The sequence below is a fragment of the Ovis aries genome, chromosome 22, assembly GCF_016772045.2.
Source record: "Ovis aries strain OAR_USU_Benz2616 breed Rambouillet chromosome 22, ARS-UI_Ramb_v3.0, whole genome shotgun sequence".
Classification (NCBI taxonomy): domain Eukaryota; kingdom Metazoa; phylum Chordata; class Mammalia; order Artiodactyla; family Bovidae; genus Ovis; species Ovis aries.
In genome coordinates, this window is record NC_056075.1 from 17,870,973 (window position 1) to 18,429,147 (window position 558,175).

The 558,175-nt window shown below is 43.8% G+C and overlaps 7 protein-coding genes, 1 long non-coding RNA gene, 1 other non-coding gene and 1 pseudogene across 30 annotated transcripts; 4 read left to right on the plus strand and 6 right to left on the minus strand.

The window, feature by feature from the left end:
• Window positions 1-66,830: 66,830 nt before the first annotated feature.
• Window positions 66,831-98,620, minus strand: LOC132658451 (uncharacterized). 2 transcript variants are annotated; one of them, XR_009598111.1, is made up of 4 exons: window positions 98,361-98,620; window positions 93,248-93,454; window positions 86,017-86,749; window positions 66,831-70,215 (listed from the first exon to the last, which is right to left on the minus strand). It is a non-coding gene; the product is annotated as an uncharacterized LOC132658451 (long non-coding RNA). The 2 variants fall into 2 exon arrangements; XR_009598110.1 differs by lacking the exon at window positions 66,831-70,215 and having other exon boundaries at window positions 84,716-86,749.
• A 235-nt stretch (window positions 98,621-98,855) lies between these two features.
• Window positions 98,856-232,708, plus strand: LCOR (ligand dependent nuclear receptor corepressor). 15 transcript variants are annotated; one of them, XM_042238575.2, is made up of 9 exons: window positions 98,856-98,991; window positions 99,991-100,064; window positions 100,364-100,428; window positions 160,689-160,754; window positions 161,088-161,167; window positions 184,905-185,037; window positions 189,424-189,711; window positions 192,495-192,588; window positions 217,906-232,708. In XM_042238575.2, exons 3-9 carry the CDS (start codon window positions 100,383-100,385, stop codon window positions 222,230-222,232), a joined length of 5,034 nt encoding a protein of 1,677 aa, XP_042094509.1. In that variant the 5' UTR covers window positions 98,856-98,991; window positions 99,991-100,064; window positions 100,364-100,382; the 3' UTR covers window positions 222,233-232,708. The 15 variants fall into 15 exon arrangements, with proteins under 15 accessions (XP_042094509.1, XP_042094510.1, XP_060261094.1 ...); XM_042238576.2 differs by having other exon boundaries at window positions 98,856-98,987; XM_060405111.1 differs by lacking the exon at window positions 217,906-232,708 and adding an exon at window positions 195,196-204,687.
• On the minus strand, window positions 142,274-143,271 carry LOC114110261 (SCAN domain-containing protein 1-like). Its single transcript, XM_027960254.3, has one exon. The coding sequence runs from the start codon at window positions 143,152-143,154 to the stop codon at window positions 142,723-142,725; it is 432 nt and encodes a 143-aa protein (XP_027816055.1). The 5' UTR covers window positions 143,155-143,271; the 3' UTR covers window positions 142,274-142,722.
• A 2,755-nt stretch (window positions 232,709-235,463) lies between the features above and the next one.
• SLIT1 (slit guidance ligand 1) lies at window positions 235,464-409,965 on the minus strand. Of its 3 annotated transcripts, XM_027960261.3 has the most exons (37): window positions 409,598-409,965; window positions 389,908-389,979; window positions 387,665-387,736; window positions 381,231-381,302; window positions 297,175-297,246; window positions 296,022-296,093; window positions 295,370-295,441; window positions 294,683-294,846; window positions 292,185-292,332; window positions 291,712-291,783; window positions 291,183-291,254; window positions 288,909-288,980; window positions 288,047-288,190; window positions 280,550-280,713; window positions 279,898-279,921; window positions 279,616-279,760; window positions 278,912-278,986; window positions 278,623-278,766; window positions 275,661-275,804; window positions 275,219-275,385; window positions 273,646-273,778; window positions 272,568-272,636; window positions 269,718-269,789; window positions 267,765-267,836; window positions 266,807-266,878; window positions 255,919-256,082; window positions 252,358-252,482; window positions 251,992-252,089; window positions 248,658-248,797; window positions 248,386-248,479; window positions 245,535-245,672; window positions 244,033-244,270; window positions 242,307-242,437; window positions 241,641-241,795; window positions 240,306-240,594; window positions 239,538-239,749; window positions 235,464-238,736 (listed from the first exon to the last, which is right to left on the minus strand). In XM_027960261.3, the coding sequence occupies exons 1-37, from the start codon at window positions 409,792-409,794 to the stop codon at window positions 238,498-238,500; spliced, it is 4,605 nt and encodes a 1,534-aa protein (XP_027816062.2). In that variant the 5' UTR covers window positions 409,795-409,965; the 3' UTR covers window positions 235,464-238,497. The 3 variants fall into 3 exon arrangements, with proteins under 3 accessions (XP_027816062.2, XP_042095032.1, XP_042095033.1); XM_042239098.1 differs by lacking the exons at window positions 389,908-389,979; window positions 409,598-409,965 and adding an exon at window positions 387,950-388,085; XM_042239099.1 differs by lacking the exons at window positions 297,175-297,246; window positions 381,231-381,302; window positions 387,665-387,736; window positions 389,908-389,979; window positions 409,598-409,965 and adding an exon at window positions 296,700-296,802.
• On the plus strand, window positions 318,791-319,351 carry LOC114110262 (transcription initiation factor IIA subunit 2). Its single transcript, XM_027960262.3, has one exon. It carries the CDS (start codon window positions 318,968-318,970, stop codon window positions 319,295-319,297), a length of 330 nt encoding a protein of 109 aa, XP_027816063.1. The 5' UTR covers window positions 318,791-318,967; the 3' UTR covers window positions 319,298-319,351.
• A 35,451-nt stretch (window positions 409,966-445,416) lies between the features above and the next one.
• On the minus strand, window positions 445,417-509,823 carry ARHGAP19 (Rho GTPase activating protein 19). Of its 5 annotated transcripts, none has more exons than XM_004020077.5 (12): window positions 509,758-509,823; window positions 482,646-482,911; window positions 481,627-481,707; window positions 479,547-479,756; window positions 476,269-476,495; window positions 474,197-474,283; window positions 460,878-460,943; window positions 459,380-459,571; window positions 456,777-456,875; window positions 454,676-454,786; window positions 454,069-454,147; window positions 445,417-449,258 (listed from the first exon to the last, which is right to left on the minus strand). In XM_004020077.5, exons 1-12 carry the CDS (start codon window positions 509,811-509,813, stop codon window positions 449,254-449,256), a joined length of 1,479 nt encoding a protein of 492 aa, XP_004020126.1. In that variant the 5' UTR covers window positions 509,814-509,823; the 3' UTR covers window positions 445,417-449,253. The 5 variants fall into 5 exon arrangements, with proteins under 5 accessions (XP_004020126.1, XP_042095012.1, XP_042095010.1 ...); XM_042239078.2 differs by having other exon boundaries at window positions 509,457-509,823; XM_042239076.2 differs by lacking the exon at window positions 509,758-509,823 and adding an exon at window positions 486,098-486,143.
• Window positions 475,092-475,567, plus strand: LOC114110257 (small ribosomal subunit protein uS8-like; annotated as a pseudogene).
• An 8,582-nt stretch (window positions 509,824-518,405) lies between the features above and the next one.
• On the minus strand, window positions 518,406-518,538 carry LOC114110367 (small Cajal body-specific RNA 11). The gene has a single exon (XR_003586643.1). It is a non-coding gene; the product is annotated as a small Cajal body-specific RNA 11 (non-coding RNA).
• A 7,316-nt stretch (window positions 518,539-525,854) lies between these two features.
• On the plus strand, window positions 525,855-528,436 carry FRAT1 (FRAT regulator of WNT signaling pathway 1). Its single transcript, XM_015103355.3, has one exon. It carries the CDS (start codon window positions 526,033-526,035, stop codon window positions 526,861-526,863), a length of 831 nt encoding a protein of 276 aa, XP_014958841.2. The 5' UTR covers window positions 525,855-526,032; the 3' UTR covers window positions 526,864-528,436.
• An 8,644-nt stretch (window positions 528,437-537,080) lies between these two features.
• On the minus strand, window positions 537,081-539,333 carry FRAT2 (FRAT regulator of WNT signaling pathway 2). Its single transcript, XM_012102701.4, has one exon. The coding sequence runs from the start codon at window positions 539,154-539,156 to the stop codon at window positions 538,464-538,466; it is 693 nt and encodes a 230-aa protein (XP_011958091.2). The 5' UTR covers window positions 539,157-539,333; the 3' UTR covers window positions 537,081-538,463.
• Window positions 539,334-558,175: the final 18,842 nt, after the last annotated feature.

Genomic DNA, 558,175 nt, shown 5'->3' on the forward strand with positions numbered 1-558,175 from the left:
ATATTCACAGGTTCTAGGGGTTAGGATGTGGACATCTTTGGGGAACAGGGGCATTATTCTGCCTACCACAGACCTGGAATTCTGAAAGAGGAGATAAGCTTACTACCTGCTATACGTGATAGCCATTCCTCATGTTCAGGATTTCTCTGGCCTCCACAGCCTGTCAGCCATACCTCCTCCCCACCCCCAGCCCCCTATCAATGCACTGTCACAACTCTGTACAGTTCATTCGGAGAACTTACATAGATCGTTTTCTGCAATTACAAGCAGCTTTTCAGACAAAGCCTAAGAACCTAGCCCTCTTTTGAGCTTCCTCCCTTACCTACCAAAATGGCCACTCCCCATGAAGTTTCTGCCACTTGTCTCCTTGGGGCATTTTGAGCAATGGCAGAGGCCATTTCCAGGTTGGACCTCCAGTTCAGAGAAACAAATTGTTGGGCATCTGCTATGTGGCCAGCTCTGCTCAGAGTGCTATCACTTATTCAGCTTGTATGAATCTTTACCTGAAACCTGTAAGGCAGGCATGTTATTATCATCCTATTTCACAGGGGAAGAAACTAAGGCTCCAAAAAGGTAATCTGCCCGATCCATGGTCATGTATTTAGAAGGATCAAAACTAGATTTTGAATTCAAATCCATGTGCTATGCAAGAGCTGACTCTCTTGTCATGAATTGTGACTCAGAAGCCACACCAGCTATTCCATGCCAGTTCCACGATCTCCAAACCCAAAGTGACTGTAATAACAGAAAAAAGGAGTGCTATGGAGATCACTGACTGCATACCCAATATCTATTGTCCTTAGTAACACAATCACCCCTTTATTTGGAGACAGTAATGCGCCCCACTAAAAGACTTCATTCCCCAACTTGGAGGAGGCTAAGAAGTAAGTGGAAATCATTAGCTAGGGGATCCAAAAAGTTCTCTATTGTGTGCTTAACCCTGCTGCCAGATACTCCTTTTGCCTTTTTCTCTCCTTTAGTGCCTACTTGGAATGTGAATGGATGGCTGGAGAGCTGACAGCCCTGTTAGATTTCAAGGTGACCATGTGAATGGAAGTCACACACTAAGGAGAGCAGAGAACAAAGGTGGACAGAATCTGGTTCCTTACTGATCGTGGAGCTCTCATACAAACTCCAGCCTTCCCACCTTCGAATTCTTTTACATGAAAGAGAAATAAACACATCTCTGTCTTGCTAGAGCCATGATTATTTTGTATTCTGCTATATGTAACCAAACTTAATTCTTTATTGAAATGGGAATGGAAGCTAACATTTATTGAGCATCAACTATAATTCATGAATTTTCTTATACTATCTTATAATTATCCCTCAAAATAATTCTGAATCACAAGTATTATCTCCATTTCAGAGATAAAGAAACTAAGATTCAGAGATGCTGGTTTTCCCAGGGTCACTCAGTAGTTAACATAACTGTGATTCAAATCCAACTGATTCTAAACCCAAAGTCCATGGTCTTTTCCATGGCATAAAGACATACTGGATGACTTTAGAGAGTAAATTAAACCTACTTCCTGAGGACACACGAGTGCTCTCAAGTGAGGGGTCCCCCTTGAGTCTCCGGCACTTCAAGTCTCACACAGATGGCGTCTTCATTTGTGCATGAAAGCAAGTCTTGCACGTTTTCTACTTCTTCCTTCTGAGGTGCTGAAGCAGGAAGTTTAAGCAGCTGTGAGAAAAAGTTTAGGACTTGGCCTCATATGCTCTTAGAATATTAAAGTGGGACAGGCCCTAAGAGGTCATTATTGGACACGTGTGGAAACTAAGACCAAGAGAGGCAAAGTGACCTTTCTAACATACTCTGAGTTGGAAGCACAACCAGGGTTAAAATCCTACTCTTGATTCTTAGTCTGGTGTTTTTAGCTATATCTGACCACTTTCCCGCCCTATTAGTAAAAGAGAGCAATTATAGAAAAATGTTTTCCTTAATCTGATGTTTCATCTTTGTCTGCCACAGGTTCTTAGAGGGTTAAACCAATCTTGAATGTTTGGAATAAACCCCACTTGGTCATGATATATCATCCTTTTCACATGTTGTCAACTTACTAATATTTTGTTAAGGATTTTTCTATCTATGTTCATAGGGGATGTTGGTCTATAATTTTCTTTTTGGTAACACCTTTTGTTAGTTTTTGTATCCAGGTTAATCTGGCCTCATAAAAAAATTTTTGAAGTATTCTTTTCTCCTCTATTTTCTAACAGAGAACACTTGACATTATAAATGTTTAATAGACTTAACTGCTAAAACTAGCCATGTCTAAAATTTCTCTTGTGAGGTTTCGCTAGCCAGTTCTATAGCCCCTTCAAAAGACAGGGTTCTTGGGGTATGCCGATATTGATAAGTTGTATTCTTCAAGGAATTTGTCTATTTAATCAGTTTCAAAAATTTGTTGCTATGAAATCAATCTTAATATTTCATTATCCTTTTAATGTCAGCAGGATTCATAATGATAGCCCCTGTCTTTTTTCTGTTATTGGTCATTTGTGCCTTCTGTCTTTCTCTCTCAATCTTTCTCTCTCAAACTTACTCTCTCAATCTCTATCATTCTAAATAGCTGTTTATCAATTTTATTAATCTTTCCAAAGAATCAACTTCTGGTTTTGCTAAGTTTTCTATTTTTGTTTCCTACTTCTTTGATTTGGGCTCTTTATTATTTCCTTCTGCCTATTTACTTTGAGTTCACTTTTCATTTATCTAGCTTCCTAAGGTTTAATATGTGGCTACTGCTTTTATTCCATTAGTTTTTTATAATATAAACATTTAAAGCTATAAGTCATACCTGAATGGTCTAGTGGTTTTCTCTACTTTCTTCAATTTGAGTCTGAATTTGGCAATAAGGAGTTCATGATCTGAGCCACAGTCAGCTCCTGGTCTTGTTTTTGTTGACTGTATAGAGCTTCTCCATCTTTGGCTGCAAAGAATGTAATCAATCTGATTTCGGTTTTGACCATCTGGTGATGTCCATGTGTAGAGTCTTCTCTTGTGTTGTTGGAAGAGGGTGTTTGCTATGACCAGTGCATTTTCTTGGCAAAACTCTATTAGTCTTTGCCCTGCTTCATTCTGTATTCCAAGGCCAAATTTGCCTGTTACTCCAGGTGTTTCTTGACTTCCTATTTTTGCATTCCAGTCCTCTATAATGAAAAGGACATCTTTTCTGGGTGTTAGTTTAAAAGGTCTTCATAGAACCGTTCAGCTTCAGTTTCCTCAGCCAGGCTTCAGCAATGCGTGAACTGTGAAATTCCAGATGTTCAAGCTGGTTTTAGAAAAGGCAGAGGAACCAGAGATCAAATTGCCAACATCCACTGGATCATTGAAAAACCAAGAGAGTTCCAGAAAAACATCTATTTCTGCTTTATTGACTATGCCAAAGCCTTTGACTGTGTGGATCACAAGAAACCGTGGAAAATTCTTCAAGAGATGGGAATACCAGACCACCTGACCTGCCTTTTGAGAAATCTGTATGCAGGTCAGGAAGCAACAGTTAGAACTGGACATGGAACAACAGACTGGTTCCAAATAGGAAAAGGAGTACGTCAAGGCTGTATATTGTCACCCTGCTTATTTAACTTCTATGCAGAGTACATCATGAGAAACGCTGGGCTGGAAGAAGCACAAGCTGGAATCAAGATCTCCAGGAGAAATATCAATCACCTCAGATATGCAGATGACACCACCCTTATGGTAAAGTGAAGAGGAACTAAAAAGCCTCTTGATGAACATGAAAGTGGAGAGTGAAAAAGTTGGCTTAAAGCTCAACATTCAGAAAACGAAGATCATGGCATCTGGTCCTATCACTTCATGGGAAATAGATGTGAAACAGTGGAAACAGTGTCAGACTTTAGTTTGTGGGGCTCCAAAATCACTGCAGATGGTGATTGCAGCCATGAAATTAAAAGACACTTACTCCTTGGAAGAAAAGTTATGACCAACCTAGATAGCATATTGAAAAGAAGAGACATTACTTTGCCAAAAAAGGTCCGTCTAGTTGAGGCTATGGTTTTTCCAGTGGTTATGTATGGATCTGAGAGTTGGACTGTGAAGAAAGCTGAGCAATGAAGAATTGATGCTTTCGAACTGTGGTGCTGGAGGAGACTCTTGAGAGTGCCTTGGACTGCAAGGAGATCCAACCAGTCTATTCTGAAGGAGATCAGCCCTGGGATTTCTTTTGGAGGGAATGATGCTGAAGCTGAAACTCCAATACTTTGGCCACCTCATGTGAAGAGTTGACTCATTGGAAAAGACTTTGATGATGGGAGGGATTGGGGGCGGGAGGAAGAGGGGACGACGGAGGATGAGATGGCTGGATGGCATCACTGACTCGACGGATGTGAGTCTGTGTGAACTCCGGGAGTTGGTGATGGACAGGGAGGCCTGGCGTGCTGCGGTTCATGGGGTCGCAAAGAGTCGGACACGACTGAGCGACTGAACTGAACTGAACTGAAAGCTATACGTCTACCCCCATTCAATGCTTTGGCTGCATCCCCCGGATTTTATATGTTCTATTTTTATTATGATTTAGTAGAAAATTTTTTCTAACGTTCCCTGTAATTCCTTTGAGTGATGAGTAATTTAAAAGTGAGATCTCCAAATACTTGTGTTTGTTTTTTTTTTTAAGATAGCTTAATGTTGATTTCTTGTTTAGATTCATTATGGTCTGAATGCAGATTCTGCTTGCAGATATGCATATTATAAACATAGAGATGTTATCTATATGACATCTGTAGCATAAAGTAGGGCTTCCCTGGTGGCTCCGTGGTAAAGAATCTACCTGCCAATGCAGGAGACATGGGTTCAATCCCTGGGTCTGAGAGACTCCCCTGGAGAAGGAAATGGGAACCCACTCCAGTACTCTTGCCTGGAAAATCCCATGGACAGAGGAGCCTGGCAGGCTACAGTCCATGGGGTTGCAGAAGAGTCGGACATGACTTAGTGACTGAGCAACACCAGCATAAAGTAAGGGGCTGAGGAGAGACTAAACTGTTTTCAGTTCAGTTCAGTTGCTCAGTCATGTCCAACTTTTTGTGACCCCATGAACCACAGCACAGCAGGCCTCCTGGTCCATCACCAACTCCTGAAGTGCACACAAACCCATGTCCATTGAGTCGGTGATGCCATCCAACCATCTCATCCTCTGTCATCCCCTTCTCCTCCTGCCCTCAATCTTTCCCAGCATCAGGGTCTTTTCAAATGAGTCAGCTCTTTGCATCAGGTGGCCAAAGTATTGGAGTTTCCGCTTCAACATCAGTCCTACCAATGAACACCCAGGACTGATCTCCTTTAGGATGGACTGGTTGGATCTCCTTGCAGTCTAAGGGACTCTCAAGAGTCTTCTCCAATGTCACAGTTCAAAAGCATCAATTCTTTGGTGCTCAGCTTTCTTTATAGCCCAACTCTCACATCCATACATGACCACTGGAAATACCATAGCCTTGACTAGAGTGTCTAATTTCTTAAATTTTATGAGAAGCATTAAAATATTAATTCTAAGTGGACTGTAAAAAATTAAGAATGCACAGTATATTTTCATCCCTAGGACAGCCACTGAAAGTTAATTTTAAAATGTATGGCTAAATAGTCAATAAATAAATTAAAATGGAATTCTTTCATATAGCCAATAAATGTAAGTAGTCAGGAAAAGAGGATCAGAAGAGCAAAATTCAGAAGGGACCAATAGTAAATAAATAGTAAAATGGTAGAATGACATATTAATCACTATGTTAATATTAATTATTTTAAATGTATATTAATATTATGTATAATAATTACATTACATAATTACATTAAATTACATATTGGGTTGGCCAAAAAGTTTGTTCACGTTCTTCCATAAGATGGTATGGAACAATATAGAATGAACTTTTTGGCCAGTCTGATATTTTTTTGTCTTTGATTTTCAGCAGTTTGAGTATAATAAGCTCAGATGTGATTTTTCTCTGTATTATTCTGTATGAGGTCAACTAAGTTTCCTGAGTCTGTAATTTTATGTCTCTTACCATATATGGGGAAACTTCAGACATTTTTTCTTTAAATATTTTTTCTGCATAATTCTTTTTATTCATCTCTTCTCAGATTTCATTAACACATGTGTTAGACCGGTTATATTATGTTTCTGTTCATTTTTTTTCAGTCTTTTTTTTCTTCTCTGTTCTTCAGATTGAACAATTCCTATACATCTGTAGTCAGTTCACTGATTCTTTCTGCTGTTGTCTCTAAAATGCTTTTAAGCCCAACCAATGGATTTTTCAGTTCTACAATTTCCATTTGGTTCTTTATTAAAATTTCTATTTCTCGGCTGATAGTTTCTCTTTGTTCAATCACTCTGAATACATCTTTCTTTACATCCTTGAATATAGTTATAATGGTTCTCTGAAAACTCTTATCTGCTCATTGAAACATGTAATACATCTTAGGGTCAGTCTTCACTGATTGCTTTTCCCTTGAGGTGAATCCCATTTTCTTATTTCTTCATGTACCTAGTAATACTGGATGGTGGCCTGGATACTGTAAGTGATATTTGGTGAGACTGATTTCTACTTTGCCTTTGAAAAGTGTTCTTCTAGAGGAGGTAGTGATTCTGGCTGCACTCAAACTTCCAACTCTGTCTTCTCCACTCTGTGAGCAACAGCAGATCTGTCCAGTTCTTTCACCCTTAACTGGGGTGCACAGAGTCTGCCATATATAGCATAGTATAGTTCAAGGGTTAGCAGACCATATCATCCTTCCTGAAATACTCAAGGCTGCTAGGTGACTGAGAAGACTCATACCATGAATAGAAAGTGACTGAGCAATGCATCCAAATTTTGTGTTTTCTGGATAAGTACTATTTCTTAATTTCTAACTTTTTAATTTTGCTAAGCAAAGACATTAAAAAACAAAATCTATCCATATTAACACTGTCATTTCACAAGAAAGGAAAGGGATTTTAACACCAAAAAAAGTAGAAACAGTATGATTTCAGAAAAAAGGAAATATTTTAAACTGAATGTATTCTGTGTTAGTAAAAATTCACCACATTGCATTGCTTTTCTCCCTTGATGACTTGATGAAAATTATATCCCAGCTGGGTTCCCAACCTAGGAAAGGAAGCTGAGAATTTTTGTGATGAAAGTACTAAAGATCTCAATGTTTGCCAAAACCATTGCTTTAAAGGAAGTTTTAAAACAGAAAAATCAGGACAGTGTTTCCCAAACTTCAATCATGTGAAAATACCATCACAAATATTGTCATGGCTGCATTTCACCTGCTTTATTTACTTTCAATGTTTTATTTCAGTCATTTGTTTACTTAAGTTTATTTTATTTTATTTTATTTTTACATACTTAAGTTTATTTTAAAATGAAAGTCTTACATGAATACCATAAATGGAAAGCCATATCCCTTGCCATAAAATCAAGAGAACACACAATGCTGGAAGGCCCTCAGCCTGCAGCCACCTCTGTTGAAAAGGGAGATTTGCTAAAGGGGTTCAAGTCATACCTGCACCAGAATGAAACTTTCTGTTTGATTTAAATATAAGGACAAAAGAATTGAAAAGAACAATTTTCTCATTGTGTAATTAAATGTCATTCAATGCCATGTTCATGTACCATCTAAAATCACCTCCTAGTGAACTTATGGATAGGGGAAGGGATAGTTAGGGAGTTTGAGATCAGCATGTACACACTGCTATATTTAAAATGGATAACCAATCAATATAGTGAAAATGAGTACACTACCCAAAGCAATCTACAGATTTAATGCAATCCCTATCAAGCTACCAGCGGTATTTTTCACAGAACTAGAACAAATAACTTCAAGATTTGTATGGAAATATGAAAAACCTCAAATAGCCAAAGCAATCTTTAGAAAGAAGAATGGAACTGGAGGAATCAACTTGCCTGACTTCAGGCTCTACTACAAAGCCACAGTCATCAAGACAGTGTGGTACTGACACAAAGACAGAAATATAGATCAATGGAACAAAATAGAAAGCCCAGAGATAAATCCACACACCTATGGACACCTTATCTTCGACAAAGGAGGCAAGAATATACAATGGAGTAAAGACAATTTCTTTAACAAGTGGTGCTGGGAAAACTGGTCAACGACTTGTAAAAGAATGAAACTAGATCACTTTCTAACACCACACACAAAAATAAACTCAAAATGGATTAAAGATCTAAACATAAGACCAGAAACTATAAAACTCCTAGAAGAGAACATAGGCAAAACACTCTCCGACATAAATCACAGCAGGATCCTCTATGATCCACCTTCCAGAATACTGGAAATAAAAGCAAAAATAAACAAATGGGATCTAATTAAAATTAAAAGCTTCTGCACAACAAAGGAAAATATAAGCAAGGTGAAAAGACAGCCTTCTGAATGGGAGAAAATAATAGCAAATAAAGCAACTGACAAACAACTAATCTCAAAAGTATACAAGCAACTTGTGCAGCTCAATTCCAGAAAAATAAACGACCTAATAAAAAAATGGGCCAAAGAACTAAACAGACATTTCTCCAAAGAAGACATATGGATGGCTAACAAACACATGAAAAGATGCTCAGCATCACTCATTATCAGAGAAATGCAAATCAAAACCACAATGAGGTACCATTTCACACCAGTCAGAATGGCCATGATCCAAAAGTCTGCAAGCAATAAATGCTGGAGATGGTGTGGAGAAAAGGGAACCCTCTTACACTGTTGGTGGGAATGCAAACTAGTACAGTCACTATGGAGAACAGTGTGGGGATTCTTTTAAAAATTGCAAATAGAACTGCCTTATGACCCAGCAATCCCACTGCTGGGCATACACACCGAGGAAACCAGAATAGAAAGAGACACATGTACCCCAATGTGCATTGCAGCACTGTTTATAATAGCCAGGACATGGAAACAACCTAGATGTCCATCAGCAGATGAATGGATAAGAAAGCTGTGGTACATATACCCAATGGAGTATTACTCAGCCATTAAAAAGAATACATTTGAATCAATACTAATGAGATGGATGAAACTGGAGCCGATTATACAGAGTGAAGTAAGCCAGAAAGAAAAATATCAATACAGTATCAGTTCAGTTCAGTTCAGTTCAGTCGCTCAATCATGTCCAACTCTTTGCGACCCCATGAATCGCAGCACGCCAGGCCTCCCTGTTCATCACCATCTCCCAGAGTTTACTCAGACTCATGTCCATCGAGTCAGTGATGCCATCCAGCCATCTCATCCTCGGTCGTCCCCTTCTCCTCCTGCCCCCAATCCCTCCCAGCATCAGAATCTTTTCCAATGAGTCAACTCTTTGCATGAGGTGGCCAAAGTACTGGAGTTTCAGCTTCAGCATCATTCCTTCCAAAGAAATCCCAGGGTTGATCTCCTTCAGAATGGACTGGTTGATCTCCTTGCAGTCCAAGGCACTCTCAAGAGTCTTCTCCAACACCACACTTCAAAAGCATCAATTCTTCGGCGCTCAGCCTTCTTCACAGTCCAACTCTCACATCCATACATGACCACAGAAAAGACCATAGCCTTGACTAGATGGACCTTAGTCTGCAAAGTAATGTCTCTGCTTTTGAATATGCTATCTAGGTTGGTCATAACTTTTCTTCCAAGGAGTAAGCGTCTTTTAATTTCATGGCTGCAATCACCATCTGCAGTGATTTTGGAGCCCCCAAAATATAAAGTCTGAAACTGTTTCCACTGTTTCCCCATCTATTTCCCATGAAGTGATGGGACCAGATGCCATGATCGTTTTCTGAATGTTGAGCTTTAAGCCAACTTTTTCACTCTCCTCTTTCACTTTCATCAAGAGGCTTTTTAGTTCCTCTTCACTTTCTGCCATAAGGGTGGTGTCATCTGCATATCTGAGGTTGTTAATATTTCTCCTGGCAATTTTGATTCCAGCTTGTGTTTCTTCCAGTCCAGCGTTTCTCGTGATGTACTCTGCATATAAGTTAAATAAGCAGGGTGAGAATCTACAGCCTTGACGTACTCCTTTTCCTATTTGGAACCAGTCTGTTGTTCCATGTCCAGTTCTAACTGTTGTTCCTGACCTGCATACAGATTTCTCAAGAGGCAGGTTAGGTGGTCTGGTATTCCCATCTCTTTCAGTATACTAACACATATATATGAAATTTAGAAAGATGATAATGATAACCCTGTATGTGAGACAGGAAAAGAGACACAGATGTTTAGAACTGACTTTTTGACTCTGAGGGAGAGGGAGAGGGTGGGATGATTTGGGAGAATGGCACTGAAACATGTATACTATCATGTAAGAAATGAATCACCAGTCTATGTTTGATGCAGGATACAGGATGCTTGGGGCTGGTGCACAGGGATGATCCAGAGAGATGATATGGGGTGGGAGGGGGGAGGGGGGTTCAGGATTGGGAACTCATGTACACCCGTGGCGGATTCATGTCAATGTATGGCAAAACCAATACAGTATTGTAAAGTAAAATAAAGTAAAAATAAAATTTTAATAAAATAATAAAATGGATAACCAACAAGATTCTTCTATACAGCACAGGAAACCCTGTTCAGTGTTATATGGCAGCCTGGATGGGAGAGGGGTTTGCCAGAGAATGGATACATGTATATGTATGGCTAAGTCCCTTTGCTGTCCACCTGAAACTATCACAACATTGTTAATTGGCTATATTCCAATATAAAATAAAAAGTTAAAAAACAAGGAAGTATATAAAGGGGAATGGAACTTCAATTATTTATTATATTAAATATTATAATTGTATTACATATATTGGGCTTCCCTCATAGCTCAATTGGTAAAGAATCCGCCTGCAATGCCAGGAGACCGTGGTTCGATTCCTGGGTCAAGAATCTGCTGGAGAAGGGATAGGCTATCCACCCCAGTATTCTTGCCTTTTCCTTGTGGCTCAGCTGGTAAAGAATCTGCCTGCAATGCTGGAGACCTGGGTTCAATCTCTGGGTTGGGGAGATCCCCTGGAGAAGGGAAAGGCTACCCATTCCAGTATTCTGGCCTGGAGAATTCCATGGACTACAGTCTATAGGGTCACAAAGAATCAGACATGACTGAGTGACTTTCACTTTTCACTTTCACATTATATATATTATAATTATATATTATATATAAAAATATATTAAAAATTATATATCATATCAAAGCCTTCTTTGAAAGAGATACTATAATGAGATGAGAGTTATTTCATAAAAAATTTAAAATACATACAGAAAGTTGCAATAGTACAAGAAACTCCTTCCCCCAGTATTGAAAAATAAAATAAAAGAATCTCTTATGACAAATAATAGTATCTTGGTAGATAGTCTATTGAATCAGAGGCACTATCACACTGTAATTAAAAGCATTGGCTAAATTAAAAAAAAAATTCATCAGAGGTTTGGGCAGTTTGGAGCTCCCTTCTCCTGCTCTCTCCTTTTGAGATAACCCCTCTTCTCGGCTTTCCTGGTGGCTCAGAGGATAAAGCATCTGCCTGCAATGCAGGAGACCCGGGTTCAACCCCTGGGTCAGGAAGATCCCGTGGAGAAAGAAGTGGCAACCCACTCCAGTATTCTTGCCTGGAGAATCCCACGGATGGAAGAGCCTCATAGGCTACAGTCCACGGGGTCGCAAAGAGTCGGACACAAATGAGCAACTTCCCTTTCACTTTGTTTTCTCTCCCTTACAGCTGCTGTTTCCTCTGAGTCTTCAAAACAGTTCGATTGTACTTCTACTACCAAATATCAATGAGCCCTATTACATGGATGTTGTTTATTAGTAAGTAATTGAAATTGTTGGTATATATTGTAGTTACTTATAGAAAAATTTGGGCTTTTATTTAACAGCAATCTGCCTGCAGTTTAATCCATTTCACATACATGCATAATTTGTGACTCTATCCTTAAATATGAAAGCTCTATTTTAATACACTTTTCTAAATATTTAATATTCTATATCATGACATTTCTGTTTCCTGATATTTTTTATTCTTGATCAGTGGCAGATAGCAAAATATTTGCTATCTCTTTGATTCTTCTAATAACAAAGTCCAGAACTATTCATGACTCCTTTATAAACAGTTGCTTCTCATAAACAAACAACTGCTGCATAACAGGTAAATCAATGTATGCTTGCATCCACCAGAAAGAAGCTGATAGATGAAATAAAACTGTGGGTACAGAGCAAGAGTGAAAAGCTGCAAATTTAGTAGCTGAGCTTGTTGATTTGGGAGAAAATTAAAGTCATTTATGCCTATTAAATTAAGCTTCCTTATAATCCTATTTATTATAATTTTTCCAACTTTATTTCACTTTTTAAGAAAACCAGCTTGACGGTGTATAGAAAGAAAAAAGAAGTGAAAGTCGCTCCGTTGTGTCCAACTCTTTGTGACCTGGAGTGGGTAACTTTTCCCTCTCCAGGGGATCTTCCCAACCCAGGGATCAAACCCAGGTCTCCCACATTACAGGTGGATTCTTTACCAGCTGAGCCACAAGGGAAGCCCAAGAATACTGGAGTGGGTAGCCTCTCCCTTCTCCAGGGGATCTTCCTGACCCAGGAATCGAACCGGGGTCTCCTGCATTGGAGGCGGATCCTGCATTGCAGACGGATTCTTTACCAACTGAGCTATCAGGGAAGCACTTTAGGGAAACTTCCCAGTCAGGGAAGCACCTGTTATGCAGCAGTTGTTTGTTTATGATGGTGTATGATCCACCTGAAGTTAACTTCCTCACAGGATGCAGATTGAAGCCAGACCTGTGGCAAAAAGCCGTCACACTGTGAAACCCCGTGCTATTCCCTTCTAAATATTGACTCGACTCAGCGTCTGCCTGCTTCTTTTTACTCTCTATAGCACTTAGGTACTGGTTGCTTCTGGCTTTTTGTCCAGTTTATCATGGGATAATTGGTCTAATCAAGTTATCCCCCTATTGTCAGATCTAAAATTACTAGCATTTGGGGCCCAATAAAGAGACAGATCAGCTGGACAGTCTCCTGAGGTGCTGCTCTCTAAGGAATGCTGAAGCGTCACAGGAATAAATCAGAAATATGGTAGAAGAATGAAATAACGCCATATGCAGCAATATGAATGGGCCTGGAGATTATCATATTAAGTGAAGTAAGCCAGGCAGAGAAAGACCAATATCACATATCACTTATGTGTGGAATCTTAAAAAATGATACAGATGAACTTCACAAAACAGAAATAGGCTCACAGACATAGAAAACCAACTATGGTTACCAAAGAGAACAGTGGGGGTCAGAGGGGGAGAGATAAATTAGGAGTTTGGGATTAACATACGTATACAACTATATATAAAATAGGGCTTCCCAGGTGGTTCAGCGGTAAAGAATCTGCCTGCCAATACAGAAAACGTGATTTGATCCCTGGGTCACGAAGATCCCGTAGAGAAAGTACTGGCAACCCACTCCAGTATTCTAGCCTAGGAAATCCCACGGACAGAGGAGCCTAGTGGGCTGTAGACCATGGGGTCATGAAAGAGTTGGATAGACTTAGCAACTAAACAACAATATGTAAAATAGGTAAACATGGACCTACTGTATAGCACAGGGAGCTATACTTAATATTTTGTAATAACCAATAATGGAAAAGAATCTAAAATATATATATATATGTATAACTAAATCATTTTTCTGTACACTTGAAATTAGCACAATGTTATAAATTAACTACACTTCAATTTGGACGTGGGTATCTCTTCACCGAAATCAGATTGATTGTATTCTTTGCAGCCAAAGATGGAGAAGCTCTATACAGTCAACAAAAACAAGACTGGGAGCTGACTGTGGCTCAGATCATGATCTCCTTATTGCCAAATTCAGACTGAAATTAAAGAAAGTAGGGAAAACCACTAGACCATTCAGGTATGACCTAAATCAAATCCCTTATGATTATACAGTAGAAGTGAGAAATAGATTTAAGGGCCTAGATCTTATAGATAGAGTGCCGGATGAACTATGGAATGAGGTTCGTGACATTGTACAGGAGACAGGGATCAAGACCATTCCCACGGAAAAGAAATGCAAAAAAGCAAAATGGCTGTCTGGGGAGGCCTTACAAATAGCTGTGAAAAGAAGAGAGGTGAAAAGCAAAGGAGAAAAGGAAAGATAAAAGCATCTGAATGCAGAGTTCCAAAGAATAGCAACAAGAGATAAGAAAGCCTTCCTCAGTGATCAATGCAAAGAAATAGAGGAAAACAACAGAATGGGAAAGACTAGAGATCTCTTCAAGAAAATTAGAGATACCAAGGGAACATTGCATGCAAAGATGGGCTCGATAAAGGACAGAAATGGTATGGACCTAACAGAAGCAAAAGATATTAAGAAGAGGTGGCAAGAATACACAGAAGAACTGTACAAAAGAGATCTTCACGACCCAGATAATCACGATGGTGTGATCACTCACCTAGAGCCAGACATCCTGGAATGTGAAGTCAAGTGGGCCTTAGGAAGCATCACTACAAACAAAGCTGGTGGAGGTGATAGAATCCCAGTTGAGCTATTTCAAATCCTGAAAGATGATGCTGTGAAAATGCTGTACTCAATATGCCAGCACATTTGGAAAACTCAGCAGTGGCCACAGGACTGGAAAAGGTCAGTTTTCATTCCAATCCCAAAGAAAGGCAATGCCAAAGAATGCTCAAACTACCGCACAATTGCACTCATCTCACATGCTAGTAAACTAATGCTCAAAATTCTCCAAGCCAGGCTTCAGCCATACGTGAACCACGAACTTCCTGATGTTTAAGCTGATTTTAGAAAAGGCAGAGGAACCAGAGATCAAATTGCCAACATCCGCTGGATCATTGAAAAACCAAGAGAGTTCCAGAAAAACATCTGTTTTATTGACTATGCCAAAGCCTTTGACTCTGTGGATCACAATAAACTGTGGAAAACTCTTCAAGAGATGGGAATACAGACCACCTGACCTGCCTCTTGAGAAATCTGTATGCAGGTCAGGAAGCAACAGTTAGAACTGGACATGGAACAACAGACTGGTTCCAAATAGGAAAAGGAGTACGTCAAGGCTGTATATTGTCACCCTGCTTATTTAACTTCTATGCAGAGTACATCATGAGAAACGCTGGACTGGAAGAAGCACAAGCTGGAATCAAGATTGCCGGGAGAAATATCAATAACCTCAGATATGCAGGTGACACCACCCTTATGGCAGAAAGTGAAGAGGAACTAAAAAACCTCTTGATGAAAGTGAAAGAGGAGAGTGAAAAAGTTGGCTTAAAGCTCAACATTCAGAAAACGAAGATCATGGCATCTGGTCCTATCACTTCATGGGAAATAGATGGGGAAACAGTGGAAACAGTGGCAGACTTTATATTTTGGGGGCTCCAAAATCACTGCAGATGGTGATTGCAGCCATGAAATTAAAAGACGCTTACTCCTTGGAAGGAAAATTATGACCAACCTAGATAGCATATTCAAAAGCAGAGACATTACTTTGCCAACAAAGGTCCATCTAGTCAAGGCTATGGTTTTTCCAGTGGTCATGTATGGATGTGAGAGTTGGACTGTGAAGAAAGCTGAGCACTGAAGAATTGATGCTTTTGAACTGTGGTGTTAGTGAAGACCTTGAGAGTCCTTTGGACTGCAAGGAGATCAACCAGTTCATTCTGAAGGAGATCAACCCTGGGATTTCTTTGGAAGGAATGATGCTGAAGCTGAAACTCCAGTACTTTGGCCACCTCATGCGAAGAGTTGACTCATTGGAAAAGACCCTGATGCTGGGAGGGATTGGGGGCAGGAGGAGAAGGGGACGACAGAGGATGAGATGGCTGGATGGCATCACTGACTCAATGGACATGAGTCTGAGTGAACTCCGGGAGTTGGTGATGAACAGGGAGGCCTGGCGTGCTGCGATTCATGGGGTCACAAAGAGTCAGTTCACTGTGAAAAAACACTGAAAAAAAAGAAATATGGTGACATTTTGCTCAATTTTCTTCAGGTTACTCCTTCCATAATAGATGAAATACAAATTGTTTCTTCTGTGCTTAAGTAAACACAGTTCTCAGATAGACATTGGAGAACTTTAAAAGTTCATTGATTCAGACATGACTGTAGGTCAATACGTATCTAAGTCATTCTTTTAAAAGTTGTATACTACTCCATGGTCACCATAATATATCAGTTCTTTTCTACTGATGAAATTCAAAGTAAGTTATTTTTCTTCAACTTTTATCTTTTGATTTTGTTTATAGTTTCTTTTGTTATGTAAAAATGCATTTACTTTTAAGAGATAATGTGTGACTATTATTTTCAGGTACTCAATCACTCAGTCGTGTCTGACTCTTTGTGACCACATGGGCTGAAGTCCTCCAGGCTCCTTCGTCCACGGGATTTCCCAGGCAAGAATACTGGAGTGAGTTGCCATTTCCTCCTCCAGGGATCTTTTGGACCCAGAGATTGAACCCACATCCCCTGCACTGGCAAGCAGATTCTTTACCACCGAGCCACCTGGGAAGCCCATTATTTTCAGGTGGCAACTCTTAGTTTCCACATTTTATCTTTTCCTTCAGAAGCTCTTCTTTACTTTACGATCTTATAAATAATTCCTCACATTTGTATCTAATATTTTTATATTTCACATTTAGGTTTTTAATCCATCTGGAGTTTATTTTTGCATGTGATGTGGGGTAGAAGTGTAACCACATTTTCTTCCAGATGGATCGTCAGTTCTGCCAGCACCATATATTAAGTAAACCATCTTTCCCCTCTAAACAAAATGTCATCTTTATTTATATTAAGTCCCCACTTGAATTTGTTTCTGGACTCTTTATTATGTTCCCCTTGTCTTATTTATTCTTATGCTATGCATGGTTTTATTATAATAGTATTACAATAAATTTTATTATCTTGGATGTAACGTAGGAATTTTGTTTAGCTAATAGCATGGATACAAATATCAGAAGCTTAACCAAGAAATAAGTTTATTTCTTTCATGTAAAAGAAGTCTGGTACAGTAGGCTAGAGTTGGCATGGTAGCACCCTGTTCATTAAGAATCCAATCTCCTTCTATTGCTCTGCTCAGCCATCCTTTAGCAGTGGCTTTCACTCTCAGGATTGCCTCATGCTCCAAGATGGCTATTGAAACTCCAACCATGTATTCCTTATCCCAGTTATGAAGCAAGCAGAGCAGGGAAGGGCAAAAAAAAGTACACGCGGCTGTCCGACATCCCTTTTAGGAAGTTTTTGGAAGTCCCATCTAACAAGTTTATTTATATCCCTATCTGAAAGTGAAGCATTTCAGTCTTTTAGTAGCTCGATATTGACTGTGAACCTAGCTAGTCTCAGCCTTCTCCCCTCCCATATCCTTTTTAATTTTTAAAAAATTGTTCTCAGACATTTATGTCTCTTAGTTAATACTTTATTTTTTAGAACAGTTTTAGATTTACAGAAAAATTAGGGATATGGTGCAGAGACTTTGCATCTACCCTTTTCCCATAAGGGTAAGTTCCCACCCTCCCACCATGCACACTCACACACACACACAGAATTTGTTATTAACATCTTGCATTAATATGGTACATTTGTTAACAGTTGGTGAACCATTATTGATAGTGTTGCTATTAACTGAAGTACATAGCTTGCATTAAGGTTCTCTGTGTTGTACATCTGTGAGTTTTGGTAAATGCATAGTGCCCTGTGTCCACCATTACAATATCACATAGAATTGTTTTACCATACTAAAAATTTACTGTGCTCCATTTAGTCATCCTGCTCCCAACGCCTCTGAACTCACGCTAATCACTTGCCTTTCTACAGTCTCTATAGTTGCCTTTTTCTAAATGTCATGCCGTATATAGCCCTTTCAGCTTCTTTAACAGAAATATACATTTAACTTTCCATCATGTCATTTTGTGGTTGAGAACTCATTTCTTTCTATCACTAAGTAATATTATATTGCATTATATGGATATATCACAGTTTATCCATTCACGTATTAAAGGATGTCTTGGTTGCTTCCAGTCTTTAGCAATTATGATTTAAACTACTATAAATGCTTGTGTGTTGGTTTTTATCTGGACATGCACTCAATTCATTTGGGGCAATATTAATTCCTAGGAGCACAACTGTATGGCAAGATTATGTTCAGCTTTGTGAGAAACTGCCCAACTGTCTCCTAAAGGGCTGTACCAGTTTGCATTCCTATCAGCAGTGAATGAGAGTTCCTGTTGCCCAGCATCCTCCCCGACATTTAGTGTTGTCAGTGTTTTGAATTCTAGCTATTCTCACAGTTTTGTAATGTATTTCATTGTGTTTTAATTTGCAGTTCCCTAATGATATAGGTATGATGTTCAGTATCACTTCATATGTTTGTCATCTGTGTGAAGTGTCTGTTCAGATCTTTTGCCCATTTATTCACTCAGGTTGTTTTCTTATTGTTGAGTTTTAAGAGTTGTTTTTGTATTTTATATTTTGTATACAAGTCTTATCAGATACGTGTTTTAAAACATTTCCTCTCAAACTGTGCCTTGTCTTTCTATTCTCTGAAATGTCTTTTGTAAATTTTTTTTATTTTAATAAAGACTGTTTAATCAATTTTTTCTTTTATGTATTATGCTTTTAGTGTTGTATCAAAAAAGTAATAGCTAATCCTGTGGGGACCTAGATTCTCCCCTATATTATTGTCTAGAAATTTTAGTTTTTTTGGTTTACAGTTATATCTGTGATTCATTTTGAGTTAATTTCTGTGAACTGTGTAAGATCTGTGTCTAAATTCATTTTCTTGCATATGAATGTCCAATTTTCCATTACAATTTGTTGAAAAGACTGTCCTTTCTCTGTTGAATTGCCTGTTCCCCTTTGTCAAAGATCAATTGACTGTATTTGTGCTAGTCTATGTTTGGACTATCTATTCTGTTCTATTGATCTATTTGTCTATTCTTTTGTCAATGCCACCTCATCTTGATTCTTGTAACATTAAAGTAAGTCTTGTCAGTTCTCTAACTCTGGTCTTTTTTCAGCACTGAACTGCCTATTCTCAGGCTTTTACCTTTCTATATAAACTTTAAAATAAATTTGTTGATACACACACACACACAACTTGCTGGGATTTTTACTGGGATTAAATTGAATCAGTTTAGGAAGAATTGATATCTTAACAGTATTGAGTCTTCCTATTAATGAACATGAAATATTTCTCCATTTTTTAAGCTCTTCTTTGATTTCTTTCCTGGTAGCTCAACTGGTAAAGAATCTGCCTGCAATGTAGGATACCCCAGTTCTATCCCTGGGTCAGGAAGATCCCCTGGAGAAGGGATAGACTACCCACTCCAGTATTCTTGGGCTTCCCAGGTGGCTCAAACAATAAAGAATCCACCTGCAATGTGGGAGACCTGGGTTCAATCTCTGGGTTGGGAAGATCTCCTGGAGGAGGGCATGGCAACCCACTCCAGTATTCTTGCCTGAAGAATTCTATGGACAGAGGCATCTGGTGGGCTACAGTCCATGGAGTCACAAAGAGTCGGACACGACTGAGAGACACGTTCACTTGATTTCTTTCATCGAGTTTTGTAGTTTTCCTCATATAGATTATGTATATTTTTGTTAGGTTTACATCTAAAATTTTCTCTTTCTTTCAGTGCTAAGGTAAATGATACTGTGTTTTTAATTTCAAATTCCAATTGTTCATTGCTGATATATAGTAAAGCAATGGACCTTTTATGTTGGAATTTTGCTATTATTATAGCTTATTAGTTCTAGGGGGTTTTGTGTCAGTTCTTTGGGACTTTCTACATAGTCAATCATGTCATCTGTGAGCAAAAACAGTTTTATTTCTTCCTTACCAATCTGTATACCCTTTACTTCCTTTTGTTATCTTTTTGTATTATCTAGGAGTTTCAGTAAAATATTTAATAAGAGTGGTAAGAGGGAACATCTTTGCTTTGTTCCTAGTCATAGGGGGAAAACATCTATTCATAATCATTAGAGTGAGGCTAGCTTGAGAATTCCCTGGCAATTCAGTAGTTAGAACTCTGCACTCTAACTGCTGTGGTCCCAGGTTCAATACCTGGTCTGGGTACTAAGATCCTGCAAGCCACATAGCAGGGCCAAAAAAAAAAAAAAGAAAATGCTGTAAATTTTTGTAGATGTTCTTTATTAACTTGAGAAAGTTCTCTTCTGGTCTTAGTCTTCTGAGGATTTTTACAATGAATGAGAATTAGATTTTGTCAAATGCTGTTCCTTCACCTACTGACATACTCATACATTTGTTTTCTTTTTAGCCTGTTGATGTGATGTGTTACATTAATTGATTTGTTTAATGTTGAGCCAACCTGGTACACTTGGAATAAATCCCACTGTGTTGTGATGTATACTTTTATATACATTGTTGAGTTTGATTTGCTAATATCTTGTTGAGGACTTTTACATCTACATTCATAAGAGATACTGGCTCATAGTTTTCCTTTCTTATATTTATCTGGCTTTGGCATTAGGGTTATGCTGGAATCTTACAATGAGTTAAGATGTGTCCCCTCTACTTCTATTTTCTGGAGGAGATTATATAGAATGGGTATCATTTATTTATTAAATGTTTGGTAGAGTTCACCAGTGAACCCACATGGGTCTGGAGCTTTCTGTTTTAGAAGGTTGCTAGTTATTGATCCAATTTCTTTAATAGTTATAGGTCTATTTATATTATCCATTTCTCCTTGCATGAGTTTTAGTAGTTTCTGTCTTTCAGTGAATTTGTCTGTTTCATCTAAGGTAGCAAATTTGTGGGTACCAAGTTTGTTCTTTTTTAATAATATTCTTTTATTCTTTCAATGTCTAGTAGAGATGACTCCTTTTCCATTTCTGATATTCATTTTTTGTGTCTTCTCTAGATTTTTTTTTTAAACTTTACCTGGCGAGCAGTTTATCATATTTATTGATTTTTTTCAAAAGACAGGGTTTTTTTTTTCATTAATTTTTCACTATTGCTTTTCTGTCTTCAAGAGCATTAATGTTTGCTTTTACATTTTTTCTTTTTTTCTGGTTGCTTTAGGCTAATATTTCTTTACTTCCTCTAATTTTATAAGGTGGAATATCTTGCTTCTTTTCTAATATATACACATAATGCTATAATTTGCCTTTAAGTCCTCTTTTTGCTACAACACACAAATTTTGGTAAGACGTATTTTTGTTTTCATTTAGTTCAGCATGTTTTTAAAATTTCTCTTGACATTTCTTTTTTAACCCAGGCATTATTTAGAAGTACATTATTTAATCTCCAAATATATTGGAATTATCCAACTATCTTTCTGTATCGATTTCTAGCTTAAATCCACTGTGGTCTGAGAGCATACTTCTATATGATCTCTATTTTTAAAAATTTGTTAAAATGTATTTTATGGCCCAGAAATATATTTTTGTATAAACTTTCCAATCCTTTGGTCCTATTTATTTATTTATTAGAGGAAACAAGATTGGCAAAATGTTAACATTTGTTAGGCCTGTGATTGTGAAAATCTCCATCATGGAAAGATTTCTAAAATTACTTTAAAAAGGTAACAAATTTTTTGACACATAGTCAGGGATAGAACATTGGGATAAGCCATCATCATCATCATCAAACAAGATGGTTGTGGGTCTTTGTGTCTCCTCCATCTTCAAATTCTTCCTCTCAGACAAGCTGTCCTTCTTTTTCTTTGACCATGCTGCGTGACTTTCAGGATCTTAGTGTTCTGACCAGGGATTGAACCCTAACCCTTGGTAGTGAAAGTGTACTAAATTGCCAGGGAATTTCAGCTCTTTCCCATTATTATTTAAACATGTTTGTCTCCCTCCCTCTATCATCCACTTCACAGCTTAGTCATATTTGACTTTCTTGATTGATAACTTTCAATGTCTTTGAAGTTTGTGCCGCGACTTGCCTAATCAAAAGCTCCGTTTCTATTTAGACTTTCTGCAGGTGTTTTGCATCCCTCTTCTGTGATTTCCGTTGGCACAGGGTCACTTCCTTTTTCAAGGCTGCCCATCCTTCTGGCAAAAGTCCCTCTACAATCAGCAATCCAATCTTATCACATATATTATATAGAAACACAACATATTATTTAAAATCTTATACATATATTTTTCACATTCCTAGCTTTTCACTCTAAGAAATTCTCAGCCACTAGAAAATTCTACATACGCTCATTGAAATTTCCTCTTGATTTTGTAATTTCCGTCCTCAAATTGTTCAAGCGCCCAAGTAGCTGGGCAGGAAAGGGCCCCAGTTCCACTGCCTGTAGGACCCAGCAGGGCCTCCGCAGACCTTCTAACATGAACACTTCCCCTTGGGGCCCTGCCGTCTCCTCAGCTGCAAAGTCAGCCTCCAGCAGCAACCTCACCCCGCTTCGCTGGACCACAGCTTTGCTCAACTACCTACACCTCCTTCCTGGCTCTTGACACAGTTCACTCTCCTCTGCTTCTCACTCACTGTCCCTCTGCCTGCTTCCTTGCTCCACTGAAACCCCTCCTATCCCTTCCTCAGAAGGCAGGGAAGAGAATTCTGCCTCACCTGCTCCTTTTTCCCTTATTCCTTTGACACTGTCCACACAGACTTCCCTCTTCCCTCCCACATTCTCACGATTCTCTTCCAGTCTGTTGTTGCTTTTACCTTTTAATATAAAACAAGTACATACTTAACAGCAGACATTTAGTAAGCCCTGGTTAAATTAAGATTCCTGGGGGCTTGATCTTCCAGGATATTGACTGTTGGCTAGGATTGGCTTAAAGGCCCAAGAAAAGGATTTGAAAACTCCATTCCATCTACTTAAGTGTTCCACTTTCACCAGAAAAATATTTTCTTAAGGGCAAAAATGAGAATAGTGAGCCTGGTATTGACTAAGATCCTTTTGAGGTCCCTGCATGATTCCTCCTGTGTTATGTTTATCAAAATAGATTAAAAATCAGGAAACTATAGCAATGTAATCATAATAAATTCTAATTGCAGAAAAATTTAAAACATGACTAAGTGAAAAGTGAAAATAAAAACAGTCTGTAATTCCATCAACCAGCAACAGCATTTGGTTTCTTGATGCCCATGTGGAACACAGGCTTGGCTTACAACCCCTCAGCTATGATTCAGAAAGTAAAACATTTTTGCTTTTGTTTTCTAAGTTTGCAGCAAATCTGTTTGGCTGTGCAGCCTAATCCAAACTGAAGTAATGCTCTTTACAGTCTTTAGTTATCCCAATTAGTATGAATAGTCATGCTTCACTGCAGAAAGATTAATGGGTTTGGTTGCTGCCTCTAACAGACTGAATGTGATCCATAATTGGGCACCTTTGTAAAATCTGAAAAACTCTAAATTCCAAAACACCCCCAGAGGTCAGAATTATGGACCTGAATACTAGAAAGAAGTGATGTAGTAATCATAACTGTCATGATGTATGACATCTACAAGTTCCAGGTACTACTCAGCCCATTACATATAGTAATTAAATTCTTATAGCACCCCCACAAGGCAGGTACTGTTATCTTCACATGAGAAGAGGATATATTGTACCTATTGTTTTATCGCTTGCTTTCTGCACTTAATATGTCTTGAACATCTTTCATTTGAATGACTGTTAGTCAGAAGCCTTATCTTTAGTGACTGCATTGTGTCCCATTGTGTGGCCATGCTGTCACGTAGCTAGCCCTCTGGCGTTGGACATTTAGATTGTTTTCACACCCTTTCTCTCTGATGCATTTCTCCACGAGATCTTTCTCTAGAGATCAGTCGGTTGCTCCTCTCACACCTTTGACTTTGAGGAAAGCACGTGACACTACTCATCGGCTCCTTGAAAGGAAACCCTTCCTGCTTCTTGAACATCTCCTATTATACACATATATTGTTTATCCTAACAGGAACATGGTCGCATCTCTATACGCCCTTATCGGATTTCCCAGTGTTTGGAGAATCCATTCTGCTGTTATTGGGTCAGGATCTGAAATGATGTGACTCTCACTTCATGAAACACGGCCTCTTCTGTTTCCTGCCCTTAACTCCTGGTGGTTCCGCCAGGCTACTTCCTTCTTCATCTGACTTAGTTTCAGAGGGTCAACATGTCATCTAGATGATATCTGATTCTTACTCCTTAACCCTAAATATTTAGTCAAATAGGTCCTTTTGGGGATGTCTTTTAACCTTGATTCTTTTCCCAGATTTGGCACTAAAAGCTTCTTTTGCATTTGGATTTGTTTCCTGTGGCTGCTGTGATAAATTACCCCAATCTGAGGAGCTTAAAACAACAGAAATTCATCCTTACAGTTCAGGAGTCCAAAAGTCCAAAATCAAGGTTTGAGCAGGGTCTGGAGTCTAGGTGTTCTCAGAGTCAAGACTCCTTGAAGGGCTGGGGGACAATCCTGCCTCTTCCATCTCCTGATGGTTCAAGGAGTTGCATGTAGGCTGCATAACCCAAATCTCATCTCCATCTTCACATGGACTTTTTGTCCCTTTGTCTCCCTTCCACATCTCTCATGAGGACAGTTGAGATTGGATTTAGGGTCCACTGGGTAATTCAGGATGATCTCACCTTGACATCACATCTGCATACACCTTTTTGCCAAAGTAGGTCACATTCACAGGCTTCAGGGGTCATGACATGGGCATACCTTTCAGGGACACCGTTGAATCCACAACAGCACCACTCTCCCCAAATCTAGGGATAGATTTTCCTCCCTTCACACTTTCCAAGTGGACTCTCTTGCCCTCCTGGTTCCCATCCAAGGTAGCCCATCCCCCTCAGAGATGTTTCACTCCTATGGAGCTTATGAGGTTAAACAATGGTCATGAGAAAAATGATTCCTTTGTTCGGCTAATCTACAAAAAAATCCCAAACCAGTTCTCTCACATACATTAAATATATTTTCTTTACCAAACCAAGTGTTGGTACTTATGCTAAATCTACGGACAATTTTTTTTCTTTTCTGTAAGGACTAAAGGTTACATTCCAAGGAGGAGGAAATTCTTTCTTGAGTGTCTGCAATGTATTACATTACCTTAACTCTCATAACAACCCTGAGACTTACAGACCATTTTCTCTGCTTTAGAGAATTGAAAACTGAGGCTCAGAAAGGTTAAATAACTTGTTAAAAATCACACAGTAACTAGCAGGACTCAGCTCTGTCAAACCCCATGGCCCTTAGATTTCTTCTCTACACCAAACTGCCTTTCGAGTTTTTGTAAATAAGTGCAGCATAGAGACAGTAAATGACTCAGAGGTCACTAATCATAGTGACAGGACCGAAGCTTGACTCAACTGCCAGTTCGTTGTTCCTTCCATCACACCACACTGTCCACATAGAAGAGAGGTTATCATTTGAACTGACAGAAGGACACGCACCCTGACTGAGCTCAGAAAGTACCTGAAATTTGATAGGTGAGCCTGAGTCTATTCTGTCTCCACTGCTGGGTGACAGATGCTCCTGGACCACTCATTTGGCACCTTCAAAGTCCAGCTTCCTCCCCTGTAAAATGGCATGATAATGAAACTCACCTCCTCACATCACTGAGAGGATTAAAGAATGCATGCTAATGTATAGGGAGTGAAGGTGTTCCCCAAATGGTAGCTGTGACAACTCTGTATATTGCAAGCCAATGTCTCCTTAAAATTAAAGATTTTTTAAATTATATAAGAAAAAGAAATTCATGCTTATAGTAAAGAGTAAAAGTAAAACCTCTCCGCTCCCCAAAGATCTTAGCCCTTGTCCGTGGAGGTAGGTATTGTTAACAGTATTTTCAGTATGATTCCACAAATTTTTTGCGCATTTGTAAGTATGTATTCACTGACTCAATGGACATGGGTTTGGGTAGACTCTGGCAGTTGGTGATGGACAGGGAGGCCTGGCTTGCTGCGGTTCAGGGGGTAGCAAAGAGTCGGACATGACTGAGCGATTGAACTGAAATGAACTGAACTGAAGTATATATTCATTCATTGCACACATAGGTTCATACAAATTCACAGCTTACTTTTTACTAAATCATTGCTCCAGGTGTGTTTTCAGGAAGCAGACTCTGAGACAGACTTTAGGGTGCCAAATGCTTACTAGGAAGTGCTCTTGGAAGTAACATCTGTGGAAAGGAAGGAAGGCAGGAGCAAGAGTGGACAGAAGAAGTCAAGATCTTGGACAGCCTTGGACTTCCCTCATGGTCCAGTGGTTAAGAATCTACCTCCCAGTGCAGGGGACAGAGACTTGATCCCTTCTCTGAGAAGATTCCACCTGCCACAGGGTAACTAAGCCAATGTCCCACAGCTACTGAGCCCAAGATCTGCAGCTACTGAGCCCATGTGCTGCAACTACTGAAGCCCAAGCACCTTGAAGCCCCTGCTCTGCAACAAGAGAAGCCATCACAATAAGAAGCCCATGCACCACAACTAGAGAAAGCCCACATGTAGCAACGAAGACCCAGGCCAGTCAATGAATAAATAAAGTATTAAAGAAAAGAAAAAGATTTTGGATAGCCTCAGCCAACCCCACTGGAGATCCAGAGTTAACCAGACCATCAGAATTGCCCCATGCCTTGTTGGTCCCAAAGACCTGGGCTTCAGCAACCTCCGCACCCCCACTATCAGTGGGCCAGCCTGGGAAGGCATGCCCTGAGACAAGGCAACTCTCTGCAGCTGAGGCCATCTGTGCGAGTGACAGCTAAGCTGCCGCTCAGTTGGACAAGTCCTTCTGATTGGGTATCCATCAGTGCATTCTGTGCCCACTGAACATCTCAGTAACATTGGGATGACTTAGCAAGACACAGCCTGCAGCTGCCCACAATGCCACCAGGAAACTCGGATGAAATAATGGTACACAACCACCATGGCCTATTTGTCTAATGACTGGAAGACCTATGTCCTGCAGACCTAGCGACTGAAGCTGCTTGGGGCTGTGTAAACTTAAAATCAGTTTTATGTGAGTTTTTACTGTCTGGGGACAGTCACTTTATCTTGTCTTCCCCTTTCGACAGCAGAACTTTTGGTTCCTCTTTGGCTGGGAATATGGTGAAGGGCTGGGGGAGGGGATGCAATTAAGCAAGCACATTTCTCTGAAGGCAAAAAAGAAAAAGGCTGAGGATTCCCAGTCTATAAAAAACAAGCACAAAGGGTCATTCACGTACATGACAGTGGGCCCTTTCTATCGACTTCCTCTTCCCTTGTAGTATTTATCTTTGGCCAGCACTTGATGAATCAAGCCCCAGGGTGAGAATCTGGAGTCATTGCCACATTGTCTGAGAAGATAGATGCCCAGGCAATGCCCACCAAGGGGGCTACTGTGCAACTCAGCATCCCCACGCTGTGACCCCACACCTTCCCCACCCTTCCTTCTTCTTTCCTCCCTCAAATTTAGGCATTCACTTATCCACAGAATGACAAAGATTGGGAGAGGGTAGACCTGCTTGAAAGCAAGAATTAGGCTCTAATCAATACTGTGCGTGCGTGTGCTGTGTGCTTAGTAGCGGCCAACTCTTTGCTACTCCATGGACTATAACCCACCAGGCTCCTCTGTCCATGAAAATTTTCAGGCAAGAATACTGGAGTGGATTTCCATTTCCTTCTCCATTAATCAATATTACTGATGCGAATATAGCATTTCAAACCATTTTGAAAAGCAGTTTGGCAGTTTCTTATAAACACCATAGGAGCCAGTCATTCCAGCCATAGATAAAGGAAAACCCACGTTCACATGGTGATTTGTACACGAATGTTTGTGTGTGTACTCAGTTGTGTCTGCCTCTTTGTGACCTCATGGACTGTAGCCCTCCAGGCTCCTCTGTCCATGGGATTTCCCAGACAAGAATATTAAAGTGGATTGCCATTTCCTAGTCCAGGGGATCTTCCTGACCCAGGGATCAAACCTAAGTCTCCTGCATTGCAGGCAGATTTTTTACTGCTGAGCCACTGGGGAAACCTTCACATGAATGTTTATAGCAGCTTTATTTATAATAGCTCAAGCTGGAGACAATCCAAATGTTAATCAGATAAAATGACAGAATATTAATCAGTAAAAAGGAATAAACGATTCCTGTTTAAAAGGAGATACACAAAACTATAAAAGGATATACACAAAGCATGAATGAACCTCAGAAACCTGCTGAATGAAAGAAGTCAGACATAGGGGTACATGCTGTATGATTCCATGTATGTGAAACTCTAAGAAATCAATTTTATCTATATTGACAGAAAGCAATCCATAGATGCCTGGGGTTAAAGGTAGAAGGGAACTGACTATAGAAGGACATAAGAAAAATGATGGAAATATTTTATATCTAAACTATGGTGGTGATTTCATAGGTATATAAATTTGTCAAAATCCATTAAACTGTGTACTTTAAATAAATGGATTTCATTGTATGCAAATTGTTTCTCCAAAAGTTGATTGAAAAACAAAGTGTGTAGGCAAGTATTTTAAAGAACAATATAAAAGCAAGTGAAACCCAGGAGTTTTAACTTTCCAGCTATTTTAACATATTGTAATTTATATTAAAACTGTGAGACAGATAATAGAAAAGCTGTTAATATAAATCATTCTATTCATAAGGGAGTATGACCCCAAGACCACCTCTGCTGCTGCTGCTGCCGCCAAGTCGCTTCAGTCGTGTCCGACTCTGTGCAACCCTGTAGATGGTAGCCCACCAGGCTCCCCCGTCCCTGGGATTCTCCAGGCAAGAACACTGGAGTGGGGTGCCATTGCCTACGCCAATGCATAAAAGTTAAAGTGAAGTCGCTCAGTCGTGTACGACTCCTAGTGACCGCATGGACTGCAGCCTACCAGGCTCCTCCGTCCATGGGATTTTCCAGGCAAGAGTAATGGAGTGGGGTGCCATTGCCTTCTCCACAAGACCACCTCAATAAGCACTAAAAAAGTGTTTAACACAAGTTAAAACTCACCTTCCAGAAACAAAAAACAAGTAGAAACTAGTAATAGAAAACTTCCTTGACAGGATAAAGATTATTCATCTGACGAAGAAAGTATTTCAATTACAAGTGCCATTGCATTGGAGGATCTTTCTAAAGTCATCACTGGGGCTCATCCTAGGAGAGCCATATACATCCTAGGAAATGTGAGGGAAGAATGAGGAAGCATATTTGGTTAACATAATGATGGGGGTGGAGGGGGGGTATGATAACGGTGAACATTGGGTAGGAACCCAAGATACTAGATATTTGCAATACAAGAACAGTTCTACAGATCAAAAAACTGCCCCACATCCAGACAACTTTCTCGTGTCCTACTACTTTGTTTCATACATATGTATATATAAACACAAGGCTTTTTTTTTTTCAAGGGCTGAACATATAATGAGGAGCTTCTCTAGTGGCTCATTGGTAAAGAATCCGCCTGCCAATGCAGGAGATGCAGGTTCTATCCTTGAGTTGGGAAGATCCCTTGGAGAAGGAAATGGCAACCTACTGCAGTATTCTTGCCTGGGAAATCCCACAGACAGAGGAGCCTGGTGGGCTACAGTCCACGGCGTTGGCAAGAGCAGGACATGACTTAGTGATTAAACAACAACAACATGTAATGAAAATTTCCCAGGAATAAAGCTACAACATAATTTGATGGAGTATTATACTTTGGTTTTTTTTTCAAGTTTTTCTGAGTTGTTGACTATTTAGAAAAACCTTGTCACCACTATAGGCATCTGAATACGCCACGTCTGTGTTTCTATAAATGTGTAGTTGTTACATTCCCAGTAATAATGGTCATAGATAGAGGCATCTACAACTTTGTTATGACTGTTGGTATATTTGTGTGCCAAACTTTTACATATTGAAATACTACTATCTTATTATAAACTAATTATGCTTTCTTTCTCCTTTACATTATGACATATGTTGATGTTTAGAAATCATGAGATTAAGTAGTTTATAACCCATGAATTCAGATGTTTACTAATTTCAGATTGGTAAAGATGTTGGTGTATAATTTTTGTTACAAGTATGATGGAATAGAGAACCATCATTCTGGTGTAACAGCAAAGTGAGGGAAAATGTAGGAAAAGAAGAATAGAAGCTGTTTGTCAGAGATATAATTGTATTCTTAGAAAATCCAAGAGTCAACTAAAATCTATTAGGATTGGTGAGAGAGATGACAGATAACTGTAAAGGGTCTTATTACTGCAATATAATAAATATGCAATGGTTTTGTTTTTCTTGATAAATATCAACTGTGCTTTGCAAGCCCCCACTCCCCACCTTAACCTGACACTAGCAGGGACAGGGCGGATGGTGATGAAGATTAAGAACTGCCCATGAGTACGTCTTCTGCTATATGCAATGATTTCACTCTGAGCAATGGTTATTTCCTATGGAGGTACAGAGAGGGGCTGTTGAGTAGGGGGAGAGTGAGGCTCACGTTCTCAATAATGGACAGCCTGCATGGAGGGCTTTGCACTGGTTATTCCTCTATTAAGTCCTTTCCCATTCTTGTTAAAGAGAGGGAGCGGGGAGGAAGAGGAAAGGAGAAAGAAAATTTTAAAAAAGAAAAGAAAGCAAATGAAGTATATTAAAACAAGGAAGAAAAGGCAGTACATACACTTAGAAAAAAAGATATGATACCAAATGTTAAAGTACTTGGTTCATTTGAAGGGTGGAGGAGGTTGGGAGGATATCAGATGACTTTCACTTCATACAATTTTATATTATAAAACCTACAATATGAACCAGCAACTCTACTCTTAGGTATCTTCTCAAGACAAATGAAGGCAAATGTCCACACACAAAAAATCCACACATGTTCAGGCGGCATTTTTTATAATACCCAAGAAGGAAGTCAGATGGAGAAACACAAATACCATGTGATACTGTTAATATGTGGAAACTAAAAAAAAAAAAGAAAAAGAAAAAGGTGCAAATGGATCTATGTACAAAACAGATTGCAATTAACCTATTTACAAAACAATCAACCTTATTTCATTTCAATGACAATGAAAACAATTGTCATGGATATAGGAAACAAGTTTATAGTGACCAACGAGGGAAGTAGGAGAGGATAAATTGGGAGATTGGGACTGACATACACACACTCCTAACATAAAATAAATAACTAATAAGAACCTACTGTATAGCACAGGGAACTGTGCTACTCAATACTCCCTGGTGACCTATATGGGAATAGAATCTAAAAAAGAGTGGATATATAGAGGGCTTCCCAAACAGCATAGTGGTGAAAACCCACCTGTCAATGCACGAGATGTAAGGATATAAGAGGTTCAACTTCGATTCCTGGGTGGGGAAGATACCCTGGAGAAGTACATGGCACACCGCTCCAGTATTCTTGCCTGGAGAATCCCATGGATTGAGTAGCGTGGTGGGCTATAGTCCATAGTGTCACACAGAGTCAGACACGACTGAAGCAACTTAACACAGCACACACATACGTATATATACAACCGATTCACTTTGCTGCACAGCAGAATTTAGCACAAGTTTATAAATCAACAGGACTTCAATAATAATTAATTTTAAAAATATAATAGCCAAAAAGTAGAAATAAACCAAATGCTCACCAACTGATGAGTAAATAAATAAAATGTATTATACCCCGTATAGTAGATTACTATTAGTCAATAAAAATAAATGAAATATTGACATGTGTTTCAATACAAATGATCTCTGAAAGCCAGTCACAGATTATATGATTCCATTTATATGGAAAGTTCAGATGACAGAAAATAGATTGGTAATGCCCAGGTTGGGGGAAATGGAGGGCAGGATGGGAAGCAACAGCTAATGGATATGAGGTTTCTTTGGGGGATAATAAAAATGTTCTAGAACTGATTGTGGAGGTGGATGCACATATCTGTGAATATACTAAAAGTCATTAAACAGGTCGACTGTATGACATCCGAATTATATCTCAATAAAATTTTAATAAAAACTTTACAAAGGATATGTACTATTTTATACTAATAAAAATCAGTGATTTTATCTGCTAAATGTACATGTTATTAATATTATATAGATATGTTATATATTAAATATTCACCCCCCAAATATCCAAACTTTTATAAGAGGATTCAGTCTTGAGTCCCCTGGATAATTACTTTTATAAGTAGGTAGGTTATCTAACAAAAGCAAGAATACATTACTGGCAAAAAGAAAAGAAAAAGAAAATCAACATACAGCAGTGAACAAAAATGAGAGTCTGGAAATCGACTCAGCTAAACATAAAGACATTATAAGATACTGTAAGGTTTTTAAAACTCCAGGGTGAGGACTCTTCTTTAATGAATCAGTTCAGTTCAGTACAGTCGCTCAGTCATGTTCGACTCTTTATGACCCCATGGACTGCAGCACACCAGGCCTCCCTGTCCATCACCAGCTCTCAGAGTTTACTCAAACTCATGTCCATTGAGTCAGTGATGCCATCCAACCACCTCATCTTCTGTCGTCCCCTTCTCCTCCCACCTTCAATCTTTCCCAGCATCAGGGTTTTTTCAAATGAGTCAGCTCTTCGTATCAGGTGGCCAAAGTATTGGAGGTTCAGCTTCAATATCAGTCCTTCCAGTGAATATTCAGGACTGATTTCCTTTAAGACTGACTGGTTGGATCTCCTTGCAGTCCAAGGGACTCTCAAGAGTCTTTTCCAACACCATAGTTAAAAAGAATCAATTCTTTGGCGCTCAATTTCTTTATAGTCCAACTCTCACATCCATACATGACTAGTGGAAAAACCATAGCCTTGACTAGACAGACCTTTTCTGGCAAAGTAATGTCTCTGCTTTTTAATATGCTGTCAAGGTTGGTCATAACTTTTCTCCCAAGGAGTAAGCGTCTTTTAATTTCATGGCTGCAATCACCATCTGCAGTGATTTTGGAGCCCCCAAAATATAAAGCCTGACACTGTTTCCACTGTTTCCCCATCTATCTCCCATGAAGTGATGGGACCAGATGCCATGATCTTCATTTTCTGAATGTTGAGCTTTAGGCCAACATTTTCACTCTCCTCTTTCACTTTCATCAAGAGGCTGTTTAGTTCCTCTTCACTTTCTGCCATAAGAGTGGTATCATCTGCATATCTGAAGTTATTGATATTTCTCCTGGCAATCTTGATTCCAGACTGTGCTTCTTCCAGCCCAGCGTTTCTCATGATGTACTCTGCATATAAGTTAAATAAACAGGGTCACAATATACAGCCTTGACGTACTCCTTTTCCTATTGGGAACCAGTCTGTTGTTCCATGTCCAGTTCTAACTGTTGCTTCCTGACCTGCATACAGATTTCTCAAGAGGCAGGTCAGGTGGTCTGTATTCCCATCTCTTTCAGAATTTTCCACAATTTCTTGTGATCCACATAGTCAAAGGCTTTGGCATAGTCAATAAAGCAGAAGTAGATGTTTTTCTGGAACTCTCTTGCTTTTTCTATGATCCAGCAGATGTTGGCAATTTGATCTCTGGTTCCTCTGCCTTTTCTAAAACCCGCTTAAACATCTGGAAGTTCATGGTTCACGTATGGCTGAAGCCTGGCTTGGAGAATTTTGAGCATTAGTTTACTAGCATGTGAGATGAGTGCAATTGTGCAGTAGTTTGAGCATTCTTTGGCGTTGCCTTTCTTTGGGATTGGAATGAAAACTGACCTTTTCCAGTCCTGTGGCCACTGCTGAGTTTTCCAAATTTGCTAGCATATTGAGTGCAGCACTTTCACAGCATCATCTTTTAGGATTTGAAATAGCTCAACTGGGATTCTATCACCTCCACCAGCTTTGTTTGTAGTGATGCTTCCTAAGGCCCACTTGACTTCACATTCCAGGATGTCTGGCTCTAGGTGAGTGATCACACCATCGTGATTATCTGGGTCATGAAGATCTCTTTTGTACAGTTATTCTGTGTATTCTTGCCACCTCTTCTTAATATCTTCTGCTTCTGTTAGGTCCATACCATGTCTGTCCTTTATCGAGCCCATCTTTGCATGAAATGTTCCCTTGGTATCTCTAATTTTCTTGAAGAGATCTCTAGTCTTTCTCATTCTTTTCTTTTCCTCTATTTCTTTGCATTGATCACTGAGGAAGGCTTTCTTATCTCTTCTTGCTATTCTTTGGAACTCTGCATTCAGATGCTTATATCTTTCCTTTTGTCCTTTACTTTTCACTTCTCTTCTTTTCACATCTATTCGTAAGGCCTCCTCAGACAGCCATTTTGCTTTTTTGCATTTCTTTTCCATGGGGATGGTCTTGATCCCTGTCTCCTGTACAATGTCACAAACCTCATTCCATAGTTCATCAGGCACTCTATCTATCAGATCTAGTCCCTTAAATCTATTTCTTACTTCCACTGTATAATCATAAGGGATTTGATTTAGGTCATACCTGAATGGTCAAGCGGTTTTCCCTGCTTTCTTCAATTTCAGTCTGAATTTGGTAATAAGGAGTTCATGATCTGAGCCACAGTCAGCTCCTGGTCTTGTTTTTGTTGACAGTATAGAGCTTCTCCATCTTTGGCTGCAAAGAGTATAATCAATCTGATTTCAGTGTCAACCATCTGGTGATGTCCATGTGTAGAATCTTCTCTTGTGTTGTTGGAAGAGGGTTTTTGCTATGACCAGTGCATTTTCTTGGCAAAACTCTATTAGTCTTTGCCCTGCTTCATTATGTATTCCAAGGCCAAATTTGCCTGTTACTCCAGGTGTTTCTTGACTTCCTACTTTTGCATTCCAGTCCCTTATAATAAAAAGGATATCTTTTTTGGGTGTTAGTTCTAAAAGGTCTTGTAGGTCTTCATAGAACCGTTCAACTTCAGCTTCTTCAGCATTACTGGTTGGGGCATAGGCTTGGATTACTGTGATATTGAATGGTTTGCCTTGGAAACGAACAGAGATCATTCTGTCATTTTTGAGATTGCATCCAAGTACTGCATTTCGGACTCTTGTTGACCGTGATGGCTACTCCATTTCTTCTGAGGGATTCCTGCCCGCAATAGTAGATATAATGGTCATCTGAGTTAAATTCACCCACTCCAGTCCATTTTAGTTTGCTGATTCCTAGAATGTCAATGTTCACTCTTGCCATCTGTTTGACCACTTCCAATTTGCCTTGATTCATGGACCTGACATTCCAGGTTCCTATGCAATATTGCTCTTTACAGCATCAGACCTTGCTTCTATCACCAGTCCCATCCACAACTGGGTATTGTTTTGCTTTGGCTCCATCCCTGCATTCCTTCTGGAGTTATTTCTCCACGGATCTCCAGTAGCATATTGGGCACCTACTGACCTGGGGAGTTCCTCTTTCAGTATCCTATCATTTTACCGTTTCATACTGTTCATGGGGTTCTCAAGGCAAGAATACTGAAATGGTTTGCCATTCCCTTCTCCAGTGGACCACATTCTGTCAGACCTCTCCAGCATGACCCGCCCATCTTGGGTGGCCCCATGGGTATGGCTTAGTTTCATTGAGTTAGACAAGACTGTGGTCCTAGTGTGATTAGATTGACTAGTTTTCTGTGATTATGGTTTCAAAATCACTGCTGATGGTGACTGCAGCCATGAAATTAAAAGACGCTTACTCCTTGGAAGAAAAGTTATGACCAATCTAGATAGCATATTCAAAAGCAGAGACATCACTTTGCCAACAAAGGTCCATCTAGTCCAGGCTATGGTTTTTCCAGTGGTCATGTATGGATGTGAGAGTTGGACTGTGAAGAAAGCTGAGTGCTGAAGAATTGATGCTTTTGAACTGTGGTATCGGAGAAGACTCTTGAGAGTCCCTTGGACTGCAAGGAGATCCAACCAGTCCATTCTAAAGGAGATCAGCCCTGGGATTTCTTTGGAAGGAATGATGCTAAAGCTGAAACTCCAGTACTTTGGCCACCTCATGCAAAGAGTTGACTCATTGGAAAAGACTCGACTCATTGGAAAAGACTCTGATGCTGGGAGGGGTTGGGGGCAGGAGGAGAAGGGGATGACAGAGGATGAGATGGCTGGATGGCATCACTGACTCGGTGGATGTGAGTCTGAGTGAACTCTGGGAGTTGGTGATGGACAGGGAGGCCTGGCATGCTGCGATTCATGGGGTTGCAAAGAGTCGGACACGACTGAGCGACAGAACTGAACTGAAAGCCAGATATTCAAATACATAATTTTTTTCATTTTAAAATCTTGACAATAAACAAAATTAAGATTAAAAAGCCACCAGATTTATTTATATGCTTTTTTGTTGTTCAGTTGCTCAGTTGTGTCGGACTGTTTGTGACCCCATGTACTGTAGCACACCAGGCTTCCCTGTCCTTCACCATCTTCCAGAGGTTGCTCAAACTTATGTCCATTGAGACAGTAATGCCATCCACCCATCTTATCTCCTGTCTTGCATTCTTTCCAAGACCCCTGCTCAACATCACTCCATGAACCCTTTCTCCTTCCTTCAACTATGTGCCTTTCACAAATTTGCTTCTCACAACACAGGCAGTGCCTCTCTGAAATGAACTTCTCATCTGACTCACTGTGAATCCCCCCCCCCTTTTATTAATAAAACAACATATTCTTGTTTCATTTTTTAAATGACACAGTTAACTAAGAAGCAAAAATAATTTAATTATAATATTTGATGCTAGCTCTCTGGTATAATGTCATATTTCTAATGGGAGTAGAAAATGATACACAGCCATAAAATTATGCATTATTTTTTGTCCTTTGAACCTGCATGTCTGTGTGAAGATACGCATGTGTGTATGTCTGAAGATATTCATTATTAGTAACATCTATAATGGCAAAAAAAATTGTACTTTTCAAATGTACAGTAACAGAGTAAGCATTACACTGTAAGCCTGACCCCTCTCAAAGATTGATTGGAGTAAGGACAGATGCCTGACACAATCCATCAACCAGCCAGTGACCTATCATTTGTGTGACATGGTTTAAAAAAAAAAAAAGAAAGATAAACTGAGCCTATTAAGAGTCTCTCTTTTTTACATTAAGCAACATCTATTGCCCATTGAGTTTAGGGCTTAGCGGTGAAACATCACCTAGACCAGTGGTTCTCTAATTTTAATGTGCCTGACACTCACCCAAAGGGCTTGTTAAAATACAGACTGCAGAGCTTGCCATTGGCTAGGTCTGGATTGGGGCACAAGAATTGGTATTTCTAACAAGCTTCAAGAAATTCTGATGCTGGTGGACCAAGGACCACACTTTTTGAGGACCACTGATGGAGACATTGCCAAAGTGCAACTATTTTTGGACAATGGACAAGCATGTGTGCGAAGGGAGGAGGATGGAGAAGACCACAGAGAGAAGCAGAGACCAGACGTGGTTCCTGACTACTTTCCAATTCCCATGAGCCCGGCTGTACTTGAGTTCCTGATTTTAGATTCTATTGGACCTTTCTGTAATCCTTATATTAAAGTTCCTTTCATTTCACTGGAGTCTCCTTGCAACCTGAAAGCTTCTCTAGAACACAGTAGAAAGAATTTTGTGTCCTCCCATAGAGACAAAGTGCATTATCCCCAACTCTATTCCAAACCATTTTCTCTGTTAACAAGGTAAAAGGTTGCTATGCATCTTTTCATATCTTTCTCTAAGCTCCACATTTACATATATGCAAGGGTTTTACTATTTTTTTTACAGAAGTTAAATTATTTTGGGCTAGGATTCCAGTTCTGCTCCTATAATATAGATCAACTTATCTGCAGCTTAAACAAGATGGGAATTTGCTTCTCTTTTGAGTATCAGGCCCAAGGTGGGTGGTCCAAAACTGGTGAGGCGGTTCTGTTCTGGGAAGTCATCTTGGAATCCAAGCTTCTTCCATCTTGCAGCTCCACCATCCTTGGGGGTTGTTTCAACCACATTTTCCAGGGTGGTTCACACCATGTCTGTATTCTAGGCAACAGGAAGGGGAAAGGGTGGTGGCAGGGAAGGTCTTCCTTTCCTTTTAAGAGCAGGTTCTCAAAGAAGGAAAGATCACTTCTAATCTTTCTCCCTTGGCCATAATTTAAAACCAACTAACTGCAAAGGAGGCTTAGAAAGACAGTATTTAGCTGATTAAGCAGGCCTGGTTAAAATTTAGAGATTCTGTTACCAAAGGAAAAGAATGGGGAAGAACGGATCTTGGGCGTTGGTGGGGAGGAGACATTTAATAATCTCTACCACACAGATTGGTGGCTCAGATGGTAAAGAATCCACCTGCAACTCAGGAGACCCAAGTTCTATCCCTGGGTCGGGAAGATTCCCCTGGAGAAGGGAATGGCTATCTACTCAATATTCTTTCCTAGAGAAATCTGTGGACAGAAGAGCCTGGCGGGCTATAGTCCATGGGGTCACAAGGAGTCAGATATCACTGACAGAATAACACTTTCACTTCCCCACACAGACTATAGACAGTGTTCCACTGAAGCAACTTAGCATGCAGGCACTGCAACTTGTTTATTTCATGATGTCCTTTCAAGTCAATAAATTTATATCCAGTTTGCTTTAATAGCAGCCAATTTAATATCTGATTGTACAGTTATAATGTACTATGTTCAATACTCCTATATTGGTGACTCAAGTCCACCTTTTTATACTCAGAAAGTTTCTTCAGTGAACATGCTTGTTGATAGATTCCTGGCTTCCTACAGCTTTTGGTTCTGAGGATGAATTGCCCGAAATGAGTCAAAGGATATGTGAGATTTTATGGGTAGCCATTCCCTTCTCCAGGGATTTTCCTGACCCAGGGATCAAACCCAGGTCTCTTGCATTACAGGCGGATTCTTTACTGTCTTGAGCCACTAGGGAAGCCCTTTAATCTTAATGTATATTGCCAAATTATGCCCCCCCCAAATAATGTAATGCTAAGTTGTACATTCATCAGCAATAAATGAGAGTCCTCATTCTGTCGTGTTATCATTAATGATCTTATTTTTTGCCCGTGTCACTTAAATTTGAATTTCTCTGAGTATAAGTGAGGTTGAGGCTATTGTCATATCTTTATTGATGATTTTAATTTCCTATTCTGTGTATTCCTGATATACCTATGTATCTGTCAGGATCCCAGCAGAAAATCGAATTCCTCCAGGATGGTTCAAATACAGGAGTTGTAATGAAGGCCCTACTAACAGAGCTGAGGGCAGAACTAAGAGGGCAAATGAAAGATGAAGAGCTGGTGAGACACCCAGAAATGAAACAGAGGGACTCTGTTGCTTCCTCCCAAAGCTGTAAGGACGAGACAAGGAACTAGTGTTACCCACTAAGCCCGGTGAGTAGTTACCATGAAGGAAAAGATGTCCTGTAGGAGCTCCTGGGGTGGAAGCATTCACTCATGCCAGAAACATACCACGAGAAAGGAGAAACATCCTGACTTTTTCCTCTTTCAGCCCTTAAATCTCTTACTGGTTTTGCCCATTGGTCAAACCTAATAAGCAAGACAGCCAGCAAGGATCCCCAGTGAGGCAGATCCACAGAGCATGCTCTCAGGGTGGAGAACAGATCTGAGGACCAGACCGAAAGGCCAGCACAGCATCCTGTAACCCTTCTACTGGGTGTGTATTCACTCTCTATCGGTTGATGTTGTTATTGCTTAGTTGCTAAGTTGTGTTTGACTCTTTGCGACCCCAGGGACTGTAGCTTGCCAGGCTCCTCTGTCCATGGGATTTCCCAGGCAAGAATACTGGAGGGGGTTACCATTTCCTTTTTCAGGGGATCTTCCCAACCCAGGGATCGAACTCACATCTCAGTTCTTTACCAAGAATGGTAAAGTGGCAGGCAGATTCTTTGCCATTGAGCCACCCAAGAACTTGTCAGACATTAGGGATATTAATCCTTTGTTTCTAATACATGTGCAAATGATTTCCCCCATCCATCACCATCTATTGACTCTTGTCTATAGTTTATTTTTTCATAGAAACCATTTTTATAGGTTTGGATTCTATTTTGCTTAACACAATCTCTACCATCATCCACAAGGTTTGATAAATTGTCTTCTATGCTATTTTCAAAAGTTTTCTTTTTTTTTTGACTTTTGCATCTTTACTTGCTTTGAATTTACTTTAGTATAGAGCATGAAGTAGAGAGTCTCTTTGTTTTCTCCAGATGAAGGGTCAATTATGCTAGCCATAATTTTACTTTCTCCACTGATATGAAATAACAGCTTCGCTATATTAGCTTGGAATATATACTTTAAATTCATTTCTGAGCTTCCTGTACCATTCCATTACTGGTTTGAGTCAGTGATGTGCTGGGGTAGTGAGGAATAAAAGCAAATAAGAACATGTAAGAAAGAATCAAGGTCTGCAAAGTGGAGAATAGCTAAGAGATTCATGAAACAAATATTTTTAGTAGACTTGACATATTGAAAGTTAAAATTTTCTGTAATGCTGTTCTTTTCATCAGAGTATGTTATATTCCCAAAAGAGTGCATAAAAACAGTTGAAAGCGTAGTTATATTCTAGTACTTTATCTTATCTTCCCCATTTCATCTGTGTAACCCAAAAGTCAACCTCTTGATTATCTCAAATTTATCTGCTTTCTGCAGGCACTTTTTTTGTTCTGTTTGTTCGCCTCTCCCTAGCTGCCTCTTGCACTCCTGTGTCATGATTGTTCCTAGAACAGTTTCACGGGCCACTTTTTCTCCTGAAGTCCGCACGCTCCCATCCTTTTGTCTGTTTTCTTTCTCTGATCTTAGTCTTCATCTCTACCAGTGTCTACCCACTCCTCCTGTTCCCCCTTCACTCGTCCCAGAAAATTTACAATGCCATGAGTTATGAAAATTCCTCCATAGCTTCATTTATGTCAGATTTTGTTTTTAAAAAAAGTTAAGGTTACTGATGCAAATTACACTTAGTGATCATTTCTATTTTCATGTTCACGATTACCAGCACTGTTGAAAAGTGTACCACTTATTTAAAACTTTTGCTTTCTCTTCTGTATATTGTCGATGTCCTTGTCCAGTTGTAACTGACTTCCTGATACTCTCATTCACACAGTTGTTAATACTTCATATCTGCTGGAACTGTGTCCTCCAATTTTTTCTATTTTGTACGTAGATATTCTTCACTTTTACTGTGTCCTAATAGTTCGACTTTTTCCTTATTATTTGTTCATTTATCTACGTTAGAAGGTAGAAAAGGATAGTTAAAAGTGTATGAATTCGAATTCCACCATTCCTGTTCTTGCTCTGCCACTCTGAGTGACTGGACAGATTACTTAGTCTCTCAAATACCTCTTCCCGTCTGCAAGGACCAGATACCACTGGCAATGGCACTGAGCTCACAGAGTCTTATGAGCATTAGAGAAGATAATGCAAAAAAAAAAAAAAAAGTTTACTGCATAGCAATTAATTAAAGTAGTTCATCACTGTTACTATCATAATCTTTTTATTCCTTCAAAAGTTCAAAAACTGGTTGTTTTCCCCTAGTTGTGATAAAAGACCAACTCTTTTTTATTGGTTTTCTTGTTAATCTCAACAGTTTATATATAGCCTATGTTGATGTGTATATGATGGGTGAATAAGAAGCAGAAGAAGGAAGTAAAATCCAAGCACTTGGCCACATCCATCAGGGATTCTAACAGGGCAGTCACGAGGGAAATGGGGGCATTCCCGTGGGAAAGGGGGGCTTACACAGAAAGTCAAAGAGGTTAGTTAGTAAATAGGTTGTCCAGAGTGACACCTGCCAGTGAACAGGAGCCAGAATGGCAGGCAAGGAGCCACAGATGGTAATGTACTTACAAACCCAAATGGATAACGGCTCAGCATCTGACAAAGTGAACAAGTGTAGCACCAACACAGAGCGAGCTGACACCCGCAGGCCCAGCGAAACAGGCCAATATTTAGCCAGTATGCATCACAGTGGTGTACAGTGACACGCTGATATACGTTCGTTCTGCTAGAATGCATACTTCTGGAAGGGCACCAGCTCACTAACAGAGGAAAATTACAACCATCATCAGGCAAGCAGGAAGCCCCTGGCTCAGTTGCTACAATGAACTCCATGAGCCTCTCAGCTGTACTTTAGGAAAATTAAAACTGAGCCCCTTTCCCCAGCTCTGGGCCAGGTTGTGCTGCCTCCTGGATCCAGGTGAACAGCACTCAGAGCCCACTGCCATCTGCACTGTTTCAGCAGCTGCTGGGCCAGCTCTAAGTACAGTATTGCCAGCATTTTTCCACTCTAGCATATTGTGCGTTAGAAATTATCCATTGTGACAGCCTCCAGCCTCCATGCACCAAGGTGCATGTCTGGGTATCCAAGTTATCTCCTTATATGCAAACTAGTGTGTTTATTAGCATTCCATTTAAACATTTGAAGTGATCTGCCTCTAACCTCATTTTGCCCATAAGCCCTATTATTCGTACAGTTAAGTTTTGCAGAAAACAAGATTTTTCAGAGGAATGAATAAGCGTTGGGCCCCTGTGTACATGAGTGTCCTCATATCCTCTTGGTCTTGCCTTCAACCCCAGCTATTGTTCACGGACACGATTCCACATTGGCTTCAGCCTGCCTCCTTGGCCGTGCCTCAGCCCAAGTATGCACTGCCCATCTCCCCTGACTCCTGAAGTGCTTCTCCGATGTGGTGGTATGGGATGCCTCCATGAGCATACTTGATACTTGCTGTGTACAACCCAGAGGTACAAAGGGCACTATGACCCTTTGGGGCAACCAACCCTCTGCCAATGCTGAATGAGAGTCAATGGATGAAGACTTAAGAACACTTCTCCATTGGCTGGTCAGTTGCAGGCACATTCAGAAGTTCCTGCTGAAATCAGGACACAGTTGCCCACAGCAGTGACCAATGCAACTGGCTTGGCTTTCCCTCCTCGCCCAGCCAGTCTCCCTGGTCCCTCTCTCCTGCTCTCTGGAATCACCTTCCACAGTAACCACCTGCACACATGTCCTTAGTCTCAGGATTTTCTTTCTAGGGGAACTAAGGCAGTACATGGAAGTGAAAACACCTTTACTTAACAGTTCATCAATAATCACCACCCAGTCCTTCCAAGGGCCTTTGCTATCCCTTCTTCAGGAACCCCTGGACCTTTCTGTGATGTTCCACCTACAGGACTGATGTCTGGCGGGGCCAGGGGCTGCCAGCATCCCACTCCAACACTGAAACAGCATCTATTCTGATGGTTGTACTGATCTATCAAATCAGTGTTAAATATTTTAGAATCACCCTGCCAGTGAGATATCGGTATAGATGAATGGCAATCAAGTCCCTATGTTCAGCGAAGTGGGGACTGTTCATAAAAGCTAGGTTAGAACACTAGGTAATTTGGACTACATGTCCACTAAGGATGAACAGAAAAACCTGGGTACAATGTTAAAAGTAACAAGAAGCTTAGTAAGAAAGTAAAAAATTATGAAACCACTTAATTGGCCCACAAAAAAGATCTTCACAAACCAGATAATCACAAGGATGTGATCACTCACACTCACCAAGAGCCAGACATCTTGGAAAGTGAAATCAAGTGGGCCTTAGGAAGCATCACTACGAACAAAGCTAGTGGAGGTGATGGAATTCCAGTTGAGCTATTTCAAATCCTAAAAGATGATGCTGTGAAAATGCTGCACTCAATATGCCAGCAAGTTTGGAAAGCTCAGCAGTGGCCACAGGACTGGAAAAGGTCAGTTTTCATTCCAATCCCAAAGAAAGGCAATGCCAAAGAATGCTCAAACTACTGCACAATTGCACTCATCTCACACGCTAGTAAAGTAATGCTCAAAATTCTCCAAGCCAGGCTTCAGCAATACGTGAACCGTGAACTTCCAGATGTTCAAGCTGGTTTTAGAAAAGGCAGAGGAACAAGAGATCAAATTGCCAACATCCGCTGGATCATGGAAAAAGCAAGAGAGTTCCAGAAAAACATCTATTTCTACTTTATTGACTATGCCAAAGCCTTTGACTGTGCCGATCACAATAAACTGTGGAAAATTCTGGAAGAGATGGGAATACCATACCACCTGACCTGCCTCTTGAGAAACCTGTATGCAGGTCAGGAAGCAGCAGTTAGAAGTGGACATGGAACAACAGACTGGTTCCCAATAGGAAAAGGAGTACGTCAAGGCTGTATATTGTCACCCTGCTCATTTAACTTCTATGCAGAGTACATCATGAGAAACGCTGGACTGGAAGAATCACAAGCTGGAATCAAGATTGCCGGGAGAAATATCAATAACCTCAGATATGCAGGTGACACCACCCTTATGGCAGAAAGTGCAGAGGAACTAAACAGCCTCTTGATGAAAGTGAAAGAGGAGAGCGAAAAAGTTGGCTTAAAGCTCAACATTCAGAAAATGAAGATCATGGCATCTGGTCCCATCACTTCATGGTAAATAGATGGGGAAATAGTAGAAACAGTGTCAGACTTTATTTTGGGGGGCTCCAAAATCACTGCAGATGGTGACTGCAGCCACGAAATTAAAAGACACTTACTCCTTGGAAGGAAAGTTATGACCAACCTAGACAGCATATTCAAAAGCAGAGACATTACTTTGTCAACAAAGATCCGTCTAGTCAAGGATATGGTTTCTCCAGTAGTCAGGTATGGATGTGAGAGTTGGACTGTGAAGAAAGCTGAGCACCGAAGAATTGATTCTTTTGAACCATGGTGTTGGAAAAGACTCTTGAGAGTCCCTTGGACTGCAAGGAGATCCAGCCAGTCCATCCTAAAGGAAATCAGTCCTGGGTGTTCACTGGAAGGACTGATGTTGAAGCTGAAACTCCAATACTTTGGCCACCTGATACAGAGAGCTGACTCATTGGAAAAGACCCTGATGCTGGGAAAGATTGAGGGCAGGAGAAGGGGACATCAGATGAGGTGGTTGGATGGCATCACGGACTCAATGGACATGGGTTTGGGTAGACTCCGGGAGCTGATGATGGACAGGGAGGCCTGGTGTGCTGTGGTTCATGGGGTCGCAAAGAGTCAGACAAGACTGAGCGACTTAACTGGAACTGGAGCTAGCTCACTCTCCAGGCCTCTGTGTTCAGAGTTCAGAAGCACAACGAATAGGGGCAGAGAAAGGAAAACAACACAATTCCCTCCAATGCCTCTTCTTCTTCCCTGACTTGTTTTGTTGTTAACAAGTTTAAAATCCAATATAATTTAAAATTCAGTAACCTCACTGGATGTCAAATAAATAAATAAACACCCTTTTATTTATCAAAGAAAGAGATGAAGAAACTGTGACATTTCTGCCACAAAAGTGAAGACTGAATAGGCTTCTTTGCTTTGTGAGTTAGTGCTACTTGAAATTATACTCTATACCAAGTTTTGAAGCAAAAAGAAGAAATTAAAGAGACTGTCTAATATAATAAATATTGCATATATAAACAGGTTTATGTAATCCTGTTTGCATTTTCTCTGTAACACTTGGGTGCAAGAAATATCACATTTCTTTATTTTTTACAATCATATTAAAACTAACTTAATCCCTCAAACCCACTTATGATTGGTCAAAATTCACCCTTCCCAAGTTGGAAGACCTCTCCCAATGGGCTTATCAGTACCACCAAAGACATTTCCCTGTCTGTATCACAGATCACAGCCCAGACAACTGTGGTCTAATCAAGAATGATCCACTTCCACAGGTAATATCCATTATCTGCCAAATAAACTTAACTGTAGTCCCAAAAGTTGCCCAAGCAGCTCCATTTATCTGTTTAACTGTGTTATTTATCCATTGCTGTACCTATCACAGAACACCCCCAAAAGTAATGGCTTACAACAACCATTGTACTGTTCACATTTCCTATCCTTTCATGGCTGAGTATGATGTTAGCTGTGAATCTTCCATATTTTGATTTTATTATGTCGAAGTACTTTCCTTCCATTCCCACACTCCTAGTTTGTTGAAAGTTTTTTTTTTAACTATGAAACAGTATTGAATTTTATCAAATGCCTTTTCTGTATCTATTGTGATGACCATGTGATTTTTATCCTTTATTACACTTAACGTGGTATATTAATTTATTTTCATATGTTGAACCATTCTTGCATCTCATCCTTGCTTCCCACTTGGTCATGGTGTATGAGCTGTTAGATTCAGTGTGCTAATATTTTGTTGAGGACTTTTACATCTGTATTTATCAGAGCTATTGGCCTATAGTTTTCTAGTGGTATCTTTGTGTGGCTTTGGTATCAAAGTAAAACTGACTTCACAAAATGAGTTTAGAAGTGTTCCGTCCGGTGTTAATTCTTCTTTAAGCACTTGGTAGGATTCATCAGTGAAATCATCTGATATTGGACTTTTCTCTGTTGGGAGGGTTTTAGCTACTAATGCAATCTCTATGCTTATTACAGACCTACTCAGATTTCCTGTTTCTTCATGATTCAGTTTTGTATGTTTCTAGGAGTGTATCCATTGCTTCTAGGTTATCCACTTTGTTGCAATTGGTCGCAGTCGTCTCTTACGATCTTTTCATTACTATGGCATCATTTGTAACTTCTCCCCTTTTATTTCTTATTTTATTTATTTGAATCTTCCACCTCTCCTAGTTAGCCTAGCTAAGGGTTTGACAATTTTGACTTCCTTTTTTAAAAAACCAACTCTTGGTTTCACTGATTTTTTTTTTTCTAAAGTGGTATGTTTATTTTAAACTTAGGTAGTTTTGGTGAGCTTGTTTTCCAAGAGGATTGGGGCAATTTGTACTCTGTCTGGAAAAGGTGGGGGGGGGGGGTGATATGGTTCTCTATCTGGAAGAAATTTAAGTTAGAAACTTGCTTTGCACTATAACAATAAATTCCATAGAAATTAAAGATGCAAATTAAAAAAGAACAATTAATATAGGAGAAAATAAAAGATAATTCATTTAACCTTAGAATGGAGTTGGTCCTTTTAAGAAAGACTGAAAACTTACACACCATGAAAAGAAAATTTATGGATTCAACCACATGAACATTTAAAACACCATAAACAAAGCCCAAAGATAAATGAAGAGACTGGGAAAGAAATTGGTAACATACAAAAAAGTGTAAACATTACTATGAATAATTCTTTCCAATTAATAAAAACCAAATATGTAAATAAGCTAATTGAAAAATGGACAAAGATAGGAACAAAAATTTTTAAAAAGAGGACTATAGTCAATTTACAAAATGTTTGTCCTCAGAGGTAGTACAAGAGAAGACACACTCAGCCACCACACTTGCCCCCTGAGATGGAGCACACTGTCTGTGGAGTGTGCTTCTCTCTGAATAAATGCACTTCTTCCCTAAAAAAAAAAAAAAAGAAAGACACACTGATATACCTAGTCATCACTATAGCCTGTAAGATGGGCAAAATGGAAAATATTGCTAATGTCTAATGCTGTTGAGTAATAGACACTTTTGGTCACTCTGGCAAAGAAATCATTTTAAGTAATCAATTAGGCAATTGTACTTTCACACCTTACTTTTTTTGTTGTTCATTGACTGTATTTCCAAGCAAATGGTATTAATCATATCACCAGCTGCTGAGTGAAGGTGTGAAGCAACATGAATCAGACGCCGAGCACTGAAGCTTGCTCATAGTACTAAGTGACAGAAGTGAAGCTCCTTCTTCCACTTTGCAAAATTTTAAAGCGGTTTTCACAATTCAAGGGAAAAAAATTAGCAAGAAAAGAATTAATGTTCTCATATTCTTTGCTGATTCTGCTGCTTGTTTTGGAACCTAATTATGCAATCTGTATTGCAGTTCACTCCTGCCGAATGAATCTTATAACTAAGCACTCCACAATAGCATGAACTCTCGTTTCAAAATAAAGCCTTTCATTTTATTTCCTTCTTTATTTGCAAGTAAGAGAAGAGGAAGTCTCACAGGAAATTTAGGAGGAGATTTTGATCCACATAAAGAAAGAAGGCAACACAGTCCAGAAAGGGAATATAGATCCACCGGGTTGTCCTACGGTGCAGACCAGTACAGTGTCAGCTAAGGGAGGCAAGACCTCAAAAACCAGAAAGGATGTACATGTGTGTCAGTCGCCACTGGACTTTATTACAGATCATTCCTAAGAGGTTTTGTCCTTTTGTCCAGCCCCTTTTCCGAGGTCACAGATCTCGCAGAAGAAAGATCGGTCTGGTGGAAGCTGACCACTAGGTGGCACTGTGCACTGTTGGATGAACCGTCCCCTTCCCAGCTGAGACAGGGCTCCCATTTCTACAGATAAGATCTTCTCAGGCTTACCAAATCACAACTCTCCTTCAAAACCCATAAACTCAGTTAACTTTAAGAACCATATCATTTTTATCAGAAAAGAAAGAATTTTGGTTTGTGGCATGGAAGGGACTTCCACTCTAAATACTTTCTGGAGTAAGTTCTTCCCTATTTAGTTGATGTAACTAATGAGCCTGCACTCTGGATCCCAAGAGCGCCAACTGCTGAGCCCACGTGCCATGACTACTGAGGCCTGTGCACCCTGGAGCCTGTACTCTGCAGCAAGAGAGGCCGCTGCAGCGGAAAAGCCCGCACACTGCAGCGAGAGGAGCCCCCATCTTTGCAACTAGAGAAAGTCCATGCACAGCAGTGAAGACCCAGCACAGCCAAAAATAAATAAACATTTAAAAAAATCTGAAAAAGAAATACAGTGGGGACCTAAACCTACCAGACCTTAAAGCATGCAATAAAGCCACTATAATTAAAACAATTGGTACAAATAGATTGACAGCAGAATTGAACAGAAATTCCAGAAAGAAATTCTAGTAGATATGAAAACTTTTTTGTATACAACAAAAGTGGTATCTGAAATCACTGGGATAAATACATGGTATGAGGAAATCCAGGAACCTTTTGGAAAAATAAAATTCCATACCTCACCGATGGATAAGAAAAAACTTCAACCTGATCAAATATCTAAAGGAGAAAAGGAAACACTTTACCTACTAGAAAAAAATATGGTTAAATTTCTTTTTAGCCTGAGTATGGGAGAAAGCTATCAAACTGATTCACGATCCAAGAACAATAAAAGAAAAGATTAATAAATTCAACTACGTAAACTTTTGAATGGAAAAAATAAAAGAATACCATAAACAAAATAAAAAGATAATTGATTAACTGGGAGAAAATATTTGCAACATGCGTTACAGATAAAGGACTAAACTCTTAAATTGAGGAATAAAGGACCAAAAACTCGATAAAAAAAAAAAAAAAAGAGGGAAAGTGATATGAACTGATGGTTCACAAAAAGATCTACAAATGGTCTTTAAAGTATGCAAAGATGTTCAAGCTCACTTATAATTAGGGAAGTGCAAATTGAAGCTACAATGATATATCATTTGTCACCTATTAGATTGGGAAAATTTGGGGAAAAAATGACACCACATTCTGTTGATAAGGCTGTGGGGAAACTGGTACTCTCATACATCACTGATAGAAATCAAAATCGGTACAATCCTTTTATAGGGGAATTTGCCAATATCTGACAAAATACATATGTACTTACCTTTTGTCCTAGCAATGCCACTCTAGGAATCTACCCTGAATTTATGCCTCCATCAATATGAAAAGGTTGTTCACAGCAGTATTGTTTGCAATTGCAAGAGATTGGAAACAACCTAAATTCCCCTACATAAGCAAGTGTTTGAATAAATTATGGCATATTCACACAGTGAAGTACTTTGCTACTGTAAAAAGAATGAGGAAGAACTGATATAAAATGATTTCCAGGATATTTCACTAAATGAAATAAGCAAAATGCAAAGGAACATTTCCTGAGAAACACTTTTATCATGGTGACATGAAGACCTCTGAGGAACTTCCTATAAAACAATCTTAACTCGTAAAAATTATCAAAAACACACGAACACATTTAAACTCTCTGAAAATCACCCTAAGGTCACCCTTATATATTCTACCTTCCTTGGGATGGATTTGCCAAGCGAAAGAGCAATGGAAAGTCTCACCACTGAAGCAGTGAATAGATCTGATTACATAAAAAAATTTAAATCATATATGTTAAAAGGATCTTAAAACCATAACATTATTTTAACAATAAAGATAACCAAATGTGAAAAGAATTTGCTATGTAGAAATAAATGCAATGTGGAAATAAAAACCTATTCAGATGAGGACTCAGAGCTTTACTGAGCAAAGAAGTCATCACCACCACATGCTTTTGGCACAGATTCTGTCTCGGGAGTGGGGAAAGCCTTATGGTGAAAAAATAAAAAGCTTAAGGTGTGCTTTGAAGAGCCTTTCGGACAGAGGAGCTGGAGGCGGACTAACTAGAAGCAGGGTATCTTACGAGATTAGTGTGGGGAGTGTATTTGGCTTTCTCTGGTTGGTCCTGAGTTGGAAATTGGGGAGAAGAAACAAAAAGGAAAGCTAATAGTCCTTATTCAACTCTTGATGGTCCTGGGTCAATTTCTACAGAGGTTCTGGTTTGGTGGCCTGAATTGGCCACCACAGAGGATGTGAAACAGAATTCTGTTGTCATCCCTGGTCTGGCTATTGTCTGTTTTTTGTTTGTTTGTTTTATAGTCCGTTTGTATACTCAGTCTCTCAGGAGTTATGGTGTGTAATAGGAGAAGAACAAGAAGGAGAAAGGAACAAGAAAAATTTAGAAGTCCTCAAAGATTAAATGGTCAAAATACATAAAAATACAATTTAATCTAAATTTGGAATTAGAATTAACAAATTCCGTAGGTTCAAATCATGGTTAAGTTTGAAATCTGATTGATTGTCAATGCTCAAGAAAAAAGGGAGGAAGATGATTCAATTCTATTATTCCCTGTTATGAGTGTATGTCATAGGCAATGCAGACCTTTATTCAGATGGTCTTATAAAGTGGGTTAGGATGACTTTGTCTTCAAGAAACAAACAGCGGAATAAATTATGACCCACAGAGAAACACTGATAAAGAGTTAGAGAAACTGATAGTATCAGCTACAGAAGATACTATTAATATTTTATGGATGAGTTGAGATGGTGTTTTCAAACTATGGGTTATGATCCATTAGTAGGTTGTAAGATCAATTTACAGGGTAATCAGCATTTTTTTAAAAAAATTAATGGTAGAGAAAGAAATATTGGGGTTTTTTTGCATTAGCAGTTAACTTTAGAACCCAAATTTTGGGTAAAATGTGACTTCAGTGTAAGCATTAAAATAATTCAACCTCACAGTAGAAGTAAATAGAGATAATTCAAGATACTGTTTGTCTAAATGCTACTACATCAAATTGAAAACTTCTGTGCATCAAAGTGCTAGGTAGGTAGAATAGGGAAAAGGAGTCCAAAATGGCAGTGGCTAAAAGACAAGGAAGGGAAAAGCCCGCTAAAATAGAACAAAAGAAGGTCCGAGGACCAGAGTGAAGACTTCAGGTAGAACAAACAGCACTCCTGGCTAAGCCCAATTTGCACAGGGCAGGCCCAGGGGGAGGAAAACATAGAAAAGCAGGAGCCAAAGCGCTTTCTCTCTTCTCCCCCTCTCCCTCCCCCATGCACTCCTCCACTCTCTTCTCTTCAAGTCTTTGGGTTGGCATGCCCTCACCCTTCGAGGATGGAGTCTCCTGCTATCTTCTAAATAAAATAGAGCTGTAACACTGATTTACCTGAGAGCTATAACACAGTTTGTCCAAGACCCGAGAGCTGTGATGCACCGAGGGCTTTAATGTCTGTCGCTCCAAATCTTTGTTGTGATGAGACAAAGAACCGAGGAACATACACTTGCGTGACATCTATGGTGCTGTGACTCGGATATAACCTGGCTGAAACAACCTCCGCGTGGAAGAGGCCAGGCACAGCAGGAGCCCAACTCAGCGAAGCTCCCGCAGTAGAGGCGGAAGGTGAAGAAAATCCAGCGCAGGGGAAGGCCCATCATGCTGGAAACCGGAACAACGGAAAACAAACTCAGCGGAAAGCTCACGTGGCCCAGTCTCAGATCCCAGAAGACCTCTGGTTAAGGTAAGAGGTCCTCACTGGAGGGACATGCCTAATGAAATCTTAATTCCTTTACAGTCTCTCGTTTTTTGTTCCCGCAAACCTCCTGCGAACAGGCGGGCGGCAGGGGGCACAACTGAGGGACTCTGGAGAGGCTGCTCCTCAGCATGTCTCAAAGGCACTATCTGCTGAGCCCCAGTAGCTGTTACACAAGCCAGTGGGGGTTCTTCTGTCCTTTCTCTTCTCTGTGCCAAGGATCAGACCTATGAAATTGTGAGCACCGGTCAGATATTTAGCAAATTTTCCAGCGGGCTATGAAGGGGATTCCTTGGCACGTTTTTCCCACTGCTTTTTCCTCCTGTCCTTCAGCTCTCTCCCAGGACTCAAGCTCGGCCAAAACTAATGAAACTCAGGCCCTGATGTCTCATTGCAAAAATTCATTGAGAGACAAAGAGATAAGAGGTGGATTTGTTAGGATTCAGAGAGAAGCCACTCTTCAGGGTGTGAACCATTGCCAAGGGCAAGGGCTGGGGCCACGGGATTAGGCCTGGCTAGGTTTTGTGAAGGGGTGGAATTCATATGCTAATGAGTGGGAGGATCATCCCTACCATTGGGGAACCACCCACTCCTCCCTCTTTTGCCTTGGAGCTGTCCTGCCACCTCTGGGTGTGTCTGTTGGCTTATAGATTGGGGATTAAGTACTTGAATTTCACTTTTCATCTTGGACCCAGTTGGTTTTAATTGGTTTACATTATCCCCTTGTGCTATGTCATTCTTTCAAATGTTGTGCTCTGCCCCTTTCCCTCCTGTTTCATGCTCTTTGCCTGAGCCCCATCCAGACCCACAAGGTTGCCTCTACGATCTTCTGGAGAGACAACCAGAAAATAGATGGCCTTGGGAGCGAAATACTGTATAATATCCAACCCCCTAATCCTACCCAGTACTGGTCACACTGGAGATCTTGGGAACGCCCAACTCCATCAGTCCAGGGGCCCCAGGAGGTCATCACGCCTTGACCTGCCTAGGATCTGGTCCTCGAAATGTTGTCATGCCTTAACCTGCTCGGGGATCCGCTAGTCCCAGGGGTCCCAGGAGGTCGTCACGCCTCGACCTGCCCAGGGATTTGATCTCTAGGAGGCTGTCACGCCTCAGCCTGCCTGGGGATCTGCACCCTGACCTGGGGACGCCTGGCTCTCAGGTTACAACAGTACTAGGTAGGATGAGCTTACATCATATCTATTCCCATCCACGGTGGGCAAACTAGCAACGAGTTACAAACCCCTTAATTCTATCCAGCATTGGTCATGCTGGAGACCTTGGGGATGCCCAAACTCCAGTCCGGGGGTCCCAGGAGGTCATCACGCCTTGACCTGCCTAGGGATCTGGTCCTCGAAAAGTTATCACGCCTCAACCTGCTCGGGGATCCGCCAGTCCCAGGGGTCCCAGGAGGTCGTCATGCCTCAACCTGCCCAGGGACCCAATTCTCGGGAGGCCGTCATGCCCTGACCTGCCCGGGGATTCGATCTCTAGGAGGCTGTCACGCCTCAGCCTGCCTGGGGATCTGCACCCCTGACCTGGGGATGCCTGGCTCTCAGGTTGCAACAGTTCTGAGTAGGATAATCTTCAGAAAAACTCACCCCTAAGGAAGTCCACCCATGGAAACAGAAGGAAGCCTATTACTTGTGGGACTGTGCCCAGTCTCAGCAATAACTCAGGAGCCCGGTGAGAACCCCATTGCCTTTCTGGAAAGGCTGAAAGAGGCACTCCAAAAGTTTACCAATCTGGACTTAGACTCTTACGAGGGACAGGTGATTTTAAAGGAAAAATTCCTGTCCCAATGTGCATCAGATATCAGAATTAAGTTACAACAACTACAACAGCAGGACCCTGCTGCCTCTTTAGATGAGATGGTCCAGACAGCCACCAATACCTTTTATAACAGAGAACAGGAGAAGGAGGCCAAGGCCCAGGAGAAGGAGGGAAAGAAAGAGACAAGCCATGCCCAGATGCTGGCTGCCCTCCAGAGAAGCCCTATTGCAAACCCCGAGTCCTTGAAGGACAAGGCATGAGACAAATGCCTGATCTGTAGACAGGCGGGGCATTGGGCCAAAGTGTCCAAACCATGACAAGTCTCCTAAAACAGCTTGCCACAAATGGCATCAACTGGGACATTGGGCGGCACTCTGCCCTCGGGACCCAAGAGCCTCAAGGTCAAGTGCCAAGCCTACCCTCACGATGGTTCAACAAGACTGAAGCGGCCTGCTCCAGCCAGCCCACCTGTCACAGATAACCATCACGGGGCTGGAGCCAAGGGTGCAACTGGATGTGGCAGGTAGGTCCGAGAATTTCTTGGTTGACACAGGGGCTGCCTACTCTGTCTTGATCTCCTACTCCGGACGCTTCTCCTCCCAAACCTGTACCATTTTGGGTGCTACAGGAAAAGCAACTACTAAAAGATTCACCCGAGCACTTATTTGTTGCTGGGATGGACAAATATTTTCCCACCAGTTTCTGGTGGTCCCTGAGTATCCTACTCCCTTATTGGGAAGATATATATTCACTAAACTGGGGACCACCCTTGTGATGGGAAGTTTTTCAGCCCCTAGAGCTCTACAGCTCCTGGTTACTACTGAGGAACCCATTACACTTTCAATAGAGAGGGACCAAAAACCATAGGAAGACAAAATTAACCCCCAGGTGTGGGACCAGGGGATTCCCAGACGAGCTTACCAAGCCGAAACAGTCATCATTGTCCTCCGAGATCCCACTCGGTTTCCTAACCAGAAACAATACCCACTCAAAAGAGAGGCTCAGAAGGGACAGCCTTTAATAAATAAATTCCTTGCTTGTGGGCTATTGGTCCCCACCAGCTCGCCATGTAACACTCCAATCCTCTCAGTAAAGAAAAAAGACGGAACCTGGTGAATGGTTCAAGATCTCCAGATCGTAAATGAAGCTGTAGTCCCCCTCCGTCCCACAGTACCCAATCCCTATGTAATCTTGGGAGAAATCCCACCCAGTGCCAAGTGGTTTACAATCTTGGATCTCAAAGATGCATTTTTTGCATACCACTGGCTAAACAATCCCAATATCTTTTTGCCTTTGAGTGGGAGGCCCCAGGAGAAAAACGCCAACAGATGACTTGGACAGTATTACCTTGGGGTTCAGAGATAGCACCCACCTGTTTGGACAGGCCCTTAGCCAGGATCTCCTAGATCTGGACCTGGGACCTAATGGAAAAATATTACAATACGTAGATGACCTACTAATCTGCTCTCCAGATGAGAAAAGTGCCCAACAACATGCAATTCAGGTTCTAAACTTCTTGGCAGAAAGGGGATATAAAGTCTCCCGTGCTAAGGCACAGATGGTCGAGACAAAGGTCATTTACCTGGGAGTTCAGATTACACACGGGTCCAGGAGGCTGTCCTCTGATCGGGTACAAGGAATCCTCCAGTTGCTCTCCCCCACGACTTGAAAACAATTGCGAGCTTTCCTGGGACTAACTGGATATTATAGAATCTGGATACCCAACTATGGTCTAATTGCCCAGCCCTTATATGAAAGCTTAAAGGGGTGAGACGATTCAATCCCACTGATGTGGGGAACTCCTCAAAAGAAGGCAGAGGCTACACTAAAACAGGCCTTAACTCAGGCACCTGCCTTGAGGTTGCCAGACCCAGAAAAAGCATTCCAACCTTATGTCCATGAAAGAGAGGGAATAGCTTTGGGAGTGTTAACTCAAAGGTTGGGATCTGAGCCCCAGCCTGTAGCTTACTTATCCAAAAAGCTTGATCCAACTACCTGAGGCTGGCCCCCCTGCCTTCAAAATCTTGCAGCTATTGCAATCATGATAGAAGATGCTTTAAAACTCTCCTTTGGGGGCAAACTAACTATTTTTACCAGCCACCAAGTAAAACAACTCTTAAATGGAAGAGGCCATTTATGGATGTCTGGGTCGCTAAGAGTTGGGCGTGACTGAGCGACTTTACTTTCACTTTTCACTTTCATGCATTGGAGGAGGAAATGGCAACCCACTCCAGTATTCTTGCCTGGGGAATCCCAGGGACAGAGGAACCTAGTGGGCTGCCATCTATGGGGTCGCACAGAGTTGGACACGACTGAAGCGACTTAGCAGCAGCAGCAGCAGATCAAAGAATCCTCAGATATCAAGTAATGCTGATGGAAAATCCAGGCCTCACTATATCCCCTTGTGAGGGTCTTAACCCAGCCGCCCTCATGCCTACCCCTGAGGGCTCTCTCCCCTTTCACTCATGTCTAGAAACCTTGGACCACTGGACAAAACCCTGAGAGGGATTGTCAGAAGATCCTCTGACCAATCCTGAGGAAATCTGGTACACTGATGGAAGCAGCTTTGTCTTGGATGGAAAAAGAAGAGCCAGGTATGCAGTAGTCTCCAATTTTGAGACCATAGAGGCTAAGCCTCTGTCACCAGGTACTTCAGCCCAGTTAGCTAATCTCATAGCCCTGACTCGAGCTTTAGAGCTGGGAAAAGGAAAAAGAATAGCCATTTACACTGACTCCAAGTATGTCTGCCTGGTGCTACATGCACATGCTGCTATTTGGAAAGAAAGGGGCCACTTGACCACCCGAGGGTCCCCAATCAAATATGGTGATCAGATTCTTTGACTCTTGGAGGCAGTCCATCTGCCCACTGAGGTTTCAGTCTCCCACCGTAAAGGACATGAGGGAACCAAGCAGCCAATCAGGCAGCTAGGAGAGCAGCATTACAGAACCATGACCTAACAGGGGTTGCCACCTTAGTTCCACAGACTAATTTGCCAGAAACTCCTTCCTATACTGAAGGTGAGACTCTCAAAGCTAAGAGCGAGGGCTTCCAAGAAGATCATATGAGGTGGCTCCAAAAGGAGGGACTCCTTTTTCTGCCTGGGAACCTCCAATGGAAGTTGGTTAACTCCTTACATGCCACTACTCATTTAGGAGAAAAGGCCCTCCAAAGATTACTAGAAAGGTCCTTCAGAGGAACAGGCTTCCAAACAACTATAAGACAGGTGGTCTGTTGTCCCACTTGCCAATTAAACAACCCCCAAGGAGCTCGAAGACCCCAGCTGGCCCAGCCCATCCAACGACATGGGGCCTACCCAGGAGAGGACTGGCAGATGGACTTCACCCAGATGCCAGTTTCTCAAGGGTATAAATACCTATTAGTCATGATAGATACATTCACAGGATGGATTGAAGCTTTCCCACCCAGACTGAGAAGGCTGAGGAGGTGATATAAAAACTGCTCCATGAAATCATTCCAAGATTTGGTCTGCCCAGGTCATTACAAAGTGACAATGGGACATCATTTACTTCCAAGGTCACCCAAGGGGTCTCAAAAGCATTGGGCATTACTTATTATCTCCATTGTGCCTAGCCAATCAATTCTTAAAATCAGCTATAAAAAAGATAACCCAGGAGACCTCCCTGGGGTGGAAGGAGGCTTTACCGATAGCTCCTCCGCACCCGCATTGCCCCTAAGGAACAGGCTGGTCTTGGTCCTTATGAGATGCTATATGGGAGACCTTTTGTTTATGTCAATGACCTCTTCCTAGATCCAGAGGCTCAGACCCTCCAGTCTTATACCATGGCCATTGGGCAATTCCAACAGGATATACAGTTGTGGGGTATGAACCAGCACCCAAAAGATTATAAGGAGTCACCACTATATGCTCTGGGGACTCAAGTCCTAATTAAAGTCTGGAAAGATGGGTCCCCAAAAGCTCAACTCCAGCCCACATGGAAGGGCCCCTACCCTGTAATACTTTCTACCCCCACAGAAGTCAGGGTACCGGGACATGACTCCTGGATTCACTACCATGAGTCAAGCCATGGAAGAAGACAGAAGAGGACAGTCAATACACCTGTGAGCCCCTCGGAGATCTCAGATACCTATTCAGGACTACCAATGAGTGCCATTCTAATGAACACCCCCCAAATCTGGTTTCTGGGGATAAGATTTCTCAGGATAACTCTAAACAGCCAACATAGCTTGACAGAGATTGTACTCCAAAACAGACAAGAGATAGATCTTCTGATCCCTGAACAAGGAGGGACTTGAGTCATCCTGGCGATGTGAATTTAAAACTGACTTTCATGTTTGGGAATGCATGTAAGAATTAAAGATTTTAAAATTTAAAAAATAATAATAAATTTAAAAAAAACTGACTAATGCCCCTACTAGTCCTTGTTACGCTACATTGATGATGCTTATGATTATTCCATGAACTGTCAATTGTCTAACCTGTCTTGTCTCTGCCTAGGTCAACAAGCTACAACATGCAGTGCCAGTTCAACAAAGATATAAAACTACAGCCGACCATGAAAAATATCACACCCTTAGATGGACACCGCTATAAGCACTCTGAGGCTTGAGACTAACAAGAGGGGGAGGCCCAATACCCCTCACCGCCCCAGTTCAGCAGGAAGTAGCCAGAAAGACCTCGACGCCCCTATTCCCAAAGAATTGGGCCTCCCATCTCTTGAGGGGGGAATGTTAGGTAGGTAGAATAGGGAAAAGGAGTCCAAAATGGCGGTGGCTAAAAGACAAGGAAGGGAAAAGCCCGCGAAAATAGAACAAAAGAAGGTCCGAGGACCAGAGTGAAGACTTCAGGTAGAACAAACAGCACTCCTGGCTAAGCCCAGTTTGCACAGGGCAGGCCCAGGTGGAGGAAAACATAAAAGGAGGAGCCAAAGCGCTTTCTCTCTCTCTTTCTCTCCTGCATGCATGTGCTCTTTCCCTCTCTCTCTCTCCCCCTCTCCCTCCCCCATGCACTTCTCCACTCTCTTCTCTTCAAGTCTTTGGGTTGGCATGCCCTCACCCTTCGAGGATGGATTCTCCTGCTATCTTCTAAATAAAATACAGCTGTAACACTGATGTACCTAAGAGCTATAACACGGTTTGTCCAAGACCCGAGAGCTGTGATGCACCGAGGGCTTTAATGTCCGTCACTCCAAATCTTTGTCATGACGAGACAAAGAACCGAGGAACATACACTCGGGTGACAAAAGGATACATTCAACAGAGTTACCTACAGATGGGGAGAAAATATTTGTAAATCATACTTCTGATAAGCTCTTAGTATCCAGAATATAAACAGAACTCCTATAACTCAGCCTCAGCAACACCAAAAACTAAAAACTCAATATTAAAAATGGGAAAAGGACTTGAATAGACATTTCTCCAAAGAAGATATACAAATTGTCAACAAGCATATAAAAAACACTCAACATCACTAATCATTAGAGAGATGCAACTCAAAATCACTCCCCCCACCAAAACAAAACAAAACAAAACAAATTAACAAGCATTGGCAGGGATGTGAAGAAACTGTTGTACTTTGTGTAACTTGTGCTATTAACTTCTCAAAACTTTTAAATGATAATGAAACAAGAGGAAAGTGGGCAAGGCACAACCTTTAAAAGAATAACATAGCCCAAGACATGATATAAACTGATTAGAACACAGTAGGTCCAAGATGGCAGACAAATCAACTTACACTAGACCTGAGCCTTAGTAAACTGCTCATTGTAACACATCAGCAAGCTAAATGACATACCCACAGGCACCATGGCAGTTTCAAGGCTGACCATAAATTCAAAAAGTGGGCAGTACCACAATTACTAGAAATCCCTACCCCTTCCCTGAAATAGTGGGAAACTCTTCCCACTCATTCAGTTCAGTCACTCAATCATGTCCAACTCTTTGCGACCCCATGAATCACAACACGCCAGGCCTCCCTGTCCATCACCAACTCCTGGAGTTCACTCAAACTCACGTCCATCGAGTCAGTGATGCCATCCAGCCATCTCATCCTCTGTCGTCCCCTTCTCCTCCTGCCCCCAATCCCTCCCAGCATCAGAGTCTTTTCCAATGAGTCAACTCTTCACATGAGGTGGCCAAAGTACTGGAGTTTCAGCTTTAGCATCATTCCTTCCAAAGAAATCCCAGGACTGATCTCCTTTAGAATGGACTGGTTGGATCTCCTTGCAGTCCTAGGGACTCTCAAGAGTCTTCTCCAACACCACAGTTCAAAAGCATCAATTCGGCACTCAGCTTTCTTCACAGTCCAACTCTCACATCCATACATGACCACTGGAAAAACCATAGCCTTGACTAGACAGACCTTAGTCGGCAAAGTAATGTCTCTGCTTTTGAATATGCTGTCTAGGTTGGTCATAACTTTTCTTCCAAGGAGTAAGCATCTTTTAATTTCATGGCTGCAGTCACCATCTGCAGTGATTTTGGAGCCCCAAAAAATAAAGTCTGACACTGTTTCTACTGTTTCCCCATCTATTTCCTATGAAATGATGGAACCGGATGCCATGATCTTCGTTTTCTGAATGTTGAGCTTTAAGCCAACTTTTTCACTCTCCTCTTTCAATTTCATCAAGAGGCTTTTTAGTTCCTCTTCACTTTCTGCCATAAGGGTGGTGTCATCTGCATATCTGAGGTGATTGATATTTCTCCAGGCAATCTTGATTCCAGCTTGTGCTTCTTCCAGCCCAGCGTTTCTCATATGTACTCTGCATATGAGTTAAACAAGCAGGGTGACAATATACAGCCTTGACATACTCCTATTCCTATTTGGAACCAGTGTGTTGTTGCATGTCCAGTTCTAACTGTTGCTTCCTGGCTTGCATACAGATTTCTCAAGAGGCAGGTCAGGTGGTCTGGTATTCCCATCTCTTTCAGAATTTTCCACAGTTTTTTGTGATCCACACAGTCAAAGGCTTTGGCATAGTCAATAAAGTAGAAATAGATATTTTTCTGGAACTCTCTTGCTTTTTCCATGATCCAGCGGATGCTGGCAATTTGATCTCTGGTTCCTCTGCCTTTTCTAAAATCAGCTTGTACATCTGATTCAAGCCCACTCATTAGCCTGTAAGATTTTTTGTTGTTGTTCAGTCACTGTCAAGTCCAACTCTTTGCGACCCCAAGGACTGCAGAACGCCAGGCCTCCCTGGTCTTCACTATCTCTCAGGGTCTTTTCCAGTGAATAGGCTCTTCACATCAGTTGGCCAAAATATTGGAGTTTCAGCTTCAGCATCAATCCTTCCAATGAATAGTCAGGGTTGATTTCCTTTAGGATTGACTGATTTGATCCCTTTGCTGTCCAAGGGACTCTCAAGAGTCTTCTCCCACACCCCCAAAACTCACAATCCCTGTCTTGGGGCCACTCTCACTTTTTGAGATGGCCCACGTCAAGGCTGTATATTGTCACCCTGCTTATTTAACTTAAATGCAGAGTACATCATGAGAAACGCTGGGCTGGAAGAAACACAAGCTGGAATCAAGATTGCCGGGAGAAATATCAATAACCTCAGAGATGCAGATGACACCACCCTTATGGCAGAAAGTGAAGAGGAACTAAAAGCCTCTTGATGAAAGTGAAAGTGGAGAGTGAAAAAGTTGGCTTAAAGCTCAACATTCAGAAAACGAAGATCATGGCATCTGGTTCCATCACTTCCTGGGAAATAGATGGGGAAACAGTGGAAACAGTGTCAGACTTTATTTTTTTGGGTTCCAAAATCACTGCAGATGGTGATTGCAACCATGAAATTAAAAGACACCTACTTCTTAGAAGAAAAGTTATGAGCAACCTAGATAGCATATTGAAAAGCAGAGACATTACTTTGCCGACAAACGTCCGCCTAGTCAAGGCTATGGTTTTTCCTGTGGTCATGTATGGATGTGAGAGTTGGACTGTGAAGAAGGCTGAGCACTGAAGAATTGATGCTTTTGAACTGTGGTGTTGGAGATGACTCTTGAGAGTCCCTTGAACTGCAAGGAGATCCAACCAGTCCATTGTGAAGGAGATCAGCCCTTGGTGTTCTTTGGAAGGAATTATGCTAAAGCTGAAGTACTTTGGCCACCTCATGTGAAGAGTTGACTCATTGGAGAAGACTCTGATGCTAGGAGGGATTGGGGGCAGGAGGAGAAGGGGATGACAGAGGATGAGATGGCTGGATGGTATCACTGACTTGATGGACGTGAGTCTGAGTTGGTGATGGACAGGGAGGCCTGGCGTGCTGTGATTCATGGGGTCGCAAAGAGTCGGACACGACTGAGCGACTGAACTGAACTGAACTGAACAGTCCTTGTCTGTGGAGTGTGTTTCTCTCTAAATAAATCCACTCCTTACCTATCTCTTTGTCTCTCAGTGAATTTTTTCTGTGATGAGATATTAAGAACCTGAACTTAATTAAGTCCTGAAGCGAAGTGTGTCCTTCTCAGTTAAAGGACCAAGTATTCAAGTCTCAGTCTTGGTTTTGGCTGGGTTCGAGTCATGGCACATGAGTTTAAATCCCAGTCTGAATTATACAGTTTCACTAATGTTAAATGTTGGTGAGAGTTTAATGAAGAGTAATCTCACCACCATTGCTGATAGAAGCATCTCTCACCAGAAAGCAGTTTGGCAGCATCTTTCAAGAGAGTTTAACATCCATCAAGAGTTTAACTCAACTTATTAATTAATGAGAAAACAGTAAGTTATAATCAGTTCCAAAGAGAAATCAAAGAACCCCACAGGAATAGGTCAATCAGGAATACTGTAAAGAATTTACAAATAGATAACAAAGCTGACTGTATCTACTTGGGAATTTTGGAGTCCTTTGTCCCTCCACCCAACAGAAATCATTTGCATATCTATGGACCAGAGTCCTTTGTCTTGTTACTGGTTAGCAGAGACTTGGGACAAACAGGACATTAAGTCATCATTTTTTTCTTTTCTCTTTCTTCCCCCATTTCAAAGTCTTACGACTTTTCCTGACAGTTGAACCAATCAGAATATAAAATTAAACATTTAGCATTGTTTCAAGGAGAAAAAAAAAAAGAGAAAATATACCCCAAAATATATATTAAATGTTCCTTTGTTCTTAATGGTAGATTTAGTGCTTTACTTGGCTCCCCTGGTGGCTCAGCTGGTAAAGAATCCACCTGTAATGCAGGAGCTGCTGCTGCTGCTGCTAAGTCGCTTCAGTCGTGTCCGACTCTGTGCGACCCCATAGACGGCAGCCCACCAGGCTCCTCCGTCCCTGGGATTCTCCAGGCAAGAATACTGGAGTGGGTTGCCATTTCCTCCTCCAATGCATGAAAGTGAAAAGTGAAAGTGAAGTCGCTCAGTCGTGCCTGACTCTTAGCGACCCCATGGACTGCAGCCTACCAGGCTCCTCCATCCATGGGATTTTCCAGGCAAGAGTACTAGAGTGGGGTGCCATTGCCTTCTCCATAATGCAGGAGAGTTGGGTTTAATCCCTGGGTTGGGAAGATCCCCTGGAGAAGGGAACAGCTACCCACTCCAGTATTCTGGCCTGGAGAATTCCATGGACTGTGTAGTCCATTGGGTCTCAGAAAGTCGGACAAGACTGAGCAACTTTCACTTTTTTTCACTTTTCTTTCTTCAACTTTTCTATCTTTTTCTAAACTGTCTACAATCAAAACATAGTCCTTTTAGAACAAAAACTAATTTTTTAAAAAATATTTTAATTAATAATTAGCATTTACATAATTATTTTATTATAATTAATTTAATGATTTAAATATAATTAAAAATTAATAATATTTTTATTTATTTATTTTTAATTTTAATTTTTACTTTATTTTACGTTACAATACTGTATTGGTTTTGCCATACATTGACATGAATCCACCATGGGTGTACATGAGTTCCCAAACATGAAACCACCCTCCCACCTCCCACCCCATATCATCTCTCTGGATCATCCCCGTGCATCAGCCCCAAGCATCCTATATCCTGCATCAAACATAGACTGGCAATTCATTTCTTACATGATAGTATACATGTTAGAATGCCATTCTCCCAAATCATCCCACCCTCTCCCTCTCCCTCAGAGTCCAAAAGTCCGCTCTACACATTTGCATCTCTTTTGCTGTCTCGCGTACAGGGTCATCATTACCATCTTTCTAAATTCCATATATATGTGTTAGTATACTGTATTGGTGTTTTTCTTTCTGGCTTACTTCACTCTGTATAATCGGCTCCAGTTTCATCCATCTCATTAGAACTGATTCAAATGTATTCTTTTTAATGGCTGAGTAATACTCCATTGTGTATATGTACCACAGTTTCTTATCCACTCATCTGCTGATGGACATCTAGGTTGCTTCCATGTCCTGGCTATTATAAACAGTGCTGTGATGAACATTGGGGTACACGTGTCTCTTTCAGTTCTGGTTTCCTCAGTGTGTATGCCCTTGCTGGGTCATAAGGCAGTTCTATTTGCAATTTTTTAATTGTAATTTTAGGTAAAGACAGTTTACAGGAGGCCAAAAAAACACAAATAAATGTACCCCTAAAATTCAATTATAAGCAGGAAATTTTATATCTAGAAATCTAAAGTTAAGAGAACCAATATAAAACGTCTGGAATTAGCTACGTATGGAAATGGTTCTAAAAGCGATCCTCCTCTTGTGAATGTTTTTGAGGAATCGAAATGTTTTCAAATTCCCTAGGGAAATCACAGTCTAGATTTAAAATTAAAATAATCAAGGTGAGTATTTTTTTATTAATTGTAATATGAATTAATACTAAGGATGAGATTTAGTAAAGTTAGATTTTGGTCTGCACAAATAATGAAGAAAAGATCTAGACATAAATGATTTGCCATTGTTTCCTCAGTAGTCCTTAGAGGAAAGAATATACTGACTTGAAATGGCTGGTCCTAAATACTTCAATTAAAAATTTTTTTAGTCAAGAAGGACAATTTATTGTTACATTTAAGAGAAATACTTCTAAAAGAACATATTAGAAATACTTCTAAATACTAGAAATACTTACAAAAGAACATTCCTTTTCTTCTGTTAAAGTACAATACAACATGGAAGCCAAACTTGAAAATTTCCTGAGCCATGTAAGAAAATCTAAATCATGAACATAAGTGAAATGTGGGTTATTTCTTGTAAATGTCTTTGATAATCATAATAGAAACTTAAGTCATCTTCCTCAAAGTGGTATGAAGTAATTACTTTTAACCAATCCCCTACCATCTGGAAACTCCCTGATTGCAGTAACCAATCAGGGCAAAGCTTAAGGTACTTCCTCCTTTTCACTTTATAAAGCATCCTGTAAGGCCATGCTTTTGAGCTTCTTCTTTTTTTTTTTTTTTTTGTATCAGCTTTCATTTATTTTATTATTTTATTTTAATTGGAAGTTAATTATTTTACAGCTTCTGAGCTTCATATCAGTTTTGTATTTGAAAGCTCCTGGTTTGCAAACTGTTGTTATATGCACACTAAACTTATCAAATACTATCTTACTGATCTGGTGGTTTTAATTTTACTATTTCTGGGTTTTTGACAGTTCTTAATCTATCTTTACCTCTACGATTTGATCTCATGTAATCATATCCACTAGAATGATAAGACTTATACACATGTAATCTCCTATTATAAATAGCAACGATGGACCCCAGGTATGTTGGTTGGTGGAGTCCACCTTAGAAATTCATCCTGAACTTGCAGTGTCTTTACAAAGAAGTTCAATATCCTTGGCAGCACCTACAACAGTGAGATTCTGAAAAGTCAGTGCTCAATTGTGCTAATTTCACATGTTAGCAAGGTAATACTCAAAATCCTTCAGGCTAGGCTTCAACAGTATGTGAACTGAGAACTTCTAAATGTACAAGCTGGATTTAGAAAAGGCAGAGGAATCAGAAATCAAATTGCCAACATCTGTTGGATTATAGAAAAAGCAAGAGAGTTCCAGAAAAACATCTACTTCTGTTTCATTGACTGTGTGGATCACAACAAACTGTGGAAAATTCTTAAAGAGATTGGAATACCAGACCACCTTACCTGCCTCCTGAGAAACCTGTATGTAAGTCAAGAAACAATAGTTAGAACTGGACACGGAACAATGGACTGGTTCAAAATTGGGAAAGGAGTACGTCAAGGCTGTGTATTGTCACCCTGCTTATTTAACTTATATGCAGAATACATCATGTGAAATGTCAGGCTGAAGGAATCAAAAGCTGGAATCAAGATTGCCAGGAGAAATATCAACAACCTCAGATATGCAGATGATACTACCTTGATGGCAGAAAAGGAAAAAGAACTAAAGATCCTCTTGATGAAAGTGAAAGAGGAGAATGAAAAAGCTGGCTTCAAACTCAACATTCAAAAAACTAAGATCATGGCATCTGGTCCCATGACTTAATAGTAAATAGATGGGGAAAATGAAAACAGTGGGAGATTTTATTATCTTGGCTCCAAAATCCCTGCAGATGGTGACTGCAGCCATGAAATTAAAAGATGCTTGCTCTTTGGAAGAAAAGATATGACCAACCTAGACAGTGTGTTAAAAAACAGACATCACTTTGCTCACAAAGGTCTGAATAGTCAAAGCTGTGGTTTTTTCCAGCAGTCATGTGTGGATGTGAGAGTTGGACTATAAAGAAGGCTGAGTACTGAAGAACTGATGTTTTTGAACTGTGGTGCTGGAGAAGACTCTTGGGAGTCCCTTGGACAGCAAGGAGATCAAACTTATAAATCCTGGAGGAAATCAACCCTCAATATTCACTGGAAGGACTGATGCTGAAGCAGAAGCTCCAATACTTTGGCCACCTGATGCGAAGAGTGGACTCACTGGAAAAGACCCTGATGCTGGGAAAGGTTGAGGGCAGGAGGAGAAGTGGGGCAACAGAGGATGAGATGGTTGGATGGAATCATCGACTCAATGAACATGAGTTTGAGAAAGCTCTGGGAGTCGGTGATGGACAGGGAAGCCTGGCGTGCTGCAGTCCATGGAAGTTGCAAAGAGTTGGACACAACTTAGCAACTGAACAAAAACAGTGTTCAGAAAACACCTGGAGATATAGGTGGTCCTGTCTGAGAGAATCGCTTTCTCGTTTATTGGCCTCAGGGTTCCTATCAGGTAGCCAAGCCTTCAAGAGACAGCAATTCCTATCAGAACCCAAAGATACGTCTTGGGCAAATTAACCAGGAAAGAAAAACAAAGTAGCAATAAAAGATGAGAATTAGAGAATCATAGCCAGACATAGAGTTCTTAAGTCTTGGTGATCATTTTCATCTATGACTAGGAAAATCCCATGGATGGAGGAGCCTGGTGGGCTGCAGCCCATGCTAAGGGTCGGACACGACTGAGCGACTTCCCTTTCACTTTTCACTTTCATGCATTGGAGAAGGAAATGGCAACCCACTCCAGGGTTCTTGCCTGGAGAATCCCAGGGACAGGGGAGCCTGGTGGGCTGCGGTCTATGGGGTCGCACAGAGTCGGACACGACTGAAGTGACTTAGCAGCAGACTTTAATTGATCTACCATCAGACAAACAGCACTGTAAAATAGTTTCTTTTCTTGGATTTGTGAGATTATGCTGTTATTTGCATTATTTACATAGTGAAGATTCTTCTTCAAAACACTCTCACTTTGTCTCAGGGACAATCAAAGGAAACAGGTTTCTCTGGCCCACCCTTCAACATTTTTGAATGAAAAGGACAATGTGTTCCTCTGGCACGATATGGTTCTCAACTTCTATGACTTTAAGGATCTACTGTATTTATAAACCTTGTCCCCCCAAATATATATATGCTCAGAATAATTACATATACTCTTGGCAAGCATACCCCTAAAGTCCATTCATGAATCTCCTAGGGGTTCATAGACCCCAGAGTTAAGAACTCCTGATCTAATGACAGCTTTGGAAGTTGATCCAAGGGGATTTCCCGGTGAGAAGCAGGAGTGACCCAACTTCTGGATTATCCCCTTTCCTTCCCATTACCCAGTCCCACTACGTACCCTCTCCTCACCCTTGGTCCATTGTTTCCTGGTCTAGAGAGCACCGGGCCTCATTTACCTTTCTATTCCCCTCCCCTAAAACCTCTGAAGCTTTCTGCCTTCCTCCTTCAGACTTCCATTCTAGTCTCCACCTCTGGCCAAGATTGGGAGGTATGGAATAAAAAGAATTTATTTATTTAAAAAATATACAACATGGATGAACCTTGAAGACATCAAGTGAAATAAGCCAGAAGCAAAAGGACAAATGTTGTATGGTTTCACTTGTATGGGGTACCTAGAATAGTCAAGTTCATAGAGGCAGAAAATATAATGGTAGTTATTCGGGACTGGGGAAGGGAAGAATAGGAAGTTATATTATAATGTGTTTAGAGTTTCATCTTGGGATCATGCAAAATTTGTGGAGATGAATAGAGGTGATGATGTTCAAGCTGGTTTTAGAAAAGACAGAGGAACCAGAGATCAAATTGCCAACATCCGCTGGATCATGGAAAAAGCAAGAGAATTCCAGAAAAACATCTATTTCTACTTTATTGACTATGCCAAAGCCTTTGACTGTGCCGATCACAATAAATTGTGGAAAATTCTGAGAGAGATGGGAATACCAGACCACCCGACCTGCCTCTTGAGAAACCTGTATGTAGGCCAGGAAGCAACAGTTAGAACTGGACATGGAACAACAGACTGGTTCCAAATAGGAAAAGGAGTGCGTCAAGGCTGTATATTGTGACCCTGCTTATTTAACTTCTATACATAGTACATCATGAGAAATGCTGGACTGGAAGAAACACAAGCTGGAATCAAGATTGCCGGGAGAAATATCAATCACCTCAGAGATGCAGATGACATCACCCTTATGGCAGAAAGTGAAGAGGAACTAAAAGCCTCTTGATGAAAGTAAAAGAGGAGAATGAAAAAGTTGGCTTAAAGTTCAACATTCAGAAAATGAAGATCATGGCATCCGGTTCCATCACTTCATGGGAAATAGATGGGGAAACAGTGGAAACAGTGTCAGACTTTATTTTTTTGGGCTCCAAAATCACTGCAGATGGTGACTGCAGCCATGAAATTAAAAGATGCTTACTCCTTGGAAGAAAAGTTATGACCAACCTAGACAGCATATTCAAAAGCAGAGACATTACTTTGCCGACTAAGGTCTGTCTAGTCAAGGCTATGGTTTTTCCAGTGGTCATGTATGGATGTGAGAGTTGGACTGTGAAGAAGGCTGAGCGCCGAAGAATTGATGCTTTTGAACTGTGGTGTTGAAGAAGACTCTTGAGAGTGCCTTCGACTGCAAGATCCAACCAGTCCATTCTGAAGGAGATCAGCCCTGGGAGTTCTTTGGAAGGAATGATGCTAAAGCTGAAACTCCAGTACTTTGGCCACCTCATGCGAAGAGTTGACTCATTGGAAAAGACTTTGATGCTGGGAGGGATTAGGGGCAGGAGGAGAAGGGGACAACAGAGGATGAGATGGCTGGATGGCATCACTGACTCGATGGACGTGAGTCTGAGTGAACTCCGGGAGATGGTGATGAACAGGGAGGCCTGGCGTGCTGCGATTCATGGGGTCGCAAAGAGTCGGACACGACTGAGCGACTGAACTGAACTGAACCGATGAGCACTCAATAATGTGAATACACTTAATGCTATTGAACAGTATGCTTAAAAGCTGTTCAAATGGTAAATTTTATGTTATGTATATTTTACCATAATAAATAAAAATGGTGCACATTTACTAAAACAGTCTTCTGTTAGTGTGATAGGTGTTTGATTAAAGAGGTAAATAGGGGAACAAGATAAGACATGCAAGCTCAAAGAGCTCATAGTCTAACTGGAAGATAATCCATATATCAGAAGATTGAAATAATGCTTTGCTGCTCACTACAGATTGGAAGAACTGTCCCTGACACTTTCTTATTTCAGGTCTCTGAGATTGGCAAGGGCAGGACTATCCCCAGCCCTCCCTCACCGCATCTTTACCCTTCTTCTAGTCCAAGATCGATAACTGATAGGATAGCCAACTAAGTTCAACTTTATAAATGACTGGTGAAAAATTTTTTTTCAGATATTTACATTTCTGAGCAAAAGTGAATGGATGAGCAGCAATAACCTGAGATTTCCTACTGCTACCCCAAATTTCCTTATTGAAAAGACCCTGATGCTGGGAAAGATTGAAGGCAGGAGGAGAAGGGGACAACAGAGGATGAGATGGCTGGATGGCATCACTGACTCAATTGTGCAAGGTCCGGGAGATGCTGAAGGACAGGGAAGCCTGGCATGCTGTAGTCCACGTGGTTGCAAAGAGTGGGACATGACTGAGCGGCTGAACAACAACAGAACTTTGAGCCAAGCCTGTTGACTTTTACGGAGTCTGAAAGATGCTTTTCAATAACTTGTTTAACAAGTTGTGATTGTTTGGACTGCATCAGCTCTTGAAATTCCTTGGGATGTAAAATATATAAATATATATCTTTTCCAACTCAGTCTTTATTGACCCTTTCACCTTGGTATCACCAGTGCTTCAGATGGAAGGGGAGTGTCCCTTCTGCATGTCATGAACCCTAGAGCATCCCTCTCAGAGAGAGAATAAATCCAGTTACAGAACCTATATGGCAGCTGGGAGGGGTGGAAAAGGAGCACAGTAGTAAGCACAGAGACCGAGGTGGATGCTGGAGAAAGTTCTTCAGCAGCAGGGCAAGGTGGTCCTGAAGAGAGAAAGCACAAAATTGTAGTCAGCTAATGTCCTAGAGCCAGTTGCTCAGCCACTCACAGATTGAACTTTTTTATATCTAAAATGAAAGTCTTAACAACACCTACTCAATGGTCTGTCAAGAGCGTCAAATAAAAATCTGTATATGAAAGTTCTTTGTAAAGTGCAAAAAACTACTTTAAGATTAGCTGGGTGTTTACTTATATGTGCTTTTGTATGTACATATTTCATGAGAGTAATGGGATTTCAGATGATCTTTGTACAATGGGTAGGAGATAAATTGCCAGAGAAGAGATGAGTCAGTATGTGGGGGAAAATGGTAATGCTATGATAAAGACCAATTAACCCAAAGGAAATACAATTAAAAGAGTAATATGAGAGGCACTCTTTCCAAAATAATGATACCTACTATTAATATTATCATTACCTACTGCTTCAAAAATCCTTCCTAATGCAGTAAGATATGAAATAGAAATGAGAGGAATGAACAACAAAAGGAGGAAACAAAAATTATTATTTGTAGGAACTTCCCTAGTTGTCCAGTGGCTAAGACTCCATGCTCCCAATGCAAGGGGGGCCCAGGTTCAGTCCCTGGTCAGAGAACTAGATCCCATGGGCCACAGTTAAGAGTTCTCATGCCAAAACAAAGAACTGGTACAGCCAAATAAATAAGTTAAAATAAATATATATTAGAAAAGAATGTAGTATTTTTTTTTTAAATCATTATTTGTAAATGAAGAAGTTTCAGTGCTAGAAAACTAAAAAGAATTGATCAAGAGTTTTGAAATCAAGAAATGTGTTAGCTAAAATAACTAGAAAGAAATTAATCTGTAAAGAAGCAATAGGGAATCCCCTGGCAGTGCAGTCCACTCTGCACTTTCACTTCCAAGGGTGCCGGTAGGGCACAGTTTCAGTGCCTAATCCAGGAACTAAGATCCTGTATCCTGTGGCAAAAAAAAAAAAAAAAAAAAAAGGTAGTAGCATTTCTCTAACCAGCTGGAAAAGATTAGTGAAATTATTTTCCAAGCCAGGTCTTTTCATTGTCCTGTCCTTTCTTCCCACCCCATTGCCACTACCCTGAGGACAATCTCATGCATTACATATATTCACGTTAATTAGGATCAATGAAATTAAAAATTTATCCTGAAGATTCTGTGTTAACGATGTGGGTGGATCAGGATTCTCTAATAAGACAAGTGTTTAAGAGAGGCCCTTCATGTAATGCTTTTGTTGTTTTTATTAAGGTTTATCTCCCTTTCAGTTTCTCTTAGGTCTTGCTTTCCTTTCGTCCCTCCAATAACTGTTTGCTGTGAAATATAACTTGTAGACGTTTGTGATAAGCTGGCCATAAATGCCAGTGTCTGTCTGAACATGGAAGAGAGTGGTTATTCCTCTCTTGTCTCCACCCATTTATCATCTAGACAAAGGCTGTGGGGAGGGTTAGCAGACTTATATACTCACAGCTTCCCTCAGCCAGAACATTCCTCTCCCAATCTATCTGCCTTGTCCACCAACACCTGCTGAGGATTTTATGGCCACAATCTGACTGCCTGCAGCACTCTGCAGTTAGATGGGTGAGCACGCTCAAGTACTTGGTCTGAAGAAATTTACCCTCTCTGGCCCCAAGGGGACTTTGGCCCTGATTTTAGTTCAAAGTTGAAGAATGTTGAAGGGGCTAGGCTGTGACTGGGAGGGCTGAGTAGCTAGAACAGAATGTAGAAGAGGGTGAAAAATGCCCATTTCTTCATTGCTACCTGGGTCTTCTTCCTGGGCTGAGTTTGGTACCAGGAAAGGTACATGGATCTCATTGAGGGTTTAGTGAGGAACATGAGTCCTCTTTCTTAGCTTAGCCTTTGTACTCTGATGCTGAGCTCTGTGAGACCAGGCAACGGAGTGAGAAGGGAATGTTACCAGACTTGCTGCTAAAACTATGTCACTAGTATTAACTAAAATCCCAATTAGACTTCACTAGTCTCTTCCAACTAATGTCCTTTTTCTGTTTCAGCATCCAATCCAGGATAGCACATTGCATTTAGGGCTAACATGCTTTTGACTACTGTATAAACATTCTTAAATGACCATTTCTAGCTCCATTCCTGTACTTTCTCCTAAGACTTTCTATCAAACATAGAGGACCCAAAATGCTAAAATGGTCAAGTTTAATAGAACTGTCTCAGAATTTCTCATAAACATTTCTTGAAGTGAAATTTCCAGAACATAAGTGTAACAAGAGGTTATTTTAAAGAAAAGAAGGTTTCTATAGTCAAATGAGTTAAAGAAATGCTAAATGCCAGTTCCCTTCTTGAAGAGGCAAAATTTCTATCAACATGCTAAAATCTCTGCAAAGTCCTGCAACAAGTAAACCAATTTTATCTGATTTGACAGAACTTTTCTCAAATTTCAGTCATTTGTGTACCACCTTCACAGTCTTTGCCATACCTACAATTTATACTATTATTAATTTATTCTTTTTCTTTAAATCCACTCACATTTTAAAAGGAACATTCTAAAGCACTTCTATATCATTATTACAAGTGGAAAATTAGGATCATTTGCCAAAATTAATTAGAAAAAAGAATGTTAATTTCAACCAAGTGAAAGTGAAAGTGAAATTAGCTCCGTTGTGTCCAACTCTTTGTGACCTCATGGAGTTCCAGAGGAGTCCTTCTGTCCATGGAGTTCTCCAGGCAAGAATACTGGAGTAGGTTGCCATTCCCTTCTCCAGGGAATCTTTCTGACCCAGGGATGGAACTCAGGTCTATTGCATTGCAGGCAGGTTCTTTACCATCTGATCCACCAGGGAAGCCTCCTGAAGTCAACTCATCCAACTCCAGTGGTTCACAGGACAGTTTGGAAAGTACTGGTTAACAGAACTGCTTTTTCCCTATCCCCTGTTAACATCCTAGGGAGATACTTTGGGAAATTATGATCTAGTTGTTCTATCTCCAAGACCCAGAAGATCAGAAAACACGCACAGGAAGCTAGTGGTAAAGCCCAAATTAAAACTGAAGGCCCCTACATCCCTCCAGTGGTCCCCTCACAACCCTACTCAGCCTCTGAGTTTCAGGTATTTCCTGGGCATGGCCAAAAGAGGTTCCTTGGGGGTCAAGGTAACAAAAGAAATTCTGATTCTATGTGATCAGGTTGTGATCACACACTTGGGGTTTTAAACAGATTCCCAAACCCAGGTCTAAAGGCTCCCTGTTTTCCTCCAAATTTCCTACAGGGAGAGAACTTGGATCTGATTCTTTGTCAAAGTAAGCAGGTACAAAGTGTTTTCTGATTCCCGACTACACCCAACCAATTCTCATTCACAGACCAGGTACCTGCACTTTGAACAGTTCTTCCTAAAGTCATGTTATTTTAAAATTTAATTGTGTTTGAGCAAAAGGGTGTGGCAAGAGGGGAAGCTACTGTTAATCAGTAACAGAGAGTGGCAGACAAACAAGGTGCTTTCGGCTGGGCCAGGCACTGTTTGGTCCTCAGTTCTTCCTAAAGTGGCCCCTGAAATGTGAGTTCAAGTCAGAGTGTTCTCAGCTGTCTTCTCATCCCAAGGGGCTAGACCACAGGTGCTCCTCTCTCCTTCTCCGCTTGGCCAGTTGCTCAATGCTATGAGTGGATTTGACAATTAATGCTCACTAATCCTACCCCAGCTGGTTTGCAACATTCAGACCAGACATGAGTGCCATTGGACTTGATAGCCTTTTCTCATTCATAATATTAGACACCTAAACTAATCCAGTCTGTGCTGCATAATGAGTGATAATAGGTAAGTGTTGCTCTTAGCCCTTACCCTTACAGAGCTCTTGTTTCTGTGTTAGCTACTCCTGGTACATTATCCCACTTTCCCAACTGGTGCTAGTGGTGAAGAACCCTTGCCAATGTAGGAAACATAAGTGACGTGGGTTTAATCCCTGGGTTGGGAAGATCCCCTGGAAAAGGATATGGCAACCCATTCCAGTATTCTGGACTGGAGAATCCCAAGGTCAGAGGAGCCTGGTGGGCTACAGTCCAAAGGATTGCAAAGAGTGAGACATGACTGAAGCAACTTAGCATGCAAGTACATTATTCCAATTAATCCTAGGATAATTCTGTAAGGAAGATATTCTTTTTCCCATTTTAAGATTAAATAAACTAGGGCTTAGACAACTTAAATACCTTTCCAAATTTTCTGTAGTTAACACATGTCAGATATGAGATTTGAGCCCAGGCATATACTTAACAGCAGAGCATATACTCTTAGCCCTTACCCTCTCATGCCTTGGGAGAAGGGATGGTTTTTATCCTCAAGGAATCACATATTTATGATAGCTATTTTGAAGTCTTTTAAAAATCTCTGCCATCTCTGGATATGTTTCTATTTTTTGTCTGTCTCTCTTAAGGGTTTATCATATTCTCCTCTTTCTCATAACATGCAGAGTTTATCGAATGTTGTACATTAGGGATGTTACATTGTAGAGCAGCTGAATATTGTTGTCTCCCTTTAAAAAAATGTACTTTATTTTTTTTTCCTGAAAATAAGTTAATTTACTTGGGATTAGCTTGATTTGATCACAACTTTGTTTTTTACCCTTTTAGAGACAGTCTAGAATTCCTTTATCCTACAGGTGAAAAAGCCCTGTGCATAAGGCATGTGTTTAGAAATCCAATCTTAAGGCCAGAGTTTACATTCAAGTCTCTCTACTTTCTCTGATCAGAACTCTAATTACTCTCCCAGCATGCTGCGACTCCAGGGATCTTTGTTCTCACCACCCACTGGTAGCTGTTTTCTTGCAGGCCTTGAGGATGCTTTCCTGTGTACATGCAGTTTAGCATTCAAACGAAGACTCGATTTCCAATAAGGGAATCCTTTTGCATAGTTTTGAACTACCTTTTAAATGCAGATCTCTCCTGCCTTCCACTTGCCTCACAAATTATAGCCGCTACAATGGTCTGGAATTCTGATCCCTGCCTCCTCAGCTCTGCAAAATCTCTGTGCTCTGTTTGGCTCTGCTTTGGCTCTGCTTCCCCGCACCACAGTTTGAAAAGTGTGCCCAGACTGAAAGTTGGGTTGAATATGGCTCCCACTTCATGTATTTCTGTTTTCTTGAAAGTCACACATAAGCACTGCTTGTTGTTCAGTACCTAAAAACAGTTGTTTCCGGTATTTTGACAATTTGATAGTTGTATATGGTGGGAGAGTAAGTCTAATATCTGTTGCTCCATTATAGTCTGACCTGGAAAACTTGAACATTCCTGTTTTTTTTTTTCAATCTGACTATCTCTGAATTTTAACTGGAATTTTAGTCTGATTACATTTATTGCACTTATTGATAGTTCTATTTTTTTTTTTCTATTGTCTACCTTTTGGTTGAATATGTTTTATTTTTTCAATTATTTTCTTTCCTCAGTTTTTTCCTTTAAAAATCATGAAAGTAGTTTTGTTTGCATTTTTAAAATTTCTAGTTTTTAAGGTCCACATTTTATTTCCATTCTTTTACTAGTTATTCTCGAAAAGTCTAACATTTCTACCTTCTTACATAATAATTCTATAGTTCATATCTGCTCCTCTGCTGAACAGTACAAAGTCTTTAGAAGACCTCCAAATGCTCCACTCTTATTTCATAATTGTTTTCCACTATTTTCACCAAGTCCTTTAAAAAACACATAAATTGTGTAACAGCTTAACTTCATATAAATGATGTTTATTTAGGTTTCCCTGGTGGCTCAGACGGTAAGGAATCTGCCTGCAATGCCGGAGACCTGGGTTTGATCCTTGAGTTGGGAAGATCCCCTGAAAAAGGGAATGGCAGCCCACTCAGGTATTCTTGCCTGGAAATCCCACAGCCTGGTGGGCTACAGTCCATGGGGTCGAAAGGAGTCAGACACGGCTGAGCAACTAACACTTTCACTTTTCACTTGCTCACTGTTACCCTTTCGATCTCAGGTCTTTGTTCTGAGACAATCTTTCTTCTTCCTGAAGTCATTTTTTAGAAGTTCTTTTGGTGAAGGTCCACTGGGGCAGATTCCCTCAGATAACAATCTCAAGATAGTGTACTCTGCCCTCATACTGAAGGCACTTAAAGAAATTTGACTGAGTCAGTTTGAAGGCATAATCGGTTTCATTAGATGATTCATGAATTAAGCAGCATCCCATTCAGCATGTAGAAAAGCATTGTTAGGAGATATACAAAATGGAAGGTTTTCAGAGACTGAAAGAGGTGGGACAAGGATTTAAAAGAGTGGATTATTTCAGACAAGGTTATGGGGAGGCAGGAGGTCTTAGGCAGATTACCTCCTTAGTGCTGACCAGGAAATTCCATACTGCTTGGTTTAAAAGGCTGCTCTGGGAGAGGGTGAAACTACAATTAGAATAGGTCATAAGTCTTAATCTATACACTGAGCACATCATGAGAAATTCGAGGCTGAATTGAGTTACAAGCTGGAATCAAGATAGGCAGGAGAAACATCAACAACCTTAGATATTCTAATGATACCACCCTCATGGCAGAAAGCAAAGAGGAACTAAAGAGCCTCTTGATGAGGGTGAAGGAGAGTGAAAAGAGCCAGCTTAAAATTAAATATTAAAAAAAAAAAACCAAAAACTAAGATCATGGCATCCAGCCCCATTACTTCATGGCAAATAGAGGGGAAAAGGTAGAAGTAGTGATAGGTTTCCTCTTCTTGGGCTCTAAAGTCACTGCAGATGGTGACTGCAGCCATGAAATCAGAAGACGTTGGCTTCTTGGCAGGAAAGCTATGATAAACCTAGACAGTGTTTTTAAAAGCAGAGACATTACTCTGCCAACAAAGGTCCGTAAGCCAAGGCAATGGTCTTCCTCGTGGTCACATAGAGTTGTGAGATCTAGACTGTAAAGAAGGCGGAGTGCAGAAAAATTGATGCCTTTGAACTGTGGTGCTGGACACGACTCCTGAGAGGCCCTTGGACAGCAAGGAGATCAAACCAGTCAATCTTAAGGGAAATCAATCCTGAACACTCATTAGAAGGACTGATGCTGAAGCTGAAACTCCAGTATTTTGATTATCTGATGTGAACAGCTGACTTATTGGAAAAGCCCCTGATGCTGGGAAGGATTGAGGGCAGAAGGAGAAGAGGGTGTCAGAGGATGAGATGGCTGGATGGCATCATCGAGGCAATGGACATGACATTGGGCAAACTTCAAGAGATGGTGAGAGACAGAGAGGCCTGGCATGCTGCAGTTCACAGGGTCACAAAGAGTCAGATATGACTGGGAAACTGAACAACATTAAGTCTTGAGGTTTAGCACAAGTGACTCTATTTTGGGCTTGTAGTTTCTTTTGTTGAGCATAATTTTGAATGGACAGTTAATTCTAGGTTGACAATTATGTTCTTTCAGCACACTGAAGATATTACCAAAAAATGTTTTCTAACTGGAGTTGTGAAATCTGCAGTCAGTCAAATTATCATTTATAGATAATTTTTTTCTCTTAAGCTATTTTTAAATATTTTAACCTTTGTGTTCCAGAGTTTTACATAAAGTGTCTAGGTCCAGATTTCTTTATATCAAGCCTGCTATAAATCATGTTTTGGATATTTATGGATTTACAGCCTTCATCAGAATTGAAAAATTATCCATAAACTCATCAAATATTTATTTCTATTCTCATTAATTTATCTCTTAAAAATCCATAAATTATTATTTTATTTTCTTTGTCTCCCAATCACACTTTAATAATTTCCATCTCCTTGTTTTCCTGTATTACCTTCTGGGTAATTTATTTAGATCCAACTTTCACTATATTTTTTTCATCCATGTCTAAGCTGCTATTTAATCCATGGCTTTCTGAAGTTTTAAAATGTCAACAATTATATTTTTTATTTTCAAATATATTATTTATTTTTATTTCATAAATTCCCAGTCTCTTGTTTCTTGATCAGTTTTGTGATTTCATTTTAAACTTTCTTCCAAAATACAAAGTTATTTTATACTTTGCTTTTATAATTCCAATATTTGAAGACCATGGAGGTCCAAATCTTTTGTGTGTTTTTTTTTTTTCTGGGTCATGATCATAGTAGCTTTTTTTCTCTTATGTTTATTAATCTCTGATTGTCTGATCATATGTATTTATCTTTGGGGATCCTACAGGCCTAAACTGGGAATTTTTTGATGCTTCTACTACAAGCAAACAGGACCTACTGAAACAATTTACCTCAGATTGAGACTTGAACCCATACACTGAATTGAACCCAGCCAAAACCCTTGCTACCTGGTTTCAGGACCTAATGAAATTTGGGTTCTTAATATCTCATTGTATAAATAATTCAATGAGAGACAAAGTGATAGGTAAGAAATGGGTTTATTCAAATTCAGAGTGTGGGCCATTGCAGAGGGTGAATCTGGTGACCCTGAAATGTGGCATGGTTATAAACTAATGAGCAAGAGGATTATTTCAACTATTTTGAGAAAGGGATGGAGATTTCCAGGAATTGGGCCACCACCCACCCCTTGGTCTTTTGACAGTGCCTTGGAATTGTCATGGTGCCTCTGGTGTGTCATTCAGCTTGCTGATTGAGGATCAAGGTCTAGTTGAAGCTGACTTGTCTGCCACCTTGGACCCAGTTGATTCTAACTGGCTTATGTTGTGTCCTTGGGCTATGTCATTCTTTCAAAAGTCGTGCCCTTCCCCTTTCCCTGCTGTTACACTACCATCCTAGGATAGCACTTAAGCTTTTTTTTTCTTATTTAAGAATGTCAGTTTCAAGAAGCGTATTTGGAACTAGTCCAGGTTTGGTCTCTGATCAGTTGACATAGTGATACATCATATATATGTGTGTGTGTGAAAGCGTTGTTTGCTCATTCGTGTTTGACTCCTTGCAACCACATAGAGAATAGCCTGCTGCTGCTGCTAAGTCACTTCAGTTGTGTCCAACTCTGCCAGGCTCCTATGTCCATGGAATTCTCCAGGCAAGAATACTGGATTGGGTTGCCATTCCCTTCTCCAGAGGATCTTCCAGACTCAGGGATCATACCCGGGGCTCCTGCATTACAGGCAGATTCTTTATCATCTGAGGCTCCAGGGAAGTCATATATGTATGTATGGCAACCCACTCCAGTATTCTTGCTTGGGGAATCCCATGAGCAGAGGAGCCTGGCAGGCTACAGTCCATACAGTTGCAAAAAGTTGGACATGACTGAAGCAACTTAGCACAGAACAGAACACACACACACATATATATACACTTTACCAAGGATAAATGTACATATATATCAACATCAATCTCCTGGCAACTTGCTACTCACATTCCCGTTCTGGTTTTGAAACCCTGGAATAGATTGGGACTTGAACCCATGGTCTTTTAACTGAGATCACACACCTGGTCTCAGGACTGAATGAAGTTCAGGTTCTTGATGTCTCATTGCAAAAGAATTTAGTGAGAGACAAAGTGATAATCACCTTTATTGTCAACCTTGAAACTGTCATGGTGCAGTGGGTGTGCCATTTAGTTTGCTGATGTGTTACCATGAGCATATACTGAGACTCAAGGTCTAGAGGAAGTCCATGAAAAGCTTAATTTTTAGAAGCACATTATTTAAAAAAAGTTTTATTCTAATGTTTATATCCACTAGAACTTTTGTTATAGAAAATTTGAAGTTAGTGTTTATAGCTATGTTGACAATTGCTTGATTTATTTTCCAGATAAAGTTATGAGGTTGGGAAAGACTTTTGATTAAAAAAAAATCAAGTGATTAAAAAAAAATTAAGAAGTCTACTGGAAGTCAACTAGTCTGCCATTTTAGACCTGTTTGGTTCTAATCAATTTATGTCATGTCCTTGGGGTTCATCATTCTTTTGAAGGTTGTGCTCTGCCCCCTTCCCTCCTGTTAATGTTTCAGGTTACATTTTACTAGGGGTTGCTTGAAGACTTTCTTTATTTATTGAAAGTCCTGTAATACATTAAAAAAAATTAACATTAACCTCTTCCAGAATCTCTTTGCTTTGGAGTAACAGGTTTTTTATAATATCTACCTCCCATATTCACAGGGCTTCCCTGGTGGCTTGGTGAATAACAAATCCGCCTGCAATGCAGGAGACCTGGGTTTGATCCCTGGATTGGGAAGATCCCCTGGAGATGGAATTGGCAGCCCACTCCAGTATTCTTGCCTGGAAAATTCTATGGACAGAGGAGCCTGGTGGGCTACAATTCATGAGGTTGCAGAGAGTCGGATACAATTGAGTGACAAACACTTTTCCATAATGACAGAAGTCAAAGTCCTGAAAACTGCTTCTTTTTTTTTTTTTTTTTTTGGAAAAATTATGTGCCTTTGGGGATAGTAACAGTAAATAATGTAAAATATGCATCTGAACATTGATGGTATATAATCAACAGTAAAATCACAATAAACAAGGTAAAGTATGCATCTGAGTAATTTTTTTGTATACAAATTTGAAAAGAAAGCACAACACAGTATCCACCAGTAACAGGGGAGTGAAACTACAATGGGTAGGAGTTGAGGGCCTTGGAGGGAGTGCTGAATGACCCTGAGGATCTATAGATATTTTAACCCTGGAGATATTTACTGATTATAGCTGTAGGCTAAGCATCCAGGAATTGATGCTTTTGAACTGTGGTGTTGGAGAAGACTCCTGAGAGTCCCTTGGACTGCAAGGAGATCAAACCAGTCAATCCTAAAGAAAATCAGTCCTGAATATTCATTGGAAGGACTGATGCTGTAGCTGAAGCACCAATACTTTGGCCACCTGATGCGAAAACCTGACTCATTGGAAAAGACCCTGATTCTGGGAAAGACTGAAGGCAGGAGGAGAAGGGGATGACAGACGATGAGATAATTGGATGGCATCACCGATTCAACGGATATGAGTTTGAGCAAGCTCTGAGAGTTGGTGATGGACAGGGAAATCTGAGGTGCTGCAGTCCACGGGGTTGTAAAGAGCTGGACAGGACTGAACGACTGAACTGAACAGAAGCATCTAGGGTTGGCCCTGGGGCAGAAGGTCCTAGGGCAGGGAACAAGTAAACCAGCAGAGACATAGGTATATATGTGGGGCCTAAGGAGACAACCCTTCGCAGATCACTGCCTTCTCGTGGCAAAGGGCCTGCATAAGTCAATGAAGCTATGAGCAATGCCGTGCAGGGCCACTCAAGACAGATGGGTCATAGCAGAGAGTTCTGACAAAACATGATCCACTGGAGGAAGGAATGGCAAACCACCCCGGTACACTTGCTGTGAGAACGTCATGAACTGTATGAAAGGCCAAACAGATATGACACCAAAAGATGAGGCTCCCAGGTCTGAAGGTCTTCCCAATGGCCACAATGGCTGTGAGAGTTGGACCGTAAAGAAGGCAGAACACCAAAGAATTGTTGCCCTCAACTGTGGTGCTGGAGAAGACTCCTGAAAGTCCCTTGGACAGCAAGGAGATCAAACCAGTCAATCTTAAGGGATATCTACCCTGAATATTTGAGGGAAGGACTAATGCTAAAGCTGAAACCCCACTATTTTGGTCATTTGATGCCAACAGATAACTGATTGGAGAAGTCCCTGATGTTGAGAAGGATTGACGGCAGAAGGAGAAGAGGGCATCAGAGGATGAGATGGCTGGATGGCATTACTGATGCAATGAACATGAACTTGGGCAAACTCCAGGAGATGGTGAGGGACAGGGAGGACTGGTGTGCTGCAGTTCATAGGATCATAAAGAGTTGGACATGACTGGGCGAGTGAACAAGAACAAAGGAGACAAACTGGATATTTCAGGAGTCAAATGGAGATATCTAGTCTCCACATCCCCTTAAGATATGTGCCAAATTTTAAAGTTGCTTGGTGTAGGACACTGAATACCAGAAGCTGAAAATCTTCTAGTGCTTAGCAGCTCAGTCATGTTTGACTCTTTGAAACCCCATGGACTGTAGTCTGCCAGGCTCCTCTGTCCATGGGGATTTTCCAGGCAAGAGTACTGGAGTGGGCTGCCAAGCCTTCCTCAAAACCTTTTAGGTCAGAACTTAATCTGTAGAAAACCTCAGAGAAAACAAACTCTTGTTTCTCATTAAAGCTCTGGAAGGTCTTCCCTAGGAAAGAATAAATCAAAGATAGGCTGAGTCTAAGTAAAACTGTAATCTATTTTCACTGTACCCTCCCTACTTTCAACACTCAGTCCCAGACTGAAATGAGATGATCAGCCACCTCCTCTATGAGACCAACAAATGAAAGGATGAATTCTCTATAATGCAAGATAACGTCATTAGAGCACAATAGGGTCATGGTCCTTTATAAACAATATCTAGCAATGATTTCTGGTCATGTGCAAACCAAAACCATAAGACACGTGGATAAATCATAATTATAACTAAAGACTTCAATACTCTTTCAAGGTATCTCCTTCTTAATTCAATAACTGCTGCTGTTCAGTGGCTAAGTCTTGTTCAACTCTTTGAGACCCCATGGTGTCACTTTGCTACTATATGAAAGGAAAGTGAAAGTCACTCAGTCATGTCTGACTCTTTGTGACCCCATGGACTGTAGCCCGCCAGGCTCCTCTGTCCATAGAGTTTTCCTGGCAAGACTACTGAAGTGGCTTGCCATTCCCTTCTTGGGATCTTTCCAGCCCAGGGATCAAACCCAGGTCTCTTGCATTGCAGGCAGATTCTTTACTGTCTTAGCCACAAGGGAAGCTTGCTACTATCTAATTTCATTAAGTAGATTCAATAATTAAGTAAACAGAAAATAAGCAAAAATAGAGCAGACTTCAGCAACACTATGAAACTATTTGACTGCATCCATCCCAGCTTCAGAATATACCTTCTTCTCAGGAGCACACTGAACATTTACTGAGACTAAACATATTCTGGGCCATAAAACAAGTCTCAATAAAGTTAAAGGGATGAAATCACACAACATGTTCTTGGGCTACTATAGAATTAAGTTGGAAGTCAACAACAGAAAGTACAGACAAACTAATTTTTGGAAACCAAATAACACATTTGTAAACAACCCATTACATACGTCATTACATACACGACCAGTTCCTTTTGTTGAATATTAACTTGGTTCTATTTTTTTCTGCTAATATTGAATATATCAATTTTGCTCTTTTTGTCCACTGTCTTGCTTACGAGTCTTCAAATGGGCTCATATTTCTGCGCTTTTGAGCACCTTGTGAGGATACGGTGTTTTGGTGATACAGTTCAGTTCAGTCGCTCAGTTGTGTCTGACTCTTTGCGACCCCATGGATTTGGTGGTACAACACCTGCTAACTGGATATAGAAGATTTGTTTCACAATTCCTTTGTTTTGAAATTTATTTTGTTAAGTTTTGTTGCTGTTAATTATTTGGGGTTTCCCTATTGGTGTTACTGATTTAGATGGTTTTTAGCCAAGAGGTAGTCATACATTTCTTATATATGTACCTAGAAAACTTCTAGTGCCTTAAACTTTGAATATATTATACTATTGAATGAAAACCAAATATTAATTACTATAATATTACATCAAATTGAAATGAATAGGTTCAAACAAAGCTGAGTTTATTTTACTTAATATATCATAGTACGTGTTACTGCAATTTTGCAATTCTATTTTATATGCTTTGGTATTTTGTTAAAATCAACAAATTTATTTGTTTGAAACTTTCAGGTATTTGACAGTGATGAATCCTAATAAGTTAGACAATTTAAGCTCTAAAAAAACTTTAGAATACCTAATCCAACTTTCTTTTATAAATGCAGGAAACAAGGGCCAGAGATTTCAGTGACTGTTTAAGGTCATAAAGCAAATCAATTGCCAAAAGAGATATTCAACAAATTTTAAAGATATAATCATGTCTTTGATCCTCAAATTTCTGAATGGATTATAGATCAAAGAGCTGACCAGTAGAGTTTCCCAGAATTAATAGTGTCAGACAATATGAAAGAGCATTTGTGCAGCAACGTCTTTTTCTGTTTGGAACACCTAGAGTGTATTGGCATCGTTAATGCTGCTTCTAGGAGAATATCTGTCAAGAAGAAACTGACTGAGAGAATAAAAGCTTCAGAGAGATGTACAGAGTAATTTCTGAGAAGAGTTGTAAGGGGGAAATTTTTTGTGCTAAGGTGACATCAACTGCAAGCAACTTGTGGAAATTGTTTTCTTTTTTAAAAAATAAATGTGAGAAAAGGTTGAGATGTCATTCATCAATTTAGTGTACTTATTCTCTTTCTTCTGAATAGGAAATGTCATCCATCCCAAGAATAGATGAACTGTTCTTTGTTTTATGTTTCACTGTGCCTACACCACTTAAAGTCTTCCATAGTGTGTGCCTTGGAATTTGTTACTTCTTTCAGTTGATCTGAGGGAGAACTGTTACTGGGTCAATAAGACAATGCTTGAGAAGAAATTATAGATCTGTGTTTCAGGCAAAATAATAAGAGTCATAGCATATGCAACCATAGAAGTCATTCAGCATAACACAGGCTTTAGTGATAATAAATGTAAGTGCTCAAACTTTTGAAAAGGCATTTCAGGGAGGAATCCTAAATAAAAGCATAGTGACTGAAATTTATTTTTGAAAAAGAGTGAAAAGATGCTCAGCATCAGTCATTATCAAAGAAATGCAAATCAAAACCACAATGAGGTACCATTTCACACCAGTCAGAATGGCTGTGATCCAAAAATCTACAAGCAATAAATGCTGGAGAGGGTGTGGAGAAAAGGGAACTTCTTACACTGTTGGTGGGAATGCAAACTAGTACAGCCACTATGGAGAACAGTGCGGAGATTCCTTAAAAAATTGCAAATAGAACTACCTTATGACCCAGCAATCCCACTGCTGGGCATACACACCGAGGAAACCAGAATTGAAAGAGACACGTGCACCCCAATGTTCATCACAGCACTGTTTATAATAGCCAGGACATGGAAGCAACCTAGATGTCCATCAGCAGGTGAATGGATAAGAAAGCTGTGGTACATATACACAATGGAATATTACTCAGCCATTAAAAAGAATACATTTGAATCAGTTCTAATGAGGTGGATGAAACTGGAGCCGATTATACAGAGTGAAGTAAGCCAGAAAGAAAAACACCAATACAGTATACTAATGCATATATATGGAATTTAGAAAGATGGTAACGACAAGCCTGTATGTGAGACAGCACAAGAGACACAGATGTATAGAACAGTCTTTTGGACTCTGAGGGAGAGGGAGAGGGTGGGATGATTTGGGAGAATGGCACTGAAACATGTGTACTGTCATATAAGAAACGAATCGCCAGTCTAGGTTCATTGCAGGTTACAGGATGCTTGGGGCTGGTGCACGGGGATGACCCAGAGAGATGGTACTGGGAGGGTGGTGGGAGGGGGGTTCAGGATTGGGAACACGTGTACACCCATGGTGGATGCATGTTGATGTATGGCAAAACCAATACAGTATTGTAAAAGTAAAATAAAGTAAAATAAAAATAAATAAAATAAAATGTCATTAAAATTAAAAAAAGAAAAAGAGTGGAAATTGGTTAGCAGAATTATTAGATATATTCTAATGCTTTTGTCATTTTTTAAAAATAACTGCTATTAGTCAGCCCAAGAACTTTAACATTCTGATGACACAGAAATTCCATAAAATGATGTAAAAACTTCAGAGTTAGTGGATAAGTATTTGTTAAATGTCAATAGCGCAATGTTTAATTTATAGCAACTAGGTAAAAGGGAAGTTTGACAATTCTCTTTTAATACATACAAAAAGCCAGGCTAGCATTTCCCTTGATCTGTGATGTGCCACAGTGGAAAAAATAACAATGAAATTATTGAATCTCAAGTTTACATTGCTTCACCTACCTGTTTTGTGTGAATTTTGAGTAAGGTGGTTGTTGTTAAGTCACTAAGTCGTGTCCAATTCTTTGTGACCCATGAATGCCAGGCTTCCCTGTCCTTCACTATCTCCCGGAGTTTGCTCAAACTCGTGTCCGTTGAGTTTGTGATGCCACCCAGCCATCTCATCCTGTCACCCCCTTCTCCTCTTGCCCTTAATCTTTCCCAGTATCAGAATCTTTTCCAATGAGTCGGCTGTTCATATCAGTGGCCAAAGTATTGGAGTTTCAGCTTAGCATCAGTCCTTCCAATGAATATTCAGGGCTGATTTCCTTAAGGATGGACTGGTTTGATCTTGCTGTCCAAGGACTCTCCAGAGTCTTCTCCAGCACCACATTTTGAAAGCATCAATTCTTTGGTGTTTAGCTTTCTTTATGTTTCAGCTCTCTCATCAATGTTTTGTTTCCTGTTTCTAAATAAGATTAAAAAAAAAAAAAATACAGGGAACTGTAGTCAATAGGCTTCCCCGGTGGCTCAGAGGTTAAAGCGTCTGCCTCCAATTCGGGAGACCTGGGTTCGATCCGTGGGTCGGGAAGATCCCCTGGAGAAGGAAATGGCAAGCCACTCCAGTATTCTTGCCTGGAGAATCCCATGGACGGAGGAGCCTGGTAGGCTACAGTCCACAGGGTTGCAAAGAGTCGGACACGACTGAGCGACTTCACCTTCACCTTCACCTTGATAGTCAATATCTTGTAAAAACCTACAATGGAAAATAATTTAAAAAATAATACAAGTGTATATGTATAACTGAATCACCTTGCTGTACACCTGAATCATTGCAAGTCAACTATACTTCAGTAAAATATATTTATTTAAAAAATACTTAACTTGTAGAATTATTGTAAGTATTAAATGAAATAAGGCAGGTTAAGTGCTTAGCTCAGGACTTAGCTTAGGGTCCTCACTCAATAAATATAGAGGACTATTAGTCTTCTATCATTATTATAATAATGTAGCTCCTTTCATCATTCCACAAATTCATGTAAGTTACTCTGACTTTTTTCTCTTAAGTTGATAGGTACTTAAGATCTCTGCATTGTCTTTTTGCAGTAATAATTACTGTATTCCTACAAGGAACATGAGTAAGAGTCATTCACAATGAAAGTACTCTTTTTTTGGCCCCACCATGCAGCATTTGGGATCTTAGTTTCCCGACCAGAGACAGAACCCATGTCCCCTGCAGTGGAGGCAGAGTCTTAACCATTGGACTGCCAGGGAAGTCCCCTGCAGTCGAAGCACAAAGTCTTAACCACGAGACTCCCAGGGAAGTCTTGAAACTACTCTTTTTGATAATCTAGTTTCAATCACATTATGGGGCTTCCCTGGTGGCTCAGTGGTAAAGAATCCACCTGCAATGGAGGAGACACAGGAGGTGTGGATTTGGTCCATGGGTTGGGAAGATCCCTGGAGAAGGAAACATCAACCCACTCCAGTATTCTTGCCTAGAAAAACCCATGGATAGAGGAGCCTGGTGGATTACAGTGCTTGGGGTTGCAAAGAGTGGGACATGACTGACATGTGTACACACATCAATCATAACATATTATATCACACATCATATCATATCACACTCTTACAGGCCAGCGTTGAAGGACCATTCTTTAAGGAGTGAGCAGATATAAATTCTATGCCCAGCTCTATCTATCTGTTCTGCTTCCATCCTTGAAGTTGATTTAAATAAACTTCTAAAGACTCTGGCATCTGCATCTTCAGTTCAGTCGCTCAGTCGTGTCCGACTCTTTGCGACCCCATGAATTGCAGCATGCCAGGCCTCCCTGTCCATCACCAACTCCCAGAGTTCACTCAGACTCACATCCATCAAGTCAGTGATGCCATCCAGCCATCTCATCCTCGGTCGTCCCCTTCTCCTCCTGCCCCCAATCCCTCCCAGCATCAGAGTCTTTTCCAATGAGTCAGCTCTTCGCATGAGGTGGCCAAAGTACTGGAGTTTTAGCTTCAGCATCATTCCTTCCAAAGAAATCCCAGGGCTGATCTCCTTCAGAATGGACTGGTTGGATCTCCTTGCAGTCCAAGGGACTCTCAAGAGTCTTCTCCGACACCACAGTTCAAAAGCATCAATTCTTCAGCACTCAGCTTTCTTCACAGTCCAACTCTCACATCCATACATGACCACTGGAAAAACCATAGCCTTGACTAGACGGACCTTTGTTGGCAAAGTACTGTCTCTGCTTTTCAGTATGCTATCTAGGTTGTTCATAACTTTCCTTCCAATGAGTAGGCGTCTTTTAATTTCATGGCTGCAGTCACCATCTGTGGTGATTCTGGAGCCCAAAAAAATAAAGTCTGACACTGTTTCCACTGTTTCCCCATCTATTTCCCATGAAGTGATGGAACCAGATGCCAGGATCTTGATCTGAATGTTGAGCTTTAAGCCAACTTTTTCACTCTCCTCTTTCACTTTCATCAAGAGGCTTTTTAGTTCCTCTTCACTTTCTGCCATAAGGGTGGTGTCATCTGCATCTCTGAGGTGATTGGTATTTCTCCTGGCAATCTTGATTCCAGCTTGTGTTTCTTCCAGCCATGTGTTTCTCATGATGTACTCTGCATAGAAGTTAAATAAGCAGGGTGACAATATACAGCCTTGACGGACTCCTTTTCCTATTTGGAACCAGTGTGTTGTTGCATGTCCAGTTCTAACTGTTGCTTCCGGACCTGCATATAGGTTTCTCAAGAGACAGGTCAGGTGGTCTGGTATTCCCATCTCTTGAAGAGTTTTCCACAGTTTATTGTGATCCACACAGTCAAAGGCTTTGGCATAGTCAATAAAGCAGAAATAGATGTTTTTCTGGAAGTCTCTTTCTTTTTCCATGATCCAGCGGACATTGGCAATTTGATCTCTGGTTCCTATCCTTTCCTAAAACCAGCTTGAACATCTGGAAGTTCATGGTTCATGTATTGCTGAAGCCTGGCTTGGAGAATTTTGAGCATCACTTTACTAGCGTGTGAGATGAGTACAATTGTGCAGTAGTTTGAGCATTCTTTGGCATTGCCTTTCTTTGGGATGGGAATGAAAAGTGACCTTTTCCAGTCCTGTGGCCACTGCTGAGTTTTCCAAATTTGTTGGCATATTGAGTGCAGCACTTTCACAGCATCATCTTTCAGGATTTGAAGAAGCTCAACTGGGATTCCATCACCTCCACTAGCTTTGTTCGTAATGACGTTTTCTAAGGCCCACTTGACTTCACATTCCAGGATGTCTGGCTCTAGGTGAGTGATCACACCATCGTGATTATCTTGGTTGTGAAGATCTTTTTGTACAGTTCTTCTGTGTATTCTTGCCACCCCTTCTTAATATCTTCTGCTTCTGTTAGGTCCATACCATTTCTGTCCTTTATTGAGCCCATCTCTGCATGAAATGCATCTTCAGACCCATGAAAATGACCTGGTCTGGGAGTTATTCTCATCACCTCTAATCACAGTTCATTGACCAAAACAAGTCACCCAATTGCTTGGGTAGCTAGTATATAGCCTGCTCTGAATAACCAATCTTTCAAAAAATTAAATAAAATTAAATGAAAACAAACTAGAATGGTTAAATGAAAACAAGTTAGAGTGGTTACTCAGAAATGAGCTGTTTTCGTTAGATGGGAAAGTTATCACATATAAACTTTGAAATGTATATTTTGCTAAAGTTCAGCAAGGATATTTAAGTAGTTTTGTCTAATTTTACCAAGCTTTATATTTATTTAAACTTTTCTCTGAGAATTTCCTTTGGTTTCATTTAGCCTAATTTGGTTGTATTTTATACCTTTCTAGGCTTTAAAAATTGTAACAAATTTTCCATGGAAACAACCTTCTTGTGCTACTTAGTCACAAATAACTTCTTTCTGGTGATTCTTTCTTCTTACAATTACCTAACAAAGGCCATAGTGAACTGTTTCTTTTTTTTTTTTTTCCTGAAGAGCAGATGAACATAATACTACGTATTTAGGTAACTAAAGGGGGAAGGCAATGGCACCCGACTCCAGTACTCTTGCCTGGAAAATCCCATGGACGGAGGAGCCTGGTAGGCTGCAGTCCATGGAGTGGCGAAGAGTCGGACTCGACTGAGTGACTTCACTTTCACTTTCATGCACTGGAGAAGGAAATGGCAACCCACTCCAATGTTCTTGCCTGGAGAATCCCAGGGATGGGGGAGTCTGGTGGGCTGCCATCTATGGGGTCACACGGAGTCAGACGACTGAAGCGACTTAGCAGCAGCAGTAGCAGCAGGTAACTATAGTTCAGCATAGGATGTGATCCCAAGGGCTTAAGGGGGAAAAAAAAGGCTCATTCACTTCTTAAAAGAAGTAAAAAACAACGCTAAAGATATTTAAGGTTTATCCCTACATCCTCTTGAAACTGCTTCTATTCAGTCAATTCTACTGTCATTTGGGAAAACACTTCAGAAACTTAAATTTCGACTTAACATCAGTGGCTTCATCACTCATGCCCACATTCTGAGAGCCAGAACGGAGCAGCATTACCTGGTGTAGCAGGTAGTGTTTTAATGCCCTACTCATATGCCCTTGAACCTTTTCATTTTGGTATACAGCTGCTCAAGACTTCCATTTACCACCACCTGCATTTCTGTATCTGAGGGTGTTCTCTGGCTCCTGGAGCCTGCTCTGCCTATGGACAGTGCAAGCAGAAGTCTGGGAAATTAATCCTTCCCCTGAATTCTGAACAGCTCTCAACCAATGACTGAAGGCTTATGTATGAATAGTCCAGCTCCCTCATCTCATCTTTCAGGTGGTTCATCTGAGGCACAGTCTCAGACTTCCCCAGAGAGATTTATTTCAGTTACCCACAGTAGGAATTTAAGAATGCATCCTTAATTGGTTCCTTCTTCTTGTTTCACTTCCCCACTCCATATTGATGTTTCTTGGAATCTTCTCTGAAACAGACTGTGTGCGTGATTAGTTGCTTCAGTCATGTCTCTTTGCGACCCAATGGACTGTAGCCCACCAGACTCCTCTGTCCATGGGATTCTTCAGGCAAGAACACTGGAGTGGGTTGCCCTCCTCCAGGGGACCTTCCTTGACCCAGAGATCGAATCTGCATCTCTCGTCTTTTGTGTTGGCAGCCAGGTTCTTTACCACTACCACCATTTGGGAAGCCCCCTGAAATAGACTACTTGAATTTAAATTCTTGTCCCAGGCTTTAAGACCCTGGCTCATGGGATCTACACAGATCTATCTGTATGGCCAGGTTACTCAGGGTAGCTGCACCCATTCACACTCTCACCTAAGGGCTCCTATTTCTCAACAACACTGACAACTTCTAGATTCATCCCATAGTTTCATAGTTTTATTTTGTGTTTCTGTGATTACGAGGGAAACCTGGTATTTCTTCACACACCTGTGGGCCATATGGTGTTCATACCTTTGGATTCCGCATTTAAGCTCTTTTCCATTTTCCACTGGGTTACCTATATTTTTCTTGATTTGAAATAGTTCCCTGTATATTTCAGACATCAATTCCTTGTTGGTTTTAGATGTTGCAAACATCTTCTCCCAGTCTGTCAAGTACCTGTTAAATTCTTGGAATAAGTCTGTATATATGATATCCTTTATAGACTGTTAGTTCTGATGTATTATATATATATATATATAATGTTTTTGGCAGGTCTGATTTACAAAGTTATCCCCACACCAAAGCCACACAGACGTTATCCTCCAAGATCTCCCTCTTGCTATGCTAATACCACAGTAACGCTAGCACCACCCTAGCAGAGTGAATCTCTCCTTGTCACACCTCAGATAGTCTGGAAGCAGAAGGTAAGGTGGACTTTGGGATTCAAAAGTTTTATTAAAGATTAGCATCTGTGAAAGGAAAGGAAACAGAACTGGCCAGAGAAAGTAATTGCAGGTTGATAAAGCAAGGTGATCATCACAGGTTGATGCAGCTTTATAAAGCCACAGGCAATCCAGTGAAGCACTTTGGAACAAACACTATGAATCAACAGAGTGTCCTGCATCAGGCTGAAATGGCCAGTCTTTTATAGTCCAATTGCCCTCAGTCACCATATCCTGGCAGCCCTGGAAGGATGTGACCTTGGGCAAGACAGTTCCCAGCAGGTGAGGCTGACCCTGAAGTAGCTGAGAGCTGGAGGCTGTATAGTAGCTGCCCTCCCAGCAGCTGGGCAGTGAGTTCTTCTTCAAAGGAGGATCTATGCTCCACATCTCCACATCTAACAGACTTTTAACAAAATCAACATCATATTGTGCATAGATCTTCTTTATTCTTCTTTATAAATGTGGGAAGATTTCTTTGTGCTCCTGGAATTTTGGTTGGAATGGTAAAGAATGTGTGCCATTCAATGTGGGGAGAGTGGTGTACCAGGGAGATGACGTTTGGTTGGTAGCCCAATAGATGAAGCTCTGGATAAGGAGTGGCAGAGGCAGTAGGCCAGAGAGGCAGCCAGTTTGGTCAGGGGATCGTTAAATATAGAGGGGATCAAGCAAATAATTATATATATGTTGAAGTCGATATATACATTAAAAAAATGGGAACCTAGTTTCACTGTCAAAGGGGGGATTTACAGATCTAGAGCAGGAAAACGCTTACAAGTACTCAGAGATGCTGGATTGGAATCTACTGCATCAGTATAAACTCAGCTTAAAAATATATTTAGTGATAGATGTAGAAACAGATATTTCTTAGCTCTTACAGCTTGAAAGAACCTAGGAGCCGGCATACCCCCATAGCAGGAAACACACTGAGAACCCAGATCTTGATTTCTGATTCCAGAGTGGAGGCAGGTAAAATACAAAATGAACCTACAACAGCTGAGTTGAATCAGAAAGTAAGGAAGTTTTAATAGAATGATGGGGATATGCCATCAGGACAAAATGTCAGCCTGAGGGAACGCCCATTGGCCAAATATGGGGCCTTTGAGCATGAAAACAAATAACTAGAGCAAAACATTACAACCCACTGAATGAGATAGGAATCTATAAATCCATTTTGAAATAAATAAGTAAATGCATGAATGACTGAATGAATGAATAAATAGAAAGGAAAACTCTACATTAGAATGTTAACTAGCAAAACAGAATGATGGAGGAAGAAAATCACCATTTGATCATCACTGTGATAAGTGATTCAGGCAGGTTAATGGATGTTTAAGACTGGTAGGTGAAGTGAGGAACAGAATATTAGCATAATCTCAGAATATCCTTTGCAAAATACTTACCATGTATAGAGGAAATAATGTGATTCTTATGGTAAAGAAGACCATTTGACCAGACGAGTAAAGTTCTTATCATAGTTGATATCATGACATCATGAGTCCCCAGAAAGGTGCAAAGAAAAACGCAGCCTCATTTCTGTGGTTCTCTTGTCAAATGTATGGCCTGAGTCTAGTCATGAGAAACCACAAGGGATCTAGTTGACGGTCATCCTATGGAATGAAAAGCCTGTTCTTTTTAAAACTGTCAAGGTCATGAAAAATGAGGCAAGACTGAGAAATTGTTCCTGATTCAAGGAGACTAAAATACATGACAATTAAATTCAACATAATTTCCTACATGGGATTTTGCATCAGAAAAGGAAAAAAGATATTGTTGGGACAGAGAGTGACATTTTAATGGAGTTTGTATTATATCAGTGTTGCTTTCCTGACTTGGAAGGTTATGCAATGGTTATGAAGGACAGCACCTTTGCTTTGTGGATATACACATTGGATGTTTAGGGCTGATAGGGTATAAAGCCTATAGATTTCTGTTAGATTGTTCCCAAAAAGACTCAACCAAAACAAGAAGACCATATATAAAGATACAGAGAGAAAGAGAGAGAAAGCAGATATGGCAAGATATCAACAACTAAGGAATCTAAGTAAAAAGGATATGGGAGTTCTTACAACTTCTATTTAACCTGAGATTATTTCAAAATCAGTTCAGTTCAGTCGCTCAGTCGTGTCCAACTCTTTGCAACCCCATGGACTGCAGCACACCAGGCCTCCCTGTCTGTCACCAACTCCCGGAGTTTACTCAAACTCATGTCATTGAGTTGGTGATGCCATCTAACCATCTCATCCTCTGTTGTCCCCTTCTCCTCCTGCCTTCAGGCTTTCCTAGCATCAGGGTCTTTTCCATTGAGTCAGGTCTTCGCATCAGGTGGCCAAAGTATTGGAATTTCAACACCAGTCCTTCCAATGAACATTCAGGACTAATTTCCTTTAGGATGGACTTGTTGAATCTCCTTGCAGTCCAAGGGATTCTCAAGAGTCTTCTCCAACACCACAGTTCAAAATCATCAATTCTTCGGCGCTCAGCTCTCTTTATAGTCCAACTCTCACATCCATACATGACTACTGGAAAAACCATGGCCTTGAAGAGATGGACCTTTGTTGGCAAAGTACTGTCTCTGCTTTTTAATATGCTGTCTAGGTTGGTCATAGTCAATAAAGCAGGAATAGATGTTTGTCTGGAACTCTCTTGCTTTTTTGATGATCCAGCAGATGGTGGTAATTTGATCTCTGGTTCCTCTGCCTTTTCTAAAACCAGCTTGAACATCTGGAAGTTCATGGTTCACGTATTGCTGAAGCCTGGCTTGGAGAATTTTGAGCATCACTTTACTAAAGTGTGAGATGAGTGCAATTGTGTGGTAGTTTGAGCATTCTTTGGCATTGCCTTTCTTTGGGATGGGAATGAAAAGTGACCTTTTCCAGTCCTGTGGCCACTGCTGAGTTTTCCAAATTTGTTGCCATATTGAGTGCAGCACTTTCACAGCATCATCTTTCAGGATTTGAAATAGCTCAACTAGAATTCCATCACCTCCACTACTTTTGTTCGTAGTGATGCTTTCTAAGGCCACTTGACTTCACATTCCAGGATGTCTGGTTCTGAGTGATCACACCATCATGATTATCTGGGTCATGAAGATCTTTTTTGTACAGTTCTTCTGTGTATTCTTGCCACTTCTTAATATCTTCTGCTTCTGTTAGGTCCATACCATTTCTGTCCTTTGTCAAGCCCATCTTTGCATGACATGTTCCCTTGGTATCTCTAATTTTCTTGAAGAGATCTCTAGTCTTTCCCATTCTGTTGTTTTCCTCTATTTCTTTGCATTGATCACTGTGTGGATCACAATAAACTGTGGAAAATTCTTCAAGAGATGGGAATACCAGACCACCTGACCTGTCTCTTGAGAAACCTATATGCAGGTCAGGAAGCAACAGTTAGAACTGGACATGCAACAACACACTGGTTCCAAATAGGAAAAGGAATCCGTCAAGGCTGTATATTGTCACCCTGCTTATTTAATTTATATGCAGAATACATCATGAGAAACGCTGGACTGGAAGAAGCACAAGCTGGAATCAAGATTACCGGGAGAAATATCAATAACCTCAGAGATGCAGATGACACCACCGTTTTGGAAGAAAGTGAAGAGTAACTAAAAAGCCTCTTGATGAAAGTGAAAGAGGAGAGTGAAAAAGTTGGCTTAAAGCTCAACATTCAGAAAACCAAGATCATGGCATCTGGTCCCATCACTTCACGGGAAATAGATGGGGAAACAGTAGAAAGAGTGTCAGACTTTATTTTTTGGGGCTCCAAAATCACTGCAGATGGTGACTGCAGCCATGAAATTAAGACTCTTTGGAAGGAAAGTTATGACCAACCTAGATAGCATATTCCAAAGCAGAGACAGTACTTTGCCAACAAAGGTCCATCTAGTCAAGGCTATGGTTTTTCCACTAGTCATGTATGGATGTGAGAGTTGGACTGTGAAGAAAGCTGAGTGCAGAAGAATTGATGCTTTCGAACTGTGGTGTTGGAGAAGACTCTTGAGAATCCCTTGGACTGCAAGGAGATTCAACAAGTCCATCCTAAAGGAGATCAGTCCTGGGTATTCATTGGAAGGACTGATGCTAAAGCTGAAACTCCAATACTTTGGCCAACTCATGTGAAGAGTTGACTCATTGGAAAAGACCCTCATGCTGGGAGGGATTGGGAGCAGGAAGAGAAGGGGACAACAGAGGATGAGATGGCTGGATGGCATCACCGACTCGATGGACATGGGTTTGGGTGGACTCCAGGAGTTGGTGATGGACAGGGAGGCCTGGTGTGCTGCGATTTATGGGGTCGCAAAGAGTCGAACACAACTGAGTGACTGAACTGAACTGAAGGTTTGTCATAACTTTTCTTCCAAGGATTAAGCATCTGTTTATTTCATGGCTGCAGTCACCATCTGCAGTGATTTTGGAGTCCAAGAAAATAAAGTCTGACACTGTTTCCACTGTTTCTCCATCTATTTGCCCTGATATGATGGGACCAGATGCCATGATCTTAGTTTTCTGAATCCTGAGCTTTAAGCCAACTTTTTCACTCTCCTCTTTCACTTTCATCAAGAGGCTCTTTAGTTCTTCACTTTCTGCCATAACAGTGGTATCATCTGCATATCTGAGGTTATTGATATTTCTCTGAGCAAAATACATATTCTCATTTATTTATGGTCATGCTGTACAATTTGTGGGATCCTAGTTCCCTGACCAGGGATTGAACCCAGATTCAAACAGTAAAAGCAGCAAGCTCTAACAACTGGACCACCAGGGAATTCCCATACATATTCATATATAAAATAAACATAAAAACATAAGTCTGTACAAAAGTTTGTGCACAAATGTTCATAGCAGCATTATCTATAACACCTCCAAAGTGAAAACAATCAAAATATCCATCAACTGGAATGGATAGAAAAAAATAGTATAGCCATAGGATGAAATACTATTTGGCAATAAAAAGGAAATAGATATTGATAACTGTTACATCATGAATGAACCTGGAAAATACTGTGTTCAGTGAAAACAACCAGGCACAGAATACCACAATTTGTATGAGTCCCTTTATGTGAAATATCTACAGTAAGAAAATTCATAGAGACAGAAAGTAAATTAGTTGTTGCCAAGGGTTGGGGGGGATTGAGGAGTAACTGTTACTCATTTGTGCTTCCAACTTCATACCTCAAATTACAGAATCTGTATCTCATATTAGAGTTGATCTCTGAAGTCTCTAGGATCCTCTTGAATTTGTATGTCAGGCTCTTAAAGAGATTGTGTTGCGAAAGTAATACCCTTGACTTGATGATTTTTAAACAACTTATATGGGGTAATTGGAAAATATATTAATTATTAACTCATTTTAGAGTTGCATGTTGTTCATTTATTTGAAACTTTGAAACATACTTCCAGAAACCATAGAAACTTGGTTAAAAGCTACAGAAGACAAATCCACCACCTAGCGGTGAAGACAGGAAGTTTCAGGTGGGCAATACAAGGCGTCTTGCCATTACACGTTCAAGACGGCTGTCCACAGCTCTTTTTATCTTGCATTTGTCTTGTCCCCTCATCACTCAGAGTAGTTTCATGTACGCAGAATACGTCCTGAGGTAATAGTTTGTTCATGTTCTGTTGATGTACTTTTAAGTCAATGAAGTATTCTGGACTTTCGAGAATTGTGGGAAAATCAATGGTTTTAAACTTGGGGGTGCTGAACGTACCTTTCTATTCATATTTCAAACCCCTCCTCCTCAAGAGGCCCGCCCAGTCCAGCTCTTTGGACACACCACTCCACAAGTGCCTGGTTCAGAGAATCAGGACCATAGCCTTTGAAAAGGTAAAAATCAATACACCAATGGGATCTTTGATGTCAAGTATTTAACGACTTTGTGTTACCTTCTACAGTAATTAAAATCAAGTCTTCAAACTTAAATTTAAATATCTAAAAGTAGGAATGCAACATCCTTAATCTTAAATTCCAAAGGTAGGGAAGAAGTCCGAATCCTAGGGTACTGAGCCTATTGGTAAAGGGGGATCTTTACTGTTTTTCCTTTTGGTTTTGCATTCTGCTCCCCCTCCTCCTGCCCCTGCACTTTTCTTTCCCTTTTCATCTTTTTTCTCTTTCTCTCCTAAGTAACAGTCCAGCAATTAAGATCAGCACCATGTTTAAGTGGAATAGGTTGTGCGCTGAACAGGGTGCTTTAATTATTCCAGGTTTTCACCTGAAAATCCCCTTTGCCATCGAAAATATTTCTCTTCGAGTCCTTTCCTTAAATATTAAGCCATTTCCCAACACTCTGCTTTAACGATCGTTAAGCCGTCTTTCGAAACAGTCTCACTTTAGCGCAATTTTTAAAAATCCTTTCCATACAACACAGGAGAGGTTCTGAATACACCAACTTTAGAATTTTGCCCGTGGCAGCCTTGCTGATAGTTTTCAAAATTTAGGACGTTTGATTTCAATGTTTTACTGGGTTTACAAATGCCGGCTGCTTTTCAATAACCTAATAAAATGCATGCTTCTCACCTTTGGAAACTTTAGAGCTCAGTGCCTCCACGGGCATCCGGGCATTTATTCTTAATTCAGCTTCTAAAACAGGCTCCTCGGAGGAGCGGTTTCGACCTAGAAGTTCAGAGAAGCAGTCACACAGAACTTGCAACAGTTGGTGTCGGGCCACAGGCAGGTTGAAAATGATACACAGGGTTGATTTAAGAAACAAAAAGCACCGGGAAGGGAAAAGCAGGGATAGCCGTGGCCTTGGGGGACAGCGCGGCGGCGGCGCGAGGCCCGTGGGGCCGAGCTCCGGACGTGGGAAGCTGGAGACGGCCGAGAAGCAAGCACCGCAGACACGGCCGCGCGGCGCTGTGTGCGGGAAGGGCGCGCGCCCAAGCCGCCCCCCGGTCCCAGTCGGGGCCACCGCGAGGTGAGGCCGGCCCTGCCCCCGCGCCGCCCCCGGCGGGAGGCGCGACGCCCGGGCCGCGGGTGCGTGCGCGGCCCCGGGCGACGCGGCTGGGCGTGCGCGGGGCCGCGGCGGAGGCAGGGCCGGGCGGGCGGCAGAAGATGGCGAGGGTGTGTAGGCGGCAGCAATGCTCCGTTGAGAGACGCGGCTTTCGGCAAGAACTGGACTCGTGGCGCCACAAGCTCATTCACTGTGTAGGTGAGACCCTCTCCCGGCAGCCTTCGGCCCTTGGGCCGCCCCACTGCCGGCCGCCCCGGAGGAGGGAGGGAGGGAGCCGGGACAGAGCAATCGCTGCTCCGGCCCGCCCGCCCTCTTTGGCTTGGCGTCCCCCTCCCCCACCCCCCGGAGTGCGGGCGCGCGCGACCTCCGGGCGGGCTCTCCCGGCTCGGGCCCGAGCGCGCGCTCCGGCCCCTCCCCTTCGCGCGCCCTTCCCGGGGCGGGCTCTCGGGCGGGAGCGCGTGCCCCTCCTATCCTCTCCCTCCCTCCCTCCTTCCATCCCTGCCTGGCGGCCCGGCGCCGCCGCCGGCTTATTGTGGAGACTCGCCCCGCGCCGCTGCCACTGGAGCAGGAGCGGCAGCCGCTGGTCCCGCAAAGCGGACCGCGGGAGCTAGGGGCGTGCTGGGCCGCGGCTCGGCCTCCCGCTCCGCTCTGGCCGGCGCCTTCCGCGTCCCACGCAGCCCCTCCCCCACGCGCGGCCGCGGCGCGCGCCCCTGTCCCCGCGTGCACGGGCGGCGGGCGGGCGGGCGCCCGGCGCTCGGGCGTGTGCGAAGCGTGAGGTGGAGATGGGGGCGGAGGGAACCGGAGCTGTCACAGGCCCCGGGTCCGCCTGACCGAGCCAAGTGGGGTGTCATGGCCGCGGGGGGCAGCGGCGGCGGCAGCGGCCGGGGAGTTAATCCTCGACGCTCGGGTCGGTGTGTGTGTGTATTTCTGTTTGGTGTGTGCGCGGCGGGTGGAAGGGGGATGGAACCGGGTGCGACCGGGAAGCCCGAGCAGTGGTCTTGTCCGCTCCTGGGAGATTTTCCGCAGCCGCCGCTTGGCCGAGCGCCTTGTCCGCCGCCCGCCTCCCGGACCTCGGGCCGCCTCGGGTGGCTTTTTCCCCGCGGGCAGAGGGAGCGTGGACGGGGTCGCCCCGGGAGGGGCCGGGCGGCGGAGCAGCGCCTCTCACACTGTGTGTTTTGTCTGTTTTTCTCTCCCAAGGTCCCGTTTCCCTCTGTGCGGCGGCCGGCGGGACCATAAGGGCTTAACTCATATATTTAACCCCCCTCCAAAAAGTAAGTGGCCCGTGTGGTGTCTCCGCTCCGCCCGCCGCCCCCTAGCCCCAGTGCGTCCAGTGTCTGACTCTCCTGTCCCCCAGCATTGTTATTTCCCCATCTTTGCTTCGGTGCTGCTGATGTGTGGGGAAATGCTGTCTCGTCGTTCTCCGTCCCCCACGCCCAGTCCTCGGGGAGACCCAGAATTCGAACCCCCCACCCCTCCCCACCCCGCCGTGGGGAATAATCTTGGTCTTCCCAACAGAATCTAGGAGATTCTATCCGTTCGCTTGGGCCCCTTATCCCCTCCTTCCCGACAGGGTTTCGTTGGAAGGAATTATGCAAATCCTGCTTTCTGGTGTCCATTCAGCGGCAATTTCATGCGGTGAGAAGTTCTCTTTGTTGTGCGAGGGGGAGAACAGACACTGATTTAATAGACATATCTGTTGGGGGGAAGGGTAGAGGGGGGTGTGGAGAAGCTCAGTTTGGAAGAATTACAGCACTTGGTTAGCTCAGTGTCTTTGTGTTTGAGCTTTCTGGCTTGACAGGAGGGTATGCCCTTTACAACGTCCCGCAAGGGATATTTTCTGTAATAGATTGAAAAACAAAACTGAAACTTTAAACAAGTGAAAAATAAGGTAACTTTTAGTTAGAGAATATAAACCTTTCCATTTTTACGGCGTTTCATTATGAAAATGTATGTGAATTTTGTTTAGGATTTAGACTGTAATCAAAATTAATATAGGCAACAATGCTCTAAGGTATCTGGTATCACTTTGGTTGTCCACAGGTTAAAAGTGACATTTTAAAACCTATACTTGTGTGAGTAGTAAAGGTATAAATCCATTTTTTGGCATAATTTGTGTTGTGGCTATATTTTAAAATTTCCCTACTACTAATCCAAGCTCTGTCCTTCAGGAATCAGCCTTTTGGTTGTCAGTTATCATTTACTCTGCTCTGTCTCTGCTGGTTTTATTCTTTGAAGTCTATCTTACATTTCCTAAAATGTAACATCAGCTTTAGCACTTTGAAAATTATGTATCATTTGTAACTGTCTTATGAGAGACCTTATAAGGCATGTAGAGGTTTTGAGAAACATGAAATTAATGAGTTTTCAGAATTGTGAGTTAATACAGAATCCTGACATTGTTTTGAAGAATCTTTAGTTCTTTTATGTCTTTCACTTTTTTAATGATTTTTTTGAGGGACTTTTTAGTTTTTAAAAGATTATGAAATTGATAATTATAACCCTATAGATTTCTTAAATTACTGTTGCTTTGGTTTAGATGGTGGTTTATCTTATTGTTTGCTTAGAGTTCTTCCCTCTTGCTTCAGCTCCCCCCCTTTTTAAATCAGTCATTGCTTAGTCTTAGTGGTGAGTTACTGCTGCTTGACAGAGTGTTTTTATTTTTCTCTCTACTAAAATCCTTCTGTAAATACCTGAGTTGAATATCAAATTTTAGATTCATTTTTTGAGGGAGGATTTTAATCTGGTTATCAGTTTTCCTTAAAAGCATTTTTTTTAACTCTAAATCTCCACTTCCAAGGTAGTAAAGTTCAGGAGATTATAGAGTCCAGAGTGCAGATCAGTATTTTAATCTGAGGAGTAATACATAGTTGATAGTATCCCAATTAAAATCAGTTGGGTCTCATATTTTCTCTTTTATTGTATGTAATTTTGTTCTCTAAGAAGACAGTTCTGTGTAAATTGTAGTGTTAACTTTCTACATGCAAGAGAGGTGGCAATGATCCTTATTTATATACAATCCCAAAAGCATCACTAGCAAATGTAATAATTCCTCTTTTATTTTAATGGGATTGGTTCTGAACAGTTAATCCTCTATTTGATTCTCTTGACTGGTTATCTTAATACTTCAGGGTCATTGCTTTCTAAATGATATTTAATTTATAGCAGTCTTTGGATTACAAGTGAATTCTCACTCATTTCCAAAATTTAATACTCCCCGCCTCCTTTTGTTTTTTTGGAAAGAGGTGAGGGTCATGACTGTGGAGGTGGAAGTGGAGGTGTTGGTGTTTCCATTATTAAGTTTTAGTTGAATTGGAGTTAGCAGGTTCAGACAGTGATGATGATCAAGATGGATATTTGGTAGCCAGTTGATTATTGAGTCCTCAGGGACTAGAATGAGCTTCCATTCTGGGAAGATCAAGGTTCTCTCTGCTGCGTGATATGATGTAACTTATTGCTTGGCTGTTTCTCATCCTTGCTATATTCTCAAAAAACTCTTCCCAGTCTAGGGGAAGTTGTGATGATTTCAGCTTAGCTCTAGCTTGCTGGAAAAAGGATAGCTGGATGAGTCTCTGACTAACAGAGAGTTATTGCTCCGATTGCCTCAAATGTGCTTATAGCTGGAGCAGTTCTAGGAAGCATCTGAATAATGCCATTTCTTTAGCCTTATGGAATCTCTTCTAGCGTGAAAATTAGGTATTTAATGTCTGTGGGGACTTGCCACTTCTGAGTATTTGCCTAATTGCTTAGCTACTTGTACTAGTGCTGTTTTTAGGAGCAGAAGGCAGTTAGTTGAGTACAAACTTTATTTAAATATTTATTAAGCATATGTCTTATATATCAGGCACTGTGAGGAAACAAAGATATTGGGGAAGTTGCCTTAACCTTGAAGAACTATTTAAAATATAGTGTATTCAGTGCAAGGCAAAATGTGCCATAGGATAGATGCAAGCAAGTTCTGGGGGCATTTAGAAGTGAAAAAAATTGCCTGAGATGATGAAGGAAGGCTTCATGAAGAAGGTGGTAGATTTTTGCTTCATTTTGATGAAAGTGGAAAAAGGCATCCCTGTCATGTGAAACAAGCAGAAATATAAAAGGACTAGAATGAGTTATCTGTTTAAACTTCAGTCCGTGTTTCGTGTAGGGGGTGTATAGGTTACAGGTTTGCAGATATAAATTGTTGGATTTTCTAGTACAGGTTAAAAAGTGGTCTCTTTGTTAGGCTAGTTGGAGTGTGCAACACACCTCTCTCCTTAGCTCAGGGGAGGATTGTTTGCTTTATTTAAGGATTCCATTGTAAAACTGTACAATAGTAATAGTTGTTTTTTAACTCAGCTTGGCAGAGACAGTATTGTCATTCACAGCAGTGTCCCTTCTAAGTAAACTCACTCATTTGGAAGCTGTACTTTGCACAAAACTCATTTTTGGCTTTCCCTAAAATCAGTGGTGCATTCATTCTTAAAGTACACTTAGTATTGGCAAATTTTCATCCTTTAGAGGTTGTATTTGGAAACAGTAAAAGAATATTTTCTGTAGCAAATAAAGGTATATATAAAATAATGAGATTGTTTTTTTCCTCTGCTTTGCAGACTGGCTCAGAAAGCTCAGCAGAGAGGCTTTGGTGTGCTTCTGAACTTCTGTTTTGATTCTTATTTCCTTTGTGTCCACCCTTCTGCTGAATGGAATCTGGGTATTGGGTAGATGTGAATAAACATAGCTGTTACTTTTTGTAGTTTCAAGTTAAAGACTTGTTAGTCACTACCCTCCAAATGATCTTTACTTCATTTGCAAATACTTTAAAAAATCGTTTTCATGTTTCTTACACTTGCACATTGTTTTTGGTATAATCCCATTGTGAACCGTTCGTTAACTTTATTGACTCTTGTTTGCAGGAAGTATCCCAAGTCCAGTGGTCCATACCCTGAGTTTAATTTTTTTGTTTTTAAAATTGAGATATAACTTATGTACTGTAAAAATTCACTCAATGTATACAGGTCAGTGGTTTTTAGTTTTTTGAGAAGGTTGTGCACATATCACTATCTAATTGTCTTAATACTTTCATATCCAAAAAAAGAAACTGAAACTCTATACTGGTTAGAAGTCATTTCACATTTCTACTATGATACAGTCCTTGGCAATCTATTTGCCTATTCTAGACAATTCATATAAATGTAGTATTATAATGTGACCTTTTTGTGTCTGGCTTGTTTTCAGAATGCATCCATGTAGTAGCATACGTCAGCACTTCATTGCTTTTTACAGTTAAATATTATTGCATTGTATGAACATACTATATTTTGTATATCCATCAGTTGTGAGACAGTTGTTTCTACTTTTTGCCTCTTGTGAATAAGCTACTGTGAACGTTAGCAGCATTATTTGTGTGGACATTTGTTTTCACTTCTTTTCCGTATGTACTTCAGAGTGAACTTGCTGGGTCATATACGTAACTGTTGTAACTTTGAGGAAGTGCCAAACTGTTTTCTTAAGCAACTGAAGTGTTTTACATTCCTGTCAGGAATGTAGGATGATTTCAGTTTCTCCATAATCTTGCCAACATTTGTTAGTCTTTTTGGTTATAGTCATCCTAGTGGGTAGGTATGCAGTGGTATCTATTTGTGGTTTTGATTTGCGTTTCCCTAATGACAGTTGATGTTGAATGTCTTTTCATGTGCTTGTTAGCCATTTGTATATTTTCTTTGGAGAAATGTCGGTTCAGATCCTTGTTTAGTGGCTCAGTTGTGTCTGGCTCTTTGCTATCACATGGACTGTAGCCCTCCAGGCTCCCCTGTCTGTGGAGTTTTCCAGGCAAGAATACTGAAGTGGCTTGCCATTCCCCTCTCTTTGGGATCTTCCCAGCTCAGGGATCAAACCCAGGTCTCTTGCATTGCCGGCAGATTCTTTACCATCTTAGCCACCAGGGAAGCTTGCTACTATCTAATTTCATAAAATTAAGTAAACAGAAAATAAGCAAAAATTTAGCAGACTTCAGCAACACTATAAAACTGACTCCATCCATCCCAACTTCAGAATATACCTTCTTCTCAGGAGCACACATTTACTGAGACTAATCATATTCTGGGCGATAAAACAAGTCTCAATAGATTTAAAGGGCTGAAATCATACAACATGTTCTCTGACTACTATAGAATTAAGTTGGAAATCAACAACAGAAAGGTCTATGCTGCTGCTGCTGAGTCGCTTCAGTCGGGTCTATAGAAAAGCTAATTTTTGAAAACCAAATAACATGCTTCTAAATAACCCATGGTCAAAGAAATTGAAAGAGAATTTAGAAAACACTTTGAACTTAATCAAAGTGAAAATGCAACATAATAATCTTTGTGGGCAAACCTCCACAACTATAAGATAATAAGTTTCTGTTGCTTAAGCCACCTAGTCTTGTGGTATTTTGTTATGGCAAACCTAGCAAACTAATAACAAGTCCCAAATTGGAAATAACCTGAATGTCCATGCCGGGCCATGCTGCTCTCCAGGCAGGAATACTGGAGTGGGTTGCCAGTTTCTGCTCCAGGGGATCTTCCCGGCCCAGGAATCAAACATGAGTCTCCTGCACTGGCAGGCAGATTCTTTTTACCACTGAGCCACCAAGTTGAGTTATTTGTCTTTATATTGTTGAGTTGTACGGGTATATTCTGGATACGAGACCCATATCAGTGTATGATTTACAAGCTTTTTTTCTCATTGTACCCTCAATTTGATAATTAGAAGATAATCTGCAGCATCCCTTGTGAAGCAAATGATGGATATAGTAGCAATGGTCAGAACGAACCAGAGTTTCTCAGGAAAGGCTTCCTTAAACATCCTCTTCTAGGAACTATTAAAATTGTTCTTTGATGTTTTGTATAATGCAGATATACTTTGCTATCCAGATCATCTATGCTTTTGCCTTTTTTAGTGAGGGTTCATATTTCAAGTTCAGATAATGTGGTAAACCATATTATTTGAATCTGTTGTGTGCCTGAGTTTTGGATAGTACGTAACCAAGCTTTGGGTGGAGAAGGATATCTTTTCTTTATATAGACGTTTTGTCTGACTCTGTTCTATGTCTAGTGTTCATAGGGTTACTGTCTTATATCTGCCTTGCACATTTTATATATATATTTTTAGAAAACTTCTACTTTAATATTGTCTTAATTTAGAAACTTAAAGTGCTAAAGATGGGCATTAAAAAACTTGGTCAGTTGGGAAACACTGAGTAATAACTTTCAAGTAATAAAGGGGATTTCCCTTAGCGTAAATGCTTCCCTCATCCACAGAAATAATTTTATGATATTTTAATTTTTGAAATAGTTACCTAACTTCCCACGTAAAAGTAAAACACAGAACTGAACTTTTTCACAGACAAATTTTTTAACTTAATTTGCTGCAATTACTGTATGAAATTATATAGTAGTTTTCTAACTCTGTTAATAGTGATACACATCATGACGACTGACTTTTTGGGTTAGAAGATGTGAACACCAATATTATTTCCCATGAGAATTATTATTGGAAAGACTGCTGTATGATGAGCATTTTCAGTCTCAATTTTAAGATAATCTGTTGACTGTTGTTTGGTTTTATGATTAGTTTATTTTATCATTATTAATAAATGATTATTATATACCTTTATTAGTTGACTTTTTAGAGATTTCCAGAGGGTACAGTCATGTTTTCCCTCTCCTAAACTCCCCATATAAAGGGTAAGAACAACTAATTTTAAAAGGGTCCACAGGTTGTGTCTTGCTTGATAAAAGAAAACCCCACATCTGAAAATGTGAATTTACTGTAAAAAATGTTATTTCATGTTACAACGTAATTCATGTAGGCTTGGAAGAGGAAAGACAACAGAGGATATCCAGGTGACCCCCAGTCTTAAGCTCGGTGAGCCTTTCATATGGACCAGCTTAGTTCACAGGGCAATTTGAAGTATGTAACAAAAACCTTAAATGAACAGGGTGTGTATGTTAACAGGGTGTTGGTACCTGGCCTTTTCTTCTGTTCATATCCTTTCCACAGACCTCAGATGGGGACAGAGTGGTGAACAGGGTAAAGATGATTGAGGTCAAGATTCAGGATTCTTAGATTTTAGTCAGATGCTCTTCAGTTCTAACTTTTTGACTGTGGCTTAGACTTTGTACTTGGCAGTAAGTGTTTCAGACTGTGATGGAAGGGGAAGTTCCTGAGTAGTAGATAATTGCTGAGACGGGGAAGGAGCAATTTGACAGGTTTTTAAATGTACACTATTTTGGTAATTCAAGCATCACCTTAGACTATATAGCAAAGGTAAATGAGAGAAATTCCCATCAAAATAAAATGGAAAGCTCCTTGCCTTCACTAAGAATAAAAGCAGGAAGAGCTTAAATGTTTGTGAATATGTGCCCATGTTGAAATGCAGCTTTTTAATTGCATGATTAATGATATAAATATTTACTAATCTCATCATATGTGTTAAGTAAATTTTCATTCAGCTAGTAAGGAAGCTGACAAAGTTTATCTTGTATAAATGGGCATTGATTTAACTTATTTGATCACAATAAAATGATAACTTTGATTAGGGTGGGCTAAGTCCATAAATCTTTGGGAGGAGTAATTGAAAAAACCTTTAAGCTGGTGATTTTTCCATGAGTGTTTAATGTAATTAATATATCTTTAAAAATGGTTTAGTTAATACATGCCCTGTGTTCAGTGATCAGTGTGTTAAAATTTTCCTTATCGTTTACCTATTGGAAACCTTACGTTTATCTTTAGCGATGTTTTTATCATGCCTAATATGTTAGATACCCTATCTAGATTGTGTTTTTATTCTGGAAAGAGAATACAACAGGGTAAAAACAATGAGATAATATGGATTAGTTTTCTAACAGTTTTTTTAGAGGTACTGAAATTTTGCTGTATACCTTTCTCAAAAGAAAAGCAGGTATGATTAAAGTGGTGGGGCTGTGTTCCATGTCAGACTTGTACAATCAATATTTATGTGTACATACGTATATTTTTTATGGATAGCTTTTTACTGTGCAGTATTTACTGAAATAGATTTTGGCATGTTAAAATAGATATATATAGAGAGAATCAGATCCATATAGCCTCTTGATAGCCGTTTTAAGACCCATGGCTTATGGCTACCAGTATACATACATTCTTATCTAAAAGATAACAGTTCCCTTTGACCCCTTTCTCCTTAGACAAAGAACTTCCATTTAATTTTTATATAACATATACAAATCAAAGATTGTTATATTTTATTGGTGATAGACAAGGGTGAATTCATAAATAAAGATAAGAGCAACTAGAATTTTCCGCATTAAGTGAGAATAAGTAGGAATTATCAGTAGCTGTAAATCTGTGTGGGATTTAATTTTTCTAAAAATACTTAGCCCACATAAATGACATTCCAACTTGAACAAGATTGTTAAACTATTAAGAAGATTGAATTATCCATAGATTTTGATTTTTTTTTAAAGCAAGAGAATGTAAATTAATGGAGAATTCTGATATAATAACACTGATAAAAAGCTGATATTGTGGCAAAGACAGGGAACCAGAGATGTTCATGACCCAGACAATTTTTGCTATTTTTTTTTTCCTTTTCCTGAGGACTTAAACTTCATTTAGGAAAAAGTGAGAGGTTCGTTTTTGTTAATTGATTAATAAATATTTATATATTTATGAAACTACTCGATAGGACTTATTTCTTAAAACTATATGGAAATGTCTGGGGCTTCCCAGATGACTCAGTGAGTAAAGAATCTGCCTGTAATGTAGGAGAGGCAGGAAATGTGGGTTCGATCCCTGGATCAGGAAGATACCCTGGAGGAGGGCATGGCAACCTACTCCAGTATTCTTGCCTGGAGAGTCACATGGACAGAGGGTCCTGGTGGGCTACAGTTCATAGCATTGCAAAGAGTTGAACATGACTGTGGTGACTGAGCATGCATGCATGCAAGTAATATCTAACATTTTGTGAGATATTCTTTAGATATGAGAAATCTGTATGCAGGTCAAGAAGCAACAGTTAGAACTGGACGTGGAACAGCAGACTGGTTCCAAATCGGGAAAGGAGTACGTCAAGACTGTATATTGTCACCCTGCTTATTTAACCTGTATGCAGAGTACATCATGCAAAATGCCAGGCTGGATGAAGCATAAGCTGGAATCAAGATTGCCAGGAGAAATATCAGTAACCTCAGATATGCAGATGACACCACCCTTATGGCAGAAAGTGAAGAAGAACTAAAGAGCCTCTTGATGAAAGTGAAAGAGGAGAGTGAAAAAGGGGCTTAAAACTCAACATTCATAAAACTAGTATCAAGGCATCTGGTCCCATCACTTCATGGGAAATAGATGGGGAAACAATGGAAACAGTGAGAGACTATTTTTTGGGGTTCCAAAATGCACTGCAGATGGTGACTGCAGCCATGAAATTAAAAGGCTCTTGCTTCTTGGAAGAAAAGCTATGACCAGTCTATACCGCATATTAAAAAGCAGAGACATTGCCAACAAAGGTCCAACTAGTGAAAGCTGTGATTTTTCCAGTAGTCATGTATGGATGTGAGAGTTGGACTCTAAAGAAAGCTGAGCACCAAAAAATTGATGCTTTTGAACTGTGGTGTTGGAGAAGACTCTTGAGAGTCCCTTGGACTGCATGGAGTTCCAACCAGTCCATCCTAAAGGAAATCAGTCCTGAATATTCATTGGAAGGACTGATGCTGAGGCTGAAATTCCAATACTTTGGCCACCTGATGCAAAGAACTGACTCTTCCAATATTGATTGGAAAAGACCCTGATGCTGGGAAAGATTGAAGGCGGGAGGAGAAGGGGACAACAGATTAGATGGGTGGATGGCGTCACCGACTTGATGGACATGAGTTTGAGTAGGCTTTGGGAGTTGGTGATGGACAGGGAAGCCTGGCGTGCTGCAGTCCATGGGGTGACAAAGAATCGGACACGACTGAGGGACTGATATGAACTGAGATATTTTTTATGCAGAGAAAATTAGCTGATTTGAAGAATATGAGTATATATCCAGTTAGAAGCAGAAAAGGTAAAAAGTAAAGGCTATATGAAGAAACAGAAGGATCTGTTAAATCATGCTGCCACTAATGTCTAGTTTCTGTGACTCGAGAAGTATAAGCAGTGATAGTAATGATATTGTTGCTGTTATATGTAATTGGATTATGATATAAGCCGCACACTATAAAACTTGATGTTAAAAGGATACTTGCTCTCAGATGACAGAATACTCAGGAATTTCAAGTGTTTGGTACAATAATATAGCCTAGGATTCTGCCAAGAATGTTCTTTTAGGAGTGAGTAACTTGCTTTTGCATGATGTAGCTTTTCATTCATTTTTCTTCCCTACTGTATATATCTTCATTTTCTTATACACGTTTTTTTCTTTTTGTGCACATAACATAAATCGATCTGTGTTTGGAATACATCAAATGAGAAGTAAACTGAACTAATTTAAAAAATAAATGTGTGTGTATTTTAGTCTCAGGAAACAGACATCTTCAGAAGCCCATGGAGATTAAAGATGACTTTAGAAGTAGAAAAATGTTGGTCATAGTTAAGGGAATGAAATTAACTAGACAGAGATTAGTGATAAAATATATTCATTAAGCTATTTTTTTTTCAGTAAATATTTTTGCTTCTATTTGCATCATTGTTAATTAAGTTCATAAAACAATTTTATTTGGAGGTACTGCAGGGAAATAGTTTTGTGTCTTCTCTGGGTTTTATCTATTTATGAATTTTTAAAAAAGGTGCAGCCTTTCTTGAAGTTAAGCAATTAATTCTTCCCTGTTTTTGAAGGTAATTTTTTAGTTTGTTTTAAGTTGAATGATTCTTTAAATTCTTTAGTGCTTTACAATTTTCAAAAGTTTCATGTACATAATTTCATATAATCCCATAGTGGCTTTTTAAAATTCCCCTAGTCCTGTATTATCTCTTTGCTCTCCACTGCTAACTGCTAGTTTGTCCTCTTTATCTGTGAATCTGCTTCTTCCTGTTTTATTTACTAGTTTGCTGTACTTTTAGATTCCACATATAAGTTGTATCATATATTTGTATTTCTCTGTCTGACTTATTTCACTTGCACTCCAAGTCCATCCATGTTACTGCAAATGACAACATTTCATTCTTTTTTATGGCCGAGTAATATTCTTTTGTAGATGTATACTACTACTTCTTTATCCATTTATCTGTTGATGGACTTTTTTTTTACACCAGGTCATATGAAGACTATTTGAACTTTTTAATAGATAAGACACATGATGTTAAAAAATAATTTTTGGCATGAATTTAAATGCATTTCAAATATTACCCATATCTAGCTAACCCCTTAAAGATTATATCTTGATAAATGGAAGAGATAATTAAATGTGCTCTGCATTCAGAAGTTTAATTCCTCTCAGTTCTCCAACTGTTAACCACATTCACAGGCCCGTTTTGAAAATACTTGGATATAATAAGAATAACAGGCCCATTTTGGAAGCATATATTAAAGCAGTACTGAAACATGGCTTTGAGTCAGAGTCAGGCAGACTTGGGTACAAATTTATCTTCACACTTTACCAGCTAAGAGATGAGAGAAATTTCAGTTTATTCCTGTAGTAAATACTGTGTAGGAAGGTTGCAACGATTGAGAAGGAGGCAAAGAGCTTTGTCTTTGCTTAATAAATAATAGATGGCCTTAAAATAAACTGTCTGATCCATAAAATATGCTCTTTGGATATATTCTGAAAATAATACAGTTTAATTTCTTTTAAATGTTGTTTGTATTAGAGAGCAGTGATCTCTCTGGATTTTAAGTTGCACTCTGTTTGGTCTCTCCAAGACGTTTGCATATTTACAATTTCTTTGTAATGGTAGTAACGTGTGTCATTAACATTATTACATCTGTTGGTATATCCTACAGGATAGAATAGCAAAAACATTCTCAATTTTTGGTTTTTGCCAACTAAGAGAGCTTCTATATGTTTTTTCCCTAAGTTAAAAAAACGTGAAATATTGTATTAGGTTAAACAGTAGTTGCATCTTGGACAGTGGAATGGAGTGGGTAAAACCTCATGGCAGGAGCACTGGGTTCTGGCATAAGTATGACTACGACTGTATGATTTTTAAGCAAATACACCACTTAATCTCTCTGTATCTTGGTTTCCTTATTTGTAAAATGAGAAGGTCTTGAAGAGCCTAATTATAGTATTTTAAGAAAAATTACTGTGTTGATTTTTACTGTTGAATAGTTTGGAGACAGTTGACATGAAGTCCATTAGGAAATAGAATATTCATATTGTGTATAGCAGGGTAAGAGAGCTAAGCTAAATTATGTACTCAAAGCTGTTTGTCTTATAAAATGGTAAATAATGTACTCAAAAATGTTTGTCTTTGTACTGTTTATCTTTAAGGACAAAGCAAGATGTGTAAGGAATGGGCAATAGCTCCTAAAACTCATGCAAAATAATTTAATTGCTGACTTTTCTCACTAAGAATATTAGCTAAACACAAGGTGAGAGAAACTTGGCTTCATTTAACTAATAATAGCTATAATCTGCATTTCATATAAAATAATGTAAATGAATTTTCTTTTGTTCTGTTAATTTTTTTAAGACTTTGTCCGTTTCTCCCACCCACCACCCTACCCTCTACTCCATCCCCACTCTTCACAATCACCAATCTTTTCTCTCTGTGAGCTTGGTTAGTTGTCTGTTTGCTTGTTTAATTATTTCAAATCTAACAGAGCCTATAGGGTATTTTTCTTTTCTCTGACTTATTTCATGTAGCATGGTGCCATGAGTCCATCCATGTTTTCACAAATGGCAAGATTTCATTCTTTTTTTTTTTTTAATTGTAATTGATTTTTGGTTGCACTGAGTCTTCGTTGCACGTGGGCTTTCTCTAGCTGTGGAGAGCAGGGTCTACTCTCTAGTTGAGGGGCATGGGCTTCTCATTGCAGTGGCTTCCCTTACTGTGGAGCACAGGCTCTAGGGCATGCAGGCTTCAGTAGTTGTGCCTCGAGGGTTCAATAGTTGCAGCTCATGGGCATAATTTTTTTGCCTTTTTGTGTGGCTGTGGGATCTTAGTTTCCTGACCAGGGATCGAACCTGGGTCCTCAGCAGTGAAAGCACAGAGTCCTACTCATTGGACTGCCAGGGAATTTCTGACATACATCTTTTTGAATTAGCATTTTTATTTTCTTTGGAAAATACCCAGAAGTGGAATTGCTGGATCATATGGTAATTCTCTTTTTAAATTTTTTGAGGAAGCTTCATACTGTTTTCCACAGTGGCTATACCAGTTTACTTTCTTAGCAGTGGTACAGAAAGGCTCCTTTTTTTTTTTTTTTTTTTTTTTAACATCCTTACTGACGTCTGTTACTTCTTGTCTTTTTGCTAATAGCCCTTCTAACAGATGTGGGGTGCTATCTTATTGTGATTTTGATTTGCATTTCCCTGATGCTTAATGGTATAGAACATCTTTTGATGTCCAGCTGGCCATCTGTAATGTCTCGTTTGGAAAGATGTCTAATCATATCTTCTGCCCATTCTTTAATCAGATTGTGGGGATTTTGTTGTTGGGTTTTTTTGCTTTTGAGTTGTATGAGTTCCTTATAAATTTTGCATATTAGCTCTTATCAGATATATCATTTGCAAATATTTTCTCCCATCTTTTGATACGTTTCTACTTTTATGCCAATACCGTACTGTTTTAATTGCTCTAGCTTTGTACTATAACTAGAAATCAGGAAATGTGATGCCTCCAGCTTTGTTCTTCCTCAAGATTGCTTTGGCTCTTCAGGGTCTTTTTTGATTCAAATTTAGGATTGTTTGTTTTGTGCCTATGAAAAATACTATTGAAACTTTTAAAAGGGATTGCATTGAATCTGTACATTGGTAATTTCTTGTCCATAGAGTTTATCATTAACGTATAGAAACAGCAGATTTTTGTGTATTGATTTTGTATCCTGTAACTTTACTGAATTTGTTTATTCTAACAGTCTTTTGATAGTCTTTAGGGTTTTCGGTATCATGTTATCTGCAAATGGTGACAGTTTTACTTCCTCCTTTGCCATTTGGATGCCTTTTATTGCTTTTTCTTGCCTAATTTCTCTAACTAGGACATCCTGTGTTGAATAAAAGTGATGAGAGTGGGCATCTTTGTCTTGTTTCTGATCGTAGAGGCTTTCACCTTTCCCTTGTTGAGTATGATGTTACATTTGGGCTTGTCATATATGGTCTCTTATGTTGAAGTACATTTCAGCTATACTTGTTTTTTTTTTTTTTTTTTGCTTTTTATCATAAATGGATGTTAGATTTTTGTCAGATGATTTTTTCTGCATTTGCTGAGATGATCAATTCAGTCAGTTCAGTTGCTCAGTCGTGTCCAACTCTTTGCGACCCCAAGGACTGCAGCACGCTGGGCTTCCCTGTCCAACACAGACAGTTGAGATGATCATATGATTTTTATCCTTCATTTTGTTGATACTGGTGTATCGCGTTAACCGATTGGTAGATGATGAACCATTATCCCTGGAATAAACCCTACTTGATCTTGGTGTGTATTTTTCTATATTGTTGTATTTTAATGTATTGTTGAATTCATGCTGACATTTCGTTTAGGATTTTTGCATCTTTGTTCATCAGAAATATTGACCTATAATTTCTTTCCTTGTGGAGTTCTTGTTTGCTTTTGGTATCGGAGTACTAATTTTACAAGATGAGTTCAGCAGAGTTCCCTCCTCTTCTGTTTTTGACATTTCAGAAGGATTGTTACTTATTCTTTGAATGTTTGGTAGAATTCACTTGTGAAGGTGTCTGGTCCTAAACTTCTGTTTGTTGAAAGGTTGTTTTTTTTTTAAATTACTGATTCAGTTACCTTGTAGTATCCAGTCTGTGCAGATTTTATTTTTCATCACGGTTTCAGTGTTGGTAGGTTACACTTTTCTTGGGATTTATTTGTCTTTTATAGGTTGTCCAATTTGTTGGTATATATTTTTCATAGTAGTCTCTTAGAATCCTTTGTATTTCTGTAGTATTGGTTGTAATATCTCCTGTTTGATTTCTGATTTTATTTATTTGAGTCCTCTCATCTTCTTTTGGTGTGTCTAGCTAGAGGTTTGTCAATTTTGAAAGATTACCTTTTGATCCACCTGTTGGTTTTGTTGATCTTTTTTGTTGTCTTTTTAAAAGTGTGATATATTTAACTTACTTCTCCTGTAATCTTTCTTATTTCCTTTCTTCTGCTTGTTTTGAGCTTTGTTTGTTCTTTTTCTAGTTCCTTGCCTGTCAAGTTGGATGTTGTGAGAGTTTTGTTTTTTGACGTTGGCATTTATTGCTATGAACTTCCCTCTTGAAACTGCTTTTATAGCCAATTATTGTAATCTTAATGTTTTTCTTTTTTTGTTTTTCAGCCTTCTTGATAGCTTTGTAAGTAATTAATCCACTACTATTTCTAATGTATATTTACCTTTTCAGTGAGGTTTATTCTTTCATGTGTGTTTCTATTACTAATTAGCAGCCTTTCTTTTCAGCATAAAGAAGTCCCTTTAACGTTTCTTGTAGGGCCAGTTTAGTGGTGATGACGAATTTAACTTTTGCTTGTCTGGAAAATTCTTTCTCTCTCCTTCACTCTGAATAATAACTTTTCGTTATGGGGAGGGAGGTGGGAGGGGGGTTCATGTTTGGGAACGCATGTACACCCGTGGTGGATTCATGTCAGTGTATGGCAAAACCAATACAGTATTGTAAAGTAAAATAAAGTAAAAATAAAAATTAAAAAAATTTTTAAAGTTAATTAATAATAACTTTTCTGGGTAGAGTTTATTATTAATTGGAAGTTTTTTTCTTTTAGCACTTCGAATATATTGTTCCACTCCCTTCTGGCCTGCAGAGTTTTTGCTGAAACATCTGCTGATAGGCTTATCGAAGTTTCCTTATTTGTAACAAGTTGTTTTTGTCTTGTTGCTTTTAATAGTCTCTTGGCGTTTTAGTTATAATGTGTCTAGGTGTGGGTCTTTTTGGACCCCTTGCGTGGAAGTCTCTGGCCTTTCTAGATCTGGATGTTTGTTTCCTTCCCTGTTAAGGATGTTTTCAGCCTTTATTTTTTCAAATAAGGCGTTTACCCATCTCTGTTCTTTTTCTGGGGTCTGTATGATGTGAATATTAGTCCATTTAATGCTATCCCATAAATTCTTTAAGCTATTTTCACTTTTTTTCATTCGTTTCCCTTTTTGTTGCTCTGATTGGGTGAATTCCACTATCTTGTCTTTGAGTTAACTGATCTTTTATTCTGCTTCATTTAGTGTGCTTTTGAACTCTTCTAGTATATTTTTCACTTCTGTCATTATGTTTTTCAGCTCCATGACTTCTCTTTGCTATGCTTATATTTTTCATTTCTTTGTTGAAGTTCTCCGTGTTCATATCTTATTCTTCCCAGTTCAGTGAACATCTTTATGGCCATTACTTTTAACTTTTCACCAGGTAAATTACTTATCTCTGATTCATTAAAGTTTTTTTTAAATACATATTTTAGCTTCTTTTTTCATACAATCAACTCTGGATTGTTTAGGTAGCTTGAGTGAATTTGCTTCATGTCTGGGGATGAGCTGACTGATGTAGGTTGACGTAAGTTAGGATGACAACAGTAACTAGACTGTTCACCTTTCTTATTAGTCTTGAGCAGGCCACTTTGGATCTACTGTGGCATGGCAGAAGTACACAAAGCAGGCAGAGATAATGAAGCAATTTTAAAAGCCCCTGGTTGTGTACTTTCTGCTAGTATGTTCATGGACTAAAACAGATCACATGATTGAGCCTAGGGAGATGGGAGGGGAGAATTATAAACTTACATAGCATAGGGCCTAGATATATGAAGGGATGAATAATTGGGTCCGTTGGCAATCTACCTTAGGAAACGTCAGTTTGACTTCTTCATGTAAGTGTTCATGACAGTAGATATTCATCAAGCACACAGTATATACTTAACATGTTTCATTTAATCTGTACAGTCAACCTGCAAATAGTGTGATAGCTTTTTTTTTTTTTTAACCATGAAGAACAGAGAATTAGAATGATTAAAAAATAAATGTGATAGAACTGGTAATTTGAATCTGGGAGTATCTGATGTCAGAGCCTATAGGCTTTTAGATAATTATAGTCATGTAAATTAGATTTTTAGTTTTTCCCCTAAGTTTTTTCTCTCTTATTTTGGTGAATAAGGATGTATTTGTTTTATCAAGTATTCTGTACTGCATATCTTGTTTTTGTCCTTTCAGAATCTTTTCCTTTCTTTTTTGGCAGCAGTACCTTGGCTTGCCTTTAGGGAGCCACTTCTCCTAACAAATATTTTTTAGTTCAGTGAGGGTGAATCTGATTCACTGACTTCTGTGACTTATGCCTGGCTATTGGTCACAGTGAGTGGGGATCAGCCTTGAGACTGGCCGGTGGCATTCTTGGGAAAGATCTTTTTTCTGGGGTAGCTAAGCTACTAGCCTTTGAGCAGGAAGGAGCTACCATGAGGGGATATCCTGCCTGCAAGTGAAGTGGTGTGCTTCTGTGCAAGACAGACACAGCGATGGATGGGGAGAGAAATATATCTTTGCATTTGGATCCAATTGTTCATGAAGGGAGTTCTAAAAACCCTACTTGAGAGTCAGTAACTATCCTTTTTAGCTCAGACCTATTTAGTTTGACAGAGAAGGCAATGGCAACCCACTCCAGTACTCTTGCTTGGGAAATCCCATGGACGGAGGAGCCTGGTAGGCTGCAGTCCATGGGGTCGCAAAGAGTTGGACAGGATTGAGCAACTTCACTTTCACTTTCATGCACGGGAGAAGGAAATGGCAACCCGCTCCAGTGTTCTTGCCTGGAGAATCCCAGGGACGGGGGAGCCTGGTGGGCTGCCGTCTATGGGGTCACACAGAGTTGGACACGACTGACGTGACTTAGCAGCATTTAGTTTGGGTTTTTATCACTTACAGCCAGAAATCCTTACTAAAGTAACACTTTTTTTTTTAAGTTCTAGAAACACTATATTTTTCTAAGGGGAACAGAATAGTAGCTTGCTGTGGGTAAGCAAATTAAAAGCTAGATTCTCTAGCCCTATGGAAATGGGGAGGGATGATTTGACCGGGAAGATACTGTACAGAAAGAAACATAACAAAGTCTAGCATGGGTAGGATTTAGTAAGTTGAGAAAATAGACTCACTACTATAAGGCATTCACTCCTTTCATTCTTTCTTAGTCAGTGAGTGGCGATCAGCCTTGAGACTGGCCGGTGGCATTCTTGGGAAAGATTACTGAATTCTTCAGTAACCTTCTTGAGTACCAAGTACAGCATTAATATAGAGTGCCCATCTGGGTGTTAAAGAGTTCATTTTATTTTGCATTTTTGGCTCTTTCTGTTTGACATTTTTCACCAAGAAACAGCATTATAATTATTGGTTCATGATACCAGGTCAGCCCACAAACGTGATTGAAGTAGAGGGAAGGACTTAATATATTCTTGAAATAAAAAGAACAGACATTTGTTTCCAACACCATCTCCTGTACCTTATTATCTGAAAATTTTGAGATCTTGAATTCCAATATACCATAATCCCTGCATGTTTTTACATCTGTTATCACATGTAATTTAATCTTCATAATAACTTCAATAGGTGGGTATTGTTTTAATTTTACAAGTGGAAAAACAACTGTGCAGATTGATGCTACTACAGATTTCTGCTGCCCAGCCTTAGCTGGACTCAGCACTGGGAATTCTTCCGTGTGTTCTTGGTCAGTTTCTGTAGTTTAATCACCATGGTTCTCTTTTAGCCCCTGTGCACTCTGGTTTCTCACTCAGCTAATGATAGTGTCATCTATAGAGCAATGAAGTTTGAAGCTACAAATGTGAATGTTTCCCCAGCATTCTCCTCACTCCTAGGACTACTTGGGAAACTTGAGACAAATACCTATCTAAAGCTTTGTTTCAAAATATTGACTTTGAATGAGATATCTGTAAAATTTGAAAATGTGGAATCCTGCCTCAGATTTGCTGAATCATAGTCTTCTTAGATGGGGCATAGGAATCTATTTTTAACAGGCATCTCAAGTGAGTCTTCTTGTACTCACTGGAGTTGAAAAACCACAGGCATTTAGAATAAAGTTACTATAAGGAGCATGTAAGACCCTTATTAATTATCCTAGTCTGCTTAACGTTTCTCTGTATATGCTGCCCCGTCCCTGCTGTCTGATTTCTCAAGTCCTCTGACCACAAAATACAGGTCACTCTTTGTCTAGCGTGCAAACATTGTACTGCTCTATTTACCTTATCTTTCTTTCTCTAATTCTGCTGCTTCTGGCTTGCAAAACTCTTGAAGTCAACAACCATGTCACATTTTTCTTTGTATTTTAAGTACTTGGCAAGTGACTGGCACATAGTGGATGCCCAGTAAATATTTGTGAAAAGGTAGAAAACTGTACTTTGAATTAATACAATGAAATTGAGGAGGAGATAGTGTTCTATTTGAGTGACTCGAATTATTTAAGGAAAAACAAAATTAGTATGAGAAGGAAGGCGTGCAGACATTTTGAACACAATTTATGGTACCTTCAATAGCTTTAACACAGTGATTTTTAAGGGTAGTTGGGTGGGTCAAGAACCACTTTATTACTAGCTACTAGAGACTAATTTTCTGTGCATGTGAATTTTGTGGCAACACAAGTACGACCCAACAGGTGAAACATTATTTCTGTATTTTGTCTTTTTCACTTCAAAATGTAATCTTCTCCTTTGTATTCAGAATGTATGTATGTATTTGAGTTTTCTGAAGTATCAGCAAAAGGAATAGGAAAGGGCTGGGCACTTTCCAGAGACAAATGGGTAAAAGTTGGAGGTGTGCAGCAGGTAGAATAAGAAGAGTATTTAGCGTAAAAAATACTTGTTTTTTCAAAAAGTCCAGAAACATTTTTTTTTTAATAATGTGTGTGTGTGACACAGTTTGCTTGAGATGGAAACAAATGAATCATGAACAGTGATAGCCATATTAAAAGGCAGGACTATTATGAATGTTCTTGAAGTGGTGATATGGCAAGAAAGAGATATTTCAGTATGATTTTGTTCCACTCTGGCCAGCATATAGTGATGGTGGACATGTGGAGTGTCTTTGGATAGGAAAATATTTTGTGAATGCTTTATTTTTAAATATTGATACTTAGGTTTTTATAACTCTGAGAGTTCCTTAATATTGTTTATATTTTGCTGTGAGGAGTTCACAGAGTCATACTTTAACAAGCATGAATGAATTTATTTATAACATTTAGATTTAAAAACCCTCATGGCACATGGTGTGATGGACAGAGAATGGACATGAATATAAACTATTCTTTGTCTACTGACTCTTCCAGTCTGTTTGACAAATTTGAGAAAATGACTGAAAAAAGTGAGGCCTTGTTTTCAGTTATATGGCAGTATTTTGCCAGTAACTATCAGAGCTCATTTCTGTTGCAAGTTCAGAAACCCAGTTCAAATTAATTAAAGTCATTTAAAAAGAAAAAGTCATTTTGTAGGTTTATAAACAGGACGTTAACAGAGTAAAGCCAAAGCTAGGTTCTGATATGACTGGATCCAGAAGTCTTACTTATGTCATCAGAAATATCTCCTTATCTCCATCTCTAAGCATTCCTTTCTTCTCTGGCTTCCTTTTTGGGCAGGTATGATGGTAAAGATAATGGCAAGTTTAGAGTTAAATAATTTTAAAAATCCACATTGTCTCTTTCTGTATAGCACTAGCCAAATTGGGAGGATGGAAGGATTCATGGCCAGGCTTGGGTTATGTGGCCTATCCCTGAACCAGTCACTGAGGCCCGTGCCATGGAGTGTGATTCTCTGACCCAACCAGTGACAGATCCCTGACTTTGGAAAGAGGCTTTAATTGAGCCCTATGTTACAGCTTGAAGGAGAAGGCAGTGGCAACCCACTCCAGTACTCTTGTCTGGAAAGTCCCATGGACTTAGGAACCTGGTAGGCTGTCCATGGGGTCACGAAGAGTCGGACGTGACCGAGAGACTTCACTTTCACATTTGACTTTCATGCATTGGAGAAGGAAATGGCAACCCACTTCAGTGTTCTTGGCTGGAGAATCCCAGGGATGGCAGAGCCTGGTGGGCTGCCGTCTATGGGGTCGTACAGAGTTGGACACGACTGAGTGACTTAGCAGCAGCAGCAGCAGCATGGCTTGAAGGAGGAGCAGATTGACTCTTCAAAAGAAACTTGGATGCTATTACCTAAGAAAGGGAAATGGATACTGGTTAAGCAAAATCTGTAAATATTCCACACATAATTCTAGGTGGTCTACTTTTGAAGAAATTGACTAATTTGGACCTTGTTATAAGTTGAATTGTGTCTCCCAGAAAGATATGTCCTAACTCCTAGTATCTGTTAATGTGCGTTTATTTGGAAATACAGTGTTTGCAGTTGTAATCAAGTTAAGATGAGATCATTCTAGATTAGGGTGAGCCCTAATCCAGTAACTGGTATTCTTGTAGGAAGAGGGAAAGTTGGATACAGACAGGGAAGTTGGCCATGTGAAGACAGAGGCACAGGTTGGAGTTATACTTTGACAAGCCAAGGAACACCATGGGATTGCTGGCAACTACCGGACTCTGAAGAGGCAAGGAAGGATTCGCCCTTAGAGCTTTTAGAGGGAACTTATGGCAACCCACTCCAGTATTCTTGCCTGGAGAATCCCATGGACGGAGGAGCTTGGTGGGCTACAGTCCACAGGTCGCAAAGAGTTGGACACAACTGAGCGACTTCACTTTTCCTTTCACTTTCACTTTAGACCTGCCAGCACCTTCTAGTCTCCAGAACTATGAGGGAGTACATTTCAGCTATTTTAAGCCACCTAGTTTGTGGTAATGTTATAGCAACTCTAGGAAACTAATACAGGCTGTATTTGCTACATATAAAATTTTTTATTTAGCTCATCCTCTTAAAATGCTGATCATAGTTTTCCCAGTAAATGTCTTTTACATTAAAATGGACTTTATGGGGATTTGGGATATCGCTGGAATTTATGGGCTTGGCATTTTAAAGTATATATTAATAATATTATTGTGACATGATAGTTTGTGATTGATTGTATTTATTGAACTCTGCATTTTTCAGAGTCTAGTATGGTTGAAGCCATGATCCTTGTTGATGAACAACTAAACGGTTATTTTGGTGTGCTTGACTCCCAAATAGCCCAATGGCATGTGACAACCAGTAGCAGAAATAATTACAGTGAAAAACCATGTTCCTGTGTCCATATGTTGCAGTAGCCTAAATAAGAAAGAATATGTCTAGGGCAACTGGCTATTGAAGTGGTAACCTTAAGCAAACTTTAAGAGTATCTCTTGCAGTATTTCTGGGCTCTTGCTCATTTTTTGCAGACAGTACCTTCAGGGTTTGGTTAAACTTTGAAAAAAATATGGCCTTATGAATATCCTTCTATGTTCTAATATAAGGAGGTTGAATATTCTCTTTGGGTACTGTAGTTCTTACTCAAAACCTTTGTGGTATGAAAATTCATTTTTAAGGAACATAAAATAATTGATTGGAAAAATAGTTGGAGGAATCTGTGTAAGCACTTCTAAATATATATTCCTCCCTATATTCACTAAAATAAAATAGAAGTAATAAGTAAATTGTAATATTTTACATTATATATGATAAGCACAGTACAGGTTTCATTATGAATATTTTTGAAGTGTTACGTACATTTTTAAGTTTAATAATTTCTCAATTTAAAGCTCAAAAATTTATTTTTAGAGTGTAACAACGAGAAGTCTTGCCTCCACTCATTTCCCATGTATTCTAGTTTTACTTTTTTCCTGTAACCATTTTTATTGTGTATTCTTTTAGTGTTTTTTGTATAAAAATGAAAACAGATGTTAGTATTTTTCTTTTTTCCCCCGTCTTAGCTGTAATGATACATACTGAATACCTTCTTTTGTACCTTGCTTTTTTCACTTAATGTGTCCTAGTTATCTTTCCGTATCAGTATTTAAAGAGCACCTTCATTCTTTTTCACAGCTTCACTGTATTCCATTGTGTGGATGTGACTATAATATATTAAACTAGGTGGTGGTTAAACAGTTGAATTTTCACTTTTCACTTATCACTAACTGTGCTGCAGTGAAGAATGTTGAATGTGTACTGTCAGCGCGGATCTGTTCACAATGGCCGAGACACGGCTGGGTGATAGATAAAGAATACATGGCACATACATCCAATGGAGTGTTACTCAGCCATTTAAAAAACTGGCCTGTACCTAGCAGAAGCAGAAGACACTAAGAAGAGATGGCAAGAATACACAGAAGAGCTGTGTAGGACACACTCCCAGAAATGGTATTACTGGGTTAAAGGTAAAATGTATTTGTAAATTTGCTAGATATTGCCAACTTGCCCTCTACACAGGTGATATAATTTTGTATCTGTCCATCATTGTAGGAGAGTGCTGTTAGGAGAAGGTCTGTATCCCCACAACCGTACCAATATGGTATTGTATTTGACTTGTGGATTTTTGCAAATCTGATAGATAAGAAATATTCTCAGTGTAGTTTTCATTAGCCTTCTCTTTGTCAATGAAGTTGATCCTCTTTTTAAGGGCATTTGCACTTACATTTGATCCTGAATCACCTCTTGCAGAGATGGTTGTGATGCATTGCCATGGTGAAAGTAGTAGTGATATTTTAATAGGCGAGGAAAAGGAGGTGAGGATTGCTATTGGAAAAAAGACTTCTGGGTCCTCTCCCTTCAACCCATGAGTTTTTATATAATTCAGGATTGGTTCTGGAAGCTCAGATGCTTTGCCACTCCCGCTTCAGGAGGCCCACAGTGTGTGATTGGCACAGCAGAGCCATTCAGGCTTTCCTGAGCGTTCCTTCTGTATGCTTTCAAGAAAACATAGATAGTTGTCATGCAGTCTCTCTAGCCTGCCTCACAGGATTGTAGAAAATTGTTCAAATCTTGCTGGAGGTCTGCTCTTGTGTTCAGTCTAGGTGTTTGCAAAGCAGACGCTTACCTAGTTGGAGTAAGTTGCTCTCTCTAAATGTTTTTGCTTTTATTTGGTGAGTTCTACAAAATGCTAGATGCCTTCTTTTATGGTGTTGTTTGTCTCTAGCTTGCCTATTTTATCTGTTGTTTTTGGCACTTTAATTCTTTCAGAGTCAGTTAGCATTCTGTTTACTGAATGTTGGGAGAACAGTTTTGAGCTTTTTGGTAATCATGTCACTGCTGCACTCTGAAACCCTTTTCCCTAAGCAGGTATGTTTCTGTAGCTATTAATGCTGTTAAATACTGTCTTGGCATTAGTTTATGAATATTATTATTTCTTAAAATCTGATATGTTACAAATTACAGGAGAAGTATATAATAGAGCATACAACAGATTAAGGGTAATATGAATAAATGTGCCCAGTTATGAAGGGAGCAACAGGCAGAATAAGGGTAGAAACTGGTGACTCACAGAACAATGCTGTACTCTTTAAAAAGCAAGTTGATAAGAAAGTAGATATTCAGTAACTCAGATACTGATTCAAAATGTCGCCTGTCAAATAAAGGTATATTGACTTATAGTGGACTTCTCAAGTAAGGACAACCTCTTTGCTTTGGGAGCAGTCTTCGTTTAGATGGTTGAATTGCATTTTTAATTTATTCATTGAGCTAAATGTTCTGTGAACATTTATGCTAACGCCTAAGCACAGTGCTAGATGGAGGAACACAGTGGTGTACATAGGAGACTGTTCTTGTTCACACGTAACTTAGAGTGTGTTGGGAGAAATCGGGCTGTTAACCAATAAGAAACCTGTAACTAACTGCCCAGTGAGAGAAGAGCTCTGCAGGAGACATTGTTCTCATTGTATGTGTAATTGTGTTCGTGGAGGGGGACAAATGGAAGAATTAGAACAAATTCAGAAGAATTTCCAAGAAACTTTTATTTAAGAAGTGAAAAATGAGTTAACGAATGAGTTAACTAATCGGGGGAAGGAAGAGAAGAGGAGTAGTAGGTTGAGAGAATTCTTTCAGACAGGGTATCAGAGGGTGTTTTCAAGAAGACAAAAAGAAGATAGACCATGGTTTCCATGTTAGGATTCTGATTTTATATAAACATACTTCCTTTTCTCCACTTGGTGACACTTAAACGTGCTTTGTGTGTATGTGTGCTTGATCGCTCAGTCATGTCCAGCTCTTTGCAACCCCGTGGACTATAGACTCCTTTGTTCATGGGATTCTCTAGGCAAGAATACTGGAGTTGGGTAGCCATTCCCTTCTCCAGGAGATCTTCCTGACTCAAGAATTGAACCCCAACCCCATGCATTAACTAGGCTCAATTTTGGTTGTGGAGTGTTCTTTGACTGTTTTTTTAAATTAGAGAAACTGGGGCCTTCCTTGGTGGCGCAGTGGTTAGGGATCCACTTGCAGTGCAGGGACACAGGCTCCATGTCTTTTGGGGAACTAAGATTCCACATGCTGAAGGGTAACTAAGCCTGCGCGCCGCTACTGCTGAGTCCGTGCACCACCGCTCGAGAGGCTGTGTGATGCAATGATAAGATCCCACAGGGTGCAGTGAAGATCCTGTGTGCTGCAACTGAGACCCACCCCCACCAAATAAATAATGACTAAATATAATCAGGGAAACTGGAAAGGGCGGGAGCACTGGATGTGAAGACCAAAATATGTTGTGTACTCAGGCGCTGAATATTTCTGTAAATGGACAGTTGTGCACTCACTTCCCTTAGAGAAGCTTGAAGGCATTACTTATTTGGCCAGTATTCTTGTCTTACCATTTTCTCTTTCCAAGTTCAAATAGTGATTTTTGTTTTAAACCCACCACTTTAAATTGAGATATAATTAAAATGCACAGTTCTTAAGTTTTGACAGTTGTGTATACGCCCTGTGACCTCCATCCAAAACAAGATAAAGAACTTCCTGAAAAGTTTACTCCTGTCCTTTTCTGGCCAGTTGTTCACCACCATAATAACTGATTTCTGTTGCATTAATTAGTTTTGCCTACACCCTAGATTTCATATAAAAGAATCATATAGTATGTATTCTTTTGTGTCTGGCTTCTTTTGCTTAAGCAGATATTTGTGTGTGTTGTTATATTCATTTCTTTTTAAAGTGAATTTATTGAGATATAATTCACGTAGCAAATAATTCACCTGTTTACTGTGTACAAGTCAATGGTTTTTAGTATATTCATAGAGTTGTGTAACGATTATCACATTAGGATTTTAGAACATTTTTGTTGCAGTAAGGGGTATCACTGTATTCCATTTACAGAATAGAACCCGTACCCAGTTAGCAGTCACTCCTTGTCTCGTCCCCTGTCTTTTTAATCCTCCAGCCATAGACAGTTACTTATTTACTGTGTCTGTAGATTTGCATATTCCGGACATTATTAGTTCATTTTTTATTGGTAAGTGGTATTCCATTGTATAGACTTACCAAAATTTATCTTGCTGGTGGACATTTGGGTTTTGTTTCCAGTTTGGGGTTACTATAAATAAAGCTACTCCATAAGCACTTTTGTATAAGTGTTTTGTTTCTGTTGAGTGAATCTCTACAGGAATCGCCATGATAGTTGGTTCATTGTTGGATTATGAAATGACTCCCTGCAGGCATAGGCAGAGAAGAATAACTGCTTTTAAGGAGACATAACTTTAAAAAACAACAGTAGCAGCAACCAAATTTACTAACTTTCAAAAGTCACAATACCTGCCATTTCATAGAGTTCAAGATAGAATCGTGGTTCTCTCAAGTCTCTTCCTCCCCCAAGAAGTTTTGTCGCTTTTGATAGTCTTTAATGGACCCAAGAAAGCTGAGCCCGAAAAATTGATGCTTTTGAACTGTGGTGCTGGAGAAGACTCTTGAGAGTCCCTTAGACTGCGAGGAGATCCAACCAGTCCGTTCTAAAGGAGATCAGCCCTGGGTGTTCATTGGAAGGACTGATGCTAAAGCTGAAACTCCAATACTTTGGCCACCTCATGTGAAGAGTTGACTCCTTGGAAAAGACCCGGATGCTGGGAGGGATTGGGGACAGGAGGAGAAGAGGACAACCGAGGATGAGATCACTGGATGGCATCACCAACTTGATGGACATGAGTTTGAGTGAACTCTGAGAGTTGGTGATGGACAGGGAGGCCTGGCGTGCTGCAATTCATGGGGTTGCAAAGAGTCTGACACGACTGAGTGACTGCACTGAACTGAATGGACTCAAGTAGTCTATGCCACACAGAATCCGACCTTCTCACCAGTACAGTCCAACTCTCACATCCATGCATGACTACTGGAAAAACCATATCCTTGACTAGACGGACCTGTGCTGGCAAAGTAACGTCTCTGCTTTTTAATATGCTATCTAGGTTGGTCATAACTTTCCTTCCATGGAGTAAGTGTCTTTTAATTTCATGGCTGTAATCACCATCTGCAGTGACCTTGAAGCCCCCAAAAATAAAGTCTGACACTGTTTCCACTGTTTCCCCATCTATTTCCCATGAAGTGATGAGACTGGATGCCATGATCTTCGTTTTCTGAATGTTGAGCTTTAAGCCAACTTTTTCGCTCTCCTCTTTCACTTTCATCAGGAGGCTTTTTAGTTCCTCTTCACTTTCTGCCATAAGGGTGGTGTCATCTGCATAGCTGAGGTGATTGATATTTCTCCTGGCAATCTTGATTCCAGCTTGTGCTTCTTCCAGTCCAGCGTTTCTCATGATATACTCTGCATATAAGTTAAATAAGCAGGGTGACAATATATAGCCTTGATGTACTCATTTTCCTATTTGGAAACAGTCTGTTGTTGTGTGTCCAGTTCTAACTGTTGCTTCCTGACCTGCATATAGGTTTCTCAAGAAGTAGGTCAGGTGGTCTGGTATTCCTATCTTTTGAAGAATTTTCCACAGTTTATTGTGATCCACACAGTCAAAGGCTTAGGCATAGTCGGTAAAGCAGAAATAGATGTTTTTTCTGGAACTCTCTTGCTTTTTCGATGATCCAGCAGATGTTGGCACATGTGAAATAAGAACTGCCCCTAAACTTGCCCTGTCATTTGCCCTCCAAAAGTGGTCTCACAGTCTGTAGCTAACTCACATTCTGCATCTGATAGTCCAGATAGCTGGAATTAGTGTGAACTCTGTTGTTCGGACACATGTGGCTTATATCGTAACTTCAGTGTCAGTACACTGAACTTGTCTGAACAAGTTTTGCCAAACCTGCAGAAATTTCAAAGAGAGTGGGACAGTGTACCATCAGCATCAGCAGCCATGATTTAGGTTTTGTTACATCATGGAGTCTTTAGAAAACCAGCCTTTCGATTGACTGGGAGACGTTCATGAGCTTTCATGAACCTCTCTTGCCTGTGGAAAAGACAGCATGGGGCATTTCATGACCCTGAAGGAATTTTGTTGGAAATTTACTGAGTGTGAGTCTTTACTAAAACAGAAAACTTTCCAGATAGTCTAGGAATATTTGTTGCTAAGCATATCTGTATTTCCCATGTGATAAAACTGTTAGGCAGTTGGTCCCTTTTAGTAGCGATTAGTATGCTGACATCTCAAACCTTGCAAGAGGCTTGCAGATTTTCCTCACTTTATAAAAGTTTTTATCACTTCTATATACTCCATCATTGAAGATTCTTTATGATTCTTGCCTATCTGTATTGCATCCAATCTTTGACCCACACTGCCAATGTAATTTTTCTGAAACATGTCATTATCCAGAAATCCTTCAGTGGGTCCCCATCTTCTTCAGGATAAAATCCAGACTTTTATAATGTGGCTTTCCAGAAGCATTTTAACCTGCTGCTTACAATTTTACCTGATTTATCTCCATATCCCAGTGATCAACATGGTAATAGCTAACGTTTATATAGTGCTTACTTTATATGCCAAGCACTGGCCTAGGCCATGATGATAAACTGTCTGTAATTCTACAGCTAGATCATGTACTCCCATGTCATACCTTTTGCTCACTCTGTACCCTAGAGTACTATTTTCCAGTCTCTTTATCTGTATAATAAATAATGCCTACTTGTTCTTTCAGATTCCATTCAGACATCACTTCTTAGAAGCTCAATTCCAAAATTCATTTTCTTTATCCCACCTCCACTCCTCACCTCTTAAAATTGTTCTGAGATGTCTGGGCAATGCATGTATAGTATCTAGAATTGAGCAGAACACAGTTTTCCCTCCCTGTGCTGCATCCTTTTAGTGAGTATGGTTCGGTAGGAGTGACCTGCCCTAGTTTAAGGGCAGAGAGAACAAGATTTATGACTATTCATAATCAACATCACCTTCTCAAACCCTGTGTTTGAAAACACTTGGGTCCAGAGGCAAAATTCTTAGTCTGATAATATAGTAAGATAGTCCTTGCCTTTGAAGATCCCAGATTCTAGTGGGAATAGATGGACTTACAAACGGCTAATTATATGTAGCTGGATCAGAGATTTAAACATTAAAAGAAAAACCATAAAAGAATGAGAAGAAGCCTAGGCAACTTTTTTCTGTCATTGGATTTGGAAAGGCTGAAGGATCTAAGCTGTGAACTTTAAAGGAAATGATTGCTTTATTTAAAAATGAAGTATTTTACATGATAAAAAATTCCATAAAATAAAGCAAATAGAAGAATAGGATTGTAGTTTTTATTAATACATAACCTCTAACCTCTGCCATATATTAAAATGAACTTGTAACATTCAGAAAGCAAAAAGGATTAACAACCCACTAGAAAAAAGGATGAGAAAATGAATAGAGAAGAAAATGAAAATGATTTCACAGAGAAGTCAGAGACATCAGTAAACCTGAAAATTGTTCAAGATAAATTCTAATCGAGGAATTGCAAGTTATTTTTAAAATAATTCTATTTATTTATTATTTTTGGCTGTGCTGGGTCTCTTGCTGCGCAGGCTCTTCTCCAGTGTGGCGAGCTGGCGCTGCGCTCTGGCTAGGGCTTCTCGTTGCTGGGGCTTCTTTCGTGGAACGCGGGCTCTAGGGTGCCTGGGCTTCAGTAGCTGTGGCTCTGGGGCTCTTGAGCACAAGCTGTATAGTTTGTGGCGCATAAACTTTTAATTCCTCTGTGACATGTAGAATCTTTCTGGAACAGGGTTTGAACCATGTCTCCTGCACTGGCAGGCGGAGCCTTTACAACTGAGCCACCAGGGAAGCCCATGAATTGCAAATTAAAATCTTTTGACTATCATGTTGGGGTGAGTTGTGTCCAAAGTTCACAAAGCCATCTTAAAGGTGCTCATACTAGCCTAACAAGAAAAATGTGAATATAAGGAAAAAGTAAGGACTGCAGTAGATTAAACTGTATTAAATAAGTAAAATTCCAGGAGTTCATAATGATATTTTTAAGATAAAAAAGGACAAATAACTATTGATCATGTTTGGATATTTCAAAGGTGTCAACTCATTATTATAAAAATTTATACATGGAAAGAAGCATGTATTTTGTTACAAAGTGTATTTCAGAGTAACCAAAGAGTAATAGTGAAAAGCTCTTTATCAAAGAAGTTCAGTTAATAAATGAGGAAGGTATGAAAGTATTAGAAAAGTCACCATTTTGTGCCCATAATACAATAATAGGTCTAGACAGATTATTGGTGTATGCTAAAAGTATTAGGTAAAGGTGTTAGGTAACTAATGGTGGGTTCAAGTTAATATTCTAAATTCACTGATCAATCTTAGCATGACTAAACGTAGAAAAGACAGACGTTATATGTCTCTTGATTGGATAATATTGGGAAGACCCAGGACTTCTTGTGACGTATTCTACCCTAAAAAAACTAACCTGAATCTAATCATATAATGTAACAGAGGACAGATCATCTAAGGTTTATTAGGTTGTTGTGAGGACTTTGGCTTTCTGGTGTGGGGTGAGATAGTTGCTCATAGCCGGTTTCCCGCATAGCTCACTTAGTCCTTCGAGTAAAGTTTGGCTACATTTTATACAGTCAAACCTGATTTTATTTTCTTTATTTTTTACGGCAGTTTAAGGTTCACAGCGAAATAGAAGGGAAGATAGAACTTTGGCTTTTACTATTAATAGTAAAGTCAGGTGCATTCCAGGCTTTTGAGCAGAATGATCTGGTTTAGTTTTAACAAACTACCTGACTGCTATGTCCAAAGTAGGCCAGGAGAAAAGGGAGCAGGAGTATTAGCACAGAAGCCAAGTTGGGAGATTTTGTGTTAGTCCAGGTGAGATGTGAAGGTTGCTTGTACTGCATGCTATCGGAGGAAGGGAGAAGCGCTTAGAACTGTAAGCATATTAAGTTGGCAGAAGATTGGTTAGGATTAGTAGGGACAACATGATTTCTGATTTAAGGAGGGACATGAGAGAAAGGAGATAAGGAGGACCGTAAAGGTTTTGGTTCAAGCAATTCAAAGTGCATTATTACCTTGAGAAGGGGATGACAGAGGATGAGATGGTTGGATGGCATCACTGACTCGATGGACATGAGTTTGAGCAAGCTCTGGGAGTTCGTGATAGACAGGGAGCCCTAGTGTGCTGCAGGCCATGGGGTCGCAAAGAGTCAGACATCGCTGAGTGACTGAACTGAACTGGACATTTAACCAGGGTGGGAAAGACTGTGAGTGGGCAGATTTGGAAGAGAAGATAAAGAATTCAGTTTTGAGTATCTTCCACTAAATAACTATCCATCGTGAATATAGTACTGTCAACTACTAAGAACCAAGGATGTGAGACAGTTGCCATGAGAAGGCCTTTCACTGTCAGGCTCACATTGCGCCTTAACTGTGAGTTCTCACTCATGAGCTTGATATTGTTTCTGTATTTTTTGTTTTATTTTTCCATTTAAGATTTATGCATATAATACCTACTTTGTGCCAGGTACTATTCTCTCAAGTTCAAGTACTAATTTTTTTTAAATTCTCATAAAACCTTGTGAGGTAACTGTATCGCCTATTTTACAGATGAGGCATTGCGAAATTAAGGAACTTGCCAGAGGCCACACAGCTAGAAAAGGTAGAGTTATAATCTCATTTAAGTCCTAGGTTTGGTTCCAGAGTAAATGTGAGTCAAATAAAGTGAGCCTGTGAGGCTGCAAAACAAGCAGGTACGCTCCGTTGTGTCTGACTCTTCATGACCCCATGGACGTAGCCTGCCAGGGTCCTCCTTCCGGGGAGTTTTTCCAGGCAAGGATACTGCAGCGTGTTGCCATTTCCTTCTCCAGGGATCATCCAGACCCAGGAATCAAACCTGCATTTCCAGCATTGGCAGGCAGATTCTTTACCACAGTGCCACCTGGGAAGCCACTTGAGGCTACAAATGCTCATACAAAAAGAAATTATGTCTCAAGGTGCTTTTAACCGAGGCAGGTTTTTACTTGAATCCTTTTAAATCAGAAAAGGATTTATTTATTTGGCTGCATCAGGCCTGAGTTGTGGCACTCAGGGTTTTGTTGTATATGCAGGGTCTTTCATTGTGGCACGTGAACTCTAGTTGCGGCGTGCAGGCTCAGCAGTTGCAGCACGAGGGCTTAGTTGCTCCATGACATGTGGGATCTTCATTCCTCAACCAGGCATCAAACCTGGGTCACCTGCAATGCAAGGTGGATCGTTTCCCGCTGGACCACCAGGGAAATTCCTATGTGAGACCTTCTTGAATGTAATGGTTATCTAAGTAGGAAAATATCAATACTGCGTTCTTATCCATTCCTTAACATGATAAAGGCCATATATGACGGTCTCACAGCTAACACCATTCTCATGAAGGAAAAGCTGGAAGCATTTCTTTTAAGATCAGAAACAAGACAGGGATGCTTCTTCCCACCACTTTTATTCCGTATGTATTGGAAGTCCTTGCCACAGCAATCAGATGAGAAAAGGAAAAGAATTTCAAATTGGAAAGAAGTAAAACTGTCACTGTTTGCAGATGGTATGATACTATACATAGAAAATCCTAAAGATGCCACCAGAAAGGCACTAGAGCTCATCTATGAATTTGGTAAAGTTGCAAGATACAAAATTAACATATAGAAATCTGTTGCATTCCTGTATAATAACAATGAAATATCAGAAAGAGAAATTAATGAAACAATCCTATTAACCAATCACATCAAAAAGAATAAAATAAACCTCTGCCTAAAGAGGTTAGGAATAAACCTCTACCTAAAGAGGTTAAAGACGTGTGCTTGAAAAACAGTGACACTGCTGAAAGAAATTGAAGATGAGACAGACAGATGGAAGGATACACCATAGTAATGGATTGGAAGAATTAGAATTGTTAAAGTGGCCATACTACCCAAGGCAATCTACAGTTTCAGTACAATCTCCATCAAAATACCAAGGATATTTTTAATTTAAAATTTTGTATGGAAACAGAAAAGATTGCAAATATAACAGTCTTGAGAAAGAAGAGCAGCACTGAAGGAATCATGCTCCCTGACTTCAGACTGCATTACAAAGCTGCAGTAATCAGACAGTATGATACTGACACAGAACAGACACATAGACCTGTGGAACAAAATAAGAGAGCCCGGAAATAAATCCACGTACCTTTAGTCAGTTAACCTATTGGCACTAGAAGCAAGAATATGCAATGTAAAAAGTCTCTTCAGTAAGTAATGCTCGGAAAAGTGGACAGCTCCATGTAAAAAGAATGAAATTAGAATATTCTCTAAACCATACGTAGACCCCATGGATTAAAGACCTAAATGAAGTCTGGAAACCATAGAATTCCTAGAAGAAAACATAGGCAGAACATTCTTTGGCATAATTCATAGCAGTGTGTGTGTGTGTGTGTGTGTGTGTGTAATTTTGATCTGTCTCCTAAGTCAAGAAAACAAAAGCAAAAATAAAAAATTCCCGTGTGTGTGTGTGTAATTTTGATCTGTCTCCTAAGTCAAAGAAACAAAAGCAAAAATAAAAAATTTCCCTGGTGGCTCAGATGGTAAAGGATCTGCCTGCACTCTTGGAGACCCAGTTTTGATTCCTGCATTGAGAAGATCCCATGTAGAAGGGCTTGGTTACCCATACCAGTATTCTTGCCTGAAGAACTCCATGGGCAGAGAAGCCTGGCGGGCTATACAGCCTGTGGGGTCACAGAGTTGGATGCAACTGACACTTTCAGATGAGACTTAATTAAACTTAGAAGCTCTGTTGCACAGCAAAGACGACTATTAACAAAGCAAAAAGACAGCCTATTGAATGGGAGAAAATACTTGCAGATGATGAAACAATAAGGTTTATATCCAAAATATATAAACAGCTTATACAACGCAACATCAAAAAAATTTTGATTTAAAAATGGGCAGAAGACCAGAATAGACATTTTTCCAAAGAAGACATACCGTTTTCCAAAAGACAATGAAAAGATGTTCAACATTGTTAAGCATTCAGTTCAGTTGAGTTGCTCAGTCGTGTCTGACTCTTGGTGACCCCGTGAATCGCAGTGCACCAGGCCTCCCTGTCCATCACCAACTCCTGGAGTTCACTCAAACACACGTCCATCGAGTCGGTGATGTCATCCAGCCATCTCATCCTCTGTCATCCCCTTCTCCTCCTGCCCCCAATCCCTCCCAGCATCAGAGTCTTTTCCAATGAGTCAACTCTTTGCATGAGGTGGCCAAAGTACTGGAGTTTCAGCTTTAGCATCATTCCTTCCAAAGAAATCCCAGGGCTGATCTCCTTTAGAATGGACTGGTTGGATCTCCTTGCAGTCCAAGGGACTCTCAAGAGTTTTCTCCAGCACCACAGTTCAAAAGCATCAATTCTTCAGCACTCAGCTTTCTTCACAGTCCAACTCTCACATCCATACATGACCACTGGAAAAACCTTAGAGAAATGTAAATCAAAGCCATAGTGAAATATTACAACTGTCAGAATGGCTGTCATCAAAAAGACCACAGAAAAAAATGTTGCTGAAGATTTGAAAAAAAGGGAACCCTTGTACACTATTGGTGGGAAGATAAATTGGTGTAGCCACTATGGAAAACAATATGGAGGTTTCTCAAAAAAGTAAGACCAGAATAACTATGTGACCAAGCAGTTCCACTCCTGGGTGTATTAATTGGAAAAAAAGAAAATGCTAATTCAGAAAGACACACTCACTCTGATGTTCATAGTAGCATTATTTACAGTTGCCAAGATACGGAAGCAACCTAAGTTGTGTTCATCAACGAATGAATAGAAAATACGTGTGTGTGTGTGTGTGTGTGTGTGTGTGTACACAGTGGAATATTAACCAGCCATTAAAAAACTGAAGTTCTGCCATTTGCAGCAATATGGATGGACTCAGAAGGTATGCTAAGTGAAGTGAGAGAAATACAAATACCGTATGATGTCACTTACATGTGGAAGCTAATGTATTTAACAGAAAAGAAACACTCAAAGACAAAAAGAACTAATTAGTAGTTACAAGTGGGAAGAGAGAAGGGGTCAGGAGCAAGACAGAGGTAGGGAATTAAGAAGAACAAACTGCTATGTATAGAAATAAAGCTACAAGGAGGTATAGTATGACATGAGGAATATAGCCAGAATTTTATAATAAATACAGATGGAATGTAACCTTTAAAAATTATGAATCACTATTTTATACGCCTGAAACATATAGTATTATACATCAATAACTATGCCTCAGTTTTTAAACCAGAGAAATCTACTGCATCTTTGTCGTTTGTTTACATGACATGTGTTTCTGGCATGTTGCAAGTGTTGTTTTGGAATTTGTGGACTGATGTTATTCTGTGTGCTTCATATATTCTCCTATTTAATATTGCGTCAGTTGCTTGACTGATTAATGGTGAAAATCCTTAAGGAGTTGGCTGGCCTATTTGCATTTAGTTATTGATTTTACCCCTTTTTTCTTTTTTGGCTGCACCATGAGGCTTGTAGGATCTATGTTCCCTGACCAGGGATTGAGCCTGGGCTGGGCCCCTGAAGTGAAAGCTCCAAGTCCTAACCACTGGACCACCAGGGAATTCCTTTGTTCACTCCTTTTGGCTTAAACCTCCATTGTCCCAAAAGGCAGTGTAGCTTTTTAGTTCAGATTTCTTTTTAATAGTCACAGTGACCTTTACCGCTGTCAGTTTGAAATGGTATAATTTTGCAAAGTGGTTTATATTACTTGTTTTTCCTTGAAGGTTAATCAGTTTTTACAAGGTGATGATGATGGTTACTGGCCTTTTTAGGTTAATGTTCCTGTAAGGACCACATAATAAGTATAAAATAGTAATAATAGCTGTTTCAGAATTGTTGGGAAGATTACATAAAATAATGAATGTCAAGTTTTAGAATACAGCCTTAATGTTAGCTGGCATTATAATTTTGTAATATGTGATATAAAATGATAAGGATGTTTATATATTCCATTTATGAACATGGTGTATAGCAAATATCAAGCCTGTTCCTTTTTTGGAATGTGAAGCAATAGTAATTTAAGAATATCAGCCAGTATTTTTGGTATTGTGATACTTTATAGATTTTCGTAGTGGGACTATCCTCTTAAAAACGATTAAGTCTGTTGCCTGCTAAACTTAACCACATTTTGGTGTTGGTAATTCAGTATTTTTCAAGATATTTCTCTCTTCTTTGGAGAGCACTAATTTAGTTATTTTTTATTTGATAATAGCTTCCTTTTAAGGGCATTTTGATACCCTAGAAACTGTTCTCAAACCTTTTTGGTCTTGAGACCCCTTAAAAATTATTGAGCTATTTGAAGAGCTATTGTGTTAATAATTTATTTGAAAATAACAATCATCAACCTATTATATGTTAACACTTTAGTGAAAATTGTAGTTTTCCAAAACAAAATAGTTAAGTGGGAAGAGGGGCGTTGTTTTTACATATTGCAAAATTCTTTGAAGTCTGTGTTAATAGAAGATAACTGGATCCTTATCTACTTTTTCATTCTGTTACTATGTTTATTATTTTGGTTGAAGTATTTGAAGAAAGTCTAGCCTCACACGGGAATAATATCAGAAAAGGGAGAAATATTTTAATAGTCTTTCAGATAACTGGATATTTTTCTTGGATACAGCACCAAAACTTCATGAGTAGTGTTTCTTTTTATTTTCCTTTTAATTAATAAACTATTTTTTAGAGCAGTTTTAGGTTCACAGCAAACTGTAAAAAGTATTGTGTTCTCATATATGCATAAACCCCCCATTGTCAGCATTTATCAGACTTGATGAGCCTGCCTTGACCTATCACTATCACCCAGAGTCCATAGTTTACATTAGCGTTCGCTCTTGGTGGTGTACGTTCTGTGAGTTTTGACACAGGTATCCATCACTGCAGTATCATGCAGAATAGTTTCACTGCCCTAAAAATCTCTTGTGTTCTGCGTATTGATCCCCCCTGCCCCCACTTCATCCCAGTCTCTGCAACCACTGAGTACTCTTTTCCTGGCTTGTACTGGCCTGGCTTCTCACTGTGGTCTTACATGGCCCTTTCTCTGTATTCAAGTGAAAGTGGGGAGCTCTCTCTGGTATCTGTTCTTTTTTATTTTTATTTTCTTTTGATTGAAGTATAGTTGACTCACAGTGTTTCAGGTATACAGCAAAGTGATTCATTATGTGTGTATGTATATGTTTTTTTTTCAGACCCTTTTCCATTTGGGTTATGACGAGATATGTAATTCCCTGTGTTATATAATAGATCCTGGTTTGTTTATTTCTTTGGTTTAGTTTTTAGTTGTCAAAGATTATAATTGTATAATATTGAGAAGTATAGAACAAAATACAGTTATTGGAAGATAATTACTCTACAATATTGTATTGGCCTCTGCCACACATCCGCACAAATCAGCCACAGATATACATAGGTCCCCTCCCTCCTGAACCCCCCTCCCATCTCCCGCCCCATCCCGCCCCTCTAAGTTGTCACAGAACACGGGATTGAGCTCCCTGTATAGTAGTGTGTATCTGTTTTATTTGATTTGTAGAAAACTTTTTAACTTTAATAAAGTTTAGTATTAGTGTTGCTTGTGCTGTTGGTGTGTAAGAATCCGTTGCTACATCTAAAGTCACAACATTTTACCCCCTTTTTTTTTTAAGAGTTTGATTTTCTTCCTTATGTTTAGATCTTTGATGATACATTTTGGGTTAATTTTTTAAAATGGTGTGAGGTCAGAAATCCAACTTAAGCTTTTGCGTGTGGCTCTTCAGTTGTCCCAACATCATTTTTTATTTATTTATTTTTTAATTGAAGGATAATTGCTTGGCAGAATTTTGTTGCTTTCTGTCACACAGCATCATTTGTTGAAAAGGCAGTTCTTTCCCCACTGAATAGTGTTGACAGTCTTGATAAAAATCAGTTGACCATTGATGTATGGGTTTACTTCTGGATGCTCAGTTCTGTTGGTCTGTATGCCTATCCTGTGTCAGTGCCACACTCTTTTTTAAAGTTTGTTTATGTATTTATTTATTTTTACGTGCGCTGGGTCTGCGTTGCTTTGCGCGGGCAAAGTGAAGGCTACTCCTTGTTGCGGTACACGGGCTTCTCATTGTGGCGGCTTCTCCTGTTGTGGAGCACAGCCTTCTAGGGTGTGCAGGCCTCAGTAGTTGCAGCTCACCAGCTTCGTAATTGTTCTGACCGTATGAAATTTTCCCAGACGGGGACTGCACCCATGTCCTCTGCATGAGCAGGCAGAGTCTTACCCACTGCATCACCAGGGAAGTCTAGTACTACCCTCTGATTATCATGGCTTGTAATAATTTTTGAAATCAGGATATGGAACTCCTTCAGCTTTGTTCCGCTGTCTTTAAAACATGATTGTTCTGGCTATTGGGCTCCCTTGCAGTTCCATATGAATTTTAGGGTTAGTCTTTCCCTTTCTGCCAAAAAGAAATTTTGGTAGGGATTGCATTGAATATGTACATCAGTTTGGGGAATATTGACATCTTAACAATATTAAGTATTCTGATCTAGGAACATAAGATGTTTTTCCATTTATTTAGGTCTTTAATTTCTTTCAGCATTGTTTTGTACTTTTTACTATGCAGTCTGCCACCTCCTTAGTTAAATTTATTCCTAAGTATTTTACTCACTTTGTTACTATTGTAAATGGCATTGTTTCCTTCACTTAAGATTACCCATTGCTAGTGTATAGATGTGCACTGCTAATGTATAGAAATAGAAACAAATTTTGCATGGTTCTTGTATCTGGCAACCTTGATGAATTTGTTTATTAGGTCTACTAGTTTTTCTTCAGGATTTCCTTTGTATAAGATCATGATATCTCTGAGGAGAGGTAGTTGTTGTTCTTCCTTTTCAATCTGGATGCCTTTTATTTCTTTTTCTCTTACCAGTTGCCCTGGCTAGAACTTCCAGACACTGTCCAACAGAGTGAATATCCTTATCTTGTTCCTCTTCTTAGTGAGAAGCTTTAAATCTTTCACCACTGAGTATGTTAGTCCTGAATTTTTCATAGATGCTCACAGTCAGGTTGTAGAGGCTTCTTTCTGTTCCTAGATTCTTGAGTGTTTTTTATCATGAAAGGGTGTTGGAAGAGGTCAAATGTTGTTTTTGTGTCAGTTGAGATGATTGTATTATTTTTTCCCATTTCACTCTATTAATATGTGTTTGATTTTTTTCTATTGATTTTTATATGTTGAACCATGGGGTAAATCCATGGTGCACAGTCCTCTTAGTACACTGCTGAATTTGGTTTGCTAATTTTTTTTTTTTAGGATTCTTGCATCTGTATTCATAAGGAGATTGATCTGTAGTTCTCTTGATGTTTTTGTCTTTGGCAGGGTAAAACCAGCCTCATGTAATGAGTCAGGGAAGTATTCATTCCTTTATTTTTAGAAGAGTTCGAGAAGAACTGATGATATTTTTCTTTTTTCTTTAAATGTCTGGCAGGATTCATCAGTGGAACCATGTGACCCTTGACTTTTCTTTTTCAGAAGTTTTAAAAATTACTGTTTTTATATCTTTATTTTTATTAAGTCTATCTTTTTTTTTTTTTTTAGTACATTTTAGTAGTTTATTTCTAAGAATTTGTCCATTTCATCTGTGTTATCTACTTACTGGCATACTCTTGTTCATTTTATTTTTTTGTAACACTTTCTGTTTCTGTCAAGTCAGTAGTGATGCTTTCATTTCTGATTTTGGTAAATTGAGTCTTTCTGTGACTTCTTGGTCAGTCTGTCTAAAGGTTTTTCATTATCGTTAATCTTTTCAAAGAGGTTTTAGTTTCTCTGATTTTTCTCTATTTTTCTATTCTTTTGCTTCAAAAACTCCTTACCTACATCTTTATTTCCTTTCTTCTGCTTTATTATCATTTTGGTTCTTCTTTTTCTAGTTCCTTAAGGGTGGTAGGTTAGGTTATTGATTAGTGATAATTCTTTTTTTTAGTCTAAGTGTTTACAGCTATGAAATTTCCTCTGAACACTGCTTTTGCTGCATCTTATATATTTTGGTGTGTTGGGTTTATTCTCTTATTGTTATTCTCAAAATATTTTATAATTTTCTTTCTTTATTTTTATTTTGGCCATACTGTGTGACTTGCAGGATCTTAGTACCTTGACCAGGGATCAAACCTATGCCCCCTGCAATGAAAGTGTGGAGTCCTAACCGCTGGACCACCAGGGAATTCCTTATGGTTGTCTAACTTATATCTCTTAGTTGTTTCATCTATTATTGAAAGTAGAGTGTTGAAGTCTACAACTATTACTTTTCCTCCCTTCCACTCTGTCAGTTTTGCTTCATATTTTCGGGGGCTCTGTTGTTAGGTGCTTGTAAGTTTTTAATCGTTAAGTCTTTTTTTTTTTTTAATAGTGGTATAGTTGATGTAGGGACTTGGTAGGTGATTCTGTGGTAAAGAACCACCCTCCCAATGTAGGAGACCATCCCTGAGTGGGAAATGCAGGTTCAATCCCTGAGTCAGGAAGATCCCTGGCAGGAGGAAACGGCAGCCCACTCAGTATTCTTGTTGTGGAGTGGCTAAGATGTGTCTGACTCTTTGCAACCCCGTGAACTGCAGCATGCCAGGCTTGCCTGTCCTTCACTATATCCTGGAGTTTGCTTGGACTCACGTCCATTGTGTTGATGATGCCATCCAACGATATCATTATCACCCCCTTCTCTTCCTGTCCTCAGTCTTTCCCAGCATCAGGGTCTTTTCCAGTGAGTCAGCTCTTTGTACCTGGTGGCCAGAGTATTGGAATTTTGAACAGTATTCTTACCTGGAAAATTGCACAGACAGAGGCGCCTGGTGCGCTGGAGTCCATAGCATCACAAAAGAGTTGGACAGCTGACTGACCAAGCACCCACATAGTTGATATACTTTGTTATATAATAGAGGTTAAGGTGTACAACATAGTAATTCATAATTTTTAAAAGTTACATTTCACTTACAGTTACTGTTAAATCTTCTTGGTAGATTGACTTATAGTGTCCTTTGTCTACTATAACAAGCTTTATCTTAACATCTATTTTGTCTCATGTTAGTACATTCACCCCATTTTTCTTTCATTTGCTCTTTTCATGGGCTTTTTCTTTCATTTTTAACTTCTTCATGTCTTTGAATCTAATGTTGAGTTTCTTATACATAGCATATAGTTGGATCATGGTGGGTTTTTTTTTTATCCATTCTGGCTTTTATTGGAGAGTATAATCCATTTACATATAATGTAATTACTGATACGGAAGGATCTTTGCCATTTTGCTATTTGTTTTCTAACATATCCCATCTTACTGAACTGTTAAGTCTTCCTTACTGCCTTTTATATCATATAAGTATTTCCTAGTGTACTATTTTGATTCCTTTTCCATTTTTACTATGCAATTTTTAGTTATTTTCTTAGTGTCTATCTTGGGGATATATAGTTAACTTCTTAATTAATAATGACTTAGTTTCAATAGTATTACAAAATACTTGGCTCATATGTAACTGTGTCCCTCAACTTTAGATTGTTATTGTACTGTCACAGATTTCATCTTTATACATTGTATGCTCATCAACATAAACTTACAATTATTTTTGTATTGGCTATCTTTTAATCACATAAGGGAAAAAAGAAATTACAAACCAAAATGCAACCCTTCTCCCTTCCTTCCTTTATCAAACATTTTATATGTGCTAAGTTGCTTCCATCCTGTCCAACTCTGCGACCCTGTGGACTACAGCCCACCAGGCTCCTCTGTCCATGGGATTCTCCAGCCCACTGGAGTGGGTTGCTGTGTCCTTCTCCAGGGGATCATCCCAACCCAGGGATTGGACACACATCTCTTAACATCTGCTGCATTGGCAGGCGGGTTCTTTACCACTGGTGCCACCTGGGAAGTTCATTTTATGATAAAGTGGTTCGGTTATGCTTTCAGATACTATTCTAAATAGTTTGCAGATATTATCTTAATTTTTTGAGGTAAAAACAATTTTACAGCCCAGGAAGATGAGGCATAAAGAAGACAACTTACCCAAGGCCGTAGAAGCATTATAACACATAGTCAGAAATCTAAACCCAGGTAATCTGACTCCAGAATCCATGTTCTTTTTTTTTTTTTTTTTAAGAATCAAACTTTAATATTTCAAGGACACCCCAAATGAGTTACTGGCGGGGTTACAGAAGCTTCCATTCAAGCCACCACAGCGAGAATCAAGAATATTAAAGTTGAAGCAATCATCTCTTTGGATACATAAAAACTATATATTAAAGCGTGTCACAAAGTGCAAAAAGGGATGCATTCAGCAGAGCAAAAACAAGCAGCAGACTGATTGTCCTTACAAGAGGGCAGGGAAACTCATTTTGGAGTTCGCAGTGCCAGGAAATAGAGCTGCTTCAGGCAAAAAAAAAAAAGGTTTTCATTGATTCTTATTACAGCTAGCAAAGGCAAGCTCAAAGAAAATCAAGGTTCAGATTTCTCATGACTGTAGTTGGATTTGCAACAGAGAGCCTTTGGTCACTTCTCATATGTAGGCTGAAAAAGCAGCAGTGAGATTTTAGCCAGTGATTCTGACCCCAGGCTGACACCTCAGTGCCCAAGCTCTGAGCTCCTCAGGGAGGACAGCCTGGAATTGCTCCTGCACCAGCATTTCCACAATCTGCTCCTTCGTGTGAATATCAGGTCGCAGCCACTGTCCAGCAAGCTCTTGGAGATGTCTCAGGACATCCCTGGGGCCAGCTGCATCTTCATAGCGGAACTCCCGGAACCTCTGCCTGGAGGCTGCAGGGTTGAGAGGACTCCTTCGGGGCACGGTCTCCAGGTCATCTTCAGAGTCTTCATCCAGGCTCTCTGGTGGAACCTGGACCTGGGGTGGCGCTATCAGGATGCCTTCTGGCTCCTCAGCCATCCTCTCATTTGATGGTGACCTTATTTCATCATTCTGGACTTCTCCATCTCTTTGCATCTCTGGATACCCTTCAGTCTCCATCCTAAAACTCTGCAAAAGGATTTTTCAGACTCCTGCGCAGGTGCCCGTCGGAAGGCCGGGTGAACGGGGGAAGGAGAGGAGCGAAACGCCAAGCCCCGCCACCGGCTCCGGGAAAAAAGCCAGAATCCATGTTCTTAACTACCCATCTCTCACTTCCTAGAGTACTAGTATTCCTTCTATTACATTACAACATGGAGTGTAAAATTCAATTGGATACATAAAACGGATGCATTCATGTTGAAAATTCAGGATAGATAAAGCAAAGGGTACTGGGAGTCAGCTGGGAGGAAGACCTATGTTGTTGAAGACCAAGCAGGATCACGACTTGAAATTTGAGAGAAGGACTCTCTAAGCAAAGGAACAGGATGAGGCAAGGGATCAGACAAACAAAAGCAAGGTGAATTTGAGAAACAATACTTTTGGGTTGAGTGTGCTTGAAGAACATTGGGAGAGTATATTGAAAGGGTCCACTTTAGGAAGAATGTGAAAGCTAGACTTCAGAGTTTGAAATTTACTCTGCATGCATTAGATAATCACTGAACACTTTTGATCAGAGAGAAACTTATAAGAATTTACTTTACATGTACGTATATACGTGAATCTGAAGGCAAGCTCAAAATTTAGTGTCATTTTAAAATTTCTAAAATATGGTGAAGCTTATTTCAGTGGGGTCCAGATTAAAGTTTGATCTTTCGTACTGCTGTATATTAAAATGTTTTGGAGATGTGTTATAAAGTGATGATTTTGTAAATTTGCAAATTAGATACGTTTAAGTAAATGGGTTTGATTATATCAAAAGGGAGATGCTTCCTTTCAAAATCTTCTCTTGTGTGAGAGGTGGGGTGGTGTAATGTGCATTTAATTACATGCCATATACAGTAGTTCAAATCAGCAGTGTTTTTTGAGTCCTTCTGAAACCAGTGTGTTTGCCAAATACTGAAAGTATAACCATAAATAAGACTTAATCATATTTTCTCAGTCTCTTTTTCTTCCTAACTGGTAAACATTGGAATGCTCTAGTATTCATTCTTCTTCCTTCCTTTCCTCTTTCTTTTGTTTATATTCTTTACCATTATAGTTTATCACAAGATATTGAATATAGTTCCCTGTACAGTAAGACCTTGTTTATTTTATAGATATTAGTTTGTATCTGCTAATCCCAAACTCCTAAGTTATGTCTCCCTCACTCCCTTTCCCCTTTGGTAATCATGGGTTTGTTTTCAATGTCTGTGAGCCTGTTTCTGTCCTGTAAATAAGTTCATTTGTTTTTCTTCTTTTAGATTTCACATACAAGCAATGTCATATGGTACTTGTCTTTGTCTTACTTAATATGATAATCTCCAGGTCCAACCATGTTGCTGCAAGTTTCATTGTTGTTTTTTTTAAAAAAAGCAAATAGAACTCGGTATTATTTATTGTTTGCAGCGTATGGGATTTTAGTTCCCTAACCAGGGATTGAACCTGTGCCCTCTGAAGTGGAAGTGCGAAGTCCTAACCACTGGACCACAAGGGAATTCCCCAAATTTCATTCTTTTTTATGGCTGAGTAGATGCCTCTAGTCAAAGCTATCGTTTCTCCAGTAGTCATGTACGGATGGGAGAGTTGGACTTTAAAGAAGGCTAACCAATGAAGAATCGATGCTTTTGAACTGTGGTGTTGGAGAAGACTCTTGAAAGTCCCTTGGACTGCAAGGAGATCCAACCAGTCGATCCTAAGGGAAATCAGTCCTGAATATTCATTGGAAGGACTGATGCTGCAGCTGAAACTCCAATACTTCGGCCACCTGATGCAAAGAGCTGACTCATTTGAAAAGACCCTGATGCTGGGAAAGATTGAAGGCAGGAGGAGAAAAGGACGACAGAGGATGAGATGGTTGGATGGCATCACCAACTCAGTGGATATGAGTTTGAGCAAACGCCGGGAGTTGATGATGGACAGGGAGGCCTGGCGTGCTGCAGTCCATGGGGTCGCAAAGAGTCAGACACGACTGAGCAACTGAGCTGAACTGATACATATATCTGATATGCGTATCTTCTTTGTTCATTCATCTTTTAATGAACATTTAGGTTGCTCCCGTGTCTTGGCTGTTGTAAATAGTGCTGCTGTGAACATTGGGGAGTGCATGTATCATCTTGAAGTAGCGTTTTATCCAGATGGATGTTTAGGAGTCGGATTGCTTGACCATATGGCAGCTCTCATTTTTTAGAGTTTTTACAGGAATCTCCATACTGTTTTCCTGTCATAGTGGCTGCATCAGTTTACACTCCTGTCAACTAATGTAGGAGGATACTCTCTTCTCCACACTCTCGTCAGCATTTATTACTTCTGAACTTTCTGATGATGGCCATGCTGATCAGGGTGAGGTGATGCTTCGTTGTAGGTTTTATTTACATTTCTCTAATAAATAGTAATGGTAAGCATCATTTCATGTGCTTATTAGCCATCTGTATGTCTTTTCTGGAGAAATGTCTGTTTCTGTCTTCTGCCCATTTTTTGATTTGGTTTCTTTTCCTTTTTAAATACCCTTATTGAGTCGATAAGATCTTGTTTGTGCGTGCCAAGTCACTTCGCTCATGTCTGACTCTTCAACCCTATGGACTGTAGCCCACCAGGCTCTGTCCATGGGATTCTCGAGGCAAGAATACTGGAGTGGGTTGCCATGCCCTCTTCCAGATCACTCCAACCCAGGAATCAAACCCATATCTCTTACGTCTCCTTAATTGGCAGGTGGGTTCTTTACCACTTGTACCACCTGGGAAGCCCAGATAAGATTTCATGTATTTCTAAAGCTTTAAGTTCTGTCTGTACTTAGATGATTTCCAGTTTTATTTCCCTGGTCCCATTGTCTCCTATTTCAAAATCACCCATCCAGTTGTTTCCTGCACACACTCACTTTGATTTCCAAGAGACAAGTCAGGTATAACGTGTCCAAAACTGAACTAAATTTCTCTGTTCCACTTGTTTCTCCTCCAGTCTTCTCTTAGAAAGTTACATTACCATTTACCCAGTTCTAAGAGGGGTCGCGAAGAGTCGGACATGACTAAGCAACTTCACTTTCCCTTTTCACTTTCATGCATTGGAGAAGGAAATGGCAACCCACTCCAGTGTTCTTGCCTGGAGAATCCCAGGGACGGGGGAGCCTGGTGGGCTGCCGTCTCTGGGGTCGTACAGAGTCGGACACGACTGGAGCAACTTAGCAGCAGCAGCAGCAGCAGCAGTCCTCTCCCTCATTCTGCTAGTGCATCATCAAAGCAAGTTGGTTTAATCCTCAGGTTATACTCTGTATCCTTTCACTGATATCTGCCTCCACCACTGCCACTCTGGTTTGTCACCATTATTTCTTGCGAAGGCTGTTGTAATAGTCTCATTACAATACTTTACTCATTATCAGTTATCTGTGTAGCCACCTGGTAAACTTAAACAATATAAATCTGATCATATTACTTCTGCCGCTACCCAGATATAAAATTAGTGGATTTCTGTTAAATTCAGATCCCAATCGTCTCACATAGCCTCTGTGATCTTGCCTCTAGATATCTGTCTCATCTCCTACTTTCTTACTTTGCCCAGACCACACCAGTTTTCTTGCTGTTTCTCAGATATACCATACTTCATACCCTTCACTGCTTCAGTACTGTTCCCTCTGTCTAGAACGTTCCTTTGTCTTGAATATCTAGATGACTTGCTCACTCAGTTCATTCAGTGCTCAAAAATTCAGCCTCTTAAGAGTCTTTTCCGGACCTAAGAATTCTCCACCCTACTCAGTTTTTCCTCAGCATTTCTCAGGGTTACCAGTAATAGTTTTTCAGTTTAGTTATTGCCCACCCCCCACCCCCACCACCAGTCTGCTATATTCTTCGACCAGTTCTCTTGCTTATCTTTACCACGTTATTCATTGTCATTGTCATCATTATTTATATATTTTTATCTCCTCTGCCAGAATTAGAGTTCCGGATATGAACTTTTGTCTGTGGTGTTCACAGCTGCATCGGTAGTGACTGACTCATAGTAGGTGCTCAATAAATATAAATAAATAAATATCTGTAGTCCACCAAAGACAAGAGCCTCAGAAACAACAGAACTTAGGAAAAAGAAATGACTGAACTCTCAAACAATATTTTTAGGATCTTTGAGAAAATATGTAATACCAGGGCTGTTATGAATTCAGTAGTGCTTTTTAAAGAAATAATGCATTTTGTTCACAGCAAAAAATGCATTTAGAAAAGTAGTGGCTGTATGTGCAAGCACATTTTTATTTAATTTGCAAACAGTGCTCATGTGGATGTACTGACCTTCTAATGACTGAGTTTCTCTAAGGAATTGTGGCCCACAGATTGTGAACTCCTGATGTAATTGACTCATTCCTAATCAACTTCAGATTTGCATTTAAATGGCTTCTTTTTAGCATAATTACTGTACCCAAGACAGTTTGATAGAAAAAATGAACCAAAACTGCCCTTGAATTTTCAAAGAACTAAATCCAACTGACCTAGTTACTTTCTACCTTTGCAATTTTGGCTACTTAACATCACAAAATCTCATTTATGGCATAATGTATATAAATATAAATATATGAAATTATTTTGGTAATGTTCCAGCTACTCAAGATGTATTTTCCCTCCTTAATGTATTAATACCACTGTTTTTCAGGACTTCATCTCTCTCGATTGATTTCTGTCTTTGCTGTGATTACAGCTTTGCACACCAAAGTGTGTCCTGTCATCTCTGTTCATGGGCCGGCAAAGCAAGCCATTAATTATGTTCTGGTTTTAGTTCATAGATACAGAAACCTTTTTCCATTAGATATCGGTTGCTCTTCTGTTTCATTTATTTCTGTTTCTTCGGGTCTTCAACATGCTAGACTCACAAAATGAATCATTTTAAAATCTTAAACCCGTGAGGTAAATGGAAGGGTATATTTGTATTTATCCAAGTAACACTTACTGACTGCAGTTTGGGAACAGGCAGGCTGATGTTAAGAAAAAGAAGAATAGGTTCCTGGTTATTGCTCAAAAATCTAGTAGGTAAAATCCCCCCCCCCCCCCAATTTTTTTTTTTTTTAAATGGAAGTATAGTTTTCCAGCAGTGCAACTTCAGCACTGATGGGGATGTTCCTAACTTTGCCTGAGATTTTGGACTGAGATAAAGGATGCCTTAAAATTAACTAGATTACGGGTTGCAGGGGAACATTCTGGGCAGAAGGCTTGCTGTGCTTAAAAGGCATGGAAGCATTGACATGTGTGCAATGATCAATCAGTCTGGCCAGAGCATAGAATACGGAGAAAGAAAATGGCAGGGCAGACAGAAAAGTAGTTTGGAGCTAGACAGACCCTCAGTGATCTTGCATACCAGCCAGGAATTTGAAGTCTTCAGTATTGTCAGTAGAAAGCTATCAGAGATTTTTAAAACTGAGAAAAGATGAAAGAGGTTTGATGGCAGTGTGAAGGATGGTTTTTGGTAGATTTGGTGATGTAGGGAATATTATTAAGTAGTCAGATGAACTAAAAATCAAGAGATGTTATTAGTAGGTTGTGTGAAGAAGTGAAAAGCCTGGACTTGATAGAGTCACTGGCTTGGTTTTAAACCGAGGGTCTGTGTCTTTATAGTTATATGAAAAAAAAATGGCTGCTTTGATTTTCTATTTTCTTACATATATTAGGTAATAGCAATAATATCTGTTTTACAGTGTTCCCCTGATGATATTATCATAATGGGTATGAAGTACCTGATACAGTACTTAGCTTGTTTGATACCAGCTAAGGGCTGAATTATTATCTATTATTATCAACATGAGTGACATGTACGGTAATTACTAAGGTACAAAATGGTGAAGGCCTGAATTTAGGAGTGGAAAAGAGAACAGATATGAGTGGACCTTTTCTGATTCAAGTGAATAGGATCCACTGATCTAGGGAGAGAATGGAATCATGAACCAACTGAGATTTGTAACCGGAATGACTTGGGAAGGGATTAGTGGTGCCGTTTTCTTGGTAAGGAGTACAAGAGTCATCGTTGGTTGAGGTGAGGGGAGAGGTGTAGGATGATTTTGATTTTGGGAGGTATTTGGGATATCTTGGTGATGATATGAAGCAGGCAATTAGAAATAAGGTCTGGAGCAAGAGATAAGAGATTGGAGTTGTCGGTATATGCATGGTACCAGAAATGTGTGTAAATCTTAATGGCAGGGCATGTATTTTAAACATTTGCTCTGTATCCCCACACTGCTGAGTTCTGTATTACACACTTGATTGGTTCTTATTATTAAGTGTGAGATATAGGGTGACTTTGTATGTAGAAAAGATAATAACATAGTTACTTTGATTTCTAATTTAAATGTTGATTTAAATTTATAAATTTAACCTTATTCTCTTAAAATACAGATCTTACTCCAAATATTTTAGTTAACTTTAAACATTTTTATCTATAAACTTAAAATGTTATATTTTCCCTTTAAATACTGATTTAACAAAACCTTCTTAGATACTTTTAAGTGTTGTTATTCTTAAATTGCATACATATTGTAACAAAGTATGTAAACTTAGTAAGGTTTCAGCCTGCAATCAGACCAAAATCACCTATTCAATTCTGCATTTCAAATTAAAGTTCTCAACACAGGCTAACAGGGCAAATTTTCTTAAAACATTGTAAATATTTACCAAATATGCATACTTATTTTAAAAGCTTCATTGACATATAATTTATGCACCTTACAAGTCACTGATTTTTATTATATTTAGAGTTATGTAGCCATCACCAAAATCTAATGTATTAGAATAAGTCTATCATCTCGGGAAAAAAAAAAACATGTCTTTCACAGTTATTCCCATTTTCACTCCCAGCCCTAGGAAAATCAGTACTTTTAATCTCTACGAATTTGGTTTCTTTGGACATTTCATGTAAATAGAACCATATAGTGTGTGATATGTTATTTTTGGCCTTTTTCACTTAGCGTAATGTTTTGAAGTTCGTTCATCCTTATTGTAAAGTATTCCATGATACTGATGTTTTGGCTTCCCAGGTGGCTCAGTGGTAAAGAATCTGCCTGCCAGTGCAGGAGATGCGGGCTTGATCCCTGGGTTGGGAAGATCCCCTGGGGGAGGACATGACAACCCTCCATGTTCTTGCCTAGAGGGTCCCGTGGACAGCGGAGCCTGGTGGACGGGCTATAGCCTGTGGGATTGCCAAAGAGTCTGATATGACTTAGCGACTAAACAAGAACAAAACAGATATGCTGCATTTTATTTATCCTGGATTACTTCTTAATGTAAAATAGTTACGGTTTAATTCTCTTAAATCACTCCTATGCTTTTTTTTTTAAGGGAAAAACTTGAAAATAAGTGAACTAAGCTACTGCCCTAAGTTAGAAACTTAATAACAGCAGAATAAACCCACAGAAAATAGAAAGATAGTGAAACTTAGAGTAAAAATTGATGAACCAGAGAACAAAGAGAAGATCAGGAGAAGTCAGAAGGGAGTTGGGAGGGGGACTAAGAAAACAGACCTGCTACGGTTAATCAAGGAAAGAAAGAAATAATACTGTGAAAATGAAGATTACTGATAAAGAGGAGATAAGGGATTTACAGCAACATTATTTTACAGTAGCCAAAAGGTAGAAGTAACTACGGTGTTTGTTGATGTATGAATGGAGAAATATCATCTGTGTATTAACAGAATATTATTCAGCCTTAAAAGGGACAAAAATCCTGTCACATGCTGCAGGACGGATGAAGCATGAGGATATTATGCCAGTAACTAAATGAAGTAAGCTAGTAACTGAATGACAAATACATGCTCTATTACTCCACCTAAGAAGCGCTTGCGGTAGTTGCAGTTGTGCAAAGTAGAATGGTAGCTGGCAAGACTGGGAGTAGACGCATAGACAGTTACCCTTCCACTGTATAGTATATAGTTCCAGTTCTCTTCTTCAGCAAAATGAAAGAATCACTGGAGATGGATGATGGTGCCAACAATCTAAAATTTTATGCAGCAGTAAATGTAAAAATAATTAAAATTATAAATTTTATATTATGTATATTTTGCCACTGCTTTCAAAAAGATAAGGGAAAATACTATATACCAGTAATTTTTAAATTAAAGAAGAATATAACTTCCCAAAAACTGACTCAAGAAATAAAAAGCTTGACTAGTTCTATAACTATTAAATAAACTTAATAGTTAAAACAAAGAGAATAACCCCAGAATGCTTTACATGTGAGTTCCTCCCTACTTTTTTTAAGGAAGAAAGCTTCCCACTTTTCTGTCACCACCTCCAGAAAGTAGGAAAAAAGGAAATATATCTCAGTTCTTTCTAGAAGGATATTTGTCAAACCAGACATATAAGAAAATCATGGGTCAGTTTTACTCGTGAAATAGATTAGCCCTTTAGTAATAGAAAAATTCTTCACTTTTTGGTTATATGCTTTTTTTCTTTTTTAAATTCTTATTGAATTGTTATGTTGTGTTAGTTTCACGTGTACAGCAAAGTGAATCAGTTATACATATCCATATATTCACTCTTTAAAAATTATTTTCCCATGTAGGCCATTACCGAGTATTGAGTAGAGTTCCCTGTTGTATCAGTTCAGTTCAGTTCAGTCGCTCAGTCATGTCCGACTCTTTGCGACCCCATGAATCGCAGCACGCCAGGCCTCCCTGTCCATCACCAACTGTAGGAGTTCACTCAGATTCATGTCCATCGAGTCAGTGATGCCATCCAGCCATCTCATCCTCTGTTGTCCCCTTCTCCTGTCCCCAATCCCTCCCAGCATCAAAGTCTTTTCCAATGAGTCAACTCTTCGCATGTATAGTAGGTTCTTATTAGTTATCTATGTTTTATGTTTTATCCTTGAGTAGTTCTTTTTCTGATTGTTATTGCCATCTCTATTGCTTTTTTTCTTCGTACCTTTTTACATTTGTCTCACAGCTGTGCCTCCCTCTTTAGTTCAACATGCCTGTGTCACTTTGCGTCTGTTAGGAACGTGTGTTACTGTGCCCTGTTATTTAGGCACTCAGTCATGTCCCACTCATTAGCAGCCCCATGGTTCACCAAGCTCCTCTGTCTATGGGATTTCCCAGGCAAGAATACTGGAGTGGCTTGCCATTCCGTTCTCCAGATCTTCCCAACCCAGGGATCAAACTTGTGTCTGCTGCATTGGAAGGCAGATTCTTTACCAGAGACAGGGAAGCTCATGCTATGCCCTGTCACTTTTTTCTCTTTTGCTTAGTTAGTTTAATTGATTAATATTTATTGTAACATGTACATGTTTGATATTTTTCCTGAAATTGTTTTTTTGTTTCTTGTTTAGCATGCTTACTTTTTGTTTAGTTTTAAATTTTACTTCCTTTTATAGTTGCTTGTTCTTTATTTCCTCCAGTGATTGGAAATTCTTCAGCCTTATCCAATAAATAAAACAAATTTATTTTAAACCTACATTTTCTTATTAACATCAAAGAGTAATGACTATTACAAATTGTTCCCTCATCCTGCGTGCACACTTGATCTAAGCACACTTTATTTATTCTTCTTCACCTAAGATTTTTTGTAACAGTTTGGGATGTTATTCCTACATCATTAATTTAAAAAATTATACTGTGTTTATTTAAAGAATTCTTTACCTCTTGTATTAAACTGAATCTCCTCATATTAGTAACAGGTGTTTATACTTGTTAGTTTTGCTGGTACATTGCTTGCCATTTTTTGTTTTTAACTTTTTATTTTGTATCGGGATATAGCCGATTAACAAACAATGTTGTGAGTTTCAGGTGAACAGCAAAGGAACTCAGCCATACACTGTTATTCTTCATATAAAGTGTCATTTTTAGGAGGTTTTTGTTCTGAACTTTTAATTTTAGCTCAACTACTTTATCTGTTACTAGTACCCAGAGTAAATGGATGTCTTACTTTTTAAATCAGAGCATATCTAGTATTTTTATTTTATCCATATCTGTGAATAATAGATTGGCTTTTTTTTTTTTTTAATTTTAAAATCTTTAATTCTTACATGCGTTCCCAAACATGAACCCCCCCTCCCAACTCCCTCCCCATAACATCTCTCTGGGTCATCCCCATGCACCAGCCCCAAGCATGCTGCATCCTGCGTCAGACATAGACTGGCGATTCAATTCTTACATGATAGTATACATGTTAGAATGTCATTCTCCCAAATCATCCCACCCTCTCCCTCTCCCTCTGAGTCCAAAAGTCCGTTATACACATCTGTGTCTCTTTCCCTGTCTTGCATACAGGGTCGTCATTGCCATCTTCCTAAATTCCGTATATATGTGTTAGTATACTGTATTGGTGTTTTTCTTTCTGGCTTACTCCACTCTGTATAATCGGCTCCAGTTTCATCCATCTCATCAGAACTGATTCAAATGAATTCTTTTTAATGGCTGAGTAATACTCCATTGTGTATATGTACCACAGCTTTCTTATCCATTCATCTGCTGATGGACATCTAGGTTGTTTCCATGTCCTGGCTATTATAAACAGTGCTGCGATGAACATTGGGGTACATGTGTCTCTTTCAATTCTGGTTTCCTCGGTGTGTATGCCCAGCAGTGGGATTGCTGGGTCATAAGGTAGTTCTATTTGCAATTTTTTAAGGAATCTCCGCACTGTTCTCCATAGTGGCTGTACTAGTTTGCATTCCCACCAACAGTGTAGGAGGGTTCCCTTCTCTCCACACCCTCTCCAGCATTTATTGCTTGCAGATTTTTGGATCACAGCCATTCTGACTGGTGTGAAGTGGTACCTCATTGTGGGTTTGATTTGCATTTCTCTAATAATGAGTGATGTTGAGCATCTTTTCATGTGTTTGTTAGCCATCCGTATGTCTTCTTTGGAGAAATGTCTTTTTAGTTCTTTGGCCCATTTTTTGATTGGGTCGTTTATTTTTCTGGAATTGAGCTGCATAAGTTGCTTGTATATTTTTGAGATTAGTTGTTTGTCAGTTGCTTCATTTGCTATTATTTTCTCCCATTCAGAAGGCTGTCTTTTCACCTTGCTTATATTTTCCTTTGTTGTGCAGAAGCTTTTAATTTTGCTCTCTCTTGTTCTGGAAATCCTCTTTCACAGATAGTGAATGTCCTGCCCTCCTCCTCATCTCTAATCTTTTTCACATGATTTCTTTGACTTCAGATTTACAGTGCATTATGAGGACATTTCTTGAATTTTTAAAATCACTAATTGGTTGTATATTTTTCTATTTAATGCTTTTATTTGGTTATTTTGGCAGTTTGGGTTTTCTTTTTTTTTCCTCCCCAAACACATATTCTGCACTCCTGGCAGCTTGCTTTTTGCTTTAAATGCTGTTCTTCCCTGGCTTCAATAGAAACACTGTAATTTTTTTCAACCTCTAGTGTTTTTCTTCATTAATTCTGTTTCAGTTTGGGCTGTTAGTTTTGACTGGGTTATTGTTTGTCCTCAGTGTGTCTTATCAGGTTCTTTCATCAGTGTTTGTGCTGGGTGATTCTCAGGATGGTAAGTGAGCCCGCAGATGTGCTCCTCACAGAGTGTGGGCTGGGAGCAGATGCTCAGGGAGAGAGGAAGAAGTCTTAATGAGTGTAATTGTCCAGCAGGGGCGGATTGCCTAGAGTAATGAGAAGACAAGCCTGGGTTTTGCTCTTTACACGTAGTTCATCCGGACTGCTTTGGTTGTATGATAGATACCTTAAAGTAGATGAAACATCGATTAAAAAGGGTTTAATTACCTCTCTTCCTTTGGATTGAGTATAAAAAATTGTTTAATCTGGTGCTTTTTAATTATTCATTTTGGTGCTTACTTTTAATGAAGTTAAGTGTGGTATTCCCAAGTTAAAACCCTGAGTTTTAAGCAAAAAACTCCAGATACTATCAGTCTCTTTTTTTGTGTATTAAGATACTAGTTGATGATTGTTACCAGCAAGCACCTTTGAACTGATATTTTATAAAATAATGATACTGTATTGAAGATTGAGCTCTTTTTTTTTTTTTTAATACCGGGCATATCCAAGGGACCTTGATGTGAAAATTGTCTCTCAGACTGATAATCACTGTACTGTTCTCTCAGGAAAGGTTCCCAAGACGCGTGAACCATTTTTTCATTCCATCTATGATATTTTTCTTATTTCAGAAGTACAGGCTGTTGCTTACTTCAGTTGTCTGTGTATTTGATATATTCCTCTCATTACTTTTCATAATCTGCTTTTCCCATTTTGGTTAGAAATAGAGTAGAGATTATGATTTAGATTGAAGAGGGTAATATGTGAGAAATTTTAATCTTCTGTCTTTTGTTTTTGAGAGGTAGGTTATTAAAATCAAACTAAAAACCAGAGAGCCCTAGTGTAAGAGGAACACTGCGGGAAACAGGAAGGCCTTCCTTCCTAGCCTTTATGGCATATTAAATCTCCTAGAGGACCTAAACATATGGAAAGAAAGACAGAAGCCGGGTTTTGATAGCCTATGACAAATCTTATATTATAGAATACTTACATAGACAGTGCTTTGCATGTGATATTAATAGAAAAGAGAGAGCAGAGCCTCAGACTCCCACCGCAGAACAGCAGGAGGATGCAAGCACCCGAGTCCGTCATGAGCAGCGGCAGGAGCGCACGGTGTACAGCAAAGAGCAGTTGGAGGCGCTCAAAGAAGCCTTCCTGAAGAACCAGTACCCGAGCTACCAGGACCGCCTGCGCCTGGCGGCCAGGCTCCACCTGGACGAGCACAGAGTGCAGGTGTGGTTCAAGAACCGCCGGGCCCAGCGCTCCCGTCTGGAAGGACAACAGGCCCAGGGCGGATACCAGAGGGCGGGCCATGCGCCCCCGGACCCCGGAGCCCCCTGGACCCCCGCCCCCGCCCCGGAATCTGCTGCCGCAGCTGCGAGCCCCAGTTTCCCAGACAGCCCGGGACTCTACAGCTGCCTTCCTCCCCCCAGCCCCGCGGGGGTGCTCCCAGCGCCCGAGCCCGGCGTCTCCAGCCACCAGCCGGCCATGTGGGTCCCGGCACAGGGCGTCCACGTGTACGGCCCGGCTGCTCCAAGCCCGGCCCCGGGCTGGCCTCAGGACCCCTATGTCCCGAACTACCGCCCAGATCCTCTTCTGGTTCCTGACTGTGCCCTGATGTTCTCATCCCAGGAGCTCTCGTCCCCGACGTCTGGGCACCAAACGGGAAATAGCTTTGCGGATGAGAATGACACAGGCCCCCGGCAGTTCACGAATTTATAGGGTCATGGTCATCTGTCCCCACACAGTCCTGCAGACTCCGAGGGGCCAGAGGGGCTGAGGGCCTTGGGAGTCTGCTCCTGGTGAGCGTGGGGACGCGGGAAGGTGTGCTGGGTTGGTCCTCGCAGCTGGTTTACTGTCCGCAAGGGGACCGCACCTCCCTTGGTCCAGCCTGGGGAGGGGGCGTCTTTTTGTGTGTCATTATGAGGCCATCTCAGGTCTCAAAGCTCTGAATGTCCCCGCCCTCGTTAGTATTTGAGGTGCACGTGGGTATTTCTGTGAATTTCCAAGTCAGAGGTGGAATTATTGTTCACAGCGTCTGTTTCACTGTTGTGGGAACTTGCTATAGGACTTTCATCAGCCTCATAAGGAATTTAAGTAAAATTGCCTTAAATCTTTACCTTCCCTTGATGTCTAGAGATTTCTGTTTTTGCTTGTCTCTATCCTTACCTGTAGTTTCAAATGTTTGCAAATAAAAAAAGGGGGCATTAAATCCATAAGTAGTTTTGGAGCTAATTGATATCTTTACAATACTGAGCCTTCCAATCTAGGTATATTACTTATTAATCATTCATTTGGTAGTTTACAAAAAGCCTCCGCTAAGTGTTATTATTTCTGTAGGTTTATTTCTAGTGCTTTGTCTTGTGATTACCTGATATTTTAGATTAATTTAAATTTTTATTTCAAAATCTGTGTTCTGCCTAGATGTCCATTGGCTGACAAATGGATAAGAAAGCTGTGGTACATATACACAATGGAATATTACTCAGCTATTAAAAAGAATGCATTTAAGACTCTGTGGGAGAAGGTGAGGGTGGGATGATTTAAGAGAATAGCATTGAAACATGTATATTATCATATGTGAAATAGATTGCCAGTCCAGGTTTGATGCTTGAGGCAGGGTGCTCAGGCCTGGTGCACTGGGATGACCCTGAAGGATGGGATGAGGAGGGAGGTGGGAGGGAGGGTCAGGATGGGGAACACATGTACAACCATGGCTGATTCATGTGAATGTATGGCAAAACCACCACAATATTGTAAAGTAATTAGCCTCCAATTAAAATTAAAAAAATTAATTAAAAAAAAAATAGAAAAGAGAAAACATAGGGCAATTAACATTTATTTAAAAGAGAGGGAGTGATAGTGTGAATTCTGAGCATGAGAAAACTGGAAACCCAGGCTCCTTGAGGGCGGGTACCATGTGTGATCATCATTGCCTACCTATTCAGTGCTTGTCACTGTCCCTGATAGCTGGTAGGCCTTTGGTTAATGTATGTTAGATAAGCAAATATCTATTTGTTGAATAAGCTGAAGAATGCCTTGACGGAAATAATATATTTGGGCAGAAGTGAAATGAAAAAGGCTTCAGAAAATATGAGGACATAGATAGATGATTGAACACATTAGGATACCAGCCTGGTTGGAGCTGTGATAATGAGCAGGAAAGTTTTGAGAAATAAGGCTGTCAGTGGTAGGTTCGGGTCAAATTATTAACTATAAATAGTTTTGATTGCTAGACTTAGGAATTTGGGATTTGTTTTTAAAAACAAAGTGTGGTTTTGGTGAACAGTTGGTCACATTGTTAAAGTAGTGTTTTAGGAAGACAGTCTGAAGACACAGTGATTGTCTTTAGGTTGCAGTAAGAAGAGATTGGAGACCAGCTTTCATTCCAGTTGCAATGTTGGATAGGGATTCTTTGGCCAGTAGTCATGCTTAATAAAATTATTAATATTTCTTTACATGTAATATGTTACATACAGGTGAGTTTTAAGCCCTGGTGATTGAACAGAATGACATAGCTGTCTTTTTCATTATGTATTTAATTTTCCTTGGCATTTTGTTGTTGATCTTCATGGCTTTTCTATGAGATCATGGTATAAATTTTGAATACATTTATTCTTTTCTTATTTGCCTTTTGTTAATGTCAAGCATAGCACATGAGACATTCCTTGTTGCTATGCAACTGCTAAATTCAATATTTAGTATTAATAAAACTGAGTGGCATTAAATTCAGTTAAGCAGAGTCGGCAAAACATGACTTAACGGTGTCTCATCAGTATTTGTATGGTTTAATGTATTGTTGCAGACATGCACAAAAGAGTAGTGACTTGTTTACAGTTGCTGTTTTGATCAAAATTAATTGTGGTTAAATCTTTGCTTTTATGGCCCGATTTTTTTTTCTTGTTTGATTATTTTTGGTCTTTCCCTTTTCCTGCTCTTTGATAGTGTGATTCAATTTTTGTTAGTGTCTTTATGTTATTGATGTTTTTACTATTCTTTCTAATTCTGTTATCTTTTGTAATTTTTAAAATTTTACCCACCAAGGCTTTTATTTGATTTTTTTCTTTCTTAGTATTATTTTTTGCTATATTTACATTTTCCCTTTCAAGAATTTATGCTAAGCATACACATTTAAAATTTGTTATTATTTCATATAAATCCAGGTGAAAGGATATTAGATTTGCTCTTCAGAATAAGAGCCACCCATAATCCCCTTTAGTTATTTGCAGTGTGTACTTGGTACTTGCCAGATATTCAAACACTTTCATTAATATTTGTGAAGTTAGAAATCCATTTTGGGAGTAAGAGGGCTCTAGAGGCAGGCTACAGGATTTTTTTTTCTTTCTTTGTAAGCTAGTGTTGGAAATATCTAGTTTGCAGACCCAGGATAGGCAGTACCTAGCATTTCCTTCTCATTCCCTCACCACCACCTCCCCACCCTCAAAAACTTTAGCCCAACACTTAACCTCCCTAGTGTAGAGAAAAGAGGACATAGTGATTTAGTGAACAGTGTTTTAATTATAGTAGGCAAATAATAAACAGGGTAGATATTTCCCATTTGTTTGAATGGGTAGTTTGGTTTTGCTAATGTCCTTGGAATAATTTTGATGGGAAGAACAAAAGAGAGTTGAAAAACAATTGGTTGTTAATAATAAATGAAAAACTTAGAATCTAGAAATCATGAAAATAGTACAAGAAAGTCAAGTAACTACAGTGTGGATGGTACAAACTCTAGGGTTTACCCTATTGAATATGATGACTTAATATTAAGGACAAAGGAATCCTTTACAGTACAGTGTTACTCTTATAAGGAGATAAGATACTGTTTCTTGGGACCATCTTTCTTACACCCTTATTTTCCAAAGTCTTCCTGGTGATTGTGGTTAGGAAACGTCCCTGTTTGTGGGCTCATGTGCCCACCAGGCTATAGGATTTTAAATTAGTGGTTCCCTCACTTTTGAACATGGGGGTACTTTTTAACAATTGAAAAAAATTGTAAACCCTTAGGTGATAATCAGATTATGTGACAAAATGCATAGTGACCCAAACTACTAGGAATTCAGTAACACTTATATATTTTCTTAATTACAATAATATTTCTGTACATTTGAGAAGTTGTGTGTACATGGAATGCACAAGACCATTTATTTCTTTCTTAAGGTCATGCTTAAAGGATGTGGATTTATAGACTTCTTGTTTTACTTACTTGAGCTCCAAATGAGGTCATGATACATAAGAGTTTGGGAACTGCTGTACTAACCCATTATTTGTTGTGTTGTATGAAGGTACAGTTGTCTTCTCTTTTGCATTTTCCTCCTTACTCTTAATACCCATAGATGACAGCAAAGATATTTTTAAACTTGTTTTTCATTGAGTTAATCAATGGTATTTGAGGTAATATATTAGAAAAGTTTATTTTTTGTTTTCATTTTCTAAACATCTGTGTATAGGTATCTTTGAATTCTCTTTCTCTCTCTTTTTGTGTGTATAATCAGTGGTTCATAAAGGAACCCAGTAGTTACTGTGGCAGTGTGAACTAATGACAAAGGTCTTTTTCTTTTTGTGATACAAATGTTGTTTTCAGTGAGGCTTTTCCTTCTTAAAAAACTGTTAGATTGAAGAATCTATTAACTCAGTTCATATTCAGAAATACACTGTTTAGATTAACCCAGAAGACTGAAAATTTTGAAGCAGTTTGACTCTTCATTGGGAAAGGTGCCTCTTAAAATGAAGTTTGAAAGTTTATGTAAAGAGGTATTTGGAATTTTGTAAGATGGTAAGAGGCCTCATGAATTTACATTCCTTCATTGGTTATTTCTCCTGTTGTTTTGTATTGTCCTTGAATGGGTTGTGAATTTGTATTGAGTGTTAATCACTGACAGAAATGCAAATACTCCTTTTAGATTCGTCATTGACACTCTCCTCAGCATCCTTTGAATAATAATCTGGAGGTCCTGAGAATGGAAAGAAAGCACCATCATTTTTTCATGCAACTAGGTTAAAATTACTGTAGGGAATGTTATTGTAATAATGAATTTTTTTCATCCTTTCAGGGTTTGAAAGTATTCTTGAAGGGCTGTTTGGACCTGCATTATTAAAAGATCTCAGTTTATTTAAAGGTATTCAAAATCTTTCTTTGGTATTTCAAATTCTTCCTGGTGACATAAATGATATTTTGGTGACTTAAGCCCCAGTCTCCTTCTCCTTTTTATTCACAGTTTTATGTGGGATGACGGTATAGCCATGTAAGCATCTTTTTGTATGTAGTTATCTGTGATAATGCAAATATATTTATGAATAAGGTATATTAACTAGTGAACAATTATTGCAGATAAGGAGCCTGTATTTTTGGTGTAGTTAAACCAGATAATATTTTTGAAATTAGTTCTCATTTGTTTCCTGAAAAATCCTCTTTTGTGACTATTAATTTGTTATTCCTACTATTTTTGCAGACTGTGAACCTGAAAGCATTTCTGATTGGACTTTTGATGAAAATTGTCTGTTCTGTTGCTTGAGAAGAGATAAAGTAAAGGTAACCAAGAAACTTGTGAAACTTGTGTAGTGTGGTATTTTATAGATATTATTTTCCCAAAACTTGGTTACTTTGATGGAGGATTTGTAGGAGTACGGATTCCATGTTCATTTATAAAGGATTTGATAGTAACTTGGTTTAGCAATTTAGACTGTTTCTAGTCTGTTGTTCAGTCTGTTGAGAAATCTGTATCCCAACATGCAATGCTCTATTTATGTAGTTCACTAGACAGAATAATTAACTAGGTCTCAAACTGTTGTGTTATTTTAAATATGAAATGTAATGGGAGTCATTTTTATAGTAACAAGGACCTAGAGCAAGTAGTTACTAATTCATGTAGACTTACGATGGACTATGATTTAGGCCGTCTCATGTTTCTTCATAATATTTGAGCATGGATGCTGTTCGTATTCAGTGTAGAAACTGGCTGTACCTTAGGGTTTCTCTTGTTTTATTGCTTTGTGTTAAACATAAAAAGAATTTTGGCTTAGACGCTTCAGTTGTTGGAAATTATTTATAATGATTTACAGTCTTATGTTTCTTTTCATGGTATTTCTACTCCATGGAAATGTTTAAAACATTGGAAACATTTTTAATTCCTTCCTTTTCCTTGTACACTTCTGACTTCAAATCATTGACCGGATTGTATCAGTTCTTCTTTGTATTGAATATCATTCTTTCTCTTTTCACAGTCATCACCGTAGTTCAGACCATTAGCATTTTTCTGGGCTACTGAAATAATGATTCCTCTCTCTATTTTTGTCAGTGTGTTAAACACTGGTACAGGGTTATGGAAATGTTAACCTTCACTCAGTCTGGTGACTTTACAGTTGTCTTTGGGATTCATTAGCCTAATGCTCAGAATCTCAGTACCCTCCCAGTTCCATCCACTTCTCTTACCAATACTACTAGTCTCCTACACAAAATCGGTCTGATCATTTATAGTAAACAACATACTTTACCATTTGGACTAGGCCATTGCACTTGTTCTTGAAAGCTTGAAATTCTGCTTGCTGTTACTCTTGCCTTAACTCCCCTGTCTTATAAATGGTATACCTCTGCTCTTACTGCTGGTTCAACACTTCACGCTGTTGTAGTAAATATTACACCAGTTATTTGTCAACTAATATTCTGCTTTCTGTTATTTATCCTTTTCTGTGTTTGAATCTTGTGTTCCTGACTACATTGTCAACTTCTGAAGACCACAGACCATGACTTACGCTTTTTTGTACCCTTGCATATAGCCGCTCTACCATTATTTACTATTGTTGGCAAGTTGCTTTAAAATCAAAGCTAATTTAAGAGCATTTTAATGTTCTTTTTTTATGGCATCTTTTTCTTGCTTAAGTACGTGAAAAAATTATTGCTGTGACTATCCAGGATGGTCTGTTTTTATTGAATTAATGAGTAAAGTGTTTTGAAATTTATTGTGGTTTGGAAAAGACCGGAAAATTAAACAGCTACCGATGAAGTTTAAGTTCATCATTTTAAGCTGTGTGTCTTTGTGTGTACATTCATATATGTTGTGACCAGTTATTGAGCGAGTTATTTAATAGGCATTTTGGACAGAAGGAGCCAATGATTGATTACCTCTTTTTTTCAGAAGAGGATTGGGAGGAAAGCTCTTCTGTGGTCAATAATAGAGTACAGTATATTCTTGTAATATGGTTGAGTTTCCCATTGCTATATGAGGATAAAATATTTCATGAATATTTTAAGAAGAAGATACAGAAATAGCAAGGCGTGGAACCATGTAGCATTTAACCACGTAGCAGCCGTTTTTACTGTTTGTAATTCTGTAATTTTTAGTTAGTATTCTAGTTAGAAAGAATATTTGTTTGAAAGGCCAGCTAGATCTGGGAAAGCTAGTTTTCTCCATTAGACATGTCACTAACTGTCTTTGGCATTTGTTTTTATCAGAGACAGCCATAGTGTCCGTGTGTTTGAAAATAGAGAGAGCCTGGAAAGCATAACTTGTCAGATACATAGCTATAGTTGTGTTAGATTGAAAGTGATTGTGTTGAAACTCTTCCAGACATTTGTGCATCTTATCTGAGGAGTAGATCTGGAAGTTAATTTTACCTACGTTGGGTTGAGACTTGGCTGACTTTGGTGGTGGTGGTTTTAGTCGCTAAGTCATGTTCTACTCTTATGACCCCATGGGCTGTAGCCTGCCAGGCTCCTCTGTTCATGGAATTTTTCAGGCAAGAATACTGGAATGGATTGCCATTTCCTTCGCCAGGGGAATCTTCGGGACCCGCGAATTGAACCCAGGTCTCCTGCATTGAAGGCAGATTCTTTACTGACTGAGCTATGAGGGAAGCCCGTAAGATTCCAAAAATGAAAGAAGTACGGGAGAGAGTGGTTAACAGCCAAGAGGTGGCAGCATAGAGCACAATACTGGAATTTTGATTTTGAGGTTGGCCTGGTGAGATGTCAGATAATGTTTGAAAAAGCTGTTAGAAATACTAGTCTGATATTTAAGAATGAGATGCAGGTTATTCCTAATTGTTTTTAGTTAATTTGATTTTCATTGGATACTATTAGAATGGATAAAATAAATACCTGCCCTTTCCTGGTGACTCAGTTGGTCAAAGAATCTGCCTGCAGTGCAGGAGATCTGGGTTTGATCTCTGGGTTGGTCAGGGAAATCCCCTGGAGAAGGGAAAGGCAACCCACTGTAGTGTTCTTGCCTGGAGAATTCCATGGACAGAGGAGCATGGTGGGGTACTGTCCATGAGGTTGCAAAGAGTCGGACACGACTGAGCAACTACTAACACTTTAAAAATATCTAGTGAAAAATATGAAGTTGCCTTTTTGGAAAGTATAACAGGGACTTACCTAGAAATTAGTAAAATGATTGTTCACCTACACTTCAGCAGTTAGAAAATATATTTTGTATGGGAAAGACAAGTAACATTTTTTTTGAGCACCTACTATGTGCCAGTTACTTTTATTTGTTCCCATTTAATTCTCACAACAACATCCCTATAAAGTTAGTTATAAAGTTGGTTAAAGTCATCCCAGTTTTACAGATAAAGAAATGGCAAGGATCAGAGTCTGAGTTATGGGCAAAGTCACATAACTGGGATTGGATCCATGTTTTTAGAGTACATGGATTTTGATTACAAAGCCAGAAACATGAATATGGAAAGTGGTAGAGTAAGAATTAAATAGTATTTGAAGTTACTCAGTTTGGAAGAGGAAGAGAATAAGAGTGTAAATGGGCATGAGTATATTTGAAATAGCCAGTCTCAGTTGTGGTAGGAGTCTGTTCATGAGTGACTGTCTACCTGCCTGCCTTACTTGGTTTCTCCCTTCTTTCCTTCCTTTCCTGTTTGTTCAGCATGTAGTAGATACTCTAAAATATGTACTAAATGAATAACTAAGAAGAAGTCAGTGTACATAATAAAGTTGGAGAATTATAATATTATAGCTGTTTTGACTGCTTATGTATGCCAAGTATATACACAAAAAGCTTTCTGTGTACTGTACACTTAAGAGGCTTTTATACTTTTCCTTAGCTTCTTTTTGAAATAATTTTAAATATATAAAACACTTGCAAAAACAATAAATTCCTCTATACCTTGATTTCCCAAATGATAATGTCTTATGTAACCACAATACAATGATAAAAATCAGGAGATAAACACTAATAAGGTACTGTAATCTGCATGCCTTTCAGAATTCACCAGTTACCCCAGTAAAGTCATGTTTCTGGCCCGGGAGTCCATCTAGGACCACGCTTTGCTATATGGCTGTCATGTCTGCTTTGTCTCCTTTAGTCTAATAGTTCTGTTTCTTTGCCTTTCATCACGTTGACACTTTGAAGAATGCTAGCAAATTGATTTGTCTGATGGTTCCTTATAATTGAATTCAGGTTATGCATATTTGGCAAGAATTGCACAGAATCGACGTGGTGTCACCCTTAGTGCACCATGTCAGGAAACACATGGTGATGTTTAATTTGATCACGTGGTTAAGACTGTGTCTGCCAAGTTTCCTCTACTGCGGGGTTTCTGTTTTTTTCCCTTTTGTGCTTGATAGGTATCTTGTGGAGACATACTTTGAGATTTTGTAAATATTTTTTTCCCATCATAATTTTAGCGTCAATTGATTAATCTTGTCTGAAAAAAATACTAGCATGGTGTTTACCAAATGATGCTTTCCTAGTTCTATTATTTCTTCGAACTCTATTTGTTGAAATCTTACTGTAAGGAAGATGTTTCCCTTCTCTGTGTTTTTGTTGTTTACCTGTCAGTATTGACTCATGAATTCTTATTTTGTTCTTTGGATTATAATTTATTGCAATCATTATTTATTTTGTAGTTTGAGTTGTTTTCCATTTGTCCATTGAAAGCCCATTCTGGTTGGCTTTTCATCTTTTTTTTTTTTTTTTTTTTTAGCATGTTTCTATCAATCTTTACCTTTTGGCCCCAAAAACTGTTCCATACTTAATCTTTGCTTTCTCTATCAGAACCCGCCAAAGAATCCTCATTTCTTTTTTTTTCTTTTAAACACCAAAAACATTTTGCCTTGGGGTATAGCTAATTAACAGTGTTTTGATAGTTTCAGATGACCAGTGAAGAGACTCAGCCATAAATATACATGTATCCTGATGCTGGGAAAGATTGGGGCGGGAGGAGAAGGGGACGACAGAGGATGAGGTGGTTGGATGGCATCACCGACGTGATGGACATGAGTTTGGGTAGACTCCAGGAGTTGGTGATGGACAGGGAGGCCCAGCGTAATGTGGTCCATGGGGTCGCAAAGAGTCAGACACGACTGAGCAACTATTCTTCCTTGGTTTTTTATTTTTTATTTGGAAAATTGTGTAAGAAAGCAAAGTACTCGGTATACTCATTGGTACTGGAACATCATTGCTTTTAGACCTCCTTAGTTGTCTGAGCTAGAAAATATGCGTTAATACTTAAATATATGTACACATACACCTGTATTTCTATATCAGAAGCTATATTGTGATGCTTTTATTAATTGTAGGATTGTGTTGATAGCATGAAGAGCTGATCCAATAGTAGTGAAGGAGTACTGGAGAGAGAGAAAGAATTAAAAATTACTTTCAGTATTTCATATCCCTAAAAATGGACTAATTTTAAGTGATGAATCAGTGTATGATAATGGATGTTCTTGTACTTGGCTGAGATGGAGATAGCTATTATAAAGAGTTACAGATGTTTTAATAACTAAGGGTAATGTGAGATGGGATTGCGTATAAAAATATGAATTGTTTATGTTAAGTTTATTATAAGGCTATTATTAGTAAGTTTAGTATTTGACAATCAGGAGAATGTTTTAAGAAGTTAGAACTTGTGGTACATGTTTGAAGAATATATAGGGTCTGGATAGACAGATACAGGAGAGGCAGAGAATTTATTTTTGTAAGTAACCAGCAATAAGATTGGAGTAAGTCAGGAAGATCCCCTGGAGAAGGAAATGGCACCCACTCCAGTATCCTTGCCCAGAAAGTCCTGTGGATGGAGGAACCTGGCGGGCTACAGTCCATGAGGTCACACAGGGGTGGACTAGACTGAGTGGCCTCACTCTGGCTTTTCACTTCCATGATCATACCTCTCTCAGGCCCATCTGTTCCCGGGACTTGTGTAACTAGGTGCTTCCCATGCCTGTCACTAGTCTGCCATGCTGTGCTTACTTTGAACATTCCATCATTTCCTCTTTTGTGAGTATGCACTAATTAGAAGTTTTAGAGATATCCTTCTTACATTTTAATTTTTATTTCAATTTTAGCACATTGAAACTTATAGTAAGAGCAGATGCTAAATCTAAGTTATTATTTTTTCATTGTATTCTGCAGCATGTATTCCTGTTGAATGTATCTGTTTGGGCATATTCAGCACTGCTGATAATGACTTCTCTGTCATCTTGTCCTAGAGAAGCACAACTCAATAAGTATTCACAGTACCTATTATGTAAATGGAACTGTGGAAGAAAAATGTATGAATATAGTGCCTGTCTGTTAGGACTGAGAAAGAAGAAACAAATCTGAGAAGCTTAAGAGTTATTTACTTAGGAGACGACTTAAATAAATACAGAATAAGTTGAATGAATCCCACACATTAGTACATAATTAATTACTTATGAAGTTAAGTGTACAAATCTAAATTGCAAGACCTAACCTTGTTGTATTTCCAGAGGCTTTTATATAGATTATTTTAAAAGATTAAGGAAAACCACTTGACACGGTAAATCAGTGCTCATCCAAGATTCAGTATCAGACAGTTTTTTTTCTGGCGGGGAGGAGGGTGATTTGTGTATGCATGTGTGTGTGTGTGTGTGTGTGTTGTGTTTTTTTAATATATACTCCCAGTCTGTGGACTTTTTTCCCCTAAGACAAACACACAGATTCAGAGAAACCATTATTGGAGATCAGTTCTATCCAATATTATGTGGTTAGAATTAAGCAGATACACTAGTTATTTGGCAAATTTGTTAAACGTCTGATTCTTGGTAAATCAGAGAGTATATCAGAGAAGTAAAAAATGGATCCCTCCTTGCATATGGAATATTGGTAGCTGATGAAATTAAAGGAGATTTAAATCCTCCAACCTGCTTTGTTGCTGTTGCTTAGTCGCTTCAGTCATGTCCAACTCTGTGTGACCCTATGGATTGTACCCTGCCAGGCTCCTCTGTCCATGGGATTTTCAAGGCAAGAATACTGGAGTGGGTTGCCATTTCCTCCTCCAGGGGATCTTCCCAACCCAGGGATCAAAACCTGGCCTCCTGCATTGCAGGCAGATTCTTTACCACTGAGACACCAGGGAATACTGACAACCTGCTTGCCCAGAAGCAAAGCTCTGTCATTGAGACTAAAGTTCCCTGCTTCATTCTCATGTAATGTTTAAAAGGTAGTAGTTATCAAAAGAAAATAGTTTTTAAAACTACACATGTCTAACGGAAGAAAAACTAACAGCAAGTGCTGATTATAGATACTGGTGAATTAAATAAAATAGTAGTAAAAGACGCTTACTCCTTGGAAAAGAAAAGTTATGACCAACCTAGATGGCATATTCAAAAGCAAAGACATTACTTTGCCAACAAATGTCCGTCTAGTCAAGGCTATGGTTTTTCCAATAGTCATGTATGGATGTGAGAGTTGGGCTGTGAAGAAAGCTGAGCACCAAAGAATTGATGCTTTTGAACTGTGGTGTTGGAGAAGACTCTTGAGAGTCCCTTGGACTGCAAGGAGATCCAACCTGTCCATTCTGAAGGAGATCAGTCCTGGGTGTTCTTTGGAAGGAATGATGCTAAAGCTGAAACTCCAGTACTTTGGCCACCTCATGTGAAGAGTTGACTCATTGGAAAAGACCCTGATGCTGGGAGGGATTGGAGAAGGGGATGACAGAGGATGAGATGGCTGGATGGCATCACTGACTTGATGGACGTGAGTTTGGGTGAACTCCAGGAGTTGGTGATGGACAGGGAGGCCTGGCATGCTGCGATTCAAGGGGTCGCAAAGAGTTGGACATGACTGAGCGACTGAACTGAACTGAACTGAACTGAATAGTCATTTGCTACTACTTGCACTTTAGGCTTAATTTCCGTGTACAGTAATAACAATTAGATATACTGATAAGAATCATTTGTGGTACGTTTATTGGACGTTTTTAATACTGTATTTAACTCTTGATATGTAGGCAGGCTTCAAACTTCATCATTTGCCTATTCTTTAACCTATTGGTCTGCTTAACAAAATTGAAAATAATGTTGAAAGTGAAAGTCACTCAGTTGTGTCCAACTCACTGTGGCTCCATGGTCTATACAGTCCATGAAATTCTCCTGGGCAGAATACTGGAGTGGGTAGCCATTCCCTTTTCCAGGGGATCTTCCCAACCCAGGTCTCCCGCGTTGTTGGCGGATTCTTTAGCAGCTGAGCCACCAGAGAACCCCAAAGATAACATTGACGTACAGTAAACATTGTATTAGGACTTCCCTGGTGGGTCAGCCCAGCAATTCCTATTTAGTCAATGTAAAAAGCAGTAATTTACACAAAATAAGAAGCTTTCTTTTTAGATAACTGACCTTAAAAAAAAACAGGCATGTAAAATGGTAGAGTCATTTTCCCTAAGACTTGATGGCATTTAAAATAATAAGACATAGGAGAGTGGCATTTAATCAGTGAGTTGCATCTTGTCAGCTCTTATTAGCTTATTGCTTGAAATGTCAGTAAGCCATTGGTAGCGGACATGGCTATAGCTGTAGACCCATGTTCTACTTGCATAGGTCTTTTTAAAATAATTATTATAAAACCTGCATGCATACATATACTTCTGTTTCCTAGATTTACTATGTGGTATGGATTTTTTTTTTTAATACTATTTAAATTTGGAGAAAGTGAAGAGGGACTAAAAAGCCTCTTGATGAAAGTAAAAGAGGAGAGTGAAAAAGTTGGCTTAAAGCTCAACATTCAGAAAACGAAGATCATGGCATTCAGTCCCATCACTTCATGGGAAATAGATGGGGAAACAGTGGAAACAGTGTCAGACTTTATTTTGGGGGGCTCCAAAATCACTACAGATGGTGACTGCAGCCATGACATTAAAAGATGCTTACTCCTTGGAAGAAAAGCTATGACCAACCTAGATAGCATATTCAAAAGCAGAGACATTACTTTGCCAACAAAGGTCCATCTAGTCAAGGCTATGGTTTTTCCTGTGGTCATGTATGGATATGAGAGTTGGACTGTGAAGAAAGCTGAGCACCAAAGAATTGATGCTTTTGAACTGTGGTGTTGGAGGACTCTTAAGAGTCCCTTGGACTGCAAGGAGATCCAACCAGTCCATTCTGAAGGAGGTCGGCCCTGGGTGTTCTTTGGAAGGAATGATGCTAAAGCTGAAACTCCAGTACTTTGGCCACCTCGTATGAAAAGTTGACTCACTGGAAAAGACTCTGATGCTGAGGGGGATTGGGGGCGGGAGGAAAAGGGGACGACCAAGGATGAGATGGCTGGATGGCATCACCGACTCGATGGACGTGAGTCTGAGTGAACTCCGGGAGTTGGTGGACAGGAATGCCTGGCATGCTGCAATTCATGGCGTCGCAAAGAGTCAGACACGACTGAGTGACTCAACTGAACTGAACTGAAATTTGGAGAACTCCATTACAGCGTGGGAATGATCTTGAATTTTGACAGGAACAGCTCTAAAATGTCACCCCATCAGTTTTGTATCACACTTCTTAAGTCTAGACCTTCTTAATCTTTCCCAAGTAAAACTTGTTATTTTTTCTTTCATTACTTTTCCTAAGATGTTATGTCTTGAAAATAAGCAGCTATGTAAGTGACCTCCCCCATTCTTATTCCCCCCATGCAAACTCAAAGGTGACAAACTTTAGAGTTACAAAAGAAACTTTAAGAAATGTTAAATCTTTAATTTTGTTTAAAGTTTAACTTTATTAACTATTTATTGCCCTGACAACTAACTACCATGCTGATACAGTTTTGTTGCTTCATTTATTCAGTAATGTCCTTGCTGTTTCAAGGATCAGTAGAGCTACTTTTGTATAGTTCTTAGAGAACTTTAATATTCTGTCAGGGATCAGAAAATCCAGCCCACAGTCGGTTTTTGTAATGCTTACAAGCTTAAAGAAGTAGTTGTGGAGGGGGAAGAACGAGATGTTACCGAGACTGTATGTGACTTGCAAAGCCTCAAGTATTTACTCTCTGGCCCTTACCAAAACGTTTCATTCTATTTCCATCAGGTTGTTGGAATTAAGAGAATGCTGAAATTTATTAATTTCCATATCCTATTTACTGCTCTCTGTGTTTTTCTTCCTCTGTGTATCAGAGCAACAACACAAGCAAATATAATTTAATGGCAAGAGAGCTAGGATTATAGAGAAGCGGGTAGGAGAGAAACAAGGAAGACTTGGCTTGTGGAAGGAAAGTAGGATTCAACATTTGTCCACCTGACTTTTTTAAACTTTTAACTTTCAATAATTGCACGTTTATAAAAAAGTTAAAAGAATGGCACACAATTTGCGTGTGCCCTGTACCTAGATTTGCCACTTACTTTGCCATATTTGCCTTGTTAACTCATTCTTCTTTCTCTTTCACAAATATTGCATATCACACACACCCGCATCTTCCTGAACCATGTGAAAATAAGTTGTAGACATCACATCCCTCATACCCCTTTCCTCCTAAGTATTTTCATGTTTATTTCTCTATTTCCTAAGACTAAGGATATCTACTTACTTGACTACACAGTACAGTTACCAAAAGTTAGGAAAGTTAGCTTAGTTATACTGTCTAATCTACGAATCTCATTTAATTTTTCCCAGTTGTCCCGGTGACTTAATAGTTTTTTGCCCACTCCTTTACCCCAGAACCCAATTCAAGATTGCTCATTGACTTTGAGATTCATTATCCTTAGTGTCCTTTGATCTAGAATGGTTCCTGAGCCTTTTATTTCTGTATTTTTAATGACATTTACATTTTTGAAGAGTATAGGTCATTCATTTTGTAGAATGTCTCTTAATTTAGGTTTTCGATTTTTTTTTTTTATTATTCAGGTCATGATCTTTTATCAGGAATATCCAGTGATATCTTTATCAGTCCATCACATCATGAAATACACACAGTGTCAGTTTAGTAAGTGATTTTAACTTTGACAAGGTTTATGCCCATTGGGTTTCTCCACTGAAATGTTAACTGTTTTCCCCCTTATAATTAATAAGTAATTTGTACATAGGTACCTTGAGTGACTGTAAATAGTTTTTCCTCACCAAACTTTTATCATTTCAGTTTTAGTATTGATGGTAGTTTCTTGCTGGATTAAGTTATTTTTCCAGTGATTTGAAAATAGTGATCTTTCTGACTCCATTATTTCTTCTATTAATAAATTGTTTACTTGGCTTTAAAAGCTGGCTTAAAACTCAACAGTCAAAAAACTAAGATCCAGTCCCATCACCTCATGGCAAATAGATGGAAAAAGTGGAAACGGTAACAAATTTTATTTTCTTGGGCTCCAAAATCTGCAGATGCTGACTGCAGCCACGAAATTAAGATGCTTACTCTTTGGAAGAGAAGCTATGACAAACTTAGATAGCGTATTAAAAAAGCAGAAATGTCACTTTGCCAACAAAAGTCTATATAGTCAAAACTATGGTTTTTCCAGTATTGTACCAATGTGAGCGCCAAAAAATTGACGCTTTCAAACTGTGGTGCTGGAGAAGACTCTTGAGAGTCCCTTGGACTGCAAGATAAACCAGTCAATCCTAAAGGAAATCGACCTTGAGTATTCATTGGAAGGATTGATGCTGAAGTGGAAGCTCCAATACTTTGACCACTTGATGCAAAGAGCTAAGTCATTGGTAAAAACACTGATGCTGGGAAAGATTGAGGACAGAAAGAGAAGGTGGCAACAGAGGATACAATGGTTGGATGGCATCACCAACTCAATGGACAAGTTTGAGTAAACTCCAGGAGACAGTGCAAGACAGGGAAGCCTGGTGTGCTGCAGTTCAAGAGGTTGCAAAGAGTTGGACACTGCTTGGCGACGGAACAACACTGTGAGGAAGAGTTTTCTCTTTTCCTCTGCCAGTTTGGAGTCAAGATTCTTTCTCTATTCAGTAGGTTATCATGTAGTGTCCTAGATCTGGTTAGTCAGGGCCTCTTCAAGCTAACCTCCCGTGTCTTTTTGACATGTCCCCATCATTTTTTAATCTCTTTTTTATCTACTTTCTAGTACAGGATATTTGGTCTTTTCTGTGTTCCAAAACTGGTTTCTGTTTTTGTAGGGGGGATCTGGTTTCTTTGGTAAGGAATTGTTAATGTTTATGTCGTCTATGGGGTCACACAGAGTTGGACACGACTGAAGCGACTTAGCAGCAGTAGCAGCAGCAGCATACCTCCTTTTTAGTCCAAATAATATAGCTTTATTGGCAAAGACCAAGTGTTGTGCAGTAATCAGCCTTATCTTCATTTATATCTAAGGATATAGAAAAAAGTATCAAAATGCCACCGTTTCTTGGCCATTGACATACCTAGTCAGAATACTATGCAAAGAAGTGGATGGCAAGTAAAATATACTGTTTTTTTTTTTACCTCCAAGTATGCTTGCTTGAAGAGAAAGATACATGAGTTTTTGGAAATGTGTCACATTTCTTTATGACTCTGAAAATGTAAGTAAAGGTCATTTCTTTGATTTCAAGTGGTAGTTCAGAAGTCACAATTCAGTGATACATTCAGTATCTAGCATTTTTAATACCCTGAATCTATTTTGAATGATTTTTATTGAGGTAATATTTATACACAATGAAATAAAAATTCATTTTAGAGTACAGATTAGTGGATTTCGATATGTGTATACAAATTGATAACTGCCAGCACAATCAAGGTACAAGACAGTTTCTTCACCTTAAAATGTTTCCTCCTGCCCTTTTGAAATCAGTCACTTTATTGGACCCACTGACGAAAGCAATCTTTATAATTTTATCTTTCCTAGAATTTTGTTTTAAGAATTATAGGTATATAGTCTTTTATTTTTGACTTCTTTCACTTAGCATAACTTTTAAATATTTATTTCTGATTTTGTATATGACATTTCGTTTCTTTTTATTGCTAAATAAGTCTCTGGGGGCGTGATATGCTGTTATTTATCCATTTTTTCTTTTTAAGTAGAATTTGAATTGTTTTCAGATGTTGGCTATTAGGCTTATTCACCTGTAAGTCTTTGGGCATATATTTTCATTTCTCAGGGATACAATACCTAGAATTGGAATTGCTGGGTAATATTGTAATTGCACATTTAACCTTATAAAATACTGTCATATATTTCACCAAAGTGACTGAAACATTTTTGTGTTTCTATCAGCAGTGTATGGGAATTCCACTGTTGCACATTTTGCCAACATTTTTATATAATTGATCTTTGAAATGTCACCTATTCTGGTAGGTCTGTAGTGGTACCTCATTGTGATTTTCATTTTCATTTCCCTGACGACTAGTGTGTTGAGTGTCTTTCTTTGTACCTATCTCTGTGAAACACAGTATAAATCTCTTGCTTTTTAAAAATACTTGCTAAGCTGTAATAGTTCTTTATATATCCTGTATAAAACTCTCATCAGTTTTTTCTCTTAAAACTCAGGATTTATGTCCTTTCCAAGAAATGTTTGCCTAATCTGGTGTCAGGCACAAGAAAATTTCATATTTTCTTCTGAAGGTTTAGTGATGTTAACTCTTACATTTTGATTTACTATTCATTTCTAGTAAATTTTTGTATATGTTGTATGAGGTAAATATTGAGGTTTATTGTATTCTGTAAGGTGATCCAGTTCCAGCATCATTTGTTGAAAAAATTTCCTCCCCTGCTCCAGATTGAATTATTTTGACATCTTTAAGTCAGTTGATGCTTATATGGTATACCATGTAGGCGTATTTTTGAACTTTGTCCTGTGCCATTGAACTGTATACGTCTATCCTTACATCATACTACAGTGTCTTTATTGCTAATCTTTATATCTTGAAATCAAGTAGTACGAATCCTGTTTGTTTTCTTTTTCAAACTTGCTCTAGATTCTATATGTTTTTAAATTAATTTATCAATTCTTAAAAAAGACCTATTAAGATTTTATTGTTGTGCCAAATCTGTGGATCAGTGTGGAGAGAATTAGCAGTGTTAAACCTTCCAATTTATGATTATGGTTTATCTCATTTTTATGCACATCATGTCTTACTTCCCTTAGCAGTGTTTTGTAGCGTCGGTTTAGCCTGAAGAATTTTATATGGCATTTCTAGTAGTGCAGAAAGATGGCGCTTTTTAGTTGTAGAGAAATGTCACAGAGTAAACCTATTTGGAAACATTTTTAGATGTTTATTTCTTTGTCATTCCCCCAAATGTAATAAAGATAAAAATAAATTATATGGCTTATATATTTTTAGATAACCAGAAGCTTAATACAGAATTTCAGGGCTTTGCTGTTGAAGAAGATCCCGACCCGCTCAGCACATCTTTTTTTCTGCTTTTCGTGATGAGTCGTAAGACCACAAAGTGTTGACAGCTTACTGCAGCTCCCTTCCCCTCTACCTCTCCCTACCACTCTCACAGCTCCCTTAAAAGGGATTTCCTTAGAAGGAGGTTGGAAAAGTGATGCAAACTGGTGAAGCTACCAGAGAGCATGGCAGCTGAAATGGATGGCGTAGTTTTCCCTGAAAGCTGTATGCAGAATTAAGTTTTACACGCACATACATGCACATTGTTCATTTTGCCAACACTAGCGCTTAGAAAACAAACATTTCATAATACTGGAATGTAAAATAATAAATATGTGGGAACTACGTGAGTAAACAACAGAATTTTCAGTTCAGTTCAGTTGCTCAGTCGTGTCTGCTCTTTGCAACCCCATGGACTGCAGCATGCCAGGCCTCCCTTTCCTTCACCACCTCCCAGAGCTTGCTCAAACTCACGTCCATCGAGTTGGTGATGCCATCCAACCGCTTCATCTTCTGTCGTCCCCTTCTTTCCCCGCCTTCAGTCTTTCCCAGCATCAGTCTTTTCCAAGCAGTCAATTCTTTGCATCAGATGACCCAAAAGATTGGAGCTTCAGCTTCAGCATCAGTCCTTCCAGTGAATATTCAGGACTGATTTCCTTTAGGATTGACTGGTTTGATCTCCTGTAGTCCAGTAGAATTTTGAGATCCATTAAATTTTGAGATAAATGTAAAGCAGTTCCTGAAAAAGATGACTGGACATCTTTAAGGATATTGCTTCTTTCTGAATTACTTTCTAAATATAGTACTAATCAGATCGAAACATGTCTTCTTTGGAGAAGTGGTGGTGGTGGGAACAGAATTGACTGAGTGATTTTAAATGCAGTCTGATGGAATAAAGGTTGAATAGCCAGGACATTTCGGAAAATATAAGTGACAAATGGAATTTGCCTTCCCAAATACAAAGACTTACTATAAATATGTAATAGTTTTTAAAGTATGAACTGATGATGCTTTTTTACAGGTCCTTATTAAGGAGAGAGCTTTTAAAAAACGTAATGACTACTCCCTACTCCAGATTTACAGAATCAAAAGCTCTGGGAGTATGTTCTAGGCATGTATGCCTTTAAGAAGCTCATAGTAGGTTCTGGTAGGACAGAATTACCTCTGACTATGAACCAACCAGTCTGCGTAGACTAATTCTTGAATTCTGAGGGAAGCAACCCATAGGTGATATAAATTCCAGTTCTGATCTCGTTTTATTCCTGTTTAGTTCTGGGCCAAGAATTTGTTTGGTAAGGAATGATAATAAATGCAAAGAACAGTGGTTTTTTTGTTTATAGAAGAGTGTGTCATATCATTTTGTTGTTTTTGCCACACAATACATAATGTTTCTTGTTAGAATTCATGTATGGGGGGGGGGCGGGCATCACATGAGTTAACCTCCTGTCTCCTGACTATTTTGTTAGCTTTTTCAGCTCTGTGTCATAGAAACATTCTTGCTCTCGTTGGTCCGTTTAATTTTGGCACGCTTAGCTACAGTGAGGGAGGATGAGCTACGCTTTGTTTATACGTCGCTGTGTAAACTTTTAGCTTCATGGCCAGATGCACTTGAAAAAGATACATGATTTTGTGCTGTGTCTTTCATCTTTGGTTGTAATATGGTTAGGATTGTTTTAATTAAAACAACTATTTGGTGAAAATTATTTTAAAAGAACATATAAACTTGGAAAATAGTTATCGTAAGGGCACAAAGCAAATGGAGAATCATTTGTTCCAAAAAAAAATTAATCTATTTAATCTCTGTAAGAACAAGAGTCTAAGACATTTGAGCTATGACCCACTCCTACTCACTTCCCTGAGCTCAATCTGAGAGAAGCTCTACTCTGAACAGGAGGGGAAAACTGTGGGCATCTTTTATATATTCGGGATTCTTATTGCAGAAACTTTCATCCAGACAGATCAAGTGAAAGGGCCCAGGGCCCCCTTTCCTCACTCAGCCTTTATTGTGAGTGAAGTCTACTGTAGACATAGCAGGCTAAGAATACTAGGCCTCAGTTGCTGGGCCAGGCCTCATCCAAGAAGGGCAAGTTATCTGGCACCCCCACTCACAAAGCACAGATGTCACTCTGAGAGAAGTGAGTCACTCTCCCAGCCCCCAGTTCCTGTGCAGAGTGTCAGAAAGGTTATTCCTAAGGGAGAGGCAGGCCTTAAGAATAGAGACCTCTGTAGCTCTCCTAAGGAGACTAACTTTATTTGAAACAGCTTGTGACAAGTTGTTGAAAATTATGATCTTTGTGGTGAACAGTTAAAAGGAGGCTCATAGTTCCTTGTGCTAATAGCAACAACTGAAATGGCAGACAAGTTAGAAGTTTAAAGAGAGAATCAGAAAAACAGCAAGAAAGTGCCCTCCTGGGGTTCGAACAAGCCTTAAAGACTGGCAACACCCTGCCCCTGCCACGAGGCTCCACTTTTATTGGATCAGACTGAGGTGCAGTTATTCTCCAGGGTGTGGCAAAAATAGTAGAACAGTTAGTAGAGACTGTTATCTGGGTTTGGGATACCACTATAGGCAGACCAACCAGAATCTTATAAAGGAGAGATTCGAGAATAAAACTGCATAAGGGAGCCAAGCTAAACCCATAGTTATTCCTGGTGGACAGAGACTCTGCATGCTTAAGACAGCATCCTCTGAGAAGTGGTATCAGAGGCTGCACACTGCCGGGGAATTAGAGATAAAGATGGACATTTTGAGAAAACAACAAAAGGGTCAATCTATAACTATATTCTCTCCTAACAGTAAACCCCCAGAATGCATGAAGCAAAATGCTACAGAATTGAAGGGAGAAATAGACAATTCAGAATAATAGATGGACACATCAGTAGTCCACTTTCAGTAATGGATAGAGTATCTAGGCAGAAGATCAACAAACCTGGAAGACTTGAACAACTCTATGAATCAACTAAATTTAGTAGATATCTATAGAACACTCCACCAAACAAGAGCAAAATACTCATTCTCTCAAGTGCACATGAAACATTCTCTAGGAGAGTATATCCTGGGCCATTAAAAAAAATAATAAATTTTAAAGAATTGCAATCATACAAAATATGTTTTCCAGTCACAGTGGAACGAAATTGGAAATCAGTTACAGAGTAATGTAAGGAATTCACAAATCTGTGGAAATTAAAGCACTTCTAAGTAACCAGTGGATCACAGAAGAAATCACAAAGGAGTAGAAAATAGTTTGAGATAAATAAAAGCGAAACCAAAACATACCAAAACTTATGAGATATAGCTGTCAGTACTTAGAAGGCAATTTATAGCTACGAATGCCTACGTTAAATGAAAAAGCTTTCAAATCATTATACTAACTGTCCACTTTGGGACTAGAAAAAGAAGAGCAAATTAAACCATAAGTAAGCAGAAATAAGGGCATGAGTAGAGCAGAAATAAATAGTAAAATAGAGAATATCGTCATAACTAAAAGTTGGTTCTATGAAAATGCCGATAGTTGAGAAACCCTTATTTAACGCCGATCAGAGTAAAAAGAAGATTCAAATTACTAAATCACAAGTTGATACGGGGAAATCGCCACTGACCTTACAGCAATAAAAAGGATTATAAGAGGAGTACAATTGATAATATGTGTGCCAGAAGATTAGATAATTTAGATAAAATAGGTACATGCTTACAAAGACACAGACTACTGAAACTGGCACAAGAAGAAATAGAATATCTGATCGGACATATGTTGCAGATTGAATTGTGTCCCCCTTTCCCCCCAAAAAGAAAATGCTGAAGTTCCAATCCCTGGTACCTGTGAGTGTTAGTCGCTCAGTCTTGTCCAACTCTTTGTGACTCCATGGACTATAGAGCCCGCCAGGCTCCTCTATCCATGAAATTCTCCAGGCAGAAATCCTGGAGTGGGTAAGCTATTCCCTTCTCCGAGGCATCTTCCTGACCCAGGGATTGAACCTGGGTTTCCTGTATTGCAGGCGGATTCTTTACCATCTGAGCAACCAGGGATGCCTTAAGACATTTGGAAATGAGGTCTTTGCAGATGTAATGAAGTCAAGATGAAATTTTACTGGATTTGGTTGGGCCATAAATCCAGTGACTGATATCCTTATAAAGAGAGTTGGAAAGACAGACACACATAACATAGGGAAGAAGGCGATGTAAAGATGGAGGAAGAAATTGGAGTTACACTGTCACAAGCCAGGAAACACCAAGGATTGCTAGAAACTAACAGAAGCTAGAAAGAGGCAAGAAAGGATTCTCCTCTTGAGCCTTCAGAAGGAGCAGGCCCTGGAGACCCCTTGATTTTAGACTTCTAGACTCCAGAGCTCTGAGACAAGTACCTTTCTACTGTTTTTAAGCCACCCAGTTTGTGATAGTAGTTACATTAATAATGTGTATAATTAATAATATGTGTGTTAGTCACTCAGTTGTGTTTGAATCTTGGCAACCCCTGGACTGTAGCCCTCTAGGCTCCTTTGTCCATGGGATTCTTCAGGCAAGAATACTGGAGTGGGTTGCCATTCCCTTTTCCAGGAGATCTTCCCAACCCAAGGATTGAACATGGTATTCCCACATTGCAGGCAGATTCTTTACCATCTGAGCTACCAGGGAAGCCCATATTAATAGTAGCTCTAGGAAATTAATATGACCCAGAACAAGTAGAGATTGAATTAGTAATTTTAAAATATTCAGGAAAAAAAAGCATATGGCTAGTTCACTGATGATTTCTACCAGATATTTTTTTAAAAGAATGAATACCAATTCTTCACAAACTTGGCTAAGATATAAAGAAAGAACATTTCTTTATTCTGTGAGGCCAGTATTATTTGAAAACCAAAACCAGGCAAAGACATCATACAAAAACTACAGACCAGTAGCACTAGTGTGTAAAACTACACACTAGTATAATCACAAAAAATCCTTAACAAAATATTACCAAACCAAATCTAACAGTGTATAAAAACTGTTATACACCACCGTTAATTTGAGATTTGTCTTAGGAATGCAAGGTTGGTGTAACACCACAAAATCAATTAATTTGTAATACAGTGTATTAATAAAACAAGTGACAGGAATCGCATGGTCATCTCAGTAGATGCCTCCCAAATCCAATACCTGCTCATCATAAAAATGCCCTGCAAACTGGAATAGCAGGGCACTTCATCAGCCCTACCTACAGAAATGTACAGCTGATACATCTGTTGTTATTGTTTAGTCACTAGGTCATATCTGACACTTTTGCAGCCCTATGGACTGTAGCCTGTCAGGCTCCTCTATCCATGTTTTCCCAGGCAGGAATACTGGAGTGGGTTGCCATTTCCTTTCCAAGGGGATCTTCCTGATCCAGGGATTGAACCCACATCTCTTTCATTGGCAGACAAATTGTTTACAGCCGAGCCCCCGGGGAAGCACAGCTCACATCACACCTAATAGTAAAAGACTGAACAGTTTCCCCTAAAATCAGGTGACCACTTCTCTGTTTGGTGTTTTACAACAGGTTCTAGCTTTGGAAGTTAAGTGATAAGAAGAAATGAAAATTATCCCGATTATTAAAGAGGAAATAAAAGTGATATTATAGGTAGAAAATCCTAAGGAATCTATAAAACACTATCAGATTTAACCAGAATCAGCAGAGTTGCAGAATACAGCTTTTTTTTTAATAGTTGAATTTCTATACATTATCAGTGAACAGTCTAAACATGAAATTAAGAAAATTCCATTCACAATAGCATTAAAAATAAATATTAGAAAGAAATTTTATCAAGTGTAAGACTCATACACTGTGAATGACAAAATATTGTTGAAAGAAAGATGTAGATTAATGAAAAGACATGCCGTGTTCATGGATAGGAAGTCTCAATACTGTGAAGATGGCATTTCACCCCAAATGATCTGCATGTTCCCTGTCCAGACCCTAGCTGGTTTCTTTGCAGGAATTGCCAAGTTAATGATAAATTTCATAGGAAGATCCAAGGGACTCTGAAGAGCCAAAACAACCTTAGAGCAAATTGACAGGTCTTGCACTTCCCAGTTTCAAAACTTACCACAAAACTGTAATGATAAACACAGTGTGTACTGGCATAAGAACAGGTATATAGAGATTGATGGTACAGAATTGAGATGCAGAAGTTAACTTTATTGCTGGTGATTTTTCACAAAGGAAGTTGGACCCCTTCCTTATACCATACAGAAAAATTTAGTCGAAATGGATTTTGGACCCAAAAGTAAGTCCTAAAATGGTAAAGCGACCCCATGGAGTAGCCCGCCAGACCCGTCCATTCTATGGAGAACGTCCATGGAATTCTCCAGGCAAGAGTACTAGAGTGAGTAGCCATTCTCTTCTCCAGGGGATCTTCTGAACCCAGGGAGTGAACCCGTGTCTCCCGCATTGCAGGCAGATTATTTACTGTCTGAGCCACCAGGGAAGCCCTTTTAGAAGAAAATGTAGGAGTAAATATTCACAGTCTTGGGTTAACCACTAGTTTTTTTAGATACAATAGCAAAAGCACAAATGGCCAAAAAGAAAAAAGACAAATTGGGATTCATTAAAATTAAAAAAGTTTCGTATTGTTAAAATAGTATCAGTGAAGGGTTGAGAAAGCGCACGGATGGGAGAAAATATTTGCAAGTTATATATCTGATAATGAACTTGTATCCAGAATATCAAAAATTCTTAGCTCAGCAAAAGATAAATGTGGTGTTGGTTTAGTTGCTAAGTCGTATCCAACTCTTTGCAATCCCATGGACTGTAACCCTCCAGGCTCCTCTGTCCATGGCATTTCCCAGGCAAGAGTACTGGAGTGGGTTGCCATTTTCTTCTCCAGGGGATCTTGCTGACCCAAGGATCAAACCCACAGACCTGTGTATTCTACATCGCAGGCAGATTCTTTACCCCTGAGCCACCAGAGAAACCCCAAAAGATAAATAGCCCAGTTGAAAACCAAGCAAACTGTGTGAGTATGTATTTCTCTGAAGGAGATATTTGAATGGCCAGTGGGCTTCCCTGGTGCCTCAGATAGTAAAGAGTCCACCTACAGTGCAGGAGACCCAGGTTCAATCCCTGGGTGGGGAACATCCCTCGGAGAAGGTGTGGCAGTGCACTCCAGTATTCTTGCCTGGAGAATTCCACAGACAGAAACCTGGTGGGCTCCAGTCCAGGGAGTCACATAGCGTTGGACACAAGTGAGTGACTATCACTTTAATTTTCAAGCAAACAAAAAGATGCTTAACACCAGTAGTCATTAGGAAAATGCAAGTCTAAATCATGAGATATCACTTGTTACATATTAGGATGGGTGTAATCAAAAAATTACAAATATCCATGAGTATGTGGAGTGGAAACCCTCATTACTGTTGGAAATGTCAAGTGGTACACAACTTCAGACATGGTTTGACACTTCTTTAAAATGGTAAGATAGTTAACCACGTGATCCAGAAATTACACTCCTACCAAGAGAAATTAAAATATATATCCACACAAAATTTGACATGGATATTAAAAGCAGCACTGTTCATATCACAGTAGGCAAAAGTAGAAACAACATAAAAGTTCATCAGCTGATGAATGGTTAAAATGTTTAGCCTTACAGTGGTATGTTATTTGGCAGTAAAAGGAAGTAGATATTGATACCTGCTACAACTTGAATGAACCTTGAAAACATTATTCTAGGGAAAAGAAGTCAGTCACCAAAACCCAAATATTGTTTAACTGTGTGAAATTTCCAGAACAGATAAGTCTGTTAGTGGTTGACTAAGGTTGGGAAAATGGAGAGTGACTGTTACTGAATATAGGGTTTCCTTTGGGGGTACAGAAATGTTCTAAAGTTAGATTATGGTGATGGTTCTGCTATGGATATACTGAAACATTGAATTTTACTTTAAATGAGTGAATTGTATGGTGTGTGAATTACAAACAGTGAAACTATTTACAAAACAAAATGAATAGATATGACTACAATTATTATGAACCAACTAAAAAGTAAGCTGTATATTTCAGAGTACAAATTGATAAAATTTGTAAATGTTTGAATCAAGAAAGGACATGTAGCAGTTGCCTTACTGAATTCTAGATTAGTTGCTCTATGTTGATTTAGGTTAGAAAGTAGCCTGAATGCTACATTAAACATAAAGTGTAAATAATTCTGTTCAAAGTTAATTATACTGACTAAATATAGGGCTAAGGACACTTAAATAGTTACTCCATGTAATGTCTGATTTTTAAAAATCAATAAACAATGAATGGCATTGAAGTGTAATAATGCAAATAAGGATTTTATCAAACTCTCTAATACCTGTTCCTGATACATTTTAAATGTTAAATTTATATCAAAATTAGATTGTGATTCATTTTTAAAAGTTACTTTCTTAATAATTTCCTTCATCCATAGAAGAGAATGTTGGCAAAGAGAACTGTAATAAAGGTTTTTATAATGATTTGTAACACTTAAAATATTTTAAGAAATTTTAAACTAATGTGGCAAACGTACAATGTCGTACAGAAAATGTTAAGAAATCATTGTTTTAGTTTGAGTGTGCAAGAGAGTTCTTCATAGTGAACTATTTGTTTACGATGTATAATGTCCTTCCAAAAAACATAGTTTGAATTGCACTGTTGACACAGTTGAGTCATGGGGAAATCATGGACAGTAGATGGCATATATCATTGGGTGTGTTTAATTTTTGAGGAAATCACTTGTGAATTGCAATGTGCCTTGAACGTTTACTTCCTTTTCACTGTGCCAAGGTATGTCCCGTTTTCTTTTAGTATTTAGAGCACTTTAAAGTTTTTCATGATGCAAGTAAGTGCATGTGTTGATGCATTGCAGTGAAGTAAATTATAAGCACTGGAACTCAAAATATGTACTTTGTTTTTCTTTATACTCTGTTTTCTGTCATCATAATTTACTATTTATTAACTGCAAAGGTGGAAGTGAGTACAAAGCATTGTCAGCCTAGACCAGGTCTCCTGCCATCTGAGAGCATATTCTGAGAGGCATCTAGAATGGCATTTTGAAAGTTTGATCAGGACCCACATTTTTATATTACAAACATTCAAGCATATATATAGATATATATAATGTTGAAATGTTTACCCTTAAGATAGCGAAGTGTTTAACTCTTTTAATACAATGCATTCTATTTTTCAATTTTTTTTTCCTAGTGCTAGTTTTGACCCATTAATTTCACGGCCCCCTAAAGATTTGAAAGCTACCATTTGTAAAATAGTACTCTAGGGACAGAATTATGAAGTCAAGTACCTTATTTTTGAGTTTCTCTCGTAATGGCCCTTAAAGAAAGTGTTTTGTGTCTGGAGAAAACAGGTTATGCTGGTAGGGCGAACATGATTCTCAAATGAGATTTGGTGTTTAAGATACCTTTTCATGTGAGTTAGATACCTTTTCATGTGAGTTGGGTTGTCTGTAAACTGTTGGTATAAATGTAATAAGAACCAATGCATTTGAATGCTCAAAGAAATTTTCCTTTTGGTAATTATAGTTTAATTAGAGTTAACCTACAAAATTAAGCAAAATTCATAATCAGAAAACACCCCAAATAATCTTTTATATTCATTTTGCTTTTATACTTTTGTGGCGATAAATACTATCCTGACTTGAAGTTCTAAAATATTTGAATTGTATTAAACTGATTTATCTGTTATTAACATTTGTCTTTGATTTTGGATCTCTGCTTTTGATATTGAATGGGGAAGGATTTTTGTGCAAACATTTCATCAAATATTTTTGCAGGGACACTTAGTCGGTCTGGATGAGCCAGCTTCGGGAGCTGGGCAAGAAGCTCTGCTTAAACAAGAGCAAGCAAAAATCATTCGATTCGAGAGACAAGCAGAAGAGTTCCTCAATGCAGTCTTTTGTAGAAAAGGTTGGTTCCAGTGAAGAATGACATTTAGTATCTGCTTGTCTTATCTTAGTCTCCTTAATTTCAATGTCCGTTTTTAAAAGAGTTAATTTTAAACACATTTTTCTTTATTGATAGTATACTTTATAATTTTCTATATTCCTTTGGTCAAGGTAAATTGGAATGGGTAATGCACCCCTCTCCCTCCTTTTAGCTGTGCAGTGATGGTGCCATGTAAGATTTAGTTAAATAATTCTTAAAATTATTATGAATGTGTGAAAATTGTAAGGTCTCAGTAGTTCTGTATTTGTTAGACAAATTTTCTTAGCTAAACAGTCACTGTTGGGAGTTCGTTGATAGTCTAGTGGTTAGGATTCCAGGCTCCCATTGCCATGGCCCAGGTTCATTCCCTAGTCAGAGAACTAAGAATCCCACAAGCTCACAATATGGCCCCCCCCCCAAAAAAAAAGAAGTCACTATTTTAGTCACTGATAACCATAAAACTGTATAGAATTTTAATAATTCCTCATTGAAATTTCATTTGGAGGAAAAAATTTTATCTTAAAATTAGATCTGCAAACTTTTTTTTCTCCTTGATACAGCCTTGTTTTACTAAAAAATTTAAGTATTAAAATTAAAGAAATTCTTTCTAAATGAATTTGTTTTCCTTATTTACGCCATGTCTCTAGTTCCTCCCATGTCTCTAGTTCCACAATGGTGATTACTATGATAGGCTCTAAAGTTTTTTTTTATTTAATCTTCAGCAGACTCAATGATTCTATTTTCTTTAATATTTCTCCATATGTTCTGGTTTACACCTCTCATTCCTTTGAAAGTAGCCTTCTCTTTTCCAAAATCTGAAGGGTAATGTTTGTCTATACAGTAGTTATAAGTCTGATAAGTGCAGATTCCAACGGGTTAGTTACATACACTTGGAGACTAGCTGAGCTTCTGTTTAATGTGATCGATATTTTCAAAAGGGAGTGTGAAGTAAAGTGACATACGAAATTAAGGAGTACAGAAGGGTTTTGTTTTCAGAGGCACTTTTTCCCCTCCTTCTTCCATCAGATCTCCAGATAAAATTAAATCTTTTACTACATCCTCACTTCCTTTAATATCCTCTAGTACCCTCTGACCTCGAGCTCCCAACCAAGGCCTCCATGCTCACCATTTCATTTCCATAAAATACCCTGATTCCAAAGCTATGTTCAAAACGTTAGGTTTATGAACATTTGAGTGTTTTATTAAAGTAACTCACATTTAAAGTATAAATGACTGATATATCAGTTGTGAGTTTATTAACTAAATAAAATATCTTTCCAGCTTCTCTGCTGTTCCTCTCCTTTAGGAAGTGTACATGGGTCTAATGCTGTAGGAAACGTCATTAACTGAAAAGAGGAACTCCTCTTCCTAATTTACATGGAGGAACCAACCACTTTCCACTCTGCTTAGGGGGAGTTAGTGAGGTTAATGACAAGCAGATTCTTGAAGAGATTTCTAGCCTGCTTCTCTACTAGTCCCATCCCTTTGTTGTATAGGAATAATGTAGGTTAAAGTTCTTGTGTTTTTACCCAAAAATTAAATTTAGGGGTACATACCCTTTAGAGGAGGAATTCTTACCTTGGAATAGGTCTTGAGAGATGAAAATCCTCTGAAATTGTAAAATTGTTTGTATATTTGTCTGTATACTGGCATATGATGCTTAGAAAAAGAAATACTGCTTTGCAGTTGGAAGTTTCCCCTTTATGTATTAATATTGTTACTTTTAGATTTTTTATTAATCCTCTTGGGAGTGTCTCAAAAATGGGCATTTGTAGGCTTAAAATTGATACCAAAAAATGTTCCAGAGATGTAACAGGCAATTTAATCTAAGGAGAATATTTTGTTTTTAATAAATAAGATATTTGGATTTAGTAATTTGTTTCCAGAGTATTACAAATTGTTTAAATAATTGAGTATGAAAAGGTTATCTGTAGCTAGGTAGGAACATTAGTTTAAATAAAAGTAGGTTTTTGTGGTATGGAGTCTATATAATAAATTCCAATTTAAGGACAGTACAGCTGTCATAATCATTTCTTTTCATCTGGCTTTGTCACTTGTCTTAGAAAATTTCACACTTTCCTAAAAGTTAGATTTGCATTTTAAAAACATAGCAGGTGGCTATGATGTAGCATTCGCGTGCTTTTCTGTAGTTTTAACTTTGACCTGATATATTGTTTTTATTTGACTCAGTTGTGCATGTTTCCCTGAGGGTGGCTAGGTTTATAGATGTTGTGTTTTAAGCAAATTAAAGAATGAAAAATTTTCAAGAGACAAAGCAGGAAATGATCTTTGATCATAATCATGAACTGTTTCATGATTATAGTAGTTCTTCAACAGAGAGGCAGAATATGCTACAGACATTTAAAGATCAAAAGTAGCAATTTATGGTTTGTATCCTAAAATCTTTGACTCTTTGCAAGTCTGTTTAATATTTATTAATCTAGTTAAACATAGAGATACCTCATAAATTCATTTTGCTTCCTGTTTGGAAGCTTTCTTCTTCATGTATTATTTTCCAGCTTTTCAGAGGATAAAAAGATATAGTAACATATTAAAACTTAAAATTATATACATTCAGAGGATTTTATGTTATGGAAGGAAAAAAAGTTAAATGACTTTCTGCTTAATAAGAAATTCTAATAAGAAAACTCAGAGTAGAGGTTGAAAAAAGCAATACATGGCTAAAATGGTCATTAGAGCATTTAAGGAACCACTGTCAGTGATGGTAGTAACTTCTGAACCTTAATTACCTAGTTGAATATGTTTATTCTTTAACCATCTAGCATACCCATAGTCTTTTTTATAGAGAGGAAACTTAAGATTGAAAATACTTTATAGTAGAACAGAAATGTTATTATTGATAGAACAAACCTTATTAAACCCCAGAGAATTAAATATTCTGACTTTAGGATATGACTGTCTTCTGATACTGAATATTGTCCTTCAGGAAAAAAATTTGTTCTTGGGAGTCCTGTTTGATTTTAATGATGTGTTTGGTTTTTAGATTTTAGTGATAAATTAATAGCAATTAGTCAGTTTTTCTGACTAATCAAGGTTCCTTACAGCTCCAAAATACTATAGGTAAAGTAACTGACCTTCTGTGGTTAAATCTTTAAAAGAGTAAGGAAACTCAGGTTTTCTGAGACCCATCTTCTAAAGCCTAGGAAGTGTAGGAAGGAAGTATAAAATATGGGTGGAACATTTTAATCAAGGGTCTATCACTAGCCATTTGTACAAAATTGAACAGGCCATTTACTCTTTAGATCACGGTTATTGCATTTGTTGCTTTTTTTTTAAGAACTGTTTGTTGACTGTTTTGATATTGATCCATTTATTAGTCAACTAAATACAAATGCATACTTCGCACCAAGGTTAGGTGCTGAGAGTACAGGAGTAAACAGACATTAACTCTGCTTTTCTCAAACAACGTTTAATCTCCCTGATAGTGTGTTAGTGACAGAGACGTGATGATAATATATTTATGCAAAATGTTTTCCCTTTTATTTTACTTTCAGGGTCCCTTCCAGTCCTGAAGGTTTTATAAGTTAGTGAATTCATATGGTCTTTATTTTAAAATTAACATTGGCTAGAAATTGATAACTTAGATGTTTATTACTTCCTTTTCTATTGTGTTCAGTGGTTGGTAGAGCATAAAGAACTTACCGAAAGTAACTTGGTCTTAAAGTTTTGAGGTTTGACATTTAAACTCCTAGCCTAGAGATTCTAGAAGTGTAGTCCCCAGACCAGCAGCATCTAGAAACTTGTTGGAAACACCAATTCCTGAACTTACTCTACAACTGCTAAATCAGTAACTCTGGAGAAAGGACCCAGCAATCTCTTTTTACAAACCCTCAAAGTGGTTGTGATGAGTATTAAAATGTGACATCTGTTGCCCTGGCCTATCATGAATCTTAAGTACCTCCTTTTATAATGTTGATATACCTGCAGTCTTTTAGCAGAAAGTGTTCATTCTTCAGTAATATAGGAAGATAATGGTTGAAGGATCTAGGGGAAACCAGATGTGATCGATAGGTGGTAAAGAGGGGAGTAATCATTTCATTAAAAAGGGGTTTGGGGATTTCTGTATCAGGTAAGTGATTCTTACCCATATGATATACTATTTGTTATCCCTTTATTTGACTTCATATTCGGGGGCGGGGGTGGTATGTAGAAATAATTTTATTAAAAGTTTATTTTTAAAAATCAACTTTTATAAGCCTGCAGATTAAAAATATAGCTCTGAGGGAATACTATTTTTAGGATATTGCATTTTAAGAAAGAAAAATAAAATGAAATTTTGTTTGCTTGAAAGCTGTCTCTTTTTAGTACATTGTCCCACTTTAAAAGTAAATAAATCTTTGTTTACAGACAGTCCCTGGGTCTCCGACCCCAATATTCCCCTAGTGGCCCGTGAGATCATGCAGCGAATGATCCAACAATTTGCTGCTGAATATACCTCAAAAAATAGCTCTACTCAGGACCCCAGCCAGCCCAATAGCACAAAGAACCAAAGCCTGCCGAAAGCATCTCCAGTCACCACCTCTCCCACGGCTGCAACTGCTCAGAACCCTGTGCTCAGCAAGCTTCTCATGGCTGACCAAGACTCACCTCTGGACCTTACTGTCAGAAAGTCTCAGTCAGAACCTAGCGAACAAGGTACGGTTTGATGTCAAGATCTCCTCTGTCCAATAGAATACTTCTAGTTTGGGGAGAAAAAAAGGTATTGGCATGTAGAGCATCACTAATGTGATTTTTAAATTATTCTGGACTCTGCAGTGATAGAGAAGAAGTGGCTACCTTACCCATCAGTAGTTCATAGCCATGATTGATGTACCACCTGGGAACGTTAGGTGGTTATATTGTTACTTGATATTTATATAAGTATTGCATACTTTACAAAGCGTTGTCATATCCATTGTTTTTAAAATCCTTTTGAAAAGTTAACTTTCCCCTCTTTCCATCAGTGTTTAGGATTAGCACCTACCTGAGAAATAAATACATCTTGTTAGGTAGGAGTTAAACTCTGCATGTGAGATCATGAGGCAAAAATATATATTACTTGCATTTTTAAAAAACTCGGGGGATTAGAAGTATTGAGAAGATAGTAGAAACACTTTGGGTTGTTAAAATATATTCAGTATTTTATAAATACACATACATACACTGTGTTATGAACTAGTTAGAATATTTTCAAAAGGTAGTCTGTTGGTGAGGGTGCCAATTAAGAGATTGAGAGGGTATCAGTTTTGCAGAGCAGCTATTTCTTGAGTCTTTGGAAAGGTACTCTCTTACGTATATCTTTGTTGCTTTGTGATCTCATTTTACCTTTACTTTCACAAAGATGAAGCAAGCATTTCAACTTGGCCACTGTTTGAACCGCTACAAGTTATAAATTAGTGATATCTGTATTACTGAGATGCCATAGATGTCTCATAAAAGTGTGAATTTAATGGTGAGAAATAGATTTATTTTTCAAAGTAAGTAAGTTTAATTCATGTAGGAATCTCTTTGAAAGAACTTTATTTTGCTCGTTTTAAGTAGTTTATGAAGTAATGACATTTAATGGGCTGGCTTTAGTTGCTTATTAAAGAATATTTTTTGAATAGTTTTCCTTTGCCTTCTTTCTCTTTCTGTGAGTGAACAGCAGTCAAAATCTCTAAAATTTCCTAGCAGGAGACCTTCTAGACCTCCTTTGGTTACTATGTTGTTTATAAAGTTATTTTTTTCCATTTTATAGAGAATTTTCTTTACCACAGATTGGTAGTTTTCATTAACAGTCTATTTACTCTAAACGTTGCATTTCAAACTTCAGGTTTACACTAGGAGAATGATGGCATAGAGGTTGTGTCTAAAATATTAATAATGGAGATTAACATACAAAGATACACATTAGTCTGATCTAACTTCTTATAGCAAGTGTTACACTTGAAAGGTATGTTGTGTTGCCAGCAGGAGAAATTTGCGCTAGATGATAGGATTATAGTACATCAACTTCAAATGAAACCTTTCTAAAGTTATTTTTCCTAACGAATTTTAATGTATTTTCAACTTAAATCACAATTTTTCAGTGGTAGATTTGAAGTATGTTGCCTATAATATGATTAGACTATGAAAATAATACTGTCTTTGGTTGGAAATATTTTACATAGTGCATTTTCTTACTAGGAATCTAATTGGATTAGATCTCTAATGGAATACTTGGTTCTATAAGATTTCAGTTTATGTTTTTAGAAATATTAGTGGCTCTAAGAGACAACATGGTGTCCTTACTTTGTGTGAGTTGTGGGCTTTTTTTGGTTTATAAACTGAGTTGCAGTGAAATAGGGAGCTACAGTGAAATAGGGAGTTACCTGACATCGGGAGTTACAGTGTCCTCAGACACAAGTCCTGAGAGAGTTCTGTATTGGCGTGGTCTTTAATATAGCCAGATAGCAGGCCTCTCTGCCTACCAACTGAAAATCAGAGGCATTGAGTATTCCAGTTTCAAACAGAACAGCAGCCTTAAAAGTTATCCAGACTATGAGTTTTCTTTTCTAGACATGTCTGCAGGGGAAAAAATGGCTTTTGGATAGAGTTAAAGTCTTCTATTTTATGTTCTAATAACATGAATTTGTGATTTTTATAGTAAAAGAAAGAAATGATTATTCCCCCAAGGCTCCCATCAGTATCGAGGCCGTGTTATTCTTCTTTCTTTCCTTAAACTTTGCCATCAATTTATAGTAGCTTATTAATTGAAAAACCTTGCCTTTGTAAATATGAGCAAGTAAATTTTGAATCTCTGCTGATTTTCCCCAAAAGCTTGAATCCAAATAGACAGACTTTTGCAGATATGTCCCAAATAGTAATTTGAATATGTGCAAAGTATAAACAGTTAACAACTGATTCATCTTGCATATTATCTTATACAGTATATGTTTACTATAACCATATAAATTTGTTTTTTAAATGAGTTTTGCATTTAAATTTTTCTAAATCTAACTTTTATGTACCCCTGATACTTCAGGTAGCCTTAGTTCTTGAGAAATTTGGTTTTGTAATTTGTATGACGTTATCTCATTAATCTCATATACTTAGATCAAGGTAATTTAAAAAATGGCATGTCATAGTTCCATCACGGAGCCTCATATGATGTAAACTGCTGTTTCTAATATCTCACTGTATCTTAACATTTCTAGTGTTATGCTCTAACTTTTCTTTTGTCCTATTAATAAAATATTTAACCCTTGGAGATAGTAGATACAACAGACTTTGATAAGCTTATGTCTCTTTGGGAGAAAAAATATCCTGATTCTATTAATGAATTGGTTTTGTAACTGAAAACATATGGCTAGTTTTATCTGTTTAGTTGAGTAAGCCTACTGCTTTGACACTTTTAGCCGATTCAGTTCACATTGCTCCCAGTTTTTAATATTCTCAGGTGTTTCTTTGTGTCTCTGCAGACGGTGTACTTGATCTGTCCACTAAGAAAAGTCCGTGTGCTGGCAGCACTTCCCTGAGCCATTCTCCAGGCTGCTCCAGTACTCAAGGGAACGGGTAAGGGAAAATATTTGTGGCCTTCCACAGTCTTATAGGGGACAGTTTATCAAAGATTGATGCCAGTCTCCCTTGTCTGCTTTGAAACAGTCCATTAGAGTAACACTCCTGTGGTGGGTTACAGTCCATGGGGTCACAAAGAGTCGGACACAACTAAGCGACTAACACTTATAGGTGGACCGTTAGTAACATTACTTTTAGTCTGTCGATCAAGTAAAGGCACAATCTGTGAAATCTAGAATTGTCAAGTATAGTCAATTTTGCCCGTTTAGTACAAATAGTAAAGAATTAGGAATATGGCAAGAATGTCTTTGGGTTTTTTGTTGTTGAGTGTTGAGGAATATGAACCCAACCTAAATAATTCCAGAGTTCACATGTAAAGGCAGTGTTTTGTATGCTGAAGTTGTTGAATGAAAATTGGGTTCCAATCTTTAACTTGGTATTGCTAACGGAGTATAGGGGCTATTCGTTTTTTCCTTGCTTGGTTTGGTTTGGTTTGGTTTATTGATTTGAACTGCAGTTTTAACTCTTGTGTGGCAGTTCAGAAAATAATTGTGTGTATTTTTTGTTTTTGATTAGATAAGACTGGTTGTCGGTGTTGATAGATAACCATCTTATGCTTCCAAGACAGTATTACATGATCAGTTTTGAGAACTATTACCAGACTAAAGAGGATTTTCTAACCACCCAATTTGATAGTGTAAGATTATCTAATTCTCTCTGTATGTGTACATAGTAGCCATTTTTAAAAGTCATATATTAATGAAGATGCTTAGATGCCATATTGGGAAGGCATTTCATAAAACTGTGTTGTGACCAAAAATGAGCTTCATCTAGATATGAAACATAGTTAATTATTTAGGTTTATTTAACTCCTAGAATGTCAACATGGGGAAGATATTTAGATATCAAAGGAGTAAGTAGGCACTAAAGGGACTAACCTGTTCCAACTTACTCTTAATTACCTTCAAATTGAAGGATTCCTTTACTGACTTCTAAAATGCTCCCTTTATTTTCTCTAAAATTCCATCATCTTCCTTTTTCTCTCCTCCTTTATTCAGTCTAAAAGTAACATTAATTTAATTCATTTTGCATAGTTTACTAATCATTTTTTTCTTAAGCCCTTTTTTCACTATAGTTCATACTATATATATATCTAAGTCATCATGGTCCCAAATCATTTGGTTCCATTTATATATCAGAAAACTTGAGTTGTATAAACAAGGACACATGTAGAAGCCTAAGTGCTATTTGCATAAATACATCCCTTGTATAAGATTTTCTTTAAACTTGGCCACCAGATCTGTGTACTGTACGGTTGAAATTGCTGTGTTTGTCCCTCTGAATGGAAAGTAAATGCACTCATTGTGGTTGAGTTTTCTGGAAGACGAAAGCACCAACAGTACTGCCCACCTTTTAGCTGAATTGTCATCCCTACTATATTACTTACTGCTAACAGCAGAGTCCCTGTAGACTTTGGGAAAACATATCTGATTTACCATTATTTCTGCAAAGTTCTGCTTTTGTGCCTAGTTAATGTAATTACTCCCCTTGGGCATGCCTTAGCAGTTACCAGTTTTATCACTGATAAATCCTTCTCTACTGTAAAAATGAAAACGTTATGAATTAACTTTATGTCAGTAGGTGATTTTTTTTAAGCATTATTTGAAAGTTACCCACTTAAAATTTGAAGATTAATGCTTGGTATTTTAAGAAGAAGGTTTCCTTCAACTAAGAAAATGCTAAAAAATTGTTTCTATAACTCTGACAATAATTACTTTGAATAGAACTTAAGGAAAAAAGTTTTTGGGAAAATAAAGGACAGTTTCTTTAAAACTTGGATTATTTCAAATGGAAAAATGAGTGGTATTCGTGTATCTGCAACAAATAGTGTTTTAAATGAAGAAATGTGGTAAGTTATAATTTGATGGGTAAAAATTTCATTGTTTTGGTTTGGGATTTCCCCCCACCATGGGGCTGGTAGCCATATTTTTTTTTCCCAAGCAAAATAAGAAATGTCATTTGGAGTTACCTGATTTTTGATAAGAACATCAACTTGTTTGTGGGAATAAATGAGCAGTTATCTGTGGGTTCCACCAATGTAAATCGTTCAAGTTTTATAGCTGGTTGTCATGAATGTTGAATATGTTGCATTAAAATAAATAATCTGGCTTACTCTTTTATTACTGTACTTGTTTAGTGGTAACGTCACATTGGTAACACAATTCTTTGTAGTATGGAGACTTGTTGATTACTTTGTAATTAGTAATTAAGGTGCTATTTTCAGACAGTTGCGCGAAACTTTTTCTCCGAATATTTGTGAACCCAACCAGAGACTAGCTGACAGGTTTAATTTTTCTTTGCCCAAAAGCTCCTGGTTTTTTTTTCTTTTTCTTTTTTTGTTTTTTGCTTTTGTTTTTGTTTTTTGTGAACAAGTTTAAAACTAACTGCTGAGACCTTTTTTTTTTTTAAATTTTAGAGAAAATAAATAAATAACACAAAGTGATGTTACCCAAGCAAGGCGTTCTAATAAAGGAGTGGTCCCCTCACCCATCCCTCCCTACCTGTGCAAGTCCTGCTCACATCAGTTTCCTTCCATCCAATTAGGCGACCTGGGAGACCCAGCCAGTACCGCCCAGACGGACTTCGGAGTGGTGATGGGGTACCTCCAAGAAGCTTACAGGATGGAACCAGGGAAGGTTTTGGACACTCCACATCACTCAAAGTTCCACTGGCTCGATCCCTGCAGATTAGTGAAGAACTACTGAGCAGAAACCAATTGTCCACAGCTGCCAGCCTTGGGCCGTCTGGATTACAGAATCATGGACAGCACTTAATATTATCCAGGGAAGCCTCTTGGGCAAAACCACATTATGAGTTCAACCTCAGCCGTATGAAGTTCAGGGGAAATGGTGCACTCAACAACATCAGTGACCTTCCTTTTCTTGCAGAAAACTCTGCCTTTCCAAAAATGGCACTTCAAGCAAAACAAGATGGGAAAAAGGATGTGAGCCATTCATCTCCTGTAGATTTAAAGATACCACAAGTTCGAGGAATGGATCTTTCTTGGGAATCTCGCACTGGTGATCAGTACAGCTATAGCTCTTTGGTAATGGGTTCACAAACGGAGAGCGCGCTTAGTAAAAAATTAAGGGCTATTCTTCCAAAACAAAATAGAAAAAGCATGTTAGATGCTGGACCCGATTCTTGGGGCTCAGATGCTGAGCAGTCTACCTCTGGACAGCCATATCCCACATCGGATCAAGAAGGAGATCCTGGCTCCAAGCAGCCTCGGAAGAAAAGAGGGCGTTACAGACAGTACAACAGTGAGATACTGGAGGAAGCAATCTCAGTGGTTATGAGTGGAAAAATGAGTGTTTCCAAAGCTCAGAGTATTTATGGGATTCCCCACAGTACACTGGAGTACAAAGTAAAGGAGAGGCTGGGCACTTTGAAAAACCCTCCAAAGAAAAAGATGAAGTTAATGAGGTCGGAGGGGCCAGATGTTTCTGTAAAGATTGAATTAGATCCCCAGGGAGAGGCAGCACAAAGTGCAAATGAATCAAAAAATGAGTAGGAATACTGTAGAGTGCCAATTACTGTACAAACTGGGTGAGCACTACTGCATTGTTCAGCTGTCATTGCTGCACCTAACTTCATTTACTGTGACACTTGTTTCTTTGCAGACTTTGCATTGACCTGTGTGTACAGAGATGAAAGGTGCATTCTGAATGTTGCATATTTTAAATTTTTCATGTGCAGTATGGCTCGAGATATTGTTTGGCCTTTTTGCATGTTTCTCTACAAAAGAGAATTGAGTTACCTCACAGAGAACAGATACATGGAAGTGGACTCCTTGCCTGTAGAGCCTGCATGCGTTTCTTTCTTTTTTTTTCCTTAAGTTATATTTGCCTTTATTTAAAAAGAAAAGAAAAAAAGCCCCCTTTTAGAAACCACCTGTCATTTTGGGAGCTTTATCACTGCAAATTGGAAAGCCATCTTATAAAATTATTCACATTTTTTTCTTCAGAGATTCAACTCATTTAAGGGTTAAAGAAACTAAGGACAATGAACCTTTGAATTTAAGAAATTTGACTGTTCACTGATAAATAATTCTTTGGCTCAATTAACAGTTTTATGGTTTCCCTTCTCACTGTTAAGTTTACTTAACAAATTAGCAATCTGTTTAGTGCTCACCCAGAGGGGAAGGAGGTGGAAAATGTGCACACACTACCTTCAGAAACGCTTCGGTTGATTACGTTGTGACACTACCTTTGCTGTAATTTCATTTGGGATTTTCTAAGGGTAGAATTTGGTCTCACCCAGCAAGTGAGGATATAGCCTTATCTCATGGAGGACGAGCTCCGTTCTTACTCAGGAGCAGTCAGGGTACATTACAGGAAACAATAGAGGATGCCTCATTTTAGCAAACTGAGTTTCTTTGTATTCTTAAATCTTTTTACAGATTTGATCATGTGCTAGCTAATGACTGAATGTCAGTTGCAGCAACTATTTAAAAATTTTTAAGATCTGTTTGTTGGGGGGATGGGAGAAATAGGGGGGAAATGTGTGTGAGTAATTATAATAATGCGAAAGTGGTATCTAGATTTTACAGCCTCGGTAATCTGCTCAAATATCCACACAAGTGAAGAATCTGTGTTTGTGGTGAGAGAAAAAAAACACAACCCCAAAGTAACCTAATGTGATTTAGGTTGCATTTCAGTTCTAACAATAATTCAATCAGAAATCAAGCTCCTTAGCAATTCTTTTTTAACTAATTCAAATACTAGTAGAAGGTGGGCAGGGATTTTTAGTTTTTAATTTAATTTGTTGTTTTGACTTTTTTTGGCATCCTACATACTATCCCTTTCTCAACTTTTCTGCTATTTAGCCGATTTTTATGGTTGTTTAGCACACTGTTAGCACAGGACCTTTCAGATTATGTTTTGTATAAGCACTCCTTAAAGAACATCTAAGCTTTTTTTTTTTTTTTGAGATGGGCTTTTAAAATCACACTGATAAGGCTCGTGACATTTATTTTCTGCAGTTTCTTTTGCAAGAATAATAGGTAAATAAAGCCCATGAAATTTAATTCTGCATCATGACCAAATTAAAAATACTCTTTCTTCAAAATAAAATCTACCATACATGACCCTATATTCTTACCTCCTGAAAAAGGTGATCAGGCCCTTCTAAATGCTTAACCAAAAACAAACCCCAGAAAAACATTGGATTTTTTTTTTTTTTTGGTGAAATAAAATCAAACTGGGAGCGTTAAGTTGAGATTAATGATTTCTGATGGATACTAACAGTTTGAGGAGTAGGTCCAGATATTCCCAAGGCATAAATTCTTGCCTGGACACTTTGGAGCAGTTAATTAGGTTAACGATAGTTTTTCCTTGGCACCCTGTGTGTTCAAAGGTTAGGCACACCATTGCTGTTATTAAAATACACACATTCTTGGCATAGCCTGGGCTTGGGTTCCTCTTTTGGTTTGGTTATTATGTGTAGCAGTTTGATCAGTGGATGACTGAGCCTGTTTCCTCTTAGTTTGCTAGTCTTCTCAGCAGAAAAAGCAGTTTGGGTTCAGAGCAGTGTATGACTCTGCGGTATTTTCTAGCCTAGCTGGAAGTTGCAATAAAAATACTTTACTGAAATGTATGGTTTTCATCTGCAGTTGAAGGAAGTAGTAGAAGTTTTGCTAAAAGCAAAGGACTAAGCTTATGAAGGAACGCCTCCTTTGTTCCACACTCGATTTGTCACACACAATTAATTGTAACCATGGTGCCTTTTTGCATGATGTTTGGGGGCATTCTATAGCCCAGCATTGCTGCAAAAAGGTCCTTTGAGCAATTAATTTGTGCTTCTTTTTAATCCCCTCAGAAAGGCATCAATAAGGCCCATTTAAAAATCTGGCCCTAAAAGTTCAACTTTTGTAGAGTTTTACTGTTCGGAGAGGTTTTAATCCCATGTGGTAGTCTCTAAAGTGACGTATGAGTTGAGTTATGTAAATTTTGTCATTGTAGTGTAATGGAGTGATCATTTTACTAACATAAATATTTTCTATGTGTGTTTCAGTGGATGACAATCGAGCAGCAGAAGAATGGTGTGCCTACCCTTTAATGCTGCAGTTTAAATAAGAGAACTTGTATTGTGTCATTTCAGATTGTAGGCTGAGAGTTGTAAATAGTGAAAATTTGAGTACTTCTATTATTTGTTTTGGTTAGAAAGTGAATTTAAAAAACAAACCAAACTCTAAACTTTCTCAGATTAAAAGTCCTGAGACCTGAAGATTGTAATATTCATGTCTGTGAAGCTTTTAAACATTACACTTGAGATCAGTCATGACTTGATATTCAGGTAAATTTTCTTTTCCAAGAAGCTTTTGAATAAGCATATTTCCTCCAAAGGTCGGTTGGTCTCTCTTTTTCTTTTTGAGTGTAGATTATTTTAAAGCACTAATTGCATTACATTGGTAACTGCAATATAAAATAGCCATTATTGTTTTGTGAAGCATGGTTGAAATTAGATAGTGGTCCCTTTTAAATTTCATGAGCCTCTCAAAAAAAAAAAAACTTTAAAAAAAATACAGAAAGCTGCTGAATATTTCAAAAGATATATATTTTACCTTATTGTAGGTTTTGTAAAGTTAGTTTGTAATATTCAGGTGCACTTTTAATGTTAAATTTTGTGTTCAGAGTTCCATTATACCATGTGTTCCTTGGATGTGGCTCATCACATGGCTGGCTATCAGTCTTGGTGCCGCAGTGATCCCGTAATATTTGATTTCCCTCTTGATTTGCCACTATTCTGTATTGGCACTTTCAGTGTAGATATTCTAGTTTGGGGACATCCTCATAAATGTGTAATAGCGATTGGTCCATTCGCATGCTTAATTTCTGCTAATCAGAGTTTTGCATGGCCCAAACAACAGTTGACCATTTTTATGGTATGGGAAAGTATAGTTCACAGCTATCTTTGTCACAAAAGCCTTTTCTCCTTTCATTTTCCAGTAGGCAGATGATGACATTACTTCAACTGTATGTTATTCAAACTAATGTTAGAAAGAGAGAGTGTATTTAAAATCAATTCCTACATTTTTTATGAAAAAACGTAGATATAGAGTAGATAAGCTATGGCACTATAAAGTCAAAAAAACACTAATTCTGTGGAAGGATTTCTAGGTGGTATTTTTATCATTAGCATTCTCACTTCTGAAACAGAGTCATCAAGCTTGACAGTAATGTATTTATCACTTGTTCAGAAGGCTTACAAGTGACTGAACTGTGTTCGTGATGAGCTATACACTTTTTTATGTTCCCCAGATACCATGAAGGACAAGGTCTCTCTTTCAGGAAAAATAATTTATATTTGTGTATAATACTTTTTAATGTTAAGTTTGTTGTTACTCTGAAGTTTAGATGTTGCTTGACAAACCTTTGCTGCAGCAGATCTTGGATGTGAGTAAGGCTTTGTGTGATAATAGGGGTCCTTATGTGAAGTTAATTACTGTTCAGTTCTGGTGAGCAAGCTCAACAAGTGTAAAGTGTATATTAGCTTTATTTGGTACACTTTTACTTTACAATATTGAAGTGCTTTTAGAACTCTGGTTATCTTATATAAACCATTACCTCAATCAATTGGCATTTCCATTCCCTAGCATTTTACCTGAGCTATTTATAAGATGAGCTATATGGGATCAGATAGTAAAATAGTAAGGCACAATGAGAAGTTTAGTTCCCAATTTTCTGGAGAGAACTCTAAATTAGACTAAAAATGACTACCTGCAAAGGCTCATACCATAACTGCCTTTTGTCATTAGGCAGTACGTAGCAAGCTTGGCGCTGCTAGTGAGCTGTGTGTTCTCCCCCTGCCCCAAGGAAGCACATGGTGCGAGGCTTGGCTAAGCCTTTGTGACTCTTTATATTTCATTGACCCATAATAGTGACGCTTGGATTCAGTCAGTTATTTTTATAAAACAAATTATTGAGTCAGCCCAGTGTCAGAACCTGAAATTATTTTGAGTACTTACAGCTGATATGACAGCTCAGTGTCATTTTCTAAGAGCTGTTACCTCTGTAGATTTAGTTTTGAAACTACACATCTTTCTTTTGTAATTATTCTTTCTTTAACTAAATGCCAGAGTTTGTTTTTATGTGAACCACCCTTCTCTATGTATTCAGGTTGCTGTCGTTGGTGATGGAATATGGCAATAGACTGAATTGCTCTACTTAGTCTTTTATAGGAGACATTAAAAGTTATAGGTTAAATTTTGACCTTCATGAAGATATCAAAGATTGTTTTCCTTGTTACTTTCCATTATAATTAGGTCTTCATTAATACTATGGTCAGGCCAGTGTTATTAAACTTAATGGCTTTAACCAAACAGCCCATTTGGAAACTTGATTAAGCTATATAAGGATTTTTTTTTTTAATCTAATTGCTTTCAAGCACTACTGAAAAGGAAAAAAGTATAATTGTGGTACAAGGAATGCAGACCTCCAAAGTCATCTTAGTTTTTTTCTGGATACATTCTGTCCTTGAGACTTGAGTAGGATTTGTGAACACGGTGACTGAAGGGAAAATAGAGGAAATTCTTTTCATATTCTCTGTCTCTCATTCCCAAATAAACTCTCAGTTGCTTTTTAAAGAAGCAGACATTGGCCCTGTAGCTGTGTGCCCTATGAAGGAGATTGGAAGAGGGAGTTGGGAAATAGGGTAGGGGGAAGAAGTGAAGTTGAAGGAAGGATTCTGCCCTACAACTAAAGCTGAGTTGCAGGATAGAGCACATGGTACAGTTGGGCCACCTTCATTTGACAGTCAGAAAAATCTTTTAGATTATTTGAAAAGTGAGAATCAAGACAAATTAATGTTGGCTGGACAGATAACAAAATTTGAGTTAATTCTGCAACTGTTGGGGGGGTAATTTTAAGGTTTCCAGTTCACGTAGAGCTATATCAAAAGCTGAAAAGCAAGCACTTTTAGTTAATCGTAGATTTATTGGATGTAGCAAATATTATAATCATAATATTTAATCTTTATTGTTTGAATATGAAAATAAACTCTTTACCCCATCTTGAACTGTCGCTGAGCAGGTTCAAGATGGTGTTTTCAACACTGGAAATGACCCTACACACATACCAAAAAAATCTAAAGCAGTAAGACATATTTTAAGATCCATACCTCTTAGACTTTTTAGATTTGTCTTGGGAAAGAATTTATGAACCTGTAACCAGTATTAGTGCAGTCTTGGGTTCCTTGTTCTGCATAATTGCACCCTTTCTCAGGTATGTCCTGAAAACATAAATCTTAAAATAATCTCTTTAGAGATTAGATTCTCAGTGGATAGTGTGTAAGGGGGCTGGGTGGGGGGTGGGAGGGTTGGACACAGGACACTGACACGGTGGAGCAGGGATCTTTAACATACAGTCGCCAAATAGAATTTCAACCTGGACTGTTTCACCCCCTCAGAAGGAGCTGAATAACATCTGTTATTTGGTAACTACTCGGTGCTACACTCCTAAAAGTCTTTTCTTTCGATCCAGGTGACTTTTTTTCCTGCTTGGTGGAAGGGTATATAGTGAACTTTACCGTCACTTAGGAAAGCACTTGTCTGAAATGTTTAAAGTACTAGAAAAGGGATAATTCAGCACTTTTTCTGTTACAACACTAAAGTCTTAATTTATCTTCAGAGTCTTAGGTACTGTAAGTTTTAGGGTGATTATTTAAACATATAAAACATACTACATAGTATGGGATCAGATCACATTTATATAAATAATTCTTGTCTTAAAGATTTTTAAAAAGACAATAACATTTTGTACCTTTCAAGAAATTCCAAGTGATTGCCTCATTTTCCCCATTTCATTAAGCATTTCAGGCTGAGAATTTGGAATTTGAGAGGAGGTGAGGGGGAAATTCCCCAAAATGAAAAATTGTGTCAGACAGTTTTAGAAAAATAAATCACTAGGAAAATGGGTAGGGATTCTCTCTCCCTTTAAGTCTTCAGGGAATGAGCAGTATTTAGAATCTTTGGCTGAAATTCAAGCCTTTTTACTGTGTAAATTTTTAATATTAATTCACTGACATGCTTTTTACATCAGAGGACTGAAAATGGATCTTAATGTTTTTAAGTTGTGGAAGGGTATATTTCTAAAATGAGGGGGGGATAATTAACTAGGTTAGTATACCAGCATTAGTAAGTTTAAGGAATTTTAGTATGTAATAGCAAAGTGTTTGATTAAAAGTCTAATCCTATATTGCTAGTCGAAATTAGTTACATTCTGATCTAGGAAAGATATAGTCATTGGATATTGATATGCTGTGCTGTCAGAAAACCAGACTAAGATAGAAACCTTTATCTGACTCCCACATGTTGCTTGTTCTGATGGGATGTATACTTTACAGCAGCTTATTGCTGCTTTGAGAAGAAATGTATAAACTATACATTTGGAGTGTTTGCATATAATTCTTTATAACCTCCACTTTAAACTGTCAGACATTGGTATTTTATCAGTCCACACTGTTAAATAAAGCTAATGTTCTTAGGAATCCAACTTGTACACACTGTTTAAAAACCCTCAGGGACAGTTTACACACTATTCTCACTCAATTCAGGTACTTTGATGCTATTCTTAAACCTAACAGTGACTTGTATTTTTCTGTTTTGCTTTTATTTTGACGTGCTGGTAGCACATCCTTGATGAATGTCAACTTAAAAAACTCAGTTCAGGTATCCAGGTATAACTCAGCCAAACAGATTTTAAAGCTGCATAGAACTCTCCAGCACACGGTGCCTCACACTCTTATAGTGGCATTCTATATATTCAGTTATTACTACTGAGCAGATAATATGGGGGTTCCTGTTAACAGTGTATTTAAAAAAACAAAACGTGCATAAATGTATAGCCAGCACATGCAACACACAGTTAAACTATATATTTTTAAATGCCACTAATAGCCAGCACAATTAAATGACATTCCTTGCTGCTTCTGTAAAATACGACAGATGCAGTCCTTCCTCAATGTGGCTCTTGCTTCTTCACCATACTACTACTAAATTCAAGCACCGGTCCTTGGGTGTCTGACCTCTACATTCTAGCTTATGCAATGTCTTCAGAGAATTCTGTGCACTGGCCACTGTGATGGAACCGCTGGGCCAGGAGTGCTCTGAGTTTATTAGTAGTGATTCTGCCAAAGTTGGTGTTGTGACATGAGTATGTAAATGTCAAAAAATTAGCAGAGGTCTAGGACTACATATCAGCAGACAATTTTGTCAGTATATTTTGTAGCCTAGAAGCCCTCAATGACAAGTTTCTGATGTGAAGTTCTAATTCCAGCTTTAGCCCTTTGCATCTTTTAATGTTAAGACTTGTCTGCTAGAGATGTTTATTCTTTAAAACTACCTTTGTTTTCTGCAGTACTCTCTGTGGTTAACAAAACAGATTATTCCTCTGCTTTAATATTTGATATCTTACATCTAAAAGGCATTTTCCACATATAAAACCTATAACCTTTGAAGATACAGAAAACGGCATCTTTCAGATTTCTAGAAGTTTGAGTGTCATGCAACAAAACAGGAACCCCCTTTACTCTTATGGACCTCATTTCAATATACTGTTTACAGTTTGACGGAATTGTATAATTTAATATTTCTCTTGTACTGTAGTTTATATTTATTTACAGATTTTTTTGTACGGTGTGATTTGAACTTTTTGTTCCTTGCTATGATCAATGTTTATGTAGTAGAGCACTTATGATCACAAATTAAGTTCTTTGGTTTGATTGCACTACATTAAATTTTTTTAATGCAGTTCTGATTTTTGACTGGACTAAAATAAGCTGTGTCTTAATGTATGTGATGAGTACTTAAAATTTTAATCCATGTGGTCCCCCCCCTTTTTTTTTTGCATTGTATGTCAGACGCGCTAGTTCTTTCGTGCATGTGTAAGAGTTAATGGTTCCATTGTATTATTTGACCATGACATTTTGGAGAAACATTCCCAGCTGTAATGTTGTGTATGGTAGTTCTCACTGGATGCTAGACTTTTCAAAACCACTATTCTTCTAATAAATTTTGTTGTGAAAACTGTTTTAAAAGCTTGGTTTCTACTTCTTAAGGGTATAATGCTCTTAAAAAAAAAATCCACAAAGGGGGTAAGATTTCGAGGTGCACTATAAATGCACGTGGTAACCAAAGTTTGTATTTTTTTTTTCCCTTGGTGATAATTTATTTCCATGAAATCTCTTAGATAACCAGAAATTGCTGCTTCAATATTTGGATTCGGTACTGCCTTGTAACTGTCTTTACTAATTTGATACTCCCCTATCTCAGTTCTCTGAATTGGATTATTCACTAACTATTATTGATAATTTTCATAATACCTGCTTGCTGAACTTAATTTTTCATAATTTTCTTACAGTAAAACTCTAATCTGGAATTACTTACCAAGAATAATGATTTACTCATTTTTGTTTGCTCTTTTCTAGAGGCATAAGTATGAAAGCACTGTCAGTCAATTAAGGTTATTTTAGCAGTTCTGATTCTTGGGAGAATGCTGGTATTTTCTTTTATCAGCATGTAGTTGTTCAACATTTACATCGTGGTTTTAGAAACCAGGGATATTTAAAAGTTTTTTTTTTTACAGAATGATTTCCATTGTCAGATGGTTAAAGAACAGCTGAATTATAGTGATAAAGATAGAAATGGTACACCAAATGTTTTAGAAAGCTGCTTTTTCAAGCTTGTGATATTCATGTTGTATAAGCTGGTTGAAGTGATTTTCAGTCACTTCTAATGGCATTTTCTATTTTTTAATAATGTTATTGTTGGTCTAGGTTATCTTCTAGTTAGTATTTTTTTGTCTCATTTCTTTGGCCGCCTCACTAGCACTTTCCTACGTTTTGGCTTGATGTTTATAAAATTGGAACCTTTGCTGGCGCTACAGGCTTGTTTGTTGGCTTCACTTGGTTCCCTTCCTCAGTTATGTCGTGTGTCTATAGAATATTTTTCTGAAAACCTAAGTATTACTTCTTTGTACAGAACTGTACCTACATGTTTCTTGTCATTATCCATTTTTAACTGGTGACCAGGTCGGCTGTGGTAGGATTTTAATCTGGCGTCTCATCAATGAACTTATCCTACTGATCCTATCTTCATGTTGATAGCTCTTCAATTATGACCTGATTTTTAAAAAGGACTTATTTCATCTAACGCAAAATTTTCTCCTCTGATTTTGCTGATACTTTCGAATTAATTCAAGAACTCTTAGGAATCAGAAATCACATAAGGGAAATGGAGTGCAAAATGGTCTCTGCTTTCTGAGTTGTGGAGTTATTTTTCCCTCAAGGCCTATGAATTTCTCTCCCCAGACATGTGTATTCAAATGTAAAAACATAACCCAAGTCATAAGATGTTAGATTTTGTAGCTGAAATGAGTGAAAATCCTTTTCTTAGCAATGTATAAAGTCACATAAGAGATAGCTGTTCTTATACTCGATTATCACTTAGTCATTATTTGCTTCTAAGTGGTAAGCATTTAACACAGAATTTTATTCATCATATTCAGCTTATAAGTTGGATGTTTTGCTGTTTAGGGAGAAGTGGTAGTGTTGGTATCAAGCTCTGTGTGTAACTAGAGTAGACAGGCTTGTTTTCAGAGGTTAGTGGAAAAGAAGTGTTCTCAAAACATTTTTTATTTTGTTTATCTTTTTTCAAAAAATACTTTATTTACTTACTTATCAGGCACATGGAACGTGGAATCTTAGTTCCACAACCAGGGATCGAACCCTTGCCCCCTGCATTGGGAGCTCGGAGTCTTAACCACTGGGCCACCGGGGAAGTCCCCTGGAAACATTGTAAAAGATACGTGAATATGTAATGAGTGGTTTAAGTCATAGTTTGGTTAGAGTTCAGCTTGGAAAGTAAACTAAAGTGTATTAAAATCTATAGGTATGAAATCTTTATAGGCATGTTGTTGTCGACTGGTAGTTCTAAAATGTTAATTGTAGTGTTCTTGCCAGTTTTATTTGATCAGCAGTATGGAGTGATATGGAATTATTTGGTAATATAAATTCTTGCAACTTGGTATACTAGAAAGATCACTTGCTTTTACATCTGTAAAGTTGAGAATGCTGTCCTGAATGCCTTTTAGGCCCTATTTAAAACTCTGTGCCTATTAAAACTGTAATTGAATGTGAGGCAGATACACCAATTGTATCTGTTCAAATATTGAATAATACAGTAGCAACCCTTTATTTAATACTAGGGTCTTGTAAACCTTAGGTCTTATCTTATCTTTGCGTTTGCAGCATTTTCAAAAAGAAAAAAGAATAGGTCTGAATATCATTTTAGATGACTTTCATTTAAAATAAGCCTGTTTTGTTACATTTTTGGTATGAACTGTATGAATGTGATGATCTTTTTGCAAAAATTAAGCAGTTACTTTTTATTCTGATTAATTTTAAAGTGTTGATATGTTCATAATTTTTGTTTCTATTGTGTGCAGGCTAGTTCTGCTTTGAATGTTAGAGCACAAAGAGTTCTGGGGCTCATTGGATATAATTTGTCTCAATCAAAATCAGTCTTTTAACAGTACAGATGCCTGAATCAGTTTATAAGAGTGAGACGAACATGTTGCATATTTTCAAATTGTAACATAGGTTTTTTTGGGGAGGTGTTGCATTTTTAAGTTCATTTATTCAGCAAATCTTTTTTTTCCTAATTCTGTCAAAAGACATAAAATTAGTTTTAACCATTTTTAAGCGTATAATTTAGTAGTGTTGTGTATATTCACATTGCTGTGACCACAGGAGGTATTTTATTAACCCAGTGATTAAACACTGTTGGTTCCACCCTAATTTCTCATTTTTAAAGAAAAACATGGAACTTGGGGTCTTTGGGGGACTTTCCCGCTCTCCTAACATGTAATGAGTTGCCCTTAATATGATTGAAAACCATTATACTTACCTTTATACCATTTTGGCACCCTTAACCTAGAATTAAAGTGAAGGATTTTATAATTTCCTTTTAGATTCACTTTTAACTAATTAAATCAGCTATTCATTGTTGAATAAATAAATTACATTGCTTTTTAGGAAGAGAATTTAATCTGTGTTATGAAATTGCCAGTAAAGAAATGTGAGGTATTTAAAACTTCTTTGTTAGATAGAAATTAGCATTATTGACTCTGTGATGGACGAGGTGAATCTTGAGGGGTAGGTAGAGCATAGCAGAGTAGAGACCACCTCAAGTTTAAGAGAGAGAATCTGATGAGACTGGCTTAAAACCCTGGCCTTTGTACTTTCCCAGAACATGGTCTTGAAAAGTTTCTGCGCCTTTCCGAACCTCAGTTTTCATTTGAGTAATAGGGGTTTATACCACCCACCTCAGAGATTTGCTTTGAGGCTGAAATGAAATTCTGTATGTACAATACTTAGCACTATGCCAGGCTCTTTGCAAGTGCTCAATAAATGAGAGTTAGAGAAATCACCTGGTAGGAGTTAATTTAGTGTGAGGGGTAAAAAGAGAAAATCAGTTTGAAAATTGTGGAGGAAGTTGTTTAATTAAAACTTTGAATGTGAGGCAGGTAAGTTTGTATTAGACCAGGACATTGTTTGGCCAATCTTGCTTTAACTTAAATCAGAGACATAGAAATGGTAGAACTACAGTTGAGACATGAAATGCTGCTTTTCTGATTGCTTCGTCCTATTTCAGAGGAATGTTATCAAACTATCAATAATTTTTTGTTTCTTTTCAAAGATTAAGTGGAATAAAAGTTGTTTGGAAAGTAGATGTTTAAAAAGTATAAAGTTACGTAGAATTTATCTTCCTTTCCATTATATGTCTTTTTTTTTATTTTCAAGGTTGAAATTTTACATGCTTTGAATTTGTAGATTTTTCTTTTTTCATGATGGTGGTTTGAAAAACACAGTGTAAGAGCTAGGTGGGATGGTGGAGATGTGTGTGTGCTTGTGTGTTTAATCATCAGACCTTTAGTTTTCCTATAAAAGAATTTGGGGACTACACTGCCTTTTCAGTGAGATTCTAATTACACTCTTACTGAATGGGAGTTCTGTGCATTTCAAACAGATCATAGCTAGCACAGTTTAGAAGTGTTCATTTCAGTGTCTGTTAAAATGACTTGAGATGTTTTCCCCAGGATAACCTAGTAGTGTAATTTTAGCTAGAAAGAAATGGACTAAGAAGAAAATCAGGATAGCAGACTCTTGTGAGGTGCTAGGAATTGGTGAGTGTGTAAACCAGCTTTTCAAACTTTAATCAACTGGTTATAGCTTACTAGTAAATTACAAGATCAGGGAGTTATAAACATTTTAAAAATACATTGAAAAGAAGAAAAGCCAGTCAGAGAACATAGCATAATACACATAAATACTGTTTTGTTGAATCTTACGTGTTACCATACACATCCAAACTAGAACGTGTGTATTGAGTCATTTATTTCTTGTCCTTGGCTTCAGTCAGAAAGTCTAATTCTTCTGAAAGCCATTATATAAACCATACCTTTCCATCTTTTTTTTTTTTTTCTCCTTTTGGTACTAGCAATCTCCTGCATGCCTACAGGTAGGAGCCTATCCCCTTGCTGTCTGGCATTCAAAATTCCCTTCCATTCCCTGCCTCGTCAATTAGATTTGAACTCATTTTCTTTGAAAACTTTTTCTTTTCCTTTCTGATTGTCAAAATATTTCCTCTTCCCTTTTTAGTTTATTTGAAAAAGGAAAGAAGGAAAAAGGCCTTTGAAAAAGGTCTTAGGAAAACTATTTTCACTACATAGTAATTTATTCCGTTAGCTTATTCATCACTTGTGCCTGAGATGAGCTAAGCCCCTGTTTGTAGGCAGCGAAACCACCATGTTAAAAAGGCCAAAGTCCTGGACCTGTAGAAAGATCTACAGTCTAGTGGAAGATGTAGCCATGTCAGCTACCGTGCTACATAAATGCTATTTAGGAAAGAGAGACAAACTGTGAGAGTAGAGTTAGGAATAACACAGCCCATGGGGAGAAGGTGCTGAAGGAGAATGGACTGAGCAGTGGGAAGTTGACTGAAATTTTATGCAGAAAAAGTGACAGGATCAGATTTGGGCTTTAAGAAGATAGCAATTCTGGGTGATGTACAGCAAACTCTAAAATGAGAATTAGTTGCAGGGAGCTTACAATGTAGAGTTTTCCAAAGGAGGTTGAATCAGTATAGGTGAAGTGGATTGTATATTGGAAGCAAGAGGAGTGACAAAACTAGGGATAAACACTGAATAAACATTGAGATAGTGTTAAGTACCTGAGTATCCGTGTGTGAAGATGTGTATATGTTTGCTTATATTTTGTCTCCCAACCTTCCTAAATAAAACCTTGAATATACAGATAATTCTGCACAGTTCCCCTCACTCCAGTGTATCTCCGACAGTAGCCTTGAGTGTTTCCCAAGAAACATGGGGTAAGGGATGGTTATAAAGCACTATTTATTCCAAGAGCACACTCCAGAGAATGGCAGCTGAAAATAGTTTTCTTATGATACTTTAAATTCTAAAGTATATATACCTCCTCTAACAGTCATGAAGTGAACAAATAAATAACACTGAAGTTTGTATAAGGTACCTTAGGAATCGTTTTAAATCTTAAATCCTTTTACACTTTGCAGAGTTGGCTAGGTCCTTTGCATAATTGGTTAATACTTAGGAATGCCATCATTGTGTCAGTTTTAAGTGGTTTATTATATGACACCAAAAGTAGAACTTGCCACTTTTAAGGATTATACCACAAATTTATATGGTTTCAGGCGTGGAGACTTAAGAACTGCAAGTGAAGATATAGACGATCCCATAAAAATCACAAAAATACGAGACAACTGCTTATTCGGATATTTATGTAATCTGCTACTTCCTCTCTTCCTTTCACTCAAAAAGAAACCAGGAATATATGTTGAAAACTCACCATTTCATTTCTTGAGAGGGAAAAGCATTTGTGCTGCAGGACTCTGTCTTGTCCTTCTGGTTTTTGTGTGTGCCAGCTCCCCATGCCTCCTTTAGTCCTCTCTGCATACACGCTGCCCTGCAAAGTGATCATTTGGGGATTTGTTAGAGGTTGTTGGTATTAAAAAGAAATACATTCCAACAGTACTGGAAATCTTGTCTAGACTCACTCCTCTCGGCTCCACTCCAGGGAAACTGTACAGGGTTCTTGGTCACTGTTGGGTCTTGACAGATGTTTCTTTCCCCTCACCCCCCTTGAACAGAGCGTCGTGACACAGTTCCTTTTCTCTCACTTGGGGAGTGAGCATCTCTGTATTCTGCCTAAACAATGGTACTTTTTTAGTCTGTCATCATCCTAGTCATTTTAAGGGAGTTGAAGAGCAGTTTCCCCCAAAGAACAACATAGATTTTAATCCCCTACCTGACAGATACAAAGACCAAAAAAAAAGAAATAGGCCAGACTTGTTGACTTGTCATGAGCTCTCATGTATCCTGACCTAAAATGTCAAGTATGCCTTTCAGATCAGATCTCTCTTTAATCTGGTTTCAGTAACTCCGTGAGTCTAGGGACAGACACTTTTTCAGTTCAAATCAGCCCTGGGCAGAGATCTGCCTTCTTTGTCTGTAATTACTGTATTATTTTCTGAAGTCTATTTTAAAGTGTCTTCTAAGAATTTGTAGTTATAATACTCATAATTTAGGTGTGTGTTCTCATCAAATGAGTAGGTATATCATTTAGGGATATTTCTTCCCCTATGTCCAGAAACTATCATTTTTAGAATATATGCCATCTAGTCCAAAGTCCCCTGTCTTTCACTGCCACTGGACCCTCCCTTCTTTTGTTTATATTAATTAACAAAAGTTGGAGAAGGAAATGGCAACCCACTCCAGTATTCTTGCCTGGAGAATCCCATGGTTGGAGGAGCCTGGTGGGCTACAGTTCACGGGGTTGCAAAGAGTCAGACACGACTGAGCAACTTCACTCACTAACAAAAGTAATGTATTTAGTAATATATTTAGTTTTGCATGCAGGGCCTTACCTAGGATTATAGAAACAAAAATCAATATGGTGGAGGGGGATGGCGCATAAAAATTTTTCAGAAGTAAGGAGATTGGTAAAACTTTATTTTTTGAGCCTGTTACATTCCTAGAGAGGAGATGGAGGCCTTGGACTATTGTGGCTAATGACACCTTGTTCTGACTTCTGACTCACCAATGTAACTTTCTGATTATATTTTGGCTTCCCAGGTACATTTGCCTCTAGGGTGAAATATGTTAAAGAGTGAACATGAGGATCTTGATAATTATATTTTTATTGTAATTTAATAAAGTTGACAATCTAGCTGAATTGACAGGACATAAAAGATACAATATATAAGCCTTTCATTCATTCAGTCAGTCACTCAGTCGTGTCCGACTCTTTGCGACCCCATGAATTGCAGCATGCCAGGCCTCCCTGTCCATCACCAACTCCTGGAGTTCACTCAGAGTCGCGTCCATCGAGTCAGTGATGCCATTCAGCCATCTCATCCTCTGTCGTCCCCTTCTCCTCCTGCCCCTAATCCCTCCCAGCGTCAGAGTCTTTTCCAATGAGTCAACTCTTCCCATGAGGTGGCCAGAGTACTGGAGTTTCAGCTTTAGCATCATTCCTTCCAAAGAAATCCCAGGACTGATCTCCTTCAGAATGGACTGGTTGGATCTCCTTGCAGTCCAAGGGACTCTCAAGAGTCCTCTCCAACTGCTCCTATTAATATCATATATGTAGTCCAAATAATAGCCTTTTATTAACCCCTGAGATACAGAAAAACTAGCAAACTATCCAGTAACCACTCTCTGAATCGCCTCTTTTCCCTAGTTTACAATATTCACAATGCTTTGAGCCTCTGTTCTGCCCTGTTTTTAGTAAACTTGGTTAAGAACACAGTAAACTTAGCTATCAGAAAGGGATTGGATGTCTTTTGTTTTAAATCAGTAATTCTCAACTATTTGTCCACTCCACACCTGAGCAAGATGCCACGTTGCCATCAGCAAGAATGACTCTCTGAGTACTCCTGCAGGGTGAAGAGAGACAGATACATCTTGGATTTGACCCCTCACCCAACACACACACCATCCCCCACAATTCTGATCTCTCTTTAATGCCAATTTTGAAATCATTTTCTATCTAAATCCATCTAAATTCTAAGTCCAAATTTAGATAATTAGGATTTCATTTCAGTCACTCAGTTGTGTCCAACTCTTTGCAGCACGCCAGGCTTCCTTGTCCATCACCAACTCCCAGAGTCCACTCAGACTCATGTCCATTGAGTCAGTGATGCCATCCAACCATCTCATCCTCTGTTGTCCCCTTCTCCTCCCGTTTTCAGTCTTTCCCAGCATCAGGGTATTTTCAAGTGAGTCAGCTCTTCGCATCAGGTGGCTAAAGTATTGGAGTTTCAGCGTCAACATCAGTCCTTCTAATGAATAGTCAGGACTGATCTCCTTTAGGATGGACTGGTTGGATCTCCTTGCAATCCAGAGGACTCTCAAGAGTCTTCTCCAACAACACAGGTCAAAAGCATCAATTCTTCGGTGCTCAGCTTTCTTTCTAGTCCAACTTTCACATCCATACATGATTACTGGAAAAACCATAACCTTGGCTAGACGGACCTTCGTTGGCTAAGTAATGTCTCTGCTTTTTAATATGCTGTCTAGGCTGGTCATAACTTTCCTTCCAAGGAGTAAGTGTCTTTTAATTTCATAGGATTTCACCCACCTGGAAATCAGGTATTAAGCTGCCTGATTTTAAGAGGCCACTTTCTATGATCTTAAGAACTTTATTTCTCACTTAGCACTTTTACTGTTTCTTGCTTCAGTTCAATCGCTTAGTCATGTCCGACTCTTTGCAACCCCAAGGACTGCAGCACACCAGGCTTGTTAATTACCCTTTTACTTTTTATCCTAGTTCAGTTCTGGGAAAGAAAATTTGATTGTTCAGTAGTTTACACATACAACTGTACATGGCCTTTTAAATAGTGAAAAAGACCTCCATACCCCATGTTTTATCTTCTCCACTACACACAGAAGCACCCACAATTTTGTCATAAACCTTAGTGTATTCCTGTATCCAGGTATGGAAGATACACAGGTGTGAAATAGCCAGAGGTAGATGCACTTCCCAGTAAAGGATGAGTACTTGTCAGCAGACTTATCCAGGCCTTTGAACATACTTATATTTTCAGTGCTTGAAGGACTAGAAGTAAGGAATGAGGAAACATAATTTCAGACTATGGTCTGGCAAAAATTACAACTCTTTCAGCAGGGCTAACAGTGCATTTTGGTGTTTTCTTGTATTTAAAGAGAAAAATCAAGCCAACTTTACTTACAGCTCTTGACTGTTGGGTCACTCAGTCTAAACTGTTGTCTCAAGCTTTCTCTCCCCTTCTGGTTTCCTGGGATTATCTTTTTCTCCTTCTAAGATTAGTTCCCATCCAGACATCATTCTCTCTCCCTCTTGGTCTTTTTTTTTTTCAGTCGAAAAGAACATATTTTGATCATCAGTGATGTTGCATTTGCCATCGGTAGTTCTAGAGCAGATACTGAGAGGCTACCTGAATCCCTCAGTTCCACATTCTAGACTCTTAAAACTGTCATTTCAGCCACATCTCTTGTTTATTTGACCTTTTACCCCAAGAGAACCTAGGCCTGGACCATCCACCATTTATATTAACCGCTGGAATGTTATCCTTTGTAAATTTAAGTGTGGTGGTATTGACAAAGGGGGCAAATTCAGCTCTCTCTAATCTCTGATCTAGAAAAATATCATTGAGTAAATCATTAAAGATAAGATTGTGAAACAACTCATCATTCTTAAACTGTGCCTTTCAAAGTTTTTATGACTATTATCTTATCCTTCTGCCTCACCCTTAAGAATTAGGCACTGAATTGGGTGGAGAAAGACAAAGTGTTCGAGGTCACACAGGCCATCTCTCAGCAGGTAGAGAAACTCGGCACTAATCTCGGTCGTCGTCGTCTTCTGTAGCCCTTCTTTCCATTTACCAGTCCCTAGGATCTCACTGCTCTTTCGTGGTGGTGGTGAAGTGTTTCTGACTGATGAAAAATTGACTTAACTATTAGTATCCTGTTGTTGAACAGAAGAAATGTGAAATCAAGCAAGTGATTTCAAAATCTGTGATGACTTACTGTTATTTTAAAACTCTAATATAGTCAGATGTGATGAGCGTACTATGATGTCAACTATAATCACTGAACTAATAATAAAACATAGTGCTTCTGCTTAGGTCGGGTTTGCATGAGTAGTCTGTAGGACAGAAGCTCAGCCCTCTCGGATTTCCTTATTTACTCTTTAAAAAGTGATCAGGGCAAATGCTGTATTTAGGCTCTGTTGAAGGCCTGAGACTATGGGAAGCATTGAATAGAAGCAAAGGTAGAGACCAGCTATTTGCTGCCAGGCAAAGCTGGCCAGCATCCATTTCTTTAAAATATGAAAAAAGAATAATAGAATTAAACTTCAGAAAGTTGATGTTAATTTTTAAAACAAAGTAGTTGAATGATACGAAAAGAAAAATCATCTAAACATAGATTTTATTGAAGAAGTTTCCAGAGAAAGTCAAATAAGGTAGGAAGCTGGGTAATTTAGAGGCACAGTCAAAAGTAATTTTATTACTATAGTTGTAAAGTTAGGTATTATAACAGTGCCCATTTAATGACACTTGGACAAAGGTTGGTATTAATGTGAAGGTTCTCAGATTCAGGTGAAGCTCCGTGGGCACATAACCTGTGTGTCCCTGGTTGCCTACCAGACAGATTCAGAATCTTATAAACATTTCAACTCAGTGTGTACAGAACAGAACTCTTCAGACACATAAACCCCTACAGTCAGCAGTTGCCAGCTTTGTTGCTTGTGTTCCTATCTCAGTAAACGGTGCTGCCCAGGATGAAAACCCGGGAAGCATCCTTGATGCTCCCTTTCCCTCCCCTTCTTGTTTTGCTAAGAGGAAACAGAAAAACATGAAATGTGACCCCTGCCTACACTCAAGTAGTTTACATATTCTTGGAAAGATAAGACAAAGAGAAGACTTAAGTCAGTAACAGATACAAATTGCGGGGTAAATGTACAAGACCGCTATCATTGCCCAAGAATTTTACAAACCACTGTAGCTTCGAATTTCAGGAAAGGACACAGTCACTCTAGGATGATACTTTCGAGGTGGCCAAGGATCCTCCTGCTTACTCTGGTGACCTGTGCTTTACCAGTACATTGTCCCTGGTCCTTTTTACCAGGAATGTACACACAGCACGACCCTTTGTTGACGTCTCTTTCTCACAAGCAAGGCTGCCATTTACAGTTTTAATGTTTGCATCATCTCCTGAGCATCCCCAAACCACTGTTGTAAATGCCTGTCAAGGTTGGGATAGTCTGTGTCCACCTCGCTGATGCTGTTTTTCAGCCTCCACATGCTGTTCTGCGTTGTTCCAGGTTAGAGTTGAGTGGGTACTAACCATGTGTCTCCAGTATGCCTTAGTTGTGAAGACACCACTGCCACCTGCCATAATGCTGAGAAATAGCCAACACCAACAGGTGGCTGGTTGTCTGCTGTGTCCTCGGGGACTGGCCACATTGCCATGGTCATTGCTTTAGAGCTGATTTGGAAGATCTTACATTAGTCAGGGGTAAATAAAATATTAAATCACTATTAAATTATTGAGACATGTGGGATAGCAGGAGATCCAAGTTTCACAACCATAAAGGAAGTGAAGTGTCATCTGAAGATTAATCATTATTCAGTTTTTTATTCTCTCTGAGCATCACTTTGGAAGAAAGTGCCGCCTCAGTTTTTCTTGAGAGCACTCTGTACTTTTATTGGGCACACACTCCTTGATTTCAAGAATCTCAAGGCATATTGTTAACTCCGAACACAAATCCTGCTTCCAGAGCGCTGCCGCAGGCATGAAGCAGTTCCAGAAGATTTTCACAGACTTTACCATTTATCTCTTCATTCTTTTCGGCAATACGATGCCAAGATATTTCTTAATCCTTCTCATAGATCTTTGTCAACTTTTCCCCCCCTTTCTTGTATTGCTAAAATGTACTTAGGATATATTCTTTGATGCATTGAAAAGACAGTTAATATCTCACTCATTTGTAGCTACCTATCTCAGAAATATCAGGAACGCATCCTTGAAGTTGTCAAGAAATCTATGTGGTTTACTTACAAAACTCTTCCTGTAGCCTTCATTCAGAGCTTATTTGTTTTCACTTAAGATACCAGTCTAGCACTTGAGATTTGAATTCACAGCTAGTGAGCAGAAGTACTCAACTAAAGGTGAAAATGAGACTCCTAAACATAGCTGCTCTTTTGGAAGCCAGTCAGAAGAAAGCTTTTTAATAAAATACAGACTGCCACCTGACTTTTTTGCATTTAAGCAGTAGATTTACCTACTTGAGTGGCTCCCAGAGCTATCAATATATTTCAGTTCAGCATAATAAAAATAATAGCCAAGCTTCAATATTAGTGTACATGGTAATGACCGTTGAGTCATTAAGAAAGAATAAATTACGTTCACAGGAAGAGACCATTTTTTAAAGACTTCCACCAAAAATACTTAAAATTTTTAATGTTTTTTGCTTGAAGGATAAACTTTGATTATCTAGAAAATCCACTTTGTGGGGTTGTAAGAAAGTATTAATGTACATTTCTGGTCTCTGAGTTATTTTCACTGAAGCATGTTTAATGTGATTGGCTAACAATAATGGTAACTGGTATTCGTATGAACTTTGTAGGTTTTCTTTTGCACTTGTCTTAAGTGATCGATGGGGCAGGTACTCTACTAAGATCTAAAATGGTTCAGTGTTTTGGCCAAAGTCACACAACTAGCAACGGGTAGACTGCTGTCCAGTGTCTCCCAGGCTACATCCTATAACACATAGTAACAGTAGTTGGTAACACTAGGTGGGCCTGGACACCAGGTGCCTCCTGGGGGAGTCCTTCAGCAGGGACCTCCGGACTTCCCCGTGAGCTGCAGAGTCTGCAGCTTGCCGGAGGAGTTGGTCAAGTCCCCGTGTGTATCTCATTGAGCCCGAGCGTTGAAAATGATTTTGCAGTCACTTACCCAAGGGTGTCACAGGTGTCTCCCCTGCTCTAAAAGAAGGGAGGAGCTTATGTTTTCATTGAGTAGATGCTCCTACTCTATTGAATAAAAAGCATATGGGCCCTGAGAAGCAGTTTTGGACAGAGAATAAAACATAAGTAACCCTGATGAATTTCATAATGTAAAAATGGCTCTTTGGAGAATGATCATACTGATTTCTGCTTTCTCTTTGTCTGTCTAGTGAGAACTCAGCAGAGGCAGTAGCAGTACATTCTAACCATCAGTCGAAGTCCCCACTGGAGAAGTTTATGGTCAAACTGTGCACACACCATCAGAAGCAGTTCATTCGTGTTCTGAACGATCTGTACACTGAGTCTCAGCCCGGCTCGGAGGACCTGCAGTCTTCTGATTCTGGAGCCATGGACGCCTCCACCTGCGATGCTGGCTGTGCCCAGCTTGGCACCAGACATACAGAAAAGGATGCTCTGTGTCTCAACATGAAGTCTTCTACTTCTGTAGACTTGCCCATAGACTCCGGAGGCTCCCACAGCCCTCCACATTTGACAGAGCAGGCCCTAAAGGAGCCTCCGCCTGAGACAAATTCTGTAGATGGAAGAGAGAAGACTCTGACTATTGTCCAAAAAGATTCCTCTGAACTTCCAACCACTAAACCTAATTCAATGGATAATTCCACTCCGGGATACCTCACTGCACCGAATTCTTCCTCATTAAACTTCCACCGCATCTCTAAGAACTTGGAGGGGCAGACCACTGAACAGGAGCCAGACACAGGTGTGAAAATATGTGAAGACGGTAAAGACCACGTGCAGAGCTCAGCTTTAGTAGAAAACCTAATTGCAGTAAAAGCGGCAGCTGAAAATAATGAGGAGAGCGACAGCTGTATTGTTTCTCAAAGAAATTCATTCAAAGCTTTATCAGAAGAGGCTTGGGACTCAGGGTTTATGGGGAATTCACCTAGAACTGCTGACAAAGAGAATGCTTTACAGTGTAGCTCAAAAACACCTTTACGCCAGGACTTAGAGGCATGTGAACAAGATTCAAGGCCAAAGCAAGAGAACCATCTTCACTCCCTAGGAAGAAATAAAATGGGTTACCATTTACAGCCCAATGATAAGAGCCAGTTTGATCATTCCAAAGATGGTTGGTTAGCCCCCAGCCCCATGCCACCTGTACACAAAGCATCGAATGGACACTCACGAACCAAGATGATATCCACCTCCATTAAGACAGCTCGGAAAAGTAAAAGGGCATCAGGGTTGAGGATAAATGATTATGATAACCAATGTGATGTCGTTTATATCAGCCAGCCAATAACAGAATGCCACTTTGAGAATCAAAGATCGATATTATCTTCTCGGAAAACGGCCAGGAAGAGTACTCGAGGATACTTTTTCAATGGCGATTGTTGTGAGCTGCCAACCGTTCGCACGCTGGCCAAGAATTTACACTCCCAAGAAAAAGCAAGCTGTTCAACTGTGGCATCAGAGGCAGTGGTCACTCCCAAGCAGACCCTTGTCACGTCAGCACCTCAACCTACAGTAGAAGTAGAGTATCCCAGAGAAGACAAGCCCGAAGAACCTAACAAAGAAACAGCCCCTCTCATGGAAGGAGACAGAGGTGCGTCACCTGAAAAGGAATCTCAAGAGCCGGAGGCTTGCCTCATGATGAGTAACGCAAACCCAAGTGGCTCCCCCACATCAAAAGAAACCGCAGCCTCCAGCCCAGTGTGTCCCCTCCCTGCTCATCTTCCTGAAGAGGACCCACCAGAAGGCAGCTCCATGGCCTCAGCTCCCCCGGGAAGTGAGAGGTCTTCCCCTGAACGAGACCAGCAGCCAGTTGAACTGCTGAGTACAGAGGAGATGAGTGTACCCCAGGACTGTTCCCTACTTCCCTCTGCAGAGAGCATTTCTGAGGGAGACAGTGACGATGTTGCCCCCAGGCCTGTTTCCCCTCCTGAAACAGCAGAGAGAGAGGAAAGCCCTCTGTGTTCAGAAAGTCAAAGTCCCTCCGCGGGCTTGGATCCTCCCATGAGCCCAGGAAAGGCCGAGGAAGAGCCAAGTGTCACTACTGAGGCTGAGACCGAAGACACTCAGGAGCTAGATACCGACCCACTCTCAAAGGAAAGCAGCACTTTGACAAATGAAAACCCCAGTGAAATTGAGGAAAGTGAGGCAGCAGGTGGTACAGAAAAATTAGAGGAAGAGGACGGTGATGTGAAACATCCTTCAGAAAAAGATGCATGCGATCAAAACACCGAGTTACCTGAAGAAAATCTGGACAAGAAGAAGAAAGGTAGAAAATTCCCGGAGGCCTCCGATAGGTGTCTCCGAAGTCAACTTGCAGATTCTTCCCCTGCCGAGAGGTGCCTAAAAAATCAAAGTTCAGATTCTTCCTCTCTTAGTGCTGACATCAAGGTTTCTAAAAGTTCTGGTTCAAAACGCTCTAAAAAAGAAGGGCACCCTGTTGGGACAACACCCGAGAGCTTCCTTACTGAAGGCTGCCATACAAAAGCTCCGGAAGACACTGAAAACCCAATTGTCAACGAAAAGACCCCTGAGAAAGACATTGAGCAGGAAGTTGAAGGGGGTCGGGTGATCACCAGGCAGACTTTTAAAAACATGCTGGTGAAAGAAGTCAAGGGGGAAGAAGGAAGTGTTTTCCCCAGCAGTGATCCCTTAGCCACAGTTGGCCAGCCCCAGCCTGGAGAGAAACTGGAAATCTATGTTCAGTCTAAATTAGATGAGAACAGTACTCAAGAGCCCTCTGAAAGCATTCCTTGTACTTTCCCAGAACAATCACAGGGGAAGCCAGGGCCTGTTCCTGCACAGGAGACGGAGGAGGCCGTGAATGAAATAGACAGTGCCGACAGCCAGCATAAAGATGGCGATAGTGATGACGTGCCGCCTAGCACGCTGGGATCATCAAGTAGTGGAAATGATGACACAGCCGTGCCCCCAAAATGGGCCCCAAGGCTTACAAGACTGACCTCCTCCACCTACAACCTAAGACACACTCATTCTCTGGACTCTTTGGATACTATAAAAGTGACTTCCGAAAAGGAAGCAGCACAAGGAAGCCCAGTCCCAAAGGAAAATGCAGCTTCCGAGAGTGGAGACCCCATAGATGAGGGTGACGTGGACACCGTGGTGGACGAGCCGCCGAAGTTTGTGGAATGGTGTGCTGAGGAGGAGAACCAAGAGCTCATTGCCAACTTCAATGCCCAGTACATGAAAGTTCAGAAGGGCTGGATCCAGCTGGAGAAAGAAGCCCAGCCAACGCCAAGGGCAAGGAACAAGTCCGATAAGCTGAAGGAGATCTGGAAAAGCAAGAAGAGGTCACGGAAATGTCGGGGTTCACTGGAGGTTCAGAAGTTTTCTCCTGTTCAGATGCTGTTTATGACAAACTTTAAATTATCTAATGTTTGTAAGTGGTTCCTAGAGACAACTGAAACCCGTTCTCTGGTCATTGTGAAGAAGCTCAATACTCGTCTCCCAGGCGACATCCCACCCGTCAAGCACCCTCTTCAGAAGTACCCTCCTTCCAGCCTGTACCCCAGTTCACTACAGGCCGAACGCTTGAAAAAACACTTAAAGAAATTTCCCGGAGCTACTCCTGCCAAGAACAATTGGAAAACACAGAAGCTCTGGGCTAAATTTCGAGAGAATCCCGACCAAGTGGAGCCAGAGGATGGCAGTGACATGAGCCTCAGCTCCAGTCCTGAAGAGAGTGTAGAGGAGACCAAGGAAGGTAGAAGCAGCCATCCTCCCACCAGCTCACCGACCCCAGCCAGTACCCGCATCCTTAGGAAATACTCCAACATTCGAGGAAAGCTCCGAGCCCAGCAGCGTTTGATCAAGAACGAGAAAGTCGAAAGCCCACTTGGTCCGGCTGTGGAAAGCAAACAGAGTTGCAAGAGTGTGTGCATCAACCCTCTGATGTCCCCCAAGCTCGCCCTGCAAGTCGGTGCAGATGGGTTTCCCATTAAGCCCAAGAGCACCGATGGAACGAAGGCAAGGAAAGGGAAGCAGGTGCCTGAGGTCTTGCCAAAAGCCGAGGTTCAGAATAAACGCAAGAGGACAGAAGGCGGCAGCACTCAGGACAGGAAGGACAAAGGGCCTGCGATGAAGGCCAGCAAAGAAAAGCATGTTGATGGGTCCACCAGAATCTCCGCTGCCAAGAAGCCAGCCGCAAGGGACAGAAGCAGCCAGCTGCCCAAAAAGACATCTTCAAAAGAGAATAAAGTGAAGATCCCTAAAAAATCACCTGGGAAGAGCTGCCCGCCCTCCAGGAAAGAAAAAGAGAATGTAAACAAAAGGCCTACCCAGCCCTCTGCCTCCGATCCGGTGACAAAATCTGCCAAGCAAAAAGGGGCAGGTGAGTCCTCTTCCAGGCCACAGAAAACCACAAACAGAAAGCAGACCAGTGGAAAGACTCGGGCCAGACCCTCAACAAAATCCCCAGAGAACAGTGCGGCCCAGAGAAAGCGAAAGCTGAAGGCGAAGCTGGACTCTTGCCATAGCAAACGGAGGCGGTTGGATGCAAAGTGATTCGCAGGGCGGTAGCCCAGAGTTAAAACTGTTCTATAGAAGTAACCCTTTATTTTGCATTAACTAAATCTGCTTTTATAAGCTTATCAAGCCTTTCAAATCTGCAGTTAATGGAGAACACCACAATTTAAGATGTCAGAAAGTGCGTCTCAGATGGAGAAGGGAACTTGCAGAGTCTTTCTCTGAGGCTGAGTAAGGGAAGTTATATATTATATTCTGGTTGTTCCTTGGGTTTTAAACTTGGAACCAAGCAGTTTTAGTTTTTAAAAGTACAGTGCCTTATTTATCCTTTTTGTTTTTAAATTTACAAAAGCTAAAAAGCTGATCTATGTGATTAAAGGCTTGTATTTTATACTTGATGCACAAGCACTTGTACTGTAGCCAAGAAGACCACCATCATGCACATAAAAGTAGCTTTTCAGCAGCCACCCTGCAGTGTCAGTACACGAACAGATGCTCCTCTGCAAACCCCAGCAGTGAACTTCCCTCTGTCTTGTTTGTTTAAACGATATTTGAAAGCTAAACCAAATCATTTTTACAGTATGTGGAGAATGCAGAGGGAATTTATAATTATTATAAAAGATTAATACTTCTGTTACCCCTTTTTAAAAATTCATATTCGTTGTTGGTCACTCATCTCTGATCTTTTGTCATTTGAGGAAATATATTCTAAAGTATGTGCTCATGGGACAAAAGGTGTGTCACAAGGTGTTAATATTGATAAATGAGCTCTGAAAATTATTCACATCCCCCAAACTATTTGCATTACTGATTCTTCCCATCCTTTTCATTTTTGATCTTGCACGCTTGCTAGCACACTAATGAGGTTTTCATCTTACTTTGGGAGAAAAAAAAAAAAAGCTAATGTCTTTTTGCTGTAGTTTGACAATTGGGATAAGAGTGACCATTCTAATTATTTTTCTTGTCTTGAGTACTTCTGTATTCAAAGAAAGCCAAAACGTTATTTTCAGTAATAGGAAAGTTTAAGAGAGTGTGTGTGTGTTTGGGGGTATTTGCATGTGGTTATAAAGCCACAAATGTCTCCCATTCCCCCAGTTAAATTCTTTCTTCTCCATGCAGCGTGATAGGGTGTTCATGAGCTGAGTAATTAGCATAGGCCAGATGGCTTAAATGAAGCCTAGGGTCTCTATGAGCATTCCCCAGATCACTATGGCACCAGACTCAGAATTATAAAAAGGTCAGAGCAGCCTTTCAGTTGGAGAAAATCTCATTGTGTGCCCACACACATCCCAGTACCAGGAGCTGATGCTCAGCTGGTATTCCTGTGTGAAATGTACATGTTTAGAGTGGATGCCCTTTCTGATGGATTGACATCATACTAGTAGTTAATGCTTATAGAATCACAATGGCCTCTATCACATCGGGCTCTGTTCCATGGCTCAAAAGCGAGAGCTGCAATATTTGTAACTGATGTTGTTTGAGACCTGAAATAAGTGTATTGGCTTTACCTTGGTGCCTATAACATTGCTCCATTATAACACAGTGTGTACTCGGCATCTCCATTGGGCCACTCTGCCAATAAGTCTTGGTTGCTAAAGCTTCAGCCAGCTTCTCTGACATGCTCTGTCCCCAAAATAAGCTCGTATGGACAGCTGCTATTCCGTCCTTTTTATTAAAAGATTTTCCATCCCTATTGCTTGAAATCTGTTTGGATAAACCCAGATGTACCTGTTTTCATGCATTAGTTCATTCAGATCGTGATAAAACAAGTTTTCTACCCATTCTGTTAAAGTTTTGCTGTATATAATGAAAACTTCTGGGATAGGATTAGAAAACAGTGTTTGATTCATGGGAAACTGAGCACGGTGTTGAATTTTGCAGATAGTGAAGCTTACTATCTTCAAAGAAGCCTCCCCCCCACCCCCGGCCCCCACCCGCCCAGTATCTCCTCTATCCCATGAGTCTTTTTCTCTTTTCTGTATCTTTGACCTTGGCCATTCCAGAGCTACCTATATTAATGAAACTGCTGAGTGTGTGTGTGTTGGCAACCTTCCTCAGCATTAAGTTGCACAGAAGCATTAACATGTTTTAAGTAGGTTCATTTAATCTATGTAAGTGGTTTTTAAGTTTTTTAAAAAATCTTCTCATAGAGTCGTCACTGGATATTGTTTTTGTGGTGACTTTAACAGTGGAGGCTTGCCCACATCAGGTGTGCTGATCTCGGTACATACGTTCAAGGCGCCCCTTAGCTGCATACAGACTACCTTGTAAGGGTGCTTGGGTTAGGTTAGGGAGAGATGCCAGGCTGGAGGTAGGTGGCACTTTTCCAGTTGCAGGTTATAATCCATTCCATTCCTTTTCTCATTTCTTTTTCATTTTTGAAAGCTTATCACTTCAAGATCATAGCCTTCTCTCCCATTCTAGACAGCATTGGGGAAAAGATATCAATGTGCATCTATTTATTTTATATACCTACCGATGCAATGGCTCATCTTTAAAATCAGCTTACAGTTTATAACAGACTACACTTAAATAGACTGGGATTCTACATAAGTACGACACTTAAAAGTTTAGAATTATATTTGTTGAATCTCACTTTTGCTGACTCAGTTAACTTTACTAATAGAAGAAAGGGAAAAGGCAGACTTGAGGTCCAGCTCTGGAAGGCCCATTTACACTTAGAGCAGATGCTGGCAAGCCTGTCTCTCAGACATTTCCAAGCCTAGACTTGGTTCTGACTCAAGACTCCCCTTGATCTCCCCTCCTTGCCAGACCTTCCTGTAGCCGTCGTCCCAGTGTGGCTTGCACTGGATGCAAAGGCAGTCTGTCCCACCTTCTGGATTCCAAATTTAAAAGGAATACAGCTCCTGTGCCTGTACTCAGAGAAGTGACTTCTGGAGCTGACGCTGATGTCGAGAGAACATCAGTGTTCCCTCTGAGCTTCTGGGGGAGCTGGAAGACGCCTGGAAAGCAGTCACTGAAGCCCCACCATAGCTCCCCAGAGCTGGGCCCTCTTTAGGAGGCCCTTTTCCACTCCCATTTTCTACCTTCTGAGGCGCCCCGGGTTTGGAGGAACCACCTGGAATCTGCGCCCTTGGTCAGGGTCCAGAACCTTGCCCCTGACACTGGCACAGATATGTTAGTCTTGCAGCACAGCAGGAAGGCCATGAACCTTTGTTCTGCCTGTGAGGCTACGTATATAAAAATGTTAGTTATGTCTGTTAACCTGAAGTTGCTAGTCCCTTGGCTCCCTTTGGTAGACCAGTTCTGTTGTGTCTGCACTTCATTAAAGACTTCTACACAAGCGTTACTTTTAAAATAATCTTAGGCCGTTTCATGCCTCCTTGCTCCTGTGTAGTATAGATGGAAGAGGTGTAGTTAGTCATCACTTCGTAAACGTGGTTCTTCTAATGGGGTCCTCTGTGCATCGCAAGACTGTGGGTGAATTCCTCACAGTTCAGATAGGTCATCAGTAAACACATCACTTGATGACGGTCATTTTGAATTGAAGTTTGGACTCTTCTGCCTTGGGATGAATTCTATAGTGAAGACTGAAGCTGTCACTGTCATTTGTGGGCAGCTTGCCTATTGGGCAGCGGGCCTAGGAGCCAAGAAGGAAAGGCCAACGTGCCATGTGAGGCGAGCTGGAGATGCTGTAGTGTCACCATCGGTGAGTCTGGTATCCGGTCGCTTTCCCTGGGGCAGAACTGGAATTTCCCCAGGTGCTGGCCAAGGGTACCCCAACCGCCTGCTCCTTATGGTTTCAGGTCAGCCCATGCAGGCCTTCATTTGGCCTACAGATGATCCTTCACTGCTCTGCAAACTGTGGGCTGGTCATGCTTTTGTAAATAAAAGTGTATTGGAACACAGCCATACCCATTCATTTAGGTATTATCAGTGGCTGTATGTATTTACAGCAGAGTTGAATATCTGTAGCAGAGAACACATGCCCCACAAAGCCTAAAATATTTACTACTTGGATCTTTGAGAAAAAGTTTGTTGACCCATACTTGAGAGAAGAATCTTTTTTCAGGAGGAAAAAAAAAAAAACTTCACTGGTTTATCTTTTCCTTTCTTCTGCCTCTTTCTGTCCTCTTCTTCTTCCTCCTTATCTTACTTCAATTTTGTTCCTTTTATATCTTTATTTTTTCTTGCTGCAAAAGAGACATGTTGCCACAGCACATCAAATACCATCTCCTGAAACCTGAACTGCCTTAGCCTCACATCCTATTAGAATCACCCATCACCTTTAGCCTCTAGAGTCAGAATCCATGAGCAAATGGGAATTTGGAGTTGTAGAAGTATGTGGCCTTGACCTCTCCTTTCATTCAGTTTTTATCATAGACTTGACTCTGGCTTCACTTCGTGTTTATTACTAATCAAGTAAGCTAAGATTTTATTTCTTTCAAAGTTAATTGAGACTTCGTTAGGTGGATGTTCAGTTTTCTGAACCTTGCGTTTAGATATGAAAAGCCTTTTCACAAAGGGGAAAAAAAAGTCCAATCACAAACCCAAATTGTTGTTTGTTATATCATAGTTCTGGCCAGCTTCTAGGAAAATGTATTGACACTGATATTTTTTTCAGTCACACACTCTTCTTTCAAAATAATTATGTTAAAAGCAAACCAACAACTGAAAAACAGAAGCTTGAAGTGCTTTAGAAAGACTGATAGAAAATTGGAGCATATTATAACCTGAATGTGACTGAGAAGTTATGGATGATATCTTTAGATTAAATCCAGTTAACTTCCAAGGTGGTGTCTTTTCCCTCCCCAAAACTCAAGGATCCGTTTCTGTGCTTTTTATCAAAATGCAGGATTGATAAAATTTTGTCAGTGGCTCTAAAACAATGACTGTTTTGTATGTTTTGAAACATAATTATCATTTGAATTGTTTACTATGAGTTTTTATCTTCTTATGGCTTGATATCCACTGAAATACTGAAATTTTTCCAAGTATGAAGTCATGTCTGTGTCAGGCATCCGCAAGGCAGTCCTCACATCCCAGCATTGTGTACTTTGCCACAGGCTTGCTCCCTAGTCCTTTTCAGAGAAAAAAGAACAAAAAGATTACTGTAGTTAAAACTAGCAGAGTTTTGGGAAGCCTGTTGAGACAGCCTTTGATATAGCTCATCTCTTGAAACATGAGAGCCAAGTGCTGTCATCTACAGTGGGTGGGCTGGAAGACACAGAGTTCTGACCTTCCCTTAAAGATGTTAAGTCATGCTGAGACAAAACCCCAGAGCTCTCTGATGCTGCTCCCAGCTCCGGCCTCACCATGCTGTACTGAGGACCCAGGGAATCACCGGGGGCACTTTGCAGGCATCCTTGCTCATGCTTTTTTTTGCCTCTGGTTTGAGCCAAAGCTGGCTATTCCTTGCAATACCTTCCCTTTGATCCTTTTCCCAGAGCCCTGGTGGTTTACGTCAGTGCTCAGAGGGGCCGGTGAGCATGGTGACAGAGGCTCTTTGACCTGTGTGGGACCATTCCTTTTAACACGAAGTGCTCAGTAGGCAAGCCACATGGAAGTAGCTTTTTTCTCATTAAAAGCTACTCATTTTTTGCTCATTAAAAAAGATCCAACTTGCCCATGGTTGTATGATCTACCAGAGATTGGAGGAATGCATTAAACAAGGTTATGTTTTAAAGAAAAAGAGACCCTATGTGGCCCACATAACCTAAAATGTAAACTACTTAATACCTGACCCTTTTCGGAAAAGGTTTACTGATCCTTGCCCAATCCTTGCAATATGTCATTCAAGATCAAATTGTGTGGTCAGTTAGGCACAAATATATTTTTTTCATGTAGTCCAGCACTGCAACATTTCTTTCCTTTTAGATTTTACCATTTCTTGCCTGTTCATCTTAGCACACAGCTGCTGTCCCACATTATTCCTAAATAATGTTCGTGTATTAAAGAACACATCTCCCTTTGTGGATTGAATGTGTGTTGAATTATGGACATTGAATCTGATCTACCAGAATACCAAGTTAAAGTGAAAAGTACAAAGTCTTTTAAACTAAAAGTACTACAGTTGTCTTCATGTTTATGAGTTAAGGTGAACTTGACTCTCATAGAACAACATTCCTCGACAGCAGTGCTCAACACAAACGGATTTACTCATGAACTCAAAAGCCTAGAGTACAGCCCCTCCCAGCAGGTACAGGGCGTACTGGTTTCACCCCCCAGAAACCATACAGTGTATTTGTGTACAGTATGTTTGCAAGTTTATCACTTCCCAAGCTTTGGTCATTACTTGTGAACATACATGGCTGGTCTTTGCCTGTTTGAACCTCATTCCAGATCCCCCATTCTCAACTCTCTTAAAAATACCAGCATGTCAATGGCACCTTGTCAGCACACCAGCAGCTTTAGACCGAAGTTCAGGGCTCTCCAGCCTGGGCAGCGAAACCCACTCCTGCCTGGTCAGGCCTAGCTCACCTCATTTTAAGGCCCCACCTTTAGCATCTTGCCTCTTCCCTCTTCTGCCCCCAGCCCCCTTCCAGGAGGCACCTTCTCCAGGAAGCCACCTACCTTTCGAGTGCTTCACTGAACATGTGTATGTCATATTAGAAGCATTTCATGACTGTTTTTCTTCTCATACTTAGCCATTGGGTCCAAATGCTATTCAGCTTATCAACTTTCTCACTCAAGTTGTTTTCTGTAATCTACACTTCATGTCATCTTAGCTAACGCTGTAGAATTTGGGAGCTAGTTTGTGGAAGAGAGTCTGTACAAACAAGATTTGCATAATTTTGTATATTTATACCACAGGTAGGGATGAGTTAGAGCCCTATAGCTTAAGGTTGTTAGTTTCACCAGTGATTTCTTCATTCTTAATAGCTCTAGGAGAGTGTGTGACTATGATTTCAAATATATATATATAATACATATTTATACATACCACTGTGAAATTTATTTCACTGTGTAGATAGTGGTATTTTCCTGTTCAAATGCTTCTATAGAAAGTATTTATTTTAACAAACAAAAACTGTCAAAAGGGCTTTCCAAAAAAGTGTTCTTTCTAGAAAACCCATCCTCCCCAGCTCCCATGCTCAGCCACTGAACCCCCAAACTATATCATGAAGGTAGGAGGGTGAAACCTGGAAGCCCTCACTGTATTGGGGCAGACACAACTGCATCGGGAACCTGAACACATTCCCCACTGTCACCCCATCCCAGAACAAAGTGGGTCTCCCATGATGGGCTCAGCTGTGCCAGCCGTGGCCTTGGGACTTGTCTCAAGCCACCCACTCCTTACATACACCGTTGGCCCATTCTACTGTACATTTCAACAGCCTGTGCAGGGAGACGAGCAACCCCAAGGAAATCCAAACCTATACCTGTGGGATATGGAGAGACCACTGGTTGCCTAAAGAAAGCATTAAGATGTATTTTAGTCTTTCTCACCTTCAGGAAAGACACCTGTTCCCACTCTCTTAAACCAGGGGAGATAAGCTTGTTTCCTCCCTCACCTTGACAGTGCTGAGCACCTTAGCTCACAGCCATTGCCTCCTCCTCCCCCACCCCTTATCTGTCTCACAAGCCTCGGCACAGATGTGGGTCAGCCCCACCTATAACCGATGGTACAGGATGAGGCCGTCTGCTCTAAGATGTATGCAGCGTTACTTCTCAGGAGTCCTGATCTGCAATTCAGTCCCCGTAGATGTAACGGAACCGATGCTTTCCCATCGTGTTCCTCTTCCCTGTGCCCCATTCCTGGGCACCCCTGTCTGAGCCACAATTCTCTTTCTGTCCAGCTGGCTGGCTGGCCTGAGAACTGTAGCTCCATGCCTGCGGAGAGCTTGGGACAGGACACAGGGATTCGTGTCATCCATTTGAACCATAATTTGCCTATTTACTTATGGCCTCCCTTTGTCTTTTCTAAACAAATGAGGAAGACACTTGAACAGTAATGCTGGAGAATGTTTTTTAACTGTTTGTAAGCAAATCTGATTTTAAGATGAAATGTGAATGGGTAACTAGGTGCCAGGGAATTTAGCACTGAACTAGACAGTTGAATCTTTTTTAACCTTTGCAGGAAAAAATAAACTGCTCTCATCTAAATGTTCACAAGAAATAATGTTGTAAATAGTTTTTTAAAAAAATATTTATTACATGTGCTGTATACAGATTCATGTTCTGAGTGATGTGGGTTTGCATTGTAGTATTGTAGAAGAGTATGTTTTGAGCAGTGGACTTCCTTTCATAACACAGTACACACATGGAGAAAGAACAAAAATGAGCAGGTTGAGAGCTGTTCGGGGCATTTGATCTGTAATGTTACATCAAATCCAAGCTTTAATTGCCCCCTCTTCTCATCTGGTTATGGTATATATTATATATATATACACACACATGTATGTATGATGAACTGGTCAGTGGTCAGTCCCCAGAGCAGATTTCCAGGTGTTCTTTCTGATGTGTTGCCCGTAAGCAATAAGATTCTAGGTAATAACATTTATTCCGGGCTCTGCGTTAGCCCTTGTCTCAGAGGATAGGGTGGGGGGTAGAACAGCTCTTGCTAAGACCTCTTGCCTTTGCTGGAGAGGTTGCTGTACTTGAATTTTTGCTTCTGTTTGTCTGCACGCTCCTTCACATTATACAGTGCTAGCAATGGGTGAGAAATCTGCCAGGACCAGACACCTCAAAAATTGGACGTAGAGACTGAAAAATTACCAATTTTCCATGAATTTTTAGGGTTTACAGAATCTAGTTGAGGCAAAGCTCATTTGGTTATAGCATAAATGTAAGAACTTTTTGCATTAAAAACGTAAATGGTCAATACAAAGTCCCTTGACTATATGTCTGACCTACCTTTAAGAGCTAGCCCATTTCCTGTATTCCTCTGTGCCTGGGTTTGAAATGTCCAAAGCCCCAGTGCATGTCTGGGGTTAAACCCATTTAGGTTCGTGCAAAGAGGGCAGTTGCTCCTCCAAGTATCCCAGCGTGTCCAGTCCAACAGGTTTCTAAGCTGTTTAGCAACCTCTCCTTGTGACCGTCCTGAACTTTATGAAAAATACCCCACACCCAGAAAACCATGAATAGAATAATGTAGTTTTTTAGGCTTTTTGAAATATGTCTTCTCTTTTGTATTTATGATGGTGTTTGGAATTTTTCACTAGTGTTTTTTTAGATCAAAGTGGGTGCATTAGGATAAAACTTTCCATTGCTGCACCTGAAAGCAAGCAAGAGGAAAGAAATGGACCTATGTGTGTCATTGGGAAGGTGACTACTTCTTGTGGTGGGGGGAGGGGGGAGGGAGCATGGTAGATTATGTGGGGGTAAAATAGAATTCTGGCCTGAGGCTCCTCGAGTCTTATTACCTTGTAATAAATAATCCCTTTATTAGCCTCACTTAATCTCAATAGAAGCCTGCTGTTTACCCTCAGGGAACAAGTAGTTTTCAAAATTGAGCTCCTCCAAGGTCACTGGCCAATGCCTGCATGCAGGCATGGGTCCTCTTTGTGAACTCATGGCATTATTTTCCCATATGCATTATGATAGTATGAAATTCAACCCCAACCTGTATGAAAAGCACAGCCCAGGGTCCTCCTTTCAGGCTAGAGTTAATGCCTTTGAGAGGCCAGAGCGTTCTAGGAGGCCCATGCAATTTAACTGAAGCTCAGGTGCCGTGTTGGGATTTTTATTCTTTTTAGGCCACAACCTTCAGAATGAGTTTAGGGCAGGGCTGCTGATCCAGCTGTGGATCCAGGGAGCTCTCAGATGAATCTCTGCCGTTCCTGTAAAGGTCTTTCTGGTTCTTCCCAGTGTTGTCCTTGCCGAGGTCAGTCTCGTAGCTGTTCAGGTGTGCTGTCTTGTGAGTTGTAGCCAGCGATCCAGATGCCCAAGGACAGTCTCCAGAGGGCCTTGCTCCTTCCCGGTACCATGTGTGTGCTCCTGACCTGTGTGAAGATGGTCTTGTCAAAAGTAGTGACATGAGAAATCCTGCAAATGGTAATCCGGTGATCAGCATGTTTCCCTTGGGCCTGGATTTCCACTATGTTAGTGAGTGTAGGAAAATACTGTGTCTGTTATGGATGAAAACTCAATGTATGCTGTGAATTTGTTGGTTTGAAACATTGAAAATTTTTCATTAGACAATGTTTACATACCTCACCTGAAGAACCTTTGAGAGTGTATATATGAAATTTAAAATATATTAAGTTGCTTTAAAAACAATATGTATAGCTATAAAAGTTGGAGTTATTTTAACTTTGAATATGTACCAAGTCTCAAATATTGAAATCTTGTGGACTCTGTGCTTCTGTGTTTTGCTTTCCTATTAGACTGTGTAGGAACCTGTGTTCTTGTTACTGGTAAAGGGGCCCTCAATGAAATCCAAGCTTGGAAGAATTTCCTAGGTTGTTTCAGATTTTCTTGTTTGGTTTTGAGGGATGGGGTATGGAGCTGGAGGCTGTGTGGGAGGGATTTCTCTAACATTGACATCTATTCCATGAGCTTTTCCTAGGCGCTTATTTTATTGCAGTGTATTAAACTTCTTTGATATTAAAATGTGTTTGTGTAGTTACTGGAGAGGGTACAGAACACATGGAAACCCAGCATTCAACTCGTAGTCTGTGGCAAATATGTTAAGTTGCCAGAGGGAACCAGAAAGCAACACTTCCTGGGACATCTCTTGTGGTCCACTGGTTAAGACTTCGCCTTCCAGTGCAGGGAGTGCAGATTTGATCCCTGGTCGGGAAGCTGAGATCCCACATGCCTCGCAAGCAAGAAACCAGAACATAGAATAGAAACAATATTGTAACAAATTCAATGAAGATTATAAAAATGATCCACATTAAAAAAATCTTTAAACAACTCCAGAATACTTAATATGACTTTGGCCTGGGCCACCAATATTGGGACTTAAATCTGTTTGCTAGATCTCTGGCCATTTTGTGAGTTATGCCTGACTTCAAGGAGTAGGAAACCCAATGAATGGTCCTTGGGAATTCCCATGGCAGGACTGAGAAGGCGCTGGTGCTTCATCTTGAGGTGCAGGGAGCACCTGAATCGGTGCTCCTGGCCTCATTGCTAAATCTAGGGGGTGAAGTGCACAGCATCCCAGCTCCCTAGCCCATGCTCAGTTGTGGCAGAAAGGTGGCAGGAAATCCTTCCATCTACTTGCCTCATGACCTGTTCCATTATATTCTTTCAACTCTCCTGCGTGCGTGCTAAGTTGCTTCAGTCGTATCCATCTCTGTGCGACCCTATGAACCATGGCCTGCCAGGTTCCTCTGTCCATGGGATTCTCCAGGCAAGAACACTGGAGTGGGTTGCAATGCCATCCTCCAGGGGATCTTCCCAACCCAGGGATTGAACCCACATCCCTTACCAGCTCCTGCATTGGCAGGTGGGTTATTTACCACTAGGGCCACCTGGGAAGTCCTTCAACTCTCCTGGAGATGGGCATGTGGATGGATCCAGTAGGCCAGTGATTCATGGAATCAACCATGATTTCATTGACAGATTCATCTGACAGTGGCCACTGACACGCAGAAACCAGCGGAAACAATCCGGCAGCTGGCAGTCAGCCTGGAGACTTACCTTGGAGAATTACCTTGTTCAAGATTAGAACTTTCTATCGTTAAAATAGTTCTCTTTTCCTCCAGTATTCATCCTGTGGTAGAACTGAAGTCTGACCTGAGAGGTGCAGACTAGCTTGGGATGAGGGGTCATCTCTAACTCTGAGGGCTTAGGACATAGGGAGATTCATTATCACCAACAGCAGGGAAACTTGGCCACTCTGGGGCTTCCCTAGTGGCTCAGTTGGTAAAGAATCTGCCTGCAACGCAGGAGACCCAGGTTCAATCCCTAGGTTGGGAAGATCCCCTGGAGAAGGGAATGGCAACCCACTCCAGTATTCTTGCCTGGTGAATTCCGTGGGCAGAGAAGCCTGGTGGGCTACTGTCCATGGGGTTGCAAAGAGGCAGACACAACTGAGCAGCTAACACACTTTGGCAACTCTAGTTGAAAGCCTGGGACTGCCTCCACCCTCCAACCAAGCACTGCTGTGCCCGTTCCTCTAGCTGGGCATTTCCTTAAAACTGTGAAATCTGCCACTGGAACTCAGAGGTTGTGGACTGGTGACTGACAGTTGTGTTTTATTTAGCCCAGTGTTTAAAAAGCAACATCTAAATACTGAGTGTTTACATAAAAATTGATTCCTGGCTTCTCTTTTTAAAAAAAAGATCATGAAGACCTAACAATTAGTACATAGTAGGATCCACTGAAGCTGGGTAGGTTGGAAAGCATGCCTTTCAGGTCATTACAATCTCCATCAGTTACCGTTTGTCCCTTGCTCTTTATAGGAGGGAACGAGGTCCCTGCCCTGCTGCTGTAGCAGAAGTGGCAGTACAGTTGATGGGCAGGGGGCTCAGGTAACCTGCTGGCCTCTCCAAACTCTGGAGCTGGCAACGCTATTTGAACACACTTTATCCCCTGAACCTGGTTCATTACATTTCCTCCCAAATCCTTGATTACTTTGAAGGCACTGCAGCTACCGTCACCATCCACATCCAGGGTGACAGTGTGCTGTTTCCGTGCCTTAAATGAACATCACCACAAATGGGAGATTGGTTAATGCATCAGGGGAGGGCCAGCCGGGTCCCCTTGGTGTCAGGGGCCTTGTCCAGCCTGACTGCCTGACTCAGCGGGCCCAATTGCCAGGGCCTGTCTCCCCCTAGACACACAGGTCATACATCCTACATAGTGCAATTCTGTGGTCTGAAATCATAGTAGAACCACTGCAGAAGAACGTTTGCCTCCTTTAGCCACCGATGCCTAAGAACCGCTGTTCTGGCGCCTGACAGGTCAACCTTATGGGACAGTTTGAGAGGTCACACTGCTCTAATCTGTTGCCCTGATGCTCTGAAACCTTCAGAGACAGGTTAAATATGGGTGTGGCTCAGTGCACAAACTTAACAGAATGTGGGTGTGACACCTGAAGAGAAGAGAGGATGGACAGTGTCCCCAGATTCATGTGTGCTGTGTCGTGTAGGGCCCTGACGCTGCCATCTCCAGGGAGCCGTGACCAAGCCACCCCCCAGACCTCCCCTCCCTTCTTCATGACAAACAGACCTTCTCTGCCACTTCAGGCAAACCAGAGAGTTACCAGGGCAGATGCCCCACGTGTGCTGCTTCTGGGCTCCATCTCTCGATTGTGGCTGGGGGATGGGCAGCCCAGAAACTCTTGCCTGTGTGAGAGCGTGTGTCAGCAGCCCTGGCCTCACCCGTGATGCAGAAAAAGACATCAACAAGGCAGAACCCGTGTGAATCCATGTCATGTTCACATGAAGACAACAGACAATATCCAACATGTTCTAAAACAGCTTCTCAGGAAAGGGCAGGTGGCTCCCCATGGGCTTGTTCTAAACCAGTCTCTTTAAAGAGTGATAGAAACAAGACTACAGAAACCCCCCCACCCCAAAACAGAAGATCATAACTACATAGCATCTGAAAATCAAGACACTGGATGTTGACTTTAACATATAAAAATACTATAACAAAATGAAATACAAATATATATTAGAATCTGTTAAGTATTCTGTATAAAGAGATACTTTCATGGTTAGGCTAACAGCAGGCAAAGAGGAGATAAAGTCCAGCCTTTTCCGTTTCCGACACCTGCAGGGGAAGCCCAGGCCACTGCCACTGACATTGCTGACCAAAAGCAGCAGCACCCACGGGACTGGCCCTGCTTGTGTCTCTTCAGTGGAATCAGCCGATGGCAACATCAGAGTGAACTGGAGGTCTTTACCAAAGGGGTGACAAGGCTTGGAAATGATTTCTCAGGTGATTTCGCAGGAGCTTTCTCCCGGGACTCTGGGCCCAAATGCAAATAGGCCAGATGTGTGGTGGTCCAGATCCTTAGCAACTTTTGGGTTGGTGGTTCAGTTGATGAAAAGTTGATCCTGGGGCACACAGGTCTCTTGGGCCCCCTTGCTGTACTCACTCTGTGATGGATCCCAATCTTCCAGCTTGACAGAGGGTGAAAGTGGAGCTGGGCTGGGGTGGGGTGTGGTGGAGGGTTGGATGGGGACAGCAGCCAGCTCACAGAGTACTCCCTAACACTCCAAACACTCCGTCCTCTGCCCTCCCAACCCCAGGACTGCAGGACTCCTGACAGCCAGCACCTATCTGCAGATGTCCTTTCCACCTTCTGCAGAGTGAAAAGGCCGTGCCTGTCAGTGCCCCTCAAGCCCAGGGAGTGGCTTCTGCAAGTCACCGGGCAATGGTGGTGGCTAGGGGAAGGTATGTGTCTCAGGGTTGGTGGGTTCCATGGAAAGGGGCAAGTTAGCTACACTTGAGCTTTCATGCTGACCCAGCCTGGTGCTGGCTGCTGTCCAGGGTCCCACAGTGGCCCAGAAAGTCTAGGTAAGACAGGGATACTATGCAGTCTTAGGAGAGGCCCAGGCTGCTGCCTATGGGTGTGAAGGGCGCTGTGTCCTTGTTCAGCATTTCGAGAAAACAGAGCCTGGCCCCTTTTGAGGGGCAAATCCAGCCATGAGGACACCTCCCCAAGTAGGCAGGGCAGGGTTCTTTTCCCACTGCAGGGCTCCCAGGACACAAACTCACTGGCCTGAGTCCCAGGGGAGTGGAATGTGCCAAGTTCAGTCAGTTGTAGGAGGCCCTGGAATACCCAATATCAAGGACTTTGCTCACTGCCCACGGGCACAAGTCCCACCTCAACACAACCCCCTAACCCTGCCTTCTGTTTGCAGATAGAAGGAGCCAGGAAAGGGACATGCTTACCCTCCTTGCCCATCAGGGGCCCCCAGGGGCACACACTCTTGGGGAGATACTGGGATGGGAGAGCATGACCTATCCTCCTTCCAGCCAGCTTGCTGTTGAGGTGAAAAGACCATTTTTCTGTATCTTCATTATGCACGGAAGAGAAACACTTGTAGTCACACGGCCATTTATTCGATGGCTCTTCAGATACTGAGTCCTTCCGTGCAAACACCTAGAGTGAGCAGCTCTGGCTGGGGCCGGGGTCTGTGGGTTGGAGCCCTCACTCAGCTCAGCTCTCTTCCCAGGCATCCTGGTCACTCCTATGATGCTCAGTTCACGTCCGTCTGTGAGGGCAGAACACCCACAGTCTCCAGCCCTGGTTAGGCACATAAATACTTGCTGATGTGATTAATGAAAATAGATCTTCCAACTCCTCCAGTTTCTCTCCTGGAGCCACAGTGGGTCTACCTTGTCACTCAGTCATCCCACCTCCCCATCAGCTGAGCAGACTGAGGCCCACGGGGAAGGAGTTTGCCTGGGGTGAGAGAGCCAGCAGAGGTTTCCTGATGTCTGAGCCACTGCTCCCAACAGGTCTGCAGTACAAGGAGCTCTGAGGCCAGTTTACGCGGGAGGAGACCTCTCCCTGGGCCTTCAGCCTGGCCCAATCCCCCTACACCCCCAAGGACCCCTGCCAAGGGCTAGCCAGCAGCTGATGGCTGGCTTGTGGCTGGAGAAGCCCAGGACCAATGTTTCCTTGGTGGCTAATGTCTGGATGTGGTGATGTTTATTCAGCTGGAACCAAGGACCCCTCTGTCCTCTTTGGTGGGGTCCACACCCTAAGCCATCCCAGCGGTCATTTTCCTCCACACGAGCACCCTCCTTGAAATTGTTAAGTCATTCCATAACTTTAGGATTCAGAGGTCTGGTCCTAAGATCTACCGCCACCCCGAGGCCCATTCCCAAGCAAGCTGTGGCTTCCATTCAGCCCCAGGGGACAGGGGTTGGTCCCGTCCTGGCCAGCAGGAGGGCGCCCTTCCCCTCCGCAGCCCGGCCTACCACCGGCAGACGCACAGCAAAAGCTGAGAGCCAGGCTGGCTGTCCCAGGGGAGGTTGGGAGTACTTCAAGGTTATCTGCAGTGGGCAAGGGGGCTTCTGGGGCCTGCCTGGGCCACAGGCGAGAAGGGACGTCTGGTTTGGGAAGGGGCAGTCCCTTCCTGAGACCCAGGAAGCAAGCAAAGAGGAGGTGTCACCATTCTGCACTTCTTGGCCTGACCTCACGCACACATTCATTCAACAAATATTTATTAAGCGCCTATTTGTGCAAGGCACTTCCGGAGAGGGCGGACTGCAGCCCGGGCCACGCCCACCCGCCCCGCCCCGCCCCGCCCCGCCAGTTGCGGCGCCCTCGGCTTTAGAAAGGTGGTTCTGGCCCGACCCGACACCGGAAGGCGGGGTGCCTAGGTCTCTGCGTGGTGATGACCAGCACCCCGGCCAGATGCCGGCCACTCGGTCTCTGCTGCGGCCGCGCCCCCTCTCCCGCCCTCTCCCCTCCCCGTGCACTTCAGGCGCTACGCGCAGAGGGCACAGCCACACTTGGAGGGCTTCTCCACCTCCTCGGCAAAAGAGGTCCCGTCGCTGCACTCAAAGGTGAACTTCCTCCGCTTCAGCCGCAGGCCCTGGCAGCAGCCCTGGCCCGGACATGAACCCCGGCACTCCACCCACGACAGAGGGCGCGTGGTCCGGCAGATGGCATAGCCCCTCTGGACCTGGTGAAAGTCCCGGACAGGGTACCCCCGGCATTCGGACTCTGGATGGGACAGACACCAAGAGAAATCCTCAGGGCACACCCGAGAGGCGGCACTGCCCTGGGGAGGCAGGAGGAAGAGGAGGAGGGAAAAACCGAGCAGGAGTTGGGATAGCATCCTTGGACACAGCCCTCCAGCTCTCAGACCCCACCTCCATCCCCGCATCCTCCCTACCCGGCAAGCACATGCACATGCCTCCTCCTGGGCCCACAGTGAAGTCAGCGGAAAGGAGGAATATTCTAGCCGCCAAGAACCTCCAGGACAGATTGGGCTGCGCCAGTAAGGTGGGTTCAAGAAGTGGCTAGAAGCCTGGGAGGCAATGATGTCAGAGACGGAATTGGAGCCAGAGGGTCTGGTCTAGGGGACCTGAGGGTGCCTGAGTTCTGGATTTCTCAGGCTCCTCCCTCCCCCTTCAGTGGAAGCCCCTTGACCATCTTGGTCATGTGGGCCAGAAGGGCCTGGGAAGGAGTCCCCAACTCTCAGACCTCCTGCTGCTCTCTAGGTCCCAAAGTGATGGGCTAAGATGCTATTACCCTGGTGGTCTCTTCTGTAAGGAGAGACCCCAGCCAGAAGGGGCACTGAACCCAGATAAAGGGGCTGCAACACAAGCCGGGCCAGAGAGAGACAGAGCATTGGTCTGGGGGTGGGGCTCAGAGCCCAGAAGGTTGGGGGCACTACTGCCCAGAAGGAGGGGAGACAGGCACAGAGGGGCAGCTGAGGTTGGGAAAAAGAAAAGTCAAGTCGCTAAAGCCAGCTGTGGGGAGGGACCCTGGAGAGGGCATGTCAGGAGGGGGGCCCCTGACCTTGCTCACACAGCTCGCCCGAAAAGCCGGGGTCACACACACAGTGTGCCCCCTTGGTGGCTGAGGCCTGGCAGTGGCCACGCAGGCACCGCAGGCCCCCACAGGGGTCTGCAGGTGCCCCGGCCTGGTTGCACAGGGCCCCCGAGTACCCATCCTGGCACTGGCAGCTGTAGGAAAGAGCATCCAGAGGCACGCACTTCCCGTGGACACACCTGGAGGGACAGAGAAGAAGCACTGTGAGGACAGGCCGGAGCCAATCCAAGCCCGCCCGAGGGGAGCCCTCCCCACACCCCGAACAGCCCCTCAGCCCTGGGCTTCATGGGATGTTATTCTGTTCCCAAAACTGAAACAAAGGGAGCAAAATGTCCTTCTGTGTTTGTCCCTAGGGTCCTTTGCCTGTTAATAAAAACTGAAAACCAAGAAAAATTAATAAAACCCTGTGTTAGGCTACATGTTCCAATCTGGGGTTTAAATGCATAGTCTTTCCTTACCATGGGGGCTTCCCTGGTGGCTCAGACAGTAAAGAATCTGCCTGCAATGCAGGAGACCTGGGTTCGATCCCTGGGGTCAGGAAGATCCCCTGGAGAAGGGAATGGCAACCCACTCCAGTGTTCTTGCCTGGAGAATTCCATGAACAGAGGAGCCTGGTGGGCCCCAGTCCATGGGGTCGCAAAGAGTCAGACACAAGTGAGTGACTAACACTTCCTCACCATGGGGAAGTGGAACTTCCGGGGGAGGGAAGGGAACCCACAGGTGGGCAGGGCTCACTTGTGGCCATGGCAGGGGCCATCGGCGGGCTGGTCACAGTGCAGGCCCCCCCAGCCGGCCTCGCAGTGGCACACGGGCCCCGGGGTGGCATTGGGCTGACAGATGCCGTGCAGGCAGTAGAGTTTCCGGCAGGGCTCGCAGCCTGGCACCACGCCTGGCTTCATCCGTGTCTTGGTGAAGTCCTGCAACTCGTTGTTGATGTACAGGTTTCGGATGCAGCCGTGGAAGCTGGTGCCATTCAGGATCTGCCACAGGCGGAAGGCAGCCGAATTCACATCCACCGGCATCCCTGGGATGGAGGGGAGGGGTCAGAGCTGGGCTGAGCTGGGCTCAGACCATGCCCAGCACCCGACTCTGAGATCTGCTAGGCATCTCTACAGTGTTCCCTAGTGCCCTCAGCATGTGTCCCCCAGTCTGTGCAACCCAGAGCCAATGTTTCTTTTGCCACCTTAGAGGGGCCAGACTTCCTTCCCAGGAGAAATGGAAAAGCTCTTTTCCTTGTGATCAGCTGACAAGAGATGCTCTGGGTGCCTAAGCCTGGCCACCTTCATCCAAGGCTCCTGCCCAGAAGCTCAGCATTTACCTCCCAGCAGCGAAGGACTTGGGCCTCACACTCAGGCGTACAGCACTTTGTCACCCACTTTCGTGGTCATGACCTCACAGCAACCCTCTGACTTCAGAGCTGCTGAAACCCCTTTGATTTCTGTGCTCAGTGAAATTGCATGACTAGTAAACAGCAGAGCTGGGTTTAGCATCCAAGACCCCGTCCCTCATACCTACCCAGAGTCTCAGCAAGGCCCTGCACAGCACTGAGATGGCCCCGCTGCAGCTAGAAACCTGTCTCGTCTAGACCTAGAAACGTTCTCAGGTGCTGGGTGGGGTCATCTACCCCTGAAGCCCGTAAGCCCCGTTGGGAGCCCCCCAGCTGATGCAAGGAGTCTATGCATGGGACTCTCAAGGGCCCCGAGAATGGACCCTGAATGACCATCAAGCCCCCTTCTGGCCTAAAGGCAAGAGGAAAGGTGGCTACCATGCAAAAGGTGTCTGGGAAAGGCCAAGCCCCCTCCCAGGCCAGGCTTCAGGTCCAACCTACACTTCCATCCTTCTTGGTCAGTCTGGGGCAGGCAGTGAGCAGAGTGGGCTCCAGGCAAGGAGGACAATCCACCTGCAGCTTGGCCATTCACTAGGGCCTCCCCACCCCTACTGCCACCTTGGAATGTCCCCCACAGGAGAGTCCTGATCTGGGCAAGAGAGGCCCCACCTGGAATAACCACCACACAATGGAGAGGCCGGGGAGGGCCAGCTGCAGCCCCACCCAGGCCTGCAGGTCCTCACCTCCCACATAGAGGGGGGCGTCACTGTTCAGTGTATAGTGTTTGCCGAAGTTGTCCATGGTCATGGGGCTGCCGCCATCAATGGAGAGATTCACCATCTGGTCAAAGGTGACCAGCTCAACTGTGTGGAACTGCCCATCGTTGATCGTCTCGGTGCTGGAAGGAGACAAGGTGTTCCCACCCCAGGAATGGCCTTCAGTTTGACCCGTCCCTGCCCAGGCACTTCCCCAGAAAGGCCACTGGTGCAGCACCTGCTTCCCAAGAAACCAAATCTCCGAGAGAAAGGATTGTGGGAACTCGGTAGGCTCTGACCTGGTCCCACCTGTTCCCCTTCGGGGGACTCTCTTGGGAAAGCTGAGGGGTTTGGGGCAGGGCTTTCCAACTAATCAGCCTCCCCTCCCCACTATGGAGCCCTCGGTGAGGTGGTGGTGGGGTGGGGAAGCTTGGGACCACAGCTCAGGCCCCAGATCCTCGGACCCAGTGTGGGACTGCACTCAGCGGTTTGAATGCCACTTCCACTTGGGCAGCCCAGATCTCTGGGGATCCTCATAACCACTTGCTCTTGGCCCAGAAGACCTCTCTGTGGCAGCAACGACTCCCCTGCCCCCCGCCCCCCGCCTCCACCACCAGCGCTTGAGGGCAGCTGGTGGGCAGCAGGAAGCACTACCTGTAGATGGCGGAGCTGGGGTAGCTGCCCGGGTCGTAACTGACACGCACATGGCCCTGGTAGAGCTCCACTGCAATGTGATCGTTGTCCCCATTGTACAGCAGGATTCCGTTGTCTTCTGCCGTGGAGACCTATGGCAATGGCATTTTCTCTCCCACCCCACCCCACACAGCAGCAGCACAGGCTGGCGGGTGGGGCAGGAGGACCCACCATTAAAAGAGAAATGCGGGCAGAACTGTCCTCCCCTGCCTGTGTGAGTGACATAGCCTTCAGCAGGTGCTGACCCAGGCTGGAGCCCGCTCTCCCACTCCCCCTTCCCCCAGCCCCACCAGAATCCCATCCACTGCCAGTCGGCCATGGCCAGGCAGGGAGGACAGATGGGCCAGCCGAGGCCTGGAAACTCTGTGCTGGGGGTATGTAAGAGCTTGGGACCACGTGCCCAGAGAGAACAGTTAGAGTAGCTGTGGGGTATCCTATTCTGTGCGCCTCAGGAAGCTGCCTTGGGACCAGGATGGAACCTATAGAAAGGACAGATTCAGAAAGATTCTCAAATAGCTAGAACAACCGTGGAAGCAAGCGCTCGTCACTGGAGCCGTGCAAGCAAAAGCTGGCGTTGTGCCTCGAGAGAGAGATTCTGCTGTGATGATGCTGCAGGAGCGGTGATGGTTTCCTCCTGCTCTGTCCCTCTTCTGGGAAAGATGCTGACCCCCTGGTCTGTAGAGCCGACACATGGGCCGGTCTGGTCCAATCATAGTACCCCGCCCCCTGGACTCAGTGATTGGTCCAGGGATGGGCAAGTATGAGGTTGCTGACTGTGGTCCAACTAGAGTTGGCAGGGGAGAGCCAGCAGTGGGAGAGCAGGCTAACTAAACCGAGCCTCTCCAAGGATGTGCCTGAGGCAATGGCTGAGCCGGGTTTCCGTGAGCTTTATTTTGTTGAGCAGTTAAGTTAGCTGTGGTCTTGCATGTGGACAATGTGAGTGGACAGGATTTTGGAGAGGAGATCAGGGGATGGAGGGCAGAGTGAGCATGTTTGAAAGGCTAAAAGGTTCTGAGGAAAAGGAAAGAAAAGAGGACAAATGAAAGAGAGAAGAAAGGTGTGGAGGTTGGGATGTGTGTGTATGTTTAGCCGTGCAGGCATGCCTGACTCTGTGACACCACGGACTGTAGCGTGGCAGTAGGGACAGGGAATGAAATTTGGGGGAAAGAGATGACTAAAGAGGGGTTCATTTTTTATCATGCGATATGCAATACTCTCCCTCCCCCAAGAAATGTTTAGCAAATGGAAGTGGGACTTGCTTTTCTTTCCCTCAAATAATGATGTACTGAGTGGAATTTAAGACATAGAATGGCAAAATAAGGGAACACCGGGCTAGCTGTGGCCGTATTCCAGCCACATGGAGAAAGCCTGTCTGCAGCACTGGAGGCTGAAGCTGAGGAGTCACTGAGACAAGAGATGTTGGGAGGGGATCCTGGTAAGTTTGATTTTCTGGATCCAGTCACCCATGAGACCACCTCCACCCCTGCTCTTCTCTAAAACTGGTTTTGTGACCCAATAACCTTTCCAACTGTGCTTAAACTAGTTGAAGCTGAGATTTTGGTACCCACATCCAAAGAATTTTGACTAACAGAGTCCTCCCCACTGTCCTGATGATGCTCTGACCTGAAACCAGGGTCCCCTGTTGCTCTCTGACCACCCTCTATGACTGGGTGCCCTGGGCACACACCTGCAGCGTGATGTTGGCCCGCGGCCAGTTCTGCAGGTCCGTGAACTGCAAGTAGGTGTCCCGATCCACGAAGTTAACACTGAGCAGCTTCTCACATTCAGGGCCGCCAAAGCCTGGGAGGCACTGGCACACGGGCCCGTTGCCCTGGTCCACACAGTTGGCCCCATTCTGGCACTCAGTCCCTTCACAGGGGTTCCTGGGGGCAGGTGGTCTGGGAGGGGTCTCACAGAGCTGACCACTGAGAGGGAAAGGACTCAGATCAGAGAGGGCAGGAGCAAGGAGCATCTTCCTTTCCCACAGTGCTGGAGAGAAACTCATTAAACATCTTGGGACACTTGCTTTAAAGCAATGGAAGATGCTCCTAATTGAACACTCCCTATGAGAACTAAGAGCCGGAAGGATGCTGGGAAATGAGGTGAGAAACAAGTGTGGTCCCTGGACCAGCAGCATCAACATCACCTGAGCACTTGCCAGGGATGGAAAGCCTATTGAATCTGGTTTTTAACAAGATCCCAGGTGACTTGTGTGCACATTAGCTTTAAGAAGCACTCAATGCTCATATTAGCAAACTTTGGTAGCAGGTTTTACTATACCAACTTTGCAGAAAAGAAAACTGAGACTTAAGACACAAAAGAAAGAAGACTTTGTAGTATCAAATATGCGCAATAGCAAAAAAATAAAAGTAGAAACAACTCAAATGTCTATCAACAATGAATGGATAAACAAATGTGGTATATCCATACAGTGAAATATTACTCAGCCATGAAAAGAAATGACATTCTGATACATGATTCCACATGGAATCAACCTTCTAAAACATGATGCTAAGTGAAAGTCAATCACTAAGGACCACAGATTGTTGATTCCATTTATATGAAATATTCAGAATAAACAAATCTATGGACACAGACATTAGTAGGTTGGCGGTTGCCTAAAGGTGAGATGGAAGAGGGTTGTGGTAACAGATAAGTGTGGAGTTTCTTTGGGGTAATGAAAATCTTCTAAAATTGACTGTGGCAATGGATGCCTAACTCGGAGATTCTACAAAAAAGCACTGAATTCTACACTTTAACTGGGTGAATTATATGGTATATAAGTTATATCTCAATAAAACTGTTTTTTAAAAGAAGATACAAGCAGAACATGGGAGGTGGGTGACCAGAAGGGAGGCAGGTGCCCTTCCCTCCCAACTTCCCAGAGAGGCCAAGATGCAAAAGTAAGTGACCTTTAATGTCTTCAGGGATTCACTGGGCAGGTAAGTGATGGAGCACTGCCAGTCATCTATGCCCACCTCCTGCTCCCTCCATCAGTCAGGGCAGGCACCCTCTGCCTGTGCTCTGAGCCACTGAGTAACTCTCCCCAGGCCACACAGATGGTGACTGGCATAGCGACAGTTAACTCTCCCAGGCTCTGCCGTTCCTCATGCCTGGGGGCTCCTGCCAGCCCCTGCGCTGACAGCTAGGAGAAATCAGTCACTCCTGGTGCCTCCAGAGGCTGCTCACCTGTAGCCCTGGGTACAGAGGCAGGAGTAGCCATTGACTTCGTCCACACACTGGGCCCCATTCCGGCAGCGGTGGTCCCTGCAGTCATCCTGGTTCTCAGTGCAGTTGCCACCTGCGTAACCTGGCGCACACTCACACCTGGGGTGGGCACAGGTGACGGACATCAGCCCCACACGCAGCCAGGCCTCAGCCAGGAGTCTGTGGGCCCCCGGGGCTGTACACGTGACAGAGAACCTCACGGGCCTGTGGGTCTGTGGGGTCCCCCAGGAGGTCACACAGAGCCCTAGATGTCAAGATGCCACCATCCAGCGTGGGACCCTTTACTCGTACAGGATGAGAGCTTGTGAGGGCTGCAGGCAGGATGGGGGTGCTCTGGGCTGGGAGAGTGGACACCCTGTGGCTGGAGGAGATAGACACTTATGGAGGACCCAGCCTCAGCACCAACAGCACACCCAAGGTCAACCTTCAGCCCCTTCTCAACCTGCCCAGCAGCCTGTCCCCCGCCTCCCAGTACATGGCTCTGAGTCACATACGGCTCATCCATCCCCCTTCCCCAGCCTCCCAGCTGCACAGGCCCCGCCTCCTGGGCCTCAGTGGGGCTAGTGCGTGCCTCCCCATGACCTTCTGGCTCCAGGCCAGTTCCCAGCTTCCCAGCTCACACTGTGGCTCACTCCTCTCCTGAGTCAGTCCACAGGTGCCAACTATTTGCCTATCAGACAGAGAGCATACCCTCCACCCTGTTCAAACATGACCTTGCCTGGTGCTCCCCATCCTGCTTCCCCCATAACAAGCCGCTCCGTGCTCATACCTGTCTCCACGGGCAGCAATCTGCACCCTGCTACACTTCTCTGCCTTCACACCTGTTGACTCTGGAATACCCTCCTCTCTCCCTGCCTCGATCCAGCCAGGCCAAGAGCTCACCTCCTCCAGGAAGCTGCCAGTAAGCAACACTTACCAGAAACCCTTCCAAACTACAGACTCCACAGCTCAACTACACAACCTGGCAAGTAAGTGCACCTGTGTGATTTTTTTAAATCTCATTTCCAGTGTCTTTCAAGCAGTAAGAAATACCTTTTACCCAGTAAACACACACACACACACACTCCTCTGAAACCAGTTTTATGCCACAATACACCCCTTACTATATAAAAGGGTATGATGCTGTCTGATGTTTTCTTTTTTTTTTTTTTAGGTTAATCTTGGTCCACCCAACTGATCATAGTCCATTACTGGGTGGGTCTTGAGCTGCATTCTGAAAAGTGTGACGGTAGCTATGCTCCCAACCAACTAATTCATTGACATTTCACTTATCCATTCATTCAATGAATGAATGCATACTGAATACTTGGTAGGTTCCAGGTGGAGCTGAGTGTCTGGCAGTTCCCACCTTCCTCCAAGACATGAGGTTGAGTAAATATGCCCTGTACACCCACTGAGTGCTCCGTCTCTGCGCTGTGAAGGACTGTCTCAGCAGCATCTGACTGACGATGCGCAGTCCTGCCTCAGGCCCCACTCTGCGGTCCAGTCTCTCCGAGGAGCAGGCATGGCACTTGCTCGGCCACTGCTGCTTGGTCTCCTCTGCCAAGCCCACCTGGGGGCTCCATGAGGAGTGCAGCATCTGTCCACTTTCTGGATAGAGGCTCCTATGCAGCCCCTACATCTAATATCTGGGCCTCAGTGTCCCCCAGCTCTCACTTCCTGCCCATGAGGCTCTGGCAGCTCCTACTTGGCTAAGTTCCTGGGGGACTCCAGCCCCTGCCCTGGCCCGAGTGGCTGGGGTTTGGTCCCTCAGCCACAGACCTGAAGAAGCCCTCCCACTGTCCTGTCCTGACAGGTGGAACAGGGTCCCAGAATTGAGACCTGCTTGCAAAACTGCAGATGGGAGCAACAACTGAAAAACCCATGATCTTCACATTGCAGTCTGCCGGTGACAAGTACTTCTACATAGGCCAGTAATAATGATGGTGACAACAGTCAAGGACCCCTTATCCAACCCTCCTGAGGCCAGGCAGGTTTTGAAATTTGGGGCTTTTTGGATTTGGGAATGGTAACACAATGTTTCATTAGTGTTAGTCGCTCAGTCGTGTCTGACTCTTTGCGACTCCATGGTCTGTAGCCCACCAGGCTCCTCTGTCTGTGGAATTCTCCAGGCAAGAACGCTAGAGTGGGTTGCCATTCCCTTCTCCAGGGGATCTTCCTGACCCAGGAATTGAACTCCGGTCCCCTGCATTGCAGACGGATTGTTTTTTCTTTTTACCATCTGAGCCACCAGGGAAGCCCCGGTACAATGTCTGTAACTGTGTATTACGACACATGCCAGTTGAATCTGGGTGGCCCCTTAATTAAACATGCGAACTACTGCAAACTCTACACATAGTCCCTCTATATGGGATGAATGGTGACTGTAAGCAGCCTCCTATCAGTGCAGGTCAGTTTTTAATACCAAATACATTGATTGGATCAAATTTTGCTATCAAACGGACATTTGGCTTTCAGAGTTTTGTGCATGTCGAAATTGGCAATGAGAAATTGTGGACCTTGACTAGTTATTTATTGAGTACTTTTCAAATGTCATGCATTCGCTTATATAATCCTGCCAACCACCCAGGAGGAAGCTACTGGTGCACCCAGTCTGCAGATGAGACCACTCCGAGTGATCAAGCCACCCATTCCAGGTCATGATGTAAACTCAGGTCTGTCGGACCACAAATACCACCATCCTGCCCCTGGCTCTGACTGTACAGCCGAAACCAACCCACCTGACAGGTAAGGAAACAGGCTGGGGAGGGCAGAGGGGAGGTGACGTGGTGGCCCATGCCCTTCCCTGGCCCCAGAAATGGGCAACACTGACCTGGGCCCATCGGGGGTGCCCACACACTGGGCCTCATGCTGACACGGGTTCAAATCTGGAGCGCAGAAGTCCACCAGCAGCTCACAGGCCCTTCCTGGGGAAAAGATGGGGGAAGCAGGAGAGAAGCTGCCCCCCCGAGTCCCACCAGGCGGCCAGCCCAGCAGAAAGCTCCTGCAGGCACCGAGGCAGGGCCCCAGCCTTCTGCCCATAGGACCAGGCCTCAGGACACTGGGTCTCAGCTTCCCTTAATCCTTGAGCCCTGCCACGCTTACCCGAGTACTGCAGGGGGCACTGGCAGGTGTAGTTGCCCACGCCGTCCACACAGGTGCCCCCATTGGCACAGGAGTGCCCCATACAGTCATCCGTGTCTACTCCGCAGGTTGGCCCTTCAAAGCCAGTGGGGCAGGAGCACCTGTGGGGAGCAGAGAGAGGTGGCTGGACCCACAGCCAGGGTGGCAGCCTTCCTGAGGCACTGGTGTAAGCCTGTGGCCAGTAGTCAAGAGCATCAACCCAGAGTTTCGGTCCCTACTCTGGATCAGGCCCTTGTTAGGTGCTGAGGGTTAGAGGTGACCAAGACCAGCCCTGTGCTCACGAGATCACTCAGTCTAGTGGGGGTGAGGACAGGGAGACTGGCGACCAAAGGAGAGACTGAGGACCAGGGTGGTGCAAAACTGATGCTGGAGAAGGTGGACAAAGGGGCAGAGGTCACCTAGCTTCTCCCTGGGGGGAGTGGTCAGGGCAGGCTTCCTGGAGGAGGTGGTGAGTTAGCTAAGGACTCTGACAGGGGAGAACAGGAAGGAGAGGGAAGGCAGTGGGGGTAAAAGCCTGGGGGAGAAAGAGCCTTACAGTCTACCCCACAGTTTCCTCTATATAGTTCAGGACTTGAGGAGCACATATTTCAGGGATGGGGTAAGAAGACGGCTGGTGGGTAAGCAGGAGTCAGGTCCTGGATATCAGTCATCTTCAAACTGGGGTACACTCCCTCCTAGGGCAACTGTGGTTTTCCAAAGGATTTGCAGGTCATAGAGGTCTGAGCACTTAATTTCCACGTTTTCAAGTTCTGCACGAACTCCTCCCTTAACTGACCTGCCCCAGAGCTCCCGAAAGGTGCACAGGTACCTATCCCAGCCTGAAGTCAAGGTGCGCCATGCCTGGGGCCTAAGATCCTCTGGTGCCAAATAAAGGGACAATTAGGAATATCGATGTTTCCAAAATGAAGGAACAAATGCTTTTGCAAGTCAAGAGGTTTCCAGTTCTGTGCATTAAAAATAAATGAAGGAAGACCTCATGGAACTATCAGCTGATAGAGCATTAAAAATAATTTTTGATAACTGATCACTCTGGGTTTTTGATGTATTAACTTGGAAGTGTTCCAAGTAATTGAGAGACATGGCTATAATAAAACTACTAATCCCATTGGTTTACTTATGTGAACAAACATTCTCAGCATTTATAGCCATATATATATATATGTATATATATATATATATATATATATATATATATATATAGAGAGAGAGAGAGAGAGAGAGAGGGCTATATATGTATTTTAAAAAGGAATAGATTGGCTGCTAAGCCCTCTGATATTCCATAATATTCATGCCTGGACACAGGAACCAATTAGGAGGAGAAAAGGAAGCACATCCACACACAAAGCTCCATCTGTCTCATTAAGAGATACAGTCTAATAAAATGTTACTTTTATGTGTAATAATTAGCAATCAAATTTTGGAAAACAGTTATGTTGTTCTAATCAACTGTATATTATTGATCATTGTAATAATAATGCAAAAGAAACTTTCATCAGAGGTTTCTGGGGACAAGAAAGGAGTGAAAAAACTTTCCATTTAAACTTAGATACCCATGTTGAGGCAGGAAGGTACGACAGGGTGCTCAAGAAAATCTTCTCTAACATGAAAACATATTATAGTAGGAGAAAAAGTCAGGGAGGGTGGTGGTGAGGGGAATAAAATAGAAATACTAGTTTGAGAAAAAACACAAATGACATGAGATGTTGCAGCTTGTTCAAGAGGAGCTCCTTCGTGTGATTTTAAAATGATTTTTCGCTGAATGAGAAAAGAGTGATTTAAAGAATGATAGCTTTATTTTTAAGTGTTAATAATATGTGCAGTATCCTGGAAATGACCTTCTTTGCAATGAAAAATTAAATTTACCATGAAAAATTTTAGCTGTCACTTAAGAATGCATGAAGCAGTTTGTAATTAAAAAAAAAATCTGTTTGGGGGAGCAGGTATGTGAACAAAAAGGTGTGAAGCCTGTTGCAGGGTGTGTCCTGGAATTTCATCCCCCCTGCGAGACTGCGTGGGACACCAGAGAGGTCTGAAGCGGGTTAAGGGGACCTCAGCTAAGTCCCCTCCAGGAGGGCTGGGGGTGGATAACAGAAGAGACCCTTGTTAAGTCTCAGGGTTGGGAGGCACCCCTTTCTGCCATAAGAACCCTTCCCACAGCTCCCCCTAGTCTGTAGGAATGCCAAGGGTGAGGGGCTACCCCCAGCTGCACCCCCTCCTCCATAGACATGCCCCCCAGTAGCCTAGCCAATGAAGTGGGGGCTTTGATGGAGCTGCTGCCAAGCCCAGAGGAGGTCAGAGCCTATTGTAAGGACGCTGTTTCCAAGGCGACACTTGCCACGAGGTCATTTAGTGTTTTCTTTTTTACATCTGGTAATTTGGGTTTGCAGAGACAGGTTGACCATTTCTGCCAGTAGACTTGACATCCTTTTCTGAAGAGTCAGTTTGCTCAGCTGGCAATTTATTTTCAGCAAATAAATTGTGCTCCTTAGAAAGGCTCTGGGTACAGGAGAACTCTGGGAAGATGAGGGGCTCGAGAGACTCTGGGGGAGCAGGGTGAGTGGGGGGCTCACATGGCGATGTCAGCACCGGGAGGACTTGCAGGACGAGCTGCGGAGGGTCTCGGTGAGGTCCAGCCCTTCACTGAGCAGTGGGGAACCCGTGCCCATGGTGCGGCCAGAGTGACCCACGAGCTGGTGGGGGAGACCCCGGAGGGCAGGACCAGGACTTGCTCCCACCTGTGGGCAGGCTTCCCCAGCCCTTCCCAGGGGCTCAGGTGGAGGTTTGATCCTGAGGAGCTGGCTCAGGGCCCTCCCTTCAGACAGCATTGGCCCAACAAGCAGGTGTTTGGCTTCAACTGGAGGTTAATAGAAATGACAGGCATTTAAAATGTCCCCAAACTGCCTCTTGGCACTGCCACTGCATACGCCCCAGGTGACAGTTCCCAGTGCCATCGGAGGACTTGCCTGGTGCCTGGCAAGAGCAGGGAGAAGCCTGGAGCAGGAGCTCTAAGCCCAACCCCAACCCAGCCTGCTGGGTGACCTGGTCATCCCCCAGAGTCTCTGTGCTTCCACTGTCTGTGAGCATCGGGGGCTTGGCCTGTGGGGGCGAGGGGATGGTGTGTGGAGAGGCCTCTGGCTGTGATCTGGAGTGAATGACTGCTCCCCCTGAGCCTGTCCCCACCATCTCCCAGAGCGCAAGGGCCCTGGGCCATCCCATTCAGAGGAAGAAGGCTCCGAGGTCGGACCGATCAACACCCTGCCCACCAGGGTCCAGCCCTGGACCCCAAGTAACTCACGTGAAGCCAGCATCCTCGCCCTCCTGTGAGTGGCAGGTCCCACCATTTCCACAGGGGCTGCTGGAACAGCTGTCCAGGGACACCTCACAGTCTCGGCCCTGGGGAGGAGGTCAGTGATTGGGGGGCACCCCAGGGAGAACCAGGGGCCGGTGACTAGAGCCCTCAGTGACTCAGCCTGCCTGTCCCGGGAGTTAACTTGTCTACCCATCCACCTGTCAGGTCATGATGACACACCCATTTGGGCTCCCGCTCTGAGCCAGGAGCTGCCCTGGCCCCCGTGGGCTGAGTGACCAACAGGACAGCCCCAAGCCTGCCACACCGCGCCCTCGAGCAGGCCCCCAGCCTCCTACTTCAGCCCCCACGCACCTTGTAGCCACTGGGGCAGGCACACTTGTACACCTCAAGGGGGTCGTTGCGGCAGGTGCCCTGGTTCTGGCACGGGCTGGACAAGCAGGGATCACACTTGGCCTGGACAGTCAGGGTGGGGGGACCTAAGGCAAAGGGGAGGGTTAGTGCAGTGGGGAGGCAGGGGGAACAGGGCTGGGCAGAACCCCACACCCCTACCCCGGCATCCTGGCATGCAGGGACGCGTGGTGGCAGCCCTCTCCCCAAGGTGGGGCGCGTGGTGGCAGCCCTCTCCCCAAGGTATTTCCTCTGTATTTCCTCTGGATCACGCTCACCCTCCCTCACATCCACCTCTCCAGCCTCCGGACCCTCCTCTGTAAAAACAGAGTTAAAAACAGCCCCTGCCTCATAGGGCTGGAAGGACTAAATGAGATAATCCCAAAAAAGAGCTTCGCAGGCGGGTGTTGGATAGTAAGGAGCTCCCACGTGGCGGGCAGAGCAGGGGCATTGGTGTGAGAAAGTCATGGTCGCTATCATAAATCAGCTGAGGTTTTCTCCATCCCCTCACACCCTTCCACAGCAGCCACCTCAGCCTGGTCACTTGCTGGCCTGGACAGCAAAGGTGGCCACTCCAGCAGAGAAGAGATCCAGCTCTGAGAGGAGGCCATGCTTAGGAGAGAAAAGGTCCATCGCCCAGAACTTGTTTCCAAGGCTGAATGGGGAAAGACCCTTTCTGTCTCCTCTCTGGCCACAGGCATGACCTTCTCCAGCCCCTTCAGGACTCACTGGCGGCTCTTCCTTGAAATGGGAGGTGGGTGAGGAGCCGGCAGCCAGACAGCCCTATGAAGAGCATGAGGACCTCACAGGAATAAATAGTAAGACCAGCCAGTTAAGTTAGGTTTCCATTTCAGAGGGGCTTCCCTCATAGCTCCATTGGTAAAGAATCCGCCTGCAGTGCAGGAGACATGGGTTCGATCCCTGGGTTGGGAAGATCCCCTGGAGAAGGGAAAGGCTACCCACTCCAGTATTCTGGCCTGGAGAATTCCATGGACTGTATACTCAATGGGGTCACAAAGAGCTGGACACGACTGAGAAACTTTCACTCACTCACTCACTCCACTTCAGACTCTTTCTAGAAGTAGAGAAACATGAGTTCCACTGAAAATGCATGAGTTTGACTAGAAGGAGAAACTTTCCAGTAATAACTGCAGGAGAATCCTCACGGGTTACAGGTGGGGCTCTGTTTCTTGATCCGGGTGCTGGATACCTCAGTCAGTCAGTTTAGTCGCTCAGTCGTGTCCGACTCTTTGTGACCCCATGGACTGCAGCACACCAGGCTTCCCTGTCCATCACCAACTCCCAGAGCTTGCTCAAACTCATGTCCATTGAGTCAGTGATGTCATCCAACCATCTCATCCTCTGTCATCCCCTTCTTCTGCCTTCAATCTTTCCCAGCATCAGGGTCTTTTCCAATGACTCAGTTCTTCGCATCAAGTGGCCAAAGGATTGGAGTTTCTGCTTCAGCATCAGTCGTTCCAATGAATATTCAGGACTGAGTTCCTTTAGGTTGGATGTCCTTGCAGTCCAAGGGACTCTCAAGAGTCTTCTCCAACACCACAGTTCAAAAGCATCAATTCTTCGGCGCTCACCTTTCTTTATAGTCCAACTCTCACATCCATACATGACTACTGGAAAAACTATAGCTTTGACTATATGGATCTTTGTTGGTAAAGTAATGTCTCTGCTTTTTAATATACCGTCTAGACTGGTCATAGCTTTTCTTCCAAGGAGCAAGCATCTTTTAATTTCATGGCTGCAGTCACCATCTGCAGTGGTTCTGGAGCCCAGAAAATAAAGTCTGTCACTGTTTCCATTGTTTCCCCATCTATTTGCCATGAAGTGATGGGACTGGATGCCATGATCTTAGTTTTCTGAATGTTGAGTTTTAAGCCAACTTTTTCACTCTCCTCTTTCACTTTCATCAAGAGACTCTTTAGTTCTTCTTTGCTTTCTGCCATAAGGGTGGTATCATCTGCGTATCTGAGGCTATTGATTTTTCTCTCAGCAGTCTTGATTCCAGCTCGTGCTTCATCCAGCCCAGCATTTTGCATGATGTACTCTGCATAGAAGTTAAATAAGCAGGGTGACAATATACAGCCTTGACATACTCCTGTCCCGATTTGGAACCAGACTGTTGTTCCACGTCCAGTTCTAACTCTTACTTCTTGACCTGGATGGGTTCAATTTGTGAAAATTCACTGGGCCTTTCATTAACTATCTGTGTAACTTTCCGTGATGCACGCTGTATTCCAATAAAAAAAATTTTAAGGAGCTTTCTTTTTATATATTATTTATTTACTTTTGACTCTGTTTTGTCTTCATTGCTCCATGGGTTTTTCTCCTGTTGCGGCAGCTGAGGGCCACTCTTCCTTGCCGTGCCCAGCTTCCTGCTGCAGCGGCGTCTCTTGTTGGGGAGCAGGGCTCTGGGGCACACAGGCTTCAGTAGCTGTGGCACGTGGACTCAGTAGTCATGGCTCTAGAGCACAGGCTCAGTAGTTGTGGTGCACGGGCTTAGTTGCTTCACAGCACATGGGATCTTCCCAGATCAAGGATCAAACCTGTGTCTCCTACATTCGCAGCCGGATTCTTTACCACTGAGCCACCAGGGAAGCCCTCAGTTAAATTTAAACACACACACACACACACACACACACACACACACACACACACACAAACCTCTCATCAAGTACCAGTCCCACCCCATTAAATAAATACTGAGCAAATATTTCAACATAAATTGGCCTGCTCCCAACAGCTGCCAGCCAAGCCACAGACCGGACCCTTCTGAAGTGTTGCTCCTGTGATAGCATCCTGCACACAGGGTGGCCTGCGGCTTCCTCATTAACCTCTGGCTGCCAGCTTCATTTGCACTGGTGGTCTGTGAGCTTGTGGAGGGCAGGAGCCGTGCCCCACAGCCTCCAGGGCCCTTCTGCTGCTGTACCCCTGCATACAAGCCAAGCCTGGAGCAGCCACTCGGCCACTGCCTTCTGCTCGGCTGGGTTTCCTTGGCCTTCAGTCAATCAGTCAATCAATCTCCGAGCCTGTGTTTACAAACGCCCAGGGTGAGACGCCACCAATCACACCAAGCCCTGGATTTCTAGAGATGTCAGGAGGGTAGCAGCTGGGTCCAGTGCTCAGGGGTTTAAGCTAATTGCTGAGCACAATTCCTACCAAAGGGAGGCCTGAGTGCCTGTACTGCTGGGAGGCTTGGAGCTTCCAGAAACACTGCTGCTATTTTTATTTTCCTTACATAACCCCAAGGAGGGATTAGAGCCCTTATGGCCTGAGATTTTCCGCCTGGCTTTTTTAATTTTTTTGCTTGCTCTATGTCAGGACAAGAGGGCAGTCATGCTAACAAGCAGCAGGGGCCACATTCTTGCCATCTTTCCGCCCCCCTCCACCCCAGCCAGTCACCACAGGGACACAGAAATGTCTGGAAGGCCCTGCCAGGGTTGATGGGGAAGCACGAAGTGGGGGATACAACCTGGTACCCACCATCCCTTCTTGCGCTCCTGGGCTCACCTTGGCATTCAAACTTCTTGGCAGGCGTGGTGAGGAGCAGTTTGCCTTCCATGTCCAGAGGCCCAGCGCAACGGGCAATGCCCGGTTCCTTGTAGCCTGTCTTCACCCAGCTGGACAACCAGCGCAGGTGGCAGTCACAGTACAGGGGGTTGGCACCGATGGCCCTGGGTTAGAGAGGAGAGAGGACAGACGTTACAGCTTCATGGAGTTCCTCACCCATTGGGTACCAGGTATCAGACATTATGCCCAGAGCTGGCAGAACCCTAACAATCCCCATTCAGTGAGCACTAACCATGTAGCCAGGATAGATTTAAGTACTTTGCACCTGTTATCTCGCTTAGTCCTCATCACACCCTACTAACCCCGTTTTACATGTTGAAACTGAAACTCGAAAGGTGAAGACACTTGCCCAAGATGCACAGAGAAAGGGGGGAGGTAGGATTTGAACTCAGGCTGTTGAGGCCAGAGCTTCTGTCGGCACCGCCTCCAGGGTGTACCAGGGAGAGAGGAACCAACATTCGCTGCTGTGATGAACCAGCTTCTCCCACGTTAGTGCATCTAATCCTCTCATCAGCCCCACAGTATAAGCTTTCTCTTCTCCATCTCAAAGATGTGGGAACTGAGCCTCTCATGGAATAAGTCATTTTCCTGTGGTCACACAATCAGTGAAGCACAGCCCCCTGATCCAGACCTAGAGCTGTCTGACTTGAAAGCCTGTGTTATATTTTAAAATATTAATTAAATAATTATTTGACTCCATCAGGTCTTAGTTGCGGCACGTGGAATCTAGATTCTTGACGAGGGATGGAACCCTGGCCCCTGGCATGAGAAGCAGAATGTTAGCCACTGGACAACCAGGGAGGTCCCCTCTTTTTTTTTTATAAGCCTACACTCTTTAATTTTTCTCTTCATTTTCAATTAAACAAGAAGCACATAAGCACATTCTCATTGTAAATCATTTTCAGACATGGCACACAACAGTCTCACTTTATTATTTTAGTTTTTTTTAGTTTTTTATTTTTTTAATTTTAAAATCTTTAATTCTTACATGCGTTCCCAAACATGAACCCCCCTCCCACCTCCCTCCCCATAACATCTCTCTGGGTCATCCCCATGCACCAGCCCCAAGCATGAACAGTCTCACTTTAAACGACATTGTGAGAGTCCTCAGTACCACTAAATTGTATTCATTAAAATGGTTAATTTTCTATTCCTTGAATTTCACCTCGATTTTTTTAAAAAGGCACATTCCTGTGTTACTGATGGGAATGCAAGATGGTAGAACTCCAACAGAGGGGTATTGCCTGATATCTATCTAGTCAGCAATGCAGTTGCCTTTTGACCCAGTAACTGTTTCTGGCACACCTCACAGATCTGTGCCTGCATACGTGTGTAAAGGCATCTCTGCAACAGTATTGATCCCAGCATTGTTTGTAATAGAAAGACTGGAAGCCTCCCATGTTCATCAGTGGGGGAGTGGTTAAGTAAACCACAATACATCCACATTACAAAAAAGCCCACTGTCCCTGCCAACCACAGGACCCATGGTCACGTGGTCATCATACTCCATGTGTAGCCTTCCAATCCTTTCCCATATTTACACATATGGTTGGTTCTTCATGAGAAAGAGATTATATCCATCCAGCACACATAGTCACTGAGCAGCCTGCTTCTTGTCACGAAACAGCATGCCTTGGAGACCTCTCCCAGTCAGCTACATGGATCCATCTCATTTCATCAAACTGCTTCAGAGCATCCCAAAGAATGGACACTTCATAGCTTTCACTGCCAGACACTCCAGTTGTTTCCAGAGGCAGTGAACACTTTGTCCACGCCTCTCTGCAAGGAGAGGCCACTTCTCCAGAACAGATGCCTAGAAGCAGGATTCATGCCGCAGAGGAAGCGCATGTAAAATGTTCACAGTGAAGTGAAAGTTGCTCAGTCGTGTCCAAATCTTTGGGACCCCATGGACTATACTGCTGCTGCTGCTAAGTTGCTTCAGTCGTGTCCGACTCTGTGGGACCCCATAGACGGCAGCCCACCAGGCTCCCCCGTCCTGGGATTCTCCAGGCAAGAACACTGGAGTGGGTTGCCATTTCCTTCTCCAATGCATGAAAGTGAAAAGTGAAAGCGAAGTCGCTCAGTCGTGTCCGACTCTTCACGACCCCATGCACTGCAGCCTACCAGGCTCCTCCGTCCATGGGATTTGCCAGGCAAGAGTACTGGAGTGGGGTGCCATTGCCTTCTCTGATGAACTATACAGTCAATGGAATTCTCCAGGCCAGAATACTGGAGTAGGTAGCCTTTCCCTTCTCCAGGGCATCTTCCCAAAACAGGGATCAAACCCAGGTCTCCTTCATTGTAGGCAGATTTTTTACCAGCTGAGCCACAAGGGAAGCCCAAGAATACTGGAGTGGGTAGCTTATCCCTTCTCCAGGGGATCTTCCCACTCCAGGAATTGAACCAGGGTCTCCTGCATTGCAGGCAGATTCTTTACCAACTGAGCTAAGAGGGAAGCCCACAATGTTCACAGCCAGCCTCCAAAAAAGGTTGTAACGACTTAAACTTGCTGGCAGGGTGAGGGTGTGCCCGCTCCCTCGCATCCCCACACTGACACTGACACGGTGCACTGCCAACCTCTTAGGCTTTGGCCAGGCTGGTGGGCAAGCTCCTAACCCTCTCACTAAACCACAGTGAGAGATTCAGAGATGAACAGGACATGGATTTGGGGGAACGGAGGTTGCCAGTGGTCTTTGAGCCAGCAAATAGAAAAACCAGAGCCTCGTATCTGAAGCTCACTTATATTGACATTATTGTGAAAACATAAGGCTATATATTGTTCAGGAGAATGAGCACATTTATTAAGCACCAAATGGATGCATTGTTGTTTTCCGCCTGTGTCTGGGCAACACAGAGGAAGCGGTTCCCCTGGCAATGTGTTGGGTCTGATAAAAGCAGCCGTGACTCTGAGCAGGAATTCCCCCAAATAGCACAGCTGATGACGGCCCATCTTATAAAGCAGGCTCAACACTCTTGGACTCCGGCCTCTGGCGCAGCTGCTCACTGCCCGGGTGACCTTGAGCGGCTCACTTAACATCTCTGGGGCTCACTTTATGATTCGATAAAGAGCCTGCAATCTGGAAGGGGGAGAAAGACAAGCACATCAAGCCTGAAATGGGTGCCAAGGGAATCACACAGCTTGGAAAAAGAAAGCCAGTTCAGCCGTGACGTGTATTTCACTTTTTCTGTCCTGATTTGCTGACAGCATCCATCCTGGCTAATGGGACAAGGCAACACCTTCCTCTTTTCCCTGAACACTGCCAGGGCTTCTCAAAGGTAGAGGCAGTTCAGACACTTCGATCTTCTGAAGCTCCATTGCGTTAAAAAAATAATAATAAAGACTTAGAAAAATAACAGGACTCCAAAACAGTGGTATATTTAAAACATCTATATTAAAAAAATAAATAAATAAATAAATAAATAAAACATCTATATTCACCAGACTGATATTTTTAACATAGTATGAGGTAATGTAATTATGCTATTCAAAAGATAAATATAGAATTTATTGAAAGTATTTTTGTACCACACTGCAGAAGCGTGTTCTGCTAATGAGCCACGAGTAAGCAGAGAGTTTATTCTGAAGGGCTTCTTCGCTCAGTCTTATAACTCATTTAGAGAAAAAGTCCAAAAGACTAAATCTAAAGCTATTGTAAATGTGGGGGCTCTTGACACATCTTAGGATGTCACAGTTCCTAATTCCTGCATAAAGCCTCCCCATAAATGGCAACAAAGTCATGCCATGCCCTTTTCAATTTTTCATATATATTATATAATATATATGTTATTCTCTATTTTTATATATATTATTCTCTACTTTTATATATATTATTCTCTATTATATATATATATATATATATATACAATATAGAAATAATAAAAGCTACCAAAGTCACACACAAAGCTATTGAAGATTAGGCATTCTGGCTTGACCAACACGTTTTACTTGGTATACAGAGCAGATGGCGAGCGACTCCTGATTTCAACATTTCAAGCTTTTATTTCTCCAAACACTATTTTTTTTTCTGACTACTTTATTAGTTTGAGTAGTTCACTTTCACCTGGAGTCCATTTCTCCCGATAAAATGACCATGAACTCCCAGCACGTGGACAGCCACAGGCCCTGCTGAGACCAGTGATGGGGACAGCCAGGTCAACTCATCAATCCAAAAGGACTGTGGAGTCAAGTTCATCCCCCGACAAAAGTATAAATAATCCTGTGTTGTTGATATTTGGTATAACTTGGAAATAGATGAAACAGTAGCTATTTCATCTGTTTGTGCCAAGGCCCGCTGGGCTTCTTCTACTAACATAACCAAGCCAGAAATAGACCTCCTATGACAGAAGTGCCAACTATAGGGTTTAGCATATACTAAAACTTCAAAATCTCTTCACCTGAGCTATTCCTCCTCCCAGGCAATTTATTCATGTGCATCCCTGCCTCCTTCTACTGGAATGAAGCTCCCTGAGAGCACGTGTCACCAATCCCACATGGTGCCTGAACCAGCAGAACCACCCCCCCCCCCGTTTGCCAAATGAACCCCTGCCTACAAGCAGGAGAAATGCACAAACCTCAGTATGAAATCAAAAGAAACTAAAAAATAGAGGAATCCTCTACCACTCCATAAATGTGACTAATTCTCATCTATTCCTTTCTAGCTCTTGTGCTCATGTGTATATATACACATCACTGAAATCAGAGTATACCATCTTCTTTATTCTGCATTTTCATCAAATAATAAAGTACAGTGTCATAAATATTATAACTAACTACTTTTTATTTTGTCATATGGGCATCCCATGATTTACCTAATCATTTCATATTCACTTTTCACAATGAATTTTTAATGAACACAGAAATATAGTGTTCCCACAGGCAACAGATTAGGGGCAACAAAATGCCAGATTATAGACATGAAGGATGACCCTGGGGAGCCTTGCCACAGGATTTGGCACATAGCAAATACTGGCTGATGGAAGGATGGATGGATAGACAAACGGAGGAAAGACGAGTTAACTGCAAATACCCAAGTGGACAGCAGCGGAGATGTGCAGGCAGTGAGCAGTGCTCGTACTCATGATGGCCTGATTATGGCATGTAGTTAGAACTCTAGTGGACATGAGAAATAACCTGTGTACAGACGAGGAAAGAACCCGAAGAGCTGAATGAGTTGTCTGAGGTCCTGCTGCAAGTTGATGGCAAGACAAACACCTAAGGCCACACCCTGATTCTTACTCTAGAGTTCAAGGGGTTTAAATATGGTGGCCCTCACCCCCCACACACACACCCTCAGCCCACCCACCCACTTCGCGTGTCGCCAGTGATGAGGAGAGGCCCAGGTCAGAGTCACACCAAGAACAGGGGGCACGTCTGGGAGCCAGGAACACTGGGCGCTCACTCTCGGGCAACCCCTGACTTGGGACAGAGCCATGGGCACCTCCTTCCCTTCAGACGGCCTGTGGCCTCCGCGAAGCCCGGGAAGAATGCAGTGAGTCTGCACTGTCATTTCCCATTCCTTGACCCCTTGTACTTGCTCAGGGGATACTTAAGAACTAGGTGCGGCTTCTCATGCAGAAGAAATAATAGCTTCATGCGTGCACAGGCACACGTATCCCATTAGCGTTAGATGGGCACACACCTGAACACACACATATGCACACTTCTCAGCCTGCTGCCTCGCCCCATCTGAAACCCTGGTATAAAGGGGAGAATGTATTCACAAGGTTGCTCCATAGTAACGGAAGATTTCTTGCACATAGATGCTATTTTAGGGAGAGACAGGGCAACTAGCAAACATATCTAAGTGGCAGTGCTAATGCCCTGTTCTGCAATTAGCACCTCCACTGAGCTCTACTCACTGTTTTTTGTTTTGTTTTGTGTTTTCTAACAAGTCAGATCTGGATCTGGCTTCTAGCCTGATATCACTGTTCTCCTAACATCTGAATTTATAGACAGGCATGGGCTCAAAATCTGGCTTTGCAGCTTCAAGTTTTTGTTCACACGAAACATGTGTGGTCTTCCTCTTGAACCCCCCTTCCACCTCCCTCCTCACCCCACCCCTCCAGGTTGTCACAAAGCACGGGCACTGGGTGTCTTGCATCCATATCAAACTCCCACTGGCTATCTCTTTTACATATGGTCATGTGTATGTATTAAAAAGCAGAGACATTACTTTGCCAACAAAGGTGCATCTAGTCAAGGCTATGATTTTTCCAGTGGTCATTATGGATATGAGAGTTGGACTGTGAAGAAAGCTGGGCACCAAAGAACTGATGCTTTTGAAATGTGGTGTTGGAGAAGAGTTTTGAGAGTCCCTTGGACCGCAAGGAGGTCCAACCAGTCCATCCTAAAGATCAGTCCTGAGTGTTCACTGGAAGGACTGCTGTTGAAGCTGAAACTCCAGTACTTTGGCCACCTGATGTAAAGAACCGACTCATTTGAAAAGACCCTGATGCTGGGAAAGATTGAAGGTGGGAGGAGAAGGGGATGACAAAGGATGAGACGGCTGGATGGCATCACTGACTCAATGGACATGAGTTTGAGTAAACTCCAGGAGTCAATGATGGACAGGGAGGCCTGGTGTGCTGCAGTCCATGGGGTTGCAAAGAGTCGGACACGACTGAGTGACTGAACTGAACTGAACTGATGTTTCAATGCTATTCTCTCAAAGATTGTTTGACAGTAAATTTCAGTTGAAAATGGAATTGAGAGTTTGATATATCATTTCAAAAGACACATTTTGTTCTTTCTCTATCCATAAATATGTCACAACGTCTGAATGTTCTTTTTCAACAGGAGAGAGGGGACATACGTACACCTCCGGCCGATTCATGTTGATGGATGCAAAAACCATCACAGTACTGTAAAGTAATTACCCTCCAACTAAAATAAATAAACTTTAAAGAGGAAAAACAATGTTGTTTATTTCCCTTTTGAAAAGCAAAGCCTCTAGATTTTGAGCTGAGGGCAAGATCAGAACATCCTTGGGCATCATGCAGTTTTCACAGCAAAGGAGGAGAGGTAAAGCCCAGGCTAAAGAGATGGGGTTCTCAGGTGGTGCTAGCAGTAAAGAACCAGCCTGCCAAAGCAGGAGACAAGAGATGCAGGTTTGATCCCTGGGTCGGAAGATCCCTTGGAGGACAGCATGGCAACCCGCCCCACTATTCTTCCCTGGAAAATCCCATGGACAGCGGAGCTTGGCAGGTTACAGTCCATAGAGTCACACAGAGTCAGGCTTGACCGAAGTGACCTAGCACGCACGCATGCAATCAGGCGAGACACACAGAGGAGGAAGAGATGGGCCAGATGCTTGGAAAGGCCCTTCCTGGCAAGGGGGAGAGCTGGAGCAGACGGTCAGCACAGCCCAGGGGTAAGCAAGGGAGGAGAGCAGCGTGGGCCCAGAGCAGCAGCAGAGCTGGCCAGGCAAGACACACACGTGAACTCACTAGAGAGAAGCATTACCAGTTCAGGTCCTCAGAATTCCTAACATCAGCAAACAATGAGCTCACAACCAAAAATTACTAAACTTAGATAGAATCAAGGCGCTGCGAGTGGCAGTCATCAAGAACAATGAGCAACATGACCCCTGCCTGGTCTTCGTCCAGAGCCACCGTCTCCAGCCAGGCTCCCTCCTGACTCTTCCCATCCCATCCAGCTTCCGTATGTCACCATGGCTTTCCAGGAGTTTCCACAACTTAATTCTTCCTTGATTCCCTTCTATCTACAGACCAAAACTCAAACTTCTCAGCAGAGAGACCTTTTACAACAGAATGGCAGTGTCCGTTTCTACACTCCTGTCTTCCTACCCCAAATTTCTTACCTAACCCAACTCCCTCTATACACATATTACACGCACAGTAAGCGTGTGTGCGTGTGTTCATTCAGTCATGTCTGAGTCTTTGTGATTCTATGGACTGTAGCCCACCAGGCTCCTCTGTCCACGGGATTCTCCAGGTAAGAATACTGGAGTGGGTTGCCATGCCCTCCTCCAGGGGATCTTCCGACCCAATAACTGAACCTGCTCTTCCTACACTGCAAGTGGATTCTTTACCCCCACTGAGCCGCCTGGGAAGCATGCTGGACAGTATAGCCTCCCTGAATATGTCATTTACACTTTCTTGCCTCCGTGCCTTTGCACAAGCTATTCCCTCTTCCTAGAATGTCCTTCCCTGTCTTCTCCAAATGGCAAATTCCTTGTGCCTTTTCGAAGGCAGTAAAGATGGCACCGCCTCTCTGAAGGTCATCTGACTTCCCCAGAATTAGTCACTGCTTTCTTTGAATTTGCTTTGTAATATCCCAGATGGTCACAGAAGGCAGCAACCTTGTGTTAGTAAATTCTTCAGCATTTGACTCACTGTGGTTCCTTGGGACATATTTATTGAGGCAATAAAGAATAAATAAAGAGCTTTGGAATCACACACACCTATGTTCAAATCCTGTCTCTGTCATTCCCTAGCTTTATGACCTAGGGAATCTGTTTGACTGAACCTGAGACTATAAAATGGATATAATAAACCCTGCCACAGAGGACAGAACCTCTTATCCCTTCCACTCCCACAGCAGACATCACTAATCAATCATTGCACTCTGCCCACCAAGTCCTAGAATCTTCAGTGTGGATTCAAGGCAGCCCCTGTCTTTATGAAGCTGGCACAAAAGCTGCTTCCCATCTGGAAGTAAAGCCCTAGTCCCAAGCAAACTCACAATGAGTGGCACTGACTGCTATTTTATTTCCTCAAGTCTAAGGTTGTTAGATGCCTGCTATGGGAAAGGTAGAGAAATGTTACCATATTAAGTACCCATAGATCATCTGTCTGATCTCACAGATTAAAATGTGGAAATGATGAGTCTTAAAGTTGAGAAAATCCAGGGAGGTTGTTGAGTGAATGAATGTCAAATAGACATGCTGGGGACCCCAAAAGGCTCTCTGATCTGGATTTGCCTGCCTACTTGGGCCCTGGCTGCTTGGCTGTGAGGCAGCGAGCATGAGGATGTGGTAATGCCCAGGGTCCCAGCTGCATCCGTCTGGCTGAACATGACCTTGACCTATAGATGAGACGATAGGAAAGGACATATTTGCTCTGTGCCTGGCCCCACCTTCAGAATTAGGATGACCCTAATTAATCATAATTCATGGCCCACTGCTTTTATACTCCCTCATTTTAAAATTATGGTAAAATACCTATCACATAAAAGTTGCCATTTTGACCATTTTAAGTGTACATCTCGGTGGCATCAATTACACTCACAATATTATGTAACCATCACCACTATCTGGAGAAGGAAATGGCAACCCACTCCAGTTTTTCATGGACAGGGGGATTTCATGGACAGGGAGGATTTCATGGACAGGGGGGATTTCACGGACAGGGGAGATTTCATGGACAGGCAGGATTTCATGGATAGGGGAGATTTCATGGACAGGGGAGATTTCATGGACGGGGGATTTCACGGATAGGGGAGATTTCATGGACAGGGGGGATTTCATGGACAGGGGAGATTTCATGGACAGGGAGGATTTCACGGACAGGGGAGCTCGGTGGGCTACGGTCTGTGGGATCACAAAGAGTTGGACATGACTGAGTACATAGCACCACTATCTGGTTCCAAAACTTTTTTTTATCACCTTGAACGGAAACTGTTTACCCATTAAACACAAATTCCCTTTTCCTCTTCCTCCTAGCTCATGGCAACCACCATTCTTCATTGTGTAGCTACAAATTTGACTAGTCTGGGTCCCTCATTTCAGTGGAATCACACAATATTTGTCCTTTTATGTCTTAGCTATTTCACATATTTTAAAGGTCTGCTCACGTGTCAGAACTTCATTCCTTTTTATGGCTGAATAATAGCCCACTGTCCAATTTTTTTTTTTTCCATTCATCTGTCAGTGGATACTTGGGTTGTTTCTGCTGTATAGTTATTGTGTGAACAATGCTGCTATAAACAGGGTGTACAGGTATCTCGTTGAGTCTTTGCTTTCAATTCTTTGGGATTCATATTTAGGAGTGGAATTGCTGGGTTAGATGATACTACATTCAGCCTTTTGAGGAATTGAGCATACTGGGTTTTTAAGAATGCTCTTGGTGTTGCCAGCTAAATGGTTTTGGAAGCCCTTCTGCATTCAATGAAAGTGAAAGTTGCTCAGTTGGATCCGCCTGCAATGAAGGAAACCTGGGTTCGATCCCTGGGTTGGGAAGATCCCTGGGGAAGAGAATAGCTACCCACTCCAGTATTCTGGCCTGGAGAATTCCATGGACTGTAGAGTCCATGGGTCACAAAGAGTCAGACATGATTGGGCAACTTGCACTTTCTTTTGCATTTCATTTCAGCATCCAGTTACACCAACTACACTCCTTGGCAGAACTAAATTTCCAGAGCTTATCACCTACCATGTGAAGTCAGGGGCACAATACTGGCATCGTGCTTCAGAGAACAGGCTTTGAGACTGAAGACTCAGCCCCTATTGTTGCCCTATGCAACTTTGGGTGAGCGTGTCAAGTTTCTGGACCTGCCTCCTCATGTGGAAGATGAGAATAATGGTAGCTATGTTGTAGGAGTGCTGGGGGGTTGCATTAGCCGATGGAGGTGCAGTGCTCGGCAGTCAACACAAGGTCATGACTACTTTTATTATTGTTTGTAAGGAACTGTTCTCAATCCCATTGTTACAACTGATGGTGCACTGAATGTGTAAGAGTCTGAAACAGGAAGCATTTGAAGCTCACGAGCTAAATTAAAAGTAATAATCTCAAGAGGCAACATCTTTCTTGGAATCCAAGTTCCATTTAAATACAAAGAGGTGCTGAGGACTGGGTCAGAGTTACTTACAGGTGAGACAGGGAAGTCACGTCTGCAAAGATGCCCTCTTGGAGGGTGGAGATGTCATTGCCATGCAGGGACCTGAAGAGAGAAGAGGCCGTCAGGACTCAGCCTGAGACAGGGACTCAGGAACTGATGGAGAGACGCCCTCTGCTGAGAGGGGTGTTTGGGGGAGAGGGCACCTGAGTGAGAGATTCTGCGAGGATGGCCACAGGCAAGGAGAGGCTAGCACAGACTCTGTGACTATCACAGACCACGCCGACCCTCAGCCCCTCTGGAGGCCCCTGCTTGTGCTGTCACAACTAACCCACGCACCACGCCTGTTCACAGGACAAATGGACACGCGCCCGCCCGAGCTCAGCCAGGGAGCCCGAGGGGGACAGGCTTCTTCCCGATAGGGAAGCTACTAGTGGACCCTGGCTGAGGGTAAAGAATGCCCCCCTGCCCCAGGTGGCTGCCAGAGGACTTGGGGCAGGGATATTCCAGAGGCCGTGCTGTGAGCATGGGGCTGTGAGCAGAGGCCACACCTCGCAGTGGGAATTCCTTAGAGCAGGTTCAACATTCACCATTTGACAGGAGGCTCACATGCCAGCGAGGGGCTACCTTATCTTGAATGCCTAGGGACCTGCCCCCGCACACATACAGCAAACACAACTTGGGGCCAGCAGCAGCCCCTGGTTGCTGGATTCTCTGAGACAGAAGACTAAGCCCCTACTGTCTATGCAACTTTGGGTGTGTGTTCCCCAAAGTTTCCCATGTATTCCTGGGCCTCCGTTAGGGGCTCTAACGAGACTGGACTGGCCTTCCACTTCGGACACAGTTGGCCCTGCTGGGGCCCTGGACGTGGGGACGTTCCTGCCCAGCAGGGGGGTGAGGAGGGACGCAGGGATATTCCTGTCCACCAGGGGATGAGGAGGCCCCTCGTGGGGCAGATTTCCCCAGAGGAATGGAGAATGGGAAGACTCACAGCAGGCGCAGGGAGCGAAGCCCCTGGAAGGCCAGAGGAGGGATACACTGCAGGGCGTTGTAGCTGAGGATCCTGGGGGAAGGAAGAGCGAGGAAGGGTGGGGGGAAAGGGGAAGAGTTATCAAGGGTGCACTTCCGGTGCTGATGCAGATGGTCACCATCTTGACCGTGGTAAGGATTCCATGGGCATGAACGTAAATCAAAATGTGTCGACTTTTACACTTTGAGAATATACTATTAGATATTAATTATACTTCACTAGAGCTATTTTAAAAATAATAACAAGAGAAATGAGACATTTTTTATCACAGGAAAGGGCTGTTCCTCCTTACAGCTGCCAGGATCGCCTGGCCCAGGATTTCTCAGCCTCAGCACTGTTGACAATTCCTTGTTGGCAGGGAGGGGGGCTGCCCTGTGTGCTGCAGGGGTGCTGAGCAGCATCTCTGGCCTCTGAAGATGAAATGCCAGGGGTTTCCCCTGCCCTCCGCCAGCTGTGACAGCCAAAAATTCTCAACTATTCCCAAGTGCCCCCTGGGGGGCAGAGCCACCCCCGGTTGAGAGCCACAGGCCAGGGCAGCTTCACACACAGGCTCATAAAGAAAAAAAAAAATTGCCTGCTAATCCAGTTCCACAAGGATCAAACCATTACTGACGGTGCACCCTGAGGGGAATTCAGAGAGGAGAGACGGAAAACATTCTGTGCTTTGAATATACTGGCCTTTAGAGAGTTAACATGCAAATCTAAGGAAGAAAATTCAAATGACCCCAGACTCTTAGATCTTCGCATAGGTAGAAAAGCACTAAAGTCATTCACTTGAGATATGTTCTTGGTGATTAGCAGTAACCTTTTGATGTGTGACTCCATGTTTTTCTCAGAAAAAACGGTCCTCTGTATCCTGGCCCCTCCCTTACCTCTTCAGAGCAGTTCCTCAGACCTATCTGAGAGGCTCTCTCTGGGCTTAACTCAACTTTTACGTTATGTATTTTGCTTTCAGTCAATAGGCTCATGAAGACTTTGAAGTGGGAACCCAGGGCAGGAAAGTGCAGCGTTTCATGGCCTCAGGCCCACATTTTGTTCCTGGGGGCCTGCCTGGGTCAGGAACCTGTCTTTTTGGGATACTGGCTCTCCTATTGGATCACAGTAGGACCTAAGGGAAAGTTCTTAAGTTCTCGGCACATCATCTGTAAAATGAGGTGTTCGGAAGGTGAGCAAAATACATTCTTAAGCAGGCAAATAAAAGCGAGGCTCAATGCTACTTTCCAACCAATTGCCTGGAATATAAGTAAAGCAATCATTAAAATATCTTAGAACATAGGCACAGAAATGTTCAGAGTCACCAGTCACAACAGTCCAAACTGGAAACAATCCAAATATCCATCAATAGTAGAATGGATGAGGACAGTGTGGCATATTCCTACAAAGGAATACTATACAGCGATGCAAATGAAGACACAATGGTAAATAAAAGAAGACAGACATAAAAGACTATATCCTATGTGATTCAATTTATATAAGGCTCACAAATGGGCAAAATTAACTTCATTGTGTAGAAATAGCTATGTAGATGGCACTCTAAGACCAAAGAAGAGATCACTGTGGAAGTCTGAGTAGGGACTGCCTCGGGTGCAGGGAGAGAGAAGAAGAAAAACCAGGAAGCCACAGGGGGACTCTTGGGGTGCTAGCCGTGTTCTGGTTTTTGTCTTAGGTATTTATACATGTGCCAGTTTTATGACTATTTGTTAAACTATATGTTTATGTTTTTTGCACCTTTCCATATACATGCTGCATTTCACAATTTAAAAAAAATGTTTCTGAAAAGTCTTTTTGACCGGCAGGCCCTGGCACCCTCCCTGGAGGCTGAGGAGGCTATGTGGGGACACCTGCTCATGACTGAGGCTTGGGGAGAGTCCCGGTAACCAGGAGCACCCCCCCTCCGCCCCCCGCAGGACTCACAGAGTGGTCAGCTGGCTCATGTTGGTGAAGGACGAATTGCTTAAGGAACTGATCTTATTGTTACTCAGGTCCCTGGAAAAGACAAAAGAAAAAAAAAGTATCATCATTTAGAAAGAAAGGACTCCTTCGCTTCCACACTCTGGCCACAGCCATCCCCCAGCCAGGTGGGCAAGCGGTTCTAACCACTGGCAGCCGGGAGCTGATGGAAGAGACATTTGGTTCACAACCAGTTAAGCTCCCCAGCTCTGATCCCTGCACTCCCTCTCTGTCCCCAGGGTTCCGGGTCTCCATTTCTTCATCCTGCACCCTGGCGTCGCCCCTGCCCACCATGGAAATACTCCCACCAAGGGCATCCGAGTCTCTCAACTGCCAGGTGTGAGGGGCTCTCTTCCTCTCTCTCTCACTAGCACCTCACATGGGTTCGTTCACTCCCCCTCCCTATAATCCTGCGGGAGAGGTAGAAAACCCATTCTACAAAAGAAGGGGCAGGGTCTGGGGTGATGAGGTGACCCACCTAGGGTCACACAGCTGGGAGGAGGTTCAGCCAGAGTGAGACCCTCTTCCACTGGCCCCGAAGGCCCTGGTCACTAAATGTGCTCTGAGTGACCCTGCAGTGCTGACCCTATTGACCACCCTCTTCTCAAGTCTCTCCTCCGACTCCAGTCTTCACGCACTCCCCCTTACCGCTCAGCTGCACTGCTTTCTCACCCACCTCTAAGGGATGGTCGTCACTAAGCCCTGTTCTTGCTCTTCCTCTTCCTTTAGTCCTTCAGCCCTGCCGGGTGCTCCTGGATTCCCTCCCCATCGGGCGCAGATGGTGTCCTCGTCTGTGGTCGCAGCCAGACCTCTCTTTCCCCGTGATAAGGACGTGCTGGTATTTCAGACCCAACAGGCAGTTTCATAGTACTAACTGCCTTGACATTAGTCCCCTCTCCCTCCCTTCCTCTTCAAGCATATCCACATCACTAGTGAAGCTGCCTCAAATTAGACCAAAAAGTGCTGTCTCTCTGTCAGCCACTGCTGCTGCTGCTGCTAAATAGCTTCAGTTTTGTCCGACTCTGGGCAACCCCACGGACAGCAGCCCACCAGGCTCCCCCGTCCCTGGGATTCTCCAGGCAAGAACACTGGAGTGGGTTGCCATTTCCTTCTCCAATGCATGAAAGTGAAAAGTGAAAGTGAAGTCGCTCAGTTGTGTCCGACTCTTCACAACCCCACGGATGGCAGCCTATCAGGCTCCTCCATCCCTGGGATTTTCCAGGCAAGAGTACTGGAGTGGGGCGCCATCGCCTCTGTTGTCAGCCACAAAGCACTCTACCTACCATCTTCACCTCGCCACTGGAACAATCACTCAAAACACAATGGCTAGGTCATTAGCAAAGACAGAAAAACGGGAGTGTCAAAATTCTGTTAAGCCAGTGCTACTCCATGTGAACTGAATGTCCCCAAACAAGGGGCCTGTGCCAAAACGCAATCACCTGTGGGCCTTCCTCGTGGCTCACACGGTAAAGAATTGGCCTGCAATGTGGGAGACCTGGGTTTGACCCCTGGGTTGGGAAGATTCCCTGGAGGAGGGCATGGCAATCCACTCCAGTACTCTTGCCTGGAGAATCCCCAAGGACAGAGGAGCCTGGCAGGCTGCAGTTCATGGGGTTGTAAAGACTCGGATGTGACCAAGCACAACACGATACTAAACACACAACTTAATTTAGCTAACATTTTTTCCATAGCAATACTTTCCCAATGAAGGAAGAAACTGTGTTGATAAAAATGCTGATGCAAGTTCTTTATCTAATTGCAGGCACATTACAAAGAGCTCTCAAGCTGCCATTGACCCACAGACAACACTTTGAGTAGCAGTGCTCCAAGGCACTTAAGACGAAATATTCTCTGGGCTTCTTTTTGACGGAATCTGGCCAATGGGCAGACAAAGACAATCGAAGTGAGCTGTTAATCAAGCTGGAAGGCTAAGAGGAGCTAAACTTACTCTGAGGTTTACTTTGTACATTTTCATGAAGTAGAAAGGTCAAAGGTGGAAATAACAGAATAGTAGATGTTAGCCTAAAGAAAAAGTTAGTTACAGATGCGTATTTGAGGCTGCTGTATCTCATATTTGGTTTGGAAGCCAAGGTTGGATCAAGAAGTTTTCCATAACTCTCTACTTCTGCTCTGGCTCCTACCTTTGCAAGGATAACCCTCATTAATAGTAATTATCAGCCTCAAGGGGCACTTCGGGGGATGGTGTGGGCAGAAGCAGACCCAGTCCAACCCCAGCCAGGAACAATGCAATTCCCAAGAATGGCCACTAGGTGGCAAAACAGGTCTATGCACAGATGTTCCCAACAGGATGCTGTGAAATTAAAAAACGGATCAGTACCAGATAGGGAACATAGCCAATGTTTATAAAAACTATAAATAGAGTATATTCGTTAAAAATTGTGAATCACTGTATTGTACACCTGTAACATATACTATTGTACATGAACTATGTGAAGTGAAGTGAAAGTCGTTCAGTCGTATTTGACTCTTTGCAGCCCCATGGCCTATACAGTCCATGGAATTCTCCAGGCCAGAACACTGGAGTGGGTCGGATTTCCCTTCTCCAGGGGATCTTCCCAACCCACGTTTGGGAGATCAAACCCAGGTCTCCCACATTGCAAGCGGGTTCTTTACCAGCTGAGCCACAAGGAAAGCCAAGAATACATAAACTATACTTCAATTAAAAAAAAGAAAGAAAGAAAGAAAAAGTGGGTCAACCAGAATGGAGTCTGTAGGGAATTCCAGGAAAGCTGGAGCAATAATAGCTAGATTCCAATGGCCCTCCTGTCCTCTGAGACGGGCCAGGATACTCACACAAGCTGCAGGTACTTGAAGGTGGACAGCTGTGCTGGCACCAGCGTGAACTGGTTCCCATCCAGGTAGCTACAGGAGAGAACAGCGCAGTTAGTGCAGCCGCCTCAGCCTCAAGCAGAGTCCAGCACTGCGAGAACCTTCCCCTGCAGCCAGGGCCTTCTCACCCATGTCCTTTCCTACCTATGGACTACACAATTGGCCCTGAATCATTAACTGGAGGAGAAAATACAGGCCATGTGGGAAGGTGCCACCAAAATCTTGGTAAAAGCCACAGACACATGAAGCCTCCTGTGGCTTCCTTCCTGAGCCCCTGCCTGGCCCCCTCAGCATCCTCCCTGTCAGTCGGCACCACAGGCTCAACCTGGGACCCTCTGCCTTTCGCTCTCTCCTCTCCAATCTTTCCAGCCAAATAGGTCTGACTGGCATGTTAATACCCACCTGCCAGCCCGCAGCAGCACGCAGGGCCCTCCCTCTGTCTGCTGGTGAGGTGCCTGAGGCTGGTCCCAGACCCCAACACTCCCAGACCTGAGTTCTGTGTTTTCACAACCACCTGGACTTCCCCTGACTCCATCAGCGCCACACTGCATGCTCCTAAACCATCCAGGCTCAGGACGCTAACGGGAACCTCCACCTCCCTCTGCAGCCAGTTCTGTGACTGACTGAGCTTCTCCCACCCCCTGGTCTCTCATCGTTCCCTTTTGTTCCATTTTCACATGCCCCTCCCTGACTGCACCAGCCCCCAGGCTTGGGCTCCTGCAGCAGCTTTCTCCTGTTCTCCACACCTGGGCCTCCATTCTGCTTCTTACTACATACACCACCACCCAACCACTGTCCTTAAAGCCCAGGCGCTAAACTCCTTGTCAAGTTTCCCAGGGCTCCCCTTGTCTACAGGGCAGAGCTTGGGATTCAAGATGCTGTGACCTGCCCTCCCACCCCCACGACCACCAGCCATCGAAAAGCTGACCTGAGCTCCTGGAGCTGCAGCCCCACCAAGAGCAGCCCTTAGGATGCCTTGTCTACCCTCCAGAGGTCCTGGTCAGTCACCCTCTCCTCCTGCCAGCAGGCCGGGGCTACTCACAGCTCTGTGACATTCTTGGGGATGCCCTTGGGCAGGGTCTGGAGGTGCTTGTTGCTGCATCGAACCACAGTGTCCAGGCAGGCGCACTCCTGGGGGCACTGCGGGCGGGGCAGGCAGCCCCCCTCCTCCTGGCCTAGGGAGGAAGGTGAGGAGCCACGTCTGGGAGGGGACAGGCCTCCTCAGGGCCTCATGCAGCCAGCGCCCCGCTTCAGGGCGCCTCGGAACAGAGGCCTCTTGCTGATACTGCGTGGTGCACCAGTCAGCCCTCTCTTGGCTGCAGTCCTCCTCCACCACGGCCAAAGCCCCTTGGATCTGTTTTGAGGTTGGAATTGGTCTTGGGTTCACCGCTTCCACCTCAGACCTAAGATGGACCCGGGCACAGCAGCGAAGGAGGATGGTGGCCACATCATTTCTTGAGCACCTACTGTGTGCCAGACACTGTACCAATGTAATTTCTTTAATGATGCGGTAAACGGGGACCACCATTGCTCCTAGAATGTGAGCATCGTGGGGACGGAGACCTGTGTCCCTTTCTTCTTCTCTAGTCACTGAAGGGGCCCAGCACTGAGAGCAGGGCCTGGCCCATATCAGCCTCCAGACAGGTCAGTTGAATGAAGGAATGAAGGACTTTCTACCTTACTGAGATTGGGAGAGGTTAAATAGCTTGCTCAGGTCAGGAGGTTGATCAGAGGCAACATGGAGTCTGTACCCAGGTCTGGCTGGCCCAGCATCTCAGCCCCTTCTATCCCAACATCCTTCACAGATTCACTCATGTATTGAATAAACAGTACTGAGCACCCTCTGTGTTCCTTCCTTCCTCTGCTTGAGTGTATGACGGACGATAAGGACACCAGGGTCCCAGGAAGCAGACTGGAAAGGGGATAGGAGGTGCTGAGAAAGGTGGGGAGAAGCCAGGAGGCTGAAGCTGAAGGCAGGCGGAGAAATCCCCGGAGCCGGGGCTCCTGAACACAGACAGCTGGGCCAAGACAAGACCTTGCCCTGTCACTTTGGGTAAAAATCTGCTTCCTACAGTTGCCTCTGTATATGGTGCTCTGGAGGGGGAGGCGGGGGATGGAGGGATAGGCTGGATTCTGTGCGTGTAGGGAAAGAAGGACATGCCCCCGGGAGAGAGATCGAGGACTCAGGGAAAAGACAATCCTGACACAGGAAGTGACCCAAGGACGGAGGGTGGGGCCCCTAAGAGAGTCGGGGTGGGTGCTGCACAAGCTGAAGCCACCGTCTGGAGCCCTCAGGAACAGCTAGGAGGCAGGTCTCTGGGTTAAACTTACTTAAAGACATTACTCTTAAGATGTTAACTATGATTTTCTCTGAGTGACGAGCTAATAGGTAACATTTATGCCCTTCCTTTGTCTGTATTTCCCCATTTTTTAAAAACAGCAAGCCCACCATCGTTCTTATAATCGCACCGGAGACCCCACCAGGCTGAGGCAGGCGCAGGACTGAGTGGGTGTCCTGCTCCTCGCCCCTCCCCTCCCCAGGGGACCCCTCCTCTCTGGGGCACGACCAGGCCCGATCCCCCCACCACCCGGGGCGGGGGGTGCCCACGCATTACCTTCTTCACACCTGAAGTCGGGGGAGGCCACGTCCTGCAGGGGAATCTGCCGCAAGAAGTCTGGGTTCTGGCACCGCGGGTTCCCCGTCACGATCTTCCTCTTGCGCAGCCAGTCGCCCAGCCACGCCAGCTGGCAGTTGCAGTTGAAAGGGTTGGCCAGAAGGTTTCTGGAAGAGGCGAGTGGTGTGACCACAAAAGCCGCCCCGCGAGACTCAGCTGTCCCAGCAAAGCCGGCTCCTGCCTGCCACTTGCTGGCCACACGGTCACCCAGGACCACCAGCAGCGACTAGGAGGTGGCACGTTAACGCGTAAAGACCCAAACGCCTGAGTCCTTCACAGTAACCGCAGAAGACCATCCATGCCCTGCAGACAGGACGAGTGGCCGGGGCTCCAGGGTTCAGCCCGGCCCGCGCCGGCCCTGCGCCCTCCGAGCCGCACTTACAGCGTGGAGAGGGCCTGGAGCGTGTCGAAGGCTCCCGGGGAGATGGTGGCGATCTGGTTGTCGTAGAGCGAGAGGAGGCGCACGTTGCGCAGGCCCGTGAAGCTGTCGTTGTGGATGCAGCTGATGCGGTTGTTCCTTAGCATCCTAGGGCCGGGAGAGGTGCGGGAGCCGGCGCTGTGCCGCACGGCCATCCGCCTGCCCTGTGCTTGGGCCACCAGCGGCCAATTCACAAGTTCCCTTCCGGGGACGCTGAGCCACAGAGAGGAGAGCCCGGCGCCACACCAGCGCTCCTCTCCCAGCCTGCCTGCCTCTGAGATGCCTGCCTCTCCACCCTGCCCACACAGGCCCCCTATGCTGAGGACCATCACCTTCATCCCCGGGTGCCCACAGCCTCCCCAACCTCCAGGCCACGCACCACGGTCAACACCTGAGACTTGCCTGAAACTTAAACCCGGCCATGTCGCTCTCCAGCCTAAAGCCCACAGCAGCCTCTAAACTGTGCACAGAATCCTGTTTAAACTCTTTACTACCCAGCCCCAGACCAGCACCTGCCCACCTCCCCAGGGATGGTCACACTCTCCACCTCTCTGTCCTCCAGGCTTGCTGCCCAGGCCGGCATCCCCACATCTTTCCCCAGCTATGCTCTCCTTCCAGAACAACCTTCTTCCTCATTTATAGCTGCAAAAGTCTCTGTTTGTCCTTGAACACCTGACTCTATTCCCTTTCCCACACAAAAACTAAAATCAAGCCTGACATAAAATAGGCAATTCACAAAAGAAGTTGAATGGTTTAAATTAAAGTGGATGTACTAGGTGAGGGAGATTGAAAGGCACAAACTTCTGCTATAAAATAAATGAATCATGAGCATGAATGGACAGAAATAAAGTTTATGAACATTCATTGAAAAATGTTCAAACTTACTAGTAATCAAGGACATTTAACTGATATTGCATCTTTGCCTGCCAAATTATAAAATCATTAAAAACATAATAATAATAACAATAAGGCCCAGGTTGGCAAGAGGGTACGAGGATGGGCACCTTCATGACAGCTGGCAGGAGAACTACTGGGGACCTCCTGGAACTGTGCCTGGTGAGATGTACCAGGAACCCTAGCCCGGCCCTCTGTGCTTTCACCCAGCAGGTCTAGCTTTAGGGGTTTATCTCTAAGGTAATAATTCCTAATGGGCATAGAATTTCATGACGAAGACATTAATCACAGCATTGCTTGTAATAAAATTAGAATTAGCCTTAATCTCTAATAATTATGTAGCTCCTTTGTCCATGGGGATTCTCCAGGAAAGAAAACTGGAGTGGATTGCCATGCCTTTCTCCAGGGGATCTTCCAGACCCAGGGATCGAACCCAGGTCTCCCACATTGCAGGCAGAGTCTTTACCGTCTGAGCCACCAGGGAAGCCCTATGTAATATATATAATCATTCAAAAGAAATCACAACAATGCTCACATTATGTTTAAGGGAAAAAAAAGATTACTAAATAAAATGTTTTCAAGGATTTCATTAAGATATATCTGTATGTTTGCATGCATGTATGTTGGTGTATGTCTGTATGCATGTAAGTACACGTGTGTGTGTGTGTGAATAATTACCCGTGACCAGCGGAGGGGTTATGGGCACTCCTTTTCCTGTGCCTGCACCATTCCTGCAGGCTCTGTCCAGCACCAGCCCTTCCTCTCTCCTCTGTCTACTCCAAGTCTTCCTTGGAAAGAACTCAAGTGATAGTTGAATGCCCATGGCACCCTCTCTCAAGGAATACTGCATGCATGTTCAGTTGTTCAGTCGTGTCCAACTCTTTGCGACCCCATGGACTGTGGCCCACCAGGCTCCTCTGTCCATAGGATTTCCCAGGCCAGAGTACTGGAGTGGATGCCATTTCCTACTCCGGGGGATATTCCTGACCCATGTATTGAACCTGTGTCTCCTGGACCTGCATTAGCAGGCAGATTCTTTACCACTGAGCCATGTGGGCCCTTTAAGAATTTGTAGGCACGTATAAAAAAGAACAAGGCAGCCCTCTATGAAGAACCTGCCACACCAGTGGAAAAAAAAAAAGCTGCATAACACAGTGCAGAATAAAACCTTTTGTAAAACAGACAAATAAAAATCCACAGGGAATCCTCTCATGTATTTGTTTACCTTACATAAACTCCATGACACGTGCTCAGAAAACAAATCTATAGCCTTACTGCCGTCTGAGATTTAAATCCAGGCAGGTGGCTTCTAGAGGTGTTGTCCACATGGTAGACATTACCCACATGCGACCATTTAGATTTAAATTAATTAAAATGAAATGAAATTCAAAAGTCAGTGCCTCTATAGCCGTGTCCACGTGTCAAGTGCTCCCCAGACACGTGCGGCTCCCAGACTGGACGGCGCAGATATAGCACGTGTCTGCCCTGTGGCGAGTCTGACAAGACAGCACTGTCTCTCGGATGCGCTAAAGGGCTACACGGTCCCCTGAAGAGCTGGTGCTACCCGGACCGAGAGAGGTGCTCCCTGCAGAGTCGCGGAGGAGTGGCTGGTTCCCGACGTCTGGAGAGCTCTGCCTGGGCTCTGGGTCATGGGGTCCCAGACTCCCACCTACACCCGCTTGAGTCACCTCTGTGCCATGTCCCTGCCTCTGTAGCACCGGCCACTCCTGAACTAAACAGATGTGCTGTGATATCGCAGCCTGATCGCAGGGCAATGACAGGACGTCCCCATTCCCTCACCTGCCATGAACCCCACACCCCAGGGAACAAGAAGACAGGCCTCGTGCCACAGTGACCGGCATCTGATGACTTGGTACGCTTCAGCCGGGGTCCCGGCCACAGCCCCTCAACTGCTGCAACCTGGGGCTAGGGTAGAGACACCCCCTCGCTCTTCCCTGCCCTTTAACGCAGGTGCCCACGCTGTGACTTGGCCTCTGATCCTGCCCTCCCTGCTCCCTGGCTGCACACTCACAGCGTTCTCAGGCCGTCCAAGCCCCGGAACATGCCACTCCGGATGGACTCTAGTTGGTTGGCGGTCAGGTGCAGCTCGCTCACTGAGGCTGCGCCCTCAAAGGTCCCGTCTTCAATCTCCGACACCTTGTTGTTGCTCAGATTGCTGGGAGAGGATTGTGGAGTTCAGGACTCCCCTCCCTGCACCCAGTCCCCATGCATAGAGCCCTGACCCCGATGAGGTCTGAGGATTTCCCTTCCCCATCCTGCCCAGCCTCCTGACTGCACCTTCCCGCCAAAGGGTAACTCACATTTTCTTCAGATGGGTGAGTTTTTTAAACATCCCGGTGGCCTCCAGGATGGAAATCTCATTGTTGTTTAATCGTCTGTAAGAGGCAACGAAGGGAACTTATACATCCATAAAGGACAGACATTAAAGTATCTTCCAAACTGAGATTATTTGGGACTCAAACAAAGGGGACTCCTGGAAGAATTTCTTTCTCTGGCCAAGCGAATTGATCCGATTTCAAAGGAAGTTTGGGCCAAGTGCTGGGGGGTACAAGGGGGATAATTTTAACATGAAGAATGCCATGAAATGTACATATGTAAATAACAGGCATGTATAGGTATCCACACACATGCATAGACATGTGCACAGATCTATATTTTTAGAGAAAGAACAATAAAAGAATGGCTTAGACTACAACTTGAGCTAATGGAATCAGGTCCCCACAAAGAAAGCAAAAGCATGGCTGAGAGAAGCTGCCCTGGTTCAGGCTGGTGACCTGCTCTGGGGCCCAGAGACTGCCCTGGGCGGGGGTGGGGGGAGTGTGTAGGACTGGGAGTCAGGGCACAGGAGCCACCCCCTGCGGAGCCAGCAGCTGGCATGCTCCTGGGGTGGGCTCTCCAGTGGTCCCCAAACAGAGCTGCAGCAGAGGAAAACCCAGAAAAGGCCCAGGAGGGTCAGTGGGAGCTGGGGGGCAGCTGAGGGTGTGGGGCGGCTGGAGACCCTCACAGCTCAGCCGTGGCCTGGGGTACGCGCTCAGGGATCTTGGTGAGCTTCAGGCTGGAGCACTCCACCATGCTGGCCTCGCAGCGGCACTTGTGGGGACAGACCATGTCGCTATTGCACTCGCTGCTCAGCTGGTAATCCTCAGTGCCTGCGGTGAGAGGGCGGAGGCTGGGGGCAGAGGGGCTGCCAGCAGCCCTGCCCTGCCCACCCTGGCCTGCCCGCCCCAGCCCCCTGCCCACCCACTGGCACCATCCCACCCGGGCTGGCCTTGGTGGCCCCTCCTACCTGGAATGAAGTACTGCTCTTTGGCTGAAGAGAGAAGGAGAAACACTATGATGCTGGGATTGTCTAGGACATGCTGGAACAGCCCAGGCCCCCACCCTGCTGCCCAGCAGAAGCCACCCCAGGAACCAGGCTAGGGTTGCAAATCAAGGCCCTGGAGCCCACCCACCCAGCTCCTGTGTGCAGGTCTTGCTGCTGAGCACGGATGTTCCTTGCCCAGACTGATGGGAATGGGGATGGTACCGCCCCAAGTAAACCCCCCCAGGGAGCCCCAAAACCACGACAAAGTTCACAGGTGCAAATGGATAGCATTTGGGCTCAGAGGCTGACCCCCTGCCACCCCAGAGCCTGGAGGAGGCAGCATCTCTCTGAGGAGAGTTCCCAGGCCTCCTGGGTGTTTCCTAAGTCTTGAAAGAGCCCTGTCCTGGGAGTAGAGCAACCTAGGTTCTTGCCAGTCCTCCCTGGGGACCTGCAGCCAGCTCCACCTCCTCCCCCAGCCTCAGTAAGACAAGGGCTGAGAACCTGTAGATCCAAGTCCACAATGTGGGTCCTACACCCTCTAGCATGGGTCCAGAGAGGTCCAATCACCCTTGTTGGAACCACCCAGGAAACACCTCAGGGTCCCTGAGCAGACTGAAGGCGGGTGAGTGACTACCTGAGCACCGGAACTTCTTGCTTTTGATCTGGCCGATGCGCTTGTTGGCGAGGCGTCGGGGGCTGGCACAGCGGGCCCCACTGGTCTCGATGGGGTTGGAGCGTAGGAAGTCTGCCAGCCACTTGAGGTTACAGTCACAGATGAAGGGGTTCTGGGCCAGATGCCTGTCCAGAGGGGGCAGATTGGGGATGAAAGACAAAGCTGCTCGCTTGTGTTGGTGGCCACCTGGATGGGGCCTTGCTAGCTCATGGTGGGGCCCACCTGCCCCGACGGAGAAGTGCACCTCCTGGGGATACACTGGGGGCGCCCACCCTCTGCCAGAGTCTCACAGTGGGGCCAGACCTCCATCCCCCTGGACCTTCCAGCTGTCCCTTCAAGCCTCACTCTGTCCCCTCTCCTATTCACGTGTCCCTCCCTCTGTCCTGTGACAGGAGTGGAGGCAGGAGTAACCTAGAGACCGGCCAGGGTACCCCTGTCCTTGCAAGAGCGAGATGATGGAATGGGCATTAGAACCCAAGACAGTCAGCATTCAGGGGCCTTTGGGCCCCCGGAGCTATGCATCCTGGACTGTCCCCTCCCGGTGGCCCCAGGCAGCAGCAGTGTCTCCCCCACAGCCTCGGTCAGGAGGGGGTGGTGACCGGGCTGGCAAGGCTGCGCCTGCAGCTGGGATGGGAGGTCTCCAAGTACCTGCTGCAGGTCCCTCAGCTTTCAGTGGAATCTCCATTCCCAGCCCAGGCCATGGGGCTGCCTCCCCTTAACTGTTTTACGGGACGTCTCTTGACACAGGAAACTCAGAAAGCATTGCTGAGTAGCTACTTACTGGGGAGCCACTCACATCTTCTCACTGGCTCCCTGCGTTATCAGCAGGATACATGTGGGGAGGGGGCAGCTGACAAGTGACACCAGCTAAGGGCACCCGGGTCACTGTAAGTGACCACAGGGGGGCCTTTCCCTTTGGCCCTAAAGACTCTGCAGGGCTTCCCTGGTGGCTCAGAGGGTAAAGAATCCACCTGCAGTGCGGGAGACCTGGGTCCGATCCCTGTGTGGGAAGATCCCCTGGAGGAGGACATGGCAACCCACTCCAGTATTTTTGCTTGGAGAATCACCACGGACAGAGGAGCCCGGCTGGCCACAGCCCATGGTGTTACAGACAATCGGACATGGCTGAGCAGCATCCTGCAGGCTCAGATCAGCCACTTCTGAACCTCCCAGCAGCCGGCTTGCCCACCTGTGTCGGGGCCAGTGGAGCAGTGCACGCCCTGCTATCTACACCGAGACAGCCAGGGGGAAAGAACCCAGCACTTGTCCTGGCTCCTGTGCCCCAGAGCCAATGCCTCTGCAGTGACCAGCTCAGAGGACGCACCACGCCGCGGCCACTCTCCCTCCATGTATTGCCATCAGTTCCAGTCGTCTACGTATTGGTCCCTGCTGGGGTGCAGAGCTTTCCAAGCAGCGAGGCGAGCCCTTGCCTAGAACCTGCGCCCAACTCAGCTTAGAGCTTGGCCACTCTCTCTCCACCCCTCCCTTCCCGGACTCCAGCCTCTGGTCACTGGTCGGGATGCCTGGTGACAGCCTTCCCTGCCAGGTTGTCCCTTCACTCTTCTTTGCAGTGCCCGCCCCCCTTTCCTGCCTGAGTCCTGCCAGACCCCTCCCCGCCTCTGCCTTCTGCTGGATAGTTTCCTGATTTGAACTGCCAATTTACCCAGAGCTGTGCTTGCTGACTCCCCGGGGCAGAATTTGTAGTTAATCTGAAACACACTAGGATTCCGGGGTTACTCTGGGATTGTTCCTGCTGCCTGTCACATCTGTCTGTACCTTAGTACCCAGCCTCTGCCTGAAAGAATTGCTTGCCTCTATCACAATCTTGGCAGAAAAGTCTGTTTAAAATCAACTCAATTATGTTATTCAAGCATGTATTAAAAATGTTCAAGGGGTGCAGAGTAGAATACATACTTTTTTAAAGACAGGCTATTTGTGTCAAAGGCAGCCTATAAAAATGCAACCACCCACCAAGGCAAGTGACTTCTGTATAAAGCTAAGTATTTGACATAAAGTCAAATTTTTAGCAGGTGTAAAGAGAGGGCAGCTAGGGAAAGAAAATGCTCAAGAGGATAGAAGCATGTTTGGGAAAAAACAATCTTGTTGAAGGCACACCCAGAAATAGGCTGCACAAGCTGCCCAACAGTTCTTTTCATGGACATTTGTGAAAGTAGAAGATACAGGGGAAAACTGATTCCTGGTCTCTTTCTTGGATTATGCATTAAGGTGTCACAACTGAAAATCTTTGGGGCAGACACTCAATATCATTAGTCAAATTAAACCCACAATGAACTACCATTTCACACCTACTAGAATGGCTATAATCATAAAGAAAATCAATACCAAGTGTGGGCAAGGATGTAGAGAAATGGGAACCTTCATAACATTGCTGGTGGGAATGGAAAATATGTATAGCCACTTTGGAAAACAGTGGCAGTTTCTTCAAAAGTTAAACATAAATTTCCCACGCCATCCAGAAATTCCAAGAGAAATGAAACCTTCTGTCTTCACAAAGATGTGTGAGCAAATATTCACAGCAGCATTATTCAAAATGACCCCAAAGTGGAAACGACCCAGATGTCCATAAACTGGGAAGGAAAAACAGAATGTGCATAAATGGAAAATTATTTGGCAACAAAAAGGAACAAGTACTGATATATGCTTAAAATATGAAGGAACCTCAAAAACATTATGCTATGCAGGTCAGGAAGCGACAGTTAGAACTGGACATGGAACAACAGGCTGGTTCCAAATAGGAAAAGGAGTACATCAAGGCTGTATATTGTCACCTGCTTATTTAACTTATATGCAGAGTACATCATGAGAAACGCTGGGCTGGAAGAAGCACAGGCTGGAATCAAGATTGCCAGGAGAAATATCAATAACCTCAGATATTCAGATGACACCACCCTTATGGCAGAAAGTGAAGAAGAACTAAAAAGCCTCTTGATGAAAGTGAAAGAGGAGAGTGAAAAAGTTGGCTTAAAGCTCAACATTCAGAAAACTAAGATCATGGCATCTGGTCCCATCACTTCATGGCAAATAGATGGGGAAACAGTGGAAAGAGTGTCAGACTTTATTTTGGGGGGCTCCCAAATCACTGCAGATGGTGACTGCAGCCATGAAATTAAAAGATGCTTACTCTTTGGAAGGAAAGTTATGACCAACCTAGATAGCATATTCACAGCAGCATTATTCAAAATGGCCTGGTTTTTCCAGTGGCTATGGTTTTCCCAGTGATCATGTATGGATGTAAGAGTTGGACTGTTAAGAAAGCTGAGCACCAAAGAATTGACGCTTTTGAACTATGGTGTTGGAGAAGACTCTTGCGAGTCCCTTCGACTGCAAGGAGATCCAACCAGTCCATCCTAAAGGAGATCAGTCCTGGGTGTTCTTTGGAAGGAATGATGCTGAAGCTGAAACTCCAGTACTTTGGCCACCTGATTCGAAGAGTTGACTCATTGGAAAAGACTCTGATGCTGGGAGGGATTGGGGGCAGGAGGAGAAGAGGACGACAGAGGATGAGATGGCTGGATGGCATCACTCTCTTGATGGATGTGAGTTTGAGTGAACTCCGGGAGTTGGTGATGGACCGGGAGGCCTGGCGTGCTGCGATTCATGGGATTGCAAGGAGTCAGACATGACTGAGTGACTGAACTGAACTGAAGCAAAAGAACCCAATCACAAAAGATGATATATCATATGAGTCCATTTTTGTGAACTATCCAGAAAAGGCAAATCTATGAGACAGAAATTAGATTAGTGATTGCCTGGGGATGGGCTGGAAATAGGAATTGATTGCAAATGGGCACAAGGGATTTTGGGGGGTAATGGAAATGTTTTAAAATTGAATTGTAGTGATAGTTGAACTACTGTAAATTTACTAAAAAATCATTAGACTGTACACCCAGAACAGGCCAATTTTATGGTATGTAAGTTATACCTCATCCAAGCTTTAAAAAAAAAATTTTTTTTAATCTCTTGGGGCAAGTAAAACTACAAAGTTAATACTGTGACACAGGGCCCTCAGCCGCAGATATCAGCGCTATCGACAAATCCAGCAAGATTTGGTGAGCTTAAATCTGCTTGGTTCTGACATAAGACTCTGCCAAGGGTTTAACTAACCAAGGCTATAATAAGACTATCTGATTGTACCTTGGGTTTGCATTTCTTTCACTCTTGTTCTGAACTGTACTTCGGTTGTTAATATGTAATAGTTGTTCGTGGAAATTCAGTTTTGTTTTACAGCCTTAAATAATGAGACGGTAAAGATACAGGTTCGATCCCTGGGTTGGGAAGATCCTCTGGAGAAGAGAATGGCTACCCACTCCAGTATTCTTGCCTCGAGAACTCCATGGACAGAGGAGCCTGGGGGGCTACAGTCCCCGGGGTCACAAAGAGTCAGACATGATTGAGCGACTAACACACACATTCTTAGGGAAAAAGCACAATCTGGGGGCAAGCTACCTAATTTCTCAGTGCTGGTGAAGAGATACCCAAAGACAAATGCCTGCTCTACTAGGTGTTAGGTGACCTTGGGTTGGTCTATCTCTGCCTCAGTTTCTTAGAAGTAAGGCACCTACTCCATAGGTTATTGTGTTAAGATAATACACACAAAGAATAGTGGCCTGGGGTGGCCAGGAGTGATTAATAAACAGTGATTAATTATCAGTAATGTGATCAATATTAATACTACTATCACCTCTACCTATGGGAGACCTTCCTCTTCTAACACCCTGCTCCAGCTCTGTGCCTTCGTGGCAGTGGCCAAGATCTCAGGTACGGTGTCCAGGAGGGCAGAAGCCCCCTTGAAATCCAGCCAGGTAAATGGACACAGACAGAATCCACTTCCCGGAAGCACAATCTATTTGATGAAACACTTCCACCTTGAAAGTGAGACAGCACTTCACAGGAGATCCTCAGCCCCATTCCCTATCTGCAAGCCTTTCCCGTGCATGGGTCCCCAGCCCTGAAATCTCCTTACTGCATTGCTCTCGGATGTTCTGCCAGCTTCGTAAAATAACCCGTCTTGCCCATGTCTCTCCATGACCTCTAATTTCACGTGCTTGGCAAGATTTCCTCACGGTGTTCCTTCCCTCTCTCCCTGGCTATACATAAGTTAATTAGCAGGAGTGGGCTGCAGGCGGGTGCCGGGGCTCTAATGAGTCTGTGTTTGTGGCCGACATCCTTGCTGACATGCAGGATCCCCAGGGAGCAGGAGCTGTGTCTTCTGCTTGGTCTGTTTCCCAGCCTCCATGCAGATCTTAGCTGATGGAGAGCACTGCCCAGGGGGTGAACAGTGGCGGGGGTGAGAACGACAACAGCGGCTGTGGTAATATGAATAAGTGCCCAGCAGGCACACATCAAGGACCCATGGGTCAGCACACCAAGTCAAGCTGCAGGCTCACAGCTAAAGATGTGGAATGCAGTGCCTGAGTCTAACCAAAGAGTAGAAGTTTCCCTGTACAGAAGCGTTCCACCTAAAAGATAAGGACTTTTTGTAAAGGCACAACTGCACCGGCATTATCAAATGGAGAAAGAATGTTAAAATTATCATATCACCACTTCAGGACCCCTAATAAAAGAGTGGGTCTAGAAACTGAAATCAGTGGCGGTGTTTATTAAAAAAGAAAGAAAATCAGATATTATGAGCCTCCTGATGAAAGTACACAATACAATGAGGTCATCTTGCCAGAAAAAGAAAAAGCAGCCGAGCCTGATGCAAGCTCCGAGATGAAACTTTCTATTTGCAGACACAGAACAGAGAAACATGTGAAATGGCACCGTAGGGGATGAAGTCAGCAAGTCCAGACTGTGGGGAACTCTACAAATCCAGAAAAGCCATGTCTTCAAAAAGCAAATGCAAGGGAAAAGGAGATGGAGAGGATACCTATAGGTTAGAAACAATTTAAGCGGTACACCAACAAATATCAGTCAATTATCTCGCATAGACCTTATTTATTTATTTATAAGGGAGAGGATTTTTAAATGCTCTTTATTTAAAATTTTATTTGTATACAGTTCTTAAATGTTACTTTCCATAGTTGCCACAAAATATTGGCTATATTCCCTGTGTTGGCATCCTCAGTTTGTGCCTCCCTCTCCCCTATCCCTGCGTTTCCCCTCCCCTCTGCCCCCGGTGGTAACCATTAGTTTGTTCTCTGTATCTGTGAGCCTGCTCCTTGTTCATTATAACAACTAATTTGTTGTGTTCTTTAGTTTCCACATGTACGTGATATCACAAAATATTTGTCCTTCTCTGACTTTTTTCACTTAGGATAGTGCTCTTTAAGTACACCTGTGGTTGCTGCAAAGGGTAAAATTTCATTCTTTTTTGTGGCTGAGTAGTATTCCATTGTGTTTATAGCATATCTGCTTTAGCCATTCATGTTCTCTTGGACACTTAGGTTGCTTCCATATCTTGGGTATTATAAATAGTGCTGCTATGAACATCGGGGTGTAACGTATTGCATTAGTGTTTTTGGTTCTTTTGGATATACACCCAGAGTCGAACTGCTGAGTGATATGGTAGTTCTATTTTTAGCTTTTTGAGAAACTGCCATACTGTTCTCCACCATGGACATACCGATTTACCCTTCCACCAACGGGGCATGTATAGGCCTTATATACATCCTGACAGAAACAAATAATTTTTAAAATTGTATAATATGTAGGAGACATTTGGAAATTTGAACAGTAATTAGATAGTTGATGATTTTAAAGAATTGTTGTCTTTTTAGATATAACAAGAGTGTTGTGTGTTTTTAGAGTTCTTGACTTTTATAAATATGTATGAATTTTGTGTTGATGATAAATGATGTCTGGGAGGCATGAAAGGAGAGACATATAGATGAAGCAAGATTGACTGGCTGTGAGTTAAAGCTGGGAGACAAGCACTGGGAGGTCTGCTGTGCTACTTTTAAATACTTTTAATTTTCTATAATAAAAGATTAAAGCTAACTCTTAGAATTTCTGCTCTCTAACTTTAATTTATAATTATCACTGCTGCCACTGTCTTTCACTTAAGACATTATCAATTGCAAGTTGTACTAATATTAATATTTTACGTATCATCAAGAAAGAACAAAATGCTGCCAATTAAATAAGCCATCAAGTATAATATGCAATCCAATTCCACAGCTGTTACTGTGGAGACAACGCATGTCTTAGAATCAACGGATAGTAATAATAATAAAACTTGTAGCCAACATTTAAGAAGCATTTGCAATGAGCTAAGCTCTGTACAAACATCCCTTTTTATCTCATACCATCCCTGTGAAGATAATGTTCTCATTTTATGAATGAGTAAACTGAGCCCCAGAGAAGCTAACTAACTTGCTTAGGGCCACACAGCCAATAAGAGGCATAGCTGGAATTTGAATACCTGCCTGGACCTAGAGGCTGTTATCTCCCTGAGATCCACCTGCTGGGGTGCGGGAGGGGCAAGAGGGCACTCACAGGGTCTGGATGGCCCGCAGGGAGGTGAAGGTGCCCTTAGCAAGACTCTGGATCTTGTTGTCATACAGGGAGAGCAGTGAGAGGTTCTGCAGATCCTGGAAGGCGTCGAGCCGGATGCAGTTGATCTTGTTGGCATTCAGGAGCCTGTGGGCAGAGCCAGGCAGGTGGTGAGGGGAGGGCCACAGAAGTGGACACCTCGCATCTTGGGCTCCTTCCTAGGCACCGACTATGCGTTAGGTCAGGAAGGAGTCCACAGCCGCAGGCGCAGGGGATCTGGCCCTCTGGATGTCCACTCCATGCAGAGGAGCTGAGGACTCCGACTGCCTTCTCTATGCACAGGGACCATTCAGTCCCAAGTGTCTCTCTTTCAAGGAACTGCTAGAGGTGCCTGCCCCATGGGATTCTGGGACAGCTGCGAGCACAGTGGCCAGGCCGCCTCCCAGAGGCATTTGGGGGATCCTCCGCCTTCCCTTCTGCTGGGTTTCCCAGGCAGCTGAGAGGGAGTGTCTGGCTTCTGCGCATCTCGGGTCCTGGGAGAGAACCTTGCCTGAACGTTCACGGTTCAGAGAGCCTGGCCAGGGTCTGGGTGTCCCCCACAGGAGACAACTCCATCCCCAGCAATAGTGAGCATTCAGGAACACAGGCTGCATCTCAGGGACCTCTCCACTCAGGCATCCTGCGATCAGCTCTGAATCCATCTCTCTGGCCCCTCACAGCCCTGCCAGGCCTGCCGTCCCCCAAGCTCCTTGCCTCCAGTGAGTCCCACACCCCAAAGAGGCCAAAAGGGCCAGGCTGAGAGGCTGGAGGAATACTGTACCCCTCTATCGGTCCCACCCAAGGTCACTCGCATTTAGGTCCTTACAGGAGCTGTAGGGTGAACAGGCCTCCAAACACGCCCCGGGGGAGGTCTGTGATCTTGTTCCCATAGAGGACCCTGGAAAGAAGGCAGTGGAAAGGGAGTTAGAGGACTGCCCCGCACAGCTCTCCAAGCCCTGCCCACGCGATGGTACCATCCCTAAGCCTTTCACACTACTGGTCCCGCCGGTGTAGGCTTGTCCTAACAGCGGGCAGTAGATGGCAGTAAAGTGCACTGGGAAGGGGCCATGGTCCCTAATCAGCACAAAGGTGACCTGTGGCAGCCATGACCCCCATTTCGAGAGCACTCCCTCACTCACTCTCTGCCCTCACGCACGGATCCCATGGAAGCCTGCAAAAGGGCCCTTCCAGGGACGTTCATGGGAAATTAAGCTGGTTAGGGATCCGAAAGGAGATTTTGCAGAGAGAAGAAAATCCCAAGGGCAGGAAAAAGCATCTTTTCAGAGAATTACAGGCAAAAACTGGGATCCCAGACAGCACATGCGGTATGAGCTCCAGAACATCAAGCGACACTTTCCAGCACAGATGAAATACTATCACAAGAAGGACACAGACCAAAGTGTTAGCTGGGCTTTGAATTGGTGGCAGAATTGCAAGTGGGTTGTTTTATGCTTTAGAATTTACAAAGTTTCCTTCATGGAACATGAATTACACATATACTCAGAAAAAAATACAAATGTTCAAAAAAGACACACAGGCAGAAATGAGGTCAGACAGACAGTGGAAGTGTCATGGAGACCTGGAGGCACCCTCCCACCCCTCCAGGCACTCCTGGAAACACTCCATCTGAGTAGAAGCAGTGTGCTCTCTCTTTGAGATCTCTCTTGGAGGAGGGCACAGTGGGAGCTAAGCAGGTTCCAGGCTGGCCCGAGTAGACAGCTTCAGTATGGTTTGGGTGGAGGAAACAAAGTGCACTGTAGCTCGAATCTTAGCCAGCCAGCACCAGGAGGCCTCTGAGACATGATCTGATTTGGAAAGCTCCCTCCATCTGCTGTGTGGGGAATGGAATGGGTGGGAATTGAGGCAGGGAGACAGGTCAGGGCCTGCAAGGTGGACATTATCAAGAGGATCTTTTTGCATGACCTCAGCGTGAAAGTTTCTATATAGTGAGGAGGCTTGAGAGGAACCCACTTAGATGGGTTAGATGTCATGTTCCAATTTAGGAGGAGATTTATTCGCTTTTCTGAAGAAGACCCTGCATTTTAGCAGCCATCTTCAGGATCTGATCTCAGCCAGTGGTAGTGACCCATCACCAGGCTGTCAAGTACAGCTGTGCAGGCTGCACACTGCACCACTTTGTGTGACTCACAATGACCCCACCCACTACCTTGGATCCTATTCCAAGAGAAGAGGGTGCACAGGGAAGACACTGGGCCGACAGCCTCCTGTAGTACCCTGGACAGAGTTCCATTCTGTTCCACTTCCCAGGCCCCAAATCAATGCCAAGCATGTGTCCAGTTTTGCCAAGGAACAGGTTAAAATACTCATTTCCAAGAGTGATGAACAACCCCCATCAACAGGGAGCTTGCTTCACTACAGGGCACCCTGAGTTCACTCTCTGGAGACAATGTACCATGAGACCTCAGGGAGCGAGAGGCTAGGTGAACCGGGGAGTGCAGGCAAGGGTTCTTGGAAGAAGAAAGATGAAGCAACATTTCCTAGACTAATTTTCAGTGCCACACAGTGTTTTGTAGATTGATGGGTCCCCAATAAACTGTTGAGGGAAGGGAAATACTGGACAGGGTTAGGGAACAGGTAGGCAGGAAACACGGTCTTCACCATCACCCAACACAGCCTGAGATCAGAGAACGTCTGGGACAAAAGTTATAAGCTGTGGCAGATTTCACAACTAGAGCTGGTGGTTGCTGCCATTCCCTAACCCAGGGAATGCTTAGGAGAACAGAGTGCTGGGCCTCTGTGTGGAGGCAGGGCCAACATGAAGGTTGGACTGAGTCAGATGACTGCCACAAAGAATGCTGGGAAAATCCCCACTGCAAAAGGAAGAGCATCACCGTTGCCAGGGGCAACAGCTCTGCCTAGCTTTTCCATGCACTCAGCCCTTGATTCCCTCCTCCCCCTCCCAGCTGCAGATGGTCCACAAAGAGGAAGGGAAAGCTGAGCACAACAACCCTGGGTACTGCAGCCAGAGGGAGACCCACTGAGGCTGGGTGGGTGGCGACACGTTCCTTCTCTCACATCCACCAGAGGTGCCCTAGGGCGATGCCCTGGACCACTGCAGAGCCTTGGCACTGCTACTCACAGTGAGTTCAGGGACCGGAGGCCCTGGAAGGCATCAGGCGCAATCTCCGAGATCTGGTTGTTGCTCAAGTCTCTGCAAGGTAAGCAAAGGAGAGAGGGTGGCTGAATCCCTCAACAGCCACCGAGCCCTGCCTGCCTCCTGCCTCCCAGATACTATGGGAGGGCAGAAGTTTCTTTGACATTAGGAAAGAGAAGGGCCATATCCATCACAGGGGGGCAACCCAACACACACCCCTCACAGCCTCAATTGCTCCTATTGGTGCCCAAGCTGAAATGGGAGCATGACAGTCAGTTCTGGTCATGTGCCAGACTCGGACTCAGCATCCTCTTTAGGTCTCATGACAACCCTTCAAGCAGGTGGCACCACCACCATCCCTACGTCACAGATGAGCCTGGGAGGAAGGCCAGGTGATGGCTTGGCCCTGGGCACAGCCATGGGAGGCAGAGTCAGCACCTGCCCCAGAGCAGTGGCATGCTTGGTCTGGGCTCTGCCCCATGCTGACCCCCAGGAAACAGCAGAAGGCACTCACATCCTCCGCAGCTTTCTGTAGGGAGAGAAGGCCCCTGGGGGGATGGACTTGATCCCATTGAGCTCCAGCCGGCTGCAGAGAGAAAACACAGAAGAAGGACAAGGGCAGGTCGCCCCATCCAAGTTGTTGTTGAAACCAGGCCCTTTACCCATCAGTCCCTGCTCCCATCCTCATCTGGAGTAGGGGGCCTATAGCAGAGAAAAGGAGCTGGTTTTGAGTGCCATTATCCCAAGCTGGTGTGGCTGAAAGGGGCTCATGTGTGATGTTAATACTAAGAAACCAATTCTACAGACTGGCCCAGCTGGGCTGGACAGATGAACCACAGAGGGACACCCCTCCCCAACCTTCCAGAGTGCCAGCCTTGGGCAGAGAGCTCAGCCCAACTGAGGCAAAGTGTAGAGGGGCCTTGGGGTAGTGCCTGCTCTGGCTCCTCCCTGGACCACCAGAGCCTGGCCGGCCCTGCCTGTACTCACATCTCTGTCATGGCCTCGGGCAGATTGGCAGGGATGGCGGTCAGGCCTTTGCCACGACAATCCACGATGCCGTTGCTGCAGGCGCACATGGCCGGACAGGAGCCGGAGGAGAGGGTGCAGGAGGGCGCGCGCCCCGCCTCCCCCTGGCCTGCGGAAACAGCGCCTGATGTTTGCTGAACTTGACTCTGAACCTAACTCTGCTGCGTGAGGGTGTGAATTGCACACTAAGAAATCCTAGCCTCAGTTCTGAAGCTCTGGGCTCTAGTCCAAGTCAGTGGACACTTCTGGCTTGAATATAAGAAGGACCATATTTTTCCAGTGCATACTCTGAGCCACATGCTGTGATAAGGGTTGTGCATGTAACATCTCATTGACTCCTACTGCACAACCCTGCAAAGAGCATGATATCATCGTGGCCACTTTCCAGGTGAGAAAATGGAGTCCTCGATATCAGTCTGTGCAAGTGACACTGCTAATGAGTGGTGCATTCAGGGTGAAGCCCAGTGTCTGATGTAAGGGCCCATGTTTTTTAATACTGATATATCACTTATACCGAGTGTACCATCTTAAGTGTAGAACTGATCCAATTCCTGCATATGGATACAGTCACAGAACCACCCCCTCAACATGGAATATTTCTATCACTCAAGAAGTTTCCCTCATGTGCCTTCCCCAAGGTAGCTAGTGTTCTGAGATCTCTCACCAAAGATTTGTTCTGCTTGTCTGTGGACCTGAGCAAAACCAGACCACAGGCTCTCTTACATCTGGTTTCTTTTCATTCAAGGTAAAATTTTTGAGATTCGCCGATTATACTGTATGAGTCCACAGTTGTTTCTTTTTCATTGCTGAGTCGTGGGCTATTGTATGGCTCTGCCATCACTGGCTAATCCAGTCTCTTGCTGGTGGGCATGCGGGTGATCTCCAACTTTGGGATATCAGGAAAGAAACTGCTTGGCTATTCTCAGCCCTGTGTTTTGCATAACACACACACATCCCCAGCCTGGAGCTGCAGGGTCGTGTCTCACACACACAGCAGCCCTGAGCACAGGGGCACCGGTGCTGAGGAGGAGGAGACAGCCACCCCACCCCATCCCCAGCTTCATGCTGAGGACAGGACGCCAACCTCTGTGTGACTGGTGGGCTCGGGTCCACAGGCTCGGGAGAAATGGGCAGCATCTGATCCCCTGTCATGAATCTGTGAGCTGGTCACTTACTCAGTGAACATTCCCTGAGCATCTGTCTCTGTGTCGAGCGTGAGCAAAGCACTAAGAAATGACCAGAGAATCCCATGTGCTCATGGACCTTGCAACCAGCCCACAGAAGTCCCATCTGGGGCTCTGCAGGGTGAGGACCAGGCGGGGCAGCAAGGCGGGGAGGGAGTACCCAGCAGGGGAGCAGCCTGCCAGGAGGCCAGGGTGGGAGGCACCTGCTCCCGGGGAGGGCGGAGATGAGCCCCCGGGGACGGAGAGTGAGGAGGCCACTAGATGGAGGAGGCAGAGATGGCCTGGCCCAGCCTCGAGGAGCCGGAGGCCAGCTTGGCCTCTACCAGGAGCACCGGGAGGCCGGGTTAGGACGAAGCAACAGTAACCAGTCCAGATTTGTCCGTCCCTTTAGGTTTTTCTGGTTGCAGTGTGGAGACTGGAAGGACCAGACAGGAGGCGAGGTGGCCGGAAAGGAGGCCCTCACAGGACCCCCAGTGGAAGATGGAGGTACAGGCTCTAGAGTCTGCTGCTGCTGCTAAATCGCTTCAGTCGTGTCCGACTCTGTGCGACCCCGTAGACGGCAGCCCACCAGGCTCCCCCGTCCCTGGGATTCTCCAGGCAAGAACACTGGAGTGGGTTGCCATTTCCTTCTCCAGTGCATGAAAGTGAAAAGTGAAAGCGAAGTCGCTCAGTCGTGTCCGACTCTTGGTGACCCCGTGGACTGCAGCCCACCAGGCTCCTCCGTCCGTGGGATTTTCCCAGCAATCTCGCCTCAAACCGAGGCTTTAGGTCCAATTCAGTGACTTTTCAAAGCAGCACAATGAGGGAAGAGAGAGGCAGGAATAGGAGGGGGCAAGGAGTGGAGGAAGTGAGGGGTGGGGGTTGATGGGCTGGAGGGGGGGAGGGAGGAAAGGGCTGGCAGCACTGGGCAGAAGCAAAAGCGAGGCACTGAGTCGAAGGGATGGGGCAGAGGGACAAGGGGCAGGCAACAGGAAAGGACTGCTGGTGGGGACCGGAGGGGAAACGCAGTGGAGGCGGGAGGTGATGCGTGGAGACAAAGGCAATGCTTGAGGGCAGGAGGTAATGACTGAGGACAGGAGGCGGTGAGTCTGGACAGGAGAGAGTGGGTGAGTGTAGCAGATGGCGTGTGGTCCAAGAGGCGTCCATGGATGAGGACAGGCGGTCTTGGGTGACCCAGATGGGAATGCGTGGTGGCAGGAGGCCCTGGGCGGGAACAGGAGGCGGGCAGGAGGCACGGGGTGGGGGTCTGAGAGCCCCAGCAGGACCGGCACCCACCTGAGCAGCTGAACTCACTCTTCTGGACCTCGGCCACGTTGAGGCCACGCAGGCCAGCGGGGCCCGAGCACTGGGTGAAGAGCCCGATGGTTGGCCGCTGCCTCAGCCACTGGGAGAGCCAGGCCAGGTGGCAGTCACAGAACAGGTGGTTGGAGTGCAGGCGGCTGCAGGGGATGGGCGAGGACAGGGAGGCTCACAACCAACCTGGGTCCCCAGCCCCTGGAAACATTGAGGCGGAGCCCCTCCACTCAGCAGGGGTAGGGGGTGAAGCCCACTCGGTCGGGGTACAGCCTACACCCAGCCAGCTTCGCAGCTCAGGCCCCAGCTTGGAGATTATTTGAGCAGGGGGAAGCCTGCCTCCTCTCCCAGCACTGGGGGCAGCCCTTTGGCTAGAGTGTGCCCCGTGAGGACACACTCACTGAGCTCACAGACACCCTCCCCTCATATCACTTAACTCACCTTCAAACCCAAAAACAAATTATCTGCTGTCCAAGGGAAACATCAAACATAAAAGACATTCAACGTCCTTCCCTTTTAGATCACTCCCCCTCCCCCAGCTCCACTCAGCCCCTGCCCTGGGGTGACCTCTGGGGTCGCAGAGGAGGCCGAGCTCTCCCCACCCCCACCCCGAGCCCCAACACCTTCCCAGCTGGGCGCTGTGCTCTCGGGTGCCCCGGGCTGACTCACAAGGTCCGCAGCTTGGGCATGTGGTTGAAGCTGGACACCGGGATGGTGGTGATGTTGTTGTTGTTCAGGGTCCTGAGTAGGGGAGGCGGGAACCAAGGTCACTTATATCAGCCCAGCAGGAAGCTGTGTGGGAATGGGGGGACCTGGCTTCTCTCTCACATTGCACCCACGGTTCACCCTCAAGGGACCAGCGCTGGGCTGGACCCCAGGGGTTATGCCAGAGAGCCACCCTCAGAGGAAAACCCTGAGCTGGGACAGTGACAAGGAGGCAGCTGCGCCATAAACTCAGAGGCTGGTAGGAAAGGGGACAGGGAGCCAGGAGGGGAGGATGGGTGCAGGCTCTGGCTGGCTTGGAAGAAAGCGTGGGGCTCACACAGACAGAGGGAGGAAGAGGAGCCACTCCGGCCTTGTGGGTTAGAAACTCTGGAGAGACACAGCCACTCATGCTGCGGCTTCATCACAAGCAGTTTAAGCCTGGATCACGCTGCCACAGGCAGGATCCCAGGAGCACGAGCCCTTCTGTCCGCGGGCAGCAAGTTCTGGCCTAGAGCCCACCTCCCAGGTACCCCCGCCTTCCGCGCAGCTGCTGGGTCCCTGAGACCTATGTCAGCTTGCTCTCCTCCCTTTGCTGCCCTTCCTAGGCTTTACTTACAGCACCTCTAACCCCCGCAGAGCCCGGAAAGCTCCTTCCTCAATGCAGCCAATCTGGTTCTTGTCTAGCTGTCTGTGAAGCAAAGGAACGTGGTAGAGAGGACAGCACGTTACCTATGGCAGGGAGGACCCAGCATTCCACCCAGCACTCCACTAGTTCCAAACACAGAGGCCTGACCCCAATCGTTTGTCCAGTACACACACAGCGATCCAATTGGTAATCGTTAATAAAAGCTTAAAGTCTTTCTTATTTTTAAAACAGTAAGTATAAGCAAGAGGTATATTATTTTCCTCTACTCAACCTTGCACATCTCCTGGGGAGCAGGTACCACCTCCACTTTAGAGACCACCTAGAGGGAGCTGGCAGCTGTAAAATGAGAGTCTATCGTAGGAGCCATCGCAGCCAGAGCTGGCAAACAGATTTCAGCCTGAGGGCTAAGAGAGACCGACTCAAGGCAGCTACCTGGCCTGCTGTGTCCAGGATAAACTTAAGCTGTGATTGGGCTCCTTGGGGAAGAATGCAGTGATCGATTACCAATGTCTACTACAGGCACCAGGCGTAGGAGGAGGGTGACAAGCATGCCAGGCATTTGCTATCACTACAGCAGTCAGACCTGGGCTGGGGTGGAGTTATAAGCTTCGACTAGAATAAATACGAATAATAGGAATAAACCATTACATTTACACAGCATTCAACAGAGTGTATTCATCTCCAGGTCTCATTTCAAACTCAGAGCAAGCTTGTGACATAAATATGATGCCCCCATTTTGCAGAACAATATATAGAGGCTGAGTGAAATTAACTGACTTGCAACAGCTTATACAATTTAGACCTGCCAAAAAAAAAAAAAGGGAACAGTCAAACCCAACTCTCCCCACCCACCGAAGGGCAAGGGCACAGAGACTGTTCATTTCAATGGAACAAGAATCCCACAGTTGATGACACTCCTTTTAACTGGGTCCCCCAAGGCTGATGAAATGCCTTCAATCTGGGCATCTTCCACCCCAGATTGTTCCAGAAAACCATGCTGGCATGAGCCATCTCAGAGCCCAGACCAGCTCCCTGGCTGCCTGGGCTCAGGAAGACCCATCAGGATGCTGCCAGGGGTGGCCCTGCAGCCCCAAGCCCCCTTCCCTCTCAGGCTTATACTCACAAATTTTTGAGATCTGTAGCTCCACGGAAAGCCTTTCTGGGGATGGCCTGGATGGTGTTCTCACTTAGGTCCCTGTGAGGACAAAGCCAGAGGGAGAAAAAAATAATCAGAAACATTTCTCCAGAGCACCCTGAAGAGCCAGGGAGGTCAAGCGAGCCAGACGTTACCCGGACCAGACAGAGCTGTGTCCTGGCACGTGGGACAGTGCTCAGCACACAAAGATCACTGGCAAACATTTGTCGAATGAATGAGTGGACGAGTCAGAGCTCAGGCCCCCACCACTGTCCCTTTTCTGGGCAGAGGGTTTGCAGCTGGAGGGTGCAGCCTGGGGCAGTGGTCAGAGATCGGCTCCACCAGCCCCCAACCCTTTACGCCAGATCCGCGGGAGTCAACTTGGCCCCGAGGCATCCTCCAGGGCTGCAAAGGAAAGAGCAGGGGCTTCTCGACAGAGCCCCCAGCTGCCCCAGACCGGTAGAGAGTCTTCTGATAGCTCTCTCTGTGTTTTACTGAGCAGGAACAGAAGCACCAGAAGAAGGCACAGCTGGATCCCAGGTAACCCAGCAGTAGGGAGCCCACCTAGGTCCTGAACTCCAGGCTGGAGCTGACTCCAGGTGCTGTGGTCTTGGGGTCTGCGGTGACCAGGGCTGCTACTAAGCCTGGGCCCACCTGGGGACTAAGCATGCCCACCTAGGGAACACAGGCCTGCATCCTAGCCCTGAGGCGTGGAGGGCAGGGACCATCCAGGACTTCATCACCTTCCCCTTATTAACATCCTGAAGTGAGAGAGAAGGCACTGCATAGACTTAGCAAACCGGCCTCCCCTTCCCTGGCAGGACTGGGCCTCAGGCTCCTGTCCACTTGCCTCTCCTCCCTCTCTCAATCCTCACTGCAGACTTTATAAATGCCCCTTTGCTTCCCACAGTGGAGATAACAACCGCCCCCAACCCCTGCCCCGCCCAGCACGTCACAGTGTGGGCCAAATACGATCACCATCCCCATTGCAGGAAGTGGGAAAGAGAGGCTCAGAGAAGTTAGGCAGCTTCTTTAAGGGAAAAAAGCTGATGGAGGTGGGGTGGGAGTAGGGGGAGTGCTCCAGAAGCTGAACCTAGCAGCCAGGTCCCAGAGCCTCCCCATGCACTGCAGCCAATCTCTGACAATCTCTGGTGGCCTGGGCTGCTGGTCCCAACTCAGGACCCTATGTTGGACAATTCAGCAGACCTCAGACCCTCCTTTTGGGCTAGATCCATGGGGCTTTGACCATTTCCTTCCTTTCAGCCATTCAACCCATGAGCCTCAGGGTTTACCTTGAGCCCCAAGAACTCAGCCCACAGGGCTCCCCACTGGGAATTCCCTAAGCTGTGGGAACTACTCCCCTTGGCCTGAGTTTTTCTGGCTGAGACAATGAAACAGAAGCGCTGAAGCAGAGTGCACGGGGCCCTGACCTCGGAAAGGCTGGTTCAAATCCCATCTCCCCACTTCCTGGCTTTGAATCTGGGTCTACCCTTTTTCCTCCTGAGCCCTAGTTTCCTGTGTGCAAAGTGGGGGAACAGCTGCCCCTAAAACCCTGCCCCCCCAGACAGAGTGTGAGCCGACATCTCTGAGCTCCCTTCTCTCAAAACCCCAGCCCCTCCTGCCCCCAGCCGCCTAACCCGCCCCAAGCACCTGCGGTCTCAAGGAGCTGTGTCGCCATCACACCCCACGCTCCCTGCTCACTCTCTCCTTGAAGAAGGCATCTCAAGCCTGCGACACAGACTCTCCTCTCCTCCATAACTACATTTCAGTTGTGTCTGGCTTCATCTAACCAGCCTGTCTCTGTCTCAGCTAGCAGTTCGCCCTTCAGCCAAGCCTGGCAGGGAACTCTGGGCTGAACTCCCCACCATTATTCCATTTAATCCTCACTACAGCCCTGCAAGGAAGGTTTTTTATTTGTATTGATCAGTGTATTGATTTAGGCCAACCTTGTTCCAGAAAGGCTTGCAGGTGGCTTATAGGGATTTATAAAACAGCAAGAGTGCAGAAGTAAAAAGTAGGGCAAAGGGAAGACAAATCAATGGTGGACACTGAGCATGCAACATCACACGACCCATATAGCTGCCGGGTCCGGGACTGAGGGTGAGTGTGAAGCTTTCTGAGAGCCCATGCGTAAAGCGAAAACTGGTCAGTTAATTGCATCCTCGATACATGTATAAACTCAAAAGAATCAATTTCTCAGGAGGATAGCTGTTTGGGGCACTAAGATGCGACAAGAATTTCTCCAGGGGTCTCTGTAAAAAATGACTGAGTGTCCTAATCAATAACGTTAGATCCATATAATAAATGGGTTTCATGTGTCTGTTTCTTAGAGTAGCATCGCATCAAAGTATGATTCGGGCAGAGTAATTCTGTAAGGATGCACACCAGGAGCTACGTGGGGAGAGAAGGGGCAAGAATGGTCTCTCAGAGGCAGGAGGCATGAGCCTGGCTTGATCCAGGAACAGCTGGGAGCAGGAGGGGGTGGGTGGAGGGTGTTGAAAGGAAAAAGCCTTGCCAAGCAGAGGAGGTGACAGTTACACCAGAGAGGGGTGTGATCTGATGGCCTTTTAGACATGGCTCTGGGGCACCAAAGCCTGTAGAGAAAAGATTCTGCCCCCAGTGGAAGCCAAGCACCCCCTAACGAGGTGAGAGTCCAAGGCTGGCTGTGGGGATGGTGCTCATGCTGTTAGAAAGATTAAAGGAAACTGAATTTGAGACCTTGGGAGAGGCCAACGTCTAGACCTCAGGGAAACAGCTGAGCCTCGGCAAGTCGAGGACATGCAGAGCGCTAGCAGAAAGGGCGGCGCAGAGACTCCAACCTCTGCAATGGAAGGGTCCAAACGCAGCTCCTGCTTCTTCCATTTACAGCCGTGGGCCCCGGAAGCTACATAGTTGGGAGCTTCAGTTTCCCTATTTGTAGTATGAGAGTTAAAATATCTACTCTACAGGGCTCTGAAGAAGATTAAGAGTGTTCATGTATTTATGCTTCTGTTCGAGTCCCTCCATTTGGCAGTTTTTAAGAAATGCTGGCTTTGTCCCAACTGAAGCACGGTCCCCTAATCCCTTTGCTAAGGTTCTGTTGTTTCCAATTTTCTCACTAGTCACTAGGGGGCGCCAGAAGCCACCCCTGGACCTGGATGCCTGCTCAGCCATTTGGCAAACCCCAAACCATTCTTTACTTTTTTGCCCCAGCCGATCTCCTACCTGGTCAACAACTATCTTGCCTTTCCCAAGCCTCTGGGAAATAAAGTTCCTCATCTCCATTTTCACACTTTGGCACGCAAACTCCAAAGGTCCCACCTACGACTCTCCTCATCGTATTTCCCCAGGTCCAGAGCCTCCTTCTCCCTGAAAGTTGGTCGTTGTTGCTCCCATTCTCCTCTCTCAGTGACCTTATCAGAGACCCTGAAGTGAGGTGCATGCGTGGCCCCGGGTGTGTCAGAACAGGATGCGATATACTGAGAGGGGCCATCCTGGAAGAAGGGGGCTCTGAACAGCTGGTGCCCCGATCCTGGCCAAAGGAGGCCCAGGGCATGCGGCCACGGGGCAGACAGCAGCTCAGAAGGCAGCCTCAGGCCGGACAGCAAGAATCAGATTACCAGAGCAAGGACGCAGCAACCAGACCAGGGACTGGTCTACAGGTAAGAATGAGGTCCTGGATTTCCGACAGGCTCCCAGAGATACAGATGCTGCCGGTCCAGGAAGCACACACTGAGAGGCCAAGGAGCAGCGGCCACTGGCTGAGAGCTACAACCGAGTGTCACCACGGTGACTTGAGGTCAAGGAGCCCTGTCTCACTCACTCAAATCATGTTGTCCTGGGTGAGTCACCTAACCTCTCTGGCCTCAGTTTTCTCATCTGCAAAATGGGGCTAAGAAGTGGCACCTACCTTGTAGGATCTGATGTGACAGGCACTGGGTGCTCTCCACATAGGCTGCCGTCCCCTCAAATCCCTTCTGCCACAGGACCTTTGCCCTTCCGTTTCCTCTGCCAAAACTACTCTCCCTCCACTCTTCTCCTGGTAACCCCTATTCATCCTTCATATCTCAGTCTACAGACATCTCCCTGCATGGCTCCCTCTGCTACAGGCTCCCAAGGCCCCTGTGATTTTCCTTCTCAGCAGAAATCCAGGCTTATAATGAAATATTTGTGTAATGAATATAATAAAATATTGATTTTCGGTTTTTTTGATTTAGCCTCCAATCTCTGGCTCCAGACCGTTGTATCCCTCCCTAGATGTAGTGCACGGCAGGGGCTCAGTAACATTTAGCTGAATAAAGTGGCTCCCTCCCTGAGTCTCTTGCAGCAATTCCTCTGCATTTTCCTGACTAAACAAGGAGTTAGGACAGGCCTTGGGGTTGAGAGGGGAAAGCAGGGACCTGGGGCAGGACGGCTGGTTCTGTGTCAGCTTTGTGGGACCAAACCTCTTCCCGGACACAGGGTATGGTTGTCCTTTCTCTGCCTGACATCCAGCTACGGAGAGGTCTGAAGGGGGGGCGGGGCATTGCGCTGGAAAAGCACTTGTGGCCACTGGGGTTAAATCAGCTTGCCCTTCCCACATCCTGACATAACTCCAGTCACCACCCTCCATGGCTCTGAGGTGGTCCCAGCTGCATGAGCAGAGGGGTTGAGGAGCCTCTGACGAAGATGACTGAGTAACTCTCGTGGGACCCAGAGGAGGAGGGGGAACTGGACCCCTGGAGTCCATGGAGGGGGTGGGTCTCAAACTCAGGGTGCAAATATTCCCTGCCTGAACACCACCCCCCAAGATGAGGGGCCCTGAGAGGCAGGCTGCGGCTAATAGCACCTTCCTGGAGTCTGGGACACCCCAGTGAGCCCAGCTGGGTCCCTTCTCTGCAGGGAGGCCTGCACCCTGGCTCAGGCACCCCAGTGAGCCCGGCTGGGTCCCTTCCCTGAAGAGAAGGGGCAGCAGGCCCACACTCTGGCTCAGGCACCCTCCCAGAAGCCCTCGCTCCTGCTGCCCTCCTCCCGCCAATCCCTCCAGCCTCCACCAGGGCTGGGGAGGCGGGGGCTGGGAAGCAGAGGTTGAGACCCCATGTTCTCACTGCTAATCCCCCTTCACGCTCTAAGTAGATTGGGTCCTGCTGGCAGCCTGGCCTCTGAGGGAATCAGTGGGGGGCCCAGCCAAAGCCAGACTTGGCCTGGGTTCCTACCTCCACCCGATGGCCCCACTGCAGAGCTCGGGGCCTGCTTGGTCTGCCTCTCAAGACACGCGGAGTCTCTGGGCAAACTGGCCTGTCCTCTCGTCTGACTGGTTATCCTGAGCTCACCCAGTGTGGAGCCTGGAGGAAACCAGCGCAGCCTGACTACTCCAAGCCACCTAGCACGGGGCTCCTTTATCAGATTAAGGACCTAAGCCTTGGAGCAAATGAAGGTAGCTGAGCACCTAACCACTGAGGGACCTCATGCCAGTTTCCAAACCTCTAGAGCCTCTGTCTCCTCCTCTGTAAAGCGGGAATAATCATGGGGCCATGGCTTTAACTGAGGCTGTGTGTGTGTGTGTGTGGTACTCTTGACTGGGGCGGGCAGTCGACTGCCACTGCTAATTGTCTTTACAGGCCTTGGGGCTGGGGGTGTGAAGAGAGTCAGGGCTGACAATTCTAGGACTTGGAATCGGGGACGGGGTGAGGCTGGAGGCTGGCCTGCCGCATGACCTCAGGCACAGCCTTCAGTTAGTTCCCAGCACCTTGGTCTCCACTTCCGAAAGTACCAGCCTTCCCAAGAGGTCAGGAGGATGGAATGACACTTGGGTGGGCCCAGCTCGGAGCAGCTTCCCTCACGCTGCTGCTGCTGGTGTAAGTGCCACCCAAGACCCCTTGGCGGGTGACAGCACCCACGACTCTGGCACCTGGACCAGCAGCAGCGGAGCCACCTGGGAGATTCAGAAAGATGGACCTTCTGGCCCCACCTACTGAATCCGAATCTATGTTAACCAGACCCCCAGTGATTCACATGTATATGAAAGCTTGAAATGTGCTGCCTCTGACGAGGGAAAAGTTTAAAACTGTCCCTGCACTGTGCGTGCATCCTCAATCGTGTCCAACTCTGTGCGACCCCAGAACCTGCCAGGCTCCTCTGTCCATGGAATTTTCCAGGTGAGAATACTGCAGTGGGTAGCCGTGTCCTTCTCCAGGAGATCTTCCCAACCCAGGGATTGAAGCCAGGTCTCCTGCACTGCAGGCAGATTCTTTACTGTCCGAGCCACCAGAGGTTCCTATCCCAGCTGAGGCTAAAGGCTAGGGGTCATAGCCCCTGTGCCTGCCAGCATTTCATAGCCAGGAACAGAAGTGACAACTCCTATTTTTAGGGGTGCTGGGTTGGGGGAGGCTTGGACGCAAACTCCCCCACTGGGCAGAGAGAGGGAAGAGCAGCCTCGTGCCGCTGCCACCTTCACAGGGAACAGAGGAGGCGCTCACCAGCCACGACATTAGTACCACTGTCCTCCCTGCATCCCTGCTGAGGTCGGGGCAGGGCGACACTTGCTAAGAGGGCGTTGGCATGGAGGAAGTAATCCGCTCCTTTGAGAAGGTCAAGAGCCACTGTTCCAGGTCAGGGCTCAGGCAAGGGGCTGGAGACAGAGTCCCAGAGGTCGGCTCGGCACCCCAGGTCCCTGCCGCAGGAGGACTCCAGGGGAAAGGTTCATGGTGCCCCAGGCTCATGACCACATCTAAGGTGCGCCTGGGACCTGGCGGGACCATCCCTCCTTTGTCTCTGCCTGTCCCTCAAGTCTCCCCTCAAATCCTCCCCTTCTTACCCAGGAGGGAAATTAATTCTGCAATTATCCCTCCCTGCCCAGTCTCCCCAGCCTAGGGACAACATTCAGGTGCCCCAGAGTTACCCTTGGTATGTGTGCACACCTGTCTCCAGGTGACATTCAAAGCAGGTTCTTGAGAGACATTTGCTGATAAAGACGTGTAGAGACATTTGCCTGACTCCAGCCTCAAGGCAGGGACTGGAACTTTATCATTCATAAATCTCAGGTGCTCCTAGAAGAGCAAACTGAAAGCTTATCAGAGGCTGATTCTCAACATGGATGAATTTGTTTTGTCTCCAGAAGTCAAGTTTGGGTTGAGGGAAGGGGGAAGAATGCAGAAGAGAGCAGGGAGTGGGATCAAAGGGCACGCTGCTGCAGCTGGTAGCTTGAAGGCGGAACTGGCCCTGCCATCCACGGTCTAGTTTCCTTTGATTTTGGGCCCCACCCGCTCTGCTGTTGTCAAAACAAAGGAAGACACCCCACCCCACCTGGGAGCTACCTGGGCCTCCTCCTAAGGGTCCCGGCTGCACTAAGTGGCCAGTTCCCCTAGCTAATCTCTGTGCTCCCCAGATCCCCTCTCCTCTGCTCCCCTGGGGCCCTGAGTCAGGCCAGCTGGAATAAATGGCTGGGCCATTAGCTAAACTCATATCCCCCAAAAAAGCCTCACTGGGAGGAGGATGAAGTGCTGGCCAGGCAGTAGCTGGTCTAGGAGGAGAGCCAGGCAAACTGGATTCAAAAGCAAGTTCAGAATCAACTGACTGCCCCTTTGCACCTGTTTCCTCATCTGTAACATAAGCTTATAAGATAAATAGACAAAGGCATATGAGCATATCCCAAAGACTATCTGGCACACAGTAGGTGACAATTGTATTGCCAATAAGGCTTCAAAATGACCCCTACTAATTGCTGGTGGTCCAGCTCTGACCCCCTCTCGTTCTCCATCTTCTCCTCCTCAGATGCTGATAACATTCATGGAATTAAAGCTCTCACATGCTCTGCGAAGACTTAAGATTTGTTAAAGCATCGAGCACCCAATATTTTCCCAGGGAACTCCTGATGTCCAAACTCCTGTAGGTGGTTTTGGAGGCTGACACCATGGATGGCGGGGCTGGACCTTTGCAGAATAAATAGGCGGCTCTGAGTGACCAGTGCGTGCCAGGCACTGTTGGCAGGAGAGACACTTTCCCTCTCATGCCCACAACACCACCCCGAAGTCACACATCCTCCTGTGGCCAGCTGCCCTCTCCCTCCAGCCTCACTGAGTTAATGTTGCAGAAAACTCATTAAGAAGAGACATTAAACAGCCCTGGATCATGGCACTGTAAAACCAGCCTGGGTAACATTTCTGTGAACTGGGCTGTTTGTTATGCAGCTACCAAGCATCATTGCAATCAATTCCCACAAGAGATGTCAGAGGAGAGGCGCACACCCCCAGAAAGCAACCACAGAGCCCTGCCAAGGAAATCTGCTCAGAGGCTAGAGTCCCATTCGGGAGTGAGTGGCTCCAGGACAAGCAGGAAACAAACCAGCGGGCATAGGTCCCAGCCACCATGGCAAGGACACAGTAATGGCAATCGGGCAAATGAAGACGGCCGGCATAATGTAAGCCCCCACTTAATTCTTCCCCGAACTCAACCATTACGCACCAAGCCCCCAGGAAGCCCCAGGCATGCTGCTGAGTCCTAAGCAGGGATGCACTGGGGGAGATAATGCTCTTGTTCCAGACATCTTTGAGTAGCTAGGACCAATGACTTCACAGATTCCCAGTCCAGGCACAGGGAACAGTGAGACAGAAGGAGGAAAGAGACAGGGTGGGGCTTCAGCAGGAGAAAAATTTAATACATAGGGGAAAGAACACGAACTTTGGAGCCAGATTCCAAAACTGGGTTTGATTCCAAGTTTCACCATTTACTATCTGTGTGACCTTTGGGAAGTTACTCAACCTCTCTGAATCTGGTTGTTCGTATGTAAAGGGGAGTTCATCACAGCTCCCTCTTACCAGGTTATAGCAAGGATTAGATACCACATGCACCTTTCATATAAAGCACAAAAATAGGCAAGATGAGTCTGTGCTCTGGGGAGCAGGATCATGGTTACCCCATGCAGGGGGATTAATGACTGGAAGGAGGTACAAGAGGCTCCTGGGTGCTTATGATATTTTCCTTCTTGATCTGTTTGCTGTTGGTTATGTGAGTGTGTTCAATTTGTGGAAGGTGAAAGTGAAGTTGCTCAGTTGTGCCTGACTCTTTGCGACCCCATGGACTGTAGTCTACCACACTCCTCCGTCCATGGGATTTTCCAAGCAAGGGTACTGGAGTGGGTTGCCATTGCCTTCTCCATCAATTTGTGGAAACTCGGGAGCAAATAAGCTCGTGCACCATGACTATTGAGCCTGCACTCTAGGGCCCAGGAGCGGCAACTACTGAAACCTGTGTGCCCGAGAGCCTGTGCTCCACAACGAGAGAAGCCACCACAATGAGACGCCCAGCACAACTGGAGAGTAACCCCTGCTCTCCACAACTAGAGAAAAACCTGTGCAGCAGTGAAGACCTGGCACAGCCAAAAATATAAATAAAGAAAATGATTTTTAAAATGAGTAAACATATCAAATGAGAGGGAGAAGCACGCCCTATAAAAGCCTTTGCATGTGTTATACATGGGCCTGGACTTTCTCCAGACTCTGAGGACATGGAGATTGCTATGCATACTGTTTGCCAAGACCAGAGATGAAAGCGAGCTTGGGAGAGGTGTGGCCTTTCCTGGTTCTAAAACCAAGCATAAAGGCCTCGTACGGGTCCTATAAAGCAGCCGAATATTAAAAAAAAAAGAAAATCGGGACACTTACCAACATCCCCAAAGGAGGCTCGAGGACATTAAGTTGCCCCCTTCTGAGTCACTTGCCTAGAAGCCAAGTCACAGATCAGCCAGTTCTCCAAAAGGCAGTTTGCTAAATTTCTTTGTTTCCTTTACCAGTCTCATTTTAGTTGGGTTGTTTCCCATTTGTCTTCACAAAGGCCTTTCAGGGGCTATTGGTTTTTCCCTGCCCCGGCTCCCTGCAGTCAAAGGAAGAGATTCGGGAGGCGTTCACCATAGTTCAAACACCTGGAGTGTGGCCAGGGGCAAATGGATCAGTCCTTAAAGTACCATCATAAATGCAAAACGCAAACCAGTCAACTCACACCAAGGAGTTAAAGAAAGTAAGTCATTTTGATGAATTGGTCATTTGACAAATTGGCCATTCAGTGAATTGGCTTTGGGCAAATTGGCTTTTAGCAAAATGACATTTGGTAAATTGGTCTGCTTCTGACACAGCAATGTGTTTCACAGGGCAATTAGTTATAGACTGCCAGTCCAGGCTCACAGCCTGAAACCAGACCTCAGGAGAAGTCATTCTGCAGACAGGTCAGCCCCATGCCATGCACTGCCCTCCACTGGCCTGCCTTGAGCCAGGGTGGGTTTTAGAATATTCTGAGGGATGCGTGCGTGTAGGCCATCCTTCATTCATATCACTTTTCTCAGTTAAGTTTATGTAGACTCTGACGGCATATTCTTTGGGTTGTTCCCTCATAAGGACCTGGGAAAGGTATAGGCAGGACCCAGTGAAGTTTGGGGAAAGAGAACCAAGCACAGGGACTACAGAACTGGGCAAGCAGAATCTAAGCTGTGCTCGAGGAGGGGCCTCCACTCAGGACAAGTGATCAAGTTGCTAGTCTGAGCTTCCCCAGGGAGAACTTGGAGGCCCAGCCAATGCAGCAGGGTAGCTAATGCCAGAACAGATGTTTGATTGAAGCCCATGGCAGCACTGGCCCACCAAGGAGGCCAATAGGGCATCACTGAGGCCCTGGGGCATTTCCAGTCTTCTCTCCCCTGGTCCAGAAGGAGAAAATGGGGCCCATTTCTTTTACCCAAGACCTCACCCACTATCTCTCTATCTCCTTCACAGCAGCTCAGGCTCTGTCTTAGGAGTTTCTCAGAAGAAAAGGGGAGCTTGGGAGACTGGAACGGCACAAGGCCAGCCTCCCCAGAATATTTGCAGCCCCTCACTTCTTCTCCACATACACTCCACATACACTCCCCTCCACATGCCCCAAGGGCAGGAGACCCTTAACTACCTCCAAGACAGGCAAAAAGACAGAGCTTTGCCATGTTATTGGGCAAGGAAGAGGTCTAATTGGTGAGTGTGTTCTGCAAGTGGCAAGAGCGAGAAAGCCCAGAAAAGCCAGGATCTGCGGTTGATTGGGGCAGCTGTCCATGGTGCTGAAGCCAGATTAAAGACATACCTTGGTTTCTAGGCACCTTCTACCTAGCCCACACACCAAACCTTGTATAGTAAAGTTTTTTTCATAAGCCCACAGAGAGTCTGGTTCATAGCATACACGCAGTGGGTCGGGAGAGCACTGTTATGAGGATCAAAGGACCCATTCCTAGACTCAGGAGAGGCAAGTGCTGAGTCCACATCACTAAGCAACTTCTAGACAGAAGTAAAGCTTCTGCCCCCACTTCTCCAGAAGTAAAGATCCTGCCCCACTTCCCCAGGAGTAAGACCTCTCACTTCCTGGACACGGAGCAAAGCACAGAGAAGGGCTGACAAACTGGCCATGCTGGAAATAACTTCCCCCAGATCCTTTCACAAAAGCCACTCATTTTAATCCCTAGAACCTTAATGATCATCACTGATTCTTGTGGTTAACACACATTTACTATTATTGATGACGATAGCTACATATACGAAGCATTAAGCCTGGCACTGCATTAGGTGTTTTATGTGTTTTATATATATTATCTCACTTAGTCCTCAAAACAGCTTTCGGAAATCAATACTTTCACCACTCTGGTGTGGATATTGATGGTGGGAGAGGTCAGGGCATGGGATAGGGGAGTGTGGGTAGAGACGATATGCGGACACTCCATGCTTTCTGCTCAATTTTTATCTGGACCTAAAATTGCTCTAAAATATAGTCTATTTTTAAAAAAGCAACCTCTCACCATATCTGTTTTCCAGGTAGCATAACTGAGGTGTTGTAACTTTCCCAGGCTGTCTGACTGCAGAGCCCACAAGCTAACCCACTATGCTACACTGGCTCAGCACATTAGAATCGTCGAAGTGACAGACAGGTGGGTGGGGAAGTATCTAGGAGCGTACGCATGTCAGCAGTGACATTTGATGCATGAACTTGGAGGGAAGAGGTGAAAGCCTAGAAAGCAGAGTATGATAATGAACATTCATAATGTTGACAGTGAGCCATCAAGAAAAGGTTAAATTATGTTCAGGACCCTCTGTTTTAGAACTTAGATAATCGTATAATAAATTTCAGATACAAGTCATCAAAAATGACACGAGGTTAGCATATCTTCCCAGAGAAGCCAGGCCCTGGGGAGAGCAGGATGCCAGCCCCTGCTGGGATAAGCATTGCCCAGGGACCTCTTCTTATACCTGGATTCCTACAAATATCTCAGAATCTGTCATTTCTTTCAAACCCCCGTAGGCTTGAAGGACAAAGAGGTGAGCGTAGGAATCCTCTGGTGAGGGGCTTCAATCACAAGTCAGTGCAGACATGCAGCATCCCCTGGGCCTCTGAGAAGGAAAGAGATCTGGAGCAGGGAAGCCTGGAGGGAGGATCCAAGGCCACCAGCCGCTGGCTTCTCATAGAGTCTCTGGCACACTCCCTGGCTCCTGCCCTCCCCCATCTTCACCTAGGTGTGGGAAATGAGGTTAACTGCAAAACCTAGAACTCACAGGGCATCGAGACCTTCTGATGCAGTGGCTATGGCCAGCTTCCAGGAGAGACAGACAGAGGGTGGCAGGCTCTGACCAGCAGTACGAACACTAGAAACTGACGTCTCTGCTCAGAAACTATCGTCTCAGCATCCCAGTTTACTCAATTCCCCGTTCTCTAGGAGGGGTGTAAATACCCTCCAACTTTTAGGAGGCTCTTGCAGTCCTGCCCTCCCCCAGGGAATGGCTGGGGCGGCCAGGTGCCCTGCTGTCCCGCCTCATCCACTCCACACCCCAGACCAGGAGTCCCCCACCTGTGGGGCTATAGAGCCTCAAGGGCCCTACAGTTGTTGCAGCATCTGGGCATCCTCACTCACCCCAGCACCACCTGCAGACGGAATGACAGTTACGTAGGGCCCTGGGTTCCACCTCTCTGAGCCTTCTTTTCCACAACTGTAAAATGGAGAGTAAGAGTGCTTAACTCAGAGAAGTGCCATGAGGATTTGGTAGGTCAGTTTGCAGCTTAAAACTCAATAAATGGTTATTGCTCTTCTTATTTCTCTCACATAGGTTGTGATAAATAACATAGATATCCAGTTAAAAGAACTGATGGATTCATAAGATCGTGTCTTCAAAGACACGATGTATTTTCTCAGCCACCTCTTAACCATATCCATGTTTTTCTTCTTAGCACTTAGCATAGTTTTAATCAATTGATTGTTCATAGTATTATTTAATGTTTATCTCCTCAATTAAATCATGCATTCCATGAGGCAAGGGCCATGTCTGTTTACTGCCTGTCTAGCAGAAAGGTGGGATTCAATAAATATTTGATGATCATTGTGGCTACTCAAAAGATCAGACTAGCATTTGAGTGGTCCATGACATCGTGACATTAAAAACAGGTCCCCTCCAGGATGAGGCATGAGGCCCGCCACTGTGATCCCACACATGGCTATTGTTCCTCTGTGGAGCCTGTTGTCCAGCAGAGGGCAAAGGCTCTGAGATGGATTCATACCTCCTTGGTGACAGTTTCAGGTGGGAAGGGCCACAGCCCCTAGGGAGGAAAGCTGAACAGCCTCTCCAGCCCTGATTCTGACCATGGTCCACTCTGTCGGCCCACCTCGCCGTTCCGTCATCCCCCCCACTTACCCACTCCTCCACATCTCACAACACCCTCTGCTCTTTCCATCACTGCACCTGTCACATTGCATGTCTGCGAGTCTCTCGCCTCCTGATAATAATAATGACAGCACAGATGTCGGGAAGGATACATCTGCCCTCTGTCTGCCTCCTGGAAGAAGGCTCACCAAGGCGAGGGGACAGGCTATCACTTGAGCCACATCAACAAGGGGGTACAACCACACCACACAGACCAGGTACACAGACACACCCCACCCCCTCACTCCCCACACACCTGCCTAAGTTCACCTTTCATTGCTTTCACCTCCTGCACCAAGCGCACATCCAGAGGCAGAAGCACTCCAGGTCTGATTTCAGCTTGGGGAGCCCAAGGCCTCTGGTCTAACTCTGTACTCCAACTCAAGATGACCAGAGCTCTGTACGGGGGTGGGGGTGGGGAGTCAACCTGGCCAATAGTCCCCATTTTTCATCTTTTATTGTTTGAGAACAAAGCCAGTGTGGAGAAAGAGCAATGGAAACGAGAGCCTTGCTTTTCCAAGTGGGATCAGAGAGGTGTAGGGTTGGTATTGATAGAAATACAGAATCTCAGGTCCCACACCAGACCTGCAGAAAAAGATCCTACATTTAATAAGGTGATTTATTCGCACATTCAAACTGCAAAGCGCTGGATAGAGCCGTGGTTCTCAAATTTGGCTGCCTACTGGAACCATCTGGGGAGGTTTAAAAAATCCTAATACCTGGGCCCCACACCCCAGAGATTCTGATTTCATTAGTTGTGGGTGGAGCCTGGGCACCAGAATATTCCAAAGCTCCCCAGGAGATTCTTAAGTGCAGCCAGTTGCAGAATCCTTTCTACACAAGTGGCCTCTAACACTGTAACCCTCACTCCCCTCACCTGGCCTCCCCAACCCAGGACACCTCCCTTACAATGCCACCTCTTTCTCCAGTCCTTTCTCTCCCAGTATTTCCAGTCCCACTGAATGACTGGTGCTAATCGATACTGACGAAAGTGAGCCTGGTAATGACTGACAGCCTCAATCCTCGAAGTACGCGCATTTTAAAAAGATTCCCGACTCAACTTTCATCAGTGGTGACATCCTATGTGTTTGAGGAACGTAAAGGAAACACTTTGAACAAAGACAACCTTCCTGGTCACCCTAAAATTATTAGCCTTCTCTGTTCAGCCAAACTTACTACTCAGGAAAAGAGCTATTTATAGCATGGGTGAAAGTTTGCTACTAAATTTAGCTGGTTGAGCAAAGTTACCTGTGTATGTATTTATCTGTGTGTATGTATCCAACGTTCTATCTCCTTCCGATACTGTGCTGTTCAGGACGTTTTTGGTTGGAAGGAGAAAGAAGAAAAGGGAAAAGGAGGGTTATGGAGGGAAGAGAGTTGAGCAGTGTGGGACTGACATGTACACTGCTGTATTTTAAACGAATAACCAACAAGGATCTACTGTATAGCACAGGAACGCTGCTCAATCTTCTGTAATAACCTACATGAGAAAAGAATCTGAAAAAGAATAGATATATGTAAAACTGAATCGCTTTGCTGTACATCTGAAGCTGTATACACTGTTAATCAACTGTACTCTGATATAAAATAGACATTTTTTTAAAGGGAGAGAGGAAGAGGGCATCTCAGGAGCCAGAAGCAGGTGCTGGGGGCAATGCTGGGGGTGGCAGCCTCCAAAGGTGACCACCTCCATGAAAGGAAAGAAGTGCCATATCTGATACTTCAAGGTGGCTCTAGTGTTTGTCCCTGCACAAATACACTCCCGTCATCTCATGAGAGGCCATGGGAAGGGTTTAGACACCAAGGGAGGGAGGGGCTGCACCAAGTTTATTTATCAGAGGAGCGGTAGAAGCCAGACCAGAAGCTGGAATCCCACAGGCTCCCAGCCTGCCAGTGCACCTTGGGCTGTACCCTGGAGGGTCAAAGTGCAGGAAAGCAATGGGTAGCAACCCTGCGAGAGCAGAGACCAACTCCCAGGCTCAGGTTCCGTGCAGAGACATCTATGGAAAAGCAAGGGCACCAGAGACAGAAAGACAAGAGTTTAATAAAGAAAAATGGGCCAGAAGAGAAAGAAGTGAAAGAAGCTAGATGAGAGAAAAAGACAAGGAGAGAGGCCAAGACCCCCAGACTGGGGATGAGGCTCTGAGGTGGAGATGGAGCCAGTGCTCGGCTCTGCAGAACAGCGAGAAGCGGCACTGAGTCCGCGTTGCGCCTGACAACCAGCTAAGGTGCAAATGAAAAGAGCTCAGTATGAGAGCCTGCTGGGGCTTCTTGCGAGTGCCGGGCTCTGCCACCTGGCCTCTCTCAGGCAGACCTGCGGCCCGGGGATAATTTGCCCATGGCTGGAGGTGTCAGGCTTGGATGATGAGTGTGAAGCCTGCAGGTGACCTGCCCAGGGGGACACATCCTACGTGACTAATCACCAGGCAGAGGTGGGAATGGAGTCCTGGCACTGCAGCCGTTTCCTGGCAGAAGCAGATCTTGAGTGGAGGGCTGAAGGGAAGGGCTGTCCTCACTCGTGGCCGGGGAGAGAAGGGTTTGGGAGCGAGAAGGACCTGCAGCTTGGATGGCTGCAGGCTAGGGGACAAGACACTTGGAGGTGCAGGCTGCCATCATGGAGGGACAGGGCCACGGGGAATGGTGGTGTACAGGGTGCACAGTCCGTGTTCCCTCGTGCACACAACAGACCCAGCAAACTCCACATGTGAGTTAAGAGTAGAAACTCTGCAGCCAGACTGTTTGGCTTTGAAACCTGGCTCTGCCTCTTACTAACTGGGTGGCTCTGAGCTTGCTACCCAGCCTCTCTATGCCTTGCTTTCTTCTTCTGTAGAGTGAGAATCATAAACAACTGTTCTATGTAGCTCACAGGCTGTCGTGAAGGCTCGATGAGTAAATACGTGTAGAGAGTTCTGATCAGTCCCTCTGGAACGTGGTTAAGTGCCGGGTTATGTGAGCTGGCATCACCCTTGCCACTGATGTTCAGGCAGCTGCTGTGGAATCTGGGCTCTGGGCTGGGGCCTCAGGCCACAGTGACTGGGACAAAAGAAGTTCATGCTTCTGTGGGTTTCCATTCTGCTGGGGGAGAGAGAAAATATGTAGTACAACCCCACACCCGCCAAGCTGATTTCAGAGTCGGATGAGGGCTTTTAAGGGGACAGAACAAGGTCCCACAATGGTGAGTGACTGGGAAGCAAGGAGCAGTCTGTGGTCAGGGTGGTCCGGGTAGGCGACGGGCGGCGGGGAGGTGGGGGGGGTGGGGTGCTGCCCTGTCTGTCCAAGGAGAAGTCAAATGGCGAGTAGGAGGGAGCCAGGCAGAGTGTTGGGGAAGAGCGCTCCAAGCAGAGGCAGCACTTCCCCTGAAGTGGGAAGGAGTGTGAAATGTCCAGGAACGGAAGGAAGGGCAGCGCGGCCGGAACGCCAGGCAGGAGCAAGGACCCGTGCTGGGAACACAGGCAGGGACCAGCGATGAGGGCGTTGAGGGCGTGGCCAGGGGATGGGCTGGGCTCTGCGAGAGGTAAAGAGGGTCAGACAGGAGAGGCATAAGATCTCATTAGCATTTTTCAAAGAGACGTAGCTGCCAGGTGACTGAATTATGGAGGAGCTGGGTAGAGGCAGTGAAAGCAAGCATTGGGCTCTCTTGACAACTGGGAAGTAGATTCTTCGTGGTGAGGAAACTGAGGCTCAAACAGCTGCAAGGAGAAAGGGGTACAAAGAGGGACTAGAGCAGCTACTGTTTATTGACTACTCACATCTGGCAGGCTCTATACCCAGGTACTTGCCCTGTTGCCATTTACAGAAGAGTTTCAGTTGGGAGTCTGAGACCACGCAAATGGTATTGGAACATGGTTAGGCCCTCGAGTCAGGCTGACTGCAAAGCCCGTGCCCTTGGCCCCTGAAGTTGCCCTCTGCTGTTGCTGGGGGTTGGGAGAAGACCCTCGAGGGGGCCTCAGGGTCTGAACACATCCTCAGGGCTCTGTCCTGCTCCAGCCCTAGGATGCCTGTCTACTTCACAGATGGAAACTCCCCACTGTGATGAGAGGAGGGTCATTCAATGTCAGAGGTGGGGCTGGAGGCAGAAAACCTTTATAGTGTGTTTAGATCATTGACCTAAGTCGAGAAGATATCTACCAAATTGTGCTCCTATCAAAAGTTCACTCTGGGAGAAGGAAATGGCAACCCACTCCAGTATTCTTGCCTGGAGAATCCTGTAGACAGAGGAGCCTGGCAGGCTACAGTCCATGGGGTCACAAGAGTTGGACATGACTTAGTGCACTGTCTTACCCCAGAGATCCTGCCACATATACCACAAAAATGAAACATCCCCCAGTGACCTTGGTCCCACTGTTCCAATCACTCCCAGGTGGGAATTCAGGCACATGTCCACAAAGGTCACAGACAACATACATACGGTTCTGTTATGTCCCATATATTACCCTTTCATGTCCCAAGGAAGACATTTTCTCTTAGAGATTTTCATTTAGTGTATCTTTAAAAAATCTTGTGTTAAACTTGCCTCCATCTTTTTCTTGGGTAAGGACAACCCAGAAATGGCCCTTTTGTGTCTGTGATGTTGCCATTCACAGCTTTGATAGGCCTAGTACAATCTTGAGAACAGGGTTGCTGTATGCTGAATGTCAGACGGTAGCTCTTAGCTTTGCCTATCTTAGGTAGTTATGCTGTGCATTTTTTATTGGTGTACCATGTTTGATTTGTCCCTAATACCTTTGAAGTTTTTCTGAGAAATGAAATAATGCAACATGAACTTATTAAAATACATTTTAAGCCTTAAAAAAAAAAAAAAGTTCACTCTGGCTTGATATAATTCTACCATGTAGCCCCAGAACTCAGAATCTGTCTCTTGCAGAAGGCAAGCCCTATAGATTCAAAGCACAACTTTGAGGGTTTTTTTTCTACCTAACATTAACTTTGCAGCTGTGTGAGAAAACCCATCACTGTAGGCCTGTTCAGACATGTTCCCTGAATCACTTCCACTGTCTTCTCCCTGAAAGGGAGCCTTTCCTGATGTCTCTCCATGAAGTTGGCTAGGCCCCCCAGAGACCTTACCTTGGTTTGAGTCATTACTACTGATCAGGGCCTATGCGCTGTGAAGCAACTCAGGAACTTGTGGATGTTTGTGTGGTAGAGTAGCAAATTACTGCTGTCTGGTAGAAAAGATAACGTCAAGGGTTAGTTACCGCCTGTAAGATGTTAATCAGTTTTCTATCTAACTTTGTAATTTTATTTCAATGCTCTCTGTCTTTCACTGATTATAAGCTCTCAGCACCTTAAATGCTCCTTGGAACAACTTTACTGTCCTGCTGGTTTTCTCATTAATGAGTTAAATAATCACAATCACTTTCTATTTGTATGAGAGGCATGTTTCTAACTTTTTTACAGTCATGCTTTGGCAGCAATTTTATCTTCATCTTGCAGATGAGACCCCTGGGGCTGAGAAGAGCTGGTGAACGAGCTCAGTGCACGGAGCCAGCAGGTGTGGAGGCAGGATTTGGATGCCCCTCGGTCTGATGCCAAAACCCCTGCAGGTCTCATAGGGCATCTGAGCTGACAAGTGCCTTCTTAGAATGATCTGATAAAACCCCTGCATTTTACAGGAGACCCTGAGACCAAAGGGAGAGAGAAGACTTGCTCGCAATCAGGCACTGCTAAGGAGAAAGGGCACCTTCAGCCGAAAAGATGTTTCTCCTTTAACTGCTGCCTCGTCATCTTTCGTGTGCTCCATCCTGGCCACCCACAGGGAGCAAGAAAGAGTGCCTGCCCCACAAGGGACTCACCCAGCTGCGGGACCAGTGAGGCCTCTCCAGCACAGAGCCAGTCCTCAGAGTGTCAGGCAGGGCTCTGACCCGAGTCCATAAGGGCCCTGAGGACCAGAGAGGGGCTGCCAAGGTTTGTGCACCCCTGGAATTGAGAGCAAGTTTCACCTATGCGCACAGTGCATCAGATTCTCAAAGGGATAGGGCTCCAAACAGATTACGAATCCTGCTTTAAGACTATCTGTAGAAGGTCCCTCTTGGAGAAGGCGATGGCACCCCACTCCAGTACTCTTGCCTGGAAAACCCCATGGACGGAGGAGCCTGGTAGGCTGCAGTCCATGGGGTCGCGAAGAGTCGGACATGACTAAGCGACTTTCTTTTCCCTTTTCACTTTCATGCATTGGAGAAGGAAATGGCAACCCACTCCAGTGTTCTTGCCTGGAGAATCCCAGGGACGGCGGAGCCTGGTGGGCTGCCATCTATGGGGTCGCACAGAGTTAGACACTACCGAAGTGACTTAGCAGCAGCAGTAGAAGGTCCCTGTTAGAAGCAACAGAGCTACCCGAAGGAAAACACATTAACCTCTACGCGTGTGTACAGTTGGCCTGCTGAAGTGGACCTGGCGGCCATGAGAACAATGCAGTCCAAAAGTTATTTTTTGGGGGGTTGCCATTCTCACATTTTATTCTTTTTAATATATATTTATTTATTTGAATTGGGGCATTTCATAGGTTAAGCACCTGAAAGGCTCAGAATCTCTACAATTGCATGTGAGAGTCTCAGGCCTAGAGACACATGGACGCCACTCTGGTGGCTCAAGAGCAGCCAAGGCCCAGAGGGTCTTGCCCAGCACAACGGGACATCAGCTCCCTGAGGTGGGGGTGCTGGTCTGTTTGTTGATCAGTTATCCTGGCGTCCAGAAGAGAACTGATATATTCTCAGCAAATTTGTATTGTTCAATACATATTTGAACAGGCCTAGTGCAAAGCCCCAAAATAACAAGATTAAGCCAGGCCAAGTGCAAGACCCCAAAATAGCAAGATTAAGAGCAACTAACACTTAGTGAGCCCTTTGCTATCTTTCAGGCTTTACCTACCCCCTCTCATTCATTCCCACAATGACTCCCCACGGTTGCTGTTCTATGGGAGCTCTGTTTCACACATGAGGAAAGTGAGGTTCAAAGAGGTTTGGTGATTTTCCCAAGGTCACGTAGTTGGGGAGCCCACCCCACAACCTGAATCAGATGTGTCTTAATCCAGATCTTAACCAGCACACAAAGACTCCTGCCCTTCCTGGATTCATGGGAGAACTGGCAGAGGAAAGAACCAAAGCAAAGAGAAAGAAAACCATTAATTGGAGACTTCCCTGGGGTAGTCCAGTGGCTAAGACTCTGAGATCCTAATTCAGGGGGTCTAGGTTCAATCCCTAGTCAGGGAACTAGCCCCTGTATGCTGCAACTAAAGGTCCCCCATGCCACAGCTAAGACCCAAAGCAGCCAACTAAATAAAATAAATACTTTTGAAAAACAATATGAACCGTAAGATCCCAATCAAAAACAGAAAACTGTTACGTGTAATGAGGAGAGGGCAGTGCAGTGGTCAGAAGACATGATCTGTTTTGCAAAGCTCCGCTGGGACACAGTTTACAAGACCCGGGAAGGCAGTAGCAGAAAGGGAAGGGGGACTAGCAGCAAGATGTGGCGGAGGCTGCCGTGGTCTCCAGCCAAAACCCACTCTCCCCCTTTTCCTTCTGTTAAAACTGATTTTTGGGGGGCATCAATGTGCCAAGAAAAAAACATACATTTCCTTCTTCCCCTGCAAGCAGGGATGGCCAAGAAGAGGTAAGCAGAAGTTGTTTAACGAAAAAGCTTCCAGAAAATCTCTGTAAAGAAGGCTGACTCATTTGGTAAAGGTTTCCTTTGTATCCTTGCTTCCCCTCTTTTCTCCTTTTCTCTGCCTAGAACCCATATGAGATGAATAGAGCTTCAGCAGCCATACTGAATAATGAGGTGACCTTAAGGATGGAGGATGAAGCCCAAGAATGTTGGCGCAAAAGACAGAAGGATCCTTGGACCTTGACTCCTAGCTGACTCTGTGCTGCCATAGTTTTATATGAGAAACCTCTATATCTAATTTAATCCATTTTTTCCTTTTCTTTCTTTTTTTTTAAAAAATTTTCTCCGGGTCGCCGGCCCACCTCTGCGATCTCTGCTGCGGTGGGAGAGGTGGTCGGGAAAGTAGGTACCTTTGGCTGACCTACTGGCTGCGCCACTTCTGTCCGCTCCGAGGCGGGAAGCGCCTATTCCCCAGGACATCAATGCAAGCCTGAATAAGAAAAAGAATTTCTCCCTCCTAAGCCATGGCATATCAGTTGTACAGAAATACCACATTGGGAAACAGTCTTCAGGAGAGCCTGGATGAGCTTATACAGTCTCAACAGATTACCCCCCAACTTGCCCTTCAAGTTCTACTTCAGTTTGATAAGGCTATAAACGCAGCACTGGCACAGAGGGTCAGAAACCGCGTCAACTTCAGGGGCTCTCTAAATACATACAGATTCTGCGATAACGTGTGGACTTTTGTATTGAATGATGTTGAATTCAGAGAGGTGACAGAACTTATTAAAGTGGATAAAGTGAAAATTGTAGCCTGTGATGGTAAAAATACTGGCTCCAATACTACAGAATGAATAGAAAAAAGAAATGGCTTTTTAATGCCATCCTGTTACTGTTCATCGCTTTTTGAAGAGAAGCATAGAAGAGACTTTTTTTTTATTTATTCTAACATTGCAGAAATGACTACTCTGTGCTATACTATCAGAGAATTCCAATAGAAAGAAGCTCATAAGTCTGTACCCTCTTTATTATACAGCATGAAGAAACAGAACTTTTTTTTTAATGACAAATCAAACATTGTTGCCTTCCTAGGAGTATTCTTTAATAAATTCATTTTAAAACTCAAAAAAAAAAATAAAATAAAAAAATAAAAAATTTTCTGTTCTGATGAGCCAAACCCAATCCTTCCAACTGGTACAGAAATCCAGTTGACCTTTGAGGATGTCAGGAGAAGTGTGAAGCACTCGGCATTACATCTGTAGAAAACATCAGATGGAGAGTCTGCTGAGCTGACCACAGCAAAGAAGCCAAGTCCTGAGATGAGGGGAACACGCCTCCTTCCCACCCCAGACTCTCTCAGGGCGGGAAACAAGGAAGGATGGGAACACACGTGCAAAAGGTGACGCTGAAACAGGAGTGATGCCAGAGACTCAGAGACGAAGACTTCCAGAAGGTGACAGAAACCACCCGGGGCAGACTGACCCAGCACCGAGACAGTCAGTCACTGTGCTTCCGCAGAAGTGGCAGCTGGGTGGGGCGCAATGCCCCAGAGGGTCCTCTTCTTTCTAGCTGAAAGAAAGGCCGAGGCTCCAGGGCACGCTGACCTGTGGGACTATTTCTAAGCAGCAAAGATCTAGGACTAGTGCTGGAGTCAGAATCTCCAGGACTACAGCCAGGTCAGAATTAGAAAAAGATGCCCCTTCTTCAAGACACTTCCATTTACTTGGAAATTGTCAAGATAAATACACTAATTTACATCTATGATGTGGATGTGTCCCTTAGAGATGGCACCCTTGAGCAGTGTACAGCCTGTACAACTGTGCACAATGATTTTACATACATATCTCTCTGGTCCCACTGCACCTGTACTGACCTGCTGAATGTTATGCTCCTAAGGATGTCCCAGGCTTATTGAACGATGATTGCATGAGACCATGTGGACCCCAGTTAAGAAAGCAGGAGACATTCCACGCTAAAAAAAGGTATAATGCCAAATTCAGGTGGCTTTGTTAAATGTCATTCGTAAGGAAAACACAGCTGTGTGGAGCTGGTAACAGCTACACTAAGAACCAGAAATCATCGTATTTCTTGTCCACGACTGTGATAAAGACCAAGCACAGGCCCTAGGCAGAAATCATAGTCTAATAAAAATTTGTTTGCTGCGTAAATGTATAACAAAATAAATGGGGGTGTGACTACCTCAGAATTTTATTATAATTAATTAAAGCTACTTTGTGTCATTTTATTGGCTTATTTTTTCCCATGGAGGAAGAACTTTTACAATTTATGGAACTATTGTAAATAAACAAATAAATATATTTCCATAAATAAATTATTCAAACCTTAATTCCCTGTCCCACCTGCCAAAAAATAAAACTCCAAATTAAACTGCAGCCGGGCTTTCCAGCCAGGGTCCAGCTTACCACACTTGAACGCTGTTCTCACGCCAACCACCATTCCCCACAGAAGGTCCCTCTGCTGGAGTCCCCTTGCTCTCCATACCCCGTTGCCCCTTGTGTCGTCTCACACCTTCTGATGCCAACTCTGGGACCAGAGAGGAGAGGTTAGCATGTCCGGGATGGAGGAGAGGCGGGACTGAATCAAGTGCCGCTGAGATTCGTAGCAAGCAGCAGGGTGTCCCCAGACAGTACTAAGTGGCTCCTGACAGCAGCACCCAGGACAGAGGCAAGACACCGTCCCGTGGCAGGAAGAGAAGCTACAGCAGTACTTGGCGAACTGGCGCTTGTTCCGGGCACGATATTGGGCATGAAGCTGAAATTACCCCGATTCGGAGGCCTTTTTTAATAGAGACCACATTAGCTGCAAGACCTGGGGTGAGTCCCTCTGCCGCTCTGGGTCTCAGTGTCCCCACCGGCCAAGTGAGGGTCCTGACTAATCTGTGGGTAATGCTTCTCCAGCCGCAGTTCCCTGGGGTCTTAGTCACAGGCGGCCCCCGTGGGTCTAGGGTGGGCATGAGAGTCTGCATTGCTGACAAGCTCAGACATCTCTCCTGGACCTGGCCTGGAGCTTCTGCTTCATTCCTACGGGCCAAGCACAGAAAGAACCCCTCACCCTCAGTGAAGCTGGCCGCTGACCCCTCTCCGGTCACTACCCCAGTGCCCATTAGATTTCAGCCAGCAGACAAAACAGCCAGCTGTGGACAGAACCCAGGGACCCAACCAGCTGCCTTCTGCTTCTTCTTTTCCAAACAAAATTTGATCCGTCAGTGTTTTTTAAAGTCACAGAACAGAAAAGAAGTATTTCCTTCATATCCATCTCTGCTTCCCACTCACCACTTGCCAGAAACTAGCCTTGAAGTCTTCCTGTCATTTTCCCCCAGCCCCCGCACCTGTCACTCGAGGCTGACAGGGTCCCTCCAGCTCCCCCTGCCCTCCCCACTGCTCTCCAGCTCACCTCTGGCGGAGCCAGCTTGCCAGGCTTATTTTTAACAGCTCTGATTGAAGCTGGGATCCCGCTGACATTTACACTCCCTCATCATTATCAGCTCCAAGCTTCCAGCAGCCAAGCTAAAAAGGCTTCGCAGAGCGCAGAGTGGGAGGGGCCGGGAATGAAATGTCAGCGGCTCTGCACTGGCACCACCACCTCTTGGGGAGCTGTCCCCCACCTGCCCGCTGCACGGCCCACTCTCCCCAGTTTGACCGTGATGGGCGGGGGAGGGGGTGGGGATGGAGAGACGGAGAGCCTCTGCCCCACACCAGCCCAGCACAAGGCACCAGAGATCTCTTGTTCTGGTGACCACATTTTCTCTCCCAAGAATCAGGCCACGTGGTGTGACTTAGAAATGCACAGAGGTGAAAAGATGCACAGAGGCAGAAAAATTAAATCCCATTTAGTTGTGTGTTTAATGAGAGCCACCAACAAGCTGGGTGGTTTTATCCTCATTCAGACAAAAGCTGAACTTACAGCCTCTGTGCTTCTCTCTTGAGTTCTGGAATACTCGGAGCTCTGTTTCCTCATCTCCAAAAGGGGATAACCCTTCCCTCTCATAGGGTTCCTGGGAGGATTAAATGAGAACAGGCAGTGGTGGCCGCAGCCAGGCTCCACCCCAGCATCCCACCTCCCACAGCCGGTCCTCTCCCCGAGGAGTCGCCCTCAGCCTACATATCAGACATCAAACACTACAACCACAACTCATCCTTCGAGCTGCTGAACTGCTGAGCCTCAGAAAGAAGAGATGTGAGAGCGGGGAGTGCCTTGATTCTCCCTTGTCTCTGAAGAAATCCATGGTTGTGTTTAATGTCTGCTCAGCAAGGTCAGAGTTCATGGAAACGTGTCTGACTCACCACTAAATAATTTACTCCTGGGTCATAACAGCAATAATTTTTACAGAGAAAGCATTTCCAACTCAATGCACTAAAATGCCAGTTGATTAAGATGGTGGGGGTGGGGAGGGGTTAGGAGGTGAGAACCAGGATCGTGCCGACGCTTTCATTGGGAGGAGAAATTAACTGTTAAAAGCCCTGGAAGGACACACACCACTTAGATTTCTTTTCAGTTAGTTTGTTTGTCAATAATGTCTCGCCCCTATGGACTAATAAAAAGGCAAACCTGGAAGATTTTGATATTGGATATCTTAAAATACTAAAAAACTTTCTGTCCATCTCAAGGAGCTGCCTCCAGGAAGTCTTCCTAGATTTACCTTACTCTGAGCATTCAAGATAACTTTGCAATCTTGAAGTACTTTGCTGTATGTATGATCTGGCCCGCAATCCACTGCCTCTCAAGCCAAACATTAAACTTCTTATTGTTTCTAGCATTTGAGGAGGGCCTTTGCCAGACACTGTCCATGGGCAGCCACTGGCCTTGTCCCTCTCTGTCATTCCCTTGAAGAGAGCTGGCAGGCTGTACTTGGCTTGTTCAAAGCACTGCCTTCCAACCACTTCCAGACACACAGCTGCGATCACCAGCCTAACAATTTTGTTAAATTGTCATTTTAATATTACCATTTCAAGCGAATCAGGCAGCCCAGTTTATAGTTCAATTTGCAAAATTCTGTTCACACTGCCAGCTATCAAGTCTCTGGCAAAGCCAAGAGCCCTGAACTGTCATAGCTAGAACAACTATTCCCGGAGTGCCTTCCACATGAAAACAGTGATGTTCCCAATACCTAGGAATGCCGGATCTCTCCCTGGGTGCCATACATCATCATGTCGCATCCTCAGGAGAGCCCTACAGTTAATTCAATGCCAGGACTGTCCCACAGAGCTGGTGTGTGATGAGGAGCACGCCTGGTACCCAGGGACCCTCTTGAACACCAGCGTGGGGAACTTGGACTCGAGCCAACAGCAATGAGGAAAGCTGGGGAGTTCTGAAAACGAGTGACTGGATGGGAATGATGCCTTTGGAAGGTGATGCCTTGAAAGGATGGCTGTGGGTAGCAGAGGGCCCAAGGGGGAGGGACCACCTGGGAAGCCACAGTGGTCTTAAAGCACGAGGATGGGGATCCCAGCTTGGAGGACCTGATTTCTCCTGGATGTGAAAGCTTTCTGGGCGACAGACCAACACAGCCATGAGCTCTGGAACTGGCTTCGCTAAGTGGCCCTGGGCAAGCAGTTCATGTCTCCGGTTTCCTGAGCACTGAGACAAGGGCTCATGCTACAGCCCCAGGAAGGGGCTGCCAAGGGACTGAATAAGCTCCTGTGTGTGTAGCACGGAGCCCAGCGCCTAGCTCGCAGCACCACTGGCTCACCGCACGTTGCCAGAAACAGGCGGGCAGGCGGGCCTGGCAGCGCAGCGACTGCCCCTCCACCAGGCAGCAGGGTATGTGTGACGGGGCTAAGGCGAGCAGTCTGGGTGAGCAGGCCTGATCTGGGGGTGACCGGGGGAAAGGAAAGGCAAACGTCAGGGGAGGCCACGAGATCTCCCGGGAGGACTCACAGAAGGAAGCAGAGTACAGGCATCGCCGCATAAGTTAGGTATTCGGAGTGGGCGCTTCAACCTTGTCTTTAACGTCTCCTTTTCAAGCAAATCTGAACACTCCTTGGGTGCTGCCCTGACCCCGGAGTGGGGAAGGCAAGCTCAGAAGGCGAGGGGAACTCTGGCAGCCCCTTGCCTGGAGGAAGCAAGACCTCAGGCGGTGGCCCTGCAGCCTCTGGTTGCCAGGAAATGGAATTTATACATGAAAATCAGGAGAGGAGCAGCCCCGGGCACCTCAGTCACGGCTCTGACAGAACTCACAGCTAATTTGAAAGCTCTATTGGAGTCTTAGGTTGAAAAGCCATTTAATAATTAAATGCCTTATCTGTATTTAAATTCTTCTGACAATGTATACTTAGAGTATGGCCAGAGAACCAATTTTCTCACTTCCATCCTCCTATAAGACACAATATTTGAATCCAGGCATCTCCCCCATTGACGATAAGTGAGATTCTGTCACTCAATTTGTATTGGGAGTATTTCAGCATCAGGGGGACTCTTCATCCAGGTTCTTGGATTGGATGCATCACCGAGACCCCGACTCAAAAGTAAGGTGATGTGAACACGGCCCTTCACAAATCACTGAGCTGGGGCAGGGCGGGCAGGGAGTGGGGGGAGGAAGCCCTCAGCTTAATGGGGTGGTCTGGGGAGGGGCAGTGGGATCTGCTCCCCTGAATGGAGCCAGAAGGTGTACAAGGTCTGCAGAGCAAGAATAAAATTCTATAAATAATAAAGCATGTATTTAAATAATAATAAGAGAAAGTGAAAATGAAATGAAAGTTGCTCAGTCGTGTCCGACTCTTTGTGACCCAATGGGCTATACAGTCCATGGAATTCTCCAGGCCAGAATACTGGAGTGGGTAGCCTTTCCCTTCTCCAGGGGATCTTCCCAAACCAAGGATCAAACTCAGGTCTCCCGCACGGCAGGCAGATTTTTTTACCAGCCGAGCTGAAGCCCAAGAATACTGGAGTGGGTAGCCTATTCCTTCTCCAGCAGATCTTCCTGACCCAGGAATCAACCCGGGGTCTCAGGTGGATTCTTTACCAACTGGGCTATCAGGGAAGCCCAATAATAAGAGAAATCATAATGAAAGATGGTCTGCTTTTCATTTCTGCAATTCTAAAGAACTGCAGTTCTAAAGAATGTCAGTGATAACAGACCTCTCCCCACTAAGGCAGCTCCTGCCGCCACCCCCTCAGCATGTGCTGACTTGGCCTTAGGGACCATGAGCCCACGTGGCCTGGAAGCCACAGGGCTCCCGGGCTGCTCAGGGAGGGGAGAGGGGACCACCGGTTTCGAGGGAAGAAGGGAACTGTGCTGCTGTGTATTTCAAGGATGGACAGACACGGGCTGGGTTTGGTCCTATGAGCGTGTTCCGCCCGCCCTGCAGGAGCAGTGGACTGTTAAAGGAGGTGACCTCGGGGCTCCCCTGGTGGCTCAGATGATAAAGACAGTCCCCAACACTCTTTCCCCAGCAGCAGCTTCCCAGGAGGTCCCACCAGGTAACCAAACAAGAAAGACACCATAGGTCTCCTTAGGAACCACTTCCAAGGCCCCCCAGTAATCATTCTAACGAGCTTCCAACTCTCCCTTGCAAACTGCTTCATTTTCACAATAATCATGCTCTTCTTTTCTCCTCTAAACCTTCATTTTAGTGCATCTGACCAGAACAGTGAGATCTCCAAAGCAAGTCAGACAGTGATTTCCTCACAAAGTGCAACCAACGCCCTCGATTAATGAACCCTCTGGGAATGAAGTTCCTCCTAACAAAGACACCATTAAAATCAAAGCTGACTCACACAGCCCCGATGTGTTTGTCACCCACTCATAACCAGTTAAGGGGTGTGCACAGTGGGGGTGACGTGGGCATCCCAGAGAGGGGCAGGCTCTAGCCACTCCTGGCTACTGAAGGAAGGAAAGGAGCAAGCTGTGGGTGAATCTGCAAGAGTATTCCAGGCAGCCGGAACAGCTGGTGCAAGGGCCCTGAGGCAGGAGCACCCTTGCTGTTCAAGGGAAGGCAAGGAGGTGAGGGTGGCGGAAGTGGGAAAGGGGGAGGGTGGTTGGAAGGTAGAGACTTTGGCTATCAGGCTAAAGGAAGTAGGAAGCCCTCAGAGGGTTCTCAACCAAAGAGCAACTTTGATTTAGAAAGTGATGCACTTAAGGTACTACGAACAGTACCTTGCACAGAGTTCAGTAAACATCACCCTCTAAATTTCTACCTGGTTACCAAACATCTACAAACATATATACCACTTAAAGCCCTTCAGTGTCACCCCTCTGGCTACTGATGTGTCCCAGATCCTTCTGTCTGGGACTCCAGTCTTCAATAAGGCCCAGTGCACATACCACCCACCACCCCAACACACCTGCGCAGCTGCAAACTCACTCCGCCTAAACCTGCACACCTTTCTTCTTCTTTGCTTTCACCTTTCTATGCCATTTCCTTCCTCCAGGAGGCCCTCTCCTCTCAGCATCTCCTAACACCCTCCTCAATGTCATATCCATCTCAAAGGACACCTCCTCCATGAAGGCTTCCCAGATGAATGTCATGTCCCCAGCATCAGCCAAGCACACCATGCCACTCACGGACCTTTTCATCTTTGGTTCTGCTCTTATCCTCCCACCGAAGGCCACCTCCAGCCCCTGCCACCACTCATAAGAAAGTTACCTACTAAGTTCTCTGCAGGATTCAACCAAGGCACTGAATATACCATTACAGAAGTCAGCGGGTAATACAACAAAAGCCCAGCCCCTATTTGCCCTGCTCCTCTTGACAGAGACACGTCCAAAACTCAGCCAGGCTGTGCAGGGAGCAGAGTTGGCCTCTCCTGGCCTGTCCAAGGGGCTCGTGTAATTTCAAATGGAAATGGGGGAGGTGGGGGCATTCCTCTTTCTTAACACACAAACGCTCAATAGACAAAATAAATCTAACTGCTCAGTTCTGTTTGCCAGTCAAGCCCGAAGGCTTTGGCCCCTCTGTGACCACAGACGCAGGTATGTCACGAGATAAAAACAGCCACAGTAAAGAGGAGGAGATCAAAGACCCTGCTCAACACCACGCACACACAAAAGTCGAGCATGGCTACCTGGCCACATTCACGCTCTTGTGTCTGGAGAAAGGGCCGCCTTCACACCCAGGGGTCAAGGAGCAGGTCAGAACCCACTGCTGTCCTTGCAAGGTCAGCAGTGGGAGCCCTTTGGCCACAGCAGAGGCCTCCAGCAACTGAGGGGAGTGAAGGCGGGGGACATGGCTTGCCGCCCCCGCCTTTATCAGACTTACTGAAGAGCCTTGAACTCCCACGTGGTTTGCTGAAGCAGGCGGGAGAGATGTCAGATTAAACGGGGGTCAGAGTCTTCTAGATGACTGCTTACCCAGAGGCAGATAAATCACAGGCCATACAGCAGCCTCTGGAGGGTCTGAAGTAAGGGACTCAGGGTGAGAACAGGGTCAGGACTGCTGAAGTGTCGTCACCCAGGCCTCTCTGGGAGGCTCCCACTCCTCTCTCTCAAGCCATCTCACCAGCTTAGTTCCTGCGGGGGGCCAAGAACACAACAGACAACCAGCCAGGGAGGCAACGAGCACCCAGAATCTGATCCAAGACAAGGGCACACGCAGATGGCTCCCAGGTCCCATAACTGGCACCTATGATGGACACCCAGTGGGTTTTCTTCTGCCCTGGCTTTGTCCACAGCATCAGCTCACCCTGCTTCCCAGTGAGAATACCAATTTTTTTTGCCTGGGGATCCACCTTTCACGGTCAGTCAGAGATGAACCCACTCCCAACTCCAGGGTTGCCCTGTTATTTCTCTGTCAAGGTGGCCAGTTTGAGATGACTATAAAACACTTCACAGCCAATATGATAGATTCTATGAGACTTCTGGGACAGAAGCTATCATTCTCTCTTGGTGGACCTGGAACTAAAGGCAGGAGCTTCTGCAGCCATCTCAGAACATGAATGGAGAAAGTGCTGAGAACGGGGTTAATGTGAAAGAGATTAGCGGAGGGAGGGAGAAAGACAAAGGGTGAATGAAGGGATGGGGCCCCCAATTCAAACTGAAGTCTTCTGACTCCAAAGGAGGGAAAGAAGTTCAAAGGCATTGAGTGGGACTTCTCTGGGGGTCCAGTTGTTAAGAATCTGCCTGCTAATGCAGGGTTCAATCGTTAGTCCAAGAAGACTCCACATGCCAAGGGGCAACTAAGCCTGGGCGCCACAGCTCCTGAAGCCTGCATGCTCTAGAGCTCGTGCTCTGCAACAAGAGAAGCCCCTACTACGAGACCCCCTGCACCACAACTAGAGAGCAGATCCCACGCGTCACAACTAGAGAAAGCCCTCGTGAAGCAACAAAGATCCAGAGCAGCCAAATAAACACACAAAATTTTAAAAAGAAAACTTATCACTCAAAAAAAAAAATAAAGGCATTGAGTATTTATTGCTGGGCACAGTGCAAATTTTATTGCATTTAATATCCATAATAACTCTGTGAGGTAAGCCTTATTTCCCTCTTTATTTGTAAACAAGTAAACTTGTAAAGAGGTTTTTAAACTGGCCTAGGTCAGCCAATTCACAAGAAGCAAAACCAGAGGGCACCCTCTCAAGCTTTGTGCTTTGGGTTCCACCTCAGGGCAAACAGGCCAGAGCTCAGAAGCAGCTGCAGTCCTCCGGAGTTCACATTTTGATAATGGAGCCGGAATAAGGCTGCCAATGAAATGTCTGCTCCAGGGGCTAACAACGGGCAGACAAACGCTCCGGGAGAGAAATGCCAGGTCTGCTGGGATATGCCTCAGAAAGATCTCTCGGGGCTGTGGAAACCTGCAGTAGAGCAGCTGATATATGTCGCGCGCGCAGCCATCCTGGGGAAGCATGCAGAGTGGCAGGAATCTAAACTTTCCAAGCAGCAGTGACTCTGCTACCAGTTACCATGCAGGGGGAAGCTCTGAGAGTCCTCCAGGGCGACTGCCAAGGACACAGGTCTAAAGCCGGAAACGGCTCAAAGCAGTGACCCCACCGCGAAGGTGCCAGAAACAAAAGGCACAGCAGGTTACGGAGGGGAGAAAGCATCCCCCTGCTCCAGGGGTACGTGTACCTTCCCCCGGCTGGCACTGAGCTCTGAGGCTGCACAAGGTCCAGCAAGAACAACGTGTCCTAAAGCAGGAAGCCGTGGCTGCCTGTCAGCTCCATGCCTACTTTGTGAAGACTTGTTCTCCTTTGTTACATGAGTCCTGGGCTTTCCCCAGGGAGGGCAGGGCAGCTTGTCTAGGATGCCAGCTCCACTCCCTGGCCCTCTTCTCTTGGGCACCTGTATCCTGACTGTACCACGCACACCCTCAAAGGTCTGCTGATTGCTCCAGACTGTTTGGCCACGAACCAGCTCCTGTCCTCCAAGACGTCACTCTTCTCCGCCCAAAGAGGAATATCTGAAGGGGCAGGAAATACTAAAGAAGAAATTTGTTTTCCTCTTTGGAGATAACCAGGAAACACACCAAGGTCTGGTTAGAAAAGCTCAGTCCCCCTGCCCCGACCACCCTGCTGAGACCCTGCCAAAGGCTGGAAGACCCTGCCCCGCCCCAGGGGCAGACATCCCAGCTAAGAGCAGGGTGAGATGATGGAGGACACAGGGCCCACTGGGGACAGGGAGGTGGCAGGGCACTGCAGAGGGGGCCTGTGTCCCAACTTGGCCCATTTCACCCAGGAAAGAGGAGGAGGGTCACTAGCATGAGGGGAAGGCCAGAGGTCACGATGTGAAGCGAGATCAAAGAGTGAGACTGCGGTTTCTGGGTGAAAACAAAAGTCCTTATTGAGCTCTATACATGTGTACCTGGGTCTTTCCAGGCCAGGGCACTGCCATCCCCTCAGCTGCCCAGGAGACTCTTCCTTCAGGAATTCCTCATGACCCCTCCCCTCCTCTTCTCTCCACCTACTGTGCCCCTTCACAGACCAACCTGGGCACACCCTCCCCTGGGACTACTCAGCACCTTGTAGGTACCTGTGTGAAGCACTTTCTGGAAAATAAAAAGTGGAGGAAGTGAAGCTAAGAGGGTAGGTCTCCATACCTATGTAAACCTATAGCTGCCTGGGTTTACATCCTGGCTCTGGCACTTTGTCACTTTAACCAAGTCACTTAACCTCCCTGTACCTCCATTTCCTCATCTGTAAAATGGGAAGAAAACTACTGTTGAGGGTTAAATAATCCTTGGAAAGCAACTGGCCTGGCCAGCACCTTACTTGTGCAAAAATATGAATTTTCATATCTCTAACTTGTCCACAGAACTAAAAGCTTCTCAGGGGCCCAGGCTCTGTTCACCCCGGTTTTTGTCCCCAACATCTCCTCAGTGGCAGCAGGCACAGCCATTCCTCGGGGTCATCACCAAGGGTTTGAAATGGAGTGAGGGATGCAGGTGAAGGCTGGCAGCTGTGCTCTGGAGCCAGCAGTCCTGGGTTCAAGTGTGGGGCCAGGGTCAGGGCGCAGTGACAAAGGATTAGTTCAGTTCAGTCGCTCAATCGTGTCCGACTCTCTGCGACCCCATGGACTGCAGCATGCCAGGCTTCCCCGTCCATTGCCAACTCCCAGAGCTTGCTCAAACTCATGTCCATGGAGCTGGTGATGCCATCCAACCATCTCACCCTCTGTTGTCAAAGGATAGGCCACTTAACTTATCTGAGCCTCTGTTTCCCCATCTGTAAACTCAAGATACAAATGACTCCTCATTATAAAGAGGAAATGAGAAGATATATTTAAGGAGCTTAGCACAGTCCCTGGCCCACGATAAGCCTTAATAAATGTAATGGTTCTATTGTTTTTCATAATAACAGTGCTGGCCTCACTATCAACACTGCACAGTGGGTACCCTGAGGCTGTTTACAGCCATGGCCTCTCTCTCAAGGAATGCTTCAAGGAAGAAAGCAGAGCAGAAAGACTGCTTCTGAGATGCTGGGGGAGGAGAAGTGCCTTCCCCCTCATAGGTCTGATCAGAAGAAGGTTCTGGAAACCTCCGGGCAGGGACCCTTCCCCGTGAGAAGCTGCACGCCCCCGCTACTCTCCGGGTCTCTCCTCTCTCCGGCTCTGCTGGTTCCCTCCTCACTCAGCCCAGTCAATCAGAGAGAGGACAGCATGAAAGGATGGAGTCTGCAAATTAACATTTCAAAGTCAGTGTCGGAGGAGGGCCGCCCTGAGCTTCCTGAGTGGTCGTGCTGGAGACCCCCGCCCCCGGCCCCACCCCGCACGGAGGAGGGCGGGCAGCGGTCGGGTGCTGTGATCCCCGCCTGATTAGTCATTTTGAATTTTCCTTCTGCGGCACATGAGAGAGAAACGACGGCAACCAACCTGCCCCAGCCACACTGAACCCGCGTTCAAACACAGCCCTGCGTTCTCTGCTCTGGCAGAAAAAGCCGTTTGCCTCCCCTCCTCTATCAGACCCCCATCAGGCTGGGCGTCTGAGATTCAGAAAGGGCATGCTGGATTCAGCCCGGTTTACTCAGGCACCCATTTAAGCAGTGATTAGGCCAGACAGCTACTCACTTCCCGGACGATGCACAGAAAGGCACCAGTCACTTACCATCGATCCACCATCCATCCAACAACTGCTGAAATTAGATTTTACTTGTGAAGTGTTTTCTGGCTCTTTCTCTGCCTGTCAGGGAATCACGCCTGGGGGTGCGATAGGGGACGGGGGTAGACACAGAGACAGCCTCATGGCCCAGAAACACAGAAAGGTACCAGCAGCCCCTCGCTCAGCACACAGTCAGAACAGCCACAGTGACAGAGATTATCCCGAGAGCCTCCAGAATGACACCAGGGAGAGCGGTGCAACCGTTTTGTAAACCAATTTGCTAACTGTTTTACACAGGGCAGCGCACATAGGTCAAGCCCAAACTCCCAGTTCATCCCACCACTTGAGGGACGGGATAGGGGAGGGAGCGGATGTAGACATGTACGCTGATTCAATTTGTTGCACAGCGGAAACTAACACAACTTTGTAAAGCAACAACGCCCCAACGGAGACAACTATTTGCTAAGAGCCAGTAAAGCGGACAACACAAACGCCCATGAGCTAGCCATCATATCCCCTAAGAATTCACCTACAAAACACTCCCAAACGTGGAGTTTGCATAAGGATGTTCTCAGCAGAACTGTCTGAAAAAACAAAATCCAAAACAAGAAAATGGAGACATCGTGGGAATTCCACACAATAGTGAAAATGCATGAGCCACCCACGTCGTCATGGACAAATTTCAGAGACATACGCTGAATTTAAAAATTTTTTTTGCAGAAGGATATGTATGCATATATAGTTTGGTTCCTTTTATATAAAGTTAAAGAATAAGCAAAACTCTACTGCTTATATGCACATATGTATATAGCAATACAACGAGAAAATCAAGGAAATTAAAAACAAAAAGCAGCGCAGTGGCTCTCTCTGGGGCTGGGGGCTGGGGCGTAGAAGCAAGGGGACTTAGGATAGCACTGCAAGGCTTTTGGCTTAAATTAAAACCACTGACTCCATGGACACTCCTTTTATTATTTTGCTTTGCCACTAACATATACATTATTCATAATATATTGTAAATATGCTTTTGTATCATCAAAAATTCTCTTTAAAATATTTTCGAAAAGAGGGCTGGCAAAAACATTGGTAGGGATATCTGAAGGCAAATAAGTGGCTGGAACTCTGAGGAATGCTGAAGTTGAACCAGAAAACCACCAACGTACTGCCTGCTATGAACTGGGGTTATTAAAATCCACAGAGACAAATGAAGAATAATAAAAGCTGCTTTGACTGGGTGCCCATCGTGCCATCGGCACGTGCAAGACTCTAGACATAGATTATCCTAAATCTCATCTGTGCAAGATGGGGGTCACGATGGCCACAGTAAGCGTGGCTCTGAGTGGGGAAGGGACAGGGCCAGGGTCGCCTCGCAAGTCCTGCTGCCGAGTGCAAAAACAAACGCAGCCCGTCTGTCCGCGCTTGCAAAGACTGCGTCTTTCCACGATGCCAAGCAGCCTCTCAAATATTTATAGACATAAATGGTGAATGAACCAAAGCGCAATTCAATCCAACACATATTTATAAATATTTATAACCAAATGTTTTGCTTTGATAAGGCCTATTCTCTGAAGTGCCTGGCGTCAGACAAACAGGGCTTTTTCCGTGGGAGCAGTCTGCAGCTCACCTGGGAACATTCGCTTGTTTCCATGAACACACACTTCCGTCTGTGCTCACATCCGCACCCAGATGGCCCACCGTCCCATTACTCATTGTCATCAATTTAACACACCGTGAAAATAAGCCTTGGTGCTCAGGGACCACAGGGTGCTATGTTTGTGAGGGAATTCATGCCTTTCTGATGCCCAAAATCTGCCAGAGGCTCCCCACTGCTTTCGGGATGAAATCCAAACCCCTCAGCAGAATGGCACGTCCTGGCTGAACCCTCCCAGCTCACATCTGCCCTCACACCCACACCCTGACCAGCAGGTTGGGCTCCAGGGCCAGTTCTCAAAGGCATTGTGCTCCCGTGGCTGCCTGCCCTGCACAGGCTCACAGCCTCTCCCCCTCTCCCCCTCTCCCCTCTGCCTCTTCACCTCCCTCCTGGCCTGGCTAATGCCCACTGGCCACTCAGAGCCCAGTGGTGGTGCCTCCTCCTCCAGGGAGATGAGCTGAGCCTCCCTGCTAGCTCTCATCACTCCCACACAAACCACCCCCAACATCCACCTCTGCACCAGTGCTGTTTGCTTTTCTGGTCTGTCCTCCCCAGGACCCTGAGCTCCTCTCTCTGCATCTCTGACCCGTAGGCTGGGGAGACACGAATTCAGAGCTCACTCTACATAAATGCATGTTGTCACCTGCATTTCCTGTCCCAGGCTCGCATAAAACAACAGTGGGTGGCGAAAGACTGAGAGATGGTCCATTTGATGTGCGTGTGCCAGCTCTGCTGAGTCTTACCCAGTTTAATCCTCATAACCACACCATGAGGCACTCCTGTACCCATTTCACAGATGAGGAAACTGAGCTTTAGAAAAGCCCAGTGACCAGAACAAAATCGTGCAGCCAGCCACCTGCACCTATCAGACCCCAAAGCCCATAATCTTTAATTTTTTGCATAAGCAATTGAATGCCCTCAGAATCCAAAAATCAGAAGACAGTAGGCCTGAAAATCATCTTGGGAAGCAGTAACAACTTTTAGTAGTCGTTTCTCTGCCCCTGAGAGATTTTTAATTATCTGCAAAGATGCATTCGTGACAACACCTTAGATTTTTGTACTGCACGTTGTAATGTCAGAGGATTCTCCATGAATCAGCTTTTCTGAAAATTTCCTTTTAGGACTTTAAAGGTGGGTTTAATGGGTGGTCCCAAGGGTATCATGACCTCATATAAAGACCCTACCAGCAAGGAGGCCCTCAGCACTGCCATCTCTCGCTGCAACCTTCTTGGCAAGGTACCAGGTGAAGGTGAGTGACCCCCAAAGGAACACCATCTGCCCGGTTCCTGACCACTTCCCCACGTGGCGGCATTAAAAGCCAGGGGACCCACAGCACAGGCAAGAACAAATTACTCTAACCCTCAGAACTAACCCGGGGGCAACCAAGAGGCTTCAAGTCCCCCACAGAATGAACGGTACTGGGCTCAGAGTGCATTAGGGCCAAGGAGGTGACGGGGTATTCTGGGATCTGCCCAAGGGGGGCCACCCAGTCTAAAGGGGGGAGAAGTGAGCCCAGAAACAGAAAAAGAGTCGCAATGTACACTCTGAATTCTTTCCAATAAGGATGCAGAAGGCCCTCAGAGTACTATTCCTGGACACCAGGAGTAAGGCTGCAGCGCAGGCAGAGGCCGGGAGGCTTGTCTCCCCAGCCTCCTCCGAGCTCTCATCAGCTACGGGTTTTAATCAACCCCTGGCTACTCTGAGCCTCAGTTTTCTCCTCTATAAAATGGAGATGCTGGTAATTTCAACCTCATAAGGCTGTGGAGAGGATTAGACAAGACAGAGCACACAAACGCTTCAGCACAGAGGAGGCAGCTGGCGTACACATCTCTTGCCATCCGATGTGCAATACTCAGCCTCGTGTTACATGGCGACTGGGACCGTGTCTACCTTGTCACCATCAGAGCCTAGTCACAAAGCGGGTGCTCAGCCAACAGCAGCTCACTGAGTGAACCATGAACCATCCAGGCATCAGAGGCCATTCTGGCTGGGCAGAAAGAGATGGACGACAGTGTGGGGCTGCCCAGCTCAGGAGCCCCTTTCCACCTTCCCTGACCACCCAGGCTCTGCTTGAACACGCCCAGGGCCAGAGCACTCACCATTGCTGGAGGCCAGCATCAGCTCCCAGGCTGCCCTTCTTTAGAAGTGACCTAACCCGCCTGGCCACCCTGATCCTACTCCTGGAGACCCGCTCCTGCGCACGCTCTCAGAGGCTCTGGCAACAGCATCGCCTCAGCCTTCTCTTCACTGACTGAAGCCTCTCCAGTTCCTTCACTGACCCTCACAGGTCAATGCTGGGTACTCATGGGTTTGGCAAACTTGCTGTCAAGGTGAAGAGTGTGGATGCTGGCACCACATTCCAGGGAAGGTTTCCGCAGCAGCCCTCAGCCCCGCTGCTGGCCCCCTGAACTCCCAGTCACAGGCTGGGAAGACCCTGGGAATCCTGAAACCGGAGTCTCCCCCATCCTTCTGTGATGCGGAGGTCATTGCTGAGGCAAGGGTCAATAAACAAGCCTGGGCGTGATGTGCTTCTCCCCAGCAATCCAGTCCCTACTACTCAGGGCACTATGAAACAGGGTTTCTCTGCCCTTCCTAAGGAACCAAGGCTCAGAAAGTAGCCTGGGTCGGATTCCAAGTCTTCTGAAAATTAAGAAAACATATATTCCTCCTACAAGGACTGGGGAAAAGGGTGCTTTCCCACAAGGTCAGAGGTCTCTGTCCTTGTCAGGCAGAGTATAAGAGGCATTGGCTGTGTCAACTCGCCTGCTGTGTGACCTTGGGAAAATTGCCTGACCTCTCTGAGCTTCAATGTGAAAGGAGAATCAATAAGACATACCTCACAGGACTGTCATAAGAATACAATGAAATAATGTATGGAGAATCACTGGCTGGCCTGGGTCAGGGCAGGTATTGAATAATAGTCTTCAGTGATGATGCTGATGATGAACTAAAGGGGTTGGGAGAGGAGGAGAATACTGATTCATCACCATCCCACCCCACCTCTTCCTCCCCTCCCCCACCAGAGAGGGGGACCGTTTCCTGAATTGTTGAAAACCCACTGCAAGCTTCCTGGTTCTTCCTTCCTATGAGGGGTCCTGAGGCCTGGGGTCAACAACCCTGTCCCACTTTATAGACCCGGGGAGAGTAGAAACCATTAACAGTGGGGCACCCCCAGCCCACAGGACTGTCCTGGCCTCCTCACCCTCCCCAGTGCTGATGACCAGGAACCTGTCCTTGCTCCCCTATGTAAGTGGGAGCAATGAAGTCTCTCGCTGTCCTAGCTTGTTTCTAGAGACAGTGGGGCTGGGGGGTGGGCGCCTGCTCAATTAACACTCCAGAATGCCAGCGGAGCAGCTGTGGTGGCAGCCAGACTCCCCAGGGAGAGGGGCCCAGGTGTTCCTGCCTCCTCTTTGGTGCAGGCTTGGGGAAGGGGGAGGCCCAGGAGCTGCAAACAGTCAGCAAGGCAGGTGCCTGCCTGCCAAGGGCCTGCCACCAGGCCCAAGCCCCGCCCCACGGCATCTGGGCTTTCTCTGCAGCAGAGGGGTAGGGGGAAGCAGCTGGCAGCCCATGGCCGCTCTGTGACCTCTGCCAAGAGGATGGCAGCCTCTGGAACCAGAGATCCGGGGCTCACTGGTCACCCCCAGCTTATGACAACACACTCTGCCCCACACTGTTGCAAAGTAACATGAGAGCGTGTGGCTTGGAACTGGGTCTACAGTTGGAACCCAATAACATGCTGGTTTTCTCTCTTGCCCTCCCACTCCTATTTAGAGTGGGTAGCAAAAACCATGCCAATACCTTGCTTTACAAACAGAGAAGATGGAATCAGAAACACACACACAAAAGCGATTTTATCTGCATGCTTCTGAAAGACAAACTTGAAAGAAAGATGCCTGATGCAAAAAAAAAAAAAAAATTAAAAGAGGCTCTGACATCGAGAAACTGTACCCTGGTGATCTGAGAATAAAACCATGAATGATGTGTACATAAAATTAAGTAGATAAAAAGAACCAAGTGTTGGGAATAAAGAACTTAGGGACAGTATCTACTTAAAAATCATAAGGAAAGACAGCTTCTTGCCTCTAATAATTTATTTGCTTAGAAAACTTGCTCCAAACATATTATTCACTTCAATTTTGATTGATGTTTGCTTGCATTTGGTTAGTTTAATAAAGCTATTTATCTTTGCGCTTTAAAAAAAAAAAAAAAAGGATGTGACTATTCGAGGTGTAAATCCATGAAGCTGTGGATTTCTAGTAACATAACCCGTAAGGGTCCATGACACCCTCCTGCCACTTCATTACAGGGCACTTACATCGGAGGGATCGACTGGTATACGCATCTCCTTCGTTGCTGAAAAGGGCAGTGCGCCTTTGGCCATATCACCCACATGCAGTTTACCCCTCAGTCACTAGCCACTGTTCTTAAAAGTCAGAGAACAGAGATTCCCTTCTCAGCCCTCCTTGAAGGCAGTTCGTTTCCAAGTTGCAACCTAACCTTTCCCTTCTCTCTAAAATGAAAGTAGGGAGCCTGAAAGCGCTCTGAAGGCACTGCTGACACTATTTGAAAGTTCTCTGAATGCATTTCAGAGCCCCCAGGCTGTCTGCCAAGGTGCAGATTTCCGGTTCCAGCCTCAGATTCTACATTAGAGTTCTGGGGAAGGGCTCTGAAATCCACATTTTTAAAAGTTAATTAATTTATTTTTTGGCTGAGCAGCATGTGGGGTCTTAGTTCCTCAACCAGGAATGGAACCTGCGCCCCCAGCACTGGAAGCATGGAGTCTTAACCAGCGGATCACCAGCAAAGTTTGAAATCCACATTTTGAACAAACAGAATTCCATCTCTAGTTTGAGAATGGCTATCTCAGTCCTTGGATGTAATATTTAAGATGTTGCTTTATTACATCTAGAAGTTTTGAGGTGTCTGGGCCCATGTGGTACCCTAACATTAAAGGCTTGAATATCACATAATACCCAAGGCAGCTTCACAAGGGCCTCATGGTGCAAGAAGGTTTAAGGCCCATTTTGCTGATGGGGAAATGGAGGCTCAAAGAGGTGACACAAACAGCCCCAGACCACAGGAGGCGTGAGATGGGTCTGAACCTTCAGTTTTGCAATGTCCATCAGCATCTCAAAGACTCTGGAGCATTCCTAACTAAGCAATGGTGTTCTCAAGGGCTTTCTTCAGCCTTGTGGGATACACTTCAATCTCCAGCTCAGGCTAACAGAAGATCAGCGTCTGCGGCATCCATCAAGGTGCTCCTCGAGCTCCAAGGTGGTCATTGTGGGTTCTGACAGTCAACCAAGAGAAACAAGCTGCAGCCACAACCTGTGCTCATCTTGTCTGCCCAGGAGAACACACATTTCTTAAAGAGAAAGAAAAGCTGGCTAGTCTTTGCTACAACTTTAATAAACAAGAAGCAATGATTCAAACCCCAGCTCTGTCACACACCTGCTGTGCAACCTTGACAAACTACTTATCCTCTCTGAGCCAATTTCCTCATCTGAATAATGGGGATTAAAAAAATTCTTACCTCACAGGGTTGCTGTGAGGATCTGTTATTTAGTTGCTCAGTCGTGTCTAACTCTTGGCGACCCCATGGACTGAAGCCCCCCAGGCTCCTCTGCCCATGGAATTCTCCAGGCAAGAATACTGGAGTGGGTTGCCATTTCCTACTCCAGGGGATCTTCCCGACTCAGGGATTGAACCTGAGTCTCCTGCTTGGCAGGTGGATTCTTTACCACTGAGTCACCTGGGAAGGCCAAATGAAATAATACATATAAGGTGTTACCATGGTGACTGGGATATAGTGAGTCCTCAATAAATGATAGTTTAGAAAAAGGTATTTAGATACACTGACAACATATGACTTAGAAAGAAAAATAACTCTCTCTCTGACCTGCCTGTTTCGCACTGACAGGCCTGCCCAGAGGCTGGCGGGGTGCAGAGGCAATAGTGGCTCGTCAAGAGCTGCCAGGGGCAGGCGCGGTGCTAGACCCCATCTGCTGTCCTAAAGGGCCAGTCTCCTCCACCGGGAAAGTGTTTCTGGCTAAGTTAAGATTAAAAAGAGTTCCCCTTCCTCACTGCCTCTCCCACCTTGTTGTAAACCTGTAGGAAACTCCTCCGGGGAACCACCTTCAATGTGAAGGTCAGGGTGTCAGCTCATCACCTTCCTTATTACTACACAGACGGCAGGCAAATCCCGTTTCCGTGATCCTTGGAGGCAGGGGACGGGGGTGTCTATTTATCTTTTAATGGAAGGGGGAGAAGGAAAGTGAGCCTTCCTGGCCAACCTAACCACTGCTTCTGTGTTCTTCAATTACTGGTACAAAATGATTTGATGAGAGGAACCAAGCCGACATCTGGGTTTCAGTTAGCATCTGACATGGGGCCTCGCTAATTAATGTGGAAACATGAATTGACAAAGGCTCAGATCCGAGCGCAGCCAGGGAGAAAGCTGGCTGACGGGCCGTGAACAGAAGGTGGTGCGTGGCGGGCGGCACCGAGGTCACCGGGAGTGTCCAGGAGGACTCGGAGATGGCGCCTTGTGTTCACCCCTCCTTCCCGGCTTTGTCATCTGACCCCCAGAGGACAGGCAGGAGGTGGCCCAGCGGCAGCTGGAAGGGGCACAGCTGACGCCGTCTCTGTGCTGGCAGCCAACTAGAAAGACAAAGGGACCCAAACATTTCAGCCCCAGCAGCCAGAGCAGGCGTGTGTTCACCCTGCCCGGAACTGGCACACTGTTACAGCTTCTCAGCTTCAAACCTTCCCCGTACAATCTTAAGAGTAAAAAACAAACAACATATATATATATATATATATATATACACATATATATATATACATATATATATATACACGCACACACACACACATACATGTATACATATATAAATGTATATATATATATACACACATATATAACACATAGAAATACATACACATTTAACAATCATTTATCAACTGATCACACACTAGGCACCATGCACGAAGTTAAAAGCTTTACACATTACATTATGACATTTAATCCCTATGTCAAACTGGGAAAGCTTTATCTCCACTTTACAGTTGAGCCAAATGAGGCCCAGAGAAGTTAAGCTAGTTGCCAAGGATTGCACAGCAAGCAAGTACAAAGCCAGACTCCAGCCTAGGTTTGGTCAGAGAAGGAACGTGTTCCAGGCCCCCTGTTAGCACAGATCGCCCTCCACACCCTCCTCTTTCCCCTCCCCATCCCTACAATTGTCAATGTGACTCTTTTGCAGGGAGGGAGTGTTGGAGACACAGAATCTCTGAAAATTAAGGCTGAGGAAGCCCCCAGATCATTGGTGGAGGTCCATGCGCATCCACATGGCTTTGGAGGCAGGCCTGAGCCCAAGGGGCAGTGAGCAAGTGGATGGGACCCCCACCCTCCCCACAAGATCTTTTTGGTATCACAGAGTTTTCTGTGAGATTTGGCTTTAGTTTTTCTAAAAATCTGTCACCTGTAAATTTTATGGCCTGCTGATTCAAATCCACCACCTACATTCTATAGCTAAAGCAACAAAAACCCAGGCAGGTTTTGTGACTGGAGCCAAAACGCAGGTTTCCAGACTCCAACACTTCCTGCTTCACACTGTGTCCAGTGGGCAGCTCCGAATGGAGGAACAGTCCCTTCCTGGCACTGCGCTTTCTCGGGCTCTGCATCCTGCTAAGAGCACGGGCAAGTGCCTCCTGCCTGGGGTGTTTGGGCTTGGAAAGCAAAAGCACCTAGAGGGTGCTTGGCGCACAGCAAGTGCTCTATCAGTGAGAACTATTATCACCGTTTTGCTTCACTGCTCCAGGATGCTCAGATAAACGCTCCCCTCAGCTGCTGGATGCTGGTCCTCCCTCCCCACCTCCCATCCCCACCCAGTGCGGGCAGTTGCCCATCTGAAATGAGAGCTGATTCAGACAAAATGCCTCCTTCATACGGTCCCTGGCTTGCAGAAGAACTCCATCAAGGTTGGTTAGTATTGTGGCGACCATTATTGTATTACCTATGAGTCTTCCCCCTCCCCTCCTTCCCTCCGTGACTTATGAGACATCAAGACCCGTTTCACTGGCCTGAAAGTGCCAGCATCTCACACCTTTCTCCCTGACAGTTGGCACTGCTCTGCATTCTCTCCTTCTGTAGACCTATTCATCGCTCCCCTGTTTCCTCCGGCTTTTGAAAATTAATTATCAGTGATTTGTTAAGTTCATTAGCTCTGCCTCTCAACAGCATGGAAGGCCTGCCATCTGGACCCGCATATTCATTTTTTATGCAAGTTGTTCCATAATTACACAATAAGCGGTGTAACCCCGCGAAGCCATGCTGAACACACTCAGCTTACCCCTCCTCTCTCCAGACTTACACAGTCTCTCCCCAGGACAAGCAGATCTTCCCGCCCTGCTCTTGGGGCTGCCCTCCCTTCAAACGCAGGGCCCCCTCTATCTTCCTCTTCTTAAACATTTACTGAGTACACATGAGGCCCAGATCTAGTGGAGGTGCTGTCTGAGGTTGCCATCGTTAACCCACTAGCAGATGAGGAAACAGAGGCTCAGACAGATGAAGCAACTTGCTCACAATAAAGCATAATTTTCAAGTAGTTGAGCCGAGACCTGAACCCAGGTCCTAAATAAACACCAGAAAAACCATGACTGTAGCATGATCCTGCAAGCTCATCCCTTGCCTTTTGCCAAATCCAGTTTCCCTCCTGCTTTCCACTATAGGACCTCTCTAATGTGTATCCCTTCCTGACTTCTGTTTCGTCCACCCATTCTTGCCTGATCAGCTATGGTCCAGCTCAGTTCCACTGCTTTATAGATGCCAGATTCTTGACACGGTGGACGCATGTGAAACCACATGAAGAATGGATTCTATGTATTGAGCACTCACTACATGAAAGTATTAAATGCCTGGGTTATCTCATTTAACCCACTCAAGAATCTTATAGGCAAATAACTACAGGAGTTATCATACCCATTTTACAGAAGATAGACTTAGATCTAGAGAAAGTCAGTGCCCTTGCTGCTGCTGCTGCTATTGCTAAGTTGCTTCAGCCATGTCCGACTCTTCGCGACCCCATGGACTGTAGCCTACCAGGCTCCTCCATCCATGGGATTTCCCAGGCAAGAGTCCTGGAGTAGGCTGCCATTGCCTTCAGAACCAAGATGTGAACTGAGGCACTCTGGCCTCAGAGTCTATCACACCAATCTCCCTCCCAAGGAAAGAGTCCACTACATGTCTGAGAGGCTGCTACACACAGAAGGACGCTGACCATAGGGAAGACAGGTGTAGCAGGTCATAGGCGAGTGCAGGCGACTCCCACAACTCCATTTTAGGCAAATTAAAACCCATTTTCATGTAAACAATCAGTAGAGAAGACGATTCTTAGAACACTCATTCAACATTTACTAAATACCCACTAGACAGCAAGGGCCACGTCAGGTGCTGGGGACGCTGAGAACACCATAAATGTGTACCCCGTCCTCCCAAGATCCTGCACAGATCATTACAACATGCAAGGGCCAGATGCATGTCACAAAGAGGTAAAGTCAAGGGCATCAAGGGAGCACGTGGCAGAGGAACCCCATCCAGTCCACAAGGTGATGAGGGAAGGCTTTGCCAGGGAAGCAGTGTCCAGGCTGAGACCCAGAGGATGGCAGAAATTGTCCCAGTGATGTGTACATGAGCACGAGTGTGAGTGTGCCTGCACACCTGTGTATACAGGTTCGCACACCTCTCCAGGGAGGGGCGTGTTCCAGGTAAAGAGGACAGATGTGCAAGTCCAGGGCCAAGCATGAGGATGGCACACCTGAGGAATGCTCAGAGGCTGGCACCACCTGGAGTGCAGCAGGTGACTCATCCCTTCCACAAACGTCTATTGCCCGCCAGCCATGCTCCCCGGGATTCCCTTGTCTGGCAGCTGCTTTGCCAGCAAACCTGGTCCAGCTTTGGAAGTCAGCCCTTCTAAAACGAGCTGCCTTGTTTTCTCAGTTTCTTGAACAGTCTTTTAGCTTGGGCTTCACCAACTCTCCTGAAAATCTCCCTAAAGTCAAGCAGGTTCTCCCTAAAAACCTGGCATCTTTTACCAGCATGCCACATTTCAGCAAAACAAATAGATTCCTTCAAAAGTTCCATGGACTATAAGAGAGTGAGCCAGAGTGAGCCACCAGCAGAAGGGAAGGGGAACGATTGCCTTTCGCTTGGCAAAGAATGTAACCCAGGGAGAGACTGGACAATTAGATTTCTCAGGAACATCTGGACTGTGCCCAGACAATCCAGAAAAGGCACCCACCACGTGCCAGGCCCAGTGGCAGGCATGTGTAGACAGAACAGAAATCCAGCGCAGGTCCCTGGAGTGAACCAGGTCATGAGGAGTGAACAGCTAGCATCGGAAATGCAAGGCACACTTAAGTGCCAAAGCAAAGCCCTAAAGCCGGGTTCTCAGCCAGAGCCTTGCCTACCTTTGGGCAGCACAGGGTGTATTCTTCCAAGGAGTCCTGAGAATCCACCATCAGGTGCTGTCACCTGAATAAACAGTATGTCTCTCACATGTCTATAGACTCAGGGGGATGAGTGAAAAACAAATGCTCTTAAAAGCAGGCCTGCAGTGGAAGCCTCACGGCTGAGGCCACACGTGACTTCACTTTCTATGTGATACGGTTCCAGGATATTTGAATCTGTATAACAAATATGCGTAACCTTTATAAAACTTAAATAATCTAAGTAAAAATAGCACTGCATTCATGATAGCTATGTCCATGTCTATTTTCTGAAATGATACCTGTTCCAAAGTCCAGTAATGACCTGGCAGGGCAGTGGAGGGTGGCTAGGGCGTCTTTTGACATTCAGAAGGGACCACTGGCCTTGGGAAGGTTAGGCCCCAGGGCGGGGGCCTTTCAGCCCTGAGCTCCCCTCACATAGTGCTGCCCTCCCTCGAGCCCTGCTATTCCAAGTCTGAGGCCATTTCATGCCTTATCAATAATTCACGGGGACAAACAATAGTGCCAGCTGGGTAGCCTTGGTGGGTGGAAGAGGGGCCCCTGAGGAGGCTGGTGGAATAAAGCTCTAATCCTCTAGAAGCAAACAGCTTTGGAAACACTCTCCAAGCCCCCCACCCCAACATTCTTCTCAAAGTCAGTGGGATTCCCAGGAATACCCAGCATGATGCCCATTTACCCCTTAGGAGCACTAGGTATGGCCGGTCCCGCCCTCAGGCAGGGAGGCAGCATGGGCACTAGAAGGACCATTAGACCAGGAATCAGAAGGGTAGATTCTAGTCCTAGCTCTGCTAGGTGCCTGCTGTGTGACCTTAGGTAAATGGCTTAACCGCTCTGAACTTCAACATCCTCCTGAACAAAACAGAGATGGAATAGAAAAATGGGCAAAGGACTCTAACAGGCGGTTTAACAACAACAACAAAAAAGAACACAACCTTATAAACTTTAAAAAGGGTGCTCAAGCACACTCATAATTTAAGAAATATTAAGTTTGACCCATTATACTTGTTCAAAAACAAAAAAACTCAAAGAAAAAGAGGTCAATCTGTGTACCAGAATCAAGCGGTAGGGGAGTGGGAGCCGGACCCTGATGAAGATAGACAATCACTTCATGGCAAATAAAAGGGGAAAAAGTGGAAACAGTGGCAGATTTTACTTTCTTGGGTTTCAAAAATCACTGTGGACAGTGACTACAGCCATGAAATTAAAAGATGCTTGCTCCTTGGAAGGAAAGCTATGACAAACCTAGATAGCATATTAAGAAGCAGAGACATCACTTTGCCCACAAAGGTTCATATTGTCAAAGCTACAGTATTTCCAGTAGTCATGTATGGATATGAGAGTTGGACCACAAAGAAGTCTGAGCACCAAGGAACTGATGCTTTTGAAGTATGGTGTTGGAGAAGACTCTTGAGAGGCCCTTGGACTGCAAGGAGATAAAGCCAGCCAATCCTAAAGGAAATCAACCCTGAATATTCACTGGAAGGACTGATGCTGAAGCTCCAATACTTTAGCCACCTGATGCAAAGAGACAACTCATAGGAAAAGACCCTGATGCTGGGAAAGACAGAAGGCAGGAGAAGAAGAGGGCAGCAAAAGATGAGAGGGTTAGATAGCATCACTGACTCCATGGACATGAATTGAGATATAATGGATGACATGTGAGCCTGGCATGCTGCAGTTCATGGGGTCACAGAGTCGGACATGACTTAGCAGCTGAACAACAACAAACCAAAAGGTACAAACTTCCAGTTAAATGAATGCTAAGGATGTAATGATACATATTTGTTGTTCAGTCATTCAGTTATGTCCGATTCTTTGCGACCCCATGGACTGCAGCATGCCAGGCTTCCCTGCCCAGCTTTCCACAACTAGAGAACAGCCCACGCAGCAACGAAGACCCAGCACAGCCAAAAATACATAAAACTATTTAAAAACTAAAACGGAAAAAGAAGAAAAATGAATTTGAAAGAAGCCAAAAAAAAAAAAGTTAAAACCAGATGCTTTTTTTACCCCATTAAATTGGCAAAAATTAAAACATTAACATTGCCCAATACTGAAAAACGTGTAAAAACAGATTTTTATATATTGTAAAGAGGGTATAACCCTTCTGAACAGCAATTTGGCAGAAGCCATCAGGAAAGAAAAGGCATCTCGACTCAACTTTTCCAGTTCTAGAAGTTTCTCCTATAGGCTTAAGTGCTGAAACAGAGAGGATACACCTGCGATTTACGTGCAGAAAACATTTCTGTAAGTCTGGATCATATGAAACTGTGTCAGTAGCTGCATCTGGCAAGGTGGCCAGGAGACTTGGAATCAGACATAGATTTCTTTTCACTTTATATGCCTTTGTCTTAATTTTTTCAAATAAGGTATTAAATTTTCAACAACTTTAAGACATTGAATGAGTGAGTGAAGTCACTCAGTCGTGTCTGACTCTTTGCGACCCCATGGACGAGCCTACCAGGCTCCTCTTTCCATAGGATTTTCCAGGCAAGAGTACTGGAGTGGGTTGCCATTTCCTTCTCCAGGAGCTCTTCCCAACCCAGGAATCAAACCCAGGTCTCCCATATTGTAGGCAAACGCTTTACCATCTGAGCCACCAGGGATTTTGTTTTGCTTAGATGGAGAACACCAGCATTTTGTAAACTGTAGAAGATCACACACATGCAAATTGCTATTAGTTTGCACACATGTACAAATTTCCACAGGCAGCATGGGCATTTCTTAAAAAAGTAAATCACTTTTAGGTCTAGGGGAGCAATGAATTGGGATGGAGTGCTCACTGCTTACTTGGGGTCACATCACATTCATCCCCAGGTTTTAATGGTTTGCCAAGCCATTAAAAGGACAGGGTCCGAAATGGTCTTTACCTAGGAGGTTCAGGGGAGGGTGGAGGTGAGGATAAACACCTCTTCATGGGCCTATTTCATCTGATGAACCCACTTCAAGGCCAGAGGCTGGCTCTCAAAGACCAGGGCTAAGGGATGCCTGAGGGCTTTGTCTTGTTGTATAGTCACTCAGTTGTATCCGACTTTTTGCAACCCTATGGACTATAGCTCGCCAGACTCCTCTGTCCATGGGATTTTCCAGACAGGAATGTTAGAGTGGATTGCCATTTCCTTCTCCAGGGGATCTTTCCAACTCAGGGATCAAACTCGTGTCTCCTACTTTGGCAGGCAGATTCTTTACCACTGAACCAGCCACCAGGGAAGCCCATGAGGGCTTCATTTTACCATTTGACAAATGCCAACACCAGGCTGCCTGTGAGTGCCACCTGACAGCTGGAACTGGCCTGAAACCCAGTCTCCCCAACAGCTCGTTTGATGCCAGGCACTCAGGACCCACTCAGAGAACACGTGTGGAGTTGGGTGGGTGAATGCACATCCATGACTAGCCGACCTGCTAGGAGCTCACACACTGTAGGACCTGGAAGGACTTTCTGGAAGCCTACGAGCCCCTCTCCTGCACAGACGGAACTTGCCTAAGACCCACAGCAAGGAGAGATGGGGGTAGACTCAAACCCAAGACCTGTGAGCTTACTTGGCGCTCCCTGCCCTGCCCTGAGTGTGCATGGAAGCCATGCTGCTCTGGGCCCAACAGGCTGCCAAATACTCCTTCCACGGCACCATGCTCAGGCTTTAAAGGTTTATTAAGTTGGTCTACAGTCTGACAGTCTTGTAAAGTATTCAGACCAGAGCCATCAAGTCAGCCGTATAATTCAAAACAGGAAAGGAAATGCCTGTCCCTACCACGCGCTGCATAATCTATACTGTCCCTACAGATGCTAGGAGGGCGCAGCTCACTGGCCCCCTAGAAGAGGGACTCAAGGAATCTCCCCAGTGGGGTCAGAGCATTCCAGATGTACAGAAGCAATTCTGCAAGGCCCCCCTCAGCAACCACGGCCTCAGGGTATGAAGACGAGGGCTCTCCCAGCTCACTCGTCTGTATTCGAGCTCCACTCTACAAAGAACCGAAGAGGGGCCTGCCACCAAAGGGGACCTGCTCCCCCCGCCCCCCGGCTGGGCAATGAACTCCTGCCACCTCTCTGGGCCTCAGTTTACTCATCTGTTAAGTCAGAAAGTGCTTTAGCCCCTCTCTCAGCTTCTTTCCAGTTCATATGAGGCTAAAGCAACGATTCCTCGGGGATGAGAGGTGGAAAGACCCCAAAGACTGATTTTCAATGAACTGACAAGCAATAGCCCCAGACTGACCAGCTCCCGCACCAGCCTCCTACCCAAGCTGAACAAAGACGCCCTGGGAAGCCACCACACCGTGTCAGAAAGAGCCGTGCGCTCTGGACCCCCTGCCCCTCCGCTCCACCACCTCACTCGAGAAAAGCCAGCCTCAGATTCCGCCGTTCTTTCAGTCCTCGCCATCTCTCAAGCAGATCTCTAGTCTCAGGACTCCATCCTTTCCCTTCCACGCAAAGCCTGAGCCAGAGTCCCCATGGGCTCTTCATGGCTTTTGAGGTGCAAACCTTTTGAACAAACATGTGTAATCGCAAAGATGAGCCCAGCAGGATAAGCAAGAGTGTTCATCTCACCTGGCACAATGCCTGCCTCAGGCAGCCCGGGCCCACTGTGACTACACACACACACATACACAAACACACACACTCCCCAGTCCTGCTCCCCTTCAGCAGCTCACCTCACCTAAAGCCCTTCCCTTGAACTCCCCAGAGCTGGCCCTCCCTCCTCCCCCTGACTCGGGGAGCTGGGGAGCCAGAGGTTAACACAACCCCTCCTCCCCAAAGCCCACAGCCTGCATTGTGTGTGGAGGAGCCACAGAAAGTATTGCAGCAAAGAAAGGCACGCCTGGAGCCAGGAGCCCAGAGCCTGGGGCTGATGGCGGTTGCTAAGAGACAGAGGATGCCCAGCTGGAATCGTGACTGAGGTTTCTTGTTTATGCCAGAGCAACATGAAGAGGGAAGGAGAGGACGTGTTTGCTGTGATGAATTTCAGCCTCTATCAGATCCTGCCAGACGGAAAAAAAGATCTCACTTAGGATTATACCCAATGACATTCTGTCTCTCCAGGCTTCTGGCAGCAGAAAATGCTATAAGCCCCATTCCTTAAATACATGCCCTGAAAAACTAAGCCTATATATATATACACATACACACACACACACACACACACACACACATCCTAGGAGAGGGTAAAAGTGAGGCATTCTGTTTTGTAAGACACAGTGCTGAAAAAGTTCAGCCTCAATCTGTAGACTCAGCCAGTCTCCATTCAATCCTGGCTTCCCTGCTGTGTGTCTTTGGACAAATCGCTTAACCCATCTGTGCCTCAGTTTTCACAAAGGTAGAATGGAGTTAATACACGTCCCTCATAATGTATTGTGAGCACTAACTCCAGGAGCCCACGTAAAGCCCACGGCACAGTTCCTGTTCCCAGGCCCCGAAGATGCTCATAGTTTACTAAACGCGGATTGCCAGAGCAACACCATCCATGGCTCCTTATTCCAAGATGAGGAATTTGAGGTGCAGAATGGTCAGGCCAGGAGTTCTGTGACTGCCTGGAGTCCGTGAGGGAAGAGAGGGTCATTTCCCTGCCACTCCGCCATCCCTCTCTTCCGTCCCCTGGGAGAGGCAGCAGCCCATCCCCCCAGTCTCCCAAGAAGGCAACCCCGAGCCCCAGTCACCACAGCCCACTCCTGTCTTCATTCCTCCACTCAACACACGGGTCCTGAGCGCCTCCACCTGCAGAACCCAGTCAGGCCCTGAGCATCGCCTGAAAGAACATGACACCCCCCGCTCCCCAACAGATGCGGACTCAGCCCCTTCCAGGCACCCCTCCGGGTCCCTGACTAGGACCAAGGCCCTTCTCTCCTCAAAACCCCAGAACCTCTTCTCCTTACCAGGACCCTGTGGCCGATCCCCATGCCTTGCCTGGCCCTGGCAGGGCCTCTAGATCCCAAAGAGGGTGAGGGTAACAAGAAGAGGGAAAGCAAACTCTCCCAGAAGGGCAGGAGGCAGGTTCAGGGAAAGGGGACCTGGGGAAAAAGAGAGAGGTTTTGGAAAGCGTCCCCAGAGGGTAGATGAGCAACGTTTCTAAATCCTAAGCCAGGTGTGTGCTCTGGTGCCTGGATTTATTTGCGTAAAAACATGATGTCTCCTCAGGAAAAAAAAAATTAAACACAGAATTAGCATTTGATCCAACAACCCCACGACTGGAGATGTTCTTAGCAGCTTTCTTCACAATGGCTGAAAGGCAGAAACAACCCAGATGTCCACTGACAGATGAATGGGTAAACAAATTGTGCCATATCCATGAATGAAATATTATTCAGTCTTAAAAAGGAAGGAAATCCCGTTGTGTACTACAACACAGAACCTTGAGGACGTTACGCTAAGTGAAATAAGTCAAATACAAAAAGATAAATACTGTATCACTCCCTCTATATGAGGTGGTAAATTCTTGGAGACAGACAAGAGACCGGTGATTGCCGGAAGCTAGGGGTCTGGGGGAAAGAGGGAGTTGTTCTTTAATGGGTACAGGATTTCTACTTGGAAAGAAGAGAAAGTCCTGGTGATGGATGGTGGTGACAGTCGTACAACTATGTGAATGCATTTAATGCACCCAACCACACACTTGAAACATTCAGATGGTAAGTTTATATTGTATGTGTTTACCTCATACACACACACGCACAGGTGCCCGACACAATCGCGTGCAGTCGCACACTTAGCACAGTGCGTGCGTGTGCGCTAAGTCGCTTCAGTCTGGTCCGACTGTGTGCAACCCTACTGACTGCAGCCCACCAGGCTCCTCTGTCCAGGGAATTCTCCAGGCAAGAATACTGGAGTGGGTTACCATTTCCTCCTCCAGAGGATCTTCCAGATCCAGGGGTCAAACCCGAGTCTCTTGCGTCTCCGGCATTGGCAGGTGGGTTCTTTGCCACTAGCCCCATCTAGGAAGCTCACTTGGTACAGACCCTCCTTGAAAAAAAACTGAAATAACAGGACATTTGGAAGCAACACAGAAAATCTGAGGGTGAGTTGTCACCTGGGAGGTGGAAACTTCCAGAAAACAGCATTTGAATAAAGCTCACAGAGCGCCGGTCCTGAGACCCACATGCCCCAGAGCAGCTGAGTCCAGGGAACCTGCAACCTTGGCTACTGGCGAGCGTGAGATGCAGAAGCAGGGGGAGGTCACAGGTCACTCACTGGGAGAGCAGTGCGGGCGCCGGGGCACAGCTGCCACCATCAGGTCTAATGCAGACGGGGCTCCAAGAGCCCTGCAGAAGGAGTCGGTGCCGAGGCTCAACTCCCACCCGGCCGGTGACCTCACACATCAGTTACCCGTGGGCTCAGTGTCCCCACTAGAAAAACTCGGGCCGATGCTCTCAACTCTACAGAAGTGTTAAGATTAAAGAAATAAGGAGAAAAAACACAATGTAATGGAGAAGAGCATGAACTCCGGAGCCAGACTGCCTGGGTTCAGATCCTGGCTCTGTTAGTTTCTAGCTGTATGACCTTGGGCAAGTTACTTAACATCTCTGTGCGACAGTGTCCCCACTTATGAAATACGTGTAACTGCACTGACTTTGGATGGTGCTTGGGAGGATTAAATGAGTTGATATAAGTCGGGTGGCTCCGACGGTAAAGAATCTGCCTGCAGTGCGGGAGATCCCAGTTCGACCCCTGGGTCGTGAAGATTCCCTGGAGAAGGGAACAGCAACCCACTCCAGTGTTTTCGCCTGGAGAATCCCATGGACAGAGGAGCCTGACGAGCTAAGTCCATGGGGTTGAAAAGAGTTGGACACGACTGAGCAACTAACACTTTCACTCATTTTCAAGCATCTGGAACAACGTGCCGCGCGTGGAAACAGCACTTCCGCACTGCTGCTACGACTGGTGGTGATGGTACCGTGTGGCCATCCTGTCCTGAGTTGAGGTGTCTGTCTTCTTTTCCTCTTACTCAGATTTGCTCAAGAAACACCCGCTGTGGTCTGGACCCCCAAGAAGCCCAAGTTCCCTGAGTGGGTAGGACCCGGGCCATGTGAACAAAGCTTGTGCTCAAATTATGGGCGGCTGGGACGTTGAGCAGAGTCTGTGGGGCCCAGGCGGACCTGAGGAGTGAGGCGGGCAGCGTGCAGCAGGCTCAGTGAGGCATGCGGACGATCGTGACCTTCACCATCAGTCGGCACCCGCGCTGGGCACTCCCTCCTGCCCGAGGGACGCCCAGCGTCTCCGTCTCTGTGCAGCTGTCCATCCAGGGCCCAGGAGGAGCCTCCAAACGCCCTTTTCAAATCCTGCCAACCTCTCTTACCACACACGCTCTTGCCACAAACAGACCCACTCAAGCAGCTAATTCAAACAAATTCCGCCTGGGCGCTGGCTGCACGCAAGGCCTCCCTTTCGGGCTGCGCCCACCAGCCCCGTGCTGGTTGGAGGGGTAGGTGGTGGCTCTGGGCACACAGACCCAGGCCAGCCGGCCGGTCATGGGCCAATGACACCATCACCACATTCCTCGCTACCCCCAAGAGGCGCCAGGCCCTGCAGAACCCTGCCAGCAACAGAGGCTAGTCCTGTGCTCTGGAGCCTGTGCCATGCCCCAAAGGGTTCCACCAAAGTGCCCTAAACGCAGAGTGCAGCCGCATGCACTGAACTAGGAGGTCTCTTGTTTTATCTGACACATTCTGGTACATTTTGCATTCTCCTTAACGTCCCAGTTTTGGTTTGACCAACACTCATGATGATGGCCTCTATGTTCAGAACTGCACTATTCCAAGCTCTTTATATTCATTGCTTCTTTTGTTGTAACAGGCCTCTGAGGCATCAACAGGTCCGATTAGTACCTAAACTAGGGCAAGGAGAGGTCAAGCAACGTTGCCAAGGTTACACATCCTATAAATGCAGGACTGAGATCAGAAATCCAGCCTGGGCCTCGGCTACCCTCCACTAACACCATCTAAATGCAGTGTGCAAAACTGTTTTCAAACACTTAACTGTCCGTTTCCCCCAAAACTGCAAGTGAATCTGAAGCTCGAGGACAAGAGCCCCATTTAGGCCCAGACTGGCTCACTGACTTGGCCCCTGAGGCAACCAAACTCTTCAAAGTTCAGGTTCCAGGTACTGAAAACTGAAGTACCCCTCTGCCAACCACATCCACTGCCTCTGGCTCCCCGGACGCTGCCCTCTACAGGCTCAGGTGATCCCAGTTCTCAGACTACACTGACTTGAGATACCCCTGCAGTATCTGCCCCCTCTTCCTCCTCACGGTGAAAGAATTTACAGCGATAGCATGCTTTGGTTTGCTGCCCTCTTAGGAGTCCCAGAACTGACCCCTACATTTCTCAGCCAAGACCAGACCCCTGGGAGTCCCCGTGGTTCCCTGAGCCTCAGGCCACATAACAGGCACCTGTGCCACAGATCCATAGCCGAAATCTTGGACCCAAATTCTGTCCATCTGAACTCCACCTTGGGCCTTCTTTGTGGCTCAGCTGGTGAAGAATCCGCCTGCAATGTGGGAGACCTGGGTTTGATCCCTGGGTTGGGAAGATCCCCTGGAGGGGGAAAGGCTACCCTCTCCACCTTGGCTCCCACCCCAGGCTACAAATCCAGGCCACAACCCCTCTCCCCTGTCCCAGTTCCGGGTACTATCTTTAGACTCCAAACTACAACTGGACAGAACCTAAAATGACAACTGCCCACTCACTGTATTTCCAAGGGCCACACACCCCAACTTTTCACTGTGCACTCCCCTACTTAACGGGAGTCCAGCTACCACTGGGCTCCCCAGAACCCACCAGAATGTGCTGGAAAGGACCATGCCTCTGAGATGCTGTACCTTGTCAACCCAACTACATCCCCAGCGTTGACTGGGCCAGTACTCCCAGCTCCCAGCCCCCAGCCCACCCCTTCCCTGCCCAAATTAAAATCTTCCTTGTGAAGGAGAAAGGCCACGTTGCTAAGCAGCAGGAAAGATGAGCATCCACAATGGGTATGAAATAAATCACTGACAGTCCCGCTTCCGGAAGGCCTTGAGCGTTTGGATGAGGAGCAAGAAAAACAGTCACCAGTTGATGTCTGCAGGTCATACAGGAAATTGGAATGGAGAGAGGCATGTTCATAGCAGCGTTACTCACAATAGTCAAAAGGTGGAAGCAACCCACCCAGGGATGAATGGATAAACAGAAGGTGGTGCAGACACACAATAGGATATTATTCTGCTGGAAAAGCAAGGAGAGTCTGACACAAGCTACAACATGGATGAACCTTGAGGACATTCCACTGAATGAAATACGCTGGTCACAGAAGAACAAATATTGCGCGATTCTACCTACAGGCACCCAGCTTCATAGACAATAGAGCGGTAGTTGCCAGGAAGTGGGGCAGAAGAAAATGGGGAGTTGCCTAAGGGGTACAGGGTTTCCGTTTTGTGAAATGAAAAAATTCTGGAGATGGGCTGCAAAATAATGTGACTATACTTAATATTAGTGAACTGTTCACTTAAAAATGGTCCAGATGGTAAGCTGCATCTTACACATATTGTACCACAATTAAAAATCTAAAAAAATAGCATAACCTGAAAGTGGGGGAGGACGATTTCGAAGTAGATTACATACTCTCTATTTCACCTCTATTCAATAAATTGCGTGTATGAGAAGCTGTGCATCAAGGTTTGGGGAAGGAAAGATCTGGATACATCATGAACCTGCTATACTGTGACACCCCCACTCTGTCCTCAATGGTCCTGGCTGCTGGGCCCCCTGGGTCATTCTGACTTGCCATCACTTGGGACAGCCTTGTATCCTCGCTGTGCTCAATGTGGACAGTCTCTTTGCTCTGACCATGCTCTAGGGCTGTCTGGTCTGGAAGCAGACATCCCTCCAAGTTCATTGAGTACTTCCTGGAACATCATAGCTCCATCAAGCCTGGGAGGCCCCCAGCTCCCAGCAGGCAGCCCTGAACCTTGGTCAGGCCCATCACAGGCCTTCTGACATCCCCAAGAGGCTGTGGCAGCCTCACTTCCTCTCCCCAAAGGGGTGTGTTGGCTCTGCTCTGGTGGGGCGACCATTAGCCGGCCCCGTCGAATGCCCCTTGCCCTGTCCTGTCCACCCAACTCCTCCCTCCAAGGCCCCGCGTCTCCACTGTCATTGGGAGCCACAGTTGTGTGACAAACGACTGAGGAGGTCCTGGGGCTGCCATTTCATTCTGCAGGCGTCATTGTGCCTGACCTAAACCCGAATACCCAGGCCCCAGTCTCCCGGGTGACACCTGAAGGCTTCAGTTTCCTGGCAACCAGGAACAATGGCCCCTGGGAAAAGCACACACAGTTAGGGAGAGGGGAGCCTTTCTTCTCTGCGCCCCTGGGTGTGATGGGGAACTCTCCTCCACCACAGGCAGCGTCTGGAGGGAAATTCAAGCCGTGAGGGCGTCGGGGGCCTTCTGTGCCCAGCTCCCCACGATACCCGAGGCTGCAGGAAGTCTCCCAGTGCCCGGGGCTCCCCCACCTGGGGCTTTATGAGCCGCCTCTTAATAGAACAAAAACCCCCTTTAAGCAGACCCGCTGCCCCTCCTTCCCTCGGCAGCCCTTCACTCCACGTCCCCTACGCTGACTTACGGCGTTCAGGCTTCCGTTCTGATGGCCCCCAGTGTCACTTTTGCCTGAAGAAGTGACATTCACTTTCCCCTTTGAGCACCCTCAAAGGTCACTGGGAGGATTAGCTAGAGCTTATGTGATATACATAGCAGGTGCTCAATACATAGAAGCTGTTATCAAGGCCGTGTTCTGGGGTGCAGAGTGTCACCTATTTCCTAGTGGAAGCAGAGGAGCTCAGGGACCAGAAAGAGCCTAGGCAGGTCCCTGGGCTGACCTGTGCCCTTCACCATACACCCTGAAACCACAGACATTCAGGAGGCCTGAACTTCCTGGGTGCAGAATCACTGCCTCTGGTTCCCCACAGACACAGCAGGCTCCCAGGAGGATCTCAAACACCTCTCAAAACCAGGAACTCTACAGTGAATTCTCCTGTCGTAAGGTTGCTTCTCTGAGATAACTCTTGCCTACGTGCTAGGGAAAGGGGATGGCCGTTTCATAACTCACTCAGGTCCTGCTCATCTAAAAAATTCCTTCTGGCTAAAACCACAAGGCATCTCCCACAAAATCAAGCAAGTGGATTTTGAAGAAAGGTGAAGAAATGGCTCTTCTTCTCCAGCCTTTTTGCTTTAGCTCTGGGGACTCCATGTTGTCTCTCATCCCCAGGAGGAGAGGAAGGGAGGAAACAAGCGACTCTGATTTGAAAGATGGGACACCGGAGTCGGGATATTCAAGGTCACAGCATTACCAAGGGGTAACGTCTCCACTGGGACCCATAAACAGCCAGGCGCACAGAACTCAGCCATCATGTTGCCAACCCTGTCCCAGGAGCAGAGGCAGGAGTCCAGAGCACAGGTTAGGGGGCAAAGGCAGCTGGTCCAGAGAAGCGAGCCCCTCTCCAAACCACAGACACAGGCAGAAGGGAGCAACAGAAATGCTCTGGGCTGAAGCCTCCACAACCAAGACTGTCGCGAAGCAGGAGGGCTGCAGGCTACCTGCAGTGCTGCTGAAGTTGGACGAGACCTCAGGTGTCACAGATGTGACCTTCTGAGCCTGGACGGGCACCAAGTCAGGCAGAGCCACTCCGGCGAGCCGGAGGGCAGAGAGCTGGGCTCCAGCAGCCCAGCGTTGGTGGCCTCCTGACTTTCCCTCCAGCCATGCCCCACCGGGCGCCAGGGCCTGTGCTGGAGCTCCCGGAGTCGTGTCCTTCCCTTCCTGGTTTGACTGCCCTTCATGGCACAGGGCAGTGCACCGTCGGGGCCTGAAGTTTTGAATAAACCTCTAACTCGTGATGACTCCCACCCTCAACCGTGACCTACCAACAATGGAAGTTGAGACCACATCTTTCCCTTCTCACCCACAAACTGGACTGAGGTAGGCACAGAAATTTGGTGCTAGTGTTAAGTCGCTTCAGTCATGTCCAACTCTTTGCGACCCTATGGACTGTAGCCTGCCAGGCTCCTCTGTTCATGGGGTTTCCCAGGCAACAATACTGGAGTGGGTTGCCATTTCCTAAGTCAGGGGATCTCTCCAAGCCAGGGATCGAACTCAGGTTTTCTTGTGTCTCCTGCACTGGCAGACAGGCTCTTTACCACTAGTGCCACCTGGGAAGCCCAGGCTGAAACATGGGATTCCCTTAGGAGGTGGAGACAGAGACGCTGAGAACCATGCCGACCTGGAGTCAGCAAGGGGGTGCGGTGAGGTGTATGCCCCGGGAACGGGAGCAACAGTGAGGATGCCCAGGTGGCAGTGGTTTCTTGCTGGGCAGCAGTAAGGCCTTGAGAGGCAGAGGCCACAAACCTGAAAGCTGAGGAAGAGTTCAGCCCAGGTGGGATGCAATTAGTGCCTTAGCTCAGAAGGCTCTCCAGCCTCTTGGCAGCTCTCGCTGGGTGCTGTGCTCCAGGTCTCACACTGACAGGCTCTTTCCCCAGGGCAGCTGCTCGTCCAAGCAGAGGGAAGACTGCAGAAGGTATTTAAACACCACTGATGTGCCCTGCCTCCTGTTTCCAAAAATGGCGATGGTGTGGGGACCATTTTTCAGCTCAAAATGTTTCCCTTAGGCATTGTAAGATACAATCCTGTTTTGCCTGCCCTTAAGAAAAACAACCACGAGTTGACATGCCAAGCCCTGGAAGAGGCAAGAAGCGATGGTGGCTGGCGAGGCCCCTCCAGACTCGAGTAAGCTCCTGAATTTCTGGGGTTCTTTGGGTGACTACGGAATTTAATATTGGACTGCAATTCTAGGGCTGGCTATCCTAATGTGTCAGCTTCTGCACTTGGCAATGGTGGTGAAGAATGTAGACACACCAATAAAACCATATTTTGAATAAACAACCCTTCTAGTTAAATGAAAATGAGAACCGTTTCTGCCAGGCTTTTTACAGAGTGCTGGCGGGCGTGATTTGCTCACCGTGAAGGGCTGCTAAAACTTCGAAAAGAGCAGGAGGAAAGAAGTGATGCTCCCATGTGAACAAAGCCCTAATCTGAGAGCTTGGAAGATCTAGGGGCCCCATTCTTGGTGTGTAAGAGGCAACACGACCTCCTCAGGGCATGAGGTGACACGCCTGGGGGCAGCAGCTACATCACAGGGAGGCATCTCATCCCCCTCCTTTCTGGGTGTGAAAGTGAAAGTGAAGTTGCTCAGTCATGTCTAGCTCTTTGCGTGCGACCCGTGGACTGTAGCCCACCAAGCTCCTCCATCCATGGGATTCTCCAGGCAAGAATACTGGAGTGGGTTGCCATTCTGGGTGTGAGCTGATACTAATAATGGGGAATGGGCACAGATTGAACAGGGCCAAGTCCTCCCTGTTAGAGTAAAAACAGATGACTATCAATGCCTACACTTCAACAAAGCCGGATGCTCTTGGAGTTAAATGAACCGTGAAGGCCAGCATCCTTCTAACCTGAACCAAGTGGATGCCCAGCAGAGCCAAATAAGAGACAAAGGAATCTTTCTGCCAATTTAGCTCCAGCCCCTTGGTCAGCACTAAAAAAAACCTGCATTTTTATTTCTTGAAAAATAATGTTTTTCTCTTTCTGAATAATCGAGGAAATCCTCCACAGAGCCTGTCCATCAGAAAACAGTAGGTGTTAATGGATGCACTTTGGAAAGAGGCATCATCTTCACGACTCATTTCTTTCTTGCTGGAGAGAGAATTTTCAGAATCTAGACATAATCTTCAGAATCTCAACTCACATTTGGTTGAGAATCTCAATCAATTATCTTTGTTCAAAACAAACAAAAGAAATTACAAATCATCAAAAAACACCTTTGGAAAATTTTGCTGTCATATATTCTAAGCAGAGAAATGAGGATAAGATGCTGGTTGATTCTTGTGTCCTCTTCATCTCCTACTGTTAGGAAGACTAGGATTTACCTATCAAGAAAAACACAGGCTTAGCATTTCTTGCTGATTTACCACATGCAGAATATGGGCTGGAATCCCAGACCCTGTCACCGGCATCACTTTCTTTTATCCCTGCTCAACAGTCTTGGCTAGGTCTTTATTAAGTTCTTTTTCCAGATGAGAAAACAGTCTAAGCAAGATGAAGCAACTTGCCTGGGTCAACCAGGTAATAAGCAGCAGAGCTGTTGAATTCCTGAGTCCAAACTCTTAACTTCCGTGTTATGCCTAGTCCTCGGCCCTGGTTATTTTGGCAGCATCAGATCATATACGTAGAAAGTTCAAACGGAAAGTGCCCCATGGCTTCCCCAAGTCAGGGTCTCTGGGACACCCGCACCTGCTTGTACCTCCACCACCAACAGATGGCGCTTCTCAGCAAGCGACGCACTCCTGCTGGGAGCCCAGGGCCAGAGCCATTTGCAGTCTGAGTCAATGCCCAAATGACCAGTTGTCCACAGCTTTCCCTTAGGGACAAGTGAGGTCTCAAGCCATCTCCAGCTGGCTGTGAAAGATGCTATTAAAAATCACTGACAAATGTGTTCCAGCTTTTGCTCACACAGTTTACTGTAAGGACCTGTCGAAAGTGATTTCTGGTCCTCTCTTTCCTACCAATGGAGCTGGTGACTTATAGCAAACGGGTTTGTTTTTTCCAGTTGCCTTTAGAAGAATAAGATATTTGGATGCCCAGGTGTGGCAACCACATTTCCATATATCTGACACAGAAGCATGGAAGTTTATCGTTCGAACACTGTAATTGACACATGTGTATTTATCCCTGTGAAACTTTTTTTTTCTCATTTCACTGTGAGGGGCTCTGTGAGGGGAAAAGCCAGACTACCCACCATCCATCAAATTCTTTTGGTTTATACCCGCCACCTACTTATAAAATCAGCAACCACAAGAACACCAGTCAATACTCCTGCCAAGCCCAAGACCATAATCTAATTCATCTGATATTCCCCACACCCCAAATCACAGTAGGCTTGTAATAAGTTGGTTGGGTGAATGAATCTATCCATCCATTCATCCAGAGAGGGAAGCCAAGCCCAATCTGGGAAAGTGAAATTTGCTCAGTCGTGTCTCTTTGCAATCCCATGGACGATACAGTCCATGGAATTCTCCAGGCCAGAATGCTGGGGTGGGTTGCCTTTCCCTTCTCCAGGGGATCTTCCCAACCCAGGGATTGAACCCAGGTCTCCTGCATTGCAGGTGGACTCTTTACCAACTGAGCTATCAGGGAAGCTGGGAAAGGGGGCTGCCTATCAGCAAGGCAGCAAGGCGAGGAGCCATCTCCAGAATCACCATGTCCTTCAGGAGGGACACTCACCACGGGAGGACGTGTCCTGCAAGTCCTCGGGAGCCTGAGACCAGATGCTGCTTTCCAAACATCGACCAGGAATCACACTAAGGATTCTCACCCACAGCCTGGGTGCAGAGCCTCTCACAGGTGAGGGCCCCATGGTACAGACCCCGGGGATGCTCCCACCTGACGAGGCACCCTTCAGTAACGCTCCAGACCTGCCACTGTGGACAGATGTGCCCCCTTCCTCTTCTTCCCTAAATGGTCCCTAAAGATTATGAAGAGGAGAGCTGGCCACACACACACAGATAAAAAGTCACTTTGCTGTTCTGTTTTCTAAGGCAAGAGTACTGACATGATCAAAAACAGTTGGTCTGTGACAGAAAACTAACATCTCTACCCACAAACCACTGTTCTGGACTCCAGGGTACCCCTGGTTGTTTGGGGGAACCTTGTGGAAGTCATGAAAGTCCAAATACCAACTGCTAAGTGGCTTCCTCCAAAAGACTCCAGGTGATAAACACTGTCTCCTTTGAGAGCTGACATGTTCAAGGATTCTCTGAGAAAAGGTGGGCAGAGTTCCCATTGGAATGGTGAGTCAGTATCTGTGTACTTACGGGGCATGAGGCCTTTGGCTCCCACTGGTCAGCTGAGGACTCCCAGGAATCAGCCTGGGTGCCAAGTCTCTCAGAGGTGAGGGCCCCAGGGTACCAACCCCGGGTCTCAGCGCCCTCCACTATGCGACAGTGATGGGAACCTTCTCTCCCCTCGTTCCTGGCACTCAGCCTCAGGCTCTGGCTCCTGCAGAGAAGTGCTCTCCTCTTCCTCTCCACCCTTTCCGGGGCCCTGCAGGGCAACGGAACCCCAGCGTGGCTTTTACCCTTCCAGCCATCCCTCACCCCGGCGTCATTTCTTGAGAGTGGGAACATCTCTGGCGCTGGCTTTGGGGAGGTGATGGAGTGGCCGCTGTCCCCCTGCCAAGGGGAATGTCACGCCACCGGAATTTATGTGCCAGCTTTCCTTGCACCAGCTTTTCCCAGGTTACCTCCCCACCCATTACTACCCCATCAGTTGCCATGTGTTTTCCCCTAACTGTCACCAGCCCACACTGCCTCTTTGTTACCCTGCAGCTCTGAGGCCAGCCCCTTCCCAAGCAAGGGGCTGAGCTTAAACTCCACATTGTGAAATAGTTCCTCCCTCTCTCCTGTCCCCCCTTGCTGGCCTCCCCTGGGCCCCAGAGCCTTTAGTAAAACAAACCCGCCAAAAGGCATTCTCTGCTCTGTTTGCACAGCACGAGTGGGCCCCTGAGTTGCCTGGCGCCCCTCATCTTCCACGAACACACTTCCCCTCCTTATTGGTATTCAGTCAATACTTTCCTTTCCTGACCCTTCTCTGCTTGGCCTCTGAAATCTGCCGACAGAAGGGCCTTTGTTGAAGGAGCAGAGGGGTGCAAACACCAGGGTTCCAGAGACGCCGTGTGGACTCCAAAGGGGAAATGAGTCGTTGCTCAGGAGGTCGGCGGGGGCACCCAGGATAGCGGTTCCTCTGAGCATCTCCGGAAGCAGACTCTCCTGAAGACAAACGTTTCGTGTCTTGTTACAGACCCGACACCATCTCTAGAGCTAACTCATTGATTTTTATTGTTCCAAATTTGATTCCAAAACGTGGGCCAGAATCTGGGGTCTGGTAAATATTTTGTTACACAATTCGCTGGAAGCACTTAGCTATAAAGCATGGCTTCCAACACTGAGGTTCAGGCAAGGGGCCTCTCAGGCTCCCACCATCTGCCAATTCCATGCATCTGCAAGCAAACGCCATTAGAACCAGGCCTCTCCCCTGCTCACGAGTCCTTCATGTGTCCCTGGTTAGGCTGCTCTGCATCTAAAAGCACCCCAAGGCCTTCACAGCCAGGCGCCCCAGAGTCTCAGGCGTGTTGTCCTATCCTGGCAGGCGTGGATTCAGCCCCTTCTGGAACTCTCAGGGAATGAGGCGACAGGCCGAGCAGCCCACCCCTTGGCAGACCACTCTTTAGGAAGGCTGCCTGATACAGAACAAAACCCACTTCTTCATCCTAGGTGTCCACTTCTGAAAGTCATGCTTCTGGAACAAATCGGTCCCTTGTCCTCATGACCATCTGTCCTGTAGATTTTTAAATGATTCTCAGGGTTCATCTATATTTGTTTTCATCATACCAAACAGCCTCGGTCCCTTGACTCTATCTCATATGAAACAGTTTCCAGATGACCCTTGATGTCAGCCCCCCTCCTCCAGAATATATCTCATTTTCTCCCTGCAGCCTCCCACAATAAAACACAAATAAATAAATAAATACACAATTTTACACCAGAAAATCCAAATCTTAGTTACAAACACTGTTCTCTGGATGCGCTCAAATCAACATAGATTAAAACAGGCCTATCTCCTCCCCTGAAGAGGATGTTTTGCCTCTATTAGTTCAACCTAAGACCGCTTTCACTCTTGTAGCCACCTTACCGCACTCCTGACTAATGTTCAGCTTGAAATCACAGCCCCTGTTCATAACAAGGGCTGCTAAGTCAGGTCCCCTCACCATCCCTCTTCAATGCTTTAACAGTCATCTTCATATTTGTCAGCATTTCATTTCACCTCATTGATTCCCACCTCGTTCATGGAGCTCCTTCTCAGTCTTACTTCCATCATCTTGGGTATAATGGCCATCCCTTGCAGCTCTGAGTCACTTGTGAATCTGTTGAGCATCCTTTTAGTATGTTCACCCAATCCATTAATAAGAATGATAGAGCAGGGTCCAGAGATACTAATGACTTGTCTAAGGCTGTAGAGCCAGATAAGGACGGGACAGAGCCAGGTCTAGAACACAAGCCTCCTGGCTCCCAGTTCAGTGCTCATTTCTATCACACTCTGCCAAAGTCCCTAGCTGAGACCCCTCAGACAGCTCTCACCCTGGCTATCTACCAGGCCTATATCCTTACTGGTCCATCCTGATTATAGACAGGAAAGTCTGGTAAAGCTGGGTTCCTTGAAAGAAGATGGGAAACTGTCCCCTGGCTGAAGGATCCTACTTAGTCAAACCATGCAGCTTCCTGCAGGGAGCCTCTGGAATAGACTCCCCTCTCCTCCACCAACAAACCTGAAAAGGCAAGGGGCTCTCAGGGAACTCCTTCACAAAGATGCCCATAAATGAAACAGAACAAGGGAGACCACAGAGCTTCTGGGGATCATTCTGAACTTTGGAAAGAATCTGCACAATGACAGTCACTTACAGAAAGCTTCAGCCCTCTTACAAACAATTCTCATTGATCTGTCCTAGAAACATGACTGTTCCCTTGAAAAATCTGCCAAAGATAATGGCCAATTAAAGAGCTGACCCTTGGCTAGCATTCTTGCTCTGAGTATAACTCTAGAGAGCGCAGAAAGATCACTGGGCAAGCATGCCAGGAAAACAAGCCAAGGTGAGCACAAGGATTCCTAATGATTCACCAAGACTAGCTGTTTGTGAAATAGAGCACTCCCCTTCACCAATGTGTTTAAGTAAAGGCTGGAGTAGATTACTTTTATCCTACCTGGATCCAAAGATCAAAGCTCCCATTCCCTCTCTTCTATTGTGACAGGTTCCTTGTGATTCCAAGTAAAAAGCCATCACTGGGCCCAAATAGCCAAAACAATTTGGAAAAAGAAGAGCAAAGTTGGAGGACTCACATGCCTTGATTTCAAAACATATTTAAAAGATACAGTAACCACTTCCAGTGACCAAGAGTCCAGTGAGTACACTGGAATCCACTGATCAAAACACCACCCTTTCACTGCAGGGGATGTGGGTTCGATCCCTAGTTGGGGAACTAGGATCCCACATGCCACAAGGCACAGTCAAAAAATAGAAGAAAAAAAAGATACAGTAATCAAAAGAGTGTGGTACTAAGATAAAGACAGACAAAAGGACCAATAGAATAGAACAGAAAGGTCAAGAATAAACCCTTATTTATGCGGTCAAATGATCTTTGACAAAGGTGCCAAGACCATCCAATGTTATTAATAAAAGGACAGTCTCTTCAACAACTGAGGTCCAGAACACAGGATATCCACATGCAAAAGAATGATATTGAACCCTCATCTCACACCATATTTTAAAATTAGCTCAAAATAGATCAAAGACCTAACATAAGACTCAAAACTATAAAAGTCCTGGAAGAAAACATATGGAGAAAGCTTCATGAAATTGGGCTTGGCAGTGATTTCTTGGGTATGACATAGGCAAGAAAAGCAAAAATAGAAAAATGGGACTACACCAAACTTTTAAACTTCTGAGCATCAGAAGACACATCAGGGGCTGCCCTGGTGGTCCAGTGGTTAAGACGGCACACTTCCCCTGCAGGGGCATGGGTTTGATCCCTGACTGGGGAACTGAGATCCCTAGCATGCCAGACTAAGGCAGCAAAAAGAAAAGACAGTCAATAGAATGAAAAGACAAACTGTGGAATGGGATAAAATATTCAAAATAATATATCTGATAAAGAGTTAATACTTAGCATGTTTAAAGAACTGCTACAACTCAATAACAGCAACAACCCCCCCCCCAAAAGCAAAAAAAACCTAATTTAAAAATGGACAAAAGAAATTGCCCAAAAGCTTTGGGCATTTTTCCAAAGATGATATATAAATGGCCAAAAAGCATATGAAAAGATGCCTGACATCGCTAATCATCAGAAAATGCAATCAAAATCACAGTGACATGTCACCTCACACCCATTAGGATGGCTGTCATCCAAAACAACAGAGAACAGCAAGAGCTGGTGAAATGGTGCAACCACTGTGGAAAAGGGTATGCTGATTCCTCAAAAATTTAAAACTAGAACTACTATACGACCCAACAAGCCCACTTCTGGTCATATAGTCTAAAGAACCAAAAGCAGGCTCTTAAGGAGACATTTGCACACCCATATTCATAGCAGCACTATTCACAATAGCCAAGAGGTAGAAGCAACCCAAATGTCTTTCAATGTCTGAGTGTATAAGCAGAACTGTAGTGCATATACATATGATGGCATATTATTCAATCTTAAAAAGGAAAGAAATTCTTTCCCATGCGATAACATAGATAAATCTTGAGGACATTATGCTAAGTGAACTAAGTCAGTCACAAAAAGACAAATACTGTATGATTTCACTTACAAGGCATCTAGTGGTCAAATTCATAGAAACAGAAAGTGGAACAGCAGTTACCAGGAATTGAGGGTAGGGGACCCAGATAATCACGATGGTGTGATCACTCACCTAGAGCCAGACATCCTGGAATGTGAAGACAAGTGGGCCTTAGGAAGCATCTCTGAACAAAGCTAGTGGAGGTGATGGAATTCCAGTTGAGCTATTTCAAATCCTGAAAGATGATGCTGTAAAAGTGCTGCACTCAATATGCCAGCAAATTTGGAAAACTCAGCAGTGGCCACAGGACTGGAAAAGGTCAGTTTTCATGCCAATCCCAATGAAAGGCAATGCCAAAGAATGCTCAAACTACCACACAATTGCACTCATCTCACATGCTAGTAAAGTAATGCTCAAAATTCTCCAAGCTAGGCTTCAGCAGTACATGAACTGTGAACTTCCAGATGTTCAAGTTGGTTTTAGAAAAGGCAGAGGAACCAGAGATCAAATTGCCAACACCTGCTGGATCATGGAAAAAGCAAGAGAGTTCCAGAAAACATCTATTTCTGCTTAATCGACTATGCCAAAGCCTTTGACTGTGTGGATCACAAGAAACTGGAAAATTCTGAAAGAGATGGGAATACCAGATCACCTGACCTGCCTCTTGAGAAACCTGTATGCAGGTCAGGAAGCAACATTTAGAACTGGACATGGAACAACAGACTGGTTCCAAATAGGAAAAGGAGTATGTCATGACTGTAGATTGTCACCCTGCTTATTTAACTTATATGCAGAGTATATCATGAGAAATGCTGGACTGGAAGAAGCACACGCTGGAATCAAGATTGCTGGGAGAAATATCAATCACCTCAGATATGCAGATGACACCACCCTTATGGCAGAAAGTGAAGAGGAACTAAAAAGCCTCTTGAGGAAAGTGAAAGAGGAGAGTGAAAAAGTTGGCTTAAAGCTCAACATTCAGAAAACGAAGATCATGGCATCTGGTCCCATCACTTCATGGCAAATAGATGGGGAAACAGTGTCAGACTTTATTTTTCTGGACTCCAAAATCACTGCAGATGGTGACTGCAGCCATGAAATTAAAAGGCGCTTACTCCTTGGAAGGAAAGTTATGACCAACCTAGACAACATATTAAAAAGCAGAGACATTACTTTGCCAACAAAGGTCCATCTAGTCAAGGCTATGGTTTTTCCAGTGGTCATGTATGGATGTGAGAGTTGGACTATAAAGAAAGCTGAGCGCAGAAGAATTGATGTTTTTGAACTGTGGTGTTGGAGAAGACTCTTGAGAGCCCCTTGGACTGCAAGGAGATCCAACCAGTCCATCCTAAAGGATATCAGTCCTGGGTGTTCATTGGAAGGACTGATGTTGAAGCTGAAACTCCAATACTTTGGCCACCTGATGTGAAGAATAACTCATTTGAAAAGACCCTGATGCTGGGAAAGCTTGAAGGTGGGAGGAGAAGGGGACAACAGAGGATGAGATGGTTGGATGGCATCACCGACTCGATGGACATGAGTTTGAGTCAACTCTGGGAGTTGGTGATGGACAGGGAGGTCTGGTGTGCTGCAGTCCATGGGGTTGCAAAGAGTCAGACACAATTGAGGAACTGAAGTGAAATAAGCCAGTCACAATGGCAAATACTGTATGATTCCACTTCAGTTCAGTTCCTCAGTCGTGTCCGACTCTTTGTGACCCCATGGACCGCAGCATGCCAGGCCTCCCTGTCCATCACCAACTCCCAGAGTTTACTCAAACTCATGTCCATTGAGTCAGTGATGCCATCCAACCTTCTCATCCTCTGTCGTCCCCTTCTCCTCCCGCCTTCAATCATTCCCAGCCTCAGGGTCTTTTCAAATGAGTCAGTTCTTCGCATCAGCTGGCCAAAGTATTGGAGTTTCAGCTTTAGCATCAGTCCTTCCAATGAATATTCATGACTGATCTCCTTTAGAATGGACTGGTTGGATCTCCTTGCTGTCCAAGCAACTCTCAGGAGTCTTCTCCAATACCACAGTTCAAAACCATCAATTTTTCAGTGCTCAGCTTTCTTTATAGTCCGACTCTCACATCCATACATGACAACTGGAAAAACCAAAGCTTTGACTAGATGGACCTTTGTTGGCAAAGTAATATCTTCACTTACATGAGGCAAATTAGAATAGGCAATTCAAAGAGACAGATGGTAGACTAGAGGTTACCAGGCCTAGGGGGAGAGGGAGAAAAGAGGAGCTACTATTTAATAGGTACAGAGTTTCTCTTGGGGATGGTGAGAACTTTTGGGGATAGATAGTGGTGATAGTTACCCAGCATTGTGAATGTAGTTAGTGTCACTAAATTATGCACTTGCAAGTGGTTAAAATGGCAGCTACTGTATGTGTGCACGTGTGTGCTCAGTCTTGTCCAATTCTCTGCAACCCTGTGGACTATAGCCTGCCAGGCTCCTCTGCCCATGGGATTTCCTAAGCAAGAATACTGGAGTGGATTGCCATTTCCTTCTCCAGGGGATCTTCCTCACCCAGGGATTGAACCTGAGTCTCTTACGTCTGGTGTTTTAACAGGCAGATTCTTTACCACTGGCACCGCCTGGGAAGTACCAAAATGGTAAGTATTAAGTTGTATATATTTTACTGCAAAAAAAAAAAAAATGTTATAAAGGGAAAAAAGAGGGCATTAAGAGGCAACACTCGGTTTTGCCTGGGGAGGGAAGAACTGCGACAGGGAGGTAGCATTTCAGAAAAACTAAGGGAGAAATGTGGGCTCATCTGTCCCTCACGCTCAGGTGCAGACAGTAGAGGAGAGGAGACTCCTCTATGGTCCTCTGGCAATCACTCATTCCAGACTCCTCCTTCTAAAAGACACAGCCCACCCACAACCTCCTCCCAGGCGGACATCCACAAAACACTCTACAATTGTGGGGCCCCTGCTAGGGGGGCAACTGCACCCCCTCCACCCACCTATGTCTGCCACACCCTTCAATACCTGACTTTAAACCTACTTCTCCAGAAGACTCCTGAGTGATCTCTCTCTTCTTTCTGTTTCTCTATTTTCTAAAATTTTCTATTACGAAAGGCAGTACAGCATGGTGGGTAACAACTAGCTATGTGACCAATTTACTTAACTCAACCATGCCTCAATTCTCAACTGTAAAATGGGGATAATCATTGCTTAGGACTGCAACAATTAAAAAGAGAAAATGCCCAGAAATTATTTGGCACATAAGTGCTTAACCAATGGTATTCAACTCTCTTTAAAAGAAGATTGGAATGATGGCTCAAGCATTTTTAAATGCCTGTTTAACTGGAAAAAAAAAAATAAATCTCTTCTCTCTTATCTTTCTTTGCTTTTCTCTATTTTCCAAATGATCAATATCACAGCAGAATTATTTATATAATGTTTGAGATGGTTTTTTAAAAATCCCCACACCCCTAGAAGTTATTCACAATTGCCCCCTCCTGTGTGCACTCCCCTCTGTTCTGAATCTTCTCGATGCTTATGAATTGTTTATTCCTTACCTATTTTATCAAGCTGTAGGAGAGAACTGACTGCTTTTCATTCCTTTGAGCCCCTCTAAAAGGTCCCCAGCAGGACATAATCCCTAAGGATGACCTATCCACAGCTCTTGCCTCCAGCTCTGCCCCAGGCCCTGGGTTCCCTGACTACCCTTATTTGTGAAGGCTCACAAAAGTATGGCTGTGAGGCAGTTGGGGGTAGAGGGGGGTGGGGCAGTGAGGGGGGCCAAGGCCGAGGCTGTGCTAAGGACATCCTTCCATGCTGGGCCATGTCAGCCACTCTGGCGTGCTGGTTGCCAATCTCGTGCTGGTTGCCCTCTTCGATAGAGGCTCTGGGGCCGGCCCAGTGGGACGTGTGCATTTTCACTTGAGCCTTGACAGCAGGCAGAGATTTAATGATTGGAAAGCACTTTGAGAGCCCAGAGTGCTCCATAATTGTCAACTCATAATCCCCAAATCGCTCTCTGCATGGCAGCAAGAGGTGAAGCGTCTGCCCTTGGGAGGGTCTCTGTTCATGGGGCTCTCACTCTAGAACCAACCCGTGCAGAGGCAGACAGGGGCTCTGCCCAAAGAGCGGTCCCCACCTAAGACTCAGCAAGCATGCTGGGGAACAAGGCTTCTCAAAGTGTGGAGCAGACCAGACTTAGCAACAATGCAGATCCTTGGGCCCTTCCACACCCGTTAACTTGGGGTCTTTGATGACAGTGCTGATTCCCACACTAATTTAAGTGCTGATGGTTTAGAGATAAGAATGTGGGTCTGGGATCAGGGGGACCTGTTTTCAAATCTCAGCTCTGTCTTTTACAATTATGGTTTTCTCAGGGTATATGCCCAGTAGTGGGTTGCTGGGTCATATGGTAGTTTTATTCCTAGTTTTTAAAGGAAACTGCATACTGTTCTCCATCACAGCTGCATCAATTTACATTCCCACCAACAGTGCAAGAGGTTTCCCTCTTCCCCACACAGTCTCCAGCATTTACTGTTTGTAGATTTTTTTAGATGGTATGAGGTGATATCTCATTGTATGTTAATGTTCATTGTAGCACTGTTTACAATAGCTAGGACATGGAAGCAACCCAGATGTCCACACACAGATGAATGAATAAAGCTGTGGTACATACAATGGAATATTACCCGGCCATAAAAAGGAACACATTTGAGTCAGTTCTAGTGAGGTGGATGAACCTAGAGCCTGTTATACAGAATGAAGTAAATCAGAAAGAGGAAAACAAAAATCATATATTAACATATATATATATATATATGGAACCTGGAAAAATGGTACTGATGAACCTATTTGTGGGGCAGGAGTGGGGACGCAGACCTAGAGAACAAACTTTGGATACAGCAGGGAAAGGAGAAGAGGGAGATGAATTGAGAGATAGCACTGAAACAGAAGCATTACCATATGTAAGACAGACAGCTATTGGGAAGCTGCTGTGTAACCCAGGGAGTTCAACTGAGGTGCTCTGTGACAGCCGGGAGGGGTGGGGAGTTGAAGGGAGGTGCGAGACGGAGGGGACGTGTGTACACTTATGGCTGATTCACACTGTTGTAGGGAAGAAGCTGACACAACACTGTACAACAATTATCCTCCAATTAAAAACTTTTTAAAAAAATCTCAGCTCTCATCCTTACTGACTGTGGCCTCAGCAAGTTACCTGACACTAGACTCACAGATCTAGTTTTTTCCTAAAAATAAAACTTTGAAGAGTTTTGCAATCAGATCAGTTCAGCAACACCCTACATGTCCCCTACAAGTGGACTAAAGGGGCTGAAAGTAATTCCCAGAGAACCTTATTTGACCCAAAACTTCCCCAAACATTTTCAATGATCCAACAGATGTTGGCAATTTGATCTCTGGTTCCTCTGCCTTTTCTAAATCCAGCTTGGACATTTGGAAGTTCACGGTTTACATACGTTTGAAGCCTGGCTTGGAGAATTTTGAGCATTACTTTGCTAGTGTGTGAGACGAGTGCAATTGTGCGGTAGTTTGAGCATTCTTTGGCATTGCCTTTCATTGAGATTGGCATGAAAACTGACCTTTTCCAGTCCTGTGGCCACTGCTGAGTTTTCCAAATTTGCTGGCATATTGGGTGCAGCACTTTCAACAAAGCTCCATCTAGTTAAAGCTATGGTTTTTCCAGTGGTCGTGTATGGACATGAGAGTTGGACTATAAAGAAAGCTGAGCACCGAAGAATTGATGCATTTGAACTGTAGTGTTGGAGAAGACTCTTGAGAGTCCCTTGGACTGCAAGGAGATCCAATCAGTCCATCCTAAAGGAAATCAGTCCTGAATATTCATTGGAAGGACTGATGTTGAAGCTGAAACTCCAATACTTTGGCCACCTGATGCGAAGAACTGACTCATTTGAAAAGACCCTGATGCTGGGAAAGATTGAGGGCAGGAGGAGAAGGGGACAACAGAGGATGAGATGGTTGGATGGCATCACTGACTCAATGGATATGAGTTTGAGTCAACTCTGGAAGTTGGTGATGGACAGGGAGGCCTGGCGTGGGGTCACAAAGAGTCGGACACGACTGAGCAACTGAACTGAATTTCCCCAAACCTTCCTACCTGTGCCAGAAACACCTCACTGACCTAACACCTCACAGACAAAGCTCATGAAATTCCTTTCTGGGAAAGGGAGAGTCTAGGGGTGAGGGATGGTGTGTTAAGGCAGCTCTGACAGGAGGGAGCCCTGTTCCTCATGCTCGGGGTCCGGGGCCAGTTCAGTCCCGCAGATCTGCTGCCTGGAGTGGGCGTGTCACCAAAGCGAGGTCACCTTCCTGCTTCGGGTAATTTCCCTCGGAGGCAAGACAGATCCATATTTAACAGTTCTTCATTTCAGCAGAGAATGCCCCCTGCCTCTGATGGGGGCTGGCGACCAGGACGGGGAGGGAGGCTTTGTTCTTCTGACCAGTGCTGACAGTTTAATTAAACCCAGCTCGAGACAGGGTCAGCGGGGTCAGGCATTCTTCAACAGGGCTCCGGCAGGACATCACAGAGGCGCCTCGCCAGCCACCACTGGTAATGAGTTATCCTGGCCCTCACGGCGGGGATATAAATAAGGGGGAATAAATACCCTAGGCTGCCCTTAATCACCCACCCTTACTGCCTCCAGGCCCAGCAGAGACACAAAAGGTCAATCTTGTCAAGGCTAAAAAGAAGCCCAGAGGAGCTGGGTTTCCAGGAGCGGCCTCTGAATGAGGATGGGGATGAAACCGGCAAGAGGAGGGAAACCGGCAGGAGCAACTCCGCTCCAAATCCCAGACCTGGGAGTTCACAGGCAGTTGGCACACACGGAGCTCCCCCAGCCACAGTGGGTGAAGACTCAGTTTTGATGCTCTGAGAGAAAGTTATTGTTGTTTAGCGGCTCAGTCCTGTCCGACTCTTTGCAACCCCATGGACTGTAGCCCACCCAGCTCCTCTGTCTATGAGATTTCCCAGGCAGGAATACTGGAGGGGGTTGCCATCTCCTTCTCCAGGGGATCTTCCTGACCCAGGGATTGAACCTGAGTCTCCTGTATTGGCAGGCAGATCCTTTACTACTGAGACACCAGGGAAGCCCCATAAAAGAAGGAGGAAGGTTCAAATCTCTCTCTCTAACCCTAACCTTAACCCCTGCGTGCATTTGTGAAACAACATCTCCGCATATTCGCGTGGAGGCTGTCAGGCGAGGAAGCTGATCTTAAATCTAGTTAACCTGCCATCAGGGTAGACACAGGTCCAGCCAGTTAAGCATCTGCTCCCTCCACCCAACACTGACACATCAAACTGCTGTCAGGTCAGAGGATGCAGACTGCTTTCAAAGAGACTAGTGAGAAATCCTCACCTCTGGAGACACAGCGCCTACCCGCTCCCAGCTGTCTCACACAGCCGTCAAGTGTTCTCAGCACTGACAACAGTGCCTGGCCCATAAGAGGTCCTCTGTAAATGTTGGGTGAGTGGGTCAGGGGTGGATGGGCCAGAAGATGGAAGGTGAGAGGCCAGAAGTTGGATGTGGTGAGGGGAGGACAAGGGAGGGTGAGGAGGCATGGGGGGAATAGATGGGTGTGTGGTAGGTTATGGCTATGTTGGCAGACGGGTAAGTGCAGAGTGAATGGGTGGGTTTGGTGGGTAAATGGGTGAAAGACTGGATGGGCAGGCAGATGGGTAGGTGAGTGGGAGGGTGTTAGATGTGGGGACCAGTGGAAGGAGATAGAGGATGGAGAGATGCTCGAATTGATGATGGGTTGGTAGATGGGTAAATGGGAGCACAGAGGAGAGGAAGGCTGGAAGGGTTGTGGTAGATGAAGATGAGAGGTGGGTGGGGTATCAGCAGGTGGATGGGTGGATGAGGAAGTGGGTGAGTAGGCAGGTGAGTATAGAAGGCGGTAGAGAGGGTGTAGGTGGGTAATGAAAAAGGATGAGCTTTAGCATCAGACAGAGCAGGGTTCAAATTTGACTCAACCCCTTGAACAAGTCATAAACCCTCTGAGTTTGCACTGCTTCATCAATAAAAGGGAAATTCACTGATTTTCTGAGCACCTACAGTGTTCTATGAGCTTACACCTGATATGAGAGGAAGTTACACCTTTCTTTAATCTCCACAACAGCCTGTGAGGCAGACATTATCTGGTAGAAGAACCTCAGGTTCAATGGGGTTCAAGGAAGTGCCCCAACATTATTTATCTAGTGTTGACTTTAATTCAGACAACAGAGGTTTTCCACTGCATACAAAAATGGGAAAATCTCCTATCATAAAAATAATGTACTCTGGGACTTCCCTGGGCATCCAGTGGCTAGGACTTGGTGCTCACGATGCAAGGGGCCAGATTCCACCCCCGGTTGGGGAACTGCCTCAACTAAAGGATCCTAAACACCACAGCTAGGACCCAGTGCAGCCAAATAAATAAATAAACATTTTTTAAAATATATACTCTTTTTATTGAACACCTGGGAAATATAAATAAGAAAAAGTCACCCAGAGGTAACCCCTGTTGGCATTTTGTGGTCATTTTCCTGTGCACCCTTTGGAGTGATTTGTTTAGTGATCTTAGTCACTCAGCTTGCATCCTGGCCTCGGTATCACAAACATTCATCTGCATCACTCTACGCCTTTCATAAAGGCCATTTCTGACAAGGATATAAATATTCCACCAAGTCGATATACCAAAGCTTACTTAATCATTTCCCCAAGGTTGGACATTTTGGTTGTTATATTCTTTCCAGTGTTCTACATTTCAACATTCTAAATTATGCTGCAGTGAACATGTCTGTAATCATATTTTATTGACCTTAGGGTCAATCCCCAAACGCTAGATTTCTACAGCAAGGTTTAAGCCCATTTTCAGAGATTTCATGGTCCCTTCAAGGCCTGGTGTCTATTTCCAACCCAATTACCAAATTGCTCTTGGTCCAAACCAATCATCTCTCTGGTCCTGAACGTGGAAAGAAATGGGCTGACTAACCCACCAACTGGAGAAATGTTAGTGAGGAATAACCAGCCACAGGATTTTAACTGCTGGAAGCTTCACAGACAAAATCCGTTGTAATGTGGGCCACATACCACTTAGTGACATCACCTTACCCTGCACACCTGGTCTCTTGTTTTCATGCTGAAATAGCATAATGACCCCTAAAAAAAAAAAAAAATCCGTGACTTGTTCCAGTTGAAAAGGATTAGTAACGGATCCCTCAAAGGAGAAGAAACGTCACCAGATGAGAGACCAGAAGCATCAAGCCCTGCCTCCCCTCTTACCCTCCCCCTAAGGGGGGCCCAGAGTGTGACTTCGCCAGACAGTCCCACTGCCCCCAACTCATCCCCTTGGCCCAGGGGTGAATGCCTGACTGAAGATGGGCCAATCGGATTCTTTCCCTAGAAATCTGGGCTGGGACCACTGACAAAAGGGGATCTGAGCTCCAAGGTCACAGGAAGTAGGAGAGGAGTGAACATGGTGGTCAACCAAAGTCACAGTGGAACTGAGATGTTGCTGGTAAACTGAGGACACGGGTCTGCCGGGAGAAGTGGGACAATAAAGTAGACGGTCAGAAAGAGCTAGAAATACTCCTCACACCTCTGGTCCCCACTGTGCCTCGCTTCCTGTCAAGAGGAGCCCATAAGTCTGCTGCTGATGCCCTTACAATAATACCCCAGCCCACCCTACCCCACCCCACCAGCCTGCAGGTCCTGTTTCTGGAAGAAGGCATGCCCAAGTGCTCCTCAGCCAGACCACTGGGAGAGTAAACAGAGATGTTTGGAATGCCAGATGCTCAAGTCAGTGGATTGGGGATGAGAAGGATAGAAAAGAACATTAGCAAGTAAGTCTTTAGGCACTTGCTCCTGTATCCTTCCCTATAACCATCACCAAGGGGAAAAATACAGGGTCCAGACACCAGGGACAAACATCCAGATCAATAAAAAGTCTTGCTTAATCATTTCCTCTCAGCATGTACCCTTTTTGAGATGACCTGAGCTGGAGAGGCATCAGGAAGTACTGTCCCTGGTCATGAGTTCAAGCTCTAGGCTGATCTACATGGGGAGTGCTGCACAGCAGTCCTCCCCAAAGACCCATCGGCCTGCACACCTGTGCTCACAGGTGGGCTTAAGAAATATCAAGAGGAAACAAAATGACAGTCTACAGACTGGGAGAAAATATTTGCAGATGATGCTACTGAAAGAGATTAATTTCCAAGGTATACAAACAGTTCATCCAGCTTAATATAAAAAAAAGTCCAATCAAAAAATGAGCAGAAGCCCTAAATAGACTTTTTTCCAAAGAAGATATCCAGATGGCCAACAGGGACATGAAAAGATGTTCAATATTGCTAATTATCAGAGAAATGCAAATCAAAACTACTGTGGGGTATCACTTCACACAGTTAGAATGGCCATCACTAAAGAGTCTATAAATAATAAATGCTGGAGAGGACGTGGAGAAAAAGGAACCCTCCTCCTACCCTGTTGGTGGGAATGTAAATTGGTATAGTCACTATGAAGAAGAGTATGGAGGTTCCTTTAAAAAAATATACTAAAAATAGTGTTACCATATGATCCAGAGCAAACTCTAATTCAAAAAGAGACATGTACCCCAGTGTTCATAGCAGCAGTATATGCAGTAGCCAAGACATGGAAGCAACCTAAAATGCCCATCAGTAGATGAATGGATAAAGACGTGCATATATAGTTAGCTAGTGTTAGTCGCTTGGTCTGACTCTCTGTGACCCCATGGACTGTACCCTGCCAGGCTTCTCTGTCCATGGGACTTTTTAAGCAAGAACACTGGAGTGGTTTGCCATTTCCTTCTCCAGGGAATCTTCCTGACCCAGGGGTAGAACTCAGGTGTCCTGCATTGCAGGCAGATGCTTTACCATCTGAGCCACCAGGATATACAACAGAATACTACTCACTTATTAAAAAAGAAATGAAATAATGCCTTTTGCAGCAACATGGATGGACCTAGAGATTATCATATTAGGTGAAGCAAGTCAGAAAGAGAAAGACAAACATGCTATGATATCATTTATATGTGAAATCCAAAGAAAATTATGTAAATGAACTTATTTACAAAACAGACTCACAGACACAGAAAACAAATTTATGGTTAATTACTTAAGAGGATAGCAGGGGGCAGGAGGAGATATAAATTAGGAGTTTAGAATTAACATATACACACTATTATATAAAAACAAACAACAAGGACCTTCTATATTAAATATCCTATGATAAACCATTATGAAAAAGAATGTGTGTGTATATATATATGGGTATAACTGAATCACTTGGCTATACAGTAGAAAATAACATTGTAAATTGACTATACTTCAATTTTTCGATGGTTAAAAAAAAAAGAGGAGAGCTAGAGAAAACAGTCTCCCTTCATCCAGGCCAGCTATGCTCTGCATAAGGACTGGCTTAGTTAGGGACTAGATAGATAGATAGATAGATAGATAGGTCGACATACACAGTATCCACACACACAGTAGAATATAATTCAGCCATGAGAAAGAAGGAAATCCTTCCATCTGTGACAGCATGGGGGGACCCCAAGGGATTATGCTAAGTGAAATAAGCCAAAGACAAACACTGCATGGTATCACTTACGTGTGTGCCTGTAAGTTGCTCAGTGTCTGACTCTTTGCAACCCCACAGACTGTAGCCCACCAGGCTTCTATGTTCATGGGATTTCCCAGGCAGTGGGTTGCCACTTCCTTCTCCAGGGGATCTGAACCTGGAGAAGGATTGAACCTGGGTCTCCTAGGCAGATTCTCTGCCATCTGAGCCACCAGGGAAGCCTGCTATCACTTACATGAGGAATCTAAAAAAGTCAAATTCACAGAAGCAAAGTAGAAAAGTGGTTGCCAGAGGCTGTGGGATGGACAAATAGAGAGAGGTTGGTAACAGAGTACAATATAATGTATGACATGATGACTATTGTTGATAACACAGTCCTAACATAATTGGAATTTACTGAAAAAGTAAAACTTGAATGCCTTCAATAAAAAGATAAATATGTGAGATAATGGGTATGTTAAAGAACTAGATGGAAGCAGGGGACCCTTTTATCATGCATATGTATATCAAATTTTCACAGTACACACTTTAAGTAATTTCAGGTTTGTTAATTATACCTTAGCAAAGCTGAAATTTAAAAATAAATTTAAAAGTTTTTAAAAATAAAATAAATGATGGAGGATCAAAGCAGTGTCCAGAACTTAACAGCAACAAGGGCCTTGCTCCAGATCCTAGATGGTGAAGGGCATCCATGTGACCGAAGGGAAGAAAGTCAAAGCAGGTGAATAATGCTGGGAGAGTAGGGGCCAATGTGCAAAGGGCTAAGAGGGCTTAAGAGAAGGGGAAAGAAAAGCACAGGAGACCAGGAGAAAAGATGTTCAGGATGAATTTTTGCAGAGAGTTAACAGAAGCAGAAGATATTAAGAAGAGGTGGCAAGAATACACAGAAGAACTGTACAAAAAAGATCTTCATGAGCCATATAATCACAATGGTGTCATCACTCACCTAGAGTCAGACATCTTGGAATGTGAAGTCAAGTGGGCCTTAGAAAGCATTACTATGAACAAAGCTAGTGGAGGTGATGGAATTCCAGTTGAGCTATTTCAAATCCTGAAAGATGATGCTGTAAAAGTGCTGCACTCAATATGCCAGCAAATTTGGAAAACTCAGCAGTGGCCACAGGACTGGAAAATGTCAGTTTTCATGCCAATCCCAATGAAAGGCAATGCCAAAGAATGCTCAAACTACCACACAATTGCACTCATCTCACATGCTAGTAAAGTAATGCTCAAAATTCTCCAAGCCAGGCGTCGGCAATATGTGAACCATGAACTTCCAGATGTTCAAGCTGGTTTTAGAAAAGGCAGAGGAACCAGAGATCAAATTGCCAACATCCACTGGATCACTGAAAAAGCAAGAGAGTTCCAGAAAAACATCTATTTCTGCTTTATTGACTATGCCAAAGCCTTTGACTGTGTGGATCACAAGAAACTGTGGAAAATTCTGAAAGAGATGGAAATACCAGACCACCTGACCTGCCTCTTGAGAAACCTGTATGCAGGTCAGGAAGCAACAGTTAGAACTGGACATGGAACAACAGACTGGTTCCAAATAGGAAAAGGAGTATGTCAAGGCTGTAGATTGTCACCCTGCTTATTTAACTTATATGCAGAGTACATCATGAGAAATGCTGGACTGGAAGAAGCACAAGCTGGAATCAAGATTGCTGGGAGAAATATCAATCACCTCAGATATGCAGATGACACCACCCTTATGGCAGAAAGTGAAGAGGAACTAAAAAGCCTCTTGAGGAAAGTGAAAGAGGAGAGTGAAAAAGTTAGCTTAAAGCTCAACATTCATAAAACTAAGATCATGGCATCTGGTCCCATCACTTCATGGCAAATAGATGGGGAAACAGTGGAAACAGTGTCAGACTTTATTTTGGGGGGCTCCAAAATCACTGCAGATGGTGATTGCAGCCATGAAATTAAAAGACACTTACTCCTTGGAAGGAAAGTTATGACCAACCTAGACAGCATATTACAAAGCAGAGACAGTACTTGCCAACAAAGGTCCGTCTAGTAAAGGCTATGGTTTTCCAGTGGTCATGTATGGATGTGAGAGTTGGACTGTGAAGAAAGCTGAGAGCCAAAGAATTGATGCTTTTGAACTGTGGTGTTGGAGAAGACTCTTGAGAGCCCCTTGGACTGCAAGGAGATCCAACCAGTCCATTCTAAAGGAGATCAGTCTTGGGTGTTCATTGGAAGGACTGATGTTGAAGCTGAAACTCCAATACTTTGGCCACCTGATGAGAAGACCTGACTCATTGGAAAAGACCCTGATGCTGGGAGGGATTGGGGGCAGGAGGAGAAGGGGACTACAGAGGATGAAATGGCTGGATGGCATCACTGACTCGATGGACACGAGTTTGGGTAAACTCTGGGAGTTGGTGATGGACAGAGAGGCCTGGTGTGCTGCAATTCATGGGGTCGCAAAGAGTCGGACACGACTGAGTGACTGAACTGAACTGAAAGTTGTGATAACTCCCGTAAGAAGCAGCTCGGAGAAAGGACAGAACAAGAGGAAACGAAAGCTGCTGGGGCTCAGTCAGGACAAGGCCAGCTGCCCACCAGGGACCAGTAGCAGCATGGACTTTGTGTGCAAGAGCTGGCCCCCAGGCTAAGGGGTTGCCTAGGCTGCTGGGAAGGATCTTGTGCCTTTAGCCATCAAGGAAAGAAAAGTCAAGCCACCCTGTATATGCCTGGCACCAAAGGGCCAGCCTAGCAGTTATAAGGGGGCTGACAGAGAAGGCCTAGCTCAAGCCCAAGGGTGGCAAAGGCCAGCAGAAGAGATCCTCACTGAGAGATCATCTCCATCTCTGTGGAGAGACCTCCAGGTCAGAAGAAGGACACAGGAAGTGACCAGAGAGATAGAACTGAAAGGGACAGTTTTGAAACTGGGGGACAGAACTGAAAGTTAGAGCTCTACCCTAAAACAAAACCTGGAAAGCAGGATCCATGAGAAATTCTGTGGCTGCCTCCAGACCATTGGGCTTACCAAGAAGTGGCAATCAGGACAGAGGTGGAAAGAACCAGCCATATTTAATAAGAGGAGAGAGATCAAGCTCCAGGCTCCCCAGGCACACCTCTCAGCACTCTGCAGCCCCATAGTGCCGACCCCCACCCAGCCCCCACCCCTTGTCTTACCCATTGCATCTCCAGACTTACCAATGGGGTCCTATAAGCTTCTTTAGGGAAGAACCGGCAGCCCAGTATCTCACACAGTGCTCTGCTGGGCATGCAGAAGGTCCAAACCAGTGGTTTTTCAGGTTTGTTAATGATAACTAAACCTCCCAATTCAAAATTAGAAAACCTGAAAACTCCTCAAAATTGAACAAAAGTACTGTACTTGATTGTTCTAGATACTTACAGAAAGCAAAGCTAGAAAAATCAAAAATTATTAAAAACCGATTTAGGGCTCAAAGTTAAGAAAATGTTTCTAATATGCAGATGTGTCCAACAATGGAATTGGCTGCCCAAGGAGGTGATGAACTCCCCACTGGAAGTAGCCAAGCAAACATTAAAAGACTATACATACACTAAGAGGCTGCAGAAGAGATTCCTTAGGTAATCTCTAAGGTCCTGTCCAACCCAAGATCCCAAAAAAGACATGTACAGAACAATTACAGACATATCTGGTAAATCATGAAGCCACGGAATTGGCCACTACAGTTTAAACTTGAAACAAGCACATTCACAACAAATAAAAGCATGACTTCGTGCCATGGTTAACAAGCTAGCAGACCTCGTTACTCTGAGTTGAAAATAGATCCAAGAAGGGCTTATTTGAATGAATAAACATTCCACCCAAGGCAAGTTATCAAAGGCAGCAAGAGACGGATGAGAAGGTCCTCCCTATAAAGTCTGGCATCACGACTGGCAAGCGTGCCCACCCCAAGAACATCACCACACCACACTGTCAGGGGCAGCACACAGAACTGGACAGACTACCAATTCTATCAAGTGCTTGCCATGGAGAAACGTCCCGAAAAGCACTGCAGAAAGATGGCCTTAGATCACCTGGATGATGCCTGCCAGGTGAGGAGTGTGGGGGCCACGGTCATGGGAATGTCCAGGCTCCACTGACCACACACTGCTCGCCCACCCCCAACAGGGCACGGGATAAGACCACAGAGAGAGCTCTCATCCATGGAGCGCCACTCACAGCCTCGACAGAGCCTGGTTATTCTGGAACAGCAGCTCTGGTAACGTGTGCAGCAGGTTCCGGTTGAGTCGTCTGAAAAAGAGAAGAGAGGAGACGTTGGAAGTGGCCAAGCTGTCCAGGAAACCCAAAAGACTTTTCAAAAAGCACGGGATTCAGCAGAGGGCCCAGCGTTCAAATCTTAATGTGTCACTGTGTAACCCCAGGGAGTCACCTCCTCTGAGCCTCAGTTTCTTCATCTGTAAAGTGGGAAATCCACCATCCAACTCTGGGGAGGATAAGAATAGAACACCTGAAAGCCCCTCAGTGGAGGACCTGACATGTCCTGGACAGTCAGTAAAAAGAGCATCTTCCCTTCCATTATTCCCTCCATGCCCATCATTATCTTCACTTTAGATTTCCAAGTCCCTGTATAATGTATCTGGCACTGATTCAAATGCTACCTGTTTGTGAACTGGATACCTGACTACCCTTGAAATGTGAGATATACCCTAATGGGACAGAACTGACCACAGGGTTCTGATTCTTTATTGCTTTCATCCACATTTGGCTCAAGAATGATTCAACAGTTTTATTGCTTTAGGTATTTTTTTCAAATTGAAAATATCACTATAGATTTTTAAATTATTTATGAAAAATGCATGCTTAATATCTTTTAAAAGTCTCAAATAATAGAAGAGAAAGCATTAAGCCACCTGAATTTTTCTTACTCAACAATTTGCGGATGTCTTTCCGTGCCAGACAGGCTTCCCTGGTGGCTTAGACTGTAAAGAATCTGCCTGCGCAAGAATATGCAATGGAGAAAAGACAAGCTCTTTAACCAGTGGTGCTGGGAAAATTGGTCAACCACTTGTAAAAGAACGAAACTAGAACACTTTTTAACACCATACACAAAAATAAACTCAAAATGGATTAAAGATCTAAACGTAAGACCGGAAACTATAAAACTCCTAGAGGAAAACATAGGCAAAACCCTCTCTGACATAAATCACAGCAGGATCCTCTATGATCCACCTCCTAGAGTAATGGAAATAAAAGAAAAAAAAAGGGGGGGACCTAATTAAACTTAAAAGCTTTTGCACAATGAAGGAAACTATAAGCAAGGTGAAAAGAGAGCCTTCAGAAAGGGAGAAAATAATAGCAAATGAAGCAACTGACAAAGAATTAATCTCAAAAATATACAAGCAGCTCCTGCAGCTCAATTCCAGAAAATAAATGACCCAATCAAAAAATGGGCCAAAGAACTAAATAGACATTTCTCCAAAGAAGACATACAGATGGCTAACAAACACATGAAAAGATGCTCAACATCACTCATTATCAGAGAAATGCAAATCAAAACCACAATGAGGTACCATTTCATACCAGTCAGAATGGCTGCAATCCGAAAGTCTACAAGCAATAAATGCTGGAGAGGGTATGGAGAAAAGGGAACCCTCCTACACTGTTGGTGGGAATGCAAACTAGTACAGCCACTATGGAGAACAGTGTGGAGATTCCTTTAAAAACTGGAAATAGAACTGCCTTATGACCCAGCAATCCCACTGCTGGGCATACACACCAAGGAAACCAGAATTGAAAGAGACACATGTATCCCAATGTTAATCGCAGCACTATTTACAATAGCCAGGACATGGAAGCAACCTAGATGTCCATCAGCAGATGAATGGATAAGAAAGCTGTGGTACATATACACAATGGAGTATTACTCAGCCGTTAAAAAGAATGCATTTGAATCAGTTCTAATAAAGTGGATGAAATTGAAGCCTATTATACAGAGTGAAGTAAGCCAGAAAGGAAAACACCAATACAGTATACTAACGCATATATATGGAGTTTAGAAAGATGGTAATGATAACCCTGTATGCGAGACAGCAAAAGAGACACAGATGTATACACGTCTTTTGGACTCCGTGGGAGAAGACGAGGGTGGGATAATTTGAGAGAATAGCACTGAAACAGGTATATTATCATATGTGAAAAAGATCGCCAGTCTAGGTTCAACGCATGAGACAGGGTGCTCAGGGCCGGTGCACTGGGATGATCCAGAGGGATGGGATGGGGAGGGAGGTGAGGGGGGTTCAGGATGGGGAACACATGTAAACCCACGGCTGATTCATGTCAGTGTATGGCAAAAACCACTACAATGCTGTAAAATAATTAGCCTTCAATTAAAATAAATAAATTAATTTTTTTAAAAGAATCTGCAAAATAGGAGACCCAGGTTCGATTCCTTGGTCGGGAAGATCCCTTGGAGAATGAAACGGCCACCCACTCAAGTATTCCTGGAGAATTCCATGGACAGAGGAGCCTGGCTGGCTATAGTCCATGGGGTCGCAGAGAGTTAGACACAACTGAGTGACTTAACACTTTCACACTTTCGCTTTCTTTTCCAGGCCAGACAAGAGAGAATGACAAATCTATTTTTAATTATGTTACTTTTAGTATGTCCATCATTTCTAATTCTTCTATAGCTGGAAGATTATTTAGTACTATAGACATAGGCAGGAGTAAGAAGTTTGGTTCTGGAATGTGGCCTTATTCAGACTTGTGTGAGGAAGGCAGTGAAGTTTAACCTGACTCATCTTGACACCTTCGGTGACCAGTTCTCTGAGACTGGAGTGCAGGATTCCTGCCCAACAGCAGGGGCTGTGGGAGGTGGGGGGGATGACACCTATAAAGTATGAACCTTCGGCACTCACGCTGTGTCCGTGGACCACCTGCAGGGGCATCACCTAGGAAGCTGGTGAGAGAGGCGTGTCCCAGGCTACCCCAGACCTGTTGATTCGGGCTCTGCATCTCAACCAGATCCCCAAGGGATCTGAGAGCACATCAGGGCTGAGAAACACTGGTGTCAAATGCAGCCCCCGTCCTCTAGTCTACTGTGTGTGGGCGCTCAGTCGTGTCTGACTCTTTTCAACCCCACGGACTGTAGCCCACCAGGCTCCTCTGTCCATGGGATTTCCAGGCAAGAATACTGGAATGAGTTGACATTCCCTCTTCCAGGGGATCTTCCTGACCCAGGGATCAAGCCAGAGTCTCCTGCCTCTCCTGCACTGGCAGGTGGATTCTTTAGCACTGAGCCACCAGGGAGCCCCTAGTTTACCATCTATTTTGAATTTCCCACAACCATCTCCTTTAATAGCTCTGGAGGATGATAAACCAACTGAGCCAAAGCTTTCTTCTGCTGTGAGGGAGGAGGAAATATAATTTGACGAGCTCAGTCTCATTGGTCTGTGATTACCTCCTAGGAGGTCACCTTTCATCTGACGTGTGAGAAAGGTACCATTTTCCAACACAGGACAGTTAGAGTTACGATCTTAGACCAGCTGGAAGAAGTTTACTCTAAAGGGTAGGCTCCTAGGGAAACACATCATTGCCTTGGGGGGAATAAAGGACCACCAATGTAATCCTTAAAGCAACAGGAGTAGATATGAGATCGCTCCAATTTCCTTAAGCTCGTCCAACAAATTAATCCTATATTTACACTGCATGGTAATCACTAGGTTTTGTTTTGTTTTGTTTTCCCCCAAGACTTGCTCACTTTCCTGGCTTCAGTTTCTGAAAAACACTTAAAAGAAAAAGACATTCAACTGCTAAAGTGGAAAATCAAAGGATACCAAAGGAGGGACCTAGCATGCGGAGTGACCTGCAGAAAGCTAAGAAAAATGACAGTGTAGTAAGGCCCCGACCAGCCTCATTTTGTGCCAGGCACTGGGATAAATGCATTGTAGGCACCACCTTAGCATCGGAGGGGAGGCAGAAGGAAAGGATGACTTTCTCTCTTTTGAGTACAAAGCGTGCACGTAACCTCCCATCTCCTCCCTGAAATGACCCCGGAGAAGGTTTGACTATCGCCATCTCACCACGTGGCTGGGCTCTCAGGTTCTGAGAATATGTTTGTAGGCCTGGCTGAGCTGTCTCTTTGATAGCTGAGGAAAGTGGGATGTGAATGACTCCCCCAAGTCACCACAGAGTGGGAGAAATGGGTTCTGAAGCCCACCTTTCCGTGGCCCCCACCCCACATTACACATGCTCCTCCCCCTCAGCCCACTCGGAGTGACTGAGTGCTCTGCCCCCTTCAACATCAAACAACCAAACCCAGTGACCCACCCATCCTCACGGCCAGCAGCACCACCCGAGTGTGCTTCTGCGCTCAAGTCTGTAACTACTTAAAAGAACCAATTGTGTCTGTTCCCAAACCTGCTTATGCCAGAGGTACTTATAATTATATAAATGAATGATGATTACATAGATAAATGAAACACTAGTGTGAAAAGAGAGTCATCTCTAGAAAAGCTGGTTGGCTGCCTTGGAAAGAATCACTGTAACGAAAGATGCTAATTAAAGAGTTGTTGGGTAAAAGACTGGGGGGGATGGCAGGAGGAGGTCATAAAAGAAATTCACAATTTTCCAACCAGATTGCTTCCAAGGGCCCTCTAAAAATCTCACTCTTCCTTAGAGAAACTAAAAAGTAAGACATTGGCAAAAATTGAAAATAAAAAGGGAGCCAGGTCACTAAATGCACATTTATAAGTTTTCACATCAAATGGATAGTTTCCATGACTCCCTACTTTATCCAGCTTTTATGATTAACTGATCTACCACTGGTCTCCAACAAGTCAGAGGAGAGGGTGTGGGCCATCCATAGCCGGCGCTGGACTCCCCAGGGACAGAGCTGTCACACACCGCAGGAACAGCCCGCCCTGCAGCTGCTGGTGACTCACCCAGGAAAAAAGAATAGGAGAAGGAGAGAAGGGACAAAGGTCTCCAGCTACACGTCATGACTCGAAAAAGAGGCTCCTGCCCACCCTCGGGTGTCAGCCGCAGTGTGGCATGGGCCACCAGTCCTGCCTAGATTCCCGCCCACCTCTTCTCCCCCTGCAGGGCATGGCAGCCTCGGAGCCAGAGCTGAAATGGGTAAGGACCAAATCACCCCACACAGAAAGGCCATGAGCATGTCTTTTGCTTTGAGCCTTGGAAAGAAAATAAACCTGGGACAAAATATCTGTTGTAGCTCTGGGTTCCTTATGGCTCGGGTTTAGACCTGGATAAGAAAAAGTTCAGCTTGGTTTTTCTCCAGGCTACAGGAAAGCAATGAGACAATCACCTTCTTTCCATTTACTTAATACCTCATTTTCTTTGAAGTAAAAGAGGAAAGTGAGGTGTTAAATTACAGCCATTAAGAGCTCAGGCTTTGGCGGCAAAATGATCTGGATTCTAATCCCCTCTTCTGCATTTAATCACTTAATAATCATTTAATAAGGCAAGTGCCTTAACTTTTGTGCACCTCCGCTTCTCATCTGAATGACACCGCTGACCACAGTGTTGTTTTAAGGATTAAATGAGCTATTGGAGGACAAAGTATTTATCTTGGTGCCTGGCATAGAGTAAGGCAATCGATAAAAGCTATAATTATCATCATAAACTCATTGGGGGAAAAAAAATCCACAAAAAAGGAAAGCACAAAGAATAAAATTAAAGTTAGCTGTTATCCCACCACTCAAAGTAATGAGAGTTAACAATCTCAATCATTTTCTTCCTCTTGTATTCTGCACACATACAAGTTGATTTCATTTAAATAAAAGTCACTTCCTCCCTTTCCCACTTAACATTATATTAAGTGTGGACACATTCCTATGGCCTTAACAGTTCTTCAAAAATGTGATTTTATACCTTACATCTCCACCAGAATGGCTGTTTCCAACTTTTATTATATTTAAATAATGTGCAGTGAATACCCTGATATACCTATTTTTAGTCCTGTTTCTGATTATTTCCTTAAAATAAAATGGACTCTCTGATTCAAAAGGCATGAACTCTTGACACTTGCCGCCAAACCAAAGCAGAAAAATGAGGCCAGTGGCCAACTCCACCTCATCCATACCACATTCCTTTTTTTTTTCCTCATTATTGCCAATCTGAAATGCAAAAATTGATCAAGAACTATTTTCAAACTCAAAAGCCCCCAAAGGAACAAAGGATGCAAATCAGAGAATACCACCTTCAATTCTGTGCTGTGGCCCCAAGCACCCCAGACACTGCTCCTGGGGCGTCCCTGCAGTTGGTCCCCTGGGCACCAGTGCTTCCTTTAAAGCCACACAAATCAATGACTGGTTACGTCTGGGGTATAAGATTATAGGAAGGAAGTTTGCTTCCTCTATACTGTGTGGATGTTTTGCCATGATGTATTTTCAGGGAAAAACAGCAGAGATTGCTGTGTTTAGAACGTGGGGTAGGGACCTCTCCAGCCGTCTTTACCATCATCTCACAGGGACGCTGCGACCCCTTCCACGCCGCTGCTGCCCCTAGCCCCCATCTGCAGGCAGAAGGCAGGCTGGGTGTGCAGCACTGGCTCCTCCCACCAGGCTCAACCTGCTGCAGTCCCCTCTGCCAGCCCCCACCACCTTCCTGAGCCAGCACCCATGGATACTCACAGCCGCTCCAGCTCCTTCATGTCATCAAAAGCCCCCCGTTCCACCACTCCAATCTGGTTCTCCATCAGCTGCCTGGGGAAGCAAAGAGACAAGGACAGCTCCAGGGCGGTGGACAAGGACTCCTAGAAATAGCTGGCACGAGGGAGTGAAATAGGAACAGTGCCGGAGACCGCACATTCCTGACCTCTGGCCTGAGTTAACACTTCTCCCCAGCTCCGCAAATTTCCAACACAGGCTCCTCAGCACACTCAGCAATTTGTGCTTCCAGCCCTGACCAGTACTGACCCTCTGAAGCTGTTAGCATGGCAAAAGGCCATGGGGAACCAGAGCATTAGGCCATTGCTCCAAAGGTAAGCTCAGGGAAGCCAGCGCCCAGACAGCAGGGGCTAGCTCTGCACTCCTGGTGTGTATGCCCTTCTCTGGCCCAGAGGGCACACATCCACAGGGCAGAGCAGGGGGAACCAACCAGCAGCGGGGGGAAGGGAACTTGTGCCAACTGGGCGCAGCCCACACATGCAGCAAACACACTCTGCAGTTGGCTGACGACACCCCCTCTGCCAGCGCCCCCACTCCGCCTGGCCACATCTGCTGCCAACTGAACCACCTGGCTCGGGGGAACTCTGCCCCTCCTCACCGCCAACGCGCCCTGAAACCCAGAGCATCTGGCTGACAGGGCAGCATTTTTCACCAGCAGATCACTTGCTGCACGGTAATTTCTGAGCTCATCGAGTATGTCTTTCTCCCATGTTTCCCCCCCACTCCCCTCAAGCAGGTGGCTTATGGGGTCCCACAAGGGCCTCAGATGAGGTTTGGGGCAGGGCAGGGGCAGCAGCTGCTACCAGACACTTCTCTTCCTCTGCTTTGTGTCCAAACACCTGGGCTGTTGAGGAGGTTACGCTGGAGGCTGGGGGCGGGGTGGAGGGGAGGGGTAACACCAAGATGGAAAGGGGGCTTCCCTAGACTCAGAGGAGGTTCCTGGAGCCTGGAAGGTGCCTGGGAAGGGGTCAGAGTCAGGGGTTCTGGAGAATCAGAAACCCTTTCCACAGTGATAGACAGCTATGATCCCAGAGAGGATCAACCGCAGGCTCACCAGCTCCTCCAAAGATCTTTGAAGCCACAAAGTCAGTCGCTCTGAAAGAGCTAGGGCCAGGACCCCTGTATCACCCTGGGAGTAGAGAATGAGGGACCCTAGGGCCATAATGAATTTCCTTGCCAGCCAGGTGGGATGTTGAAACTGGCTCAAAACAGAAACTGAGTTGAAGTAGAGAAAATAAAGAACCGCAGTTCTTCCCTGCACACCTGCGTTTGCAGGCTGAGACATTCCGAGCAGGAGAGGTAAAGAGATCCACCCCTTCCCCTCACTCCTCACCCCTGCCCAGCCTGACAAGGCAGGTGTCATGGATAACTCCTTTGCTGGCTGGTGGCCAAGCCCAACACAGCCATACCTGCCACCTCCAATGTCTGCCACTGCCAGCCACCTGAAGGGGTCGCCTCTGTCCTCAGCTGCCCCCCGTAACTTCCTCCTCAAATCAAGGGGTCTGTGGCCTCGCTGGGAAGTCTTTCTGGGGCACAAGTTCAAAAGAGCTGCGGAGACTGTTATAGACTGCATAGGGCCATTCTCCTCCCCAGAATTCACACACGGAAGTTCTTGGGATTCTGTTCAGAGGTAAGGCCTTCAGGTACAGAATGAACGCTTAATGAGGTCCTAAGGGTGAGGGCCTAGTCTGCCAGAACTGGTGTCTTCATGAGAAGAGACACGGAGATGTCTGTGTGCACACACACAGGGAAGGCCACCTGAGGAGCAGAGGCCTCCCCAAACCAACCCCGATGGCATCCTGGCCTTAGACTTCTAAGCCCCTAGAACTGTGAGAAAATTAATTTCTCTTGTTTAACCAGCCAGTCCGTGGCCTTCTGCTATGGCAGCTTGAGCAGACCTGGTCTTGCCTCACCCCAGCAGCCAGCCAATGGACAAGGCAGACCCATCTGCACAGGCCCTGCCAGGCAGTGTCCACTGGTGCCCGCTCCTCAGCCAGTTTTCTCAGCTATGTGTGAGGCCGCGGCCACTCTGGGTCAGGACTCGGCAGCACCTCGACCTCTTGCTCCCGTCACCCCAAGACTGACTACGCAGGGGCGGGGCCCCGCTGGCCTACAGCCCTTCAGTCCACAGCCAGGGCTCTACCGTGAGACCACCACGAGCGGGGAGGGCAGGAGAGAGGCTGCAAGGGGCGGCATCTCAGACTCACAGCACCCGCAGCTGCTTGAGTCCCGCGAAGTCGTTCTTGTGGATCCGAGTGATGTTGTTGCCATTGAGTTCCCTGGTGGAGGAGAGGAGAGAAGGAGATGGTAAGCTGCCCACGGTGGGCCTCAGGCCGGCGCTCAGCTCCAGGCTGCCTCTCCACGTGGCTCAAGTCAGTCATCTCACCAATGAGACTGCGTGCTTTCCTGCCAAGCTCCGGGACCCCAAGTCTATGTTGTCCTAGCAAGCTGGGGGGCTTCCCTGGTGGTCTAGTGGTTAGGAGTCTGCATTTCCACTGCTGGGGGCATGGGTTCAATCCCCAGTCAGGGAACTAAGGTCCCGCATGCTGAGTAGGGCAGCCAAAAAATAAATAAATAAATAAATAAATAAAATTTTAAAAATAAACTGAGACCTCTTTGCAGCAGGTGTTCAACCAATAGGAACACTCAGGGCCCAGGCTCACTACTGGGAGTGCTCCAGAACCCTAAAACATGCCTTTTGCCTTGAAATAGCTCAGTCTCACTGAAAAGACAAGACATTCACACAGGAAAGAACTTGGAAATTAGCTAGTTAGAGAGGCTCTTCAGGCAGAATCGCCACTGAGCCTCAGTTTCCTCGTCTGTAAACTGGGGATAATAACTGTTTACCTCACAGGATTAAAATAAGGCATAAACAAGTAAAGAGCGTGGCCCACACGTGGAAAGGGCTTCTTTGGGGGTACCACTACCATCACCTGGTGGGCCTGGCCCCCACGAGTCATCCATATTCAGAGCAGGAGACAGCAGAGAGGGCCCTGACACTAAAGGAGCTGAGCAAGTGGGACTCAAGCTGAGGCCCCAAAGACAAGGCAGAGGCGCCGCAAGAGAGACGGAGCGAACATTCCAGGGAAGGCGAAATCCGGAATGGGCGGCTGTCAGGGGAGGAGACGCTGAAGGCTGGGAGCCCTGGGAAGCAGGATGGGGGGAAGGTGGGTCCCGATTGAAGCGGGCCTGAGAAAGCAAGCAGAGGACAGACAGGGAACCAGCGTGGCTCCAGACAGGAGCTGCTTGAGACCAGTCCTGCAGAGGGGACAGGAGGACAAGGCCCAGGCAGGGGCCCCGATCCCAGGACTACAGCGTCTCCTCCCCTCACACCGTCCTGGCCTCCAGCTCTTCCTCCCTCCCAAGGCCATGCTCCTCCCTCGGCCCCCCAATCACACCCTGGGCACCCTGGACATGGACCCCACCTCAGGGGCCGGCTGGCCTCACCTCCTTCCCCCTTTCACCCAGCCTCCCAGGAAAGCTCACTCAGCCTCTGCAGGCCATTCCTCTTCACGGGAACCCGGTCCAGCATCGGAAAGGAAGGCCACTCCAGGGGTCAGGCACTCCACTCCTAAGAGACTTCGTCCACGGAGCCACACACAGCAGACTCTCACTCAGGCCCAGCTCCAAACCCAGCTGTCACTTTCACACCTAACCTGTCTTCCTGTGTAGCTCCGTGCTCCCTGTCACACGGCCTCCTCCTCCTTCTCACCATCATCATGGTCCCTGACACACTTAACAACCCAAGAGCACTCATCCCGACACACGTGCACGCATGTACGCACAAACACACACACACACACAGGGTTACCCGCAGCTCAGTCTCCTCATTTACCAACTTTGGTCAAAGGTTCCAGCTGTAGCCACTGTCCCAACCCGAGTCCAAGCTACTTTGGAAAACACCAAGTTCCCTTTCCTAAAAGTGTTTTGAAAGTGTGATGTTCTAGAGTTGCTTCCACCAAAAAGAAGGTGATATTGGTTTCCACACACTTCAGGAGCTGGGCTTTGTGCGCACCCTCACAAGACGCTGGAAGGCAGTCACTGTGTCTTACAGATGAGAAGAGAGAGTCTCAGGTGCGGTACCTTCTCGAGGTCACACCTGGTGATGGAAGAGCAGGGATCCCCACCCGTGGTCATCGGACCCTGGAGCCCGGGCTTCTTCCTCCCACCAGGCCAGGGTCTCTCCCCAGGTTGACAAGCCAGTAATTCATTCAACCCATCGCTCTCTCTGTCCTTCCCCTGAGCCTGGCTCCTGATCCTTCAGAGCAGCTGGAAAAACTCGTTCCCTGCTCCTTACCTCTTTTCTAACAGGATCTCTCTGAGGGGCTGGAGGCCTGTCCAAGGTACCCTTCCCTCTCTAAATGCTAGGGATGCCTTCTCCACTCGAGCCGAGTTCTTTTGAAAGTAAAAGACTCTTTTCGTTGAACTAAGCACTCTCCCCTGAAACAGCCATCTCTGAGCCTCTCTTTGCTGCTCCTTCTGTAACATGACTCTGCTTCAAACAATGAGAATGTCTTCTTGAAGCCCTGAAACCTGGTCGCCTCCTTTAAGGGGGGAAACTGTTGAAACTTTCATCCCTGAACCCCAAACCTCAAGGTTTTTGATTGTAAAGTTATGTTAGCTTTGATTATAAGCACAAAAATATGAAATTTAAGTGGAGGGCGACAGAGCAGCACTTCGTTAAGTTTCAGTGCCTCTGTGAAACTGAATGCCCTGCAGCCACTGAAAATGGCAGAGATTCCTTTGTGTTGACCAGGGAAGTCCCCTTGATGCGGCACTTGGGAAAAGGGCTTCAATACAGCTTGCATGCCCTGAGCCCCCTTATGTAAAAACTCACAGGCTATAAGTAGAGGTCGATATGAGAGAATGAGTTTGCTGGGGGCGATTTGCCACATTCCTTTTTTCTACATTGTTTGAATTTTTAAGAGATCTATATTTTTTTAAGCTAACAAAATAGGCAAGTTATGGCACTGAAAAATAAGAGCAATATGTGTACTTTATTGAATTTTTTCAATTTCCTGAAGAATAAAGAAAAAATTCAAATCATACATAAGCTCATCAGCCGGAAAGAACCCCCTGTTAATATTCTGGAATATTTTCTCTCAAGCCTTTGGATATAAGTTTTATATTGTGGAGATAATTTGATAAATATTTTTTTGAAGACTTGCTATTCACAAAGCATTTTGCAAGGTTCTAAAGATACAACAGTGAGTGAGACGTAAATGGTATACACATCTTCTACAATGTCATTCCCTGCTCAATCTCCACTTATGATTTTGATTGAAATGAAGGATCCCCTTCATTGGATATATCAAGTAAAGTACTTGTTACTGGAACACATGGGCTGTTTTGATATTGCTCAATAATAAATAATACCACATAAAGTTCAGTGGGCATTTGGGAGGAATACGTTCCTGGAAACGGAATTACTCAGCCAAAGGCCATGAGAAATCTGTTCAATTTTACAATCATTCACTCATTCCTCCTCATAGCAACCATGGTTCATCAGGCAATTGACCACAATAATTATTCAATTCACAGACGGCAAAATGAAGCAGAGACAGATGTTAAGACGTGTCTGAACCAGGCAGAGCCCAAATGGAGCTTAGAATCCCTGAGGATGGAATTCCCACACACAGGCAGGCTGTGGAGGAGGATCGAAGGGGACTGGTGATGCTGGCATCTGTCTGCCTCTCTGCTCGCCTTCGCCACCAGGCTCCACTGAGCAGACTCTGGGGCGCCTTCCTCAGCCATCAGTGGACTCCAGCCTCTCCTCCTCACTTCCTGCACCCCTCCTCCACTCCCAGCCCAGAAAAGACCTGGGGCAGGCAGAGGACAGTGGTGCAGACAGCAGAGCAGACAGCGCCTCTCTCTGGAGGCCCTGCTGGGGGCTTCCAGGCAAGAACGTGGACAGAGGTCCACCCACCCCTCCCGGCCTCCCCCATCAGCCTCGTTCTCTAACCCAGAGTCAAACTGAGTGCCTCTTCTCAAAGGAGAGCCCTCAAGAAGGCAGCCTGCGAGGCAGGCGCGGCTCTCATCGGGCTCGAGGTCCCGGGCTGCAGCCTAAGAAGTTATAATGGCCACTTAGCCTGACAGAATGGCCTCCACTGTCCCCATTCTCTCCCCTCAATCGGGCGGCCCACCAGGATTGAGTTTTCAGCCTGGCAAGGCCACGTCCCCTGGAACCCTCCGCACAGGCTGCTGGAATGAGGCAAGGAGGTCATTTTTTGCCGGTGCCTGATTCCTATAACAGGTGGTCCTTGAGTGTTGCCATGGAGACCCCTCCCCAGCAAGCCGCCTGGGAAAAAACAGAGAAACTACTGTGACCTTCAGACCTTTGCATCCAGAGCAGCCAAATGGGGCGAGCCCTCTGGGGGCAATTCCCAGCCTCGCTTCTCAGGAAGAAGTTAGGATGCAGCGCTACCCTGGGCTCCGCAAGGTTCCGGCCACCAGAGCCCACATCCAGCACTGCTCTCTACTGGGCACCTCTGCGTGCAGGCTCTGAGCCACCTCTAGGCATACTTCATCTCATCTCACCACACAGAGTAGCCTACGAGATGAATCATGTTTTCTCCATCTTGCTGATGAGGAAACTGAGGCAGAAATTGGTGATGAAATTTCCCCTGTGCCACGCAGCTCATAAGCAGTGGGGCTGGGACCAAACCACACCTAGGCCACTGCACGTCCAGCTCTTTCCCCTTCATCACAACGTCTTGCGTTGCTGGATTCTGTCTACCCCACTCCTCACCTTGAGCAACCGTGCCTTGGACAGAGCTGAGAACAACTTAGATAGGACATCTTGGGGCCCTATGATAAGACCATGGGCTCTACCCAAGCAACACTGTCAGGTGGCTAAGAGCTCAGGCTTCAAAGCCCGATTATCCAGCTTCAAATTCCTGCTCTACCATCGCTAGCTGTGTGACCCTGGGCACAAAGTTCAACTTTTCTGTGCCTCAGGTTTCCCATTTGTAAAATGAAGACAATGATAACACCCACCTCCTAGAGATGTGGTGAGGTTTAAATGAATGACTTGACTACTTCTAAAGCACCAAGAGCAGTGCCTGGTGTACATAAATGCTCTCTCCATCAATATTGCCTGATGTGATTACTCTTACTACTACTGTTGGTGGTGTTTTGTTTCCCACAAGGACCATAGCCCCACTAGAAGGCTGGTGCTGGCCTAGCTGGACCACGCTGAGCAGGGAAGAGCCAGCTGCTCCTGCCCTGCAGACCCCCAGATGCTGCAGATGCCCTGAGATAGTCCGCCCTTTTCCAAAATGAGTCTGCATCCATCCTCCTCCCCGATCCTTCTCACCAGGAAGAAAGACACTCCAGTGGCAAATGGCCCTGATTCCCATCTGTTCCTGTGTGGTCTCAACCTGAAAGGAAAACCTCGGTGGTAAAAGATTTTGGAGAAAATCCTCTAAAGCAAAATTACCGAGGAAAAAACAAAAACACACCAGGATTTCTTGAATCCTCTCAGGAAACAAGAATCTGATCCCCAGCGTCTGGGTGTTTGTGATAAACCAAAAGAAACCCTTGGATTTCCTAAAGCTGCAGGAATAAACACCCTGGGCCCCTCTTGGGGTGTTCTGGGGGCTCCTCGAACTTCACAAGCATTTCTCACGGCGCCGGGGATGGGGGGTGGGGGTGGGGACAGCCACTCCTGGAGCTGGTTCTCCCACCAAGGGCCAAAATCTACAGTGGTGATGGGGAGGCTCAGCGCCCTCTAAGTTCCCTTCCTGCCAGGTCTCCAAAATCTGAACACACACACTCTGTGAATGAGACAAGCCTCGAGGCTGGGGGACTGTATTCCTTAGTTCCTTTGAAATCCTACCCTGGCCAAATCCATAGCCCTGAACGTCTGTATAGTCAAATGGGAGAACCCAGGGAAGGAAGAACTTCGCTGCCCAGCTGCTGCCCCCACAGCAGTGGAGGGGCCCCCCACCCCCACCTGCGGGGGGGATAGGCTGCATGGAGTGCCCAGGGTCACACAAGCGGGCTCCCCTCATTCCCTCTGGCTCCCTTCCAATCTGTTCTCCAGGCCACAGCCAGAGTGATCTTTTCAAGATGCAAATCTGATCATGTCACTCCCCACTTAAGCCCTTCAATGAACCCCCACTGCTCTTGGAATCAAGACAAAATCTCCTTAACATGGACTTCAAGCTCCCATGTGGCTGCCCCCATGTTCCCTATTCCGACTGGTGCCCTCGGATGGCAGGGCCTTTGAATTTGCTGTTCCCTCTGCCTACACACTCCCTCCTTCCTCCTTCCTCTTTGACTAACTAAATCCTCCCAGTTGGTCCAGCCTCCCCACACATGCCCACAGGGCACACCCTCTGCTCTGCAGCCCCCATCAGGGGCAATTTTACATGGATTTGGGGGGTTCCTTGACTGATGTCTCTACCCCCCCCACCCCCCCACCATGAGGGTATAAGCTCCCTGAGGACACAGGCGGTCAGTGTTTCCTCATTATTATCTCCAGGGCCTAACACAGTACATGCACCTGATACCTGAGAGATGTCTCAGTAGGTATTTCTTGAATCCAAGAATAAATTTGCATTAAAACAGACATATCCCAATAGCACTGGGTTGGGTGGGTTTTCCATGTTTCTCAACTGCTTGACTCAAAAAAAAAAAAGAAAAAGAAAACTGACACTAATTATGAAATACTCTCCCCAGATGGGCATCCAGCATGAAAGCTTTACACACAGAGAACACTGCTGTTTCACCAACAACCGTTCCATAGCCCACAGGTTAAAAGGCTGGTTTTCCCTCAGTCCACTTGTTAGAAAAATACCAGCCCCCTGGCTTCAGCCACCCTGCTCCTCCACTTTCAATAACCAGCCCTTCTGTCTCAGGGCCTTTGCTCTCCTCCTCCCCACCAACACCCACAGCAAGCTCAGCCCTCATGTCCTACAGGCCTCAATTCAAATGTCCCTTCCTCTCTACCACCTCCTCAAAGACACTCACTTAGCTCCTCCTCCAGATCTAGACATGTGTTTAATACGAGGCTCCTCCCTGAGGAGCCTCCTCTGACAGGCTGTGAGAGGCAGAGGCCACATCTGTAAGTCATCACCTCTGAGGGTGCCTGGCACACAGTAGGTGTTCACTAAGTAGAAGCCAGAAGAACAGTCCTGCCCAAGGAGCCTGGCTGCGGCCCACACATCGCAGCTGAGGCCTGGCACATACTCCCATCAGCTCCCAGCCTTCCCCATAGTCCTCAAGCCTCAGTGGATCATGACCCAGAGGCTCCTCCACCCCCTCAGTGGAGCCCATGGACCTGGCGCTAACACCATGTGACGAACCAAGAAACCCCAAAGATGAGAAGTCAGGGGCCCTGCACTGGAGATGATCTGCTACACATCCTGATCTGCCCAGACTCCTGGACTCCCATCTTGTTTCCTTGGCTTGAGGACTAGTGATATCTATGCTGTCACAAGCAAGGGGCTCATTTAAGCCTCATAATAGCACCTGGCTGTGACATAAAGCATTTAAGTAACGGCTCAAGATCAGCTAGCTGGTAAGTAGGTTGAGAACGTAAGACTTTGAACCCTAGCATGTCTGACTCCAGGGTCCGGGTTTTGGGTTTGTTTGTTTTTTTTAACTTTAATTGCTATAAAATACATATAACAAGATTTGTCATTTAACCATGTTTAAGTGCACAGTTCAGTAATGTTAAGTACATTTGCACTGTTGTACGACAGACCTCCAGAACTTTTTCATTCAGTGAAACTGAAACTCTACACCTATTACACACGAACTCCCTGCTCCTGACAACCACTTTTGTCTGAGAATTTGAGTACTCTGGGTATCTCAGATAAGGAGACCTGGCTTATTTCACAGTGTCCTCGGGGTTCATCCATGGCATAGCATATGTCAGAATTTCCTTCCTTTTTAAGGCTGAATAATATTCCATTGCATGTCTACAGGCTTTGTTTATCTATTCATCCATCAGTGGACACTTGGGTTACTTTCACTCTATTGTGAATAATCCAGCTATGAACATGGGCGCACAAATATCTTTGAGACCCTGCTCTCAATTCTGTTGGGTATACACCCAGACACAAACTTGCTGGATTGTATGGTAATTCTATGTTTAACTTCTTGAGGAATCATCATACTGTTATCCACAGCAATTGCCCTGTTTTAAATTCCCAGAAACAACTCAGAAGGGTTCCAGTTTCTACACATCCTCGCTGCCACTTGTCATTTCCTGGTTTTTTATAGTAGCTGCCCTAATGGGTGGGAGGTGATCAGGGCTCAGCAATTAATCCCAACTCCATGGTGTATTCTGTTCTGAGGCCCAAAGTGCACCCCAGTGCCTTCACTATTGAGGTCCAATTTTCTTCTTGCCAATGCGATTCTCAGGTCTGCAGCCTGCCCCGAAACCACAACCCTAGAGCCAGGCCCCACTTCCAGCCACCAAGCCTCCACGTCCAGCACCTACAAGCCCCCTCTCCCCCTCTCCCCAGGCCCCTGAGAGGATACCCACCAGCTAACTCCCTGACCCTGACCTTCACCTGCAGCACCAACTGCCGGCATTCCCCAGCCGCCCCTAAGCTGGACACCCCTCCCTATGCCAGCTTGCAACTTGGCTCCAGCCAGTAAACACATGCAGACAGGAATCAGTCTTGGCCCCTTTATGCCTTAGGGCGAAGCCCTGACAGAGTTTTGTAGGTGCTAAATGAATGTCTGATGAATGAATGAATAAAGCCAGGCTTTATCAAGATGGATTGTCAAATTTAAAAATTAAACACAGGATTTCCCGGATGGCACAGTGGATAAGAATCTGACACCAGTGAAGGAGACACAGGTTCAAAGTCTGATCCAGGAAGATTCCACTTGCAGTGGAATAGCCAAGCCCATGTGCCACAGCTACTGAGCTCGAGAGCTGCAACAGCTGGAGCCCGTGGACCGCAACAGAAGAAGCCGCCGCAGTGAGAAGCTCACACACCACAGCGAAGAGTAACCCCACTCACCACAGCTAGAGAAAGCCTGCACCCAGCAACGAAGACCCAACACAACCAAAAAAATAAACAAAGTTCAAAAAAACATTAACTACAAGCACATCTCAGAGCCTGGAGTCTCAGAGCACCACTTACCAGCTGGCTGTTTGACCCAGGACAGATGGCTCCACCTCTCTGAAACTTCTCATCTAGGAAGCAGTGGTTAAGTACAGGCTGCTTTCATCCCCCTTTTCTGGGGGTTCCAACTCCACAAAATCAACCAACTGCAGATCAAAAGTATTCACAACAAAAAAAAATTCCAGAAAGTTCCAAAAAGCAATGTCATTTACATTTTTATTTACAACTATTTCTATCGTATTTATCTCACATTAGGTATGATAAGTAATCTAGAGATGATTTAAAGTACAGGAGAGGATGTGAGTAGGTGATACGCAGATAGTACACCATTTTACACAAGGGACTTGAGCGTGGGGAGTTTTGGAACCTTGTTGGTGGTGGGTGGGTGTATGTACTGGAACCAGTCCCTGGGGATACTGAGGGAAAATTGTAATGCCTTCCTCCCAGGACGGTTATGACGAGTGAGAGTGGATGCTGGGTAAAGCACCTGGGTCGGAGCCTGCGCACAAAGTAAGGGCTGTGAATGGTGACCACCAGCACCATCACAACTCCCCCCCTGATGCCCTCCACCACTGCCCTCTGGCCTGGCATAGGTCCATCCCGCCCCTCTCCCCAGGGCTCAGCCTCCTTTCCACAGTCGCCTCCCGCTCCCTCTCCCCGCGACGGGACTCCCATCCACCAGCCTCTCTGCAAGCATCTCTGAGCGGCTTCGTGCGGAGCGCCTGTGCTTGTTCTCTCCTCCCGCAGACAGCCTCACCACCTACTCGCTCCCCACCATCTGCTTCCGGCTTCCACTTCTCCCGGGAAACCGTTCTGCCCAGCTTTGCCAGTGACCCCCAGTCCCAGCCCCAGAGCGTTCCTTGGCCCTCGTCCCCAGACAGACTGGCTGCTCTCCACACGGTTAACCCTCTCCCCCGCCCCATCTCCAAACGCCTTCTTCAGCTTTGGCAGTAGCTGCGCCGCCCAGGTGGGAATCACAAACGTTGAGCCAGGACCCCTGCATTAAATCCAGAATGAAAGCTCTTCTTGCTCCTCCCCAGCTCCTCCCTGGTGGCTCTCCCTTCCAGCTGCCCTTTGGGCGGTCCTCCTGCCTTCAACGGATGCACTTTCTTCACCAGGAAACCCCGGCACCCATTAGTGTTTCACAGCTCTTCCCACCCCCAAATCACCAGAATGGCCTTTGCCTTTAAGACCTGCTGACTCAACACCTCTGGGGCAGGCCTGGGAATCTGCATTTACACCAGCTTCCCAGGAGATTCCTTTTTCCTCTGACGTCTCTGTCCCACTGCCCTCATGGACTCCACCACTTCCCCAGGAGACCCTCCCAACTGTCTCTCCATTCTGAACACTCAGCAGAGTCACCTTCCCCTGTTCCTACCTCTAGGGTTATTGTTTTCACATAGTTTTTATTGGCAATTCAAACAAAAGAAGAGAAGCCAATTTCACGGCTTCTCCTCAAGGGTCAGTCACCCTCCCCAACTTTACCCTGCAAGATCATTCTCCCAGGCTTGGGCCATGGGGTCACTCATGATGGTCCCATTTGCTCTTTCTGCACTCTCAGCCTCAGCCCAGGTCTGCCTCCTCTCATTCCCTGGCCTCTCCGGTGCCCTCCAGACCCTTTAAGGACTATAGTAGATGCCTGCTGCTGTAGCAAAGTGAAGTGAAGTCGCTCAGTCGTGGCCGACTCTTTGCGACCCCATGGATTGTAGCCTACCAGGCTTCTCCATCCATGGGATTTTCCAGGCAAGAATACTGGAGTGGGTTGCCTTTTTCTTCTCCAGGAGATCTTCCCAACCCAGGGACTGAACCCCGGTCTCCTGCATTGTAGGCAGACGCTTTACCGTCTGAGCCACCAGGGATGTCCACTTAAACACAAGACAAATGTATTCTCTTACAGTTCTGGGGATTGGAAGTCCAAACAATCTCGCTGGGTTAAAGTCAAGATGCTCCCAGGGCTGCAGTCCTTTCTGGAGGCTTTAGGGGAAAATCGACCCCCTTTCCTTTTTCATCTAGAGGCCGCCTGTATTCTTGGGCTCGTGGCCCCTTCTTCACATCAGTCCAACCGCTAGCTTCCATCGTTACATTTCTCCCGCTGCTGACTCTGACCCTCCTGCCTCTCTTTAGGAACACTTGCGATTTTGCTGCATGTGTGCTCAGTGGCTCAGTCACGTCTGACCCTTTGTGACCCTGTGTACTGCAGCCCTCCAGGCTCCTCTGTCCATAGGATTCTCCAGGTAAGAATACTGCAGTGGGTTGCCATTTCCTCTTCCATGGGGCTCTTCCCAACCCAGGGATCAAAAGCACATCTCTTTTGTCTCCAGCATGGGCAGGCAGATTCTTAACCACTGTGCCACCTGGGAAGTCCATGATTTTGTTGAGCCCTCCCAAATAATCTAAAATCATCTCTTATCACAAGATCTTTAAGTTAATCACATCTGTCCAGTTCCTTTGGCCCAGTAAGGTAACATATTCATAGGTTCCAGTGATTAGAATGTGGACATCTTAGAGGATCATTATTCAGCCTACCACAATGACCACATTTCCTAAAGTAAAGATCAGGATCATGAAATATCCTACCACAGGTTTTAAAAAAATTCATTAAACACATTTTTTGGAACAACTACGATGCACCAGGAGATGGAAATACAAAGATACATGAGACACAGTCCCTGCCCTCAGGAAACTCAAAACCCAAGGCACCCATCAAGAAAACCACCTTCTTAAAAAGAAATAAGATTTTTCTTCCCTACAGAAGAATTACAATTAATAAATGTAGAAGGAATGAGGGAAATAGAAAAGCAAAATTGGATAGTAATGGTTGCAGGCAACATCCATTAATGGATGCTAAAATTAGTAGGTGAGAATTTGAGGACAAAAAGGATATTACATACTCTCAAAGTATCTCCTCCCAAGTATTTAATAATCGCAAATGTAAAAATCATGTTATAGTGGTTAAACCTGGCAGACACCATCTTAACCAAAAGATCGAGATCAGCATCACCAGCAATGACACAGATCGAAGTCACCCACCTCTGACAGGATGCTGTGAGAAGAATACATCACCTTGGTAGCATTCTTGACAAAACAGAAAACACCAAATGCAAACTGAAGAACAGTCTACAAAATAAATAACTAGCTATTTTTATAAGTGTCAAGATCATAAAGAACAATGAAAGACTTAGGAATTATCACAGGTTGAAGGGGACTAAGGAGAAATGACAATTAGATGCCATGTGGGATCCTGGATTGATCCTGTAATAGAAAAAGACATTGGTGGGGAAACTAACGGAATGCAAATAAAGCCTATACCTGAGCTAACTGTAGTGTACCAATGTCAATTTCTTGGTTTTGATCAGGGAATTATGATTAAGAAAGATGTTAACACGGGAAGCTGGATAAAGGGTGTATGGGAATTCTCTCTACTATTTTTGCAAATTTTCTAACAGTCTAAAATTGCTTTGTTTTCTTCTTTTGTTCTGTTTTATTTTATTATTCAGATGCACCAGGTCTTAGCTGTGGCAGGCAGGCTCTTTAGTTGCAGCGCTCGGGTCTAGTTCCCTGACCAGGGATCGAACCCAGGCCCCCTGCATTGAGAGCGCAGAATCTTAAGCACTGGACCACAAGAAAAGCCCCTAAGATTGTTTTAAAAATAAAAGTGTCTTTTAAAAGAATAAAAACACAGCAGTGATAGAAAATCCGCTGTCAGAAATCGCAGTCACCATAACCAACTGGCGGGCTGCTGTCTATGGGGTCGCACAGAGTCGGACATGACTGAAGTGACTTAGCAGCAGCAGTAGCAGCTGAACATCAAAATAATGTCCTAACATTATTACAAATTATAACCCAATGAATAAAAGAATAATCTGCAGTCCATACTATTATAAATAAATAACAAACAGATGGAGAAGTTGCAGTTCTTCCTTACAGTAGAATGCCAGGTAATACATAGAGAGAAAATGATGGAGTCAGAAATTTCTCATCAGTGGTTCTAACACTAGTGAATGAAAGTTTGATGAGCAGGATATTTGCATGTATAAGTATCTGCTGGCAAATTAATTATTAATAACAAAAGAGAAATAGTAACTTTTGAGCAGAGAAGCCAAGAAGACACAGAATTACCAAGTAATCTAAAGCTAAAATCACCAGTATTGGGACAAATTGACATCATGTATCTTCTGACATCACCCACTGAGAAGGGCACAACGTTGCTTGTTTAGCATTCCCGGCAAAAATGTGTAACCTGAATGCAGTCATGAGAAAAGAGCAGACGAAGCCAAACTGAGGGGCATTCTGCAAAATAACTGGCCAGTATTCTTCCAAAATGTCAAGGTCGAAAAAAAGAAAGGCTAAGGAACTGGTCCAAATTAAAAGGAAACTAAAGAACCATGACAAGCAGATGCCCTGTGTGATCCTGGACAGGATTCTGAACCTGGACAAAAAAAAAAAGCTACAAAAGACATTATTAGTACCATTGATGAAATTCTAACATGAGCCACGGAGTAGATTATAATCTTGTACCAATGTTAAATTTTCTGATTTTCATAGCCTTACTGTCCTTAGAAAAATACACACTGAAATATTTAGAGGAAAAAAGTTATGTCTCCAATCTACTCTTAAATGGTTCAGGAAAAACAAAGTGTGTGTGTGTGTGTGTGTCTGTGTGTGGGTGTGTGTGTGTGTCTGTGTGTGGGTGTGTGTGTGTGTCTGTGTGTGTAACATATGATAAAGCAAAGTGGGCAAAGTACAAACAACTGAGTCTGGATAAGGGATATTCCTTTGTTGCAACTCTTTGGTATTTGAAATTATAACAAAATAAAAAATTACAATGAACCAAGGAATCTTTTTGGGTGATGGAAATATTTTAAAACTGGGCCATGGTGATTTATTAAACATCACTGAATAGTAAAAAAAAATAATAATAACCTCCAATGGCTCCCCATTCCCGTGGCCTGTGCCCACCTGTTACTTCAGTCTCCCCTCTCAGAATTCACCAACACAAACGTTCACCCCATCAGCTGGGTCTGCTCCTCATTCTCCTTCCCAAACATACGGCACTCCTCTGGATGCCCCCAGACTCCCTTGCCTGGCTTCACCACTCGCCCACCTAAATTCCTGCCCAACCTTCAAGGCCCGGTTCAAATCCCACCTCCCACAGGGCTTCATCTTCTCCTCTATGTCTCACTTCCATCTCCTCATCTCTAACATCCATGGAGTACTTTCTACATGCCAACATTATTCTAACCATCTTACATGCACTATTTCATCTGAAGTCACAGCCCTACAAGGTAAATGCTCCCGTTTTACGGATGAGGAAATTGAGTCACTCGTGAACCGGCTGAGTTTTCTCAAGTGGTAGCTGACAAAGCCAAGATTCAAACCAGACCATTCTCACACCCAAGGCTGCCCTGGTCGCCCGCTGTGCTCTGCGTCCTGCATCCCTGTGAGCATCCTTACACATCTGTTCTTTCACAGACAGACCTTTCTCCAGCCTCCAGGCTGCAAGCTCCCAGAGGAGCGAGTCCGTACCCTGGACCACTCCAGACACTCTGCACACGGCAGGTGCCCAACAGCTGTTTGTCCGCCGCAGGCTGGGATCCAGAAAGAAGAGGAGGGGGTCTCGAGCTCAAAAAGAGGAGCCAATTCTCCACCCCGAGCACATCCCAGCTCCCTGGCTACTGCCCAAAGCCCGGCCGTCATCTGCTCTGGGTAATAAGTATTTGTATAGTGATAATTACAGCATTTGGGAAGAAAATCCCATTAAGCAAGAGCCCTGCCGAGCTGCTAATGCCGGCACAGAACTGAAGGCGGCAACTCCGCCAAGCTCCCGTCTGCTCCCAATAATGCGGGGGCTGCCTGTCCCCGCCTGCCGCCCATCAGCCAGCCCCCAAAGAGCACGGCCACCCCTGCTGGCAGCCTCGGGCAGCCTGGGCCACCACAGCCAGCCTCCTGCCTCAGGGATGGGACACCACAGAAGGGGCAGCCCGGTCTCCATGTCCATCAGTGTTCCCTGGGGATCCAGAGCCCCCGCAGGATGCCTGGCGAGAGGGCAGGGCTGTGCTGGGATCCAGCATTGAGTGGTGCCCGAGTTCCTTTCACGGCCCTGCAATTCTCTGTCACCCTAATAACAATAATACCACTACCGTTTATTGGGCACTTGCTGTCTGCCAGGCCCAGTGCAAAGTGCTTCTCCCAGCATCACCACATTCAACCCTCGGGACCACCCTCTGAAGCAGGTCCTGTCATCACCCCCATCTTACGGGCGAGGAAATGGGAGTCTCAGAAGTCACACTTATCCCAGTTTGCGATTACGTGATTCTTCTCATATTGTGTCATTCATCTCCATCTCCCCTGCTGGACTAAATTCGGAGAGAAAGGGGTGGTTTCAATTTCCAGCCGGGACTATTCATTCGGCACCATGCAGACACTCAAGAGACAGCTATCTGTTGAGTGAGTGAATTAAACCCCATAACCTGCCCACGGTCCCCACAGCTGCTGAATGGCAGAGAGGGGCTAAACAGCTAAGCAATCTGGCCTCAGAGCTGTCTACCTTGCAGAGAGGCCCTGCAGAACACTGACCTGCGCCCCAGATCCTCAGGGATGTGGGGTGGCCCAGGGAAGGAGCACTCTGAGAGCCAGAATCCAGCGTGCAGACTGGCCAACACTCAAATGTTTGTCTCCTCCTACACTCTCTCCTGCCGCACCTGAACCCTCAAGCCTTCAGCATGAGCTTCTCCAGTAATAAAAATAACAATCACCTCACCTAATGTTTGAATTACAAAGCATTTTCACACATGTAGAGTAAGAGAAGTCTGGTAAAAACCCAGAGCTAGCAGGTGTCACTCTCCCCAGAGGGAGAAGGACGGCAAGACACCCAACATGTGCCAAGCGAGCCTCCAGGTCCTCCACATGCATGCTCTCACTTAATCCCCACCATCAACCCGCAGCCGTCACCCCTTCTACAGGTGGGGAAAGTGAGTCTCGGGTCCGATGGAGCGGCAACACCGGGCAGCACCACCAGCCACTCGGAGCCCAGCAATAAGCCCAGCACACCTGCTACTGGAGACACGAGCCTCAGCAGAAGCCGACATCCCTGCGGCTCTCCAGTGCAGGAGACCAGTCCTGCCCAGACAGCCCAGGCCCCGGCGGCAGACATGGCTCCTGTCTGGCCCCCTGAGCCCTCCCACTGCAGCAACCACCCAATCACTATTTGGAATTCCAAATAGGCTCCCAGACAATAAGCCTGAGGGTGCCCTGGGCAGTCTTCCTTAGTCACAACCACCTATCCCCATTGAAGGAGGCTCCAGACACAGGTGGCTAAACTGGGAGAAGGCAAGGGCCTCCCAGGCCTTGGCAACTGGCAGGGAGCTAGGGCAGAGGATGGACTGGCTAGGAGGCAAGGGAACTTATCGAGGAGGCAGGAACGTAGATCCCCAGGGCCCAAAGAGCAGGGAAAAGTGCTGGACCTGGAGGAAAACAGAAGACAGCAGGCCTTCCCAGGGCCCTCTCACCATCCTCAAGCCTCTCTCTCCTCTCTGCATCCTACACCCACAAGGAGCATCAGTGGCAAGCCTGGAATACAAGTGTCCAGAGTCGAGGGGAGAAGTGGGGTCCACGTGCACTGCACACTGTCTGAAACACTCTAGTCCAAAAGATTCTTTTAATAAAAAAAAAAAAAAAAAAACTGAAAGCCAAGGTCCTTGAGTGGAAGAAAAAACAATATTGGCCGTGACGGGGTCCCCTGAGTCTGGGCCCCACAAAGAGACGAGCTCCCAGGCCTCCTCCATCACACCCCCAACCTTGCCCTGGATTTCAGTTGTTCCTCTGCAGTGAATTATTCAGCATCCCTTCCCCACCAGCCCAACCAGCCCACAGACCCTCTGGGTGAACCCATTTCCTCAACAGCTCTGGAGCCTGCTCAGCCTCTTCCCAGAAGTCCCTGCAGCAAACCAATGACAATTTCTTCCCACATGAGGAGATGGGCTGGACCCTGAGGTATGGAATACATGATCATAAAGTTGCTGGGCTGCACAGGCTCCGAGAGAAACTGCCCAGAGGACAAAAGACAAACGAATGCACAGCTGCGGTCTATAAAAATTTCACAGCCTCGGAAGAAGCCGTTGTTTCGGGCTCTGATACTGCATGACACCCATATTGATTAGACAGAGCATTTGCCACAGTGATTTTGAGTCTGCCCAAGGCCTCTTCTTCCTCTTCAAATGGCTCTTTCGCGGCCTGTCTGTTGAAAACACAGACTCCCTCGGCTTTCACAGCCTTTCCCACTGAGAAGTCATGCACATAGCAAGGTTCAGACCTGACAACTCATTCCTGGGTCCCAACCCTGAAGTCTTTAAAGAAAAAATCCAGATAGGCCTTCCTGACCCTTCCCAACCTCAAGTCCCATCACATCCCCCTGGACGCGGCATGTTTCAGCCCTGGAGCAAACTGGTCCATTTGCCCAGCAAGCCGGGCATACTCACATCTGTAGGCCTTTCGCTCATGCATTCCCTGTCTGGGCCACCTGCCCCTCCCCTTGGCAAAATCTGACCCAATCACTGATGGGTCCCAAGGTACCCTCATAAAACAGTCTATCCTCTGAGAACTTCCTTCACCTGAGAAAAGGCCTTCTAATCCCAAAGCTTCCCCCATGACCCCACTCTGCTGCCAGAGTTTACAGTTCCATGTCCCCTGCCCCATCCTCTCAACGGTACATTCCTTGAGAGCGGGGCTTGCTCACTCCCAGCTGGAGCCTCAACACCCAGGGCAGCTACTGGCTCCCTAAATGTTTGCTGACTTCAGTAACAAGACTCTTCTCCTGATCCTATCATAATGAAGATGGCGCTCATTTAGCAGGCCTCACAATGTACTAAGCACTTCCCATACATTATCTTCAGTCCTCACAAGAACCAGAGACCTTATGTATCAACAGCCTCCTTTTCCTAATAGAAAACAACAATGGCTCAGAGAAGTTAAGTAATTTGCCCAAGGTCACACAGCAAATGACGGACTTTATACCAGGAAATTTCACTTACATCACATTCTGATTTGCAAGAATTCAAGAGTTCATAAAAGTTAAAACAGACCTTGTCCTCAAATCTAAAGGTGGAGAGACAGCAAGAAAGGAGATGACTTCAAGACTCAGACCCAAAAGCAAAGGAGAGGAGCTAAAATTCTCAGACCTAGGCTGCTACCAGGGTAACAGCTACAGGAGAAATGCCCGAAGGACAAGGCAAAGGAACAGAGAGGAGGTCCAGAGGGAACAGGTGTGGAGGGTGACCCTGCAGCCTTGGGGATCCTCTAGACAGATTTCTGACCTTCTGTTCCTCTCCAGGACCACACAGGATCCCCAAGGAATGTCAGTTTGTTCTAGCTTCTGCTGATGCAGCATCTTTCCCCAGCATCACCACACACACACACACACACACACACACACACACACACACACACACACTCTTGCCTCGATTCCCATCTAGATTGCATCTAGATTGCAAATTCTCTGAACCCTCCACGGGAATTTTTCAGTCTCAGCCAATGTGCTCATTGCTGACCTTGGTACAGAGTTTGATCCAGGAGACTGTTCCCCCCAGGGTCAGATTTCTGCCTCTGACCAGCTGGAAGTCATGAAAATACACTCAAAAGTTCTCAAGAGCCACTGCAGGGGCCCAGGAGTGTGAGAAGGAGAAGGCGGGTTTCAAAGGGGCTGGCAGCCTCCTCCCAAGTCCAGTTCAAAAATCTCCCAAGGCAGTCACCTCTACAAGCTGCACAAAGGCCCCGCATGAGACCAAAAATCTACACACACAGCCCGTGGACAAGGAGATTCTCCCAGCTTTGTGCGAATGACTTAGGTGACCCCACAGATCCCAGGAATTCACACACACATATTCTGCAAGATAATTGGGGAAAACAAATTATATAGATCTATAAACACACAGGCAAGCTAACCACATACACACATGCTAACCACTCACACACTACAAAGCTTAGCCAGTCTAGAAAGGGCTGAGTTTTCTCAAGAATTTAGAAGTGGGAGACAACAGGCTAAGAGAAATAATGTTTTTTTTAATGACTTGTCATGGTCAATGTCTTTAACCTCGTGTCTCCCACTCCTAGTTCCTGACCTCTCAGCATTAGTCACAGACTCCTGGTTCAGGTCACATGTACCCCTCTCTGGGTGCTGAATATAACATATCCCAAGCCTCAAACCCCAATTCCTCAAGTCCATTGTCTGGGTTGGGGATGGCTGGATGTGTGGTGAGGGACCATGCCTCCCACCTGCAAGGGAAAAATTCTAAAGGCTCTGGGGCAAACAATGGGGAGCAACCTGGGTGTGGGGGGAGGAGGACCAGAAACTTCAACTCCATCCCCTCCTGCTGCCCATCAGCAACCTGCAAGCCCTCAGAGCCCAAAGGCACACCTTCCACTCAGAACACAGACCGAGCCCCATGTGCCCAGAAGGAGCCACGGTGCCTGGTGAGCAGGAGGCACGTCCCTCCTGGGGCCAGCTAGGCTTTCTGGCACCAAATCATAGGCGCCCTGGAGAAACCAAGTGCTGGCCCAGTGGGAAGGCCTGCGATACCGAGCGCAGGGTGCAGGTGTGAGGATGGGAGCTGACAGCCCCCCAAGGGCCCTTCGAATCCCAAGAAAGGGAAAGGGCAGCGCTCCTGGCTCCTGGCCCCTGGCAGGCACTGACTCCTTTATTCGCTGCAGAGCCCAGGCCCCCACGGTCCTGCCCCCATCTTTGGCCCTGAATTGCGTCGGGGTGGGAAGGCAACCTCCGGGCTCCCCGCGGGCTAAGGATGGGGGCCATACTCACAGGCGCTCCGTGTTCCGCGGGATGTTCTTGGGAACGGCCCGCAGCCCGGTGCCGTGGCAATCCACCGTGGTGCCAGCGCAGGTGCAGAGGGCGGGGCACCCCGTGGCACCCAGGCGCCACGAGGCTGCCCACAGCAGCAGCCAGAACGCGGGCCGGACGAGCAACGCCGAGGGCCCCCTCAGGGGTGTCAGCGCCATGGTGCCCTCACCGCGTCCCTCTTCCGTGCCGGACGGCGGCAGCCGCTCACCATCCCCGTCCGGGGTGGCCTCCAGGTGCAGTCCCGGGGCAGAGCCCCCGAGAGACCGTGAGCTTGTACGCTGCGCCCTTGCGGGCTGGGTGGCACCTTGCTCCTCCAAGCGCCGGCGCCTGTGCGCGGACGGAGGGAGCGCGCCTTGGGCGGAGGGCGCTCGGCTTCTCTCCGCTTCTCGCTGGCTGCGTCTCCCTCCCTCCCTCCAGCTCCCAACTGACTGCTGCGAGGAGGAAAATGGGCAGGCCCCGCGCGCGCACGCACCCCGCGCACACACACATACACACACACACTCACACCCGCACGCTCGCTCCCACCCGGCAGTCATCCATCAATCGAAAAGCACATAACCAGAGCCAGACTCCTCCCCGCCCTCCCCCCACGCCCCCTCCCCGCCCCCGCCTCCCGACGACCACTCGCCCGCCGCTGCCGCTGCGAGCGGGCTTGCAGTTTCAAAGGTGGAACATCCGAGAGCGGGCAGGGGCTGCGGGGGAGTGGGGGGCCCGCAGTTCGACCTGTCACGTCCCGACCTTCGCCAGCTTTACACACACACACACAAACACATACACACACACACACCGAGGATGCACACACTTGGACTCAGGCACCCGGCACCCACAACCGCAGCTGCTGGTCCAGAGAAGGGGGAGGGGATCTTCTTTTGAAGCCTGGACCCTCTTCCCCAGGCGACAGCCCAGCTTTCCCGAAGGCAGAAACGGCTCTAGGGCCCCACCAGACTTGCTTTTTCAGTTCGTGGTGAAGGGACGCTCCTGAGCCCCGGGTGACCTTTCTGAGTCACCTACATCACTTAGCCTGGGACTTTAAGCATGGAAAAGGAGAACCAGGCTCCGTGTGTGTCTGTGGCAGGGGGTGGGGGTGGGGGCGGGGGGTGGCAGTGCACAAAGGCCAAAGGCCAAGCAAGTTTCCCCCCCTCCCTCAACACATTCTCTGACAAGATGGCAGCAACCCCCCTTCTCCAAAGGGAGTGCAGAAGTTAACTCCCCCCAGAGTGAGAGTGACTCTGGAAGATGATATTTCTGCCCATTAGGCGATGCTGGCTTCCCAGAATATCAAAAGGGTTGGAAATCCTGCAGATATCCCAGTGGGTTCACACCAGGTTCCTCCATTGTGAAGACAGATGAAAATTATCCTGTCATAGAAGGATCGCTGTTAAGACCAGTGTGGACCCAGGTGTGAACAGGAAATCCAAGTGGAGAGAGAATTCACCTCAACTCAGAAAAGATGAGGACCTCCCCCAAATCAAGGAGAGCTGTTGATATCTCCTAGAAAACCCAGAAGTTGTTTGTCTGTGAGCTGGGGCCCTGATTCAAGGTTGCCTGGAGCCCAAGAAGAAGAAGCAGTTGAACAGGTCAAGAATCACCTCCCTTCACTGGAGTTGGCTACCCATGTTTCTGCTTGAGAGAAACCAGAAAGAAAAGGTGAATGATCCAGGAGGTGCCAGGGGTAGGTACAGCAGGGTACAGTTTATCAGAGTGTATTGATAGACTCCACAAGATTAAACCGCATCACTCACTGTGTACCAAGGCTCAAGGGTTTTCTTTTTCTTTTCTATCTTGATGAAAAACGTCCAGTATCTCTACTGTCATTGACAGAACTGGGGCCGGTGTGTCACAACTACTGTGACTGAGTCTATGGGCTGATTCTGTGACTGATTCTATGTTGACGGTTCTTTTGAGTTTTCGCACAGTCCTGCCCGTGACCTCTAACTAGGGCCATGGGTCCTGGAGCACCAATTCAGTGACAGTTCAGGGGGAAGGGATTTTCTCAGGGTCCCTGTGTGGTGTGATCTTAAAGTAGTGAAAGTGAAAGGGTTAGTTGCTCAGTTGTGTCCAACTCTTCGTGACCCCAGGGGCTGTAGCCCGCCAGGCTCCTCTGTCCATGGAATTCTCCAGGCAAGAATTCTGGAGTGAGTTGCCATTACTTTCTCCAGGGGATCGTCCCAATCCAGGGTTCGAACCTGAGTCTCCTGCATTACAGGTAGATTCTTCACCTTCTGAGCCACCAGGAAAGCCCTCTTTCTCGAGGGTCCCTGTGTGGTATGATCTTAGAACCTTCCCACAAGTCAGGCCAGAGCTTGCTGTCTGCAAGGGCCTTTTCTCTCTTCTCCCTCACAAAAATTCCTTCTCCACAGGCCCTCAGCCCCTTTCCTCTTCTCAGACCTCCCCCCCCCCCCCCCCCCCCCCCGGGAAATCCTCATTCCTCCGTTTTATCCCCTCAGCTGGATCTCTGTTTACACGTGTGGCTCCTCCTCTGACACCCCTCCTGGGACAGAGGCACCCCCCTTCTTCCCCCGCCCCCCTGCAGCTTCCTCATTTACTCGCTTTGGCACTTAACCCAGCACCTGGCACTTAGTAGGCCTTTCACAGACCTCTGGTCTCCAACCTTCTGCTCCAGCGGTGCCTCCCTGGGCCCCTGACTTCAGAAGACTCCTCAGAAGCCAGGACCCATGTGGGGAGGATGAGAGTGTTGATTAACGGGCAACATGCCCTGGGAGCTTCAGAGTGGCAGGGTGGAGAAGCAGGCAGAGGGGTGAGAGCAGGCAGGAGGCTGCAGCATTAGCTCTGCCAGTGGCTCCTGAGAGTCAGCCACAGCCTTAGAAGCTTTCAGACCAGCCTGGACAGTGAATCCCAAGCAGGCCTTAAGCCAAACTGTCACTGCCTGGCAAGGCCTGGCCTTTCCTTTAAAGGGGAGAAGGAAAGAGGGCCCCTCAGACCCAGGACAAAGACTCCCCCTGCCAGCCCATCATGGGAGGCCCTGCCCCAGTGGCAAGGCAGCTCCCCAACTTGGCTCCCATCCCCAGTTCCTCCACCCTAGAACCTGGCTGGCTCCCCGATTCTGGAAGCAGCTCACCATGAATGAACTCAGCTCATTAATGTTCCCAGCACATTTACTCCTTAAACAACCGCCTGGCCAGCCGCACACCCCCTGCCCCACCCATTTGCTTTTTCAGCTTCCTCTCCCATGCTCCTCCCTCTGTCGGATCTCCCTACCCCCTCCCTACAGTCGGGCCACCTGCTCCCTCTGCATGGCTGGGGAGGAGGCAGGCCTGTCACATTGCTCCTGCCAGGAAGGCTCCTCCAAGCCCCTCTCTGCCCACTGGCCGCCAACAGGGCAAGCCCCCAGGGGACGCTTGGGGCTGGGTCTTTGTAGTCCAGCGGTGTGAGCCTCCTGGGCATCCCCTCAGCCTCACGTGCTCTGGACTTGAGGGCCACCTCCTGCCTGTAACTCTGGGAGAAAGTGCCTCCTTCTGGCTTTCTGCACCACCAGCTCCTCTGAAGCACAAGAAGGTGGGGAGCCTGGATGAGGCTCACTGTGGTTTGGATTTCCAAACTGCAAAAGGCAAGAATGAGACAGAAAGCCTGCTACTTAGGCATTGATTAGACACCATTTATTGACTACGTGTGTACTATGTGCATTGTACTGGAAGTCAGCAATTCAACAAGGAATACAAATGGCCCTGGCCCTCAGGGATCTGACAGTCCAGCAGGAGAATAGAAAGAAAAACCCACTCAGCGTGATAGGTGGCATACTCAGGGGATGTGGAATTGCTAGAGAAGCTAGAGTGTGAGACCTGGGGTAAGGCTGGAAGACTTCCTGGAAGAGGAGGCAATTGAGCTGATTTTTGAAGGATAAATAGGCATTAACTATATATATATATATATATATATATATATATATATATGGATCTTAAGAATTGTTGTACTATGCTTAGTCCCTCAGTCATGTCCAACTCTTTGCAACCCCATGGACTGTAGCCCACCAGGCTCCTCTGTCCACGGGATTCTCCAGGCAAGCATATTGGAATGGGTTGTCATTTCCATCTCCAGGGAATCTTCCCAACCCAGGGATCGAACCCAGGTCTCCCACATTGCAGGCAGATTCTTTACCACCTGAGCCACCAGGGAAGCCCGAAAATACTGGAGTGGGTAGCCTATCCCTTCTCCAGGGGAACTTCCCGACCCAGGAATCAGAAAAGGGTTTCCTGCCTTGCAAGCAGATTCTTTACCAGCTGAGCTACATTGGTGAACAGCAGAAGAGGAAGGAAGACTTTCTGCCCAAAGAGAACTGCATGAGGTAAGGCACACAGACAGCAGCAGCATCCTCAGTGGCTGAGCTGCGGCAAGTTCCATTAGGCTGGCACCTGCCAGGGCGTTCAGGTGGGGAGTACTGGCAGAAGTCTGGTACAGCCATTCTCTCTGGTTTATTGGGCTTTCAGAATCTCATGGCCTGTCCCTGTGCCCAAGACATGCCTATATGAGTGTATGCTTGGAATGTCCCTTGAACCAGTGACAGTGGCCTCCAAGGAGGGGACTCAGTGGTGGCAGGAGCAACTGGAGCACATGTTGTTGTTGTTTTCCACTGTTTGGATTTGTTTACCTGTGTAGTATGACATCATCCTCTATTACCACCTAAACATTTTTTTTTTAATTCCCAGATATGCTTATTACAAATACCTATCCCTAAGACCCACCCAAGACCTTAATCAGAACCTTCACTGTTAGTAAACTGGAGCATGAAGAAGTGCAATTCTGACGCAGGTGGTTCCAGAGACAGTGATCTAAGAATCAAGGCCGAGTGTGCTGAGTTAATGAGTTTGAACTTGGCCCTGAAAACTCTGGGGAGCCATTGAAGGAAGGGGGCCTGGCAGGAACAAAGGGTCTGAGGCCTGCCTACCTCCCTCCTCTCCAGTTTCCACATGCTTTTAGCCAGGATGAGACACATCAAAGAGAAAGATAGTCACGGGGGAGTGGAAGGGGAGGGGCGGGGCAAGAGCCTTGTGACAGTGGTCAGAGTAGCTCGATCACAAGATGTCGAGCTGGAAAGGGATTCATAAGTGATCAGATCCAAACAGCACTGACCAGTTGGCGGCCCAGAAAAGAGAAGCATCTGAACCTCACAAAGGAGTTGCAGGGGTGAGCCATGGACGAGGCTGCCTCGTGCTCCACTAGACCCCCACCTGGGTGGAACCCAGCATCAGTACTCCATCCCAGACTCTCCTCCTGACCCTGTCACCCTCACTGGGACTGAGAAATCAGGAGTCCCTGGAAGGTTGTGGAGGCAGAACCCAGAATATTTTGGCTTTAATCCCTAACCTCCTCGGTATACTCAAGTTTGAAGGAGGCTGGACCATTTGAGGCTGTCAATGACAAAGCCTGGAGCACACGCCTAAGGTTACTGGCCTTTATTGAAGCCTCCATTGCATCCAGAGCAACTCTGGCAGATGAAGCTGATGTGAACGCCAACTGTTCCCAACTCTGTGGGTGCTTCAGCGATGATTCTGCCCTGGCAATGGGATGAGGCGCCCCAGGGAAGAGCTGTTTGGAAATCCCTGGCCGCTCTCTCTGTGTCCAGCAATTTTCTCTCCTCTCTCCCCTGAGACCGCTAGCCCCCCTAGCCTCCCAGACTCTCACCTTTGACTCTGAAACTCAGCTTCGCACCAGATTCCGCCTGGGTGCCCCTTTGGCTCTATGGTCTGGAAACCCTCTCCAGGCTACAAGCTGGAGGCAATTACAGTTCTCACCACCTTTGTTTTCCCTCTTAAAGGAATCATTGTCCCATATGACCAGTTGTCCAATGTCCAAAAACGATTGTTTCATATCCTTTTTTTTCTTTTTTCTGGCTTTTTAGTTGTTTAAGACAGGATGGTAAAGTTGGCCCATTGCTCCTTCTTGGCCAGAAACAGAAGTTTGTGAGAGATTTTTTTTAGCAATCCTCTGTACCCTAAAAACACTCCCAGGGTGCTGCGGAGAAAGAAGCAATTACATGATTCCGACAAGTATCCTGAACTTGCCAGAGAGGAAGTGCCTCAGCCTTGCTGGGGGCGGTGGTGGGGAGCTGATTCTCTCAGTTGAAGAAGCTCCTCCCACTCTCTGTGCATGAAGGTCCCCAAGCCAGATCCCCGATCATCCTTATCCTAAACAGCATCTTCTCAGGGCAGCCTTCTCTGACCCGCTTAGGGGTTAAGTCAGCCTCCTGGCCTGTTGCGTGATCTCCTGGTTCACCGTGCCTCCCCCAGAGCATGAAATCGTCATTTGTAATTACTTGTTTATCCATCTCTCTTCCCCTCTAAGCTGAAGCGACAGGTTTGCAGCTATCTTGTTCCCTATTGCCTGTTCAGGGCCCTGCACTTGGGAGATGCGGGGAAATAAGTATATTTTCCTGAATTGTAGGGAGGTCATTCTGGAGAGAAGGAATCTTGAGAATAAAGGCACAGAAAAGGCAGGCCTCCAGTCAGAGTGGAAGCAATGAAGAGGCACATTTGGCTAGAGAGAGAATTCCTTGGGGAACAATGAGATTGAATCGGGGTGTGAGAGAGCAGGCTGCTGAGGGACCGGAGGGCAGGCTGAAATCCTCTATGGGAGCCAGGCTGCAGGCCTCCAAAGTTCAAGAAAATGACAAAAACTGGTGTCTGGGAGCTCATTAATTCCCTTGTATCTTGAAGTTTTCATCTGTAAAGAATAATCCTGACAGCTAACATTTCCATTGTGCCTGTAAATTCTAAGGGCTTATACTATTTCAAGAGCTTTGCACAAATCATTTAATTCTCCCAATAAGCTTATGAGGTGGATGTTATTTTTACAAATGAGTATGTTCAAAGCACAGAGAGGTTCAGTAACTTCCCCAAGGTCACACAGCACAAAGGTAGCAGAGGTGTGGTGTAAAATAGGGAAAAGATCAACCTCCTAAAGAGGGTGTGAGATTGAATGGAAAGTACATATGAAAGTGCCTTATGCTGTCCTGGCATGTGGAAAATGTGTTCATTTCAAAAACACCCAAAACTGGTACGAGTTTTACGTTAGGGGAAAGGTCTGTCTAGAGATAATTTCTTCTGAAAAACACTGTATTATTAATTTTGCAGCACTTTCTTCTCTCCTTTTTCTTCAGCTCCTTCTGCAAATGACGCTTTCTGTGTCTGCCTAGCAATGTAACTGACACAGAGTCCAGATATTCTTCAAGCTTTCCTTGTCTTCATGGACCATACAGTGGGTCTTCCACCCTCAAAGGTAGTAATCATTCTCAAACTGAACAAAAACCTAAGTTCAGCTGTTCATAGCCTAAAAACATTGAATGTATTTCATTGTAAATCTAATTTATTTTTTTTAAAGCATCAAAATAATAACATCATTGAAACTGTAGGTGATTTTTAGCCTATTTTATACTCTTCTCTATTTCTATAATAAACAGGCTATAATCAAAAATTTAAACATTATTATAGAAATAAAAATGTAGTTACTAAATCTGTGATTATTGCCTGAATACAATTACCATTAAATTTAATATACCAAATCTAATGATTTTATGAGCAAATAAATGTGTAAAATAATACATTTTACATCCCTGCACTTTCAGAGCTGCTATAGATCTGCAGACGGGGCTTAAAAAAGTGATGACTTGTATGAAAAATCTAGAACATGCAAATTCATAGAAACAGAGAGCAGACTAGAGGTTATTAGGGGCCAGAGGGAGAGGGGAGGGGAAGTTACTACCTACTGAGTAAAGTTTCCGTTTGGAGTGATAGAAGTTTTGGAAATAGTGGTGACAGTTGTGTAACACTGTGAATGTATTTAATGCCACTGAATCATATGTTTTAAACAAAGGTTAAGGGACTTCCCTGGTAGTCCAGTGATTAAGACACCACACTTCCACTGCAAGGGGCATAGGTTCTATCCCTGGTCAGAGAACTAAGATCCCACATGGTATGGCAAAAAGAAAAAAAGAAAAAAAAATTATAAAATAAAAATTTAAATGGTTTGAATGGCATTTTTAAATAGATGTATAATTGAAAGTGAAATTCGCTCAGCTGTATCCGACTCTTTGTGACCCCATGGAATTCTCCAGGCCAAAATATTGGAGTGGGTAGCCTTTTCCTTCTCCAGGGGATCCTCCCAACCCAGGGATTGAACCCAGGTGTCCTGCATTGCAGGCAGATTCTTTACCAGCTGAGCCACAAGGGAAGCCCATATGTGTAATTACCACAACAAAAAATAAGTGATGGCTCAGTTAAGGGAGTAGATATGGCTTAAAAACCTTCTCCTCCCAAAGCTTCCTTGTCTCCTGCTGCCCAGGAAGGGCTCGATCAATGATGAAAACAATAGTGATCACAAACGAGGACCACTGCCTGGAGAAACTTGCTCGCCATGGACCACCAGCAGGGACAGGGGACTTGGACATGAATGCACGCGGTCTGACTCCAGATGTCACAGCTGTAACCGCTTCACTGCACGCCAGCGTGACAGCGCTGTCGCTATAGATTTTCTCCAAGACATGAATCATCTGCAGGTGACCTGCGGGGAGGTGCTGTTATCCCTAGGCACAGACAGAATCAGAATGAGCTGGCTGCCGGTGTATGCAGCCAGGTGGGGAACCCGGGAAAGCTTTATTCTCAGACCCAGGCTGAAAGGCGGGCTGGTGTCTGCAAAGCCCAGTCAGTGATAACGATTGGAAACAGTTTGCACAGTATTGAAATTGAGTCGAAGGACCGGGGAGGAGTTTTCAGGGAGAGCAGGAAAAATTTTTTTAAAGCAATTGTTAGGCTGCTTTGGGCTTCTGCCAAGCCAGTTTGATTCCTTGGAGGGTCTCTCAGCATCTTCAGTGAACATTCATCAACTGGCCTGGGCTAGCTGGGGCAACAGCCTGGAACCTAGCGTCCTGGGATAGTGTCTGTTCACAGACACTTGCCCCCTTCTGACTTCCCCTTGGCTGGTCGCAGATGGGGCACCTGGGGGGTTCCCAGGAGAGCGAGCAGGGCAAGGGTGCCCGGAGGGCAGGGTGGGGCCATCTGGACCCGCTGTCTGCGTCTGCTAAGAGCGGCTCGGAGTTTTTGTTGGATCCTCAGAACAACGTCTGTGGACAATTAGGGGTGGGGGCCGGCGGGACAGAGCCCCTCTGGGAGGATTCAGGCGCCATCTGCATGGGACTGAGGGCAGATTTGCACCCAGGCGAGCAGGTCCAGCTCTGGGAATAAGTCTAGAAGCCCAACCACTCTGTCCTCAGCTTCCCTTGGTGGGGACAGATACATTGTGCTCCAGCAAACACAGTATAAGGCTTTTGCTTCTCCGGAAACAAGTACTGCAATGCCCAGATTTTATAGATAAGGAGATAGAACCCCTAAAGGAGAAGTAAGACACCCAGGGTCAGGAGCTGATGGGGACAGAGCAGAGTGCCCTCTGTTTACCTCATCACCATGATGTGGACATTGAGACTGTGTCTGCCTGCCTGCCTATCACATCAGCTCCCACACCATTCACGTGTACAGGCTAACACTCGCTCCAGTACCTGGAACTTAGTAAATACTCAGTGAATGTTTGTGAAGCAGAGATGAACTGGGATAGGAAGCCCAGGTCCTCAATCTTTGAGGAAAGACAAAATTTAGAAATCCAGGAATAGAAAGCTGTTCCCCACCAGAGTGGCTAGAGTGTGGATAAACAGAGCCAACCCAGCCATCTGGGGAGGGGCACCCAGGCAGCTCTACTCCTTTCTGCAGTCAAAGTCAGTTCTGCTGATCACCTGGAGAAGGAATTGGCAACCCACTCCAGTGTTCTTGCCTGGGAAATCCCATGGACAGAGGAGCCTGGAGAGCTACAGTCCATGGGGTCACAGAGTCAGACACAGCTGAGCATGCACACACGCAAACATTCAGTCCATAACAGTACCTAGCAGAACTGAGGGGTTTAGCTCCCCAAACCACATGTACAAGAATATTTATAGCAGCCTCATTCATAAAAGCCCAAGTTTGGAAATGACTCAAACGTTCAGCAACAGAAATGGATAAATACATTGTGGTGGATCATTATAATGGAATAATGAGCAAGAACAAACCGCAAGCAACATGAATGAATCATACAGGCATTATGCTGAGTGAATGAAGCTAGATATGAAAATACATAACATTTAATTCAATTTATATGAAGTAAAACATAAGCAAAAGTAATCTACAGTGATAGAAATCAAAATAATGGTTGCATTTGAGAGAACAGTGATGAAAAGGAGCATAATGGAGAGCCTGGGCTTCCAGAAATATTCTGTATTTTTATCTAGGTGATAGTTGCGTGTGTGTGTGTGTTTTTGTAAAATATACCAAATTGTACACTTTAAATTGTGCTCTTTATGAAGGCTATATCCTAATGAAAAAAGAAAAAAATAATTTTTATCAGGGATGACATGTATGTGGTGGGCTTGCTACCAAGGTCCCCTCCCTTGCCCATTAATTGCCCATTAATATTAATTAACCACCACTGCTTTTTGTTGAGTTCAGCATCAGAACCATTCTCAATTCAGCACTCCAGCCAGTCTGCTTTGAGAAGAAAACAATTGATGTTTCTTCATGTATACACAAGTATCTTAATTAAGAGAGAAACTATGATGCTATCATCTTCAATTTGTTTCTCTATGCTTTGAGAAAGCCTGGTGGCAGGCTCCCTGAATATTATGTTCATTTCCCAGGAGAAAGTGGCTTGGGAAGAGCTTACTCGGAAGCTGGAGGATGAGGGCGTGAGGGGCACACACTGGGAGGGAGCCCCCTGACCAAGGGCTGGGGAAGCAACTCAGTATCACAGATAACAGAGTATGCTCAGTCGTTCAGTTGTGTCTAACCCTTGTGACCCCATGGACTGGAGCCTGCCAGGCTCCTCCATCCATGGGATTTCACAGGTACGAATACTGGAGTGGGTTTCCATTCCCTCCTCCAGAGTATCTTCCCCACCCAGGGACTGAACCCACGTCTCCTGGCCTGGCAGGCAGATTCTTTACAACTGAGCACCTAGGAAGCCCCACAGATAACAGTAAGGCCCAGCATAGGCAAGAACTGACAGTACCATGTAAAACAAACTGATCTTTCTCTACCAGCAGAGAATGGGGAAGCAAGAGGAGGGGGGGAAAGGCGGGGCTGCAGGAGATGACACCTCTCGATTTGACCAAGGTCCTCTGGCAGCTGGAAACACAGCCACACTGCGAGCAGTCACCCCAGCTCCTGGTGTATTATCAGGGGTGCTAATTCTCCCTGTTCATTCTTCACAACTTACAAAACTTCCTAATGAATACCTTCTCTACCGTACAACCACTTGATCTGAACAAAGTGGAAATACCTTTCCTCCATTTGAAATTTTTAAACTGAGGTTTAAAATGCTGGAAAAGGTGTGGAGAAAAGAGAAGCCTCTTACACTGTTGGTGGGAATGTAAATTCGTCCAGCCACTATGATGATCGGTGTGGGAGTTCTTAAAAAAATATAAACAATGCCTGTCATGCGCAGCACATGTGTGGGGCACCTGGATTCTTAGACGACCTGCTTCTGGGTCCAGGTTTTATACCTAGTAGAGCAGTTGCCTCACTGTGATCTACTGAAAGTCAGCCCTTGACTCAAGGGTTGGTAAAATTTTTTAAAAAGAGGCAGGGGGATTTTTTAACTAAAAAATAGAGTTAGGATCCAGCAACCTCACTTTTGTACATAAATTAATAGAAAAACTGTAACTCGAAAAGACAGAGGCACCCCAATGTTCGTAGCAGCACTGTTTACAATAGCCAAGACATGGAAATAACTTAAATGTCCATCAACAGATAAATGGAGGGAGAAGATGTGGTACACGTGTGCAGAGGAATATTACTCAGCCATAAAAAAGAATGAAATAAAGCCATTTGCTGCAATATGGATATACCTAGAGATTATCAAATGAAGTGAAGTAAGTCAGAAAGAGAAAGGTAGATGTCATATGATATTCCTCATGTGTGGAATGAACTATTTATGAAAATTCTAATATTTACGTAATAGAAACAGACTCACAGACATAGAAAACAAACATATAGTTACCAAAGAGGAAGGGTAAGAGAGAGATAAATGAGGAGTTTGGGATTAGCAGATACGAACTGCTATATATAAAATAGATAAACAACAAAATCTTACAGTACAGCACAGGGAACTGTATTCAATACCCTGTAATAAATCATAACAGAAAAGAAAAGAAAATACTATATATATATACATATATCCAAATCACTTTGCTGTATACCAGAAGCTGACACAACATTGTAAATCAACAATGCTTCCACTTTTAAAAATTAATTAATTAACTAAAAGAAAAATGATAAAGACAAAAAAACCTGAAACTTACAGATATCATGTAATTCATAGACACTTTGTTAACGAAGTTAACAATTCAAGATTCAAACCCAAGCCTGCTTTACTCCCAATAAAGCCTCCTTCTTTGTCTTTTCCTTTAGTTTGAGTTTTTATTTTTACATCAAAGCTATACATGCAGAAAAATGGCCAAATCATTCTATAAGATTTGTTATAAAAATAACAGGGCCCCCAACCCCCAGCCCTTTTGCTTTCCTCGGAGTCAACAACTTTGACCTCTTTAAACTGATTAATTTATAATTGATCTCTACCATATATAGAAAATAGACCCACAACAAGCTGAATCACTGTGGGGTTTCAGCATACTAAGAGCACAAAGAAGATGCTACAAGCTTCCAGAAAGAGTAGAAATCATGTCACCTGCAAAGAGTTGGAAATTCTAATGGCCTTGATCCTCTCAACAGCAACACTGGAACACAGAAAGCAGTGAAATAATACCTTCAAAATTCTCAATGAAAATGATCCTCAACTTAGAATTCTATACACAGCCAAACTATCAATCAACTGTGAGGGTAAAATAAAGATATTTTCAGATATTCAAGGTCTCAAAATATTGACTTCTCCCATCCCTTTTCCCAAGAAATTCATAGAGGATGCTCAATCCTTCCCAACTCACCCAACATTTTGTTACCATCAGCCCTTTTCTGTTATCCCTATTCTTGTAGATCTTACACCTTTAAAAAAAAATCCTTTTTCTGTCAGTTTAATAGGACTCTAAGGGAGAAAAACAGGGAAGGCAATGGCACCCCACTCCAGTACTCTTGCCTGGAAAATCCCATGGACGGAGAAGCCTGGTAGGCTGCAGTCCATGAGGTCGCTAAGAATCTGACATGACTGAGCGACTTCACTTTGACTTTTCACTTTCATGCATTGGAGAAGGAAATGGGGACCCACTCCAGTATTCTTGCCTGGAGAATCCCAGGGCCAGGGGAGCCTGGTGGGCTGCCGTCTAGGGGGTTGCACAGAGTCGGACACAACTGAAGTGACTTAGCAGCAGCAGCAGCCGCCAGGGAGAAAAAGCAGACCAACTCCATCAGTTACCATTACCCAGAAGTTATCTGCTTTTATTCATTTTCATAAGCCATGGACACTTTCCTCAAACAAAAGAAAGTGAAGTCGTTCAGTCGTGTCCGACTCTTTGCCACCCGTGGACGGTAGCCCACCAAGCTCCTCCATCCATGGGATTCTCCGGGCAAGAATACTGGAGTGGGCTGCCCTTTCCTTCTCCAAAATCTTATGCGAAAGACAAATATCGAAGACACACGAAGGTCGTGCGTATTGCACTGCTTGAAGCACAGTTTCTCCCCATTGGCTAACAGCTAAGAAAGTTGCTGCAGCTCTTTAATGGGAAAGAAATGATCAAATTAGAACAACACCATTTTGTGCCCATAAATTAATTACTGGATCTAGGCACTGAGTATCAGCTGCTGTTAACACCCCCTACAGCACACACACAAAATGAGAATGGGACATTATATGTACTTTATGATGAGAGAACATGCTACCACCTAGAGTTGCCAAAGAATCAAAACCTGAAAAGTCTGGATCCGGCTCTCAATTTACTGGAATGACAGAAGGACAGAAGGACATGCTGAACTGCATCATCAGTGCAGAGTCTGCAAAACCCAGACTGGGCAAGGCCAACTGTTCCTCCACATATAAACTAAAAGAGGGGGAAAGAGGAATAGAGGGAGAATCCTCAATTAAAAGAGATTTAAAAGATACATCGAATCAGAAAGAGGGCAAATGCACACCCGTGTTCACAGCAGCACTATTCACCAAAGCCGAGAGGCGGCGACTACTCAGATGTCCTTCGAGGGATGAATGGGTAAATAAAATGTGGTGTAGAAGTGCAATAGAATGTTATTCAGCCTTCAAAAGGCAGGAAATTCTAATACATGCTACAACATGGATGAGCCCTGAGGACTTTACACTACGTGAAATAGGACAGTCACAAAAGGACAGACACTGGATGGTTCCTCTTATATGAGATATCCAGAATAGTCAGATTCAGAGAACTCAGAGAATGGAGGTTACCAAGGGAAAGTGGAATAGGAGCTTGTTGTCTAGAGAGTTTCAGTTTTGCAAGATGAAAAACTCTAGAGACTTGTTGCTGAACAACGTGCCTACCCTTAACACAAGTGAACTGTACACCTGAAGACAGTTAAGAGAGCAAATTTTATGTTATGCGTTTTACTATAGTTAAATTTGTAAATTGAACTTTCAAAAGTGGGTAAGACTAAATGGCAGATTGAAGAAGGTGCCCGTGGTTGATCACATTGTATAGAAATGGAGGGAGGTGATCATCATGAAGGCTGGGATGGAATGAAGAAGGTGAAGGCTGGGATGGAGCCACTGGGAGAGGGGAAAGGAGTGGCATGTTGGGACAGGCCATGAAGAGGCTCCTGGAGCTCCTGACCTAGGTGCTAACTGACTAAAGTGGTCACCCAATAATCACCATCATGTTATGTACATGTGCATTTCCTGAAGGTTTCTATATCTGTTTTGAACGCAATTAAAAGGCAAGACACAAATGCTAAAGAAAAGAAAGAAAGTTGCTGCCATCCTGTCAGCATATTCTGGCCAAATAACCCTTTCATCTGAAAGAGGAGAGTTTGGGAGCGAGGTGACTGGAAACTGGGTCTACCTCACCTCCCCATCGCTGAGTACTTTTGCAAAGCCCTGTGTCTCCCCACTGCCCTCAAAGCCCCAGTCCTGCACACACACAGCCCCCATCCACCCACAAGGGACATTCTCACAAAGCTACAACAGCTGAGCTCTGCCTGGGGTCACAGAGGGAAACAGGACTGTGCAGCGTGACAAGCCAGGGTTTCGCCCACATGAATGCAGAAAATAAGACTCGGACGCTTTTGTTGTCAGCTGTCAAATTTCATTTTCTGGTTCCCAAATTCTCTGATGTGAATTCTGCTGAAATCCTTGTACCACCGTAATGTGCCATCACAGGGTCACGACTGCACCAGCTTTCTGTCAGTCTGCACCATGAGGGTCCCAACACGGAGTCCTTGACGCTTACACAGCCTGCAGCATGCATGGGAGGCTGCTGGGGGTTGTAGCTGAGAGGACAGCTCTGGCTCAAGCTGCCCAGCTTTAAATCGGGCTTACGTGACAGCTGCTTATGGTCTCAGGGCCTCTGTCTCCCCACACATTAAGTGGGGCTTGTAAGTATTTCATAAGGTTGTTATGGGGCCTCAATAAGCTAAAATACATCAAGTCTTCAAAAAGAGAGCCTGGCTCAGGGTAAGGAAACGGTGCTTAGTAGTAGAGGTAGTGGTTGTTGTTCCATTTAAAGGATGCAACCCTACAGAAGGCCTAAATAGACATTTCTCCAAAGAAGACACAAATGGGCAATAGGCACATGGAAAGATCTCCTCATGGCTAATTGTTAGAGAAATACAAATCAAAACTATAATAAGGGACTTCCCTGGTGGTCCAGTAGTTAAGAGTCTGCCTTGCAACGCAGGGAACACAAGTTCAGTCCCTGGTCGGGGAACTAAGATCCTACATGCATCAGGGCAGCTAAGCCCACACACCACAACCACTGAGCCCACGTGTCACAACTCGAGAGAAACTACATTCAATACTGTGTGATAAACTATAATGGAAAAGAATGTGAAAAAGAATGTTTATATATATCACTGAGTCACTTTGCTGAAGAGTAGAAATTAACAACATTATAAATCAACTTCAGTGCAGTTCAGTTGCTCAGTCGTGTCCGACTCTTTGTGACCCCATGGACTGCAGCACTCCAGGCTTCCCTGTCCATCACCAACTCCCGGAGCTTGCTCAAATTCATGCCCATCGTGGGCTTTATCCCAGGGATGCAAGGATTCTTCAATATCCGCAAATCAATCAATGTAATTCACCACATTAACAAATTGAAAAATAAAAACCATATGATTATCTCAATAGATGCAGAGAAGGCCTTTGACAAAATTCAACATCCATTTATGATAAAAACTCTCCAGAGAGCAGGAATAGAAGGAACATACCTCAACATAATAAAAGCTATCTATGACAAACCCACAGCAAACATTAGCCTCAATGGTGAAAAACTGAAAGCATTTTCCCTAAAGTCAGGAACAAGACAAGGGTGTCCACTTTCACCACTACTATTCAACATAGTTCTGGAAGTTTTGGCCACAGCAATCAGAGCAGAAAAAGAAATAAAAGGAATCCAAATTGGAAAAGAAGAAGTAAAACTCTCACTGTTTGCAGATGACATGATCCTCTACATGGAAAACCCTAAAGACTCCACCAGAAAACTACTAGAGCTAATCAATGAATATAGTAAAGTTGCAGGATATAAAATCAACACACAGAAATCCCTTGCATTCCTATACACATGGATGAAACTGGAGCCGATTATACAGAGTGAAGTAAGCCAGAAAGAAAAACACCAATACAGTATACTAACACATATATATGGAATTTAGGAAGATGGCAATGACGACCCTGTATGCAAGACAGGGAAAGAGACACAGATGTGTATAACGGACTTTTGGACTCAGAGGGAGAGGGAGAGGGTGGGATGATTTGGGAGAATGACAGTCTAACATGTATACTATCATGTAAGAATTGAATCGCCAGTCTATGTCTGACGCAGGATGCAGCATGCTTGGGGCTGGTGCATGGGGATGACCCAGAGAGATGTTATGGGGAGGGAGGTGGGAGGGGGTTCATGTTTGGGAACGCATGTAAGAATTAAAGATTTTAAAATTTAAAAAATAAAAAACTAAAAAAAAAAAAAATTCATGCCCATCAAGTCGGTAATGCCATCCAACCATCTCATTCTCTGTCATCCCCTTCTCCTGCAGCCTTCAATCTTCCCCAGCATCGGGGTCTTTTCAAATGAGTCAGTTTTTCGCATCAGGTGGCCAAAGTATTGGAGTTTCAGCTTCAGCATCAGTCAATGAATATTCATGAATATCCAATGAATATTCAGAACTGATTTCCTTTAGGATTGATTGGTTTGATCTCCTTACAGTCCAAGGGACTCTCAAGAGTCTTCTCCAACATCACAGTTGAACTATACATTAATAAAAGTTTTTAAAAATAATAATAATGCTGCAAGGTACATGGGGTGTATTTATCTTTTTAAGTTAGTGCTTTCATTTCCTCCAGATAAATTTTCAGAATCATACAGTAATTCTATTTTAATTTTTTTGAGGAAACTCCATACTGTTTTACACTGCTTAAGCTGACCCTGGACGAGTCTTCTGTAGCATTAAAAGCCACCTACAAAGACTAGGCAGGCAGCTGACACTTGCGAGCAAATGCTGATACCAGGCACCAAATCCCAAACCTTAAATCTCTTTCAGTACCACCACTTTCACCCTAAGATTTGGGAATGATTTTGCTCATTTTACAGTGAAGGGAGCTGAGAGCCAGAGATGGAAAGGAACTCGCTCTGTCACGCGCTAAGAGCCTGGTAGACTTAGAACTGAAACCCAAGTCTTTAGCCCTCTTTCTTCTACACCTACAGTGTGGAAGAGTTTGGCCATCATGTTCAGGGGAGCTCTCCATCACAAGAACAAGAGACGTAAGCAGGGCCAGCCTCAACCTCAGATGGCATGTATTGGTTCTCCTCTCTCTCTTCTTTGCTTCTCTGTGACATCTTGCCCTCAGACCAGCTGCTCCTCTAGGCTAGACTCACCAGCAGCCTTAGTCTCACATCCCAGCAGCCAAAGGCCAAAAAGGACAAAGGTCTCATTTTTCCCAGCCTGAGTTTTATTGGCCAAATAAAACTTGGGCCACAATTCACCCTTGGGTTGCTCCTTGTATGAGTCTGAATCCTGGTTCTGTGGCTTGAGTAACCCAATCTCTCTATGCCTCAGTTTGCCCATTCTGAAATGAAGAAAATAACTGTATTTGCTTCACTGGGCTGCTATGAGACTGATTCTTCCATTAAAAACAAAAAACAAAAACACATTCCAACTACATGTTAGGCAATGCTTAGGTACTGGAGCCACGGTAGAGGACAAAGAGACCCCTCTCTGCCCTCATGGGGTGTATGAGTGCGTGAGAGCAGAAGTCGCTCAGTCGTGTCAGACTCTTTGTGACCCCACGGACTGTACAGTCCATGGAATTCTCCAGGCCAGAAGACTGGAGTAGGTAGCCTTTCCCTTCTCCAGGGGATATTCCCAACCCAGGTATCAAACCCAGGTCTCCCGCATTGCAGGCATATTCTTTACCAGCTGAGCCACCAGGGAAGCCCCATGGGGTGTATAGTCTAACAGTAAAGACAGACATGAAATAGACAAATGCATGAACAAATATCTCTACTACAAGTCTTATACAGGACAAGAATAGAGCTCTGTGGGAGAGAAAGAAAGGGGACCTAGCTCCGATTAAACAAGCCTGACGCTGGGTGTGGTATGGAATAAACAGTCTATGGTAGCTGTAACACAGGTTCTTGTTCAGCATCTTCTCAACCATCTGGCCTCCCCACAGCAACGTCCCTCAAGGAGAAGAGCTGGTGATTTGGCTGCCCTGCTCTCCATCTCTGCGACCAATTTCGAGCCTCCTAGGGAGTGGAGAGAAAGCGCAACGCTTGTGCTGGGACAGCAGAAGTGCCGTGGGTCCCAGGCGGCTGTTCCTGGTGGATAGCACTCACCCACCTCATCCGCAGCAGCAGCCCCTTCTGGCTCCAACGGAGGCCCCAACCGGGAGGCCTGCAGAGGCCCCGGTGGCTTCTCAGGCTGCAGGGTCTCCCCAGCTCCTTCCCCGGGCCCCGAGTCAGGCCCTAAATGAAGGCGTGCTGGAGAGAGATTTTCTGCATAACCAGCCAGCTTTCCACTCAGCAGTGCCAAGCTCTGCTGTCGCTGCAGCTCCTGGCCAGAGGGACGAGGGCCCTGCCTGGCCCCAAGCCATGGGGCTGTCTCAGTGCTTCCCGGTGACTGCCTCTGGAGGGACCATTTGCAAAACTCTTCATGATCCAGGATGTGTCTGTGGACATGCTGTGCCCTGACTGTGCTCCTCTGGGGCTGTCTTCCCATCCCTCTTGTGCAGACATGCTGTTTCTTCAGGGAAGAAGGGCCAAGATTTGCTGGGTTGGATTAATTGTCTCAGACTCTGACTCGGACTCTGTTCCTCTTCCTCTGATCACTGTCACCACCGCCCTGATCTCGGCTCAAGGCCCCAGGACCCTAATCAGGACCCCAGGGGCAGCCCATCCAGTCCGGCCTCCTCCCCTTGTCCACCACAGATGGCCAAAGGGGCTGCCTGGAGCACACGTCACTCCATTTGCCACCCTTTGATGGTGTCTGGATCCGAATAATCTGACCCAGTCCCCTTGATGGAGCCAGCAGGGAGTTCTCAGCAAGTCGAGTGTATCATGCAGGGTTTGCCTGGAACGTCATACACTCTTTTCATCCAAGATTTTCCCAAAATGTGCCCTCCTCATGCATTAACTTGTCCAACGTGCAGTAATTTATCCATTAAATAACGATAGCCTTCTATATGAAAGCTCCTTTGCAGGGCCCAGGGATGTGATGGTAAGCCACACAGCCACTCCCCAGGAGTTCATGGTCCAGCAAGGGAGGCAGACATCACTGAAAAATCGAGAATCACCAGTTTATAGGAATCACCCAGCGTAGTGAGAGCTGAAGGAACCATGTGGATGCTGAGAGATTAACAGAAAAGCGTGACTCTGCTGGGAGTCAGAAATGAAGCTCACCCTGACATGGGATAAAGGGTAGGCACCATGCGGGGGAAGACTAGGGGGAAGGGGAGAGCTTCTGGACAAAAGCCCTGAGGCCAGAGGCCACCTGCAGCCTCTGGGGTCTGAGGACCTGGGTGGCAGGTGGACAGAAAGTGCAGCGGTAGGCTGGAGAAGGAAGTGGTTACAGCCAGATAGGTGAGTCAGGAGATTGCTCTTGATCCAGAGGGCCCGGGGGCCCTGAGGGCTCAGAGGAGCTCAAACAAGGCTTGAGCCCGCTTGAGCAGGAGGGGTAAGAATGAAAACAGAAAATTTGGTGAGATATGACACAGGCTGGACTGATATCGCCACAACACAAATGCTGGTTCAAGAGGACTTTATTTTTTACCTTTGTATTATGGGAAAAAATTTAAACATATCATTGTAGATATAACAGTATAATGAACTGCCCTGAAGCCCTCATCCAGCCGCTTCAGCAATAATCAACCCAAGCTTGCTTCAGCTATACCCCCCACACATCCCTCATCCCCACTGGATTGTATTGAAGCAAATCCCAGCTGTATATTTCACCATTAATATTTCAGTATGTACCTGTAAAACAAAAGACATTTTTGGTGGGGAGATCTTTTTTTTTTAGTTGAGGCATGAGGAATCTTTATCGTCACCCTGCTTATTTAACTTATATGCAGAGTACATTGTGCAAAATAATGAAGCACAAGCTGGAATCAAGATTGCCGGGAGAAATATCAATAACCTCAGATAGGCAGACGACACCACCCTTATGGCAGACAGCAAAGAGGAACTAAAGAGCCTTTTGATGAAAGTGAAAGAGCAGATTGAAAAAGCTGGCTTGAAACTCAACATTCAAAAGACAAAGATCATGGCATCTAGTCCCATCACTTCATGGCAAATAGATGGGAAAACAGTGGAAACAGTGAGAGACTTTATTTTCTTGGGCTCCAAAATCACTGCAGATGGTGATTGCAGCCATGATATTAAAAGACGCTTGCCCCTTGGAAGAAAAGCTATGAGTAACCTAGACAACCTATTAAAAAGCAGAGACATTACTTTGCCAGCAAAGGTCCATGTAGTCAAAACTATGGTTTTTCCAGTAGTCATGTATGGATGTGAGAGTTGGACTGTGAAGAAAGCTGAGCACTGAAGAATTGATGCTTTTGAACTGTGGTGTTGGAGAAGACTCTTGAGTCCCTTGGACTGCAAGGAGATCCAACCAGTCTATCCTAAGGAAAATCAGTCCTGAATATTTATTGGAAGGACTGATGCTGAAGCTGAAACTCCAATCCTTTGGCCACCTGACGTGAAGAACTGAGTCACTGGAAAAGGCCCTGATGCTGGGAAAGATTGAAGGTGGGAGAAGGGGATGAGAGGATGAGATGGTCGGATGGCATCACCAGCTCGATGGACATGAGTTTGAGCAGGCTCCGGGAGCTGGTGATGGAGAGGGAAGCCTGGCGTGCTGCAGTCCATGGGGTTGCAAAGAGTCGGACACGACTGAGCGCCTGAACTGAACTGACTGCACTGAGGTATCTTCAGTTGCAGATGTATACTCTTAGCTTCGGCTTATGGGATCTAGTTCCCTCACCAGGATCAAAGCTGGGCTCCCAGCACCGGGAGCTCAGAGTCTTACCCACCAGACCACTAGCGAAGTTCCATCTAAAAACAATTAATGAAAACACAAAGGGAAATTTTTAAGGCTTGATGTGGTGATGGTTTAGTTGTTCAGTCATATCCAACTCTTACGACCTGTAGCCTGCCAGGCTCTTCTGTCCATGGGATTCTCCAGGCAAGAATACTGGAGTGGGTTGCCCTTTCCTTCTCCAGGGGATCTTCCCAACCCAGGGATCGAACTTGGGTCTCTGCTTTGCAGGCAAATTCTTTACTAACTGAGCTGCAAGGGATGCCCTACTTATAGTCAAACTACCACTCAGAAAAAGTCATCCCTCTCACTATTTCCTTGCACTGATGCCAGCACTTTCTTAGAAGAGATTTCCCCAAGTGCCTCATCCTAAAACATTAAAGAGAGCTAAACCTGAAATCCAGGTTCATTTCCTGAAAGGAAGCAGCTACATTACTAAGTCTGTGGAAATCTAATGGACACCCCCAGGTGATACCATGTGCCCAGCAAGCAGGGTGCTCAGGACAGGAGGAGGTGGGCCCCTACACTCCCTGCTGGCTTCCTGGGCAGGCCCTCGGTCAATGGGGCAGATGGAGAAAGGGCTTCCATAGCAATGAGAGTCTCCAGAAACAACCCAGGGGAAACCAAGAGGGAAGGATGGTCAGGCGCTTCCTCCACGGTCAGGCCTAGGTACCAACACACCTCCCCACTTAGGCCTGCAAGTGTCTCCTGTTTGAGCTAAAACCTGGGGACTCCCTGTCTTGCCAGTCCTCAGGTGTGTTCTCCTGCCTCACAGGGTATCATTGGCCCCACGGTCACACAAATATACAGCCTGCACCCACAGGACTCCAGGTGCAGAGAGCGGTTCCCGTCTTCTGCAGTGAGAGGACAGCATCCGCAGTTCCAGAATCCTCTAGTTCCCAGAGCAGCGTGAGCCCTGGCGTTACCCAGTTAGGATGGACCTCCTAATACAGTCGTCTATTCTCAGCCCTCGAAAGAGGCAGCTTCCCTTCTTCACGCCCTCCATCATTTACAGAGCCTACTGTGCTCCATGTATTAGGCCAAGCCTGGGAGACACAAAGGTGAATTAGACTCTGGCCCTTCGTGGAAGGAGCTCACCATCTCCAAGAGAGACAGGCATATGAACACGGTGCAATTGGATGAGAGAGAGAATGCAGTCGAGAAGCTGTAGGAATTCAGCCCGTGGAACAAAGAGCTCTGCTTGTGAGAGCAAGGCGTCTTGGGGGACGTATCTTTTAAGCTGGGTTTTTTGGGTCGGGGGGTCCACACCTCACAGCATGTGGGACCTTAGTTCCCCTACCAGGGATCGAACCCATACCCCCTGCATTGGAAGGTGAAGTCTTGACCACTGGACCACCAGGGAAGTCCCTGAGCTGGGTCTTGAATGACACTGGGGAAAGTCGGGGAGGGGGACTTGCCCCACGGATCCAAAGTGAATCCATGCTCCTTGGACATGAGCAACAGAACTGAATTACACAAAGAACATTGTGTTTCTTTGGTCCTGCAATTCCACCTCTACAATTTATCTGATAGATTTACTCACTCACATGCGAAATGACATATGTTCAAGGAAACGTACTACAGCAGGATTTGCAAAGCAAAAGATTAGAAATAATCTGAATATCCATCAGCATGAAGATTTGCTTCCTGTAGCTGCTATAACAAAAACTGAAAATTTGGAGGCTTACCTCTACAGAAATGGATTCTCCCATAGTTCTGGTGGCCAGAGGTCTGAATCTAGCATTGCTGGGCTGAGGTCAACGTAATGGCAGGGTTGCGATCCCTCCAGAGGCTCTAAGAAGTCTTTCCTCCCTGTTCCAGTTTTTGGTGGGGTGGCTGCTGGTATTCCTTGGCTAGTGGCCATATCACTCCGATCTTTGCCTCAGTGATCTCACTGCCTTCTCCTCTTTTCTGTGTCAAGTCTTCGACCTCTCCATTAACAAGGACACATGTGATTATATTTAGGGCCTGCACAGATAATCCAGGACAATCCCCCCTCTCTGAGCCTTAATTTAATCATATCTGCAAAGCCCCTTTTTTCCCATTAAGGTAACATTCACAGGTTCCAGGGATTGCTGCTACTGCTAAGTCGCTTCAGTCGTGTCCAACTCTGTGCGACCCCATAGATGGCAGCCCACCAGGCTCCTCCGTCCCTGGGATTCTCCAGGCAAGAACACTGGAGTGGGTTGCCATTTCCTTCTCCAATGCATGAAAGTGAAAAGTGAAAGTGAAGTCGCTCAGCCGTGTCCGACTCTTAGCGACCCCATGGACTGCACCCTACCAGGCTCCTCCGTCCATGGGATTTTCCAGGCAAGAGTACTGGAGTGGGTTTCCATTGCCTTCTCCTCCTGGGATTAGATGTGGCTATCTTTTCAGAAGCTATTCAGCCAACCACAGGATGCATCCACACAGGGGAATATTGTACAGACATTAAAAAGAATGAGGTATCTGTACTGATATGAAATGGACCCCAAGGTATATTAAAAGCTTTAACATTTATATAATTTAAATTATATAAAATTTAAATAATTTTTTAAATTTAGTGAGAAAAGCAATGAATTCAAAGGCTTGTGAGCAGCTCATAGAATGGGAAAAAGAAAAGCAAATAAAGAAAGTTTGTATCTTGTACTACCAACCTTTGTAAAAATTATACTATATGTGTGTGTGTGTGTGTATGTGTGTGTCCTCTCCAGAATCACACACAATAAACTGATAATAATGTGTGAAGGGAATGTGGAAGTGGGGGACCAAGAAACAGCTTTATTGAGATATAACTTACATACCGTACATGACACCCATTCAAAGAGTACAATTCCATGGCTTTTAGCGTATATGCAGAATTGTGCAACCGTAAGCACAGTCAATTTTAGAATATTTTCATCAGCCCCAAAGAAACCTTCAGGCCAACTGGTAACATAACCAAAACTTCAAGAGACCATCCCACAGTTCTAACAGGCCAACTGCTTCCAGGTTATATGACAGGTGCTGGGACTCGCGAATTCCTAAGAGAACAAATCTGTTGCTGCCCTCACATTGCTCTGAAATGAGTTCCCTGGCCAGAAGCAATATCATATAGAAAAAATCCCGGGACAGTAATGAGGTTTTCTGTGAGCACACAGATGGTTGGGCTGGCAGAAGAATTTCTGGAAGGGATAGCAAATTCATATCCAGAACAAGTATCTATTCCAATGAGGACTAAATCAATGCCCCACCAGGATGGAAGAGGTCCAGTGTAATCAATCTGCCCCCAGACGGCCAACTGACTGGTCCCCCCACCTCCAGCAGTGTAAGCTTCTAAACTGGTCTGGAGGGCACTTTGTTTCTTCTGTTCTTCATTTGCTAAATAATTTTCTGAGCCCCCCTGGGCCCAGGCTTTATGCGGCATTGCAGGGGCTGGGCTCTCAGCCACTGTGTCTAGCTCGGGGCTTTTATACCCAGGGTCATGAGAAACAGGATGGCTGCAACTGCCACCGTGTCTCAAACAGAGAGGCATGCTGAGAAGAGCAGTGAACTGGGGGTCCAGAGCGTCTGATTGCTAGTTCTAGGCTGGCCGTCAATACCCATGGGATGCAAATGGAAGCAAGTTGCCTAACCAGGCCCCATGCTTGAAACAGAATGGAAGCCCCAGGATAGCAAGTACCACTGGTGGACCACGGGTGGATGCACAAGGGAGTCAGTTGTCCATGGAGGATTTTTATAAATGATCAACTAATAGTTGATCTGCTTTTTATTATTACCAGATACCTTCAGTTCTAAAGAATGCCAGTGAGAGTATGCCTCACCAAAATAGTCTTTTCAGTTCTAAACAATTGCTACGGTTCTTATTGTTTTACTAACATAAGTAAGCTTTAAATTGGCATGCTTTTACTACTTATCCTTTAATAAACATTAAATTTTATATGGATATTAACTTGAAGAACTGCCAGTTATTCAATTGGCCCAGACACACATGAACCCAGCTACATGTGTTTACTTCTAGTGTAGGTTTATCATGGAATCTTTTAAGCTTGCATGCATGCTAAGTCACTTCAGTCGTGTCCAACTCTTTGTGGCCCCATGAACGGTAGCCTTCCATGCTCCTCTGTCCGTGGGATTCTCCAAGCAAGAATACTGGAGTGGGTTGCCACGCCCTCCTCCAGGGGACCTTCCAGACCCAAGGATTGGTCTCCTGCAGCTTCTGCATTGCAGGCAGATTCTTTACCGCTGAGCCACCAGGAAAGCCCTCTTCTAAGCTTGAGTGAGTAAGTGATAGTAGCTCAGTCACGTCTGTCTCTGCGACCCCATGGACTGGAGCCCACCAGGCTCCTCTGTCCATGGAATTCTCCAGGCAAGAATACTGGAGTGGGTTGCCATTTCCTTATCCATCTTCTAAGCTTACTTCTGGATAAATTTAAAGAGAGATTGAAGAGAGGTCCCCATCCACCCAATCGCTAACTCCTAATGCTTTAAGCAGGGGGATGGGGGTAGGTCGCCTGCGCCATCTAGTGGCCGAGATGGTGATTATCAGCACCTGTACTTGGACATTCTCATCCCAGAAGGCCGCTCAATGGAATAGGGTAGTGAGATGTGGAGGCTATTGAGTTCTTGAAATGTGGTTTATCTACATTGAGGTGTGCTGTAGGTGTAAATTATATATTGGGTCTTGAAGACTTAATGCAAAAAAAAAAAAAAAAAAAGAAAGTAAAAGATCTTCGCTAGGAGTCCGTTAAGACCGCACTTCCACTGCAGGGGGCATAGCCTCCACCCCTGGTCCCGAAACTAAGATCCCAGACGACCTGCAGCAAGGTCAAAAAAAAAGGTAAAATATTTCACAATTGTGCATAATGGTTAAATATTGGTTTTATAGTTATTGCATGTTAAAATGGTAGTCCTGGAGCAGGGGGGGCAGCAAAGGAGCTGAATCAGACAAAGCCCGCTCCAGGGCTGGTTGCCTCCCCTGTCTGTCTAGACAGCAGTGCGCACAGGCGTTCCTGCACTTCTCAGGGCCTTGGTTTCCTCCTCCTTAAAATGGATTAATGATACCACTATCATGGGATTTTGATGATTAAATGTGATAGGGCTTATTAAAAACTCCTCAGACAGAGTGGGCGTTCAGTGGAATTGGTTTCCTTCCTCTCAGAGCTGATAAAAATGCCAGGAAAACTATAGAGGAGGCGGCCTACCCCAGGCACCGTCAGAGGCGCTCGAAGAGCTTCTCTTCTCCCACATTATTGCTAAGTTGCAGATGCCTTAGCTGAGTCATCGGGTTCCCTCATTGTGGAGGATCAGCTCCAGCTGTGGGCCTCCTGGATGCCCCCCCCCGCCCCCAACCATTAGCACCAACTGTGCACCCAGCACCAGGCACCAGCTCGCTCTGCATCCTGCCAGGCAAGGCTGAGTCTGCCGTTCTGCCTGGGTGTCTCCCAGTCCGCACACTTGCTCCTCCCCTTCTGCAGTGAGCCACGCCTCCCCCCGCAGCCCCTGCATCCACACCCACGACTGGGCACACACTGCTCACCCACTGCCACCTCTACATCAGCAGTTCTCAGTGTTGCCCCTGGTCCAGCAACAGCAGTATCGCCTGGGAACTTGTTAGAAATGCAGATTCCAGGACCCTGACCACCACAATCAGAAACCCCGGGGGGCAGAGCTCAGCCACCAGGCCAGTTCTTCTCAGCTCCTATAGCCAGGTCTCGCCTTCTCCCCGCCACCTCCTCTGTCCTGTGACCCCCGTACCTGACACCATCCTGTTCTCTCCCCCTTGCCCACATTGCCCACAGTGATGCTGACCACACTTCAGTCATAGCAAACCTCTGTGTTTTCTGTCACACGAGCCGGCCACTTTTCTATTTCTTACTCAACAGTTTTAAGTCTGACACTAGTTCAAATACGCATGTTAGCCTGGCCCTAAAGAACCTATAAATTCAGACGATATACAAGTTATATTTTTCCTTTGCACATTAAAATAAACCCTATTAAAATATGGAGTTCATCCAAAGCACCGCCTAAAAGTTATTTGGGGGAAACAGAGCCTTAAGTGTGGCCTGGCTCCCCCAGAACACACTCCACCCCCTGCCCATCCCCCAGAGCCTCAATTTCTCCTTCGTCTCTCATTTCACTTCACGCTTCTATCAATGCCCCCTTCCTGGACCACTGAGTTAGCTACCCTCTCATTCGCCCGTCCGTGACTCTGATATCCCTGAGGACTCCCCATGAAATGTCACCAGCCCAATAAGTACATATGGGATGACTGAACTCTGGGCCACCAAGATGTGGCCAGAGCACCCCAGACCCCCTCCTTACACCCTCTGCTCTCTGCATTATCTCCAGAAAGTGTCCCTGGGCCTCCCCACCGGTCTTTGCACCTTCTCTCCAAGAGCTAAACCCTTAAATCATTAGTACCCAGTCAAAAATAGCCTCCTTCATGCCCCTCAAAATCTAGTCCAGGCTGATCTAGACTAGACACACACATACAGACAGACTTTCTGCTAGGGTATAGTGTATATTGAGAAAAGTACACATATAAGTTCTCAGTTCAATTAATTTTCAAAAACTGAACACACCTCCTTAAGCAGCACCTCAGAACTTCTTGCTCACTTACTTGCCATTAATCACTGCCCACTGTCCACCACAATCCAAGAGTAAGCAGTCTATTTTCTAATAGCAGATTCATTTTGCCCATTTTTGTACTTGAATGAGATCAAACGGTATGCAGTTTTATGTCTGATTTTCAGCCATATTCTTACATGCAATTATAGATCACGTGTTCTCACGGCTGTGTACTATTCAAAACTCCACTGTATTACTTTCCTATTCCTGCTGTGACAAAGTACCACAAATTTAGTGGCTTAAAACAACAGCTTCATTATCTTACGGTTCTGGTGGTCAGAGGTGAGAATTAGATCTCCTTGGGCTAAAATCAAGGTGTTGTCAAGGCTACATTTTTTTCTGAAGGCTCAAGGGAGGAATCTACTTCCTTGCCTTCTCCCATTTCTAGAGGCCACCCATACTGCTTGGCTTATGGCCCCCTCCATCCTCAAAGCCAGCAACGGCTGGTTGACTTTCATGTCACATACTCCAATTCTGACACTCCTGCCTCCCTCTTCCGCACTTACAGGACCTTATGACATTTGCCCACCCTGGTAACCCAATACAATCTTTTTAAGGTGATGAAACTCTTAATCCGTCTGCAACCTTATTCCACCTTGCTATGTAAGATAACACACTCACACAATGTGGACACCTGAGTGTTTGCCTTATTCTGCCTACCACACCCACCACATATCCGGCTACTGCACTGCTGATGAGCCCTTAGGTTGTTCCAGTACAAGAGTGTTGGTGAGCATATTTCTGTTGGGTATAGACACATCAGGGGACTCCTCAGGTGGCTCATGGTAAAGAATCCACCTGCCAGTGCAGGAGAAGTAGGTTCGATCCTTGGGTTGGGAAGAGACTCTGGAGAAGGAAATGGCAACCCACTCCATTGTTCTTGCCTGGGAAGTCCCATGGACAGGAGGCTGGCAGGCTACAGTCCATGGGGTTGCAAAAGATTTAGACGCAACTTGGAGACCCACTCCAGTATCCTTGCCTGGAAAATCCCGTGGACCGAGGAGCCTGGTGGGCTGCAGTCCATAGGGTGGCAGAGTCAAGCACGACTGAGCGACTACGAGACAGACTAGAAACTTAATATAACTGACCTACAGGCTAGGTGGCCAGCTTTAGCAAACTCTGCTGATTCTCCCTAAAGTGGCTGAGCAAATATAACACTCCCACAGCCACATGACGGCTGTTGGTAAAGAACCCATCTGCAATGCAAGAGATGACCTGCAATGCTGGAGACCTGGGTTTGATCCCTGGGTCGGGAAGATGCCCTGGAGAAGGAAATGGCAACACACTCCACTATTCTTGCCTAGGAAATCTCATGGACAGAGGAGCCTGGTGGGCTACACTCTGTGGTGTCACAAGTCAGACACGGCAGTGATAACCCACCACTCCAGCACGTATAAGCTCCCCTTGTGCTCTGTGCTGCAACGCTTGGATCTCCCGTGGCTCTCACAGACACCAGATGCTTCCTTGCCCCTATGCCTCTCTTCATGTCTGCAGGGCCCAAAATGTTTCACCCAGCCATCCACTCATTTCCATTGCGGTTCCCCAAAAGCAAAACACAGTTGGACAAAATCAGGCCATTTTCTGACCCAAATCACGAATTTGTGTGGCTATCCAAGGGCACTTTCAGTTCAGTTCAGTTCAGTTCTCTTGCTCAGTCATGTCCGACTCTTTGCGACCCCATGGACCACAGCATGCCAGGCCTCCCTGTCCATCACCAACTCCTAGAGTTTACTCAAACTCATGTCCATTGAGTCAGTGATGCCATCCAACCATCTCATCCTCTGTCGACCCCTTCTCCTCCTGCCTTCAATCTTTCCCAGCATCAGGGTCTTTTCCAATGACTCAGTTCTTTGCATCAAGTGGCCAAAGGATTGGAGTTTTAGCTTCAGCATCAGTCCTTCCAATGAATATTCAGGACTGATTTCCTTTAGGATGGACTGGCTGGATCTCCTTCCAGTCCAAGGGACTCTCAAGAGTCTTCTCCAACACCACAGTTTAAAAGCATCAATTCTTCAGCGCTCAGCTTTCTTTATACTCCAACTCTCATATCCATACATGACTACTGGAAAAACCATAGCCTTGACTAGACAGACTTTTGTTTGTAAAGTAATGTCTCTGCTTTTTAATATGCTGTCTAGGTTGACCATAACTTTTCTTCCAAGGAGCAAGTGTCTTTTAATTTCATGGCTGCAGTAACCATCTGCAGTGATTTTGGAGCCCAAAAAGATAAAGTCTGTCACTGTTTCCACTGTTTCCCCATCTATTTGCCATGAAGTAATGGGACCAGATGCCATGATCTTAATTTTCTGAATGTTGAGTTTTAAGCCAACTTTTTCACTCTCCTCTTTCACTTTCATCAAGAGGCTCTTTAATTCTTCTTTGCTTTCTGCCATAAGGGTGGTGTCATCTGCATATCAACAAACCTATTACTTACAGAATCTTATGATAACAGCAGTTTCAGGGGCCACATAAACTCCCTCCTCCCACTCAGAGCCATTAAGTCACAGGCACCACAGTTGGTCTAGCATGTGCCCTCCAGAAAAGCTTGCCCAGATCTCTCAGTTAGACCCTGCGCCCCTGTCTCTGCTTTGACAGCACTCAGCTCTACCTTGCCACTTCCTGGGTCATATTAGAATCCAGTCTCTCCCACTGCACTGCATCACAGGGGCAGAAGAAGACTGGATATAGCTCCAGCCAAGCCCAGGTCCTCCTGTGTTCCTCAGTGACAGGCACCAGCACCCTCCGCACATTTCCATCCAGGAAGGAACAGCTTCCCTGACAGATGATCCTTCTATTATTGGACAGGTCTGATCCAGCTCAGTACATTTACTAAGAGCCTTCTCTGTGCCAGGCACTATATGAAGCATCGTGGGAACAGATTATGAAGAACAGCTCCTGCCTTCAAGGCACTCAGGTCTCCAAAAGCCCAGAATCAGTCCTCTCCTTTCCTGCCATGGGTCCCAGAAATACAGAAACAAGGGTCCTCCCTCCTCCACCTCCAAACAGGTACAGTCAGCCAGGGAGTGAAAGGAGATATTGTCAACACACTCACTACAAATTAGAAGGGATTCGTGACATAAATAATCTCCAGTGACAGAAATGAGATGGCAGCCTGGGGCAGGCATGTGGGGGACTGACTGTTGAGTGGCAGGAGAGAACTTTCTGGAGTGATAGGGATGTCACACATCTTAATTGGGGTGTGAGCTTCAGGGATGTAGAAATCTGTCAAAGCCTATCAAACGGTACACTTGGTAGAGTTGATCTGAAGAGAGACACAAACTCAAGTGTCCCCACTGTCTCTCACTGCCACTCACTCACTTGCTGGCTCATCTCAGCCCCAAGTCACCATCTTTCCAAATCTCTGTTTCTGCCAGTAAGAGTAAAACTCTTACTCTAAGCCAGAGACAGGGGAGCTCCCTGGCTGAAGCAGGCGTGGGACAGCTGGTGTCCTCTGAGCCCCTCCCCTGTTCACAAGGACCCCAAGGTGCCACCACTACTGCTGAGTCCCAGACAGCTCTGACTGGCTCTGACTACATCTATCTCTGCTTGAGACTAAATATATCCTCCCTTTCCTCCAAACCAGATGGTTTCTAGACTCGTCTGGAAAGAGGCGGCTGGGGAAAGCGAAGCAGAGACCAGGAGGAGGGCCATGTCTCTCCTCTTCGCCCTAGTTCATTCAATGCAGCATACACAGCGAGTGTTCAAGGCTGCCATACAAGACCCCTCATTCAAGTCCTTAATAAAGCCTGGATGAGGCATGAGGTTTCCACTAAGTCCCAAGGGCTTTTCACCAGCAAGAGGCAGAAGGCCCTGGCCCCAGACTTCCAAGCTGTACAGTATGCCTAATGGGTCCTTATGCCCAGGACGATGGGGAATGGGGGAGGGAGGTTACATTTTTAATGTTTCCTCTCCTCTGACCAGGCCAGCTTCCATCTCTGCTTTCAGTAGTCGCCTGCATCTAGGAAGAACTTTCTTAATACACACACGTTCCAGTCTCCACAGTTTATAGCAACATTTTCACCCACATGGGAAATTCAGGACACACGCTCCCTACTGTGAATTCATTCACTTAAAATATCTTGATGGATCACAGCATGGACAAACCCCAAAGGGCAGCACCCCCTCTGGGAGAGGCAGGCAGCGCTTGACACACACCCTGAGCAAAGTCCCCTGGTAGGAACCTCACCGCCCCAGGGCTGCAGCCCATAGGTACTGGTGAGCTGGACCACGCTGAGGATTCCCAGAGCCAGCCATGAATGACAGGAGCCAAGCCCAGAGAAGCCAAACGATAAACCTGTCACTGCCTTTTTCTACCCTCCCCTCCACTCCCCATGGTGGTCTCAGGACTAAAAGAAAAGAGGTGATGTGACCACAGGAACTGATGGAGTTGAGGAATAGGTTCTGGGGAAGAAAGAAGAGCCTTGGATTAGAGCCCCAGGAGCTGTGGGGAAAAAAAGCAACGTAAGTCACATATATAATTTAATATTTTCTAGCAATCATGTTAAAAAGATAAAAAGAAACAGGTAAGATTAATTTTAATGATATAATTAATCCAATATACTAAAATATCAAGGAATCAATATAAAATTAGAGACATTTTTATATTCTTTTTCTTATAAGTCTTTGAATTCTGGGGTGTATTTCACACTTAGAGAACATCTTAATTTAGACTGGACACATTTCGAGTGCTCAGTATCCACATGTGGCCATTGGGCAATGCATGTGGGAGAGCAACAAACGAGGACAGACTTTCCGGTGGGGGTATGGTGTGTTTCAGTGAGCACCAACCCTCCTGGGTCTGAACACCGTTCCTGGAGGGCACACCACACTATCATCCCAGAGCCAGTACTGGGCATCACTGGAGAAAGTCCTGTGCAGAGCTGGGTCCCAGCTAGGAGCAGCACAGCATCGTGCAAAAGATGCCACATGGGGCTTGAGGGCCAAAGCCAGACTGTGGAGGACTTGTGTTTGGCTCCCATGAGTTTTGGGGTTTTTCTTAAGTGTCACTGTATTTTTATTTTCCTTTATACTTGGCCCTGTTCTTCCCAATTCACCCCTCCCCCAGTTTTGTGGACCTATTAGGAGTTTTTCCCTCATGTGATAGCTCCCCTTTATTCTCATCTGTTTGGCTGTTCATTTGAAGATAGCCAGTGGGAGGAACTTGTATTACGATTTGTTTTTAATATTTATTTATTTATTTGGTTACAGGTCTTAGTTGAAGCATACAGGGTCTTCAATATTCGTTGCAACACGCTGGATCTTTAGTTGCAGCACGTTGGATCTAGTTTCCTGACCAGGGATTAAATCCAGGCCCCCTGCATTGGGAGCTCAGAGTCTTTGCCACTAAACCACCAGGGAAGTCCCCCCCATGGTGTTTTTAAATCTCTCAAAGCCGTTGTTGTTTTCATGACTTTACACTTCCTTCCTGGCTCCTATAGACACTGGGGTGTGTGACCCTGCTTAAGACCACAGTTCTTAAAGCCCTGGATGTTAACCTTGACTCCACCACTTTTTAGTTGACAATGGATACATTAAACTCTTCATATGTGTCTTTTACTATAAAATTGGGGTTAAGAATACTTCACAGAGATGTATGACTTTAACGAGAAAAGGAATTAATTGGCCAGCACAAAGCTTAGTACATAAGCACTCAAAAAATTGTGGTATTAATTTTTCATTCAGACGTGAATTCCTTAGAGCCCCTATTATATTCCTCTTCCAGTATTGGAAAACTGGCAAGTACACGGGCAGGAGGAGCTCTTAAAAGCATCCCCGACTTTGGTGCAGAGGAATGGTTTCCGCACTTATAATTTTAAAACAGTCTGTTTCCGTTCTTTGTTGCCCACAGATATGGCTCTACTGAATTAAACATTCCTTGGGGCCAAAGCATCGAAAATTTTAAAAGACTGACTTCCAGTAATAAAAGGAGAAAGCTAACAATGACACCAAGGGCCCCTCCTACTAATCTGCATACTGGTTCCAAGGCCGAAGACTGGGGATCCAGGCACTGGATGCTTCCAATAAAGGATAAGATATTCATATCAACTAGGATCAAGACCTGGCCACTGCTCAACCCCAGTTTTTGGTTTTGCTTTTTATAGGGAACTTAAGAGGCTAGGACATAAAAGCAGCACCTATCAAACCTGATGGTCCCACCCCAACCCTCTAGCCTAGGTCTCAGGCCTCTTCACCATTCCCACTCTCGTGCTTCTAATTCAGGAATCTAGGGGGGGGCAAACATGGGCCACCTGCCATGGGGCACAAAGGTCCTGGCAGGGGAGAGAGCCGGCAGACTCTTCCCAGTTCCCTCTTCCCGCCGTGTGATGCACGTCTCCTCCTTCTCTCCGTTCTGTTAGTGACTGATGCTCACGTGCTCATCACTCGACTAGACATCTTGAGCCTCCTCCTGTTTTTCAGTCACTCCTGTCCCTCTACCCCTTTTCCTTTCGCATTACTGAGTTTCCCATGTGCTGTTAAGGGTCCCTCCACACTTTAAAGGAACAGAACTAGCTCCTTTTTCTATTGCAAATAATGTGAACTAGTCCTTGGGGGATGAGGAGAGAGTGACAGACGGTCTGAGCAGCCCCTTAGGGAGCTAACACAGCTCAAGAGGAACACAGAGGCAGGTAATGGAGCAAAAACAAGAGTTTTTTATTTCTATTCTGGATGGAACTCTTTTGTTATCAAAAATAACCATGTCAGCATCAGTAAGCCGCTGATTATAAAATGTGTCCTTGGCAGAGACAGAGAAAGTTAACATTTAATGACTACCTGCCATCTGCCAGGCACTAAGTAAGGCTAGTGGAGCTCAGTATTCAGCGGTCAAGGACTCCTCTGGGATTCTTATGGAGGCTCTGAAATCTCTCCCTTAGAAAAATTCAAACACACACAAAATTTTACATAGAATTACAGGAGCAAAAGATTCCTGAAATCACAAACTCCAGATGAAAACCTTTGTGCTAAGCCCTTACATGTGCCTCTTGAGCATGGCATCGTTGAGATGGTATCGCTACCCACTCCCTTACAGAGTGGGGAACATGCCCAAGCCCACATACGTAAGTGACAGAAACAACATCTCAACCAGAGTTGTCTAAACACTACAGCTTGCTGGCCTAGACGAAAATGCCACTTGGTTTTTACTGTCACTATAACCATCACTCCTTGTTTTCAAATGAGGAAATAAAGATTATGTGAGAAACTGAAATCTGGGCAAAGCATACTAGACTCAGCCAAGGGAAATCAGGAAACACAAAACTCCCAGAGGTTCCAATCCCATTTCCAATCAGCCAAAAAAGCCCCACTCCCCCTGAACCCACCCACCCAGCTGGAGAGCAAGCCAAAGACACACTGTTCTTAGGTGTCACAGTCCTCAGAACAAGAGGCCACCTCTGTCATAACAGCTCAGTCAAACTTGAAACAAACCATTTTTTTAAGAGGCAACCTCTCTTTAAAATAATCCATCAGTCAAATGTAAATGAAGAGACTGATCAAAGCCTATAGATATGAAACAAAAGAAATTTAATTTCAGAATATTACATGAATATAAAAGAAAAACAATACATGTTTCTTTACAGTTACATATATATATAGGATATAGCTGAATAAGAATGAAAAAATTAAAAATGGTTAGACAGTTAAGAAACCTTGCTTCTCTTGTTGAACGAGCTTGGGGTTAGTGAAAAGGCAAGCCTTGCTATGAAGAAAGGACCCTGGGGCAGGAGTGTTTTTCCCAACCAGTTCTGCTGGTCCCCAAACGTGTCTGGGGGAGTGCTCAATGGCTCTTTAGCATCTGCTGTGGCCGCGCACACTCCAGTTTCCATGGTAACCCGAGCACTCAGGCTATCAAGTCTTAACTCCACCTCCTTGCCAGCCCTCCCATCCACTCTCCACCTGTAGAAACAGCTCAGCATGACCTGCGGAGGAAAGCCAGCTTTCCCACAGTGAGTTTTAGATCGGATTAATTACCACTGGTCTGGAAAGCTTGTGTATCTTATAAACCTGAATCTTCCCCAATCTCTACAGCAATCCTGCCAACTGCTGGTATCCAGCTTTGGATCCAGGTCCTATCTTCAGTACCAAGGCTTCCAGATGGATGCGGGTCTCTCCTGGGGAAAGGAATTCTACTCAGAAAAGACTTCAGAATGAGAGCCAGCCTCAAGCATGTGTGTGAGGCTCTGCAGGAAGTAAGGAAGCAGATGAAGTCAAGAGACCACTCTGCGACCACAGGATGTCCTGGAAGGCAGTGTTTTAAACCGTATCCTAACAGAGATTTCTATGAGGAAAGCTGAACAGAAACACTGCTGTTCCAGAGGAGAGAATGGCTCTGCTCTGACACTCTGCAACCACTGGCTTTCTTACAAGCCAACAAAACAGCCACCGCTGGAACATCCAGTGATCACCGCAGTTAACCCCAAATTGCTCTGTTTCCCAAGGTAGCCCACTGTCATTCCTGACTACGGAAGAATCGTTAGGGGTAATGAGCTGGTGGAGGGTCAACTACAGTTTCAGTTGATTCATGAGGTACCACCTCCTTGACTGTGTTTGGTGCTCAGGTACAATCAGTATCATCTAATCCTCTTTCATTGCTGCAGTGCAGTCTTTCCAAGCAGGTGCGCTGCACCACTGTACCAAGTTAGAAAGTTAGAAAGTCCAGCGCCCAAGGTTTTCACTGACTCAACCAGGATGGCTCACCCAGTGCCAACTGATCTGAATTAAGGAAGTGGTCTGCATTTTTTATGCTTGACCCCACATAAGATATACTGCCCCCATTAATATTACATCAAAATCCACTGCAACTGACCCCAGAAAGAAAGGAAAATTTAAAAACAAGAGGCATTTCCAACGAAATTGTTTCAACATGAAAAACAAACAAAAAACAGATTTTTAAAAATATTACATATTTTTAAAATTGTTGAATACTGGCTCAAAAATGCCTGCCCACCAAGTCAGAAGGGCAACAGTGTCCTCCTGTAGCAAATGCTTAAAGGGTCTTTTTATTCTCCCTAAGATTCCACAGGATTAGAACAGTTACATATTATAAGGCAGAAGGTTATACTGTTTATTTCTCAATCTGGATTCCAACTAGATCACAGCTTCTGTTAAAAAACAAACAAGAAAAGACCTTCCCTTACAGCAAGGGAAATCATATTTAATAAATACTTTAATGAAACACACATACCCAAATACCTACATAAACTGCCCAAAGGGGCAAGCTATATAGAAGCACATGACAGAATCTCTCACCACCCCAGCCCCAGAGCACTAGGCTGGATTACTAAATGCACTCAACCAACTAAATCTCAAATAGAACCTCCCTCAGATAGAACCACAGAAGCACCTCAATGACAAGGAGGTATGAGGCCACAGCTCGGCTCCCTCCACCTGTGCCAGACCACGTTTGGCAGACCACACCACTCCAGAATGAGACGCTCAGACAAACTAAGAGAGCAAGTATTGAGTTAAGGGAGGACACCACTTTCACCTGGTCGTACCAAAAGGGGTCTGTTTGAACTCACTAATAGCTGGTGCAAGAAATTTTATAAGGAAAAAAGTCAAATAGAACCCGACATATATGAACTTGCTAATAAGTATTTTTTAAGAATGACATAAAACTACTGTAGAGAAAGGGACTTCTGAGCAGCGTTATACTCCTAACCATATATTATTCACAATCTATCAAGTTGGATGGCCAAATTTTCCATTTTTCTCCACTACTGTTGTTACAGTGGCAGAAGAAACAGAAAATACAGCAGACAAGACTGACTTCCAGATACAAGCAAACTGTGCTCCCCAGAATCACGTTCTGTTTCCGCAATAACACACCGACAGTTTATAGACAGGGCAGAAGTCATCTGCTGGGCAACTGCCTTTGCCCTGAGGCCTGACTCAGCTCCGGCACGTGGGGTGAGAATGGTTACACGTCTAACAGAGCAAGCATAAGCTCCCTCCTGCTCCTGCTGCTCTCTGGACAGTGACGCCTCACACTGGATCAGAGCCTTGCCACTCTCCTCAAACACATGTGAACATCCCCAACGCAGTCAAAGCGCCAGCCCATCTCCAAACTACTCCCGGTGCCCACTGTGACAAGGAAAGGGGCGGGCCAGCAGCCACTCTTGAACACAGGTGATAAACCACAACTGCTTCCAAACAAGAACATTCTTTCCTTTAAATCTCTCAGTCCTGCAGAGAAAGATGCTCGCTTCCTTCCTCTGACTCCAGCTTGCTCTCAGGAGACGGATCAGCCTGCACACCTGATCCCTTAGAAGGATGCAGTGTAATCTCATCCATCAGGAGTCATCCTGGCCATAAAGCCAGCTCCAGCCTAATCCTACTCCAGAGCTTCCACTACATACAGGTATTTCAGCAAGCCTCACGTAAACTGTTGGTGTCATGCCTTGAGTCACAGTGACTGGGCACAGAAGGCACCACATTGGCACCAGAGATGTTTTAGGTGAGAAGAATCTGAATGAAGGAAGGAGTTCGGCAACCATACGACTATTCTGACATCACTGAGAAAAGAGGAAGACAGGGAGGGAGACAGAAAGGAAGGAGGGAAGAAAGGACACAGTTTAACATCGTTTGTTAAGATATTGCATCATTCTGAATTATTCAATACTGCAGGCCAAACACCTATAATCTCAGGCCCAAGAAATCATTAAAAAAAAAAAAAATTCCCAGGAAAGCGATAAATTCTTTGGACACAAATAGGTACTGAGGAGTACAGCCTCATAAGACAAAGAGCTTAAGGTGAAAAAGAGACAAGACATCTGGCTTAGGGCCCATTTTAATTACCTATCCAAAATATGGCTTTTTTAAAAATAAGAAAAAACAAATAAACAAAAACAATACCCAACATATCCCTCAATACTATCAAAACAGAGAAAAGTCCAAACTATCAGTTAAAAATAACATCAATCCACTAGGATTGACTGCACTTTTTTTAAAAAATCACTGCAGCTGAGCACAAACTTCAAATTTTCAGAAAACAGAACCTGCCTAAACAAACACATGGAATAGGCGGAGGAGTCTGCCTAGTTCTGCTCATTGATTGTGCTGTGTGTAAGCTGGTTTGGCTGTTTAGTAGTTTCCCCAGAACATTTTTTTAAAGAGAGAGAGAGTTGCTAGCACCGGTTTAGTAGGCAGAATCTGCAGACATCTCCGCTGAGTGAGGTTAGAGGTATCAGTTGAGTCACAGGATTAGTTGGCTTTCACAATTCAACATGCAGCAAGCGAGCTGCAAGTCCCAGCTTTTCTGTGGGTGGTCACGGCCCGTGGCCCACAGAAGAAAGAATTCTGGGTGAACAACAGGAAAACTCTGGATCCTTCAGAAGAATCCTAGGCTGAAAGAGAAAAAGGAACATTAAACACATTTGTAAATATTTCTTTCTGCAAATATCCCACCTAAAAGCTAGAGAAATCTATACTTAGTATTTTGTACAACCTGAGGGTTAGAGATCAATCCATTGGATCACTGAAAAAGCAAGAGAAACAGAGAAAAACATCCACTTCTGTTTTATTGACTATGCCAAAGCCTTTGACTGTGTGGATCACAACAAACTGTGGAAAATTAAAGAGATGGGAATACAAGACCACCTGACCTGCCTCTTGAGAAACCTGTATGCAGGTCAGGAAGCAACAGTTAGAACTGGACATGGAACAACAGACTGGTTCCAAATAGGGAAAGGAGTACGTCAAGGCTGTATATTGTCACCCTGCTTATTTAACTTATCTGCAGAGCACATCATGAGAAATGCTGAGCTGGATGAAGCACAAGCTGGAATCAAGACTGCTGGGAGAAATATCAATAACCTCAGATATGTAGATGACACCACCCTTATAGCAGAAAGCAAAGAAGAACTAAAGAGCTTCTTGATGAAAGTGAAAGAGAAGAGTGAAAAAGTTGGCTTAAAACTCAGCATTCAGAAAATTAAGATCATGGCATCTGGTCCCATCACTTCATGTGATGGGATACCAATGTATCCTTCAAAAATAACTTATGCTTGGGGAACAGAAGGGGAAACAGTGGAAACAGTGACAGACTTTATTTTTTTGGGCTCCAAAATCACTGCAAATGATGATTGCATCCATGAAATTAAAAGACGCTTACTCCTTGGAAGAAAAGTTATGACCAACCTACACAGCATATTAAAAAGCAGAGACATTACTTGGCCAGCAAAGGTCCGTCTAGTCATGGCTATGGTTTTTCCAGTGGTCATGTATGGATGTGAAAGATGGACTATAAAGAAAACTGAACACCAAAAAATTGATGCTTTTGAACTGCGGTGTTGGAGAAGACTCTTGAGAGTCCCTTGGACTTCACGGAGATCCAGCCAGTCCATCCTAAAGGAGATCAGCCCTGGGTGTTCATTGGAAGGACTGATGTTGAAGTTGAAACTCCAATATTTTGGCCACCTGATGGGAAGAGCTGACTCACTTGAAAAGACCCTGATGCTGGGAAAGATTGAAGGTGGGAGGAAAAGGGCATGACAGATGAGATGGCTGGATGGCATCACTGACTCAATGGATGTGAGTTTGGGTGGACTCCGGGAGTTGGTGATGGACAGGGAGGCCTGGCGTGCTGCGGTTCGTGGACAGAGGGAAGGGGAGGCAGACGACAGTAAAGCACTGCAGAGATGGAAAAAAACTAAAGAGGAAGGAGCAGGAGAACAGTGTGAAGAGTCGGACAGGAATGAGCGACTGAACTGAACTGAACTGCAGGTTAGAGAGTCTAATTGAGAAGCGTTTACTCTCTACCAAGTAAGCATCATTTTGTTCTCTTGCCCTAATCTCACTTTATTAAATCATGTTAATGGCAATAACACTACCTTTACTGAGTGCGTATTTTGTGCCAGGCATTGCTGAATTCTTTATGTATACTGTCTCATTCACCCTCACAAAAAACTGCATGAAGTAATGTTCTTGCCATTTTATAGGTAAAGAATCTGAAGCCTACACCAATGAACTTGCTCTAAGATATATAGCTACTAAGGCTGAGGACTAAAACCAAGTCTAACTGAACTCAAAGCTCATATTCTTACCACCACTACGTCTCTCACCAGCAAATGTTTACTAAATGCCTACTGGATGCCAGGTAGTCATTACAGTGCAGAAGAGAAGGGCAGGGGGTCACAAACATATCAAGTTTGGCCTTTGTCTTCCAGAAGAGAAACTAGCTAAAGAAGTAAGACAAAACATATGAAGTAAATAACTAAGATAAATCACATTAAATGTCAACATTTTAGCACTGTCAATAAGAGTTCAAAGGAAAAAGTACATTTGTCTGAGATAGCCAAAGAAGATTTTGCAGAAGAGGTAGGGTTTAGGCTGGCTAGAATTCTGACTGCTGAAAAGAATGCCCATTAATACATGGGTGCTAAATCAGCAGTTCTCATCCGGGAGTGATTCTGCCCCCTTCCCTGAAGGGGATATTTGACAATGTCAGGGAGCAGACACTGGTTGTTACAACAGGAAGAAGGGTACTGGCATCCAGTGGGTAGAGACCAGGAATGCTACAAACTCTCACACAATGCACAGGACAGCTCCCCATAGCAAAGAATTATCTGGCTTAAAATGTCAATAGTGCCACCTGAGAAACTTCAGGCTAAATACATGTCTTTGGGAATACACTATTGATTATGATAATAAAATTGCATTATCTTCTTCAAAAAAAAATGTGTTCCTTTAATAAAATCAACATCAAAAAAAAATCTAGTACTGTATTCATTGTGTAAAAGAAAGAGATGGCAGGTACTTGGATCTGTGGACCTGGAGACTAGACAGAGTTCAGATCTGGAGCTGCAGGCTGGGGAAAGGGTATCAAACAGGGAACAGAACTGAGCTGCAGAAGTAGACCAAACTGCTAAGGGGACAGGCACGGAGGGGAGGACAGGGACAGGCAGAGCCTTGAGACAGAGCACTGAAAAAACATGAAGAGAGGCAAGGGGAGGCAGACGACAGAAAGGCACTGCAGAGATGGAAAAAAACTAAAGAGGAAGGAGGAGGAGGAGAACAGTGTGAAGTCATGACACCCACAGGTGTTCCCAGACAACAAGCAAACAGGGAGAAGGTGAAGCGAAAATACCACTGCCTAGGCTGCAGACGGTGACTGCAGCCATGACATTAAAGACACTCACTCCTTGGAAGCAAAGTTATGACCAACCTAGACTGCATATTCAAAAGCAGAGACATTACTTTGCTGACTAAGGTCCGTCTAGTCAAGGCTATGGTTTTTCCTGTGGTCATGTATGGATGTGAGAGTTGGACTGTGAAGAAGATTGAGCGTGGAAGAATTGATGCTTTTGAACTGTGGTGTTGGAGAAGACTCTTGAGAGTCCCTTGGACTGCAAGGAGATCCAACCAGTCCATTCTGAAATCCCAGCCCTGGGATTTCTTTGGAAGGAATGATGCTGAAGCTGAAACTCCAGTACTTTGGCCACCTCATGCGAAGAGTTGACTCATTGGAAAAGACTCTGATGCTGGGAGGAATTGGGGGCAGGAGAAGAAGGGGGCGACAGAGGATGAGATGGCTGGATGGCATCACTGACTCCATGGACGCCAGTCTGAGTGAACTCTGGGAGTTGGTGATGGACAGGGAGGATTGGCGTGCTGCGATTCATGGGGTCACAAAGAGTCGGACACGACTGAGCGACTGAATTGAACTGAACTGAACTGAACTGAAGCCAGTAGGAGGTCATTCATTATCTGTGGGCCTCCACTTTTCTGAACCACTAACATTTTTGAGAATCTTATAAAAACTATATATTCTCTCTTAAAACTCCATCAATAAAACTCCATCAATAATACCAGGAACTTTATTAGAGCCCTTAGAAAGTCCACAGTAAACAGGAAGAATCTTTGCTCTAAAACTGCTTGGTAAAATATCAAACTAGCTTATTTTTTAATGCATTTCTTTCTTCCAAAAGTAGAGCTGTCAACATAGACAGTATTTCTTGATTATCTTCAAAAATGAAAGCAATAAAAGGTATAACTACTACAAACAAATGTATCCTTCAAAAATAACTTATGCTTGGTTTGGACTTAGATAAGTAGAAATCTTTAGACACATACACTCCAAACCCTGAACTTGCCTCAGTCAGTCAATTGAGCCTACAAGTCAGAGGCAACAAGGAAAGAAGAGAGAGTTCAGATCATTCATTCAAGGATAAGTAAGAAGACCATACTGAAATCTAATTTCGTAGAAAAGAATAAAGATTCATCTGTAAGGACTGGGCTTTTGTTCTCCTTCTATTGCTTATATCTCAAACAGTAAGTATGCTCGTATTTCAATGGTAAAATGACCATATCAAACCAGAAATTACTTCATCTGCCATGCAAGCCTTATAGAACCAGACCACATCTTGCCCAGTTTTCCTTAGTAACAATTACTACTGTCTGTTAATGCTTTAACAATCACAATGTGCTTTCAAAACATTCTTTTAATTGAGACTCATTAGAAATCTAAGAAGTAGATACAACTGTTAATATTATCTCCATTTTTGGAGGAGAAGGTGGGTTGAGAGGGAGTGGCTGGTCCTAACCACAGATCCCCTGGCCTTTCCAGTGAGCCATGTGGCTTCCTCAGAGAAAAGCGCAGCAGTCGGTGCCCTCCATCGGCTGAGCCTTGGGCCATCAGCAGTCTCAGCACTAAATTATCCTTTTTACCCTAAATATCCTTAAAAACATGGTGTATGATCTGATTTCCGAGTCCTTTAGCATGAGCTCTTTATTTGAAAAGCCTAATTGAATAAACAAAGCTGAAATCTACACAGAAAAATAACACAATTGTTCCATGTTTGCTGAGCACCTTCTCAGCACGCCTGTACTTGGTTTCACAAGTTAGTTTACATTTGCTTTTAATTTGCTTAACAAGTACTCTTAAAATATCCTTCCCATGTGTCCTGTCTGTCTGAGGATTCAGGAACCCTGCGGGTCTGTGTTCACAGCTCTGCCCTCAGCACCTGGGACAGTTCTGAGTAGATGTTCAGGAACCATCTGCTACATGAACTCCAGGGTAAGGACCCAGCCTTGTAATTTTTACATTACTTCTAACTACCACCATACCACACTAGGAATTCAAAACCTGCTACTGACTGACTAGATGCGGAAAGGAACTACATCCACTGGGACATGCAGAGTAAGTTCAACCAGTACCTTTTTTCCCCTCTTTCTTCCCCTCAGGCCATTTCAGTCTTGTTGGTGTCATCAGGACAGCTGGAGAGCCAGAAAATAACTGGAACGAGAAAATTTTAGAGTGGCTTAAATGTCCTAATGTCATTCCTATAAACAGATTTTGCTAACAGAGGAATTATTTACTTGTTCAATTTCAATATGAAGAGTTTTACCAACATATTCATATCTCATTAATCTAACTGTTTTATTGCTGGCTTAATGAAGTAGCCATTCCTGGAGGGATGGCTCCATGGCTAATGCAGCGCCAAGCAGGCCTGACTCAAATGTTGCCCACCCTGTGGAGCCTCCCACTAAGCACCGCTCCCTCCAGGACTGTGTGTGCGGAGCTATTTCACTGCACTGGTCATTGCTGCCTATAGCTGGCTATGTCCTCCCTGAACTTGAAATGTGTTTGTTGAATGAATCAGTGAAAGCCTACAGAAAGAAGACAATCAGCATAAATGAAAAGATCGAGAAAAAAGGCTGAAAGGCCCAAAGAAACACAGTAAAACAAATGACGGCATGTTAATTTTCTCCTGTTCCACAGATGAACACATACAAAGAAAAAGTACAAAGAGCTGTATCTTACTAAGTTCATATTTTCCTTGCTGGCTCTCTTCAATTCACCAATGGCTACAGAATCCGGAGGAGGGTAATTGTTTTTCTTTTCTGACATCATTTGATTTCCCAGGACCTTCCGCTGATTTAGGAAAAGAAAATATTTGATTTATAAACAGCTACTATATCTGTATTATATATACCTATACTGGCCTTCAAAACTACAGTTTCTTAAGTTAAAAAATCTCAGCTCTCTGATAAAGTCCCACAGGCATCTTACACGAGAGGTCAAAGCATGTTACTAAAATTGCCTTTCTTTAGGTGATCACTATTCCTTTAGTCCTCTATCTAAAGGACCGAAATGTTAAAAGAAACTTTATAGTTGATTTAAACCAACCAATATGGGCCCATTACAATGTTTCTGAGGCCATAAAAGAAATGCCAGTTACCTACCAGTATAATTTTTTCCCTAAAGACATGTCTCTGTCTCATGACTCTTAAGAGTCCCTCCTCCCCTCCCTACTAAGAGACACTTAACACAGGACCCACTCTAAGATTTTGCTTCCCTGTCATGTCTTCCTCACACAGGATTGGAAAATTCGGAAAAATTCTCTAAGAGCTCCTATTATAACCACAAGAGGATACGGGCCTTCTTAAAAAGGTCCTGTGACTATACTGACATTCAACGCAAGACTAAAAACCCTTTGATGTCTGAACAGCTTAGAAGCTGATGTAACCTACTGTAACAGCTGACAGTGACAATTCTACCATCTTTGAAGAAATCCTCTCTTTCTTCTCGTTAGAGAATAAATTTGAATTCCAAAAAAAGAACATATCAAAACTAGAACATTAAACTTTACAATATAAACATCAGTAGGAATATTCTGATGCAATAAATCATTTACATAAGAGGAATTTTGGAGGAACAAAATCTAGCCAAAAAAAGGTATCAAAGCAGGAAAGAAATCAAATAGCTAAAACACAGAAATGCTGGAAAAATAAGGCCAGTCCATCTTCCTTTCGAAGTCAGATACCACCTCACAGTAAGCTGAATAGGGGATGCCAGGAGTCATAGGACTAGCTATAAAGCTTCCACTGAATTTTTAACAGACCTTTCACTATTCCTTTGCTGTCAAGCAGAAACCTACATCTATTATTAGCTTGAAAGTCTCCTCATTTACAACGAAAACACTTAATCCTTCTGTCCTACAAAACTTGTTAACACTGTGTCTAAATTATTGTTCTGAAATGTTTTCTCCTGATAGAATTATAAGCTCTTTTATAATTCTAAAGTTTTAAATTCTCTCTCAGTAAAGAAGAGGGCAGATGCCAAGAGAATATTATATTCTTACCTTTCAAGCAACAATTAGCAATACTTCTAGAACCAACAGCAGAAGAGCTCACTATAAAGAAAAAACTATACCCATCTAACTTCAGTTAAAGGAACATTTGTTTGACTAACACAGAGAAACATTTATTTAACTATTACTTTTCTCATTACAACCATCTCTACAGCCAAGAAGAATGACAGACCTTCCTTGGCTTCTTTACGCCTGGAGATCTGAACCCCCATAACCAGCTATCTACTCCCACCTGCTGGTAATATCCCTTAGTTACAAGTTCAGATCATCCACGAAGACCGGAGTAAACTGAATATACAATCATGGCAGCAACAGCACAGAAGTATATGTTGCATTTGTTTTAAAAACAAGATTTTTAATGAAGTTTTAGATGAAGAAAAGAAAACAACTGATCAAAATTTGGGGTTTACCTAAAAGCCACTAGGCTATCAGAAAATCTATTTCTAGTGTCTGTCAACTTTTTCACTTCTCCTTAACTTCAGCAACCTGCACAGTAAATCAGGAAATGTCTGTCCTTAGCCCCAGGAGACAGCAAAGGACCTTTATTTCTCTTACCCCTTACTTCTCAAATCACAGAGTCCCTTCTCTGATTTGAAACACAGCAGAACGCTTTGAAAATTAAAAGCATTTCCAAATTCTATCCTTTTCTCTTTATAAGTGAACCCTTTATAGAACCCCAAAGAATGGAGTAAAACTGTTTATGCCTAAGAAGAGCCAGACTGTTAGATTTTCTCACGATCAACGTTGAAAACGACAGCACAGCATGCCTACCTTAATGAGGCCACTGAAGGACCGAGAGCGAGCCCTTTTCCGCACCGGGGGAGTAGAAGGCTCGCGTCCCGGTGTCTGGGTCCCAGAATGCTTATTAAACTAGAAGCAAACATCGAGAACATTTTGTTACAGTCTCCCATCAAGAGACAGCATTCTGTGACAATTAATAACTAAATGTAAATACCCAGAGACGTCCAGGAATAAGTGAATGTGTATATACATGGATTAGCAGGCTGGCAAGCAAATCACAAAGGCAGAAATTATGCCACCAAGAAGTCAAATTTTATTAAATTAGCCTGAGGGTAAGTTAAATACTACATACCCCAAAGCAATCAAACTGGAATCAGATTAAGCTTCTAGAATTAGATCTAACCACCAGTTTACAGCAAATACAGAGGACTAAGGAACATCTTAAATAATACCACAGGAATGCAATCAGCAAAATCCTGACTGTGGGAGACAAACAATCTGCTTTCTTTCACAAATAAAGTGCAAAGAGAGTGGGAGGATGTGTGTCTGTGTGTTTAAATGCAATGTGGTATCTGGACTGGCCCCTAGAACAGAAAAACGATGTTAGTGTTAAAACTGGTAACATCCAAATAAAGTCTGCAATGTTAACAGTAATGTACTAATGTTAACTGCTTAGTTTTGACAACTAAGGCGGAACATTAGTTAACATTAGAAGGAACTAGGTGAAAGGTATGTGGGAATTCTGTACTATCTTTGCAATTTTTCTCCAAATCTAAATTATTTCAAATTTAAAAGTTTAGTCAAACAAACAAGCTTCAGCAATTTTTAGGGAGGAAAAAAAACAGGAAGGGAAGAGAAGGGACCTATGTATTAAAAGAAACCTAGTAGCTGTATCAGCTTCCCCCAGAGAATGCATACCCTTTGGTCATGCCACTTCTAGGAAGTAATCTGTAAAGAGAATACTTATGAACAAAAATGTATAAAGTTAAAAAATGCCTAACTTCCCCAATATGTGCAGCAGAGGACAAACTATATATGTATCAGGTTACAGACAATGAAATATACAAGCATTAAAAATGCTCATAGACTTTTAATGACATGGGAAATGTTCTGATATAATGTTACATGAAAAGGGTAGGGTATTTTAAAAATGGAATATATGTTTTTACCTCAACTAAGCAAAAAAAATATGAAATATATATTCATGGAAAGAAATACAAGAAGGAAATACTCCAAAATGTCACCAGTAGATTATAGATGATTTTTAACTTCTTCTTGACACTCTTCTGGAGACTGCAATATTTCTGCAAGTGAGTATTCATTATTTTTATAATGATGGAGAATAGTAAAATTATAGTTTTTTTCCAAAAATAAATGGCAATATTTTAAATGCAGGCAAGGAGTTTACGAGCATGCATGAGAAAACACTTATGCTATAATGGTTAATGAAAAAGGGAGAAATCAAAGTATATGATATGATCATAACTATGTCAAAATATATCCATAGGAAACAGACTGAAAGAATATCCAATATGTAAACACTGGTAGGATGAGTGATTTATTTTCTTTTAATCCTTCACTATAATCTTCCAGTTTTCTAAGAAGAGCAAAACTAACGCTAGCTTTTCCCTTTGTATTATCTTTGACCTCAGTCTTCTTGATGAGAGAAGTCATTTACACTTGTCCTACCTGAATTACTGGCTTAGTTTCTACCAAGAATTAAACCACAAAACTGCTTCAAATCTGTAGTATTACTCAGCCATAAAATTCCAGTCACAGCACAATCTGCTAGATCTCAAAGTAACTTCAAAGAGAGTGACAGAAAATTTTCTCTTAAAGGACTCTGTCAACTGTTAAGAACAGCTCAGTTCAACATTTTTGGAGCACTTGTTTTTGTCTGGCCCCATGCTTGAGATAAACTATAAAAAATAAAAATAAAAACACAGACTCATCCCTCAAGAAGGTCCCAGTTGAATAAGAATTCAAGAGGCCGACCTTGCCTGTTTAGCTAAAATTCAAGAAGGGTTGAGACAAAATAAGTTTCCTGAGAAAGAAACTAACCATGTCATCAGTATTTACACCGTGAGACTCAAGATGGCAAATAAGAGACCTAATTTTGCTCCCACGGCTCTAAAACAAACAAACTTAGCCACTTGAACTTCTATTTTTAGTATCAGACTAGGCTCTTGATTTCATGTTTTCTAACTGCAAACAACTTACTGGTGAGAGGTACCACTTCTGTCCTGCTACGCCAGCCACTTTACACAGATTCTCTCTAATCTGTACAACCACGGAACAGGGGCATTACAATTACCAATAAGAAGACTGAAATTCAGAAAGACTGGGTTATTTGCCAGACTTAGATGTCGTATATGATCAAGTTAGAAAAACCAACCACACTGGATCCTTCTGTTTACTCAAGAAATCCAAGAGCCTACACCTCTTTCCCCAGTGGGGCAGCAGACAGAGATCACCACGGAGGTTCCATAGGCAAGTCTGTTTTCTTGACTAAACCAAAGCTTGGACCAGTAAAAGACAAAAATTAAATGAAATTGTTCGTACTATTCCCTAGTGATTCTACAGGCAAAAATCACATCCCTAAAGCCCCGTCACTATCTCCCTGCCTTTGGCACCTGTCTGATGAGCTGTTTCTTCTTTGCCGACTCTGGCATATTGTGGACGTGTTGGAACAATTCTCTTAGTGCCTCTTCCGTACGCTGCTGGGTCTCCTCCTGATGAGAGCAGAAATCTACCCGGTTCCATTTTTGAGATCTTGCCAGTTGGAAAGACCTGGTATGACACGAAGCTATCAGATCAAGATCATCCTATGGAAAATTTAAAAGAAAAGTGAATTAATGTATCTTGCCAGACATATTTGTTGCCAGATTCCCACAACCCTGGAAGAAAAAAAAAGGGAGGGTGAGATGTGGGGTACATCTCAGATGTAGGAACAAGAAAAACCTAAATACTATCATCAGATAAACAGAAACCTACAATTAAAGACTGTATCAATAGCCTACTCCCATGACCTGCCCAGAAAACCTAAATTCATTTAGAATCTGCCATCAAAAAATATGTTTATATAATAGTCCACTATTCAGAGCATCTTTTAATCTCATATTTCTCACTGTTATCCTATGGGTTAAGCAGGGAAAGTGTCATTATTACCATTTCACTGAAGTAAAAACTGAAGTTAAGTTGTAGGCTTAAAGTCGTCTAGATACTAAAGTGACAGACCCATCCTGGAGACCAGATTCACTGGGTCTTGGCTGGCGCTCTTTCCCATACATGACAATATGTGATAACTACACAGCAATAGTAGAGAAGTAAAAACAACTTTCTAAGAAAAACCACACTCCAGTTAAACTAGTTAAAAGAAAATACTGTTTTCCTGGTCACACCAAATATTTGCTGAATGAGCGGCAGAAACCAACAAGAGCAGGAAAAAAAACATAAGATGACAGCTTAAAGTTTCTAATCAAGACAGACTAAACAGAAATTATCAAAAAGTGCTTGTAACATTTTTTTAACTTCTCACTTTTAAAGCTCAATAATCATATGTAATCTTGTTAATAGAAGAAGGCAATGGCAGCCCACTCCAATACTCTTGCCTGGAAAATCCCATGGACGGAGGAGCCTGGTGGGCTGCAGTCCATGGGGTTGCAAAGAGTCGGAAACGACTGAGCGAATTCACTTTCACTTTTCACTTTCATGCATTGGAGAAGGAAATGGTAGCCCACTCCAGTGTTCTTGCCTGGAGAATCTCAGGGACGGCAGAGCCTGGTGGGCTGCCATCTCTGGGGTCACACAGAGTCGGACACGACTAAAGCAACTTAGCAGCAGCACCAGCAGCAATATTGTTAATAAGCATCACACATGTGCTTTCTAATCTCATACAGCCTTAGGTCTTTTAGACATTACAGTGTCACCTCACCAAGGAACTTGAAAGAATGTCTTATATAAAATGCACTTTTGTAGCTAAAAATATTTAAGACATTTGCTATTTACAAACTTTTCTTATACATTTTATTTTCCTATGTCTTCACGTTGATTCTGTGCTTTGTTTTAAATCTCCACTTATCTTAACTGGCTCTCTCCTTGTTTGGGCCAAGAGCAATTTTCTATTCTTACCTTTGATGCTTGAGTTCTGGAACCCAAATAGTGCAATCTGGCACATTCCCGAATATAAGCAGGAGCCTGGGCAGGACATAAAAGAAAATCAAGAACAAACAGTTAGCAGTATCTAAAATTCTTGCAGATCGTGAGGACAGTGGTTCTTAAAATGATCTGACTGACAGATTACTCTAGAAAAACAAAAGATCCTCAAAATGCCCTATTTCATAGCTTCACTTCTCTTGCCACCAAAAAGATAGCTCAAGAAATCTAACAGGAACATTGTGAGAAGACACGGCCATAGTTTTAAAAATCATATATGGCACCTATGTGTGTGTACAATTTTTTTCAAATGAACCAAAACAGACATCTGTAGTAATGTATATACTTACAAAAACTACCCCCAAATCCTTACAAATTTCAAGTGGTCCCTAAATCACATTTTAGAAACTGTATAGAAAATACCATTTTGAATTACTGTGGAGTACAACAGAAAAGGAATAATTTAGCTTACTGATATACTACTCAGAATCCTCTGGTAAGTACCCTGAAACGGAGCTAGTAGAAGAATTAAATAATGTAACCAGGACAGAAGAGAATCTGGCAGCATTTAAATAAATTGTTTTCATTTATCCTTTAAAACCAGAAATCTCACTTCTGAAAACCTATCCTGAAGATATAACTCCAAAAATACAAAACATACTTGCATAAAATTAATAGACACAACCAGATGTCTATTAATAGGAAGTTGGTTGAATAAGCTTTTATTAATATAATCCATACAATGAAGTGCTATGCAGTAGTTAAAAAGGAGAGAAGGCAGGGAGGGAAGAAACACTTTATGAACTCATATGAGTCTTTCCAGGACGTGCTGTTGAGTGGAAAAGTTACACATATAAAGTACTTGAGTGAGAAAGAAGAGGAAACAAGAGTATACACACATATACACAGTAGAGTCAGACACCACTGAGCGACTAAACTGAACTGATATAGTAACATGTTTTTACAAAACGAAACACTAAGAAAGTAAACCAGAAAATAATGAAAATGGTTAGGAAAAGAACTCAAATTTCTCTAAGTATACTTTTCTAAGAAGTTTTGAATTTTGAACCATGTAAACATACCACAGTTTCAAAAAAATAAATTCAAAAGAAAAAAAAGCAAACCCTAAAAACAACCCTACTCAACCCTGTTTTGAGTAACAACAAAATAAGCATATCTGTACATCAAATTGACAATGTAAGCATAGCCAGACATCCTGGAATGTGAAGTTAATGGGCCTTAGAAAGCATCACTACAAACAAACAATGCATGAAAGCTAGTGGAGGTGATGGAATTCCAGTTGAGCCATTTCAAATCCTGAAAGATGATGCTGTAAAAGTGCTGCATTCAATATGTCAGCATATTTGGGAAACTCAGCAGAGGCCAGGACTCAGGACTGGAAAAGGTCAGGTTTCATTCTAATCCCAAAGAAAGGCAATGTCAAAGAACACTCAAACTACTGCACAATTGCACCCATCTCACATGCTAGTAAGGTAATACTCAAAATTCTCCAAGCCAGGCTTCAGCAATACGTGAACCGTGAACTTCCAGATGTTCAAGCTGGTTTTAGAAAAGGCAGAGGAACCAGAGATCAAATTGCCAACATCCACTGGATCATGGAAAAAGCAAAAGAGTTCCAGGAAAACATCTATTTCTGCTTTATTGAGTATGCCAAAGCCTTTGACTGTGTGGATCACAATAAACTGTGGAAAATTCTGAAAGAGATGGGAATACCAGACCACCTGACCTGCCTCTTGAGAAACCTATATCCAGGTCAGGAAGCAACAGTTAGAACTGGACATGGAACAACAGACTGGTTCCAAATAGGAAAAGGAGTAGGTCAAGGCTATATATTGTCACCCTGCTTATTTAACTTCTATGCAGAGTACATCATGAGAAACGCTGGGCTGGAAGAAACACAAGCTGGAATCAAGATTGCTGGGAGAAATATCAATAACCTCAGATATGTAGACGACACCACCCTTATGGCAGAAAGTGAAGAAGAACTAAAAGCCTCTTGATGAAAGTGAAAGAGGAGAGTGAAAAAGTTGGCTTAAAGCTCAACATTCAGAAAACGAAGATCATGGCATCTGGTCCCATCACTTCATGGGAATAGATGGGGAAACAGTGGAAACAGTGGCTGACTTGTGACTGCAGCCATGAAATTAAAAGACGCTTACTCCTTGGAAGAAAAGTTATGACCAACCTAGATAGCATATTGAAAAGCAGAGACATTACTTTGCCAACAAAGGTCCATCTAGTCAAGGCTATGGTTTTCCAGTAGTCATGTATGGATGTGAGAGTTGGACTGTGAAGAAAGCTGAGTGCCAAAGAATTGATGCTTTTGAACTGTGGTGTTGGAAAAGACTTTTGAGAGTCCCTTGGACTGCAAGGAGATCCAACCAGTCCATTCTGAAGGAGATCAGTCCTGGGTGTTCTTTGGAAGGAATGATGTTAAAGCTGAAACTCCAGTACTTTGGCCACCTCATGCAAAAACTTGACTCATTGGAAAAGACTCTGATGCTGGGAGGGATTGGGAGCAAGAGGAAAAGGGGACGACAGAGGATGAGATGGCTGGATGGCATCACCGACTCGATGGATGTGAGTTTGAGTGAACTCCGGGAATTGGTGATGGACAGGGAGGCCTGGCATGCTGCAATTCATGGGGTCGCAAAGAGTTGGACACAACTGAGCAGCTGAACTGAACTGAACTGAAGCATAGAGAAAGGAACTATTCCACCAACTTTTAAAAACTGTATTCTGACTATACAGTATACAGCCTAGTAAGATATATTCAAGGGAAATGGAACTGTAAGGAAATCTTTAACTTCAATCAGCAGATATACAGTTTATTATTAGTAGTAATAGTTGCATTATTTTGAAACTAATTTGTTATATTGCAGGATAAAACAAATAACATATATAAATGCTATTAAAATCTAGAATTTGCAATGTAAAAATTTATATAAGTATAAAGTAAAAGAAGTCAAGAAAAAAAAAAGCTCTGTAGTATTAAATCTGAATTGGAAATACTACTGTGAACTAGGGCTTCCCTGGTGGCTCAGAGGTTAAAGTGTCTGCCTGCAATGCGGGAGACCCAAGTTCAATCCCTGGGTCGGGGAGATCCCCAGGAGAAGGAAACGGCAACCCACTCCAATATTCTTGCCTGGAGAATCCCATGGAGGGAAGAGCCTGGCAGGCTACAATCCACAGGGTCGCAAAGAGTCGGACACAACTGAGCTACTTCACTTTCACTATGAAATAATGATTTCCTTTAAAACAAATTTTTGATCTACTTCCTTGCCTTCAAAGAGCCTAGAAGCAATGTCACCCAAGAAACAATAAGTAGGTACCCCCAGTGTCAGTGGAATAATCTAAGACTCCGTGAAGAAAATAATTGATTCCAGGCCCAGGGCAGAGCAAGTACAAAGTAAGCTGGGGACATTTATGCCAGAATGGAAACACTCAAAGACTAATGGAGTCCTGTCAAAAAGACACAGCAGGAAGCAGCTTGCAAGGGCTTTTATGGGCCAAATTCAGTACAATTTGAATATCAAAATTAACAATAGAAATTGATTAACACTTTGAATAACTAAAAATCCATGAGTCTACAGAGACTCATAAAAACAGAAAATAAGAGGGGACTTCCCTGGAGGTCCAGTGCCAGGGACACAGGTTCAATCCCTAGTTGGGGAACTAAGACCCCACATGCCACATGCTGTGGCCAAAAAATAAAATTAATTTTTTTTAATAAGAGAGAAGAAAAGCTCTTGTCCAAAGATGAAAGTCAGCTAATAAAGATTAAATAATAGATCTAGAAAATCACTATTTTGTAATACCCAATATAGTTACAGATGCCAGCAGGATTATCAGTGGATGCTAAAACCATTACACTCGGTGATCACCCTGCAGGTGCCTTACTAACTGCCAAGGGGAAAATGCACCCTGATAATTGAGATGCGGCAGCAATTAGCAGAACTAGCACCACTAAGACAATCTGACATTCTGCGCCTCCTAATGTGATGCAATGTGATGCAATATGTTGTACACAAATATCACCTATGAATCTTTGCCAAAAATGCTTAATCTGAATCTAATCAAGCCTCTAGACCCAACTTGTGGTTTATAGGAGCCACGGAGAAAGGGATAAAGGATAAAGGAACAAGCTAAACCACCCTGAGAAAACAATAAGACAAATTTAGAATACTGAATATTCTGTAACACAATAGGCCTGAATACTTCAACAAATCAATGACATAAAGAAAAAGGGCAGTGATTATTCTAGATTAAAAGTGACAAAGCAAAACATAAGCCTTGATTAGTTTATGTTTTTAAAAAAAGGAACTATGAAATATATTTTTAGGACAGTTGGTGAAATTTGAATATGAATTGAATATTAGCTGATATGAAATTGTTATAAATTCTCTCAGATATGATAATGATACTGTGAATATTAGGAGAATATTCACATTCTTAGGAGATGCATGCCTTTTCTTAATTGGTACTTCTGTATTACTATTTGACTTTTTTCTTTGTTTTTTATATTTTGAATTATGAAAAAGTGATAATATATTTATATACTTAGAAAACAGAGCAAAGTTACATATAGTTCTACTATATATTACAATTATTTGGGTGTGTTAGATAAATTAAGATTCTCTGTTGGAGTTTCAATAGCAAACGCTCAAAATTTAATACAATAGACAGAAGAGTAGAGGGATACAGTCATGCTTAAGTTTTAAAGGACAAAATACCATGTCGGTGATTCAGCCAAAAAATAAAAAATAAAAAGCATGAACATAAAGAGATAAAGCAAACATGCCAAATGGTGACATTCATTGAATCTGAGAATTTTATTTCAATCTTTCAACTTTTCTCTATATTTGAAAAACTTCACAATGAAGTTTTCAAAAACAAGAGTCTCACGACAAAGACATTATGTTATCTAGTTTAATTTTTCCCTTGGTAAACTACAGAAGAGAGCCAAAGGAAATTTCCTCCAAACAAGACTATGATAGCCCACATCACCTATTTTAAAACTTCATTAAAAAAAAAAAAAACAAACGGGACTTCCCTGATGGCCTGGTGGTTAAGAATCCAACTGCCAATGCAGGGGACAGGGGTTTGAACCCTGCCCCAGGAAGAGTCTACGTGCCATGGAGCAGCTAAGCCTGAGTGCCACAACTATTGCACCTGGGCTCTCGGGCCTGGCAGCTGCAGCCACTGAGCCTGCGCGCCACCACTGCTGAGGCCCGAGCGCCCGTGGTCCTGTGCGCTGCAACAAGAGAAGCTATCACAACGAGAAGCCAGGGCACCCCAACGAAAAGCAGTCCCTGCTCACCACAACTAGAGAAAAACCCACATAGAGCAGCAAAGATATGGCAGAGCCAAAAATAAACAGATAATTTAAAAATCTTAAGAAACATAAAAACCATTGCCCCAAAAGGATACTATGAGCTGAAGGGATACTCAGAAAGCGAATCAAAAGTAATCAAAAGTAGATGGGTTTAAATGAAAATCTGAGGGTCTGAAGTATTTTACAGTTCACAGGAAAACAACAAAAGGCCAGTTCATATAAAATGGGGATTGGCCTTAACTGTGTGTGTGTGTGTGTGTGTGCGTGTGCGTGTGTATATATCATAATTTCTGAGAAAAGATGTGGTGACTCCTACCGAGAAGAGAGAAAATCAGACTGGGTCAGATGGGCTTATAATAGTAGAAGACAGAACTTCAAGTAGTTAGGAATAATTTTAGGTGAAAAAAATACAAAGTACACAGAATGAAATAACAAAGAATCTGAGGATTAAGAGATAAACAGTCCACCCAAGGAACCTGAGAACAAAAAGACAGAAAAACAGAAGACGAACAATCTGGGGTAAAGCAAGACCTCTCAGAATATAGAGCGCACAGAACAATCAACCATTTCTCATCCAGGGAAAAGCTCAAGGAAGAACCTACTGAGACGAAGCGGGGAAGCAGGTGCCCACAAGGACAACAGTTCTGACTCAAATCCAAAGATAAAAGTTCTAAGACCAAAACAAATCACACACACAAAAAAGAAAGACAGAAAGAAAAGACCGTCTTTGTCTCCTTTAGAGATCAACAGAGGCTCAAAGAGTGCTCACACTAGCCTAGAAACAAAGATAAATAGTGAATAAGAATCAAAATCCCAAGGATGAGAAGCTAAACGAGAGATCTACAGAAAGGAAAAGCAAAACTAGACACTGTTTGAAAGAATGCAATAATTAGAACCTGTACCAAGCCAAAGAGTCCGAAATGCAGTACTGGGATGCAACCTCAAAAACGACAGAATGATCTCTGTTTGTTTCTAAGGCAAACCATTCAATGTCACGGTAATCCAAGTCTATGCACTGACCAGTAATGCTGAAGAAGCTGATGTAGAACAGTTCTATGAGACCTACAAGACCTTTTAGAACTAACATCCAAAAAAGATGACCTTTTCATTACAGGGGACTGGAATGCAAAAGCAGGAAGTCAAGAAACACCTGAAGTAACAGGCAAATTTGGCCTTGGAGTACGGAATGAAGCAGGGCAAAGGCTAATAGAGTTTTGCCACGAGAACGCACTGGTCATAGCAAACACCCTCTTCCAATAACACAGGAGAAGATTCTACACATGGACATCACCAGATGGTCAACACTGAAATTAAACTGATCATATTTTTTGCACCCAAAGATGGAGAAGCTCTATACAGTCAGCAAAAACAAGACCGGGAGCTGACTGTGGCTCAGATCATGAACTCCTTATTGCCAAATTCAGACTTAAATTGAAGAAAGTAGGAAAAACCACTAGACCATTCAGGTATGACCTAATCAAATCCCTTATGATTATACAGTAGAAGTGAGAAATAGATTTAAGGGCCTAGATCTGATAGACAGAGTACCTGATGAACTATGGACAGAGGTTTGTGACATTGTACAGGAGACAGGGATCAAGACCATCCCCAAGAAAAAGAAATGCAAAAACACAAAACAGCTGTCTGAAGAGGCCTTACAAATAGCTGTGAAAAGAAGACAAGCAAAAAGCAAAGGAGAAAAGGAAAGATAAAAGCATCTGAATGCAGAGTTCCAAAGAATAGCAAGAAGAGATAAGAAAGCCTTTCTCAGTGATCAGTGCAAAGAAATAGAGGAAAACAATAGAATGGGAAAGACTAGAGATCTCTTCAAGAAAATTAGAGATATTAAGGGAACATGTCATGCAAAGATGGGCTCAATAAAAGACAGAAATGGTATGAACCTAACAGAAGCAGAAGCTATTAAGAAGAGGCGGCAAGAATACACAGAAGAACTGTACAAAAAAGATCTTCAGGACCCAGATGGTGTGATCACTCACCTAGAGCCAGACATCCTGGAATGTGAAGTCAAGTGGGCCTTAGAAAGCATCACTACAAACAAAGCTAATCGAAGTGATGGAATTCCAACTGAGCTATTTCAAATCCTGAAAGATGATGCTGTGAAAGTGCTATACTCAATACGTCAGCAAATTTGGGAAACTCAGCAGTGGCCACAGGACTGGAAAAGGTCAGGTTTCATTCTAATCCCAAAGAAAGGCAATGCCAAAGAATGTTGAAACTAACACACAATTGCACTCATCTCACACGCTAGTAAAGTAATACTCAAAATTCTCCAAGCCAGGCTTCAGCAATACGTGAACCATGAACTTCCAGATGTTCAAGCTGGTTTTAGAAAAGGCAGAGGAACCAGAGATCAAATTGCCAGCATCCACTGGATCATCAAAAAAGCAAGAGAGTTCCAGAAAAACATCCCTTTCTGCTTTATTGACTATGCCAAAGCCTTTGACTGTGTAGATCACAATAAACTGTGGAAAATTCTGAAAGAGATGGGAATACCAGACCACCTGACCTGCCTCTTGAGAAATCTGTATGCAGGTCAGGAAGCAACAGTTAGAACTGGACATGAAACAACAGACTGGTTCCAAACAGGAAAAGGAGTACAACAAGGCTGTATATTGTCAGCCTGTTTATTTAACTTCTATGCAGAGAACATCATGAGAAATGCTGGGCTGGAAGAAGCACAAGCTGGAATCAAGATTGCCAGGAGAAATATCAATAACCTCAGATATGCAGATGACACCACCCTTAAGGCAGAAAGAGCCTCTTGATGAAAGTGAAAGAGGAGAGTGAAAAAGTTGGCTTAAAGCTCAACATTCAGAAAACTAAGATCATGGGCATCCGGCCCCATCACTTCATAGCAAATAGATGGGGCAACAGTGGAAACAGTGACAGACTTTATTTTGGGGGGCTCCAAAATCGCTGCAGATGGTGACACCTTAGCAGGAAAGTTATGACCAACCTAGACAGCATAATCAAAAGCAGAGACATTACTTTGCCAACAAAGGTCTGTCTAGTCAAAGCTATGGTTTTTCCAGTAGTCATGTATGGATATGAGAGTAGGACTATAAAGAAAGCTAAGCACCAAGGAATTAATGTTTTTGAACTGTAGTGTTAGAGAAGACTCTTGAGGGTCCCTTGGACAGCAAGAATATCCAAGCAGTCAATCCCAAAGGAAATATTCAGTCCTGAATATTCACTGGAAGGACTGATGCTAAAGCTGAAACTCCAATCCTCTGGCCACCTAATGTGAAGAACTGAGTCACTGGAAAAGACCCTGATACCGGTAAAGATTGAAGGTAGGAGAAGGGGACAACAGAGGATGAGATGGTTGGATGGCATCACCGACTCAATGGACATGAGTTTGGGTAAACTTTGGGAGCTGGTGATGGACAGGGAGGCCTGGTGTGCTGCAGTCCATAGGGTAGCAAAGAGTCGGACACGACTGAGCAACTGAACCAAACCGAACTGAACCAAGCCGAATACTGTACTCATGTTTTGTCTCTAGGACTTGTAAAATCTGTATTCTATGATCCTCCACAGTGACGTGTTACCTGACACAGTAAAGTAACAGAGACTTTGCTGGTGTGATGAAGTTAGAGACCTTGCAGTGGGAGAGCATCCCAGGTTATCCAAGCAGGGTCACTTATAATCATGATCACATGGGTTCTTAGAAGCAGAGAGCTTTTCCAGCTGTGGTTAGAAGGAAACATGACTATAGTGGAAGGATCAGAGAGACACAACATTGCTAGCCTTGAAGATGGAGAAGGGGGACTACAAGCCAAGGAATATGGGCGATCTCCAGGAGCTGGAAAAGACAAGGAAACAGATTCTCTGCTAGAACATCCAGAAAGGAATGCATCCCTGCCAGCACCTTAGTTTTAGCCCAGTGAGATTCCTGCCAGACTTCTGACCTATAGAAATGTAAGATAATAAATCTGTGTTGTTTTAAGTCACTTAAAAAAAATCCTTCACAGTGAAGTACAACTTCACTGTATACTTGAATTGTGTACGCTGGCCCAAGGGCAAGAGAATGGACTCCACAGATAACAGATCAGAAGGTGGGAAAGCTAAACTGTGAGATGCAATGAGATCTCTGTGAGCCCATCTCTCTTTCAACTTATGAGTGGTGGGCCACAAAAAGTTAACCCCATGGCAATGGTAGCAAGAGAACTCAAAAGAATGAGAGTTCTATTAGGAAGTGCACCTAGAAATTCCCCATTCTGATTCACAACTACGGCCTTACTCTTCATATTCACAACTCCTCTCAACTTATTCCCATAAAATCACGCTTTGGAACTAGTTCTTCCTCTAAATGAGGCATATAAGAACTGACTTGAGAGACCTTTGCTCACCATTAAAAACTATTCTTTCTCCAGTTGTCCTCTGACTACTGCTCTAATTCACTTGTCTAGATCTTGACTTCTAATTGATCATCATCTTTGACTTGGGCACCTAAGCCTCCCATACAGCCCTGACCCTTTGTTTTCCAGGCTACTAAGCCAAAGATTCTGACCTGTGTTTTCTATACTCTGAACTTTGGATCACACCATCCTGAATGGGTAAATTCTAGGGTGGCCTCCATGTTTTCATTCTGCATAACTCCCTCTTCCTAAGTGTGAATGGACCTGTGACTTGTTGCTAACCAATAGAATACTGGTGACTGAGTGTTACTCCCGTGATGATTGGGTTACATGATATAGCTAAACAAGTGTGATTAAATTATGAGATTATATTTATAATACATGATATATGTAATATATTTTATATATATATATATAAAATACATCTCAATCTCCATCTTATTAGCACACTCTAGAGAGACTCTCCTGTTGGCCTTGCAGACTATAAAGTAAGAAGAGAGACAAACCGAAGGAAAAACTGTTAAATAAAAAGGAACTAAAACTAGCCAGAGCAACTAGGCAAGCAAGAGAAGTAAAAGACAACCAAATTTGAAAGGAGTAAAATTATCTCTGTTCAGATGATATGATCTCATATGTAGAAAACCCTAAATATTTGATAGAAAAATTGTTAGAACTGGTAAATTCAGCAAAGTAACAGGATACAAAGTCAACACACAAAAATCAGTTGTACTTCCATATACCAACAATGAACAATCCACAGAGGAAATTAAGAAGACAACTTCATTTACATATACCATCAAAAAGAATAAAGTACTTAGAAATTAACCAAGGAGATAAAAGATTGGTACAATAAAAACTATAAAAATTCACTGAAAAAAATTAAAGTCTACATAAATAAATGGAAAGACATCCCAGATTCATGGATTGGAAGACTTATTACTGTTAAAATGTCAATACTACCCAAAATAATCTATAGTACTTTCTATCAAGATTCCAATGATAGTTTTTGTAGAAATAGAAAAATCCATCCTAAAATTCATACAGAGTCAAAGGGACCCCAAATAGCTAAAACAATATTGAAAAAGAAGAACAATGCTAGAGGACTCACATTTCCTTATTTCAAAACTGTAGCTTTGATTACAAAGCTACAGTAATCAAAACAGTAAGATATTGGCATAAAGACAAACATACAGACCAACTGAACAGAAGAGGCTCCAGAAATAAACCCTCATATGTATGGATTTTCAATAAGAGTGACAAACAAGACTGTTCAATGGGGAAAGGCAGTTTTTTTAACAAATGATGATGGGAAAACTGGATATCCACACGCAAAAGGATGAAACTGAACCATTACCTAATACCATATACAAAAATTACCGAAAATAAATAAACATAAGACATAAAACAATAAAACTGTTCAAGCATAGGGCAAAAGCTTCAGAGCATTGGATCTGGCAATGATTTCTTGCATACGCCACCAAAGGCATAGGCAACAAGAGAAAAAATGGACAAATGGGACTTCTATTAACAAAGTAAAAGCAATCCACTCAATGGAAAGAAATATTTTCACATCATATGTCTGATAAGTGATTAATATCTAGAACATATAAAGAATACCTACAACTCAGTAACAAAAAATAACAACCAATTCAAAAATGGGCAGGAATTCTCTGGTAGTCCAATGGTTAGGACTCGATGCTTTCACTCCTGTGGCATGGGTTCAATTCCTAGTCAGGATAAGAGCCCACAAGGCATGCAGCATGGCCAAAAGAGAAAAAAAGAAATGGGCAAAGGACTTGAACAGACATTTCCCCAAAGAAGATATGCAAATCAGCAATAAAGACATGATAAGATGTTCAACATCACTAATCATTAGGAAAATGCAAATCAAAACTACAATGAGTTGCCACCTCACACCCAATAACACAGTTACAATCAAAAAAATCCCCCAAACAAAATAACAAGTGTTGCTGAGGAAGCAAAGAAATGGGAATTCTCGTGTACTGCTGGTGAGAAGGTAAAACGGTGCATCAACTATGGAAAATAGTACGGCAGTTCTGTTAGGCCATATGACCCAACAATTCCATCTCTGGTACGGAGTCGCGCCTCGGAATCCAGAGTATTGGTTCTAGGATTTCCCCATAGATACCAAAATCCACAGATACTCAAGTTCCTTATATAAAATGGTGTAAGCTACATAATCTTCCTGCATACTTTAAATCATCTATAGATTACTTATAATACCTAATATAATATAAATGCTATGTAGTTGTAAATACAATGTAAATGATATGCCCAGGTTCAGAAAAGCATTATTCACAAGAGTTAAACATGAAGGCAACCCAAGTGCCCTCAACAGATAAGCAGAATGTGGCCTATGCAATGAGTGAAATGTCAGCCTTAAACAGGAAGGAGATTCTGACAAATGATACAACATAGGTGAACCCTGAAGGCATGCAAAGGAAGCAAGCCAGTCACTAAAAGACAAATATTGCATGGCTGATCCCACTTTCATGACGCACTTAAAGTGGTCAGAATCACAGACAGAAAGCAGAATGGTGGTTGCCAGGGCCAAGGGGAAGGGGTGAATGGGGGAGTTATGGTTTAATGAGTTTTAGTTTTTCAACTAAACTAACTTTATTGTTTAATGGCATTCTAGTTTAGGAAGATGAAAGGAGTTCAAAAGATGGATGGTGGTGATGGTTTGTACAACAGTATGAATATAATTAATACCACTGGCCTGCACACATATAGTAAATGTTGTCATATGTATTTTACCACTTTTTTTTTTAACAAATGCAAAACAAGGAACCAGAACAGAGGGGTCTTAAAAATTCTCAGCTTTTCCAGACGGCAAAAGACACTAAAATTAAGAAATTCACCATCAGGAAAGTACACTCTAAAGAAAAGGCCAAGGATGTGACTGCAAAACCTTTTGCTAAAATACTGGAAACATCAAAAGGTCAAAAACATTCAGTTACACAAAGAGCCCTTTCAAAAGGGTAAAGGCGTGCCTCCCAGAGCTTCTCAATACAACCAGAGGGCCTCCAGGAAGCTGAAAGGTACTGTCCCTCAGCCTTCTCAGCAGGAGTCCGTGGAAGAGAAGGGTTTATCTTCAAATTTATCTTCTGAGTGAATCTCACTAAAATCCACAGAGACCCACAAAGTTATTAAGAAAATTACGTTGGCAGAAACACTGCTAGTTTGTACTAAAAATGACTATGAATACAAGATAAAAGGAGCCTGTCAAATTTCAACTGGCAGGAAGCAGGCAGGATAAAACCACTACTCTGCGTCCAACATCTGCTGTTTTTCATGAAAAAGGAAGGATGACTCAAAGGGCAGAGCCAACAGTCCAGGAGGTGGAGCCCTGCCCAGCTCCCAGGTACCTTCATATTCTTCCCTACCTAGGTCATTCCCTCTCAGTTTCACCACTGTCTAATTTGGTTTCCAGTTCCAGTCAGGGCCTTTCTTACTTAGTCATCTTTACAGCCCTCTCAGGATCCCACCTTGCTCCATCTCTTTATCTTCTCACTATCCAAATCCCATTTATTACCTACCTTAAAAAGTTTCTGAGAGTGTTTAATCATAAAAGCCATCCCATCATTTAATTTTGAGATATTCTCTTGAAGGTCATTTGCAGTGGCCTATTCAGAGCAAAAGAAAGCAAAAAAGAGAGATGAAGAACTGGGAAGTGGAAGGCAGATACTCCCATTTACTTATTAATAAGCTAATTCTTTCAAATGTATGATAGCATCTATCGCCAAGAAAGTTGACTCTAATACAGTGTTTAATTCTGGAAAGACTTTTTGGTTCAGCAGGTTTCCACTTGAAATGATATAACCTAGGAAGAACCATGTGTCCCTGAAGTGACCAGGAAATCCAAGAGAACCAATTTTCCTTTTCTAATTCTGCCTGAGAATTAGACATGTATGCTGAAGATCATCCTTCCTGGGAAAAGGCACAAGAAGAACAGAATCCATACCAGTTACCAAGAACATTGCTCTCCAGAGAAACTAGTTTCTCCAAAGACAAAAGAGAACTGTCACTATGAATTGATGTTAAAGGTGACATCCGTTTCTTAAAAATAGTCAAACGGTCACTGACTCCCTTCTGTTTCCCCTGCCTCTTTTTTAAGCACTTCAGCGTCTCTACTATCCCAAAGCCCGAATTCTCAACATGTATCTTTGTTACTTAATGTTTGCTTGTTCTAAGACCTCTTAACTTTATAGTCATAGATCACTTGTTTATTTTCAGTCTTATTGAGCTGGTTCTAAAACTCTTTCAGTTATGAGGTTTTATCCCCTTAACATGGACAAATCTTGGTATATAGTCTTTTTCCTCTCATATCCCTCCCCACATCAACCTTCCTCTGGGCAGAAGCTCTGTTTTATGAATGGACAGGAATATGAAACTACGGGCTTCCAGGTCAAGAATTAGTTCAATCTTTCTGCCATCTTTCCATGCCGCCAGAATGGTGTGCATGAATGTCCTGGCTGACACTCTCAAGAGTATCAATAATGCCGAAAAGAGAGGCAAACGCCAGATTCTTATTAGGCTGTGCTCCAAAGTCATCATCAGGCTTCTAACAGTGATGATGAAGCATGGTTACACTGGTGAATTTGAAATCACTGATGATCACAGGCCTGGGAAAATTGTTGTGAACCTCACAGGCAGGCTAAATAAGTGTGGAGTGATCAGCCCCAGATTTGATCTTTATGCAACTCAAAGATCTAGAAAAATGGCAGAATAACCTGCTCCCATCCCGTCAGTTTGGTTTCATTGTACTGACAACCTCAGGGGGCATCATGGACCCTGAAGAAGCAAGACGAAAACATACAGGAGGGAAAATCCTTGGATTCTTTTTCTAGGGATGTAATACATACAAATAAAATGCCTCAGCAGGGAAAAAAAAGAATTAGTTCAAAAGACTATATAATTTACTTCTCATGTAAGTCACTAGGAAGGCCGTGGTCTCAGTTAAAGCACATTCAGGATATATATATATATATATATATATATAAAAATATCTCTATGGCTGAGTCCCTTCGCTGTTCACCTGAAACTACCACAGCATTGTTAATCGGCTATACCTCAATACAAAATAAAAAGTTGAAAGTTGAAAAAAAAAAAAAAAGAAGAAGGACATTCAGCTTTATCTAAGGAGAGTACATCTACAGGATATAGAAATGTTAGGACAAGGCAGTATCGCTCTATCTGAAAGCTCTTATCTAAAAGCTCAGTGATACTATCCTGTAAGATCATACAGCTCTGGTTTAACTTCATACCATCTGATCTTCAGAAATCAATTTGATTTCCCAAGAAGGCTTTCATGTTAAGAAGGAGTTTACATTGACCACCCAACATGAGTATTCTGGTATATTTAGTAGCTATTATCTTCCACTAAGAGTTTCCACTAAAATTATAATTCAGGTTTATCAGATTTATTTATAAGCGAGATTAACAGGAATTGGCGGTTTGATAACTCTTAAATGATCTAACAAAGTAAGTTCCTAACCTTATAAAGCTGAAGACTAGAACTTGGACCCTTGATAACCACACGAAGTACAGCTATAAGATGAGACCCAGCTCAAGAAAACCAAGCAGTCTTTCTGTTCCCCCCGACACTTACATTTTTTGGCCATAAGACATGAGGTGCAAACATAAGGGCAAGGTTATGGGCGGACATCTTATTCTTGTCTTGTTTCTTTGCTGTCTGGTACAGGAGATCAAGCAGTAACTTCAGCAAGTTACGATTGGGTGGAGGGAGAATGAGGAAGAGCAACTGAAGAGCCTCGATTTGCCGTTCCTTATCTGGTACATTGGTCTTGTTTCCTTTATCATCAAACTGCATCAAATCTTGAGGATAAAAGAGATGATCGTAAGGGATGGAAAACATACAAGAAAGAAAAAAAATCAATGTTCCTACTATGTTTCATCCTCCAATAAGAGAAAGGAAAAGAATCAAGTATAAACACAGATTATAGCAAAATAAATAACAAAATCTTATCAATATAATTTAATAATAAAAAGACAAAAACCCAGTCAAAAATAGGCAAAAGACTTAAACATTCCTTCAAATAAGATATACAAGCAGCCAATAAGCATTTGTATACTCGGTATCATTTGCTATCAAGGAAATGTAAATCAAAACCCCAATGAGATACTACTTCATAATCAGTGGTGTGAGTGAAGTCGCTCAGTTGTGTCCAACTCTTTGCAACCCCATGGACTGTAGCCCACCAGGCTCCTCCGTCCATAGGATTCTCCAGGCAAGAATACTGGAGCAGGTTGCCATTTCCTTCTCCGGGGGATCTTCCACACCCAGGGATTGAACCCAGGTCTCCCACATTGCAGGCAGACGCCTTAACCTCTGAGCCACCAGGGCAAAGGTATGGCTATAGTCAAAAAGACTGATAATAACAAGTGCTGGCAAGAATGCTGAGAAAATTAAACTCTTCTACAAGGACTTCCCTGGCAGTCCAGTGGTTAAGACTCTGAGCTTTCACTGTAGGGGGTACAAGTTTGATCCCTGGTTGGGGAACTAAGATTCCACATGCCATACAGTGGAGCGGAAAAAGCCCACCGCTCTCCCACACTGCTGGTGGGGATGTGAGAAATGGTGTGGCCGCTGTGGAAAACAGCTCGGCAGGTCCTCAAGAAGGTAAACACAGAGTCATCGCACGACTTAGCAATTCCATTCCCAGTTACATGCTCAAGAGAAATTAAAACAGTCCACACACGTCTCTGATAATGCCACCCCCTTCACACTTTCTCAACAAGACATTTTACTGCTAAAATACTATGAGAGTGAATCATGACCTGATACCAGGATGATCCAGGCAGCTCCTTACAGAGTCAGAATCATGGCTTCTTCTCTCACAGGCTATACAGGCTATCAATTAAAAACTGTCCCTGTTGCTGCTGCTGCTAAGTCACTTCAGTCATGTCCGACTCTGTGCGACTCCGTAGATGGCAGCCGCCCACCAGGCTCCCCCATCCCTGGGATTCTCCAGGCAATAACCCTGGAGTGGGTTGCCATTTCCTTCTCCAATGCATGAAAGTGAAAAGTGAAAGTGAAGTCGCTCAGTTATGTCAGACTCTTAGCGACCTCATGGACTACAGCCTACCAGGCTCCTCCGTCCATGGGATTTTCCAGCCAAGAGTACCAGAGTGGGTTTCCATTGCCTTCTCCCCTAGATCATCAGAATTTCAAAAGACACTGAGAAACATTTGGGTATAATTCATATAGACCTGAAAATGATTACAGTGTGTTATTGAAGCTGTTTAACTTCAATTTTAATTCCAGGTTTAGGAAAGGCAAATAATATCTCTAGAAACTGTCTCCTATTAATACGAAATTGATAACAAAAATCCCTCCCTGTTATCAGTAAGGCATATCAAATGCTACACCTGTGCCACACCTTAGTGTGACCTCAAAGACCAGTGAATCATGGGGTGGTGGAGGGGAAGTTTCAGATTACTGTACTAAATTAACTCAACAGGAAAGCAAACAGAACAGGCATTTTTCATGTTAACTCTTATAAAAAGAACTTATCAATATTTTCCATATCTTTTTCAAAGACCTAAAAACTTTTATTTCTCCCAAAAAAAAACTGTAATGATATCGAGTGTTGGTCGTTCCGTCGTACCCAAATCTTTGCAACCCCATGGACCGCAGCCCACCAGGCTCCTCTGTCCATAGGATTTTCCAGGCAAGAACACTGGAGTGGGTTGCCATTTCCTTCTCCAGGGGATCTTCCCGACCCAGGGATCGAACCCGGATCTCCTGCACTGTAGGCAGATTCTTTACCAACTGAGCTGCGAGGGAAGCCAAAAGAAACTATAAAGCTGTATAATATTCTGGTAATATTTTCTCATTTGAATCATCTAAATTGTTCTTGGAAGTGCTAACAAAATCTAATCTTACTTAAGAAATTCAAAACCTATTTTTTTCTAAGTGGTAAAAATTATTCAAAAGAAAAAAATCTTCTATTTATTTTCCTTAAGATTAGAAGCAAGAGAGAAAGGCTCAAGGGTAGAAAACTAAGTAAATACCGTATGGATGTTGATGCTGTGTGCACTTAGAGCCTATAGCGGCGCAACTGCTGTGCAATTTAAGAATGAATTCCTTACCACACAGGCATGAAAGGAAAAGAGGAAACTACTTATGAGCTGAAAATGGAACATTCTCCAAGACACATTAAATAAAAAAAGCAAACCACAGAACCATGTGTATAACACCCTACCATTACATAAAAAGAGAGAAAAGAAATATATGCAGGTGCTTGTAAGTGTCTAAAACATCTCTGTAAGGACACATTAGAAATCAATAGTATTGGTTCTCTCTTGGAAGAAAAACTGAGTGCCAGGGAACAGAGATGGAAAAGAGGCTTTTCACTGGATACTCGTGGAACCTTTTGAATTTTAATTCGTGAGAATGTATTGCCGATTTAGAAAACAAACAAAATTATTTTTTAAAGAGCAAATTTCCAACAGTAGAGATGATCTCAACTGAGGCATATTAATACTTAGCAAAAGTTCCAAACCAAGGCAAATACATCAAAACTGTGACCATTGATTTGGGTGTGTCAATCAATCCAGACATTAATTAAACAACTAAAATGTTTAAAGCACAATGCTAGGACCCATCAGGAACACAAAAATAAACAAAACCCAGACTGTATCTTCAAAGAGGTTTATTCGACAAAAAAATTTGACTAAATCAAACGTAACTAGCCAATGCTTATGAGTACTCAGAGAGCCCAGAAATATCATGAAGTGTTAACCAATATTAGCAGAAGTTACAAACAATACAATATTGTTGTTTACAAACAACAGAATATTCCAGATGACTTTGCTAAATTGAAATAAATGTACCTACAGCCCCTTCTCACCTCCGATACTCACCAGCAATTTTGAGGTGTGCGTGAAAATGTTTATGTGTCAGCAGGGGCTCAGGTAACTCTCCTAGAAACATCTTCAGCAAGGTAGCAACGTCATTTGAGTGAAACTCCCCTGATTCCAAGTCAATATCAGTTCCATTATTGAGAGCATCTCTTAAAATCTGCTGCCGGACACTATTCCCTGGTACTCTAAACAAACCCTCTACTCGTAAGTCTGTTTGGCATGGAAGAAGAACAGAGGACAGGAAAAAAGAAACAGAGAATTATGATTAAAATAAGTCATCTGTAAGACCACTTTATACTTGAAAGACCCTTCCAAAGACCCTGAAGGAGGAGTTAAGACATACTGGCCCCTGGGGAAACTTATCTCAACATCCCTGAGCACCCAGAGATCTTCCAGGCTGAGATGGCCCACCCAGGAGTCACTGAACCTCCTGGGGCACATCTGGAGACTGAATTTTATCTGGTCTTTTTTTAAACTCTTATTGAAATATAGTTGATTTAAAATGTTGTGTTAGCTTCAAGTATACAGCAAAGTGAGATATATATATATATGTGAACGTTGCTCAGTCGTGTCCGACTCTTTGCGACCCCATGGACTACACAGTCCATGGAATTCTCCAGGCCAGGATACTGGAGTGGGTAGCCTTTCCCTCCTCCAGGGGATCTTCCCAACCCAGGGATTGAACTCAGGTCTCCCACATTGCAGGTGGATTCTTTACTAGCTGACCACAAGGGAAACCCATATATATATATATATTAGATCATTTTGCATTATAGGTTATTACAAAATATTAAGCATAGTTCCCTGTGCTATGCAGTAGGTCCTTGTTGGTTATCTATTTTATATACAATAGAGCTTGAAAAATAAGCTGGAAGGAAAGCCACGTCTTCCTGAAGTCCCCTTCCCATGAGCCATCCCAGACTTTGTTGGAGGGGCTGAGTTCATCTGTGGAGGTTCATTGCTTCTATAAACAGTTTCCCAGCCTAAAATGAATCGAGGGTCTCTGCACTACCCCAGGAATTAAACTCTAATCGGTCAGATCACCTTTCCATCTAAGAGACTGCCAGAAGCTCAGAGTCATTCCAACTAAACCATTCTTCCCTTCAACCTAGATTCTAAACTAATCTAAGGGTTAAAAAAGATGAGACACATTGTTTCAGTTTGATCTGGTAGAAGTATGAAAGTTCCTGTTTTCAGCTTAGGCATGCATTTCTTTGAATAGCTCCTTAATTCAGGTTTCCAAGTTGAAATGCCCACCAGCCACTCTGGCAACAGTAAATGAATGAACAGGAACCCTAACAAACTGGGAAGCACCTACCTGAGCTCCAGATGACTGCACCCCAGAGGCCACAGAGCTCAAGTATGCTAGATCTTCCTGTTATCCAAAGAAAGCGGGAAACCTGGACTTTTCCCATTTTAAAAGACTGGAAACTAGTTTTATTTTTAACTTGATCCTTTGCCAAACAAAACATGAAAGTAGATAACTTAAGCCCTTAGGCTGTCAGTTGGTAACCTCTGCTCTAGCTCCCAGCACAATGTCCCAGGGAGAGCAAGCCAAAAATAACCATTAGTGTTGAATTCATCATGGCATCACATAAAGCCACACACTGCATATACACTCAGCTGTGCCAAGTACTTAAAGCAATGACATAACCAGTATGACTACTAAAAAAGGGAAAAGGGAATTAAGTTGAGTGTATTTTAATCAGAGAATTTTAGAGTTGAAAGGTCTCTTTGGTAATAAATTATTACCCCTGGAATAAATGTTGAGACTCTTCAGAAGCAATGTATTTCTGCCAGAAGAAATGCCTCTCTTAATTGAAGGTGAAATGTGATTTCACAGACACTATCTAATGTGTCTGTGTATATGTGTGTGTGTGTTTGAGAGTATAAAGCAAATCAATACATGAGATGAAATTTATAAGGAAATTTATCGAGAAACATGCCACCTGAAATTATCATTGATTAGTGTCTTTGTTAATGGTTAACTGACACCTACTAACTCAAGGATATTAAGCTCCCAACAGAAAACTGACAACTGTTCATTAACAAAGAATGAAAACATTTCAAGTAGTCTTACTCTTGTGTAGATATTCAATTAGTTGGTATATCTGGGCAATGCCTTCCTCTGTCAGTGGGGATCCAAATACTACTCCTTTTTCTGAAAAAAGCCATACAATAGAACAAGGCTATATTTTCCACAAACAGTACAAAATCAGCATACTTAAAATCATTATACCCCTCAAGCATCCTATGTTACAGTTGAGCAAGTATGTTCACATGGTCAGTACAAAAAAACTTTATAGAGTTGGAAGTGCATCAGAAAATGCAATCAGAACACCTTTCAATCAACTCTCTGCAAGTTTAATCTTAGATAGTAGGTTCCCTGAAGGCAAAGACCATCTTCTTCTTTAATTAACAATACTTGGAATATTGATATTTAATTTAAAAACAAACAAAAAATAGAACTTAGACCCATGAGTATCAGAACATGATAGATTATCCACTAGAGTTGGTATAGGGTCTAACCTGTTATGTTTAAACTTTTTTGCTGCCCTCGGGATTTCCTTATATTTAATAAAACAAAATAGAATCTCTTTCACATCTTATCAAAAACAGTATAAATAATCATAATTTATGTATATAAAACTAATAACTTATTTCTGAGAAGGTTTTTTGAGTGATTCATAAGTATTAATATTTGCCTTATCAAAGCATTCTATGGAATGAAAACATTAGAGAACTACTACAATTAAAAAATGGTCTAACTTTCTTTACTGCATTCACCAGCTGTATAACTTTGTTCTTTTAATATTGTTTTAGTATAGTATTAATAGAGCATGAAAATCAAGGTGCTCCTGATAACTATGTAAACTAATCATGCTATTTTCTGGAGACTGATATATATGCTTTAATTAATCTAGGTAATTTTTATAATTTTTATCAATATTACTTAAAGATTTACTATTCGTGTAATGAAAAAGAATGACTAAAAAAAATGCTTTACAATAATAGTAACTCCTCCATGAATGTGCAAATGTTCAGAGTAGAGCCCAGGAAGCAACTGAGACCTGCCCCCTTCACAAACACAATTCCTACCCTTTCGCTTGAGAGACATTAGAGACCGGAAGAATCCTGATGCTGGGCCCGCCCCGCCAGGCAACTTAAGGTCCACTTCTCCCATCAGCTGAGCCAGCTCGGTTCCAGGCAGATCGATAAGTCTTGTAATATTGCTGACCACCAGCTCAGTGAACACCTCGGGTTTCTCATGCCGGAGCTTCTCCACAAAAAAGTCAGGATTGAAGATAATGGGCTGACTTTGAAGGGAAGAGTCATTGCAGATAACAAAATTGCAGATAGCTTCACTGAAAACAATGAAACAGAAGAATCTTTGAGAGGATCATTTTTATACACGTTTTTCATTCCCCCTCAACAACACAATCATTCATTCTTTCTGTGGGCTCATCTGCATATACCAGTCTTTTGAAAACCTAATACTTAATCTGTTGACTGCACAAAGGAGACAAGTGGGACTTGCTGTTGTTTAGGTTATACCCACACAGATACTTAGAAATTTAAAGAAAAGACATCAGATAGCCTCTATGATATGACCTGAATTTGCCTCTTAATTTGACACATTCAGTTTACAAGAAGATAAGACCCGCACAGCCTCCTGAGTCTAACAGTATTTTAGAATTGGCAGCCACGTAGACCACATTTCCTTATTAAAAGTTAAACCCTAAACCATCATCATTGATAAATACTTTTAAAACATCAGACCTGCAGCTGTTCCCCCTAACATGGCAATGGGCAATCATTAAATTAAGGCCTTCTTAGATGTACATGCTCAGTCGTTTCAGTCACATCTGACTCTGTGTGACCCTATGGACTGTAGCCTGCCAGGCTTCTCTCTCCATGGGATTCTCCAGGCAAGAGTACTGGAGTGCGTTGCCAAGCCCTCTTCCAGATCTTCTCAACCCAGGTATTGAAACTGTGTCTCCTGGGTCTCCTGCATTGCAGGCAGATTCTTTACCACTGAGCCACCAGGGAAGCCCCCTCTTGGGAGTACAGCCAGCACTATATCGTATTTCCCATCCAGTGATCAATTGCTGATAGTACCACAGTCGGGCTACTGGCAAATGCCACAGAAACCACGTGACAGTAAGGATGAGGCTACTGAAGAGATAAAACTATATCTAGTCTAATAGACATTTTGAAGACATTTACTCTACCCTTAGGGTTTTCTGGTTCCTAGGTCCCTACACAGACAGGTGTTTCCTTATAATCAGTCCCTTTCAGTTGAGCCAAGTATCCCTGGATTCTGTTCCTCATAACCAAAAGCCTTCACTAGAATGGAAGGCACTTACAGGTATACAAAACAGATATTCATTCAGCCTTGCCCAGGTCCAGAAATAGGTTTTATTTTAAAATCCTTCGTTCTGGATGTCTCTGGCCCATCATCTAAGTCCAAAGTTTGCTCAAGGTCCTTCCACTCTAAGGCACTTAGAAAAAAATTCATATTTTGCTTCTTCTATCTCTCCTATCACTGAGTAATACTCAGCAGATATGTTCTGTTGGCCCGATCTTACCTGGTTTTCCACTCCTACATTATCTGGGCTATACTTCTGGAAAAGCTCCTTTGACTCTCAGAAATACTTTCTTCCTTATTGTTTTCTAATACGTAATTACTAAATTCTTTTTACTTTTAACATGTACATATAAGAATTGTATTATTCCATCTCTTGTAGCAGAGATATCACCGCCTGTTTGTATCTATTATCAATTATCTCTAATGGCTTGTTCTAATTCTTATTGTATAAACAGTCATCTACTATACAACCAATGAGCAGATGTAACACAAGCTAGAAAGAACAACTGATAACATCTGTCAGGCAAAGCTGAAATTTACCTGACTCGATCAAACAGTCCCACAATAAAACAATCACAACTTACAAGTTTCCACAACACCCTAGCTACCAAACCTCTGTTCCAGGAAAAATGGTACCTCTACATATTAAATACAACTAATCTCTAAGACACTTTACCAATACTACCTGGATCTCTCTTTTTTTTTTTTTCCCCACAGCATGTTTGGATCCTAGTTTCCCTGCAGTGGAAGCACACAGTCTTAACCGCTGGACAGCTAGGGAAATTTTACAAAGATCATTTTTAATTTGTATAATGAAAACAAGGTGTGGTTAAAACTTCAGAGTTCATCTCTACGTCCTTGAAAAGTTATTACCTAATTTTAATCAACAGCCCAAGTCTTCAGTTGGTGACTACTATATTTCTTTCTTTTCTCTAAAATGATAATATAAGAATTCACATAAAACTTAAAAATTATAAATATGTGTTCTCAAGCCAAAGTCTTAAGAAAGAGAACTAAAAATGCTCTTTCCTCAACCTTTTTACATACTAAGGCTAAAGATGCCAGTGATTTAAAGATGCCAATGATTATGATATGAGCCAATTAAAATTAAGAAGAATATTCATCCTAAGTCATTGACAAAGCCTCTTTTTATTTTAACTGTTGGCTTATTTCAGTCACGATATGAGTCAATAGATTATTATTTATAATCACTGCCAATGAGAAGTTACTGCTGTACTGAGAGTGCCAGAAAACCATGAAATGGAACAGCACCAAGAGTCTTACAATTTATCAAATCTAAGCTTTTACGGCTTCCACATCTCTCTTAATTCTGAAAAGAAATTTAGATCAAATTAATTCTAACATATAAATGTACATTAACAGCATCTATTATATTCCTAAAGTAGACCTACATACATACATATAACCTCCAGACCTTCAGTTTATTAATATCCAGAGTAAGACTCGGTTGAGATTCCAAAACTTACATCAGAGTTGACCTTCAGGCACTAAACTGGATCAAAGACACTAGCAGAAAGGAGCCAGAAGCACAAAACCCTGCATACAGTGCTTCTCAACAGAATCCTTGCTGCCTTGCAGTCTGTTCCCTCACCGTTAGAAGAGGTGGGAGAATGAGTAAGTTCAAGGCTGCCCCTACCTATTTACAAGGAATACAAGAAAAAGATACCTAAAGAGTCCTAACCCAGAAGTAACCAGTAAGCAAGCTCAGTTTCTTTTCCCCTTCCGCTTTTTCTCCCTTTCCTTCCCATAATCATTCACTTTTGTTTTGTCTCACTTTAATTTCTTTAACCTAATTCTTTTTTTGTCCTCTTCCTCACTTTTTCTGAGTGGAGTATGTGGTAAGACAAAACTGGAGAGAAATGGTTAAAAAAGAAGTAAAATGGAAGATAAGAGAAGGAAAAGACAGATATAGTAGGTTATGGTTTTAAAGTATCCCCATATCACAAAGTGCAGTAGTCTCTTTCCATGGAATACATAGTACCACAATGTAAAGCTAAGAATATCAAGGAACATGGTCAAGAACTTCAGAGAAGGGCTAAAGGAAATAAATAAATAAATAAATACTATTATTAAGCAAAAACCACTTCCTCCCTCTACAGTAACTAATTTTAAAATGAACTGTAAAGTTTGTTCAAGTTTAAGAAAAAAATTAATATCTTACATAAGTGCTGAAAGCTTCTGATGAGGCATTGGTAAATCGAAGAGACAGGAAAAAAACTTTCTCCTTGTTCGCTGTAACAAAGAAACCCTCCTTTCCTTGCCCTATCACAGCCTACACAAATTCCAGATAAGTTAGAGGACACAAGGCACATTATGTGGCCTGAAAGGCAGCATTTCTTAGGACTCTTAAGCATTCATCTGCAAGTAGGAACAAAATAGAAATTAAAAACTGGACCAGTTAATTATATTTGCCAACACGTAGATGAAGCTCAACAACAGTCTCCCGTCACATTGAACACTGTATTAGACAAAACAGTCACACAATATAAGAGTATAAGGACAAGCACATAAAGGGAAGAGAGATCCCTACACAAAAAATAAATTCCAGACAGAATAAAGATCTAAATATAAAAAGTCAAACTTGGAAAAAAATAAATTAATGAGGCAGAGGAAAGCATTCTTAAACACAACATAAAATGTACAATCCACAAACAAAAGACTGAAACATTTAACTAAATCAAAATTTTAAATGTCTGTTCAACAAATGATATTATAAACAAAGTTCTTAAAAAATGAAGTCACAGTACCTCTAGAGAGGGGAACTGGATGAAAGGACAGGAGTGGGAGAGAAACTTTTCACTGTATGTTGTTTTGTATTTTCTGGATTTTTGATTCAAGTGAACATATTAACACTACTCACTCATAATAAATAAATTTACATTTTTTAATTATTAATAAAAGATAAGCCATAAGCTGAAAAAAACTTTTATTCATAAAAAGGATTAGTATTCAGAACTTATCAATATGACTAAAATTTATAAGAAAAACACTCAAAGAAAATTAGTCAAAAGATATGACCAATAGGGTCTAAATAACTAATAAATATGAAAATAATCTTAACTTTAGAAGTTAAAAAGGTAAAGCAAATTGAAAAACGGTATCTTCCCCCATCTATCATTTTGGCATAAACTATCAGATTCAGTGAAAGTGAAAGTCGCTCACTCATGTCCGACTCTTTGCAACCCCCAGGACTGAACAGTCCTTGGAATTCTCCGGGCCAGGATACTGGAGTAGGTAGCCGTTCCCCTCTCCTGATGTTCCCAACCCAGGGATCGAACCCAGGTCTCCCACTTTACAGGCAGATTCTTTACCAGCTGAGCCACCAGGGAAGCCTATCAGATTCAGGTGATACCAGATTAGGGTAGTATCTTCTTATTACTTTGCTTAGGGTTATTTATTTATTATCCTAAGTCTGTGCTTCAGTTCAGTCACTCAGTGATGTCCAACTCTTTGCGACCCCATGGACTGCAGCACATCAGGCTTTCCTATCCATCACCAACTCCCAGAGCTTACTCAAACTCATGTCCATTGAGTCAGTGATGCCATCCAACCTTCTCATCCTCGGTCGTCCCCTTCTCCTCCTGCCTTCAATCTTTCCCAGCATCACGGTCTTTTCTAGTGAGTCTGTTCTTCGCATCAGGTGGCCAAAGATTAGGAGTTGTAGCTTCAGCATCAGTCCTTCCAATGAATATTCAGGACTGATTTCTTTTAGAATGGACTGGCTGGATCTCCTTGCAGTCCAAGGGACTCCAAGAGTCTTCTCCAACACCACAGTTCAAAAGCATCAATTCTTCGGCGCTCAGCTTTCTTCACAGTCCAACTCTCACATCCATACATGACTACCGGAAAAACCATAGCTTTGACTAGACAGACCTTTGTTGGCAAAATAATATTTCTGCTTTTTAATATGCTGTCTAGGTTGGTCATAGCTTTCCTGCCAATGAGTAAGTGTCTTTTAATTTCATGGCTACAGTCACCATCTGCAGTGATTTTGGGGCCCAAAAAATTAAATCTGTCACTGTTTCCATTGTCTGTCCCATCTATTTGCCATGAAGTGATGGGACCAGATGCCATGATCTTAAGTTTTCTCAATGTTGAGTTTTAAGCCAACTTTTTCACTCTTATCTTTTGCTTTGATCAAGAGGCTCTTTAGTTCTTCTTCACTTTCTGCTGTAAGGGTGGTGTCATCTGCATATCCGAGGTGACTGACATTTCTCCCTGCAATCTTGATTCCAGCTTGTGCTTCATCCAGCCCAGCATTTCGCATGAGTATGTGCTTAGTATTATGAAAATTTGTTGAGAATCATATAATTTTTCTCCTTTGTTTATGTAGTGAATGGCACTAATTAAGGCTAAACCAACTGGGTATTTCTAGAATAAACCCAATATTGTAATGACGTTTTATCATTCTTATATACTGCTGAGTTTGGTTTGCTGATTGTTTGTTTAGGTTTCTCCACATATGTCCCAAGTGAGATTATCATGGAATTGTCCTTTCTTATATTTTTCTCCATCGGGTTTTATACCAAGTTTGTGCTGGCCTATCAAAGTGCGTTGGGGACTGTGTCCTATTTTTCTATTTTCTGAAAAAGTTTAAGCTTCCTTAAGTGATGGAATTGGCTGATGAAGTCATGTGGACCTAGAGTTTTCTTTGTAAGGTTTTTAATTATATTATATATATTCAATTTATTTTGTGTTACAGAACTATTCAAATTTTCTATTTCTTTTTGTGTTAATTTTGATAAGTTGTGTATTTCTTTACTGGCATAAACTTGTTTGTAATAGTCTCTGAGGAACTTATTAACATGTCCAGGTTCCACAGTGATCTGCTCGTCCTTGTTCCTGATACTGGTAATTTTTTTTTAATTTATGGATCTTATTAGAGATTTATCAATTTTTATTAACATTGTCAAGGTTCCAGTTTGGGGGTTTTCTGAATTCCTCTATTACATGCTTGGTATTTATTTCACTAACTTCTGTTCTGATCTTTATTACTTCCTTTCTTCTTTACTGGACTCAGGATAAGGTGCTACAAATCAGTGGGGAATGAATGACCTTTTCATTGAATGGTGCTGAGCCATCTGGATAACTATAGGGGGAAAAAGTGAAAATTGACACCTATGTCACTATGCTGCTGCTACTAAGTCGCTTCAGTCGTGTCCGACTCTGCGCGACCCCACAGACAGCAGCCCACCAGGCTCCCCCGTCCCTGGGATTCTCCAGGCAAGAACACTGGAGGGGATTGCCATTTCCTTCTCCAATGCATGAAAGTGAAAAATGAAAGTGAAGTCACTCAGTCATGTCCGACACTTAGCGACCCCATGGACTGCAGCCCACCAGGCTCCTCCGTCCATGGGATTTTCCAGGCAAGAGTACTGGAGTGGGGTGCCATTGCCTTCTCCAAAACAGTTCCATATGTCCACCTAATGAATTACAGCTATCTTTCTTCAGTTCAGTCGCTCAGTCGTGTCCGACTCATTGCGACCCCATGAATCGCAGCATGCCGGGCCTCCCTGTCCATCATCAACTCCCGGAGTTCACTCAAACTCACGTCCATCAAGTCAGTGATGCCATCCAGCCATCTCATCCTCTGTCGTCCCTTTCTCCTCCTGCCCCCAATCCCTCCCAGCATCAGAGTCTTTTCCAATGAGTCAACTCTTCGCATGAGGTGGCCAAAGTACTGGAGTTTCAGCTTTAGCATCAGTCCTTCCAAAGAAATCCCAGGGCTGATCTCCTTCAGAATGGACTGGTTGGATCTCCTTGCAGTCCAAGGGACTCTCAAGAGTCTTCTCCAACACCACAGTTCAAAAGCATCAATTCTTCAGTGCTCAGCTTTCTTCACAGTCCAACTCTCACATCCATACATGACTACTGGAAAAACCATAGCCTTGACTAGACGGACCTTAGTCGGCAAAGTAATGTCTCTGCTTTTGAATATGCTATATAGGTTGGTCATAACTTTCCTTCCAAGGAGTAAGTGTCTCTTAATTTCATGGCTGCAGTCACCATCTGCAGTGATTTTGGAGCCCAAAAAAATAAAGTCTGACACTGTTTCCACTGTTTTCCCATCTATTTGCCATGAAGTGATGGGACCAGATGCCATGATCTTCGTTTTCTGAATGTTGAGCTTTAAGCCAACTTTTTCACTCTCCTCTTTCACTTTCATCAAGAGGCTTTTTAGCTCCTCTTCACTTTCTGCCATAAGGGTGGTGTCATCTGCATACCTGAGGTTATTGATATTTCTCCCGGCAATCTTGATCCCAGCTTGTGTTTCTTCCAGTCTAGCGTTTCTCATGATGTATTCTGCATATAAGTTAAATAAGCAGGATAACAATATACAGCCTTGACATACTCCTTTTCCTATCGGGAACCAGTCTGTTGTTCCATGTCCAGTTCTAATTGTTGCTTCCTGACCTGCATATAGGTTTCTCAAGAGGCAAGTCAGGTGGTCTGGTATTTCCATCTCTTTCAGAATTTTCCACACTTTATTGTGATCCACACAGTCAAAGGCTTTGGCATAGTCAATAAAGCAGAAATAATGTTTTTCTGGAACTCTTTTGCTTTTTCCATGATCCAGTGGATGTTGGCAATTTGATCTCTGGTTCCTCTGCCTTTTCTAAAACCATCTTGAACACCTGTAAGTTCACGATTCATGTATTGCTGAAGCCTGGCTTGGAGAATTTTGAGCATCACTTTACTAGCGTGTGAGATGAGTGCAATTGTGCAGTAGTTTGAGTGTTCTTTGACATTGCCTTTCTTTGAGATTAGAATGAAAACTGACCTTTTCCAGTCCTGTGGCCACTGCTGAGTTTTCCAAATTTGCTGGCATATTGAATGCAGCACTTTCATAGCATCATCTTCCAGGATTTGAAATAGCTCAACTGGAATTCCATCACCTCCACTAGCTTTGTTCGTAGTGATGCTTTCTAAGGCCCACTTGACTTCACATTCCAGGATGTCTGGCTCTAGTTGAGTGATCACACCATCGGGATTATCTGGGTCATGAAGATCTTTTTTGTACAGTTCTTCTGTGTATTCTTGCCACCTCTTCTTAATATCTTCTGCTTCTGTTAGGTCCATACCATTTCTGTCCTTTATCAAGCCCATCTTTGCATGAAATGTTCCCCTTGGTTATCTCTAATTTTCTCGAAGAGATCTCTAGTCTTTCCCATTCTGTTGTTTTTCTCTATTTCTTTGCATTGATCGCTGAGGAAGGCTTTCCTATCTCTTCTTGCTATTCCTTGGAACTTTGCATTCAGATGCTTATATCTTTCCTCTTCTCCTTTGCTTTTCGCTTCTCTTCTTTTCTCAGCTATTTGTAAGGCCTCCCCAGACAGCCATTTTGCTTTTTTGCATTTCTTTTCCATGGGGATGGTCTTGATCCCCGTCTCCTGTACAATGTCACAAACCTCTGTCCATAGTTCATCAGGCACTCTACCTATCAGATCTAGTCCCTTAAATCTATTTCTCACTTCCACTGTATAATCATAAGGGATTTGATTTAGGTCATACCTGAATGGTCTAGTGGTTTTTCCTACTTTCTTCAATTTCAGTCTGAATTTGACAATAAGGAGTTCATGATCTGAGCCACAGTCAGCTCCTGGTCTTGTTTTTATTGACTGTATAGAGCTTCTCTATCTATGGCTGCAAAGAACATAATCAATCTGATTTTGGTGTTGACCATCTGGTGATGTCCATGTGTAGAGTCTTCTCTTGTGTTGTTGGAAGAGGGTGTTTGCTATGACCAGTACATTTTCTGGCAAAACTCTATTAGTCTTTGTCCTGCTTCGTTCCATATTCCAAGGCCAAATTTGCCTGTTACTCCAGGTGTTTCTTGACTTCCTACTTTTGCATTCCAGTCCCCTATAACGAAAAGGACATCTTTTTTGGGTGTTAGTTCTAAAAGGTCTTGTAGGTCTTCCTAGAACCGTTCAACTTCAGCTTCTTCAGCGTTGCTGAATAAGCAACCACAAAGAAAAAGCTCAATACATTTGAGTTCATTAAAATAAGAACTATGTTATCAAAAGATACCATTAAGAAAGTGAAAAATATATCTACAAAATATATGGTGGGAAAATATATCTACAATATATATGGTCAAAAAAGGCTCATACCCTGAATATATACAGACTTCGTGTAATCAAAATGAAAAAATAAATAAATAACCAACAGAAAAACAAGCATGAGATTTCAAGAAACTGTCATTTTAAAAACTACTCAATACCACTAGACATCAAAGAACTGCAAATTAAAAATCAATGACATACTATCATCCAACAGAATGGCTAAAATGGACAATACCAAGAATTAGAGAAAATAATTCTAACTATAAAGTAACTCTAACCATAAAGTAACTCTTTTATACAGATAGTGGGGCTATAACTATTTCATCTTATCTACAGTATTAATGAACATGTATACCCTATGAGCAACAATTCTAAAAACATGCCTAGCATGTGCATGCAGCAACATGGGCACCAAAAATCCCAAGCAAGAATGTTCACTGATACATTAATTTCTAAGCAGCCAAAACTGGAAGCAAAATGTCCAGCAGAATGGTTTTTAAAATGTGGCATATATAATAGCAATTTTTTAAAATTTTTATTTATGTATGGATTCATTTTTGGCTGTACTGGGTCTTCCGTGTACTGGATGTTTCTCTAGTTGTAGCGAGCAAGGGCTACTCTTCATTGCAGTGCATAGGTTTCTCACTGCAGTTTCTCCTCTTGTTCTGGAGCACAGGCTCCCCGGCTTCAGTAGCTGCAGAGCAAGGGCTCAGTAGTTGCCGCTCCTGGACTCTAGAGCACAGGTTCAATAGTTGCGGCCCATGAGCTTAGTTACTCCGCAGCATGTGAGATCTTCCTGGATCAGGGATCAAACCCATGTCTCCTGCACTGGCAGGCAGATTCTTCAATAATGGCAGATTTTATAGCAATGAAAAAGGACAAAGTCCAGTTACATACACAATCATGAATGAATCTCACAGATAACTGAGCAAAAGATGTCCTTCTCTCTCTCTCTCTCATACACACACACAGACACACAAACTACTTACTATATAGTGCTATTCATATCAAATTTTAAAAACAGACAAAAAATATAGTTTCTAGAGATAAGTCTCCAATTTACAATGGTTCAACTTACAACTGTTAACTCTATGATGGTGTGAAAGCAATATGCATTCACTAGAAACTCTACTTCAAATTTTTGAATTCTGATCTTTTCCTGGGCTAGCGATATGTACAACACTGTTTTGTGATGCTGGACAGCAGCAACGAGCCACAGCTCCCAGGTAGCCACGAGGTCATGAGAGTAAACCAAAACATTTACAACCATTCTGGTTTTTGACTTTCAATACAGTATTCAATATAGTACATGAGATATTCAATACTTTATTATAAAATAGTCTTTGTGTTAAATGATTCTGGCTACAGGCTAATATGAGTGGTCTGAGCATGTTTAAGTTAGGCTAGGCTAAGCTATCATGTTCAATAGGTTGGGTGTATTAAATGAATTTTTTCAACTCTATTGTAAAGCAAGGAAGAATTATACTTGCTTAAGTAGCAAATTGTAGAGAGAAGCAAAGATGTATTTACCATTCAGGATAATGGTTACCTTTGGGGGTTAGTGATTATGAGAAGACAAGAGGGCATAAGGAGAGTTTCTAGGGTGCTAGCACTGTTTTGGGAAAAAGTATTAGGCTGTGGGGAAACAGGAGTGATTCATTTGAAGTAAATATGAAAAATGCTGACATTTGTTGAAGCTGGGTATTAGAAAGAGTATTGATTATATTGTACATATAACCAATATCTTTCATGACAATTTTTTTAAAATACCAAGTATAGATTTGACCTAAATCTTGCTACAATTTGATGTAAATATCATAGAAAATCAAAATACAGTATATACTAAAGGTTAATTTTCTCATCATAAAAGTTTTTGCATAGATGGCTAGTACCAGGAGAATTAGTAGTTAAGTATAAAGGCAAACAGAGATAGCAAAGACTTCAGTATTTAAGAGCATATACCAGGGCATTCAAAGCCAGTGCTCTGGGACAAAGCAGAGGGATTGGGATGGGGAAGAAGCTGGAAGGGGGGTTCAGCATGGGGGTACACATGTACACCTGTGGCTAATCCATGTCGATGTATGGCAAAAACCACCACAATATTGTAAGGTAATTAGCCTCCAATTAAAATAAATAAATTTTTTTAAAATTAAAATAAAGGACTATAAGAATAGAAGAAAAAAAAAAGCATATACTAAGCAACCATCCCAAAGAGTAACAGAGGCAAGACTTATCCCTTAAAAAGGGTATTTTTTAATACTAATAGTCTGCAGTGATTACTTTTACCACTAGATGGAACTCTACATGTAAGGTGATATGCTTAGTGAAGGACTGGAAACAAAATCCACAGCTGAAAAATCAATTACATAAAAATGAAATGCAAATGCTTTTAGGCATTTTGAACCCATGAATCTGTAAAATTCAAGGCAGTGGGGGAAAAAAAAAAAAACAACCTGTATCCTACAGATGTATCTTTTGGCTGACTACTACCAAAAATGCATACCCACAAAACTAAATGTTTCCTCCCTAGTGAATTGCTTAACTTGATTTGTTCTCCAAGAACCACAATCTTGGCAACATCTTTCAAAATATGAGCTATATTTAAAGTTGTTTAAACCTGACTTACCACCCTGAGAGAAGTATGCACTCTCTTACTATGTTTTCAACCTTAGCTGTGAAACATGGCTTTAAATGTGTCACTTTATTGAAGAGCTGTTAGATTTGAATACATACAAGTATTAAACAAGAGGCTATTATTTCTCCCTTTTTCTACCTGCCAAAGTTAAACTGGTATGAAAGTTGTACATAAACAAAAAGGATAAAGCAGGCTCCAGGTGTTCAAGCCGGCAGGTTTTTTATAACACAGGTTAAGGTTGATAAGTAGTACCACAGTTTTTCAGGAAATAATATTCAATTCCTTAAACAAAAATTTTGAAACACTTACATCCCAAGATCTGCTCTTAAGAGTGGCTGTCCAGGGTTTAGTAATATGGACCTCTTATCACTAATTTAGACTTCAGTAGTCTACAAAAATATATTTGGCCCCTTTATTTGATCCCAACTTGAACTAATTTCAGACTGTTAGAGCAACTTTATCTGAATTAAAGTGGCACATGAAGGAATTCCTGATCGTTTACCCTCTTAACCTAAACATTCTGCAAATGTGGTCAAAATTTTAACCCTATGAAATGACAATGGAAAGTTCTCAGTCTAAAAGACTAATTTGTCTTCCTCTGAGTACCAATAATGCAAGTTAATTAACATATATTTAATTTGTCAATTTTTATCCCTTTGGGTGTCACAGAATTGGTATTAATTCTGTTGCTGCCACTTCACTTACTTTTTGTCATCAAGACTGGCAAACAATTGGAAGAAAGTTTACTTTGTACTGGAAAAATAACATAAAAATTCCCTATTTATTTGGAGAAAGTTCTATAGGATGCTTAACTGACAAAAGAGTATCTCTCTTATCATTACATAAAAGCTGTTTACCCCTCAAAAAAGTACAGTCAAAGCTTCGGGAGACTCTTTTCCTATAGACTTTAAATGCCATGAGTCTCAGGCAATTAAAACCAAAGGATTTCTACCTATGATCAGATTACCTTTCAAAAGACTACTTCTAAATCCACTTCTTTCAAAGTCCAGAATGATACTATCCAAGAGACTGCTAATGCTTTTGCTCTGGCACATGACTGTTCATATCTATACAACTTCACATATTGAAAATTCTTAAGAGTTTTAATCTCTTAGTCAGTACTCAATGAACCTAATAGTAAGTCTCTTCATCAGCTAGCATAAGAAAGTGAGTTGCTTTTCTGAGGCACATATTAGCCAAACAAGAAATCAGTTACTCACGTGTCATTTAAATTCAAACTAATTGTGATCTACCTGCTGCTGCTGCTGCTAAGTCGCTTCAGTCGTGTCCGACTCTGTGCGACCCCACAGACGGCAGCCCACCAGGCTCCCCCGGCCCTGGGATTCTCTGGGCAAGAACACTGGAGTGGGTTGCCATTTCCTTCTCCAATGCATGAAAGTGAAAAGGGAAAGTGAAGTCGCTCAGTCGTGTCCGACTCTTTGTGACGACATGGACTGCAGCCTACCAGGCTCCTCCGCCCATGGGATTTTCCAGGCAAGAGTACTGGAGTGGGGTGCCACTGCCTTCTCTGGTGATCTACCTAGTTCTTTATAATTTTAAGAAGCTGTAAGGTACAGGAACAAACTAAAACAAACTAAACTAAGTCTGTGGCGCCCAAAAGGTTAAATTTCACTGAATACTATAAGATGCTATTTTGTTTTCCACTATCTCTATTTTCAAAAATACAAATGGTCAGCTATAGGTGCAGTTAGCACATAGGCACCCAGAAGCCCCTGTCAGAGGTCTTGAAAATTCGGTTGCAAACAATTTTTCTTTCACTGCATTTGCACATAGATGCTAGTCCTTTAACTGTTATTATTTTAAAGAGATCTTTGGGTATTTGCTAAAACTCTTTTGAAATTGGAAGTAATTATGAGGCTTTTTCCACTGTGGTAAATCTTAAGCAACCACCACTTTGGGTTTTCTCACTCAACACTTTCTGAATGATACCAACTGTTGAGATATGTGATATTGAAAAGATGGATTCTAATATATGAAATTTTATGGTGCATGAATTTTTTTAAATTTAAATATTCCAATTTCTTTTAATTGGGATATCCCAACACTTTTAAAAAGTTATTTTATTTCTTTTTGGCCATATCTCGGGGCTTATGAGATCTTAGTTCCCCAACCAGGGATTGAACCTGGGACCTTGGCAGTGAAAGCAGAGACCTAACTACTGGACCACTTTTTATTTCTTAACTCCTAAAAAGAAACTATTGTGTCAGTAAAAAATATTTTTGCTTTGAAAAATTTAGGCTTTATCCTCCATACACACCTTAATACACACACTCTCAATTTAAGTTTTAATGAAAATTTAACACAATGACATAAGTGTATGCTTCATACTGGTACATTTATTTTTAATATTTAAAAGCCGTATTTATTTGATGAAAAATCCAGATTGAAAAATGACTGATCTCTTGCTTAGGGTCATCCTGACAAAAGCAGCAGATTGAATAGCAGATCTAATAAGGAGAGCTTGGTCATAAGGATAACTACTACAAAATGACCTGATCAAAGGAAAAAAATTAAAGCAGACCTTGTTATTTGAGTGAAAAAAAAAAACTATTATTGCCACCAGTGAGAGACTGTAGAGATTCCAAAATTCAGAAAACTTTAAAATGATAAACAGACTTCACCATACAAAAGCTAGTCAGATTTAAAAAAAAAAAAAAAAAAACCTAGTCAGATTTCAAAGGGCTTATTATAGTGCACGTAGCTTTCTCTGATTAACGCTTGACTTTCGTAGACAACAGAAAGTATTTGAAGATAATGTCAAGAATGTTACTAAATACTATTGCTGTACACTTCCTTGGCTTCTCATCTTCTCCTAATTGTTAGTTTCCTGTTATTTGGTGAGTTTTTTTTAAATTTCATTGTTTTTAACATTCTTGGTTTTATCCTTGCAATTGTGTTCAGCATAAAAATAAAACAAGCGAAGAACTTCTACATTATGTAATCCCAATGTCATTCTTTATAGTTCCTAAATTAATGAAGTTTGCCCCTTCCCAAATGTACTGATATAATTAAGACACATACAGCAGTTGTTCAGTCTCATAGTTCAGCTTGACAAATCGCCTGTATTTAATTTCATAACTGATATTGTTATTTATGTTTTCATCTGGTTATCTTAGAAGCTATGGCTTTATACAGTTTTATAGTTTGATACTAACACATTTCCCATTATAAAATGTATTGTCATTAACTCACTCCATACTTTTAAAATTATTTATGAAGTAGATCACAAAACTTGTGGACTTCTGACAAAACTGTTCCTTTTTTATCTATCACTATATTTTAAAATTACCGAAAAGAACAACAGTTTTCCTACAGTAGGCACTAAAGTCTGTAACACAAAAGACAATAACAAGATCATTAACTGCCGAATGCAGGGTATAATGAAAGCTCTAAGCATTCAGAGGTAGGAGAGAATCTTTCACTCTTACACAAGGAGTTGAGACTTGCAGGAGGTCTTAAAGATGAGAAGGGTTTGACAGAGTTTGACCATACTCACCTTGAACACTCTGACTCCCAACCTCCTCCTTCGGACAGTTTCCGTCCTCCAAGACCCCATCCTACAGGGCTCATCAGCGCTGCCTCCAAAGCCTGCCCCTGTGGCTGTGGCAGCCTCTACAGGAAGTCACCCTCTTGTCCCCACATTTTCGTTTTTTCGTTTTCATCTACTCTCTTGCTCTGCTCCCTTCCATACCACTTCTCCAATGCTTCCTAGTTTCTCACAACCCACAGCTATTGAGCCTGTGCTCTAGAGCCATGTGCGGCAACTGCTGAAGCCTGCGCACCCTACAGTCCATGCTCTGCAACAAGAGAAGCCACCACAATGAGATGCCCGTGCACCACAACCAGAGAGTAGCTCCCCGCTCGCCACGGCTAAAGGAGAGCCCACGGAGCAACAAGGACTCAGCACGGCCATAAGCTCAGCAGGAAAGAATCTGCCTGCAGTGCAGACGCGGCAGGAGATGTGGGTTTGATCCCTGAGTCAGGAAGATTCCCTGGAGGAGGAAATGGCAACCCATTCCAGTATTCTTGTCTGGAGAATCCCACAGATAGAGAAGCCTAGCAGGCTACGGTCCACAGGGTCGCAGAGAGTTGGACACAACCGAAGAGACTTGGCAAGCACGCATGCTCACTGTGCATGGGCTTAAATAAAATTTTTTAAATTATACATATTTTATATCATTATAAACATCAGTTTTTAAAACCTCATATAACTATATACCAGTAACCCCAAACAAAAAGACAAGAAATGTTAAAGTAGCTTGCTCAAAGACACATACTGTTTTAACTGAGGGAAAAGTTATCAGTAAACAACGTATCTGCTGGGATCTTCGCAAGTTTGAAACTGCAAAGATCCATGCTGTTGTTGCTGTTCTGTCAATATATCGTGTCTGACTCTGCGACCCCATGGACTGCAGCACATCAAGCTTCCCTGTTCTTCACTATCTCCCAGAGTTTGCTCAACCTCATGTACATGGAACAGTGATGCTATCTACCTATCTCATCCTCTGCCACCCCCTGCTCCTCCCGCCTTCAATCTTTCCCAGCATCAGGGCCTTTTCCAGAGAGTCAGCTCTACACATCAGGTGGCCAAAGTATTGGAGCTTCAGCATCAGTCCGTCCAATGAATATTTAGGACTGCTTTCCTTTAGGATTGACTGGTTAGATCTCCTTACAATCCATGGGACTCCCAAGAGTCTTCTCCAACACCACAGTTCAAAAGCATCCATTTTTCAGTGCTCAACTTTCTTTATAGTCAAACTTTTCCATCCATACGTGAATACTGGACAAACCATAGCTTTGACTAGACGGACCTTTGTTGGCAAAGTAATTAATGTCTCTGCTTTTATAATATGCTGTCTAGGTTGATCATGGCTTTTCTTCCAAGGAGTGTCTTTTAATTTCATGGCTGCAGTCACCATCTGCAGTGATTCTGGAGCCCAAAAAAATAGTCTCACCTTTTCCATTGTTTTCTCATATATTTGGGAATAGGTTATGAATATTACATCGATTTTTATATAGATTCTATATATTTATATTAATATTATATTATATTATATTTTATTGGAAAAGGCAATGGCACCTCACTCCAGTACTCTTGCCTGGAACATCCCATGGACAGAGGAGCCTGGTGGGCTGCAGTCTATGGGGTTGCTAAGAGTTGGACATGGCTGAGCGACTTCACTTTCACTTTTCCCTTTAATGCATTGGAGAAGGAAATGGCAACCCCCTCCAGTGTTCTTGCCTGGAGAATCCCAGGGATGGGGGAGCCTGGTGGGCTGCCATCTATGGGGTCGCACAGAGTCGGACACGACTGAAGCAACTTAGCAGCAGTAGCAGCAGCATTATATTTTATAATTATAGTTATTATATAATATTATATACAAATATACATTTTAAATTATATAATATTATATATTATAAAACATATAATGTATAATCTTTTATATTATCAATATATAGATTATATAGATTAAGGACTTCCCTGGTGGCTCAGACGATAAAGCATCTGTCTACAATGCTTACAATGCAGGAGACCTGGGTTCAATCCCCGAGTCGGGAAGATCCCCTGAAGAAGGAAATAGCAACCCACTCCAGTATTCTTGCCTGGAAAATCCCATGGACGGAGGAGCCTGGTAGGCTACAATCCATGGGGTCGCAGAGTCGGACACAACTGATGGACTTCACTTGCTATTATATAGATTTCCCATCTATTCCCAAGCCATGAAGTGATGGGACCAGATGCCATGATCTTAGTTTTCTCAATGTTGAGTTTTAAGCCAACTTTTTCACTCTCCTCTTTCACTTTCATCAAGAGGCTCTTTAGTACTTCTTCACTTTCTGCCGTTAAGGGTGGTGTCATCTGCATATCTGAGGTTATTGATACTTCTCCTGGCAATCTTCATTGCAGCTTGTGCTTCATCCAGCCCAGCATGTTGCATGATGTACTCTGCATATAAGCTAAATAAGCAGGGTGACAATATACAGCCTTGACGTACTCCTTTCTGGATTTGGAACCACTCTGTTGTTCCATGTCCAGTTCCAACTGTTGCTTCTTGGCTTGCGTAGGTAGGCCAAGATTTCTCAGGAGGCAGGTAAGGTGGTCTGGTATTCCCATCTCTTTCAGATTTTTCCACAGTTTGTTGTGAACCACATAGTCAAAAGCTTTGGCATAGTCAATAAAGCAGAAGTTTTTCTGGAACTCTCTTGCTTTTGCAATGATCCAACAGATATTGGCAATTTGATCTCTGGTTCCTCTGCCTTTTCTAAATCCAGCTTGAATATCTGGAAGTTCACAGTTCACGGTTCACATACTGTTGAAGCCTCGCTTAGAGAATTTTGAGTATTACTTTACTAGAGTGTGAGATGAGTGCAATTGTGCAGTAGTTTCAACATTCTTTGGCATTGCCTTTCTTTGAGATTGGAATGAAAACTGACTTTCTCCAGTCCTGTGGCCACTGCTGAGTTTTCCAAACTTGCTGGCATACTGAGTGCACCACTGTCACAGCATCATCTTTCAGGATTTGAAATAGCTCAACTGGAATTCCATCACCTCCACTAGCTTTGTTCATAGTGATGCTTCCTAAGCATCTTGACTTGACTTCACATTCCAGGATGTCTGGCTCTAGTTGAGTGATCACACCGTTGTGATTATCTGGGTCATGAAAATCATTTTGTACAGTTCTTCTGTGTATTCTTGCCACCTCTTCTTCTGCCTCTGTTAGGTCCATACCCTTTCTGTCCTTTATCGTGCCCATCTTTGCACGAAACGTTCCCTTGGTATCTCTAATTTTCTTGAAGAGATCTCTAGTCTTTCCCATTCTATTGTTTTCCTCTATTTTTTTGCATTAAACACTGAGGAAGGCTTTCTTATCTCTCCTTGCTATTCTTTGGAACTCTTCAAATGGGTATATCTTTCCTTTTCTCCTTTGCTTTTTGCTTCTCTTCTTTTCTCAGCTATTTGTAAGGCCTCCTCAGACAGCCATTTTGCCTTTTTCTTGAGGATGGTCTTAATCATTGCCTCCTGTACAGTGTCATGAACCTCCATTCACAGTTTTCAGGCACTGTGTCTCTCAGATCTAATCCCTTGAATCTGTTTGTCACTTCCACTGTATAATCGTAAGAGATTTCATTTAGGTCATACCTGAATGATCTGGTGGGTTTCCCTATTTTCTTCAATTTAAGTCTGAATTTGGCAATAAGGAGTTCATGATCTGAGCCACAGTCAGCTCCCGGTCTTGTTTTTGTTGACTGTATAGAGCTTCTCCATCTTTGGCTGCGAAGAATATGATCAGTCTAATTTCAGTGTTGACCATCTGGTGATGCCCACGCATGGTATTCTCTTGTATTGTTGGAAGAGGGTGTTTGCTATGACCAGTGCGTTCTCTTGGCAAAACTCTATTAGCCTTTGCCCTGTTTCATGCTGTACTCCAAGGCCAAATTTGCCTGTTACTCCAGGTATCTCTTGACTTCCTCCTTTTGCATTCCAGTCCCCTATAATAAAAAGGATATCTTTTTTGGCTGTTAGTTCTAGAAGGTCTTGTAGGTCTTCACAGAACCATTCAGCTTCAGCTTCCTCAGCAGTACTGGTTGGGGCATAGACTTGGATTACCGTGATACTGAATGATTTGCCTTGGAAACAAACAGAGATCATTCTGTTGTTTTTGAGATTGCATCCAAGTACTGCATTTCAGACTCTTTTGTTGACTATGATAGCTACTCCATTTCTTCTAAGAGATTCCTGCCCACAGTAGTACATATAATGGTCATCTGAGTTAAATTCACCCATTCCTGTCCATTTTAGTTCACTGATTATTAAAATGTCGATGTTCACTCTTGCCATCTCCTGTTTGACCACTTCCAATTTGCCTTGATTCATGGACCTAATATTCCAGGTTCCTATGCAATATTGCTCTTTACAGCATAGGACTTTACTTCCATCACCAGTCACATCCACAACTGGTTGTTGTTTTTGCTTTGGCTCTGTCTCTTCATTCTTTCTGGAGTTATTTCTCCACTGTTCTCCAGTGGCATATTGGGTACCTACCGATCTGGGGAATTCATCTTTCAGTGTCCTATCTTTTTGCCTTTTCATACTGTTCATGGGGTTCTCAAGGCAAGAATACAGAAGTGGTTGGCCATTCCCTTCTCTAGTGGACCACATTTTGTCAGACATCTCCAGCATGACCCATCCATCTTGGGTGGTCCTACATGGCATGGCTCATAGTCTCATTGAGTTAGACAAGGTTGTGGTCCATGTGATCAGTTTGATTAGTTTTCTGTGATTGTGGCTTTCATTCCGTCTGCCCTCTGATGGATAAGGATAAGAGGCTTATGGAAGCTTCCACCTCATACTTCTCTATAGAATAGACCTAGGTAGTGTTGCAGCAAGGGAAACCAGGAACTTGGAGATAAGATGATTTTCCATGTGCCAGTCACCAACTTACTGCCTCTCATCCATCACTGCCTACTCTGCAAAAATGGAGCCAGAGCCTCTAAGTATACTTCCTTTTCTAGCTGGTACAATATTCAGCATTACTGATAAAGAACACTGCAGAGACAGAGCAGGAGGCAGGGCCTTTCCCTTTAGGATTTCAGGCTGCTCCTCTAGGCAAGCTCCTGTAGCGTGCACAACTTCTCCACTGACAGGCTCCAGGTTATAGCAGCCAGCTGCTTTCTACCCCCACACCCAACCATCCCTGAGACATCTCCCTATGAACAGCTTTCCCAAGTATCCTACAGTGGTGGGTTTCGGGAAGGTTCCTGAAGGTGAATTTCCAACAAGTTCTACGACATTATTTCTTTGCTATTCTGTGGCTCCAACGTGGGATCTCTGGCCTAGGGTATCTATCTCTTCTTAGCACATTCTATCTCAGCCCTAAGAATTATAGTGGATTCTTTTTATCCAGCTTTATCAACGTATAATTAACAGACAAAATGATAAGATATAGTATTTATAAAGTGTACACCATTATGATTTGATATACATATGCAGTGCATAGTTGACGCTGGTTTCTATCTGTAATTCTTTAGAGATCTCTTTATTTATTAGCCAATCCCTTGTTACTCCAATTCCGTTAGAATCAATAACTCTTTATACTAAACTTTCTTTGTTCAAATTACTGTATAGTTTCTGTGTCCTAGCTGAACCCTGACTGATATATCAGGTAAAACTAGCAAAAAATCAGCACAAAATAGATGGACTCTGGCATTTCTAGAAACATGGTTAAAAAAATGTAATTAATAGGGTTTACTCAAGGTAGCCAGAAGGTATCTTCAGGAAGAAAGTACTGATAAGTGCTGATTAAATAACAAAAGAAAGCAATAATCTAATCAATCAACTGTAATAAGTCTCTTTCAAACATAAAATGGGACAACCTGACATACAGATCAGGTATATTCTTTTTTTTTCTTTTTACTGAAGCACAGTTGATTTACAATGTTTCAGACAAAGTGTTTCAGTTATATATGTGTGTACGCGTATTCTTTCTTCAGATTCTTTTCCACTACAGATTATTAGAAGATGCTGGAGATAGCTCCCTGTGCTATTGACGGACAGGTCCTTGTTGTTTATTTTACATATAGTGTGTGTTCTTTCTCCTTTGGTAAACATAAGCCTGTTTTCTATGTCTATGAATCTACTTCTGGTTTGTAAATAAGTTCATTTCTTTACTTTATGTAAATTACCTAAATTGCCTTATCAGTTGGCTTACGAACCTGAATGGAATCAGTCCTTAAATCTGTTTAACACATAGAACAGTTTTTTGAATTTGCAGTAACAAAAAGACTGCTGCTCTCTGAGGACCTTCCACACAACCACCCAGGAACCTCCTTCTTCAACACTGTTTAACCTTACAAACTCTAAAGCTAAAGGTTCGAGGCAAAGAAAGGTAGGCCATTGACCAGTTTATAAAGATTAACTTTAAAATTATATTTTCTTCTTCCCCTCTCCTTCCATCAAGAGTGCCCTTGCCTGTAAATAAACTCTCTAAGCCAGATAAACTGATAAAAATACAAAATAAAAAGATTCTGATTCAAGAAAGATCCCTAAAGAACCTATTCCTCATTTCGGTTCACAGAATTTGACAGTACAAATAAAAAATTAGATTCAGGGAGTTCTCTGGTGGTCAAGTGGTTAGGACTCGGGGCTCTTGCTGCCATGGGCCCAGGTTTAATCCCTGTTCGGGAAACTAAGATCTCGAACGCCTCACAGCTCAGCGGCCAAAAAAACTGGATTCAACATTTAAACCATGTTTTCTACTTTTACAAGTGAGAATAGAAAATTCTTCCTAAGATCAACAGGTTCTGTCTATCACTTTTCTTGAAGGGCCACACTGCTGTCTTCTAAGAGAAAAGAAAAATGTAATTTCAAAAAGGGACTTTACGAAGTCTACACTGTAGTGATTCAGCAGGATCCAGGGCACTTTCCCCACCTTCAGACACCTTCCTTATCCTCCAAAAACATTTCCAAACTGGGATGTAACTATCCCAAAGTCTGTTCCAAAGTTTCCTACTATTCCTAAGTCCCATGGGCAGGGCTACAAAACTCAGACACTGCTGGTATATTAACTGTCTCCAACTTTTCACAAATGCTATCACTTCCATGACTTGCTCTGCCACCCTCCACTCCTATATGTTCTTGTTTGCTTTTTCTGCTTCACAGTGGGTTTCTTTTTTCAGGGAATATTGAGGTTAAAAAGCCTGTGACTCTTTGTTATCAATTTCCCCTCTTCATCTAATAATAGTTAGGACTTTCTTTTTATGCCTCTTTTCAACTAAAAAAATACTGAGCCATATTTCCCTACTGCCAATTATGTGGGTAGGTGGCTATAATTCTTTTCCTGCTTTTGTTTTTTCTCTCTTTGGCCCTTGAGAGTCTCTACTTTTTTTTCCTATTATTTTTATACTACTACTGGTAGAATAGATAGCTTCAATTTGTGGATTTCCCTCATTAGATAAAGGCTTAAAATAATGAAGAAATAGAACTAGAAAGATAAACAGTTCTAAACAGATGATCATATATTCTCCATTCAACTTGCAAATATATATTGATTTGTGCAAATCAGACAATTCTTTCCTCTTCTTTATGGACTACAAGGGACCATACCACCAACAGAAGATTAGAAAGGTTAATATCTGTAGAGCATAAAGTAATTTGCATGGCATTTATCACAAGGTAATATTTTTGTCTTAAAAATACCAAAAACTATTACTCATTCACTACTGACCACCTTGTTATCGTTGTCCAGTCAGTAAGTCGTCTCTGACTTTTTGCGAACCCATGGACTGCAGGACACCAGGCCTCCCTGTCCCCACTATCTCCTGTAGTTTGCTCAAGTTCATGTCCACTGAGTTGGTGATGCTGTCCAACCATCTCATCCTCTGCTGCCCTCCTTTCCTTTTGTCTTCAATCTTTCAAAATCATCAGGGTCTTTTCCAATGAGTCAGCTGTTTGCACCAAGCAGCCAAAGTATTGGCCAGTAAACTGTAGCCTACCTACACAAACCTAATTGTTGGGAATACATAATAAAAATATACACGTTCAGCTCAGTTCAGTCGCTCAGTCGTGTTCGACTCTTTGTGACCCCATGAATCGCAGCACGCAGGGCTTCCCTGTCCATCACCAGCTCCCAGAGTTCACTCAAACTCACGTCCATTGAGTCAGTGATGCCATCCACCCATCTCATCCTCTGTCGTCCCCTTCTCCTCCTGCCCCCAATCCCTCCCAGCATCATTGTCTTTTCCAATGAGTCAACTCTTCACATGAGGTGGCCAAAGTACTGGAGTTTCAGCTTCAGCATCATTCCCTCCAAAGAAATCCCAGGGCTGATCTCCTTCAGAATGGACTGGTTGGATCTCCTTGCAGTCCAAGGGACTCTCAAGAGTCTTCTCCAACACCACAGTTCAAAAGCATCAATTCTTCGGTGCACAGCTTTCTTCACAGTCCAACTCTCACATCCATACATGACCTGCCCTCAAAAAGACCTTAGAAAACTCAACTTCTCTATGAATTACTTCAGGTTCAGATAACAGTCTGTGAATAGACTGATTATGTAACTAATACTATTGCCCCAAATTTAAATTCAAATAGCAATATCCTTTAAAGAAATTCAAACTATTCCTGCTGTCGAATGGTATTTTTTCTTCAGATTTTCATCACAATTCAAGATTTTACAGCAGGCTAAAGGATGATCTAATCAAACTCATCGATTCCCTCTACAGTTTCTAGGGGAGGAAAGGACCCAACCATTTATAGGCAGCTCCAAGAGGGGAAAATTCTTCCCTATAAAATATGAAATATGGAATATCAACCACTCCCATCTGTGCTAAGTAAGGAGTCCAGGTGCTACCCACAAACCCAGCTTTCTGGGATGTGGATTCTCCTATTCAATACAAACAGAACCAACAGATACCAATCAAAAGTTTTACTTACTCATTTACACTGGGGCAATGTATACAACACAGGCCTGGCGGGCTAAAGCCCGTAGGGTTGCAAAAAAGTCAGGCTCCCATATGTAAAATAGATAGCCAAAAGGAATTTGCTGTGTATGGCTCAGGAAACTCAAACAAGGGCTCTATATCAACCTAGAGGGGTGGGGTGGGGAGGGAGATGGGAGGGAGGTTCAGAAGGGAGGGGACATATGTATACCTATGGCAGATTCATGTTGAGGATTGACAGAAAACAACAAAATTTTGTACAGCAATTATCCTTCAATAAAAAAAAATTAATTTTTCTTAAAAAAGAGTCAGACTTGACTTAGAGACTCAACAAACAACACTGTAAATAAGCTCACTCTACTGAATTCCAGAATGAATTAAGACTTCCCTGGTGGCTCAGACGGTAAAGCGTCTGCCTACAATGTGGGAGACCCAGGTTAGATCCCTGGGCTGGGAAGATCCTCTGGAGAAGGAAATGACAACCCACTCCAGTACTCAGAATATCCCATGGATGGAGGGGTGTGGTAGTCTACAGTCCATGGGGTCACAGAGTCGAACGCAACTGAACGACCTCACTTTTTCTTTCACTGAATTTCAATATACATTTTCTCAATTAAGACAACTAAGTTCTTAAAGCTGGGGTAAAACCACCTAGAAATTCTTTCTAGGAAAAGCTAACTTGGGAGTGTGCTAACTTGGGAGAAAACACTCTGTAGAAACAAAGCAATGATTTCCTAAACTGATTCCTCTGATCTGTTCTTTAGTTCCTCTGCTAGAAGAACAAAAAACTATTAAGTATGGAGTGGTTACTAACTACTAGGTTCAGCACTGACAGCTTTAAAAGGATTGTCTGGTTTAATACTGACATTCTCTGGACTAGACATCATTATGTCCGTTTACAAATGAAGAAACTGAAGATGAGAGAAGTTTAAAAATTGGCCCAAGTATTTTATTCTTTTTAGTGCTCCTATAATTATGATTCTTTTCCTAATTTCCTTTTCAGATAGTTCATTCTTAGTGTATAGACTCATAACTGATTTTTGTATGTTAATTTTGTATCCTGCAACTTGAACCTGTTTATAAATTCTAATAGTTTTTTTTTTTGTTAGCATCTTAAGGATTTCCTACATACAAAATCATGTCTTCCAAGAGGAATAACTTCATTCTTCCTTTTCTTATTTCAATCCCTCCTTGTTTCTTTTTCTTGCCTAATTGCTCTGGCTAGGACTTCCAATACTACGTTGAGCAGAAGTGGCAAGAGTGGGCAGCCTTGTCTTGTTCCTCACCACAGTAGGTATCATCTCACACCTGTCAGGATGGCTATGATTAAAAAAAAAAAAAGTATTGGTGAGGACCTGGAGAAACTGGAACCTTTGTACACTGTTGGTAGGAAAACAAAATAGGGCAGTGCATAGCTCAGTGGTAAAGAATCCACCTATCAATGCAGGAGACACCAGTTTGATCCCTAGGTCAGGAAGATCTCCTGGCAACCCACTCCAGTATCCCTGCCTGGGAAATCCCATGAACAGAGGAGCCTGGTGGGCTATAGGGTTGCAAAAGAGTCAGACACAACTTAAGAGACTAAACAACAGCAGCAGGTAGCCTAGAAGTTCAAAAAAAAAATTAAAATAGAACTACCTAGGATCCAGCAATCTTTTCTTTGTATTTATCCAAAAGTATGAAATTAGGATCTCAAAGAATTATTAGCAGTCTCATGTTCACTGAGGCACAATTAACAATAGCCAAGATGTGGCAACAACCTAAATGTCCATGGACATATGAATAGATACAGGCAAACTATGGTATATGCATAGAGTGGAATATTACTCGCCTTTACAAAAGAAAATTCTGCAGTATGTGACAGTATGGATGAAACTTGAGGACATTATGCTAACTGAAATAAGCCAGTTGCAGAAAGGCAAATGATTCCACTTATATGAGGTATCCACTTACACGAGGTGTCTAAAATAGTCAAAGTCACAGAATTACAGAACGGAATGGGGCTTGCTAGCAGCTGGGAGAAGAGCAATGGGAAGTTACTATTTACTTAAAGTTTCAGTTAAGCAAAATGAATAAGCTCTTGAGATTTGCTGCACAACACTACCTACAGTCGACAGCACTCACTGTACTCTTAAAATTTTACCAACAGGTAGATCTCATGCCAAGTGTTTTCACTACTATAAAATTTTTCAAATGTTTAACTGGTCCAAGGACTCATATCCATATCTAAACGACACTCAAATCTGTGCTCCGAATTAATCATATAAACTGCCTCGGAAGAGATTAAAAAGTACTGACAGCGTTCTCCCCACGCTGTGCGACGTTGGGGAATTCGCTTAACAGCTCTGGGCTTGTTTCCTCACCATCGAGATGAGTCTCAGCGCAAAGGCACGCAGCGTTGCCACCACAAACAGGTCGATTTGCAGCCAACCCCGCTAGTGGACCTCCCAATAGCATCGGCAGGATCAAGCAGGGTCCTGGCTGTGGCCAGCGCCGGCGCCAGACCACCGAGCCTCAGTCCCTGCAGCCGCAAAGATGAGAAACGCCGCAGAAAAAAAGGAACAAAGCCTGGCCCCCTGGGTCACCGTGACCCAAGAGAAAGGCGTCAGTACGACCAGCCCACGGCCTCGTTTCCTAGGCAGCTGGACCAAGAACTGGGCTCACCTCCGGCCAGGCTCCCGGGCTGGCACCTCCCCTTCACTCTGCGCCTCAGTCGCCATCTTAGTCAGCAAACTTCTTTCACCGCCCCCAACCCTGGCCCCACCCTCATGCCTCTGGATTGGCTGAAGTGTTACCCCCTTTTTTATACGATTGGATAACTTGCCCGCCCCTCCTCAACCCGAATAGCTTCATGATATTATTGGTCTATTCAAATAACTAACCGTCATTAGTGGCCCCCTGTCGTGGCGGAAAAGAAAGGGGAGAGGGGCCAAGGAGGGGGCGTTGGGAAACCCAGCCCCGTGGCCTGCGGGGAGTTGTAGTTTCTTATTTTGATTAACTCCGGATTCCACCGACTTTTAGCTTCAAGTCAGAAATATACAGCTTACGCTCAAATTCTGTCCGGATGTGTAAGTCTTAGAATTACAGAATTGTCGAACTTGAAAGTGACTTCAAGAGTCACTCTCTAAAATGGCAAGATGAGTTTTCTGTCCTGATACAGAGGTACAGAGTGGCAGCCAAGAAGTACTTACTAAATTTGTTTCACAGCCTGCTTTCTTCAGACGGCATACCAGTGGGTCACTTCTTCATTCCACCCGCTCCCTTCTGGCTTCCCAGGGAAGCCACAGTTTGCCTCTCTGATCTGAATCATGGAGCCAAAACCTGCATAATTTTGTCCCTGGCTGAGCTTTAATCCTCAAAGAGAGAAAGAACCATAATTATGCTTTCCCTCCCTGCCTCACAGGCTTCTGGTGAGGATTAACTGAGGCAATAGATGCTAGACCATTGTAAACTTAAAGCATTAATTTCTTTCTCTGTGTTAGTTTCCTCTGCTGGGGTTTTCTATGGATATTTTTCCTGCTGTTCTCTCTGACAACCTTTCACCTGAAGATCACCCAGCACTCTCCTTTTCTTTCACTAAGTTCTATCCACATACATTTCAGTTTCTCAAAAGCCTTTGCTCTGTTGCTTTTCCTGGGTGGCCTGCCGTATTGTTTTTCACATCTCAGTTTAAAAGTCACTGGTTCAGGGAATTCCCAGGTACTCTAGTAGTTAGGACTCGCATATCCACTGTGGGGGGCCTGGTTTGATCTCTGGTTAGGGAACTAAGATCCCCACAAGCTGAGTGGTGCAGCCAAAATAAACAAAAGACACTTATTCAGATGCCTTCCATGGCCCCCTCTGAATAAATCAGTTCCCCTACTAAACTTTCACATAGCACTTGAACTCTTCCTTCATACCTCTCACCACAACTTACATAGTTTATGTGACCATTTCATGTGAGGGTTCCCAACTAGATTTCCCACCACACGTGAGTAGAGGCTACATCTGTTTTGCTCCCTGGGGCATATGGCACATAGTGGCCTTTTGTTAAATATTTTTTGGACAAATGCATAAGCAAATCCTCAGACTCTGTTATCCAAACCGAAAATTGAATCAATCATGTTTTCTAATAGATTATTTCAATTGATGAATTTTGGATAAAAGTGTCTAAATAAAATTGCATTTAGTTTTATGTTTAACAAAATGTCCTTATTGTGCAAATGCATGAAAAGAAAGGCAAAATTCAACAAACTTTCACTGAAAATTTTCACTGAACTCCAGGCAGCCTTGGAAAATCCGGGTTGTATAATTTCTGCATATACGAAGAAGGGAACCCAAGGCTCAAATCCTGCCATTTCCCTGACGTGTGAACAAGTTTTTTAGGTTTTATTCCTGGTCCCATTACACCCAGGACATCAATTAATTGACTGAATTAAATTGATGCTTTCACACAAATGAAATGTTCAAAACTAAACTATTACCACTACAACTAGAAGAATACCATACAACTGTATTTCTGGTTCATCTGTTTTGATGATTTTTTTTATACAATGTCCTTAATATTTGGGGAACTACAGCACTATAGTTAAGAGTTAGGCTGTAAAGTTAGTGAGCCTAGTTTCAATTTTTGGCTCCATCACTTCGAGTTGTGTGACCCCAGACAAGTTACTTGATTTTCTGATTCTGTTTCCTTTTCTGTAAAGTGAGGACAATAATAATCCTCAGAGGGGTATTGTGAAGATTAAATGAGATCACCTCTGAAGAGCTGCTTCACAGCAGAGTGCCTAGCGCACACTAGGTCTAGATAAATGTTCAAGATGAGACGGTAAGTATTAAGAATGCTAAACTCCACAGGAATTCCCTGGTGATCCAGTAGTTAAGACTCTACCCTTCGACTTCAGGGGGCGTGGGTTCAATTCCTGGTCAGGGAACTAAGATCTGGCATGCTGCATCATGCGGCCAAAAAAAAAAATAGCTGAACTCCCTTCTCAGATAGCCCTTCTATCTCCATTACTGTGTGATAAGGACCATACATTGCACTTGTAGTTACAGTTTAATCGGTTACCCTGAAAAAGGGAGGGTTCCTCCTCAAAACCAACTGTTATTCTGTGACTTCTGATTAAAAGCAAGTATCATTGCTGACTGAGTGCTGTAAAAGTAGCCCGCAGTTGACAAGCCTGCACACCCTGTTTCTGCAAGGATGTCACGGCTCTCCTGAAATCATCCTTGCCCTGTTGAGTTATTGATTGTCAGCATGATGATAAGCACAGCTGTACAGCAGGCATTCATGAAAGTTCAGAAAGTCATCTTGTTTCCAACTGCTTGGCTGAACAAAAGGTCACAGAAAAGTGGCCCCAGGCCTCAAGGAGATTACAGTAAACTCAGGGAGACAAATAAACACATGAGTCATATACAACAGAACACAGTTTAGAATTATGAAGGTCTAAATATCGAAGTTGGAGAAGGAAATGGCAACCCTCTCCAGTTTTCTTGCCTGGAAAATCCCATGGATGGAGGAGCCTGGTAGGCTATAGTTCATGGGGCCACAAAGAGTCAGACACGAGTGAGCGACTTCACTTTCAAATATCGAAGTAGAGAACAGATTGGCAGGAATTCAGAAATGTGGAGAAAGGAAGAAGGCCAGGGATCTAAAGGATGGTTGAAGAGCAGAGACGTGGACTTGAGTCCACCACAAATATGATTGCAAATCCATCTACCTATCCCAACAGATCTGGAGTTTGAAGGCAGAGAGGTTATTTGAATCATCTTTGTGTTTCCAGGCCCTCGCCTCAAGGGAAGGGGGAGAAAAAAGGAGGAGGAAATATAGGAGGAAAGTAAAAGAAGGAACAAGGTGGAAGAGAAAGAGGAGGAGGATCTGCCCAGGACAGCAGTTCCAACATCATCCTCTCCACCCCCACCCTCCAACAAGCAAGTGACTTGGAATTCCCTGATGCAACTTTCTGTTTTCCACTTTTGCTCCTGCTGTTCATTCTCCTTGAATTAAAGCGGGACATTTTGATGCCTAGGTCAAAATAGAAAAATATCATGTGTACAATAAGCTTTTCTGAGTCTTGCATCAATATTGAGCCTGGTTAGGGAAGGGATGAGACTGCTTATTGAACATTTGAAAAAAAGGAAAAAGGCCTAAAAAATGTAATCATTAGTTCTCTTGTCAAACAGGCCAGCAACTTTACCAAAATATCATGTACTCATCTGGAATACCCATTCTCTCCCCCTTTCCTTGCCAACTAACTTTTATTTGTTATGATAGTCTTTGAAATCAACATTTTAATGGCTTTTTAATCACCTGTTCACATTTAGTTCTTTTATTTTTATATTGTTTAACAATACAAATAATACATGAAGACATAGTCCTTGTTTTAAAAAAATACAAATAATTCTTGTCCCTCCTTTAAGGAACCCCTTTTCCTGTTTGATGTGTGTTCATTCAGATCTTTTGCTATGCAATACATTTATTCAACAAATATTTATTGAGTGCCTACAATGTGCCAGCCACTGCTGTAGGCCTGAACATACAGGATAACAAAACAACATCACTCTCATGATTTCTCATTCTACCGGTGACACATACATACACAGAGAAATACATAATTTTTAAGTTTTAGATAAATGGTGAAATGCTGTACATACGGTACTTAGACTTGCATCTTAGAGATTTTTCCATGTCAGAACACCTAGATCTGCCATAACTTTTTCTACTTTTTCTTATGGTCGTGTCTCGAAGCTTGTGGGATCCTAGTTCCTGGACCAGGAATCAAACCCACATCCTCTAAAGTAAAAGCCTGGAGTCCTAACCTCTGGACCGCCAGGGAGTTCCCTGCCATTGATCTTTTGAACTGCTATGTAGTATTCCATCTTATAGACATTCCCTGGTTTATGTAAACCATCCCCTGCAGATGTACATTCAGATTTATGTCAATCTTGATTGCAAGCTCTGGAAACTAACCCTGGCTAACATAACAGAAACTGGATTCATTGGAATGAAACTAGGTTGAAGAGCTGGCAAGAAGGAAGGGGGCCAAGGAACAGGAAACCCAGCCAAGGTCAGTCCACTTATTGTCACTTGATTCTCAGCAGTCAACCCTCTGCTGATTTCCCACCTGTCCATGTGTCTCCAAGTCACCCCATGGAGAGGCAGAGTCATCAGAAGAAGAGGTCATTTGCCTCTACCCTCCTTCCTGGGGGAGAGCTCTGTCTCCCAACAAAGCTCACCCAGTGGGGGATCACCAGCAAAAATGGGGAAAAATTAAAGGACAAATGTGTGCTACAAATCATTCCCAAAAGTTTGCTTCCTAGGGCACATGGTTACTCTGGGCGGGGGCAAAGCTTAACCCTTGTCTCCTTCAGACACACTAAAGACTAATATCTACATATTTCACATGTTGGGAAAAAAAAACAAAACTGTCCAGCTTTGCTATGGAATCCTCTTCAAAACTGGCCACAGGGCCAGAAATCTGGGGAGGGAACTCAGTGAGGGGAAGGAGAGGAACCGGTTCTATACAGCTAAACACAAGTTCGGGGCTGGAACCCAGAGTGAAAGTTCTGAGGGTCGTTTTCCCTAGCCAGGACTATAAGGTCAGAGGTAAGAAGCTGGCAGAGAAGAGGACTGGAAGCTTGCACAGTCCTGAAGCATTACTCACTGGAAGTCACCATCTGAGGCTACAGTGTTGAATAAGCCATGGATCCTACTCTCCAAAAACTCAGACTGTAGCTGGAGGGCAAGAGGGCCAGGCTGTCTGGGCCACAGCAGAGGCAAAGACCAAACTCTCTGAAAGCCTGAAAGTATTACAAGCAGCCAGGCTTGGCGTGGGGCAGAGTTGAGGGAGGTGGCAGCGGTCCTCAGTCTTGCAGGGTGAGTTGGAAGACCTGCAAACCGAATGAATCATTTTGAATTGGAATCTCTCTGGTGCTCTAACCAAAAACACCCCAGACCTCAGGTGAGGAGGCCCCAGGTGCTGACGGTAAGTTTCAAAGGAGTAACATGTATGTGATGTTCAGAAATGGGCCAGTACATTATGAACTCTCCGTGCTGGATGTTATCTCCACCGTCATGTGAGCTGAAGCTGGGAGGGATCCTTTCTTCCTGCCATTATAACCCATTCTTGTGCAGGTTGTTTTGGTACACAGATAAATTTTGCACATGAAACTTCTATAGCTACTAAGAAGAGTGAAGGTCAGCAAAGGCCTTATGACTTCCACACCTCTCCTGTCGTCTAGACAGGATCCTTCAGAGCCAGCTTCCAAGTGTCCCTCAGTCAAAATCAGAAAGTAAAGGAAACTTCTTTAGCCTCCTTAGGCCTCTGCAGTCATCCTCAACCACAGGATCTATCTTCTTTCAAGGATTTAGGAAGAGAGGGCTGCCTTGCTCATTCACACTTCAGCATGAATTAAATCCAAAGGTACCTCTTCTGGAACATATAAATTTAAAGGACCAGTTTAACTGTGAAATAAAAGGCTCGTCACCCAGCTAAAATAATTTACAGGATCGTGTGAACTAGAAAACCTGAAAACCTTCTCGAGATTCAATCACTGTGTCTCAGGTTACATTTTGCAGCATTTCTAGGTTTCCTTTTATTATTGATTAGTTTTGGCTTCTCCCACTAGACTGTAAGTTCTATGAGTTAAGGACTATATTTGGTTTTTGCTTATGTAACTATTTTTGAATGAATAAAGGAACACGTGAACCAAATATATCAAAGAGGTATTAAGTAAAATAGTGAGGTTACACAGGTCTTATGGAAAAGGCACATCCCACCTATACTTGGACATAGGTCTTTGTTTCAATGCACCCAGCATCTCTTTAGGGGTTCTATGCTCCCCTATTCTCTGTGTGTTTTGGGTGGCACTGATGCTATCTCTGTCTAAAGAGAGTGGGCAAATTTCTCTGGTCGGGCAATCAAAGGACTCTCTGGATTTTACAGTCCGGACCAACCCAAGTTAATACAGAAAGTATGTAGTACAGAAAGTATGTAGTAAGAGCCCCACTGGGTGAGCTGAATGGGGTGAGAAGGCAGTAGGCCAGGAGGAACCACCCCCTGTTGGAGGAGGTTTATAGCTGGACCAAGTAAGATTTAGATGGATAGAAATTTGGGGGAATAGTACTCTCTGCAGAAAGAACAGGACCAAATACAGGGAGACAGGATCATGTTAGATACATGTAGAAGCTGGCAAGGACCCAGTGTGATAGGAGCAAAGGGCTTCTGTGAGGTGAAGAGAAGGTTGGAAGAGTGGACCAGGACCAGGCCTCTGAGTTCTGGATATGATGTTAAGAAGCTAAGGGTTTTATTCAGGAGGTACTGTGGACCTATTCAGAGTGGGGGTGGTGGGTAATCTGAGCAAGACTGGGCATTAGGAAGTTGATCTGCCAGAAGAGTGGATTCAAGGGAAAGAGGGTAGGGCCCAGAAGCAACTTGCAGGAACCCAGGCAAGGAAACATGAAGGGTATGGCTGGTGGGACCAGAAACAGGACATGACAACTGGCAGAAGCCCTGAAGGCAAGAAACAGGCCTTAGGGAGTAAGAACCAGGCAGAGTTAGAAGAACAGATTACAGAACCTGGGTAATGGTTTAAGAAGGGCACCCTCTGGCATCAACCAAAACCAAGTTTGAATCCTGGCTCTGGCACTGGCAGTTTGTGTTATTTTGCACAAGTTTTTCTTAACTCTGGGCCTTAGTTTTCTTGTCCATGAAAGAGGATAATACTAAATGAAGAAGTTATTGGAAGACTAAAGAAAATAATCTCTTTAAAGTGCTCTTGGGACTTCCCTGGTAGCCCAGTGGCCAAGACTCCCAGCTCCCAATGCAGGGCACCCAGGGTCGATCCCTGGTCAGGGAACTTGATCCCACGTGCTGCAGCCACAAGTAAGACCCAGCTCAACCAAATAAATAAATAAGTTTTTTTTTTAATAAAAATTAAAATAAAGTGTTTACCTAATGGGTACAAAATTTCTTTTTAGAATGCAGCAAATATTCTAAAATTAGGTTTTGGTGCTGGTTGCTGCTGCTGCTAAGTCGCTTCAGTCATGTCCGACTCTGTGCAACCCCAGAGACGGAAACCCACCAGGCTCCCCCGTCCCTGGGGTTCTCTGGGCAAGAACACTGGAGTGGGTTGCCATTTCCTTCTCCAATGCATGAAAGTGAAAAATGAAAGTGAAGTCGCTCAGTCGTGTCCAACTCTTAGCGACCCCATGGACTGCAGCCTACCAGGCTCCTCCGTCCATGGGATTTTCCAGGCAAGAGTACTGGAGTGGGGTGCCATTGCCTTCTCCAGGTGCTGGTTGCACAACTGTTAAAAATACTAAAAACCACTGAATTGTACATTTTAAATGTGTGAATTTTATGATATCTAAATAAAACTGATAAAAATATAATCAATATGTGGTAGTTACTATTATCTGTCTCATTTCCTGATCTGAGTACATCTCATAGGCCTTGCCTGACTGGCATTGCCCGCCAAACCACCCTTGCAGGTTTTATTTAAATTGTATTCATTTATTCTCATTTGGCTGCGCTGGATCTTCATTGCTGTGCGGGCTTTTGTCTAGTTGTGGTGAGTCGGGGCTACTCTGTTGCAGTGCTTCTCATTGCGGTGGCTTCTCTTGTTGGGGAGCACGGGCTTCAGGGCACGTGGGCTCCAGTAGTTGCTGTATGCAGGCTCTAGAGCACAGACTTAGCAGTTGTGGTGCACGGACTCAGTTGCTCCACCACATGTGCGGTCCTCCCAGACCAGGAACTGAACCCTTCATTGGCAGGCAGTTTCTTAACCACTGGACCAGCAAAGAAGTCCTAAGGTCTTTTTCTGAAATACTGAACTATGCTGCCCTGTGCCTCCTGATTTTCAATGTTGTTGACACCCAGGCATCCAGACACACACACAGAGCCTCTGCAGGCCTGAGACTGCCTTCCTCTGACACCTGCAGCCAGTCATCCTGCGAGTTCAAGTATCTACTTTTCTATTCTCACTACCATGGTTTGGCAAGGGCAGTACTGCCCTTTCTGCAGTCCCAGAAACAGGAGCACATGCATCAGCCTATGTAGGATCACCCTAACAGTCCCTGTAGAGATGTGTTCCTACATGGCCACTTTTTACCTATGATCAAAATACAATGAGAGTGTAATGGCTCCTTGTCATCTCTTCATTCTTTATATATTTTTAAAAATTTATTTAGATTGCACAACTCACAGCATGTAGGATCTTAGCTCCCCGATGAGGGATCAAACCCATGCACCCTGCATTGGAAGTACAGAGTCTTAACCACCGGACTGCCAGAGAAGTTCCCCCCCCACCCCCCGCCACCGACTTTTTTTTTAACTGTCCCCTCACAGCAGCCCTATTCTTAGGACAGCCCTCCTAAACTACTGACAGGGAGACTGCTGTGTATCCTGACAGCCTCCCAGGTTAAAACTGAGCACAGGGAAGCAGAGAAAGCATAAGCCAGGATCACATCTCTCTATTCTTTATTTCTATTCTGATGGCAGACCTGACTGGGCCAAGCGTAACCCAAAATCCATCAGAGACACTCATAGACCTTCAGTTTTTTCCACTGAGTCTCAGAACTACCCCCAGGAATCTTCAGTAAATTTCTCCATAGCTTACACATTCTAAACAATTCCTCGAAAGTATTTGCACTAGTTTCCTAGGGCTGTTGTGATAAATTGTCATGAACTTGGTGACTTAAGACAACAGAAACTTGTTTTCTCACAGGTTTGGAGGCCAAAAGTCTGATGTAAATAAAGTGCCGGTTGGCAGGGTCAGTTCCTTCTTGGGGACTCGAGGGAGAAGCTACTCCATGCTCTCTCTCGGCTTCTGGCAGTTGCTGGCAGTCCTCGGCGTTCTTGGCTTGTGGTAGCATCCCTCTAATCTCTGCCTCTGTCCATACATGGCACCCGCCTGCGTGTCTCTGTCCAAATTTTAAAAACATTTATTTGTTTGTTTGCGGTTGTGCTGGATCTTCATTGCTGAGGGGAGGCTTTCTCTCGTTGCGATGAGTGGGGGTTACTCTAGTCGCAGTGTTCAGGTTTCTCATTGCTACAGCTTCTCTTGTTGTGGATGGAGCACAGGCTCTAGGTGCTCGGGCTTCAGCAGCTGCAGCTCACTGGCTCTAGTGCAAGGGCTCAGTAGCTATGGTGTGTGGGCTTAGGTGCTCCGCAGCAGGTGGCATCTTCCCAGACCAGGGATCGAACCCATGTCCCCTGCATTGGCAGGCGGATTGCTAGCCACTGTACCACCAAGGAAGTCCCCAAACTTCCCTTTTTTCAAAGGATACCAGTCACTAGATGACGGCCCACCCTAATCCAATTTGACCTCATCTTAAATTGATTACATCTTCAAGGACCCTGTTTCCAAGGAAAGTTCACATTTACAGATTGTCAATGGACACAAATTTGGTGGTAGCTGTTGTTTAGTCGCTAAGTCGTGTCTTACTCTTTTTCGACCCCCATCAACTGTACCCATTAGACTTCTGTTCATGGAATTTTCCAGGCAAGAATACTAGAGTGGGTTGCCATTTGCTACTCTAGGGGATCTTCCTGACCCAGGTCAAACCCACATCTTTCGTGTCTCTTGCATTGGCAGGCAAATTCTTTAACACTGCACCACTTGGGAAGCCCGATGAATTCGGAGGGGCTCCTATTCAACTCAGTACACTATTCAAGTCTCTACCTCTGGGGCCACATCCCTCAAAACCTTTCCAATCTTGAGTCCTTTATACTTTTATAAATAGCAAAATATTCCACATTACTGCATCACTGTTAGCCCAATCCTTTAATCCATTTTAACTACCGAGTTACAGATCTAACTGTTCCTAGCACCCTGTTTAACCTGTGGGCAGTTATCTTTCCCACCCTATGAGCAGCCTCTAAGACATTTTCAAATTTTGCCTTCCCTGGTGTTTCCAGCTTTCTCAGCTGCTACTCTACAGAGAGGTGTTTAATAACTCATTAGTACCTTTTCGCATCTCAATGTGAGTCCCCTAAATCTCTTAAATTTTCTCTGTACCAATTCCTCCTCCCTGACCAACCCAGCTTCTAGAGCCGCCGGTTTGGGAGGCAATGAAAGGAGGGGTATAGGAGCAAGCCTGTGCCTGCTTTCCTGTTTCCGAGGCCCATTGCTAAAGGGTGCTGCTGGCCTCTAAAACAGCAGCAAGTCTTATTCCTGCCATATCATTTGAAATCCTCCACAGTGGGCAAGAATGTAGTCAACCCGCAGTAGGCTGTCTACATCTTTTTAACACTGGATTGTGAATCTACACCATTGCCCTGTCACGCATTAGGCAACATGCTGGCAGGGTGTACACTTCCTCCTGCCTTCCTTCCCAACAGTCAGCCCAGCGCCCCCTGTGCCCTGGCTAATTCTAAAAGAAGTCACAAAAATACTTGCTCCCTTTCTGTGGCTTATTTTTTTTTTCCCTTCTAACATTTTACTCTAAAACGTTCCAAACTGTCAATAAATTGGAAGGAATTTAATAGTGAACAACCCTATTACTCAGCACCTAGATTCTACCATTAATATTTCTTAGCATTTAAAAAATTGAGCTATACTTCACATAACAGAAAATTCACTTTAAAGTGGCTTTTGAGGTATACACTTTGGGGGACTCTCTGGTAGTCCAGTGGTTAGGACTCCATGCTTCCACTGCAAGGTCTGAGGTTCGATCCCTGGTTGGGAAACTAAGATCCCAAAGTTGCACAGCAAAATAAATAAATAAAATCAAGTGTAAACTTTTGAATTGTGCGCTTTAGTGGTTTTAAGTGTATTCACTATGTAGTACAAACATCACCACTAATTCCAGAACATTTTTGTCACCTCAAAAGAAATCCCACGCCCATTATCAATTAGTCTTAATTCCCCTCTCTTCCCAACCTCTGACAACTACTAATCCACTTTCTGTCTCTACAGATTGGTTTATTCTGGAAATTTCATATAAACGGAATCATACAATAGGTGGCCTTTTGTGTCTAGTCTCTTTCACTTTCAGGGTTCACCCATCAGTCAGTTCAGTCGCTCAGTCATGTCCAACTCTTTCTCTCATACTGTATACAGGTTCACCATACTGTAGCATATAACAGTATTTCATACCTTGTATGATAAATTATATTCCATTATATGAATAAATAAATTTTATTCATCCATTCATTAGCTACTTAACATTTAGGTTGTTCTACTTTGAGGCTATTATGAATAATGCTGCTGTGTAAACACTTGGGTAAACTTTTTGAATGACTATGTTCTCAAATTTCCCACGTATATACCTAGGAGTGGAATTGCTCGATTATTAGCATGTCACTATACATGCTTTATCATATACCTACCTGTCCTAACCATCCTTCTATGTATCAATCCATCTCATGGTTTTGGGCACTTGAGAATAAACTGCAAACATCAGTATACCTCACTCAGGGTGTCTATTAACTGGAAATCAATATTTGTGAACAGTTTTTTTCTTTTCACGTAAAATGTACATACAATGAATTCTAAGTGTAGGATTCAATGACTTTCCTGGGAAACCTGGAATCAAGATATCAAGATACAGAACATTCCCACCATGTCCTGAATCTCCTTCAGGGCTCTTCCAAGTCAGTCCCTGCTACTGCCTCAACCTCTCCAGAGGCAATCAGTTTTCATAAATTGATTTTACTTGTTCTGGAACTTCAAATAAGGAGGATTAAGCCATATATGCTCTTTTTCGTCTGCCTTCTTTCAGTTAGCATACTCTTTTTGTTTTTTAAACATTTATTTATTTGGCTGCACTGGAGCTTGGTTGCAGCACTCAGGATCTTCAATCTTCATTGTGGCTTGCAGAATCTTTAGTTGTGGTATGTGGAATCTAGTTCCCTAACCAAAGATCAAAGCCAGGACCCCTGCATTGGGAGCATGGCACCTTAGCCACTGGACCACCAGGGAAGTCCAATTACCATCCTGTTTTGGAGGTTCATTCATGTTACTGCCTGTGGCGATGCTCCAGCCCTTTTTGCTGCTGAAGAGTATGTTGTCACCAACATCATGTGAATGTGCTAGAGTTTATCCATTTACCTGTTGATAAATCACTTATGCACTTTCCAATTTATGGCTTTTATGAATAAAGCTGCTATATTCATCTGCCTATAGGCCTTGACATGGACCTATGATTTCATTTCTCTTAGGTAAATATCTAGCTTTGGAGTTATATCATAGGGCAGGTGTATGTTTAGTTTTGTAAGAAACTGCCAGACCTTTTCCCAAAGTAGTTGTACCATTTTCACATACAGAACGATGCATGAGACTTACAATATTTTGAACCAAAAAAATCAAAACAAAAATTCTAAACTGCTGCTAATTATTTCCATTTTAAAATTTTAATGAAGTTCAGCATATTCTAGCTAATAACTGGCTGCGTTGACCACTCTCAAATGACTAATAATTACAAATGAAAGAATGTCTTCAATTTACATAAGGTATACATCAATTATAACTCAAGTAAAGATAAAGAGAAATGACCCATTCACAATAAAAAATGCTCAACAAACTAGAAAAAGAAGGGAACATCCCCAACCTGAGAAAAGGCCATTTATGAAAACCTAGAGCCAACATCATACTTAATAGTAAAAGACTGAATACTTTCCCTGAAGATCAGGAACAAGACAAGGATGTCTGCCCTCACCACTTCTCTTCAATCTTGTTCTAGAGGTTTCAGCCAGAGAATTAGGCAGGAAAAACAAACCCCATCCAGATTAGAAAGAAAGAAATAAACCTTCATCTGTCGGCAGATATGATCTTGTACACAGAAAATCCTAAGGAATCCACTGAAATAAGGTGATGATTTTTAAGACACCCTGTAGAAGTCCAGAATTCCAAGATTTAAAAATTCATTCGCTTTCTTCATACTGCCTCTTCCTTTATTCTCACATTCTTCCCTCCAAACTTGACAAAACTTCCCACCTCTTCCCTCCATCCCACTCCTCCCTAAAGGTTTGCTCCTGTTATTAGCATCTTGGAACTGCCCACCAAGACCCTTGTTTCTACTTACCTGGATCCCCAGGCTCCAGTTTCTTTCCAAATAATGCTAGTCCCCTGCTCCATACTGTAAAGTAGCTCTCTACTGCCTGGCTTCTGTATTTGTATGTGTGTACTTTGTGGCTAATTGTTAAAACAGCTTTACTGACATGTAATTTACATGCCAATTAAATGAGTTTTTACCCTCAGAATGGGAGAAAATAATAGCAAAGGAAACAATTGACAAAGGATTAATCTCCAAAATATGCAAGCAGCTCATGCAACTCAATGCCAGAAAAACATACAACCTAATGAAAAAGCTGAAGTGAAGTCGCTCAGTTGTGTCCGACTCTTCCAGGCAAGAATACTGGAGTGGGCTGCCATTTCTTTCTCCAAGGGATCTTCCCAACCCAGGGCTTGAACCTGGGTCTCCTGCATTGCAGACAGATGCTTTACCTTCTGAACCACCAGGGAAACCCAATCAAAGAGTGGGCAGAAGACCTAAACAGACATTTCTCCAAAGACACACAGATGGCTAAAAAACACATGAAAAGATACTCAGCATCACTCATTATTAGAGAAAAGCAAATCAAAACTACCATGAGGTATCACCTCACAGCGGTCAGAATGGCCATCATTTAAAAGTTTACAAACAATAAAAGCTGAAGAGGGTGTGGAGAAAAGGGAAACCTCTTGCACTGTTGGTGGGAATGAAAATTGATACACCCACTAATAGAACAGTACGGAGATTCCTTAAAAGACTAGGAATAAAACTACCATATGACCCAGCAATCCCACTACTGGGCATATATCCCGAGGAAACCATAACTGAAAAACATACATGTACCCCAACGTTCACTGCAGCACTATTTACAATAGCTAGGACATGGAAGCAACACAGAAGCAATCTAAGTGTCCACTGACAGACGAATGAATAAAGAAGTTGTGGATTGCACACACAATGGAATATTACTCACCTATAAAAAGGAACGCATTTGAGTCCATTCTAATGAGGCGGACGAACCTAAAGCCTATTATAAAAAGTGAAGTAAGTCAGAAAGAGAAAAATAAATATTGTATATTAACACATACATATGGAATCTAGAAAAATGGTACTGATGAATCTATTTGTAGGGCAGCAATGGAAACGCATACATAGAGAACAGACTTTGGACCCATGGAGTAAGGAGAGAGTGGGACAAATGGAGAGAGTAGCGTGAAAACATACATTACCAGATATAAAACAGCCATTGGGAATTTGCTGTAGGACCCAGGGAACTCAAATCACTCTGTGATAATGTAGAGCAGTGAGATGGGGTGGGAAGCGGGAGGGAGGTTCAAGAGGGAAGGGACATATGGGTGGCTCAGATGGTAAAGCGTCTGCCTACAATGCGGGAGACCCCGGTTCAAACGGAGAAGGCAATGGCAATCCACTCCAGTACTCTTGCCTGGAAAATCCCATGGATGGAGGAGCCTGGTAGGCTACAGTCCATGGTGTCGCGAGTCGGACACGACTGAGCGACTTCACTCCACTCACTCCATGGATGACTCATGTTGATGTATGGTAGAAACCAACACAATATTGTAAAGCAATTATTCTTCACTAAGAAATTGTTCAGTCGCTAAGTTATGTCCAACTCGTTGCAACCCCATGAACTCCAGAACACCAGGCTTCCCTGCCCTTCACTGTCTCCTGGAATTTGCTCAAACTCATGTCCATTGAGTCAATGATTAAATTAAAAATAAAATTTTTTTCAATAAATGATTTTTAGAAAATTTACCGAGTTGTGCAACCATTACCATAATCCCATTTTGGAATATTTCAATCACCCTGCTATTATCCCTCCCCTATAAAGGTTGGTCCACCAAAAATCTACCTACAAGGGTAATTAATGTTCAGAAGTTAGGCCTGAGGGGTTTGGGATTTTTAATACAGGTTTTAAAACTCCAAACAATACGATGATAAAGAATCGTTCTCTATCTCTCTTTCTTTTAAAAAATGAAGTCTTGGTTAATCATTAAACCAACCAGGATATCTTGGAGGGTTACCATGGCCGTGTCTCCATTTCCATCCAAATAGCTGACCGTTTTCCTCTCCTGCTACCCATTTCAGAAAGGATACTCCCCTACTGGGTTGAGTCATTCTTCTTAAAAGAACTTTCTAGCTCGCCGCTCCCCCCAAGACGAGCAACCTCCTCTACAGTAACTGTCCAGGTCCCCACATACCCACGCTCCCGATCAAAAAAACACGAATCAGTGGCTTTTCTTTGCCAATTTCCAATCCGCCACCCCCATCGCACCACAGGGTCCCCTTCCTTTTCATCTGTCAGCCTCGTTTCCCTAATCTCCAGACAGATCCCTAGCCTGACGCCTTCTCTCCATCACTCGCCTCACTCACGCTGCCATCACTTCCCAAATGCCGGCATCCCTAACCTCAAAAGCGTAAATGCCAAAACCAGACACGTTGACGCGCCTAGAGAAGTGTGTGGGTGTGTGGGTGTAAGTGTCTGTGCTTGTGTGTGGAAGAAACCAACAGAGGCCACGCCGGTGTCCATCTTCTGGATATGTCAATCATGCCAGGCTCAGAGAGCGAAGATCGGCTCCCCAGTTCCCCCCGCAGACAGCAATCAGGGCTGTAAAGCTCAGAGGGAGCAAGGCTTCACCCACGACTCTTGCCCAGAGGTTGCCCGGGCCCCCAAATGCACGGAGCACCCCTCCTCGGCCCGGTGGTAGGGCCCGGCGGCTACGTCACCCATTGTTTACAAATCAACCCGAGCCGGTAGGATTCCGGCTCCCGCGGCTGCAGGCGCGCGGCGCGAGTGCCTGGCGGGCTCCGGCTTCCGCGTCCGCCCGGGCTCCGGCTTTGGCCTCGGCACCGCGCCCGGCTTCGCCGCGGCCCACCGAGCCCCCGGGACAGCCGAGCCGCCAGCGACCCCCGCACAGCTCCGGGTGCCGGCGCCGGGGGCCATGCCGTGCCGGAGGGAGGAGGAAGAGGAAGCCGGCGAGGAAGAGGAGGAGGAGGAGGACAGCTTCCTACTGCTGGAACAGTCGGTGACTGTGGGCGGCTCGGTTGAGGTGGACCGGCTGGTGGCCCAGATCGGCGAGACGCTGCAGCTGGACGCGGCGCAGGACCGCCCTGCCTCCGCGTGCGCGCCCCCGGGGCCGCCACTGCAGCCCCCGCGGCCCCCGGCGGCGGTGAGAGCGGACAAGGCCCGGGCCCCAGCGCAGCCGCTGCTTCTACCGGCCGCGTCGGTCGAGGCTGGGGGCCCGGCGCCCCCGGGGGCCTTGCGCTGCGCCCTCGGGGACCGCGGCCGCGTGCGGGGCCGGGCTGCGCCCTACTTTGTGGCGGAGCTCGCCGCAGGCCCCAGCGCGCTGTCCCCATTGCCCCCTCAGCCCAGCCTTGACGGGCCTTTGGGAGCAGACAAACGGGGTTCCCCGCAGCCCCTGTCGGGCCCTTGCCGGCGAGGTTGGCTGCGGGACGCCGCTGCCTCCCGCCGCCTCCAGCACCGACGCGGGCTACAGCCTACAGCCCGCAACGGCGACGACGACCCGCACCGGCTCCTGCAGCAGCTCGTGCTCTCGGGAAACCTCATCAAGGAGGCGGTGCGGAGGCTTCATTCGCGACGGCTGCAGTTGCACGCAAAGCTCCCCCAGCGCCAGCTCCTGGGCCCTCTGTCGGCCCCAGTGCATGAGCCCCCTTCGCCCCGCAGCCCTCGCGCGGCCTGCAGCGACCCCGGCGCGTCCGGGAGGAGGGCGCAGCTCAGAACAGGCGACAGCGTTCTAGTCCCTGGCAGCTAACACCTCGAGAGTGGCCACTGCGCGAGCCTCTGCCTGAAGGGCAAGGGGTTCCCCTGAGGGCTATATCTCTACTCAAACTGGTGAAGTCGCACTTCCGGAAGCGGGAAAATACCTTATATGAAGATGAGGAATCGAAAAATTGAGAATGTGTTCGCGGGAACTGAGGTCTAGGGCCCCGACGTGGTTGACTTCGTTGGTGCCACTGAAGGCAGATTACAGAGTGCACCCCAAGCTCGCAGTCAGTAGGACTCCTCACTGGTGTGACCAGCCCTGGTGGCGCAGCGTGCGGTTCCACGCAGCCTCTCGGGTACTCTAACCTGGCAACCACGTGGCCGGAGTCCATGCTTCACAGGATCGCGGAGCGCCCAAAGGCCAAGGATGACCCCAGTTACTTGCTTTACCTTTCCAAGGCTGGTTCCTGATTCACTTTAGGAGAGGGGAACATTTGTAGATCATTTAAGGGAGTACCTCAAACTGCCAGACTTGAAATTTTACGACACTTTAAAAAAAAACAAAACACCTATCTCGTGTATTTTGAGGTGCTTGTACTTGGTATAAAACACGCGGCACCGTGAAAGGACATTTTGGAGAACTGAATAGAAGTAACCTTTTCTCTGCGAACCCCCACCCCACCCGCTTTGCGACTGTCAGCGTTTCTCAGAGCGGCGGGGGAAGGCGGAGCACCTGGGATGCTAATTGGACGTGGGGGTGAGAGGTCCTGGGGAAAGGTGAGGGCGCGGCGCGGAGCGAACCCGCGGTCCTCTTGAATGTGTATTTTCACCGTCTGTCCGCCCCTCCTCGGGTTCAAGGTCACCATTTCCTGGGCGCAAACGAGATTGCGGGGCTCTAGCAGGGCAGAGTCACCCGGTTCTGCCTGTACTCGGAGTAGTACGCGGTGTTTTGCAAGTGCTGGAGTCTTCTGAGGACACGGGCACCGCTGCCACCGCGGGTTGAGGGAGGTGGCGACGTGCTAGGCGCCGGTGCCTCCTGCGGGCGGCCGCGCCCTGGACTTTGACGGAAACTGCCCGGAGAACTGGCCTCGAGTCCCTCCTCTTCCCCTCCGCTGTGCTGTCCAACTCTAGCTGGTGGCGCTGCCGCTCCTGGGGGCCCAGGCTGGGGGCTGGGAGACACCACGTGATGGGGCACTCCAGGGACACACAGCCTAGCGCAGCAGCTTATAATGGGCTCTCCGGGGCCATTTGCAATAACAGCTGCAATTCCCTGGATAGATGGAGTTGATTTCCTCCTTCTGCCCCTCCCCCCAGCCGTGCCAGCTTGCCTTTGTAAGTGAAGGAAACCGAGTAAAAAAATGTGACCCTCCGAATGGAGAAGCTGCAGAATTTGCCATTGTGAACCTGGTGAAGTGCTCGTAACAATGTTAACGCAGTCTAAAGGCTCTAAGACGGTATTGTTGATGTTTTAGTTGTATAAGATTCAATGGCATGTTCGTCATCCAGATGTGGCTATTGACATACCTACACTTCGCACCGGAGTGTCTGGAATTGTGGCTATCCTGATTATAGGATGTTAACTTAACTGAAATATCTGTTTTTAATAAATGTGTTGGTTTTTTTGTTTGGTTTTATTTTATACTTGTCAGCGGTGGGAAAGATGCACAGAACACATTTCTCTGATCTCCATAAACATGAAAACACTTGAAATCCTTGTCAGGCCTGGCTTGTGGATGGTAATTAGAGCGCCTTTGTGTCTGAGCAGCTCCCTAGTTAGGGTCTGCGCCGGCTGGGTGTGTATTGGTGCTGGCATGAAATTAAATGAAAGTGAGGTCAGGATTTGGACCAGTCCCATTCACTAAAACCTTAGAGCTTCTGGATTACTAGTCAGTGCTGGAGAAGCTGCCCCTGACTGTATTAGCAAAGGACATCAGATCAGTCAGTCACTGCAGATTGGGAAGCTTATCGCTTTTTTCTTTCTACTGTGGTTATTAAGTGGACTTGTTCCACAAGGTGGCCCTTTAAGAGCTGGGGTCAGCTCTTGGTTAGGGGGTACTCAGGGTGCAAATGTGCAGTGGGAAAGCTGCTTGGGGGTGGGATGGCAGGTATGAAGGGACTCCTCTCTTTGCCCTTGGCACATTTACTCCCTGTTTCTCCCCAACAGCCCATCTCTATCCCTCTGGTTCTCAGTTACTTCAGTCTGTTTCCTCCAGGAAGAAGCCATGCTGGACAACAGGACATCCAGAGTTCAAGTCCCCTTATTAAATGGGAACCTTGGACAAGTTGCTTAACCTCTATGGGCTTCAGTTGCCCCATTTGTATAAAAGATGAGAAATGAGATGATAAGGAAACAAGTTCCTTGTGCCTGGCACATCCTGGAGATAAAATAGTCTAGTCCCTACCCCTTCCTTCCCAGGACTGTCCCTTGGTAGCCAATCAACTGGATCCTTGGTTTGTCGTGAAACAAAGGCACACCATGACCCGAAGAGTGCTTTCCAGATAGAATGCTGTTTGATTTAGAACCCTGATTTCCTAACTCCCTTTTGGACTCAATGCCTTTTGTTTATACCTCCTCATTCTCTCCCTCCAAATGCACACACAGACCCTAATGGTAACTGCAGAGTACACCAAGGCAGCCATCTCCCTCAACCTCCCCAGAAAGGGTTGTGGGGGAGTCAGTCACGTGCTACCTAGCAAGGGAATGGTGACTCTGGAGGCTCTAATACAAACTGAAGAGGGATGGGGGGCGGGCTCCAATAATGCAGTGGGCTATCACCTCCAGGCACTGAGCAAGAGGAAACTGATCAGGTGTCAAATTCCCCTGGTATTGCTTCTACCCCTAAGGTCCTTGCTTCTTAACCTGGGTGGTATTCCTGGAGGTCAAGGAGTTAGGAGCAATCCAGGATCAAGTTGGCTGTGATTCAATGCTACTGTCCAAACCATGCTGGCTTCTTGTAAAGATGGTTAAGGCTAGATTCAACTATAGGGTTCACGTAATACAACCCCCTTCTTCAAAAAGGAATACTGGAGAACACAATGCTTACCATGAGGTACTTTAACTGCACTGTGCTTAGTGGCTCAGCCTATCTGTCTCTTTGTGACCCCATGGGCTGTAGCCTGCCTGCCTCCTCGGTCCATAGGGATTCTCTAGGCAAGAATACTGGAGTGGGTTGCCATGCCCTCCTCCAGGGGATATTCCCAACCCAGGGATTGAACCCAGGTCTCCTGCATTGCAGACAGATTCTTTACTGTCTGAGCCACCAGAGAAGCCCAAGGATACTGGAATGGGTAGCCCTATCCCTTCTCCAGGGGATCTTCCCAACCCAGGAATTGAACTGGGGTCTCTTACTTTGTAGGCGGATTCTTTACCAGTTGAGCTACTGGGGAAGCCTTAACTGCACTACAACCTTATAATCGTCACTGTCCATTTTTTAAAATGCTGCAAGGTCTTACTAGTCACCCACAAGACCTTTTTTGGGATAAGTCAGGGTTTACATAATTTTTTTTAAATTAGACCATTTTATACGTAGAAAAGGGCTTCCCAGGTGGCACAGTGGTAAAGAATCCGCCTGCCAATACAGGAGACACAAGAGACTCGGGTTCAATCTCTGGGTCAGGAAGATCCGCTGGAGAAAGAAATTGGCAACTCACTCCAGTATTCTTGCCTAGGAAATCCCATGGCCAAAGGAGCCTGACAGGTTACAGTCCATGGGGTCACAAAGAGTCAGACACGACTGAGTGGCATAGGTGGAAAAATAGTTGGAAGGGGGCAAGGCAGAATGGCCTAGAAAGTCATTTACAAAGTCAAATATCTGACAGAATCTAGAAACCAGGTCTTTGGGTTCCCAGTTCAGTCCTCTTTCCAGTAGCCTGATGCCATTACACACAGTCCGATATTGCTCACTGCACAACTACTTACATATACTATAATGTGACTGACACCCCTGCAGGTGTCCAAAGGGATGATCCTGCCATTGGAACACGGAAAACCATGCCCCAGATACCTAGGCTGAGCTAGGGAAAGCTAGGTATGCTGTAACCATTTTCTCACCTTCAGCATCCTATGAAGACAGCTGTCCACGGAAAACGGTCTAGGTAAGATAAAAGACCAAAGCTATAAACTCAATGAAAAAAAAAAAACTAAATAAACAAAAACACAGAAATTGACAAGTGATTTGGAGAAAAGAAAGCCATACTTCACAAATAACTCCAAAGTCTGCCACCCCAAGATTTCATTCTAAATTAGGCATAAATGCTACAATATTTGAATTCAATGTTACCATTTTTTTGCTCTTTCCTTTTCCAGCTCAGAAGCAGAAACATGGAGAGTACATCAGACACCACTTTCCTATCCAGCAAAGTCTGTGTCAAACCCTGTGATCCCTTCCTTCCAATCAGGAAAGAGTTACCCTGGCAACCAAATTACTAACTCACTCAATTAGCTCCCCCCAACACACCCTTCCACAATGCTCAGTAATCACAGAATGTCAGCCCCGGGAGAGCTCAGCCTTCAGTGGTCTAGTGCTAAAGCCTCATTTAGAGATGGAAGCAGAGAGAGGTTTCCACTCAGAGGTGCACTCCATTTCAACACCGAGGACACTGGTGCAGGCAAAGCAGCAAAACTCTCCCATGCAGCGCTTCCTCCTGGTTTTCCAACCATAACTGAAGACAGAACAAATGACCTGCCCATAACAGTGTTTCCCAGGAGGTGTAATGGATAAGAACATGGGCTGTGCAGGCAGCTCTGCATTGGTAGTGTGTGATTGCAGGCAGGATCCTTAACCTCAATCATCTCCATTAACTCATCTGCAAAATGGGGTAAGAAGAGCACCTACCCTGGGATGTCCCTGATGGTCCGCAACTCCCAATGCAAGGAGCCTGGGTTCGATCCCTGGTCAGGGAACTAGATCCCACATGCTGCAATTAAAAGATCCTGTGTGGTGCTGCAACTAAGACCCAGTGCAGCCAAATAAATAAAAAAGTTAAAAAAAAAAAATAGCCCCTGCCTTGAAAAACTGAGTGAAGGTGAAATTAGATCTCTAATTTCACTCTAATAGCAAAACAAAACATCATTCCTAGAAGCTACTCCATTAAGATGACTACTTTAAGTCTTTTGTGGAAAAATCTTGCCTCTTAGTGACCTCTTCAATCTGTTTCTTCAAAGGCATTAACCTGTTTGCTCCAAGGATAAGACGTTTCTTAAACATGCACTCCTGTTGTAAAAAGTGCTAAGGGAAGTAAAGGTAGGTAGGTAGGTGGGTAGGTTTAGTCACTCAGTTGTGTCTGACTCTGCGTCCCTGCAGACAGCAGCTTGCCAAGCTCCTCTGTCCATGGGATTTCCCAGGCAAGAAGACTGGAGTGGGTTGCCATTTCCTTCTCCAGGGATCTTCCCAATCCAAGGATTGAAACCGGGGCAGGGTAGAGGAAGGGAATACTTTGCTGCTGCTGCTAAGTCACTTCAGTCGTGTCCGACACTGTGCGAGCCCATAGATGGCAGCCCACCAGGCTCCCCCATCCCTGGGATTCTCCAGGCAAGAACACTAGAGTGGGTTGCCATTTCCTTCTCCAATGCATGAAAGGAAAAATGAAAGTGCAGTTGCTCAGTCATGTCCGACTCTTAGCGACCCCATGGACTGCAGCCTACCAGGCTCCTCCATCCATGGGATTTTCCAGGTGAGAGTACTGGAGTGGGTTGCCATTGCCTAGAAGAGATTTAATAGGAAGAGGGTTGAGGTCTTCTTCAAATGGAAACTTGAAAACAGCTCAGGACTGGGACTTGTACAGTAGGGGCAGTAGGGAATGTTAACAAAAGCAAGGGTTTGTGGGCAGAGCAACTGGAGGACACAGCTCTTAAATCCTCCATTCCCATTAGTGAAAGTGTTAGTTGCTCAGCCATGTCCAAATCTCTGCCACCCCATGGACTGTAGCCTGCCAGGCTCCTCTGTCCATGGGACTTTCCAGGCAAGACTACTGGAGTGGATAGCCCTTCCCTTCTCAACCTTCCCTTCCCAACCATTCCCATCAGAAACCCTTCTAATTCAAATTCAGCACTCAGCTGAAGGTCTTCATGCCCGCCCTGTCCACCCCCATCTATAATTTGTACTGAGAAAACTGCAATGTCTTCACAGGAGGTGATCTTCAAGTTCATCTTGCTCTCACTCTTCATTTTATTTACTGTCATTATAGGGTTATCTCAGGGGCTCATATGTGAATGTCTTCTTTTTCCAAAGAGATTATTTTATTCTTTGACAGCAGGAGTGACAAGTTTCAGGCAGATTATCAGGCGACACAGTGTAGGGGATGGACTGGGGTGGAGAGGGAGCCTTTACAGTCGGTTGGATGCCTATATAACATCCAGGCAACAAGAGATAAGGCTCTGGGCTCAGAGAGAAAGGAAAGGACAAGAAGGGACACATTTCGGAAAGAAAACGCATAGCCTTCAGCACAGTAGCAGGTAGTTGTTAAAATGATGTCTCTGCCTGGGTCACAATCCTAGTTTTTTTTTGTTTTTTTTTTTAAAGCTTCTTCTTGTGACTGTGGGCAGATTACTTCACCTCTCTCACCTCCAAGTCTGATAATAATAAAGTCCCTGCCTCATCGGGTTGGGAGGATTCATTGAGTTAATGATAGTAAAAATGTTTAGGCCACCGCCTGAAACATAGGTTGCATTTAGTAACAACACCTGGGTATTGGCATTTAGTAAATATTTGCAAAGCAAACAAATGGGCAGTTTCAACAGACTTGTGGAGGCTGAGAGAGTACTTGGGGCACAGACGATGAATTGTGGTGTCTGGAGTTTGGAGAGGATGAAGTAAGAGAGACAGCAACTAAAAAGGGAAATGAGAATCAAGGGAAGGTTTGCTCAAGGGGGAGAGACCTGCACTCGTCCAAATGTGGATAGAGGACATGAAAGGAAGGAACTAAAGGGAAGATGCTATAAAGGATGAGGCTCCTAAAGGAGATAGGAAGGGATGGGTGCCTAAGGGGACCTTAGAGGTGGATGTCCCCTGTGATAGCACTCTAAGTCACATACTATCCTACCACAGAGAGACTGGGGACCAGTTGGCTGTTGAAACAACTTTGTATAACCCTTCATGCCTGAGATGGCTGGATATGTTTTTGTGTGAACGAGTCTTTCTTCTCTGTACCATACTCCACGGCATAATGAAATCTAAATCCGAAATCAAGGAGCTTATTAACTACTCCCCCTCCTCAATTGATTCACAAGAGGTAAAATTCACCACCCCCCATTGATAGGCTGTTCAGGGAGTTTGTTTGACTTATTGATTTGGATGGGTTAAAAAAGAATCACAAGCTGGTTATCACCTTGTTACCTTTGCCCTACCTTTTGCCCATTTCTGTTTTACTGTCTGAATTAGATTCGGTTTCCTAGGTTTTCCTGAAAATCTTCCCTGGACACCAGAGACATCACCACCTTTCTCCAAATTCACCATAAACAGGACTTCTCTTCAGCAGGGTTAAGCAGGGCAAGGATTCACAGTGTAGATGTTCAAAACACACTGCTTAATGGTGCTGATAAAGAGAAGTGGAGTAACTTCAGGATTAAAGAAAGATAGTGAAGGTCACTGAGCAAGATCTGACTCCATATACCCTGGACCTGACCACGGAGGTTATATAGAGATCACGTCCCTGTAGCTCTGCATGTGCTTGTATGTGTGCACCTGCGCATGTATGTAGATAACACACACCCAACCATCCCTTACAGTTCACCCTTTAGCCTCCCTTGGCCTCTGGGTTCTACTCTTCGTCTTTGTAAAGTGCTTAGAACAGAGTCTGGCACTTGGTAAGTGCTATGTATACTGGTTGGTGTTCTTCCTTCCCAACCAACAGTGTCTCCCAGGCTCCATCCACCCATCCTAGCGCTAAGCACCTAGTCTTTATCTTCAGCCCCGATCGCTCTTCCAGCTCCTAATGGTAGATGAGGCAGCAGGCCGCTGTTGCTGTAACTTCCCACATGAGACGCCTGATCAACCCCAACCCCCCACCACCACACAACCAGCTTCTTACAACTTCCCTATTGCCTTTATCCTTCTGGACTGAAGACTTGCAGAATGTTACCAGGGAAACCTAGGCCTTCGCTCAGATAGAATTGTCTCAGCTCTGCCCGTGTCCATGTCCTTAGTTCTACCTATTCCTAGGGACTGGGAATATGCCAGCCACAATCACCCCTGGGCCAAGTGCTAGGAATGGGCTAGCCCAAGCTGCAGCATGTTGAAACGGTCATTGCCTCCTTTGCACAGAGACCCTTTCCCAGGCCCAGGGCCAGGACTCGGCTCTCTACAGCCTTTGCAAATGGTTGATCAGTAGCTGGGGCTGAGGTTCAGGAGGAAAAGTGTGGGTAGGCTCAAAAAGGAGGTTAAGAGATTTGCCTCAAAAGCCATGAGCTCAGATTCTGTTCTACCACCCCCAGTTCCTACCTCTCCCCAGCGTCAACAGTGAAGGGCCATCTTGTTAAAGGTCCCTGGCAGAGTTCTGCATGAATGGGGCCGTTTCCTTCTCTACCTTGCTTTGTCAAGGCCTGTAGATCTTCAGGTCCTTTGGTCCAGTCACCATTCTAACTTCATTCCAGGCCATGCTGCAGATGTAGAAGACGTTTGCATTGGGTGAGATCTCACCATCTTGGCCTTATGCCCTCACCTTACAGAAGGCACAAGGTTCTAAAAGGAGCAGCCATTTACCATTGGTTATCTGTGCCTCTCTTAACACAATTCCTATTAACTTATGTGAAGGTCTCAGCCCCAAACCTGTTTGCAGGCTCTTCCAGGATGTCTGAAACCTTGTCTCATCCCAGATCCCCAGTGCCTTGCATATATGCGGCTAGCCTGCAAGAAAACTTTGTGAGAATGGTGACGCTACAGGGTTGAGGTATTTATTGGGTCAAGGTTTTTAAGGCTTAAATTCTCAAGGCTCTTAAGAATTTAATAAATCCAACATGGGAGAAAATGCCGTCAAAAACACCTTGTGGAGGTAGTACACAGCATGACTGGACGCTCTGATTAAGAACAGCAGGAGAACCTAGAGCCAGAGTGCCTAGGTTCAAACCCCAGCTCCTTATTAAAAGGTGGTGACTTCAGCAGCGAATCACTTAATCTCCTGGACCTCAGAGTCTTCATTTATTAAATGGAGAAAATAGTGCCTACATCATAACGAATGATAAAGCCATGATGGAATGAACAGTACCTGGCACATGTGTCAAGTGCCAACCCCGTAATGATAACAGCAGAGACAGATCATTTGGAAGGTGTGTGGAGGTGGCCTTCTGGAAGGCGTTCAGGAAAAGGGACTTATAGAATACGGACGCAAAAGAGGTGGCAATGACTGTGATCATGGTGGAGATCAAGGGGTGTCTGAAGTGTTAGGACATGTGGAGCACATTGACGAGACAAATAGGGGCCTGCTGAAAGAAGAGGGCGCAGTGGTGATGGTAAGAATCCACAGTTATTTTTTTCAGCCCTAAAGTGTCCTGGACATCTCAGATCCTCATTACACTTAGCAGTATTGTTTTATAAATGAGAGCAAAATGCAGAGCTGTCACTTGCCTGGTATGACACACATGGTGAGCAGCAGGGCTGAGTCAAACTGAGTCACTGAGCACTAGCCTTCCCCTGCAGCCCATGTGGGAAGGTGCTGTGCAGGACAGGTGCCCCTGGGGCCAGTTAGCAGAGCTGGGCTGTACCAAGTAAGGCTTCCTTGGGGGAAGGGGGCCCATGCCAGGGGAAGATGGGATGGAGAGCAGGGGACCCAGCAGGGCCACTTTCATGAACTGAACTCTGCCTGCTCAATCCACACCAACTACCAGGGACATTGCTATAAAACCCCATTGTCCTTTCTCTAGGCCACAGCTCAACACTGGGTCAAGCGTCCAAGATCAAAATAGTGAGGCTCTGTCTATACCCTCCCCATTCTTCAAATACAAAAAATTCAGCAAACTCACCTTCCTCCACCCTCTTCCAGATATAGCAAATCACTTGGCCTCTGTCCTCCCTCCAGCCTAGAAAGTTTCTGGAATATGTTTTGATTCCACAAAGGGAGCTGAAAGCCCACCTAGCATGTTTTCTAAAACCTGGACTGAATTTTTCTATCTTGTGGAATATCGACCCAGAAACACTCTTGGACTGCAGCTGCACCAGTCTCCACCTCCCACCTCAACCCCCTCAAGGGCCCTCTCCATTATAACTTCATTATGAAAGGTGTCACCTATGTGCTTTTCTTTCCCCCGCCTTCCACCAAAAAGCCAAACCAGGCTCCAAAACAAAAACCCAATTTATTCAGCAGACATTTTAATTATGAAATCCTAGAAATCAGGACCACCACAATTTCAGACACTCCGGTGCGAAGTGTACCTCAACAGCTACATCTGAAGGATGAGCAAGCCATTGAATCTTTTTTAAAAAAGTTAGTTTAGCTCCCTTAAAGTTTGGAGGTGGCACCTTATTTAAAGCGCCCTCAAGTTTCCTAAGTTTCACATGGGTAAAACCAGCAGTTTCTCCTCTTGGAGAGTCACATTTAAAACACGGTTTCTGTCACTCACAAAGAGCTGGTGCCTAGAGGAAACAGAGAGGTGAGGACCCTCAGAGACTCAGGCTCATGGCTCCACAGAGGGCCAAAAGAGAGCAGACAAACAGCCAGGGTCTCATCCATGCAGTGCAGACATCAGAAAGGGTGGAATAAGGAAGGCCAGGCAGGAGGACAGGAGAGACTCAAGGGATTGTTTATGACCGTTTCTGAGAAAGCTCAGGGTATGGCCAAGAGTGGCCTCACCAGAGGAGTTCCGGATAGAAAGCAAGCATGGAAAAAACAAGTAATTCTCCTTACATCTATATGTCCGCTCCAAGAGGTAGCAAAGCATAAACAGGACTCTTCTTGGAACAAGAGAAAAGACAAGACACAGGGGTGAGTTAGCTTTCCCAGGAACCCCACAGCCTTCCACCTACAGCACACTATGACCTTGAATCACAGGTGGCAAGGTCAAGGCATTTAAAAGTCCACATCCAAGTCGACCCACCTTCAAAATTCTCCACCTCCCTGCCCCAGACAACTGGAGTTCCCATCTCCCACCTCGATCAGTCATCGGATGAGGTGGGAGAGTAAGGGGGCTGGCATCCCAACCCACCCACCACCAAGCTTTTACATTCTTCTTCTCCCTGGAATTTCTTTGCACAGCGATTGTAGCACCATTTTCACTAAGCTCCTCCACCGGAAAATAAAGAAAATGTATTCGAGTCATCAGTTTTCAAGTATTGTTAAAAGCCCTCACGATTCTTGCCCCTTGAAGCCGAATCTTTAAACAATCCTAGCACACGACATCCCCAAGGGTTAAGTCAGGTACAAGTTGATGCAAATAGCTGCCATAGTTCTCCCAGTTTTGTCCCAGGTCCCTGGGGCCGGGGTTAATTCTCACGCGACACGAACGCGCCCAGGCCCGCGTATTTCTTCACGCTCAAGTTTTCTCCGACAGTCTTGCCGGGGCCACTAACTTCTCGGCTTGAGGTCTCTCTCCACGCGCCTCCTTGCAGTCTAGGCGGTCGCTCCAAGAACGGCAACGGCGGCTTCAGCTCAAGGTTGGGGTAAGTAGGACGCCGTAGGGTCCGCGCAGCAGCTTCTTTTCCTCCCTCCAGGGGCCCTGGGTCAGTGCAAAGCGCCGGAGGGTTGAAGGGAGACAGGATCCGGTCGGCTGCGGCTAGCCCCCGGTCCGGGGGGACCCGCGGGGCCTGTGGCTGCCACCGCGGCGACTGCTCGCTGGAGCCTCCGCACGGCCTCCTTGATGAGGTTCCCCGAGAGCACCAACTGCTGCAGAAGCCGGTGCGGGTCGTCGTCGTTGGCGCGCGCCCCAGCTGGGGGCCATCGTCGCTGTTGCAAGCGGCGGGAGGTGACAGCGCCCCGCAGCCATCCTCGCCGGCACGGCCCGGGTAATGTGCTGGCTCCAGCGGCGAGCTCAGCCACAAAGTAGGGCGCAGCCCGGCCCCGCACGCGGCCGCGGTCCCCGAGGGCGCAGCGCAAGGCCCCCGGGGGCGCCGGGCCCCCAGCCTCGACCGACGCGGCCGGTAGAAGCAGCGGCTGCGCTGGGGCCCGGGCCTTGTCCGCTCTCACCGCCGCCGGGGGCCGCGGGGGCTGCAGTGGCGGCCCCGAGGGCGCACACGCGGAGGCAGGGCGGTCCTGCGCCGCGTCCAGCTGCAGCGTCTCGCCGATCTGGGCCACCAGCCGGTCCACCTCAACCGAGCCGCCCACAGTCACCGACTGTTCCAGCAGTAGGAAGCTGTCCTCCTCCTCCTCCTCCTCTTCCTCGCCGGCTTCCTCTTCCTCCTCCCTCCGGCACGGCATGGCCCCCCGCGCCGGCACCCGGAGCTGTGCGGGGGTCGCTGGCGGCTCGGCTGTCCCGGGGGTTCGGTGGGCCGCGGCGAAGCCGGGCGCGGTGCCGAGGCCAAAGCCGAGGCGGTAACCGGAGCCCGCCAGGCACTCGCGCCGCGCGCCTGCAGCCGCGGGAGCCGGAATCCTACTGGCTCAGGTTGATTTGTAAACAATGGGTGACGTCGCCGCCGGGCCCTACCACCGCGCCGGGGAGGGGGGGACACGCGAGGAGGCGGCGCGGCGCGGGCAGTCGCGGGAAGGGCAGGGACGCAGCCGGGGCCTTCTTGTGTCTGCGCTCGGTGTCTGCCTGGGAGTGGATTCCGGGAGTGGGGAGAACTTCGTACTTCCCCGGCCCGATCAGCAGCACAAGAAAATGAAGACTCTTGAGGAGGCCTGTATTGGATTCTCCCACTCACGGACACACCCACCCACATACCCAAGCCCTCCTCCTCGGACGTTTCCTCCCTCCCCACGTGTCAGCACGGCTAGGGCCGGCCCTGCTCTACCCCCGCGCACCCGCAGTCACCCGAACCCGGAGTGGTGGGGGAGGGGCGGGCCCTGCCACCGGCCGGCTCGGAAAGGGTGGGGCTGGGGAAATTGGGGCTGGGGAGGGCGACGTCGCATTGGCGGGCCTAATCGACCTGGGGTGGGGTCTGTGAGCTTACCCCCTCCGCCCAGGCTTCCGGCCCTCAGGCCCAGCGTGAGAGAAGGACGCGCCACCGTATGGCTAAAGAAGAGCTGACTTTGTTCATTAAAAAAAAAAAAAAAAGATTTAAATAGAAATATAGGGCAATGGAAAAAAAAACTCTAATTATAGAACTCAAACATGGTTTACATATTAGAATTTTTCTTTTCCAGCCTTATTCTATTAAAAGTGTTATGCAAACAGCCATTCGTATACAACGTAATTCACTTTCCCACTAGCATTATACCATAAATGGTGTTCGTGTTATTGCTTGCGCTTTGAGAACATTTAATGATTACGTAAGTACCCGTGAAATGACTGTGCCATGAATTATTAAACAGCTCTTTTAACGTTTGCTGTTTACCTTCTTTCACCGTTGTAAATAAGTATATGATTAACACTTTTGTGCGCAGAAATTTTTTCCGTGTTGATTCTTTCCTAAGAACATATTGCCAGAAATGGAAATTCAGGTCAAAGGATATGGATATTTTAAGTTTCTGATAAATGTACCAAATTGCTTTCCTTCCAACAGTTGGGTAAATTTATTCTCCCATCATTCATGTGTAAGCATATGGTATTCACTGTGTCTTCACGAGTACTTGAGTATTACAGTTACTTTTTTTTCTGGTTTTGTAAGTGATATGGATAACTCATTTCCGTATTTATTTATTTGATCTTACTTAGGTAGAGGAGTTTTCTAAACGTTTATTAACCAATGTACTTCTTATTGGGGGGAATAGTTGTAATATTTTCCTATTGAGTTTTTTTTTTTTTTGTATTTGCATAACTCCTCTACATACCAGAAACTAACTCTTCTCTTTCATATTTTGCTGTGACTTTCTTCCATTTTTGTTGGCCCTGTGCAGTTTTTTATTTTTCACTAAAACTTAAACTTTTAAAATAGTCATATCTGTATAAAGTCCCTTCCTATGAAACTTTTAAGACAAAGCTAAATTTAGAGTCTGGCCTCCAGAAAGTTATTAAATATTCAGATATATTTTCCTGAGACTTTCCTAGTGTCTTGACTTTCTTCAAATCCATCTGGATTAATTTTGGTCAATAGTGCAGGGAGATAATATGATGCCACACCCTCCCACCCCGAGGCTGCAGGCACAGCGGAATACAGGCAGGGCTGTATTTCTTCACTGGCCCAGAGGTGTTTGGGTACTATAGACACAAGCTCTTCCCTAATGAGCTCCCAGCTGCTGGGTAAACCGAAGGCTGTAAGGTCTGGGTGTGACTGGGAATATTATGATCAATTGAAAAAAAAGATCTGAACAGGTTGTACAAAGACCTAAGCAGATTCACGTCTCATTCCTGCCATGTCTGGGTGTGTGGCTTCTGGCAAATCAGTTTACAAGTGAAAACACTTGTAAAATGGAAAAAAATAATCCTGGCCCTGCCTCCCCCTGAGGATTGCTTTCAGGATCAAATGAGATAATGAGAACAGGCTTTGTCAGGCATTACCAAAGTAATGTGGGATTAGGTCCAGTGGTTTACTAACAGAGGTCTGGCTTAACTCCAGCCATTCCCTCAGGGTAACAGCTAATACATTCACGTTAAATTTCCCCCCTTGCAGCCCACTAAGTAAAATGTACCCTCAAGGGATTACTTCCTTGAACTTGACTGGTCCCTGAATTCTGCCTTCTGCTTATGGACCTGGATTGCTTGAAGTCAGTCCAAAGCCTCCCAGATCCCAAGGGGTGACCCCACAACTAGTTCTGCAGGTTTTGGCGACAGATCCTTTCCCAACGTGCAGACTTCCTCCTGCATCTCTATGGAGGGCTCTTCACATACTTTATGGATGTGAACTGAAAGCCGTTGACCTCAGAGAGAGAGGAGTCTCATTTTCATTCTGATGACACTTACTAGAGAGAATTTCAAGGGGAATGAAAATTAGGGGAGGTCTTATGGATTTCAGCAGAGTTAAATGGTAATTTTTTTCCTCTCCTCTCTGTAAGATGATGCCTGCCTGCAAGTAGAGAAAAGCAGTTTTATGCTCCATTGACTTTAAACATTTATGGGGTTGGTGTAGCTATTGTCTCTAACCCAGCATCCCTGGAAGTCGTTTTTTGTCTTCTTGTCAGGGTAATTCCCACAGTGCTCTTAGTACTATAGGAAATAGAGCTGAGATGGCATTCTTTTAAAAATCTTCCCTTTGTAATGTTGCTTTTGTGCGGAGATTGCTATGTAAATATGCGGGGACTCGGATATTATACTATTCATTATAGAGAGGAATTCATTACTGGAGACCAACTCAATTTTCCTGGGGGCACTTCTCTGGAGAGCTCTGAGAGAGGAAAGTGCAGTGCTGGACCAGTGGGAGGCAGAGAAGTGCCCTGGATTAGGAATCAAAATACAAGATGCTAGAGAGACTCAGATGCAATTAAAAGTAATGAGAGGGTATCAGAAAGGGAAACGATGAGAGCTGTGTGCCTGGCACGCTGGCCGTCTGCCTGGAAAGAGACATGGAGGGTATTCAGCATCACCCATGGAAGGACACACAATTCAAGGATTTTCTCCATTTGTTTAGACTGCGTTGAAATTCTTCACAAGGAGTTTGCTTTCCACATGGAGTTTGTTTTCAGTCGTCTGCACTCAGAGACGCCAGCAGGGATGAAGAGAGAGACTATAGGCTTGGAATCCCACCTGCATCCAGCCACTTCATCCTTCTGTCCCTCAGATTCTGAATCTGTAAAACGGAGGGTGATCCCTTCTTTACACAATTGTTATATTGCATAAGAATATGTATGGGAAAACTCATCGCATGACCCTGGGGGTGATATTGGAATGAAGCTCTGAGAAGCAGAAATAGTCTTAGAGATGTTTAAGCCTGAAAAAAGGCAAGTTCTGTGCTGTGGTCCATTAATGGATGACTAGATAAACAGTGTAGCCACACAATAGAATATTACTCAGCCATAAGAAGAAAGGAAGTGATGGTGTGCTACATTATGCTCAAAAACATTACACGAAGTGAGAGAAGCCAGAAACACAAGGTTGTGTATTGGGATTCCACTTACAGGAAATATCCAGAAGAGGTAAGCCCACAGAGACAGAAAGCAGGTTGGTGGTTGCTTAGGCCTGGGGAGTGAGAATGGTGGGGGTGGGGGAAGACTGCTCAAGGGAGCGAGGTTTCCTTTTGGAGTGCTGAAAAGATTTTGGAACTTGATAGTAGTGGTTGCACAACTCTGTGGGTATATTCAATGTCACTGAGTTGTATACTTCGAAATAGCTAATTTTATGTTACGTGCATATCACCTCAATAAGACAAATTCTATGTTGTATCTGGTATTTGATCTAGTTCTTTCTCTGTAATTGTAACCGCAACCTACTAGCGGATGTGAAGTCATCGCATCTTCACCATCCTTCCAGTGCAGGCCACAGATCTTTTTCAACTTTGAAGTCCATTGAAAATGCCAAAGCAGCTGATTCCCTCACTCCTGCTGTGTGATTTCCTGACTGAGGTAAACTGGGTCATTGTCTTCCTTTGGCAAGCAAGCAAAAACTAGTCCAGCGGCGGCCAGGGGACCCCGACAGTCCTGATGAAGATCTTCAGTCATCTCTTCCATCCTCCCTTCTTTGTGCTAAGGGCATAGGTTGGCATAGGTTGCAATTATTTTTAATAAAATGTCTACCTAGGTAATCATGATTAGAAATTGCCTTGGGCAAAACCATAGGATCAGATAGCGGATCAGTGATTGCCAAAGGTTAAGTTGGTAGAGGGAAGGCTGTAACTACAAAAGCGAACACAGGGAAATTTGGGGGGCCGATGGAACTGCTCAATGTCCTGATTGCAATAATGGTTACACACATCTGCACAGATCTTAAAACTTAGAACTGTATACCAAAACAGCAAAACAAACTGTAAACACAGATACCATATATTAATTATGGTGGTGGTTGCATGGATATATATATATTTGTCAAAATTCAGTGGACAGGGACTTCCCTGGTGGTCCAGTTATTAAGACTTTGCGTTTCCACTGCAGGGGCCACAGGTTCAATCCTGGTAGGGGAACAAAGATTCCCACATGCCATGGTGTGGGGGAAAAAAGAAACCCAGTGGGAAAAAAAAAAGAAAGAAACCCAGTGGAGTTTTTAAATGAATGAAAGAATTATAGTATAGGGCTTCGCTGATGGCTCAGCAGTAAAGAATCCACCTACAATGCAGGAGACACAGGAGGCCAGGGTTTGATACCTGGGTTGGGAAAATCCCCTGGAGAAGGAAATGGTAACCCATTCCAGTATTCTTGCCTGGAAAATCCCATGGACAGAGGAGCCCGGCTGGATACAGTCCTTAGGGTAACAAAGAGTTGGACACAACTGAGCAACTGAGCATGTACGCACACACAATTATATTATACCACAATAAAAAATTAATGTTCAAAAATTTGCCTTGGGACATGAAAGACATGCCCTGTACATTCTCTGTAAATCACAGATGGGGAAGTGGGAAAGATGATGGTTGGGTTGCTGGTTGTGTGACAGACCAGCAGGGAGCGGGTTGAGGGAGATCCTGGCAGGGTCATCGCAACGTGGAGCTCAGCTTGAGAGGCTGTGACTTCCCTTCATTCCATCACCCGGCACATCGAAGAGTACCTACATAGTGTCCTTACAGAGCCTAACAGTCCGTGGTGGGAAAAATAATGGCGCTACAAAAATGTCCATGGACTGAGCTCTGGAGCCTGTGAATATGTTATCTTATGAGGCAAAAGGGACTCTGCAGATGGGATTAAGGGACTCTTGAGTTGGGCAGTTTATCCTGGATTGTCCAGATGGGCCGAGTGTAATCACAAGAGGGAGACAGGACTTCCCTGGTGGTCCAGTGGTTAGACCAAGAATCTGCCTGCCAATGCAGGGGACATGGGTTTGATCCCTGGTCCCGGAAGATTCTACATGCCATGGGGCTGCTAAGCCCATGAGCCAAAACTACTGAACCCAAGTGCCCTAGAGCTTGTGCTCCGTAACAAGAGAAGCAACTGTCATGTGGAGCCTGAGCACTTCAGCTAGAGAGTAGCCGCTGCTCACTGCAACTAGAGAATGTCCATGCCCAGCTACCATAAATGAAAAAAACCATTTTTTTTTAAAGAAGAGGGAAGCAGGTGGATCAGAGATGTAATGGTAGAATTAGAGGTAGAAAGCTGTGATTCGTTTGAAGATGGAAGGGGCCATAGGCCAAGGAATGTAGGCAGCCCCTAGAAGCTGGAAAAGGAGAGGAGACAGTTCCTCCCCTACAACCTCCAGAGAGGAACACAGCCCTGATGACACCTTGACTTTAACCCAGTAAGACCCACTTCAGGCTCCTGACCTCTAGATAGTAAGATAATGAGTGTGTGTTGTTTTAAGCTTCTAAATTTATGGCAATTTGTTAAGAAACAACAGGGAACTAATGCACGGTCTAATGCAGAAAATGTATAAATAAACAATTTTCATGCCCTACCCTAAACATGGGTCATGAAAGGATTGAGTACCAAGTGTGATGGTTCAATCAAGAAGCCACTCAACCCACTCAATGAGTTAGGAATTGCTTTCTACAAAAGTGACCCAGACTGATGCCTCAAGGATGGTGTTGCAACATGTTCACAAAAACCCATTCTTTCTTCCCTGGGAACACAGCTAGAATATGTTTTCCAGACTCGCTTGCTGCTAACTGTGGCCACGTGGCTGAGTTCTAGTCAGTGAAACCGGAGCAGAAATGACGTGTGCTGATCCCTAGAAACCTCTTCATGTGCTCATCCAATGCTTTTTCCCACTGTGCTCACAGCGGTGTCAATGCCCAGGGCAATGTTGGAAGCCACACATGGAAAATGGCAACCCTGCCTCCAGCCCGATCACCCAACATCTAGCAACACCAGATGTTTAGTTTTCATGAGAATTTGAAAACCAATTTTTGTGTTAAGTGCTGAAAAGTTTGAGATTTGTGACAGCATCCAGCATAACACTAAGTAACAGGGATGGGGAAAGGTTAACAGGGAAGAGAGAATAGAAGAGAGTAGCACCTCTAAGCAACTTGAAAAAGCTCAAATATGGCTGGACCAGTATCTAGAGCAGAAACAAAAGGGGGTATGTGAAGGATGGGGTGCAGGTTGAGCTGCTCAGGTCAACACTGGGTGGGTTGTGAGCACAGGAGGGCCATGAGACCTGATTTGCATTTTAAAAAGAGCAATCTGGTAAATTCCCTGGTAGTTCAGAGGTTAGGACTCGGCGCTTTCATGGCTGGGGCCCTGGTGGTGAAATCACGCCATGCAGCACAACCAAAATAAATAAATGCATCAGTTCAGTTCAGTTCAGTCACTCAGTCGTGTCCGACCCTTTGCGACCCCATGAATCGCAGCACACCAGGCCTCCCTGTCCATCACCAACTCCTGGAGTTCACTCAGACTCACATCCATCGAGTCAGTGATGCCATCCAGCCATACATGTATACAAAAAATAAAAACAAGAAATAAAAGGAGCAATCTGCCTATAGGTGCCAGAGTCCAGAGGGAGTAAACCCCAAAGAAGTAAATATAAAGGCCAGATGCCAGTTTGGGATGATGGTGAAATGGAGGCCTTCCTGCTCAAGGAAGCACTCTGATCTGATCGTGCACAGCCCAGAGGAGCTTCCGATGAGCCGCAGGCAAGCTGGGTTCCCATCCCTGTCCTGCAGGCCAGGCCAAGCATTTCACCACCTTACAGAATTTGTCCTATAGAGGGAAATTCACTTCTAGTAGGCCACTCTGGATTTTCCTGCCGGAGCAGCTTTGCTTCTAGTATCTTGAGGTGAGGGAAGAGACTGGTGAGTTCAGCATCTGGACTCACCTGTGGACCTCGACATACAGGTGCGCTGAAGCCTTCTCTTTCCTGTTTCAGACTCCTGCAAGCAGACAGCGGACTGCCTCAGAGTCAGTGCTGGTCTCCACAGAAAAACCACACAACTTCATGTGGGAAAACAAGCCCATTTGGAAATGCAGACTTGAGGACGTTGTCTAAATTCATTCTTGCCCATTGCAGGCCTGTGTCCCTAGGTCTAGTGAGCTGTCCAGGGACCACAGTCTGTCTCCTGACCAATGTTAGAGGGGACACCTCGTTGGGAGTGGGGTGACTTGGGTTCTTCTCCAGTAGCTGGATGCTGGGGACAGCAGTTCCAGCTCTGGGCCTCATGGTTCCATTTGTAGCCAGGGGTTAGACCCGACTCCTAAAGGCTCCCTTGGTTCTGGGATGCTGGGCAAGCAGCTGGCCTCATGGTTCCATTCTAGCCAGGGGTTAGACCCAACTCCTATAGGCTCCCTTGGTTCTGGGATGCTGGGCAAGCAGCTGGGCTATGATATCTAAGCTTGTGATTTCTAACTCTTCCTCATGGTCCTCTAGCAAAATTAGGATGGCTAGCAGCTAGTGCCAGAAAAGCTGACAAGGGCGCTGGGAGACTTTGTGCTTTTTACTCTGTTTCCAATTGTGTAAAATGAGCATAATAAAATCATCTAATTTAGGAGCTACTCGAAACAGGGAAGGAGGAGCCATCTGCACCCAGGGCTCAGCTTGCCAGCCCCAAGTAAACCATGACCCCGCCCTCTTAATCCAGGCCCCAGGAAAGCACACTTTTAGAAATCTATTGGCCTTGATTTGAAGGGGCTCTTTCAGTCTCGCTGTATCTTTGACTTTTATTATATAAATTTGTGAATGTAAATGGACTGTACATTTAAACAATAAAATTGCTCCCCAAAACAACAAACAAACCTTACAAGATTAAATTAGAGAAGAATTTAGGAGTGGAAGGGAGGCTTCAGAGGGAAGGGATATATGTGTACAAATAGCGGATTCACATTGTTGTATAGCAGAAACAAACACAATGTTGAAAAGCAATTATGCTCCAATTAAAAATAAAGCTATTGGGTCTTTCAGCCGCAAAAAAAAAAAAAAGAAAATTTAGGTAATAATTCCTAACATGTATTTGTAGCTGTTACTGTGCCATATACTGGGCTTAATGCTTTATGCATAGATTTTATTTTATCCTCAAAACAAATGTGTGAGTTAGATATAATTGTCTCTGAGGATCTTATCTCTAGGGAAACAGGCTAGAGAAGTAAAGGAACCAGCCCAGGGTTGCACAACTAGGAAGTGGGGGACTAGCATTTGGGTGAATCACCACCCCAGTTTGCCTGAGACTCTGTTTTAGCACTGAAAATCTGCTGTCCTAGGAAGCCACCCTTATCTCAGGCCAACCAGGACAGCTGGTCTCGGTAACTCAGTGGTCCTCATGGGGGGCAACATTGCTCCTCAAAGGCATTCTGCAGTGGTTGTTATATTAATGGTAGCTATTATTATTTGTATCACTATTACTACCACATATAATTTTTTAACTTCTCATCCTCCCTCTCCTTACCACCACAATATACTGACAAAAGTACAATATTAACCACTCCCCCAAACCCCTTCCCATACTTGCAGAAAGAGGAAGGCATTGATTGGGAGTACCCAAGGTAAAAGGCACGCACTTTTATTTTTTTGTTGTTACTTTTTTTACAGCTTTTAATCAGAGCCCACTTTTCTGGTTCAGCCAGAGCTTGGATGAGAGCTCTGAGCCTGCCCCATCCTATGCAGCCTTCGATCAGGAGAAAAAGCTTGGCTGAAGAGAAGAGCAAAGTGAGCCGAATGCATCGGTGAGTAACCCCCGCCCTGAGCTGTTGCTGCTGGTCTGGTGCTTCCCTCCATTAATCCTTATGAATCCTTAAAGGGGACTTTCTTATTTTCTTTTCTGAACAATGAAAGTACATTGTAAATAAAATCACTTCAAAACATGGTTGAGTCATGGTTTCCACACAAAGGGAAAACCCTCTAAAAGGTAAACAGACCAATTAATCGTAAGGTAGTTCAAGGGCCAAGGGTCCTTGTCCTATAGAAGTGGCTCTAAGCCTCAAAAAGTTAAACAGAAATACCATATGATCCAGCAATTCCATTTCTGGGTATATACCCTAAATTGAAAGCACCACATTCATAGCAGCAATATTCTCAACAGCCAAAAAATGGAAGCAACCCAAATGTCCATCCAGATTTATGAACAGATAAACAACAGTGATATAGCGATACAATGGGCTATCATTCCTCCTTAAAAAGGAAGGGAATTCTGACACAGACAACAATGTGGATGAAACTTGAGGACATTACGCTAAGTGAAACAAACAAGTCACAAAAGAATAAATATTTCATGATTCCAGTCATATGAAATATCTGAAGTAGCCAAATTCATAGGGACAAAAAGTATAATGGTGGCTTCCAGAGACTGGGGGGAGAAGGGAAATGGGAGTTAACAGATATGGAGTTCCAGACTGGGATGATGAAAAATTTCTGGAGATGAATGGTGTTGATAAATGTTGCATAACAATGTGAATGTGAATGTCCTTTATGCTACTGAACTATACACTTAAAACTGCTAAGATGCTAAATGTTAAGCTATGTAATTATTTTATCACAATGAAAAAAGAAGTACCAGTTGCCTGTAAAAAGGAAAAAAGACAGATGTTAACAAGTGTTGGCAAAGATATGGAGAAATTGGAGCCCCAATACATTGTTGATGGGAATGTGAAACAGCACAACATTTTGGCAGTTCCTCAAAAAGTTAAACATGGGCTTAGCATGAAAAGAGTGAAAGTGTTAGTTGCTCAGTTGTGTCCCACTCTTTGTGACTCTATGAACTGTAGCTTCTCTGTCCATGGAATTCTCCAAGCAAAAATACTGGAGTGGGTAGCCATTCCCTTCTCCAGGGGATCTTCCCTACCCATTCTGGTCTGCTACATTGAAGTCAGATTCTTTACCATCTGAGCCACCAGGGAAGCCTATAACCCAGCAGTTTCACTCCTGGGCATATACTTGAGAGAACTAAAAGCATATGTCCATACAAACACTTGTACAGAAATATTCATAGCAGCATTATTCATAGTAGCCAAAAAGTAGAAATTACCCAAACGTCCATCAACTAATGGATATGAATAAATGAAATATGGTATACCAACTCAATGGACATAAATCTGAGCAAACTCCTGGAGACAGTGAAGGACAGGGATGCCTGGAGTGCTGTAGTCCATGGGATCGCAAAGTCAGACACGACTTAGTGACTGAACAACAACATCTATACATGGGGTGTTATTTAGCCTTAATAAGGAATGAGGTGGCTTGGCTTCCCCAGGAGCTCCTGGTAAAGAATCCACCTACGATGCAGGAGACTTGCAGGAGACATGGGTTTGATTTTTGTGTCAGGAAGATCCCCTTGAGGAGGAAATGGCTAGCTACTCTGGTATTCTTGCCTGGGAAATCCCATGGACAGAAGAGCGTGGTGGCCTACAGTCCATGGGATTGCAAAGAGTCAGACAAAATTGAGCCACTAAACAACAACAAACACAAGGAATAAAGTACTAATACATGCTAAACATGGATAAAACTTGAAAATGTTACATTCAATGGAAGAAGCCAGATGCAAAATGCCACATGTTACATAATTCCATTTATATAAAATGTCCAGAATAGGCAAATCCGTAAAGACAGAAAGTAGACTTCCAAGGAGTTGGGAAAGGAAGTAAGGCATGAGGAATGACCACTTAACGGGTGTAGATTTTCTTTTTAGAGTGGTGGAAATGTTCTGGAATTAGTGGTGATAGTTGTAAGACATTGAATTATGTGCTTTGAAAGAGTAAGTTTTGGGAATTCCCTAGTGGTGCAGAAGTTAGGACTCCATGCTCTCAGTGCTGAGGGCCCCGGTTTAATCCCTGTTCAGGGAAATAAGACCCTGGGGCAAGCTACCAGGTGAGACCAGAAAGAAAGAAGTCTGGCAGTTTCTTAACAGGTTAAATATAAACTTAGCATATGACCCAGGAATTCCACTCCTAAGACTCTATCAAGAGAAACAGAAACACATCCATAAAAAGGCTTGGACGAAAATGTTACTAGCTGCTTTAGTCATAATCACCCGCAGGTGGAAACATTCCTGATGTCCATCAACTGGTGAATGGATAAACACAATGGATGTCCATACATTAGAATATTATTGAGCAATAGAAAGAAATGTACTGCATTATGCTAAAACATGGAGGAACCTCAAAAACACGAACTACATTAAGTTAAAGAAGCCAGAGGCAAAACCCTACATATTACTTGATTCCCTTTATGTGAAATTCCAGAAAAGGCAAATGTACAAAAAGAAAGTAGAGCAGCCTGGGGCTGTGGATGGGAGCAGAGAGTGACACCAAAGGGGCACAAGGGAAATTCTGCGGTTGATGGCGATGTTCTAAAACTGGAGGCTGGTGGTGGTTGCACAACTTTTGTTCCATTAAAAAGCCTAGAACCGTACATTTACAGTGGGTGAATTTAATGGTATATAAATTATACATCAACAAAGCAGTTAAGGGCTTCCCGGGTGGTGCTAGTGGTAAAGAACCTGCCTGCCAATGCAGGAGACATAAAAGACATGGGTTCAATCTGTGGGTTGGGAAGATCCCTTGGAGGAGGGCATGACTACCCAGTCCAGTATTCTTGCTTGGAGAGTCCCATGGACAGAGGAGCGTGGCAGGCTACAGTCCAGACTGAAGGGACTTTAGCAAGCATGCATGCACAAAGCAGTTAAACCTTGCTCTAAGGACATATATTGATTCAATAAAGGAAAATTCTAGAGCTCTTTGATGGTCCCCAGCTACAAGACTATTCAGCACTTGAAATATACCTAGTCTGAATTGAGATGTGTCGTTTAGTGTAATACACACTAGATTTCATGGACTTAGCATGAATAACAGAATGTAAGCTAGTTATTAGTAATTATTTACTTTATTACATACATTAAATGATAGTATTTGGATATATTAAGTTAAATAAACTATATTACTAAAATGAATTTCACCTTTTTCTTTTTTTTTGGCAGTGCCATGTGGCTTGTAGGATTTTAGTTCCCCAACCAGGCCTCAAACTGGGGCCCCCCTGCTTTGAGAGCATAGAGTGTTAACCACTGGAGCACCAGGGAAATCTTCTTACTCTTTAGATGTGGCCACTAGAAAACTTTCACAGGTGACTTGCATTATATTTCTATTGGTCAGTGCTGCTCTAGAAGCAGGTCTAGCTACAGGTGAACCTTGGTCTAGTAGCTTCACAATGTTACTCAAGATCTGATTTCATTCTAGTTTGATCTTCCACAGCACCGATTTCAACCTGGAGCTAGCTACTGTCAGTGTTGCAGCCAGCAGCTCTCAGAGGGACATGCTTCTCTATTCAAGAGTAGAGTCTGTATATCAACATTTTCTCCCAGACAGGCTGGGATTCACCCACTGGACTGCCTTAGCTCACGTGCTCACCCCTGAGTCAATCCTGCGGACAGGAAGAGAGATTCTGTGGATAGTTCATGTGCCTTACTCTTACAGCTGGTGAGAGGGTCAACCTCTCCAGTATCACAGAAGAATCAGAACTGAAATCAAGAGTGTAGGGAAGGGAAAAGAATGGAATAATTGCTGGGGAAGAAACCAGGAAATATTCCCACTGAAAAAGAAAGATAAATAATAACAACACAGTGTGATGAGTGAAGTCACAGCGGTATAAACAGATTGCCTGTGGTCTGTTCTTGCTGTTGTTTCTGCTTTCTCTTTCTCATACTTTTTCTCCTTCTATGCCGGGTTATTGTTGATAGACTCCTGGACATTGCATTTGAAAAATTTTTTGTATAATAGAAATAATTTGGGAGCTAAGATGATATGTTGTCATCCTCCACATAAGATTTTTGTTTCTTTCTATCAAATTCATGAGGACACTTAGCAGTCTGAAACCACCTTACTCCAAGTCCTAGCCTCAAGATTCCCTGGGCCACCCAGACTACTTGATGGTAATTTTCAAGTGTATGTGATACACCTCAGATTTACCCTTACTCCAAGACTGTAATCCATTAAGGTCCCAGCTGAAGATGTGTGTGTGATTTATTTGGGTCTCCATTCTTAGTGATTCCTAAACTCAAACTTTTATCCCCTTAACCTCACAAGACCCCTAAAAGTGCATGTCAGCCACACAGTTTGTACTCCACTCATCCACTCACGCATAAGGTTGCCTTTTGCTGGACTCTCTGAGTCCTATTGGCTCCTGAGGCTTGGTCAGGTAATTCCTTGCTATGATGTTAGCTCTTTGTTGCTTTTAAAAAGCTGTGTTTGTCTTTTTAAAGGGTTCATCCTACTTCCTTTTTCATTGTTAGTAATAAAGTACTTTAAATTAAGGTATAGACTTTTTTTTAACTTAAAAAAATTCATTTATTTATTTGGCTCTGCCAGATCTTAGTTGTATCACGCAGGATCTTTGATCTTCATTGTGGCATGCAGAATCTTTAGCTGTGGCATGAGATTCTTGCAGCATCAGTTCAGTTCAGTTCAGTCACTCAGTTGTGTCTGACTTTTTGCAACCCCAAGGACTGCAGCATGCCAGGCCTCCCTGTCTATCACCAATTCCCAGAGGTTACTCAAACTTATGTCCATTGAGTCGGTGATGCCATCCAACCATCTCATCCTCTGTTGTCCTCTTCAATCTTTCCCAGCATCAGGGTCTTTTCAAATGAGTCAGCTCTTCACATCAGATGGCCAAAGTATTGGAGCTTCAGCTTCAGCATCAGTCCTTCCAATGAGTATTCAGGACTGATTTCCTTTAGGATGGACTGGTTGGATCTCCTTGCAGTCCAAGGGACTCTCGAGAGTCTTCTCCATCACCACAGTTCAAAAGCATCAATACTTTGGTGCTCAGCTTTCTTTATAGTCCAACCCTCACATCCATACATGATTACTGGAAAAACCATAGCTTTGACTAGACAGACCTTTGTTGGCAAAGTAATGTCTGTGCTTTTTAATATGCTGTCTAGGTTGGTTATAACTTTTCTTCCAAGTCTGGCAGCATGTGGGATCTAATTCCCTGATCAGGGATTGAACCTGGGCCCCCTGCATTGGGAACATGGGGTCTTAACCACTGGACCACCAAGGAAATCCCTCGACATTGGTGTTTTTTTAGATATGACAGTAATGCACACTTAGCATAAACACAGCATAACTTAAACATAACTCTTATGTGTGCGGAAACCAAAACATTCATGTTACTCCCCTGCCACCCTGTTTATTTTTTGGCCCCACCCACAGTTTGTGGGATCTTAGTTCCCTGACCAGCAATTGAACTTGGACCCTCAGCATTGAGAGTGTGGAGTCCTAACCTCTGGACTGCCAGGGAATTCCCCTTGTGTTACCCGCTTTATTGTAATAGTATTTGCTTTTTGTGGTGGTCTGGAACTAAGCTTGCAATATCTCCAAGGTATACCTATAACGTGCTTGACAGATTTTGAAATCAGAGTCATGCTAGCCTCATAAAATGGGTAGGAATGTTCCCTTTTATCTACAGTATGAAGGAATCTGTGCAAGATTGATGCGGTTTTATTCTTAAACATGTGCTGGTGAAGCTATTTGGACCAGGAGTTTTCTTTTTGAAGTTCAACTTTTTAAATAGTTATAGGGTTACTCAGAATTTTTTTTTTAACAATTCAAAATTTTTATAGATGATACTCCATTTTAAGTTATTATGAAATATTGACTATATTCCCTGTGCAGCACAAGATGTCCTTATAGCTCATTCTTTTTTTTTTTTAATGTTGAATGTTTCTGAATATTTCTTTTAAGGCTTTTATTTTTTAAAGTTTTTCTTTTTTTTTTTTTTTAAATTTTGGCTGTGCTGGGTCTTTGTTGCTACACTCGGGCTTTCTCTAGTTGTTGCAAGTTGGGGCTACTTTTCACTGTGGTGCACAGGCCTCTTATTGCAGCGGCTTCTTTTGTTGTGGACCACGGCTCTAGAGCGTATGGGCTTTAACAGTTGTGGCGCACAGGCTTAGTTGCCCCGGGGCATGTACAATCTTCCCAGCCCAGGGGTCAAACTTGTGTCCCCTGTGTTGGCAGGCAGATTCTTAACCACTGGACCACGAGGGATACCCTAGCTCATTCATTTCACAATGCATTCTAACTTTTTTTTAGCTGAACGCCAGATAATTTTGAGCTGAATTGCCACAGAACTCCTCACCGATGACCTTCATGTTACTAAATTCGATAATCCTCAGCTTTCTTGAACTTTAAACAGGTTTGATGCCGCGGATAACCTCTATTTTCTTGAAGTTTCCAGGATATCATGTTCTCCTGTTTTGTGTTTTATCAACTTTTTTTCTTCCTCACTGGCTGTTCTTATCTGCCCTTAATGTTGAAGTGTCCCAAGCTCAGTCTTAGATGTGTTTTCTCTATCTACACTCACATACTTGTTGATATCCCAGTCTATTTACTTGAAACACACACACACACACACACACATTTGTATCCCAAATGAATACATCTACCCTGGAAGCTCTCCTCTGAGTTCCAGGTTCATAGACCCAGTTGCTCTAGGGGCTCAGTCTTCCTTTGGATGTCTAATGGTCATCTCAAACTCAATATGTCTAAAACCGAACTCCAGACTCTCCAGCTTCCAAATGCTTCATCTGCAGTGTCTTCCCATCCCGACTGATGGTCACTTTGCATCAGGTGACCCCTAGATTCACAGTCACCCAACGACTCCCCTTTCCACCGGGAGGAAAAAGTCAAAGTCCTTATAGTGGCCTATAACCCTATGCCAACTCATCTCCCTCTTACTGTCTCAGCTCCAGCTACTTTTCTTTGACTAACCTGAGCACATGCCTATGCCAGGGTCTTTGCGCTTGCTGCTTCCTCCAGCTACAGGAGCTATCTAAGGGCTCACTTCTTCAAATCTTTAGCCAATTTAAAGTTGAAACCACCCCTCCCTCCCATCCAGTACTCCCTGTCCCCTTTTCTGCTTTACAATTCACTGTAACACGTATCGTTCGCTAACGTATTGAATTCCATATTTATTTTGTTTCATTACCCCATGGAGGCTGGGTGTTTTGTTTGTTTTGTTCTTGATGTATCCCTAGTGCCTAGGGCAGTGCCAGACATGCAGAGAGCAAGGATATTAAAAAAAAAAAAAAATCCTATCTAGCCTTCATAGTCCGAAAACCCAGGGGCCCAGCTTCCCTCTCCTGAAGCTAAAGATCCCTCCGTGAACAGCACTGGACTTCAAGTTGCAGTTTCCAAGCCACTTCCAGCCACTTCTCACCATCTCCACCCCTGAAACTACCGCTTCCCATCCCAGCCTAATGTACCATCACCCTCTTATCTGGATTGTTAAGAGCAGGTTCCCAGCAGGTCTGCTCATTTCCTCCAGCCTGTTCTAATCTATGACTCACACAACAGCCAGTAATACCTTTTTTTTTTTTTTTAATGCAAGTCGAATCAGGTCGCCCCTGTGTATCCTCCACCCGCACCCTATTTTTATTGGGCTAATCCAAGGCCCTGTAAAACACCCCCATCCAGCAGCTTCTCTGGTCTTCAGCTGCCCCACTCTCCACGTGGCCCCCCTGGCCAAGCAACCTTGGGCTCTTGTCCATTCTTAAGGGGCCAGGCGTGCATGTGTGCATGCTTGCTAAGTCGCTTCAGTCATATCCGACTCTTTGACACCCCATGGACTGTAGCCCGCCAGGTTCCTCTGTCCATGGGGATTCTCCAGGCAAGAATACTGGAGTGGGTTGCCATGGCCTTCTGCAGCGGAGCCTCCCAACCCAGGGATCGAACCCATGTCTCTTAGGTCTTCTGTACTGGCAAGCAGGTTCTTCATCACTAGCGCCACCTGGGAAGCCTGAAGAGGCCATAGTCCTGATTCCAGGGCCTCTGCACATGCCGTGCTTAGTTTGGAGCATGGCCCAAAAGTGGGTGACAGGGGCTTTAGCAGCTCTGCCCCAGACCCCAACCACATACGCACACACAGACATACAATCTAAGCAAAAAAAAGGCCTCGTCTGCAACAGCGCTTCATGACAAAACCCAGAAACCAGAATATGTTGTCACTTTGGTTGTTTATGCAAACAATCTAACCTGAAGCCTGCTCCACCCCAGGTCTCAGACAAACATCGTTCACTTCAAGGGGCCTCCCCCACCAAATCAAGTCCAACTCCCCACCTTGTCCAAATCCATCCCTTATGGCCACACTTAGACTTCATGGCAAGTCCAATCATGTCTTTATTGATTTATTTTTAATTTATTTTGTCTGTCTCCACCTCAGAAATTTCATGAAGGCCAAGTTCCTATCTGCTTTGCACACTGCTGAATCTCCCATGCCTCCCAAAATCTATTTGTGGAAAGAAGTCCTTTTTTCAGAATAAATGCACAATGCCAGTGTGTGAAGAAAATGTTGAAAAAAGAAAAGATTTGCAGGCCAACTCCATCCCCCTCCTTGAAAGGGGAGGAGGAAGAAGAAAGAATACGATACATGCCCCCCCACCCTACCCCTCCTGGCCCTCCCAGTCCTCAAGAAAGTCGGTTCTGGTCCAGCTCCACCCTTCTCTCACCAAGTACAGAAACCTGTTCTGTAACTAGTTTTAGTCTGAGTCGCCGGGCTTTGGGGGTGAAGAGCCTTCAAGATGATGAACGGGAATAAACTCTGTTGAGACTCTGGTGTCCCAGCAACACCATGTTCCCCCAGGAGCTAAGTTACTTCTGCGGCAGGCAGCGTGGGCTAGAACTCTAAAGGCCTGGGTGGTCCCTAACGCCACCTGCTTAAGTTGCCTGTGGGGTCTCAGCTATAAAGTGGGATGATCATGAAAGTGAAAGTTGCTGAGTTGTGTCTGACTCTTTGCGACCCCCTGAACTATACAATCCACAGAATTCAGGCCAGAACACTGGAGTGGGTAGCTGTTCCCTTCTCCAGGGGATCTTCCCAACCCAGGGATCGAACCCAGGTCTCCTGCACTTCAGGCGGATTCTTTACCAGCTGAGCCACCAGAGATGATCATGAAGGTGAGCATCTTACCACAATGAGGCTCTGTACAGCTCGACTTGTAGTTGCCTCTGTACACCTGTGCAGGTAACAGTGGATCAGGTGTGACTGTGCCCTGTGTGGCGTCCTAAGGGAAGGGATTCACATAACCCCTGTGATGACCCTCCTGTGGGCAGGGAAGGGTTTTCTGCAGAATAAATACTAGATGTCAGCTTTGCTAGCTGATTATTGTCTTGGAGGTATACTCTACCCACTCAGAAGGAGTTGAACTACCTGCCAGAATGATTCAGGCCATTTTTAGATAAGTATTATCACACAACGACCCACTCAATACACGCATACAGGCAGCCGTGTAAAAATCTGCTGGGGTAACACTGCACCTCGTCATTTTTATGAGTGTTTTATAACAGAGGGTTATTGGCCACGGATGTACTTCAGGTTCAGTTCCCTCAAGTCCGAGATCTATGGC

Excerpts from the sequence above, each read along its gene's own strand:
- LCOR (XM_042238584.2), top strand. The coding sequence starts at position 99,643 with ATGGCCGCGGGGGGCAGCGGCGGCGGCAGCGGCCGGGGAGTTAATCCT. Across the intron at positions 189,712-192,494 it reads GTCAGAACCTAGCGAACAAG|ACGGTGTACTTGATCTGTCC; the intron begins GTACGGTTTGAT and ends GTGTCTCTGCAG. Across the intron at positions 192,589-217,905 it reads TCCAGTACTCAAGGGAACGG|TGAGAACTCAGCAGAGGCAG; the intron begins GTAAGGGAAAAT and ends TTGTCTGTCTAG.
- LOC114110261 (XM_027960254.3), bottom strand. The coding sequence starts at position 143,154 with ATGGAGACTGAAGGGTATCCAGAGATGCAAAGAGATGGAGAAGTCCAG.
- LOC114110262 (XM_027960262.3), top strand. The coding sequence starts at position 318,968 with ATGGCATATCAGTTGTACAGAAATACCACATTGGGAAACAGTCTTCAG.
- SLIT1 (XM_027960261.3), bottom strand. The coding sequence starts at position 409,794 with ATGGCGCTGACACCCCTGAGGGGGCCCTCGGCGTTGCTCGTCCGGCCC. Across the intron at positions 291,255-291,711 it reads TACAGAAAGCTGCGGAGGAT|AGACTTGAGCAACAACCAGA; the intron begins GTGAGTGCCTTC and ends CTTACCTTGCAG. Across the intron at positions 269,790-272,567 it reads TTCAAGTACCTGCAGCTTGT|GGACCTGAGTAACAATAAGA; the intron begins GTGAGTATCCTG and ends TGTCTTTTCCAG.
- ARHGAP19 (XM_004020077.5), bottom strand. The coding sequence starts at position 509,813 with ATGGCGACTGAGGCGCAGAGTGAAGGGGAGGTGCCAGCCCGGGAGCCT. Across the intron at positions 481,708-482,645 it reads AATGTCTCTCAAGCGAAAGG|AAAAAGGAGTAGTATTTGGA; the intron begins GTAGGAATTGTG and ends GGCTTTTTTCAG. Across the intron at positions 476,496-479,546 it reads CGCACACCTCAAAATTGCTG|ATTTGATGCAGTTTGATGAT; the intron begins GTGAGTATCGGA and ends TTTATCCTCAAG.
- FRAT1 (XM_015103355.3), top strand. The coding sequence starts at position 526,033 with ATGCCGTGCCGGAGGGAGGAGGAAGAGGAAGCCGGCGAGGAAGAGGAG.
- FRAT2 (XM_012102701.4), bottom strand. The coding sequence starts at position 539,156 with ATGCCGTGCCGGAGGGAGGAGGAAGAGGAAGCCGGCGAGGAAGAGGAG.